The sequence below is a fragment of the Oryx dammah genome, unplaced genomic scaffold (assembly GCF_014754425.2).
Source record: "Oryx dammah isolate SB20612 unplaced genomic scaffold, SCBI_Odam_1.1 HiC_scaffold_18, whole genome shotgun sequence".
Classification (NCBI taxonomy): Eukaryota; Metazoa; Chordata; class Mammalia; order Artiodactyla; family Bovidae; genus Oryx; species Oryx dammah.
Genome location: NW_024070202.1, coordinates 62,948,895 through 63,525,610, shown reverse-complemented (window position 1 = coordinate 63,525,610; position 576,716 = coordinate 62,948,895). Strand labels below are relative to the sequence as shown.

General features: G+C 41.8%; 1 protein-coding gene across 1 annotated transcript; it reads left to right on the top strand.

Moving 5' to 3' along the window:
- Window positions 1-261,323: 261,323 nt before the first annotated feature.
- Window positions 261,324-516,927, top strand: BMPER (BMP binding endothelial regulator). Its single transcript, XM_040259659.1, has 15 exons — window positions 261,324-261,572; window positions 262,617-262,702; window positions 295,833-295,932; window positions 323,358-323,440; window positions 327,482-327,572; window positions 331,862-331,944; window positions 402,599-402,698; window positions 408,036-408,145; window positions 412,044-412,184; window positions 414,245-414,349; window positions 418,773-418,818; window positions 435,439-435,768; window positions 442,493-442,829; window positions 502,219-502,349; window positions 515,535-516,927. Exons 1-15 carry the CDS (start codon window positions 261,440-261,442, stop codon window positions 515,714-515,716), a joined length of 2,058 nt encoding a protein of 685 aa, XP_040115593.1. The 5' UTR covers window positions 261,324-261,439; the 3' UTR covers window positions 515,717-516,927.
- The last annotated feature ends 59,789 nt before the right edge of the window (window positions 516,928-576,716 follow it).

The window sequence follows — 576,716 nt, the reverse complement described above, 5'->3', positions numbered from 1 at the left end:
ATATATCTGTTACAAATAGACCATAAAATGGGGTTGGTAATTTAACTAATAGAAAAATCATTACACTTTATGTGACAGTTAACTTACTCTGGTTGTCCATTGGTAAACAGACAGGAAGAAATATAAAGGATCAGAGGTGTGAAGTTAGACCATAAAGTTCAGTGAATGCCAAAGAGTGAGATCAAATACCAAGCTTTCAGTCCTATGCATGACTGTTTACAAACAGAGGAGGATGAACATCTAAATAAAAATCTATAAAAGGCAAAAGGAAGAGAATATAACAATGTTGTATATTGATTCAGGTCTACTAAATACATAACCTGTCATTGGTGAGGAAAGAATTTTGGAATGGTTCTTAGAACTCATTTTAACATGTGTTTCTATAAAGATGATGTAGAAAACTTTTTCCTGTGGAATATGCTGTTAGATGTGTACATTTTCAAAAGAGAAAGAAGGAAGTGGTCCCAGTATGTAATAAAAATCAGTGTTGAAATTGAAGCAACTTTTATAAATCACATGTTTTAGGTGGATACATACTATACTTTTCTGGCTGATAGTCTGAACAGTCAGATATGTAGAAATGCAGGCATGGAATCCGAAAATATTTTGTAGTCAATTATATCCTCTGGAGGCTAAAGCTTTGAGTTGCCTGGTCTTTGATATGAGAGAGATTTGTGCTAAATTTAGTCTTTAAGATAAATAAATAGCCCCCTGTGGGAGATTTCTAGCTTTTATCTGCCTTTTGGTTCTGATAAGTTTCATCTTGGACACTGTTGGTGCTACTAAGGTGTGTCTGAATTAATCCCCTAGGATTCATCCCTGTTTCATTTTGAAGAATCCACTCATTTCTATAGTCTTAAGAATGAGTTTCCTCTTTTAATCAGGAGCCACTGCACAAAGAAAATGACTTTTTAGATTTATTCATATCCTTCCCTCACTCACTTCCAGGAAACGGGGACGAGTTCGTAGATTCTCGTTCATTCATCAGATATTTGTTGAGCACCCATATGCTTCAGGCACTGTGTGAAACACTGTCACACGGTCTTCATGGAACTTTCTGGGAAATGTAAAGATCTCCAAATCTCCCACATAGCCTATAAGACTAAAAATATTCCTCCTCAGAACACCAAAACATGTATTATCAGTGTAAATGACCCAATGTTACAAATAATGCCCATTGATCTTTATTCTGTGCAATTTGTGGAGAGTAAACAAAATGTATTGAATATTTATTTTTCCACTGTATAATGCACATATCTTTCACATGCGAAATACAGAAGACACTTTAATGGAGTTGATTAGTTCATAGCCATTTGGGTAGATGCTCAGTCTTGTTAGCTGCTGTCTCGGGAGTTCCTCTGTCTACTGCAGGTGGCTGCTCTCTGTCACCCTAGAAACAACATGCAGCAATTTGAATTCATGTTAACTTCAATTTAACTTCAGTCCACTTGGACTCTAGCTAGTGTAATTTGGTCCAATAATAAAGGACTACAGTAATAAAGGATGGCAGAGATTTCTTCCGTGATGTGGACTTATGAGAATTTCTAAATTAAGTCCCAAGTCTTTAATATGTTTCAGAGAAAGGTATGTGAGCCAATTGATTAGATTAATTTTAAAAAGGATAATAACAGGGTCCATTTCATCAGTGAGTATAGTATGACCTGAAAGGATGTATATCCAGGGCCTGGCTAGTATGCTGGTGGTCAGGCCTGAAGCTTGCAATTTAGGGGCCCTAGAAGAAAAAATACAGAATTATGAGTTAAAAATATAATAAAATTAGAGAACAGGGGGCTCAAACATTGATCAACTTGAAAACTAATTTATTTCACTAATTTATTTATTAAGAAAGAGAAAATGAAACAGGATGCTTTTCAAATTAATTCATCTCCTGTAAATGCAGCATGGTAATAAATATTCCCTCATGGAATATAATCTGACTGTAAGACATGCATATTTGATTAAAATATTAAAGTATATACATATATATTAGAAGGAGAAAATGTCAAATTAAAAATTAAAAAGTTGGTAATTGTCAAAAGTATTACAACATCTGGAATAATAACATAATTTTAAAAGTTAATTGACTCTGGATCTCTGACCTTGAAACACGTTTTTCTTTGTCTTTGATCTGTGTATTCTTTGGCCATCTCTTTGTATGACATATTGTGTTATTCTTTTCTACAGAGAGAACAGAAAGACAATTTTGTCTTTCCTCTGGCATGATTGATCAAACAAACTTTATTTGTTTGGCTATTAATAGTTTAAAAGTACTTTAACATCACAACTTAATATTGACACTGTGTCCTCCAAAGATAGAATGTTAGTTTTGCAGATGGGAAAAGCCCCATAAGCATGAGCTGTGAGACGTTGCCACTTTTCTACTTGAATAATGGTCAACTGGAGACGGAAGCTAACAGCAGCTTTAGTTTTCACCTGATGCCCTGACTGATGTCCCATCGATTTTCATAGAACCTACTTCTAGTGGACGATGTGGGTTTCTTGGCTGGGAGATGTCGATGCTTTTTATACGTTTCTTCACCAAATGTTTCCCCAAAGGTAATGTTTTTACTGTATCTGAACCCATGGTAGCTTGTTAAAAGAATGGTTTTCCTTTTCTGATGATAAAAGCAACCAATGTACATGAGAGAAAATTTAGAAAATACAAGAAAAATATTCTGGAAACCACCACAATTGTTATGACTGATTAATGTTTGGTGTTCTTCCTTCTAATCATCCCTGGTGTGTGTGTGTGTGTGTGTGTGTGTGTATTTAATTGGTATACTATAAAGTTTTCTATCTTTCTCTTTCTCTGGCTTCATTGGTTTATTTCTATTTATTTTACTTATCATACTTTCCCTATTGCTAATATTTTTTCAAAAATTAATGTTTTTTTCATGATTATATGATATTCTATCCTATGACTATCATGGTTTTCAGAAGCATTTTTTTCTTGTTAGATATTATATCCACACAGATACACCCCAGTGTTCCCACCTCTATAAATAATGCTGTAGCAAACATCCTTTTATATAATCTTTCTTTATTTCTATATATTTTTTTATTTCTATTCTTTCTTTAAAATGTATTCCCAGGCTTGGAATAACTGGTCTAAAAATGGATATTTAAGGTACTTGAGTCCAAATTATCGAGTTACTTTCCAGGCCACAGTGTAATTTAAATTTTATTCCTAATGCCCTCTTGATGGTTAAGAGGAAGGATCTAAGCCCTTGACATTCTAGTTTAATGAGAAAATCAGATCTCAGTTGCATTAAACTGTCCTGCTAGGAACATGGAATGTTGGGCCTGAAGTTAACAGTAGACACTGCTTCATTTCATGTGGGTCTGACTACAGACATAAAGTGACTCACCTGAGGATGCATTGGTGGGTGTGGAGAGGTGATCAGAACCAGCAGGGCTGATGTCAACACTTAAAATTTATAATACCATACTTTCCATGTGATTTTCAGTTTATCTAGTTAGATCATAGTGACCTATAAGATAGGCAAGGCGAGAGTTGTGATGTCCATTTTACAGGTGAGAAAACTAAAGCCCCAAGAAATTGAGGACTTTGTGCATAGCCCTACAGCCAGTATGATCAAGTTTGCATACTCTGTTTTATGCCGAGAGCCAGGGGCCTTAATGTTGGTGATACATTAGAGTCACAGAACAGCATCTCAGATGAATTTCTCAGAATTTGGGGTTAGAGACTGATCACATATATATTTTTAAATCTCTCCAAAAGATTCCAGTGTGTTGCCAGAGTTGATAACACTGTTCAACATCTAGGATAGCGTGAGGCTTCATCTTTCCTGCCACTTCTGATCTTTCATTTGTCTTATCTGGAGCCTAGTGTAAAGAGGGATTCTGAGGCATTCTTGTCTTAGCAAGAAACTATGCATCATTGTAATGCCTACCGTGAGCTGGGACTGGAGATTGACATCACAAGTGTCCTGGCCTTCCTGGAACTCTACCACAGTACCATTCCACTCATAGTTTCTAGAAAATGTATTCTTATTAAAGATCTATAAAGATAAGGGCACAACAAGAGTGAGTGCTAGGGTGTGAAAGGCAAGCAGTCATAAAACATCTAAAGCTAATTGCTGTGACAATTTTAAGTATTCAAAAATATTTTTCCAGCAGTGCTATCCCTATGCCTGTGAAAGAAACACATTATAAACAGTGTTGCCATGAGTTAACCTTTCTTTTGCTAAGCTTGGGATTGATTTTGAAACCTTCCAAGGTGTATTCTAAACAAAATGGGAAAGGAAAGGAAGAAAGCTCAGCGTGGTTCTTTGGTGCTTGTGTTAGTTTGCTAGGACTGCTGTACCAAAGTACCACAGCCTGGGAGGCTTACACCATAGACATTTATTGTCTCACAGTTCTGAAGCCCCAGGTCGAGGTGTTGGTAGGATTGGTGTCCCTGAGGCCTCTCTCCTTCCTTGTGGATCGCCACCATCTTTCTAGGTCCTCACGTGGCCTTTCCTCTGTGCATGGAATCTTGGCATCTCTTTGTGTGTGCAAATGTCCTCTCCTTATGGTGACATCAGTCAGATTGGATTGGGGCTTACCCTAACAGCCTTGGTATAACTTAATGACCTCTTTAAAGGCCCTATCTCCAAAGAGAGTTATATTCAGAGGTACCAAGGTCAGGATTTTAACATATACATTTTGGGGAGACACAACTCAGCCCCTAACAGGGCTGATCCTCGCAAAGTGTTGAAAATAATACCTATCTTGTTTATCAGGTGCTCAGGCTTCAACATGAAACTGTCTCAACCAGGGGCAATTTTGCCTCTCAGGGGACATATAGTAACGTCTGGAAACATTTTTGATTGTCATAACTAGAGTGAGAATGGCCTCTAATGGGCAGAGACCAGGGATGGGTAAATATCAGACAATGCATGGGATAACCCTCCAAAGCCAAAGAATTAACCTGCTCCAAAATGTCAATAGTGTGAAGGCTCAGAAATCCTGAGATACAGAGACATCAATTTGATTCCCTCTTATGTATCAAATAGATGTGTGACCTTGTAACACACTCCATCTTTAGGAATATCCTCATCTGTAAAGTCCTCATCGTGGGTTAAATAAGATAATCTATTACAGCTTTTAGCACATGGCCTGACTCCTGGGAAGCTCTCAGCAACCTTTTAGTGTTTTATAGATTTCTCACTCACAGATGCCTCACTTGAGAGCTCAAGTTGAAATTAGAATTGGGAGGTATCCAGCATGAGGAAAGAGGAAGGGGCATGCCAGGCACAGGTAGGTAATTGGGCCACAAGAAGGCAAAGGCCAGGGCTTGCAGAAATATATTGAATTCCATATTTTCTTTGGATGTCTTCCAATTTCAAATATGTCTGCTTCACTAGGCAAAATATGGCTTGAATGAGGGACAGCCCTTTCTCTGAATGTAAAAGGTTACATCATGCATTTCCAGTATCTGTGCAGCCTGCTTCTTCTTCCTTGAAATCATTTAGAAAGAGGCTCATCGGGTACATCAGATTTCCTGCTCACGGTGTCAGGTCCAGAAAGCCTTGAAGGAGGTGGGGAGGGGGAGGCAAGGGAGTAGAAACATCTTTTCAGAGGGGAAAGCTGTCTGACACACACTAATATCCTCAGAAGTTTCTGCTAATTAAAAAGTGATTAGAATGCATCTCTGTATTAGGACCTACCCTACCTTTTACAGACAGGTTTACCTGGGTGATAGTTTTTTGCTCTTTCGTTAGCTCCCTCCAACCCTGCTAAATAAACAAAATGTGGTCCATGGGCTAGCAGCATGGTTCTTGGGGGAATCTATTAAAAATGCAGTATCTTGGGCTCTACTCCTGAGGACCTAGTGAGACAGAACTTTCATTGTGAGAAAATCCCCAGGCAGGTCCCATACAGCATGAGAGGCCCTGCTCCAGTCTTTGTGTTAATGGCTCCTTTCTTTTACTAGCATCTTATTTTCACCTTCTTTAATGGCTCCTTAGATCGCTTATAATTTGGTTTTTAATTGCAAGCCACTTCAGATCCCTTTTGGCCCTCACTGGGGTATAACTATTTAGTAAATGTAAAGTGTCATCTGTCTTCCAAATTAGCATAGAACTCTTCTGTTGGAGAAGTCCAAGCACTTTCTTATGTATTAGGATATTTTTTGTAGCAGCTCTGTGAAGGAGAAAGAGATGTGGTTAATAGTTTTCACTCAATTCAATTTTAATGTGCAGCTACCATTAGTTGAATATGTATTGTATATCAGTCCTGTATATTACTGAGTTCCCAAATTCTATGTGGTGGCTGTTTTCACTTCTATTTTATAGATTTGGGAATAGACCCTCAGAAAGGTTATTTTTCTTGAATAAAGAAGGTGATGCCAAGCAGTGGCTTCAAGGGCTTCATTAACTTCTAATCACTGTCAACAAGCCACAGCTAAAAATTAACTGAATAATAACATGTTGATAATTTTGGAGAAATTGCACATAATGAATACGATTGAGTATGCTAAATAAATCCAGTTTAAGACAGCCTCCTCTCACACTGCCACCCCTTCCAGCTAGCTCATTGTCCCTACTGCCCTTCCAAGTGGAACTTTGAAAGTGACACTGAGCCCAAGATCACTTAACTCCACCACATTGTCCCAGAGTGTCTCCTGGAAACTAAGGAAGAAAAAGCTTTAAGTAGCCTTTCAAACACATTAAATCAGGAAGGGTTTGGGAAACTTCCTATAGCATTATGAAAGACTGGCTGTTCTATCGTCACTTCCTGTCCAGTTCCTTTCTTTTTAAAATTTTATTTATTTAATCAAACTTTTTAATGTATGATGGTATAAACCTTTACTATGACATAAATGTTTATAATATTGGAGATATTTTAAAATTGAAAATGAAAATTTTCTTTCTTTCTTGGTTTACCTTGAATTTGGAAAAAGAATCTTGGTACCATTTTTTACTAAGGTGTAAAATGCCGGATTTCTCCATTATGATACTCAGCAAAATTTTATATTTGAATCCTTTAAAGATCAAGTACTTCATTTTATCTTGTTTCATAGTCCCCAAAATTCTTCATAATGGAAAAAATGCCTACATAACAACTTTTATATTTTAAAGCCACTATTCCTAGCATTATGTAGAATTCACATATTCTAATTTTGTCATATTTAGGTTCTGGTACCATACTGAACGGCAGCCATATAACTTCCATTTTTTTCTCACTTTTACTATCAAACAGAAAGACTTTGACCAGCTGTGTTAGGTCAAGTAATCCCCCTTCCACACTATCCCCCAGGGTTTCGGATGTAGAAAGGAGAGAAAAGGTACAGTGGACAAAGAAGACTCAGCGTTGCGTCGGCAATGAGGGCTAGTATTTGAGGCCTGATGATGGAAGCTCCCTTTCCATCATGCTCTGAGGGTCCAGTGCTAGTTACTGTGACTAGAGAAGGGCTGGGAAGAGCTTGGAGAAGTGAAAAACCTCAGCAGTGGGGCTAGAGCAAGGGCCTGCAGGGAGAGCAGGTCTATTGGGTTGCACAATCATGTTAGAATCCTGGCCTCGCAGCTTATTGGAAACACGTTTTGGGTAAGTGAGTTCACTGAGCATCTCTTTTGTGCGTTCATAGAGTGTGGATAATCGTGCAGCTCAGGCTTTTTGTAATAAAAAAATATATATATGACATGGCACATAGTATAGGTTTAGTAAATGGTAGTTCTGATGACACCGGTGATGATGATGAGACCTTGAAAATCAACTGAATTAAGAAACATTAAAGGACTATGATTATTCGGCCTTGAAAGAAGTGCCAAAGAAACCGTCTTCAAACAGTTTTCATGCAGGGATGGAACTGGCTTTTTCTGCGTTCTGATAGATTGAGTGTGGAGACCGTGGAGACCAACCATCTGATTGTGTGAATAAGAAAATGTGCCTGGAAGTTAGACAGCCTGGGTGCAATATGGGTCAACTACATCCTAACTTCACAAATAATCAAATTAACTAATCTCTCTGAGGCTCAGTTTCCCCATCTGTAAAGTGGAAATAACAGCACTTAGGATACTTGAAGGGTTTTGTGAAACAGGTACTTAGTGCAGTGCTGAGCACACAGTTTGCTAACTATATGCTTTTATGTTTAAATACAAGGCTGGCTCTTTCAGATGTGATTAGAATGTTAAGGAATGGCCTATAGAAAGACTCTGAAATATCTGCCTTTGAGAAAGCATTTGGTCAGCTCAGGAGGTTGCATTAGTGAGGAACGGTTCAGAGGGGTTCCTTCCTACTGTGGAGGCTCAGACACCTACCTGGATGGCCTCCTGCATTGTGGAGAGAGGATGCCTTTCTCAGGAGCCTGAACTGCAAGATTCATCAGTAAGACTGTTGCTAAAAAGAACCAGTAGTTTAATTGCTAAAATTCCTTCCTGCCATATTGCCAAAGGACTATAGAATTGCCACTTTGGGCTAGTCTGGGTAATTTTCACAAACAATGTTTAAATACTTTCAAGTCTATCTCTATTTTGATATCATGCCATCTCTCTGTGTTTTATCAGTCTGTGATCAGAGCTTCTTAGGCAAGTAGCTTTAGGGTGGGTTCTTGCAAAATAAGCCAGTGATCACATATGTATCCTATGAATAGTGGGATTCTTTTCCCTTTCCCCATCATGTCTGACACAAGATAGAAATAAAACCTGCATGATGATGGTTTACTATTTTTCCTCTTTGTTCTTATGGCTTAGTATCCATCTGACATCATGTTTCTATGAGAGCCAAGGGATATTGTAATTGTCTTTAGTACCTAGCAATTAAGGACTAGGCATTCTGATGGGGTGGGGACTCATGATCAGAAATAAGTGATCTGAAACAAGTAACATCCTATTTTTCTGAAAGTGGTTTGGGAATTAAACAATAGGAGAAGGCACAAAATATAATCTGTTATCTCAGATTGTTTCTAAAACAAACTGCTTTCCAAAAGTAAAACTGAAATTTTACTGTAATTGCTCTGGCCTGCATAAATCCACTGGGTATTTTTCAACTGGGCTGGAGTGGCAGAAATTTCGCAGTTTGTGTAAGTTACAAGAAATACTATCTTAATTTCTTTGGGGCATAAAGGCCATCCACTGATTTGTGAACGGATTCAGTCATTCATTCAATAATACCTACTTGAGCACCTATTGTGCTCAAGGTGAATGTGTCATGGACCCTGCACTAAGGAGTTCATGCTTCTAGGACAGTGTTTACAGGCATCCACTCTGACCAACATGGGAATTGTGAAGTGCAGGTTTGCCAACACTGAGCACGGATCTCCATTCCGTTTAGAACTCTGGGGTAGACTTTCTAAGAAGTGAGAACTGAGCTGACTCTTAAGGAATGAAGAATAATTAGTTAAGTTTTGGTAAAGTGAAACTGGAAGTCACTCAGTCATGTCTGACTCTTTTCAACCCCATGGACTATACAATCTGTAGAATTCTCCAGGCTAGAGTACTGGAGTGGGTAGCCATTCCTTTCTCCAGGGACTCTCTCCCAGCCAGGGATCAAACCCAAGTCTCCCTCATTGCAGGTTTGGTAAAGTAAATGAAAAAAGATTTCAGAGAGGGGAAAAAGCATGTGCAAAAACACAGAGGGAGGAAAGTGTTGTAGGGTTATGGATCAAACAGAAAAGCAGAGCTACATCAGGCAGCTGTGAGGTGACATTGATTGTTAATTAGTAACTGAATGCTGTTTTCTGCTATGAAAGAAAGAAAGCGAGAGAGAGAGAGAGAGAGAGAGAGAGAGTAAGGAAGGAGGAAAAGAAGGAAGGAAGGAAGAAAATGTCCTGTGATTCCTTACTAGTTCCATGCTTCCACCAAATTTCAAGACATGTTTTCATATGTATTTAATCCCGTATTGAGAAGGGTCTATTGTTCTCTGTTCTCCCGGAAATGCTCCCTAGTCAAAACATCACTTGACATTCCATCCTCTTGCAACAAGCAGGATGACTGAAGCTGTCCTTTGTCTTGTAGTTATGATCCATGACAATTACATTACCAAGAATAACAGTCTTTAGAGCAAGATCCACAAATTTATCACTAGCGTTTAAATCAACGCCGTCACTTAAATAAATATTCACTTTGCTAAATGACTTTCTCTGTCAGTGTCAGTGAGAAAAGGAGTGCCTGGGAGCTTTTGTTTGGTGCTAGAAGTGAAGGCGTGAGGAGTAGGGATGGGCAAATCGAAAAATACATTTTTCAAATAGTTAAAATTTCAGCACTGTGAAGTAAGTGGAGTATTTCTGAACATTTACATGAAAGTATTTAGCTTCAGGGTATGAATGAGCTTCCTAGTTACCTGGAGGTAGAAATCAGGAAAGAGAACTGTGAAAGAGTACAAAACCTATTTTAACACCTGTCTGTCTGGAGTAGTTGGGAGGGCTGTGAATGCCCTGCCAGGTGGCTTTTTAAGCTCTCCCTAATCTCTGCTGAGTCTGCTTTCTTCTCTCACAACCAGAGCAGCTTGTTGCTCTTCTCAGACTCAGCAGAGGCTATTGTTGATAAGGTAAAACCAGTGAGCCTGAAAGGTCTATGAGTGGCCTGTATTTCTCTGTCTGCTTGGATGAACTGCTCTTTAATAGAACTAATAACAGCAGTATGTGGTGGTGAACCAGGCATTTTACAAATATGATGGGGGTCCATCATGAACCTCCCAAACTGGGAAGCAGCTGGGCTTCAGGAAGGGGTTCTGCAAGGGGAACCCTGAGAACCCGAATACCTGCATTCTTGGCTTCTCCTGGGTTCTCATCTCTTTCTTACAGAGTAGTCTTTGCTGTTCAAGTGTGTAGGTGGCAGAAAATGACTATCTCCTAGATCTGATCCAGATTTTACAGGGATTGACTTTCCCTTGCTTGGGTCCCTCTGGGTCAATCGACTGCAGCCAGATGGTGGGTCGAGGAGTTCCCACTCACCTTTGAGGGTAGAGAAGAGCCATAAGTTAATATGAAGCCAGTTGAGTCATTCTAGAAGAGGAAAGCATGGTTCCCATTTATCTGAAGCAGTGGCTCAGATGAAGAGATATAGAGGGACTCAGATGGCAGATGACTGAGTGGATTAAAGTGGAACCCAGATCTCAGGTTTTTGTTCTTTCCTTATTTGAATATATTTCATTCAATCTGACTAATAGCTTATTTGAGTAGACTCTAACTGTTTTGAGAGGTAATTCTAAGTACTAGAAGATAGAATCTAAAAGAATTATATCCCTGCCTCTCCCCCAGAGATTATCTTTTTCTCTTTTCCTTTACACATTTAATTGGCCCAGGGTAAAATTAAATTGAAATTATTCCCTTCCCCAGTAAGCTTTCTTTAAAACTCTAATTTTATAAGATTGTTAGAAAAGATTTTATCAAATGATTTTAGAGGTGAGCAATAAATACATCTCACATTTATTACAGATCCTAAAGCTCACATCTCTCAGTCCTGAGACTAGGCCTGTGAGGTGTCACTGAGGCTTTCTTGAAGGGCCTTATGTCTCTTGCATCAGCGTGTGATCTTGTTTGAGGGACCCGGGCACTTGAAACTATGGAGGAATTTTCTTTGTGTGAAACTTAGCTCAAACATGCTCTGACATGCTTGGTGGAGTTGTTTATGGGCTACTTCCTTTCAACCCAAACCAGCAGGCTCATGGCTGCATTTCACAAGCTATTAAAAACATGAGCACTCTCCTTTTCTTGTGTGTGTGGCATCTAACCATTTATTTTGAATATTACATATTTGGAAAAGCATTCAAAATAGAAAATGATGGCTTTGGGGGATTCTGACTATGCCCTGAGTAAACTAGATCTATAATCTGAAACATATTCACATTATGCAGGAATGATGACTGTGGTCTGTTGCCATGAGTTTTTTTCAATACTTGAAAGCTTCATTTTTCTGTTTTCAGGGAATTATGTTTTGATTTCTGTTTTCCATAGACAGTAGCAGACACTCACCTCCCTTAATCATTCATGACCTTCCCTCACTGTTTTTATTTTGGCTCCAAAGAGTTTCTCCTTCTCCAAAAATACCCTCCAGAACATTCAACATTTTTCTCAGTATCACTTAAACCAATACAATCTTTTGTTAAATTACATTCTTAGAGTTTATGAAACACTTTTAGGAACATTTTATCATTTGATCCTCCCTTAAACCCTGTGAAATATCGTGCTCACCTCCATTTTACAGATGAGGAAACTGAACTTTAGAAAATTCTCGAAGGTCATACATGGTGGGATTTGTGCCCAGTGTCTCTTTCTACAGAGTGTGTGCTATTTAATCTTTTATTCATTCACCCATTCACTCAATTGGTTCATTCATTCACAATGATTTATTGCCAGTAATGGGACTTCCCAAGTTGTTCAGCAGTAAAAGAATCCACCTGCCAAGCAGGAGATGTGGGTTTGATACCTGGGCCGGGAAGGTCCCCTAGAAAAGGAAATGGCAACCCACTCCAGTATTCTTGCCTGGAGAATCCCATGGGTAGAGGAGCCTGGCAGGCCACAGACCATGGGGTTGGAAAAGAGTCATACACAACTTAACTACTAAACAACAAAAATGTGGCAAGCAGAGAGAAGAGGCAGGTCCCTGCATCTAGTGTTGCCGAGGCTCACGGAGCCCAACGGAATGGGACAGGCCTTGGGTGTTCTCGGACGGTCAGCGCGCTGGGCTCGCTTGAGAATGCGCTAACTGTGGTTGTATCCGATAGCGCCACACCTGGCTTCACTGCGGGCTCTTCACGCTCCGAGTGCCTGCTCGTGTGCAGCGCTTCACCTGCTGCTTTTCACAGGGAAGGCTGATGAGAAGCGAGCTATGGCAGCAGAACAGAGCGGGAGGGGACGGGTGAGCTGCACCTTCCATTTGGCTCAGCTGACAGTATTAATCATGATATTGTGCTGATGACAAGCACCCCCTCAGACACACACACACACACACACACACACACACACACACACACACTATGCTTTCATTTTTCTTTGCCTTTCATTCAAGTTGTTCTTAATGGCTGCTGATTGTATTTCTTAATAGAAAGAATCCAGTTTGTCTCCTCTATGTTCTAGCCAGGGGTCAGCAAACTTTCTGTGATGGATTACAGGAGCAGGACCAGATGAGTGAGGCACTTGCCTTTGTACAAAATAGAAAGAGGTGTCATAAAACTCAGTCATCAAAGTAAGTGTTTCTTTGGATAAATGATATTTGGATGCAGCATTTTAAAAAAATAAAAATGACACTCTCCGACATAAATCACAGCAGGATCCTCTATGACCCACCTCCCAGAATATTGGAAATAAAAGCAAAAATAAATAAATGGGACCAGTTAAAATTAAAAGCTTCTGCACAACAAAAGAAACTATAAGCAAGGTGAAAAGACACCCTTCAGAATGGGAGAAAATAATAGCAAATAAAGCAACTGACAAACAACTAATCTCAAAAATATACAAGCAACTCCTGCAGCTCAATTCCAGAAAAATAAACGACCCAATCAAAAAATGGGCCAAAGAACTAAATAGACATTTCTCCAAAGAAGACATACAGATGGCTAACAAACACATGAAAAGATGCTCAACATCACTCATTATCAGAGAAATGCAAATCAAAGCCACAATGAGGTACCATTTCACACCAGTCAAAATGGCTGTGATCCAAAAGTCTACAAGCAATAAATGCTGGAGAGGGTGTGGAGAAAAGGGAACCCTCTTACACTGTTGGTGGGAATGCAAACTAGTACAGCCACTATGGACAACAGTGTGGAGATTCCTTAAAAAACTGGGAATAGAACTGCCTTATGACCCAGCAATCCCACTACTGGGCATACACACCGAGGAAACCAGAATTGAAAGAGACACGTGTACCCCAGTGTTCATCGCAGCACTGTTATAATAGCCAAGACATGGAAGCAACGTAGATGTCCATCAGCAGATGAATGGATAAGAAAGCTGTGGTACATATACACAATGGAGTATTACTCAGCCATGAAAAAGAATACATTTGAATCAGTTCTAATGAGGTGGATGAAACTGGAGCCTATTATACAGAGTGAAGTAAGCCAGAAAGAAAAACACCAATATAGTATACTAACGCATATATATGGAATTTAGAAAGATGGTAATGATAATCCTGTATGAGAGACAGCAAAAGAGACACAGATGTATAGAACAGTCTTTTGGATTCTGTGGGAGAGGGAGAGGGTGGGATGATTTGGGAGAATGGCATTGAAACATGTATAATATCATATAAGAAATGAATCGCCAGTCCAGGTTCAATGCAGGATGCAGGATGCTTGGGGCTGGTGCACTGGGATGACCTAGAGGGATGGTACGAGGAGGGAGGTGGGAGAGGGGGTTCCAGGGTTGGGAACACATGTACACCCGTGGCAGATTCATGTTAATGTATGGCAAAACCAATACAATATTGTAAAGTAATTAGCCTCCAATTAAAATAAATAAATTTAAAAATAAAAAATAAAAATGAATACAAAATTCCATGAGGAACAAAATATCAAACATTTAAATAACCATCAATAAGTTGGCCTGTGCCTTGCAGACCCCTGTAGGAGCCTGGGGCAAAAGGAATGTTTGATGGTGGTGATCCTGTGCTAGAGAACTCAAATCCTACTCAGGATTCCCTTCATTTGGCCTCATCATTCCCAAGATGTCAAGAAAATATCTCCCAAGCTCTTCCTCAGTGGGTCTTCCTGGAAAATCTCTTTACTGTAGGCATGCCTCACTGCTGTAACTATCCCCAACTTTTGATTTCCAAGGAAAGGTCAGAGTCTAGAAAAATGTCTCTGAGGTTTTCCAGGAGCAAGTGGTTGTTCCTGAGAGCAGGGGAGATGGGAATATCTGTGGCTTCCTGAGCCTTAGAAGCCTGAGAGATATCTCTTTACACCCCCAGATGTGGCAAAAGAAGCAAGCACTTAGAAATCTCTTCCTTTATGAATCTTTGTTTGATCCAGAGCCAAACTTCAAAAGGTGCGTTTCATTCCCCTACCTTCATTTAACCTATTTTGGATTAACTATAATTATGTTTAGTTTATTTATTTTCTTGGTATATTTTGGAATGTATACAGATATTAACTCTGACAAAAACAGTGTGTGAAGGAAAACAAGGCCAGCCTGTTGGGTATCACTTGACTGATACATTCGCTTTGGTCCTCTTTCTATTGGTTGTTAGTTAGAGAAGAGAAGAATGCTATGGTTTGGATATTTTTACTCCCCTTCCTCTCCCAATTCATTTGTTAAAATCTAACCTTCAAGGTGATGGAAGGGAAGTGATTATGTCATGAGAGTTCCAGAATTGTGTCTTATAAAAAAGAGGCCCAAGAAAGCCCCCTGGCCCCTTCCACCATGTAAGGTCAAGACTAGAGGGTGTCATCTATAAAACAGGAAGCTCTCACCAAACACCAAATCTGCCAGTGCTGTGATCTTGGACTTCCAACCTCCAGAGCTGTGAGACATAAATTTCTGTTGTTTCTAAGTCATCTAGGATGTGGTGTTTTGCTGTTTGCTTGTGTTAAGTCGCTTCGTTTGTATCCGACTCTTTGCAACTCTATGGACTATAGCCCACCAGGCTCCTCTGTCCATGAGATAGATTCTCCGGGCAGGAATTCTGCAGTGGGTTGCCAGGCCCTCCTCTAGGGGACCTCCCTGACCCAGAGATTGAACCCGCATCGCTTACCACTCCTGCTTTGGCAGGTGTGTTTTTTACCACTGAGCCATCTGAGAAGTATCTTGCTATGGCAGGCCCATAGACTAAGACAAAGAGTAAGAGGACATAGGCTCCCAGTGTCACAAAGTTTTCTTCATTACAGAAATAATGATTAATAAGTATATAAACAGGGTGTCTATTTCTTGGCTGGGAGCCCCAGGTCAGGTGAATGAAAGGCTACGTGATATACACAAGTAAGGGGCTGGCTGATTTCCTATAGATTCATGGCTTTGCAAGAATCAACATCTTTATGTGAATAGCTCTTTCCAGGTATGACCTTTTTTTGCCTGGCAATGGCTTCCTGTGAACCCCACTCTGAAGGATTGACAGAGCAAAGCGTGGTCTCTTTCACGTATCTGTTGCCTCTGAACTAAGCCTCATGCCTGACCTTCAATATGGAAATCCATGCCAGGCAAGATGGACTCTAGTCAAGGACTGCAGCCCAGTCTTCGGTCTGTGGGGTTGGCCTTCTGGAGTTCTTCTTGGTTCACACCAGGGTAATCTTAGCATTTTGCCTTTTTGGCACATGGTCCCATAGCTGCTGAGAGTGAGCTGACTGGCATTTTTATATAATTTTCTGAATCAAAAATTTGAATTATGGTTTGTGCACTATCACCTTACAATACGTAGAGTACTCTCTTAAAGTATAGCACCTTAAACTAATCTCTTGTAAGAGTACTTTACAAGACAGTACTTTAAATCAAGAGTCTCTAAGGAATTTAGTATGAATCTATTTTTGACAAATGTGTAAATTTTTAAATTATTTATGAATTTGTGTTATAATATCAGGACATATTGATTTTGTAAGTAACAGTGATATATGGTTTTCTGGAAGACAAAAATGATAAAGCAAAAAAGAGGCTGCATACAAACATTTGCATAATCATGTTAATATATAGTTCATCTGAGGAAAAAAATAAGCATTCTTCCTTGATCCTGGAATATCATATTCAGTATGTTCTTCTTGTCGAAGTTAACTGTCTTTGAGTAATGTCTCAGAACTAAATCTGATTGATTTCACAAAATGGACCAGCACATAAATGGGCACTTTTAATACACGAGACTTTTTTCTCTCTAAAATGTAACAGAACTACAGTCTAGCCAGATGACTAAGATATTCCCCAAGGTTAGGAGGGCTTGAAGGACTGACCCAGTTAATACCCTCAAGTTCTAGAGGGGGCTCTCCCAAGAGTACCAAAGGGCTTCCCTGGTGGCTCAGTGGTAAAAAGAATCCACTTGCCCAGCAGGAGATGTGGGTTTGATCCCTGGGTCAGGAAGACCCCTGGAGAAGGAAATGGCAACCCACTCCAATACTCTTGCCCGGGAAATCCCAAGGAAAGAGGGGCCAGGTGGGCCACAGTCCACGAGGCCACAAAAGAGTCGGACACAACTTAGCCACTAAACAATAAGAATATCACACCGGTGAGGATAGGAATTATCAGTGGTAGGGAACATCTTCTCCTATAGGTTCTGGCCAACTGAAAATAGAAGGACAAGAAGTACTCCCTCCATTCAAAAATAGGAGAAAAGAGATAAGCTAGCTCTCTGCTCTCAAGCTCACAATATCTCCATGACAATTTCTACCATTTTTCATTGTAGGTCTGTGACTTGACAGGTAAGACCAGTGCTGTCTCATGAGATGCCACAATCATTCCCGTCCCTTGGCCTTTCTGTCTATCCTTTACTCTTTCTGTGTTGTTAGAATGTGTCCCTTTCAGGTTGCTTTGTGCTCTTTAAGAATGGCTCCCACCAATTGCCAACAGATTAAACAAGAAACTGCTTTTTCTCCAAACTATTCTTGGACATAGTTATCTGAATCAATGTGTGCCCCAAGTCTGCCTGTTCTGAAATGCACAGCAAATGAGGAAAGGGAAACCATCAGGCAATTCCTAAACTCCAGCTATGACCCCTCCCCTCATGGCCCTCCGTTCTACTGCTGAGAATTAGGACTGGGAGAGAGAAGCTTCCAGAATCAGGAAAAGTGAAGCTACAAGAAAATCTATACTCAGAGTATTATCTTCTGTGCAGTGGACTGGAAGGCTGATTTGTGGGACATGACCATGTTTGTTTAACATTTAAGAAGCTGCCCAAAGGGTAATGCAGTTTCCAATCAATATTCTTGAGATGGATTTCCAGTTGGGGGAGGTAGGCTTGGTTCCTAGGTTTTCTCCTACTTAGTGGGGTCAGCTCAAGAGAAGACTAATGTGTTTGGTGAGATCGCGGCATTCACAGAGAGAAGTGACCGTTAGTCTTCATTCATTGCTTTCAACATGAGTTTCCCCTGGAGTTAATAATTTTTCAGAAATCTTAATAAAGTGCTTAAGAGTCTCTCCCTCCTTGAAAGTCAGCACCAGGCACACACAGGGTAGAATGGGGGCTTTGGAATAGCAGACTGGGCCTCAAACTTTGTGCAAACACTTACTATCTGTGTGAGTACAAGCAAATTACTTAATTTCTCTCAGCCTTATCTACCTCTATCTGTCAGACGGTTAGAATAATACCCTTCCTGTTCATGAGATTGTTGTGAGGATTAAAGGAGATAGTTTATGTGATGAGAGTGGCACTCATTCACTCTCTTACACCCTCTTCTACTTTTAAATGTTTCCAAATGATGATTCCAGAAAAAAAAAAAAGAAAAAAAATGTTTTGACTAACCAAATAGTAGTGAATTTCCAAGTGAGCTTTGTTTACTAACATTATAAGCAGACTTATATATTTAACATTTTAATAAAGTATTTTAAAAGATGTAAAGAAATTAAGCCATGAATCTAACTTGTTTTGTGTATAAACGTTTCAGTTTTTATTTGTCTGTTTATAGCCAGCTTAGCTATTTTAGGCAAAGGCTTCCTCTCTGGCAATATGTGTCATTAACCTCAATATGTGCTGTATTTAGTATATGCATCCTTTAGACAGCTAGAAGATTAGGGGAATGTACTGGTTCCCATTAAAATGCATTGCCTGCTTTCAAACATCTTCCTGAGTTGACAAATCAAGAAGGGGGTCTAAGAAACATGGATGCAGCCGGCGGGGTGGGGGTGGGGGGCGGATTGGCACAGAAACCCCTCTTCCCACTGGAAGCTTTGTACGAGCAAAAAAGACACTTGCCCCAGATGCCACCTCCTCTCTTTGTGCCTGGTCTTTGCTGTGGAGAAAGGCAGTGTTCAGGATCCAGTGTTTGGGGGTTGTATTTCCTAGAATAGTCCTTTCTTGATGAGTATATGAAATACATGTGAAATTCATCTTGAATCTCAGTCTCATTTTAACCACTCATTTCAATTTCCTCTCACATCAAGCTACTTTAAAAACTTTAAGTTTTTAAATGAAATACCTAGACATGAGATTTTTCCCTTTAACTTTCACTTTACAAGTGCTTTGGAATCAGATGTTAAGAGTATTAAGCAGGAAAAAACACAGGACTAGGAAAGAAAGCCCATCCAGGGAACAGCAAGAGTCAGTAGGCTTGGCTTTATATCAGTTCTGCCCTTATTAGCTGTGTCACGTTTGAGAAGTTACATAGCTTCTCCCATCCTCAGCCTCCTCATCAGTACAATAAAGGCAACAGAAACAGATTATTCCCTTGCCAATTAATATGTCAAAATAACTATCTGGTTGAATATTGATATTTTCTGCCTCTGGTTGTTCAAATATTGGTTATGTGCAATTTTTAATGCACTTTAAAGGCATTCTAAAGAGAACATTTGTTTATAAATCCTTGTCTTGTGATTTCTAGGATGATTTAGCAACTTTTAATGTATTCTAATGTTTTCTATGCTTCTGAAATTCCTTATATTTCAAATTTATTTAATCATTCATGAAAGTGCATGACCCTAGAAATAAAAGATGAAATAAAAATAAATTACTAAAAATGTGAATAAAAAAATTAACTTGGATGTCATTTCATGGCTAAAATATGGGTTATTAAAAAGCTGATTGGACGTGTCTGTGTGTGATGCTTATTTGAGTGCAGTCTAGTGGCTAGCCAGCCTCAAATTCAAATGTCAATATCTGTAGATCTTTTCAGTGGAACAGTAACTCAGAAGAATCTTTCAATTTCTTTTGTAAATGTTTTAAACTTGGCTGCTGGTGTTCAGAGGTGGATGGGAAAGGGAGCCTGGGGATATTATTATTCAGCGTTCAGACTTTCACTTAATCATTCTTTTTAGTTTGATATCCTTGTTTCAGGAGCTCCTCTAATACAATTTCTCTAGAGATCATACCATCTTATTTCTGCTTGGGAAAAGGGTTTCAGCAGATAAGGATGGAACCTGGAATTATAACTGACTCTAACATAAACTTTAAATAACCCCCTGTTTTCAGCAATCCCTCTGCTGTCTTCATGGTGTTTTGAATGTCTGAGCATTTCAAAGGTTTCAATGTGACTTGGCTTGCTTCTCATCAAGAGCACCATTCCAAGGCACGTATTCCGATCCTCTGGCACCCTACCGGTCCGTCTTCTTTCTCTGTTTATGTATTGCAGTATAAGTTGATAGATGTCTTCTAATACTACTGAAGACAGAATTTGTGTTTCTGTTTCTCATTCTGTTTACTGTTTGGGGATAATTTTGTGAAGATAAGGAGATAGGGATGTTCTTTTATTGTATCATCTTAAAATGTGATGACTCTGGTGTTAACTTTTACATCAGAATATAGTAGAAATGGAACACTGCTCTCTCTTGCTCCAGGTACAAATTAGTACATGGATGATAAAGAAGCCAAACAAATCCTCTTTCTTCCTTTTACAATAATTAAGTTTGGTTTACATGGAATTTCCAACTTTTGATTCTGGCAAACCACTTCAGTATTCTTGCCTTGAGAACCCCAGGAACAGTATGAATAGGCAAAAAGATAGGACACTGAAAGAGGAACTCCCCAGGTCAGTAGGTGCTCAATATGCTACTGGAGATCAGTGGAGAAATAACTCCAGGAAGAATGAAGGGATGGAGCCAAAGCAAAAACAACACACAGTTGTGAATGTGACTGGTGATGGAAGTCTGAGGCCGTAAAGAGCAATATTGCATAGGAACCCGGAATATTAGGTCCATGAATCAAGGCAAATTGGAAGTGGTCAAATGAGATGGCAAGAGTGAACACTGACATTCTAGGAATCAGTGAACTAAAATGGACTGGAATGGGTGAATTTAACTCAATGACCATTATATCTACTACTGTGGGCAAGAATCCCTTGGAAGAAATGGAGTATCCATCGTAGTCAACAAAAGAGTCTGAAATGCAGTACTTGGATCCAATTTCAAAAACAACAGAATGATCTCTGCTTGTTTCAGGGCAAACCATTCAATATCACAACAATCCAAGTCTATCCTCCGACCAGGAATGCTGAAGAAGCTGAAGTTGAACAGTTCTATGAGGACTTACAAGACCTTCTAGAACTGACACCCAAAAAAGACATCCTTTTCATTACAGGGGACTGGATTGTAAAAGTAGGAAGTCAAGAGATACCTGGAGTAACAGGCAAATTTGGCCTTAGAGTACAAAACGAAGCAGGTCAAAAGCTAACATAGTTTTGCCAAGAGAACACACTGGTCAGAGCAAACACCCTCTTCCGACAACACAATAGAAGACTCTACACATGGACATCACCAGATAGTCAATACCGAAATCAGATTGATTATATTCTTTGAAGCCAAAGATGGAGAAGCTCCATACAGTCAGCAAAAACAAGTCTGGGAGCTGACTGTGCTCAGGTCATGAGCTCTTTATTGCTAAATTCAGACTTAAATTGAAGAAAGTGGGGAAAACCGCTAGACCATTCAGGTATGACCTAAATCAAACCCTTACAATTATACAGTGGAAGAGACAAATAGATTCAAGGGATTAGATCTCATAGAGTGCCTGAAGAGCTATGGACGGAGGTTCATGACATTGTACAGGAGGCACTGATCAAGACCATCCCCAAGAAAAAGAAATGCAAAAAGGCAAAATGGTTGTCTGAGGAGGCCTTACAAATAGCTGAGAAAAGAAGATACAGGGAAGGCAAAAGAGAAAAAGGAAAGATATATCCAGTTGAATGCAGATTTCCAAAGAATAGCAAGGAGAGAGACGAAAGTCTTCCTGAGTGATCAATGCAAAGAAATAGAGGAAAACAATAGAATGGGAATGAGTAGAGATCTCTTTGAGAAAATTAAAGATACCAAGGGAATATTTCATGCAAAGATGGGAGCAATAAAGGACAGAAATGGTATGAACCTAGCAGAAGCAGATGATATTAAGACGAGGTGGCAAGAACACACAGAAGAACTATACGAAAAAGATCTTCATGACCCAGATAACCACGATGATGTGATCACTCACCTAGAGCCAGACATCCTGGAATGAGAAGTGAAGTGGGCCTGAGGAAGCATCACTATGAACAAAGCTAGTGGAGGTGATGGAATTTCAGCTGAGCGAAACACCAGGCTGGATGAAGCAGAAGCTGGAATCAAGACTGCCTGGAGAAATACCAATTACATCAGATATGCAGATGACACCACCCTTAGGGCAGAAAGTGAAGAAGAGCTAAAGAGTCTCTAGATGAAAGTGAAAGAGGAGAGTGAAAAAGTTGGATTAAAACTCAATATTCAGAAAACTAAGATCATGGCATCTGGTCCCATCACTTGATGGAAAATAGATGGGGAAACGATACAAATAGTTAGAGACTTTTTTGGGGGGCTCCAAAATCACTGCAGATGGTGACTACAGCCTTGGAAGAAAAGTTATGACCAACCTAGACAGCATATTAAAAAGCAGAGACATAACTTTGCCAAGAAATATCCATCTAGTCAAAGCTATAATTTTTCCAGTAGTCATATATGGATGAAAGAGTTGGACTATAAAGAAGACTGAGTGCCAAAGAATTGATGCTTTTGAACTGTGGTGTGGGAGAAGACTCTTGAGAGTCCCTTGGACTGCAAGGAGATAGAACCAGTCACTTCTAAAGGAAATCAGTCCTGAATATTCATTGGAAGGACTGATGTTGAAGCTGAAGCTCCAATACTTTGGCCACCTGATGTGAAGTGACTCATTAGAAAAGACCCTGATGTTGGGAAAGATTGAAGGTAGGAGGAGAAGGGGACGACAGAGGGTGAGATGGTTGGATGGCATCACTGACCCTATGGACATAAGTCTGGGTAAGCTCTGGGAGTTGGTGATGGACAGGGAAGCCTGGTGTGCTGCAGTCCTGAGAGTTACAAATAGTTGGACACGACTGAGCAACTGAACTGAACTGAACTGAACTTAGTTGCCTTAGATGATAAACTTCTAGTTTGCCAAAGATATCAGGTATTTCTTGAAGGAAAACTGGTGATGTGGTAAACAAGGGCCTCCTTGTCAATGGGCCCTTCCCCGTGTGGGTCTCTCTAAGAGTGGTGTCTCATGACATGTATACATGGCCATATGTAAAATGGATAACCAACAAGGACCTACTCTGTAGCACAGGGAACTCTGCTCAATGTTACATGGCAGCCTGGATGGGAGATTTTGTGGGAGAATGGATGCATGTGTATGTATGGCTGAGTCCCTTCACTGTTCACCCGAAACTGTCACAACATTGATCATTAATTGGCTATACTCCAATACAAAATAAAAAGCATGAGAAAAACAAAACAAAACCAACAAGCAAAAAGATTAGTTCCCCTTGATGCTTATGATAAATTTTTTAAAAGTTTAACACTCTATCTTTGTTTCCAATCTCTTAATCTGGTGCAAGGCAAAAATAATTGTCTTTCTCATTATTTCAAAGTGTGAATCTTGATTGTTCTTTGTGAACTATGTGAACTTGAACAAGTTAAGCAATTTTACAAATTCAGTATATTCTCCCATAAGCCTGGGAAACTAATACCAGCATTATTGCTAATATTAAATGAATTTAGAAGTTGGTTCATTTATTTTTTAACAAATATTTCTGAAATATTTGTTATATTTACATGCCAACATTATGCTTGGTGATGCAAAGACACCTAATCCAAAAATCGTTGTTAACAGTTTAGCAGGGGATGTTACACAAGAATGCTTATTAGGGTAGAGAATGGAGGTGCTGGGCTACAGGGATGCATTGTGGAAGAACAGATGGCGAGCCACTCACTCTGTCCTGGGTGTTGGGAGCATGTCAGGGGTTTGTCGTTCTTGAGAGGGTGGTATCTGAGACTTGAGAGGCAGATCTTAAGAGAAGAGTAAGAGTTAACAAGATGAAGAGGAAGTAAAGGAATATTCAGTGTTATGGAGACAGTGTAAGCAAGGATTATAGAGATGAGAATCAATATTATATTGAAAAGGGAAAATGATTCAGTGTTGAATTGCTTTACAAAGACTCTGACCCTCCAGAAATATTAGTCATCTCCCTCTCTTTAGCCCCTGAATGTGGTCTTATCAAAATTTAAGGGGTTCTCAAATCTTGGAGTCAAGATGTAGAGATATCTATCATATGTCAGGTATAATGACTATAGAATGGATGTGTGTGAGTGTGTGTGTGTGTACACACATACATCAGTGTGTGTGTGTGTTGGTGAGCTTGTACTTTGTCATCTATGGCTGATTTTATATAGACTTTGTTAGGAAGCCATTTCTCCCTTTTAGGAGTTCAGTTTGACCTTTGCCATTAGTATATTAGATTAGACTATAATCTAATATGTGTGTATATATTATGCACATAAAATATACACTAATGTGGTCTATTAGGTTACACTGTGCTGTACTTCTCTATGAACTCTCTGTATAACTCTCTAACAAAACAGCTGTCATGTTCTATGAAAATCCTTGTGGTCACAGTGGTGCCACAAAGGAGACTTTTCTCAACAGTGAGCTAGGTTTACCTGTTCCCGAATTCCCTGTAAAGCTATTTCTGCCAAGGGCTGTGATGGAATTGAGACATAACTCCCTCATCTGAGGCATATTCAGAATTCTAGCTCAATATTAAAACTCTGCTGTTGAGGTTAACATGGGTTTTTCTAATTAGATTGTTCACAAAAGGGGATGGATAGATCACCCATAAGTTCTGGATCTTCTTTCTTAGAAGCAGAGATAAGTTGACATGGACAATATATAAGGTGCTTTATTAGTGCTTCTGGATTTGCTTATATTTTCCATGGGAAGCATAGTGTGGCTTGGTCACTGCTGAGCTTAGTTTACTTCAGAATAGCAGTAAACATTTTCTCCCATGAAGTGTATCTGTTAAATAATGATAAAAATAATAGAGAAGAATGTGGCCTCCATCATGGTCAGTCTCTTGGGAAAGTGGACTCGTGCCAGTGCTGCCTTCAGACCCTGAAGACCGATCTGTTGGATATTCTCAATTAATTTTATCCTTTCAAGGATGATTTCCTCTGTGTAAACCTCACAACCATGTTGTGTGAATAAAACATGAAATGTCATTTTAATTTATACATGAGGTATGGTATCACTATAAAGTGGTAAAAATCATTTTCTTGGATGCCTTGCAAAAATGGTTCTGAAGGTAGTTTAAAAGGGTTTCAGAAAAAACTTTAGCATTAATTGAATCACTTTTTACTTTATTCATTTGCTCATTTTTCATTAGATACCTTTCAAGGGCAGGCTGCTGTCTATGGGGTCACACAGAGTTGGACACAACTGAAGTAACTTAGCAGCAGCAGCAAGGGCCTCTTATTATTGTTCTGATTGTCTATTAGATTCTGGGAATAAAAACCATGAGTGGGACTTAACCTGTTCTTTGATGAGTGCTCAATCCACTTTGGGTGTTGGGAACGGGTTAATCATGGAAGAAATACACAAAATACACTATGATATAGATGTATTCTTATTTATATTTTTTATTACTCAATAGTGACCAATTCCTAGGTTGTGATCCAGGAATAGGACCAACTCCAGGGAAGAGCTGACTTTCCTGGAAAATAGGACATTGTTTGGAAGAACTAAGTTCTGCCTTCTTTTAAAAGACAGTATCATCACAGTGTACAAGTGTAAATAGCGACAGAATTGTACCAGTTATTTGAAGCTCAAGTGGTAAGTCTATAGTGGGAAAGATTCCTGGATGAATTATAAAAGAAAGTCATATACTCTATTTCTTTGAGAAATAGTAAATTCTATGGTTCTTTTTTCTAAGACAACAATGAACATGAAAATCTTTTCAGACTGTCCAAATAAGAGTTGCAATTGTCTTCATTTCTACCTGTACCCATGAGAGTTTTAAATCAGCTCTCAAACACAAGGCTATCAAAATGAATAACAGAGGTCCTTTTTTTTCTTGTAGCAAAGAATTTACCAGTTGAGAGTAAAGGAAAGAAGCAGCAATAGAAATAGCCAAAAAGCATATTTTACTGCATGTTTTAGAGAAATGTTATTTTATTACTTGGAGTAAAACAGAGAAGCAACAACCCATTTGTGAAGTGAAAAGAGTTAAAACAATTCTAAATATTTGCACTTATTGATCTTGTTTTCAACATTTCTTTCCACCCAACTTTCTGTGCAGAGATAAATGTCTCAACCTAACATAAATGTAACAAAATTCATAATTTATTGATTGGTCATAACCTTTGGAAGTGAAATATTGCCTTCCAGCCAACACAAGAATTAGTTGCAGCTAGTACTAAGCCCTAGAGGCCTTAACAAAGACACACAAAGCCTAGGTCCTTCCTTAAGAAAAGGGAAATCAAGCTAGAGTTGCAAGAAGTGATATTGCTGCCAGATTCACATTCAAATCTTGTGGGACCTGTGACTCTCTCATGCATAAACTCTAGATATTGAAACCCCGAGAAACATTTCAAGGTTGACTTAAGTTCATAGGATGTAATCATTTATTAACTACTAGTGCAGACCTGACATTTGCCAGGCACTGAGTTTAGTGTTGAGTATGTTTCCACAAAGATATTGTTCTTGCCCTCATGGAGTGAATGTACTAGTTGATTGAAGGGATACTTATCTTAGGCATGATTTATGCTTCTTGTTGATGAGGCAATATGCAATAAAATTCAGTTTTAGAAAAGGGTGATTTCTGGGGGCAAGCAGTACAGAGGAAAGTAAGTATAATGATGCTGAACTTCTAAAGCTAGGCCCAGTTCATCATGCTGCTGTTTTGAATCTGAAAATCTCCCAGGATGGGACTGCTAAGTTTACATGTCAGGCAAGTGTGTGACCACAGCTCTGAGGTCCGAGATGCTATTGAATTTGAGGGCCTGGATTCTGGCCTAAGAAGTGAGTATTTATAATAACTACATGTTTTCACATGTGTTTTCCTGACTGCTTTATATTTTGGACATTATTTATACATATACTGTATAGAAAAAATGTATACTTGATAAGAAAACCTACTAAAAGATGTTAATGCTAAAAATGACAGAGAGACCTGGGGCCTGAAATCAGTGAGAGAGATTTTAATAGACAGTAAAGGGTTAACCAGGCTGGTCTTCAACATTAAAGAAAAAAAATCTCAGATGTGTTTCTAGTTCTATAAGCTAGTCCTTCCACAAAGCCACCACACACAAAACCTAACATTCTTTGCTCTTCTCAAACAATAGGCACTCTAAGAAGATTACATCACCGTGCATGTTTTTGGCCAGGAGAAGGCATGTTTGTGAATGTGGTGGCCTGCAGTGGTTTTCTGCCAGTGTAGTCCTGTGACTGACACATGCAAATAGCTCCTGTAGCGGCAGCCTAATTAGGTATCACAGCTGCTGTGTGGCGCACGTGGCTGCCAGCCTGCGTGAGGTGTTCTGGAGTAAGGGGATTGGTGAGGCTGATCTTCAAGGTGTTCTTTCTTTTGTTCCTATTAAATCTCTTCCTTACACATTCTGTCAGAAAGACAAGCTCTATATTGAGAAAGATTATGCTGAATCTCACTCAGTAAGCAATGAGACAGTAACGTAATACTCTTGCGACATGTTCTGGACTCAGCCTACTGATTCCTCACTGAAAGATGCTTGGTAAATCTCAAGAGGCCAAAAGACATCCAGAATACTCCCAATGTTAGCCTGCAACTGAACTCTTCTTATAGCAAATCTAGACGAAGGACCCTAAATTAAACTGCTTTTCTCTTGCTAAAGTACTCCTCCGAAGTTAAAGGTAGAAAAGTGAAAACAGAGGCATCAGCCAAATAGCCCAGGAAAACTGGAGGTTTAATAGCCAGAGCTAGTGCAATGCCAGGACAATGATTAAAAGGATTTTGTTGCAGTTCCCCACTGTTGTTTTAATTTTCTTTAAGCAGCAGATCCAAAATTTGAATCCCTTCATAGCCACCTAAGTCACCTACGTTGCTTGCTCCAGAATCTCCTCTCATGGTCAAAGATTAATCTCAAGGTGAAAGAGGGTAATCACAAGGTTACTTTACCTTAAAGTTTGTCTTTATTTTCTGCATGTTTGGCCTCTGACATAATTACCCTTTCTAATTTAATCAACATATGGAATTACTTTTTCTAAACATGACTGAGAGGTCAGCGTTTCTGTTTCCTTTAATAAGATTACAGAACTTCATAAAGTTGAGAGAGAGCTTTCCTCATGTGATAAAAAAATCCCTAAGAGGTTCTTTATTTATTACTATTTTTGAATGCAAAGACTTAAGCATAATGTTTTAATTCTCATTAAATGCCTATGTATAATTTTAACTATTCTTCATTTGATAGTTTATATCCATAAGAGACATTAAACAATGTGCTAGTGCCAGTTCCCCATTTTAAAAGAGGGGAAATTTATTTATAAATATTCTGGTAGTTGTTTTTAGATTTTATTTTACCCCAAACATCCCATCCAAATATAAATTTAAACATAGGCCATGAAAATATCTCCTCAAATTCATTTCATCAGCAATAGAAGCTGATCTGGAGGTGATTTTTTTTGTGTGTGTGTGTAGTAAAGCAGAATTCTGTGCTGTATTTAAAAAAAAAAAAAAGGAAAAAAACAGCTTTCCACAGAGTTAATTTAAGAAGCATTCCTACCCAGTGGGTTTAGTAGAGGATTATGAATATGAGAAATTCCTAAGCACTTTGGTATACATTTAATTTCTTAGGAACATTTCTACTGAGTAAAGTAAGGCATATATATATTTGTCTTTCAATCAGCAGAGCTTTCTTAGGTACTTTCTGTGTCCTGAATGGTGGACTAAATGTAGTAACAAGAATTCTTACAAGAGAAAGAAGGTGAGGAACTGAGGTTGGAATGATGTGCTTTGGAGAAGGAGGATGGGGTAATGAACTAAGGGATGTGAACAGCCTCTTACAGTTCTGGAGATCAGAAGTAAAAAATCCATTTCACTGGGCTAGAAAAGGCAAGGAAATAGATTCCCCCCTAGAACCTCCAGAAGGAATGTAGCCAGGCTGACACCTTGATTTTAGCCTAGTGAGACAGATTTTGTCCTTCTGATCTCTAGAGCTGTAAGACAGTACACTGAACTGTTTGAAGCCACTTAGTTTCTAGTAATTTGTTACAGTGGCAATAGAAAAACTTATACCTGGAGTTCTGCCCTAGTTCTTGAAATTAATAGAAAATTGATAAAAATCGAGTCTATCCAGAAACCAAGAATTAAAGGCCTGATCATTTGCAGCCACAGATGTATATCTTCATTCAGCCAGTTTCTTTTTGTGCACATCTGTCTAGTCTTTTCTAGGGATGCAAAGATGGATAAGACATGTTCCCTGTCCTCTCAAGGGCCAGGATGGCTTTGGATGGTTTTGTCTTGCATGATAGGCGAAGGCATCAGTACTTATTAATTAATTCATTATAGGAATTGGGTCATTTTTAAATCTCTGGATTTAGAAGGTTCTAAACTGACATCAACTAATTTTCTGAAGATAGCTTGTCTTTTTGCCCCATGTGATTTCCAGCCCCCTTTGGAGGCTGGCCCACACCAAGTTCAGAGCTGAGAATGTGGATGGTGGTTCCCCCAAAAACCTCTCACTTCTGGACTCTGACCAGCTCTCTGATCACTGCCCATAGTCCAGGAGGCCAAGTAGAGCTGATAATGCCACTTACTGACATTCAACACAGTTTCATTAGACCCAATACATTTTCAGCAGTTTACCTAGCTATGAAAGGTCTGGACAGATTAAAAAAAAAAAAAAGAGCCCACCAAGAAAGTACTTACTTGGGAGAAATTTAAAGCTGGGAATTGGAAGGGGAAAAAGTTAGAGGAGGAAACCTATGAGTACATTCAACACAACTGGCTTCAGATGTAATGTATCAAAGGAATTAAGAGTGATTGTGATAAGGTCTCTGGGTCCAACAAAAAGTGTTAAAAAAGGGAAAAGGAATGTAAGTCAATCTTTCCAGTACGAGAGAAGTTTGAGAGAGAGAGAGTGGGGGGTGGGAATAAAACAGAGTCTGAGATGACTCTGACAAGACTGCGACACATAATCCGCCAAATCTTCAAAGGAGAGGACGAACTGCAATGATTAACAGCAAACGAGGGGAAGCTGGAGTTGGGAACTGGAGCAGCCACGTGAGGAAGAGGAAACCCGACAGCATGACGCTTAGTGGAATGGAGCAGTAGAGGAGCAAAGGATAAGGTTGTGATGGATAGGACTGCAGAATGCTGAAAGATAGGGTGAGGTTTAAATATCCAGCAGGTAAGGAGAGTCACTGAAAGATTTTGCAGTTTCCATGCATTCTGTGGTGATGGCTTCATGCAGCCGTAACATTATCACGTGCGTGTGTGCTCAGTCGCTACAGTCGTGTCCAACTCTTTGTGACCCAGTGGACCATAGCCCTCCAGGCTCCTCTGTCCATGAGATTCTCCAGGCAAGAATAATGGAGTCAGTTGCCATGCCTTCCTCCACGGGATCTTCCCCACCCAGGAATCGAACCTGTGTCTCCCGTACTGGAGGCGGATTCTTTACCGCTGAGCCACTGGGGAAGCCCATAACTTTATTACAGGTGCTAGCTATTCAGTCATGAGAAAGTTCCTCCAACATTCATCCATCTCCAGACTTCCATGTGTAAAGAAACATGGATCATCTTCTACATGACCTATAGAGGAACCATGTGTTATGTTATGTTCTCACCACTAAATAGCTCCCTCTCAAACATAAACTATTTTCTTTAGAAAGTGGGAATAGAAGAATAGGTCATCTTCTCCATGGACAGAGCCTGGTTCAGTAAGATGGTCTGTAGAGTTCATAACAGTGTTAGTAAGACTTAGGATGTGTGATCAGGGTTCAGTGGAAGGGTAGGGAGGAGTGGGTGGTATAAAAGGGTTCAGATTCCCAGCTTCTGGTTGCACATCTCCTCTTGACACTGTTTTCCGTGGAGCAAGAAAGGAGTTTATCTATACTTCAGTGGACTAGTGTGTTATGAAATATCTTATAAATAATAAGAGCTCTCTTTTCTTCTTCATGTTGAAGACTAGATAGCGTAGCCTCAGAACAGTGCACATATAGAACCAGGAAGATGAGAGGTGAAGGGAATCCTTTTTTTCTTAAGGGCTTGGAGTTCTTTTTTTGAACCAACTACTTATAAGTATATATTCCTGCAGTTGACAGCAAAGGACATGGCTTGTTTTAGATGGAGGCTGGAAAATTGGTGACATGCATATTTATCAAATGAATTCCATTACTGTAGATAAGTTTTATCTCTGGACCAGCAAACACAGGTAATTAAGATCTTAAGCCAGACAGTCACACTACTCTTTAAAAAAAAATGTTTTATGTTATATTGGAGTATAACTGATTAACAGTGTTGTGATAGTTTCAGGTACACAGCAGAGGGATTCAGCCATACATATATACATGTATATAAGTTCCTGGAGTTCTAATGAAAATGCCACTGAACAAAAAAGTAAATTTGTTTTCTTTCTCATACTAAAGAATGTTGTCAAACTAATACTAATATGGACTCAAGCAGAGCACATCATCCTGGGGTCCAGGAACCCCTCTCTGGACTTCTGTCCATCGAGTGCTTGGATTTGAATGCAAAGGTAGCTTGAGAAGACATTTGAAGATAGCATTTTGGAATACAGTTAACTTGGGGCTGCCAAAAGTTTGATCACATGCTGAGCCAGTTCGGAGATAGTAACCCAAATAAAGTTAACTTTTCTCCTTTTGGCACTGTTAATTGTTGATAAGGAGTTAACTGAAGTTTGCTCGTTGCCTCCAGCTTGTGAGAGAATTTAGTTTCACAAAAGCAAATTTAGAGAAATAGAGTTACATTAAAAAAATAACAGTCCCTTTAGACTTGGGTCATCTTGAAGATTCAATTTCAAGAGTGTTTCAGTGTAAACATATTTCTAAGGTTTTCAGATGCCAGCAGATACAGTCCTTTGGGGAGAGACCAAATGTGTCCAAATGAAATAGGGGTCAGTGCCACAGAGAAATTCTCATAAAAGTAAACTATTGCAAAAAGATATATATATATATTATTTAATACACATTAAATTATTATTTATATTTAATACATATTAAATATGTAAATAATATGTAAATAAAATAATATGTAATGATACATATTAAATACATATACATAAATTACATTGGAGAAGGCAATGGCAACCCACTCCAGTACTCTTGCCTGGCAAATCCCATGGACGGAGGAGCCTGGTAGGCTGCAGTCCATGGGGTCGCTAGGAGTCGGACATGACTAAGAAACTTCACTTTCACTTTTCACTTTCATGCACTGGAGAAGGAAATGGCAACCCACTCCAGTGTTCTCGCCTGGAGAATCCCAGGGACGGGGGAGCCTGGTGGGCTGCCGTCTCTGGGGTCACACAGAGTCGGGCACGACTGAAGCGACTTACCAGCAGCAGCAGCAGTAGCACATAAATTACATATCAGCTTTGGCCAGAGATTCAGCAAAGATAGCTCAAGATAAAGGAAGACAAAAATTAAATCTTAATACATTTGGTTAAAATAGATTCAAAATTATTTAAACTAATCTTTCCATCTTCACAAGAGAGTCAGCTGTGGTTTATGGACTCTGATGTCACGTATGCATGTCCCAGCAAGAGGCTGGTGTAAACAACCAGCACCAATCCCAGGGTGAGCAGCATTCTCAGGGCAGCTCCAGATCCTTTTTCTGTTTGTTCCCTCTGTGCTGTCTTCAGAAAAAGTGATGAAAGGCCATCCTTCTCTAGTCAGTATGGACAGTCAAGTGTTCAGAGATCCTTGATGGTCCATGTTTATCCAATCGTAATGCAGCAAACACTTACTGAACTCCTTTCATTTAGCAGATGTTTACCATACTCTGTGTTGTGACCATAGGGATTAATCATGGTCTCTTTCCTCAAGGATTTCACAGTCTCTTGAAGGAGACACATCAGTAATCCAGCAGTAACCATGCTGAAGTAACACAGGGTGCTGGGGAGACCAGGGGAAAGAAGATAATTCATGTTGATAGTGAAGCACAGAGGGAGGTTTCCAAGAAAAGTATCCAGAGAAGACCACACTGGAACTGACTCTGATACTCTGAAATGTGAAGGGATTACATAGAATAAGCCCCAGAACTTACTTCCCAGTGAGAAACATTTGTCTGTCTTTCTAAGTGATGGATTGTGACTGAGACTTAGTAATGGGTCTGAATATTAATTTACTGGTTTCCCATTCCCAATCCTAGTTCAATGTGTTAGATACAAACTAAATCAAGTTAGTTGCCTCCTGAGAAATCTATATGCAGATCAAGAGGCAACAATTAGAACTGGACGTGGAACAACAGATTGGTTCCAAATTGGGAAAGGAGTACATCAAGGCTGTATATTGTCACCCTGCTTATTTAACTTATATGCTGAGTACATCATGCCAAACGCCAAGCTGGATGAAGCACAAGCTGGAATCAAGATTGCCAGGAGAAATACCAGTAACCTCAGATATTCAGATGACACCACCCTCATGACAGAAAACAAAGAATTAAAGAGCCTCTTGGTGAGAGTGAAAGAGGAGAGTGAAAATTTTGGCTTAAAACTCAATATTCAGAAAACTAAGATTATGGCATCTGGTCCCATCACTTTATGGCAAATAGATGAGGAAATAATGGAAACAGAGACTTTATTTTGGGGGGTTCCAAAATCATTGGAGATGGTGACTACAGCCATGAAACTAAAAGACACTTGCTCCTTGGAAGAAAAGCTATGACCAACCTAGACAGCATATTAAAAAGCAGAGACATTACTTTACCAACAAAAGATCTGTCTGTTTTTCCAGTAGTCATGTATGGATGTGAGAGTTGGACTATAAAGAAAGCTGAGTGTGAAGAACTGATGCTTTTGAACTGTGGTGTTGGAGAAGACTCTTGAGAGTCCCTTGGACTGCAAGGAGATCAAACCAGTCAATTCTAAAGGGAATCAGTCCTGAATATTCATTGGAAGGACTGATGCTGAAGCTGAAGCTCCAATGCTTTGGCCACCTGATGTGAAGTACTGACTCATTGGTAAAAACCTTGATATCGGGAAAGATTGAAGGCAGGAGGAGAAGGGGCCAACAGAGGATGAGATGGTTGGATGGCATCATCAACTCAATGGACATGAGTTTGAGTAGGCTCTGGGAGTTGGTGACGGACAGGGAAGCCTGGCGTGCTGCAATCCACAGGGTTGCAAAGAGTCAGACACATCTGAGCAACTGAACTGAACTGAAATAAAGTTAAGTATTTCAAGTGTCAGGTGTCATTTTAGAGCTCATGGCTACACTGAGAGTCTATTTGCCCAGGAGGAATAATTTGTAACGAGATTATGGAGACAATACCACCTGCATTTGTAGAATGACTCTTTCCCCCCCCACCCCAGGAAATAGGTGTAATTTATTTTTTTTAATTGCATTTTGACATTCTCACATTTTATTTTATTTGGGCATGATGTTACTTGGCTAATACTCAACTCATCCTTTCAGTGACTAGAGTCAGTTGTTGCCATGCAAAATTTCAGAGCAGATATAATTAAGATGAGGTTGTCCTGGAGTAGGGTGGGTTCCTGATCCAATATGACTGCTAGCCTAAAAAAAGGGGGAACTTGGACATAAACACTCATAGGGGAAAGGTGATGTGAAGAGATACAGAGAGGAGATACCCATCAACAAGCCAAGGAGAGAGGTCTGGAATACACTCTCCCCTCCAGCCATCAGAATAAATCAACCTTGTCACAATCCTGGTTTGGGACTTTAGACTTCCGAACTGTAAGAAAATACACTTCTGTTGGTTAAGCCACCCAGTCTGTGGTACTGTTATGGCAGCCCTAGTCAACCAAGACACCCACCAAACTCCGGCACCACGGCTTCAAGTAGAGGGAATATGGTCCATTGACCCAATATGGGTCATATTGCCTTTGCCTGTCAGCACACTCACCCATATGCTGCGAGAAGGCTACTTAAGCCTTTTTCTCAGAGATGCCAAGCATGGGTTGTGAATTAAATATGGCCCAGCAAGAGGACCTTTCGTCTTTTAAAAATGGTATTGGAGGAGGGTAAGAACTCACAGATTATCTTTCTTTTATTTTGTGGAATGTTGGACAGGGAAGAAAAAGAGAAAGAAACAGCCCTCAGGGCACTTTAATAATATTTACTTTTAACCAGCAGTGAAAGAATTCACAAGTTATTGATGGAATATTTTTAAAGAGAGAAGGTATTTTTGTGGATTTTCTTCCTTGTCAAATGACCAAAAAAAAAAAAAAAACCCAAACCCCAAATCCAAACTCTTTACTTTATTTTCTTAAAGATTTGTAGTATTCTATACTCTTCGTTTCAAATTTCTAACTTATTTTTTAGTTTTCCCATTTCAACACTCAATGATCAGTATTCTTTAACTCCATGCCTAGTTATTACTAGTTGCCCAAGAGGTACATAATTTACTTTCCCTGATTTGCATAAGGCATGTGTGTTTGTCTAAGTGACAGATTATAATATGATCACACTTTTAATTTTACAATGTGGCAAGCCATTAGCATTAATAAAGTCTATGCATGAAATAATAATTTGAATTTTGAAAATGTCCTAGTAGGAAGGAAGTAGGGAAGAAATATGCTGTCTAAAAAGAGTACTGGACTTGGAATAAGAAAATCTGAGTTTAAATTCAAGCTCTCACTTCCTACCTCTGAAATTGTGAACTGATTATATAACCTCACTGCACAACGTTCAAGATTATAAGATAGTGATTTCCCCCATATGTTTATTCTGATAATTAAAATTAGATAATATACATCACTGGAGGAGGCAATGATAACCCACTCCAGTATTCTTGCCTGGAAAAACCCATGAACAGAGGAGCCTAGCAGGCTACAGTCCATAGGGTCTCAAAAGAGTCAGACATGACTTAGCGACAGATTTTCACTTTTTTTCACTCAATATACCTCAAATCATCTGGCAGGATGCCCGTGCCCTAAAAAATAGTTATTGGGAATTTGTTAAATTGAATGCTGAACTAGAATAATAAATGGATGTTATTTACATTCCAGGTCTGTTTCTTAAATAGATATTTCTTCTCAAATTTGAAAGTTTCTTAAAATTAAGCACAAAAGACTTAACCTATAACCTCTTTTTCAAGGCACCTAGTTTTAGGATGTCATTTAATATTTACTGAGGTTTTGCTGTGTACCAGAAAGTGTTTATTATGATTATTTCATCTGGTCTTTATAAAACCCCAAGGAGACAGACAACATCATTACTCCCACGAGGAAACTGAGGCTTACAGAGTAAGTGCAAAGTCTCAGCTAAGAAGGGAGCAGGCTTGGCTAGGAAGAAACATAAGGCTGGGACCAAGCTTTTAACCTCTGCACTAGGCTGCCTCCCTGTAGTAGAGAAATTATCCCAAGCACTACCCTCTCGCCATCCAGATGATGGCTTACAGAGAAAACTTTTTTTATTGGGAGAGATAACTAGCAAAAGGGATTAGATTTATTATTACCGCACCATAAAGAATGAAGACCTCTCAGAGATCATGGCTGTCTTTAATCTCTTCTTGAAAGAAAAATCTTGGGAGAAGGATAAACGAAAGTGAACGATGCCCAGCCTTGGGAGAGAAATGGTTTCCCACATCTGAGATGACTCACATCTTACCCTTTTTGCTCTAATTTCTCTCTTTGTACGTATCCTGTGATTTACTCTCTGGACGATGGCTCTGCCGCCAGTTCCCAGCCAATGCTCACAGACGCTATCCATTTCAGAAGAGACATGCTCTCTGCTTGTAAGTGGTCACTTCCCCCTCGCCCGCACCACCCCTAGCTTCCCATATTTCTCTTCCCCTGAGAGTACATTGTTGACCATGAAGTAGGTTAGGAAGCAGAACCATTTCACACAGTATAAGAGGCAGGTTGATTTTGTGGCGTTTTGCTACTTGGGTTACAATCGATCCTGGGTAGCGGAGACTCCTGTAAATTCCTCCTGGGACCACGGTGGTGTATATGCGATGCTGGTTTTGCAATGTGGCCTACATAGAGTTGATCTTGCCCAGTAATTAGGGGTTTACTCCCTTGATTTTGTCTCATCAATCTGGTTCATTTTGCCTCAGACACATTTTTCTCCTGAAGATTACCTCCACAAACCCCAGGACTGAGAAGAATGAATTCCAATAAAACCCAATAAATCTGACAGAAAAACGTGGAGTTAGAGATCCACAGACCATGAGGACTGTCCCATTAAAGGCGCCTGGGGATTTTTTTTATGACTTTTTTTTTCTTCCTCTGATGCTTGGTCTCTTGCTTCCATAAATTGTACCGGCTGGCTTTTCATTAACTCGGAAAGCTGAAATAATTCTTTGTAAAGAATTCTTTAGTCACACATGATTCAAAAGTTCACCAAGATCAAAGCCAGTCAGCTCTGTGGCGGGCCCAACACCGTATATTTCATGTAAATGGTGTGGCTTGCTGCCTTCTCGGCTGGAGTTGTTCCAATTTCACATCCCTCCAGCAGATAATGGGACCCTCTGATGCTGTCCCCAGCACACGGAGCTGCTCTGTGTCCCATTCCATTCTCCTCAGAAGCCCATGTAGATGCTGTCTGTACGGGCCAGTGAAGTCATTCTGACAGCCCCCTCAATATTACCTGAAATTTCATGAGGTGTGGGAGTCCTTCTTGACTCTAGGGGGTCTGGAGGAGTGGGGTGGGGGAGGTGGGGAACAGAACAGAGAAACACTTCATTGTTCAAGCCTCATCTGCTCTTATTCTCCCTGTAGGGGTGTGGGATGTGTTAAAGGGGCCCAAAGGTGAGGTTAAAGTAAACCAAGAGCAGCATGAGCAGGCAGTCTTCCTTCCTGGGGATACTGCTCTCTTGTTCTTAGCCTGTCTTATTGTTCTTAACATTTTCCATTTAAAATGTATGGGCACAGGAGGAAATGATGTGTGAGAGATGTGAGAGAAAAAGCTTGACAGTTGAGCTGTTACAATAACAGCGCTGGAATAACAGTGGGCTTTTCCTGGGGCTGCCCACTTCCATGCATTCCCCCAGCATGGACAGAAGCTCAGAGCAATTCAGAGACTCACCAGGCGCTTGGTCAGAAGCAGGGAAAGAGTAAATTCTTCATGAGGCTGAAGAGCAGGAAGGGTGTGTCCACAGGTGAACTCCAGAGGCTCCGGGTGCCTATAGAGTATATACCAATTGGCTGTTTGATGAAATGATAGCTATCTGAGTCCATTTCTGGATGAGTCCATGAGATACTCAAGCATTCAGTCCCTTGCATGGGTAGTAGTGGCTCTGATATCTGAGAGACATTCCAGGGATTCAGGGGAGGCCCAGAGATGAAGGACAAAGATAGGAGATGATGTAGATAGGCAAGAGATGTACCTGAGAAGGATATCCTTAAGGGATGTTCCCCCAAAGAGAGGGAGACTCAAAGAAGAAAGGTGGAAAGTCTGCTGGTAGTTGCAGGAAGTAAACTGACACCCTCACCTGGCACATTGCTGTGTGCTGAGTGGAACAGGCCATCCTGCATCCATTTGGTAGTCTGGGTAATTTCTCAGGAACTTCAGCAGTCTAGGTAACATGGCCCTTCCATTAGACCACAGAATTCAAACCCTAAACAAAGTCAGGCTCAGGTTCATCCCTTCCCTTGGCTGGCACAACTTGGGGCCAACTGCATCACTCCCTTCTGCCTTGGTTTCTCACATCTTCATTATAGGATCAGAGTAACTAAGCCTTGGCTTATTTTGCCAAGATGTTAATGAATATAATAATACAGGTAGTCATTCAAACTGGTAGAAAATGCTCTTTTTGCCAACACCATGGAAATATGGACAGTGAAGTTAGAAAAGGAAAAAACTGGCTTTCTATTACTACCAACAATAGCTCATACATCACAGAAGCTGCAAGTCAGCTCCCCTCCTTCCCCCACAAGGAGCAAACTATATTTTCAAAAATGGAAGCATCTGGTTAAATATTAAATAGGAGAGTCATTCTTCTGAGGTCTCGCACCGCCAGCACTTAGGTAGCAGTTAAGTGAGATGGCTTGTTGGCTTTGACGGCTGTACATTTATGATGCTATATAAATAATAACTGACAGCAGTTCCACGACGATCTTTCCAACAGTCTCGCCTCTCTGCACTTTCTTTAGTGGCTCATGCACTTGTGCATACACACGTCCACACACACACATACACATGCACACACACACACTTTGCCTATCATAATAGCTATTGTCTTCTCCGCACCACCCCCCTTTCTTTCAACAGATGTGTCCATTTTTAGTTAATGCAAAGGAAATAGCAGCTTTTAAAGGTAACCTTTTGCAGTGGGAAAGAGCTGCATTAACTATAAAAAACTTTTAGTTGCACAATTTTTTATTCAGAATCCCCTCCCCAGACATTGGTCCCCCAGCTCAGTATTTCCCTTCAAGCTTACTGGTGATTAGAAGTGATTGCTTGAGGGGCTGTGAAGGAGGAGCTCACAGCAGCAGCAGTAGCAACAGCTGAGAAACTTTAGCTCTCAGTCCCCAGGCCAGAGAGCAGTGGCATTTATAGCCTCTGACAAAGTAATATTTGTGTGTTCAAAAAACATCTTACGGAAAAGTTTGTTGTGCCAACCCATGCTCAAGATGCTAATGGTATTTGTCTAGGCCATTGGCCAAATGAAAACAAATTCACACATACGAAGTAGAAGGACACTTGAAATAATAACTTTCGTTTCCAGATTGTCTCAAAATGTGATTAGCACACGAGCTCAGGAGACTGGGAGATCCTCAGGGCCACTGGAGGGCAAGGCTTCAGCCATAAACTGACCTCAGGTGAATCCATACATGAGAGAACACTTGCATGTTTGTGGTGTGGGAAAATCTCAGGCAGGAGATGCCGAATGCCAGCTCTTTGTATCAACTCAGGTGTAGGAGAGATGGCCAAAGGATGTAACTCTTGTGGGAAACATTCTGTAAGGTGATCATGCTGATCCTATTTAGTGTCTCAGCAAATCACACTTTAGGCAGCAAATTCATCCTACAGGCCTTATTCAACAGAGTGTGTTAACAAAAAGATCAGCCTCCCTCCCTTCCACCTTGTCATGATGACCAAGTACTGAGAATGCACAAAATAATTGGAAAAATCTAAAGCCCTCTCTGGAAATTTACAAACTCAGGAAAATCAACCATCGACCTGAGTTGTAGATGTCAGTTCCATCATGGCTCCAGACTTGTTACTCACGGGAAAGAAACTCTCTACAAGGATCACACCCACATCGGTATCTATTCCTTGGACTTAAAGAAAAGCCTTGTGACAGGCAGTTTTTCCACTCTACCTTCCTCTCTCTTCTGAGAATAACCATGTAACCTTCTATATCCTTCTAAAGACTGCTCCTGGCAAAAATGAGCAGAAGGCCTGGTTCCTTAATGAATGCACTTAACAATTACACTAGGAAGCTTTGCAATGTGTCCATTCTCCTCTAGGTGGAACTGAGAAGCACAGAAAAGATAGGATCATGGATAAACAATTTGAGCACCAACTATGTATATTGTTAAATTCGGGGGGATATGAAAATTTTCCAGACACCTTCCTCTGCACCTTCCTCTCTTGAGCAGCCCATGCTGACAATGAAGATAAACTCCATCAGGACAGCCTATCAACAACTGAATATGAGTGTCTGTTCTTGAGTATTTCCTATGAATTCTACCAGCAGGAGAAATCTTCCCCCAGCTGGTTAGAGTTTCTTCTGCCCTCGCATCTAGCCAGTCTACGCATCACAGTGGTTCCTAAACTTGGCTTTCAGTGGAATCATCCGGGGGTGGCCGGGGGGTGGGGGCGGGTATATACACTGACCTTCCCTTTCCTGAGGCTTTGATGTAATTGGTCTGAGGTGCACCCGAAGCAGTTCTGCTGAGCAGCCAAACTGAGCACCACTGCTAGAGTCACATTATTTTCCCATTGTTGTTGCTGTTCAGTCCCTAAGCCTTGTCCTGCCTTTAGCAACCCCAGGGACTATAGCTCACCAAGCTCCTCTGTCCATGGGATTTCCCAGGCAAGACTACTGGAGTGGGTTGCCATTTCCTTCCCCCATTTCCCCATGGCTGTTTCCAAATAACAGACCATAACTGGTCCAGCTGCTGGGGATGTCTTCTCCATCCTGGTTGGCCCCATGCCCTCTCTTCTGCCCAGCACATGGGTCTTCGTATATTTCCCAAATGAACTTGACTGAAACAAGGTCTTCAGATACCAAGAATAATTCTGTTTCTCTAGAAGGCTGCAGTTTTCAGAAAAACAAAAACAAAAAACCAACAAAAAACAGTGTGGGTAGTTGTATTAGGTTTCTATTTCTGCCAGAATGAATTACCACCAATTTAACCAGCTTAAAATTTATTTACTTTCAATCCAAGGGTATTTCCAGCAACTCTTTTATTATCTTGCATTTCTGCAGGTAGTAGTTCTGTGGAAGTCTGACAAGGGTCTCATCAAGTTAGAATCAAGGAGTGACAGGGCAGCGCTCCTTACCTGAGGCTCTGGGGAAGAATCTGCTTCCAGGTTCATTATGATTGCTGGAAGATATCACTTCCGTTGGTTTGTAGGACTGAGGTCCTGGTTTCCTTTCTGGCTATTGGCCATGGTTATTCTCAGCTTCTAGAGGCCACCTGCATTCCTTGGCTCATGGCTCCCTTCCTCTGTCTTCAAAGCCAGCAGTGGTAGTTGGAGTCCTTCTCAAGTGTCAAAGCTCTCTGATCTCTCCTTCCATTTCCTCTATATCCCTCTTCCTCTGCATCTCTCTGACTCACTTCCACCTTTATCTTCTGCTCTTTGGGGCCCCTGTGTTTACATCTGTTTCACCTGGAGAATCCAGGACACTGTCCCTAATTTAAAGTTGGCAGATTAGTAAACTAATTTCTTCTGCAAAATCCTTTCTAAGCTAGGTTAGAGTTGGATTAAATGCCCATGGGTGAGAATCTTGGAGGATGTCTTAGAATTCTGCCGACCACAGTAGCGATTATTAAGCAAGAACAGAAAACCTCTTCGTGGACAGGAAGTTACTAGGGTCAGGGCCAGGATCATGAACCTACAGATGAACGTTTTGAAATGATTATTATTTTAGCCATGACCATAAATATCTGCAGATGACAGACAGTCCTTGAAGCTGTTAGAGCAAACTGGGGAGAAGAGACTCATGTTTATCCTGGGCTTTATAGCTTACAAAGACTCTTCTAGAATTGGATTGCTGAAGGGTGAGGAGGATTTGAGTACTAGAGGTTCAACAGGCAGGGCTGTGCTCCCCTCCTCAGCCTTCAAACTGGAACAGCTTTGCTTTGATGTGTTTAGGATATTGGACTAGAATACAGATGATTTCTGAAGAAATATTTCTTCATCAAATGGTCTTCGGGATGCCTTGTGAGGCAGATGGGACAGCTTTTAATTTCCCTGTCTTGCTGGCGAGGAAACAGGTTGCCTGAGGTTCCATGACATTCCCAGAGTCCATTTAGCCAGTGATGCTTCACCCAGTGCAGAACAGGTTGGCTGTGGCTGCCCTGAAGTGGCCTACAGAGCCCACTTATAAGCTATTTGATGAAAATCAATGTTTTTTTGTTCTGGTGCAATCTCATTTTAATCCTGAAACACTATGGTCCAGCTTGATTCATTTTTTTAACATCTTTTTAAAATTTTTTAATGAGAGGATAATTGCTTACAATATTATGCTGGTTTCTGCCATACATCAACATGAATCAGCCATAGGCGTACAGACAACTCCTCCCTCTTGAACCTCCCTCCCACCTCCCACCCCATCTTACCCCTCTAGGTCATCATAGAGCGCCTGATTTGCAGCTTGATTATTTTTTTAAAGACCTCAGACATGACACTCAGCATCTTGGACTTTTCCCACAAATCATGCTATGCATACTATAAAGGATATTCAAAATGATGTGCTAAGCTCTAAACTCAACTGTGAAAGAGTTTCTCATCCAGATAGATAACTGATTGTGTGCGTGTGTGTGTATGCTGGGGAAGAAGGAGATCACTGAAACAAGTCCAAGTTTCATATAGGAATCTGCTTTGAAGACAGTGAGACTTATTTGGATACATATACTTTTCTTACGTATTTTTTAGAAAAAGTCACCTAATTTTACCATATTTAGGTTTTGATAGATTTAATAAAGGCTTTTGAAATCACTGGAGAAAGGGCAAAGAGGAAATGGAAAATACTCTGATTCCATGGCATGTTATCAACCAAAATATGAAAGTTGTATGTTACTAAGCATTCAAGCTTTTCTCTTGCTTTTGGAAAGGGCTGGGTTTTCCTCCTAGCTGCAGTCCTTTTACAGTATTATTGAGGCTGTCAGAATGCCTCTGTCTATACGAAAAGCATTAGAAAAGCAGTGGATGTGCGGGGTATTTCCTAGAGAGAAAACCATGCTTATCTGTCTTTTCTTCCTTTGAAGTGGGCCTTGCGTGGTCTCGAAGTGGGGGTGGGGGCGCTTTGGAAAGGAGGGGTCCTGGGGGAGGGTGGGAAATCAGGCCAGGGGAGTGTGTGTGGGAAGAGCAGCCTCAGACACAGGGTCATTAGTGGTCGGCTGAGCTGCAATATTCACAGCACATTTGCGGGGTTCAATTGATCGCTCCAGGCCAGAGATAGAGTCAGCGAGGATGTGGTGAGCAGTGGCCCGGTGCTCCGGGGCTTCCGCTCTCACACATCATCAAGCCTCATTTTTAAATGGTTTGAATTAATGACACTTATTCAGACAGACAAAGGAGGTAAATGGAAATGTTAGACCAGGCTTTTCACCTACTTTGCTTAACATTTCCCGTTACCTTGAATGCTGGAAACTCTCCATGGTCTCGCTCAGTGTGAACAGGAGCTGCCTGAGTGCCCCGCCTGCTCGACCTTGAAGGAGGACGTGCCCGTGCCCGTGCCCATGTAGGGAGGTGACAGCTTACGGGGAGCGTGAAGGAGGATGCTGTCAGCCCATCAGAGAGCATGCTGGGGAGCAGGGGTTCCTGTCCTCCAGGGTCAGGACTACCCCCAACAACGATGCCTTTCATCACGTAGATTTTTATAATGATTAAGACAATTTTCTGGCAGTGGGCTGCAACCTGTCTTGAGCAAGGGCACCTTTGACCAATTCACACAAAGTGGGCTTTGAGGCTGGTGGCAGGGCTGCCAAGTGACACGGAGGGACAAAACAAAGTACTCGGGAATTAGGGTCCAGCTCAAATCCTCGCTTTGCCATTTCCTGCCTGTGCAAAGTTGAGTGAAGCCACTTACACAGTCTGAGGTTTAGTTGCATCATCCATAATCATGGGTGTTCTGCTAGGTTAAAATGAGGTGAGCTGGGAAAATGGTGATCGTGGTCAGAACTTCATGAGCTCACAAGTCACTAGGACTTTGCCCTGCTGGTCCACTTTCTGCCCCTACCAGATTGCCTGGAAACCATGGGTCGTGAGACCCTCCAGGGACACCAAAGCACTAAAGCCGATTGACCCAGGAGGACACACACATTTGCAGGACTTGAGTTTGACAGTCTGTAAAGCCATCTGTTAGCAGGGCCCAGGAATTTGTTCCCAAGGAGGAGCCAGCTTCCTTCTCTTGATGGAATGTCCAGGTTATCCCATCATACCCACCTTAGCACAGGTGAAGGACAGGGGATCCCAGTCTAGGCAGGTCAGGCAGTGAAAAACAAGGGACAAGGGCGACAGCCCTGTGATGGGTGGGATGTGGAGTGTCAGGGGGAGGTGAAGGCCTGCAGGGGAGCAGGTGAATCCAGTCTTTGTTCCTAGCATCTTGCTCTGGGGACCTGCTCCAGGTTTCTGTCTGGCCCCTCTCCTGACTTTTTTATGTACACGGGAGAGTAGAGGATGATCCAGAGTCAGACTGTCTGGATCCCAGTGCAGGCTTCCTGTGCCTACTGGCTTTGTGACCTTGAGCAAGTTTCTTAACCACTCCATGCTTCAGTTTCTACATCTGTTAAATAGGGGTAGTCATAAAATACCTACCTGACAAGGTGGTTGTAGCAATTACATGAAAATGATTTAGTAAGTATTCACTACATGTTGATATCTTTGCTATTTAACTATGATTTGTCACCTTCTTAGATTTCTAACTGATATAATTTTAATATACAGTCAATGGATTTTATATGCAAATTAATGCAAATCAATATCAAGAAAGTATTGATTTCATTCTAGCACCGATTGTTGGGACAGTGAATAAACCAATCCACTCGGCCTCGGTTCCCCAAAACCCGCTCTGTTTCCCTGTCAATTGAACCTTTGGCTGACTCTCCTGAGGCTGAGCTGTAAAACTCTTTTTACAGATTGAAAGGTTTTTATTCTGAAAATAATATTTTCACTTTCCTTTCCAAAGAGAGTTTGCTCTTCTCTGTGGGGACAATCTGAGTTTTCCTTCAGATTAAATATTTTTAATGTAAATGTTCTAAGGGGAAAAGTGTAGGGTTAGATGAACCCTCAATCTGGGTTCTGTGTGCATTAGTGAAGGTTTTCAAATGCAAATATTTGATAAAAATATGTGGTTTTGTTTATTTATATGTATCTATATGTTAGCAACGTTAACTTGAACTGAACCGTTTAACGTGCTTAATCCGAGGCAGATGGAACGGTCAGTGAATTATTTTTGTAAACCACTTCTGTTGGCATTTAGAGCTTCCTTTCGTATTGATTCCATTCTGGCCAACCACTCGAGGCTTCACCAGCATAAGCCGGTGCCAGACTCCACTTCAATGACATATGTGTTCATTCCCCTGAAACACAACACAATTGCAAATTTCTTCAGCCCATAGAACCCCTTTTGTAACTAATTAGACCAGACAGGGTGCTGCTGAGAAACCCCCAGACACAGCGCTGCATCCTGATGGATATTCATACAGGCCAGCCTCTTCACAAAGTGAACAATTGCCCAAATAATTATTTCCTGCTGTGGGCTCTTTTTTTTTTTTTTTTTAAATGCTTTGTTTGTTAAATCCTATTTTCCTTCCTACTTTCCTGTTGACTGCAGCTAAATTGAATTTGGTCCAACCCATCTCACACTGGATCAGCAAAAAATGCTCCACTCTGTGGGAGAAAGGAGTTAACCCTTTGAGTGCTGCCTTTCCTGTCCGCTCAGGACCCAACATCTGGTTCTGTCTTATTCCAACAGCAGAGCAAGAGGAGAGGAAGGGCAGCACTGATGCAGGGGCAAATGAAGAATGAGATAGAAATGGAATATGTTGTATTAGGATCATGACCATTTGGGATGAAGAAAGTTTGTGTCACTTTTCACGTTGTCCCTCAGAACACAGAGCTATGAAAAGGCAGGGAAGAGGGTATACACAGCTTAGTAAATATAAGGAAGAAGGACACTTTTGAACCAAGGCCTTCTCTAGAAATGTGACAGACATTTGCAGTGAAGGGCAGGTTGTTAAATGAAATATTGAATAATTTGGATAATCATTTCTGCATAATAAGATTAATTCATTGCTGTTGTTTAGTTGCTAAATTGTGTCTGTCTGACTCTTTTGTGACCCCATGAAATGTAGCCAGCCAAATCTCCTCTGTCCATGAGATTTCTCAAACAAGAATACTGGAGTGGGTTGCTATTCCCTCCTCCAGGATATCTTCCTGACCCAGGGATCGAACCCAAGTTTCCTGCATTTGCAGACGAGTTCTTGGCCACTGAGCCACCAGGGAAGCCAAGTAAGATTAATAGAAGGGTCTGAATTAGATAAAGGGAAGAGTGACTTTAATTCATATCTCATCTTAGGGCCGTCTGTGATGGGAGTACCCATCTCATTAATGGTTTCTCACTGTTGGGAGACTTGGGGCTGTATTGTGAAATCAGATAGCTGAGTGTGTCGAGAGGTGTGAGATCCCAAGGAAAGAGAAGCTGCTGTGAGGAATATTCTGGCCAATATCAGCAAGTGTGATTTTGTGGGCGTGTTGTAGCTTCTGTCCTTCGTTGTGTGAAAACTGCCCATCTGGTGAGACTCTGTGGAACTTGCTGTAAGCAGAGATGGTGTCAGAGGCTGCATTTGGCTGTCAGTCCCGGAAATGTAGCTTATGTTTCTGCAGGTGGAGTGTCAGAGCATTTTCCTGTTTGATGCAAGAGTCTCAGATTTCTCTTAGATATTGTATAAACTTTTACTTCCACCAGCAATATATGAGACAACTGCTCCCCCCAGCCCACCCTACAAAGAGCATGTAATCAAACTTTTACTTTGCACCAATATATGTTTAAGCAATGATATTTTGGCTTTAAAATTTTTTTATTGAAATATCATTGATTTATAGTGTGGTGTTAGTTTCAGGTGTATAGCAAAGTGAATTGATTATACATATACATATAGTTGCTCAGTCATGTCTGACTCTTTGTGATCCCATGGATTGTAGCCTGCCAGGCTCCTCTGCCCATGGAATTCTCCAGGCAAGAATGCTGGAGTGTGTTGCCATGCCCTTCTCCAGGGGATCTTCCCACCCAGGAATAGAACCCGGGTCTCCTGCATTGCAGGCAGATTCTTTGCTGTCTGAGCCACCAGGAAAGCAAAAGTGTTCCAGCATTCCTTTTTTTAGCCACACAGCTTGTGGAATCTTAGTTCCCCTGACCCGGGATTGAGCCAGGGCCTATGGCAGAGAAAGAGCTAAGTCTTAACCACTTGACCTCCAGGGAATTCCCCATCCACTTTTTTTTTAGGGTCTTTTCCCATATAGGCCATTACAGAGTACTGAGTAGAGTTCCTTGTGCTATATAGTAGGTTCTTATTAGTTGTCTATTTTATATATAACAATGTGTATGTCAATCTCAATATCCTAATTTATCCCTCCCCCCAGTCCCCTGATAACCACTTGTTTGCTTTTTACATCTGTTTTGTAAGTAAGTTCATTTGTACCCATTTTTAGATTCCACATATAAGTTGGTTGTCTTTTAAGATGAATGAGAGTGTCTGGTCATATGTTCAAGAGCCATACCTAATGTTTTTCCTGAAGTGTAAGATCGAATCATTTGGTAACTTCATTGGCATGTTGATCTTTTTCCTATGTATTTACAAAAGCTCTTTTCAAATGTCTCATACTTTTATGAGGATATTAATCCTTGCTTTATTATGTAAGGTGCAATATTTTCCCAGTTTGTTACTTTTGACTTTTCTATCAGTACTTTTTGCTATGTAGAGGTTTCCAATTTTGTTACCATTAAACATGGAATATTTTCCCATTATGCTTTCTAACTAATTATTGTTTTATATGAAAACTATTTTATTTCCCTTTATTAACTTTGTGCCCTGATATTTTACTGAATTTTCTCATTTTCAGCAGTCTTTCAAGTGCTGCTCTTGACTACAGATTTACAATGTCTTCTGCAAATAAATACAGTTACATATCCTCATTTTTAATTTTTAGGAATAAATGAAAACTCTATGAAGAAAACTTTAAAATTATTTCTAAGAAGCATTTACCATACATGTGTGCACATGGACACACACACACACATAAACATGCTTGAACAAATCGGAGGCATCAATTCTTGGATAGGAAGACAATATTATAAAGATGTCACTTTTCACTAATTATAAATTTAACGTGGTCACAACAAAAAGTAACCCATGGGACTTTTAAAAAGTTGAAGTAATTCTAAAATAAAAGCAGAAAAATTCTGGAAAAACTAGAGCAACAGAGAAGATTGTCATATTAGATATTAAATGGTATTATAACTGCTCAGTAATAGCAACAATGTGGTATTGTTCATGAGTAAGCAGACAGATCAGTGGAACAGATTAAGAAATCCAAACATAAACCTTAGTATATGGAAGTTTAATATGTGGGAAATCAGTGAAGGAAGCCTGTACTATAATAAGTGGTACTAGAACAAATCATAAAATCATAGCCAAGTGAAAAGAGATAAATTTATATCTGAACTTCATGCCCAATATCAGGATAAATTCCCAATGTATCAAAATTTAAATCTAAAAAAGATTAGTATATAACTTAAAAAAAATCCTCATGGTAAAGGTATTATAAACATGAAGCTGTAGCAGTTAATATACTTCTGCTTCATCATTTTTAATAGTTTCATAGTACTCCACTCAACAAACTATCAAACTTTGTTTATGGACATTCTAGGCTCTTTCCAGCTTTTTACTGTTATAAGCAAAGCTGAAATAGCCATTTAACAATGTAGGGGGATTATTTACCAAAACAGCAAAACAAATTTCTCAAAATTGAACGTCAGTTATTGTGTTCATTTCCTATGGCTACTGTAACAAATTACCACAAATTCATAGACTCAAAACAACAGAAACGTATTCTTTCACTGTTCTGGAGCCCAGAGTTCCAAAATCAGTATCACTGGCCTGATATCAAGGTATCATAGGGAAGCCCTAGCTTTTTCCTTTCCTCTTCTAGTGTCTTCTGGCATTCCTTGGATTGTGGCCACACACCATTCCAGTCTCTTCTTCCGTAGTTATGTGGCCTTCTCTTCTACTGTCAGATCTTTCTCTGCTCCCTTCTTATAAAAGTGCATGCAATGATATTTAGGAACCATCTGGATAATCCAGGATTGTCTCCCAGTCTGAAGATCCTTCATCACAACTGCAAAGTCCTTCCCTCACTCCCCCCACCCCCTGTTTGAGGTAACATTCACTGGTTCCAAGGATTAGAACTTGCAGTTATGGCAGGACGGGGTTGAGGGACTGGGTCGAGGGAGTAGGCATGCGCAGCTATCCATGTTCTTGGAAATGTGTAGATTATTCTAGCTCTGGAGAAATTCTTAGCAGCATTAATTTCTAGGCAGATTCCAGCTTTTGCCAAATTACCAGGCTCTTTCTTACTTCTTCATTCCTCCTCTGCCTCTCTCCAGCATCATTGTCCCAAGCTTCCCTGAGGCCTGCTTATCTGGGATGCTGGTCAGCCAAAGGCCTCCTCAGTCCTATTCCTAGATCATCTGTTCTTGTCCTGAGGTCAGTGTTTCCAAGGGCTCATCCTAAAGTCTGGTTATCTCTTCCTAAGGGGATTTCTTTTTGGTGTTAACCAACTTTTCCTCTCAGGTTTTTTAATTCATAACTCAGGTATGCAGCTATTCCTGTTATAATCACCACCTTGCTCCATTCCAATGGTCCTTCACATGTTTCTCTGGCAGTTTCTGGCTAAGAAACTCTATTATTTGCAATAACAACACCACCATCTCCCCCTTTCCCAAACACTCATATTTCAAGTCTTGGCAGTTTTAACAGAAAGGAAAAATAAAAACTTTTTGCAAATCATGTGTCCCTGAAAAAGTCCCAAGTCCATGACTTTGTTTCTTTCTGCCAGGTGATTCTTATCTCCATATTATTTGTGCCCTTCTATGGACTCAGCAAAGGGCCAAAACCTAGGGAACCCCCTATCCTCTAGGCCTGAGCACTTTGCTGGAAATCCTGCTGATCATGTTGTGGGTGCTGGAATCTGCTAGTCAGCATCTTACCCACTTCGTGTCCCATCTTGGCAGCCTTCAGATTTGTCAGCAAAGAACTCTTTTTGAGTTCTTTTTATGTCGGTTTATGACCCAGTGCCCAGCCCTGGGACAGCTTCTGAGAATAAGCAAGCAGGAAATTTGATGGCAAACCCATCGCCAGATGTGGTAAGGCCCATGACGACGCCCTGCATTTCTTTACAAACACTTCCAGCATCTCTGTAAAAACTTTATTTATTCATTTCTGGATTCCATGTACTCCAAAGTACAGAAGAAGAGATTTGCATCAAACCAGCAGGGATTCACAGCCTGAGTCTTCCACTGGCAGAAATATGACCTGTCCTAATTGTGTAATCTGGTTCAGCTTCAGTTTCCCAGTCAGTGAACTGGGCCCTGATGCTGGGAAAGATTGAGGGCAGGAGGAGAAGGGGATGACAGAGGATGAGATGGTTGGATGGCATCACCAACTCAATGGACATGAGTTTGGGTGAACTCCGGGTGTTGGTGATGGACAGGGAGGCCTGGCGTGCTGCAGTCCACAGGGTCACAAAGATTCGGACATGACTGAGTGACTGAACTGAACTGGGCCCAGTGAAATCATGTCAAAGGTTGCTGTGAAGACCAGGTGAGACAATGGATGTTGTACATCCAGCACCACTCCTGACCAGCAGCATCTCAACATCTGCTCCCCTTTATCTGCTACTGCTGAGTCACTTCAGTCGTGTCCAACTCTGTGCGACCCCATAGATGGCAGCCCACCAGGCTCCCCCATCCCTGGGATTTTCCAGGCAAGAGTACTGGAGTGGGGTGCCATTGCTCATGCTCAAACTTGAGCCTTGTTTTTCACTTTGTGTTTTCTTCCATTAAATCAAGTTCTTCTAAGTCCTGCTTATACTTAGCCACAGTCCAGGCAAGAACACTGGAGTGGGTTGCCATTTCCTTCTCCAAAGCATGAAAATGAAAAGTGAAAGTGAAGTCGCTCAGTTGTGCCTGACTCTTAGCGACCCCATGGACTGCAGCCTACCAGGCTCCTCCATCCATGGGATTTTCCAGGCAAGAGTACTGGAGTGGGGTGCCATTGCTCATGCTCAAACTTGAGCCTTGTTTTTCACTCTGTGTTTTCTTCCATTAAATCAAGTTCTTCTAAGTCCTGCTTATACTTAGCCACAGTAGGTTTAGTAATTAAGGTAATTGATATTTCTACTTATTAAGCCAGATACAGCAATACTTGCCTTTAGGTGCATTTTGGCATTTAATCTATCTTTTTCTTTTAAAAAAATTATAGAAACAATTGAAGCCTCATTTGTACTTCTTTCCAGTCTCACCTCTGTCTCTCAAATACAAGTTTGAAGTTGATGAGGATCTTTTCTGGGTTTTTAAAATACCTTTGCTATATTTCAATGGCTAATGTGTAATAGAAAAAAATAGTGCTGCTTTCTGTTTTAAAAATTTACCCAAATGGTATTATAATGTACATTTCCTTCCCAATCTGATCTTTGGAATCAACAGTGTATTTTAGAAATAGATCCATGTAGCTCTAGTCCATTAATTTTAACTAGTATAATAGTATATAGAATAAAAACACTACTATTTATCTATACATTCTTCAATGGACAATTAGTTTGTTTTCAAATTTACAAGAAGTTCTGCAATGACTATTCTTGTGTATGTCTCCTTGTTCCCAAATTATTATTTTTAAGACAAATTCCTAATGGACAAACTATTTGGCACATTTTTAGGACCTTCATTATCTCCTAACAAATTTTGCTCCGTCTCCACCAGCATCATTTTTAGTTCCACCAGCATCATTTATAGTTTCACCAGCAGGTTATGAGAATGTCTGTCTCCCCAGATCATCACTAACATTTTATGTTCTGATGCATTTAAATTTTTGCTAATCATAACAAAAAATCATCATCTCATACTTTTAATTTTCCTTTCTTTGATGAGTAGTGAGACAGCATCTTTCCTTATACTTATTAGCCATTTATGGTTTTTGTCCTATGAGTTGCCTGATTTTAACTTCTGTATATTTTACAAATATGTTGCCCAATTTGCCAATAATCTTTTGATTTGTAGTAATTTTTATTCCATAAACTTTAAACTTTTTATATAGTCAAGTGGTCAAATCTATCAACATTTTCAACTGAAGTTGTTTTTAGTTATTGAATTATGTTTAATTCAATACCACAATTCTATCTGCTGTGTGAAAGACACCAAAGGTTACAAATAATAGTCAGTTATCATTTCAGGGAGAACTTCTAATTTAGTTGAGGCAAGATACTTAAAACTATTGGCAATAATACAAGCTGTCCATGATGAGTGTTAAGTACTTGGCACAAAAATTAGGTGATTTCACTTTGGCTGCCAGGAAGCTGAGAGCAAAGAGCTCAAGTAAATGCTGAATCACAGTGACTGGATTAGCCTTGGTGACTCATGGAAATGCAGAATATTAGGGCTGGAATGGTCCTAAAAGCCATCTAACCCAACCCTTCCATTTAAAATAAAAATATATATCTTTCATCATTGAGTGAATTCCCACCAAAATGTCCTGCCAGCAGACCAGGCAGCCATGCCAGCCCCCACCAAGTGTTCTCCTAAGTGACTGCAAAGTGCCCAAGACCATGCCCTCTCCAGGCTCTTTGTGCTGTGGGGCCAGTCCTGAGAACAGATGCCACATGAGCCCCCACAGCCCCTTACATGGCACCAGCACCAGAGTCCTGACTAGTGTGAGTGGGGGCTCTGGGGCTCTGGCTGCCACCTCAGCTCTGGGCTCAGGCACCACAGAGGATCAGTATTGAGGCAATAGACCAAGGGTGGAGGATATAACCCAGCCCAGTGCTTCCCCTGCCCTCACTCTCTTTTCTCTACTGCACGGGGCTGACTAGTCTTGTGTTAATGGAGTCTTCCTTGCAGAATGTTCTCTTTGATCTGAAAACTCAGTATTCATTGTGGGTCCTGATTTCTTTCTTCTCATATGATACTTGCCATTGCCAGATTATTTGTACCTCATACAATTGTTTACCCACCCTCCAAAGCTCAGAGACCCCAGGATACCTCTCTTTAAGGTTAGTAGCAGAGCCTCTTTAAATGGTGAGCCATCTTAGCAGTTCCAAGGATGCCTTCTTCATCTTTTTTTTTTTTAAAACTTTTTATTTTGAATTAATTATAGACTCAATAAATTGTAATAAAAGAGAGTAGCCCCATGTCCCATCACTCAGGTTTCCCCCCAGATGCCTTCTTATATAACAATACATTATGAAGCAAGGAGATTTTTTTTTTTTCTTTTTTGGCCACACTATGCAGCTTGTGGATCTTAGTTCCCCAACCAGGGATTGAAACCATGTTCCCTGCAATGGAAGTGTGGAGTCCTAACCGCTAGACCACTAGGGCATTCCCTGAAGCAAGGAAACTGATTGACTCAAAACCATCAACTAAATTACAGATCTTATCATATTTCACCAGTTTTTACACGCACTCATTCTTGGTATGTCTCTGTACAACCTATGACATCTTATCACACGTATAGATTTGTATAGCCATCACCACATCGAGTTCCAGAACTGTTCTGTCCCATAAAGTATCCTCTTTGTAGTCACCCTCTCCTCTTTTCTATCCACAGGAACCCACTGATGCAATGATTCAAAAATTGCATCAATGGAATCACACAATCAATATAACCTCTAAAGACTGGATTTTTTTCCACTTCACATAGTGCTCTTGAGATCTATTCAAGTTGTTGCATGGATCACTAGCCAGTTCCTCTTTATTGCTGAATAGTACTCCATGGTATGGATGCACCACAGTTTGTATTATTATTTATCTGTTGTGGGACATTAGATTGGTTCTGGGTAGTGTAAATCAAAGTGTTTAAGTGATGTAACTGTGGAATAAACTAAATATGTAACAGTCATATGGATATTTTACAAATGAGCTCTCTTCATCTTTTTTAATTAAAAAACACACATATTTCTAGGGGAGTTCTTTCCTATCTGCATTCTTGATGAGTTTCTTAAAGGGGTTGTCTAGGCAAATGACCATTCCCAGGCCATCCTTCTGATACCTACCAATGATTTTCAGACTTTTTTTTGGGGAAACCAAGTTGGTCCTCTGCCATTAGAGCTTTCCTTTCCAAAAATTCTAGCTATCAAAAACTGCCATCTGCTATGTGGATTCCCATCATGGGGACTTTGTACATTTTCCCCTTGTTTCACAGCCTTCTAACCATTTAACTCTCTGACATTATGATCTTTATTGATTTGTTCCCTTGTCTGCTGACTACCCCTTCTGTGAGAGCTGCTGCTGCTGCTGCTGCTGCTAAGTCGCCTCAGTCGTGTCCGACTCCATAGACAGCAGCCCACCAGGCTCCCCCGTCCCTGGGATTCTCCAGGCAAGAACACTGGAGTGGGTTGCCATTTCCTTCTCCAACGCATGAAAGTGAAAAGTGAAGTCATTCAGTCGCTCAGTTGTGTCCAACTCATAGTGACCCCATGGACTTCAACCTACCAGGCTCCTCCGTCCATGGGATTTTCCAGGCAAGAGTAGTGGAATGGGGTGCCATTGCCTTCTCCGTCTGTGAGAACTAGACCTTGCTTTGTTCTCTGCTATTCCCCAGTTTATAGATTGGGGGCCAGGTATAGAGCAGGTGTACAATAAATGGTTTTGATTGAATGTGTGAATGAATTGTGTCTTTAATACAGAAAAGAAACTTTTGAAAAAAATCTGTAAGACTGGACCTAAGCAAATTTAAGTAAAGTCCACCAAATACAGAGAATAAAGAAAAACCATTCCAGAGCTTGAATTTAGAAAGCCTGGGTCCGAATTTCATTTCTGCCCCTTTTCTGGCTCTAAATCCGTAGATAAATGATGTAACTTCTCTGCCAAAGTCTTGTCATTTGCAACATTATACATCGTCTTCACAGGATAATTGTGAAGTTCAAGTAAGACAATTTTGTGCATGTTGAAAGACACTAAAGTGCTATGTAAATCTAAGGGGTTCTTCCTCTTCTCATAGTTATTATGACATAGTCCACCTTCTCTCTCCTTTTCTCCTTCCCCTCCCCCTCCTCCATCTTCGTTTCACCATCACCACCATCAGGACCTTCTACATGCTTGAGGGGATGAAAATATCCAGGCAACTGCAAATATGAAATCATGGGTTCCTTGTGACATTCCATCCAGTAGAGGGCAACAGTTCCTACCAGCTAAGTCCAATGTCTTTAAACATCAAGTTGAAGTACAATCATGGCAATTTATGATCATTAATACTTATTTAAAAGAAACACACATGTCTCACCCAGTAATCTTTCCATTCAAAAATTTTCAGATATTCTTGTTTGGTATATTGCCTTCTAACCTAAACTTCTAAAAATGTCTGACGGCCTTGAAACATTTTTTAAAAAAATAGGATTTGCATTCTCTCCCTTCTTTCCTGATTGGCTGACTAAAATGCAAAACAAATAGTGGTTTAGGACTGATGACATAGCCATGCTTCTCTTTTGAATATTTATATCCTTGGCATTCCTCTTATATGATAGGATAATTGCTGCAGGTTATCTGAGAATTCTCCCACTCTTCAGGTGGGAATTCTCCCACCTACACTTTCTGTGTGCTGGGCTGTCACTATATGTATTTCATTCTAAGATTGGTAGAGAGGGTTCTCTACCAAGAAACTGATCTCCTGAGTCTACCTGGTAAGGTCTAGGAACTCCTTCCTATAATGTTGATTAGCTATCACGTCAGTGGGTCAGGGACAGAGAGGCTGGGAAGTTGCTGGGGGCTTCACTGCAGATAATGAGCACAGTGGGGCCTTTGATATTCTGTTTTAACCTGTAGCTGGGGGAACCACACTAGAAAAAGCCACTGCAATCAGCTCCAGAGAGGGAGAGAGAGAAGGATACACAAGGGAGCCCAGTTGCTTCCAGTTAACGAGAGCAAAGAGGATAATCAAACATTAGCAGATGCTTGCTTGTTCACTCTGGGGAGGAACATGCTTTCCCCATCATTGTGTGGAATTACAGGCAATCCTGGGATGCCTCTTCTTTTTATTGGACATCTATTAACTTTCATATCATACCAGCCCCTTTTATTGAGGAAGGCACCAAGATATTTAAACAAGATGGTTTATAAATTTGAGTATCATTCAACCATTCGTTCATCAAATACCAGTGGAAGGCCTACTATTTGCCAGGAACTAGAGATTCAAAGGGCTTCCTTAGTAGCTCAGTTGGTAAAGAATCCGCTTGCAATGCAGGAGACCCCAGTTTGATTCCATGGTTGGGAAGAGCCTCTGGAGAAGGGAAAGGCTACTCACTCTATTATTCTGGCCTGGAGAATAGTCCATGGGGTCGAAAGAGTGGACACGAGTGAGCGACTTTCACTTGCAGAGATTCAAAATGAAGTAGGATCAAGACACTTCCCAGTCTCTGGGGGAATCGGATGCAAACCATTAAAGACCCACAGAGGAGCAAGTGGTATAACTGAGCTAAGAATGTATGGTCATGAGCCCACCATAGGAAATGGTGATTTGCTCTGTCTGTGGGAGTCCTCTAGGGAGGTGGTGTTGAAGCTGTGTCTCTATGCTATGGGATACATTTCAGAATTTTTCATCTTGTTTCACTTCTTAAGCAAAGCTTGGTTTGTGTCTACAAGAATGCTGGATGAGAAAGACGCAGTCAATTTTAATTGTTGTCACTCTCCCTCCCAGTGTTCCAGCCCTGCCTGGTATAAGTTATGATTGGATTTGACAGTTGTGAATTGGTGAGCACAGTAGGATGAGTTGGCATACATGTATGTCCCAAGAGTTCAGGATGGGAAGCCAGATCTTGGGTCTTCTTCCCTCTTCCCTGTTATTGGCTAAGGAGAGAAGTGAATGGAGCTTGTTTGATTTCCTTTGGTTGGGGCCACACTAACTTTTCCCTAAGATAAGGTATGCCTCTCAGTATTCTGCTACAACTTTCTAAAGGGTCACTGAGGAAACGTACCGAGTCAGGGAGAGGACACTGCGGGTTTAAGATGCAGGGAAGAGGTCCTGTTGTAGGAGAAAAGTCCCATCCACTTCCCCATGAAGCCTTATGCGACATGCGTAATTCATTCTCTCTTCTTGGGAACCATACCACTCTGTATACTAATTTGGTCATTTTGCTAAACCTTTCCCTCTCAAAGCTGGATCTCCAAGACACCTTTAAGATAAGTCTGAGGGCATAAGCCCGGCCCTGCAGCACTTCTGGAGCTCTGAGCCCCAGTCTTTGGAGTAGTGAGCATTGAGCAGCTGTCCCTGGCAGAGCAAATGAGGAGACCTGACACCCCCACCCCCAGCCCCTCAGCTCAGAGCGCCCAGAGCACACATCCTCCAAGCTGTGATTGAGCCTGGGGCAGAGCCCAGCCCTGGGGACAGCACAGCCCACACTTCAAGCCCAGGAACACTTTAGACCCATGTTGGCTTGGCTCTGGAGCTGGCTGTGGCCAGCTGGGACACTGAACCATTGGCCTGTTCTGTCGGCAGCCCTGAAGAACTGGAGCTCTTCCCCTGTGGGTGAAGTCTAAATTTAGCCCCAAAGAAACTGCCTTCCCATTTTGCTGGAGAAAAGCTCTTTTCACTGGAATGGGCCGCTGCTTTGATTAAGTGGGAGGACCCACATCTGGGAATACATAAACTTTATTGTCCTTGGATGACAAAACTCTTTCCTTGCCTACTGGTTTTCCGCCTTTTTAGCCTGGACTGTGATCGTCTCTGCTTATGACTGTGTTGGCCAGGGCAAGCCATTTCACTGTGGACTGGGCTCCCCGGGTGTGCGCCTAGGCTGGAGTTGATACCTGGGGACATTGTCTTGTCCCTACTTCACCTCCTGAGGCCCAGCTCTGTGCACACAGGACAGAACAGAGAGTAGGAGGCTGGGTCTCTCACACGGTCCTAGGGGAACACAAGGCCCAGATCTGACACTCTCCAATCCTTGGATCAGATCCCAGGATTTTAGGAGGCCTGGGACATTCCGGGGCTTCCACACAAGGCTCCATGGTCCAAGGTCTTAGTTGCCACCCTGGCCTACACGAGTGAACATGAGAGCCTACTATTGAAAGACACCTAGCCTAAGAGCTTCTCTGGGCAAAGAAAGGCTTTGGGGACTTCTGATGCCTGCCCTAAAACCCCTCTGCCATTTGAGTCTTGTGTCAGTAGCTCCAGTCATAACATCTTTTCTGATAAGTGTTTTCTTTGGTGTCCAGTGATATGAACTCTGGTTAACTCTTCTATGTAAGAGCTTTGGAAATATAGGGTACAGACTTGGCTTGTACAGCAATCACGGACAAGTCCAAGTACAGCATTTGGACTTGGCTTCAGAAAAGTTGGGTTGCTGGGTGGTCTGATTTTACTCCTCATTAGCTGTATGACATTGGGCAAGGTAGACTTCTCCAGACTTCTGTTTCCTTGACTGGAAAATGGCAAGAAAAAGACTGTACTCATAGTTTTGTTGTCAGTGACAAATGGGAAGATGTTTTATGTAGCTTTAGAGTGCTCTTTGTAAGAGTAGATTGCCTTCTTCATTCAGTGATGTGGGCTGGTGGCAAATGTTTGCTTGGACCTCATTGGCTCCCATATGACCCTCTTTCTCTACCCCATGGAAATCTCCTTGCTCTCATAGAGCCTCTGAAAGGACACAGGGAGCTTATTATATCAAGGGAACTCCTACTCTATTTAGGCCCTTCTGTGCCCACAGAATCTCTTGTTTGATCTCCTGAATCTCACTTTGTTTTCCAGAAGAATGAAAGTGAAGAGGTCTGGGAGCAAGGCATCACACTTTTGATTGATCTGACAGGTTTTTGCTGAATGTCCTTCAGCAGATTATATCTAGTCTGTCTTTACCTCAATTTCTAGATCTGTAGAATGGACACACAAGTACCCATAAGCAGGTCCTGAGAAATGACTTAGTGAGAGATCAGAGAGGAAAACTGTAATGATTTCAATGCTGTGGTCGTCATCCAACTCTGGCATATTTTCTGATCAGAACCTAAAGTATGGTGATTTTTCCAATCTATTCTGCACAGTCTTCAACATTTAGTACTGAAACAAGCTTTCCCATTTAACAATAATTGATAGAACAGAAATAAATTAGACTAAATCTAAAAAAAAAAAAACACCACCAGGATCTGGGTAAAGAACTGGAAAGATACCCTCTCACTGTAATTTTCCAGGATGCCCTGGATAGCCCCCAGAAGTTGTCAGTATGGAAAGAGCTTGGGAACGTTTTACAAGCTGGTGAAACATTGTTGAGGGGGCTGGTGGTGGTGATAGAGTCTTTGGAATTTATCTGCGTGGCTGACGTCACCTTCTCAGCACAAGGAGCCAAACTGTCTCAATGTCTGTGGCTCCTTTCTGGAACTGCTTCCCAGTTGTTAATCCCAAGTGACACTTAAGGCCACTCACCTGTCAGAAATTGTTGGTCTGCAGTGAGAAGTGGCTCTCTCAGGGTCCCTGAGGTTGGCAAGGACGCTTTCCCTTCCATCTGAAATGGAAGGGAAATTAACGGCTTCTCTGGGCTGGAGGCCCTCTCCCCCGCAGACCCATGTCTGGGCGGTCCATGCCTCATATTTTAAATCTTTGCCTCCACAAGTAACGGCTGTCACCCTTGCCAGCTAGATGCCATCCACAGGCACTCAGCACTATTTTCGACCCCAGCTTGGAGGATTGGAATGTGGCTTCCAACATCAGACTGAGTGGAATCCTGCTCTCAGGCTGAGTCTCTGACTTTGTTACGGTTGACAGTGTCACTTCATCTTTCCTAAGCTTTAGTGATTACAAAATGGTCTTTTCATCTGGCCGTTGGGGAGCATGTGACAATGGGCCCAGGAAACCAAGGGGGCAAGGAAGAAGGAAACAAACGAACATTTACTGAACCCCCTACTCTGCGCCAGGCACTCTGCTTAAATATTCTAATGTGCATAATCACGTTTAGCTCTCAAAGAACCCCCCAAGCTAGCACGTTATTATAAACCTCATGTTACAGATCTGGAAACTAAGGTTTGGAGAGCTAAAATAAAATGAAGGACTCTATGGCCTTTTCTTGATTCTCTCAGAGGCTGGCTTCTCAATAGAGGTGATGTCATCTTGTACAGGAATACGAAAACAATGACCCCAGTGTCACAGAACCAGGACTCCTTAGTACTCCGTTTGATAGATCCCATCCCTTCAGGGGAGAAGGCAATGGCACCCCACTCCAGTACTCTTGCCTGGAAAATCCCATGGGCGGAGGAGCCTGCAGTCTATGGGGTCTCAAAGAGTTGGACACGACTGAGCGAGTTCACTTTCACTTTTCCCTTTCATGCATTGGAAAAGTAAATGGCAACCCACTCCAGTGTTCTTGCCTGGAGAATCCCAGGGACGGGGGAGCCCGGTGGGCTGCCGTCTATGGGGTCACACAGAGTCGGCCATGACTAAAGTGACTTAGCAGCAGTAGCAGCAGCAGCATCCCTTCAGGTTGATGAAGCACCCCAACAGAAAAACCCAACAGGGATTTTTCTAGGCAAACCAATCTCTCCTTTTCCAACAGGAGAGCTGGTACAACCAAACCTGGCCATTCCTTCCCTCTAGGACAGGGTGACACTTCAGATCAGCTGCTCTCAAGATGGCTCTGCAGAGCCCCAGTGCTGGCTGCCAGCGGTGTTCCAAAATCTCTCTGCTGCCCAGACCAGCCTTGGGAAAGAGACAGCACTGTCCAGCTGGCGAGCCGAGGGGGTGACTCATCTGGCCACGGGGGCCTGAGCATCAGCACGCCCTGCTGCTGGCTGCTGTCTTTGCCATGACCACAGCAGCCTGCAGGCACGGCGGAGGCTGTGACCCCAGGCACTGCCAGCCACCCAGCCCTGAGACGGAGCCACCTGGAGGCAGAGAGCTCAGCTGCCATGCCTCCTGCATTCCCTGCCCTCCTTGCTTGCTTGCAGCTTGATCCCCCAGGACTTAGGGTGTGGAAAGCAATTCCTGTCTCCAGATGCCCCGTGACTGAGCTGAGATGGGAAGGATCTGTGGGACCCCTTCAGTCAGAGACAGCAAAGACGTTTATCCCCCAGAGTTAGGAGTCCTCTGGGTGTGAAGAGGGGGAGCAACAGGAGAGGACTTCTGTCACTTTCTGACCTGGTGCTGACCGTCACTCCAGTGGCCGCCACTCCCCTGCCATTCGCTTCTGCACTCAGACAGCAGGACAGATGACGCCACGGCACTTTTTAAAGTGCTGAAGTGAAGTTTTGACAAATTCCAAAGAACATCAAAGTGCAGAACAACAGCCAATACATCATAGTCTGTCAGCAGGGCCCCCACCCCTGATTATCACATTAAATCAGCAATGGGCACATTTCAACCCAAGCTCAACAGACGCCTACTGGAACTGAGTTTCTCCTTCCAGACTTAAACAAATATGGCAATGGTTCTATTTAAAAATCTGTGCTCTCTATTCTACATTCAGCAGCTGAGCCCTTCATCACACACACACACACACACACACACACACACACTTACTGAGAAAAAGAAGCATGTTGCTAAAGAACCCACAGATAATTAGGATAAGTAGTCCAGAAGAATAGTGGAATACAGAGCTGGGTTCTAACCCTAGCTCTGACACTTAATAGCTTGAAACTTTTAGCCGCTTAGTTAACATCTCTCGGCCTCAGTTTCCTCGGGGTGAAATAAGTCAATGACACCTCTATTTTCCAAGGTTGTGAGCACAGTTGGTACTGCAGTTCAACAATCATTCTCACCTGGGAATCTTGGACACTGCTTGCTGGTCATGATGTTTTGAATTCATTTTTTGACGTGTTTATTATGTGTAACTTTGGGATGTAAGAAAGAGAAGACGTTCTTTTCCACTAAAGATTGGCTTAGAAGCATTCGTGAGTGAAGGGAGCGTAGGCCACTCAGGGTTGGAGTTGCCGGTTGTGAAGGAAATACTTGCTGGGTTGGTATTTCCCTGGGTAAATTCTCACCAGGGGTGGGAGCGGAAGGTAACTTCAGAAAGAGCTTATGTTGATCTTTAGAACCATTTCCCCGAAACTCTGGAGCATCCAAAGAAAGCAGAGTTACCTGCCAGAATGTCCCAGAAAGAACAACAGGCATGTGAATTCTATGCCACATGAGCAGGCACAAGAAATGTCACATTTCTTTTATTACTTTAAATTAAATTTGATATGCTATTGTAGCCATCCTGCCAGGATGGGGGAAAGTCAGGCTCAGGCCTTCCTGGAACACCCTCTTCCTCCCAGATTCTGTGAACATCCGCCCAAAGCATTCAGGTGGAGCCCCCTGATCTCCTGTCCACATGGGTGACCCTCATGTTCATTTGTCAGGCCCCTATCAACCTTGGAGGCTGGAGGCTTTACCATCTCTTGGGAGAACTTTGCCAAGGCTCTGTTTTCTCCCTGAGGCCCTACTGCCTCCCCAGAGGGCTTTCAGGGAGGTAGAACCTCCGTACCTGGGAACACAGCTCTGCATCCCACTCCAGTCCCTGGAGGAGGCATCAGGATTCTTTTCAGATTTCCTTCACTAATAGCACTGCCTTCTTCTCCATCTTCTAAAGAAGACAACCAGTAAGCTCCCTGCAGAGAGCCTTTAGGAACACAATGATGGCCTCTGGTTTTGGGGGCTAAGGGGAAGGTAGCTTATTAGGTTAACTAGAATTAACCAACTGTGTTACTGAGTTGGGGAAGGAGATAGGATTGGAGAATTGGGGGACTTAATGAGGAAAATGCAGGAGAGAGATTTGGAGAATCACATGTGAAACTGGATAAGATTCTGGTTCTTCTGAAATACCTGTTGCTTCCTTTCCTTCCACTTCTACCTGTGCAGAGTAACCAGTGTAGGGAGGAGACCTAGAAGGGCAGCAGCAGAAGAGAGCTGCTTTGTGAAGCTCCAGAAGCAACAGGAGGTACTGTCTGCTGATGTCTGATCGATGAGGGCATCGATCTCTTTGTACACTGAGAAGGTGCTTGCTGGGGGATGATCTGGTTTGGCTGTTACAACCACTTTGCAAGATACACAGGGTAGTCATTAGTCCCACTTTCCAGATAAGAATACTGAGGTTTAGATGGTTTAAAAGACTTGTCTGAGTTTACAGAGCTGAGTGGCTCAACAGGACAACTTATCTTGGCAATTTCAAGAGCCCCGAGGTTCTTTAGCTCATGATGTTTGTTAGACTTCAGCTGCACCATCCATCCATGACTGGGGATGTTTGCCTTTTGCCAGTGGTCTGGCATTCTGGAAATCTGCCAACAGATTTTTGTCTAACTCTTGCTCTTACGCTATTCTTTGCTACTTTCAGGAAGTCAGGCTAGGAGTAGAATACATTTCTTATGAGAGAATACACTTTGGACTTTGATTCATATCTGGTGGTTCCCAAAGCCTTAGGTTGTGGCAAGTTTAAGAGCATGGTGCTAATTCTATGAGCATTCAATAGGACTCCCTTCGTGAGGGGAGTAATTTTATAAAACTATTAATTCAAATTTCAAAGAAGAATTGCAGGAAATGTATTTCTGACTATTTAGAAGTGACTCACTATGGGACTATTTGAAAACTATATATTATTTTTATCAGTACATAGAATTGCCTATAGTCAATGTTATCTCGTCACATCCAGGGATTCTAAGATCCGCTTACCCACTTCCCTCAAAACAACTGACAGCAAATCTGGGGAAGAGAGGGCCCACCAGTCTCAAGGCTAAACCTCCCCAACACCCACTACAAACTGATAACGCCACACCCTCCTGCAAAACAACAGAGGGCAGATAAGATGGAAAATTTCATTCCAGTTCCCAATTATTTCTGCAGCCAGTGAGATATCAGGATCGGAAGAGGTTCCATAACCAGAAAATCTTGGCTGGAGTTTCACTGTTTGGAAGCAAAAAAGGAAAATTAAGGAGAGCCTGAGATAGCTTTTCTTGGGGGACTTTGTTAGGATAGGGGTTTTTGAATATTTAAATTGAAACAAAGGATGGACAAGAGTTTGTACTCTTTAGTCCTTTCCCAAGTTAACATCAGACTGTACAAAGTATTTTTTATAGAAAGTATCTAACCCACTTTCATTTGTTTCTTGGAGTATTTGGCCTCACCTATGTGAAGCAGAAAATTTCGATGCTAGTTGTGTCAGCCAGGCTCTTTGAAACACAGGTATTCAGTGTTCAAGGCACTCTGGTCCCTAAATAGTCAAGAATAGATATTGACCACCTTGGAGCAGGCTTTCAGTTGGAGAGTGATGGGCCAGCCCACGCAGCTTTCTGGGTGTGCTCCATCTGGGGGGAGGTGATCCAGATCCTTCTCTCTCCAACAGTCCCTGGGTTTGACACTTCCCAAGAGTGCCAAACTGGCTCCCTTGTGTGCCACAACTCTGGAATGCAGCTCTTCCTGTTAGGAAGACAATGGTCCTTATGGGAAGGCTAGGACTTGCAAGGAAGAAAGATTAGAGCAGCAAAGAGGAGGCAGGCACTGCTGGTAAGGGAAAGACAGGCAGATAATCCTGGTAGAGGATGGGGGTGGGGGTGGGTGTCCTTGAGGGCTGAATAATGTCTGCCTGAAGCAGAATAGGGAGGGGAGGAGGTAGATTGAGGTTAGAAAGGTAGTCTGGGAGTGAGGGGCATCTCAGCATTTTACCCCAGCTTTAGAATCTGGGACATAGCCTACTGATCTTTGCCACTCAGAGTGTGGTCCTAGGATCAGCAACACCCTTGCCATTTGAGACTTGTTAGAAATGCAGAATCCCAGGGCCCACCTCAAACCTAGGCATCATAATCTACATTTGAACATGAACCCCAAAAGATTTGTATCTTTTTTAAAAATTTATCTATTTTTGGTTGCCCTTGGTCTTCATTGCTACGTGCAGGCTTTCTCTAAATGCAGCGAGCGGAGGCTGCTCTTCCTTGCAGTGCACGGGGTTCCCACTGTGGTGGCTTCTTTTATTATGAAGCACAGGCTCTAGGCACACAGGCTCAGCAGGTGCAGCACGTGGGCTCAGTAGTTGTGGCTTGTGGGCTTAGCTGCTCCGTGGCATGTGGAATCCTCCCAGACCAGGGATCGAATCCCTGCCCTGGCAGGTGGATTCCTACCCACTGCACCACCAGGGAAGGCCAGATTTGTATCTTTATTTAAGGCTAGAAAATACTGTTGTAGCCACATGTTCTGGGAAACAAACTCACTCAGAAGGACAATGCAGATAGTGGAGTACAGTTTATTACCCCGGCGGGCCCAAGGCAGAGTCTCTTCTTAGCCAAGGACCCCGACCAGTTTTTCTGAAAACCTTATATATCTTAAGTGTACATGCCCAAACCCACCTCCCCAAATTCCCTGAGACTAGTCTGAACAAAGGAAAAGAAAGATACAAAGTTAACCCGTGATTCATATGCCTTAAGCCTAGGTAGTTAACAGTGGACAATTATCAATAGGCCTGTGGTCATACCCCAATAAGCATAATAGAATTTATGACTCTATTCAGTTACACAGATAATTAGGGTATTCTTTTAGGCAACAGAGAGTCTAGGTACAAGCCCTGGGGCTCTTCCATCAAGGGGGCCTGGTTTTCCAGTTGGTATGTCATTTCCATAGATACTGGGCATATAGCTCAAAGTCCACAGTCAGGCCCAAGATGGAGTCCTGCTTTCAAGATGGAGCCTGTTCTGTCTGTTTCTTCCTTCAATACAAATTTATATCTTTGTTTTAGGCTAAGAAGAAGCAAGGAAGATTTTGCAGCTTAGGACGGAAAATGTGTTTTGAAATAAGCCTGTCAATCACATATTGACACTTTCCATGAGCACTTGCCGTCTACAACCACATATTGACACTTTCCATGAGCACTTGCCGTCTACCTCTACACAGATTAGATCATGTGCTGCTGCAGCTGCTGACCTTCAGCACTCCCTGAAGGAGTTCAGGGTGGAGAGCAGAAACGAGGCACCCTGTGCTCAGGGAAAAACTGGCAGGACAGGTCTTCAAACAGTTAGATATTCTCAGGGCTGAGTTTATATGAGCCCAGTTCTTGTATCTCCTCATATCTGGAAAAACACTAAAATCCCTCACAGTGACTAGCAGAAGTCACAGACCAGTAGAAAACTTTTGGAAAAATATGTGCTTGATTGCGTGTATTCCCCGATTTACCAAAATCCCATATACCCAAACCTCCCCCCGCCTCTTTGCAGCAGTTTCTGAGAGTTACCTGAGATGCTGTCTCCCAGGTTGCTGCCGTCCTCATTTTCCCCCAAATAAAGCTTAATTCACAACCCTCACGCTGTGCATCTTTTTTAGTTGTCAGCCTGAGGAAATGGTTAGAGAACACCCACCAAGGAGCCCATGGCCATATTTCAGTTGTGGCAGAGAGGAGAGAGACGAGGAGGAGAGTCCGAGATGGGTGTTTTGACCAGAACAACTCCCCGGAGACAGACCTCCATCGCCTGATCTATCCCTCACCTGGTGGGCAGCCCAGACATTGTACAACGTTAGGTAGGAGGTGTGTGCTCCAGAAGTGGCCATCTCCAGGATCTGTGCTTTTGAAGTCAGATTTCATCGCCGTGGCTGATCATATGCCCAACCCCAGGGAGCTGGCTGATGCCCTGCAGCCACACAAACACGAAGCTGGTGGAGCCAGAGCTGCTGTGAAAGACATTTCGGAAGTTTCCTGTGGCTGCCACAAATTGCTGGGGTCTGCCCCACAACACCGCTGTGACCTGCTTACCTCAATTTCAGGGCAGCCAGCTCCTGAAACTGGAGATTCCCAGAGCCCCTTGGTTTCTGCTTTCCCGGGGGGTGAGGAAGACTGCCTGTAACACCTCCCCTCTCTGTCCAAGCATGCCAGCCCTGCCCAACGGGCTGGACAGACTGGGTTTCCTGTGCCTGCGACCCCAGAGAGGAGGTGATTATTGCTTCCATAGAGATGGCTGAGAATAAGGGAGGCAGTGATGTAGGTTTGGGACCCAGTGAGGCCTGCATCTGCAGGCAGAGAGAGAGGCTGGGTGACATGGAGAGAGCGCAACTGGAAGACTCCAAGCCTCTCCGTTTTGAAAGGAAAGCGCATGGACTTAGCTGTCAGTTTGTTCCTGCCTTTTAAAACTGTTGCTTTGTGACTTTGGCCAGTTAACATGTTGTAGCCATGCATTCTGGGAAACAAACTCACTCAGAAGGACAACGCAGATAGTGGAGTGCAGTTTATTACCCCGGCGGGCCCAAGGCAGAGTCTCTTCTTAGCCAAAGACCCTGACCAGTTTTTCTGAAAACCTTATATATCTTAAGTGTACATGTCCAAACCCACCTTCCCAGATTCCCTGAAACTAGTCTGAAAAAGGAAAAGAAAGATACAATCAAAGTTAACCCATGATTCACATACCTTAAGCCTAGGTAGTTAACAGTGAACAATTATCAATAGGCCTGTGGTCATACCCCAATAAGCATAATAGAATTTATGATTCTATTCGGTTACACAGATAATTAGGGTATTCTTTTAGGCAACAGAGAGTCTAGGTACAAGCCCTGGGGCTCGTCCATCCAGGGGGCCTGGTTTTCCAGTTGGTATGTCATTTCCATAGATACTGGGCATATAGCTCAAAGTCCACAGTCAGGCCCAAGATGGAGTCCTGCTTTCAAGATGGAGCCTGTTCTGTCTGTTTCCTCCTTCAAATAGACCTCTCTGAGTCTCAGCCTTCTCTCTTTCTCTCTCTCTCTTTTTTTTCTTCAGCCTGCAGGATCTTAGTTCCCCAACGTGGGATTGAACCTGAGCCCTCGGCAGTGGAAGGGCAGGGTCCCAACCACTGGACCACCAGGGAATCCCTCAGCCTTCTCTCTAGAAGGAGACAATATCAGTTTTCAAAGGTGGTGAGGCTCTGAGAGTACCACCTGGCATGTGGACGGCCAACCAATGTTAGTTTTCCTTCTTTCCCCTTCTCCAGAGTTGCTACCTCCTTCTTGCTGTTTCTTGCAAATAAACTTTTGAATTAAAATAATTCCCATCTGGCAATTCAGATCAACTAAAGAGAAGACAAGTCTTGAATACATGACATTTTGAACCTGGAGCCTACCGTGTAGAATAAATGTGCTCATTTACTGAAACTAAACCATCTTCTAGAATGAAATCCGTAGGGTCCTGCTTCATGAACAGACCAGAGGGTCATTAGCGTGTTAGTTATTTGAGAGCAATTCGGTTCTCTTAGGACACAAATATAATTAAAAGCAGTTTGCTCTAGTGTCTGCGGTTTAAACATTGCTCACAGTGTTCTTTTTTTCTACTCTTGCCGAGTAAACCCATACTTTATGAATTCAAAAGCTAATCTGATGAATCCTACTTATTCTAAATATATTCTCAAATCATGAGTTCCTGAAGGTATTTTCAGTCCTCTGCTCTCTGGAGACTGTGAGGTTATCAATGTTGTGGAAAACCTCTCATAAGGTTTTTCTCTAATATAGACCTTGGGAACACAGAAGCCTCCTTGAATGGTCAGGCTTACCTTTTTCCCAGGACCGTAAAGGTATATATTTTTGTTTCCACCCCAAACACGGCATAACTCACTTCCCATTTTTCCTGGGAGATTGTGGTAATATGGGGAGGCCTGGGGGGTCTCCAGGATAAAGCAGCTTGTAAAACAACCGTGGGGGCTTCCAGATCTGACTTAATCAACATTTCTCAAGATCTGTAGACCAATAAAACTGTTTGCTTTCTTACCACAGTTCAGCTGATTTATTTCTCTCACCCTGCAGAAGCTGTCGCTGCCCAAAGCAGTTCATTTGTCAGGTGGGGAGAATTACAATTCACAGGACCCTCACTACTGCTATCTCAGTTTATAAATTTCACGAATTACAATTTATTGCCCTGCACCCCGCAGAGTCTCATATTAATAAATTGCATCTCATCTGCAAAAGCACGTGTATACGGCTCCCTTGGACATAGGCTTACGGTCCTAGAGCCGCAGCACGTCTGCATGTGGCCAGCACACGGCCTGAGCTGTGCCCTTGGAACCGAGCTGCAGTCAAGTTCCCGCGGCCTCTGTCTGCTCTTTGCTTTTCCTTGCAAACCCCGTTTGCAGGCCTTGGTCTCTTGTTTTTCATCTATACAAGGACACTGCAGAAAGGAGATCAGACACCGTCTGTGGGTATTTGTGTTGTGGTGGTACAGTGGGGCTGAAGGGAGAATTTAATGCTTTCTAAAATGTAAACTTCTACAGTATAACTTTTATCAACCGGTGGCTACAAGCAGAGTCACATTAATAATGTAAACTCTTTGGGACTTCCCTGGTGGTGCAGTGGTTAAGAACCCGCCTTGCAATGCAGGGGACATGGACTCGATCCCTGGTCAGGGAACTAAGAGCCCACATGTTGAGGAGCAACTTAGCCCATGTTCCAAAACTATTGAGCCTGTGCACTCCAGATGTAGCAAACCACAACTAGAGAGCCTGCCTGCTGCCACTAAGACTCAACACAACCAAATAAATAACAAATAAATAAATTTAAAAAAAAGATCAACATCATAGAAAAAAAAATGGTAGAACAAAAAATAGGGTAAACTTTTCCTTTGCCAGCTTTTGTCCTTATCAGCCACAAGATCCTCCACTTAAGCCTTTTGCAAATCTTTGGTGAATTTCTCACATACTCTCAGAAGCTAGTCTAGTTGTCCATCTGGTCAACTCCCACACAGTGTTTTCTGTTTTCTTCCTTTTTCCCTTGTTTTGGCCTCTTCTGCTGAACAGGTCTCCCACAGGTCATCACTGTATGATTTCTACCACTTTACCCCTGAGTCCACCTGCAACTTTGTTTCTGCTGTTTACATCAGATTCCGTTTGGGCATGCCCTAATTCTCACTGCCTTTCAGACTGCCCTGCATTCTTCAGTCCCTTCATGGGTTGACTTGTGTTCCCCACAAATTCATATATTGAACTCTGAATCCTCAGTACCTCAGAATTTAAAGATAAAGTTTTAAAGAAGTAATTAAATTAAAATGAGATCATCAGGGTGGTCTCTAATTCAATATAACTAGTATCCTTATGGTAAGAGATAATTTGGACATAGAAAAGTGCAGAAGGAAGACCACATGAAGATTCAGGGAGTTGACAGCCATCCGCAAGCTAAGGACAGAGGCCTTAGAAGAAACAACCCTGCCAATACTTTGATCTTGAATATCCAGCCTCCAGAACTGTGAGAAGATAAATATCTATTGTTTAAGCCACCCAGTCTGTGGTGCTTTGTTATGGCAACCCTAGCTAACTAATACAGTCCCCTGACAAGAAATGTCTGGAGCTTTCTTGGTGACCGAGACGGGTACCAGTGGGTGTCAGATGAGAGATGAGAGTTTCTGACTTCTGTTGAGGTTTTGGTTTTTGAGGGGAGACCCAAAGCCTTCTCAGATGGCTCAGCTGATAAAGAATCCGCCCGCAATGAGGGAGACCTGGGTTTGATCCCTGGGCTGGGAAGATGCCCTGGAGAAGGGAACAGCTACGCACTGCGGTGTTCTGGCCTGGAGAATTCCATGGACTGTATAGTCCTTGGGGCCGCAAAGAGTCGGACAGGACTGAGCGACTTTCACTTTTTAAAGCCTCCCAACCTGGCATCAGCCAACTGCTCCAGGTTCTTATCCCCCTCCCCCCAAAAATGGTCTGTGCTCTCGTTGTACCAGAGTTATTTTTTCTAGAAATTATTGTGACTTTTGGTTAAAATAGGGGCCGGGATCACTCAGAGGAACCTGGAATCACAGTGACTCTATTTGGAGGCGTGAGAGCCATGGAGGAGACTGGGGTTGCTGCTGAGGACGCCTCTCAAGGCTGAGACAGGAGGGAAGAAAGGTCCAGGCTGCACCCACCTTTCCTCCCGCACTTGGTCTCTGCCATGTTCATCCCGTGGGCTGAGCCCCGCAGGAAACGACAAGGGTCTGGGAAATAGCCTGCGGTAGAGAGCAGGTAAAGGGAGGAGAATGGGCCTTGGGGCAAGCAGGACTAGGATTGGCCTTCCTCTCGCCCCCCGTATTTGTGTCCTGGGGCCGCTGCTATGAATTACAGTCCTCCCACTCTATCTGCTATCCAAGGGGTTCCACAGCCATGGATTCAACCAACCCTGGATCGAACATATTCAGGAAAAAAAAAAAAAATCCCAGAAAGTACCAAAAAGTAAAAGTTGTATTTGCTGGTCATGGGCAACTATTCACATAGTGTTTACTTTGTATTTATAACCATTTACATAGCATTTACAATGTATTCGGTATTACAAGTAATCTAAGGATGATTTAAAATCAGTGAGAGGATATGAATGGGTTATATGCAAATACTACACCAGTTTATATAAGGAACTTGAGCATTCATAGATTTTGGAAAGGGGTCCAAGAACCAGTGCTCCATGGATACTGAGGAACTATACCCCAACTTGTTACAACTTTAGGTGCCCTAAAAATAGCAGAAATTTATTCTCTGACAGTTCTAGAAGCCAGAAGTTCAAAATCCAAGCATCAGCAAGCCTCCACTGCCTAGAGGCTGTCAGGGCGAGTCCTCCCTTGCCTCTTCCAGGTTCTGGGGGTCCTAGGTGTTTCTTGGCTGTGGCTACACGACTCCAGTCTCTCTGTCTTCAAACAGTCCTCTCCTCTTTCCTCTGTGAATCTCTCCTCTGTGTGGCACTGGTCATGGGATTGAGGACCGATCCAGATTACCACTATCTTTCACAGCTCAACCGGAAGAATCTGCCTTCAATGCAGGAGACTCGGGTTTGATTCCTGGGTGGAAAAGATCTCCTGGAGAAAGAAATGACAACCCATTCCAGTATTCTTTCCTGGAGAATCCTATGGACAGAGAAGCCTAGTGGGCTAGAGTCTGTGGGTCACAAGAGTTGGACACAACTTAGTGACTAAATCACTACCAGATTACCCAGGATGATCTCACCTGGAGATCCTTAACTCACTTACATCTTTTCCAAATCAGGCCACATTCACAGGTAGTAGGTGCAAGGCTGTGGGAGTACTTTGGGGAAGGCACTGTTCAACCCGCTATAATCTCTTTTTACTGAAGCTGTATTTCCCCAACCCTTCTCTATCTAGAAAAATCCTTCAAGTCCCCACTCTGGTATCACCTTCAGTATGAAACCTTGCCTGAACTGCATTATCAGATAGACTCACTCACAACCCTCTGGGGCCTGTATACAGTTCTTTGTTCCTGTGTGCAGCTTTTGCTGCCTCAATAGTCTGGTCCATTAGACCATGAACTCCTCAAGGACAGAGCAGGGCCTGTGTCCTCTGCTTCAAGGGCCAGATTCACCTCTCAGCTTCTCTTTTCCATGAAGACCTTCTGTCTGGTCTTTTTCAGTTCTCTTTTCCTGTTTTTGGATACAAATAGCTTTCTTTACCGGAGAAGGCAATGGCACCCCACTCCAGCACTCTTGCCTGGAAAATCCCATGGACGGAGGAGCGGTAGGCTGAAGTCCATGGGGTCGCTAAGAGTCGGACACGACTAAGCAACTTCACTTTCACTTTTCACTTTCATGCATTGGAGAAGGAAATGGCAACCCACTCCAGTGTTCTTGCCTGGAGAATCCCAGGGATGGGGGAGCCTGGTGGGCTGCCGTCTATGGGGTCGCACAGAGTCGGACACGACTGAAGCGACTTAGCAGCAGCAGCAGCTTTCTTTACTCCTGTGTGGCTCTGCCCACCATCTGACCACCTCGCATGTCTGGAACCTAACCCCAGGGGGTTTGCCTGAACCCCCTCACCCTGGACCTAATCACACAGGCTTCCCAGCACAATCCGTGCTCAAGATGTGCTGCTATTGAAAAAGTCACATTAGAACCATGTAGAGCTGGGACTAGAGGAGGGGAAGAAACTTTGTGGTATCATAGAGTTTCTGGTAGAAGAATTTGATCTGGAATTTGGGATAAAGACTGAGTCTAGTCTCTAAAAACTCATTTAAAACTAATAGGTAGGTGCATGATGCTGAGAAAGATTGAGGACAGGAGGAGAAGGGGCAACAGAGGATGAGATGGTTAGATGGCATCACCAACTCAATGGACATGAGTCTGAGCAAGCTCTGGGAGATGGTGAAGTACAGGAAAGCCTGGTTTGCTGCAGTCCATGGGGTTGTAGAGAGTTGGACACGATTTAGCAACTGAACAACAAAGTGCAGGTGATTTTTTTTTTTTTTTTGTAGTGAATGAGTTTGCATTTTTGACTGAGAAGTGTTTTAAAAGTCTCTTAAAGTTCTGTAGGAAAAAAAAAAAAAACAACTTTGATTACCAGGAACATTTGGGAAATTGGACACTTGGTTCTTATTTGTTATAAGCCAAACCCTTCAGTTATAATTCTTGGTGCTATTTTGCCTGAAACACATCTCTCTTTTGCGTCAGTAGGTGAAAGGTGGCAAATGGGATATTCATTTTGTACTCCTGGGATTGAGGACTAGAGATGCCGGTTTGGGAATCAAGCGAGGGATCTGAAGCAGAGCCTTCATAAATCCCCATTTATCTGCTTGCTTTCAGAGAATTTTGTTTTTTTTTCCAAAAGCAGAGGGCAAAAATAGTCAATTAAATGAAAGTTTCTTTTTGCTGTATTCTGATTAGTTTTCTCTTTCCTTCTGAAGTGCTAAGAATATTTTCTTAGCAGTAACCGAGAATGTTATAAACGTTGCCATAGAGAGAGGTTTTGACCGCATTTGCAGGTTTCCTCTTGCTTGAGTAGGGGTGTGTATGTGTGTGTGTGACTGAGTGTGTTTGTAACTGAGTTAGCCTGAGGGGGTTAAATCTCCAGTGGGATGAACGAGAAGAGCAGAGGGTTAGACATCAGAAACCTCTGCATTTTACCCCTCTCTTTACTGCTTACCGTGCTAGGACTTTTAGCAAGTAAATTTACTATATCTTTTCTCATCTAAAAATAAGACTAAGTCTCATTTCTACCAGCCTTATAGAGTTGTTATGGGGATAGAGTCAGATGTTTATAAAGTGACTGATAAATAAAATACTGCCTAGAGTTTCCATGGCATTTGCATGACACCACACTCTGTGTAGAGGTGAGTGTTTTTGTAAAAGACTTGTCTTGTTAACTGGCATCATTGCTATTATATTTTCTAACACTGATTCTGCTTTTACCACATCTGAGTCTGTGCGTGGAGGCTCGTCACTGACAGGCCACACCAGGGCCATGTTTCCAGGCTTGATCATCTTCTCTCGCCTTTCCTTTCCACACCCAGTCGTGCCTCACCAGCCCGCCTGGCCCTGCTACACAGCCATTTGTTGTGTTCCAGGGAGAAGCTAGACTCTGCTCTTTTACCCAACATAAAACCTTGATGTCTCCCTCGTGTCAAAAAAAAAAAAAAAAAGAAGAAGATTAGACGCCAGAGAGACACTATATATAGTTTTTCTTTGACTGCTGGAAAAGATAAGTGGCTGAAAAGAGACGGGAATTGTTTGCCTATAAATTGAGCGCCAGCAGGTTTATCGCTGAATGCAGTAGATTATGCTGAGTGGAGCAATCAGGAGGAAGAATGGGAGGCTACAATAACACTGCGATAGGCACTATTTGGAGTCCACAGTCAGATCCTCCTTGACTTATGTATCCTGGGTGGAAAGCGCTTATGTTACAAAACAGCCTGAGGTCCTGGCCCCGAGATCCTTATGTGTCTGCGAGGTAGCGAGGTGACTGTTGCCAGTTGGATTGGTGCTCTCTACGGCTGGGTCCAATGTCACTTGAGAGAACTAGATAGGGTAACAGGGGTGGCAAAGGCTTCTTCCCACAGAGCGTGTCAATGCCCCAAAGCTGGAATCCAGGGGGCCGCTGAGAAGGGCAGTAAATGCCTGGTGCAGAATAATATTTGGGCACAGTGTTCTGTGAACCATGGGAAGCGTGGAGTTGTCTGAGTCTCCCTCTGGCCCCTGCTACCCTGTAAGCTGCAGGTGATAAATAATGTCTCAGTCCCAGTGGCGCCCAGTGTCTATGGAGTGTCCGGGTTGGCCCCTCGATGAGGCCACTAAGAGAGCTGGAAATCACATTATTGGAGCTGGGGTGGGGATTGGGGGACTGAATAGGGTGGGAACTCGGGACAACTTCCATGAACCCCAAAGCCTTTCTGGCACTTGGAGCTGTGTTTCTGGTACTATGGTATGAAGGGTGAAGTTCCACTTCCAAGTAGTCCTGTGTGATGGTGGGGAGGCAATAAAGTGGTCAGGGAGCAGGGACGGCTGGGGTGTAAGTTGCAGTGACGTTCCTGTTCTGCTGGTGAGTGTAAATCAGGAGACTTCTCCCTTATCTTGGCAGTGGGTTTACTATCCTGATAAATCACCCTTGTGACCAATTGCATTTGGCTCAGATGAAGTGTCTCTCGAGCCTGTAATTACTCATAGTAATTCTCATTTGTGACTCCAGTGGGCTCACAGAAGGGACAGATTCAGTCCCCAATAAAACGGATACCTTATACTCCCCACACGAGCCAGCCGTGGTACTGTAAGACAAGCCAAGGGGCCAAAAGAGGAGCCCATGGTAGCCGCCTCTTCCAAAAGTTTATAGCTAAAGGGGAAAAAAAGTCTATAGCTGAACGTAATGTTTATAGACACCCCAGGTTCTCCCTATTGCCTTCAAAATCAAGCCTAAACTTCCCAGTGAGGTATCAAGCTCTCTCTCTTTTATTTTTTTCCCCCGGCCTCATCTCTTGCCACTCCCTGCCTCATCTCTTGCCACTCCCTGCCTCTGTGCCCTCCCCTCTTGCAGCACCAAGATATTTTAAATTTCCCAAGCAATTTATACATCTATGCCTCTTGGCATTACTCACGCTAGCTCTTGGCTCAAATCCCATGTTTCTGGTGAGCTTCTACTCATCCTTCAAAACCTGAGTGCCCTCATAAATCTGCAATCCATTCACCCTCCTTACTTTAACTCTGAAATAGACTGAAAGTTTCCTTGTTGTGCTCAGGGCAAGTTGTTTATTCCTCTAGTGCAGGGCTTACCCTCTGGACTTGATATTATTTGTTCAAAGTTTGATTTCCCCAGTAAGTACTAGGCTTTTATTAAGGCTTACTCATCTTTAGATACCCCCAAACCAGCACAAATTGGTATATCCTCAATTTCTTCTGAATTAAAATACTGTATCTGTAACACATGTGACAAAACCAAGCCCTATTTTCTTCTTACTCACTGAACAGTTATGAGGGGAAGTGAAATCATTCATAGAAACGTATCTTCTATCAGCTCCCTTATGGCACATGATGAATATGAGCAAGGAATAAAAACAAGATGGAATGGAGATTAGTAAATTGGAAGCGGAGGAGAGAAGACTGAAGGTCATTTTTGTGGGAATAATCCTTTGCTTTTATTCTGATTATTCATTTGGTCTTTCACTGATATTTCCCCACCAAAAAGAAGCGGCAGTGTAATTGCTCAGCTGTGTGTTATTGCAGAGTGGGATAGCATTGGACTGACAATCCAGATGCCCAGATCCAAACCCTAACTCTACCATAAATCATAAATCATCTTTGTTTCAGTTTTCCCACCTGTGAGGAGAATGACTCAGACCAATGTGTCTCGGTAAAATGGGATTATCAACAAAAGAGTATTAAGTACATCCCATTAAGTAGCAGAATATAATTCAGGCCCAGGCCTAAACTCAAGAGTCCATGCATTGTCTACCACTTGTATTTTGGATGTAAGAAATTTTCTGTTGTTTATAAACCTCATGGAAATAGTCAACAATCTGCAAAATTTGAAGTACCAAAAGCCATATGGTTGCCAAATATTGTGCATCTAACTGTCAACCTTAATCTTCTTTAGATGTTCTAGGAAGGCCATGTCTAGTTTGTGTTCCCCATCATTGCCAGGGCTATCTTTTTCAGATATGATCTAATCATGAGTATTTCCCTTCCTAAAAACCTTCAATGGCTCCCCATTGCCAATGAGAAAAAAAATCCAAGATTTCCAAGAGGAATTTCAAGACTACTTATGATCCAGCTCTTGCGTGTACCTCCTACATTTTTCTTGGTCATCGCCCCTGACCCCCTCCTCTACCTCCATTGCAGCAATTGATGGAAGTAAGGTGGAAGTGGTTGTATCCCCTCCAGCTCCCATTTCCACACTTAAACAGGAGGGAGTTGGATCAGGGAGCAGTACATGTATCCTCTCTACCTGAAAGGGGTTCTCCTCTGCCTTCCTTCTCTGCCCGGTAAACTATTTATTTCTATACAATTTACAAAGTATTACTTCCTCTGTAAAGATTTATCTGCCCTCCAAATTTGAAACAACGTTAATTATTTCCTCTTTGTGAGAGGCATAGCTAGTTGCCTAATCCATACTCCCTCCAACTCTTCTTACTTATTTTCCATATCAGTTATTTTCCATATCAGTTACACATTTGGGGGCATAACAAATTGCCCCAAAACTCATGTAAAGCAATAATGATCATCTATGATTTCATGCCATTTATGAGGGTTAGGGATTAGGAATGGCTGATCTGGGTGATTCTGGCTTCAGGTCTCTTGTGAGGAGGCAGTCAGTTTACAGCTGGGCTGTAGTTATCTGAAGGTTGGACTGGGGCTGGAGGATCTGCCTCTAAAATGGCTCACTGACATGGCAGACACATTAGCTCTGCTTGTCAGCAGGATGCCTCAGTTCCTCAACACCTGGACCTCCTCATTGAGCTGATGTCCCCCAACAGACATGGTGACTGGCTTTTCCCAAATCTTCTTTGCTTGTTGATGTCAAATTTTGTTCAGTGCAGCAATGTGCCCACCTTATAAACTTGAATCCCCAAGCTCAGGGGGCCTATGGTGGCCCTGTGATACCATTCTAGCCAATGAGATGAAAGCTCTTGTTTTCCTGGTTAAGGGAGAGTCTCACTTGGCACATGCTTTTACCTTTACCTGTTTTTCCCTACCTGAAACTCACATCTGATGTCTGGATGTACAAGTGTCATGATGAACATCACATGTGAGGAATGGCAGAGGGGAATGATGAAAGGAGCTTAGACCCTGACAGCTTCATGGAGCTCCTAGTCCTGACTAGACTGCTTAACTCTTCACTTCTTACTCCTTAAGAAAAATGACCCAATTTGGTTACATCCCTGTTGTCAGTTTCTTGTTTCATGCACCTGAACACAATCCTAACACATTCCTTTGTCTTCTTCTAAACTTCTACGACTTCTATTACTATAAACATCACACTGAATTTTCATTACGTACTGACATGGGCTTCTCCTCAACTTTTCACTGAACTTAATGAGGGAAAACATCAGATTATGCCTAACTTTGTGTGGTACATTTTTATTAAACCACTGGGCTTATATTTAAAAGAAACCTTTAATGAATTCTTTGAGCTTTTGACCTCAGAGAATAAGTTCACTCATTCTGTTGGTGATCAGTAAGTCTGGTCTCATCCTGACTTTCTTTCTCACCAGAGCCAAGATCTGGGTCAGAGAAGAGAGACATCAAAGGCAGCTGGGGTGGAGAGGGGAAGACCTGTTTGATGTGAAAAAAGAGGGAGAGGTCTTTGCTAAGTTGACTACAAAGAAGCACTTCTGTGGAAATGGCTGCTGGCTCACCAGGTCGTTATTTTTGCCATTCACCTTGCATGGGTCAGAGGACTCGAAGACAGATTCCTGCAGCCAGAGAGTCTAAGCTCATCGTGAACATGACTCCAACCTGTCACTGGGTGCCCTCCCCTCTCCTTTAAGTGCCTCTTCCTCAAAGGATAATGAGGGAAGAGTCAAAGTTGATTCCAGGGTGATGAGGTGACTAGGGGGATGGTGTGTCATTAAGAGAAATGGGTGGTCAGGGGCTGGCATGCAGAGCACACAGCAGACTGGCTTTCAACATCCAAGTAGAGGTGTGCAACGGGCCAGCAGGAATTTAACTTGGAGAGTTGTCAGAATGCTTGAAGTGGTCCCTGAAAATGTGAGGATGGGAATTACTCCCTAAAGGGGAGAATAGAGCAAGAAGAGAAACAGATCAGGATTGGAACTGCAGGGAATCTCCCAACCTGGGTTAAGAAAAGAGAAAAAACAGGGGTATTTAGGACAGTAAAATTATTCTGTTTGATTCCGTAATAGTAGATGCAGTTTTCAAAGTTTGGGAACGCATGTACACCCATGGTGGATTCATGTCAATGTATGGCAAAACCAATACAGAATTGTAAAGTAAAATAAAAAATAAATTAAAAAAAAAAAAAACCAACAGAATGTAGGAGACAAAGAGTGAACCCAATGCAAACTATGGACTTTAGTTAATAATATTATATCAAAATTAGCTCACAGATGATATCAAATATACCACACTAATTCAAAATCTTAATCTTAGGGGAAACTGAGGAGGAAGGGAGGTATAAGGGAATTTTCTGTACTTCCTGCTTAATTTTTCTATAAACCCAGAACTGCTCTGAAAAATAAAGTCTCTGTATTTTTTAATCACAAAAAATATAAAAGAAAAATGGGTAGGAGGAGAACAAAAAGAGTTAGTGTCTTGGATACCAAAGAAGAGGAAAAGGGAGTGGGATGCAAAGAAGTTTGTGTCAATGAGATTGACACTAAATCAGAATCAGAATAGCTCATATGAAGCCATTTACTGTGTGATTTCACTGACTCAGTGGCATGAGTGGCATCACCAACTCCATGGACATGAGTTGAGCAAACTCCAGGAGACAGTGAAGGACAGGGAAGACTGGTGCTACAGTCCATGGGGTCACCAAGAGTCAGACATGACTTAGCGACTAAACAATACCAACAGCTGCGACTTTGGAAGATTCACTAGTTATCTCCATCGAGTCTGAGACTCAGTGTCCTCATCCGTGTAATGGGTATGTAAGATGTTAGAGTGTTTTCTCAATTCTTGGTAAACATATTACTGGTGGATTTGGAGATGTTAAAATGTCATCTTTGATGATATTGAATCACATGGTGAGAAAGTTATCTGTGTGAAATCACACAGTAAATGGCTTCATATGAGCTATTCTGATTCTGATTTAGTGTCAATCTCATTAATCCAAACTTCTTTGCAGCCCACTCCTTTTTCCTCTTCTTTGGTATCCAAGACACTAACTCTTTTTGTTTTCCTCCTTTCCATTTTTCTTTTCCAGTTCAATTTCAGTCCTAACCTGGTCAAGTGAAAGTCTCAGTTTGGTGCTTGAAAGACTCTGTGTGTGTGTGTAATTGTGTGTGTGTGTGTGTATTTGTGTGTGTGTGTGTGTGTTTGCTCAGTCATGTCCAACTCTTTGTGGCCCCATGGATTGACTGTAGCCCACCAGGCTCCTCTGTCCATGGGGTTTCCCAGGCAAGAATGGTGGAAGAAAGAGCGTGAAAATGGCTCAGTTGTGTCTGACTCTTTGCGACCTCATGGACTATACAGTCCATGGCATTCTCCAGGCCAGAAAACTGGAGTTGGTAGCTGTTCCCTTCTCCAGGGGATCTTCCCAACCCAGGGATCAAACCCAGGTCTCTCACATTGCAGGAGGATTCTTTACCAGCTGGACCACAGGATAGCCCAAGAATACTGGTGTGGGTAGCCTATCCCTTCTCCAGGGGATCTTCCTGACCCAGGAATTGAACCAGGGTCTCCTGCATTGCAGCCATATTCTTTGTTAGCTGAGCTACCAGGGAAACCGATGGTAGAGCAGCAATCTATGGTGGAGTGGGTTGCTATTTCCTACTCTAGAGAATCTTTCTGACCCAGGGATTGAGCCCTTATCTCTTGCATCTCCTGCACTGACAGGAGGATTTTTTTTTTTTTTTTACCACTGTGCTACCTGGGAAACTCTTTAACACATTTCAAATAAGTAATTGCTGGTTTCATTTTTAGAAATTGTGGTTAAAATATATATAACATAAAATTCACATTTTAACCATTTTTTAGTTTAAAGTGCAAGTGACATTAAATATATTCACATTTTTATGCAACCAAGGCCATTACCCATCTCCAGAACTTTTCCATCATCTTTGCTGAAACTATATTCATTAAATAGTGACTCCCTGCTTATCCCTCCCCCTTGGCCCTGGTAACCACCCTGTACATTCTGTCTTTATGAATCTGTCTACTCTAGGTATCTGAAACAAGTGGAATCACACAATATTTTTCTTTTTGTGACTAGCTTATTTTACTATTCATAACTTTGCAGCCTGTGTCTGACTTGCATTCCTTACTAAAGCTAAATAATGCTCCAATCATCTATTGATGGACTTTTGGTTTGTTGTAAGTAATGTTGCTATGAACATGGCCTACAAATATCTCTTCAAGACCCTACTTTCAATTATTTTGTATGTATACCCAGTAATGACATTCCTGGATCAAATGGTAATTCTGTATTTAATTTTCTGTGGAACCAACATACTACTTTCCACAGTGGGTATCCCAGTTCTCAGCAGCAGTGCATAAGAGTTTCAGTATCTCCACCTCCACCCCAACACTTGCTCTTTTCTTTTTTCTTCTTCTTTTTTGATAAATAACCATCCTAACGGACGTGATGGTTCCATTTTTAAACGAAGTGTGAATGGACTTTGGCCTCTAACTAAGCCTTAGCAGGCAATAGATTCTAGCTAGAATAACAGAGGGAATGCTGGAAACCTGGCCACCTGAGGGAGGGCCCCACACCAGTTCTTTGCCTCTTCTATGTCCTGTGGCAGAAATATGTGGGCAATTGGCTGCATGAGACTCTGGGCTCTGCTGAGATCCTTATGAGCGAACAGCTGTGGCACCTCTGCCCCATGGGCTGGACGCTGGTTAGGGACCACTGTCTGGGCTTAGGTCTTGGGAAAGGTCTGGCACGTGGGGAGTGGAAGAGGTTGATATTGACTGCTTGTGAATAAGCCAGGCCTCTGTGAACCCAGAAAGGTGGAGAAGGAAGCTCAGTAGGGCTGAGCCTTCACACTCTCTGAGAAGAACAGTGGAAAAACCAGAGAACTGATTTTCTCCACGGGCTCAGAGTCTCCCCTCAACTATAAGGCCCACAGGCCAAGCATCTGTCTCACTTTAGTTATTTTAACTAAAAAATTCTTTTTATTGGAGTGTAGTTGATTTACAATGTTGTGTTAGTTTCAGCCATATAGGAAAATGAATCAATTATACACATATCCACTCTTATTTTAAAGAGTCTTCTCCCGTCTAGGCCGTTACAGAGTACTGAGTAGGGTTTCTTGTGCTATAGAGTAAGCTCTTATCAGTTATCTATTTATATATAGTAGTGCATATATGTCGATCCCAGCCTCCCAATTCACCCTTCCCCGCTCCTCATCCCCTGGTAACCATAAGTCTGTTTTCTACATTTGTGACTCTACTTCCGTTTTGTAAATAAGTTCATTTGTACCTGTTTTTTAGATTCTACGTATCAGTGGAATCATCCTTTCACTTTAAATGTAATACCATTATTTTTTCTTCACTAGATTTCTTTACACCAGTTTCTCTTATGTAAGACAAAGGATATAGATTCTCCACTTATGAAAAGCATACATTTTTCTTTCAAATGAATGTAAGTTAAACTATGTGAGTTATTTTCAGAAAAAGAGTAAGCACATAAAAACACAGGGAAAAATAGATATGGCAAAAGTTGGGAAGGTGATATGTTAATCTAGACTGCGGTTTGGGAATCTCTGAGATATTACATGCTTTTCTCACAGGGTCATGAAATCCAAATGACAAAGTATGTGTGAAAGTATTTTATTAGCTGCAAAGTACCCTTTGGGTGTAATATATCATCATTTTCATGACAAATGCTGCAGAGTTGATTCAGTTGAGTGGCGTAGGCAGAAGTCTGATGGTGGGGGGTTAAAGAGTAAGTGGGATGTGGAGAAGGAGGACGTGTGCCGGTAGTGGGTTTAACAGAGCTGGTGGTGAAGCACAGACAGAGGAACAGTACGTGTGCTTAGAGTCTGTGTGGTGGAGGCCTGTCCTGGATTAGGCAGCGGAGGGAAGATTATGGGGAAGCATGGGCAAGGAGCCCCGATGGCCTGGTAGAAGTGGGGAGGAGAGGGCTGATGGGGAATAACATGTGAGTCTGTGGAGACGGGTCTTCTTGATGGGAGGGGAGACTGTTGGAAATAGACCCCCCCCAACACACACACCCTGGAGCAACATTCTTCAGACTATATGCAGAAGTGTTTCTCAGGCAAAGTTTTCAGAATGCAGATTCATGGGCTCTTCCGTCTGACTCTAATGAGGGACCTGGCAATTACTCTTTTAAAAACACCCTGAGATCAGGATGCTGGCAAACAATGATCTCATCTAAGAGATACCATGGGGAAACAAAAGTCTAACAGGAGAAACTGTCAGCAACTTGGGTAGATAAGTGCATTATTGTGTGTATTTCTTCCATTTGACAGTATTTATCGAGCTCCGGTATGTCTGGTGCTGTGGGAAACTCAAGTAAAGAAGGCATGGCTCCCACATCTGTATGGAGAACCCCGGGAACAGCTCCAGCTCAGTTTGCTGGGCTTATGCCTCGGTGCTGATACCAAGAGCTGGTCTGACTCTAATGAGAGTAACCCCAGGGCTTTGGCCTCCAGGAGAGGCAAGAGGTAGTTTCAGCCTGGACATTTAACTCTGATGTTGTGTCTGGGCTCTGGGTATGTAGAAAGTCTGTTTGACAGAGCCAAGAGATCTGAGCTAGGAAGAGAGACAAGGGCTTGAGTACTTGGAAAGGAGCAGCCCAGGGTCCTGGGTGCTGGATGACTTCTACCCTGTCAGCTGGTGTTTGTCACTCCATCAGCGTGCCACAGATGTGAGGGTCATTGCAGGCTTGTGGCCAGGCCTTATTTTTCTTCCTTTCTGAGGTTGACATTGGATCCTTCTGGTCTGGAGCTCTCCTGGTGTTGGTGTTAGTGGTCTCCCAAATAAGACTAAAACCTAGAATGCATATTTAATGGGGTCCTGAAAGTGTCCCACAAGCAGTCCTGTTTGCTGAAATCTGTGCTCTGTGATTAGAATCTAAGGACTCTAGGCAGAGGCAGATGATACAGTTTGGAGTTGGTGCTGAGGCTTGAAGACTATAGCATTACAGCATTCAGCTGGATGGGATTCAAAGCAAGTGCAGACAGTCTCTCCTTGAGAAATCTAGGCAAATCTGAGCTCCATTTGCCAAGAGGCTTGTAGGCAATTGGCTGTCAATGTGCTCACATGGAATCTGGGCAACAATCTATCTTGCCTTCTCTGGGCTATCATTAAACACACACTCCAAACGTTTTCCTTGCTGGTTCAGTTTTCTCCATCCCATTGTCCTTTCTCACTCTCTCTCCTCATGGCACACACGGTATGTCCCTCAGCACCCTTCTTTGTAGTTGTACTGGAACAACTATCCAACTGCAGTAGCTGTTGAACAATCGCAGACTGTCTTTTCTCTCATCTTCAAGGAAAGAGGCCATCATTGTTTCAAGTAGCAGGAACTCAGAAGCAGGAAGCTCCTGTTACTTTGGGAAGGGGCTGGGCCAGGGGAGGTGGCACTGCCGAAAACTCTGGTGGGATTGATGGATCGTAATGAGGTAAACTGAGGAAATCATTCCTCAATATTCATTGGAAGGACTGATGCTGAAGCTGAAACTCCAATACTTTGACCACCTGATGCGAAGAACTGACTCATTTGAAAAGACCTTGATGCTGGGAAAGATTGGGGGCAGAAGGAGAAGGGGATGGCAGAGGATGAGATGGTTGGATGGCATCACCAACTCAATGGACATGAGTTTGAGTGAACTCTGGGAGTTGGTGATGGACAGGGAGGCCTGGCGTGCTGCGGTCCATGAGGTCGCAAAGAGTCGGACACGACTGAGTGACTGAACTGAACTGAATGAGGTAGATGATGGAATGGTTAACCCTGGATTGGCTCCTCTTCCTGAGGAAAAGATCATTAGAATGTCTGTCTGGAAAGGAACGCTAGACTACAGCAGAGTTCCAGTGGAACAGAATTTCTGCATCAAAATGAACTCAGAAGTACAAATCTCACATTGAAGGAAGCAAGCTCTTGTTTTGTTCTGATTTGATCTTCAATCTCTGAGGATGAGACAAATCTGTTCAACAGAGCCCCCTTGTGGAGAATCATATATACAGCTTTGTATTAAAGGCTCTGAGAAGTTCTGCAACAAGGAGGCCAGCTTTTCATAATGCACTTCCTAATTTTATTAAGTCATAGGACTCTCTTTTTCACATACTTTACTTTTCAGGTACATGACTATATGCTTCCTGTAAAACTATTGTTCTACAAAATACTTTTTGGGAAGCATTGTTCTACGAATTTTTTAATTCCAAAACCTTTCCTTCCCTAAAAAATATATGTAATCCCCCAGTGATTAATAATGTTTTGACAAACTTAGGAAAGGTTATTTTTTTCTTTATAAATAGCAAGAAAAATGGATGCATTAATTAACATATGCTAACTGCTAAAAACAAAACAAAGCAACTCCCTAAATCTCAGTGATCTTAAATTATACAGACTATCCCCCAGTCTAAAGCAGTTAATGGGGGCTGTGCTCCATGCAGTCATTCGGGGATCTGTACTCCTCTCGCTCTGTGGCTTTGCCATCTTCAGAATGGAAATTTGAGGTCCTCTGATGTGATCCAGCTGTAAGTGAGAGAAGAGAGAAAGAAAAGAAGACACACTCCTGACTTGCTGGGTCAATTCTGCTCATGTTCAATGGCTAGGGTCAGTCCTGTGCCCCACCTAGATACACACGTGCTATGAAAGGCAGCTTAGATGTGGGCCTAGAAAAACGACACACACCTAGTGAACATCTAATTCATCTCCGTCTCTGTGAGAGAAGGAAAAAAAAATCTTCAGTTTGGGTGAAAGTGAAAGTGTTAGCTGCCCAGTCATGTCTGATTCTTTGCAACCCCATGAACTGTAGCCCTCCAGCTTTTCCATCCATGGGATTTTCAGCTTGCCTATCTGAATCCTATTCTGATGCTAATCTTGGTGGGAGAGCAGAAGGAAGAGACCCAAGAGATGGAGAAGGTAGTGGATGCTATTGAGCATAAATCAAGGGAGGCAAGAGTTTGTGAGGCCTGCCACAAAGAGAAAGAAATATTCAAGAGCTACCTATGGGATGAAGAACCAAAGAATCCATGATCTCCATGAATAAAGAACACCACCTTGGGGCTCTGAGAAAGGGACTGAATGCTGTTAAAGAAGCATGGGGGGGGGGGGCGGAAAAGAAGGAAGAAGGGCACAGACAAGCACAAATTCCAGGAAGGATGTCAGAGAGTAGTAGTTAAGCATGCTGCTTCTGTACCGGGAAATTGCTTATTTTATTTGTAGAATATCTTTAAAAAAGACATTTCTTGGAAGGGAAATGAAAGCATTGTTTTGAAGTAGTTAACAGCCTGAGAAGACTTTTATCTTACTTTTCTTAGCTTTACTTTTGTAAGGTATTTTCCCCTCTAGCCCAGTGACTCAACCTGTGTGCCAATGGATTGCAAGTATCCTGAGACAATGATCTTCTCACACCCTGAGGAATGGGACAGAGGGGGATAGAATCCTCAAGACATCCTTGGCCTCTGAGCATCTCCTCCATTCGCTGCAGTGAATCATGCCAAGAGTGTTATTTTCACTGTCCACCTTGATGTGAAAAATCCTGGGAAGTAGCCCACTAGCTTAGTATCAGTGACTGCTAAGGCACTGGTTGGCACCAACTGGGGTGAGCCACAATCAACCCATAGGTTGCAATATTTTTTATTTATCTATACCTTGCATGGCATAAATACCTGCTAAGCAAGATGCAGTCCGTTGTGAAATAGTTGAAGAAAATATGACAAAGGGAAAAGGAAAGTTGGAAAGATAAGATGGAACCAAGAGTGAAATTGGTAGACAAATAGGCATTGCATGGAAGGAAATATCTCGGAAAAAAACAAAACAAAACAAAACAAATCGATTGCACATTCTCCAATATCAATAAGATAAAAATAAATTGTATGTTCAAGAGGAAGCATAGCTATTCCTGGTACTAAAATGGGTCCTAAAAAAGACATTATTTTATAATGACCTAAACCCTTCACAACATTCTTAGCGTGAGTACAAACACATGTGTTATGGGACTTTTTTTATGGTGTACTTCCATGTATGTTCAGAGCAATACTCCAAGTTTCAGGCTGGGAAAAGCAGTTTGGAAAGGAAAGGATGAAGGGGGGCCAGAAATGCATAGTCTGAGAAGATGTTCAACATCACTGGGAAACCAGAAAATGCACAATGCAAAGCCACTTTCCAGCTAACATATTGGCAAAGGTCATAAAGAACTCAAAAGAACAATAATGCCTTATGCCTGTGAGAATATGTAGAAACTGGTACTTTTTATATTACTAGTAGCCTCGAGGAAGGCTCTTTCTAAGAAATTCACTGAAGGAAATAATCATGGGTGTGCCCAAAGATGTCACTACAAAGATGTTTGTCGCTGTATTGTTTCTAATTTCTAAAAATGATGGACTAGAAGATTAAATAAATTGGAGCTTACTCATAAGATGAAGTGAAAGAAAGGGAAGCTGCTCAGTCATGTCTGACCCTTTGCGACCCCATGGACTGTATAGCCTAGCAGGTTCCATGGGATAGTCCAGGCAAGAATACTGGAGTGGATTGCCATTTCCTTCTCCAGGAGATCTTCCTGACCCAGGGGGTGAGCCCGGGTCTTCCGCATTGTAGGCAGACGCTTTACCGTCTGAGTCACCAAGATGGGCATTAAAAATCATACTGAAGGACATCCCTGGTAGCCTAGTGGTTAAGAATTCACTTCCCAATGCAGAGGACACGGGTTCAATTCCTGCTCCTTGGGGCAACTAAGCCCTCGAGCCACAACTATTGAGCCCACTCACTGCAACTACTAGAGCCTGTGTGCCTCAAGCATGTGCTCTGCAACAAGAGAAGCCGCAGCAATAAGTCTGAGCATTGTAACTAGAGAGTAGTTCACGGCAACTAGAGAAAACCCATGAAGACCTAACACAGCCAAAAAGAAAAAAAAATCATATTGAAGAAAAATATTTTAAAAATAAATCTTGTCAGATGATTTTTCTTGACATGGAAACATATTTGTAATTAAGTAAATGAGATAAGTATATTACCTTACAGTATGTGCAGTATAATTTCATTTTCTTAAAAAAAAAAGAAAACAACAACAACAATAACTACTCACACATGTACTCACACACACCCCAAAGTATAAATAGTGGTTTTCTTCTTAGGGTGATATTTGGAGTGATACTCCTTTTGAATATACATATTTTTTCCCATTTTCTCTGTTTCTTTTTTGTTGTCTTTATCTTCTAAATTTCCTACACCAGGAAATGAAACTCCCTTTTTAAAATGGAGGTGGGAGACGATGTGTTTTACTCATTCAGATCCTTCTTTTGAATGATGGTAGAGAGCAGAAGGGCAAATTATATATATCACACTATGCCTTTTGGGTAAGAGATATGAACATTCTCCCCCAAAGTGCCTCTCCCAGTGCTATTCAATGCCACATCCGCTGCAGTAAATTGCGGTAGAATGTTCTACCGAGGTTAATATATATGGTCACCTAACAGATGGCTGACAAGGCAGTAGCCCATCCAACGTCCTTCAGGGCCTGTGACAATAGCATCTTTTTCTCTTTAATCCAACTGCAGCTGCTTCCCCCCATGGTCACACCTGGGTTGTGGCCATCTCCAGGAACTTCTCCACAGAAATCAACCATCTCACTCTCTCGTTTATCCTCTGTTCTTTCCAGTTCTTCATTCAACATTCCCTTCTTATCATTTGCTCTTAGAATTGAGACCTCCAGTCTTTTGACCCATACACATAATTTGTCATCATCCATTATCTGCCTCTTACTTTTATGCTCTTGTTGTTCAGTCCAGATTTCATAAAACAACTCTCTTGCACATGCAGTGAGTTCTTATGCATATGTCTTTTTCCAGAATTGAATCCATGCAATTCCAACCCTGGATCATCATAACATCCACCTTCTCCCAGCATCTGAAAAATCACCAGAGGAAATTTGCACAACTGGGTAACTTTATAACATCATATATTTTGGAAGAACGATGCTTATTGGGATCTGAATGAAGTGCAGCAAATCTCCTTCATTTCCCTGGAGAGCACGTACTCCCTTCCCTCATCATGGTGACTCCATTCTTTCTAAATTCTCTTTAAGCTTTGGTTCCGTTGTAACCCTTCCTCAACTTCAGCCTCATAGTGGAGAGTCTGGGGCAGCCTCTCACCACGTTTCCTTTTCTATCAGCATTTGTCTTCCTGGACATTAAAAACACAAACCCAAAATAAAGTCAAAAAGAAAAAGAGAAAGGTAAAAAAGAGGATGAGGAAGAGGAAAATAAGAAAGAAAGGGATGAACTATTTTAAAATAAAAGGAAACTAAAAAGTTACAAGGAGAATAAAACTAAGACATTTCCAGCAAGATGAGAAGGAAAAAAGTAAAGGAAAAGAAATAGAGTATTAGTTAAAATCAATTTAAATCTTTGTAAGATAAGGTACATGAGATAAAATGGGTAATATTTAAGGTTAAAAGGCTTGAATGAGATAAAAGGTTAAAAACAGAAGAGAAGAAGATGCTGAGATAAAAGGCTCATGAGATGAAAACTTGAAGTATTAAAAAGTAGATGGGATTAGGAATTAAGTTCAAGAATTCAGGACTGAAAAGACTAGGTTGGAACTTCCCTGGTGGTCCAGTGGTTAAGACTCTACACTTCCATCCTAAGGAGCTTGGGTTCAGTTCCTGGTTGGGGAACTAAGATACCATTTGCTCTATGGCATGGCCAAAAATAAGTAAATAAATAAAAAGACTAGGCTAAAAATATGAAAACTCTTAAGACTTTAGCAATTTTTCAGAGTTGAGGGCTTAGGGGTAACAGGTTTCCTGGTGGCTCCCCCAGGTTTTCTGGTGGCTTCTGTGAGAGCCACTAGAACCTCTCACTGCCCAGCAGAATGACATAGGTGGTTTCTCTGCTTCTGAAGATTCTGTACTCAGTTCTAACATGGTGGGGGCAGGGTTCCCAGACATCCAAGCAAACAAATCTTCAACAACAGCTGGGTGTCCTACAATTCACCTTGATTCTGATAGTATCTATACCTAGAGATAGTATCAGATTCCAGAGACTGGAATTCAATCCACAAAGACTGCCCCCACCGTCCTTACCTTCCCATTCAGATGACAATAGCAAGCCCAGGTTGTCATCTGTACTTCTGACCAACAGGCTATAGATAAAGCTTCCAACAATCAGCTACCTTCGGTTTAATCAGTTTGCTACAGTGGCTCACAGAACTCAGAGTAACATTTTAGTCACTAGATTACTAGCTTATTATAAAAGGATATGATTTAGGAACAGCCAAACGGAAGAGATGCACAAGGCAAGGCATATGGGAAAGGGTATGGAGCTTGAAGTCAGGTGGGCCTTTTTTTTTTTTTTTGTATATGAGTAATTTTATTGAGCCATGGATCTGAATACCATCTGAATCAGGTTGTTCCCAGATTCACTCAGCATTTTATGAAACCTATTAAGAAGCATCACTATGAACAAAGCTAGTGGAGGTGATCGAATTCCAGTTGAGCTGTTTCAAATCCTGAAAGATGATACTGTGAAGTGCTGCACTCAATATGCCAGCACATTTGGAAAACTCAGCAGTGGCCACAGGACTGGAAAAGGTCAGTGTTCATTTCAATCCCAAAGAAAGATAATGCCAAAGAATGCTCAAACTACCGCACAGTTGTACTCATCTCACATGCTAGTAAAGTAATGCTCAAAATTCTCCAAGCCAGGCTTCAGCAATATGTGAACCGTGAACTCCCTGATGTTCAAGCTGGTTTTAGAAAAAGCAGAGGAACCAGAGATCAAATTCCCAACATCCGCTGGATCATGGAAAAAGCAAGAGAGTTCCAGAAAAACATCTAGTTCTGCTTTATTGACTATGCCAAAGCCTTTGACTGTGTGGATCACAGTAAACTGTGGAAAATTCTGAAAGAGATGGGAATACCAGACCGCCTGACCTGCCTCTTGAGAAATCTGTATGCAGGTCAGGAAGCAACAGTTAGAACTGGACATGGAAGAACAGACTGGTTCCAAATAGGAAAAGGAGTACATCAAGGCTGTATATTGTCACCCTGCTTATTTAACTTATATGCAGAGTAGTACATCATGAGAAACACTGGGCTGGAGGAAGCACAAGCTGGAATCAAGATTTGTGGGAGAAATATCAATAACCTCAGATATGCAGATGACACCACCCTTATCACAGAAAGTGAAGAGGAACTAAAGAGCCTCTTGATGAAAGTAAAAGAGGAGAGTGAAAAAGTTGGCTTAAAGCTCATCATTCAGAAAACTAAAATCATGGCATCTGGTCTCATCACTTCATGGCAAGTAGATGGGAAAACATTGGAAACAGTGTCAGACTTTATTTTTCTGGGCTCCAAAATCACTGCAGATGTTGATTGCAGCCATGAAATGAAAAGACGCTTACTCCTTGGAAGGAAAGTTATGACCAACCTAGACAGCATATTCAAAAGCAGAGACATTACTTTGCCCAGAAAGGTCCATCTAGTCAAGGCTATGGTTTTTCCAGTGGTCAGGTATGGATGTGAGAGTTGGACTAGAAAGAAAGCTGAGGGCTGAAGAATTGATGCTTTTGAACTGTGGTGTTGGAGAAGACTCTTGAGAGTCCCTTGGACTGCAAGGAGATCCAACCAGTCCATCCTAAAGGAGATCAGTCCTGGGTGTTAATTGGAGGGACTGATGTTAAAGCTGAAATTCCAATACTTTGGCCACTTGATGCAGAGAGCTGACTCATTTGAAAAGACCCTGATGCTGGGAAGGATTGAGGGCCAGAGGAGAAGGGGACAACAGAGGATGAGATGGTTGGATGACATCACCGACACAATGGACATGGGTTTGGGTGGACTCCAGGAGTTGGTGATGGACAGGGAGGCCTGGCGAGCTGCGATTCACGGGATCACAAAGAGTCGGACACGACTGAGCGGCTGAACTGAACTGAACTGATGGAGCTTCCACTTCCTCTCTGAGAGCACCACTATCCTTACATTTCCACGTTGCACTGACACTGAACCCTCTCCTCTAGGTCATTTTTTTTTTTCCCTTGGAGGCTCCATTACATTAGCTGCTGCTGCTGCTGCTAAGTCACTTCAGTCGTGTCCGACTCTGTGCGACCCCATAGACGGCAGCCCACCAGGCTCCTCCGTCCCTGGGATTCTCCAGGCAAGAACACTGGAGTGGGTTTCCATGACCTTCTCCAATGCATGAAAGTGAAAAGTGAAAGTGAAGTCGTTCAGCCGTGCCTGATTCTTAGCGACCCCATGGACTGCAGCCCACCAGGCTCCTCTGTCCACGGAATTTTCCAGGCAAGAGAACTGGAGTGGGTTGCCATTGCCTTGAGCATGATTGATTAAATCAGTGACCATTGGTGATTGTCCATTCAACTTCCAGTTCCCTCTTCCCTCTCTGAAGGTAAGTGGGGGTGGGACTGAAAGTTCCAACCCTCTAATCACCTGATTCGGAGAAGGCACTGGCACCCCACTCCAGTACTCTCGCCTGGAAAATCCCATGGATAGAGGAGTCTGGTGGGCTGCCGTCTATGGGGTCGCACAGAGTCGGACAAGACTGAAGCGACTTAGCAGCAGCAGCAGCAATCACCTGACTGGGATTTTCAGGTGGTACAGTGGTGAAGAATCCACCTGCCATTGCAGGAGATGCAAGAGATGCAGGTTTGATCCCTGGGTCAGGAAGATTCCCTGGAGTAGGAAATGGCAGCCTGCTCCTTATTCTTGCCTGGGAAATCTCTCTCAGGGACGGAGGAGCTTGTTGGGCCACAGTTCATGGGGTTGTAAAGAGTCGGACATGACTGAACGTGCAATCACTCAGTTGGTTCTCCTGGCAACCCCAGCTCTCATCCTTTGTGTGGTCTAAAAGTCACCTAATTAACATAACAAAAGCCACCTTTAATGCTCTCATCACTTAGGAAATTTCAAAAGTTTTAGGAATTCTGTACCAGAATTGAGGAGGAAGCCACATATATATATTCCTTGTTATAAATCACAACATCACAGCCTCCATTGTTGACATTCGGTTTGAATTTAAGACCCTAGGGTGCCCTTGCATTTTCCTCATAGCTCCTAGCCCTCAGGGCACACTTCAGGCTCCTCAGTTTAGCCTTTGAGACCCAGCAGGAGTCCTCACAGTCCAGGTCTTCAGGCCTGGAAGTTGAACCACCCAATCACGGTGTGTGATGTCCTCACGCCTCTTTGCCTCCATGCTTTCCAATCCCTTTGCTTGGAATGCCATTCTTCCCTTCTGTTGCCTGGGTAGGTTTTTCCTGTTTTATGAAATAGCTCAACAGTTATTTCCCCTGAGAAGCCTTTTCTGAATCTCACCATTATGCAGCCTCCCATCTCCAGTTTGGTTTGGTCTTCAACACCACTGTGGAAAAATTGTAGATTTGCTTGTCTGCCCTCCCGATGGAACCAATGGTGGGGACCACAGACTATTATGAAATAAATACTCTAATAAAGCAATATCCAACTGTTTTCTCATCAGATCCTCCACAACCTTGCCAGGTAAGTGACTGATAGCCACATTTTACAGACTAAGAGGCAAAATTTAGTTGTTTACTTTTTTTGACAAACCTTTATTGACTTCCTGCTATGTGCCAGGCTTACAGGGGTTAAATGATTTGCCCAAGGTCACCCATTTAAAAAGCTGCAGGAGCCATTTATTGAACTCAGGCCCCTCATATTCCAAGTCTATGCTTTCACTGCTTTGTTTTTTTCTTCTCAGCACATAGTAGGTGCTCACTAAATGCTTGCTAATAAACAAAAAAAAAAATGAATGGATGCAAACTCCTCATGTAGTATGCAAATGAGAGTAAAGCCCTTGTGAATCCATTTCTACTTTTTAAAAATATAATCTTTACTTCATAAGTTATCCATGTTTTTTTAAAAATATTTATTTATTTGGCTGTGCTTCATCTTAGTGCCTGTAGGATCCTTTGACCAGGGATTGGACCCTGGGCCCTCTGCCTGGGAGCATAGTCTTAACCACTGGACCACCAGGGTAGTCCCCATTTCTGCTTTCTTGATTCACCTCCTCTTACACTTGGCTGTGATAACACTTCTTGGTGGTGCTTGTGCTTGCATCTTCAAAATAAGGTGCTGCTGAATATGTGGAGCATGTTAGAAAGATGCCAAAGGTAAACACGCAAGTTGCAATAAATTCCTGAGAACTTTCCTTTGAGAAGGCAAACAGGACGTGGACGCTTGAGTTTTTGAGTCTGAGATTTCTAGGATTCATTTTTATGGTTTGGGGGTGAAATGCATGGTTTAAGCAAACACAATTAAATCCAAATTACCCATGGCTGGGCAGCTACTTGCTGTCTTTTGGTGTCAGAAAAAGTCAGGCTTTAGAGCTAGAATGTATCTAAAGAAAAGGTATGAAATGGCTTTCTCCTTTTCCTTTCTGTAAAGATTCATTTAAAACATGCCAAATTCCTGAGGAGGTTGCCATTTTATTTGTTTGCTTTTCTGATTTGTTAGTATTACACAGCATGAAATCTTGTTTACAAGGCACTGTTCTTTTCTTGAGAAAGATACCCAGGGTTTGCATTCTCAGACTCTAAGTCCAAAAACTAAATACAGCTTTTGGCTCTTTGGGGCACCTCTGTGTGTTCCTTAAAATATGCTCATGTTTTTCCTGCTGAATATTCTTCAGAGACAAAGTGCAGGCCACTTACTGTGACTCATAGTGAGTTGATTTACATGGAGACTGTTTTAAATGCAGTGTATCTCTTGTTACGTAGTATACATGCTAATGTGTCATCTCCATATGGTTGGTACAGGCCATTTGAATAAAGTACCAGATGGAAATCATCGTTCAAACAATTCTTTTCCCATCACCTAAATGCAAACAGCAAAATGGAAAGCCATTTTCCATAGCTTCCAAAATAATAATAATAATAATAATGATAATAATCATGATGATGATAATAATAATAGTAGTGTTAAAAATCCTGACAGATGCCTTCAGAGGGTATGGTATTATAATGACCGTAACTGCTATAATGGGACTCACAGATGGCAGCCGAGGCAGATCAAACCCTTCATTAGTCCTTCTAAAAACTGTCATATACTTTCTCTTCTTTATGGTTCAAAACACAAAAGGCCCTTTGTGCCTTTAGAAACTTAGCTGCAATTTCAACGAAAAAGAGAAGCACATTAGCTGCTTTTATGCATGAGCCATATCATCAGCATAAAAATGAATTTGTAATATTTTGCCACATGTGATGTATTATTGCTGGGCTATGTAAACAATACCGGGCCTGAAATTGAGCCTTGGGGACTCCCTTTACAACTGACAAATTGAGAAACAAGGCCATCAACTCTCACACATTGCATCCGGTGAGTAAATAACTCAGCCAAGATCCATTTCCAGCCCAGTCTGAGATAATCTCTGTCCTGTAATAATAAATCATGGTCAAGGGCGTCAGATGGCCTAGGCAGATCTATAAACCTGTAAACACTGCTATGCTACAAAATTTTGTTCTCTTTCAAGAGTTCAAGCCAAATCATTCATGAGTTTAATCTCAGCATTGGTTGTAATTACATTCACAGCTCCTGTCTGCCTGTCAAAAACAGCAGGGTTGCTCTTTGGAAATAGTTCAAGGTAGTAGCTGTCTCTCTTTGTTGATTCTTTGGTTTTCCCTTCTACACTCACAGATTCAGCAAAAGTTAGTATTTACCCTGAGAAGCAGGTCACGGAGACCTGGGGACAAGCTCTGTTGCAGAGGAAGGAAACAGAAAAAGATTACACAGTAAAATGAAATTGCTGAGGCAAAGAATTCTCTGTCACAGAACCTGGAACAAACGTTGGGGCCAGAAATGGCCTGGAGGATGACAAATCTGCTCAGTTCTGCCTCCTGATGGCCTTTCTTCTCTTTGCTTTAGCAGCATATGTCCCTGGGTTCATAGGTTTAACTGTCTATTTCATGCCTGTGTTGGGTACAGTAGGACAGTTAACACTTGTTGATTGTATAAGGTTAAAGCTGATCCATGAAGCTTAATGTTCAGGCTTTCTGTCTGTATTTAGTTCTTTGTGCATGCATGCATGCTAAACCGCTTCAGTCACGTCTGACTTTTTGTGACTGTGGCCTGCCAGGCTCCTCTGTCCATGGGATTCTCCAGGCTAGAATACTAGAGTGGATTGCAGGGCCCTCCTCCAGGGATCTTCTCAACCCAGGGTTTGAACCCACGTCTCTTACATCTCTTGCATTGGCAGGCAGGTTTGTTACCACTAGCACAACCTGGGAAGTGTTTAACCTACCCCCAAATTCACAATGTATGCCTCTTCTCATGAGCTTCACACTCAAGAACTCAAGGACCAAAGCTGTAGAGACCAACAGGGGCTACTAAGGGAGGATTTGGAGTTCTAGGGAATTCTCTGATTATACTCACAGGAAAAGGAATTTGCATTTGTTAAACAAACATAAAATTCCAAGTGCTGTGCTGCCAGGCTTGGGAATGTTCTCTCATTTAATCCTTATGGTAATCCCGTTAGTGGATGATATAACCCTTGTTTAAGAAAGAACGAAACCAAGACCCAGAGGGGCAAAGTAACTTGCCCAAACACACAGAGCCCATTGAGGGACAGAGCTGGGATTTGAAATGCTCTTCTTCCTATGCCTTACCTTGGGAGATAAATTTAAGTTATCTCCCAAGAGTGATAGTTTAAATTCATGTGTCCTCTTTGTTCTAAGGATGGATAGGCCAATAGATATGCCAAATTTGGTCAATTAGTAGTAGTGCCTGGAATGCGGAGTTGAGAAAGATGCTTACTGAGAAAGTATCTGTGATTGATTACCACTGTCTGGCATGTATGCTGCAGGGAGAACAGTCATCCACAGACTGAGCTGAGCATATGCTGGCCTCCTCCTTGGGCTTCAAGAGATGGGAATAACAGACCTCCTTACCTGCCTCCTGAGAAATCTGTATGAGAAATCAGGTCAAGAAGCAACAGTTAGAACTGGACATGGAACAATGGACCTGTTCCAAATCAGGAAAGGAGTACGTCAAGGCTGTGTATTGTCACCCTGCTTAGTTTTAACTTATATGCAGAGTGCATCATGTGAAATGCCGCGCTGGATGAAGCACAACCTGGAATCAAGATTGCTTGGAGAAATACCAATAACCTCAGATATTCAGATGATACCACCCTAATGGCAGAAAGTGAAGAAGAACTAAAGAGCCTCTTGATGAAAGTGAAAGAGGAGAGCGAAAAAGTTGGATTAAAACTCAACATTCAGAAAACTATAATCATGGCATCTGGTTCCATCAATTCATGGCAAATAGATGGGGAAACAATGGAAATAGTGAGAGACTATTTTTGGGGGGGCTCCAAAATCACTGCAGATGGTGACTGCAGCCATGAAATTAAAAGACGCTTGCTCCTTGGAAGAAAAGCTATGACCAACCTAGACAGCATATTAAAAAGCAGACATTACTTTGCCAACAAAGATTCATCTAGTCAAAGCTATGGTTTTTCCAGTAGTCATTATAGATGTAAGAGTTGGACTATAAAGAAGGCTGAGTGCCAAAGAATTGATGCTTTTGAACTTGGTGTTGGAGAAGACTCTTGAGAGTCCGTGGGACTGCAAGGAGATCCAAGAAGTCAATCCTAAAGGAAATCAGTTCTGAATATTCATTGGAAGGACTGATGCTAAAGCTGAAGCTCCAATACCTTGACTACCTGATGTGAAGAACTGACTCCTTGGAAAAGACCCTGATGCTGGGAGAGATTGAAGGCAGGAGAAGGGGATGACAGAGGATGAGATGGTTGGATGGCATCAGTGTCTCAATGGACTTGAGTCTGAGCAAGCTCCGGGAGTTGGTGAAAGACAGGGAAGCCTAGCATGCTGCAGTCCATGGGGTCGCAAAGAGTTGGATACAACTGAGGGACTGAATTGAACTGAACTCCCTGGGCTATTAGGGGACGTAGTCTATCTTTTGGTAAAATTGTGCCTGTATGAAATTTGTGTTGATTAGTAATGTATGTCCTGTATATACATCCTGCATCAAGTAGCCTGATGCTCATAACTTGATAGCAAGGTATTGTTCATGTCTTATTGGGAAGAAATTTACGTAAAAAGAATGCCTTCCAAATGCTACTATGGAAACTATGAAGTTGTAGTCAATCAGCGTTTCAGAGGCTTATATTCTTGGAAGTAGAACACACCTAAAGATGCCCAGGAAATACCTAGTGTAGCATGCTCTGAAATACTATTTAGAGAAAAATTATTTCCCACCCTCTAGTTGAGTTGCAGAAGAAGTGGTAAGTGAAGGAAGCCTTTGTTGTTGTTCAGTCATCAAGTCATGTCTGACCCTTTGCAACCCCATAGACTGCAACACACCAGGCCTCCTTGTCCCTTACCATCTCCCCGAGTTTGCCCAAATAATTAATATTACAACAAAAACTCCTCCAAACATTAGCTGGTGCTATAATCTATTGCCCTTAATTTATAAAGACTTTGTGGATTGCTTGCTGGCTGCTCTGTTTCCTTTATACACTGACTTAGTTCTTTGCCTACTTGGCAATCCTTCTCAAGACAAACCAGCCACTCAGTGGTCCAGTGAACAAGCATCTCCACCAAGTACCCTTTTTTTAATCTTTTTTTTTTTTTTAATTCATAGACCTCATATTTTAAACACTTTGGTCTAGCAAACAAACTTCAATTAATAATAGAAATTCATTTTTGGATTTTTATTCATTAAAGACTGCCTATGAGAGCTTCTGCTCAGAATCTGGCAAGTGTTACCAGATGTGTTATGTTTCTCTAGCTAAATTCAAAGAAATTTAGTGTTTTAGATAATGTGCTTCCTGTGTGCATGCTCAGTTGTGTCTGACTCTGCAGACCTATGGACTGTAACCCGCTAGGCTCTTCTGTCCATGGGATTTCCCAGGCAAGAATACTGGAGTGGGCTGTCATTTCCTCCTCCAGGAGATCTTCCCAACCCAGGGATTGAACCCGTGTCTCCTGTGCCTTCTGCATTGCAGGAGGATTCTTTCCTGCTGAGCCATTGGAGAAGCCCCTGTGTGGTCTTATCCAGCACGGACATACAAATTCTCATGGGCTTTTCGAAGTGATGGACATTGTACACTAATTCTCATTACTGCCTTTGAAGACTTTTATCATTAATTCCTGGGTGCCAGGTAGAAATTTTGTAAATACACAATGGTCGTGCTGGCTCCCTAAAAGTAATACCTGTTGATTCTCTTTGTTGGCCAAATTTGATCATAAATTCTAGCTCTTGCTCAGGGTAAAATTCTCTATTTCATATGCTTAAGTGTAGTCGCTCAGTCGTGTCTGACTCTTTGTGACCCCGTGGACTGTAGCCCACCAGGCTCCTCTGTCCATGGGATTCTCCAGGCAAGAAAACTGGAGTGGGCTGTCATTTCCTTCTCCAAGGGATCTTGTACACAATTAACATCTTTAATTCTAGGGTCCAGGTAAACAAGGATACCTTTAGTTTAAATTAAATCACCAAAGTTCTTATAGGATTAGTTGCTAGTAGTCAAAGAGACTAGAACTCAGGACAATAGGGATCACCTACAATTTTAACAATTAGACCACACTTCCTCTCAGATATGATTTTTAAGTCCTTCAAATAAAAATAAACAGATTTTCTGGCTGGAAGATTTCAGCTTTTGTTTCATTCTCAGCCTGGAATCCAGCCGTCCAGATGCTTCAGAAAGAGGGGGAAGATGGTAAGACCAAATGTTGCTCAAAACCTTGGAGACAAGTTTGTTCCAGCATGAAATGGAGTTTCACTGGATTAAGGATTAATATAAGCCACTTCCCTCAATCTCTCTGCATTATTTCTCACTGCCTAGTGAGCACTGGGCCTCAAGAGCCAACGTCACACATGCCTTAGGAATCAAACTTCACGAATTTAGTTACAAACCATGCTTATTATTTGGATTCTTCCGCTGACAGAAGGAAGGCTCTTCCTTTTGGACTAAACCTAAAAGAAGTGAAAGTTCTATGGTAAAAGAGATTCCCAGACTGTTTTTGCTTTATAAGCTGATCAAGCTGATCCTAACAGTCACCTAATCACATTACCCTCCTCCCCCAATGGTGTTCTCAACTAAGCATCTTCCTAACAACATGCTCCAAGTGGTTTCAGATGGACTGACACCAGAGCAGATTGGAGAGGAGATTAAAATGGAAAAAAAAAAAAAGGAACTAGAAGGGATTGAAGTGTAAATATCATCAAAATAAATTAGAAGAGACCTTTGAAAATTATCACTTGCCATTATTTAATCAGGACAATGAGATTACCAACCTAGTAAGAGTTGTTCAACAAGACTTTACTGAGAGGGTTGCAAGAAGCCACTGAGGAAGGAGGCCACAGCAGGATTTTTTTCAGAACCTGGTTTACTGTATCCTCAGTGTCTAAACTTAAAGAATTTAGGAGGAGAGCGAAGTACAACTGTCTGAAAAACCTAGTCCAGAGGCTGTTGATGGCTCAGTCATTGCAGACCCAAAATAAATGGACAGATTTCAGAGGCATCAAATTGTTGATCAACTGGGATTTAGAAAACAAAGAGTGTGTGAACCAGTGAAATTTGGTAACCTCATAAAGAAAAGGAGGACATCAACTCCTCAGAATGGTACCAGATATGACTGAGATGCAGACAGGTGCCTACCAGCTGTCGTTCAGGCATAATCTAGCTTGGAAGCCCCATTCTGCTGCAGAAATTAAGAACACTGCATTGTACCTCTCTGACTTTCTTTCCCTGGGGCTGTATCTGGCCTGGATGTAAAGATGTTTGGAGGAGACCATAAATCCAGCCCATGACCCTGGCTTCAGTCCAGTTTCACTCACCTCCCTAAATTAGGTCTCAGAGCAACTTGAGCTTAATGCAGGGGAAGATAATTCTTCTGCCTGTGGAAAGTGTTAGATGATGACAAAGATTAGACGACAAAGCCTGGTTGTAAAATCTCTCTAAGGATTAGGAAGAAAGTTATTTAGACCAGTTGTGTGTCTGCTGATTATAATATAGATATGATCAGTCCCATAAGCCTCAATTTTATCTTTTTTTGGTTATATTACTTGGTTTGCAGGATCTTGGTTCCCCAACCAGGGATTGAAACTCAGTCCCTGGCAATGAAAGCGCCAAGTTCTAACCACTGAACCACCAGTGAATTCCCTCTGCATCTTAAAAATGAGGATATAGTAATAGTTACCTCGATAGGTGGTTGTGAGGATAAAATGAGTAATGTAGGTAATGCACCTAGCTACACTGTTGTCAGTGGTCCCCAAATGATGAATTATGGAGAGAGGTTCCCTATCCTAGAAGTGAGAGATTCCAACTGATTGTTATCGAGTTTGAGAAGACTGTCTTTCTCATGTTCTCTCTCACTCTGTACACACACATACACACGCATGCGCACACACACATATTAAAGTCTACAGGTATTAAGGAAAGTGTTCCTTTAAAGCTGTGGTACTTATACTTTCAGAGCTTGGTGAAAGCTACAACCCTTCTGTATGGACAGCTACTAGATTCAGAATTATTTTTAAAGGACAGAATGATGGAAATTGAAATGCAGAACCAGTTTTTCAAGGTTCTAAAATGTGTCATTGTTGTGATCATTGTTTTCAGCTTTATCATGCACGCTTGTCCTGAACCTAGCCAGTGAAATGACATTGCAAAATTCATGGTTCCTGTGCTTCTGATACAATAATGTTATGATAATTTTCAAGCACTGTACTAAATGTTACACACACAACAACTCATAGACCTTTTGGCTAAGCCCCCAGCTGGTGGTTACCTTTGATCTCCTCACTTTAATGATAACGAAATTGAGGTTCAGTTCAGTTCAGTCGCTCATTTGTGGCCAACTCTTTGCGATCCCATAGACTGCAGCACGTCAGGCTTTCCTGTCCATCACCAACTCCTGGAGCTTGCTGACTCGTGTCCACAGAGTTGGTGATGCCATCCAACCATCTCATCCTCTGTCATCCCCTTCTCCTCCTGCCTTCAAACTCTCCCAGTATCAGGGTCTTTTCCAAGGAGTCAGTTCTTCGCATCAGGTGGTCAAAGTATTGGAGCTTCAGCTTTAGCATCAGTCCTTCCAATGAATATTCAGGACTGATTTCCTTTAGGATTGACTAGTTGGATCTCCTTGCAGTCCCACGGACTCTCAAGAGTCTTCTCCAACACCACAGTTCAAAAGCATCAATTCTTTGGCACTCAGCCTTCTTTGTAGTCCAACTTTCACATCCATACATGAGTACTGAAAAAATCATAGCTTTGACTAGACGAACTTTGGTGGCAAAGTAATGTCTGCTTTTTAATATGCTGTCTAGGTTGGTCATAGCTTTTCTTCCAAGGAGCAAGCGTCTTTTAATTTCATGGCTGCAGTCACCATCTGCAGTGATTTTGGAGCCCCCCCAAAATAAAAGTCTCTCACTATTTCCATTGTTTCCCCATCTATTTGCCATGAAGAGATGAGACCGGATGCTATGATCTTCGTTTTCTGAATGTTGAGTTTTAATCCAACTTTTTCACTCTCCTCTTTCACTTTCATCAAGAGGTTCTTTAGTTCTTCTTCACTTTCTGCCATAAGGGTGGTGTCACATGCGTATCTGAGGTTATTGATATTTCTCCCGGCAATCTTGATTCCAGCTTGTGCTTCATCCAGCCCCGCATTTTGTGTAATGCACTTTGCATATAAGTTAAATAATCAGGGTAACAATGTAAAACCTTGATGTCCTCCTTTCCTGATTTGGAACCAGGCTGTTCTTCCATGTCCAGTTCTAACTATTGCTTCCTGACCTGCATACAGAGTTCTCAGGAGGCAGGTCAGGTGGTCTGGTATTCCCATCTCTTTCAGAATTTTCCACAGTTTATTGTGATCCACACAGTGAAAGGCTTTGGCATAGTCAATAAAGCAGAAGTGGATGTTTTTCTGGAACTCTCTTGCTTTTTTGATGATCCAGCAGATGTTGGCAATTTGATCTCTGGTGCCTCTGCCTTTTCTAAATCCAGCTTAAACATCTGGAAGTTCATGGTTCACATAATGTTGAAGCCTGGCTTGGAGAATTTTGAGGATTACTTTGCTGGTGTGTGAGATGAGTGCAATTGTGCAGTAGTTTGCGCATTCTTTGGCATTGCCTTTCTTTTGGATTGGGATGAAAATTGACCTTTTCCTGTCCTGTGGCTACTGCTGAGTTTTCCAAACTTGCTGGCGTATTGACTGCAGCACTTTCACAGCCTCATCTTTTAGGATTTGAAATAGCTCAACTGGAATTCCATCACCTCCACTAGCTTTGTTCATAGTGATGCTTCCTAAGGCCCACTTGACTTCACATTCCAGGATGTCTGGCTCTAGGTGAGTGATCACACCATCATGATTATCTTGGTCGTGAAGATCTTCTTTTGTACAGTTCTTCTGTGTATTCTTGCCACCTCTTCTTAATATTTTCTGCTTCTGTTAGGTCCATACCATTTCTGTCCTTTATTGTGCCCATTTTTGCATGAAAACTTCCCTTGGTATCTAATTTTTTTGACAAGTTCTCTAGCCTTTCCCATTCTATTGTTTTCCTCTATTTCTTTGCATAGATCACCGAGGAAGGCTTTTTTATCTCTCCTTGCTATTCACTGGAACTCTGCATTCAAATAATGTATCTTTCCTGTACTCCTTTGCCTTTCACCTCTCTTCTTTTCTCAGCTATTTGTAAGGCCTGCTCAGACAACCATTTGGCCTTTTTGCATTTCTTTTTCTTAGGGGCAGTCTTGTTCACTGCCTCCTGTACAATGTCACAAACTTCCGTTCATAGTTCTTCAAGTACTCTGTCTATCAGATCTAATCCCTTGAATCTATTTGTCACTTCCACTGTATAATCATAAGGGATTTGATTTAGGTCATACCTGAATGGTCTGATGGTTTTCCTTACTTTCTTCAATTTAAGTCTGAAGTTTGCAAGAAGGAGTTCATGATCTGAGCCACAGTCAGCTCCCGTTCTTGTTTTTGCTGCCTGTATAGAGCTTGGCCAAGCTTATAGAACCAGTATGTGCAGACATAGGATTTGAACTCAGGTCTGTGTGAATCATACCCCAAGTTCTTATCACTCATTTTCTTCACTGCCTCTCATTGTGCCATGCTGATGGGAATGGCAAGTATATGATGCTCCAGTACTGACTTGGGGCTGAACATCAGAATGAGAACTTGGGGAAATGGGCCAACATGTGACCTGTCAAAGACTTGCCTGTGTTTTCTTTTCTGGAAGAGAGGTATCTTGTCATACCAAGCTCAACAGGGTGAAGACCTGGCCCTTCTTTTTGAGCTTATCTTGCCTTCTCTTTATTTCATGACCCTGGCTGCTCTTCCTTTGTAATTTAAGAAGAGTCATTAAAAGTTCATCTCTGCCCTATAATAGTCAAAAGCACAGAAAGATTCTCACTGTGAGTTGCAAATTTGTTGAGAATCTTGTATTTGATAACTCTTCAATCTTGTCCCCCTCCCCAACCCCGTATGAAATGGATGTTCTAATTGCCATTCTGCAAGTGAGGAAACCAAAGCTCAGACAGATTACTAAACTTACCTGAGGTCAGATAGCTAGTTGGTGGGCAAACTGGCATATAGGTCTTAGGTCTAACTGAACACGATACTCTTGCTTTTTACTTATGCTGTATCCCAACACTCTAATGCAATGGTCCTCAACCAGTGGCAATTTGGCCCTGCAGGCAATACTTGGCAGTGCCTGGAGACATTTTTTTTTTTGGTCAAAATTGGGGGCAGCTACCAGCAACTAGTAGCTGGAGACCAGGGATGCTACTGAAGATTCTACAATGCATAGTTCAGTCCTCCATAACAAAGAACAATCAGACTCAAATATTAATGGTACCAAGGTTGAGAAATCCTGTTCTGAAGGCAATGGGGGAAGTTGTGTGGTGTAGCAGAGAAAAGAACAAGCTTACAGCTCCTAGGCCATCCACAGGGAGTATCTTGTCCCTCAGCTCTGCAGGTGAGAACTAATTACCTTCATTTCGCACACAGGGAAACTGAAGTTCAGAAAAGTTAAGCAACTTGCTCAAGATCACACAATGAGCAATCGTGGGAAGTGAAATTCAAATGAAGCCTCCTGATCAAACCCAGAGGTTTTCTCCTTTATTATAATTGCACCCTCCTGGTTTCTTGCTTTTCTCTGTGAATTTAGACTTTTAGTCTACCTATACATTGTTTAGCTGGGTCAGTGGTTATCAAACTATAACTTGCTCAGGTTTACAGGAGGTTTGGTGAAAACATGAATTGCTGGACCCTACCCCCAGAGGTTCTGATTCAGCAGGACCGGGGCAGGACTTGAGGATTTGCCTTTTTTACAGGCTCTCTGTGCTGCTGCTGCTGCTGCTGCTGCTGCTGGCCTGAGGGCCACACTCTGAGAACTGCTGTGTTAGGTCCTAAGTGTGTTTTCTTTTCTTCTTGTTTGGGGGGAGGTGGAGGGTCATGTCCTATCCCCCTCTTGCCTCTCTCTCACACAACTGTCCAGGGACACAGAGTGCTGAATGCATAGCCTGGCTCCCGTGGACAAGCTGAGGCTGACAGGCCTGTGAAATATTAGTGGAACATGTGAAACCCACAGCCTTACGAGTGCTCACTGCAGAGCTCAGCCAGATTACATGCACTATTGGTCCAAGCAGTCCCTGCAGTCTCCCGGGAGTGAATTAAAATCATTTGCTGGTGACATAGGCGGATGGGCTGGTTCTGAGTCGGGTCTAATCTGGGTCAGAGAGCACAGGCTGATCTGTCATCTGAAACACTGAAATCTCCTCCTGGCGTCTCCTGCGGGACTGCGGCTGCCCTCTGTGCACAGAGGCGAGAGGGTGGAGGTGCAGATGGAGGCCTCTGCCTCTGTCCCTGTGTCTGGCAGCTGTTCCCCTCACGGGGTGGCTGCTTCAGGCAGCAGTAGGTGGTCTGCTTCAGGAGTTGGGAAGTCAGGCTTCTCACAGCCCTGGGGGTTTCCTCCAGTTTATTACCTCTGAATGCTTGGAACATCTGATGTGCTTGAGGTCCAGGAATTTGTGATGAATGTACAATCAAGACATATGCTGCTCTCAAACCAGCACTAAGTAGGCAAAAGAGGGAGAGATAGAAATTGATGTTTGTTGTTGTTGTTATTGTTCAGTTGCTAGGTTGTAGCCAACTCTTTGCGACCCCATGGACTGCAGCACTCCAGGCTTCCCAGAAATTAGTATTTATTGAGCTTGATTGTGTGCAAGGCATTGTGTTATTGATGCTTTACAATCATCTCATTTTATTAATCCTTATAATAGTTTTGCAAGTTAGGTATTCTTACTAGCATGAAGAGATCTACTGACTTACTGAAGCCCATGAACCTTGTAAGTGGGGTCACCAGGACTTGAACCCAAGGTAAATTTGACTCCAACAGCTGTAATCTTTCCAGTTAATGACAGAGAGAGAGACAGAGAGAACGCTTGAAAACTTGAGGTTCAAAGGAGATGGGAGTGCCTTATGTCTAGTGATTTACTTTGTAGTTCTTAAGCCAGTCATGACTTTATCAAGCCTTTGTCACATTACTTCAGAAAATCACTTTTTCTATTGTGTGGTGCTGAGAAATTAGAATGAGGGGAAATGCATTAGTGATGCTGTGAGGGATTTGATTTGCATCCTTAGGTAAGTGACTTGTGAAGTGAATATTCCCCTCAGAGCTTTGTAGAAGACACAGTAAATTCCAGAACTATTAATAGAGTTTTGGAAGAGGGAGAATACAAGATATTAAGGAGCTGAGACTTGTTTAGGGTAGAAACACAGTTTGTTCTCCTTTCAACCAAAGTTTGCCATCTTAGATCTAGACAGAACTCCACTGCTCCTTTTCTTTCTTGAATAGGAAAAAGAAATCAACCTGTTTCCTATAGTTTCCCTGACTTGTGAAAATAAAGTCAGAATAGGTCTTTGTAACATTATCCCATCCAAGAAGACGATGAAAGAAGCATGAACCCAAGTAATCTGTTATCCCACTCTTTCTGTGGTCCCCAATGCATGGGTCTTCATTGCAAGTAGGAAGGGCACTTGGATTGGTAAGACTTTGTCTACATTCACTCATCTGGAGCAAATTGTGAGAGGCATAGGACAGGCAGAACCAAACATTTAAACCACTGTTGTGGATAATTGGCCTTGAGCCTCCTAATCCCATACTATGCTTAGTGGTGTCTGCAACAGGCCTGACTTCCAGCACTGGCCAATTGAAATTAGACCCAATTCACAACATAATTAATAATACCTTTCATTACTTAATGCCTTTTACAGCCCTGTAAAGCATTTTCAGTCACATTATCTCATATAATCCTCAGAACCACTCACTGAAGAAGATATTTTCATTTTCAGTTTATAGACAAAGACACCAAGCTTTGAAAAGTTCACAGGGTTAGTAAGGGGCAAAGTCCCAACTCAAATTCAAACCTGAGTCCTATCTGACCTAGGCTTGTTCACTACATTTCTATCTGCCTCTTTGTTTTGTAAGGCTGACTGCTGATTAGATTTGTTTAAAATAGCTTTTCCAAAAATGACACAAAATAAACATATATTTTTATTGAAAATATAGAAAAATCAGTGAAGGAACTCTTCACCTTAATTATACAACCGCTGTCAACATTTTGCTACATTTTTTTCTGTACATATTGACTCAGCACCTCTTCATTTTGACTGAGGTCAGATTGCATGTACATGCTTCCATTTTCTCTCCCCAGGTGGCCCTAGCACTATTTATTTTTCTTTTTTAAAAAATTATTTTTAATTGAAGGATTATTGTTTTACAATATTGCACTGGTTTCTGACATATATCAGTATGAACCAGTTGTAGGTACACATATGTCCTCTCCCTCTTGAACCTCCCTCCCACCTCGCACCCCTTCCCATCTCCCTAGGTTGTTACAGAGCCCTGGTTTGATTTCCCTGAGTCATACAGCAAATTCCCATTGGCTCTCTACTGCATATGGTAGTGTAAATGTTACCATGCAACTCTCTCCATTTGTCCCATCCTCTCCTTCCTGCCCACTCCCCCTCCCATGTCCATAAGTCTGTCCATATGTCTGTCTCTCCATTGCTGCCCTGTAAATAGGTTCACTGGTACCATCTTTCTAGATTCCGTATATATATACATTAGTATACAATATTTGTTTTTCTCTTTCTGACTCATTTCAGTCTGTATAATAGGCTCTAGGTTCATCCGCCTCATTAGAAATGACTCAGATGCATTCCTTTTTATGGCCTAGCACTATTTCTAAAGCCTAAAAATTGCTCTGAGGGATCTACTGTGTGGTTGGAGGGACAGAATTATGAATGCATGCATACACAGGTGTATGTGTCTTTGAAATGGCTGCCATCTAAATATTACAAGACTAACTTTTATTTATGCAGCAAATTTTTGGAACAAAAACACAAGGAAGCAACTAAATCAGGAATTACTAATATGATACGTCTGTCATGTGTTAAGTGTTGAGAATGGGATTGAGCAGCACAAATTGGGACTTGAGAAACTCTTAAAGACAAGAGTTTCTGGGCAACACAATCTTTAATTAAATTTTAAGAGAAATGATGCCTGTGGTTGGCAGAGAATTGTATGGTTCTTTAGTTTTTTCCAACTGTGTCACTATTACCTGAAAATTTGGAAGTCACTTATATTCTAACAATTTTCCTTTGGCACTTGTGTCCCTTGAATGGGAGCACAGTGCATCTAGTGGTCCTAGGAAATCTACTCTTTTAATCCATTTATTGAAAATATAAATGTGACCTATGTTTCTGAAGAGTGCTATTTTCTAAGCATTTATGGAAATATACAAAGAAACAAAAATAGTTTTTTTATTATTATTTAAGCTTTGGTAAAAAGAAATCATGCAACCTAAATAATTTACAGATTAAAAAACTGAGTGTTAAGGAAGAGGTCAGCTTTGTTGATTTTAGAAGAATGATTTATGGGTCTACTTAGCTTTTAAAGTCCTGCTGTGACATTTCGGGAACATGCTTTTCCATTGATAAGTAATGCTGTAGTGTGATAGATGAGGAACAATAGCATAAGTTTGGCCTAATAGCTATTCTTATATTTGGTTAACAGATAAAGAAGTCAGGTGATATTTTCCACCAGTGTGTTGTGCAATACTGTAAAACTAACAGCTCTGAGATTTAGCATAGAAAATGAGAAGTTCCCAGGGAAACTCTAGACTGGTAATTAGAAGAGGACATCCAACATCAGTTGGATTCCTTAAATACCTTTGCCTATGGTTTTCATGATTTAGTTGAATGTTCACAGACTTTGAAGTCAGATCTGTGTTCAAATCCCAGCTCTGTTACTCTGTAGATGTGAGCCTTTGGAGATGTTACTTGACCTTTACAAGCCTGTGCCTTTACTCTCTAGAAAGGGTTAGCAATAGCTGTGTCACTGGGTTGTTGAGAGGATGAACATAATTGCTTGTGTAGAGAGGCTTACACAAAACTTGATGCCTCGTGGACTCTCAATATATCCATTCATTCAACAAACATTTTGCACACTGTTAGAGGCTGCACAACACAAGAATGACAGTCGGTCTCTGCCCTGACAGAGCTAACATTTTAGTGGGAAAGACAGACTCAAAATAAAAGTAGACAGATAAGTGTATATAATCACTATAAATTTAGTCAAATGTTAAAAAGATTCCAAATGCAAAGACTAATGATATTTGGAGTCAGAGTGAAACTGTGTCCCAGGTAGGAGAGAGAACGCTTTTTGAACAGGCGACTTGAACAGAGAGCTAAAGCATGTGAAAGAGCCAGCCATGAAAGGGTAAGGGGTCAGCATTTTAAGCAGAAAGAGTGGCCTGTGCGGTAACATTGCCTGAGGCAGGCATTACTGTTCCAGGAACTGAACAAGACCAATAGGATATGGCCTGGAGAACAAAGAGGTGAACTGCTATGGAGGAACAAGGTAGGAGTCAGCAAGGATGGGCCACGCATGACCTTGGTAAAGAGTCTGGGTTTCATTCTAAGTATGATTTGGGCTTCCCTGGTGGCTCAGACAGCAAAGAATCCATCCTCAGTGCAGGAGACCCAGTCTGGCTTGGAGAATTTTGAGCATTACTTTACTAGCATGTGAGATGAGTGCAATTGTGTGGTAGTTTGAGCATTCTTTGGCACTGCCTTTCTTTGGAATTGGAATGAAAACTGACCTTTTCCAGTCCTGTGGCCACTGCTGAGTTTTCCAAATGTGCTGGCATATTGAGTGCAGCACTTTGACAGCATCATCTTTCAGGATTTGAAACAGCTCAACTGGAATTCCATCACCTCCACTAGCTTTGTTCATAGTGATGCTTTCTAAGGCCCACTTGACTTCACATTCCAAGATGTTTGGCTCTAGATTAGTGATCACATCACCATGATTATCTGGGTCGTGAAGATCTTTTTTGTACAGTTCTTCCATGGATTCTTGCCACCTCTTCTTAATACTTTCTGCTTCTGTTAGGTCCATACCATTTCTGTCCTTTATCGAGCCCATCTTTTGCATGAACTGTTCCCTTGGAATCTCTAATCTTCTTGAAGAGATCTCTAGTCTTTCCCATTCTGTTGTTTTCCTCTATTTCTTTGCATTGATTGCTGAAGGCTTTCTTATCTCTTCTTGCTATTCTTTGGAACTCTGCATTCAGATGCTTATATCTTTTCTTTTCTCCTTTGCTTTTTGCCTCTCTTCTTTTCACAGCTATTTGTAAGGCCTCCCCAGACAGCCATTTTGCTTTTTTGCATTTCTTTTCCACGGGGATGGTCTTGATCCCTGTCTCCTGTGCAATGTCACGAACCTCATTCCATAGTTCATCAGGCACTCTATCTATCAGATCTAGACCCTTAAATCTATTTCTCACTTCCACTGTATAATCATAAGGGATTTGATTTAGGTCACTCCTGAATGGTCTAGTGGTTTTCCCTACTTTCTTCAATTTCAGTCTGAATTTGGTAATAAGGAGTTCATGATCTGAGCCACAGTCAGCTCCTGGTCTTGTTTTTGTTAACTGTATAGAGCTTCTCCATCTTTGGCTGCAAAGAATATAATCAATCTGATTTTGGTGTTGACCATCTGGTGATGTCCATGTGTAGAGTCTTCTCTTGTGTTGTTGGAAGAGGGTGTTTGCTATGACCAGTGCATTTTCTTGGCAAAACTCTATTAGTCTTTGCCCTGCTTCATTAGCATTCCAAGACCAAATTTGCCTGTTATATGTATATGTGATCAAATGAAATTATCTTGTTGTAAAGATTTGTGGTCTTCAAATGTTTTTGATCATGAACCTAATCAGTATACATCTTTTGAACATTCATTCCTAATATCTGAGAATTTATTGATAAACTGTCTACAGCTAGTATTATTAATATGTCTATTTTTTCTTTTTTTAAAGTAAAATGAAATATAAATGAAAGTTTGAATGATTGATTTCTCCTCACATTCCAAGGGATTGTCCTGTGTATCCCTCTTTGGGGAGATATATAGATCACTAAATCATAATAGAAAACACTTATATTTCAAAGTCTCACCATAAATGTCCTTATTTGATGTTCATGATGTCCCTAAGTGGCAGGATGGGGAGGCAGTGCTTTTCCAGATCACCAGTGGGGAAAGTGAAGTCCAGAGAATTCTTGGTTCTCTCATAACATTACCAAGAATGTGGCAGAGTTTGGAGTAGAAGCAAGAGGGTCCAACCTTTCCACTGGGTTTCTCACTCTGTATTTGGGAACTTTTAGGCTAATACCAGGGCTTCCCAGGTATTCTTGCCTATATTTTTGCCTGGAGAATCCCCATGGACAAAGGAGCCTGGCAGGTTACAGACCAGGGTGCTGAGAAGAGTCAGACACGACTGAGGAACTAAGCACAGCACAGCCTAACACCAACAGCCTTACGTAACTCTTAAATTCAGGTCAGCCTGACTTCAAATTCTAGCTCCAGTGCTTAGTTGCTCTGTGTGCTGAAATGGGTCACCCAATCTCTCCAAATCTCAGTTTTCTCATCTGTAAAATGGAGATAATTTTGTCTGCTCCACATGGTAGTTGTAAGGAAAAAAACAAGACCAAATAGTTTAAAACTTATAGGGAGGACAAGATAGTCAATACAGGTTAGTTTTCTTTTCCTTCTTATTCCCGCTTCTTTCTCCCATTATATTGACATAGGTGATTTAGCAATTTTTGGAAACAGACGAGGAAGCAGTAATTGTAAACAGCATATAAAATACAGTTTTCTAAAATATAAATAAAATAAGTTTATTTAATATAAATATATTAGATAATATATTTAAATATAAATGATTTATTTAAATATAAATACATTAATTTATTTAAATATAAATAAAATTTATTTAATAATAAAATAGAGTTGATTTTTAATATTTTTTATTTACTTATTTTTGGATCTTCTTTGCTGTGCTCGGGTTTTCTCTAGCTGTGGCGAGTGGGGTCTCTTCTTTGCAGTGCAAGGGGTTCTCATTGCAGTGGTTTCTCTTGTTGCAGACATGGGCTCTTGGGCATGTAGGCTTGAGTACATGTGGGCTTAGTTGCTCAGTGGCCTGTGAGATCTTCCTGGACCAGGGATTGAACCCATGTCTCCTGAATTGGCAGGAGGATTCTTAACCACTGGACCATCAGGGAAAACTCTAAAATACAGTTCATATATTTAACTTTAAATGCAGAAAGTCATATTAGCTGTGTGATCCTTGTCTCTAAATCTCTCATTCTTAGATAAAGCAAAACCGGTCAAGGTACTGAAAAACAGTGCGGTCCACACAGACTTTGTATCTCTTCCACTTTTTTGATATCAAATATGTTGCCACATTGAGATATTTCATAAGTGTACCCACTTAAAGATCTCTAGCTCTTTGAGTTGTAATATAATTTTCATCCTTATCCCTCTCTGAAGGAGCACCAAAATGTTTTGCTTTGTTTTGTTTTTTGAATCTAAACAACATCAGCAAGGGAAGTGAAGTGTTAGTCACTCAGTCATGTCCGATTCTCTATCATCCCACTCTAGAGAGCCTGCTATGCTCTTCTGTCTGTGGGATTCTCCAGGCAAGAATACTGGAGTGGGTAGCCATTCCCATCTCCAGAGGATCTTCCCAAACCAGGGATTGAACCTGGGTCTCCTGCATGGCAGGCAGATTCTTGAACCTGTTAACCTAGGTACCAGAGAATCATATAATGCATATGTGGCCTTATCTGTGAATAAAATTCCTATAAACATGAGATATAATAACACATCTTTACAGAGCTGACCTACTGAATGCCTGCACATGTTTCAAATTTACATGGAATTATTCTCTCAGGAGATTCCATTCTCCCTTAAAAAACACACATGTACAAAAACAAAACTTGATTTAAATGAAACAGACACCTTAAGAATCTTAACAAGTAGAGCTGACCTTTGAAAGTAATTCGACAAGACTTATTGGGCTCCCCAAGTGTTGCCAGGAGATATTGAACAGATCAATGCATGACAACTCCCCTCCTGAACTTCCATAACATCCAGAGGAGGACAGATTCCATGAGACTCATGGGCAAGGGTGACTTGGCCAAAATCAGGTGGTGCTATTTTTCCTATCAATCCGGGCTATACTCAAGAGCCCTTCTTTCTCCCTGGAAGCTATCATCATGTGTTTCCCTTCATTTGATAGTAGCAAAGCCTTTTAGTACAGAGACCATGGGAGGTTGCCTTTCTGTGTAAACAGAATATACATGTGCAGTAACATACATTTTCATACACAGGGACATTCTTAGAAAACACAAGTAGTTGTCCACGCATACATCTGATCTATTCATCAAGAGCCCAGGTTCACTATAGTGTCTCAGAGTTTAGGTAATCAAATATTAATAATAGAACAACATATATTAAGTCTATTCTGAGAGCACTTTACCATTTTACTGAAGACACTCAGATATCTTAAAAAGGCTTGGGTCATATTTTAATCTTCATTTCTCATGGTTTTGGCCAATGGCAGAGTGCTACTTATAGGGGGAACTGTGGTGTTGGAGAAGACTCTTGAGAGTCCCTTGGACTACAAGGAGATCCAACCAGTCTATTCTAAAGGAAATCAATCCTGAATACTCATTAGAAGGGCTGATGCTGAAGCTGAAGCTCCAATACTTTGGCCACCTGATGCAAAGAACTGACTTATTGGAAAAGACCCTGATGCTGGGAAAGACTGAAGGCAGGAGGAGAAGGGGATGACAGAGGATGAGATGGTTGATGGCATTACCAACTCGATGGACATGAGTTTGAGCAAGCCCTGGGAGTTGGTGATGAACAGGGAAGCCTGGCGTGTTGCAGTCCATGGGATTGCAAAGAGTTGGACATAACTGAGTGATTGAACTGAACTGAACTTATCTGGATCCACAGGGACAGAACAGGTTGGTGGTTGCCAGAGGCTGGGGCAGGAGGGAATGTGGAATGACTGCTTCATGGGTTCAGGATTTCTTTGGGGGTTAATAAACATGTTCTGGAATTAGTCAGTAGTAATGATTGTACAACTCTGCAAATTTACTAAAAGCTTCTGGATTGTACACCTAAAAATGGTAGATTTTATGTTAAGTGAATTTCACCTCAATTGAAAAAAATTAGGGACCAGGAACTAAGAGTGTTAAGCTGTGGAACAAAAAGTTAGATCTCCCCGGTGCTGGGGAACAGAGGGCTGATTGCATCCTGGAGAGTGCCAAGACGTGCTCCAGGATCAGGGCCTGGGAAGAAGACAGGTGGATTCCAGCACTGGCAGGTGAAGGATCTTGGGGTCAGGACTGGTGAGTCCAGGAAGCATCCAGAAAGTACCAACTCACCTTTCCCTGGCCACTGCCCCTATTTGGCTGCTTTTCTGACCCTGGATTATGTTCTGGTGACTAAAAGCAGGACGCGTGTGAGTGCTTAGTCTCTCTTCTGCGACTCTGTGAACTGTAGCCCTCCAGGCTCCTCTGTCCACAGGATTTCCCAGGCAAGAACACTGGAGCAGTTTTCAATTTTCTCCTCGAGGGGATCTTTCCAACCCAGGGATCCAACTCGGGTCTCTTGTGTCTCCTGCATTGGCAGGTGGAGTCTTGACCACTGCGCCACCTGGGAAGCCCTAAAAGCAGGAAATTCTTCCTAAAACGCATAGGTCTGGTGTCCCAAAGCCCAGCCTCCACTCTGCTTTGCCTAGGACAGAATCCAACCTAGAGGGGTCCTAGAGCTGATGCCATGTGTATCACAAGGACCTCTGGACAACATCCCTGGGATTGCCCAGGGAGCCTGCGACAACAGGAGGGTGCAGGAGGCCAGCTTGCCTGGATTCCTGTGGCCAGAGTTTTACCCACACATGTTGACACAACGTACATTTTCCCCCTAACAAGTGAGCCTAGTGTCATTAGGAGTTCAGTTCAAGAGGGAACCAGTTTATTTCTAAAGTAAATCAAGTTGTATTTTTTATTTGGGAAATGAGAAAGTTGGGCCTTAGTAACTCACGTAGACTTTTTAAAAAAAATAGCCTTCTTACAAAACATTAATATTAGGCTTGAATTTGGATGTAACATGTTAAAGGTTTTTTTATTTCACTCATACAGCAGGACTGAAATGGTTTCGTCTGGCATATACTCTTTTGTCTTGAAAAATACCAGTAATGAATGCTATGAATTTCTGTATCGGAAAATCTGAATCATCCTGGGATCCACATGAGTTCCTTGATGAAATGTGAAATTAATTTTATACTAAATAAAACTTGAAAATGGTTTCAATTATGGGGGGTGGGGAAAACATGAAATGAAGACAGTAATTCTACTGTATCATATTCTTATTTCATTATTTTGAATTTTTAAAATATCATCATTTTTAGACACTGTTCTAATTCATAAAGTCGTGGAGATTGTGAACGTTGGAAATTATGGTGATACCTAATACAATCTGTCACCTTCTAAAAAGAGTCTAGGATTGCTTTGGAGTAGGAGGACATGGAGGGAAGAAACAAATATTTATGAAGCATTCACTGTATGCCAAGATCTGGGCATACAGGAAGAACCACACTTGTCTCATGTAATACTATCATCCAGTACTCATGACTGTCTGAGATAAATACTGACACCTCTGTTTCAGATGGAAAATGAAAGCTCAAAGAGATTATTCAAGAAATGACAAAATGATATAGCTTGCAACTGGCAGAATGTGTGTTTCTCTCCTACTCTGAAACTGACTTTTCATTGCAACCCTGTAATCTATTATTGAGGAAATCCAGACTATGCCCATAACAAAGACTTCTCCCCATCTTTAGCCTGGGTTCTTTCACCAACATCTTACACTTGGCCTGAATTTCTCTCCTTAGTCATCATCCTCGTCTCCATAGTGAGTTCAACCTTTTTAAGAGAGTCCCCATGACATGTCAGAAACTGAGGTCTGAATAGAAAAATAAGCAAAACACAGTTGTAATCTTTGGGAGCTTAATCCAAATGCTGAATTTTGCAGTATTTGACCTCAGTGTCTTCACCTTAAAATGGAGATAATGGTACTTGACCCGAAGGGCTATGGCATGAATTAAAGTAGTGTCAAGTGTCTAGAATCAAAATACATGAATTCTATTGCCACTGCTACCTCTAGTTTTGGGCAACAGGCACGTGAGAAACTTTGTCAGGAACATTGAAAGATAAGATAAGAGTTGGAAGGCAGACAGCAGTTGGAGCTTTCTTCCACCAAATGCCATCAAAATCTTGGTGAATTTGCATAAATATATACACACATGTGTATGCTTTCATGGGCTTCCCAGGTGGTGCTAGTGGTAAAGAACCCACCTGCTAATGCAGGAGTTGTAAGAGATGCGGGTTCCATCCTGGGACGGGAAGATCCTGTCAAGGAAGGCATGGCAACTTGCTCCAGTATTCTTGCCTGGAGAATCCCTTGAACAGGCTATAGTCAATGGGGTCTCAGAGAGTTGGGCATAACTGAGTGACATAGAATGCACGCATACACTCATACCCACACCCACATGTCTTTTAAAACTGAAATCTGAATGCAATATAGTTTCTAGCCATCAGAGTAATTTAAAAACAGCTGTGTGGTGAAATTTCATGATGGCAGGATGAGGCCCCGAGTAGAAATGACTTCTTTGCCACACTCTGAATGTGATGTCACTTGGAGGCATGGTCTCCACCGCTCTGTCAAAAATGGGTCCAAATCAGAGCAGGAAATGGGAGACATTTTCCCCATTCTAACATTTAACTCTGTTGTTGGTCAAAGGACACCCTTATAAAGAAGCCATATTTTCCAGAATGAAATGGAAGACTTTATTGTTAGAGCAGAACCCAGATTTGTCACTGCAGGTGTTAAAGTTCCCCTCTCACAGGCCCAAGGGGTGAGTCAAAGACCCACAAACCAAAGAAAAAGCAAGCAAGTGCTAGTGAGGGTGAAGATGGAAGGAGCTTCAGCTTTCTGGGCTCAGAGGCTCCACAGTGATTCAACACAGAGCTTTAGCAGCAGTTTTGAGCCTGTGAGTGCTAATCACTCACTGACTCTGAGTTTTCTAAAATATTCAGAACATTTTCACCCATATCCTCTCATGTTGCCATGGAAGGCAAGTAGAAGGAAGGATAAAAGAAAAATGACATCTTAAATTGAATTTCTAGGATGTGTTGGGCACTGTGATAAATGCTTGCCTGTGGCCTTATTTCACCTGGTAGGTAATAGGGAGATTTAATCTTCGCATTTTGCTGGTAAGGAAACTGAGTTCCTACTGGAAATGGGCTTTTGCCCTTTTTAAGTGTGTCTGCTTGTGTATGTTTGTAGTATATTGAGGAAAGTTAAATACACAAGATGGGCTTCCCTGGAGGCTTAGTAGTAAAGAAACTGCAATGGAGGAGATTCGAGTTCAAGTCCTGGGTTGAGAAGATCCCCTGAAGAAGCAACCCACTCCAGTATTTTTACCTGGAAAATCCCATGGACAGAGGAGTCTGGTGGTCTATTGACCATGGAGTCCCAAGAGTCAGACATGACTTAGTGACTAAACAACAACACAACATTCAAGAGATGGGAGGAAAGTTTCCATTTTGAGATTGAAGGCAGATACTGGAGAAAAGCAAAGCAAAACCCTAGAACAATAAAAGAAATATAATCTGGCACTGCAGAAGAGGGAATACCTACTGTTTATGCCTAAGCACCACACCCCGAAGAATGTGTGCCTTAATTCAGCCCCTAATTCTGAATCATTCCTTGTTGGTCATGTAATATGGTCATTTTCCTACCTAGCAGGCTTATTACTTTACTACTTGGAAAATGCTGGGGAGTTGTAGTAATGATCCAAGCCTGTTCAGATTTGGCACATCAACAACCTTTCCAAGCCTGTTTAAAACAAACCCAAACAAAACCCAAGGGCCTTGAAAATGATCAATAGGATTTGAAGATTGAGGATAGGTTTTAAATACTCTTTTCGTCACAGATGCCCAATATCCTGGATTCCAGTTGTCTTTAGCTTAAAGACAATGATGGAACATCTTCCTGACACTTTAGATTCATTTGCAAAATGGTTTTCAAACTGTGTTCTTTGTGATTCTAGGGTTCTTTGGAGGATCCCTCATGGGATTCCCGTAGGGGAAAGGTTCTGGTTAATCTGGAGGGGCTCTCAGCTGCCTCCCCCTCATATGCCTCTTCCTTCCCCTCACCCCACCTTCCCTTCCATCAGAACAACTTTGCTTTTATCAGTTTTATGTACTGGTCTTCCCCATTTGGTTTAATTTAGAAAAGTTACATCGCAACCAACAATTTGAAAATCAAGGCTTTAGGAATGGTAGCTCTTGGAATTGAATACAAAAAGCCTTCCTCTGAGATTTACCTTAAGGTTAATGACTTGGAGTGATTCACCTGAGGGAGCATGGGCCAGAATTCAGGGAAGCACGTTTCACTTTCCAAACTCATGTCAGCTTTCAGGACTAAAAAAGAACAAAACCATTGTGAATACAAAACATATCATAAAAAGAACAAAGTGTGGCAACACCACCAGTGAGATCAGACTCCTTTTAGCCCACAGACTTACTGATTGGAGTTTTCTGATGAGGCAGACAGACTCGTGGAAGGCTGCCAGGAAATTCTGGACATCAAATTGCTTTTGCTAAGCCAGCCCAGCGGTGCAGTAAAGAGCTAAGGAGTCCCAGGAGAGGGGTGGGAAAGGATCGGTCTCTGTTTCTCTACCCCTGATGTGGGCCTTTTTCGATTAGGAAGTGGAGTGTGAAGGAAGTTATCGGGGATGAAATCAACTCAGCAAGAAACCTTTTTAGACCAAAGACCAAGGAAAACTAATAAAACCAGTGGGGCTGCTTCATGCTTACTGTATGTTGTGCATGTAGGTCAGCTCGTTTTACAGCCAAGACAGAAACCCCCAAAACAAAATGCTCAGTTCTGTGAAAGGATTTCCCAGCCCTGAAGGCTGGCCTGGTTCTTTTAAAGGACATTTGTTACATGAAACTCTAGTACCAGCAAGTTTCCAACACACTTTCTCAATTATTGATTGAAATGAAATGTTGCCTATTGTACGGATTAGGGATTGTATTTGACTGAGAGGAACAAAGGCCCCCATGTTTCTTAGATAGCAGCAAGTTTGCAGGCAGCTCAGGGATGCCAGGATCCAGGTCTTCAGTGACCTCTTGGCTCTCTGCCTTACAGACCCATAGTGGCTCCCATCTTCCCTGGCACCTTTTCCAAGTTCCAGGCAGAATGAAGAGGGCAGACAAACAGTGAGTGGGCAGGAGGCTGCTGAGTCTGAGCTCTTCCTTCTTCTATTCCCATGCCCACATTTTAAGGAGATTTTCTGGAAACTCTATTCAACAACTTTAGCTTATATAATTTAACTGGAAACTATGTCACATGCCATTTCATCTGCAAAGAAGTCTTGCAAATACAATTCTTTTAGCTAGGAGTGTTGTGGTCCCCAAGAAAACTGAAGCTCATTTCCAAAGAAGGGGAGAAGGTATACCATTCTGACAATTAGCAGAAGATTCCTTCCTCCTAACTCCTCAGGATACATCCACAGCACCCCAGGGTCTGCTCTGTCTGGATATTCACATGGGGTTGATTCTAGGATTCCAATGGGTACCAGAATCTGCAATTGCTCAAGTTCCCTGTATGAAATGGCAGAGTATTTGCATATAACACACAGACCTCTCTATACTTTAAATCATCCCTGGATTACTTATAATATCATACAATGTAAATGCTATGTACATAGCTGCAGGCATGCAGAAAATTCAAGCTTTGCTTTTAGGGACTTTCTGGAATTTCTTTCACCCCAAATTTTTGATCTATGATTGGTTGAAATAGCGGATGTGGAACCTGTGGATTCGACTCTACTTCATTCTCACAATAGCTTTTCTTTGTGTTTGGGGTTCTGTTTTTCTTCATGACCTCAGATTGCTTATTGGAATATCACAGCATGCTTAGGTGGCAGGCACGTCATATCCCTGGCTCACGATGGTTGCTAGTGCGGCTTGAGCTGAGTCACAGCGCTGTGTGTGGGGAATGTCGAGGCCAGTCCTTTGCAGATGAAGCAGCTGGTGGCAGGCTTGTGGGGCTTCCTTTCAGGTTTGCTGTCATGAGGTCGAAGGTTCACCAATGGCAAGTTTACACAATTTGCTCGTGTACGGCCATTGTTCCACAGACGCAGCTGAGAAATGACACATCCCTGGCCTAAATTGTGCTAGAAGCTGCTCTTATTTAATGTCTTATGAATTCTCTGGCTTAATCCCGACAGCAGATGTTTCAAGCTTAGTGTATCTAACCCCAAATTCTAACTACATTTCTGTTCCCTCCTCCATAGAAGGAGACCTCAAATCCTAGTTTGCTAAAAACAAGAAACAAAAACCTGAGGTCATTTGATACAAGCTGTGTCCTTCATGCCTCCAAGAGCACCGCATTTTTCCTTCTCCCTCTTTGTTTCATTTTGATTGTGAGGAATCTAGTCCTTTCTTGGTTCCAGCACTGGAATCGTCCTATGGCCCTTGGCCCATCTCTCACACCCCTCCAGAGCTTGCGTGTCTGTCAAGCCTCCTGTATGGTTTCAGTTCCTTCATCTCACTCAGCAAGCGCCTTCTTACTTGCGCAGTAACGGTCATGGCTACTCTGGTCTACGTCAAGCTTACTCTGTTCTGCTGCTCGTGTGAGCGTCTCCTTGTCTCCTCCGCCCTTTTCCAGCAGGTCGGCTGCATCTTCTGCTGGAGGGCCCACCTCCTGGTCTCTCGGTGGGGCTCTTCACGTGCACTCTCTCTCCCTCTCTGGATTCAGTGCTCACTCTCCTCCCTTAGAAGGAGTAAGTGCTCAGGGGAAAAACGGAAATCTGAAGATTAACAAATATTTGCTCTGATTAGGAAATTAATGGTGCTCTTAAAAAATGAATCTGTTTATTCTTCTATGTACTTTACAATTTTTTTTTTTACATTAAGCATAGTTTTAATCAGGAAAGCAGTTTAAGTTTGGATGAACGTCTGTCTACTTAGGAAAAGTTCTACTTATCTACCTAGTGGCTTAGTTGGTAAAGAATCTGCCTGTAATGCGAGAAAACTGGATTGGATTGCTTGGGTTGGAAAGATCCCCTGAAGATGGAAATGGCTACCCACTCCACTGTTCTACAGGCAGAGAAGCCTGGCAGGCTACAGTTCATGGGGTCGCAAAGAGTCAGACATGACTGAGCGACTAACACTTTCACTTAGAAAAGCAAGTAAGCTCTTCTTTTAAGAAGAGAAGTCAAAAGAAGTGGACTCAAACGTTACTCTTTCATAATTTACTACGTGTCACTAAGTGGCTTTTCTCATCCTCAAAAGTCCATAAAGTGGCAACCATACTTTCTACTCTCTGACATTTCCACAGCTTTTGTGAGGATTAAACAGACTGTATATGCTAAAAACAATTCTTCTAAGTGATCAGCTGTAAGGACCAATTTGTTCTTTTTTTCTTTAAAAAAAAAAAAAAGGCAAACTAAAGTCCATAGTTATTTAGGTTTTCTTATTTTTTACTGAATCTCCTTTATCTGTTCCCGCCTACCCTTCAGGACACCATATAGTGTCTCCTTAGCTCTACTTGGTTATGGCAGTTTTTCAGACTTGCCTTGCTTTTGATTACCTTGACAGTTTTGAGAACTACTGGTCAAATACTTCATAAAATGTCCCAATATTGGAATTTATCTGATATTTCCCTCATGATAAGACTGGGGTTGTGGGCTACTGAGAGGAAGGCCACAGAGGTAAAGTACCACTCTCATCACATCACTTCCGGGATGCAAACCATCACTACAAGTGATGATGGTTGATGCTAATCTTGATCACCATTGGAGCACCCATTTCTTTCCTCTTTCCATTCCATTTTACACCTGGTTCTATTGCACACAGCTGAGGACACAGTTCAGGACTCATCCAGCTCATAGGCAAACACAACCGAATGAGGCCACTGGTCACGTGTTTGGATGGTGTGGCCATATCAAGTGCCAGGAAGTTTCTAATACCTTATCTCATCCCAGATCAGTAGATGTCTTCAGACTGGCCTGGGTCCACAACCACACTTTGAGTAGCATCATGCTAGCACATACAACACAGGAGCCTGCAGTAAGTGATTTGAAATCAAACTGAGTATGATTGAGAAATAAAAGGTGAATTTGAGTTGGAACCATGAAACCACTGCAGTGAAAATGGGAAGGGATCTTGGTGAGATCCTTTCAATTTCCTTACCCTACAGATTTAGAATGTGAGTTTCAGGTGTTCAGCTCCACAAGGGAATGTGGTGGTGAACCGATGGGGAGCCTGGGTTCCTCCATAAGGAAGACCAGGGAAGAAAACAGAGGAAGAGGTCAGAAGGAATTTAGATCAACAGCAAAGTTAAATTTCTCCCTGACTTTCTGACCTCCTGTTATCCCATTAAAACTTAAATGAGTACCCAAGAAAACCAAAATGTTTAAGGAGAAGCAGAGGTGCTTGCTCGGGTGTAAGTGACATTCAGATGATTGGAGTCAATTTGTGCTTTCAAGATAAGTAAGTTAGTCTCCCTTTGGCACCATCCCACCTGTCCTGTCTCAGTGCAAGTCAGAGAAAAAGAAATTTAGGGCTGAGGATGGAAAATAAATTAGCAAGTGGCAGAGTCCCCCCTCCTCAAATGGCCTGTTCACTTCTACTTCCCTTGCAAAAAAAAAAAATGGAACGGAGATGTGGGTGAAGGGCTAGAGAAACAAGAAATCAGGAATGTTAGGAGAGGTTTCCTCATTTGACTCCTTTTTCTGTGGAAATGTATTTAAGATTAAATTAGACATGACATTTAGTAGACTCCCAGTGGAAAAATATTTTCTTATACCTGAAGGGGCTTTGGGAAAATGGAAGAGCCTGGCAACCAGGCTTGCCTGGCAACCAGGCTTGCCTGGACAGGGTATGGTGGGAAGATTAAGTTCCATGGGGTACATTGTAATACACTGCACAGGATCTTCAGGGTAACGGGTGATGGGATTCTGGGGCCATCTGCTTCTCAGCCGTTCCTCAATTGTTTTTGTTTCATTTTAGAAGGTTTTAAGTTTAGAAGGGAAAAGTGGCATAAGAAATGGATTGTTATCTGACAAGGCATTGCCCCTAGTTCCCAACTTTCCATCACTGTCTACATGATGAAGCCCCCCAGCTTCAACAAGGCACTTAGGGCACCCCCAAATCTGTGCTCACCTGACCCTGTGGCCTCACCTGCCTCTTCCACATCCATAGTTTCCCCCATCCCCTGTTTGTATCTCCACCCTTTTGCAAGAGCTCTTTCTTCATCCTGGAAAACACCCCTTCCTCCTTAGCTGTTGAAATCATTCATTCTTGAAACTCCAGCCCAAACATTACTTCCTATGTGAAGCTTAACCCAATGCCCCAGCCTCAGTAAATTCCCCTGCCCTCACCCTCTGCTGCCTACTGACTGTGTCCACAGTCCAAACTGGTAACACTGCTTTCATCATTTGTTTATACACAAATCATGTATGAAGTTCTACAAGGCTCACTGTTAAGGGCTTTGTATAATTGTCTTATTTCATCCCACCAGGATCTATCAAGTAGGAACCATGATTACCCTCCTTCTATAGATGAGTAGAGCTTCTGAGTCACCTCGTGACTTTCTCAGAGTGATACGGTCTGTAGAAGAGGGATTTAAACCCAAGACTTTCTATTCTTGAGCTCACTGTGTTTCTTGGTTAAACCACTTGATTCACCACATTCAACTCTGTGCTGGTTATCCCCAGACCTAACTCCATCCCCAGCCCACATCTTCAGTGGTAACCCTCTTGGGAGCAGAATTCTCATTAGATGGCTCTCTGGCATCCCTGGTGCCCTGGCTCACTGAAGCGGCCAGGACTGTTTGTTGGCTAAAAGTTACCTCTTGCTTGAGCTCTCTCCCCAAGTCTTGGTAAAGCATCTGACTCAAAAGGCTGTAGCTGATGTTTCTTGTGTAAGAAATAGCCCAGCAGTCAGGAAAACCCACAGTTGAGTCTTTGTGGCTGGCAAGTGATTTCCTTGATACTCAGGGCTTTTGTGGTTAAAATCAGAAGGCCTCGGGTTCCAGTGAAGCCTGTTTCTTCAAGACCAAAGTAACCAACCTTTGTGCTGTCCTTCTCAGATCCTCTACAAGACTGGAGACTTTTCATATCACTCTCACAGCCTTGTCCTGGGCAGCAATGTGTTTCGAGTCTAAATCATGATCAAACAGCTCACAGCTTCTGTGCTGCCAGGGGCTGGGGGTGTCTTTGAAAGCCTCAGGTTGCCTCCTTTTTTTTCTCTCTTGCCCAGAGACAACTCCCAACTTCCAGACATATGAAGTAGCTCAAAGAATGGAAAGATACCGTTAAAAAAATAAAACAAATTCACTCACACACAAACACACAAAGACATTTATGTGTATGTGGGCAGGTACATGTTTGTCTCATCAGCTTCTATTGATTCTCTATATTGAGTTCCTCGGCCTGTTCTTGCAGCAGAAGTGCAGATCTTCCAGGTAAAGATTCGTGGCATCAGTGCCTGAAGAACTACAGACAGAGGTCTGTGACATTGTACAGGAGACAGTGATCAACACCATCCCCCAGAAAAAGAAATGCAAGAAGACAAAATGGTTGTCTGAGGAGGCCTTACAAATAGCTGAGAAAAGGAGACAAGCTAAAGGCAAAGGAGAAAAGGAAAGACATACCCATCTGAATGCAGAGTTCCAAACAATAGCAAGGAGAGATAAGAAAGCCTTCCTCAGTGATCAATACAAACAAATAAGAGGAAAACAATAGAATGGGAAAAATTAGAAAATTAGAGCTACCAAGGGAACATTTCATGCAAAGATGGGCACAATAAAGGACAGAAATGGTATGGACCTAACAGAAGCAGAAGATATTAAGAAGAGGTAGCAAGAATACACAGAAGAACTGTACAAAAAAAGGTCTCATGACCCAGATAATCAGTATGCTATGACCACTCACCTACAGCCAGACATCCTGGAATGTGAAGTCATGTGGGCTTTAGGAAACATCACTACAATTAAAACTAATGAAGGTGATGGAATTCCAGTTGAGCTATTTCAAATCCTAAAAGATAATGTTGTGAAAGTGCTGCACTCAATATGTCAGCAAATTTGGAAAACTCAGCAGTGAATAGAGGACTGGAAAATGTCAGTTTTCATTCCAATCCCAAAGAAAGACAATGCCAAAGAATGCTCAAACTATCTCACAATTGTACTCATCTCACACGCTAGCAAAGTAGTGCTCAAAATTCTCCAAGCCAGGCTTCAACAGTATGTGAAGCATGAACTTCCAGATGTTCAAGCTGGATTTAGAAAAGGCAGAGGATCCAAAGATCAGATTGCCAAAACCCATTGGATCATCAAAAAACAAGAGAGTTCCAGAAAAACATCTACTTCTGCTTTATTGACTATGCCAAGGCCTTTGACTGTGTGATCACAACAAACTGTGAAAAATTCTTCAAGAGATGGAAATACCAAACCACCTGACCTGCCTCCTGATAAATCTGTATGCAGGTCAAGAAGCAACAGTTAGAACTGGACATGGCACAACAGACTGGTTCCAAACTGGGAAAGGAGTACATCAAGGCTATATATTGTCACCCTGTTTATTTAACTTATATGCAGAGCACATCATGCAAAATGCTGGGCTGGAGGAAGCACAAGCTGGAATCAAGATTGCTGGGAGAACTATCAATAACCTCAGATGTGCAGATGACACCACCCTTATGGCAGAAAGCGAAGAAGAACCAAAAAGCCTCCTGATGAAAGTGAAAGAGGAGAGTGAAAAAATTGGCTTAAAACTCAACATTCAGAAAACGAAGATCATGGCATCTGGTCCCATCACTTCATGGCAAATAGATTGTGAAACAGTGGAAACAGTGACAGACTTTACTTTGGGGGGGCTCCAAAATCACTGCAGATTATCACTTCAGCCATGAAAATTAAGACACTTGCTCCTTGGAGGAAAAGCCATGACCAGCCTAGACAGCATATTAAAAAGCAGAGATATTACTTTGCTTACAAAAGTCTGTCTAGTCAAAGCTATCGTTTTTCCAGTGGTCATGTATGGATGTGAGAGTTGGACTAAAGAAAGCTGAGCACCAGAGAATTGATTCTTTTAACTGTGGTGTTGGAGAAGACTCTTGAGAATCCCTTGAACTGCAAGGAGATCCAACCAGTCCATCCGAAAGGAAATCAGTCCTGAATATTCATTGGAAGGACTGATGCTGAAGCTGAAACTCCAGCACTTTGGCCACCTGATGTGAAGAAGTGACTCATTGGAAAAGATCCTAATGCTGGGAAAGATTTGAAGGCAGGAGAAGAAGGGGACGACAGAGGATGAGAAGGTTGGAGGGCATCACCAGTTCGATGAACCTGAGTTTGAGCAAGCTGCTGGAGTTGGTTGATGTGCTGTAGTCCATGGGGTCACAGAGTCAGACACGACTGAGCAACTGAACTGAACTGCAACCAGGAGCGCCTTCACCTCCAGGTTCTAAGTGTGCTTCAGTTACCTCAGAAAACTATTTCTCATCTATTCCCATGCATCTCTTTCCCCTCATGATCTTACCAAGCTTCCCTCATCCAAAAACCCCAATGGGATTTTAAATGCAATTGCGTGACATTCATAGTTAAATTTGGTGCACTGACCTCTTGACAATACTTATTCTTCCCATGTAGGAACATCATGTCTGTCTATGTTTTTTCACGTCCCTTGATCTGACTTTAGGTTTATCTCCATGCAGGATGTGTGCATTTCTTTAACTGTATTGCTCAAAAGTTTTATACTGTTGTGGCCATTGTTGGGACTTAATGTTGAATTTATGCACACACACTCCAGCTGTTCTGAAAAGGGAAGTGTCTTGAAATTAAGTGAGTGGATTAGATACCTATTAGAGTGGTTCAGACTCTATCACCTCATGGGTGATACACCTCATGCTTGTGGGCTGCAGGGGACTGGTACATTGCAGGAGTTCAGGATTATGAGAGTGATGGGTAGGAGAAGAGGTCCTTAATCATTCAAGTGAAGGTAGGTCTGTATCAATTACTTCCCCAAATGCAGGGGCCTCAACAGTCATTTGCTGTTGCTCACACATCTGCAGTTGGCTTTGGTTCAGCTCATCTCAATGGGTCTTGGCTGGGTGGGGCCTTTGCTTTGGGCTGTGACTACTGGGGAAGCACTGAGCTCAGTCTGCTGTCTCTTCAGTTCTGCCTAAGATGGTACAAGCAGTCAGATTCAACTTAAGATCTCTTAAATTCTGGACATTAAACCGGTTTGCTGTCCCTTTGAGGCATGTGCACTGGCCAAGACAAGTTATATAGCTGAAGTCAGAGACAGTGGGTGTGTGGTGGCTTCGTTAAATTGGGGTTGTGCTTCTGAGAACGCCCTCCCCTGTCAGTTCCCAGAGGAGGCTTGGCCGCAAGAAAAATTTTCAGAAGATTTAGAAGGTGGAATCGAAGCCATGGTGGTGTCTATGACAGTGGCAGGTCACTGCTGCGGACCTGCTGGCTCACCTTGTAAAGAAGTATGCCAGCCCACGCTCCTTTAACTCCCTCCAGATCACCTTCCACCTCTCTGACTCATGGGTTGGGTTTGTAGGCAGCTCCATGGAGGGAGAAATGTTCCAGCCTTCTGCAGGTCTGCATGAACACTGGCGTCTTGGAGGCAGTGAGACACCCATGTGAACAGTAGCTCATCCTTGTAGGCTCCAACTGGCCACTGGTTTTTCCCACTTTGCACACAGCTCAAGAACTGGGCCTGCTGACCTCAGGCCTAGCACCTGATGCAAGCATATCATCCTTCCATGGACTGCTTCACCCACGCCCAAGATCCCCTAGGGTCTAATTCTAAAATAAGTCCAGTATTTGCCTCATGATTCTGCTTTTCTGATTAAACCTTTCCTGATGCAGGTGAGGAACTGCACTTTGTCCAGGACATGGCCAGGCAAGAGATGGCGAAGAATCGAGGCCTTTCATTCTATGTTGGTCATGATATAGTACTTGCAAAGACGAATGTGCCTGCAAACTTCTCTGAATATTTTTTTTGCAAGGTTTAACGCAAACGGGGCTCCAGTTAACTTCCACATCATGGCAACTTTAATAATGAGTATCTCCCAGATGGCTTAACTACAGATTTAACTCTACTTCATATTCATTTTAAATGATATAGAGACATCCCAACAATGACCCATCAAGAGCAGTTACCAATACTTCATTATAAGGGGATGTTTTAAAAGGAGTCTCTCTTCAATTAAAGAAAGCTGAAGGTCAAATCGCATTGTTACAAATGCTCCTCCAATAAAATTATAGATTATAATTAAATTTCTAAGGTCTAAATCCTCATCCACTTACTTGGATGAATATTTGATTGGGTAATATAGTAGAATAATTAAACAATCTTTGTCTCTTTAGAGTTTAAAAAGGATTTGATCTTTAGTATAAATAATTTCTTCTTTAATTTGTCTACTACCATCCTGGATTCCTTGTTTCTTACTGGTCCAAACCGTGGGTTTAAGTAACATTTTAAATGTGAATTTCTTAAGAAGTCTTTTGTGCCTTTATTTTTTCTTAAAACAATTTTTGCTTGCCTGGCCTGGGACACTGGCTTTGGGGCTTTGGGGGAGATAAGACACTTCAGTGTTTTCTTGACAGCTGAACTAAAGAAAACCTCTTACATACATGTCATCTGATTTACTTCATGCCATTTTGATCACTCCTTCTGACAGTTCCGATTTAATTTTTCTTTCAAAAAAGAGTATCAATTTCAAGGTTTAGAGTTCTTGGGATTTAGAATCTTTGATTAAAAAAAGTGAAATTTAATCTTGAATCAAGGGGAGGGAAATGTGAGCAAGATTAGCAGGCTTCTTTTCGATAGAAGACTCTTGTAGCCAGTATTTATTATGGTAATGCTTTGTTATTATAAACCTCCTACGAATAATATTTTGGGGAGCTGCCACACAACAAGGCGTACATTATAACACCCGGGTTAGGAGGGGGCTGACAGCAAGGACCTGAGAAGCGCAATTATCTCACGGTTATGCATGCCTATGAAGTGTGTTATTACTTTTGTTTTTTACAACTTGGAGAATATTTTCATTGTAGGTGAAGCATCAGACACATTTTTATTCAAAGGAAGAGAAACAAAAAGAAGGTTGTGTCTGCTGTGTGCTCTGAATGGTACCCTGGTGGCCCTGGTCCTCTAGCTGGGGGGCTAATTTATAACGGAGTGTCTCCCAGGCGCCAGAACATTCAGCTTTATTGTCTGTGTCATGGTCTTCTGATATCCACGGCACAAAAGGAGTCATTCTTTGGAAATGGTGATTAGTCAGTTCGAACAGGAGGGTCTGCTGGTGTGCCTACAGGAGGTGTTGTTTTAGGCTGACTTAGTGAAAAAAAATCAGTAAAGCTTGGTGTGTGTCAGTTTGATGTTTTTTGAAATCAAGTAACCATGCAACTGGCATTTTATTTGTTGCTAAAGATTTTAAGACCATATTGACAGAGTTCTAGGATAAAAATTAGTCAGTTCTGGGGAAGAAAGTGAGTTAGTGACTGTTAAGTACTTTGCCAGGCGGTTTACTTCAGGTAGCTTTTTAATTCTCACAACAACCTACAAGGTTGATATTATGTTCATCTTTGCAGAGGTGAGGAAACTCAGGTTCTGAGAATTCAAATGAGTTGCCCACATTGCTAGGAGATAGTTGTTGTTCAGTCACTCAGTCATGTCTGACTCTGTGTGACCCCATGGACTGCAGCATGCCAGGCTTCCCTGTCCTTCATATCGCCCGAAGATTGCTCAAACATATGTCCATTGAGTTGGTGATGCCATTCAACAATCTCATCCTCTGTTGCCCCCTTCTCCTCTTGCTCTCAGTCTTTTCCAGCATCAAGGTCTCTTCCAATTGGAACATGATAGAGCACAAATTCAACCTGGATTTGCTTGATTCTGTAGCTTTTACACATTTCCATTAAACTAACATTTCCTAAAGGTATATTTCTGTGTACAAGAATACACAGAAGAATTGTACAAAAAAGATCTTCATGACCCAGATAATCATGATGGTGTGATCACTCACCTACAGCCAGACATCTTGGAGTGAGAAATCAAGTAGGCCTTAGGAAGCATCACTACAAAAAAAATTAGGGGAGGTGATGGAATTCCAGTTGAGCTATTTCAAATCCTAAAAGATGATGCTGTCAAATGCTGCACTCAATATAGCAGCAAATTTGGAAAACTCAGCAGTGGCCACAGGACTGGAAAAGGTCAGTTTTCATTCTAATCCCAAAGAAAGACAATGCCAAAGAATGCTCAAACTATCTCACAATTGTACTTATCTCACACGCTAGCAAAGTAGTGCTCAAAATTCTCCAAGCCAGGCTTCAACAGTATGTGAAGCGTGAACTTCCAGATGTTCAAGCTGGATTTAGAAAAGGCAGAGGAACCGAGATCAGATTGCCAAAACCCAATGGATCATCAAAAAAGCAAGAGAGTTCCAGAAAAACATCTACTTCTGCTTTATTGATTACGCCAAAGCCTTTGACTGTGTGGATCACAACAAACTGTGAAAAATTCTTCAATAGATGGAAATACCAGACCACATGACCTGCCTCCTAAGAAATCTGTATGCAGGTTAGAACTGGACATGGATCAACAGACTGGTTCCAAATTGGGAAAGAAGTACGTCAAGGCTGTATATTGTTACCCTATTTATTTAACTTTTATGCAGAGTATATAATGAGACATGCTGGACTGGATGAAGCACAAGCTGAATCAAGATTGCTGGGAGAAATATCAATAATCTCAGGTGTGCAGATGACACCACCCTTATGGCAGAAAGTGAAGAGGAACTAAAGAGTCTCTTGATGAGAGTGAAAGAGGAATGAAAAAGTTGGCTTAAAACTAAACATTCAGAAAACTAAGATCATGGCATCCGGTCCCATCATTTCATAGCAAATCAATTTGGAAACAGTGGAAACAGTGGCAGACTTTATTTCAAGGGACTCCAAAATCATGGCAGATAGTGACTGTAGCCATGGAATTAAAAGATGCTTGCTCCTTGAAAGAAAAGTTATGACCAACCTAGACAGCATATTAAAAAACAGAGACATTACTTTGCCAAAAAATGTCCATTTAGTCAAAGCTATGGTTTTTCCAGCAGTCATGTATGAATGTGAGAGTTGGACTATAAAGAAAGCTGAGCACTGAAGAACTGATGCTTTTGAACAGTGGTGCTGGAGAAGACTCTTCAGAGTCCCTTGGACTGAAAGGAGATCCACTAGTCCATCCTAAAGGAAATCAGTCCTGAAAATTCATTGGAAGGACTGATGCTGAAGCTGAAACTCCAATACTTTGGCCACCTTATATGAAGAACCGACTCATTTGAAAAGACCCTAATTCTGGGAAAGATTGAAGACAGGAGGAGAAGGGGATGACAGTGGATGAGATGGTTGGATGGCATCACCAACTCAATGGACATTAGTTTGAGTAGGCTCTGGGAGTTTGTGATGGACGGGGAAGCCTGGCATGCTGCAGTCCATGGGGTTGCAATGAGTCAGAGATGACTGAGTGACTGAACTGAACTGAAAGTGTACTTCGAATGGGAATACAGTAGGTAATGTGTTGAAACAGATATGGGCAGGGGTAAGCCATGGCCAAATGCGTTTGGAGAGTGTTAGATGAAAGACATTTATGTTTTTAAAACTGCAGGACTTTTCAGAGCTTTATAATATACCACTATGCAGGATTTGTGACCTGCCTTTTTTTCCCAGAAAGGGATCATAATATTAAGAACCACATGACATCATTCAAAAGCAGAGACATTACTTTGCTGACTAAGATCCGTCTAGTCAAGGCTATGGTTTTTCCAGGGGTCATGTATGGATGTGAGAGTTGGACTGTGAAGAAGGCTGAGTGCTGAAGAATTGATGCTTTTGAACTGTGGTGTTGGAGAAGACTCTTGAGAGTCCCTTGGACTGCAAGGAGATCCAACCAGTCCATTCTGAAGGAGATCAACCCTGGGATTTCTTTGGAAGGAATGATGCTAAAGCTGAAACTCCAGTACTTTGGCCACCTCATGAGAAGAGTTGACTCATTGGAAAAGACCCTGATGCTGGGAGGGATTGGGGGCAGGAGGAGAAGGGGATGACAGAGGATGAGATGGCTGGATAGCATCACGGACTCAATGGATGTGAGTCTGATTGAACTCCGGGAGTTGGTGATGGACAGGGAGGCCTGGCATGCTGCGATTCATGGGGTCGCAAAGAGTCAGACACGACTGAGCGACTGAACTGAACTGAACTGAACTGACATCATTTGCCCTCAAATGCTTTTTGAGGGAGCACTTGGTGGCATTAATGTTCTGGGGAACACCCATATCCCTGCCTCTGCTGGCCTGATATTCTCCCATATCTGCCTGAAACTCCCTCAGCACATGTACTTGATTTGAATCCAGAAAGAGGATTTCTTTTATTTGGCCACCAAGGTATGGTTGTAAGACTTTTGCTCTGAAAAGAGAGTTAACAAGCAAGCCTGAATCTGTATCTTTGTGACTATGTGAATCTGCTCTTTGCTTGTCGTTTTTCCTCAGGAATCCCTCAGAAGAAATGAAGTAGCCATCATGGTCAACAAAAGAGTCCGAAATGCAGTACTTGGATGCAATCTCAAAAATGACAGAATGATCTCTGTTCATCTCCAAGGCAAACCATTCAATATCACAGTTATCCAAGTCTATGCCCCAACCAGTAACGCTGAAGAAACTGAAGTTGAACGGTTTTATGAAGACCTACAAGATCTTTTAGAACTAACACCCAAAAAAGATGTCCTTTTCATTATAGGGGACTGGAATGCAAAAGAAGGAAGTCAAGAAACACCTGGAGTAACAGGCAAATTTGGCCTTGGAATGCGGAATGAAGCAGGGCAAAGACTAATAGAGTTTTGCCAAGAAGACGCACTGGTCATAGCAAACACCCTCTTCCAACAACACAAGAGAAGACTCTACACATGGACATCACCAGATGGTCAACACCAAAATCAGATTGGTTATATTCTTTGCAGCCAAAGATGGAGAAGCTCTATACAGTCAACAAAAACAAGACTGGGAGCTGACTGTGGCTCAGATCATGAACCCCTTATTGCCAAGTTCAGACTTAAATTGAAGAAAGTAGGGAAAACCGCTAGACCATTCAGGTATGACCTCAATAAAATTCCTTATGATTATACAGTGGAAGTGAGAAAAAGATTTAAGGGACTAGATCAGATAGATAGAATGCCTGATGAACTATAGATGGAGATTCATGACATTGTACAGGAGACAGGGATCAAGACCATCCCCATGGAAAAGAAATGCACAAAAGCAAAATGGCTGTCTGGGGAGGCCTTACAAATAGCTGAGAAAAGAAGAGAGGCAAAAAGCAAAGGAGAAAAGGAAAGATATAAGCATCTGAATGCAGAGTTCCAAAGAATAGCAAGAAGAGATAAGAAAGCCTTCTTCAGGGATCAATGCAAAGAAATAGAGGAAAACAACAGAATGGGAAAGACTAGAGATCTCTTCAAGAAAATTAGAGACACCAAGGGAACATTTCATGCAAAGATGGGCTCGATAAAGGACAGAAATGGTATGGACCTAACTGAAGCAGAAGATATTAAGAAGAGGTGGCAAGAATCCATGGAAGAACTGTACAAAAAAGATCTTCACGACCCAGATAATCATGGTGATGTGATCACTAATCTAGAGCCAGACATCCTGGAATGTGAAGTCAAGTGGGCCTTAGAAAGCATCACTACAAACAAAGCTAGTGGAGGTGATGGAATTTCAGTTGAGCTATTTCAAATCCTGGAAGATGATGCTGTCAAAGTGCTGCACTCAATATGCCAGCACATTTGGAAAACTCAGCAGTGGCCACAGGACTGGAAAAGGTCAGTTTTCATTCCAATTTCAAAGAAAGGTAACGCCAAAGAATGCTCAAACTACCACACAATTGCACTCATCTCACATGCTAGTAAAGTATTGCTCAAAATTCTCCAAGCCAGACTTCAGCAATACATGAACCGTGAACTCCCTGATGTTCAAGCTGGTTTTAGAAAAGGCAGAGGAACCAGAGATCAAATTGCCAACATCTGCTGGATCATGGAGAAAGCAAGAGAGTTCCAGAAAAACATCTATTTCTGCTTTATTGACTATGCCAAAGCCTTTGACTGTGTGGATCACAACAAACTGTGGAAAATTCTGAAAGAGATGGGAATACCAGACCACCTAACCTGCCTGTTGAGAAATCTGTATGCAGGTCAGGAAGCAACAGTTAGAACTGGACATGGAACAACAGACTGGTTCCAAAGAGGAAAAGGAGTACGTCAAGGCTGTATATTGTCACCCTGCTTATCTAACTTATATGCAGAGCACATCATGAGAAATGCTGGAGTGAAAGAAACACAAGCTGGAATCAAGATTGCCGGGAGAAATATCAATAACCTCAGATATGCAGATGACACCACCCTTATGGCAGAAAGTGAAGAGGAACTAAAAAGCCTCTTGATGAAAGTGAAAGAGGAGAGTGAAAAAGTTGGCTTAAAGCTCAACATTCAGAAAACGAAGATCATGGCATCTGGTCCCATCACTTCATGGGAAATAGATGGGGAAACAGTGGAAACCGTGTCAGACCTTATTTTTCTGGGCTCCAAAATCACTGCAGGTGGTGACTGCAGCCATGAAATTAAAAGACGCTTACTCCTTGGAAGAAAAGTTATGACCAACCTAGATAGCATATTCAAAAGCAGAGACATTACTTTGCCGACTAAGGTCCGTCTAGTCAAGGCTATGGTTTTTCCTGTGGTCATGTATGGATGTGAGAGTTGGACTGTGAAGGAGGCTGAGTGCCGAAGAATTGATGCTTTTGAACTTGGTGTTGGAGAAGACTCTTGAGAGTCCCTTGGACTGCAAGGAGATCCCACCAGTCCATTCTGAGGGAGATCAACTCTGGTATTTCTTTGGAAGGAATGATGCTAAGGCTGAAACTCTAGTACTTTGGCCACCTGATGCGAAGAATTGACTCATTGGAAAAGACTCTAATGCTCGGAGGGGTTGGGGGCAGGAGGAGAAGGGGACGACCGAGGAGGATGAAATGGCTGGATGGCATCACGGACTCGATGGATGTGAGTCTGATTGAACTCCGGGAGATGGTGATGGACAGGGAGGCCTGGCATGCTGCAATTCATGGGGTCGCAAAGAGTTGGACACGACTGAGCGACTGAAATGAATGAAATGCTTTTCACCTTCGGTGTGAGTGGTCTCTCTGGCCCTCAGGCATAGATAAGAGGCTCGCTCTCAGGCTTCTGTACTCCGTGTACTTCACTCTCATCTACTATGCCAAGTTGGCATAGGCGGAAGGCACACACATACATAATGATGCTATAATATGGCATCAAGTGATGGCAGGGAGATGCCAAATATATGGGAATACAGAGGAATGAGGGACTGTATTGGAGAAGGGAAGGAGGGGCAAGGACGGGGAGCCTGGGTCTTAAAGATGGAGTATGATTTAGTCCAGTGTCTACAAGGTAAAGGACAATTCATGTGGAGGGAACGGCACCAGCAGTCTAGAGCATGAGGACCATGATCTGTGTAAGGACCAGTTGCTACTTCCAGCAGTGGCTGGAACATAAACTGGGAGACAGATAATGAATGGGTAAGAGCTGGAGCTGCTGAGATGGGCGGTGGTCAGGCCATCTGCAGAAGATCTCATCTGCTATTTAAGAAATGAGAGCCACTCTGGAATCTATGGAAAGATATTGTGAGGTTAGAAGGGAGCAAGTGATGGGATCAGATTTGGATTTCCACAACATGTAAGCAATCCTCTCTAATGATGTTGGACGTTTCCCTTTCGGGCTTGCTAAACTGGAAAAGGAATATGAAAGAGCCTTTAAGATGGCTCCTGATCTTGGGGTGAGCACAATTGCACTCTTGTTTACCTTAATGTAATAGGATCATTATCTGGGTGCCCCATTTGGATGAAGCCTTGAAAGCATATTAACCTGTCAACTTTGTTCACAATAATTAGGGAAAATCTCTCAGGCTCCAAGCCCAGGTTTTTAAAGCCAACAGTGAAGTGGTCTTTCCTTGTTTTCTGTGTTGACTTTCATTAAAGATTTGCATAAACATAACTGAATGGTGACTCTTGCTTTTTGGTGCCAGCCAGTTACGTGAATTGATTTTTGCAGGCCGAAGGTGTTTTTGATCTGCAGTCTTAAAAGGTGAAGGCAGGGGTGTTGACTGACCTTGACCTGAACAAGGAGAGGACTTACCTTTATATCTCAGGGTCTAATAACAGAGACCTCAGTGGTAAATGCATGGGAGCCAGTGGCTTTCTAACCCCACTGTGACAGAGGGTCTCCTGGGGAGTAGGAACCACAACTGCTCAAAGGAGGTTTGTGCTTCTCTTCTCCCTGACCCACTGCCTGCCTCCATTTACCCAATTAAAGTAGTGGAGGGCATGACCTCCCTGCTGCTTTCCTGGTTTCACTCAGCCAACCCACCTTCTGCCTTTAGAGTGCATGATGGATTGGTTGGAAACAAAACCATCTCATTCCCAAACTGAAAGGTTCCTTTTTACAACTGGGAACAACTTGAAACCACTGGAGAAAATCATGTGCCAATTATGTATAAACTCCTTTACCACAAGGTATAAAGGAAGCCATAATTCGGGGGGCTTACATTTGATTGAATTCATCTGTTTTCATTTTGTAAATAGAGAGGAGGGAGAATCCATAGCGGGGGACAGTTGACATAGTGCAGCTTCTATTCCCAGGCAAAAGAAAGGGTGGCCCTGTCGCCTCACTTGCTCAGAGCCACGATTCCTAGGTGTAAAGAATCACAAGAAACCGTTACTCTGGGAGGTCAGCCTTGCTCCAGGCAGCGCCAGACTTCCCCCAGAACCAGAGGCACCGAAGAGAAGGGACCGTGTTTTATCAATCACCCAGCCAAGAACAACAACCTTCAACTGGGGAAATACCCAGGCCCCCATCTGGGATGAGATTTACACTGATGGGTCTATGTTTGCCAGCAGCTGACAAGTCAGACTTTACCCTTAACATCCCTAAGTATGTTGGTACTAATTAGGTGAAAAATGAGATGCATTGTTAAAACTGGCTTTCCTTTCCTGCTTGGCAGCCTGACATTATGGGACACTGAAACCTTAAATTGCCTTGCAGAAACATGCCCAAGGATAACTGCCTTGTGGGGGTAGAGGGAGGACCTGGTGACGGAATAAAGATCGCTTCACCATCGCTGCCATCTGTCACTGATGAAAGACTGGCTTGTTAATAGGCCTAGAGGATTAATTGATATCGTTCTCCAAATGTGTGTAGCTAGTGACCCCTGATCTTTGGATGCACTCAACAAACTTGGGTGTAATTCCAGATTTTCCACTTGGCTGGTGGCATGACTTTGGGCACCTCTCTCTGCTTCAATCTCCTTAACTGTAAAATGGGATATTTCTTTGTGCTGTGATGATCAAACAATATTTGAGTGTCATGTAACATGGAAAAGTGAGTCACTGGCTTTTTCCTTTCCATTCTGAGCCTCTCATTTCCTGAGAAGGTGGGCTCCTGTGTTCTCTATTTTAAAGCCCTCATGATGGACCATGAGGGCTCCTTGCTGTATAGCAGAGAATGACCACGTTCCGTGGCTGTGCATGCACCTTTCCTAGACTTTTCTGTATTCTCACCGGGCCATTTTGGATCGTCTGCCTCCGTCTTGGCGGCTGTGATAACTGGCCCTCTGGATCACTGGTGCTGTGAGTTGTGCTGTGCTAAGGCACTCAGTCATGTCTGACTCTTTGCGACCCCCTGAACTGTGGCCCTCCAGGCTCCTCTGTTCATGGGATTCTCCAGGAAAGAATACTGGAGTGTGTTGCCAGGCCCTCTTCCAGGGCCTCTTTCTGACCCAGGGATCGAACCCAAGTCTCTGAAGCCTCCTGCCTTGGCAGCCAGGTTCTTCGGAAGCCCCCTGGATCACTGGGTATAACCTTAAATTGTTTTCTCTTGTTAATTTTTAAAATATTAAAATATTCTTCCCCCAATGAAAATGGATTACTATAGAACTGTTGCTGTTGTTTTTATTCGGTCAACTCTTGATTGTGCATAGACTAGGGGTTTAAAGCTTACTCTCCATGCATGATACAGACCCTGCTCTTCCCTTGCTGTCTCATCTCTAGTCCATTCTTGATTCAATTCTGCAAATATTTCATGATAGCTAAGTGACTTACTTGGAAGATCTAGTTTAATCTTCACCTTGTCTGAGATTATCCAACAAATAAGTGATGGGGGTGGGATTTGAACCCAGGCAGTCTGACCTTAGAACGTGAGCTTTAGCGATTATGCCTTTATCCACCAGGTGTTCCTTCAGTGCATTAGAAGAGATTGCACAAATGAGGGCCCAAATCATGAAACATGGATCAGATAAATCCAAAGGCTCCTGTGTGAATGGTGAACGTGGAACAGGAAATGCGATGTGAGGTTCACACCCACCTGGGGACTCGCACTAACGTTTAGTCCTCGAAGCCAGTCTTCTTACTCTCATAGTCAGCTGAGGTCTGGAGTGAGTTCTACTCCCAGAAAAAAATCAACTTCCAATTACTTTAAGAGAAATTTTACTTGATAGTTTTATGTGGGGAGTTGGAGGGCGGGGCAAGGAACACATCATAGCTTCCCAGGGCAACTCACTCTTGACTTCCTAAAATAAACTTGGTTACACTGACTGCCTCTGGGCAGCAAAAATTGTATTCATAGTTATCAAAGTTTGTACTCAAGCGATTGCTCCTCCTGCCCCTCTGGAGCCTTTAGATTATGTTTTTGTTCATGATTTATGCTGCGACCACACATCTGACATATTTTTCCTGTTATTTGTTTCAGGCATCAGAATATCTCAGGCTGCCCCTAGGCTTGAGACATAAAGACTCTATTTTGCTTTTCATATCCCTCTTTCACCCCCTTGGACATTCAGACCTTCCTGGGTTTGCTTGGTGATTTGACTGCGACTTTTCTCAGCTTGGACTTTGGGGGCATCCCTTTTGCCTCCACCTATTTTATAAGCAGAGGTAGCCCCTGCTTGTGTGACAAACCTAGACTTTTTGGAGGATCAATCCTATCAACGTGTCCAGATTTATTTGTCTTTGTGGGATGCATAATGAAGGGGTTTCAGAGACTGCCAGAGTAATTTCTTCCATCCCAGACAAGGATCGTCTTATTAGGGGGTGACTATCGGTGCTGCTGAGGCATCCGTGGAGCTCTAACAATATTTGCTTTTGAAAGGCTCGAAGTCCGAACCCCAGCAGCACTCAGGCTCCTGTCAAGACAACTGACCTAATCTTACCCTGGTGTAAGCAATTTTAATTCATTGAGATTCTGCCTAATGATGCTGGCGATTTACATTGTTGTCATTCTTGAGTGTGATTATGTTTTCAAAGAAAGGGATCATTCCTGCGGAGACATTTTTCTCTAAATGCTTCCTTTGAAGGACTCTGCTCACTATGGAAGGGAAAGAAACGAAACAAAAGAGAGTCTTCTGTAAGACAGCCAGGGTCTCGCCTAAGAAATCTGGGAAGAATAGCATCTATTGTACTCACGTGGCGTTTAGATATCTGTCATCCCAGATCACTTGGAACGAATCCTCCAAGCAACGTTTGGGCCTATAGGAACTTTTAGGGTTCCCTGTGCTCAAGTTTTGCTCTGTTGTTTTGTCACTAAGTTGCGTCAGACTCTTTTGCGACCCTGTGGACTGTAGCTCTCCAGGCTCCTCTGTGTATGGGATTCTCTAGGCAAGAATACAGGAGTGGGTTGCCATTTCTTTCTCCAGGATTTTCCTGACCCAGGGACCAAACCCGCACCTCCTACACTGAAGGCAGATTCTTTATTGCTGAGCCATAGGAGCAGGTTTGGCTTGATCCAGTATTATTGTCAAAAGCAGGATCCCCTTGATTCCGTGAGAAGGGGATTTCTACTACCCCAGAGATAGAGCAGGCACTCTGCAAAGCACTTAGATCCAGAGAAGATACTATGAAGGGAAACCTGATGAGCTTAGTGGTTAAAGAGTCGGACACGACTGAACAACTAAACAAAGACAACAGGAGGAAAATTAGAGGAAGGAATAAGAGGTAGAGATGGTAACTATCATTGGAAAGCAGTCTTCAGAACCCTGGCTGCTGCTGAAGAAGAGGGAAGGTTTGGTTTGGCCAGGTGGCTAAAAAATATCACGAGTGGATGTTATAATGACTGCATCCTTCCTTCATACATAAGACATGTATCACATACATCAGGCACTGCTAGGATCTTGGGTTAGCAGTCATCTTTCATTTGAATGTTGTAAGAGCCCCCAACTGGTCTCTTTGCTTTCATCCATTCTTCACTCTTAACAATCTTATCAACAGAACAGCCAGAGTGATCCCAGGAAAATGCATGTTCAGGTCCTGTCACCCTCCAGAGGCTTTCAGCATCTCTTAGAGTAAGTCTGTACAATAGTCACATGTGAAGGGCCAAGATCTCCGCCCAGCACCCTATTTCCCACTCCAGCACCTCTAAATTCTCACTGAGCCGCTGAGACCCAGCTTACATGCCACCACCTCCTGAAGAACCCTGGGGCCCCTGTGCAACCGTTTGCTTGTGTCTCAGTTGTTATACTGACACCCAAATTCTCTCATATTCTCCATGCCCGCTTTGATCTCTGAGGTTCTGCAAGAGGAACTGGCTTTCACTTACCCCAGAATCATCCCAAGACTAAGTTCTCAGGAGTATTGTTGAATGAATGAACAAATGAATGTGTGCGTGACTGATGCCCCTTCTCCGTGGGGTGCCTATGGCTCTGGTACTCCAGGGAGCCAGCAGACCGGTTCTACCACTGGACCCTGTTAATGTTCACACCACGCCTGTGTGCCATGATGCCCCATAGCCAAAGCCAGGAGCCAAAGCACTTCATTTTTCTGCCCCAAGAGACATCTAGAGACTCCCCACAACTCCATTCCTGGCTCCCGGAGAAATGAAGCATGACTATTAGATCCTTCCTCGCTTCCTCAGTCCTGGGGTGGCCCCAGGAGAGGGTGGGCAGGATGGGGAAACACCCTTGCAGCCGGGCCTGTGCCTTGTTCACCCCCACCCCCTGTCTGGTGGAGCTGGGCTCTGTAGACTGGCCCCCCATGCTCTGCGGCTCCGACGATGTAAATATTGTTGAGACGTTCCACTGTTGGGGGATGGGGAAGGAAAAGCCATCACGAAGGACACATATGTCTGCAGTGCCTCTTCCAGGGGATAACAGTCTGGGCAGAGCCAGCTGTGGGGTAAGACTTCTGGACCCTGAGGCAGGGAAGAAAACCCTGCACAGATCTGAAGGGCCCCCCTCTCCCCCCCCCCACCCCGCCGTGAACTAGTGGCACCTACTGTGGCCAGGCCTTTCTCCAGGGCAGGCGCACAGTAGGCTCCTGGCACTGAAAAGGCTTGGAAAAATTATAGGGGGGAAAGCTATTTGCTTGTGGCACACTGCCCAGGCGGGTTAATCCAATGCCTCCGAGGAGAGAGTTCTTCCTGAACATTTGTAATTAATCTGGAGAGCTCATGGCCTCAGGAGGTTATGAGGCCAAATTACTCAGTATGTCTCCAAAAAGGAGTTGTTGTCCAGGTGGAAAGAGTAGCATCTTCCTTAGACAAGGGCAGTAAATCTGCAAGGATTGTCAGTGGGACTGCTGGGACGGAGGAAATGCAAAGGTCTGGAGGAAGGATAAAGTTAACAGTAGTTAACTTCTAGAGAGCAATTGCCTGACTCTGTGAACTCAGCACTTTATTTGCATCTGCTGGTGTGATTCTTATAAGCAGTGACTTGTCATTCCCATTTGACAGATGAGGGGAAAGGAGCCCAGAGACATTAAGTAACTTGTCTACAGTCACACAGCGAACACATGCTGAGTTAAAATCTAAACTCAGGCACAGGGTTTCTAGATCGGCTCTTAATAAGTGAGCCTTAGTTCTTTGCTGCCATGGGTTGGAATGGGCTTGGTAAGGCCATGCATGTCTTTTCCTCGTGACTTTAGTGCCGTGTGTAGAAAGAGTTTCAAATTTGGAAAATACATTTGGTCATTAGCAGCATGACCCTAGAGCGAGGCATTTCTTTGAGTAGTGCCCTTGTCTGATAGAGTAGACATAATAACACCTTTCTTACCCATTTTGTGTGGTTCAATGTAATGGTGCATTGAAATACACAATATACACACAAAAGTGCTATTGAACTGTCAGACTGTGTTGTGAAATTATCTACAGTTTGGCAAAATGAAAGCATTAAAGCCAGGCTGTCCAGTGGTCTTTCTGAATAATGGAAATACTTTTTATGGATGCTGTTCAATATGATAGCCACTGGCCCCATATGGCTATAAAAACCCTTGAAATGTGACTAGTGAGATTGAGGAACTACGTTTTAAATTTCGTTTCATTAATTTGAACAGCCCGCGTGTGGCTGGTTGCTACCATGGTGAAAGCACAGGAGGTGGTTTCATTTGGGAAAGACTTTGGAGATCCTTGCGTCCAACCTCTGTTTCACTGATGACAAGACTGAGGTTCTTAGTGGGGCAGAAGCTTGCCTGAGGTCATTTGGTAAGTTAGTAGAGAGCAGGTTAGAATCAGGTCTTCAAGCACCCTGATATTCTCTACTTTAAGCATTCTGAATATCCCTATAAGTAGATTAGAAAAAAAGATTGATCATTATCAACCTAAAATCCATATGAAATACCAGGAAGGCTCTGGTTTTGAAGAGGGGCTGAGGCTAGAGGGGGCAATAAGGAATGCCCACACCCATTTGTGTGACGCATTGTGTGACTCCCTCCACTAGGAGCCTAACTGGGTGTTTCCCTGACCAAGCAGGCATCTTCTTGCTTAGAGTCAACAGTCAGGAAACCCTTTTTCATTGAACCCCATCACAGCAATGATGGAGACACCTCTGGCGAGGTCCATTTCTCCGAGGAATAGCCCTGCCAGTGATGGAGGGCTTGGGGCTCAGTGGACTGTGATGGTATATCTGTGGAAAGAAAGAAAAGGCCTGTGGTGAGGCTGCAACCTTGGTGCCAAATCACAATCTATAATTGGGCCTGATTTTTTCCATATGTATCAACAAAAACAGCTTTGCTTTCATGGAGATGAAAGCAACCCCTTTCTTTAGTCCCATTTCCCTTTTGTATGTATTTCCCAGGTCTCCACTGGGTTTATCATTCTCCAATCAAAACAAACCTACAAGAGAACAAATCAGAAATTAGGGATATGGAAGGACTTAATGGAGAAAATATCTTTCTTTATAATTTCCAAGGCAGAGAGACATGCTCTATTTCTCTCTCTTTTCTTAACCAAAACAAAATTAACTTGCTCTGCCATAGTTTTGATGAAATCATATTCTCAGGGTGCCTGAGTGCTCTTTATGGCCCCATGGACTACAGCCTGCCAATCTCCTCTGTCCATGGGATTTTCCAGGCAAGAATACTAGATTAGGTTGCCATTTCCTCCTCCAGGAGATCTTCCTGGCCCAGGGATTGCACTCCCGCACCTCCTTCTGCTGGTAGGCAGATTGTTTACTACTGAGCTACTGGAAAGTCCATATTCTTGGGGTAGTGAAAGCAGATAAGTGCTTAACAGCAGTAGATTCATGGATCTTGTGAACCATCTTTATTAAAGGACACATACGTTGTCAACCCACATTTTGTATTGCTGCCATAACAAAAAATTGCAGACTGGAAGCTCTGAGCAAGAAAAATGTATTTACTTACAGTTCTGGAGGCTGGAAGTTCAAGACCAAGGTACCAGCTATGATTTCTCCTGAAGTCTCTCCCTTTGGCTTGCAGATGGCCACCTTCTCTCTGGGTCCTTGGGCTTTTTCTCTGTGCATATATCCCTGGTGTCTCTTCCTCTTCCTGTAAGAACATCAGTCCAATTCGATTATGACCCCACCCTTACCACCTCATTTAACCTTAATTAACTCTGCAAAGACTTTATCTCCAAATATAGTCACATGGGAACCTAAGGCTTCAGCATATGAACTTTGGTGGTTTAGTCACTAAGTCGTGTCCGACTCTTGAGACCCCATGGCCTATAGCCTGCCAGGCTCCTCTGTTCATGGGATTTTCCAGGTAAGAATACTGGAGTGGGTTGCCATTTCCCTCTCCAGGGGATCTTCCCGACCAAAGAATTGAACCTGGGTCTCCTGCATTGCAGGCAGATTCTTTACCGACTGAGGGAAGATCCATATGAACTTTGAGGGAACACGATTCAGTCCTTGTTGAGGATTTGCTATGTTTTGGGACTGGAAATACAGGGAAACAAAAACAAAACAAAACAATATAATAACCTGACCTCTGAGAAGTTGGGAATCTGACAAACGTTAAAAAAATGCAGTATGATATGCAATTTATCTACACCAAAGGCATTGAGGGAGAGAATCCACTTTATTTTGGGAAATGAAAGGGAAAAGATTTAGAGAAGTCTTCAAAGACACAGAGCTGAGTGAATTGAGATTTGAAGGAAGTCTGGCATAGGCAGGATGGCAGGAGAAGAAATAAAGAATACAGACGAAATAAGCCAAGTCTCCTTCTCGACTTCTGAAAGGTTCTAAAATACTCTCCCCAATTTCAAAGGCCAAGCTTCTATGATCAGAGATGGCTTCTTTCATTAAGCCATTGTTTCCTAAGAAAAAACAAAAAACAATATTGGCTTGGAATGCTTTTGGCTACACACATCATAAAACTATTATACAAGCTGGCCTGCACAATAGGGGCAAGAGTATTTTCCATGAGCAGATCAGTGGTAGAGTGGGTTCCGGGCAAGGTTTGATCACTGAGTGATTGCATTGATGACTCAGGTTTTTTTTTGTTTCTCCATTTTGCCTTTTTTACAGGGGCCTCAGACAAAGGCTAGATCTTCTTCTCCTGGCTACAATAGCCATCAGTGGAAACTCTACCGACATACCTACTTACACACTTCAGGAGAGAAAGTGAAAACCTCTTCTCCAATCTTTGGTGTGCTAGAATTGGCTTCTCCTGGCCCCTGAGATCTGATTGTCAAATTTTCAGAAATTTTGCAACTGGTTGTTAAACATAGCTGTTATTGAAAATTAAATTATATAAACCTAAAACAAAATAAACTTGATTAAAAACAAAGATAATAAATATTCAAAATTCGTCACTCCCTCTTATTTTACTAATTTTACTCTCATCCGTACCCCTGGCATGATTTACATCCATTGCATGTGGATGATGGTAATACTCCACAATGGGAGCTACTCCACAATGGGAGCTACTCCACTGCCCTCCCCAGCTCCATGTTGCTGCTGCTGCTGCTAAGTCGCTTCAGTCGTGTCCGACTCTGTGTGATCCCATAGACGGCAGCCCACCAGGCTCCCCCGTCCCTGGGATTCTCCAGGCAAGAACACTGGAGTGGGGTGCCATCGCCTTCTCCGCAGCTCCATGTTGGTGACCTGAAATCGGCCATGATGACAGTATTCACAGCCTAGAAATGGGCAAGTGCAATAAACAAGTTATGAGATACTGTTTTTTGTTTGTCTAGGGCTTCCCCGGTGGCTCAGTGGTAAAGAGTCCGCCTGCCAATGCAGGAGACACAGGTGTGATCCATGGCGCGAGAAGAGCCCCTGGAGGAGAAAATGGTAACCCCTCGCCAGTATTCCTGCCTGGAGAATTCCATGGACAGAGGAGCCTGGCAAGCTACATGACGAGGTGACTAAGCACACACACACACACACACACACACACAGACTACAGAAAGTGATGGAGAAATGCAAATAATGCAGATTAAATTTTTAAAAGTGTTATTCTAAACCACTTGGGTTGTGGATAGTGCAGAAATTTGAGGAGATATTTTTCCAGTTTTACCTGATTCAGCAAAGAAGTCACATCATTGAAAGATGAGTGAAATTCTGATCATGTGCTTTCATTGTTTTACTTGTAACAGAAGCAAAAGCAGCCAGCATTCATGCCAGCATTAAAACTTATCTGTCAATTACAACCATCGATTGGTTAGAGATGTAAGAATGGCAAAAGCGAGTAAGAATATTCTGTGAAAATCAATTTATAGTGTGGAATTTACAATGAAGAACATTTTTTGTGTTATTGTATTTGTATTTTGGGTTCTAAACATCCATTAGATTAGTAAAGATTTATAATAAATGTATACCTATGTAGGCATCAGAGGGCAGACACACAAACCATAATCACAGAAAACTAGTCAGTCTAATCACACTAGGACCACAGCCTTGTCTAACTCAATGAAACTAAGCCATGCCCTGTGGGCCACCCAAGACGGGCGGGTCATGGTGGAGAGGTCTGACAGAATGTGGTCCACTGGAGAAGGGAATGGCAAACCACTTCAGTATTCTTGCCTTGAGAATCCCATGAACATTATGCAAAGGCAAAATGATAGGATATTGAAAGAGAAACTCCCCAGGTCGGTAGGTGCCCAATATGCTACTGTAGATCAGTGGAGAAATAACTCCAGAAAGAATGAAGGGATGGAGCCAAAGCAAAAACAATACCCAGCTGTGGATGTGACTGGTGATAGAAGCAAGGTCCAATGCTGTAAACATTCATAGGAACCTGGAATGTTAGGTCCATGAATCAAGGCAAATTGGAAGCAGTCAAACAGGAGACGGCAAGAGTGAATGTCGACATTCTAGGAATCAGCGAACTAAAATGGACTGGAATGGGTGAATTTAACTCAGATGACCATTACATCTACGACTGCGGGCAGGAATCCCTCAGAAGAAATGGAGTAGCCATCATGGTCAACAAAAGAGTCCAAAATGCAGTACTTGGATGCAATCTCAAAAACGACAGAATGATCTCTGTTCATCTCCAAGGCAAACCATTCAATATCACAGTTATCCAAGTCTATGCCCCAACCAGTAACGCTGAAGAAACTGAAGTTGAACGGTTTTATGAAGACCTACAAGATCTTTTAGAACTAACACCCAAAAAAGATGTCCTTTTCATTATAGGGGACTGGAATGCAAAAGAAGGAAGTCAAGAAACACCTGGAGTAACAGGCAAATTTGGCCTTGGAATGCGGAATGAAGCAGGGCAAAGACTAATAGAGTTTTGCCAAGAAAATGCACTGGTCATAGCAAACACCCTCTTCCAACAACACAAGAGAAGACTCTACACATGGACATCACCAGATGGTCAACACCGAAATCAGATTGATTATATTCTTTGCAGCCAAAGATGGAGAAGCTCTACACAGTCAGCAAAAATAAGACCAGGAGCTGACTATGGCTCAGATCATGAACTCCTTATTGCCAAATTCAGACTTAAATTGAAGAAAGTAGGGAAAACCACTAGACCATTCAGGTATGACCTCAATAAAATTCCTTATGATTATACAGTGGAAGTGAGAAAAAGATTTAAGGGACTAGATCAGATAGATAGAATGCCTGATGAACTATAGATGGAGATTTGTGACATTGTACAGGAGACAGGGATCAAGACCATCCCCATGGAAAAGAAATGCACAAAAGCAAAATAGCTGTCTGGGGAGGCCTTACAAATAGCTGTGAAAAGAAGAGAGGCAAAAAGCAAAGGAGAAAAGGAAAGATATAAGCATCTGAATGCAGAGTTCCAAAGAATAGCAAGAAGAGATAAGAAAGCCTTCTTCAGGCATCAATGCAAAGAAATAGAGGAAAACAACAGAATGGGAAAGACTAGAGATCTCTTCAAGAAAATTAGAGACACCAAGGGAACATTTCATGCAAAGATGGGCTCGATAAAGGACAGAAATGGTATGGACCTAACTGAAGCAGAAGATATTAAGAAGAGGTGGCAAGAATACACAGAAGAACTGTACAAAAGAAATCTTCATGACCCAGATAATCACGATGGTGTGATCACTCACCTAGAGCCAGACATCCTGGAATGTGAAGTCAAGTGGGCCTTAGAAAACATCACTATGAACAAAGCTAGTGGAGGTGATGGAATTTCAGTTGAGCTACTTCAGATCCTGAAAGATGATGCTGTGAAAGTGCTACACTCAATATGCCAGCAAATTTGGAAAAGTCAGCAGTGGCCACAGGACTGGAAAAGGTCAGTTTTCATTCCAGTCCCAAAGAAGTTCAGTTCAGTCGTTCAGTCATGACCGACTCTTTGCGACCCCATGAATCGCAGCACGCCAGGCCTCCCTGTCCATCACCAACTCCCAGAGATCACTCAGACTCACGTCCATCGAGTCCGTGATGCCATCCAGCCATCTCATCCTCAGTCGTCCCCTTCTCCTCCTGCCCCCAATCCCTCCCAGCATCAGGGTCTTTTCCAATGAGTCAACTCTTCTCATGAGGTGGCCAAAGTACTGGAGTTTCAGCTTTAGCATCATTTCTTCCAAAGAAATCCCAGGGCTGATCTCCTTCAGAATGGACTGGTTGGATCTTCTTGCATTCCAAGGGACTCTCAAGAGTCTTCTCCAACACCAAGTTCAAAAGCATCAATTCTTCGGCACTCAGCCTTCTTCACAGTCCAACTCTCACATCCATACGTGACCACAGGAAAAACCATAGCCTTGACTAGACGGACCTTAGTCGGCAAAGTAATGTCTCTGCTTTTGAATATGCTATCTAGGTTGGTCATAACTTTTCTTCCAAGGAGTAGGCGTCTTTTATTTTATGGCTGCAGTCACCACCTGCAGTGATTTTGGAGCCCCCCAAAATAAAGTCTGACACTGTTTCCACTGTTTCCCCATCTATTTCCCATGAAGTGACAGGACCAGATGCCATGATCTTCGTTTTCTGAATGTTGAGCTTTAAGCCAACTTTTTCACTCTCCTCTTTCACTTTCATCAAGAGGCTTTTTAGTTCCTCTTCACTTTCTGCCATATGGGTGGTGTCATCTGCATAGCTGAGGTTATTGATATTTCTCCCAGCAATCCTGATTCCAGCCTGTGCTTCTTCCAGCCCAGCATTTCTCATGATGTACTCTGCATATAAGTTAAATAAGCAGGGTGACAAAATACAGCCTTGACGTACTCCTTTTCCTCTTTGGAACCAGTCTGTTGTTCCATGTCCAGTTCTAACTGTTGCTTCCTGACCTGCATACAGATTTCACAACAGGCAGGTCAGGTGGTCTGGTATTCCCATCTCTTTCAGAATTTTCCACAGTTTAATGTGCTCCTCACAGTCAAAGGCTTTGGCATAGTCAATAAAGCAGAAATAGATGTTTTTCTGGAACTCCTGCTTTTTCCATGATCCAGCGGATATTGGCAATTTGATCTCTGGTTCTTCTGCCTTTTCTAAAACCAGCTTGAACATCAGGGAGTTCACGGTTCACGTATTGCTGAAGCCTGGCTTGGAGAATTTTGAGCATTACTTTACTAGCATGTGAGATGAGTGCAATTGTGCAGTAGTTTGAGCATTCTTTGGCATTGCCTTTCTTTGGGATTGGAATGAAAACTGACCTTTTCCAGTTCTGTGGCCACTGCTGAGTTTTCCAAACTTGCTGGCATATTGAGTGCAGCACTTTGACAGCATCATCTTCCAGGATTTGAAATAGGTCAACTAGAATTCCATCACCTCCACTAGCTTTGTTCATAGTGATGCTTCCTAAGGCCCACTTGACTTCACATTCCAGGATGTCTGGCTCTAGATGAGTGATCACACCATCGTGATTATCTGGGTCATGAAGATCTTTTTTGTACAGTTCTTCTGTGTATTCTTGCCACCTCTTCTTAATATCTTCTGCTTCTGTTAGGTCCATACCATTTCTGTTCTTTATCGAGCCCATCTTTGCATGAAATGTTCCCTTGGTATCTCTAATTTTTTGAAGAGATCACTAGTCTTTCCCATTCTATTGTTTTCCTCTATTTCTCTGCATTGATCACTGAAGAAGTCTTTCTTATCTCTCCTTGCTATTGTTTGGAACTCTGCATTCAAATGGGTGTACCTTTCCTTTTCTCCTTTGCTTTTTGCTCCCCTTCTTTTCACAGCTATTCGTAAGGCCTCCTCAGACAGCTGTGTGTAGACTGTACTTTTTCCTAGACAGTCATTGTTATGCATTTATTAGCACCAGTCCCTCATTCCTTTAGTTTGATTGAGCCAATCTAGCTTACATGCCCACTCTTAAAACCTGGAATGCCTTATATTGATTACTGTTTGTGGCTGAGAATGGGTAGTTTGTTGGGAAAAAGGAGACAGGGGATGAATTTTGGCTAGACAGACAGAACGACCTGCACCTGTAAAGGGCCCCGGCCCCGCCAGCATAAAGGACACGTTAATACATCAGCCTTTCTATTCTGTGCATGCGCGTGTGCCATCGCTTCAGTCACGTCTGACTCTCTGTGACCTTATGGGCTGCGGCCCGCCAGACTCCTCTGTCTATGGAGTTCTCCAGGCAAGAATACTGGAGTGGGTTGCTGTGCCCTCTTCCACGGGATCTTCCCGACCCAGGGATCGAACACAAGTCTCTTCTGTTTCCTCTATTGGCAACCATTTCTTTACCATTACTGCCCTGGGAAGTTGCCTTTTTATTTTAGTATGAATTCATATATGACACTTTTTAAAATAGAACAGCTGACTCAGGGCACACTGGATAGAACTTTTAACAGTTTGGGCAGGATAATTCCTTGTTGCGGGAGGAGTGCCCTGTACATCATAGGAAGTCTAGCAGCATCCCTGACCTCTACCCACTGGATGCCAGAAGCACCCCACTTCCAATTAAAAACTTCAAAACTACAAAACTTCAAAACTACAAAATCTTCTCCAGACATTGCCAGAAGCACCCCACTTCCAATTAAAAACTTCAAAACTACAAAAAACTTCTCCAGACATTGCCAAATGTCTTCTGGGGTCTGTTTTGCTCATCAACTACTGGTTTCAACCCAGGACTTAGGGTTCCAAAGCTGGAAGATTTTAGCTTCTTTTCTCCTCCCTCTAAGTTACTGCTTATCTGTAATCAAATGTCAAAATGATGGCTCAAAGCAATGCCAGAGAAGAGGTACATTCCTGAGGGCTGGAACCCTGGGCCCCAGAAAAATGAGTCCGGAGGCAAATCTTCTGGGCTCAGGAGAAAGGAATGTTCCAATTGGGGAGGCCAAAGTTTCTAGATACCATCTCTCAACTTAGCAGATTCTACTGTGGCTTTTTTCATCTTTGAAATTCAAACGATATGAAACTCTTCACCTGAAGATCTATATATGAAGATCTTAAAAACATTTTGGTTCATTTTAGAAAATTTAAGTAGATTTTAGCCTGAGTTAGAAGGAAGATTTCATTTAGCTCATGCTTGGGTTCCAGAAGCATCAACTCTTCAGACCATAGCAATGAAGTAAGTTCCAAAGGAAGCAAACAAATGCATCTCAGCAAGATGTAAACTGTCCAAAGTCTGGGAAATGTCCTCATGCCAGAATCTATTGACATTTGTGTAAAATAAGCTTACCCAAAACTCTCCTCTTCTCGAGAAAACCCTCCTTAGACCTGTTTCTCCTTCCAGCATCCAGCCGGGCTTCATCTTTCCTCAATAGCTAAGGCTCTCAAAGGATTAGTCTTCATTTGCTGTCACAATTTGTTCTTCTGTTCATTCCTTGGATTCTGTCCCTAAATACCAACAATACTGTTCTGATGTGTTCAGTCACCTCCTCTAAAACATTCTTGTTCTGTCTTATCCTTAGTACAACTTTGGACTTTGCTGACCAGCCTCTCTCCTTTATGGTTTTGCCTCTTGTTAGTTCTGTAATGCTGGGGTATTTTTCCTACCCTTCTGTTGAATTCTTTACTGGTTCTTTTTTCTCTGTCTGCTGTGTAAATAGGAGTATTTCCCCAGAGATTTCGTCTTGTTCCTGTTTCTTTCCTTTCCTTTCCGTCTGGGCTGTCTTCTTATCACCTCTTGACTTTAGGTGTGTAGCTTCCAGCTCTGCATCTTCAGCCACGCACAGCCTCTTTCTTTGGCTCCAAAGATAGGTACATTCACCTTCGCAGGGGTGGAGGCAGCCACAGGGGCTTCAAATACAACACGCCAACATCCGCTGGATCATGGAAAAAAGCAAGAGAGTTCCAGAAAAACATCTATTTCTGCTTTATTGACTATGCCAAAGCCTTTGATTGTGTGGATCACAACAAACTGTGGAAAATTCTGAAAGAGATGGGAATACCAGAGCACCTGACCTGCCTCTTGAGAAATCTGTATGCAGGTCAGGAAGCAACAGTTAGAACTGGACATGGAACAACAGACTGGTTCCAAAGAGGAAAAGGAGTACGTCAAGGCTGTGTACTGTCACCCTGCTTATTTAACTTATATGCAGAGTACATCATGAGAAATGCTGGGCTGGAAGAAGCACAAGCTGGAATCAAGACTGCTGGGAGAAATATCAATAACCTCAGATATGCAGATGACACCACCCATATGGCAGAAAGTGAAGAGGAGTTAAAAAGCCTCTTGACGAAAGTGAAAGTAGAGAGTGAAAAAGTTGGCTTAAAGCTCAACATTCAGAAAACGAAGATCATGGCATCTGGTCCCATCACTTCATGGGAAATAGATGTGGATACAGTGAAACAGTGTCAGACCTTATTTTTTTGGGCTCCAAAATCACTGCAGGTGGTGACTGCAGCCATAAAATAAAAGACGCTTACTCCTTGGAAGAAAAGTTATGCCCAACATAGATAGCATATTCAAAAGCAGAGACATTACTTTGCCGACTAAGGTCTGTCTAGTCAAGGCTATGGTTTTTCCTGTGGTCATGTATGGATGTGAGAGTTGGACTGTGAAGGAGGCTGAGTGCCGAAGAATTGATGCTTTTGAACTGTGGTGTTGGAGAAGACTCTTGAGAGTCCCTTGGACTGCAAGGAGATCCAACCAGTCCATTCTGAAGGAGATCAGCCCTGGGATTTCTTTGGAAGGAATGATGCTAAAGCTAAAACTCCAGTACTTTGGCCACCTCATGTGAAGAGTTGACTCATTGGAAAAGACCCTGATGCTGGGAGGGATTGGGGGCAGGAGGAGAAGGGGACGACCGAGGATGAGATGGCTGGATGGCATCATGGACTCGATGGACGTGAGTCTGAGTGAACTCCAGGAGATGGTGATGAACAGAGAGGCCTGGCGTGCTGCGATTCATGGGGTCACAAAGAGTCGGACACGACTGAGCGAATGAACTGAACTGACCTGAACTTGAAACTCCTTTTTTCTTTTCCTAACCCAACTTTTTCTCATCTCTGTCTCAGTTAATGAAATTGCTTTCTTTCATGTCTCCCAGGGTAGAGACCCTAAAGACATCTTGAGTCAAGGTTTCCTTGTAAATCAATCCCAATATGTCATGTGTCTCTGCATCCTGTGAATTTCACTGCCATCATTTCCTTGATGAGAATGCCACCCTCTCCACCCTCACCACCCACATTTAGGTCACAGACTGGCAAGCTTTGTCTTGAAAGGACCAGATAGTAAATATTTTAGGCTTTCTGAGTCACTCTGTCTTTGTGGCAACTACTCAACTCTGCTGTTGTAGCATGAACACAGCCATGGATAATAGGTGAATGAGAAGGTAGGCATGACTGTGTTTCAGTAAAACTTTATTTACAAAAACAGATTTCTGATCTGATTTAGCCCAAGGGACATAGCTTGCCACCTCCTTGTTTAGAGAGTTGTTGTCTTTCACCTGGATTATCTCATCTTCCCAGGTGGCGCTAGTGGTAAATAACATGCCTGCCAATGCAGGAGACATAAGAGATGTGGGTTCAGTCCCTGGGTCTGGAAGATCCTCTGGAAGAGAGCATGGCAACCCACTCCAGTATTCTTGCCTGGAAAATCCCATGAACAGAGGAATCTGGCAGGCTACAGTCCATGGGGTCATGAAGAGTCGGACATGACTGAAGCAACTTAACACACACACACAGAAGCTTATCTCCCTGCTCCAGTATTATTTTCCTCTAACCATTTTTATCTTGCTGTCCAAAGTAAATATTTATTGATGAATGCATCTTCTTAAAATATAAACTGATTAGATACATCAGACTTTGACACTCTATGTAAGTTAGCTTTCTTCAAACAGGCCATACCCTCAAGCTCTATAATTCTCCCTTAACTCTGTTTTCCAGCCTGGAATGTTCTTCCCTGTCCCCAGATCTTTTTAAGTGTCAATTTATAAGACATAGCCTACAAGGTATCTTTGCTATGAAGCCTTCCATACCTCCCTTCCCAACTCTGAGCTCTTTCTTCTCTAATACTCTCTTAAATAATATTACTCCTCCCTCATAGTGTCATCCCATTATGAGTCTGCCTCATGGTGAAGTGATGTCTACCTATGTTCGTCTACCCCAGTCCAAAGCTCCCTGGGAAGCAAAAAGTGTCTTTTGAAAAAAATATTTTTTTATTCCCCAACATACTACTCCATTTAAATAGTAATCTCTACTAATGTACTCTGCAATTTCAGATACAAAATACACACATTTCTCAAGAATAGATGCCAAAAAAAAAAAGGTACAGTCCAGAGCTAAGCAAGTTCACTCCACCCACCACCACCAAATGACATTTGGGATTGCTTATTCAGCCTCAATCACATCTTGTTCACCAGTTCATAGCATGCCTACTGAGTCTGTGATTAGTTTTTAGGTTTGTCTTTTCTCTTTTATGCTTTCGAAAATGGATAGGATCTTGAAGGTTGTGGGGAAATGAAGCTGTGACAAAATAAAAGAGAAATTCATTTTTAAATGGAAATTGGCAGGAAAATGTTGTGTGTGGATCGAATCTTTTGTCTACAAATATGACTTTAAAGGACCAAGAATGAGCCAGACAATGTGTAAAGAGTGCATTATTAATGTGACGCAAGGCAATTAACCATAAGCAATAAGGTGCAGTGTGTGCACGTGCACTCGGTCATGTCAGACTCTTCGTGACCCCACGGACGTAGCCCACCAGGCTCCTCTGTCTATGGAATTTTTCAGGCAAAAATACTGGAGTGAGTTTCCATTTCCTACTCCAGGGAATCTTTCTGACCCAGGACAGTAGCCCGCCAGGCTTCTCTGTCTGTAGGATTTTCCAGGCTAGAATTCTGCAGTGGGCTGCCATTTCCCACTCCAGGGGAACTTTCCAACCCAGGGATCAAAACTGTGACACCTGTGTCTCCTGTACCAGCAGATTCCTTACCACTAGCCCCCGTGGGAAGCATTCGGTAAGAGGGGAAACTGTATAATGAAGACATGGAAACATATTTTGAGAGTTTAGCTAGAGTGAGCACTATTTAATATGGTTGTTACTATCAATATATGTGGTTATTTACATTTAAATAATTGAAATTAAAATTTAAAATTCAGTTCCTCAGTTGTATTAGTCACATCTTGACTGCTCTCTAGCCATCTGTTGCAAGTAGCCACCAATTTGGACAGGACAGGTATAAAACTTTTCCATAGACATAAAAAGTTCAAGTGAGTAGTGTTGGTCTAGAATCAGTGAAGTCAAATATCCGTTAGCTGAAAGTTAAGTCAGAAAAGGATGGAACTTTGTTTGAGAATGTGCTGTGTGTTAAGTTGCTTCAGTTGTGTCCAACTCTTTGAAACCCCATAGACTCTATCCTGCCAGGCTCCTGTGTCCATAGGATTCTCCAGGCAAGAATACTGCAGTGAGTTGCCATTTCCTCCTCCAGGGGATCTTCCTGATCCAAGTATCAAATCCAGGTCTCTTATGTCTCCTGCATTGGCAGGCAGATACTTTACCGCTAGCACCACCTGGTAAAGACCAAAGCTGGTTAACACGCTGGTGATGAAAGTTGAGTCAAACTCTGCGGGCAGTTCCACAGAGCTGAGGCCCAATAGAATCTGATCAACTTCCATGTGAGACTGGAGACAGTCAGCTCTGAACAGATTCCTCACAAACTCAGTACTTCTGTGTGCCTGCTGAGAGCATCATTCATCACCGAAGCTTTTTTTCAATGTACATTTAAATGTATCTTTGGGGGAGGGATGTTCCACAACAGTATTTCCCAAAATGAGGGTCAAATTCACTTAGTGGGTCATGAATGATTTAGGATAGAAACAGACAGACTTGGAAAAAATCAGACTGGGTCATGCATTTAAGGACAAATGTTGTTTTGTGAATCTTTGCTTTCAGTGATATTTGCCCATATTTCTTAATGTGAAGTGAAAGTGAAAGTTGTGTTGACTCTTTGTGACTCTGTGGACTATACGGTCCATGGAATTCTCCAGGCCAGAATACTGGAGTGGGTAGCCTTTCTCTTCTTCAGGGGATCTTTCCAGCCCAGGGATCGAACCCAGGTCTCCGGTATTGCAGGCTGATTCTTTACCAGCTGAGCCACAAGAGAAGCCCTTCTTAATGTGAGTCAGGCACAAACATTTAAAATCCAGTGTTTCAGAACACAGATTAGCACAGAAGGAGAAAAATATGTTTAGTTTTTGAAATGCAAAAAGACAGACTCGACTGTGTAGGGCTGTCTGTGAAAAAGACAAGCACAAGTGTCACCAGGCCTTAGAAAAAAATCAAAGCTAAAACAAGCCTCGAGAATCTAACCTGTTTGTTCTTTAAAAAAAAAAAATTTTTTTTTTTAAATTTATGACTGTGCTGGGTTTTTGTTGCTGCATGGGGTTTTCTCTAGTTGTGGTGAGTGGAGCCAACTCTCTCATTGCAGAGCACTGGCCCTAGGGCCAATGGGCTTCAGATATTGCAGCTGCCTGGCTCTAGAGCCCAGAGACCATACAGAGACTGAGCCAGAACTGTGTTTGTGTCTCTCCTGTGGAGGTATGGGTCAGCACCCGACAGCTGACAAGTGACAGGGAAGCCTGGCGTGCTGCAGTCCATGGGGTCACAAAGTGTCGGACACGACTGACTGATCGAACTGAACTGGTTCTAGAGCACAGACTCAACAGCTGGGACACGGAAGCCTAGTTGCTCTGTGGCTTGTGGGATCTTCCAGGACCAGGCATTGAACCTGTGTCTCCTGCATTGGCAGGCAGATTCTTTACCACTGAGCCACCAGGGAAGCCCTAAGCTGTATGTTCTTCACTTTCACTTCCTAGAAATGTGTGGATTTTTACCAATTCTTGAGTGGTCTTCACCCCAGAAGAAATGTTCTTTTCCTTGTTATAGCTTGTTACCAGAAACCCCCCGAGCTTGCCTGTCAAAAGTGGATTGATCCCAGGAGCCAAAATTAGCTACTTAGAAAATGGTGTGACCCCTGAGTGCGTGTGACAGGCAAGACCAGAAAGCCTTCCATGTGTCCCCAGGCACACAGCCCAACAGTCACCTTCCTACTTGGCAAAAACAAATGCTCTAGTAAATTCTGAGGGAAGAGAATAATGCTTGTCTTATCCACATATTAATATGATTTATTTAAAAACCCTGATCCTGTTGCCTCAAAACGACTTATAATGCTCTGTTTATCTCTTGGAACGTTGACAGTGAGAGTTCAGATTTCTCCCTCCAGTCTTCTCGGTGATCTTTTTTTGGAGCTGGTGGGAGCCCAGTGTACTCTGCTACCCTATACATTACATAGTAATATGGAAACCTTGATTGCTGATTTTGGCCAATTTAATTAAAAATTAGAGGAAAAAACCCAGCATAATAGAAAGTTCTATGGATGGCCACGCAAATTTGCAGAAATCCTGAAAACTTGATTAGTCACTTTGAAAAACAGCATTGATTACTTATAATTGTCATTAATAGTTCAGTTTCAAAATTCTTTCCTCAGGTTAAACATCCAATCAGTTCTGACTGAAATATATACATGTTTGTTCTAAATTATCAACATTTCCATAGGCAACAACTTTATGCTTCAATGAGGGCAGATATTAACTGAAATTTTGGAAGTAGTTTTCTTTGAGTATTTGGGTGGATGAGATATTTCCAAATTCTTTTCCCTTGAGTTTTCATTATACAGATATATAAATATGTATATATATATATATTATGTGTCTGCATATCTGTATTATATATATATGTGAAAGTGAAAGTGTTAGGCTCTCAGGCATGCCCAGCTCTTTTGTGACCCCATGAACTATATAGCTCACCAGGCTTCTCTGTCCATGGGATTCCCCAGCAAGAATACTAGAGTGGGTTGCCATTCCCTTCTCCAAGGGTGACCCAGGGATTGAACCCCAGTTTTAACGTGGTGGCTAACAAAGTTTACTTCAGAATGTTTCTGTATATTTGCATTTATTCCTTCAGTTTTCTCTGTGACGCACTGCAAGTATTAACATGGCTCAGCTGCCAGCTCCATGCACTAATCATAAATTACATTTATCCCAAGTTCTAAAAACATTCAGACTCCTGGGCCCTGTATTCCCAGGGACATCTCCACCTGAATCTCCACGGGCATCTCAAACCCAACATGTTCAAATCTTCCTGCCTTGACTCGCTTTGTCCTCCAGCTGCAATGCTGTCTTGGTGAATGGTGTAATGTTTGCCCCATATCTTAAACTGACAGCCCTGAATTGTCTTGAAGGTTTCCCTTGTCATCAGCCCCCTGTTAACTAAGACCATTAGTGTTTATTAATGATAACAACAATAGGATTTATCAGCTCTTCCTCAGAAATGCCTCAAACTTCAGACTCCACTGGCGGTGCCTGCGGCTTGGCTCACCTCACCTGGAGGACAGTGCCAACTCCCTAATCAGCTTTCCTTTGCATTTCAGGTCCCCATCCATGCTTCCTCTGTTATCTTCCTTAAAACAAGCAAACATACTTCGGACAATCCACTGTCGAACTCTCCTCTGTAGGATGTGTGCTAAGTCACTTCAGTTTTGTCTGACTCTTTGTGACCCCATGGCCTATAACCCGCCAGGCTCCTCTGTCCATGGCGATTCCCCAGGCAAGAACACTGGAGTGGGTTGCCATGCCTCCTCCAGGGGATCTTCCTGACCTGGGGCTCGAACCCATGTCTCTTATGTCTACTGCATTGGGAGGAGGGTTCTTTACCACTAGCACCATCTAGGAAGCCCAACAATCCCTGTTATCTCCTATTGTTGGCAGGATGAAGCCAAACACTCAAGAAAGGCAAATGTTCCCACATTTGGCACCTCTTCTTTCTACCCCTCCTGAATTTGGTGCTTCGCACACACTGAATTTCCTTCCACTTCCTTCAGATGGAAGGTATTTTCTCATCCCTGCCTTTGCAGTGCTCTTTCTCCTAGAATGGTCATACCTTTGCCCCCACAACAAAATCTTTTTATCCTCTAAGACTAAACTCAAATGCCCCCTCCTATGGGTATCTTTTGTAATTACATGAAGTATGCTAGCAATTAATCCCTTTTTTTTTTTGTTCCATTTCTCTATTATAGCACTTTTCACATTGTATCACAATTACTTACCAAAATGTGTGTGGGATTTCTTAGGGCTATCTGTCACGTGTTGCTGGATCTTTCCCAATCTAGTTGTAAGAGGGAATGGTCCTTTCTGATTTTTTTTTGATTGGGTAAGATAAACGACTAGTTCTGGATAATGAATTGAGAGTGGAAGGGATGAGTGTTATTTCTAGACTGAAACATTTAATTACTGGTGCAAGAATTTTCAGACATCTCTTTTCTTCTAGTGTGGTGACTGGCAGTGTTAGAGATGGTAACTACTCCATCAACCCAGACTCCTGACCCACAATACACATATAACACGAGGAAGAACCTTTGCTAATGTGGGGCAACAAGATGTTGGGGATGTATGTTCCTGCAGCATCACCTAGCTAATTCTTCATGATACAATATGTGTCATCCCCATGGGGCAGTGAACTCCTCAACAGTCTTCAGCCAGTTCAGTCTGGCATCCCTATTATCTTGCAAAAGCATGGTAGCTGGGTGTTCAGTGTAACATTTGTTGAATGAATGCGAACAGAAGTAAAGCATTTAAATCCCAGGGATATCAATAGAAAACCATTAGTGAAAATACAGTGTTTCTATGCCCCTTGGGGGGGAAAAAAAATGGCCACTTGAGAAATGTACTTAAAACCAATTCACAGCTGTTTTCGTTAAGTTTTCAGTGTAGTTTTGTATTCTGGCTCTGGACCTTGCATTGCAATGAGGGGAATGTTTGTTAAAGAAATGGTGCAGGCAGACGTGTTTAATTTGTACATCTCTGTGTAGTTGGGTGATTGGTCCTAATGGACCGTCAGAGCTTTTTAGAAAAAAGCGCTCAGCAATGTGCACATTGCCTTGATTAGGTGAGCTCCTGTTGTTCAGTAGGCAAGTCATGCCTGACTCTCCTTGACCCCATGGACTGCAGAATTCCAGGCTTCCTGGTCCCTCACCATCTCCCAGAGTTTGCCCAAGTTCATGTGCATTGAATGTAGAGGACTGCATAACTCAATGAAGCTCTGAGTCATGCCATGCAAGGCCACCCAAGACTGACAGGTCATAGTGGAGAGTTTGACAAAATGTGATCCACTCGAGGAGGGAATGGCAAATCACTCCAGTATACTTGCTGTGAGAACCCCATGAACTGCATTAAAAAAAGGCAAAAAAGTTGAGCTCCTAGGTGCAGAGACCTAGTAAGGGTCTGCCTAGTTATCCCCACAGATGTTAAAGGACTAGCTGTTTGAAAGCAATTAGTTACTGAGACTTAACTTTTTTCAGTGATGGAAAATGACGAGCAGCTGCCCTTGAACCAGCTGTGTGTTTGCCTTTATAAGTGACCAGAACACTGTGTCAGAGCCCTACACATGAGCTAATAACTTGCATTTGGAACTGCTTCCCCTGTCTTCCTGGAAGAGGCTCAACATTAGGAAATATTGACTAATGGTGAAGAGAAAGAACCCTGGGAGGCCTGTCTGGTCAGGGAGGGCTTCAGGGAATCTTTACAGGAGCTAGAGATAAGTAAGATATGGCTTGATTAACCACAAAAAGATAGCAATGAGCAAAGTGGACAGTGTTTGGAGGGGTTCAAGCTCAGACACCAGGGACTCTGAGAAGGAATCGTTCTTATTGTTTTATCGCACTTGGAGCATGATCAACTTGTGCTTCTCTGAACCTGTAATCTGGGTGAGGGATTCTCAAGCCTTTGCAAGACCTGAAACTTCTCTCAATGTGACCTCTTTCCATAAACTAAGAAGGGATGAGAGAAAGATAGTGCACTTATTAAAAGAGGGCTCTGCCTGAGAACCAGACCTGTCTGACTGGAGGTCAGATCCCAAAGCTGCCACCTACTAACTGTATGCTTTTCACCTCATTGAACCTCAATTTTGTCATCTATAAAATGGTGTGCTTATTACACTGGAGGGTTCTGAAGATTCAACAGATCATGCATGTAAAACTCTCACTATTCTCATGAAGCACATATTAAGCCCTCCAATAAGTTTAGTGGTTATCCAGCTTGGAAATACTCACTGGGAAGCCCATCACTTACAAACGATGTTCTGTTCCTGAAAATGAATCAGAATGGAGAGGTTTAGGTGGTAGGGACGAGGGGCAGAGAGTTGGGGTGTTGGAGGTGAAAGAACATTTTAGCATTTAGATTTTCTACAGGAAACTGTTTTATAAGATATACTTTTGGGTTCCGTTGTCTCTGCAGCAGGCGGCAACCGTTCAGAACTGTAAGCCTCCTGGTGATGCTAATAGCCCGAGAATCGAACAAAGCCCACAGTCTTTGCTTCCCGAAGCAGAGGCCCAGTAGTTACTGTTTTTCCAAAGGCTGCATTTGAGCTTTGTCAGCTGTCTGGGCTGAAGTTTATCCTGTGTCCACTTCCCTTATCAGCCGCCCATGGCAGGCACACGTTTCTCTGCTCAGTGAATGGCAGGACTTTAGGACTCCCTGTTGACAGAGCCAATCCATCTTTCTGCTGTTGCCATCTTGAAATAACTTCGGAGCAGCTTGTCAGAGGATATGGAAGCTGCCATGACGACCGGGAAGTTTTCTTGGGGTATGAAAAGCACTTATTTCTAACGGCCTACCTAATGGAAACTTTGATGAGGATATATTAGGGAGGAGGCCCAGAACATCTGCTCATTTACTGGGGGAAGAGGGAGGCCCAATCATCAGATAGTCCAATGTACCCCATTCATAAACTCTTTTAACACAATGTCTTTAAAGGAGGTTTAACGAACAGGAGAGCCCCTGACAAAGTCAGGACATCCCATACCCCTCTCTACCTATCAGAGCTACTATTGCCCACATCAACCACTGTCACCGGAGCAGACATGGTGCTGTTTCCTGTCCCTAACATGGGCCTCTGGCACTGACCCACATTAGAGTAGCTCCCATGTTTCCACACCTGCCTGGCGTTCTGCAAGCATGCTGCTACTGGGTCATTCACGTGATTGGTCTTAGGTTTTGAGAACTGTTTTCCTTTGGCAACAGAAAGCACGAGGGTAGAGGCATGCCTTCTTACGTCTAGTGCTCCTTTTCTTAGGGATGGATTATCCTCTATATGAAAGTGCCCAGGTGCAACAGAAACCAAGTCTTCCTAAAGCCTGATCAGAGTGCGAACCAGGATCCCTGCTTTTCTCTCCTTCGCCACAAAGTCAGAAGTCAGGCTAAGGGACTTCCTTGTAGAAAACAATCCACCTAGTTTGGCTAGAAGGAAGGTCATGGGGTGGAAGTTTAACCTGGTCAAAGTGGGTTTCTAGGAACTTCCACCCTGGTTCCAAAGTCCAATCTGAGCAGTCTCATCTCATTACACGACTCTGGGGTGGGGCTGTGGGGAGGAGGTGGGCATCTTTCATATCACCTGCTATGTGACTGGTGCCCGCTGGAGTCATATGGTGTAGAACCTGTGCACGGCAGGAGGCAGAAACTTGAACTTGAGCTTCAGTTCCCACATGACATGGGCTCTCAGCCTTATGTTGTATTCAAGGTACTGCTGAGTCAATACCTTAGCAGGTGGTTGCAAATCACTTGTATCGCATAGTAAAGTATGAACATTTGCAAACTTGTTCATTCTTTATTGTGAGTTAAAGAAAGCCAAGATTATTATTGCTTGATCACTTAACTGTGAGTTAGATATGCTGGCTTTTTTTTCCTTATAATATTTCAGTGTTAGATATGAGAAGGAGAGACTCATGAAGATCCATCTCCAGAATTTGAGTAGGTTATAACTGAGCGTTATGATCCTTTATCTTCATGTGCCAGTGATAGGAGTGTCATCAGTCATGTGTGTTTTGGTGGAAACAGAGGCAAAGATTTTCAGGCAAGAAGAGAAAAGAATGGGAACTCTTTGGGCGAGGACTATATGTTAGCCATCATTCTTCTACAAATTGAGTGTGATGCCTGGTGCCTCAACACTGAATTTAGATTTTTACCATGAATACTCCTGGCACCACCCTGCCTGGGGGGGTGCAGGGCAGTGGGGAGCTGGTGAGACTTTAGCTCTCACACTTCAAAGGAGGGAAGAAGACAGATTGTGAGTTACCCAACCCATTCCTTATCCTCACAGTGGATTGCATTTCTCTGAGTACATGGTGATCAGCATTTTTAAAAGAATATTTTCAAAGAAGAGTGATAACCTTGTTAAATTTGGCAAAGGAGTTTTATTCCCTGCTTTTTCTCACAGCACTGTCATCAACCTTCATTTTTTGCTTAGCTATAAATGTGTCTCTCAGGAACGTGCAGTGTGTTTGGAGAGCAAGTGGTGAGCTTGGTACAGATCCATTTTTCAAAATGGGAAAGTCAAGGCAGTTAAATTAGAGTTATATCCGAGGTGGCGCTTATAAAGGCAGTTTTCTCCTCTAAGCTGTTTTGCGAAACCAGCCTCATCTTGGCTTAAAAATATCACATGAAAGCCTCTGGCAGTGGTAGAGCTCACAGGGTCCTTGGAGATCACCTAAGACAGCTTCCCCTTTACGGCAAAGGTCCTCTGAGGGCAAGTGAATTTGATCCTTGAGGAAAAGTCATTTTGGCAAACATTACTTGCCTTGGGCAATGTGGGGCAGGAAGAAGGTGCCGGGACCCGGGGGTTGGACAGCTTGGCCTTCATCTTGGCTCTTCTGCTCTTCATCAGAGGCTCTTTGACCTCTGGCAAGTTTCTGAACTCCATTCTCCTTGTGTGCTAAGTAGGGGTCCAGCCTCTCTCTGCCTGGTGGTTGGAAAGAGAATTAGAGGAGAGTATGTCTTTCCCTGCTGACAGCCATCCAGGAGAGTTCTGTTACCATTAAAATTCACTCTCTCCTCAGCACCTCCATGGCTATTCTTTGCCCCTGTGTAAGTCACTAACTCTAAATTCTCTGCAAAACCCATGTTTCCTACACAGTCAATAGTTGGCCGAGCTTTTTGCCAATAGCTATTTGCCAATCCATGAATGCATATGGATTTGCAGAAAAACTTTCTGGGCTTATTTAGGGACTGAGTGCATAGCCTTCTATAGGATGCCTCAGTGATTCTTTAGAACATGCCTTAGGGAATTTTTAGGCTATTCCTAAATGGGGGGATGACCCCTTTCTGTGTGACATCCAGGTTCAGTATGACCCCCTATACTGCTGTTTGGGGATGTTGTAATCTTGTAGCATGGTGTGGTATGTTCTTATTCTTTGTGCTTAGTCGCTCACTCAGTCATGTCCGACTCTGCAATCCGATGGGCTGTAACCTGCCAGACTCCTCTGTCCATGGGGATTCTCCAGGCAAGAATACTGGAGTGGGTTGCCATGCCCTCCTCCAGGGGATCTTCCCAACCCAGGGATCAAACCAAGGTCTCCCGCATTGCAGGCAAATTGTTTACCATCTGAGCAACCAGGAAAGTCCTTTTTCTTTATATTCCTTTAAAACTGCAGATATTCGTAGATTCACATTTTCGTGACATTCCATATCTTAGTGACATTCCGCAGCCACTCATCAAGTTTGCAGAAGAGCCAGAAACCTAGGACACAAAACACTACACTATGTTCCCTCCCTTCCTACCGCAAAAGCTAAGAACAGCTCCTGGAGGAGATGGCTAATGACGAATGACTCTCATGCAATTTGAGGCCATACCAAGCAAACAAGATGCTCATGTGTGGAAGGCTATCTTTCACTGGCCTCTCTGGGACTTTCTCTGTATTCTCTCTCCTTCTGTAACTAGAGACTAGACTTGAGGTTGGATTTCAGTTTTAAGGTTTATGATACAGCATTGGTTTGATCAATAATATAGAAAACTAAGATTTAGAACCCAGCTTTCAAATTCTACCTCCTAGCCACTGCTCATGTTCTGTCTTGTACTATAGCTCCTAGGGAGGTATGAGTGACTGCAGTGTTGGAGCTATGAGACCAAGAACGATGTTTCATTCTTCTTGCCATCGTTGCATCCTTGACTTAGTTCTGAGGATAACTGGTACCTTCCTCTTAACTGACTCCATCCTCCCGGAACTCTCATTTCCTCCCTCAAATTGCTTCTTCTGCCGTCTTTCCTGTCTCAAGAAATGGCATCACTACCCAAGTGCTGAAGCAAGCACCTATGATCCCCCGTCCCTCTCTTTTCTTTCCACCACCCCTTCCATGTCCAGTCCATCAACAAGCCCTCCTAGGCCCTTTCAGCGTTGGCATTGACTGTTGTGGTTATACAGATTGATATATTGAAATCCTTTCAGACTAATTCATAAATTATCTCTTTTAAGAGTCCCCCACTGAGGGTCCCCATCCCACAATCTCAGCACCCCAGCCCCTTCCATGGAACCTCACCTTTTATCCTCTCGTGGAATCTAACAGTCAAATGATTAATGCCTAGCACAGGGAGAATCTTCTGAGTCTCACCTTCTTTCTCCACCGTAGAGGACAGGAATGCCATTTTTAGTTTTGTGAGGATTAAATTAAAGAATGTATTTAAAGTTGTGAATGCATAAGGCTTGGCATTCCCCATGTGGGCACTCCGTAAATGAGTTCACTTTCCCTTCTGCTTTGGTGGGTATGGGTACACAGTAAGAAAGACTTTAGAGAAAGCTAGATGTAGATACAAATTCTGGCCTCACCTCTTTTCCTGTGACCTGGGAAATTAACCAACATCTCTGAACTTGTTTTGTTGTCTGTGAAACGGGAATAAGGAATGTCTAGTGCTGTTCCTCGGCATAGAGGGTATCCACTTTCACTAAATATCAGTTTTCCTTGGCTAATTGAGATCGCATCAGTGGATGCCTTTGAAGTGAAAAAATGTATACTGAAAAACAGTCTGAAAGAGTGAGATACCACCATACACCTATCAGAATGGACAAAATCCAAAACACTAACAACACCAAATGCTGGTGAGAATGTGGAGCAACAGGTACTCTTATTCACTGCTAACGGGAATACAAACGGTACAGGCACTTTGGAAGACAGTTTGACATTTTTTACAAAACAAAACACAATCTTAACCATACAATCTAGCAATTGCCTGCCTTGGAATTTACCCAAATGAACTGAAAATTTATGCCCACACAAAAACTTGCATATGGATGTTTATAACAGGTTTATTCATAATCACCCAAACTTGAAAACAACCAAGATGTCTTTTAGTAGGTGAATTTATAAATAAAAAGAGGTACATCCATATAATAGAATATTATTCATTGCTAAAAAGAAATGAGCTAGCAAGCCATGAAAACACATGGAAGAATCTTAAATACATATTATTAAGTGAAAAAGGCAGTTAGAAAAAGGCTATATACATACTGTATTGTCCCAAATATATGACATTCTAGAAAAGGCAAAACTGTGAAGACAATGAAAAGATCAGTGCTTGCCAGGGGTCAGTAGGGAGGGAGGAATGAATAGTCGGAACACAGAGAATTCTACGGGCAGTGAAATTATTCTGCCTAATACTGTAATGGTGGATATGAGTCATTATACATTTGTCAAAACCCATACAATGTATACCAAGAGTGAACCCCAGGGTAAGCTATGGACTTTGGGTGATTATAGTGTGTCAATGGGTGTTCATCAACTGAACAAATGTACCACTCTGGTGGCGACACTGGTAATAGAATAGGTTGGTTTGTGTGGAGGCAGGGACTACATGGGAAATGTCTGTATTTCTGCTCAGTTTTGCTGTGAACCTGAAACTGCTCTAAATAATAAAGTCTATTTTTTAAAAAAGTCTAAAATTTAGATTTCTAATCTAAATTGACCTCTCTCTTAAGAATTGCCTTAGAAATTAGATTTTTTTTTTGTTTCAGAAGGAAATAGGTGGATGCCCTTTGTCCCTTGATAATAATTCCATTCTCTTATGCTTTTAGTACAATAGCTCGGGTAAACTTTGAATGAATTTACCTTGTGGGTAGTTTGCTATCAGGGGTTAAAGAAGACATTAGAGTGAATGAAAAGGAGTATCAGTCTGATACAGTTTGCACCAGGCCCAAAATCCCAAAATAGAATACTCTTAACCATCCGAGTGTTTTCTACCCAGAGAGTGGCAGCTAGGTGGGGCCTGCTGACATATTGGTGGTGATTGCTTTCTCAATTTTGTCCCATGTTTTTTGAATCCTCTTTTTGAGTCATGATAATAGCCACTGTAAAGAGTTTTATCTGGGCCTTTGAGAATGAAGTCATTCTACCTCAAATTCTTTGTGGAGCAAGGCAGGCTATAAATAGATCCCTGTGTGAACAAGTAAGTAAGCAGCACACATTTCTGTTGATAGCTCTTCTTGCTTATTTTATGAGGTTAATCTCATTGCTGGATAGAAACCTTGATTTACCACAAGTTCACTCATGCCTGGGAGAGCTGTAGGGGTGGAGTACCAGGAATTTTCATGTGAACCTATAAGACTTGCTTATCTCTTCCTTACATCTGCCTCTTTCCACACTCAAGAGCTTTCCCTGATCACCAGGATGGCTGGGAAAGGGCAGAATTAGGTAGGAGAGGAAAGCCTCTGTCCCCTGTCATCTTTTATAAGCAAGCCACTCAGTTCCTGGAACATTCTTTACCAAGTGATCAGGAAGGAAGAATGGTATCAAACCACCATAGTTCTCCTGAGTACACCAAGTGTTCTAGTGGGAGGATGTTCCATAGGTTTGTCGAGTAAGTCCAGGAAAACCATTCTTATACCAGTGTCATTCATCAGTGGGCATCCTTATGTTCTCAGGACCTCCCTCCTAAGATCTGGGTTCCCAGTTGGAGAAGTATCAGCAAGTCAGGTGTGAGATCCATTTTTCTATCTTCTTCACATTTACTGAGTACTCTAATAATTATGGGAACTTTGAATCCAAATACCTCCCTAACACTTGGAGCTTTGGAAAGATTACAAATACTCTCTCCGCCCAAATGCCTGATGCTGATTGGCTTGGTATCTCTGGGTTGTCAGGGGACTAGGTTTTTCAGAGGGATGTATCCAGGCTTCATTTTGAATGCACTAAGAAAATGAGACCTATATGAAAATGAGAGAAACCCTTTTATTCCCACAGGAAATTGGGTCTTCTGAAATCTGAATGTCTTCATTTGTGTTGGTGTTGAGTTTTGAATGAAGGTTCAGCCAGATTCTTATTTTCTGTAAAACACTCCTATCCATAGATATACTGGCTAATGAAGCCAAGCCACGTGATCCAACTTGGTAAATGTTTTGCTTAAGTCACTAAAAGTTTGGCATGAATAAAGATCAAACAAGGATTTAGGATTAATTTTCTTGGTCCCAAAAGTGAACTAAGTTTTTGAGACCCTTCTTTAAGGGATTTGGATCCAAATTGTCATCTATCATCTGGGTATTTGACAAAGAAAAGTTTGGATTTTTTTAAAAGGTCTCCCTTTAGTCCACTTCTAAACCCACATAAGAGCAGTTTGGGACTGTTCAGAGCCCTACAGAAAGAAATCGAAGACTGAGATTTTTGGATAAAGGTGTTTCCTTTTTATGGAGATAATTTTCAATAATACTGACTTTCAGTATAGAGTCTATAGCCTTTATTGAGATCAGAAAACATTTTGGATGGGGTGATGGAGTGGAGGTGAGCTCATTGCCTGCAGTGACCCCCGCACAGGGACCCTGAATAGACGTTCAATGGCAGAAAGGCAGTGGTTACTGAAAATGGCCAGGGAAAGAGTAGAGGGGAGGGGCAATTGAATGGGGCTTGGGTTCCTTCTTCCTCAAGGGAGCTATTTTTTGCTTTACATGCAAAGAATTGCTTTGGACAGCCAAGTTGGTTTCGATCTTGTTTACATAAGAGAAATCGAACATTTATTTTGTGCTGGGTTATTTTTTCTCTTCCTTTGCCAGTCAGAGGGTCCTAGGCAGATCAATAAACAAAGACCCTGCTCTGTTTTCATTTTGTGGCTGGGGATTTGGACTGGGTAACCCTTCAATGACTGGAATAGCTACCTCTGTGGGGACTGAGACTTTTTGCCTCAGTTAGATGGGGTTTCAGACACATTCTGATCAGGCTGGAACCCTGCAGCTCCTGAAGGCAGTGGGAGGGCCCCTGGATCCTTAGGTCTGCAGCAGATGGCAAAGAGGAGAAAAAAAAACTACCTTTTGGCCTCTGTAATAATCAGTCGAAGTCCTGAGGTATGTGATTTGGTTACTCTCATCTTTGCCTAGTCAACAGCCTGTATTGTTTTGGAGCTCTAAATCAACACAAACATTTTTAAACACCACAACTCTGAAATCTGACTCAGCAGATATGGAATTCCATAGAGAAGCTCCATGCTGGCAGGGCAAAACATATTTTTCCTTTCTTTTTTTCTCTAACTCTACCTGCCATGAACTTGGACTGACTCTTTGTTCTTTGGTTGTGGGACAACATGAAAAATAAGGGGGGAAGAAGTCTTCATTGTAAAAGCATTTCCTTAACCAGTGTTCAACTGGCTGATTTCCCTCTTTAAAAGTTCACAACAGCGGCTTTCATAGTGGTTCATCATCTATAAATCTCAGCCACTTAATTTCTCCTTTAATTCCTATTATCATCAGCTGGAGCAGCGTGATTGAGGTAGGGGAGAGTAAGAGCTTTAGCGTTAGACCAAGACTTGAAATCTTATTTTATCCCATACTAGTAAGTTGGTCTTCGCTAAGTTATGCAGACTCCCTAAGCCCCAGTTTTCTGCTCTGGAAAACAGGAATGAGAAGATTTATTCTAGACATGATATATATAAGGAGGTTGACATGGTACAACACACCATAGGTTCCCAGTGAATGGTTCTCGTTAGGGGTTTCATTCTTCAGACTTCGAAGTTGTGGTGACAGGATTCCTTAGAGTAAGAAGACCTGTGTCACTGACTGGTTGCAGAGGCTCTTCACTCTTCTGAGAGACTCTAGAACAATCTTTAATGGTATGATCATAACATGTCAACATATCAGTCATATGCAAGATAAGTTGCGTACAAATATAACTAACAAGCCCCACAGAATAAAAGTAAAATAAATTTGAATTAGGCAGTCCTTGTTCTTTGCCAAATAATATTATTATCCAAACTGGACACAGCTTGTTCCTTTGAGTATACCTGTTTGAGCAAGTGTAAAATAGTAGAAGAAAAATATTGAATTAATCAAAAGAACTCTGAGTCTTACTAACAGCATATGTTTGTTAATTATCTAACCATTTAACAAGCTGGAAAAGTCTGTGGGTTACTAATTAAAATTCACAGCTAGTATTTATTTAATAAGGACCTATAAGAGAGCAGGCAGTGTTCTCAACTTTTCACATACATCAAACTCAATGACAATTACCTAAATATAGTCTCATGGGATAGGTTTTTCTTCACCTCTTTTTACTGATGGGACCACTGAAGCTCACAGAGATCAAGTATTTTGCCCAAGGTCACCCAGATGGAAAGTGATGTAGCTAAAATGTGAACACGGAGAGTTTGACTTCAGAATTTATTATTTTAGCCACTATTTTATTCTCCCTCTAGTAGTGATGAAAAAGGTCTGTAAGCAACAGACCTGAGTGTGAGTCTCAGCAGCACTGAACACTGTTTCTATCAAAGTGATCTGTGTGAGATTTCCACCTGATATCTCACAGGGTTTAGCTCAGATAATAGGCTCATGGCAATTTGAGTATAATAATATAACATGATAAAAATATGTGAAAGGACCAAGTTAAAGTTGCATGTCATGAAAAGATTAGAATCTGAAAGTGAAAGTGAAGTCACTCAGTCGAATCCGACTCTTTGCGACCCCATGGACTGTAGCCTACCAGGCTCCTCCGTCCATGGGATTTTCCACGCAATAGTCCTGGAGTGGGGTGCCATTTCCTTCTCCAGGGGATCTTCCCAACCTAGGGATCGAACCTGGGTCTCCCGCATTGTAGACAGACGCTTTACTGTCTGAGCCACCAGGGAAGCTAGAATCTGAAAGTCGTTGCCAACCATGAAAATCACATGAAGTCAAAACTATCCTTGAAAATCTCTTAAATTGCTCACTATGTTCTGTGTATATAACTGTATGCATACAACCTGCTACAATGATGTTAAACCATGAGGCAATGGATTCTTTACAAACTCCAATAAGCTCTTCACATATCCAATGACTAGCCTTTTCCTCCATGTGACAACACTACTTAAATTAATTTTTTTTTTTCTTGCTGACTGTATAGGATTGAATCTGTAAATACAAGTGATATGTCCTAGTTGGACTAGGCAAATTTTAGATGAATTAGAATCACTCCTTGCTGGTGGGAGCATTCTGACATTTCCTAACATCAGGATCGTTGTAACGATCAAATAAGAAGGTGATTTTAAAATGTTTTAAGGGTCTCTATTTGGAAGGAATGATGCTAAAGCTGAAACTCCAGAACTTTGGCCACCTCCTGCGAAGAGTTGACTCATTGGAAAAGACTCTGATGCTGGGAGGGATTGGGGGCAGGAGGAGAAGGGGACGACAGAGGATGAGATCGCTGGATGGCATCACTGATTCGATGGACGTGAGTCTGAGTGAACTCCGGGAGTTGGTGATGAACATGGAGGCCTGGCGTGCTGCGATTCTCGGGGTCGAAAAGAGTCGGACACGACTGAGCTACTGAACTAAACTGAACTGAAAGATTCCAGTGCATTATCTTGGGGGTGTGCCTTTGTGTTCACTTTGAATCGTCATTTAGATCTGTGATACTCAGCAATGTTTACTCAAAATCACAGCCATTCTGCCCACTGATTGGTTGATAGGTTGGTTGTTTTTAACTGCTAACTTTCCTGACTCTAGTTTTCTCTCTGTCCTGTATGTGTAGTATTCAACAAAGTTTAGCGACACTTCTTGAATCTTTGCTCTTTCACAACTTGATTTTCAGTTCTCAGTCCTATTGCACCTATCACTTAGTGCGAGTCACACGTCTACAAGGGTCCACTGTGCACCACGCTGGGTGTTTTCTGCAATCCTCACTTTCAGGAAGCTCCAGATCTACAACCTCCTTCAGAACATTTCCACCTAGAAGTCAAGCCACCTCTTCATCTCAGCCTGTTTAAATTGGAACTGAGCATCTCCTTCACCTTTTGGGAGCTACTCCTGACTTCTTGGTTTCTGTTGCTGGCAGCAGCTTCTTCCTGTCGGATGAGGCTGATACCTCAGCAGCATCATAAGAGGCTCTTCTCTTGTTCACTTTGGAAGCAGTATCAGGTTCTGATTCTGTAATCTTTCTATTCCTTTCACCTTCAAACCATTGCAGGAGCCCCCAGTCAGCCTCTGGCATTCCATGTCTGTCCAGTTTCTTTAAGGGATACCTGTTCGTGAGATTTAATTTTCCTTAAAAGTGCTTTGTGCTGCTTCTAAAAAAAAATCTAAATACAGTCTGACCACAACCAGTGATTCAAAGTGAACACAAAGGCACACTCCCAAGATAATGCACTGGAATCTTTAGAGACCCTTAAAACATTTTAAAATCAGCTTCTTATTTAGGTTTCTGTCTTTCTGCTTCTACAGAAAGATTCTACATGAATACTTTTCTTCAAGGACACAGTTGTGTTTCTCACTATTTCCCCATATGTCCTGCCTTTCTTTCCTGAATATTGTCTGTTAAGGAAAAGATGGCAGTTCTTACCCAAATTAGTCTACACATTTAATAGAGTTGTAGTTGAAATGCAAATACATTTATTTGTGTTAAGTTTATCTGAAGGAAGAGAGACACATAAATAGCAAAAATAAATTTAAAAGAATAAATTGGAGGGAAACCTTACACTGATAATAAATTGTAACATAAAATTACATTTAAATAAACATGCAGAGCCTGTAACAAATAGAGAAAGCAATGGACTAGAATAGACAGCCCCAAGTGCAAGGATACATCTATTTTTAGTACATGAAAAAAAATCTCCAGCACTTGAAAATAATGTGAAGTGATGGATTATCCAATGAGTGATGTGAGAATAATTTTTATTTAAAAAATTAAGTTAATCCTTTCCTTCTCACCATAGGCTAAAATAAATTTTGAGAAGATAAAAAAGTCAAAAAGTAAAACATACCATAAAATCACCAGAAGAAATCTTAGTTAACTAGTTGTATAATCTGAGTATGTGGGAGGTCTTTTCAGGCATAACCCTAGGCCAGAAGCCATAAAAAATTTAGATATGTAACTATATAAATGTGAAATTATGCATAAAAGTTATAAACAAAATGAAAAGCAAATGGTAAGACTGAGAAAAATATTTGTAACGTATAAGACAAACAGGAGATTAATATCTTCAATATGTAAGGCATCATTACAAGTCTCTCAGAAAAAAATAAACATGAATAGAAGCAAAGGGGCAAAGGCTATACAGAGGCAATTCACAGTGAAGAAACAAAAATGCTCAGTACGTGTGAAAACATCTTTAATCTTGCTTGTAATCAAAGAAATGAATATTTAAATGTTACCTCTGAAGACTAGGACATTTCCTGTTTTACTTTATAAACTTTTGTATTCCTAAGCAATTTTCTAAAAAAAATTCAAATAAAATTAAATGATAAAATATACTGCTGTGGAATTCTTGTAAACCTGTAAAGCCCTTACCAAATTCTTAATCTTTGAGAATGATCTTCTAGGGGTATATTTAGTGGAAAGTTAGCCATCAATAAATACCTAAGAGATAAAAATAACCAAAGGATTAGAATATGTGATAAGGTCCTGTTTCGGTGAAAATATATGTAGAAACATAAAAATATATAGAAGAAAATTTAGATGCCTATAAAAGAGAATGTTGATAGGTTGTTTTTAGGTATTGAAAATATGGATAGTATTTTTATTTCCTTATTTTTGCCTATTTATTTTCTAATTTTTCAGCTGTAAGCTTACATTGCTATAAACAAACTTTTAAGTACAACAGACATACATAAAAACATATAATTTGTAAGTATCAGTTTGATATATTGTCAGTAAGTGAGCACACTTGTATTAGTTTTCTAATTTTAGCCTCCTTTGCAATCTGGGTGGGCCAAGAACCTCTCAAATTACCAAGCACTGGCTTCTTTTTTCTTAGCAGTTCCTTCAGCAGTTTATCTTTCTTCTCACATTTTATAAGAGCATCAAGAAGAGACCAGGCTGCATCTTCCACATTTTCCTTGAAAAGTCCCTCAGCTAAATATCCAACCTCATGGCTTACAAGTTCTGCCTTCTACCCAATGATAGAGCTCAGTTCAGCCAAGTTTTTTCCACATTTTACAACATGGTTGCTTTTTCTCCAGTTTTTAAAAGCATGTTCCTCACCAGAAGTACCTTGAACGTTCACATTTCTTAAAAGATTCTATTTAAGATGATAAATATTTTCTCTAAGATGATAGAAGCTTTCTCTTCCATGCCCTTCACCTTTTTTTTGAGCTCTCACCAGAGTCACCTTTAAAGTCCCTGGTTCTACCATCTCTTCAAGGCAACTTAGTCATTTTTTCTATCATGTGCCTCAAAATTCTTCCAGCTTCTACCCATTACCCAGTTCCAAAGCCACGTCCACACTTTTAGGTACTTGTTACAGCCACCATCTCCATTCCCAGCAGCAAAATCTGTATTACTTTCCTAGAGCTGCCGAAACACATTATTCCAAATGTGGCAGCCTGAAACAGCAGGGATTTATTCTCTCACAGATCTGGAAGCCGGAAGTCCAAGCTCTAGGTTTCAGCACACTGTCCTCCCTCTATAGGCTCCCAGAGAGGAGCCCTCCCTGTCTCCTCCAGCTGCCGGTGGGCCCAGGTAATCCTTGGCTTGCAGATGCATCATTTCAACCCCTGCCATCTTCACAGGAGTCTTCACTCAGCCTTCTCTACTCGACTCTTCTGTGTCTCTCTGTGTCTTTTCCTTTTCTCTCTCTAGCTTTTATGGGAGCAGTTTGTTGGAGTTTGGGGCAATGGGCGTGGCTTCTTTCACTACTCTGGTCTGCACATGAAGAACACACTCCAGGCAGCCTATCATCCTTTAGTCTGAATAGCATCTGAGTGGTGATGGGGGCTCCCATGGTTGTCATCCAAGGGTCTTCATGAGTAAGCGGTCCGAGGTCTGGGAGGGGGTTGAGGCAGGAATCTGAGGAGAATGTGTATGTATTGGGTCTAACATACACACACACTCCTTCAGCTGCTCCCGCTGCTTTGAGAATAAAGACAAAATCCTTTGCATGGCCTACTGGCTCCTGCCCACTTGCCTCGTGTTGGAGTCATGTTGGCTTTCTTTTGGTTTCTTGAGTATACCATGATCCTTCCTGCCACAAAGGATCTTTGTGGAATGTCCCTACTGCCATTCAAGAGTTAACTGCTATTCATCCATGGAGTCTCAGCTTTTCATGATTTCTGAGGAGGATTTCCAGCCACCCTCTCCCTGCCCTCTTCTCTGTACTCCTTCTCCTCGTACCATGTCATAGAACTATCCTTTCTCTTTCTTCTGAGTGCTTTGACCACACTCATCAGTTATGTGTGATTCATGCATGTCTCCACAACTAGACTATAAGCTCCTCGATGACAAGGATGCATCTCTAGCTACTCAGCGCTCCACTGCACCCCCTTTGCCCAATGCCTGACACCGCAGCTGGTGCTCATTAATACATAAAAAGTTTCAAGATGAAAGAGAAATTGGGTAACAATGAAGACCAGCTTATATACTACAGTTGTTCCTGGGGTCGGGGAGTGGGGTGTGGGCTGCCTCGGGTGGGTTCATGTTTGTTAATGAATGGAGATTCATACATCTACAGGGGATTCCTCCGTCAGACAGAGGTTGACCCAGATGACCTCTAAGAGTCAGCTCTGAGAATTTGTGCTTTGAATACTCCACATATTCAAGTCGCACCTGGAATAGACTTATCAGGAGGTGCTCTGTGATTCTGTTCACTGTCACTGTGCCTGCCCTCTTGGAACCTTCAGTCCATGGAGCGTTTCAAAAGCATCTCCGGTGGAGATATGGGAGTCTTGACCCCGTTGGTCTCTCTGTTTCTCGTGGTTGAACGTTGTGACCCAGAGACTGGGGTCAAATTTGTAATCAGTTATGTTTATTTGGGCCATTGTAGCTCTTGAATTTGGAGACAGTGAGGAGGGGGAAGCTCACAGAATATCTAATTTAGTCAGGCTGAGATACTGTGTGGAGACAAGGAGGAATCGAGCGGAGGTGAGACGGACAGGATGAGGCAATGTGTCCTTGGCTAACAAAAACTGGAGAGGGATCTGCGACTTCTCAAAGGTTAGCCTTCAGGGATCCCAGGGGTGGGCACTCCAGGGTTTCTTGGCACACTTTTGCTTTCCAGTGTTGGCTCCAGCCAGCTCAGTATGTGCAAGAAGCAAGCAAGACGCCCCAAATTTTGGCCTGTGTAGCAGTGCATCTCTTTAAAAATTTACTATTTTTGCAGAGTTCTAATGTTCCTTGCCTATAGTTTGCCGTGGTGAATGCTTGTTAATTCAGTTTCATTGTTGCCTGGGGAGAAAGAACCCCAGTGACCTACTATAACCACTGCTTTAATGTGGGGCCTCTGCTTTGGGCCCTGTGGAGTATCCTTTAACAAATGAGCAGAAGTGGCCAAATTTATATTAGGCAACGCTGCCAGAGGTTTATGATAAAATCTCCAGTCACTGCCAGGGACAGTGTGATCCCTGTCAGTCTGAGGATTAACTTCCCTGTAGTAACAGCTCAGACCTTTATTGGGAGGTTGTGGGGGAGGCTCTCACTACATACCAGTCGCTGTGCTGGTGGTGGGAGTGGGGATGGGGGGTGATCCTTTTATCTGCATGATTTCTGTTAGTCTTATGTTGTTGTTGTTCAGTTGCTAAGTTGCGTCCAACTCTCTGCGACAACATGGACTGGAGCACTCCAGGCTTCTCTGTTCTCCACTAACTCCTAGAGCTTGCTGAAATTTATGTCCATCTAGTCGGTGATGCTATCTAACCATCTCATCCTCTGCCACCCCTTTCTCCTTTTGCCTTCCATCTTTCCCAGCATTAGGGTCTTTTCCAATGAGTCAGCTGTTTGCATCAAATAGCCCAAGTATTGGAGTCTTCATAATATTTTTCTAATGTGGATATTAATATTAGTCTTCATAATATCTTTCTTATGTGGGTATTATTATTCCTGTTTATCATGGTAAAATGGAGATGCAAATCGTTTAGATGACAAACTCGAGATCACATTGGGGCTGAGATTCCACTCCAAACCCATTAGCTGCTATGCACCAGGCTGCCCCTGAGATGACTTAAGAACATAGAGCCAGATGGCCTAGTGCTTTCCTGGTGGCTCAGAGGTTAAAGTATTTGCCTGCAATGTGGGAGACCTGGGTTTGATCCCTGGGTTGGGAAGATCCCCTGGTGAAGGAAATGGCAATCCACTCCAGTATTCTTGCCTGGAAAATCTCATGGACAGAGGAGCCTGGTGGGCTACAGTCCACAGGGTAACAAAGAGTTGGACACGCCTGAGTAACTTCACTTTCTTTGTTTCAGATGGCCTAAGGCTGGTTATTTGTCACCCATGGGTCAGTAGGAACCAAGCTCTTTCCCTCTCCACCTGAGATCATGCAAAGAAAGTGAATTAGGGACAAGAACAATGAAATTTTCAGCTAGGCATTCTCTGTCTTCCTAGGTAGCATTTAGAAGGTGTTGACAAATGTTGGAATAAATTAGAAAAATTCATCCAATCCTTGCTATGTTTGTTCAGCTGTCTCTTGTCTTAAATTCTCATTCCAATGCTGAACCAAAGTTTTCCTTTGTCTGAAAGATTCCAACATGAACTTTAAATCCCCCCAATAATATCCACTTTGCTGGGTTATTGTAAAAAGAAACTGCAAATGATCACATTCTCATTTATCACTTCATTGCATTATATAAAAAATTAAGTGCTGGAAAATATAGGAAGTTAAAATATGAATATACAGATAAGAGTCCTACACAATTTTTAATACTGAGCAGAAAATTTTGGCTCTGAATTTCCTGCTGGTCAAAGGAAAAAGAGAAATAAGATCAAATGTTTAATATTAATTCTCAAAAAAGAAAAACTATGGAAAATATAGTTTCTCAGGGGCAGAGAGATTTCCCTGGCACTTAGAGAGGTGATAAGTTTTTCTAGAAGATTGAGGATGACACTGGATGATAGTGACTATAGTCCTCATCACTCTCCTCCCCTCCATTTCATTCAATTGCTGTTGTTGTTGAGTTGCTCAGTTATATCTGACTCTTTGTGACCCCATGGACTGCAGCACGCCAGGCTTCCCTATCCATCACTATCTCCCAGAGTTTGCTCAACTCATGCCCATTGGGTTAATGATGCCATTCAACCATCTTATCCTCTGTTGCCCCCTTCTCCTCCTGCCTTCAATCTTTCCCAGCATCAGGGTCTTTTCAAATGAGTTGGCTCTTCCTATCAGGTGGCCAAAGTATTGGAGCTTCAGCTTCAGCATCAGTCCTTTCAATTAATATTCAGGACTGATTTCCTTTAGGACTCACTGGTTTGATCTCCTTGCTGTCCAAGGGGTTCTCAAGAGTCTTCTCCAGCACCACAGTTCAAAAGCATCAATTCTTCAGCTCTCAGCCTTCTTTAGGGTCTAACTCTCATATCTGTGCATGACTACTGGAAAAATAGCTTGGACTAGATGGACCTTTGTTGGCAAAGTAATGTCTGCTTTTTAATATGCTGTCTAGGTTTGTCACAGCTTTTCTTCCAAGGAACAAGCATCTTTTAATTTCATGGCTGTACTCATCGTCCACAGTGATTTGGGACCCAAGAAAAGAATTCTTAAATTCAATATTACAATAGAGGCAAAATGCCAAAGCACAGTCCTCTGAAAGGAATTTTGCAAAGGGGTTAAAAGGATGTGGTTCATGAGACTTCTCTGTCAGTCCAGTGGTTAAGACTCTATGCTTCCAGTGCAGGGGGCATGGATTTGATCCCTGGTCAGGGACCTAAAATCCCACTTGCCACGTGGCATGGCCAAGGGAAAAAAAAGAAAAAGAATGAATGTGATTCATTGGTATGTATTTCTGGAGTGCCAACAAATCCAGGACTTTAAAATCTAAAATAAAAATGGAAAAGATGCATATATTTTAATGTATCTTCTATAAGGCACATTTTTCTCAGGGGAGTTTTGATCAAAAATTGGGCAATGGGCAGAAGACAGTTTGAGGTTATATAAAGACAACAGTGGCCTCAGAATTTCTTCATGGGGTGAAGGGTTAAGGGAGACAGACTGGTTGGAACTGGGGATGCTGGGTAAAGTGACCAACTTGTCCAGCTTGCCAAGAATGTTCTCAGTTTGGGGATTAAAAATCCCACACCCCTAGATGCTCCTCAGGCCTCAGCAACCGGAGCAGAGGATCACCCTAGTGCCAGGCTGGGAGTTCCAAAGCCACACTGACAGAACAAGCACACTGTTTTTACTTAGATTGCATGTTTATTTAGGGGTGGCTCTGGGGGATACTGATGGATTTCTCCCCAAAGCCAACACACATGTTCTGCATTGCCAAATCGGAATGATTTAGCAGTCCAGTGCTTGGGTGGTGGAATCAGATCCGTCTGTGAAAACTGATGAGCCCAGAAATACTCTGGGGACTAAACATCCATCGTGCCTTGCCTTAGGGTGACTATAAAAATGCTAGGTGAAAACGCACATAGGGAGGTTTTCTTTCCTGAAATTCTTTAGAAACTAGAGAAAAGAGCCAAATGGAGTGACCTTAGTTAGTGTCCTGCTTTGCCACTGATCAGTTGTGAGGTTTTGAGCTGTTCACGCAACCCTTGGAAAAGTAGTTTTCTCATTTGTAAAGTGGCCATAGGGATGCTATGAAAATTGACTGAGATACTTGAAAGCCCCCGGCAGAGTGCCTAGTTCAATGCGCATCTCTTTCTTCCTCCTTTCCTCTTCTCAGTCTAAGATAAGTGGAGTTCAGTTTGCAGGTGGGAGATTTGAACCTAAACAATAATTGTTCTTCAGATAAACCTCAGCAGTTAGAATATCCCCACCACAGCAATGAATGGAGAGCTGAATATCTCAGGGGTCATTCCTAAACGTTGTCTGTCTGATTGCAAAAGATGTGATTTGCAAAGTGCTTTAAGGATATTCAGTATTAATTCAGTGCCATCTAAAAATCCTTGGATTCTAGACTCACTTTTTCAGCCAGTAAAACATGTGATTTCCCTCCTTCCTTCCTCTCTCCCTCCCCGCTGCCTTCTCCCCCCTCCCCTTGCTCTTTCAAGCTTTCTATTTTTCACTTTTGCTTTTTGGCCCGATCCACTTTTTCTCTACACTAGATTAATTCACTTTGTCATGCTGATCACTGTTCCAGCCTCCTATGTTGTTCAGTTTACTAGCTATGAGCTCCCAGGTTAGTTATTTGTAGACTCAATCTCCTTATCTATAAAAGAAAAGAAGGAAACCAGATAATTTATGAGATCCCCTACAGCTCTGTATCCTGTAGTATGAGGAATACTGTTCTTTTATTTATCCAGCAGATATTTATTGAGCACTTACTAAGTACCAAGTGCAATGTAGTAATTAGGGCTACAGCGATAAAAAAACAGCAAAGCATCTGTTCTCATAGAACTTATATATCAGAGAGAGAGACAGACAATAAATGAAACACAAATGAATGTGTAGCGTATCAGGGGTAGTAAGTGCTGGGAAGGGAAATTAGTGGGATGGAATGTAAGGAATGATGGTGATGGTGGGATGTGGGAGTGCCTCGTGGTGCTACTTGAGAGGCAGTGGTCAGGAAAGCCTCTCTCCAGTAAGCTGATATGTGAGCAGAAACCTGAATGAGTGAGGAACAAGCCAGGTGGTTATCTGCGGAAGAGTGTTCTGAACAGAGAAAACAGTACAAACGTCCTGAGGTTGGACCATGTGCTCAAGGAGACCAGTGTGGCTCTGGACTGTGCGGAGCCAGAAAAGAGCGCTAAGAGATGAAGCAGAGAATTATGAAAGGCAAAAAGGATCATGCACCACTGGTTCAGCATCTGTGTCCAGCACAGGTTTTCACGGGAACCTTAGAGAGGAGCGTAGACCATCTGAGACTTATCTAATTTCTGGGTGCTGGCCTCTCACAGTCTCTCTTTACATGATGCTGTGTCTTTAACCTCATCCAGGGCTAAGGCAGACAGTCTTCAGAGACCATCAGGCAGGGACACAGAGGCACTGAAGTCTGAACGTCTGGCTTGTTATTCCTGGTACTCTCAGGGATGAGGGCTTGCCCCAGGCTCTACCTTTTACCAAACCCCTGCCTGGAATGGTCCTCGGAGCTGTGGAACACAGGCACTGCATTTAGTAAGAAGCTGGTGTTTTCCATCCCATTGAAAATGGGGCAGAGTGATAGAAAGCAAATCTTGAAGAAATGGAAGCCTCAATCTTGTTCATATGTTCATGAAACCTCCCCAGTCTATCTGTCCCTTTCCAAAGCTGAATTTGCCCTCAGCCTATTCCTCCCAGCACCCGTTTTTCCATTATGTAAGGGAAAAATAAAGGGCCTGGAAAATCTGACTGGGCACTTGCTGTGATAGGCTGAGAACCCCCAAAGTTCAACCTCTGTGTTTTCAATTATCTATCAAGGCACAAAGAACTGTGGTTATGGCTTCCTGTGTCCTTGCAAACTCAAGCCACTATTGGTCAGAGCCATCTGTGAAGATATTGATAGAATATTTCTTCCCGTGTTATTGATTGCCTCCTTCTTATATTCCAAGGTCTAGTAGAGTCTGAGACTAGCCACTCTGGCCTCATTGAATCAGAAACTGTCCCTAACCTTTCCATGTTTCGGAACTTTTTGTGCTTAGGAAGAAGATACTAATGACACATTTTTTTGAGTGGCTGTAAAGTTCTAGAAACAGCACCAGGTACATTTTACATAAATCGTATCCTTCAGCCTCAGCGCTAGACTGTGGTGGTGGATGTGATGAGCCCACTTTCCAGGTGAGGCCAGGGAGGTGCAGGTGATGCCGCTACAGTCATAGAGCTGGTAAGTGAGAGGAATTTTCCCTTTTGTTGCCTCCCTGTTATTCTTCTAAACATGATCAACCTCTGCTCTAATGAAGGGTGGCTCCTTGACCTAATCCACTTTCTCTTCAAGTGCCAGCTGGATTGGAATTGAGGTTTGGGGCAAGGTGTAGAACTTTGTTTTAGACGACGGTCCTTAAATAAGATGAACTAAGCTTGGCCACTGGAGCAAGAAATGGCAACCCACTCCAGTGTTCTTGCCTGGAGAATCCCATGGACAGAGGAGCCTGGCAGGCTACAGTCCATAGGGTCTCAAAGAGTTGGACATGACTGAAGTGACTTAACACTGCAGCACGAGCTTGGCCACACGCCTAAGCTGAGCATCCCCCAGCCAACGCAGAAAAAGAGTTGGGCAATTCTTCAAACGGTTCAGGGCCACCCTATGTGCTTCTGCTTCTGTCCTTGCAAGACATCTCTGGAAGCCGCAGGACTCATACAGGGCACTCAATTATTTTTCTTCTTAGTTTCACTGTATCCCTGAGCAGTTGATCTTCCTGCTGCTTTTCTTGCAGAGCCGAAGGAGTCTACTCAAGGGATGTGATTGCTCTGTTCACATAGCCATGGAGGTGGGCTTTGATTTTTGGTTCCCAAGCACCCAGGTAATTTAAAAGCCAACACTTTCTCCTACGGAATTTCAGCTGAACTGGCACTTTTCTGGTGAAGTGTGAGTTAAGTGAGCCCTGCTGTTTCAGAGATCGGCTCACTGAATTGCTCTCCCTGGCCTCTTCTGCCTGTTACTTTGTGTTGGAACAGAAATTCCATGGCATCTGCTTGCTGAGAGCTCAGCTGGTGTCATCACCGTCCTCCTGGATCCATCAGCACTCACTGACAAACAAGGAAACTGGATCCATGTTGGACATGAGCTTTGCTCAGTTATGTAGTTTGTCTCTCTGTAATCCCTCTGGTATTGACAAATAGAACGCAGGGACGCAGGCGGCAGTGACAGCTCCTGCAGACAGCATGTATTAGCGTCAGCATTATCGTCCTTGGCCCTGACAGCCTGGGCACTAGAGAGAGGATTAAGCGATTAGTACTGTGTATGTTACAACCATCTTTTTATTCCTTGTGACTTTTCGGTTTTGCTCACTTCATAAAGATGTAAAAGCGGGCTCTGAGTAAAAACAGATGCATTTATACATTTTTCAGGTCTGATGGGTAGCATATGTCTTGGATATTTGGGCAATGTTGAGACATTATCAAGTTTCTCTGTGTCCTGAGCAAATTCTCTGCCTTTGTGGCAAATATAGGCTTAAAGGGAACTGTGAGGTACATTACATATATTTAGAAAATAAAGATCTGTTTGAATCTCTGACATTGCATTTGATGGGTTGGTGTATATAGATAATCATTTAAAGGAATTTGTTCCCTGAAACTTTAGTAAAAGTTAGGTTGATCTCATGGGATTTTGCCCCTGAGATGGAATTAATACAACAGTTATATATATTTGCATTTATTTTTGATTTGGCCAAATTCTCTGGGATAGTCATGCACAAGAAGTGGCCCAAAGGAATGTCCACCATATCTCTCAACATCAATTTTACTAGTGATAGCATGTTATACATTTCTAGGGTAGAAAAGTCTATTAAAGTCATTATAAACTAGGGCCTTTGGTCTTTATCATAGTGTGTGATTTTTAGATTGTAAATTGCTGACCAGTTATATTCTATATTTTCTTTTCTTTTAATTTATTTATTCATTCATTCAGGAAGTTTTTTGTTTGTTTGTTTTTTTTACTGAGCATCTCCTATGTGGAAGTGGCAGAAATCTATAACAATCTAAAATATGTATTCCTTGCTCCCTGAAAGTCTGCAGAGCTGTCAAAGACAGCTTATGACTATGTGCCAGTGAGCTCTGGCAACAGAGAGTGGAGTGGACTTATCACCGGGGTGAGTCAGTGAGGATGCAGGAGGCAGACAAGACTTTACAGAGGAGGGGCTAAGATGGCCCTCAGAAAAGGAAAGGCACACAGGAGAGAAGGGTGTGGTCCCTGTGGGGGTAGGAAAGTAATTAGTGGTTTATATTTGGAGTTCCGGTAAGACTGGAAAAGGAGATTGGAGCAGACTGTGTTGGACCCAAATTGTCACAGTTTGGGAGTTTGGATCTTATCCCCCTAGAAACAGGGAGCTTCTGATGTGAATAAGGATGACATTTGATAGGTGTTCTTAGGACAGATTGTTGGCAGGTAGGATGAGAGAAGTGCTAAGGAAACCAGACAGGAGACCAGAATGCAGGAATCAAGGGGTGCAGCCAGGAGGCCCGGATCCCCACTTACCTCAGAAGTGACAGGGAGGGGATTCTCAGAGGAGGAAGTACCTATGCTGAATTATTGGAAGTTGGAGTAAGAGCCAACCTTTTTTTTTTTTTCCCCAATGTGGAATCTTAGTTCCCTGACCAGGGATTGAACCTGTGTCCTCCGCTTCCTGGACTGCCAGGAAATTACCTGAGCCAATGCCCATGTGCTGGCCAAACTGCTAAGTAATTTGCATGCATTTAATCTTTACAGAAATTTTGTTATGTAGGAATTCTCATTAGTCCCATTTTTGGATGAGGAAATCGAGGCTTAGAGGGGTCTAGTAACTTGATTAATGTCATATTGTAGGAAGTGGAGAGCCAAAATTTGAACCTGCCCTCCAAACTCCTAATCATTATGAGTGCCTTACTGCCTGACTGTGGAGGGGATGGAGAATAGAGGGAGAAGGGGAAAAAACTTTTAAAAATATTGGAAATGTAATATTTCAAAAGAATTTTATTAGTGTAATCATATTATTATTAGCCTGGAAAAATAGATAGCTTGAAATAGAAATGAATAAATCAAATTTTCATATTAAAAAAAAGATACTCTATAAAGTGAAAGAGAAGTTCATCCAAAATATCCTGTCTTAAAATAGATGCAAAATTCAGAAATGCAATGCATGCTGTTTATCTTAATCCTCTTTATTTACATGTTCTCATACACAGAGCACTGTATACTATGAGGCTGCCCATGAGTACACGTGTGTAAATGTCACCCGGGGACCCAAACGAATTTAACCTTGGTTCAAGCTTGAAGGAGAAAATGGCTGTAGTTTCGACTTTTAAAAAATTATCTGTTTATTTCCCTTTCTCTGTCGATAACTCCTGGTTGTAATGCTGAAGTCTTATAAATACAGCACAGTTAACTCACAAAATGAGCTTAGTGTTCTCCGGGCAGCGCAAGTTGAACAACACATAATTTGGCACAATTTGGTGGGCCTGAGTTTAAGACAAATACGAGACTGAGAGAGCACAGAGGCTTTATTATTTCTAAGTGAGTTCATGTAGTGTACATGGGTGGAACCGATCAGAAACCCCCACACGGCCCTCTGCCACATCCAAGCATTCAGTTCTTGCGCTTTCATAAGTGTCGTATTCATGGCACAGGGTTCCTTCTTCCCAAATAGGAATGCTGTTGTTTTAAATGACCATCTGTGCTTTTGGCAGAATAGTGAATGCCATCTCCTTTTGCCCCCTTCGGGCCCTGTTGGTGTCACAGCGAGGTTGGAAGGGCAGTGGAACACACAAGGCAGAGTGTTTTTTCTACACTCAGAGAGGTTTTCTACAGTCTTATGAAAGGGATGGCAGAGGGGAAGTGCTCTATAGAGCTGCTAAATGGGGGCTTCCCTACCAAGTCAGAGTGCTTTACATTACATTTACAAATGGAAGTTCAGTTCAGTCGCTCAGTCGTGTCTGACTCTTTACGACCCCATGAACCGCAGCACACCAGACCTCCCTGTCCATCACCAACTCCCGGAGTCCATCCGAACCCATGTCCACTGAGTCAGTGATGCCATCCAACCATCTCATCCTCTGTCGTCCCCTTCTCCTCCTGCCCTTAATCTTTCCCAGCATCAGGGTCTTTTCCAATGAGTCAGCTCTTCGCGTGAGGTGGCCAAAGTATTGGAGTTTCAGCTTCAGCATCAGTCCTTCCAATGAACACCCAGAACTGATCTCCTTTAGGATGGACTGGTTGGATTTCCTTGCAGTCCAAGGGTCTCTCAAGAATCTTCTCCAACACCACAGTTCAAAAGGATCAATTCTTCTGTGCTCAGCTTTCTTTAAGGTCCAACAGGATCAATTCTTCTGTGCTCAGCTTTCTCTATGGTCCAGCTCTAACATCCATACATGACCACTGGAAGAGAAGGATATTAATGTAGATTTGCTTGAATCCTTGAGAAAAAGGAAGAGAAAGAAAACGAAGGTTTGTCAGGCACCTATGGAGGAGACCTGGGTTTGATTCCTGGGTTGGGAAGATCCCCTGGAGGAGGGCATGGCTACCCACTCCAGTATTCTTGGCCGGAGAATCCCATGGACAGAGGAGCCTGGTGGGTTATAGTCCTTGGGGTCGCAAAGAGTGGGACTTGACTGAGGGACTAACACTTTTACTTTTCACCATATTGTATAGCTCAGGTGGCCATATACCAAATCTGAGATTTTACCTATGGGTTTAGGGTGAAAGTAAAAAGTGAAAGTGAAGTTGCTCAGTCATGCCCGACTCTTTGCGACCCCATGGACAGTAGCCTGCACCAAGCTCTTCAGTCCATGGGATTTTCTAGGCAAGAGTACTGGAGTGGGCTGTCTTTTTGAACTGGAAAACATCTCACTTTCAGAGGTGTCCTGGTTCAGACAATAAATCACATCATTGCCCTATGCATAATCTGAACAAGAACCCTTTTTAGGGAAAAATCTCATTCTTCCTGCTGTCCATCTCTGAAAACTGAGTCACTGAGAGGTTAAGTAGTTCAACACATGCAACTTAACATGGGAATTTGATAAGAAATTCTGCTTCATCATGGTACCTCCCAAAGAGCATTTTATCAATGCCAAAACAATGGTACTCATCCACCAATGGGACAAATTAATTTATTTTCAAAGCAATTTGAAAGGGCAGCATATTCTTTCCATTGTTTTCCAGTGATGGGGAGTTGGATTTATCCCATCCTCTCTCACTTTGTCATCTTGTGACCAGGCATAAAATTTGAAGGAATAAATGATGAACTGACGATCACAGTTAAATGGACTGTGGGTTCATGGACTACAAGAAAGGTAACAGATCTGTACAGGAATTAGACCCAGAAGAACTTTTTCCAACTGTGAAGTCAGTTCAGTTCAGTTCAGTTGCTCAGTCGTGTCTGACTCTTTGCGACCCCATGGACTGCAGCACGCCAGGCCTCCCTGTCCATCACCAACACCCTGAGTTTACTCAAACTCATGTCCATTGAGTCAGTGATACCATCCAACCATCTCATCTTCTGTCGTCCCCTTCTCCTCCTGCCTTCAATCTTTCCCAGCATCAGGATCTTTTCCAATGAATCAGTTCTTTGCATCAGGTGGCCAAATTGTTGGAGTTTCAGCTTCAACATCAGTCCTTTGAATGAATACTCAGCACTGATCTCCTTTAGGATGGACTGGTTGGATCTTCTTGCAGTCCAAGGGACTCTCAAGAGTCTTCTCCAATACCACAGTTCAAAGGCATCAATTCTTTGGCGCTCAGCTTTCTTTATAGTTCAACTCTCACATCCATACATGACTACTGGAAAAACCATAGCTTAGACTAGATAGACCTTTGTTGGCAGAGTAATCTCTCTGCTTTTAAATATGTTGTCTATGTTGGTCATAGCTTTTCTTCCAAGGAATAAGCATCTTTTAATTTCATGGCTGCAGTCACCATCTGCAGTGATTTTGAAGCCTAAAAAAATAAAGTCTGTCACTGTTTCCATTGTTTCCCCATCTATTTGCCATGAAATGATGGGACTGGATGCCACAATCTTAGTTTTTTGAATGTGAAGTCAGAGGCTGAACAAACCCAAATTCCAGAGGCCCGAATCAAGGAAATGAGTATTTATAGCATCATATTTTCACACTTTTATGTTGATAAGTAATAAAGGGCCTTTTAGCCACTGCATGTTTGATTGATCTTAGCCAGTCACAGCTAAGAGATAGTTTTGGACCTTTTGAGTAAGCTCTCAGTACAGGAAGTAGTGCAGAGAACAAAGAGTTCTGAAAAGGGGATCCAGAAACCTTGAGTCCTCCTCCGTCTTGTAGTTAACTATCCATATGAGCTTGTGCCAGCTTTCCTGGTGGCTCAGTTCGCAAAGAATCCACCTGCAATGTGGGAGACCTGGGTTCGATCACTGAGTTGGGAAGATCCCCTGGACAAAGGCCTGGCAACCCACTCCAGTATTCTTGCCTGGAGAATCCCCATGGACAGAGGAGCCTGGAGGGCTCAAGTCCATGGGATCGCAGAGAGCTGGACATGACTGAGTGACTAAGCACATGTGAGCTTTTGCAAATCAGTAGACCTTGCTGGGATTCTGTTTTTTAGGAGTAAGAAAAAAAAAAAAAGAAGACATTAATTGATAAGGAGTCCATGTCTCCAGGGGGTCCTGATTACTGCTAGTTTTTATAAATACAGCTTTCTTAGAACACAGCCACACCCATTGTTTACACGTTCTGGTTTTTCAGCTACAATAGCAGAACTGAATAGTTACAAAAAAGACTGTAAGACCTGCAAAGCATAAAATACTTACTGTCTGACCCTTTACAGAAAAATCTTGTCTAATCTTGGATCAAATGATTTCGAAGACACTTTCACTTTTTGTCTCTAACCACAAGAAAAAAGAAAAGGAGAGTCAGGGACGATGAAGTCAGAGTTATACATCTGAATCCAAAAACCAGAAAGCAACTTACCAACAATCCACAAGGCAGTTGTCCTAACAGGGACAAATTGCATCACCCCCTGCTGGCCAGGAGGTCCTTTTGCTGTAACGGTAGGCTCAAGAACTATAAGAAAGTAACAAATCTGTGCTGGAATCAGACCCTCAGACCCATTTTCATCACGGAAATCTCTGCCAGTCAGTAAGGAAGTTTCCGCTTGCTCTTGATGCCTTTGAATTCATAAAGCACGTGCTTTATGTAGGAAAACTAGGGGAATTTGGATCCTCAAGCTAGAGTGTAAAGGTCCTTTGGAGAGACGTAAAACCAAGAGAGGACAGGAGAAGCTTGCTTGAAAAGAACTTAATCATGGTGAATGAAGCCAAAGCTAATAAACAGTGCTGGATGGGCTCTCATGGCCTCAGACAGTAGGTGAGGATGGTTATTGTTGTGATTGCATTAAATCATACTAATCCCAATGCCAAAAGCCACTTTGAATGATGAAGTGAAGTGGCCTGCAATGGCGACCAGAAGGCTCTCTGTTCTATTCCGGTTGGGCAGGGCTGCTGTCAGCCCTCTCAGGCAAGCTCTGCATCCTGTCTTAGGGGCCCAACTCTGCCTTCAGAGGAGACTTGCAGACTGGCAGATTTCAGTTTGGTTTGGAGTTTTGTTGTGTGTTTCTTGGCAGGAGGGGACCATCCTCCATCCATGGAGAGCCCCGGATTAATGGCTAAAGTAACACCTACTGGCAGCACCAGCCTCTCTGCTATTGACTCAGGACTCCTCTTGACTCACAGCCTCACTTAGTTTTGTTGGCTGTTTGAGGTTCCTGCTCTAAAGTCTGCCTGTTTCATGATGTGAAAAACATGCTGAAGAGTACATGTTTCTTTTTTCCCAGAGTGAAACATGGGCTTCTTCATGGGCAAAACTTGGGAGACTCAAGAGGAAGTTGTTTTGTGCTATAGTGAATCCCAAGCCAAAAATAAATTAGCTTTAGCATACATAGTTTTAACTTGGTTGCTTTCTTTCTTAAATTTCCTTGAACTTCTACTCATAATCTTGGGGAATGGTTGAGATAAAGTCCTAATAACCTAAACCCATATGGAGGCTTAGGTTTTTCCTTTTGCCTCCAGTGAATTGAGGTGAAAATTGCCACAGTTTTGGTGTGTTTTCTTCTCCTCAGTGATAAATCCTTCTAGCAACAAGGTGGGATATGAAAATATATGGCGACATGTTTGTTTACTTACATTTTTTCACCCTTTCTCTGAACCCAAATTGTGCCCCAAAGTGCTATTTTTTCTACTTGGTCGAAGAGTGGAGATTTTTATTTCCTTAATCTCTCTCTCAGGAATATAAGAAAATCAAAATATCTTCTGTAAGGTTTTAAAATGGGTTAATTTAACTTGGAGCTTGCATTTGCTACATATAAAACATTTATTTATACCATGGGTGGACATTGAGTAATGTGAATTTTCTTCATTTTTGAAGGGTACAATACACAAACCAAAGGGATGGTGAAGCATCTGTTGAATTGCCTTAGTTGCCCCATTAAAATGATGCTAAACAAATTAGAAGAAATAACAATGAAAAATGAACGGAATTTCAGGAAAACTAAACAAGAAGTTCCTACGCAAAAAGGCATGGAAAAAGGAACTGCTGAGCAGTTCTGCATGTCTGTATATATGCACATGTCTTTATGTGTCTGTGTGCACGCTCTCTCTCTCACACATACACACATGAACTCTCATGCAGTGGGGTGAGATGTGCGGGAAATCTGACTGTTCCTGGAGTACAAATGTAAGGCGAGAGGATTCTGGAATTTAGGATATTGGAGCAGGAATGGATTCCATATCTGCCAGAGTATCAGGTAGCCTGTGTAAGAGGAAAAACCCTTGCTTCTGAGCTTCTAGGCAGGAAATCTGACCTGATCTCCATCTTTTCTTCTTAAGGGAGAATCCAAAGTTTGGAGCATATAAGAAAAATAAAATGATGGGTCTCTGAGAAGAAGGCAATGAGATTCAGCCTAAAGGCCAACCCCTCCCAATCTTCTCTTACCTCTTGGCCAGGAACAATTAGCACAAAATGTGCTCTGGGTTTCTAAAGGAAACCTTGCCAGAAAGTCACTTAACTGCCCCAGATGGGGGTGGGAGTAAGGGGATTTCTTATTTCTGCAACAATTTAATTCAAGTGAATTTTTCCTTTTGTGGATCACCTTAAAGCCAGGATCTTGAAGATGTCAAAACCACCTGCTAAAGTTAATTTTTTTCCAAGTGACTAGACCTCAAAGAAGGAGATTTATTTTCATCTCAATTTCTCACACTCCATGAGGGGCAGTTGTATACAGACTATGGGAATTTCTGTGGAATTACCATCGTGGGAGAAGAATCTAGCTGGAGTGGTGACCTTGGAATTGGAATTCATTTCAAAATTGACACTCCAGAGGAACTTTCCATATGTCCTACCTCCTAGGGACAGTGCACACTTCTTGAACTCTCAGAAACACTAATTGATAGTAGTGTCTGATAAATGGTAGCTTTGCACCAAAACATGTAGCTGTGACTTTTCTTTTTGCTGGTTGTGGTTGTAATGTTGAACCTCCCCAGGCACATGGCAAAGTCTTACTTCTTATGTATGTGAGTCAAGAAACTTCATTAAGTTGATATTGACTGAAAGAACTGAAAATTAAAGACTTTGTTTATACAAGGAGATGGTTAATACATATTTATTCGATAGAATATTTTTGCTTTTGAATAGAAGTTGAAGATTTTATGGGGAGGTATTGCTTTAAGAGAAACAAAGTGACTTGCAGCTGTGTCCACTCTCTTTAGTTGGCTGTTTAACCTTGAGCAGTATATTATCAAGTGGACATTTTTTAAAAAGATAGAACCCAGTGTTGGTGAGAGGTTGAGAAATGGACATACTCCTACATTGCCAGCAAGAATATAAATGGTAATGGATTTTTAAATAAAATTATTTGTATATTGTGGTTCAGTAATGCATCTTTTAATAATTTATCCTAGGGACATAAACAGTAACATACATAAAGGTATATATACAAGGATTTTCATCACATCATTCTAAGAACGAATGCTTTGAAGATAACAAAATTTCCAAAAGAAGAAATGGTTAAATAAATTATGACATATATGGTCTGTAGACATAAAAATCATTTTTGAAAACTTTTTACAGACATAGAGAAGAATATTTTTGAAATATAATGATGATATGGGGTGGGAGGTGGGAGGGGGATTCAGGATTGGGAGTTTGTATACACCCGTGGTGGATTCATGTCAATGTATGGCAAAACCAATACACTATTATAAAGTAAAATAAAGTAAAAATAAAATTAAAAAAATAACTAAAATAAAAATAATTTGTATTTAAAAATATTAAGTTTAAAAGGCAGGAAATGAAGTGAATTAATGAAATAATTTTGGTAAATAATATATGTATAGGAAAAATATTAGATGTACATAATCACTGATACATTTTGGTTTATATCTGGCTGGTGAGATTTTGGAAAATCTTTGTTCTCTAATTTTATATATTCATCATCTTTTTAACAACTAATATGCAGTACTCTTGTAATTTACTATTTATAGTTGTGATATTCTTTGAGGAACTGAACAGTTCCTTAAAGGGTATATGACAAAAGTAGCATTATTTAACTTAACCATGCTCCATGTAAGATTTGAGGCTAGTTATGAGAATACATAGGATACAATTATTAAACACAAATAAAAAATCAGGACTGAATAAAAAGTAAAATTGCTACATGCCATAAAATCCTACTGAATCGTATTAGTCAAGCCATAGATTGAATGATGTTTCCTAGTGGCTGGAACAAAGAGGGAAAATCTTTAGGTGATGCAGAGGCAAAGTTTTGGAGCCCCTAAATTGAGAAACATTAGTGTTGGACTTTATCCGGTAGACATCAAAGGGTGAGATGAACATATTTCTTGGCGATATTTCTACTGTAGAAGTTGCCATCACTCAACGGATGTCAGTGGAGGAAATAAAAAATGTGATTCAGTGAGCAATTACCTGGGGCCTGTTGTAGTTTAGGTTTTTCCTAAAACAGAGCCCAAATGGGACTCGGGTGCAGGTAGTTTATTTGGGAAGCTATCCCAGGAAGTAGGGGTCTGAGGCAGGGAAAGCCCATAAAGGGGTTTTGTTTGTTTGTTTGTTTTGTGATATAACTGAAACGTATAAAGAGAAGCTTGTTTTCCTTATATTCTTAAGTGAATACCATACAATTCATCCAGGTTTTCCAGATAGTGCTACTGGTTAAAAAAAAAAAAAAAAAAAAATCCACTTCCCAATGCAGGAAATGCAGAAGTGAGTTGGATCCCTAAGTCAGGAAGATCCCCTGGAGGAGGGAATGACAACCCACTCCAGTATTCTGGCCTAGAGAATTCCATGGACAGAGGAGCCTGGCGGCTACAGTCCACGGGGTCACAAAGGGTTGGCCACAACTGAAGCAACTGAACACACACACACACACACATACAATTCACCCCTCAAAGCAGACAATGCACTGGTTTTTTAATACATTAAAGAGCCTCTTATAGAGCTGGTCACTGAGGATCACAGAGGTTCCCTCATGCTAGAGACCATATGAGGATCTAGGTAGAAGGCTCCCCTACCTAATTGTTCCTCAAAGGAGAGGCAGCTGGGACATTGCCCTTCCCTGGCTGAGCGGCAGTGCCTGTGGTGTGAACATTCCCTGCACCCTGGATGTGCCTGCCCTCCAGAGCCTGAGATGAAGGTCAAGAGGTGTGACCGTGCTGCAGAAGGGAGCCCTGGGTTTGCTGGGAACTGACCCCACAGCCACAGCTCTGGTCCACAAGGCAGAGGTGGGCCAGGGGAGTGGCATGGCACCAATGCCTGTGCTACAGAGCCAGCGGGCATGCCACTCCAGGCTTCAGTCTGACCCAGGGCTAAAACCATGACTGGCTGCCACCATTTCTGAGATGTCTTCCTCAGAGACAATGTGTGTTTTCTTTTTAATGACTCCTGTTTCTGCTTCAGGCTGCCTTATTCATCTTCAGTGTGCTCCCAAGCACCCCCTTAGCCGCTCTTTCAGAAATGTCTCTTCCTTTTAGAAGCTACCTGAAATCTTGTGTCCCTTACCAATCCTGTCCCAAATGGGAGAAGGGCACTGTCATGCCTCGCTTCCTCCTCCTCCTCTCACCTCTCATGGCATTTGCATTTATAGAAACAGTTGCTTCTGCCCATAACTTAAGGAAAATATTGTTTTCGTCTAGTTGGGTCTTATTACGGCATATAGGGCTTCCCTCGTGGCTCAGCTGGTAAAGAATCCACCTGCAATGCAGGAGACCTGGCTTCGATCTCTGAGTTGGGAAGATCCCTTGGAGAAGGGAAAGGCTGCCCACTCCAGTATTCTGGCCTAGAGAATTCCATGAACTGTATAGTCCTTGAGGTCGCAAAGAGTCAGATACGACAGAGTGACTTTCACTTTCACTTTCATATGTATCTATACATATACCCGCCCTAGTGGCACTAGTGGTAAAAAAAAAAAAACAAAAAACCTGCCCGCCAATGCAGGAGACACAAGAGATGCAGATTTGACCCCTGGGTCAGGAAGATTCCCCTGGAGGAAGTCATGGCAACCCACTCCAGTATACTTGCCTGGAAAAATCCCATGGACAGAGGAGCCTGGCAGGCTACAGTCCATAAGTTCACACAGAGTCAGACTTAGTATGCATGCCATAAAAAAAAAAAAAATATATATATATATATATATATATATATATATATATATATATGTAGTTTATTAAAGGGCCAGAGCAAAAGCTAGTGTGCATAGGGATATTTTTTAAATGATACTTTTCATTTTCATTTTTTGTTAGTTTTTAAAAAACTTTTTATCTTGTATTGGGCTATAGCCAATGAACAATGTTGTAATAGTTTCAGGTAAACAGTGAAGGGACTCAGCCATACATATACATGCATCCATTCTCCCCCAGAATCTCCTATCCAGGCTGCCAAGTAACACTGAGCAGAGTTCACTGTGCTATCTAGTAGGTCCTTGTTGGTTATCCATTTTAAATAAAGCAGTGTGTACAAGTCAACCCCAAACTCCTTAACTATACCTTCCCACTATCCTTGACACTCTGCCTGTCTGTGTCCTGTGCAACCATAAGTTCATTCTCTTAGTATGTGAGTATGTTTCTGTTTTGTAAGTAAGCTCTAAGTGATATTTTTTAAATGATGCAAGTTTCAGCCTCCTGATATCTCCAATGACCAAGCAATATCTCCAGTATACTCCAGGGCACCCTGCCTCCTCTCCTGCTCTCCTCAGCCCCTATACAGCCTACCCTCCAACATATGAACTTCTCTTTTTTCTTTGAATACACTAAGTCCCAATCCCCTCCTATTCCTTTATCCGTGTTCTTCCCTCTGCCAGGAATATCCTTGTCCCCTTTTCTGGATGGAAGACTGTTAAACCTTCAGAATAAAACTGATCATAATAAAGGTCACATTTGTTACTTACCTAGCCCAAGCACTTTATATACATTATCTTGCATAATTCCCAGAACAACTGTATGAAGTTAGTGTATATATGTGTGTTAGTTGCTCAGTTGTGTCCAACTCTGTGATCCCATGGACTTTAGTCTACCAGGCTCCTCTGTCCTTGAAATTCTCTAGGCAAGAATACTGCAGTAGGTAGCCATTCCCTTCTCCAGGGAACCTCCCTAACCCAGGGATCAAACCTGGATCTCCTGCATTGTAGGCAGATTCTTTACCATCTGAGCCACCAGGCAAGCTCCTGATGAAATTAGAACTACTCTTAATTCTCACATTATAGACTGAGGCTTAGAGAGGTTAAGTCACTATAGTGGGTTGATTCCCAAATGGCCCACAATGGTCTCCACTTCCTGATATTCATACCACGTGAATGCGGGCTGGTCTAATGACTTACTTCTAACCAATAGAATATGGTACAGATAATGAGATATCAACTCTGCCATTATATTATAGAGATGTTTAACTTCTGTCTTGTTAGCAGATTCTCTTCCTCACGGGTTTTGATAAATTAAGTTGCCATATTGGGAACGTTCACTTGGCCAGGGACTGGCAGAACCTCCAACCAAAAATTCCAACTAGAAATTGAGACACTCAGTCCAATAATTCAAAAGGAACTGAATCCTCAGCAACTATGTAAGTGAGCTGGGAAGCAAATTCTTTCCCAGATGATCTTTCAGATGAGACCACTGCCCTGCCTAATAACTGAGCTGCAACTTTGTGAGAGACCCTGAGACAAAAGACCCTTCTAAGTTATGTTCAGATTCTTGATCCACAGAAACAGTGAGGTAATAAATATTTGTTGTTTTAGGGCACTAAGTTTGTGATAATTTGTTATGCAACAAAGGTAACTAAATACAGTAATATTCTTAAGATCCTGGGACTTAGAAATCCATGCCTGGCTGAGTCCAGAACATACACTATTGTTCACTTCTCTGCTAGCTCTGAATATACCTCCATTAGGAAATTTTTCTACTATAAGTATAATTAGCTCTGTTTGTGAATTTTATTATTATTAATACTTATATTTAAACTCTTTCCATATTGAATTGTAATTTTCTGTTTATTTATCTGTTAGACAGTAGACAGTTCAGGGTCATGAATACAGATTTATCTCTATAACTCTGGTGCCTCACCCAGCCCTGATACATAAATTCTTTGAAAATGTATATATTGAACTGATAAATTATTACTTTGTAAGACAATGTAAATCAACCAACAATTCACTTCTGATGGTATTTATTGATGTCTGTCATGTCAGCCACCGGACAACATGTCAGGGCGCAAGCATGAACAAATCACTGTTACCTATATATAGCTGCTAGCATCTAAAGGTAACTGGCATATGAAAAAGAAAGACAACGCAGAGCAGTAAGCAGTATCAGAGAGGTGTTAAGTTGAACCACATAAAATGACCATCTTTGTATGTCAGAAAAAACTGAATATGGACAATGTCATATGATTCAATCTGTCAGAGATTATGCTATCAGAACATAAGATGGAATAATTAGTGGATCTGACATTATCTTGACCTTTAATTCTAAGGCTTGGAAAAATGACAAAGATAACTGAATTCTAAGCAAACAGTAGGGTATCCTTTGAGCAGATAAACCCAAGAAGAGATTACATCGTAAGCAAATAGAATGATTACTAACAGAGGTGGGAGTAAATAAGGATAAGGTTTTAGACCGCTAAATTCAGAGGAACAGATCTTCTTTTTCAACATCATACTTCTGTAAGTTAGTTGCCATCAAAATAAATTGTGAAAGAAATTATCCTGTGAAATTCCAAGTCAAGTAATTAGTTCAGTTCAGTTCAGTTCAGTTGCTCAGTCGTGTCCGACTCTTTGCGACCTTATGAATTGCAGCATGCTAGGTCTCCCTGTCCATCGCCAACTCCCGGAGTTCACTCAAACTCACATCCATTGAGTCAGTGATGCCATCCAGCCATCTCATCCTCTGTTGTCCCCTTTTCCTCCTGCCCCCAATCCCTCCCAGCATCAGGGTCTTTTCCAATGAGTCAACTCTTCACATGAGGTGGCCAAAGTACTGGAGTTTCAGCTTTAGCATCAGTCCTTCCAAAGAACACCCAGGACTGATCTCCTTTAGGATGGACTGGTTGGACCTTCTTGCAGTCCAAGAGACCCTCAAGAGTCTTTTCCAACACCACAGTTCAAAAGTATCAATTCTTCAGTGCTCAGCTTTCTTTACAGTCCAACTCTTAAATCCATACATGACCACAGGAAAAACCACAGCCTAGACTAGATGGACCTTTGTCGGCAAAGTAATGTCTCTGCTTTTGAATATACTATCTAGGTTGCTCATAACTTTCTTTCCAAGGAGTAAGCGTCTTTTAATTTCATGGCTACAGTCATGATCTGCAGTGATTTTGGAGCCCCCCAAAAAATAAAGTCTTCCAGTTTCCACCGTTTCCCCATCTATTTCCCATGAAGTGATGGGACCAGTAGCCATGATCTTCGTTTTCTGAATGTTGAGCTTTAAGCCAACTTTTTCACTCTCCTCTTTTACTTTCATCAAGAGACTTTTTAGTTCCTCTTCACTTTCTGCCATTCTACCTAATGAGCAATATACATGTACCAGGTATATTAATTATCTCTTGTTATATTTACCGATAATTACATTATTATCTTATAATTTCTGTAAGTCAGGAATCCAGGCACCTCTTAGCTGGATCCTCCAGCTCAGGATCTCTCACAAAGTTACAATCAAGGTGGCAGCCATGGCTGCCCTGCTTGTAAGGTTTGACTGGAGCATGACCCACTTCCAGGCTCACTCGTGTGGCTGATGAACTGAGGGCCTCAGCTCCTCAATGGCTTTTGAACAAGGGCCACTCCTAATCCTGGCCAGGCGAATATCTCCAAAGGGCCATGCACGTCATGGCCCCTGAATTTTATCAGAAGAAGTGAGAAAGCAAAAGAGGGCACACAAGATTTAAGTCACTGCCTTTCATGACCCAACATTGGAAATAACCTCCAGTACCTTAGAATGTAGCCATCCTTCTAGAGGTAATGAACTGAAGGCGAGGTTATTAGAATGGATTCTAACCCACCGTAACTGGTCTTTATAAAAAAGGGAAAATTTGGACACAGGGAGACACACAGAGGGAAGATGACATAAAGAGGCAGGGAGAACCTCATGTGAGTGTAAAAATGGTCACTGATCAGCCCAGGAAAGAGGCCTAGGACAGATGTTCCCCTCTCAGCCCTCTGAAGGAACCAAACTTGCCAACACCTTGATTTGGGATTTCTAGCCTCAGAACTCTGAGACAATAAATTCCTGTTGCTTAAGCCACCGAACTTGTGGCACTTTGTTACAGGAGTGCTAGTGAACTTATGTAAGTGGTGAACAAAATGGATAGGTTTCCTGCAGTCAGAGAGCTTTCAGTCCAGGGGCAGAGATATCTGTTAAACAAATGACCAAATATGTAATTGAAAACTGAAAGACATGTTCTTAAAAAAAGAAAAAAGACCCTATGAACACATAAGAACCCAACTTAGCCCTGCACCCTCAGATATCAAAAGCAAGCAGATAATAAGGAGGTAAAAATTTGTATTAATCTAGCATAGATTCCTAGATGAATTTGGATAAAACTTGCTCAGGAAAATTCCAGCAGGGAAGAATTTAAACACTGGATCCATTGGGCGGCTAAGCATTTCAAAGGAAGGATGGAAATCCCATTTTTTGAGCAATTTCAGATGGCACAGCAGAAAACACTCCAAAATCAATTCTAGGGAGTCTTGGGACTTCCCTGGTGGTCCAGTGGTTAAGACTCCATGCTTCCACTGCAGAGGGCACAGGTTCTATCCCTGGTCAAGGAAATAAGATTCTACAGCCAAGTGGCGTGGCCAAAAAAAAGAAGAAACAAACAAACAAAACAAAAATAGGGAGCCTTTCTCTGGCCAGTACTTTTCATCTGTGTCTCTTTCATTTCCTTTGCTTGCAATTTTCTAACTGCATCTCAAGTTATGGCCTGATAGTCAAAGGGGCTCTAATGCCTCCTTTGTGTAGTCACAGCACTTTGCCCTTTATAAAAGGAATTATGCAAGGCTAATAAATTAAGATAACCCTCAAATAAAATAAAGTGACATTTAAAACAAAATCATTTAGGAATGTTCACCTTCTGAAGGAGGAAAAACTGTTAAGAAATTGAGTCTTGAGATGAACTTGGTGTTTGGCAACCTAAGAGGCTCTTTTCCAATGTAACATTACTCGGCAGCCCAAAGGTTTTAAAACAGAAGCCATTCCTTTACAAGTTTTCAGAAACCATTTAGATTATCTAGTCGAAAAATCACAGGGTTGATAGTTGATTCGGCTGGCATATGAGTCATCTTGTATATATCCAGGCTGTTTTAACTCAACACCTCAAATCTTAGATGCTCAGATTTCAGCTGAATTGACCTTCAAAATCTGGGAAATGTGTCAGATGGTTTTAGCAAGCCAAAAGACTCGCTTTTGTTTTCCTACACAGCCTCCCAATGGATAAAGTTTAGAGGCGCTGATGGTCTCTTTGCCAAGCAGGTCTGTGTCACTGAGATCCTATTTGTCAGTGACATTAGGCTGTCCAGACATAAGTGTCAGTCGAGACTGCTGCCAAGGTCATGCTAGACAAGGGCAGCCAAGTAGGAACAAGCATCACCCTCCCTCATTTTGAAACACAGAGATCTCAGCCTGAGCCACAAGGCAGGGAGAAAAGTTCTGATTCCAAATCTTCTACTTGTCTGCAGCCAGTGCTTCTCTGCTACGCTTTATTCACCCTTTTCTCTGTCCACTGTCCCTGGTCTTCCAGGTGACTCAGTGGTAAAGAGTCTGCTTACCAGTGCAAGAGATGTAGAAGGTGCTGGTTCTATTCCCTGGGTCCGGAAGATGCCTTGGGGGAGGGAATGACAACCCAGTCCAGTATTCCTGCCTGGGAGATCCCATAGACAGGGGAGCCTCGCAGCTATGATCCATGGGGTCGCAAAGAGTAGGACCTAAGTTAGCAATTGTTCACTGTCATAGCAGCCATTCTTTCCCCTCTATAACTCTCCATTTGGGGTCCATCATTGACCTTGAAGGCCTGGAACCTTGTTCATGTTTGAACTTGTTTCTACACATTCTCATTCAGATTTTACATATTCTCAATCATGGGTGATTCTCTCATGCCTGCTGCTGCAAGGATGCCATCTATGCCCAGGAAAAGGCATATCAACACTGGGAAACACTGCTGCTGTAATGGGCCCAGTGAGGTGCCCAGTCACTGATTCCAGCCAGCCTTGTCCTGTATCCCCAATATCTGATGATTAAGGATCATAACAGAGGGGCCCATCTGGGAAGAGGGCTCAGGTTCTCTCTTGGATCTCGTTAGTGCAGGTTTGAGAAGAGCTCAGTGGTGGCCAAGAGGGCCATGGTCTCCTTACCCTATTGGTGTGCTTAGAGATGATGTCCCACTGCTGGTGTTTAAATGAAGTCTGAGCCCTATCTCTCTGTCTTGAACAATGACAAAGAACAGTGTGAAATCTGAGATGCAAAGCTTGCTTGGGGCAGAATGACAGCACATGGTAATGGTCTGTTTATATATTTGCTGTAAAATTCCACTTGAATGGATGTGTTTGTTCTTCTTCTTTCTCCTTTACACTCACACACACAAGGCACTTTACACATTGTCAGTGTTAAGGCTAGATGAGGGAGACACTGGGGTAATTGCTCTGGTTGGGGAGGCTACAGGCTTTTACCTAGCGTCAGAGGCAGGTGCAGCCCCACTGTGTTCAAAGTCTGGAAGTTGCATGTCTCAGCTATGTTCCCTTGGGTCCTGCCATTGCCCAAATCTTGTCCTTCAGCACCCCTCTGGCCTTAAGAATTCTCCTTATTTCCTTCCAAAAATCTCTAATTTTTGCTTTAGTTTAGTGAGAGTTGGACTTCTGGCATTACTATTTAGGTATTACATTGTTGATAGTGGAGTTAGATGAAGTGGTTAATCTTTTTTTCTTTCAGCTCTCTCTTAAAACAACAGTTCATAAACCCTCCTGGATTGTATCAACTCAGTGATTTGGTTGAAGGAGGTGAAGAGGTTGATCTAGTTTCAGGATGTGAGTCAGTGGGAATGTTAGTTAGAAAGACCCCTGGAATCCAGAGGCTCCTATATTTTCTCTCTTTTCTGAAATTCTCCACCTTGAAAGAGACAAAAGTTTTCGGTAATTAGTGTGAAACTGCACTGACCCTATTGATCTTTTAATTATTTCATTTTCATTTTACTGATTAAGCTCTAAATAAAGCCTAGTTAAGACTTAAAAATTAGTATAAAGTGCCAAGATATTGAAGTTTACAAAATGACCACTACTTGTATGGAACCAGTCCATCCACAGATGGAGGTTACTATGAGGATGTATTTGTGTCACGTGATTCGGTCCATTGCAGAAGAGAATAGGCGGGAAAGGTCTCAGCAAAGGGGGAAACACTGGACATAGCATTTGGGCTTTTAGCTGTGCTTGACTGCCTCTTATTCCATCTGTCACCCTTGGATTATATTGTTTCTGAGAATAAAATATGGCAATGTATAATGGTGATGAGACGGGTCTCAATCACAATTCATTTCAAGTCTCCTTGGCTGAATTCATTTCAGGTCCAGGAATTCAGCAAGAAAAGATAGTAATAATCAAGGAGAAGAATGAATAATCATGCAATATACAGAAATTCAACAGGAAAGTATTGAGGTCCTACACTGGGCCAGACACTGCTAAGCCAGAGGATATAAAGATAAAAGATGACTGACTAGTTCTTGTCCTCAAAGAGCTTAGACTCTCTGGTCACTTGGAAATGTAGGTGAATAAATGTATTCTATGTATGTCATTTCAGACCAGAAGCTTGCAGGGCTGGAGGTTGGATTACAAAGAAGCAGGAATAGCTGTCCGACACCAGACCTGACACCCTTTCAACTCCAGTCTGTCTGGAGTTGACCACCCATTGATTCCATGGGGTTAGCCAACAAAATTTTGGAGCAAAAGAGACAAAAATGCAAAATGAGAAGATAACTGCAGAGCAGAATAGAACCAGCTTGTGTGGCTAGAATTCATTCATTCCAGTGGTTAAGACTCCATGCTTCCAATACAGGTTCAATCCATGATCAGGGAACTAAGATCCCACAGCCATGGGGCCAAAATAAATAAAAAAGAATACAACCAGCTCTGCAATGTGAAAATAGGAAGAGCAGAGTAAAAGGCCAAAGATTTCAAGAAGCCTAATCTATGGACTGGAGCCATCTTGGTAATATTTTATAACCTATAGCAAAATGATAGAGAAAGCAGTGTAGTACTTCACTGTATGCCAATTTAAGGTTGCCAAAGGTTTTTCGTGAGAAAGAATCTCATTTATTTTAGTACTATCTTCTCCATAATTTAAAATGCCCTCTCTTTTTATGACAGTCTATACTCAGTTGACAGTTCTCTGAGAATTCCCCAGAACACATTAAACTGGTGTGCAAAAACCGGAAGTAGGGAACCACTGAGAAATTATGGCAGAGTTCCCACCACTGGAGGCACTTCTGCACTTCAAAAGACAGGCATTTCTCAGGAATTAAACAAACCTGGGTTCTTTGTGCAGAAAATGAAGAGGAAATGGTGATGGGATTCTGGAAGCAAAGCTTCCCTCACAGTCTGTAGGTACATTTGGTCAATCATCGGTTTGAATTTCTGGAGACTGAGGGCAGAAATAGATGCTTTTCTGGAACTCTCTTGCTTTTTCCATGATCCAGCGGATGTTGGCAATTTGATCTCTGGTTCCTCTCCTTTTCTAAAACCAGCTTGAACAACAGGGAGTTCATGGTTCACATATTGCTGAAGCCTGGCTTGGAGAATTTTGAGCATTACTTTACTAGAATGTGAGATGAGTGCAATTGTGCAGTAGTTTGAGCATTTTTTTGCATTGCTCTTCTTTGGGACTGGAATGAAAACTGACCTTTTCCAGTCCTGTGGCCACTGCTGAGTTTTCCAAATGTGCTGGCATATTGAGTGCAGCACTTTGACAGCATCATCTTTCAGGACTTGAAACAGCTCAACTGGAATTCCATCACCTCCATTAGCTTTGTTCGTAGTGATGATTTCTAAGGCCCACTTGACTTCACATTCCAAGATGTTTGGCTCTAGATTAGTGATCACATCATCATGATTATCTGGGTCATGAAGATCTTTTTTGTACAGTTCTTCTGTGTATTCTTGCCACCTCTTCTTAATATCTTCTGCTTCTGTTAGGTCCATGCCATTTCTGTCCTTTATCGAGCCCATCTTTGCATGAAATGTTCCCTTGGTATCTCTAATTTTCTTGACGAGATCTCTAGTCTTTCCCATTCTGTTGTTTTCCTCAATTTCTTTGCTTTGATCGCTGAAGAAGGCTTTCTTATCTCTTCTTGCTATTCTTTGGAACTCTGCATTCAGATGCTTATATCTTTTCTTTTCTCCTTTGCTTTTTGCCTCTCTTCTTTTCACAGCTATTTGTAAGGCCTCCCCAGACAGACATTTTGCTTTTGTGCATTTCTTTTCCATGGGGATGGTCTTGATCCCTGCCTCCTGTACAATGACACGAACCTCATTCCATAGTTCATCAGGCACTCTATCTATCAGATCTAGACCCTTAAATCTATTTCTCACTTCCACTGTATAATCATAAGGGATTTGATTTAGGTCACACCTGAATGGTCTAGCGGTTTTCCCTACTTTCTTCAATTTCAGTCTGAATTTGGTAATAAGGATTTCATGATCTGAGCCACAGTCATCTCCTGGTCTTGTTTTTGTTGACTGTATAGAGCTTCTCCATCTTTGGCTGCAAAGAATATAATCAATCTGATTTACGTGTTGACCATCTGGTGATGTCCATGTGTAGAGTCTTCTCTTGTGTTGTTGGAAGAGGGTGTTTGCTATGACCAGTGCGTCTTCTTGGCAAAACTTTATTAGACTTTGCCCTGCTTCATTCCGCATTCCAAGGCCAAATTTGCCTGTTACTCCAGGTGTTTCTTGACTTTCTACTTTTGCATTCCAGTCCCCTATAATGAAAAGGACATCTTTTTTGGGTGTTAGTTCTAAAAGGTCTTGTAGGTCTTCATAAAACCATTCAACTTCAGCTTCTTCAGCATTACTAGTTGGGACATAGACTTGGATTACTGTGATATTGAATGGTTTGCCTTGGAGACGAACAGAGGTCATTCTGTCGTTTTTTAGATTGCATCCAAGTACTGCATTTTGGACTCTTTTGTTGACCATGATGGCTACCCATTTCTTCTGAGGGATTCCTGCTCGCAGTAGTAGATATAATGGTCATCTGAGTTAAATTCACCCATTCCAGTCCATTTTAGTTCGCTGATTCCTAGGATGTCAACGTTCACCCTTGCCATCTCTTGTTTGACCACTTCCAATTTGCCTTGATTCATGGACCTGACATTCCAGGTTCCTATGCAATATTGCTCTTTACAGCATCGGATCTTGCTTCTATCACCAGTCACATGCACAACTGGTATATTTCTGCTTTATTGACTATGCCAAAGCTTTTGACTGTGTGGATCACAATAAACTGTGGAAAATTCTGAAAGAGATGGGAATACCAGACCACCTAACCTGCCTCTTGAGAAATCTGTATGCAGGTCAGGAAGCAACAGTTTGAACTGGACATGGAACAACAGACTGGTTCCAAATAGGAAAAGGAGTATGTCAAGGCTGTATATTGTCACCCTGCTTATTTAACTTCTATGCAGAGTACATCATGAGAAACGCTGGAGTGAAAGAAACACAAGCTGGAATCAAGATTGCTGGGAGAAATATCAATAACCTCAGATATGCAGATGACACCACCCTTATGGCAGAAAGTGAAGAGGAGCTAAAAAGTCTCTTGATGAAAGTGAAAGAGGAGAGTGAAAAAGTTGGCTTAAAGCTCAACATTCAGAAAACGAAGATCATGGCATCTGGTCCCATCACTTCATGGGAAATAGACGAGGAAACAGTGGAAACAGTGTCAGACTTTATTTTTTTGGGGCTCCAAAATCACTGCAGGTGGTGACTGCAACCATGAAATTAAAAGACGCTTACTCCTTTGAAGAAAAGTTATGACCAACCTAGATAGCATATTCAAAAGCAGAGACATTACTTTGCCAACAAAGGTCCGTCTAGTCAAGGCTATGGTTTTTCCAGTGGTCATGTATGGATGTGAGAGTTGGACTGTGAAGAAGGCTGAGCGCTGAAGAATTGATGCTTTTGAAGTGTGGTGTTGGAGAAGACTCTTGAGAGTCCCTTGGACTGCAAGGAGATCCAACCAGTCCATTCTGAATGATAGGAATGATGCTAAAGCTGAAACTCCAGTACTTTGGCCACTTCATGTGAAGAGTTGACTCATTGGAAAAGACTCTGATGCTGGGAGGGATTGGGGGCAGGAGGATAAAGGGACGACCGAAGATGAGATGGCTGGATGGCATCTCAGACTCGATGGACATGAGTCTGAGTGAACTCCGGGAGATGGTGATGAACAGGGAGGCCTGGCGTGCTGTGATTCATGGGGTTGCAAAGAGTCGGACACGACTGAGCAACTGAACTGAACCGAACTGACTGAGGGCAAGGGGTCAAACCAGTGTTTACATGGCTGTAGGGAAGAGTGGGAGGAAGGAATGGATGAGTCAAGATGTATCATTCTGGAGTTTGAATGAATTCCTGTCCTCTTCAGCAGCATCGCTGATCAGCCAGCTACAGAAAAAATGAGGAAATTACTTCAAAACAGGGAGTGGAGGTGGAGAGAAAAGTTTCCTTAACTTTCTGAAAAGAAGTCAATAAACTTTTTATCTCTTCTTCATCTAAAGTAAGGAAGAATCCTGAAACTAGGAGCCTCTCCTTATAATGTTATTGTTATTTAGTCACTAAGTCATATCTGAATTTTTTTGTACAATCCCATGGACTGTAACCCTCCAGGCTCCTCTGTCCATGGGGTTTCCAGGAAAAAATACTGCAGTGAGTTGCCATTTCCTTCTCCAGAGGATATTCCCAATCTAGAGATTAAACCTGAGTCTCCCGCCTTGGCAGGTGGATTCACCACCACTGAGTCACCAGGAAAGCCCCCTCTCCTTATACTGCTGCTGCTAAGTCACTCAGTCATGTCCGACTCTTCGCGACCCCGTGGACTAGAGCCTACCAGGCTCCTCTGTCCATGGGATTGTCCAGGCATGAGTACTGGAGTGGGGTGTCATCGCCTTCTCCGTCTCCTTATACTACAAGGCTCCAAAAACAATGATCTTATACCGAAAACTTCCTCTTGGAGCCTACAGAAAGCAACTATGCTTTTCCTTAGGTTGACAAAGGCCCTGAAGAAAATGCTGGTCTTCCCGAGGGACTAGATTCACTGAGCTTCTCTCATCGCAGTGAAAAGGGCTCATCTTGGTCTCTTTTCTTTTTTCTTATTTGGTCAACTTAACTGCAGGCTAAAAGCATCTTATTGCTTTTCTCAACAGAAGTGAACTATCAAACTATCATTTTGTTAATCAGTGTTATGAACTGCACTGTACCACCCTACCCACTAAATTCAAATGTTGAAGTTCTAACTCCCAAAATAAATGTATTTGGAAATAGTTCAGTTCAGTTCAGTCGCTCAGTCATGTCCGACTCTTTGTGACCCCATGAATTGCAGCACGCCAGGCCTCCCTGTCCATCACCAACTCCTGGAGTTCACTGAAACCCACGTCCATTGAGTCGACGATGCCATCCAGCCATCTCATTCTCTGTCGTCCCCTTTTGCTCCTGCCCCCAATCCCTCCCAGTATCAGAGTCTTTTCCAATGAGTCAACTCTTAGCATGAGGTGGCCAGAGTACTGGAGCTTCAGCTTTAGCATCATTCCTTCCAAAGAAATCCCAGGGCTGATCTCCTTCAGAATGGACTGGTTGGATCTCCTTGCAGTCCAAGGGACTCTCAGGAGTCTTCTCCAACACCACAGTTCAAAAGCATCAATTCTTTGGCACTCAGTCTTCTTCACAGTCCAACTCTCACATCCATACATGACCACAGGAAAAACCATAGCCTTGACTAGATGGACCTTTGTTGGCAAAGTAATGTTTCTGCTTTTGAATATGCTATCTAGGTTGGTCATAACTTTCCTTCAAAGGAGTAAGCATCTTTTAATTTCATGGTTGCAGTCACCATCTGCAGTGATTTTGGAGCCCCCCAAAATAAAGTCTGACATTGTTTCCACTGTTTCCCCATCTATTTCCCATGAAGTGACAGGACCAGATGCCATGATCTTCGTTTTCTGAATGTTGAGCTTTAAGCCAACTTTTTCACTCTCCTCTTTCACTTTCATCAAGAGGCTTTTTAGTTCCTCTTCACTTTCTGCCATAAGGGTGGTGTCATCTGCATATCTGAGGTTATTGATATTTCTCTTGGCAATCTTGACTTCCAATCTTATATTTGGAAATAAGCCTTATAAATAAGTGTGTGTTTTAGTCGCTCAGTCCCATCAGACTCTTTATAACCCCATAGACTGTAGTCCACCAGACTCCTCTGTCCGTGGAATTCTCCAGGCAAGAATACCGGGTAGCTATTCCTTTCTCCAGGGGATCTTCCCAACTTAGGGATCGAACCCAGGTCTCCTGCATTGCAGGAAGATTATCTATCATCTGAGCCACCAGTGGAAGTGGAAGTGAAAGTTGCTCAGTTCAGTTCAGTTATGTTCAGTGGCTCAGTTGTGTCCAACATTTTGCGACCCCATGATCTAAAGCACTCACTCCAGGCCTCCCTGTCCTTCACCAACTCCCTGAGTTTACTCAGTCTCGTGTCCATTGAGTTGGTGATGCCATCTAACCATCTCATCCTCTGTTGGCCCCTTCTCCTCCCACCTTCAATCTTTCCCAGTATCAGGGTCTTTTCCAATGAGTTAGTTCTTCGCATCAGGGAGCCAAAGTATTGAAGTTTCAGCTTCAGTATCAGACCTTCCAATGAATATTCAGGACTGATTTCCTTAACGATGGACTGGTTGGTTCTCCTTGCAGTCCAAGGGACTCTCAAGAGTCTTCTCCAGCACTACAGTTCGAAAGCATCAGTTCTTCAGTGCTCAGCTTTCTTTACAGTCCAACTCTCACTTCTGTACATGACTACTGAAAAAACAATAGCTTTCCCTAGATGGACCTTTGTCAGCAAAGTAATGTCTCTGCTTTTTAATATGCTGTCTAGGTGGTCATAACTTGTCTTCCAAGGAGCAAGCATCTTTTAATTTCATGGCTTCAGTCACAATCTGTGGTGATTTTAGAGCCCCCTAAAATAAAGTCTCTCACTGTTTCCACTGTTTCCCCATCTGTTTGACATGAATGATGGAACCAGATGCCATGATCTTAGTTTTCTGAATGGTGAATTTTAAGCCAGCTTTTTCACTCTCCTCTTTCACTCTCATCAAGAGGCTCTTTAGTTCTTCCTCACTTTCTGCCATAAGTGTGGTGCCATCTGCATATCTGAGGCTATTGATATTTCTCCCACAAATCTTGATTCCAGCTCGTGCTTCATCTAGTCCAGCATTTCTCATGATGTACTCTGCATATGAGTTAAATAAGCAGGGTGACAATATACAGCCTTGAAATACTCCTTTCCCTATTTGGAACCAGTCTGTTGTTCCATGTCCAGTTCTAACTGTTGCTTCCCTGACCTGCATACAGATTTCTCAGGAGGCAGATCAGGTGGTCTGGTATTCCCATCTCTTGAAGAATTTTCCAGTTTGTTGTGATCCACACAGTCAAAGGCTTTGGCATAGTCAATAAAGCAGAAATAGATGTTTTTCTGGAACTCTCTTGCTTTTTCCATGATCCAGCGGATGTTGGCAATTTGATCTCTGGTTCCTCTGCCTTTTCTAAATCCAGCTTGAACATCTGGAAGTTCATGGTTCACACACTGTTGAAGCTTGGCTTGGAGAATTTTGAGCATTACTTTACTAGTGTGTGAGATGAATGCAATTGTGTGGTAGTTTAAGCATTCTTTGGTATTGTCTTTTTTTCGGATTGGGATGAAAAGTGACCTTTTCCTATCCTGTAGCGGCTGCTGAGTTTTCCAGATTTGCTGGCATTTTGAGTGCAGCACTTTCACAGCATCATCTTTTAGGATCTGAAAAAACTCAACTGGAATTCCATCATCTCCACTAGCTTTGTTCATAGTGATGCTTCCTAAGGCCCACCTGACTTCACATTCCAGGATGTCTGGCTCTAGTGATCACATCATAGTGATTATCTGGGTCATGAAGATCTTTTTTGTACAGTTTTTCTGTGTATTCTTGCCACCTCTTCTTAATATCTTCTGCTTCTGTTAGGTCCACACCATTTTTGTCCTTTATCGTGCCCATCTTTGCATGAAATGTTCCCTTGGTATCTCTAATTTTCTTAAAGATATCTCTAGTCTTTCCCATTCTATTGTTTTCCTCTATTTCTTTGCATTGATCACTGAGGAAGGCTTCCTTATCTCTCCTTGCTATTGTTTGGAACTCTGCATTCAAATGGGTATATCTTTCCTTTTCTCCTTTGCCTTTAGCTTGTCTTCTTTTCTCAGCTATTTGTAAGGCCTCCTCAGACGACCATTTTGCCTTTTTGCATTTCTTATTTTGGGGATGGTCTTGATCAGTGCCTCCTGTACAATGTCAAGAACCTCTATCCATAGTTCTTCAGACACTTTGTCTATCAGATCTATTTGTCACTTCCACTGTACAATCATAAGGGATTTGATTTAGGTCATACCTGAATGGTCTAGTGGTTTTCCCTACTTTCTTCAGTATAAGTCTGAATTTGGCAATAAGGAGTTCATGATCTGTGCCACAATCAGCTCAGTTGTGTCCAACTCTTTGTGACCCCCTGGACTATACAGTCCATGGAATTCTCCAGGCCAGAACACTGGAGTGGGTAGCCTTTCTCTTCTCCAGGGGCTCTTCCCAACCCAGGGATTGAACCCAGGTCTCCCACATTGCAAGCAGATTCTTTACCAGCTGAGCCACAAGGGAAGCCCAAGGATACTGGAGTGGGTAGCCTTTCTCTTCTCCAGTGGGTCTTCCTGATCCAGAAATCAAACCAGGGTCTCCTGCATTGTAGGGAAAGCCCAACAAGTAAGTAACTTTGGTTAAATGAGGCCATAAAGGTGGGGCCCAGATGTGATAGGATCAGTGTCATTACAAGAAGAGACATCAGAGAGTTCACTCTTTCTCTCTCTCCCTGTCATGTGAAGACACAGAGAGAATGTGGCATCTAGAAGCCAGGATGAGAGCCTTCACCAAAAACCAACTGTGTCCAGAAGTTGGTCACAGAAGTTGTCCAGAAGTGAAAGAAATTAATTTCTGTTGTTTAAGCCACCGGTATGTGGTATTTTGTGATGACAACCTGAGTAGACTAATATCATTAGTTATTATCCTATGAACTGACCTTAATTTCTTAAGAATAAAGTGTTTACCCAGAGGAAGGGATAGAAGTCTCTATGGGAACCACATTGTCACTTAGAAAGAGGAGGGTACTAACATTATTTGTGCTTTTACATACTTGTTAGACAGGAACTAATCATTGCAAATACACTAGGTAGGAAGCTGTGGGTCAGAGGGCTTGTGCACCTTGGTAGGTCACAGGGCTAGTAAGCTGAGGGCCCCTGTGAATACGCCAGGTTTGCTGGGCTCAAAAGGCAAGCTGTACCTGTTTTCTCTCCCATCTTCACTGTCCTAGCCCACATTAGACTGAGTTCTCACCTTCCTTGTCTAAATATCACTTTTGCTGCAGCAATTAAAACCACTTCATAAACTGGGGAAGGTTTTTTAGAGCATTTACTAAGATCTAGAAGAAACACAAGCTGGAATCAAGATTGCCGGGAGAAATATCAATAACCTCAGATATGCAGATGACACCACCCTTATGGCAGAAAGTGAAGAGGAACTAAAAAGCCTCTTGATGAAAGTGAAAGTGGAGAGTGAAAAAGTTAGCCTAAAGCTCAACATTCAGAAAACGAAGATCATGGCATCTGGTCCCATCACTTCATGGGAAATAGATGGGGAAACAGTGGAAACAATGTCAGACTTTATTTTGGGGGGCTCCAAAATCACTGCAGATGGTGATTGCAGCCATGCAATTAAAAGACGCTTACTCCTTGGAAGAAAAGTTATGACCAACCTAGATAGCATATTCAAAAGCAGAAACATTACTTTGCCAACTAAGCTTCAACTAGTCAAGGCTATGGTTTTTCCTGTGGTCATATATGGATGTGAGAGTTGTACTGTGAAGAAGGCTGAGCGCTGAAGAATTGATGCTTTTGAACTGTGGTGTTGGAGGACTCTTGAGAGGCCCTTGGACTGCAAGGAGATCCTACCAGTCCATTCTGAAGGAGATCAGCCCTGGGATTTCTTTGGAAGGAATGATGCTAAAGCTGAAGCTCCAGTACCTTGGCCACCTCATGTGAAGAGTTGACTCATTGGAAAAGACTCTGATGCTGAGAGGGATTGGGGGCAGGAGGAGAAGGGGACGACCGAGGATGAGATGGCTGGATGGCATCACTGATTCGATGGACGTGAGTCTGAGTGAACTCCAGGAATTGGTGATGGACAGAGAGGCCTGGTGTGCTGCGATTCATGGGGTCGCAAAGAGTTGGACATGACTGAGCGACTGAACTGAACTGAACTGAGTGGTTATATGATCCCAATTTTGCAGGAGTTAAAAAAGAACAAAAGAAAACACATACTGTATATCTTGCACTTTTTAAAAGCCTGGGGAAAAAAAGACTGGAAAAGAGACATCAGATAGTAAGAGTATCTTTGTTGCTGTTGTTGTTTTTCTGAACAGTAGGATAATGAGTGACTTTATTTTGCTTTTATATTTTTTTGGACCCTTTTATTTTACATTCTCAATTCTTGTAGTCAGAAAAACAATTTTTAATGACAAAAAGCAGGCTACACCGTCTTCTTCCTGTGGCATCCGTTTGCTCTGTGCCAGCACAGGGTGTCCACGGCTCCTTGACTAAAAGCTTGGGCATCACGGTCAGGGCTTGGGAGGACCACAGAGGAAAGTCAGTGGCAGGAGCTGACCCTGAGCAATTCCATTACAGAGCAGTGGGGGTAGGGAAGAGATGCTGACACGGGTTCAGTTCCAAACCTAACTGGGAAAAGGTGAAATGGTTACCATCTGGAGTTGCCCGTGACGGGAGGTGAGGGGGGAGGTGGCCTGCTGCAGGGCTCCAGCACAGGGGTCCCCTCTCTGTGCCCCTGCCCTTCCTCCGAACTGTGACGCAGGAGAAAGAGCTACACCTCTCTGTGACCTTCAGATGACCCAGCCACTCTGACAGGGTGGCCACCATCCTAGTGACATTTCCAGATAATGAACTGATCCACAGATACTGGATCATATCTTTGTAGATCTATCTTTATCAAATAGAAAGAAATGAAAAGCAAATTTTCTGCCTGTGTTCTAGAGAGTGTGTGGCCTAGATGGGTGGTATTCTCTGTGGTTATCTTGGCAATAATCAGCTCTTGTTCCCTCTTACATCTTCTGAAGTGCCATTTTTGGCAAAAAAGCCTGGGAGAAATAGTAGATATTGAGGAAAAGGAAACAGTAGGGTTCCCACCCCCCCACCCAACTCTTTCTTTCTCTGTTTCATAATGAAAAGTTGTGAACAGTAGAGAGCTAGGATTTCTTGAGAGAAAATGATGGTGAATGAAAGATTCTTATAAATGTTAGAATATTCTGGAGGTGATCCGACTGATTAGAAAGTGAAAAGGCTATTGTATTTTTCTCAGGGGGCAGTGACCTGAACAGGGCAGAACTTCTAGAAGGATTTACATCTGTCCTAAAAGCCTTCATGCAACTCTTTGCCTTTTTATAACTCTATCTTTGCCTCTAGTTTCAGTAACTCTTAGAAAGCAGAGATCCTATTCTGTTTATCTCTTTGCTTCTTCAGCAACTATTATTGAGCATCTGTTACGTGAACAGCTCTGTGCTACTCATGGAGGGGATATACCTGTGTATATGTGTGTGTGTGTGTGTGTGTGTGTGTGTGTGTGTGTACAATGAATACATTATACATGCATTCATTATATATTTTACGTCTGTATATGGTAGTAGACTTGAGTGGTGCTCACCAAAAAGATAGGCCCACGTCTTAACACTTGTTGTGTGTGTGTGTGAGCCACTCAGTCATGTCTGACTCTTTGCGACCCCATGGGTACAGACCCCTGGCTGTAGCCTGCCAGGCTCCTCATCCATGGACTTCTCCAGGCAAGAATACTGGAGTGGGTTGCCATTTCCTTCTCCAGGGGATCTTCCCAACCTAGGGATCGAACCAAGGTCTCCCACATTGCAGGCAGATTCTTTACCAGCTGAGCCACAAGGGAAGCCCTAACACTTGTTAGGTATGCAATTTTGAGTAATTTATATCTCCAGTGGAGGTAATAGTTTATGTATTCTTACATATTCTCTGTTCTTCACCGATTGTAATCCTCACTACTCCGTATTTCAAATATGTGTTTAATGCCTATCTTCTTTGATGAACAATTATGTTCTATTGTTCCGTGAGATCAGGCATTGTTTTGTCTGCCTGTGCACTGATGCACACTTATACATATAATATATACATATGTGCATATATTATAAGTGTGTGTTAGTTTCCCAGGCACTCTGACTCAGGAGCCTTGACTTTTCACCATTATACCTCATTGCTCTTTAGTATATGGAAAGACTAGCAGTATGACTGAGCCTGGCTTTGTAGGCAGAGGCAGCAGGGAAGGGCTTAGTACACTGTGATATGTACAGTTACTACACCTTACATGAATGATTCTGTGCAAGTTCACAGCTTAGTCTGAAAAAGGAGAACTAGAGCAAAGGGGTTGCTGTCTTTAACAAATGATCTTAGCCTGGGATTCTGCAGAAGCAGATGCTAAGACCAAGACTCTAACAGAGATGATCCCAGAAAAAACACAAGTAAGAGAGTTGGGGAAGTGAGACAGGGAAAAGAAGGCAGCCCAGGGAAGAGTTCATTATCAAACAAGCTCACACTGTGGGTAGTTGAAGATTAGTCCTGTTGTGGGTCCCTGGGAGCCAGCACGGAGCACATCCTGGGGTGGAAATTATCTCCACTGAGAGATAAGAGAGCTGGGCTATTTACACACCAACAGCCATTAGTGTTTTGTTTAGGTCTCTTCACAGGGCACAGAATTTCCTTGCACTTTTGGCCAACCAAGCAGCAGCATAGGCCTTTCAACAGAGAAACACAGGTGCGTTTCCCTGGGAGGCAGTTATTTGGGCCATGCGGAGAACACCGAGAACATCTGCCGCAAGGGATTGAAAGGATCCATTTTCTAATGTTACTGGTCCTGAGGGTGCATGGGGAGAAAGAGGTGGGGCATTATTTCCCAGAAATGCCAAATCCCCAAACTAGATACATTATTCTCCCAACTTAAACCCAAATTCAGTCCAAAACCCCACAGCAATGAGTGAAACAATGAGTGAAACTATTCCTCTCTTTTAGTTCTCCTTTCCACATGATCAAACATGATTGTTTATTATGATTTGAACAGTGTTTCTATTTCAGGTAGAATATTCTAGAGAAACAGGAAACCATATTGGGAGTATTGGAAAAGGAAATGGCAACCCACTCTAGTATTCTTGCCTGGAGAATTCCATGGACAAAGGAGCCTGGCAGGGTACAGTCTATGGGGTCACAAAGAGTTGGACATGACTGAGTGACTATCACTCACTCATTGTGAGTATGGTTGGGAAAATAGAAAAAGGAAAAGAATCTAAATGTGGAAGTCATCTCAGACACAACTGGCACTGGAAAGTTAGAAAACAATTTTTTCTTCTTTTTTGTGAGGGGCAGGTACAGGCAGCTGGGGGAGGGTGTGGTTTTAAGCCCAGCATCTCTCTGAATATCTCAAGTCCAGTGGGAGAAGAACTTTGGGCCCTGTGGATCTTTTGAAAACATTTACCTTGGCCTTCCCTGGTGGCTCAGATGGTAATGAATCCACATGTAATGCAGGAGACCTGGGTTTGATCCCTGGGTTGGGAAGATCCCCTGAAGGAGGAAATGGCAACCCACTCCAGTATTCTTGCCTGGAGAATTCCATGGACAGGGGAGCCTGGCAGGCTACAGTTCATAGGATTACAAAGAGTTTGACATAACTGAGCAACTAACACTGTCACTTCACAACTGAGCATGAAAAACCGTGTGGAAAATCATTAGCAAATCCTCCTGAGGGAGGACATGCTCGTGGCAGGTCCAGGAAGGAAAGAGATCTCTCTGTTCTCCCACTGGGCAGGTGGCGGGTGGGGGGCAGTGGGGGCAGAGGTCTCTTGCTCCAGGAAACAAAGCCCCACTGAAATGAGTTGTTTGGGGCAGCAGGGAGGGAAATCTTTTCTTTACCAAGCCAAGAACCCTCAATATCTATAGAAAGGATATCATTTCAGAGGCCACAGAGGAATGTCTGGAAGAAGAGGCATAAAAACATCTCTGAGATAACCTCTACGGATAAAATGAAAGAACTCCACATTTTTGGAAGTAGTAACAGAAGTGAGTAGTCTCAGATGTTGGTCCTCAAATCAGGGAAGGGAAGTCATGGGAAGAGTTGAAGGTGAAATTGTTGGAACTTCCAAGTGCTGCCTAGTGATGGCAGGAGCTCTGAGACCATCTGTCATTGCAGGGGAGTGAGAGTGGCAGAGGGGGCATCGGTGAAGTTGTGCGGGAGCCTGGAAGATTAGAGGAATCTTCTGGAAGAATCAGGGAGCAAAGAAACTGGAGCTATGCAGTCCTCACCTGGTGGCAGAGATGGTGCCCAAGACTGTCAAGGCAGTGTAAATGAGTGTTTCAAAGTTGGTATAAAGTATATTCATAGGAAATCTGAAGTATAGCAAGGTCAACAGAGGTGGCAAGAATACACAAAAGAACTACATACAAAAAAGATCTTCATGACCCAGACAACCACAATGGTGTGATCACTCACCTAGAGCCAGACATCCTGGAATGAAAAGTCAAGTGGGCCCCTGGAAGCATCACTATGAATAAAGCTAGTGGAGGTGATGAAATTTCAGTTGAGCTATTTCAAATCCTGAAAGATGATGCTGTGAAAGTGCTGCTTTCAATATGCCAGCAAATCTGGAAAACTCAGCAGTGGCCACAGACTGGAAAAGGTCAGTTTTCATCCCAATCCCAAAGAAAGGCAACGCCAAAGAATGCTCAAACTACCGCACAATTGCACTCATCCCACATGCTAGTAAAGTGATACTTGAAACTCTCCAAGCCAGGCTTCAGCAAAACATGAACCGTGAACTTCCAGATGTTCAAGCTGGTTTTAGAAAAGGCAGAGGAATGCGAGATCAGATTGTCAACATCCATTCGATCATCGAAAAAGCAAGAGTTCCAGAAAAACATCTATTTCTGCTTTATTGACTATGCCAAAGCCTTTGACTGTGTGGATCACAACAAACTGGAAAATTCTTCAAGAGATGGGAATACCAGACCACCTGATCTGCCTCCTGAGAAATCTGTATGCAGGCCAGGGAAGCAACAGTTAGAACTGGACATGGAACAACAGACTGGTTTCAAATAGGGAAAGGAGTATTTCAAGGCTGTATATTGTCACCCTGCTTATTTAACTCATATGCAGAGTACATCATGAGAAATGCTGGACTAGATGAAACACAAGCTGGAATCAAGATTGCCGGGAGAAATATCAATAATAACCTCAGATATGCAGATGACACCACCCTTATGGCAGAAAGTGAAGAAGAACTAAAGAGCCTCTTGATGAGAGTGAAAGAGGAGAGTGAAAACGTTGGCTTAAAGCTCAACATTCAGAAAACAAAGATCATGGCATCTGGTCCTGTCACTTCATGGGAAATAGATGGGGAAACAGTGGAAACAGTGACAGACTTTATTTTGGGGGAGCTCCAAAATCACGGCAGATGGTGATTGCAGCCATGAAATTAAAAGACGCTTGCTCTTTGGAAGAAAAGTTATGACCACCTAGACAGCATATTAAAAAGCAGAGACATTACCTTACTGACAAAGGTCAGTCTAGCGAAAGCTATTGTTTTTTCAGTAATCATGTACAGAAGTGAGAGTTGGACTATAAAGAAAGCTGAGCACCGAAGAACTGATGCTTTTGAACTCTTGAGAGTCCCTTGGACTGCAAGGAGATTCAAGCATCCCATCCTAAAGGAAATCAGTCCTGAATATTCATTGGAAGAACTGATGCTGAAGCTGAAACTCCAGTACTTTTGGCCACCTGAGGCAAAGAATTGACTCACTAGAAAAGACTGATGCTGGGAAAGATTGAAGGTGGGAGGAGAAGGGGATGACAGAAGATGAGATGATTGGATGGCATCACCTACTCAACGTACATGAGTTTGAGTAAGCTCTGGTAGTTAGTGATGGACAGGGAAGCCTGGCATGCTGCAGTCCATGGGGTTGCAAAGAGTTGGATATGACTTAGCAACTGAACTGAACTAAGGTCAACAGGTCCAGAGATGATTGTCATTAAAAGATGGTTTATGATCTTCCCTGGCAGTCTAGTGGTTGAGACTTTGTGCTTGCAATGCAGGGGCCTTGGGTTCAATTCCTGGTTGGGGAAGTAAGATCCCATATGCTGGGTGGTGCTGAAAAAGAAAACATGGCTTGTTACTTACAGTTCCCAAGAGGAGGGGATGTGCACATCAAGGGCAGGCATGTGGGGGTAGCATGTGAAAAGGCACCAGGTTTGGTTAGAAGACAGGAGAGAGAGAAAACTGGTTTCCGCAGGGAGGTATAAGCAAGGCAGAGTAAGCAGGCCTGAGATTGGCCAGTTTGAATGGTTTCAGTGGACTCAGGGGCACAGGACTGTCCCTTACTGTCTGGACCCTGTCCTGTGGTGATTAGTACAGGTGGTCAGTGGCCTGGAGTGTGAGAGTCTGATAAAGGAGGTGGCTGGGATATGGGCTCTAGAGTTCTTGGTGTGTATCTTGAGAAGTGTGTTCCCGAGTGAGTCGTTCATCTTTAGGAATTAGCTAACTCTGGGAAGGACAGTCTTTCCACAGTCAGCAAGGCCCCAGAGCTCAGAGCATCCAAATAGAGAAAATAAAAGACATGGTTAACACCACAAGCCAGCTGGAAGGTGGTGAGCACCATTTTTTCTTTTTCTTTTAAAACCTTTCATAAAAGGTTAAAACACTTTACATTTTAAGTCATGGCCCCTATTTCACCACATAGACCAGCCCTCGTGTATCTACTCCTAAAGGGAAGTGGTTATATTTGTCCCAGGCCTCACTTGGAAAGGATTTTGAAATCTTTCTCTGCAGAAGGCCTCATATTCATAAGTACAAAACCTTATTCATTGATAATAAACTTCAATGGAAACTTTTAATCATGTTTTTAAAAGCTGCTGTTTCAAAGCAATCTAGTAGAACCAAAGCCTTCATTATTTGAGAGATGTTTTTGTGCAGAGTCTGTTGATACCACACTTTGACAGTGAATTAATGGTGAGCCTGGGTAAGCTGGGTATTCAAAAAGATGTCAGGAGAGTTCCCCACTGGAACCAGCTTACACTGTGGTATAAAGGGTGTTCCTGTCGCAACCCCACATGAACTCTGATTCCCCTTCTTTCTCTCTTTTTTGGGCTGCCCTGCCAAGAAGAAGCCAGTCAAAAGCTTACACATCCACTGTATCTCACTATATAGCACTATTGTTACTGCCATTTGAATATTAATTTTCTAGAATCAGACGTCAGTTCAACTGCATACATGACACCAGGGAGGGTATGAAGGCGTGAGTGGTTTTCTACCACACATGGATTCCTGGGTTTGTCCAAAAATAAAGAGCAATAAATACAACATATTTTAAAAAAGAGAGAGCTTGAAATCTCAACAGACTTCGGTTCTTGGGCTTGTGAGAACAGCTTGGTCTCTGAATCACTGAGTGAGCTCTCAGGGAGAGCTGAGCTCTTGGAAGAACCAGCACATGAGTTTCAAAGCCAGGGCTGGCTCCAGGAGCTCAGGGTATCCTGGTGCAGCGCAGGGTCCAGAAAAGGTAGCCAAGAGTTCAGTTGTGTCCAAAGGGTTGATTCTAGCGCTGGAAAAGTTCTCTCAGGTCATCTAGTGCAAAGCAACCCTCTTCAAATCTGGGCTTTGGATTCTGTGCTAATCCTACCCAATTTTAGCCTGTCTGAGGATTGCTGATATGTAGAGTGAACTGTGCTTCATGGGGACAGTTGGCGTTTACTGTTCCATGATGGCTTCCTGCCACCACCCCTGGACTTGCCACGGGCTCCTACTCCTGTCGACAGTATTTCTATAAATTCAGTTAACTCTAGTGTGATGTGGTAAGAGGTGCAACTCGTGCCGTTCACAGAAGAGAACGTTCTCATCCTCACTTGTTCAAAGGCAGACCTTGAAAGGCGATTCTACTCTGCTTGGGCCTTTTCAGCCAGCTGGAGTGGCCTGAGTGCCCACAGGCCCGGAAATACAGGCCACAATCCCCTCCAGGTGTTTATGATATCATTCTTTATGGAAATAAAACAAACAAAAAATAGACAGAAAACAGGGGTTGCTTTCATTTTAATTTTGTCATATGAAAAAAAAAAATCTATCTAATTCTATCTACTTTCCCTATCATGTTACAATAAAAGTAACACCTAAAATGTGAATACTCTCCGAAGTTTTCTAATTTACTCACTGTCTGGAGAAAATGTTGGCAGATTGCTCGGCTAGGTAGAAAATATTGACCTGTTTTTCTTGAGTGTTTTCCAGGTATCCTAGGCATTCTTTTAAGCCCTGACGGGTGCTATCTCATTTCTCCCCCTCCCTTTTAAAATTCTTTGATGGCTTCAAACGGTCTTTTGTAGTGGTGGCAATTTCTCATTTCTGTCACATCAGATCCATCGACAGGGTCTTGCCCAGGGCATTGTGTAGATAGGGATCCTGACATGAACCAGGGCTCAGCTGGAAGGGTGCCTGATTGATTAATAATGCCTGTCCCCAGAGCGGCTTTGTGGCAAGGAAGTGGGATGTGATGGGCGGATATTTGCCACCCCACAGTTCTCCAAAAAAGTTTCAGAGTCCTCAGTGGGAACTTAAGGCACTTGACAGTTCTTAGGATGCCTTCCTAGACTCACCTCTTTTCTTTCGATTCAGTGCCCGTGCTTCTCCAACTATAAAAGATACACGAATCTCCAGGGTTCTTATTAAAATGCAGATTCTTAGTCAGCAGGTTTGAGATTCCCCATTTCTACCAAGCTCCCAGATGTTGCCAGTCCATGGACCATATTTTGATCAGCCAGGCCACTTACCTTTAAGTTCTCAGAAACTTCAGTGTGCTTTTACTTGTCAGTTAATGATTGCCATTTATTATTTACTGTGTGTGAACCCCTCTGCTAAGCATTTTACATAAATCATCTTATTTAATTCTAACCAAAAACCTCTTAGATAGATAGCTGTGTTGTCATTCCATTTTACAAATGAATAAAACCAGACTCAAAGGTTAAGTAACTTGCTCATGTTTAGAGGACAGCAAGGGGCTTGAACTCAGTTCCCTGCCACAAACCGCTTCTTGGTGGCTCAGTGGTAAAAAATCGACCTGCAATGCAGGAGACCTGGGTTGGATTTTCCTGGGTCAGGAAGATCCCCTGAAGAAGGAAATGGCAACCCACTCCAGTATTCCTGCCTGGAAAATTCCAATCCATGGAGTCACAAAAGAGTCGGACACAACTGAGCGACTAAACAACAGCAACAAACTCAGCCCACAGTTAGTAGTATCAGGATCACTCTGGAAGCTTGTTAGACAAGTCAAGCCTCAGGTTGTGCCCTAAACTCTATTGAATCAGAATCTTCATTTTCTCAAGGTCCCAGGTAATTTAAATACACATGAAAGAAGTAAGTAATGCTGTTCCAAACAACCAGGACTTCTCAGATTTTTCTCATGCTGTTTCTTTCAAAATAGAAAGTCTTGAATCACAATTTTTATGATACCATTTCAATCAAGGATTATTTTTTAATATTCTGCAGTTTTGATCACACAAATTTGACCCAAAGGGCATTTTTTACTAGGTTGTTGAGCAAATTTTTGGCTTGGCTGAAATAATCTACACAAAATAAAACAGACAAGGGCTAAAGATGCAAGTGGTAAAACTTCTTATAAATGAAAACCTGCCTAATGGGTCATCCCATGTCAGTCACGTTGGATACTGCAAGAATTGGCTCAGGACAAAAACTAGACTTGGTTGAAATAATCAACATGAAATAAAACTGTCAACAGCTAAAATTACACATGGCAAGATACAGATTAAAAAAAAAAAAACTCAAAGAAGAATCAAGTCTTCTTAAAAATGAAACCTGCAAAGTTGGTCCCAGAAAGTTGAACTTTGTAGAAAGAGTGGCCTCAAAAAGAAAGCTCACAAATGCAGAGGTTACTCCTCCAAACTTCCCCTTCTTGTTGTCTATTTCTAGACAACAAGAAATCCTGATTAATGATTCAATATTAAGTTCCCTGTGCAGGAATTAGTATCTATCTTATTCACTATATATTCCAGCATATGCAGCAGAGCCCAGGATATAATAGTATCTCAGTTAAAAATGTGTTGCACAAAATCTTAAAATGTACAGGAATACAATCTGTATCAAAAAAATTCAGTAGAACAAAAATGAAAATGGAAAAAATATTTTTAAAAGTCTGAATGTGTGGTATAGAATTTCACCAAAGAAGTAAAGTGCTTTAATGACATTTGATCCAAAGATTGATTTTCAACTGAGAAGGATTTCATGAGAAGATGATTCATCAGTGTTGGCAAAATTTGGATAAGAAATTCATAAACATGAGCTAAAATAAGCTGGAAGGATGAGCTCATACTGTCCACCTGGTTAAACGGTGGAATAAAAAATACAAAGCAAAGCAGCTGCGTGAGAAAAATCTGTATTCTTTCCTTCTGGCAGTAAATCTTAATTATCCTTCAATGCCTAACTGAAATTTAACATCTTTCATTAGGATTTTTTTTTGATCCAAAGAAGGACATGTTGTCCTCACTGCTTTCACCCCTACCATTTTGACCCAAGGACATGTTGACACCACAGAGCCTCCTGAAATTCATCAAAGTTGAAAAGAAGATTTTGAGCACAATAATAGTATTTTCATAATAAAGCAAGCTTCCAATACCTGAGAATTGCTTACAATTTTATTATAAGTTAGCTAAGAAATAAATTCAAACTGTTAAACTGTTACTCAGTTCATTATATATGTTACTAAAGATAATATGTAAAATATAAAGTGTTAAATAATTAACTGCCTAAAAAGTTACCCTTGTTCATAACATTGAAAGCTACAAAAATTCACCAAAATAAATAATACAGTATAAATATTCAATTAAAATAGTCTGAAGTTGAACTATTGATGGAAGAATGAAAATGTCTTTCGAAATTTAAATCTGAATAATTGAGCTCAGGAAATGGAACTAGATGAAAATGATCAAGAATAAAATTTACAGAGTGATTCAGTACTTACACTTTTAAGTATGTTCCATAAAGACATAAACAAAATATAAAAGAGTTATATCCTAAAATGTTCATTCAGAAGTTATTTATAAGAAAAAATTAGCAAATCCTGCTAAAGATGGAGTATATTAAGTAAACAATGTCACTTTCTCTTGATGGTTGACGGCTATTTCCCAGAGCAGCAGCTCTCTGTTTATGTCTGATCATTTTTATTTGTATAGTGATGAAAATAATATTTTCCCCATTCTCCTTAACAGTTTCGCAAGATGGCATTTTTGTGGGCAGTTGTATGATGTCTCTGAGTGACAGAGCCCTGGAAACACAAAGGCTACTGCTACTGCTATTTCATCTCAGGATACCAAGCACCAAAGCTGTGTCGAGGGCTTGAGTCAGGGCAGTACTGAAGGATCAAAATATACTTTTGGAGCCTGCCTAGCATGCTGGGACCTAAAGGTTGGAGGTTGGAGGAGTGAGAAATATGAAACACTCCACAATGTTTGAGTAAAAACTGAACATCTTGTCTTTCTCCATTCATTCATTCATTCAGGAAACATTTCTTGAGTGTCTACTGTGCAACAGGCATTGTTCTAGACAATGTTCTAGCTTTAGAACATCAAATTCAGAGACTGAACAGTGAAGAAAAGAGACAAAAATTCCTGCCTTTGTGGGGCTTACATTCTGGTAGAGAGAGAAAGTCAAAAAATACAGAAGAACATTTGGGGACGGTAAGAACTTCTCTCCAGTGTAGACCAACCCAGAGACATAATTTTATTACACACTAAAGCTCTTGGTGTTCTCAATAATTTTTAAGAATGTAGAGAGGTCCTGCAACCAAATAATTTGAGAATTGCTGGCCTAGACAATCCTTTTTTAAGCTCCCAAGTGCCATGGGCGGAGTTCGAACTCTGCCCATGGCACCCAAGAAGTCAAATTACTGGTTTGAGACCTGCAGGTTACTGAAGGCAACTCCCCTCTCCACTCTGAATCTATCTCTAAACTTGGAGAACAGTGATTCTGATTTTTGCCAGTAAAAGTGTTTTTAGTAAGTCTCATTTATCACTTTCATGGACTTATCCCTCTTCCCATGGGGACTCTGCTTCTATTGTCAGATATGGAATTTTGAATTCTCATGTCATTGTCCAATCCCAATTGAACATTGTTTTCTCTCTTTTCAAAGTCTCATGCATCCCTGTGATGCTGTTCTTACCGTGAAGCTGTACAAATATTTATTGAGTGTCTCCTATATGCAAAGGTTTCCCTGATAGCTCAGTTGGTAAAGAATCTGCCCGCAATGTTGGAGACCTGGGTTCGATCCCTGGGTTGGGAAGATCTCCTGGAGAAGGGGAAAGGCTAACCACTCCAGTATTTTGGCCTGGAGAATTCCATGGACTCTACAGTCCATGGGGTTGAAAAGGGTCGGACATGACTGAATGACTTTCACTTTCATTATGTGCAAAGTGCTTGTCTAGGGAGATAGGGAGACAGCATAATGAAGGAGATGCTATCCTGTTCTTGGAGTTGGTAGTTCAGTCAGAAAATATAACGCATAGTATAGTCATCCTTTGGTATCCAGAGAATCAGTTCCAGGAAACTCCATGGATACCAAAATCTGTGAATGCTCAAATCCTTTATATAAAAGGTTTAATATTTCCTTATAGTTCATGCACATCCTCCCATAGACTTTTACTCACTAGATTATGTATAATACCTAATACAAGGCAAATGCTATGTAAATAGTTATCAGCATGGGGCAAATTCAAGTTTTGCTTTTGGGGACTTTCTGGAGTTCTTTTTTTCTGGATATTTTCCATGTGTGATTGGTTGAATCCATGGATATAGAACCTGCAGATATGGAAGACTGACTGTATTTAATTGAACACTTACTCTGTATCAGGTTCTGTGCATTTTACATGTGATATTTCCATTGTATTATCACAATTCTCTGAGGTTAGTACTAGTCTCTCCACTTTACATAGAAGGAACCAGGTTAAGAAGTTAAGAAATGTGCTCACAATTACCATACCCCTTCTTGATCTTGGCACCCTCACTAAGATCCTTTCTGGTCTTCACCAATGCTATGCGTCCATCCCTAAGTTTGGTGTGTTGGAGTGTTAATAACTTGTAGCTACAAAATTCTTCAGAGGATCATCTATGGGCCACCATAGCTGCAAGGCCTCCCCAAGTGCTCAGGAATTTACTCCTGAACCTCCACCCATGAGCTAATGACTAACTGAGGTTCAGGTACAAAAGCCCAGCTTCTTTTAACTCTGGATAAACTCTGGGGTGCAATTAATACTTCAGAGATTTCCAGGGATCAGGCTGAGGCTGGTCTTTCAACTGAAATTAGACCCTTGCTTAGCTTCTTCTTTCCTAGTCTGATTCTCAAAATTTACCATTTTTTGGAGACGTCCCTGGTAGTCCAGTGGTTAAGACTCTGAGCTCCCAATGCCGGGGCCATGGTTCTGATTCCTAGTTGGGGAACTAAGATTCCACATACAGAGTGATCTTGAAAAAAAGAACTTGAGAGTTCTTTGTTGATAAATCACTTGAACTTGAATCTTTGGCTCACTGTCTGCTTCTGGGAGATGCTGACTAAAGCCAGTTATCTGCCTAAGTGACAGAAGTCAGGATCTGAACCCAAGGCCAACTGACTCCAGCACATGTAATTTTAACCAGCACGTGTTCCCAGTTTATTGGTGTGGGCTTGTTGGCAAGTTAGCCTACCCAGATGTTAAGGCTATATAATCTCATTTCTTATTCTACCACACACAAGGCTGTTTCTTTTCATCCTGAGGATATGTGTTCTTGACTCCCTTGATAGAAATTCTGCACAGAGAAGAAAGTCACAGTAAGACAGGGTGTCAAGTTTATTTAAAAACCAGACAACTGAAAACAAGAATATATAGACATTTCTTTGCTTCCTCTCCTCCCCAACCTAAATAAAAATAAAGGAAATAGTGACAAACTCTCCTTTCCTACTACCATGATGGAAACAGGTAAGTAAATGGAGAAATAATGTTCCATGGGCTCCATCCAGAGGATCAGCAACAGTTAAGAGTGTCATAAGCTGTCATGACCTCTCTTGAGAAGCAGCAGCAGCCTGGTGTGTGTGAGTGTGTGTGTGTGTGTGTGAGAGAGAGAGAGAGAGAGAGAGAGTCACATTATCGTCATTGTGTTGTTCTGCCTTCTGGTGTTGAATGCACGAGTTGTTACTCCCCAAGGCCCTTGCCATCCCTTAGTCCAGTCCCTGAAACTCGAGTCAGGGTGACTACCACTACCCATGCATTGCTTTTACAGAAAATCCTCTGGGCTTGACTATTGGTTGCCCTTCCCTATTGTGGGGTCCTTGAGTTTGTCTCGTGTAAAAATTCACAGAAGGCATAGGGACATGTACCCTCAAAGCAGCCTTAATATCAAAGACATTTCTGTGAAAGGGGCCCTTCTCCATTACTACAAAACTGCTTACTTTTCTATTTAATGAGGGATAAGGTGGTCCACTAGGGAATTTTGGCTTGGAGTTCCAGCATTTAAATACATATGCTAAGTGAGAGGCTGGAAAGACCTTAGATTAATCCAGTTCTTGTGACATCTGGGGCTGGCATGGGGGTGGGAACAGCTAGTTTAAGTGCTGACTTTGGAAAGAGCCGTTCTGTTGAAGTTTGGAGCCTGGAGCTCAGGTCACAGCAGCAGGCTTGAAGTATTTTACCAAGCTACACTCAATTGAAAAGTTGACAGTCCATCCATTGATGTTACTTGATACATACTCTCATCCCTCTATTATACCTTTCCTTCTCTCCTCCTCAACAAACAGTATCTTGTATTTTACTTGAAACTTTGCATACAGATATATAAGCCCTAATGAGGTCTTCCTCAGTGACTCAGGGGTAGTGAACTCACCTGCAATGCCCGAGATGTGAACTCAGTCCCTGGGTTGGGAAGATCCCCTGGAGAAGGAAATGGCAACCCACCTGTACTCTTACCTGGGAAATTCCATGGACAGAGGAGCCTGGTGGGCTACAGTGCATGGGACCACAAAGAGTAAGATATGACTTAGCAACTAAAATAGCAACAACAAACAACAGAGCCCCAGTGAGAACCTCATTGGGGGTTGGGCGAGGTACAGAAAACACCTCACTGATCCATGCTCCTTTTAGGTTAGACTGAATGTAGTTCTTTTCCTCCTCATGGATAGCAGAGCGGTCTATTGCATTTCAAAGCAAGCATATTTGTAGAAATGCTACAAATTTGGTACCTCTGCTCTGCAAAGTTTTCTATAGCAGATATTGGCACAAAAGTGGGGAGGAACTCACCAGGAACTAAGAGCACTAATGACTCTAGAGTTAGAAGCCACACTCTGACAACTTCCCTTTTTGTTTCCTTCTTCACTCCATGTCCTCCCTTCTTCACTCCATGTCCTCCCTTCTCCAGTCTGAAGATACAGATTCATCAAACTCCCCTGAGGTGGGGATGATTAATGACCAGTCTGATCTTGGGAGAAACTAGATTTGCTATATATTTCAGCAGAGAACCCCAGTAAGACTTCTAAAATTTACCCTCCAATTTATGGAACTGAGAAATATTTACACCATCTCTTGATTGATTGGAGTAGTGAAGTCTTTCAGAAGAGAAGCTTCCTTTCATGGTGGCATCACTGTGCTCTGTAATAGATGGTTTTCAGGTCTGATTTTGTCTCCTCTTCCCCCTTGCATTTTATTTCCATTTACTGGAGAGAAGAATCTCTTGAACAAAATGTGTGTTATGATCTTATTGCCTCTGAACACACTGTAGTCTTTTTAGGGCCCAGGACTGGGCATGGTAGATGCAAAAAAATAGAGACTGGGAAAGTCTTCTGGCTTAAAATTCACTTGGGGGTTTGCATTACCCATATAATACCAACTGCCTCCAGAAGGTGGATTTCCACCTCAGCTCAGAGACTATACACACATATAGAGACTGAGCAAAATCCAGAAGTGGGAAAACTTGGTTTGCCTCCCACAGCCCCTCCACTTCCCAACAAGTGTCCTGCTGTTCATTTCCCTTCATTTCTTCCTGCTGCCTGCAAAACCTTTGATTCTGGTATTAGGTATGGTTGGATTTGCAGCTCAGTGTCAATGGATTTAGTGCAACATGTTAATTTTTCCTGTTTTTGTCTTATTTGTAATTAGGGAAGGAAAGGTTCTGCCCTCTTAAAGACATTGTGGGGAACTGAGGTACTGAGGACTCAGAAAGGAAACTTCTTCAAGAACCAAGAGAAACACCATCCGAAAATGCCTCAGTTAACAAAACTGAGTTCAGGACGTCTGCTTTTGGCCCATTCTCATTAACCACCATGTCCCTAGAGACTGGTTTTCCTCCTAATATGGTGAAATATGCCAAAAGCAAGTAAATTCTCCTGTGGGATTTAAAGGATTTAACTGAATCACGTGGAAAGTTACCAGATCTTCTCAATGATTTATGTGATAGAGGCATGGTTCTATTTGGATGAACTTCTTGCTGTATCAGAGGAAAAAGAAAGTATTCAATATATATTCACCAAAGGGTTCCAAGGGCCTTGCCTTGAAAAAAGACACATTTTGTTCTAAAAGTTAGCTTAGAAATGTATAAAAAGAAGTCACATTTTTATATTGAATTATCACATTGACTTTTTTTCCCCATCGTACTATAAAGTCACTTTTCTTGTTAGTGCATCATTTAATTGCTCATGAATTTTAAAAAGGTGTATAAGTGTGATCTTAATCTAAGTGTTAACACCTTGGTTGGAAATGTGGAGTCCCTCAAATTTATCCTAAACACTTAAAACACATGAGAAAAATTTTAGAAGCGGAAAACCACATGAGGATGCTGGGTCCCAGACACATGCCCTTGTGCCCTCAAAAATCTACAGCATCTCTTAAAAGGGATTATTTCTATTCCCTGCCTTGCTTTAAAATGGAACAGCAGTAATGAATTCTGTTGGGTTCTGCTCACATCTCAGTGACCCTAGAAAAGTCTGCAGGAAGTATACTCCTCAATCATACATTTAGTTGCCTTGTACCTCAAAGACTCCAGATAGTGTGTGGTATTTTTCAACAACTACAGCAAAATTGCTAGAGAATCAAGAAAAATATATACCACTTTTTTTTTTCAAAGGTGTCTTCAACTGGAGAGGCAAGAATTATTAAATAATTTTATATAATAATAATAATAAGAAGAAGAATGACCTGTTTTTGCAAAGAATAGATTTGGCAGAGGAGGGATCCAGATGGAATTCAAGTAATCATGGTGTGCTCTGCAGTCAGCACGTGCCTCATGTTTCATAAGTGTTGGGGAAAGTTACAGGGTCACCCGGATGTGTCCAGCTTACAAGTTCCTGTTCAGCAGTATCTTTCACACCATCTGAAAACCAGCTATGGTCTTGGGAGGAAATTTGGGTGCTTATTTGACAAACCTTCTCGTTTTAGAAATGAAGCTTGTAAAATATATTTGACCTTTGGAACAAGGTAGGGGCTAAGGGAACTGACACTATACCCAATCGAAAATGTTAGTATAATTTATAGCCAGCAGTCAACATATACATGATTCCTCTATCCATATATGTGGTTCCACATCCATGTTTTCAACCAACTGCAGATTGTGTAGTGCTGAAGAAATTACTCATGGAAAAAAATCCTTCTATAAGTGGACCCATGTAGGTCCACTATGATTTTCAAAGGTCATCTGTATTAGGTTTAGAGATCATTTTGTTTCAAGACAAGTAAAAAGGTACATACCTATCATATACACATCACTTTCCATTCCAGGGTTCTCAAAACTCCAGATCTAGAACATCATTATGGGAGAGTTTTTATTTTAAAAATATCTATGATAGACAGGAGGAAAGAAATAGGATTCTAACCTTGGGCAGAGATATAATTCCTTTAACTAGTGACCAGTTAATCCAACTCATCAGAATAACATTTGTCCTCACTTTTAAGTGGTTTATAACCAAGAACCACGGGAAATGGCATTGCTAGGAACTTATCAGAACTGGAAACAGAATAAAATTGGCTCCAGAAACAAACAAATATAACATACACCAAATTCAAGTTTTAAATGCTATTCAAGCCAGAGAGACAAAGAAGGAAATGCTGATTACTTGGGAGAGAAATGGTGGGAGGGGGGTTGGGGAGGCAATGGAAAGGGAAGACCAGATGTTCAATTTTCAACATCAATGTTCCCGAAGCCAAGAATATATTGCTGACCCAGGCGTGATAAAATGTGCAGGGATTTCCAGCAATCCACAGTCAGCTGACCTGTTTAAGGAGAAAAACAACAATTGAAAAATAATAAAGTTAGGCTGTAAATATAAATTTCTTATCTAGGATTCTGGTTATTTATACCTCAGAATGAATAGCTGCATAAGGATCTTATTGTTTCTCACTGGAACAAGCTTCATGGCCAGGGAATGCCTCGACTTCATAAGGTTATCAGAAGAAAATGTTGTCTTTTGTGAGATAGACTGACATGGATTTTATTCAATAGCCAATCTGACATTGATCAAGATGCTATCAATTATATCAAAAACATAGAAATCTTCATCTTATGGCTGGATATGTGGCAGTAATGTTCTTCTTCCAAAAACTGATGAAATTGAATGTTGTTTGTTCCTTTTCATTGGAACCATTTTACAAGTTTGTTGTTGCTGTTGAAATAAAATGATTTTACCAATAACACTGAGTGAGCTGTACATTGCCTTCATCAGCTGACATTTTGTACGTTTGGTTGCCTATAGATACTGTTTAAAACTTTATAATCTGTCCACTTTCCTTTTGACCTTGCAATTACCAAACAGAAGAAAAATGGCTTTTATAGGGACATGAATCCAGTTGAAACTCTACAAGATTGGAATCATTTAATTTTTGGAGGTTGTGTTCTATCCAAAAGCCTTCTGTGGTTTGTGTACCCCAAGAATGATTTTCTATCCAAAGCATATTTGAATAGAGCAATGGATAAAAGCATATCCTGTGTTTCCAAGAAACCTAATCTGGTCCAGCAGTGGAGAGTCTATAATCTTTTCTTCCACCATTCTTTACAAAACAGGCTGGTAGAAAGTTTGTTTGAAAGCTTGTCTACATGAAAAAAATGTCATTGCATTAACTAAGTCTCACAGCACAAGTTGTCTATTTCATGTCAGGCTTAAAAAATTACATCACAAATACGTATATTTTCTTTTTTATAGAAATATACAGTTTATGTGTTTCAATACCAAAGAGAGGGAGAAAGTAGATTATTTTCATCAGAAGTAATTCTGCAGTTTTTCCTTTTCCCTCAACTCAAGATAGACAAAAATATTTTTGCTATTTTCTTAGAAAGAATGACCTCAATATCAACTGACTTGTTCCAGATACAACTTTAGCAACCTCAATAAATACATGGTATCTTTGTGTTGAATCTAGTTGTTGGTTTAAACATTTTATAATCCAAAAACATCCCAACTTTCTAAAGCTTGAAAGTGAAAGTGTTAGTCGCTTAGTCGCTCTTTGCAACCCCACGGACTGTAGCCCACCAGGCTTCTCTGTCTGTGGGATTCTCCAGGCAAGAATACTGGAGTGAGTAGCCATTGCCTTCTCCAGGGGATCTTCCCAACCCAGGAACTGAACCTGGGTCTCCTGAATTGCAGGCAGATTCTTTATCTCTGAGCCACCAGGGAAACCTTCTAAAGCTTAGATCTATTTATTTCTACCTTAACCTGCTCTGCCTTCCCTCCAAACCAATTTAAGTCCTATCTGATAAGTTAAACAAAAATGTTAGTGATCATATGGGACTTAAAGTTTTCAACATGGACCTCAAGGTGATAAATACTTGTGTTAATTTTGTTCTGTACCCGAAATTGGGCTAGTTCCTGATTGAAGAGAGTGTTCGATAACCATTTGAAAGACTCTAGGGAATTCCCTGGTGGTCGAGTGATTAGGACTCTGAGCTTCCACTGCAGAAGGTGTGCCCCCTTCTCTTGGGAAACATTAAGTAACGAACATCTTCTTTCAATGGTGTTATCCTCTTTGTGTCATCACTCAGCCACCACCCTAAATTAAAAGCCCGTGGGTACACTTTTGACACCCACATTGTCTCCAGTTCAAGAGAAGTGTTCTGAGAAGTGTAAACCAATGAGACCATGGCTCCTCCTTGGCATCTATAATTGTTTAAGAAAGGGCACAAGAATGAGTTGACCTAGTCATACAAGCAGGAATGATTTGCATCCCATGTTGGGGGAAAAAATGGCATTTTTTCTTTCTCCAGCTGATTGTGAATTAGGAGTTGTATGAACACTCACTGCTATAGGCAGCCATCTTGTAAGTAAGTGTTAGTCACTGAGTCGTGTCCAAGACTCTTTACAACTCCATGGGTTATAACTCTCCAGGCTGCTGTGTCCATGAAATTCTCCAGGCAAGAATATTGGAAGTGGGTTGCCACTTCCTTGTTGCCATCTTGTAACCAAACGGCAAAACAGCTGTGGGACAGAACCTCTGCTGAAAGTCAGAAGAGCTGAGGGCCAGAGCTTAGAGCCTGACTGATCATCAGTGCTTAGTGTGTGTTAACTGAGCAACGGCCTGGGTTTTGTTGAGCTGGAGACGAACCCTCATTTGAATCCGCACCAAAACGACTCTGGGGCATTGGCCAGTGAGGATTGGAAGGGCTACTCTATTTCCCGTATATTGTGTAAGGAAAGGGCAGTTTTATCATGTGATCAGCCTTAAGTGATTGTTCTCCTTAAAACCAAAACTCAAGTACAACTGGGACATTGGCCTCCGTAATCACCGCCTGTAGTCATAATTCATTTCTATCAAAAATACTGCCTTTTCTGCCAAATTGTGGAAATTACAATCTTGAAGAGTCTGGCCTAAAGAAGTATTTTCTCAAACAGAGATAGTATTTTTACTGTGAATTTTGTCCATGATATTGTACAATAACAACAGTCAAAATCGTGCTTCTGGTCATAGAGTATCATTTAAGCATCTGCTAGCACCACTGCAAGGTGACTCTTCCAATTCAAGCCCTCGTTGGGGGCTGTGATAACAGAGATGGAAATTTTTGCTGCTGGCCAATGCTTTGCATATTAGATTTAAGCTTCCAAGCATTCCTGTGAATACAGTTTTGCCAAAATGCAGGCATGCACCCATGAATACACATACACAGACACTTTTTTTTTTTTTTTTTGAGAAAACAAGCCTCAAAAAACCACATAAAGGAGGAAGAAGCACACTCTGACAAAGCATGAAGTCTTGCTTTCTTCTTGCCTCTTAAAAGCAACAATCTTGTTTGAAGATGTGGGATGAGAACAGGGAGTCCATCCAAAGTGATGCCCCCCTCCCTTTTTTTGCTGGAGTTTTGAAATTCAGAGACTAATATTTAAAGTTTGGATAAACGGCTAAAATTGCATGCTTTTGAGTCACAGGACTGATTCTTGCGTGATTGTGCTGATGATCTGGTTCATCTCTTAACAAGACTTTTTTCAGCCCTTCCCTCTGGGCAGGTTTTGGTACTCCTCAGCAGGATCCAGGAAAGTCTCCATAGCCAAATGCCAGCCTGGGTTCCCTCTGTCATCATTCAGGGCCTAAGAAGAAGTCCAAGTCCCAGTTAGGGTTAAATGTAAAATCCTCTCTGTTGGTACAATTCATTAAAAGACAATTCACCTATAATAGCTACTTAATGTGTCTGCAGTATATTTTCACCATAGACAAAATCAATAGAGGCAGTCAATAAAAAGAATTATCACAATTTCCTGACAACTCCATGGTGGCAGCAGCTGGGAAGCCACAGGGAAGGGGAGGGTGACTTTGCAGGGCTGCCCTTGGGGAGTGTCTGTCTCCCAGGCACTGGCAGGCAGTTTAGACTGGTTATCTCCGAGTGCCAGCCTCAGGGCTCCCAAGAGAGCTGCCCACGGTCCCCTCCCTACTTATCCAGTAGACCATTACCTTGATCTCCTACTGAACACCCTGGCTCCCAGCCCTTCCCTGGGTGGAGACGGGATGGGGTGAGGCCCCGAATCTGGACTGTTTTGATTTTCATTCTTGTTAACTGCAACCAGGAAACTCTTTAGAATGAGGTTAGCCAATCGCTGACTCAGGTTGAGGGAGGTTGCAGAACAGACATATTCTTTCACTCCTGAGTTCTCCTGATTGTGTGTTTGTCTTCACCTATTTTATCCAAGCACAAAAGTGTTAAGCAGTCTTACAATCTAATATAAACGGAAGAGGAAGTCAAGGTCCTGGGCCAGGACATGTAGGACCATTTAGTGGCTATAACTGAGTGACACAAAAGGACACGAAGGGGAAAAAAACCCCACCAAAACTCTAAAAGGATTCCCTACAGGTTCTTGGTGAGGAGGGAAAACACACCTGTTCTCAGCTATGTACGCCTTTTTTGTTCCTGCTCCCAGAGCCAAGTTTATTCAGGCAGTAAAGGTATCCAGGTGTCAGGGAAAGTCACCCTTTTCCAGGTAACCCTGCAAAAAGCCTGTCATGGATTTCAGTTTCCATTTGCTTTGGGATGCTAACCTCAGCCCCCTTTGCAGAGGAGGTGGTGTGTTCAGACCAGTGACTTGTAAGGGGAAGTCTCCCAAGATAACTGGACAGAATCTCCTCTGGTGAGAGCCATTAAAGTTGTTCTTTCCTTCTTCTTGTGACCTTAGTGTGGAAGCTCCGTTGGTGGTGTTTTTGCCACCATCTTGCCATATTGGGGCTTGGAGGCAAGGTCAGAAGAAGTGCAAAGGTACAGAGCCAGACCCTCTGGGACTCCTCTCCAGATTTCTGGTTATGTGAGAGAATCAAATACTTTCATTATTCAAGACACTACTGGGAATTCTGTTCATTGCAGCTGACCATACCCTACTGATACGGATAGGTCCTGTTATTGTCTCTATCGTGTAGGTGGGGACAGCCAAGGTTTCCCACACATTAGTGAGCAGCACTGCTTGGACTGGAATCATCCTCTTTTTGACTCCAGACTCAGAACACTTACTCCCCCTCATAGTAATTCTCTAATTTCAGCTGAGATCCTTGTCAAAAATGCAGATTGCTCTGCTTCAAACCAAAAGATTCCTTTCAGTAACTCTGAGGTCAGGTAGTAGGAAACTCCATAAAGCCAGCAGTACAGGTGGTTCTGTTAGGGGAAGCGCACTGATTGAGACCACCCACCCTGGCCAGGCACCATAGTAACCATTTACATGAGTTGTTTTATGACAGGAGATCCTGATAAGGAATACGGAACCAATAAGCCACCACCAACTGGAAGAGTTCCGGAAAGGTCGAAAGGAGACACCGCGTGTCCGTCCACTTCCCAGAATCCCTCTCGCTAGCATCCATCTTGGCCGAGTGATGCGTGCACCACCAGGAAAGACTGAATTAGAATGATTGGCCAAAGGCCACCCAGAAACTAATCCCATCACCATAAAACCCGAGACTGCAAGCCACGCGGCAGAGCAGTTCTCCTGGGTTCCCTCACCCTGCAGCTCTCCAGCCGGGTGCCCTTTCCCAGTAAAATCTCTTGCTTTGTCAGCAGGTGTGTCTCCTCAGACAATTCATTTCCGAGTGTTAGACAAGAGCCCAGTTTCAGGCCCTGGAAGGGGTCCACCTTCCTGCAACAGTTCTGGGGCAAGGGCTCCCCGGATCCCCTTTTAAGACTCATTGCCTATGTTATCCAACTCTTCAACCAAGTTCATTTCTTTCCAAAGCCCTCTCTTCGTCCCATCACTTTGGGCTGACCTCACTATAGCATCCACACCTCCCTTCCTATCCATCACCCTCAACATGAGAATAATTTCAGCCACAGGTCTAGCTTCACAAAAAACATCAGGTCCCAATTCTTTGGGATTGGAGGCTGAGAAGTGAGAACAATTCGGAAGGAAGAGTGAGACAATCTCCTCTCTTCTTAAGCAGTATTTTTTTCACTTGTCAACTGGACATCCTGGTGGTCACAGATTGAAACAACCAGCTCTAAGCCTTAGTCAGCCAGCTAGCCAGCTTATTACTTGGATGTCAACTCCTTTAACCATAGAGAAACAAAATGATCACAAGTCTTTGGGGGGAACATGTAGAGAAGGAGTGGGGAGAACAATGCACACATTCATTTTTGTCTCCAAAGAAACCCATGTGGTGCACTGTTATTCAGCATAGACCAGTCTCTGGCTTTGCCTGAGAAACACAGTCCAAACTCAATATTGTAGGAAGCTGTGAAACCAAACTTTTGAATTTTGCTCAAGAATTTCTTTTTTAATAATAAAAAAAAAAATCACCAAGCCCATGTGTCCCATAAAAATAAATGAGTGTTTTCACTCTTGAACCAATAAAGCAAATGAAAGTTGGAAGCCACATGACGCTCATTGTGTAGCTCATCCAGGCTACTCAAGGGCTTGGAGACTCAGTCATTTTGTGTTTTGCAAATGGGGGAAACTGAGACAGTAACAGGTCTGAATCCCAGAGCGTGACCTTCAGAAAGTTGCCTGCCAGCTGTTCTATTCTGGAAGAGCAGCTCTCCAGAGAGTTGGAGAAAAGCCCGGATTCTGTAGCATGGCAAGTCCCAGCCTAGCCAGCAAGCTCGCTGCATTTCCGGCTGAGTCCTTCTTGCACCCAGTGACCTGTTGCAGGGAGTCCTGTTGCATCATGCCTTTATGCATGCTGCCCCTTCTCGCTGGAATCCTCTTCTGCTTCTTCCCACACAGCCAGCGCCCACTCACCCATCACTCACTCATCACCAGAAGCTGCTAGTCCACCTGTGTGGCAGCACTGTTGGGCCCTACTGCAACACCCGGCTACTCAATGACATTTACGTGCTCTCATGTGTCTGGCCATCCCACCACCTCCCACCATAACATATATGAAGCATCTCAAAGACTTGATCCTGTCTAATTTATCTTTATGTTTCCAGGACAGGCCACATAGAACAGACCCCCATTAAATGCTAGTTGAAGGCATAAGTCAATGAAACAATGTAGACACAGGGTAATGTGAGCAAAAAGATGACACTCAACCCTCAAAGAAGTCAGAGGATGAAACAGGAAGGATGCAGCTCATTCAGCTTTCTGGCTAGCCTTTTCCCAGGGGCTGCGTCTCCTCTCTTGATCTATGGAATGTAAACACTCAGATTCCTTTCACTGATAAATAACTTCTTCCATTTAAAAAAAAAAAAAGGAAGGAAAACTGACAGTTACTTGGGGGAATGGTTTCTGCTAGGTTGCCAGGAAACATGCTTGTGGCTGTGATGGGTATTTGGGCAATAATACTACAGGCAAGGCTGGGATCACTTAAGGCCTGCCCCATTTGTGCGGAGACATTTTTTTTAAAGCTTTTTCTTCTCTTGGGAGGAAGTCATACCCAGCAGCCACTGTCACGCTACGCTCAGTTTAGTCCTGAATGAGAAAACCCAGGGTTTTAGCAAATCACCCCTCTAGCTCCTTCAGTACAAAGGCTGGGAGCTGAGTAACAGACCTACTACAGTGAGAGGGGTTTTCCCTCCAGCCGGCAGGTGTCAGCCTCCCCACCAGGGGGCTGGAGTCAGGTCTGGCTCAAGTATTTACCCAGGCCCCCAGGCAAGGCGGCCCACTGTGATCCAGGGCTGCCCTCAGCCTAACCTGGGCTGTCCCACAGCCTTTCCTGTCAAGGCTCCATAGATTGTGCTATATCTAAGCCACATCTTCTCACAACAGGTTCAGGTATTTGAATTTTCAGGGTGGGAGACTGGGAAATTGGCAGTGGGTATGATGGGAAAAGCCCAGAGATGGAGTTGGAGAGAAGTTCTGCAGAGTGAACTCTGTCCCCTTAATTGAGGCACCCTGGTACCAAAGAAGAAAAGAGGGGGCTAAGGGAGGGAATTAGCCTTCATTAAGGGCCTGGTCTGGTGTTGCTGTTTAATGTTATTTGATTTAAAATGCCCAAGTACCCTTGAGAACCATATTATCTAACTATCCATCTATCTATTATCTACTGTACACATATGGCAAAACTGAGGGTAATAGATCTATGGTTAGGATGGGACTATGGTTCATCTGGGGCCCAGCCATGAACCAAGCATAAGCAGTAGGAAATTTATTTTTAAAAAATAAAAAAGAGTTACCCCTGAACAGTTTAAAATCAGGACCTGATTTTTGCATTTCTTGAATGGCTTTTCTCTAACAGGTGTCAATATTTTTAATCCTTATAAAGATTCCATTTTGTAGATGAGGAAACAGAGTGGTCACACCACTTGTCCAAAGTCAGATGACAAAGGACTTGTGGAGTCAGAACTCGGGCCATCTGGAATCCTACATATTGAATTATTATTTCACTAGATTAATTTAATTTAATAAATAAGGCAGGGAGGAACACATATCTGCATAAAGGAGCAAGAGACAATGAGAATGAACTTCTAGACTCTGATGAACCATTAGGAAAATAATGTCCTCCCCAAGATGCTGAGTGAGATAGGGTAGAATCCACTTGATTCAGAGGATGAGTAGAAAAAGGAGAAGACTCTTGAGAGTCTCTTGGACAGCAAGGATATCAAACCAGTCTAACCCTAAAGGAAATCAATCCTGAATATTCATTGGAAAGACTGATGTTGAAGCTGAAGCTCCAGTACTTTGACCACCTGAAGCAAACAGCTGACTCATTGGAAAAGACCCGGATGCTGGGAAAGACTGAGGGAAAGAGGAGAATGGGGCGACAGAGGATAAGATGGTTGGATAGTATCACCAAAACAATGGACATGAGTTTGAGCAAACTCCGGGAGATAGTAAAGGGCAGAGCAGGCTGGTGTGCTGCAGTCCATGAGGTTGCAAAGAGGGACATAACTTAGAGGCTGAACAACAGCAACAAGAGGAAAAGGAGCAGAGAACAGATGAAAGCACTTCCTGTTGGAGGTTGGCGCCGCCTAGAGGTCATAGTGACCTCCCATTTTTTTCCCCCCTAGATCTTGAGATAAGTGCAGGCTCCCCCCTAACTGGGATATTTTAAGCTCCTTTGAGGTGGTTTTAAATAAGCACACAAATTCTTTGATACTCATCCCATCAGGAGGGGAATGCCTACGTACCCATCCTTTGAGCCTACATGGGTTTCTGATTTGCTAATAACTAATAAAATGCAGGAAAAGTGACTGCAAGAGTTTTGAGGCCAGCTCAGAAAGGCAACACAGCTGCCACTTTTTTGTTGTTGTTGTTGGGACGCTCATCTTTGGAACCCCAAGAAATGTGAGAAATTTGGTTCCCACAGGCTGAGAGATCCTAGATCATATGTTCTGGCCAAAAGCCCCAAGTGAGGTCCCAACAACAGCCATAAAGTCACCTCCAGCCCCCATGCCCACCCCATCTTTTTATCTTCCCAGTCCAGGCCCCAGTTATCATGGGGCAAAGATAAACTAGGTGGACTCCAAGAGCACAATCAAGTCATTTATGACACAAAGTCATGGAGTGAATTGTTGCCCAGCAATAGTAACCAGAACATCAAGTCACTTCATTTATTTTTAGGGGAAGCCCATGTTCCTTTTCTTGCCTCCCATGCCAACCTCTTACTTTTCAGTGAATTCTGTGGATACTTCAGTCCTCTGAAGACTGCACAGCCTGAGCTCATCCTTTGATGAGGGTGATTAGAAGGGCGAAGATGAGCCAGCTGCTTTGCAACAGCCTCTCCTAGCCAGGCTCTCAGGCCCTGCTCTCAGCCCCTCTCCATCCTTCACTTCTAGCTGACAGCTCCTTACTCCCTCCTCTGTGCATCTCCATTTGGATGGCAGATACTTTTCAGACCACTGAGCCCCCAGGGCAAAAGCTTCCCATCAACTCTGAGACATTTCTGCCATTACTGCATTCACCACACCCTGGGAGCAGCTATGGACTTTTTGTGAAAGTGGTTGGTATGGAGCTGCCTTAGTGGGTATCTATGTAGCTCAGGTTCTACCCCACTGGCATAATTCCGTGGTTGTTAAAATTCTTCAAAGAACAAGATGAGCTCATTTCTCTTAAATTAGTGCCTGGTGGAGAGCTCTCATTTTCCCAGAATAAAGTTCATTATGGTACCCCCACTGCAACTCACAATTAGCTACCCTTTTAACCAGGAAACAGAGAATAAAGTTCAGAGTCCAAATAAGATTTTTCATGCTCTCTTTTATTTATTTTCTTAGTTGACTCTGAAATCTAGCATACATCCAGCATGGCATAAGGGGAAAATTTTAGAGCTAAATAAATCAATGTCTTCTTTACTTACTGGCTAGTGACTTTATCAAGTTGTCTAAATCCTCTGAGTCCCAGTTTCCTTATCTGCAGGACAGAGATACTAATTCTCACTCAAGGTTGCTGTGAAGCTGGATTGAGATAATATTGATAGTCAAGTTGGCTAGTTAGGCTAGTTGAAAAATTCTAAGGTCTAAGATACTGTTATTTTTCTTGTAGTTATTGTTTGTGGTTCCTCTTCAGCAAATCCTACCAACTCTGTTTTCCTACTAAAGCCAACATCTGGCCACTTCTCATCACCTCCACTGCTTATCACTTGGTCCAAGCTATGATCGCCTCCATTTGCATGATTGCAACACACTCCTATCTGGTCTCCTGGTTTCATCCCAAATTGATGCCTTTTCCCCCTCCACACAGCAGCCAGAACAATCCTGTTCAATCTTGTTATGTTACTCCCAGGCTCCAGAAGTTTCAATAGCTTCCTTTCTTACTCAGAGTAATGTCTTTTACAGTGACCTGCGAGTCTATGCAAGACTGGACTCCTATTACCTCTTTGCCTTCATCTTTTTCTCTTCTTTCTCCCCTTCTCTCCTTTTTTTTTTTTTTTTGCTATTCCTCAAACAGCACACATCTGCCCTAGAACCTCTGCATTTTGTTTCTTGGCCAGAGAATGCGTGACTTGTGCCTTTATCTCCTTCAAACCTCAATTCAAATGTCCCCTTCTCATTGAGATCTTCCCTAACCATCCTATTTAAAACATCCCCAGTGCCTCCTTTCTGACTTTTTATTACAGTTGATTACCTTCTAACATACAATTGATTTTTTTTTTTTTTTTTAATTTGGCTGCACTAGGTCTTAGTTGCGATGTGCAGGATCTAGTTAGTTCCCTGAGCAGGGATGGAACCTGGGCCCCCTGCACTGGGAGCAGAGTCTTAATCATTGAACCACCAGGGGAGTTCCAACAATTGGCTTATTTATTTACACTTATGGTCTATTTCTCCTAACTAGGATCTCCGCCAGCTGAAAGGAGAGATTGCTCTTTGGTTGATTGCTATCTCCAGTGCCCCAAACAGCAGCTGTTGTATAGTAGACCCTCAAGTGTGAGGCTGAATTGACCATGGACCACAGAAACAACTTACTTGGCTGCTGGTTAATATTTTATTTTAATGAGGATGACTATGTGCATCTACTACAGCATTAATAATTCTGTTTGAAAACATTGTCACTGTGCACTGTGTTTGGGTGTGATGAAAGACTGAAGTAAGAATCCAGCTGAAGTTAGAGAATGCCAGAATAATAGGACCTAGATATTCTTCTGATTGTTGATTCAGAAGGCCCCTAAGAATCAAGTGTGGATTCTCATTTTTAGCAACAGATATATAATTTTCAGAACCTGGTGCAAAATGAACATGCAGAGTGGCCCCTTATTCAAAATGATTAAGAATTTCAAGACTGAGAAAGCAGAGCACTGAACTGAGAACGGGCCCTTCTGAGCTCAGTGATCTGTGTCACTGCAGGGATTGCACCCATGTGATGCTGGACCTACTCATTTTTTCTCATCTGTATATGTTTTTTGCATCCAATGAAAACAGATCCTTAGAAGGTTTGTTTACTTAGTGAACTTCACCACCTAATATCTCTTTAAATAGCCATGAAGCTGGAATAGTTAAGAGTATCCATTCTGCCTGAGGTCTACTGATATTTAGGCTTCAGAATAATCCACTTTTGTTTTGTATTGGATTATGTGACAGCCTTCATGACCCAGATAACCACGATGGTGTGATCATTCACCTAAAGCCAGACATCCTGGCATGTGAAGTCAAGTGGCCTTAGGAAGCATCACTACAAACAAAGCTAGTGGAGGTGATGGAATTCCAGTTGAGCTCTTTCAAATCCTAGAAGAAGATGCTGTGAAAGTGCTGCACTCAATATGCCAGCAAATTTGGAAAACTCAGCAGTGGCCACAGGACTGGAAATGGTGTTTTCATCCCAATCTCAAAGAAAGGCAATTGCAAAGAATGCTCAAACTACCGCACAATTGCACTCATCTCACACACTAGCAAAGTAATGCTCAAAATTCTCCAAGCCAGGCTTCAACAGTATATGAACTGAACTTCCAGATGTTCAAGTTGGATTTAGAAAAGACAGAGGAACCAGAGATCAAATTGCCAACATCCGCTGGATCATCAAAAAAGCAAAAGAGTTCCAGAAAAACATCTATTTCTGCTTTATTGACTACGCCAAAGCCTTTGACTGTGTGGATCACAACAAACTGTGGAAAATTCTGAAAGAGATGGGAATACCAGACTACCTGACCTGCCTCCTGAGAAATCTCTACGTAGGTCAAGAAGCAACAGTTAGAACTGGACATGGAACAACAGACTGGTTCCAAATCAGGAAAAGAGTACCTAGAGGTTATATATTGTCACCCTGCTTATAAAACTTATATGCAAAGTATATCATGCAAAATGCCAGGCTGGATGAAGCACAAGCTGGCATCAAGATTTCTGGAAGAAATAGCAATAACTTCAGATATGATGGCAGAAAGTGAAGAACTAAAGAGCCTCTTGATGAAAATGAAAGAGGAGGGTGACAAAGTTGGCTTAAAACTCAACATTCAGAAAACTAAGATCATGGCATGTGGTCCCACCACTTCATGGCAAATAGGTGGGGAAACAATGGAAACAGTGACAGACTCATATTTTCTTGGGCTCCAAAATCACTTCAGATGGTGACTGCAGCCATGAAATTAAAAGACGCTTGCTCCTTGCAAGAAAAGCTATGACCAACCCAGACAGTGTATTGAAAAGTAGAGACATTACTTTGCCCACAAAGGTCCGTCTAGTCAAAGCTATGGTTTTTCCAGTAGTCATGTCTGGATGTGAGAGTTGGACTATAAAGAAAGCTGAGCACCGAAGAACTTACGCTTTTGAACTGTGGTGTTGGAGAAGGCTCTTGAGAGTCCCTTGGACCGCAAGGAGATCCATCCAGTCAATCCTAAAGGAAATCAGTCCTGAATATTCATTGGAAGGACTGATGCTGAAACTCAAATACTTTGGCCACATGTTGTGAAGAACTGACTCATTGGAAGAGATCTTGATGCTGGGAAAGGTTGAAGGCAGGAGGAGAAGGGGACAACAGAGGATGAGATGGTAGGATGGCATCACTGACTCGATGGACATGAGTTTGAGCAAGCTTGAGGAAGCCTGGCATGCAGCAGTCCATGGGTTTGTGAAGAGTCAGTCACCACTGAGCGACTAAACTAACTATATGACAGCCTCAGTTTTAGAGCAGTAAGATTAAAAGATACCTAAAATACTCTCCCTATCCTTTGAACAGGTTATAATAGATTATAAACTCTGAAGACAGTGCTGGATGGTGAGACTGGGAACATCCTGGAGCCAGGTAAAGAGGGATTTCTGCTTCTGAAAGAGATAAGGTCATTTCTGGTCCATCATCACTGTTATCCACTACTTGACCAGCAGCACCAATCTCTGGTTTAATGGTTTGCAGATGTGGTCCAGCCTGAGAGGCACCTGAGAGAAAGTGAGAATGGAAATAAGACACAGGCGGGGGTGGAGGCCAGGCCCCAGGACTCCAGATGCCATCAGGTAATTTTAGCTAATGACAGTGATCCCTGCTAGAATCCACCGAGGCATTGCTGGCCGGTCAGCTCCTGTCCTTGGTTTTATTTTCTCCATCTTTCAAAGTAGGACTATGTTATTCAAATGAGGATTGTGTTATTCAAAGGATATTTTTGAATATTAAAATATTTAAATATTGCATTTTCAGAGTTTTTTTGTTTGTTCGTTCGTTTTGTTTTTCGGAATCAGGAATTGTAAGAAATGCAAGCCACTCAACTGTGTTATTTAAACATTTTCTGGGGGGGAAAAATGAAATCTTTTGCATATTTTCATTACAGGTCCATCTTGACATCTTAAATTTTAAAATGGACCTAAGGCTATCTCTAGATTTTTAGGTAGTTCTAAAGATGAGATGATTTGGCCACAAAGGATTACAAAATATTAAATGAAATGAGCAGAAACATTAGTTCAGCATTTCAAGGACAATTTATCACTAAACAAATGCATTTGAATTTATGGAGATCTTTCTTACAAGACTTCAAAGTCTTTTCTTAAAGATAACTAAAATAAATATCATACACTATTTAAAAATTTCTGTGTACATTTAAATCTTAAAGTGAACTGTTTCTTGTGGGTCAGAAGTAAACCATTTGTATACGAGGACACGTGGCCACTCAAATTTACAAGGGTAAATTTTCTTCACTTCCGTTTTTGTGTTTGATAGGGCTGCTAACATTTCAAAGCAGTTTGGCTTGTGGTGTGATTGTTTGTTTCCATTCAACTGTGGACATCAGTTTCACAGAAAGTGAAATGTCCTGAGGTACTTGACTCTGGAACAGACTAAAGAATTCAGCCAAACACATTTGGAATTATAGGTTTCTCCCCCTTTAAGTAAATATTCTCATAATCTAACTTTCTGGTTCTACACCAGGTTCTTGCACAAGTAGAACTGACTTTCACTTTGACCATTCTGATTCAGAAATTGTCTAGAGAAGGATGCAGCCTGCTCCAGAAATGGGAGCCTGGAGCATGGATCACCTTATTTCTGTGCAAACCTAATGGAACTCTTGCATTTCCAGGGATGGCTAGCAGAGTGCAAGGTATTCCTTCTGCAGAAAAATCAACAAGGGAAGTTGCAAGGAAGCTGAGTTGTGTTATCTTCATGGCAGTTAGCCTGGTTTCTTTATCTCAACCAGGGGAGATATCTCTGCAAGGCAGTCAGCCCGACAAAGCTGTGTCCCCACATTTCTGGCTGTGGTGAGATTCTCCTTTTCTAAGCCCCACTCCTTCTCTTTAGGTCTTCACATTCTTACCTTAGATATGTTAATGTCCTCTCCAGGGAGCTACCTGGGGGCAGCCTCTTAGGAGGGGATTTTATATCTCTACTTGGATCATTTACAGAGTCCGTGGATTTGGCTTGGGTGTGTGGCCTGGCTTCCCTGTTTACAAGTTCGACAGGGTTTCAGGCAGAGAGTATCATTTCTGGGTCCCAGGTGTCTGACAGGCATGTGAAAGCATTCATCCTTGGATTGTGCTAAATTCAAGGCTGGGCCCCTAAAATAGCCATTGTTTCTAATTGATGAAAATTGATAGAATAATTGATAGCAAGATTGATAAAATAATCAATAATTATAAAATTTATTCAGCTGAATATAAGAAATTGCCACTGTTCAACCATTTTTTGCTTATCAATGTAGCAATTTCTTATGGTTTGATCTAACACTGCAAAACGGTTTCAGACATCAATGAAGAGATATTGAAAGGTTTTCATTTTGTCTTTTCACTATGTTCCACACCTCCTAACTTCTTTTCCTGTACCCTGTTTTCTGCTAAGACTACACAAACACACACACACACGCACACACGCTCGCACTCACAATATGACTTATTCTTTCTTTTCTGGGACCTTAGAGAGGTAAGAAAACCAGAAGACAATGAGATAACAGGTTTATAGGAATGAAAGGCAGGTCTACTCACAATACTTTTGTCCTTTGTTCAGGGACATTCATCCCTCTCATCTCCCTTCCCCAAATCTGCCTGAAATCATTCAATTCAGCTTGAAAGCAATGAAGGCTTGAGGGCAGGCAGCTTGTATATGGAACAAGCTCCAACACTGAGTCACAAGCTCTGGATTCTGCATGTGGTTTGATTAATTCCTGATATGTGATCTTGGATGAGTTACCTAAGCAGAGTGTATTTCAGTTTTCTCATCTGTAACATAGGGACAATCATATCTACTCATTAAAGTTGAAAGGTGTCAAGTAAGATAATGTTTGTAATGTACTCTCAAACTGGGAGCCAAACTCATGTAAGACCAATAAGATTATATTTCAGTCCCCTGGAGCTTCCAGCCTCTGTGCCTCGCTGTCTACCACACGTGGCTCAGAAACCAAAGAGCCGCTTGAAGTGACATGTGGCCAGGGACACTGGATGTCTCAGTGGGAACCAGGCGGCCGGGTGAGTCATGGCTAGCAGGGTCTCTGCTGCTTTGGGAGAGATAACTTGCAGCTGGGGAGGCTCAGAAGTGGCTTTGTGGCGTCAGTGACATTTGGGCTAGTCCCCAAGGATGGTTAGGATTTAGACACGCCCTCTAGGCTGGCAGGGTCTCATTAAACCTTCTGCAATGATGGAAATATACTCTAATCTGTGCTGTCTGAGATGGTAGCTCCTGAGCACTTGGAGTGTGACTGGTGAGATTGAGGAGAGAATTTTAAATTTAACTTTAATGAATGTTAAGTAGGCACATATGGCCAGTGGCTACAGTTCTGGACAGCTCAAGACTAGCCAGAGGAAACAGCAAAAGTGCGAGAAGCAGAAAATGATGGGAGTGGGCATGGGGTGCAGCCCGTATTTGAGCACAGCTGAAGCCCTGGGTGTGAGAAGGACACTAGCAGTACTAGCCAGAGAGGGATGCACAGCAAACCAGTGGTCAGGGGAAAGTTCCAACGCTCTTTGCTGAGCCGTGGAAGCTGGTGAGGGTTGGTGAGAAGAGGAATGACATCCTGTTGCTCAGTTCAGGGCAATGAATCTAGCAGGAGTTGAGGGAGTGTATCTCTCTGACTAGACCAGATAGAAGATGGAAATGGAAGCAATTTGGGAGTGTTACTGCAAAAACTCAGGTGAAGCCCTTACTGAGTGCCAGGTACTTAATAAGTGCAAACAGCTCTGCCTGGAATATTTTGTGTCACTCTGAGGCAGGTGCTATCAAGAGATCCATCTTAGAGACAAGGAAGTGAGGTTTATCATTGGCTAAGTTAAAGTCCTAAAGTAAGTACAGAAAGAAAAATTTTAACTCAGGTCTGTTGGATTCCAAAGACCACAAAAGAAAGTATTTACCTCCACTACCTCTGGGGCTTCCCTGGTGGCGTAGTGGTAAAGACTACGCCTGCCAATAGAGGAGACACAGGAGATGCTGGTGCAATCCCTGGGTCAGGAAGATCCCCTGGAAGAGGAAATGGCAACCCACTCTAGTATTCTTCCCTGGAGAATCCTCCTGTTAGGTAGTTAGAATAGGAAAAGGATCCAGAATGGCGGTGGCTAAAAGATAAGGAAGAGGAAAGCCCGCGAAAATAGAACAAAGGAAGGTCCGAGGACCGGCGGGAGGACCTCAGGTAGAAAAAACAACACTCCTGGCTGGCCCAATTTACATAGGGCAGGCACGGGGGGTGGGGGTGGGGGGGTGGGGTGGTGGTGGGAACATATAAAAAGAGGAGCCAAAAGGCTGGGGGTCTCTCGCTCCCCCCCCCCACCCCCACACGCTGGGGTGCTCTTCTCTTTGCGTCTTTCGATGGCCATGCCCTCATGCCTCGAGGATGGATTTTCCTGTTGTTATCTAAATAAAATAGAGCTGTAACACGGAGCAGTAACACTGATTTGTCTAAGAGCTATAACATGGTCCGTTTGAGACCTGAGCGCTATAACATGTCTGTCCAAGACCCGAGAGCTGTGACACGCCAAGGGCTTTAATGTCCGTCACTCCAGATCTTTGTTGTGAAGAGACAGAACCAAGGAGTATGCACTCGCCTGACACTCCCATGGACAGAGTGGAACCTCGTGGGTTACGATCCATGGGGTCACAAAGATGCAGACAGGGCTGAGCACATACCACCTCTGCTTTAGCTCTCCCTTGGGAAAACAGAATAATGAGAGGTGACATAAAGCCAACCCTAAAGGTGAGGACCTGACATTAAATGAACTGGGTGTGGCTTTTCTCAAGACCGAAGAGAGGAAACTCTTCTTTGCACATGCATTTCTAAATGGGACTCCCTGTTTTGCTGCCAGGTCTGACCCCTCTCATCTTCCTACTGCCTTGGTGAAAGTCTAAATTAGGCCATTACTGAGCCCATTAGCTTGCCTATTTGTGGGCCAGAAGAGTTATTATCTGTATTTGGGGAGCTCTCCAAGAGTACAGACATTTCTTTCCTGAGATCTCTTCAATTTGCAGGCAATTATCTCTTTCCTGAGATCTCTTCAATTTGCAGGCAATTATCTGATGGCTTTGAAAATTTCTTTTACCGCCTTCTCTTAAGAGGCAGCTCAGTGTGGTGTTACAAGCACCCATTTGAGAACCAGGCTGCCTGGGTCTGAAAGCTGGTTTACAGCCTGACTTGGAGTGTATTTCAGACACCGACTAGTTTTAAGGACTCAGCGAGGAAAGGTACTTAACAGGCTGTGCAAAGCATTTCCTGTATGTGTTTTACAAGCATTATTATTTGCAAAACCTGGGCGGAGATGGGACAGGAGTGGCCAGGAAGAGGAAGAAGCAAGTCTCAAAAGACCATTGGAAAACATTTAGGTGTGAATCAAAAGGAATTGGTCAGAGAGCTAGGTCCTGAAAGGCCAGTTTTCTGAGTTTAAGTTCAGACTCCCCCGTAAAAGAGAAACCTTACAAATGTAAACGCATGCAGAGAAGTTAGGCTGGAAGGGAAAAGGAAACTCTGACAGGTACTGGGAAGAACAGTTTATACATGCGTGGGAGCAAACTCCTTGTCCTTTCGAACAGATGACGGGGGCTTAACCTCAGTCAGGGTCGCGGCGGCCACCTTAAATGCAGCATCCAGGGTTGCGCTCGCCGGTAGCCTCAGTGCTGCCACCTACAGGGCCTGCGAGGCAGGGCGCGCAGCCCTGAAGGCTCCTGGGCGGCAGGGAGCTGGTTGTAGGCTGGAAGGGTAACCTCCTCTTAAGCCTTTATTAGCTCCTCTCTTCCACAGGTTTTAAGTGATTTTATCCCTAGACATAAAAATTCTAGGAGATATTTCTAAACATTATTTCCCCAAGGGGGCAATATAAAAGATAAGATCAGAGAGAGCTTCCCACATGGAAATGTAGAAATGTCAATTTGATGTAGCACCACCTGCCAGGCACTGGTTAGTGGCTTGGCTCGTGAAATTGCACTTGATCCAAACAAAAGGTGGCATCACTAGTATTATGCCACTTTCAAGGCAAGTTAAGGGATCCCATACAAAATTGATTATGACCCCTGCCACTCCCATTCCAAAGTCCATATGTGTTATAACATGCTAGCTGACAAATTATTTTTGCATCTTTCCCAAGTATAAAAGCACACACAACTCAGTTGAACAAACAGGATCAACAGTCACAAAAGTTTCTGTTTGCACATGGCAAATGGTCCTTACCTTGAGATTTGAAAACCAGAACTCTTCAAATGAAGATGCTAGAGCAGAAATTCTCACACAAGTGAGTAAGGACTTTATCAACACAACCTAAATCTTTGTTCATTTGTAAATTATGTCTATTTATCCAAGCCAACCTGAATGAATTTATAATGTGGACTAAACTACAAAACAAAGTGTCCTGCCTTGTTTTACCAACTCAAATTTTTTATTAATGAACCGACATTTGAGCACATTTAGGCTCTATGTACACTACCAAAGTGATGTTTAAACTGACCATCCAGTGGTACTACAGCGCTTCTCAAACTTTATTGTACATGTCAGTCCCTTGGGGACCTTGTTGAAATGCAGATTTTGACTCAGTGAACCTGGAATGGGGGTCTCAGGTTGTGCATCTCTAACAAGCTCTTAGGTGATGTGGAGGCTGCTGGTCCAGCAAGCACACTTTGAGTTTCAAAAGAATTTGAAGATCTTAAAGTTCTTTTGAATCATCAGAATGTTAGGTTGGCCAACGAGCTTTTTGACTAACCAAATGAAATTTTACTTATTTGCACATTGCTTATATTTTATTGTTTCCTAGTGCTTTGAGAATCAGTAAACTATGTTTCATCTAAAATGCTTTATCAAAAATGAGATACTTTCTCAACTAGAACAATGAACTTACCAGAATGTTCTATTCCTTTACCCAGGCTGGATTATAAGGTATTTATCTTTAGAAACTCTGTGACTTTAAGAGATTTCATCTTCAACCAAAGAGAAATTTAAGCACCACAGGAATTATTTTCTAAACTCTAAGGGAGAGTAATGATGATACTAACATAGGAAAAAAACTTGTTAAACTTATTAAAATTAAGCTTTCCACTTACTTAGGTTTTTCATTCTGACTCTTTTACCATCTAGGAAATTGACTGTATGGATGTATAGAGCAGTGAGTGGGCCCAGAGACCCACTGAAAAATCAAGGAGCACCTCCTCCTGTCTCTCAAGTCTGGAGGTCCATTTATGCTTATGCTTATCAGAGTTTCCAGATGTTGAAGGGCAAAAAGTAACACACTCACATGTGATACAGAGTAAACACCTATGATAATGCTCAAAGGACAAGCTATTTATAGCAGTAAAGAATAAACTGACCCATAAATAGAGTGTCATTTACTTCTTTGTTTTGTCTAGGGTACATTGAACGGCATCTGTTAGTATTGCAATAGCTAATGTCCAGCAATCATTTCCATCATACACCTCATTGGGGATGAGAAGTGCAATGAAATGAGGTCTTCTGTTTGAAATTGATTTTTTCCCCCCAACATCAATTAAAATATGCAAGAAAGGCATTGAGTTCTCCCCCTATGCCTTCTTATTTACACAAATAAAATATATATACTTAGATAGTTAAATGTAAATGATTGCCTTATATGCCTGAGAGAAAAGAATGTCTCATATTAGAATAGTAGAAATTATGGCAACTTTAATAAGAAGAAAATGAAAGAGTGTGGAAACTTTGATGGGAACAAAGTATACACTTTGGAATTTGTCCAAAATGTGCGTTTACTGACTTGTAGGCCTTAAGATTGATTGCTGGGTTAACATAGCAAAGACTGACATGGGATTGTGAAGATAAGGGTGGGCTCTAGGGTAGGGAAACAGGCTGCTGCTATCTACTTCCCGTGAACTCAGGGCTTCAGCAAAGCTAGTATTTCTTTCCTCCTTTGCAGTTTCTCCTCTAATGCCCCAAATCTTTAGGTTGAGACTGCTTATAGAAGATGCTGTATTACCTAGGTATTAGTGTATTAACTATGTACTCTAATTATTGCCAATAATATCTACGGTGGCCAGCTTCTGCTCAGGGCAACTGTGTTGCAGGCTTCGGGCACAGAGAAAAAGGTACTGTTCCTGCAATTTAAGTTTGAAAAATGCAGAAGAGCTGGGATCATTTTTTTCAACCCTGGACCAAAAAAATGTGGTCAGAGAGATAGAGATTACAATTGGCCCAGTCTTGACCACATGATTTTCCTGTTTGCTGGAAGTATGTGTGTTTGTGGGTGGGTGGGATTTGAGGGGGTGGTTATCATTATTTTAAAGTTTAGTTAAACCATATATTTTGAGGAATATTTCCCAAAGAAGGTACTTGCTTTTCTGGAAAAAAATTCACATCCATCACAACTTTGGATAAGTTACTTTATTTGAACTCCAGATGAAGAATTCATAGGTATGTTTGAGAGAGTAGAATTAGATGTTTTCTGACAGCTTTTCCATATCTAAAATCTCTAGTTTTCAGTTACCTTTCTATGTAGCACTTTATTAAATGATCTCATATCCAACCCTGATAAGCAGGCAGAGGTGATACTATTTCACCCTCTTATTAGATGGGGGAAACCAAGCCTCACAAACTTAATTAATTGGCCTCAATGATTAGAATGTCAAGTGGCAGAACTAGGACTACATATTAAGTGATTGGATTAGTTTCAAAGAATTCCCTTTGAATGCTACCCACATTAGTGAAATTAGCTTTGTTCATTTTGCAATGACCAGTAACTGATCTCATTGGTAGCAAACTACTATAAATTAAGCTAGAGTTGATGGGAAAGTTTTGATGAGTTAAATCTTGGGCACTTGAATTTTTAATTTTGCTGCCTTCTGGGACACACTGAGGTTGTTCATTAATATGATTACTATCTTCTGATGGGAGGTACTTAAAACTATGGCTTAGGGAAAGAAAAGCCACTGAGAATTCAAGTTGAAAGAAACTGCATATAGGAAGAGATCCAGGGAAAGCCTGGAGGGAACTGATTATTATCTTCCAGCTCACAGACAGTTGATATTATGCGTGAAGCTCGGAGCAGTCAAATAAGTCACTATTGTTTAAGATTTCCCTAAATAAATATTTACACCACATAATCAATGAAGTCTGGAAAGTCAATGGAATGTGCTTCATTTCTAACAAGACTTAAATTAATTGTATATCTCCTGCATCTACAAAACTTTATTAAGATCATTCTCAGAACTAGCTTAGAGCTCCTAACAGCTGGCTTTCTTTTTGAGCAAGTATTTCAGACTGGTGTATAAAAATTTTAAGGCTAAAATGGAGAATAATCTTTGATTAAAAATATATAAAATTATGATTCACAAGCTTTAATGCATATACCTTTGGTCTGCCAATTAATAAATTTATCCTCCAGGAAATGAAAATGAATAGTAAAAGTATGTTCACTGAAGCATCTCTTAGAGTAGTAAAATCAGGGAACAATTTAGATGAGAGACTGTTGAAGAAAATTGTGACACTTTCATAAAATAGAATATTACAAAATCATTTAAAATGATGCTGCCAAAGAATAATTAGAGACAAAAATATTCACAACAGCAAAACCCACAGAAGCATAATTTCCAGAGTCAGACAACCTGGATCTTGATTCTAGCTCAACCAACCCCCTGTTGTGTGACCTTGAACAATTTACTTAATTTTTGTACTTAATTTTACTCAGATATGAAATGAGGCTAATAAAGACAGCACTGGGCTCAGAAATGTTGGGTGAAATGAATGAGGTAATTTATGTAAACTGCTTAGTGCAGAGCCAGGCACTATAATAAGGTTATCAAACAGCATAACTTTTCCTTTCTTTGCTAATCTGTATTTCCTACTTTGGGGGCCAAAGTTATGTTAATTTGGTAATGATGAAGAAAATGTAAAAGTTTTTTTTTAATCATTAAAAATTGTCATAATATACATATAACATTTATCATCTTGATCATCTTTAAGGATACAGTTCATTAGTGTTAAGTACATTCACATTGTTGTGCAACTTATCTCCAAAATTCTCTTCATCTTGCAAAACTAAAACTCTACACCATTAAACAATAACTCTCCATTCCCCTCATCCCCCGGCCCCCTGACAACTGCCACTCTTTCTGTCTTGATAAATTTTACTACTCTAGGTACCTCGTATAAATTAGAACTGTACAGTATCTGTCTTTTCGCAACTGACTTATTTCACTTAGCATAATGTCCTCAAGATTTATCTATGTTGTAGCCTGTGTCAGCATTTCCTTCCTTTCTAAGTGTAAGTAATATTCCATTGTATGTAACACCACATTTTGCTTATCCATATATCTATTAATGAACAATCGAGATGCTTCTGCCTTTTGGCTATTGTGACTAATACAGCTATGAACATGAGTGTACAAATATTTAAAGATTGCTTTTTCAAAGAAAAAATAGTATAAGTGAAAGTGAAAAGTGAAATCGCTCAGTTGTGTCCGACTCTTTGCGACCCCATGGACTGTAGCCCGCTAGGCTCCTCTGTCCATGGGATTCTCCAGGAAAGAATACTGGAGTGGGTTGCCATTTCCTTCTCCAGGGGATCTTCCCAACCCAGGGATTGAACCCGGGTATCCTGCATTGCAGGCAGACGCTTTATTCTCTGAGCCCTGAATTTCCCCAAATTACCTAAAACTGATAAGGCAGCTGATAAGGCAAGTGTAAACAGGGACTACACAGGTGATTGAAATCCTAAATCTACCCATTTTTCTGAAAGTGATTCAACACAAATATTAGCTAATTAATTAACATATTTAGTTTTTTGTTGGACATTTTGTCTTTGAGTCTAATTATTTCAGAAGATTTTATATTTAGTTGAAAATAACAAGGGGAAAAAAAACACCAACAAGGGCTGAAACAAGACAGGCACTGAAAGTCAGAGGTAATCAGCTCAGGTTCATACTGCATTTCACGGTATCAGAGTCTAACCTTCTCTCTTCTAGCTCCACCATGTCCCTAAAGGTTTCCTCCTAAAGGTCTTTTCCTGGAACAATGTGGTTGCTGGCACTCCAGCAGCATTCTTTCTGTTTCTATTACAGCTATCAGAAGGAGAAAGGGAAGAAAGAGGTATACATCCCAAGTAAAGATACTTTCCATTTCCATTTCTTTGCCTGCAAGTTAGTCATGGGATCACTCCTATCTCAGAGAGGCTGGGAAAAATGGTATTTATTGCTGATAAGCCATACACACTACACAAATTAGGGGCTCAGTACTGAGAAAGAATGGAGACATTGGGGGACAGCCAGGATTCTCTGCCTGGAGTCTCCACACATGTTAACTAGCATCTTGGGATATATGTCCTTAGGTGGGCAATGTTGAACAGTTTCTCTCTGAGTCTGTAAATAATCTTGAATAATAATTCAGAGATAGTGGTGAGTTTCATGGCTTTATTGATACCTACTTCAAACAAGATCCATTTAAAGTCTTATAGTAGACCTGGTAAAACCTAGAGCAATAGGCTTAAGGCATTATTAGCTTAATATTCTGGTGCCTTGGGCTTATGTGAAATTCCTTCAACAATCTCCTACTTCAGATAGACCTATAAGGCTACAACTTTAGTGCCAATGAAGATGGTGATGAGGTTAATTAGGTATGGGGAGTTACTTCCCCGATGAAATGTAGAGATGAGAATCCGTTCTCAAGGATCATACTCTATTAATGAGCAAACATTTGTTGGTATACCAAACATAATTGGTATCTGATTTTTATAGATACCAATATAAAAATAACTTCTTTATTAAGTAATTTAGATGTTGATGAAAATTAAAAAGCATCTTTGAAAAATCATTGCTTTTGTTTTAATTGTAGAACTGGAGAATTTATGACACTCCAGTGTGGCTGTTTTGGCTCATGGGTATTTAAATGAACAAGCACTATGTGAAACAGGCAAAACTCACCCCATCACTCATGATGTACCATCATCCCTGAGGCAGGAATTGGAGTGAGATCAAAGGTGGGTGAGGGTCAGGGAAGTGAAGGGGATTTATTACAATATTAAATCAAAATGAAAAAAAAAAAAACTGCACCAGATTTTATTATTCCAGTGCAACAGTGTCTAAAAATGTCGGGTCCCACCATCTTTATTAAAATGCCCTGCTTTAAAAATGAATAAACTCTTCAGTGAGTACAGTTTTATGAAAAGAGCCTTGAGGTTACAAACAAAAGAGAAAATGATTGCATGTGTGTGTGTGTATTTGTTGATCAGTTGTGTCCAGCTCTTTACAACCTCATGAACTATACTTCCTGCTAGGCTCCCATCCATGGAATTCTCCAGCTAAGAATACTGGAGTGGATAGCCATTCCCTTCTTCCTGACCTAGGGATAGAACCCAGGTCTCCTGCATTGCAGGCTAATTCTTTACTGTCTGAGCCACCAAGGAGAACAGTATAGAAAATGATTAGTAAGGAAACGATCAGGTTAGTGACTTAATCCAATTTAAATAAAAATCATTTAAATAAAATAGGCCGATATCACTAGAATGGTGCTTTCGTCATTGTCCCCACTTCCCTCACCTCCACAAAAAAGTAACTTCAGAGCCTCCTACTTTGGAATAACATTATTTAGACCTATCTGGCAGAATCTAGAGGCTTTCTCATCAGGGTCAATGGTACCCTCTCCTGTCTGAAGGACCAGAAACTGAGCAAACCAGCAGCAAAGCCCAGGAGACAGCACAGTTTAACATTTTAGCCTGGTGACCCAAGAATAAAAGCATCTTTCAACCAGTGAGTGAAGCTGTGGTCTGTTTTACTTGGTCTTCCAACTTGTATCAGTGGTAGCAGTTCAGTTCAATCGACATATGAGTACCAACAGTGCCAACTCTATAACTTAATTTGTATCGCATTTAATCCAGTGGTCCTTTCCTATATTCTTATGACTCAAGAAGATAGAACACTTGTAATGGGAAGCCAGAGGAACTCTGTTTAAATGGGCTATGCCATTAACTAGCTGTGTGACCTAGGGCAAGCCCTTTTCCTCTTAGTCTTCAGAATTCTCATTCTCAAAGGGAAAGGGCAGGAAGTTGGTTAATATGATCTCTAAGATATCTAGTGCTTAAAAAAAAAATGTCAAAAGCATCATTTCTACTTTCCTCCCAAGAAGAATCATACAGACATTGATATTAAGAAACTGATTCATGATGTATTACTTATTCCATCACCCAAACCCTTTCGAACAGATGGAGGTGGAAATGGTGCTCTCCAGTTTGAGATTAATAATGAATACATGTGCAGATTGATGAATACATCTGCAGAAATACTTTGCATTCTAAAGAAATGTAGTCTGATTGTTTCTGAGAGGTAGGCACTTACTCCACGGTAAACATCCTGTTGCTCATCTCAGATGGATCCAAGCGCTGCTCATACATCTCTCATGATCAAGCCTTCCCAGAGCTCTGCTCAGCTGTTATTCTGCAGCTCCTGGATGGTCTTTCCATCTACTGAAGCTGCTGCTTTTCAAATCTCAGCTCCTGTGCCACCTCCTCCATGAAGCTAAGTCTCTTCTTTCTTTAAACTTTCATGCCCTGGTAATTATAAATAGGGCTGCAATGAATATTGGGGTACATGTGTCTTTTTGAATTATGGTTTTCTTAGGGTATTTGCCCAGTAGTAGGATTGCCAGGTCATATGGTAGTATTATTCCTAGGCTTTTAATCTCTGTACTGTTCTTTAGTGGCTGTATCAATTTACATTCCCACAACAGTGCAAGAGGGTTCGCTTTTCTCCACATCCTCTCCAGCATTTATTGTTGGTAGATTTTTTTGATGATGGCCATTCTGACCAGTGTGTGGTGATACCTCATTGCAGTTTTGATTTACGTTTTTCTAATAATGAGGGACACTGAGCATCTTTTCATGCGTTTATTGGTCGTCTGTATATCTTCTTTGGAGAAATGTCTGTTTACGTCTTCTACCTTCTTTCTGATAGGGTTGTTTGTTTTCCTAATATTCAGCTGCAGGAGCTCTTTGTATATTTTGGAGATTAATCCTTTGTCAGTTGCTTCCTTTGCAATAATTTTCTCCCATTACTGCATTCATTTATAAACATGCTTTATCTCACCTCCTAGACTGTAAGCTCCAAGGCAACATCACTCCTTATCCTCAAGTCTGAAATGCCATGCCTGGTGCCTATCACAGAACAAAACCCACACCGTTATGGAATACTTTCGGCCCTCCCTAGTGGTTAATATCACAGTTCCTTTACACTGCTGCTTTTGAAAGGTCTATTTATTTTTAGGAAACTGGATTGCTGTAATTTCTCTTGAAGTAACTTTGAATATACTGTTATTAACTGGTATATTTAGTTGGGTTTTTCAGTGCAGATTCAGGATCACAGTTTTACCGGAAGGTGAAGAGAATTTCTCCTACCACAGGCCTGGTTCCCTTTTGATCTAATTGGGTTATATCTTTTATTTTAAAGAAGATGAGATAGAGCTTTTTCTGGCTGATGGTGGAACAGGTCCTCATTATCCATAGGTAATGAATGATCTTTGGGATCCATTACCTCTCTTACACTGAAAAATGTCACAGACAGAGCCAAAGACAGATTTACTCTCCTTTTGATCTCAGTCAAGAGCTTTTGGGGGTTTGGATGGGATCACCCTTAACATTATTGGCTTCCCAGGTGACCCAACAGTATGGCATCTGCCTGCTAAGGAGAAGATGCAAGAGATGCCGATTTAATCCCTAGATCAGGAAGATCCCCTAGAAATGGAAATGGCAACCTGCTCCTGTGTTCTTGCCTGGAAAACCCCAGGGACAGAGGAGCCTGGTGGGTTATAGTCCACGGGGTCAAAAAGAGTCAGACCCGACTGAACACAAGGTGGGGGGACCTTACCTTTAAACGTAAAGGCAGATCCATACGTTTTTTCTTGCATACTTGCTTCTTTTTTTATTTTTTTTGACCCCAGAATATCTCATGTTTGTGTAGACAGAGGCCAACTGGCAGCTGACAGACTGTCAGTTGAAGGGATGGTGGCAGCAGCAGTGGAGGACTGATAAGCCCTTTGGGGAGAAGGATGCTCTTCTAGAAGTAGGGCCCACTTATCCAGAAGGCAGCAGGGGAAATCACTGGTGGCAGCTGATAAACAAACAGGAAGAAGGGACAGGCTTCTGTACATCTTTCCAACTGGTAAACTTACAGACAGATGAAAATGCTTTCCAGGTGGTTTTTGCATTTGAACCTACAGGGGAAGTTCCAGTATACCCCAAAGCACCCAGTTAGAAATGCCGCAGATTCCATCATAAAGACTTTTGTTCTGCAAACCCTTGAGGATGTCAGGGAAGGCACTCTTCAAAAGTTCTGCAATCCTCTAAGGTAAATTTATCCAGGTCTACTGCTGAAATCTAGGGCAATGAAAGTTCTCCCAGCCTACCCATTATTGCGTTTTCCTTCATTAAGTTATGCTTAACAAGTTTATATAAAAGCCCCGTGCAAAGAGAATCTTTGTAGGGTAGAGTTTCAACTGACTGTACTTATCTGTAGTCATAAAGGTTTTTATTTTTTGATTGGTCACTATAGATCAGAAAGTATATAGGAGATCAGACTAGGTTTAGAGATTTATTTTTTCTTTTCTTTCTTTTTTTTTTTTTGCATGTTCTCTTTATCGTTAGTAAATACACTAAACGCTGATTTTCAAGGAGCTGCCTGGCCATGGTGGTTATTTTTTGGGAAAAAGCAACCACACGTCATCTTTCTTCTCTTTTAATTTAAGTTTTACACTAAAAATCTGTTTTGAGAAGGAAATGGAGCGTGTTAGGCTAATGACAGCTTTACCCTCTCTTATTTTTTCCGTTTAAGGGCAACGCTCCTATAGGCTCCCCGGCGTGCCTGGATGTGGGCACTGCAGCCTTAAGTGAAGGCTCCAACGACTCGAGAAAATAAAAACAAATAAACAGCCCCATTCCCCCCACTCCAAAGTGGGGGGAGGGCTTAAGAGGAAACTGTACAAAATGTGTCGGCAAACAGATGAATATATTTGCAAAGGTGTAGTTTCTGTGACTACAGACAATCCCCACGTTGCCCAGAAACTGTTAGATGCGTCCTGCTGAGAAACGTGCTCGGCTAGTCCGTAATTGCCTTTCGGATCCGCCCAGGCCGACCCCCCAGGAGGACCCGCGTGAGGGGCCCCCATTTCCATTCTTAGGGAGAGGAAGCCGGGGACCCACGTGAGCTCGGAAGACAGCTGATCATCAGGTCCCAATACTTGCCAAGCGTCCCCTAATTCCCATTTGGTTACAAAAATTCTCTCCTCCATTGCATATCCTCCTTTGGGCAGAGTGGGCCACGGCTCGAGAGAGAGGCCGCGATCTGGCGGGGATCGTTCCTGGGCGGTAGGTAGGGTCGGACTCTTTGACACCCAGGGCTGCAGAAGCGACAACTCCAAGCTCCCGAGAACGCCGCAGCGGTCCCTGCCAGAGATTAGCCGCCGCGCGGGTCCCTCCCTCTTTTTCGGGTGAATGAATGATTAGTCAAACAGCACCTCCCTGCCCCGGTTCGCCCGAGGTTGGATGGGAGGAGTCATGGAACCACTGTTCCTTTTTTAAGGGCGAAAAGAGTTCGCCTCTGTGCGTGTATTAATCGACCTTGCATGTCGTTTCAAATTGTCTTCCCCAGTGTCGCGACGCACAGACACAGCAGCACTGAGCAGTGATCTCGAAGGCCCCTCGCCCCTCTGTCCGCTCAAGGACTGTCGGCCGTCGTGCCCCAGCCAAAGGAAGGCAAAGCCGAGTGAAAAGTTGCCCGCACCCCCACCCTGCCACAGGCGCTGGGTTTATCACTCCTTCCCAAAGCTGGGGCATCAGGGAACGAGCCGCGGTGGTGGGGCGCCCTGCGTCCCATCTTCTCCTTCCTCCCGTAAGGGGAGGAATCCCTCCCCACCCGCCCCCGGGGAAAGGGAGGAGGCGCTGCGCGCTCCGGGTGGTGGAGACACGCCTGCCCGGCTCCGATCCGTGCCCCGGGGCAAGCGGCCTCCCTCGAGGGTCTGGGGGAGCTGGCTGGACCCCCGGCGGAGACAAGCGCCCAGCGCGAGGCTTCTACTATCCCTCTTGCGTCCGGGCGCCCCCAGCGGGTTCCCCGAGGCGCTCGGTGCGCCCGGGTCTCCGGCGCCGGAGCTAGCGTGCGAGCGGACTGAGTGGAGAGCCGGCGGGGCGGGTAGGAGGTGGGAGCGCAGAAGTGGAGGACGCGGTAGCTGCAGCAGCGGCGCGCCCCGGGGCAGTCTCTGCGGTCCCGGCGGCGGCGGCGGCGGCGGCGGAGCAGCGGTGCGCAGCAGGCAGCGCAGCCACTCCTTTCTGCCTATCTCCCGCAGTTCCGATACCCCCTCCTCCTGGCCCCCTCTCTGGCGTGGAGGAGCCGACGACTAAACCGCTGCGAGCAACTCCTTTAAAAAAAAAAAAAAGCCGCATTGGAGGAGCCTGGCCGCAGGACCCCTCCTCCCTGGGCGCCCCCCACCCCTCGCCTCGCTCTCCCGCCTCCCCCCCCGCCCCCCCCCCCCCAACCTTTCCCCCGCCCCAGGCTCCCGGGCGCCCGCCTCCCTCCTTCGCGGACTGTCTCCCGACTCGCCGGCTGAGAGCCCTTTTGGACTGCGAGCGGCGGTAGCGGAGCACAGGCGGCGGCGCGGGACCTGCAGTCGCCCGGGATTCCCTCCAGGTGACGATGCTCTGGTTCTCCGGCGTCAGGGCTCTGGCTGAGCGTCCCTGCCGGCGCTCGCCCGGGATTACCTGCTGCGTCTTGCTGCTGCTCAATTGCTCGGGGGTCCCCATGTCTCTGGCTTCCTCCTTCTTGACAGGTAGGGGAGGGGTCGGGAGGGACCGACCCTCCCAGACGCTGGCTTGGTACCTGGGAGAGAAGGCGCTGACTAGCCCCGGGGACGGGAGGGTGGGGAACGAGCACCTTCCTGCTCCTCGCTGGCGCGTGGGGATGAAGGAAGCCCTTCGGGGTGAAGGGTGGGAAAGCAATGAGCAGGCTAAGGAGTGGAGAGCGGGCAGGCTGTTGACATTAATACTGTAGTGATAACGGAAATTCTATTTGAATTTGAAAAGTTCCTTTATTATCTTTAGTTTTCTTCAACCTTTAGTTTGATCTCTTCTCCCGTATGCAATTAAAGGAAAAAAAAAAACACTGCATCGTTTTCCACCCATAGGCCTGTCTCACTCTGTAAGGTTTACTGGTAGTGATCTTTAAAGCACCCACCCTCCAGACCTGGATTTAAAGAAACTATCATATTTTAAAAGGGTAATAATAGCAGGATATAATAATTATATGCTTTCAGGCAGGTGAAGACCTCAACTGCTATTCTGAAGGACATACTTTACTGACACCTGGTGCAGAAAAGAAAATATTGAGTCTATTTCTAAGAAAAGAGGAAAGAAGATTGTATTTCAAAAAGTAATTTCAATTCAACACAATATGAGGCAGATTCATATAAAGGCCTGTTTATTGACACAGTCCTGAATTCTGTTCAAATTTAAAATCTGCCTTAATGGCCAATTTGAATTTTTTGCTTATGGGAGTATTTGTTTAGTTGAAATGGTTTTATAAAGGAGGGGTATTATTAAAGATCCAATGAAATACTTGGAATTGTGCTTAAACCAACCATCTGAGAGCAGAAAATATATCTATATAGCACAGGCTTTAAAAAAAACTTGTTCTAATAAACTTATTTAAAGTAGGTTTTTTTCAGGGGGACCTTTTTGGGTGAATTTGATTATTTAAAACTCATTAGGGATTTTTGAAATTTGGATATAGTTTTCTCAAAAAGTATTATTATAAAAATTCTATTTTTTGTAACAAGGCCATGCAGCTAAATTTAAATAACTTTTTTTCCCTTTAGGTTCTGTTGCAAAATGTGAAAATGAAGGTGAAGTCCTCCAGATTCCATTTATCACGGACAACCCTTGTATAATGTGTGTCTGCATGGTGAGTATGGAGATCAGGTAATGGGAAATCAATTGCTCCCTCTGACAAGGTGAATCCTTATAGCTGTAATTTTATGACCAGATCTTAAAAATTGCTTTTGGTCATTACAAAACCATAGATGGCTGGTGAATTGAATTCCGTTGAATTTCCAAGTTTTGTGGACTTTGGCAATTTCTATTTCATCAGGCTGGAGATGTTTATCTTTGACATCAGGTTGCAGAAGTAAACTTCAGATGGACTTGGTATAGCATCACCTCAGTGGTAATTACCACTTGCACTTCTGCTGCTGGGAATGGCTATTGCCACCAAATCATAGGTGCCACCAAACTTTCTGCTCTGATTCCATTGTCTGACCTCAGTGTGAAAATGATAACATTTAGGTATAAAGGTCTGGGATAAGGTATGTGACAAGGGGAAAGAGAGGTTAGAGTCACAAAGCACAAACATGGGGACAAGATCTTGAGTTTTTTTGCCTCTTATATCCTAAGCTCTCAAAAACAATCTTTATATATCTGATTTGGAAGCCATGAGCCAGAAAGGATATTCTGTCCTTAGTAGAGGATGACACTTGGCTGTCAGCTGCTTAGTTAACACTAGCAGTGGCTGGTAGATTAAAAAAATGATTTGTTTCAGTTTATTTTAGCTTTATAGTAAATGATAAGATCTAATAAGTAACCACATGGGGGAGATTAAATTATATGAATAAGAATTTCTGAGCTGAAATAGCGACTCACAGAGAACATTTTTGTTTAAAAGTGTTTTACATGCCAATCACTTTTGGCAAACCTTGATTAAAAACTACACATCACAAAACCCTGTTGGAAATACATTAAGGCAGTCAAAGTCAAATGCAAAGCCCCCAAATGATAGATGACTGCTTGTTATCAGATCAACATGCTGTATGCAACCAGAGAAGGGAATTTTCTCTGTTTAGGGGAAAGCCAAGCCATCTGGGTTTAAACTACCCGAAGTTTTTCGTGACAAGAGATGAGGTCAATGTTGTGAAATGATAAATGGGTGAAGGTGAATGTCTGTATCAAATGATTATCAGGTTCTGAAGACTAAGGAAATCAGCAGGAATAGAGGTAAAAATGCATTCCATTTCCAGAGATGATAAGTGTTGCTGCTTTAACAAAAGAGAGCTGAGAGAGGGACAATTAGGTTTGTGTTTATGAGCTGCCTTGTTAATGAATGATCTTTCACCAATGGACCTGTTGAAAAGGAGCTTTGCATTAAATTTTGGCTCAATTGTGTATTTACAAATGTAGTGTGTCTGCCTCTGTGTGTGTGTGTGTGGTGGGGGCAGAAGGGAGATGATTTCTTTATTTCTCCTATCTGCATAGTGTTAGTGAATTATTTTATCTTAATCTCGTAAGATCTCAGAAAATGGGGTAATATTTAAATAAATTTGGAACTCCACATGTGAAAATATTGTTTTTCTCCTCAGCAATATTGTTACATTTATAATGCTTAAACACAGAGTTTGGGTTTTGCAAACTTTTTCCAAATAGTATGAAAATTCTCCATACAGCATTTCCCTTTTTTGGTACTCTTGCCCTGGTGGAAATAGTGCCTTTCCCCGAAAGTAAAGCTTACTGCTAATAAGACCTTGCTGTTTTGACGGTAAAGAGTGAATCTGAAGAAAAAAGATGCATCGGTTGGAATTCTGGAGTGATGCTTATATTGATTATGTTCAGAAAGGTGGTAGGTTCATTTATATCTTTGAGTAACATTTGGAAGTATCTGCCTTCATGAGAGCTATCAGAAATCCTTTCCAAACACATAAAGTCGAGACTCGCATTCTGACTCACTAGCTTTTCAGAGGATGCCTCAAAGTTCCCCTAGCTGAAAGGTTCAGTGATACGTTGCCATGACTTTTGCAGGGGTTTAGGATTATGGGGCCCAAGTTGTCATAGTTATTATTGTTTCCCAAACATTTGTAGTACTTGATAAAGTTGAGTAAGGCTAGATGGACAACTGTTTCTTTATTTGTAAGTTTCCAAGGGACCCACTGCAGTATATGAATTTCGAAGCACCTAGCTTACCATGAGGCTAGTTGACAATTTTATATTTAGACTGGATATTTAGCAAACAGATAATGTCAGAAATAACAACTAACACTTATGAAATACTTTATTTGCTGGCACTTATTGAAGACTGCATCGTTTCATTTAATCTTCACAAAAATCTTTTGAAGATTTGTACCCCCCCCCCCCATTTTACAGATGAGGAAACTGAGGCTAGAGGATCTAGTAGCTTGTAAAGGTCATATTTTAGTAAATAGTGGAGCTGGAACTCACTCTCACCTGCCTCTAGAACACATTCCTATAGTCAAGTGAAACAGGCTATTTTCTAAGTTAAAGATGTGAAAAAGCAAAGAAAAAAATAGATTATTGAGTTATTTGACTTTTTGGCATTGCTTGAGTTATTTTGCTTTTTTCTTTTGAGTCTTTTAGGAGTTCGGTTAGCTAACATTTGTTAATCACATTATATGAAAGGAAAATCTCGGGATGATTTCAGTAGACCTGCAGAGAGCTTTCACTGTGAGCTAGTTTTATGCATGTATGTTAAGAGGGTATGTAATAGTCAGAACTGTACTTTGGATAAAGAAAATAGTCATATTTAGTTTGTGTTGGTCCAGCCTTTTGGCAGAAAGCTACCTAAAGCTGAGTATAAGCTCATATCTTATTTCATAACACGTACTAAAAAAAAAGCTAACCTCAACGTATGCTTAAAAAAGACGTAAAATGTTACAGTTGAGAGGAAATAGGTGGCACAAAGTCCTGCATATAATTACAGTGTAAAAGCTAGAAAAATCCCACAGAATCAACTTGGCCTGATTTAGACTTTTAAGCTCCGAAATGTTTCAAAGGTGGAATGAACTCATTTCTGTGGGAATTTTGAGGATGACAGCTGATGCAGTGGCCACGGCGAGCAGAACTGAATAATTTTATTCTCATTTATCCTTGTCTGCCTGGACCTCCTCTTGCCAGCATCAGTTGTGGTCCAAGAATAACCAGTTTGTCAGCTGTTGATGGATATTATTTTAAAGTGTGTGGGTTCAACTGTTCAAGGGGGAAGGTGAGAAGTTGGACTATTGTCCCGAAATCTAGGGAAGCGGGTAGACAGTTTGGATTAAAGATGCAAGCGCTTCATTGTTCAGTTAGAAAGCAAAGCACAGCTTTTCCTCGTCTTACAAAATGGTCTTTTGTGGGGCTGGGGAAGGAAGGCCAGACTTATTGCTGTTTTGTGTGGTGTTTTTCCCTTTCTTGCTAGAATTATTTTTCCCGTAATGCCTAGAAAAACATATTGGTGCCTTACGTGAAGTACAGCTGATAGGAGCCAGCCCGTCTCAACTAATGAATCGAAAGTGGTCCTCTGGATCTTTGGGGCACCCCCAAATCCATCCAGGGAACCTGAGGTTGTGGTACCCCTGCTTCTCACCCCTTTTCCACCTAACCATAACATAGAAGGAAATGGCAAAAGCCAGTGAGTTCGGCCCAGTACTGGAAACCCGAGAAAACTTGGGAGGCTGGGACTCAGAAAACAGAAGTCAGTCCGAGCTTAGTTTGGCATACGTTTTGTTCAGCAAAAAACATTATTCTGAGGTTTAAATTTCCTCTTTTAAATCCAGAGGTGCAATTTAGAAATGGACCCTCTGCTCATAAAAAACAACGTGAAATTTGGTGTTACAAGAAGTGGGGCTCCATCTCGCTTGGAGCCAACCAAGGGGTGCAGACAGAGGGGGCTTTGTCTGCTGTCTTCTTCTTTTAATCACAGAATCCCCTGTCACTAAACAAGCAGCTACCAGCATTTTTGATTCTCTAGGGTACTTTATCTCTATAAAAGCTTCATGTTTTTTATTGTTCAAATTAAGTGGCTGGAGAATATTCATCTATTAACTGAACAAGTGTAAGGCACGTGTTTGAGGATGAGGGAGACAGCAGTGCATCAGGATTCAATTCATGTGTGTCTGCGTGTGTGTGTGTGTGTGAGAGAGAGAGAGAGAAAGAAGGAGAGAGAGGTGGAGAGAGGGAGAATGGGGATGGTGAAGGAAGGAGGGAGGCAGGGGAAATATAAAGTAGTCTTGATGTGTTCAGAGAGTATGCTTCATACATGCACATATGAATAGGTTGCTACAATTTTTTGAAAATTGTTTTGTATCATTTTTAGACTGAATATTGGATGCTCACTAAGACAATGATCAGGGGTTATTTATTTATTTATGTGTTTATGTATTTATTTATTTTTATTTATACTCTGTTTAGAAGATGGTATGACCAGTTGCCTTCAGAGTTTTAGGAAAGGGTAACTAATTTAGTTAGAGAAGACTCTTGAGAGTCCCTTGGACTGCAAGGAGATCCAACCAGTCCATCCTCAAGGAAATCAATCCTGAATATTCATTGGAAGGACTGATGCTGAAGCTGAAACTGCAATACTTTGGCTACCTGATGCGAAGAACTGACTCCTTGGAAAAGACCCTGATATTGGGAGAGATTGAAGGCGGGAAGAGAAGGGGATGACAGAGGATGAGATGATTGGATGGCATCACTGACTCAATGGACATGAGTTTGAGTGAACTCTGGGAGTTGGTGATGGACAGGGAAGCCTGGTGTGCTGCAGTCCAGGGGTTCACAAAGAGTCTGACACGACTGAGCGACTGAACTGAACTGAACTAATTTACAGCATCTTACTGACAAATTCACCAATACCAGCTCATAGACGGTTATTGTCATTAGTGCTTTCTTGAGGCTCATGAAAGTGGAGCAAATGCCCTGAAGTTATATAGTTACTAAGAAACAGACCTGTGATGTGAAAACAGTGTTTTCTCTGCTAAACCAACTTGCTTTTGCAGGTTGTTTACTATTTCCAAATGTCTACAGATCCCACCAAGGGCTTCAGAGAGTTACCTCAACCTCTGCAAAGCTGACATAGGCTCACTCTAGGGAGTAGTTAGAGTGATTTTGTCTTATAACACAAACCAAGTCTGGCCTTGGAGGGCCCTTCAGAGGAAGATGCAGTGCAGGCAGCTGTTGGCTTGTTTCATATCATTTTGGCAAAGTGCTTTAGCCCTGGCATCAGACAGGCCTGGGTTCCAATACTGGCTCTGTTGTTAATTGCTAAGTGATGTCCAACTGTTTTGCGACCCCATGGGCTGTAGCCCACCAGGCTTTTCTGTCCATGGGATTTCCCAGACAAGAATACAGGAGAGGGTTGCCATTTCCTTCTCCTGGAGATCTTCCCGACCCGGGGACTGAACCCTTGTCTCCTGCATTGGCAGGTGGATTCCTTACCATTGAGCCACCTGGGGAGTCTGGCTCAGTCACTTACTGCTGGTGAACTCAGGAAAGTTTTTTCACCTTTCTAAGCCTCCATTTCCTTATCTGTAGAGTGCGATGGCTGTCATTAACAAACTCATAGACTTGCTGTGCGAACTAAATGAGATAGAACATTTAAGACTTGGTCCAAAGCTTGGCATTAAGTCAGAACGATTCATTATTGTTATTGTTGATGATGATGTTAATGTTTAAATTCTTATTTCCTCACATGGAATTAGAGGCAAATGTTCATCAGAAAAGAGAGAAAAGGGGGAACTTCACTGGTGGTCCAATGACTAGACTCTGGGCTCCCAATGTAGGGAGCCCAGGTTCTATCCCTGGTTAGGGAACTAGATCCCACATGCTGCAACTAAGAGTTGGCATGCTGCAAGGAAGATCGAAGATCTCGCTTGCTGCAACTAAGACCCAGTGCAGCCAAATAAATAAACAAATATTCTTAAAAAAAAAAAAGAAACCCTATGGGCTCATTAAAAAAGAAAGAAAGGAAAGAGAGGGAAGGGAAGCTGATGGAGAAGAGACCTAGGGATAATGATGCCAAGCCCACCCATCGTTATGAATGGAGAGGGCTAGGTGAGTAACGTTTTGTGGGGTTTCCTGTCCCTCCAGACTTGGACTAGGTTGTCTGAGCTGCTTTCTTATTGGTCCAGTGGTCTGTGAGCCCTGCCGTAAGTTTTCCCCTTGCTCTCCATTAAATACTAAAAAAACTTTCCATGGAAGAGGGGCCTCGTTTTTTCTGCAGAGTATTTACATCTCCATGCCTGTGGGGTCACCTTCACTTGTACTTTTATTGGCAGAGGGATAGGGTAGGGACTCAGGAGCGTTGTAATTCTGGAAAAACTGCCTAGTGGTCTGGCATCACAGTGATTTTCCTGGACCGCCTTGTGCAAGTCTCTCAACCCTATTCCAGACCTGAGTAGGTTTTTGCTGCCTACTTACTTGTGTGCTCCCCTGCCCCATTCCCATCCCGTTTTAAACATGCTTTCTTTTCATTTCAAGGTACCAGTCTTCATAGTGTGCACCACCAGTAAACTGCGTTTTAAGTGTGGGAAACCAGGCTGGGGAAAGAGAGCCCTTCCCCAGATGAGGATTCAGATATAGTGAGGGCAGGAGAATAGGACATCATAGGAAAAGTCAGGCAACACAAAGCGATGGAAAATAAACCAATTAATACAAATTCATTGAATAAACAAAAGATATCAGTTTCTTGCACCCTCTTCTATGGCACTTGGGTCCAACTGATAGTCTGTTGAATCCTTTATGCTATAAAAGAATACTAGTAACATCACCTTTTATGGCACCAGGAGGTCAAGTGTGCTTGTTGAACTTAGTTAAGATCAGCAAAATGAGCTGGGTATATATTTTAAGACCTCCTGATTCCCAGTTCTGGTTCTATAAAACATCACTCAAAGCACTAGGGATAACAGGTTATAAATTCAATAATATTATTCTTTCTTCCTTCTCTTCACACTTCATTCTCCCCTTCCTTTCTTGCCTTTTCTGTGTTTGAAGCATTGTGCTGGTTGGGCACCTTGTGGGGGCAGACCAATAGTACAGGTTCTTGCCCACAGTGGAATGGAAGAAGAGAACGCAGGCATGGATGAGTTTTACAGGAGTGCCAGAAAAGCACTCTGCTAGGCTCAAACCCAAGTACTAAGGGAACTGTAGACGAATTCTGATTGGATTATCTGGGACCTTGATGGGCAGAGAGAGGAGAGTCTGGGCAAAGCATGATTGGAGCAAAGGCACAGAAGAGTGTGTGCTTGGGAATTGTGAAGATTGAGGAGTTCAGTGTGCCCTGTGTACCCAAAGCTCTGATGGAAGCTACGGTTGGAAGGCTTGGTGAGAAGCATCAAGGGGAGGACACTGAGTGCAATAAGAAGGGGCTCAGTTCCACTTGTGAAGGTGTGGGAGCCATTTAGTATTTTGGCTCTCCCACATGACGCAGTACGATGTGCTTTGTATGAATTCCTCTAGAAGCTTTTGTGAGAGCTGTTTAGAGTGGAGAGGCCAGAGTTTGGACAACAGGCACCAGAAAAAACACAGTAGTTAAAATGAGGTAGTCAATACAGTGAGATGCTGTGCTAGTGTGTCTCTGTGGCAGTCACTTTGCTCATCACTTGGTGTGTCTGGAGCAGCTCTCGGTGCTGCTCTTTGAATAGAATGGTTTACTTCCAGATCTCACTCTCAAAATTCCACTTTGGGGCCGTCTCTCTCCTCTTGCCCACAGTGATACCTTGCTCTGCACTGTTGCTTGACACGTTTGGCAAATTATTCAGTTTGACAGATACTATTATGGTGGTATGTATTCTCAGTGGTAGCACACATTTTTTACAACAATCAAAATTGTATGACCCACCTTAAAGCAAGTATACCCCTTGTGCCGGAACCCCCAGACTTGCAGAGGAGTTTCAGAGCCCAAGTTAATGTGCTAAGTCACTTCAGTCATGTCTGACTTTGTGACTCCGTGGACCGTAGCCCACAAGGCTCCTCTGTCTATGGGATTCTCCAGGCAAGAATACTGGAGTGGATTGCCATTCCCTTCTCCAGGGGGATCTTCCTGACCCAGGGATTGAACCTGCATTCTCTTGGCAGGTGGGTTCTTTACTACTAGTGACACCTGGGAAGCTATTGATAGAACTTGGCAATAAAATAAATGGCAAAGGTAAGAAATGGGGTGGATTGAAGGGAATTTTGAGAATTCCAGCCGATGTTACGCACAGTGTAGGAAGAGAAGAGGTCATGGATGTGGGTGGGGGATAATAACTTTAGAACTGAAGTGGGCTTGAAGACCTTCCAATTAGGAAAACCTAGTAGGCTCTTCAAAATGTGGATCTTGATAGTAATAGAGACATCAAGACTAGAAACCAATGTGTTAACTGTTTGCACTGAAATAAATTTCAGAACTTTGGGGATAAATTATTTGTCTTTGGAAGGGGTCTAAATTGAGATTTCAAGAAATTAACCTATAATAGTAAATAGAAGAAGGGCTATATTTAATAGAAGTTTAGGAAGGGAGAAGCCAACGACAGAGACTGAGGTATAGTTACAGAAGGAGAACCAGCAAAGTGCTGGCCAAGGCAGAAGGTGTTCGAAGAAGAGGAAGGTCAGTGGTATTAGATCTTCCAGGGTTAGACTGGACCTTCTGGGAGAACATTAAGGATGGAACTTTCTCATCATCATCTTGAACTATTTGAAACAAACACAATGGTGTCCAGGTCCCTAGGATCTGTCGCTCATTTTCCCATGGAATAGAATTGATCATAGATGGAATTTGGTGGAACCCAGTTTGAGAGCAATACTAAGATTGCTCTAGGGATTTTGAAAATTTAGTGCAAAAATCACACATTTTCTGAATGTAAAGTTCTCAGCAAAAGTGAATAAATACCACATGACATTTTCAAAGGTCCCCAAACAAAACTAATTTCATGAATAAAAATAATAGACTTTGGAAGTGTCTTTGGAATGTTTCTATAGTTACGTGCAAAATGGACAAAGCTACATGGAGGCAGTTCTTATTATGAATCAGAGCAACAATATCAAAGAACTTGGCTAACATAAAATCTTACAATTATAAACTTTCAAGTTTGCTCTATGAAACTGTTAATGGTGCTTTAAAAATATTATGATATAATTTAATCCTTTAGTTAGATCTTCAGGAAAAATATTTTCTTTTTTCACTAAATTTTTGATGTCTGTTTCATCACTGAAGAAGACCTGTGGAATGGCAGCCTTGGTGTCTTAAATTATGGGTTCAAGTCTCCCCAGGGCCACCTTGTAGCTGTGCATAACTGGGCAGCCACCTTGGTCTCCCTGAGCCTTAGTTGTGGGTATCGAGCAAGTCACAATGGTATGTCTGCCCTTTGGCTTCATTTCTAAAGAGGAATCGTAGTGGAGACCCCATCTGTGGGCTGTAGCCACTGACTGAGATGATGTGTATGGGTTGAATATACTAGTGTTTGTGAAAGACCTCTGTAAACAGTGTAAGTGGAACTATTATTAAGGGCCAGAACTTGAACAAAAGACAGTGAAGTGTATGCTATAAACTAGTTTTTAGCACATCCTTTAGTGAGTATATTTTTTAGCAATGATAGAGCAGTGACTCCTATATCCCCTTTAATAGTTGTACAGCTTTGCGTGAGTTGCCTGATATTTCTGTATCTTGACATCTTTATTTTCATCTTAGGGCTTTTGTCAGAATTGTGAGCCTAAACATTTCTTAAGTCAAGATTCTTAAAACAGAGTCTGGAAAAGTGGTAAGCACTTCAGAAATGATAGTCCTAGCCTGCCAGTGCAGGAGATGTGAGAGGCATGAAGGGGTTCAATCCCTAGGTGGGAAAGATCCTCTGGAGGAGGGCACAGCAACCCACTCCAGTATTCTTGCCTGGAGAATTCCCGTGGACAGAGGAGCTTGGCTTACTGCTGTAAGAGTTTTGCAAAGAGTCAGACATGACTGAAGTGACTTAGTACACACGGACACACGCCACCATCCAAATGCTATGCAATTACTGCCTATCCCAGACTTCTAAGAAGTGCTTAAGTAGATGACTACAAGGCTTCTAAATCTTCTAAGAAATGACTAACTGGACTACTGATTTATTTCAGTGTATGGCCAGTTCCTATGACCTGTTTACTCTGAACTTCTACCAGGGCAGATGATGGAACTTTAGTAGAGGTCACTGCTATCTTTTCCGTAAAAGATAGAAAACCTGGGAAGTATTTGGGGCTTAGCAAGATGGCTGCGTCTCTGTTCCTCATTTTCAGAAGTCTACCTGTTTCGTGTTCGTCTCCTGACGGCTAATCGAAACATTGCTTTCACAGTGAGGCCGACCTGTCCTTTGCTGTACTGCTATTGAATGAGGAAGTGGAAGGTGGGAGGCAGAAATGTAAAACTAATCACTGAGTGGAGCCACTGAGACTGATGCTTCAGAATCCTCTCCCTTTTATTACATTAATTTATTTATGTTTTTAAAAAATGTAATAATTTTGTATGCTTAAATTTTTATTTTTGGCTGAGAGGCATGGCTTGTGGGATTTTAGTTCCCCAGCCAGGGTTTGAACCCATGCCTTCGGTAGTGAAAGTACAGATTCCTAACCACTGCACCACCAGGCAGTTCTCCCGCTTTTAAAACGTGCAGAGCCCTGCTGTGTCTGCCCAGCCCCAGTCACTCTGTGGCTGCTCGGGGTGTAGCAGGTGATCCCACATTAACTGATGTGACTGGATTTGGACTTGTAGACCCTCCACATTCACAGAGCGTTATGTGCTTTTGACCCGCTGTCTCGTCAACTCTTCTAAGAAATCTGCCTCTTCTCTTTGAGAGCGTGTTGTGTAGTAATGTATGTGGTTAACTTGGGCAGATTTATCTTAGGAGATGAGGTCTTCAAGTGTAAGAACCTTGTCCCCTCATCTCTGGAAGCCCCATAGCTTCAACGAGAGGTCTGTAACCTTGGGACTTGAGTGGGAGTCAGGCTGGAGTTTCCTGTTTATAATTTGGGTTGTTAACACTTGGGATCGCTACCCCCCAGAATGGAACTCCAAGTTCCAAAACAGGATTCTCCCAGTGAGTTTGTCACAGAAGGTCAACCCCATCTATAAAAGACATCCTAAATAATCATTGCAAAAACACTTTTTTTCTTCCTTTGAAAGGAATGTACTCCCATTTGAGACCTAAAGTCATATAGACATTAAGTCCTGCTTTTATTTGTGACAAAAGGAACATTCTCTCTTACAGAAAGACCCTGCTGCCTTGTAGGCGACAATGCAGGAGGTGCCTGAGAGGGGAGGATCCAGGATTATCTCAGTTCTGTTTTCAAAAATCACAATCAAAAATGCCTCGGACCCCCTTGGCTGCCATTCCCATCATTCCCTCCCCCTTCACTGAGCCTAACTCTGAAACCGGGACACAAGCCTCAGTGTTTATATTAGGTTTTGGATGTTAGCTCCCTTGGCTTCTGGGAGCCGACTCTGTTGAAAATTATGTTTTTCTTTTAAGGACAAAGGCCTTATTGTATGTACACGTCGTGCAATGTAATGAGTTTTCTGTTTTGTTTTTTTTTTTAATGTTAGGTAACGGGCGGGACTAACCCAGATCTGGCAAATGAGAAGTTCAAAGGTCTATGCCCTGAGTGGCAGTTTGAAGGTTTCATGCAGGTAACTCAACCAGAGAAAGTGAGAGGGAGGGACAAGTGGCATCTTCCCTGACCAGAGCATGTCCTCTGAATGCCCTGCTTTGATGGAATAACCATAAAACGGCTGTGGGAGAGGACCAGCAACATAAGTGATGATACCCCAGGGACACTTCAAAGAGAATGACAGTGACAGTAAAAATCACGGAGACAACTATCCTCACATTTTCACTTATAAAAGCCCGTGTTTCCACAATAACTCTTGTACTCTTGGTCAAGTAAATAGGTTTTGGCCAGATGGTTTTTTAATGGCCGCAAAGCCTGCAGGCGTAGGCTGAGCATCTTATTTTGAGATGCCGTGCAGTGGGCTCTCTGGTTGTGCTGCTGGCCTCTGCAGCTGTGGGTGACCTCAGAAGACTATTTCCAGGAGAGGTGGAGCTGGTTCTCTGAAAGGAGGCAGGAAAATTAGGAGGCCCAAAACTGTTTTTACATTTATTTGGGTCTCACTGAGAGGCATTTTTAGCATCTATGTCTTAATTTTTTTTCCTTCTCTCTATGTAAAAAAAAAATATTTTGGAACCTGTCCTCTCAGGTTCCTCTTGGAGGCAGATCTGCAGACTATAGCATTAGCAATAAGGTTCCTTTCCCTCCTCACTGCTTTCTTTTTAGTGAGCAAAGCAATGACATTTGCATTCTTTTCTGTATTTATTCCTAGAACTTCTTACTAAAAAATATTGGGGGATTCCTTTTCCATTTTATTTTCTAATTGAACAGACCTGTTTGAGGCAAGTTATGACAACTGCTTCCTCTGGGTTCAGAGGGCAGGGCTGCCTCTGGTCAGTGTCTTGTGGGACTTGCCACTTCTGCCTCCACGAGGGCCTTGCTGTGCTTTTTGACTGCCTGTGGGCTTCCCAGGTGGCATAAGTAGTGGAAAAACCTGCCAGCCGATGCAGGAGACGTAAGAGACGTGGGTTCGATCCCTGGTTGGGGAAGATCCCCTGGAGGAGGGCATGGCAACCCACTCGAGTATGCTTGCCTGGAGAATCCCATGGACAGAGGAGCCTGGCGGGCTGCCGCCCATAGGGCTGCAAGGAGTCGGGCAGGACTGGAGTGACTTAGCACACGCACCGCCCCTGTGCCTCTCAGAAACTCATGAACTCTGGAGAGCTGCTGTGCCATGCTCCTGGCTTTATGCTCCTTGAGGGAAACAGGCCTATTAGAGTTGAGATGAGGCGATTTCCTGTTGTCAAGCACAGGTGAATCAGGGGTTCCAGCACCCAGTGGTGCCCACCAGAGCTCAACTTGCAGTCTCATTTGCATAATAGGTGAGCACCCAGACAGAAATTCCTTCCCCTTAAGAGGTGACTCAGTCAGACTCTGGGGAGTAGTTGGATGGCAGGGAAGGGGGCAGGAGCCTGCTTTTTGGGTAAGTGTCTCTAATTAGTTCCGAAGTGATATCTGCTTGAGGAACTGGTGCTTCTTCCTTCCCCCTAGGATGAGCATGTACCAGAGAGCAGTGACCTCCTTTCTCTTGTGGCTGCCTGTGTGCGTGTAGGGAACTAGTTGGGATTTATTAAAATATGTGATTTTTTTTTTTTCCTGTTTCGTAAAAGCTGTACACTGGGCAAAGGCAAAGAGACATTTGATTAAAGTACTTTACATACCACTTGGCCAAGTTATAGAAACAGCTTCCAGATTTTGGATATTTGGTGTTGACCTATCAAAACAACAATTTCTTACAGTTCGACCTAATATGTACTTTAAGCACCTCGAGAATTTTTCCCTGGAGATACTTATCCTGGCAGGTTATTTCAGTGTATCTTAATGAGGGGACCTTTAAATTCAGGGTGAACTGACGCTGGTTTCACAAACTAAAAATAAAATGTGTTGATATGGTAAAACAACACCTCTCGACATCTCTGAGCCCCCAGCTCTGAATTAATGGGTTCTCGTGCACATCCTCAGGATGCCTCTGATGGTGGGGTGGGGGAGGGCAAGGGAGGAAACGACATTCACCTTGGTACCAATGAGAGGGCCACATGGTGACCTGCGGGAGACGTGGGAACCGAATTGCAGGACTGAACTAGGAAAATGATTGATGGTTATTAAACGCAGCACATGTGTACTGAGCATTTATGGTAATAATGGCCTGAGGCGCTGTGAGATGGAAAAAAAAAAAAAACTTTTTTCCTGCATGAACGAAAGAGATTAAATTATGTTCCAGATAGTTTTGAAGTTAGATCTCTTTTATTGCTTTCAAGTTCTTTGAAAATTGAAGAACTCATGCAGGCCATAGATATTAACTCTTGGTTGGAGTATCTGATTAATCAGAACAAATTATTCTTTGACTGTGCTGGATGACATATGTGTATGCTGCTACTGCTGCTGCTAAGTCGCTTCAGTCGCGTCCGACTCTGTGCGACCTCATAGACGGCAGCCCACCAGGCTCCCCTGTCCCTGGGATTCTCCAGGCAAGAACACTGGAGTGGGTTGCCATTTCTCCTCCAATGAATGAAAGTGAAAAGTGAAAAGTGAAGTCGCTCAGTCGTGTCTGACTCTTAGCGACTCCATGCACTGCAGCCTACCAGGCTCCTCTGTCCATGGGATTTTCCAGGCAAGAGTATTGGAGTGGGGTGCCATTGCCTTTTCTGGACATACGTGTATATGCACATGTAAATATGTATTGTATATGTAGGCATTTGATGTAAAGTTTGGGTCATGTATTTAGTTTGCAAATGACTTTTTCTCATGAGAGAGTCTCAAATAAAAGTGTGAAAGTGTGATTGAACCAGAGGTTGTATATGTGTTGGGAGAGACCCTTAGAGCATAGCTTTGAGCGCTCATGACTAAGGACTCACAGTTGCATTCTCATCACTGGCAGCCTCTCCTCCCTCCTTGCCCACCCACTTCAGTTTGATGACTTGTCTTCTCACACAGTTGTAGGCCATTAACAGGTCAATGGTAACAATTCTCCCACATGGGCCCCAGCAGAGGTGACTCTCAGTTTTAATGGACATGAGAACCCCCCAGGGAGCTTGTTAAAAATGCAGATTCTAAGGTTCTATTCCAGAGATTCTGACTCAATAGATCTGACAGAGATCAAAGAATCTCCATTTTTTAAATTGCTGTTACTATCAGCATCACCATCTTTTTTGCTTTTTTTTTAAGAGTCTCCATTTTTAATAACCTCATCCAGCGACTCCATGCAGGAGCCAGTATTTGAAAAACTTCCCATCTGAGGTTAGGGGAAAGAGAAGGAAATATGAATATAACCATGAATATAGGTCAATTCCCCAATGAAGCAACATGTCCTCTAGTGGTCAGGTACATTTGAGATTCTGTTATTGGTACCAAACTTACCTATAGGTCAACTCATTTACAGAACTTTATTTTTGTGGACCTTTGCAGTTATCTTGTACATCGGCCATCTTTACTGAAGTGCTACTTTTTTCTCTTTGTATCATCTCCTCTTCAAGCCTCCTCTAGTCACTTGATCAGAACTAGTCATCTGTTCTTTGAAGTCTCATGTTGATTTCTCATATTATAATCCTTATTCCTGCCTACCCTGAAGTTTCATTAATTATTTACATGGCTGTCTCCCTACTGGACTTTTTTTCTCACCATCACTGAAAACATCTTGCATGGCACCTTGCTTTCTGTAAGTCTCAATAACTATTTTACAAATCAATACCATGTTCTTAAATTGGGGATAGCCTGAACTTCATCTTCTTCAAAGCCACCCTGTGAAGGAGAGAAGGCTTTCTCAAGAAACCTATTTCACAGTTGAGACAATGAAGGCTCAGAAAAGTGAAACAAGACGAAGCTCACACCGCTAATCAGTGAGAGTCAGGGCTACAATTCAAGTATGGGAATCGAGACCCATCCTAAGTGGATTCCACTGAGATGTCTCTCAGAATGCTTCCTGACCACAGGGGTTGAGAAAGCACCCCAAGGGGGCTAGTGAGAGAGACCCAGGAAATAACTTCCCTGGGGATTCTGTTTTTAACAGTCCTTGTAGTCCAGTGAGATAGACACTGGCGCCTTTGGGTGGGACAGGCTGACCCTCTGGGTTGCTGCCAGCCTTCTCATGAGACGGATTCCCACAGGAATACACTTTGTTTCCTGTGGTCTTTCTGTGATGGGCAGCAGCTGCAGGGTGAAGCTGATATGACGTTTGTTTGTTGCTTCTCCAGCCTGAGTCAACTACATGTAGCAATTTGACAAAACAGCCAGGGTTTTATGACAGACTTGCTGGGATCCAGCAGCATCTGGAGGAGCCAGAGGCAAGCTGTAAGAGCTGAGGGCCAGGTGAAGCAGGATTTAGAGGTGCTTCCCACCCCCACTCCTTCCATTACCAACCCTCTATAACGGGAGCTATTTCCTTCTGATGGTAGCTTCCGCCCAGCAGGTCCCTTCCTCATCCGGAACAGACCCATTCTGGGAAATGTTTGTTCTTCTGCTCTGTTCATGGCACCCAATTTCTGCCCACACTTTCCTCTCCCTGGTCTGCTGCTGCTGGCAAGTCACTTCAGTCGTGTCTGACTCTGTGCAACCCCATAGACAGCAGCCCACCAGGCTCCCCTGTCCCTGGGATTCTCCAGGCAAGAACCCTGGAGTGGGTTGCCATTTCCTTTTTCAATGCATGAAAGTGAAAAGTGAAAGGGAAGTCACTCAGTCATGTCCGACTCTTTGCGACCCCATGGACTGCAGCCTCCCAGGCTCCTCCATCCATGGGATTTTCCAGGCAAGAGTACTGGTGTGGGGTGCCATTGCCTTCTCCGTTTTCCTGATCAGGGAGAGTAAAAAGTCAAGCTGACAGGGTTCTGATTTGTGTTACCTTCACATAATTCTGGTCATGTTGCTATTTTCCATACTTTTAATGAGAATCCCTTTTTAAAAAAATTTTTTAAATTAGTCCGGCCTTCCATTGTCCCAGGGTTCCACCCTTATCATTTCCATCTTTATTATTTTTTTTACCGTGTTATTTTCTTTCTCTGTTATTAGCTCAGCATTTCCATGATGTCACCACTCTCCAAGTTTTGTGTCTTGTTTTTCTCAGTTTCAGTTTTTAATTCTTGGTTCCAGCCCGATAATGAAATACATAAACAATTACAGTGGGGTGGTAGTGCTTCCTACACACCCCACGTGGACCAGACAGTTGAGGGATGGACTGTCCAATGGGGAGCTCTCTGACATCAGCTGAGTTGGAAGAGTCAGTGGAGGCCAGAGGAGGGCCATTTGTGATAATGACGAGGTGGTCGAGCAAAAGATGGCTGGGAATAACTGAAGCACTAGCTAGAGCAGTGTCAAACACCCAGGTGGGGGTTTAGTAAATATTATTCACTAATGATGGTGTGCTGATATCATTTAGCCTGGTGGACAGAATGCCCAGGGGAACTTTAACGGCCTTCAAGTATGTGGGAAGAAATATGATGTTGAAAGGACAGAGAGGAGTACAAATTTCAAAGTTGCAACATATCCTCAGCTCTAGCTTCTCCGCCGGCTGCTCTCTGCTTCTTGTTCACTTTCAGAATGCTCTCCAAGGTGGTTGTGGGGTCTTGGCTTCCCTGCTTCTTGGCCAGTGCCTGCCTGTGAGCGCAAGCCACTTCCCTAGATCCCTGAGTCCTAGTTATCCTGCCGTAGATGAGATCACTTACGCTCCCAGCTTTAAGCCATGTTTGTTAGGATCAGAAATTGAAAGCAGGGTCTGACTATGGGCTCTGTTCTTTCCAGGGGTTTGACTTTAGGTCTTAGTTCAACTGAGAAGCAAAACCTAAAATGGGGGTTTTCCTTTTCCTTTTCAAGTCCTAGGGGTTTAATGTTCTCTTACTCCCAAACTCATCTCTAACACTTGCCTAGCGTTTGGCTACTGTTCTCTGTTGTGTCCGAGCTCCCTTAGGACACAGGTTCTAGACCTTTCCCTTGGCATTCTTAGATCTTCTAGGCAATCAGCATTTTCCTGAGCTAGAGTCTGTTCCCTCAGAGAGGTAGCTTGGCAGGCATGGTACTTATTAGCACTAGGGTAAGGAGTGGCCAGCAGTAGCCAAGCAGTAGCTCTCTCATGAGCCTTAAATAGCTGCACTGACAGCTGTGCTGAGGCATCTTGGTTGGTAGGTATCTGACATAGTGGCAGGTGCTGAGAGAAAGTGACCTCTGGTGGTCACTGGGTTAATATAATAGTCTGAACCAGTGATCTTATACAGTTGTGTGTGTTAGTGCCTGAGGGGTGTGTGTGTGTGCACATGCATGTGTGTGTAAAGACTCACACATATAGAATTCTCTACGGGTTTATAAGAATTATGTTTATTTGGCTATTCTTTCTCAGATCTTTTTATCCTGGGTCTTCCTTATCTTTTTGAACTTTATGTATTGGAGGGCCCCAGGATTTGATCAAAACATTCTCTCTGTTTATACTCCTTCCCTAAGTGATTTTTATATAAATTCATGGCTTAAAAACATCTATATGCTGAAAGTTCCCACATTTGTGTTCCCAGCTCCCTTACCCCTCAAGGCATGCATGCATGCTAAGTTACTGCAATCGTGTCTAACACTTTGCCACCCTGTGGACTGTAGCCTGCCAGGCTCCTCTGTCCATGGGATTCTCCAGGCAAGAATACTGGAGTGGGTTGCCATGCCCTCCTCCAGGGGATCTTCCTGACCTGGGGATTGAACCTGCATCTCCTGCGACTCGTGCATTGCAGGTGGATTCTTTTACCACTGAGCCACCGGGAAAGCCTTGACCCCTCAAGAGTAGGCTTATAAATTCAAATGCCTACTTGGCCTCTCCAAGTAGATGCTAGGAAGCATCTCAGACTTAAAATGGCCCAAGCAGAGATTTCATTTTCCCCCTCTTCTCCAAATCCCATTTCTTCCAGCCAGCAGTATCAGTTGCACTGCTCCATCTTTTCAGGGATCAATCATGATGTCCTGAGTTCCTCTTTCTCTTATATCATATGTTCGATATAGTAGCATATCTTGATGGCAAAACATTGACAATGTATCTGATAATTCCTATCTTCATGATCACTTTTGTCTCTGGACAATATATTATCAGGCAGTGGCCATTGAAACGTATACATCCAATTATTTCACTTATTTACAAAAATTCCCCCAGTGGTTTCTCATCCGACTTGGACTGCAGTCTGAAGTCTAACTGCAGGGCCTGCAGGATCTGGCTTCTGATGCTGTCTCTGACTCTGCCTCCCAGAGCATCCTCTTCTTTCGGTTCGCTACTCTTGCATGATCTCAGCTCCTGCTTAACAAGGGTGTCTGCTCTTTCCTGTCCCTGGAGCACACGTATCCAATATATTTGTTGTTGTTGTTTAGTCACTAAGTTGTGTCTGACTCTTTTGCAACCCCATGGACTGTAGCCCTCCAGGCTCCCCTATCCATGAGATTTTCCAGCCAGAATACTGGAGCAGGTTGCCATTTCCTTTTCGAGGGGATCTTCCTGACCCAGAGATCCAACCCCATCTCCTGCATTGGCGGGTGATTCTTTAGCACTGAGCCACCAGGAAGTCCCATCCAATATAGTTACACATTCTCATTTCTTCATTCTCGCCTCTGGGGAAATGCTTTCTTATTTGAGGGCCTTTTTTCTGACCCCTCACCCCTGAAGTACACAGCCTGTCATTCTGTTCCCTTGTCCTGCTTCGTTTTCTCCATAGCCCTCATCAGTGTCCCTTGTATCTCGCACATCTTTGTTTCCTGAAGGTCTCCCTACTGGAATATCAGCTCTGGAGGCTGTGGACTCTCCTAGTCACGCTGTACCCCAGGGCCTGGACCACTGCTGGTCCCCTCCAGCACTGGTCCCCTCCACAGCATACCTTTTGGATGACTAAGTATATGCCATGTTTAATTTATTTAAATTTAATTTTTTGGTTCAATTAAATTGAATTAATTAGTCTTTAATTCAATTAGTTGTCTTTAATATTTTGATTTAGTAATTTGAAGATAAAACTCGTTATTTCTCTTCCTTAGGGTAAGTTATGTATTTTCCTTTCCACTCTAAACTCTGCTTTTTCTATATTGAGAGCTTGCCATATTCATGGCTCACGTTACTCCACATATCAAGTCAGATGGTGGGGAAATTGTACCAATACACAGACAAAGCTGAAAAGCTATCTCCAATGAACCAACTAAAATTATAGTAAAATATATAATACGCAATAATAACTGGAAAATAAAATGTGTGCTTTAGAAAAGTGGTTTTAAAAATAAGTATTACTGCTCATGGGCTTCCCCTGTGGCTCAGTGGTAAAGAATCTACCTGCAGTGTAGGAGATGCAGGGGATGCAAGTTCAATCCCACCCTGGAGCAAGAAAAGATCTCCTGCTAGAGGGCATGGCAGCTCATGCCAGTATTCTAGCCTGGAGAGTCCCATGGACAGGAGCCTGGCAGGCTACAGGGTTGCAGAGAGTCAGACACGACTGAAGCCACTGAGCACAGCACACAGGGCGTTACTGCTTATACTTGGTGACATAATAATGATTGGTTTGGGAATGTAAATTAAAATTCAGTATGTTGGTATTTAACAATTTACTTAAAACACATGATGGAAGAAAGACTAGCAAAGGGTGTTAAACTTTACAGTTTCATAGAGCAAGAGAAAAGTGGCAAAGCATTTCCCATAATATGCATAAGATGGGCTGCTTTTCTGTTGGTGGGGCCCAGCCATGTTGCTGCACCTACTTTGGAGGGCACTGGAATGGCATCACTGAAGGAGATCCCTTTTGTGGGTTGTCAGATTTCAAGGGTCTAACATAGGTAGACTGAATTGTCTCAGTGAGAGAATTTTATAACAAAGCTTTTTGGAGGCTCATTCAGGGGCCCACATATGGTCTGAAGAACCAGGAGGGTCAGGATGATCTCTGGGGGTTTATGGCAGTGGAGTCTGGTTGAAACAGACCTTCACCTCTTCTGAACTAACTCATGACTGCCCTGTGTCCACTCATGTTGCAACACGTGAGGTGCTTCTGCCGTGTTTGTGTTCTGGCCCCTCTCCCTCTTGGACTGGAATCTCTTCCAGGGCAGAGGATGGATCTGATTCATATATTCTATTCTCAGCAAAAACCTGGCACAGTGCCTGGCCCACCACAGGGGCTCAACAATATCTGTTAAACAAACTCATGCATTTTTAGTCAGATAGGTTTGAATTTGTGGAGCCAACATTTAACCTGCAGAAAAATCCAAGTTTGTAGCCACGATGTCACGTTTTCTAAAGGCCATTTGTCTTCTGTTGACATTTTTGTCTTATTTTAGATGTTAAAGCTTCAGAGAAACTGTCTTAAGATGAAATCCTTAAGAGAAACCAGTGACGAAGGGTAATAATCATGGCCAATCATTTCTTTTTTAAAATGAAGCATGCGTTGTGAGACCTTTTAGCAACAAGTTTATGTTAATGGTGACCAGCTTATGTTATGGGTGACCAGTCACTTTTATTTTTTCATAACACCTTCATCAGAAATGGATTATATGCAAAACTGGCACTCATTGATTGTTTCATGAGTTTGAAAGTGGAAGCCAGTGAATTAAAATTGCATTCTAAACCTATGAAATAAATCTGTGGCTTCTCCAGTTCTTTCTGACATCTGCATGTGGCCCTTGGGGAAGACTTGGTGACGAGAACAGGCTGTTAATGGCCCTGGTGAATGAGTCAGACCATCCCCAGCTCACACGCTTGCTTGCAGATGAGGGATGCTGTCTGAGACTCACTTTCTCAGTTTTGTGAATTTCCATCCCGCCAGAGGGCTCCTGTCCCCTTGTTGCTCTGCCTGACATTCCTCGGGCTAACTGGACACCCTCTGCCCTCAGCACCAGAGTGAATATAGTCCATGAGCAAGGATGTATCCAGCACCTGATGTATCAGACAGCCTTCACCGTTATCTGCAGGCAGGACGGCAGGAACCAGCTCTAACGCCTGCATCCCAGGGGTCCCTTTGAAAGCCTCTGTGATTGCTGGTGGTCAAGGTCAATTGTACAGATGTCTTTAAAAGTGTCTCACTAGTGACCAGAAAGTTACTTTGTCAAGATGACAGATGGGCTGTGAGCAGTGCCTCTGCCCTGCCTGCTCCCTGTGATGTCAGCTCCATTTACTTGTCAAGGTTAGGTATTTTTGTAGCTCCCTACAGCACGTGGACTTTCATGGGCAACCTGTGGAAAATCTTCTGTTCTCTTCTGTGAAAAATCAGCTCAGTGGCTTGCTGTTGACCCACAGGAATCAGGGGCGAATGCGGACCTGGTGAGTCCCACTCACTGTGGGTAGAAGATGCAGGCAGAGATGCCTGCTGACAAGAGGGTGACAGCCCTCCAAAGCTGGTCCTGAGAAGAAGTGGTTTGTCACCACCAAACCCGCTGACAGGACACAGCCGGGGCCTGAGACATTCACTCAGTTCCATGTTTTGGATGCGTTCACTCTCCATTGCCCAGACGATCATCTATGTGTACAATTAAAAGGGTCCCTTGAGTTCGCAGTTTCTTTAGGTAGCCATTGAGCCCGGCTTGTTATATTGTGGCGAGTCAGAAAAGGGGCTGCTGAAATAATATCTCCGGGTAGCCTTCCTTAACTCCATATCGTGAGCTTTCCCATGGAAGTGACTCCGATTTTCTTGTTGTTTTTAACTCCTGAACCCTCACACCTTGCTTCCTCCAGTGCCCCTGCTGGCCTAGGCAGCACCTGGTCCCAAGACTGAGAAGCCTGGCTAATGCCTCTGATGATGCCCTCTGATGAAGATCCCGCTGGTCGTTGGGGTTGGATGCCCCATCTTCTTGCTAGTTCAAAAGAACTCACCAGAAAGGCATAAAAATATTCTTAGAATCTCACACCCTTCCCTTTTTTGTGTTTTAGGGGAGGGGGGTCGGAGAAAAAGCTCATTTATTACTTATCATGTGCTGAAGGGCACCCATCGTGCAATATAGTCAGAGATGCTGGGAAAGGCGACTGGGCCACTTATGCACGAGACTGTGTTCCTCTGCAGCCTCTGTTCCCCTTCACCCTGGGAAGCGCTGGCTTCTTCCCATAGTGGCCGTCTGTGGATGCTTTCTCTGCAGCCCCAACTTCATCCTGCATCCCAGCTGTTTGAATCCCTTTTGATTTTGAGGAGAAAAAGGTAGACTCAGGAATTGTTGTCGTTCAGTCTCCAAGTCATGTCTGACTCTTTGCAACCCCATGGACTGCAGCATGCCAGGCATCCTTGTCCCTCACCATCTCCCAGAGTTTGCCCAAGTTCACATCCATTAAATGGGTGATGCCATCCAGCCATCTCATCCTCTAACGCCTCCCTCTGCTTCTGCCTTCAATCTTTCCCAGCATCAGGATCTTTTCCAGTGAGTCAGCTCTTGACATCAGGTGGCCAAAATATTGGAACTTCAGCTTCAGCATCAGTCTTTCCAATGAGTATTCAGGGTTTATTTCCTTTAAGATTGACTGGTTTGATCTCCTTGCTGCCCAAGGAACTTTCAGGAGTCTTCTCCAGCACCATATTTCGAAAGCATCAATTCTTTGGCGCTCTGCCTTCTTTTTGGTCCAACTCTCACATCTGTATGTGACTACCGGAAAGACCATAGCTTTGACTAGACAGACCTTTGTCAGCAAAGTGATGTCTTTCCTTTTTAATACACTATCTAAAATCCGTCATAGATTCATCATTTGAATTGGGAATGTGGACCACATAAAGGATGCTGACAATCACTCCGTTAAGGTCTCATGCCTGGCTCCTGTTCTCTGGTAGAAGAGGATGCAGTCAGCCCACCCTCTGATTTTCCGGTCTGCTTCTGGGAGCCTGAGTGGTGTCCCAGAGCTGCATCTGTGACGGGGTGCCCTGCACTCAGTCACTGGCTGCTCTGTGCTCAATGCATTCCAGTTACATTAATGTGGTGCTGCCAGCAGATCGCTTGCTTATACGATGTATAGTCTAATAAAAACCAGGCAGTGCTACTTTCTTTGGGCTACTATTTTTATTTGGTGGTTATTTCTTTTGTCTTCTGCCTTCTCTAATGCTTTGGTTCTATTTCAAAATATGATTAAACAGAATGAGGAGCTGTTTGACACTGCCCTGTTTTAAATCAGAGCTGTTCTTGAGTGGCTGGGACAGTCTAATGGCCTGTTTCTCTTTGTTCTGAGAGGTCCTTGAAAAGGTGCCCCTCCCCCCCGAAAAATGCCAGACCTAGATCTTTAAACAGCTTAGGACCCCCAAACAATCCCCCCAACAAACTAAAGCCCATTAAAATAGAATTGAAATGTTAGGTAAGTTAAATATAAAAAGGGCCTCCTTATTAATCCCCCGCTGCTTCTGCTGGCACGTGTCATATTTTCAAGGTACAGTATCAGGAGAATACTGTCATTTAGTGATGTATTAGGGCCATATATCATCAGAACATCGTCCTGGTAGAGGATATGGGCACTAAAAGACACGATTCTGGCCAGACAGAGCAACAGGGGGTCTTACTTCTTTTCTCCAGCCCCTTGCACCCCCTCTGCCTTTTTCTTTAATCTCCCTCTGTTTTGTGTTGCAGAGAAGTGAATTTCTTCATGGGATATGACTTGTTGCAAAATAATCGGGGGGCCCCAGTGGACTTCATAAAGTCTTTTAAATGGCTGGGCTTCAAGGGCAGCTTTGTTCAGAGTTTGAGCCGTTAGCTGGGCTGGGGAAGGCCGCCTTTGCCAGGGTCCAGGTCTCTGGGGTAAAGGCTTGCCGAGCCTAGACTAGAGGCAGAAAGAATAACACTCCCAGATGGAGTGCAATGAATTGTGAGATGTTTTGCAAGATGCTTTCACATTAAGTCTCCAAAACTATATTCTTGCAAGATGCTTTCATGTAAAGACTCCAAAAGTATGGCTATGGGATGCTGCCAGCCTCCTGGGAGAGGAACACTCTGTCCCTGCGCCCCCAAATCACGAAAGAAACCAGAGGACTTGGAGGATTTTGGTCCGGGCTCTGGTCTGACTTGCAAATGACAGGGCACTCAGAGGCTGACACTTGTTTTGAGTTTTTAAGTCAGAGACTTAATCTATTTTTTCTACAAGGCACTATTTTTACTCTTGTGTTCAAAACAGAATCATAAACTAAGGTTTGTAATGGTCTTAAAATGGGGAAGTGCTTAACAAAGGCACACATTTAAATGTGTTGGCTGCAAGGAAGAGATGGGTCATCTTAACCTCTAAACCAGGCAAGCTGGTATAGCGATGAAATCACCGATTCTGATATCAGCAAGACCTGGGTTTGAATCCCTGCTGCAGCTGTGTGAAGCTGGGTGAGCCTTTTAACCTCTCTGAATATACACAATTACATATAAAATGGATAACTAAGGAGAACCTATTGTATAGCAGAGGGAACTCTACTCAATTCTCTGTGGTGAACTAATTGGGAAGGAAATTGAAAATAGTAGATATATGTATATGGATGACTGACTCACTTTACTGTACAGCCAGAAACTAACACAACATTGTAAAGTAACTATATTCCAATAAAAACTAATAAAAAATAACCTCTCTGAGCCCCAGCTTTACCCATAAAATATGGGTAAATCAGTGCATTCTTTAGGTTTGTTGTGAGGGTTAAAAAGGACATAATACACAAAGCATGTTCAGCACAATCTAGCAAATAATAGGTTTTCTATAAATGTCAGGAGCTATTATTCTTAATAGTTCAGCAACCTGCCTGGAAAACTATTACTGCCACTTCATAGAATTTCGTTAGAGATGGGTCAGCTCTGGCTTTTGATAGTGAAGGGATTTGCAAAAGTGGTGGGGGTTGGGGCATTCAGAAAAATCTGGAAATGTTACTTTACATTAACAGCGAGGGCCATTGACACCCCTCACCTCTACTGACCTTGGATGTGTCTAGCCTCTTCTTAGCTGGGAAGTTTGGTTCATTTTCCCTATTGAACACACTTTCTTCACCTTAAAAATGGTTGTGTCGGTGTTGTTTCAACGTTCATTGAGCTGAGAAACATGGTCTGGAGCCCTGGAGCCTCGTACTTGTACACTAAGACTTTGGAGTGGACCAAGTTGCCTCCCCCCCACCCCCGCCCTTAGCTCTTTTGGTGCAAGAGTTATGAAGTCAATTGTACTGTCAGTAACAAAGAATGAGCCAGTCCAAGCTTAATTAAAATAATAAATCATCGATCAAGTTTACTATTGCCATTGGCAACCACTGAGCTATCTCAGTCTCCCTCACCTTCCAATGATTCTTTTCTCAGAGATTAAGAACAGATTTCATCCAGAGGAGCCCGGCTGGAGCAGGTACAAACTTGTGTTGTCTCCTCTCGGAGGCTCATGCTAGCTTGCACGATTTCCCCAGATTGTATGCTCTGGAGAGGGAATCACTTCACTTTTTCAATGATCAAAACCAGGTATCAGTGATACCTACCCCCCCTGCCCCACCCCGGGTCTTTTCTTTCAGCTTCTGTCTGTGTCTCTGCATTCTAGAACTGTAATTTTTCAGCTAGGTCTGTTTATTTGAGTTTTGACCCATCTCTTCTGTGACATCTTTCACAGGTTACCTTCTAACAGGGCAGGGAACACGACAGGAGCCCTCACATATCTGACCCAGGTGGTCTGTCTTTCCAGAAAATCTCCAGACTCGCTCAACTACATACTAGTCTAGTCCTAAACTCTCAACAGTCATGTAGGAGCTAACCTAATTTTAATATGATACACTCATAAAGTTTAATGCTGTGCCTTAGCAACTAACCTCCCTGGCTGGCCCCTTAATCCCAGTCTGGGAACCAGGTTTGCTTCCCAAGTTCACTGCTAGCTAGCTCTTTGAGGGACCTGAGACACTTAACTTCATTGTGTGCCATTCCTCCGTCTGCAAATCTTAGGAAACCTGTGAGGATTAATGAAATAATGTCTGCAGAGCTCTTTAGAAGAAAAGTGCTATGTAAACATAAAGTATTATTCTTCTGTTTATGAGACGTTTTATAATATTGCCTAGGAGAAATTGTGACTGGTGTACAAAAGTACCATAAAATTCCTTTTTGGTTCTTTTGGAGCTGGAATTGAGTTACAATGGAGGCACTTCAAGGAAAAGTTGACCTCTTTGACTACGTGTGTGAAGACTTGGAATTCCAAGGAGAATACATGCGCTCATGTTGGATCACCTTCTTCCTTGGGAAACTTGACAGAAGACATCTGTATCTCTCAAAAAAATTTCCTCTGCGAGCAATTTTAAGACTCTCAAATAGCGCAACAATACTGTGTGTGCACTTCAAGTTCTCTAATAAAGAGAATTTGATTAAGGGTCAAAGTGTCTTGTTTGTGCTCACCATCTGTGATAGCTTTTGAGTCAAGGTGGAATTCTCTTCTGTAATTCTCACTGGGGGCCAGAAGTTACACTGCAGTGTTTTGTGATCCTGCTCGTGTCTGGTGTCTTGTTTCCTCCAGGAGATTTCTGGAGCAGAGATGGGAAGCTTGCCACGTGGTTTCTTTCTCCCTGCCATAGCACTGGGTCCGGTGGCACATGGACCATAGCTTTGGTTTGGCTGCTTTAGAACTGCCCCTCCTCTCCTTCTCCAAGTCACTGTCCTGGACATATGTCCCCTGACTGGAGCTGATGACAGAGGGAACGCCTTAGTCAGAATCCATATGAGTCTAGCCCCGTAGATATTTGTATTTTAATAGGGGCTCCATCCCCTCCCTAAATAAGGCTACAGTGATAATGACAGAGAGTGTGTGCACACATGCAGGGTAGGGTAGTGTAGTCTGGCGGGAACAGACTCCAGACTCTACCAAGAGCAGAGGACACTTAGTACCTGTGGGATAAGGCAGCCAGTGGAAAGGGAGTCCTGAAGGCATGGCTTTGTATGTTCCCCTTCTCACCAGAGAGGCTGGCTTGGAAACCAGTGTTTTTGTCTTTTGGTAGTCTGGAGAGTTTCTAATTTAGGAAAGAGAATTCTACCTATTTATCCCCTCTAATGATACTACCTGGCCCATGTACCTTATTGACATATTTTGTTGTTCACTTGGGGCAGAAAAAAATATTACAACTTCACAGCCTTCCTGATTTTCTGAAAGAGGATCTGGCACTTAGAATTTGTGAGTTCGCCAAATGACAGCTGTTTGCCTCCAAGGCAGGCTTTGCTTTCATAAAAGACAAGAAAGGAGGGAAAAATCACACCATCTTCTAGGTGGCCTGCCACCTTCCTAATATAGCTAATCACAGGAGGATCAGCAGGCAAGGCACCCAGTACTTTCATTTTCCTTCTTATTTCAAGAAATGTGTGTTGCCATTTCATAGTCTAGAAATACGGCATCTGCCAGCTGACATTTCTCCCTGATCACTCTATCATATCAGCTGCTGTGCTTTCTTCTCCAGATTTGTATTTCATTATTATTTTTAAATATAAATGAAAGGTCAGGTATGGACTTCCCATAGTCCATAATAGGATTGGGACTGGAAGAATCTTAGGAAAAAAAAAAAATCTTCAAGACGTTGGCTTGAAATAAAAAAAAAAGCATCTCAAAAACTTTTTTTTTCTCGTTGAGAAAAGCAAACAGGAAATCCTCACAATGGCGATTTGCTGTCTTCTCTAACCTCCTCTCCCCACCCAGCCCAAATCAGTGAGAGATGATTTACCTCCACACCAGACACTGAAAAATGCTCAGGAGACACTGGCCGGTCTCCTGGCCACATTTCTAAGCCCGGGGTACTCTGTGCTGCCATCTAGTGGCAGATCTTAGACACAGCAAGCTGGCTGCTGAAGTCCTGTTTGAACTTGGCTGTGGCCAGAGCTGTGTGGTTTGGCTTGCATCCTTATAGAGCTTTGTTGCCAGCCATGTAATTTTTTTTTCCTTTTTACTCCTTATGCCCCTCTTTAATGTTTGTTTGTTGGCACTTCATTTCATGTGCCTCCAGAGGCTGTGTTTTGAGTTTTGATATATTTGGTCTTTCCAAAAGAAGGCATTAATGCAAACAGATGCCTTTGACAACAGGTAAATGACAGGCTTGCTGACCCTAGAAAGTGGAAAACATGGGGAGACAGAGACTGAGAATGAAAAATGTGATGAGGTTTATTATCCTTAGGCATGGGCTAGGTTGGGTTTTTAAAAATCTTCTGACATTTTCCTCCAGTGCATGTTTACCACCATTTCTGTGGCGTAGATTTGGGAAGAGTCAAATTCAAGATGAAATCTTGGGGAAGATTTACTTGGAGATATGAGCCTAGCCATCAGCGATGTGATAGGCACAGATAACGATCCATGTCCAAAATAGTGCATCTTTCTTTGTTATCAGAAACAAGCTGGTGTTTGTGGACCTTGTCATGGTTGATGATGACACAGCACCTCGGAGTTATTCAGCTCTGGTCAGTGCGCTCACTTCATGTTTGTGGAACCACCTGCAAGGCACCAGTCTCCCCTGGGGCCTTGGAACTGTGATGTTCTTTAGTTCTTGTTAGTATCCCGAATGCCTGGGAAATAGCTGGTGGAGCATTTAAGTGCATGCCTTCAAACAGGTAATGAGTCATATCTGGATCTTCTCAAAGTCATTTTAACGGCTAACCTTTCCAGATAAAACCAAAGATACAAATGCTCACCACACTTTCATTAGCATAAGTGCTGATATAGTGCTTCTCTCCAATCCCCTGGGAGTCGCAGAGCCTCTCAGGGCGCTCCCAGGGTCTAATTCTAAAATGAATCCAGACTGTCATCTCCTCCCTTTCTGAATGAGCAGAAGCCCTGAGAGTCTGAGAACTCCACACTCTCCAGCTCACCCATCACTCTCCCCTAGAGTGAGTTACATGGAGCCTGGGGTTGGGTGGGCCCCGCCATCCCAACAGCTCTATTTCTACACGGTCTTGTTGTCTCAGTACCCTGATGGCTTTGCAAGGCCCCTGAAGCATGGGAATAACGAGCCCACCCCAACCAATGTTGCATACCATGTTGCAGAAAAACCTGAACGAACTTTTGGACCAAACCAATACTCCAAATCTGCCTCTTGTGGGGCCTGGGCAAGTTGACTAACTCTGGTTCCTTAGCTGTAAAATGGGGATGATGTGGATTTTTTTTGTGAAATAATGCATATGCAGCTCTTAGCACAGAGCCTGATACATAGAAAGTGTTTGGTAAGCATGAATCTGTAACAGAAAACATTTCTTGAATGAGAAAAGGAACTGAATGAGCCATGATCTTGAGTAAGAACAGAGGACATTTGGTGCACGTGCAATGGGGTGGCCAATGGAGAGGGAGTCTGGAAGGTACGGCTTTGTGTGTGTACCCTTTCCTACCAGAGCAGCTGGCTTGAAGACCAGTGTTTTTGTCCCTTGGCAAAATCAGGGAAAGCAAAGTGAGTGGTCTTAATTAACCTGTGCTTGAATTTACTCTGTAGCTGCTGGACTCAATTAAGGGGATGGAGGAATCAGCCTTTCACCAGTGATTCTCTGAAGTTTTTCTTTGTTTCTTGGAGGGCCTGGGAATCTGGGCTTGTGCTCTGCATCCACGCAACCAGACAACAGGGAAATGATCAGATCTGGCAGCTCTGTACCAACATGACCCTTGGTAGAAAATAAAAAAAACCTCCCAAGTGTTATCAGAAGTGGGGGAAAACTCCCTAAACCTACAGCTAAGGTTTAGGTTTGTTCTGTGTGTGTGTGTGTGTATACACAAAAAAATTCCAGATGTGAATCTACAAACCATCTGGTTGAAATAACTTTTGTGCTGAACTGTAATTACAAGCTATTTATTGTGGATCTTGGATCTATGGTTTTTGACTGCCTGCTGGGTTTCTAATTTAGCAGAGTTCTGATATGTAAGAGTATGTGTCTTCCTGTTCATTAGATCCCAAATTTTGCCTTCACATCCACCCTGACTACCCTTAGAATTTTTAATTCCTTGTGTCTAAGGAGTTTTCCTTTCAGAGAGGAGATGCACTTGGAGTGACTTTTCCTTAAGGCTGTAGCCAGGTTTGCTGAATGCATAAAGCAGATTTAACAGATGCTCTGAGGTAATGCCCTGGGTGGGGACATCTGGTATCAAAACTATGGTTTTGTGTAACTGCTGTTTGCGAAACTAAGTCAGTGTTCATCATGCCGAGCAGCGTATATACCTGATCGATGTTCTCGATTACTTTGGTGGTGGTTAAAGAGCACTATAATTTTTTTAAAAAATACTCCTTTAATTTGAAAGGTGACCATAACTATGTATTACATTTGTAATTTAAGAAGAAAGTGTGAACATAAATTGCAGGGCTGAGACTGACAGTGAGTCATGATGCCACCTTTATTATGAAACAGAGAGGGTGAGGGAAGGAACTTTGCCCAGCTTGGAGCCAGGATATCTGGGTTCAGGTTGGAGTCAGCTGCTCACTCTGGGACTGTGGACAGCTCCTGAGCCCACCCGGTTCTTGCAGCAGGAAGAGCACTCTTCTCGTGGCAGTGGTTCTCAGCCTGGGCTGCACACTGGAATTATCTGGGGAGCCTGGTCCTGAGAGAAATCAGATCTGAGCTTCAGGGGCTGGGAGACAGTGCCAGGCTTCCTGAAGAACTGCGCACGGATTCTGATTAGCAGCCCAGGCTGAGAATCACTGCCTCATAGTGTTTTAAGGAGTTGGTGAGATTCTCTATGAGAATTCTTATCACATAACAGATGCCAAAAATGGGGAAAGAAAAGGAGACTGGATTACTTGGCTCAACCACACCTTCTGATCAGACACCAATAACCAATAAACGAGAAAACTAGAAGTCTGCCTACCAGCCTTGCAGGAAGGGGTACAATGCCTGAAGACTGATGCTCACTCTTTCAGTGGCCAGGCAGATCCTGGGATGACCCCATCAGAGTGTTTACAATTGGCCTTGGAAATTATGGTCATTTTCTGTGTGTGGCATCCAGTGGGAATGTTTGAGCAACATTGGTTGGGGTGGGCTTATTATTGCCACGCTTCAGTGGCCTTGCAAAGCCATCAGGGTACTGAGACAACAAGACTGTGTAGAAATAGAGCTGTTGGGATGGCAGGGGCTCACCCATCCCCAGGCTCCATGTAACTCACTCTAGGGGAGAGGTGATGGGTGAGCTAGAGAGTGTGGAGTTCTCAGACTCTCAGGGCTTCTGCTCATTCAGAAAGGGAGGAGATGACAGTCTGGATTCATTTTAGAATTAGACCCTGGGAGCGCCTTGAGAGGCTCTGCGACTCCCAGGGGATTGGAGAGAAGCACTATATTAGCACTTATGCTAATGAAAGTGTGGTGAGCATTTGTATCTTTGGTTTTATCTGGAAAGGTTAGCCATTAAAATGACTTTGAGAAGATCCAAATATGATGCATTACCTGTTTGTAGAACAAGGACCAAAAATAGTATGTTACACTTCAGCAAGACTGAGACTGTAGCAACAGCAATTGAGACTGTTTTATCTTAGCACTGATTTAGAGCTGGAATTTCATGTATAGGCTGAACTTGGATTCCCAGCCCCCAACATACCATCCCCTCCCACCCCCTCTCTCTCTCACGCACACATACACTCAGACAGTTACAGACACTCCGTACATCTCTCCTTGGTGCTAGAATAGAACCGGAGAGATCTTCTTTAGTCTCTTGACTTTGAAGACTACTGGTTACACTTGTAAATCTTCCCAAGGTCTTTGTCAGGGCTGAGTCTCCTGCACATGTTCCAGAAGTGTTCACCTCAAGGTAAGAGAGCTGGTCAGTTGCTCCTCTCTAGTCTGTCCCCAAATCAGGCGATGAATGTGGTCATTCCAGCCTTAACTCAGGGTAGGAGGTGGGCCTTGTGTACGTTTGTGAGCTCAATTTTGAAACCCACCTCTATGATTGCAAAATTATATGATCTTCAAAAAGTCAGAGCTACTCAGAACAGCAATTTTCCTGTGCATAAATGAGAGAGTGATAATATTTATCTCCCAGGAATTTAATAAGAATGATTACTCACCTAGCGTTTAGTAGGCGCTTTTCCAGTCCAGTCTTGTTGAAGTGTTGTGACATAGCATTTTTGGTTCATGTGCATCTTGTTCTGCAAACAGGTAATGCATCATATTTGGATCTTCTCAAAGTCATTTTAACAGCTAACCTTTCTGGATAAAACCAAAGATGCAAATACTCACCACACTTTCATTAGCATAAGTGCTAATATAGTACAGCTGTCCCACAGCTATAAAACACTGACGCCTGTGTCTCTGCTTGGCATGGGGAATATTATTTTTTCTCTTACTGAGCCGATTCAATACTCAACTTTGTCATTATTTGAGTTGGAACTTTAGATTGCTGCATGTTAATGCACTCTACTATTAAGGATAGTTGGACAGCCGTGTGCAAATATTTTTGTTCTCACAATGCAGTCCTGGCCCAGGTAGCCCAATGGGCAAAATATGATTTACACAAATATTATCATTTCTATAGTGTGTACCAGAAAGAAATGGTAGAGCAAAAGAAAGCTTCTCTCTCTTGGAGTTTGGTTATCTATGTTAAACTGGCTGGTCAAGAAGGGACTTTCCATCCTGTTCATTTGCCTCTAATCTCAGTCTGTTCCTGGATGGATATACCTGCTCCCCAAGGAGCAAAATCTCGTTAGCTATCCCAGAGTTGTCTCGTGAAGATGAAGGCAAGATAGGAAGACGGAAGCTGGGAAAGGCTCAACTGTGTGCTAGGATTCTGGGGATTCTGTTTGAAGCTGATTTCAAATGTGTCTTGTCTTCTTCTTCTTTTTTTTTTTTTTTTTGCCTAGAACAAGGAAGTGACCTGTAAGAGAGAGAAGTGCCCAGTGTTGTCCAGAGACTGTGCCTTGGCCATCAAGCAGAGGGGAGCCTGTTGCGAGCGGTGCAAAGGTGATTTATGTCTTGGCTGCCTTTCTTTGGCTGTTCCTGCAGGCGTTTTTATTTCTCTTCCTCTCACCTTTCTCTTCATTCAGCTTTTGGCTGGGATGCCAGGGGCTGTCAGGAGGGACGCGAGTGAGTGTTGAGGGGCTGGTGGTAAGGAGGAGTCTCCTAGTGGGGGATGAAAGCATAGAGAGCATCTGTGTCGTTGGCCTGTTTTCTGAGGCAAGTTGTTAAAATGTCCTTGAAGAGATGTGAACATGATGCCCCTGCATGTTGGTACACACACAAGCCTGTTTTGTCAAGAAGTTTCAGCGCTCAGTTTTTCCACGCTCTAGCTTGCCCTGCCCACCTCTGCCAGAGGAGTCTTTAAGACCAGTTTATATCATTTTGGTCCCTATTAAAGTTTTTTCTTCTGAATTAAACTGAAGTTCTTCCCTTTGTCTTTGAAACATCCTTAAAATATTCTTATTCCACCACCCCCCACCCTCCGCCCCATCTCCTGTGACTCTCCAGCATGCCCATCTCTCTAGAACCTGTTCTTCTAGCCTTGCTTCTGCCTTCACTCAGGTCTTTCCTCCCAACCTGCCCAGATGCTGCCTGTGCTCAGGGTCCCCCAGCCCTCATCCTTCACATCATAGCCAAGTTTCCATGGCATCAGAAGGCCACACAGACATTTCAGCGATGTGATTTTTCTCCTTCATTGTCTCGTTTGTGTTCAGGAGATTGTCAGCTCCTCAGGACAGGAGCCAGGTCCTGCTCTGATGATGCCTAATGTATGTAGTATGGTCCTGCAGATGTCAAAATCAGCACAGTGCTTCAGGATGTGGTTCTGGAGTCACACTGCCAAGTCCAGATCCAACAGTCCTGGGCTGCAAAGAGATTTCTCACCCCAAAGATGCATCCTGGGTGGCAGAGTGTTCCCCAAAAGTTCACATCCACTAGGAACCCCAGAATGTGACCTTAATTGGAAATAGGATCTTTGGAGATATAATTAGTTAAGATCATGCCAGATTAGGGCTGGCTCCAAATATATTATGCCTGGTGTCTTTATATGAAGAGAAGACAGAGACACACAGAGGAGGTGGCCGTGTAATGAGAGAAGCAGGTATGAATGCCTGGGCTGTGTTGCTGAGATTCACATTATTCACTTGCTCTGGGAAGAGAAGCTTAGCATCTGTCTTTTTGAAAAGCTCCTGGGGGATTTAATATGCAGCCTGGGTGGGGTACCTCTGAAAGAGATCTTGATCTGGTGATTTCTACCCTCACAGAAGAGAATGCAATTTTGGAGCAGCAAGAGAGGGGCCCCTTCTGTAGAGCTCTCAAAAGCAGTTCTTTAGAAACCAGGTAAACTAAAGCGCCATTTCTAGTGACAACCCCCAAGTCTCTATACTCAATTAAGAGTTTGAACTTTTCAACACACACTATTATATGAAGTCCACATGTCAAGAATTAATGCCCAGTTGTTTGTGAGTGACTATAATTATAAGAGTAAACTATAATGTTTAAGGCTATAAATAAATACTTGAGGCAGAGGTTGGAGTTGTGTTGCCACAAGTCAAGGAATGTCTCTGGCTACCAAGAGTTGGGAAAAGCCCAGGGGGGTTCTTCCCCAGAATCTTCAGATGGAGCATGGTCCTGCCAACACCTTCATTTGGAACTTCTAGTCTCTGAAACTGTGAGAGAATACATTTCTGTTGTCTTAAGCTCCTAAGCTTGTGATAATTTGTCACAGCAGCCTGAGAAACTAATACCTCAAGGTTTCCACTTGAGCAAGTGGAGACACGGAGCCTCTCTCTACTGCATTCCCTCACCTGTTAAACGAAGATAGCAATTGTGTTGGAGAGGTAGCTAATGGTAAGAAGCAAAGTGTTTAGCACAGTGTCTGGTGTGTAAGCATTTCTCAGTATAAATATAGTGGGTACTCTATAAATACCTGATGGCCTTGACTATAACAGTGTGTTTTCTGAAGCCTTTTGGAGTAGGAGTAATCAGTCATTTACTTCTCACCTCTTTCCTACGGAGTTGGGAGTCAGATGTTTTACTCACATGACATCGGAGAGCTATGGATGCAAGACTTGAAATAGTAATTTCTTAGGAATCTCCCAAGCTGATGGTCAGATAAAGTAGTTACAATGAAGAATACGTTGCTGAATTAATGTGTGTCTGATTTACTGTTGATTCACCTTAAAGAACCTCTTCCATTTCATTCTCCATCTTTTAACTGGTGATTTGCCAGCTTCATCTTGCAAGGCAGCCTCAGCAGTGAGAGATGAGTCGGATGCTACAGGGTGGAAGCAGAATGTGTGAAGGGACCATGCCCAAGGCTTTCAGTTTGTCTCTTGTTATCATGGGACAGGGGGCACCTTGGGTTGCTCTAGTGTGTAATCTTTCTTTCTTGTCCTGCTGTTTCCTTTATCATCATTCTTCCTTCCCATCATCCTGATCTTCCAAGGGATAGGGATACTTTTCCTGAGTATTCATTTTTCTCTTAAGATAAGGCTCTTCAAATGGAACTGGACCCAAGAATAGACCATTGAATTCAGTGTCCTGAGTTCTCCATTTTTTAAAATTAATTAATTTATTTGGTTGTGCCGGGTCTTAGTTGTGGCATGAAGAATCTTTTTTCAGTTGCAGCATGTGGGGTCTAGGTCTCTGACCAGGGATTAAACCCAGGGCACAGAGTCTTAGCCACAGGGAAGTCCCGAGTTCTCATTCTGACGGTAAAGTCAAGGCTTTCTGGAGAGGTCAAAATCCTCAGCCTGCCTCAAGATGGAACTTCCTGATAGAAGCTCCTGAGTAAATCTGACCGGTCAGGCTCTAGAGGGGGATCTTAAAGATGCCTCCTTTATTTTCTCAATTTCTATTCCATAATACAATGTTTGTCTCCTGGGTTTTAAGAAACACAGTTGTATTTGCTCTTAGCTACTGGTTTATTTATATTTTTTGGATTAGAATAGTTACATATGCTCACAGAAGAAGCTTTTAAAAATAGGCTAAACTGTGGGAAAACAGAAAATAAATTACTCATAATCTTACCACCCAGAAGTGATAAATAATTGTTGATATTTGATATATTTTTCCTGTATTGTTCCCCATGTAAAGGTGTTTACCTAGTTGATATCTTGGGCATCCCTGGTGGCTCAGTGGGTAAAGAATCCACCTCCAGTGGATTCTTCAATTAGACATAGGAAATGCAGGCTCGATCCTTAGGTCAGGGAAGATCCCTTGGAGGAGGGCATGGCAACTCACTCCAGTATTCTTGTCTGGAGAATCCCACAGACAGAGGAGCCTGATGGGCTATATAGTCCATGGGGTGACAGAGAGTTGGAAACAACGGAAGAGACTAAGCACACACACAGTAGGCATCTCACCATCGAATTGTATTATTTCTGTTTTATTTTCTTCTCCCACTTAACATCAGGGGAGGAGGGAATAAAGTATTTTCTATAAAACTGAATCTTCTAAGAAATAACAATTGTTATCAATTTATTGCCTTTCCCAGACCTTTTCCAGTTTATTACATGTACAAACATTTATATATATATGTAATTTTGTATGTGTGGTTTTATTTTATATGTCGTTGTTCCATCACTCAGTTGTGTCCGACCCTTTGTGACCCCCATGGACTGCAGTACGCCAGGCTTCCCTGTCCTTCATCATCTCCTGGAATCTGCTCAAACTCATGTCCATTGAGTCAGTGATGCCATCCAATCATCCCACCTTCTGTTGTCCCCTTCTGCCTTTAGTCTTTCCCAGCATCAAAGCTTTTCCAGTGAGTCAGTTCTTTCAGATCAGATGGCCAAGGTATTGGAGATTCAGATTGAGCATCAGTCCTTCCAATGAATATTCAGGATTGTTTTCCTTTAGGATTGACTAGTTTGATTTCTTTGCTGTCCAAGGGACTCCCAAGAGTCTTCTCCAATACCACAGTTTAAAAGCATCAATTCTTCGGTGTTCAGCTTTCTTTGTGGTCTGACTCTCACATCCATACATGACTACTGGAAAAACCATAGCTTTGACTATACAGACCTTTGATGGCAAAGTAGTACCTCTGCTTTTTAATATGCTGTCTAGGTTTGTCATAGCTTTTCTTCTAAGGAACAAGAGTCTTTTAATTTCATGGTTGCAGTCAACATCCACAGTGATTTTGGAGCCACAGTGATTTTGAAGAAAATAAACTGCTTCTATTGCTTCCCCACCTATTTGCCATGAAGTGATGGGACCGGATGCCATGATCTTCATTTTTTGAATGTTGAGTTTTAAGCCAGATTTTTACTCTCCTCTTTCACCTTCATCAAGAGGCTTTTTAGTTCCTCTTTGCTTTCTGCCATAAGGATGGTGTCATCTGCATACCTGAGGTTATTGATATTTCTCCCGGCAATCTTGATTCCAGTTTGTGCTTCATCCAGCCCTGGATTTCACATTATGCACTTTGCATATAAGTTAAATACGCAGGGTGATGATATACAGCCTTGATGTACTCCTTTCCCAACCAGTCCATTGTTTATATACAATTTTAACTGCTGCTTGACCTGCATACAGATTTCTCAGGAGGCAGGTAAGGTGGGGCTTGTATTCTCATCTCTTGAAGAATTTGCTACAGTTTGTTGCAATCCACACAAAGGCTTTAGCATAGTCAATGAAGCAGAGGTAAATGTTTTTCTGGAATTCTCTTGCCTTTTCTATGATCCAGCAGATGTTGGCAATTTCATCTCTGGTTCTTCTTCTGCCTTTTCTAAATCCAGCTTGTACATCTGGAAGTTCTTGGTTCACATACTGTTGGAGCCTAGCTTGGAAGATTTTGAGCATAAATGAAATTAAATAGTACTTATTCTTTTGCTATTTGCTTTGTAAAAATATCTCTATAGCTTTTTTTGCTTTAAAATCTTGCTTATATAGCCACATTGCCCCATACTGCCCATGTAACCAGTTATTTACTTGAGACTGCTACATGCACACTCCTGTCCCAAGTTTTTCCTGTTCTGGATTTCTCCCATAGTATAATGGGAATTTTTCTCTCCCTTTCTGTGGTTTTGTAAGAAATGGTATCAAGCTCCTTTTAAATAACCTAGCTGAGGGCCAGACATTACTTTTATGTTTTTTCAACAATATGTAGAAAGCACTGACAGTTGTTAATAAATCAAGACTTGAATGATGCTATTTTTGCAAAATCTTAACCCAGGCTGATGAACTGCAATTAGAGGATCAACTGAATTTAGAATATAGGCTAGATGAAGAAAGGGGGGCTATTTTACATGCCTCTTATTTCTTTTTTTTTTTTTTAGTTAAAAATTATTTATTTTAATTGGAGGCTAATTACTTTACAATATTGTAGTGGTTTTTGCCATACATTGACATGAATCAGCCATGGGTGTACATGTGTTCCCCATTCTGAACCTCCGTCCCACCTCCCTCCCCATCCCATCCCTCAGGGTCATCCCAGTGCACTGCCCTGAGCACCCTGTCTTATGCATCAAACCTGGACTGGTGATCTGTTTTACATATGATAATATACATGATTCAATGCTATTCTCTCAAATCATCCCACCGTTGCCTTCTCCCACAGAGTCTAAAAGTCTGTTCTTTACATCTGTGTCTCTTTTGCTGTCTCACATATAGGGTCATCATTACCATCTTTCTAAATTCCATATATATGCATCAATATACTATTCTGGTGTTTTTCTTTCTAAGTTACTTCACTCTGTATAATAGGCTCCAGTTTCATCCACCTCATTAGAACTGATTCAAATGCATTCTTTTTAATAGCTGAGTAATATTCCATTGTGTATGTGTACCATAGGTTTCTTATCCATTTGTCTGCCGATGGCCATCTAGGTTGCCTCCATGTCCTGGCTATTGTAAACAGTGTTGTGATGAACATTGGGGTATATGTGTCTCTTTCAATTCTGGTTTCCTCGGTGTGTATGCCCAGCAGTGGGATTGCTGGGTCATATGGGAGTTCTATTTCCAGTTTTTTAAGGAATCTCCATACTGTTCTCCATAGTGGCTGAACTAGTTTGCATTCCCACCAATAGTGTAAGAGGGTTCCTTTTTCTCCACACTCTCTCCAGCATTTATTGTTTGTAGACTTTTTGATGGCAGCCATTCTGACCGGTGTGAGATGGTACCTCATTGTGGTTTTGATTTGCATTTCTCTGATAATGAATGATGATGAGCACCTTTTCATGTGTTTGTTAGCCATCTGGATGTTTTCTTTGGAGAAATGTCTGTTTAGTTCTTTGGCCAGTTTTTTGATTGGGTCGTTTATTTTTCTGGAATTGAGCTTCAGCAGTTGCTTGTATATTTTTGAGATTAGTTGTTTGTCAGTTGCTTCATTTGCTATTGTTTTCTCCCATTCTTAAAGCTGTCTTTTCACCTTGCTTATAGTTTCCTTCATTGTGCAAAAGCTTTTAATTTTAATTAGATCCCATTTGTTTTTTTGTTTTTCTTTTTTTCCATTACTCTGGGAGGTGGGTCATAGAGGATCCTGCTGTGATTTATGGCAGAGAGTGTTTTGCCTACGTTCTCCTCTAGGAATTTTATAGCTTCTGGTCTTAAATTTAGATCTTTAATCCATTTTGAGTTTATTTTTGTGTATGGTGTTAGAAAGTGTTCTAGTTTCATTCTTTTACAAGTGGCTGACCGGTTTTCCCAGCACCACTTGTTAAAGAGATTGTCTTTTCTCCATTATATATTCTTTCCTCCTTTGTCAAAGCTAAGTTGTCCATAGGTGCATGGATTTATCTCTGGGTTTTCTATTTTGTTCTGTGGGTCCATTTTTCTGTCTTTGTGCCAGTACCATACTGTCTTGATGACTATAGCTTTGTAGTATAGTCTGAAGTAAGGCAGGTTGATTCCTCCAGTTCCATTCTTCTTTCTCAAGATTGTTTGGCTATTTGAGGTTTTTTGTATTTCCATACAAACTGTGAAATTATTTGTTCTAGTTCTTTGAAAAATACCATTGGTAGCTTGATAGGGATTGCATTGAATTTATAGATTGCTTTGGGTAGTATACTCATTTTCACTATACTGATTCTTTGATGGTATAGTTCTCCATCTATTTGTGTCATCTTTGATTTCTTTCATCAGTGTTTTATAGTTTTCTATATATAGATCTTTTGTTTCTTTAGGTATATTTATTCCTAAGTATTTTATTCTTTTCATCACAATGGTGAATGGAATTGTTTCCTTAATTTCTCTTTCTGTTTTCTCATCGTTAGTGATGCAAGGGATTTCTGTGTGATAATTTTATGTCCTGCAACTTTACTATATTAATTGATTAGCTCTAGTAATTTTCTGGTGAAGTCTTTAGCATTTTCTATGTGGAGGATCATGTCATCTGCAGACAGTGAGAGTTTTACTTCTTCTTTTCCAAACTGGATTCCTTTTATGTCTTTTTCTTCTCTGATTGCTGTGGCTAAAACTTCCAAAACTGTGTTGAATAGTAGTGGTGAGAGTGGGCACCCTTGTCTTGTTCCTGACTTTAGGGGAAATGCTTTCAATTTTTCACCATTGAGGATAAAGTTTGCTGTGGATTTATCATATATGACATGCCTCTTCTTTCTAAGAATGATTTTTCATTGAGAAATATTATTTTTGTCATTCGAGTTGTCAAACATACTTCACATTTGAGGCCTTTGAAGAATCTTTGGGGTTACTACTTTTTGTTGTTTTTTTTTAAATATACTTCTAATAGGGGAAAGCGTGGAGAGAAGGCATATTATCAGCACATTTTTTCTTGAACAGTCTGTTAAGAAATTTGGGTAAAAATTAATTGGGGAAATTTTAAATTCCCACATTAAATTATGCTTATGTTTATGTCTACCTGTGTACTGATGTATATTTGGGAACATTTTTAATTAGTGTTCATAGTTTATCTATCATTATGTGGAGCCACATTTCATTCTTTTAAATAATTACAGAATAAACAAATAAAATAAAACTCAACATTCAAAAACCTAAGATCATGGCATCCAGTCTCACTTCATGGCAAATAGATAGGGAACTAATGAAAGCAGTGACAGACTTTATTTTCTTGGGCTCCAGAATTGTTGCAGATGGTCACTCCAACCATGAAATTAAAAGACACTCGCTTCTTGGAAGAAAAGCTATGACTAACCTAGACAACATATTAAAAAGCAGAGGCATTACTTTGCTAACAAAGGTCCATCTAGTCAAAGCTATGGTTTTTCCAGTAGTCATGTATGGATGTGAGAGTTGGACCATAAAGAGGGCTGAGTGCTGAAGAATTGAAGCCTTTGAACTGTGAGAGTCCCTTGGGCTGCAAGGAGATCAAGCCAGTCAATCTTAAAGGAAATCAATCCTGGGTGTTCATTGGAAGGACTGATGGTGAAGCTCCAATACTTTGGCCACCTGATGCCAAGAGTTGACTTATTAGAAAAGACCCTGATACTTGGAAAGATTGAAGGCAGGAGGAGAAGGGGCTACAGAGGACAAGATGGTTGGTTGTATGACATCATTGTCTCAATGGACATGAGTTTGAGCAAGCTTTGGGAGTTGGTGAAGGACAGGGAAGCCTGGTGTGCTGTAGTCCATGGGGTCACAAAGAGTCAGCCATGACTAAGGAACTGAAAAACAACAACAACAATATTTATTATGGGCTTCCCTGGTGGCTTGGTAAAGAATCTGCCTGCAACGCAGGAGACCTGGGTTCAGTCCCTGGGTCAGGAAGATCCCCTGAAGAAGCAAATGGCAGCCCATTCCATATTCTTGTCTGGAAAATCCCATGGACAGAGGAGCCTGGCGGTTATAGTCCATGGGGTTGCAAAGAGTTGGACATGACTTAGCATCTAAACCACCACCACCACAATTTATTATATTCATAAAGACCATACTCATTCCCTATAGGTTTTTAAGGGTCATTGCTATTCTTTGAGGCTAGGCTCAGTTATGACCTTGTTCCTACAGGAAAACAAAATCTTCTGTATGTCGTTCACCTTTTGGTGTGATAAAAAGTGGAATCTCTTTGTATTTACCAAGAACTCTGAGAAAGTTGTGGCATTTGCCTTTCCACATAGTGTTGTTGAAGCCCTGTAGCTGGTGAGATGTTGATTGATTTTGAAAACTTTATCCTACCTGTTACCTTCATAGTAGTGGTCCCAAAGGCACCCACACTGCTGGAGACTGGGTTACTTGGTTTATGCTCATCACTTAGTCCTCACAACAGCAAGGCCATTTCTATCTTTCTCATTTTATATATGAGGAAACTGAAGGCTCAGAAAACTGAATTCATTTACCAAGGTGTTAGTGACCCAGAGGTCAACCAGAGGGTGTCCATGCCCTCAAGGAGCTTGCTGTACCAGAGGGACAAAGAATTACCATCTGGTGGGTGAAGTTCTCTAGGGAGGGTATGCCAGAGAGTAGAGGACAAGTGGAGTGCACTGGGGAAGGCTTTCCAGAAGGGGTGACTCATTTTTGTGATCAAGGGGTTCATCACATCCAAAGAGGGCTGTTGTGGGGAAGCTCTCAGGTGAAGGTCATAATCCACACAGAGTCATGGAATATTTCTTCGGCATTGCCCTCCACTCATATCACCTAGGGAACTTGTTAAAATACCATTTTCTGGGCTTTTAAGTTTTTGTTTGTTAATTGTTTGGAGGAAAGTAGAGGAGTCAGACCAGCACATGAAGAATCTTATGACTTCTGCTTATTTTCCTCAGAAAATAAGTTGATACTGAAAAGGAAGCAGTAGAGTAAGTCTGCTGAAGCTAGAAATATGAAAACTCATTACTTCCAAAAGGTTTTTAGGAAGGTTTTTTTTTTTTTGTGTGTGTGTGTGTATAGGGATTTGTGTTCTTGTTTGCTTCAGTCGCATTGCTCATATGTTCCATTCATTCATTCATTCATTCAGTCAAGTATTTACTGATTCCGTGCCAGGTATTTATAGGATGACACTGCTTACCAAATTAGTCTTATACCTTTTATGAAGCCAGATTATTCTTTAAAACAGAAAAAGCAAGTAAATTATAATGAATTCTTCTTAAGCAAATGTTTCAGTGTACTTTTCAGATTATTTTATGCTAATAATTGTTATACATTTTTATCCAAATAGCTTAAAAACTGGGCAAAAGATTAATCTAATTTGAAAAAACTCAATATTGTTTGATTAAAAACAAATGAGATCATTGAGAGTCAAACAGACAGTTTTGGCAGCTTTTCTGTATTTACTTGGACTGCAAACCACTCTTTAATCTGGGGTTCTTTCATGAACAATAATGTATTTGTTATTTGAATATGTTTGTTATTAGTGTATCATAAGTGAATAAGGTGTGTTTCAAACCTTTATAGGTTCAATTCCATTCTTTTTCTTCATATACAGCATAAAATATTCATGGTCCAGAATACTTTGATGAAAGATAGAAGAACATATTTTTTCATTTGTTAAGTGGGATTTATTTTCCACAGTCTTCTTTTGCCTTTGATTTCTCTGATTTCTTTGTGCTTCATCTTGTTTTTCTATGATTATGATCCCATGGGTTGTATTTTTTAATAGTTTAATTTTTATATTTGATTTTAAAAGATCTTATGGTGTCTCAGAAAATGAAAGAGACACGATATAAATATTTGCACACTGATTTCCAAAAGTGGACACCCATCCTATAGGCTTATTTACAGAGACCAAGTGCTGACCAAAGTAACAAAGAGTATGAATAATGGTAAAAGATTAAGTATTATTAATTACAGACTGCCTTTCACATAGTGCAGGTTCACAAAGAAGGAGTTACTTTGCCTGTTGCTTTGAGAATGACCTGGAAGATGACTATGCCTTTCAGAATATTGCTACGTGGCTGTTTTGGAGGGAGCCAGCTGATTACCATATAACAGGAATGAACTTAAAAAAAAAAAACTTAAAAAATAATTAATCCCTGTGTTGACAGAGTAAATTGTCCTCTTGTTTACATGTTTTAAGATGGAAAGGCTGAGTTAACCATGCTCATGTCCATCTGGTTGTTTGCTTTTAACCAGATTGCTTTGGCAGTCCTAACTGTGTATTGCCTGCTGCCCAAACAAAAGAGCAGCTCTTTCCCCAGCCTCTGTTTTCCTTTCTTTTAGACATGACCAGATTCTCTGGTGGTTGTTATATATGATTGACCTGGATGCCGTTTGCCCCAGGTTTCATATCCCAAATAAGGTATACCCTGCCTTAAGGTTAATACTCCATCAGTCATATAAACTGTATGGTGATTCAGACAATATTTTGAAATAGACAAACTCCAATCTTTAGGTTTTCATAGATAATGTTATAGTTACATCTGAGGTGGGGGTTATTATTATTCTGAGTTAACGGATGGGGAAACAGAGATACTTAAAGAGGTGAAGAGATAAAATGCACAGTTGCTCAGAAGTAGCAGGATTCAGATTCCAAACACTCCATTCTTCTTCCTGGTAACACATATGTGCCTATTAGATGGGAAGGAAGGAAGAGTGACTGGAGAATTAGGAGCGCTCCAGAGATGAAGGAACCAGAGAGACGCTGGCATCAACTTTGCAGCAGTGTTGCCTCTGTCACACCCTTTCTGCCTCCCTGGACTTTTACACTCTGGGTGGACCAGCAATTTCAAAGGAATTACGTGGGCAGTGAAACTTTGTGGAGGTATTGGAAACAACATGTGGCTTAGGAGGTGGTGGCTTTTCTTATGAACTGTTTTGGGGACCCCCTAACTTACTTTCTTTTCCTCTTCAGTATCCATGACTGTATTGCAGTGTACTGAGACAATTTAGTTGATCTTTACTCTTTTGTGCGTATGCCTGGTTTCATAAAATATTTTTAATAGATAATCCATTCATAAAATTCAAAATACACAAAAGCATCCTACGGTAAAAGTAAGGCTTTGTCCTAGTCTCCACCCTAGCCACCTTGTACCCTTTCCTGGAGATAACCATTTCCTGGATTTGTGGGAATCCTTCCAGGGTCAGTCTCTGCATACAGAAAGCAGTCTCTGCTAGCTTAACTCTTAGCTTCTTTAATGCTGAGCCTCTGACATATAACTTTAAACATTTTAAGAAATTACATTGCTCTGAAAAACATTCCCATCACTGAGCTACTCGATTCCAGTACTGCTGTCATTTTTACCGTGATTTTTTTTTGAGCTTAGGAGAATTCTTAATGTGTTTCTTGAAATTGTTGGGTTATGAGATGCTTGCGTGTGTGTTATAACCTATAACTATTTTAACTTTTAACAGTATAACTTATTTCACCTACTTAGCCCCCAAAATTTGAGTGGAGGTTGTTAATGTGTTTTTAAGGACAAGAAAAAAAAAAAAGAAAACTTGAGGGGTTTGTTTTCCTCCCTCCTTTTCTCTAACTGAAAAAATATGTATAAATTGTTATATTTCATAGATTGGTTTCCCATAATATAAACTGGGCTATTTTTGCATTTAAATAAAAAACCCCCCTATTTGTATGAAAGGATCTTGTTAACATTAAAATCATACTTTACAAAAACCTGTTCTTGTTAAAACTAGTAAGAAGACTTAAAACAGAGCTCTGCTTTCTCTGTCACATTTGTTTCTGTCCTTTCATTTACAGCCTCTGTGTTTTAGACTCCATGGGCTTTGGAAGGCAGTTTAAGTGAAAAGCTTGTGATTGCCTTTCAGTTAGAAAACTGCATTTCCAAGTCTTGCTGCTGACTTGGGGTGCATCAGTATTTACTTTTCTGAAGTGGGCAAATTGAAAATGTTTCTCATTGTTACGAAGTGTGGTCCTGGTTTCCTGTCATACGAAAAGCGTTGCAATCAAATGTGGACCTGGCACCCGTATAAAAAAACATGGGAATCCTCTTCAATGGTTACCAGCCTAACAGATCTTCCTTCAGCTACCAATGTCCAGTTGATATATTTTCTACTGATGCATAGTAAGTTATGACAAACTTAGTGGCCCAAAATAGCAGTCCTTTATTATCTCATCATTTCCATGTGTTAGGATTCTGGACATAGCTTAGGTGGGTCTCATAGAGCTGCAGTCAAGATCAGCTAGGGCCGCAGTTTTATCTGAAGCTCAAGGTCATCTTCTAAGCTCATGTTATTAGAGTTCAATTCCATGTGGTTGTAGAATGGTTACTTCTTCAAGGTTAACAGAAAGTGTCTCTCTGACCTATAGACTCTTTAAGGGCTCACTTATTAGGTCAGGCGCACTCAGGAAAAATTCCCTCTTTAAATGGCACCCCACTCCAGTATTCTTGCCTGGCAAATCCCATGGACAGAGGAGCCTGGTGGGCTGCAGTCCATGGGGTCACGAAGAGTCGGACTTGACTGAGCGACTTCACTTTCACTTTTCACTTTCATGCATTGGAGAAGGAAATGGCAACCCACTCCAGTGTTCTTGCCTGGAGAATCCCAGGGACAGGGTAGCCTGGTGGGCTGCCGTCTATGGGGTCACACAGAGTCGGACACGACTGAAGCGACTTAGCAGCAGCAGCAGCAACGACTCAAAGTGAAATTGATGAGGGATCTTAATTACATCTATAAAATTGCTTCGTCTTTGCATAACCTAATTATGGGAATGATATCCATCACATCCACAGGTCTTGTCCACTCTTGGGATTATAAAAGGTAGGTGTATAAGGGAGTGGAAGTCTTGAGAGTCACTTTGGACTCTACCGACCATACTCAGAGCAGCTCTGGTATGCATGGCAGATAGAAACATCTGTCATAAATGGTGCTTAGAGCTAGAATAAACCTTATGGGTCCTGCAAACAGCAAATGTTGGAAAGTGCTCACCCTTGGCTATTCCCTTTCATCCCTGTAAGGTCTGGCTGCTGCTTGTCTCTCGAGCCTCCTCTTGTTCTGGACTCCTGTGGTTGGACATTGTTTCTCTCACTGTTCTGTGCATGCTTCTTGTCATGGGGCTTTGTACACACTGCTCACTCTGTACGCCTGCTTTTCCACCCAACGTCATCTAGTTGACTTTTATCCTTTCTTCAGCTCTCACTTTAGACATCACTTCCTGGCCTCAGTGGCTACTTGCTGTGGAATTAACACTAGGCACAACTGTGAGTTAGTGTTTTGCTTTCTGTAACTCCCACTAATGTAGAGGTTCTGTGAGGGGCCATGGTATTCTCAGTTGTGATCGCTGTGCGGGGCGCATGGTAGTTGAATGTATGTTGGAAAAAGGCAAGGAGGAGAAAGGAAAATTGGAACCAAATTCCAGTCTTCCTTGTTTAGTGCGTGACTCATGAAATCAACTGTGTATTTGGTATACTACTGTTGAGCCATATACATCTTAAATTCATTTTGGAAGCCAGCAGGACTTTAAAAGAGTTGAGTGAGAATTTTAGGGAGAGAGTAAAAATGGATAATAGAAATGAAAAAATGGCAGCATGTCTCTAAACCATTCCCAAACTCCTGATGCCTTACTGTTTCTTTGCTGAATTCCATAGAGATTTTTAAAAGTCCTTAAAATCACCATAAGCTAAGTGTATTTTCATGTGGTGGTAGCTGTAGTATATTTCATACTTACAGACTTAGTGATAACCTTAATATAATTTTTAGTAGATTTTTCACCAATTATGACTTCAGATTTCCTAGTTGCTGTCATTTTGATAGGATTACGTACTTCCTTTTGTGACATCACATAAAACACAGTTTAAAATTGGCTTTGAGTTTTCTACAGTGGCTCTGAAAACTATTCTGTGACTGTGTCTAACTTGCTCATGGAGAGTAAGGTGCTCTGCCCTTTAAATTTTTTCCCTCCTCTGGTCTGATATTTCACTTACAAGAATGAATTCACAATGACGCCTATCATCTTGAAATGTCTTAGAATCAAAACATTCTTGTCTCCTCTGAGGCTTCTAATAGAATTGTTTCATGGAGATAAAAATAAAGGTAGGTATTCCAAGTGGAAAGTTGGAATGCATCTTTAAAAACTGCAGGGAAGCAGTGATTTGAAATAGAAGCTACCAACATCTGTTTAGGGTCTCTTTTATTTGCCGCCTGAGTTTGGCAGCTGCAAAATTGAAAGTATGTCTGTATGTGTGATACATCACTCTATGAAGATACATAAATATATGCATCTATTTATTATTTTTAAATGACCATCATGCAACAATTAGAAGTAGTCTTATTGGGCTTTGATCAGAGAATAGTCTCTTTCAGTCTCTTTAGAAGTTGGCACAACTGGTTTTTAGGATCAAATGTTTTAGGTTCTCTTTCTGACAGGTATCTCACCTTGAGAACTAATGTTTGTTTGCCTTAGAAATCTATCTGCCAGAGAGGCTCACATTTTACTAGGGCTGATGTGATAATAAAGGTGAACAAAGTACCTTGGTATGTTCGTGAACTTGAGTGTCTCCTTTACTGAGATGAGCTTATTTACACCAGAGTCATCTAATTATGCTTCCAGTAGCTTGGTGGTTACAGGGCTGTGTATCTGTTTATCTGCAAACATGCTTGGGCATGAAGTAGCTGATGTTTAGCACATGAGGCAGCCCCCTGATTCCCTGAGAATGTCTGGGCATTCTCTATGCCATATGTGGAGCCAGCAGAGGGATCAGATTTAAAAATACAGTTGGAATTTTTGATATTTGGGGTTTGAGTGACTGCAGTGTGGCTACCTTGATGAGGCTGTGAATGCAAGGTAACAACTTCAAACCTCTAGAGGCAAGAGCACATTGACGTGCTAAATGCAGAAGCCAGGGTCATATTTTCAGGCATCTAGACGGAGCTTGTGTGCCTGGGGACCTGTGGATTGGATAGTTGTAAAGATTCTCAGTCATTTGAAGAATGAAGTGAAAGGGGACTAGACTTGGAATTAGATCTGGAATCGATTCCCTCCTCTGCCACTTCTAGTTACTCGAGTTTCACTCAGTGATTTCTTTCCAAAGCCTTGGTTTCGTCTTCTGTAAAATGCAGGGGTGCTGAACCTGAATGTGCCTTAGAATTGCCAGGGCTGTTTGTGAAATACTCAGATGCTCCAGTCCCACTGCAGACCAAGGGAAACAATTTTCAGTGGGCAAGGCCCACGCATCTGTGTTTTTTTTTTTTTATTAATTTTTATTGTGGTAAAATACACAAAGCATAACATTTACCATTTTAAAGTGTGTAGTTCAGTAACATTAAATGCATTGTTATGCAATCTTCACTGCAATATTTTTCTAGAACTTTTCCCATCATCCCAAACTGAAGCTGTATACTTATTAAGCAGTAACTCCTCATTCTCCTTTTCCTGCAGCCCCTGGTAACCTCTATTCTAGTTTTTGTCTTAGTGAATTTGCCTATTCTAGGTACCTCTGTATAAGTGGAATCATATAATATTTGTCCTTTTGTGTCTGGTTTATCTCACTTAGCACAATGTCTTCAAGGTTCATTTATGTTGTAACATGTATCATAATTTCATTCTTTTAAAGGTTGAATTATATTCCATTGTATATATACACCATATTTTTTTTATCCATTCATCCATCAGTGGACATTTGGGTTGTTTCCACTGGGTATCTATATTCTGAATCAGCCTTCACATGATGGTCAACAACTTTGAAAGTCACTGGAATGATTGTTCCCCTGGTTAAATTATGAGTTTGTGTATGCCAGGTTTAGGTGGAGGAGGGTAAGATATAATGTCGTTACTGTGAGATATCATTTCTCACTTAGCAAAATGGCAAATATATATTCATATAATGTATAGCATGGGCTTCCCTGGTGGCTCAGTGGTAAACAATCTGCCTGCAATTCTGGAGACCTAGCTTCAATCCCTGGGCTGGGAAGATCCTCAGGAGTAGGGCATGGCAACCCATTCCAGTACTCTTGCCTGGAGAATTCCATGGACAGAGAAGCCTGGCAGGCTACAGTCCCTAGGGTCACACAGAATCGGACATGACTGAAGCGACTAAGCAGCAGAAACAATGTATAGCATGATAACCCCAAATGTTGGAAAAGATATGGAAAATCTCTTATATATTGTTGGTGAATATGCTAAATGTTTCAGCCACTCTGGAAATCAGTATGGCAGTTTCTTATAGAACTAAATATACACTTACTCTTCCCTGGTGGCTCAGAGGTTAAAGCGTCTGCCTCCAATGCTGGAGACCCGGGTTCGATCCCTGGATTGGGAAGATTCCCTGGAGAAGGAAATGGCAATCCACTCCAGTATTCTTGCCTGGAGAATCCCATGGACGGAGAAGCCTAGTAGGTTACAGTCCACGGGGTCACAAAGAGTCAGACATGACTTAGCGACTTCACCTCAAATATACGCTTACCATATAACCCAGCAATTGCACTCTGAGCTATGTATACCTTAAAGTGAAAACCTGCTTTCATCCAAAATCCTGTACTCAAATGTTCACAGCAGCTTTAATTGTAATAGGCAAAAAAACTGGAAGCTACCATCAATGGGGGAGTGGTTAAACAAACTGGTACATCCATACCATGGAAAACTACTCAGCAATAAAAAGGAACAAAACATTGATCCATGAAGCTACATGGATTGATCTCAAAGGAATTATTCTCAGAGGAAAAAAAAAAACCCATATAAAAAGGCTACAGAGTAATTTATGCAACATTCTTTTTTAAAATATAACATTCTTGAATAACAAAATTACAGAGATGGAGAGCTGATTCATGGTTGTCAGGGCTTAGGGATGGAGGCTGTAAGTGGAGTGAGTGTAGTTATAAACGAATAGCTTGAGAAGGCCTTGTAGTGATAGTGCAGTTCTGTATGTTGATTGGTTACACAAATGTACATGTGTGATTCAACTGAATAGAACTACACACACACACACACAAATGAGTGCATGTAAAATCGCTAAAATCTGAAAAAGCTCGGTGGACGACATCAAGGTCAACCAATGTGTTTCTTGATCCTGATGCTGTACTATTGTGACCCAAGATGTTAACTAGGAGAGACTGGGTGAAGGGTGGGTGTAACCTTCCTGTAGATTTTTTTGTACCTTCTTGTGTATCTATAATTATTTCAAAATATACATGAGAAAAAGGGAGGTGGTAGGATATTCCTAACAGTATTTTTGCAGTGAGCCCTAAACATCCTATCTAATCAACCATGAAGGTTGCATCTGTGCAATATGTAACTCAAAGTATAAAACTGATGCAGGGTAATACATTGGTCCCACAAATGGCATTTCAAATGTGTGTCGAATGTAACTCACTCTTTAGCTCATCAAAGAGATTTTTACCCATGTCTTTGAAATTATGTTCAGGAAACCTAGGATTCCATTCATGACTTCTCCCTGTGGCTGCCATAACTTTTGTTATGAGACTGTTGGTTATTTTGTTGTATTCAAATAAATTTTATTTTCTTACAGTGCTCCTGTGTACTCCAAATCATGAACTTTGTTCCTGTTTTGGGAAATGCATGACTTGGACCTGAGATGTTTGATTTTTGTTGTTGTTGTTGTTGTTCAGTCGCTAAGTTATGTCTGATTCTTTGCACCCCCGTGTACTTCAGCATGCCAGGCTTTCCTGTCCTTCACCATCTCCTGGGGTTTACACAAATTCATATCTATTGAGTTGGTGATGCTATCTAACCATGTCATCATTTGACTTTACTTTCACCACCAGACATAACCACAACTGAGCGTCATTTCCACTTTGGCCCAGCCACTTTTCTTTCTGGAGCTATTAGTAATTGCCCTCTGCTCTTTCCCAGTAGAATAGCAGACACCTTCTGACCTGGGGACTTATCTTCTGGTGCCATAGCTTTTTGTCTTTTCATACTGTTCATGAGGTTCTCGTGGCAAGAAAACCGGAGTGTTTTGCCATTTCCTCCTTCAGGGGACCTTGTTTTGTCAGAACTCTTTGCTATGACCCGTCTGTCCTGGGTGTCTCTGCACAGCATGGCTCATAGCTTCATTGAGTTACACAGCCCCTTTGCCACAACAAGACTGTGATCCATGAAGGGGGTTTGATCTTTTGATCCCTTGTTGTTTGTGGCTTCATCATGTCAAAAGGCCTGAGACACAGCATGGTTCATAGCCAGAGGTAAAGGCATTTAGAACAGAGTAAACATAAATCCACAGAATAGGGTCTTGCTTCTTCCAGTTTTACTCTATAATACTGGTTTTCAGACAGCACTGGAACATGATGTTAAAGGATCATGTACATGAGCAAGTGAAAGGCAGCATGTCATCCTCTCCAGGGATGTTATTTCTACTCTGGGAGCTACTACTTTCTGAGTTTCTTCCATGCATCTGGCAGGACCCAGTGAACGAATGGAACGTGGACTTTGGACTAAAATAAAGAGTGGCTGTGTGACCTGGACAGAGTAATTTAGCTCTTCTGAATATTGGATCTTCATTTTAAAAACTAGGGGTAAAATATTGTCTGCCTTAGAGTGATTTTAATAAGAATAAAATTAAGTTGTATATGAAAATTCCAAGTACGGTGCCTCACCTATAATAATTATGCAATAACTTAATTTTTCTCTTTCCTTCTCTCTTGTTGGAGGGTTGTTTATGTAATATTTCTGAAAATATTTTTGGAATTCATCTTTGGAAATGGCTTCTAGTGACATTTTCCTGCATTAGAAAACCACACTTATGACTTCACAGGACAATCTCTGCAGGTTTTTCTTCTTTTTTCATTTTTGCTCAGTATGAACTCAAAATAGTTATTTGTCTTTTGCCTTGTGAGAAACAGTGGATATTGGCTATTTGACAGTGGGATATGGTGGGTAGCATGGCTGCTGCAATACTGATTCAGCCTAGAGGTAGAAGCACTCCCATATTTAGAAGTGTCTGTTCCCTGGAAGGAAAGCTATAATAGATAGTATATTAAAAAGTAGAGGCATCTCTTTGCCAACAAAAGTCTGTCTAGTCAAAACTATGGTTTTTCTAGTAGTTATGTATGGATGTGAGAGTTGGACCATAAAGAAAGCTGAGTGCCGAAGAATTGTTGCTTTCGAACTATGGTGCTGGAGAAGACTCTTGAGAGTCCCTTTGACTGCAAGGAGATCCAACCAGTCAATTCTCACAATAACAACAATGATAAGACCAGGTCAGATGCAGGAATGATGGGTGATGTGGCTCGTATTAAATAGTTGTTGCAGGCATTTCTGTCCTTAATGCATTGCATATTTCTTTTATTGTATCAGTTATATTAAAGTTTGAAATTGTGTTTTATCAAATAGAAGCCTAATTTGTTTGTGACTCATAGACTCTGTTCTGTTACCTTAGCGTCAATGCCAGATACTGTATGTATTACAATGTTATAAAGTCATGAGACAGGTTCTGTAAACCACAGTGTCATCACTTCAGTCTTCAGTAAGCACATAGATTAGAAATCCAAGCAGATCACATGGAGATTTTGCTTTCCTTTATACTGGTGAAGTGCGTTGAGTTTACAAGTCATCTGTATGCACCTGATATTTCTGTGTATTTAGGTTTTTATTCAGAAATCATCAAAAATTAAGTTACATAGCCTTCCACCATTTCTTTCTCTATTGTTAATTATTTTATTTCAATCATGTTTTTAACTCATAATTGGAAAACAAAACAAAAAAGCTATGGAAAATACTATTCTGACAGGGGGCACGCACCACTCTTCAAGAACTCAGTTCATGGGTCTGAGTCTTTCTCTTGGGATTGAGGAAATGGTTTGACTATAAAATTCCCATTAGCTAAAAATAAGCAAAATTGCCTGCAGGATTCATTGTAGGTACAGCCTTGAAGAGTAATAAAAGCCTGTTTTAAATGAACTCCTAAGGACAAGATTTAAGCCCTAGAATGGCTAGTCAGGTTTTATGTTTATCCCTTTTGATTATACTTCCATATGTTCCTGGAGAGCAGTGTCCGAAAAATGGTTCGTTAAATAAATTGTATTGGGCTGAAGTAATTTGGGGATTATTGACCAAGACCAGGGAGCGGGGGCTACCAGATCAGGTGACCTGGAAACAGCAAAGAATGGCAGACCGACCTGCTCTGCTTCCCTGTACCAGGTGGGCATGAACTGATTTCAGAGACCCCATGGTTGGTTTCTTTTAAATAAATATGGCAGTTTGCATGCTACTCCCTACCTCCAAAAAAAAAAAAAAAGAAAAAAGAAAAAAGAAAAAAATAAACCAGTAACTTGGAGGACCAAAGTGGGTTTTGGAAAGAAAAGGGATCCTGAAAGTGAGGGGTGCCAGTATGGGAGAAGGGGGCTGAGGATGTGTTGATATGCTTCTCATTTCTAAGGGTGTGTAAGTGCTGGGCTGCTCAAGGACTTTTCTCCACTGCGTTCAGCTCTAGCTGACCTGAGCCATGGGAGAATGGGGATGGAGGTTGGTATTAGAGGAGACAGACTTTGGCATCTGAGTTGCTCCAGGAAAACTTTGTTGTTTCTGGAGGTGGAATAGTGACTTGAAGTAGACTACCTGCCAAAGGAGAAAACAGGACATCCAAGGAATGTCATCCTTTTTCCATTTCTTTTTCCTTGTGGTTTGCAGGAATAGTTTGCATATTGATGTTTACTATATATTATTGGTGAAATGAGACATGATTAAGTACCTGCTAAATGCAGTACTGTACCTTGAAATAGAAGGAGCACTGGAACTTACGCTGAGCAGGGAAGTTTCTAGGAAGGCCTCTCAGAGGCTGTGACCTTGAGTTAAGTCTGGAAAGAGAAGTTAGCTACACAAGGAAGGAGAGCCCGGGTGACTTTTGTGTCCTTGTGAGGATAATGGAAATGGAGGGAAATGGAAGAGGTCTGGGTTTTTTAAGAAGGGGCCAGCATTTGCAAAATCATAGGGTAACATTATTTGGTGAATTTTGGGAGAAGTGTGGGGAGTTTAGGAGCAGCAGATAAGAGAACAAAGAAGTGAGTCAAGGCCAGATATGAGAGTTGCATATGCTAAGTTTGAATTTTATAGTAAAAGTCAGTGATTTTCAATCCTGGCCACACATTAGATTCCTCTTCTGCTTCCTACTTCCAGAGACTCTGATCCAGTTGGTCTAGAGAAGAGAGATTGGAGATAAGTACCAGTGTGTACTTAAGCTAGGCTAAACCATCAGTCACTGATAAAGAGTTCAAGTGTGTGATTGAGATAATAAGACCTGGATTTGAAAGAGCACACACTGGTAGTTGTGTAGGAGGGTGCCTGGAAAAGGATCCCATCCCAGCCATAAGCAGTCAGTGAGCCTGTTGTAATAGTCCAGATGAGGAACACCCAGCAGCTTAAGTTGAGACAAGAGTAGAGGGAATGGAAAGGCAATTGTATGAGAACATCTGGAAAAGTGGGGTGATTGGGGAGTGATGGAGGGATTGGGGGCAGGAGGAGAAGGGGACAACAGAGGATGAGATGGCTGGATGGCATCACTGACTCGATGGACGTGAGTCTGAATGAACTCCGGGAGTTAGTGATGGGCAGGGAGGCCTGACGTGCTGCGATTCCTGGGGTTGCAAAGAGTTGGACACGACTGAGCGACTGAACTGAATTGAACTGAACTGGGGAGTGATGGACGAAGGAAAATGTGGTCGACTTGCTACGGAGAAGTCTTCTAAGATAAGGGCTGAGTGTCCCCTTGGATTGGGCACATGTAGGCAGTTGCAGCTGAAGAGAGTGACGTTTCAGTGGGATGATGAAGGCAGGAGCCAGATAGCCTTGGTTGAAGAACTTGAACCTATTTAAAGAAGCATTCAAGTTCATTATGATCAGGTAACCCCAGAGACTTAGTTCCAGGAATGAGGGCAGAAGACTGGAAAGGTAGGTTGGGGTCATGTAGTGAGGCCCTTGGGTGCTGGGGTTAAGTTATTGGTAATGATAAGATCCGTAGGCTAATGTTAATGTGAAAAAAGAGAGGATTAAAATTAGAAGGATGAGACTGGGTGGAGCTAAGATTCATTAGGTGGCCAGTGCTTTATTTGTTTATGGTCTTGATGATTTTTAACAGCTATTTTAATAACAGAATGATCAAAATGTATGGCATTCTCTCTCCCTTGGGATAATGTGGCTTCCAAAAAAGGTCACAACTAATAAGAAAAATGAGTTTTATTACTTAACTGTGGATTCAATTTATTTGTGTCCTTCAACCTAGACAGCGTATTAAAAAGCAGAGACATTGCTTTGCCAACAAAGGTCCATCTAGTCAAAGCTATGGTTTTTCCCGTAGTCATGTATGGATGTGTGTTGGACTATAAAGAAAGCTGAGCGCTGAAGAATTGATGCTTTTGAAGTGTGGTGTTGGAGAAGACTCTTGAGAGTCCCTTGGATAGCAAGGAGATCCAGCCAGTTCATCGTAAAGGAAATCAGTCCTGAATATTCATTGGAAGGACTGATGCTGAAGCTGAAACTCCAATACTTTGGCCACCTGATACGAAGAACTGACACATTTGAAAAGACCCTGATGCTGGGAAAGTTTGAAGGCAGGAGGAGAAGGGGATGACAGAGGATGAGATGGCTGGATGGAATCACTGACTCAATAGACATGAGTTTGAGTAGGCTCTGGGAGTTGGTGATGGACAGGGAGGCCTGGTGTGCTGCAGTCCATGGGGTCGCAAAGAGTCGGACACAACTGAGTGACTGAACTGAAACTGAAACTGAACTGTTTCCGTTGCCATGTTGTTTTCCTAGTTGACTGGGCCAAGCTTCTCTACAATAGTGTGTATGTGTTTAAAAAAATGCTCTGAAATTCTTCCTTACCCTGAAAATATTTAATATAAAAAAAGGTGAAATAAATGCACAAGTAGCATATAGCTTTTTTGCACTATTTTAGTTTTGGGAAGAAGAACCATTTTGGGCTTCGTGTGATGGTTTAGATCGGGGTCTCTGAGCGTTGGCGCAGTTAACGTTGTGCGCTGGTTGGTTCTTTGTTGTGCACTGTGGAGTGTTTGCGGCATCTCTGACTCCTGTGTGGTAGAACCATTTAAGCACCTTTATCCCCAGCCTGTGACATCTAAAAATATCTCCTAACATTATGAAAGTCCTCTGGTTGGATATTGAAAGGGGAAGGCAAAATCATGCAAGATTGAGAGCTGCAGGTTTAAAAATAGTACAGTGACTTTATCAGAAAATAACCATTCTTCCTGCTACTGTATAGGTGGTTTTCATGATGCTCTTGGAATCTGAAAGGCTTTTTATCTCCAGAAGAAAACTAATGAATGTTTATAAATCCCCTTCTCGAACATTTATTTTAAAATATTTGAAGAGGAAAAGTGACTTTACTGGTTGCCTGACCATTTGTCTGTTGCCCAGCTTGTCCACTCTTTTGTTAAGTTCCTGGATATTCTATCATTGAATTTAAAATTACAGAGTTGATTTTTTTCCTGGGCCATTAAGTCCTCAATACAAAAGAGCTTATGAATTAGAAAGTGCCCAAATAATATTGTGAGTTTAGACCTGGATATGAAAAGGTGGATTTCACACAGGACCAGGTTTTAGTGTTAGTTTCACACCTAATGCCTTCTAATTTTGAGTAAACCACTTTAATCTTGTTTGTGCAAATTTTCTTATATGTAAATGAAAGAGAGAGAGTTTATTATCTGCTATTTGACTTCTAGTTCTAAATGTCTAAGATTGAAATCTTTTGATTGTTTCTTTGGGCTGTTCCCCCATCCCATGACACATCCCTCAATGCAGAGCAACTCAAAATGTGCTCTGTAAGTCTCTATTGGTCCAGAGAAGACAATGCTGATCTACAATGAGAAAAGTACAGATTTAGAGAGTAAGCCACTAGAAATGTTTCTCATGATTCTACTAAGTAATTCTATATCCATTACATATAATAATAATTATATTTTGCCATAGTCTTTTAAATTTAATTTTTATAGTAATCTATTTTTATTATATTTTATGAGTGTATCGGCCCACATTGAATTAGAAAAACAAAAACAAAACAAACCTTTCCCTAGAAGTAGTTTGAGAAACACTGCCTTAATGTATGATGGACATTTTTTTTTTGTCTTTCTTTCTACTCTGGCCAATAATAGATATTTAATATATTCCTCCTCTGGGATTTCAAGGGGCAAGATGTTGCCAGTCTGCCCTGCTAGCAGTATAAAGTTGGTGGCAAAAGAGATTTTATTATAAAGAAGTTTGCCTTACAGAGAATAGGAAGTAATTCTGGAGTAAGTCTGAGGATCTTTTTGATTGTATGTATATGAGTCTTCACATAGCTCATGTTAGTGTCTTGCATTAAGATGGCATGTTTATCTTAGAACATGAACCCAAAGAACAATGAAAATAGCCTTTTTAAAAATTATCTGATTCCCAAGAATCCCTTACATCTGAAATCGACCTAGGATGCTTGGTCTACTGGAGTTGCCAAAACCAGCCAATGCTGTTGAGGGTAGGTGAAGAATGAAAAGATACAGCTTTTACTTTTGAAAGAGATTAATACTGATAGTTTTGAGTCTATTCAATCGTTCTGACTCATCCAACATTTGGGAACATCTATTATATGGACTCAGGTATGGTAGACTCACATGTTAACAAGGGCAGTTAAGCTGGTCATAATTTGATCTTGGTCTTTATGTGTTAAACTGGTGTAGGAACCAGACTTCATTTTGAGTTATTTGAGGCAGAAAACATGGCTGGGTTCCCTGCACTGTGGACCACTCTGCCAATACGTTTTATCCCATACTGGGTGGAATAATCTAGAGACTTCTGCCCTACTCCTGGAAGTCATTTGCATATGGCCTGGCATTGTTCGGGAACAGTCTCTTGGCCTGCAGTTCCTGCCTGGTGTATATGGGCTTACAGTGTACTTCCTCTTGTGAAGTAAAAAAGGCAATCTCTTTGCCTGCCCTATTAGGATCATAAAATCACTCTTTCTTTTAGTTTTTTTTTTTTTTAATCCAGAGAATGAAAATGTATAACATATTTGGAAACTCTACTGGCAGACTTGGCAGGCGTTTCATATTTACTTGGACTTAACTTGAATTGGATTTGGTCCTCTGATTTCCCCACCTCCACCTCTCGGAACAAGTTATTTATTACCCGAGTGAGTCTGTGGTAGTGAATCAGACATGCACATGGCAGGTCTATTGTTAAGTGTGTTTGTTCTGTAAGATTTATGCTAACCCAAATGGTTTTATATTGGTTTTCATTGTTGAAAATTTACTGTATTCATTCTGGGTTTGGTGTTAAGTATTTGCAGTGTGCTAGGCATCCCTGTGGTTGAACATTTTATCGCTGTAACACTTCATGCAAAGGAAATTAAAAAATATATAGTGAAAGCATTTCCCTAATATGTTTCCAATCAGCTGTGTACTTTGGTAATTTGATTTGTAGGAACTAGAGAAAAGAGTGTTACTGAGCCCTTTTCAATCATTCATAATTCTCTGGGAATTTGAATCATGGTTCTGAGTTTATGAAAATGTCTATTGAAGTTTTCTTAAGTCTTTATTATTCTGTTTGTATTGAAGGTTTCTTTTTTCTTTTGTAATTACCACTGCAGTATCCAAAATAATTCAGGGAAGGAGGTGAGTCTTCTCTTTGTATCTTGGATAAGAAAAATTGTGAATTGAGGTGGAATGGGTTGACGGAAGCCTCTGTCACTGGAACAGAGGCAGACCCTTTTATATCTGCATTATCCCATCTGTGTGTTCCTACTGCTGTACTCTTTGGGCTAAGCAGTAGGGCTGTACTTGGTGAATCCCATTTGCCTGGTGTACTCCTGATAATCCAATGGGCATTTACTAGAGACATAGCTGGGTTCATCTTCCCTTGAAACGTAACTCACAAGGTAGAAGGCGTTATTTGGACAAACTAAATTAAGATCTAGGTTGTGATCCTTGCATGATTATTTATTTGGCTCTTTCTACAGAGGCTTAAACTTGTTTCCTTTTTTGAGACTCTCCGGCCTTTGACTTCTGTTTTTGCCAGTGAATGAGCATGACTTCCGTTTTGGCTAGTGAATTGACGTGGGATAATCTATACATCGTCTAGTTTCAGATTTCCTTAATCTAGTTCACCACTTAAAAGTAAAATCAAAGTGAAAAATGAAATCATAGCTCTTAAAACTGGAGGCAAGGCTTGGAAAGTTTCATCTGTTGAAGACAGTAGCTTGTCAGGAGTCAGATGGGTATAGAATTTTGCGATCATTTTTTATATTTTAATTTTCTTGCTTTTTGCTTCTTGCCATGTTTTACATTTCCCTCTTGACCTTCAGCAATCTTAAGTTCATTTAGTCTTGTGTAAAATCCCCTTTTCACGGTGATGTTTTGAGTCCTGGTCCTCTTCATACTTACTAGGTATAAATAAAGTCACGAGGTTATGTATTTTGGCTTAAAGAGTTCATCAATCCATGGTTTTCCATTTGAAAATATAATCTGTGAGGTTAATCTTTTTGGTAGTCAAAGAATTAATGTAAGTAAAAGCCAAGTGGATACTTAGAAGGCTTAGTGGTGTTTAGAGGAAAATCGCCAAGGAGCATGGTGTTTCCTACCATCACTAGTTCTGGCTTAGAAGACAAAACTTCTTTTGCTTCAAAGATAAATGAAACTCACATTCATTCTTGGCCTTTCTTCTGCCTCTGTGTTTCTTCTAGGTTGTACCTATGATGGAAGTACCTATAACAGCTCCTTCAAATGGCAGAATCCTGCTGAACCCTGTGTCCTGCACCAGTGCCAGGTAAAGTCCATTTATTTTACTTTCCAGTGACAAGAAATCCATAAAGTCCTTTTCAGAAACCCTTTCCAGAACACAGAACAAACACAGCATAAAACTCCAAAGAAACAAGCAAAAAATGAGAAACGAATGAAAAACCAACTCTATCCTTGTCTATATTTATTGTGACATTCACCATAACAAGACAGGTACAGGATAGTTATTGCATGGGTCTTAGTTCCAGAAGCACACGGCAGAATTGTTCACCATTGTTAAACTGTGCCTGGAAAAGCTCCGAGAAGATGCATATGTCCTTGGGGAAAATTCATGTCTTCCTGTTGAGTCAGCTTTGCAAAACACAAATTCTTGTTAGCAGAAGGAGGTATTGTTAGAGGATATATGTTTTCCTTTTTCTTTTTCTTTTTTTTATTTAGAAACGTTTTGAACTGAAGCCAGTCTGTAAACTGTATTAACCAAAGCAATTAGGACATTGTGATCTCCATGATTTCGACCCAACCGATTTAAGAACTGCCAGTTCAGCTCCCAAGGAGCCCACTGTGCCTGGTGCTCGCTGAACTCTGAAAAGTGCACTGTTTCCATGTGACTCTAATCATTACACGTCTTAAACACAGGCAAGATAAACTAAAGGGGAAATGAAGAATCAAAATTTTCTAACTTATTTTCTTTAAAAGAAATACTCTGTTAAAAAAAAGCTCATCTAATTTTGACATAATTTAAATTTTTTTCTCTGTAGAGAAGATGCTATTTAATCATTTTATCCCAGGTTCATTTCACCGTCCAAGGATATGCTGTTGAATTTAAAGGAGAAAGCAGTTAGTATAATAATGCATATTTCTCTCTGATCTTATCTCAAATATATTGACATTTAGCGTATTGAAATCTGAATCTTATGGAATCATGTTCTTATTATAAGCCCACAGTGGGCATGTTCACTGATAAGATCTTCAGTTACTTATTCAGTTAAATATTCAATTTATTTATGTAGTAATCTAAATTATTTATGAAAATGAGCAGTAGGTAGAACAGATATGAACAATAATTGATTCAGTGAATATTTGTTGAGTTTTTTCTCTGGGTTATACATTCAGTCAGCTTCACGGAACCAAATGATGATGACAATGACTTTTAACAACATCAAAGCCCACACTCATTCTAAAATTTGCCCCACCCCATCACCCCCCTGCTTCTTGACTGATGCGATTTCCAATTTTTGACAGGGATACTCTGAAAGCAGCCGCCGCCTGCCTTTTGGAGTGGACTATAACATTTGTATACAATAGTCAGAGGTCTTGAAGATCCTCAAGTTGCATGAACCAGTGGTGAATTTTGCTGCCTTTGTTTGAATTAGATGAAAACCAGTATTATCTGGGAGGGAATATTCTGTTGAATGAATAACATATCAAGCCATCATCATTTGTGAACACTGAAAATCCTATTGCTTATCAGCTTTGGTCACTAGTCACTCACCAGGGCCCAGAGATAATATATAGGAATATCAAATTATTATTGAAAGAAATCTTAAAGACAAGAAGACCCAGGAGTCAGGAAGTGTTGAACTTTAGGATGAAGCACAGAGAGGAGATGTTCACTACCAAGGATGAACTTTGCCTTTTAATTTTTCTCCTTTTGTAACACTTTGCCTAAGCCCTGTTGCTGCTGCTTAGTCACTTCAGTCGTGTCTGACTCTGAGACCCTAAGGACTGCAGTCTGCCAGGCTTCTCTGTCCATGAGATTCTCCGGCAAGAGTACCAGAGTGCGTTGCCATGCCCTCCTCCAGGGGATCTTCCCGACCCAGGGATTGAACCCTGTTCTTCTACATTGTAGGCAGATTCTTTACTGCTGAGCCACCAGGGAAAATATGATTTTACTCAATCACCATAAAGGCAAACCTCTGTTAAATTAGTTACGAAAAGCTTCTCCTTCTCTTAGTTAGTACCTTCCCACTCCTGCTTACTTTCTTCCTTCTTTAGGGAAGGAGACCTCATCTATGAATGCAGGAAATGACTGTTTACTGGGACCATCAGGGAAGTCTTCATGTTTAAGACGCTCCTCTGCTGAAGGACACAATTGCAACCTCTCTCTCCAAGATCTTTCTTCTCAGGACACAGAATCCGTAACAGAAGAGAGAATGTAGGGTAGTGAGTAAAATATGGCTGTTGCTATTCACATAACTTGTTACTTAACCTCTCCAGACTTCATGTTCATGCCCATAAAATGAGGATAGTACTACCTCATAGAGTGGTTGTGAGAATGAGCAACACTGTCATTTAAAACACTTCTGGTAGAGCCTGCGTATACTGAGTACAACTTGGTACCAGACCAGTAACAGCTAGTCTAATGATCCGGTTTGTTTCCACTTGAGTTGAATTCTAGCTTATTTCTTATGCCTTCTTACTGAAGGAGTTTGATGGTGGAAAATTTACCTTTATTTTCCACTTTTAGTGTCTAACTGGAAGAGGAAAATCTGAAGATCAGAGGCAGGAAATTCATGCTGGGGAGTAACCTGAATCCTGCATCTGCATTGCAGATACTAAAGGGAATTTGATCCTGGACTTTTTGCATTGCTTCAGTTATATAACTAAAGGCCAGTTCCTTTTTTGATGTTGTATATTGCTGGAATTTTGACATTTTTTCCTTCCCAGATGTGATATAGACCACAATAAATTTCTTGGTAGTGGAACCCTCAGGTCTGACAGATGTGAAGACATTTAGGATGTAACTTTCCTTGTTGGATTGAGATGATACAGTGTCAGGCTTGATGAAGAAAACTGTCTAGTTGTCAGATTGTTACATAGTGTTTTACCTTTTATTACCACTCCCCTTGAAAGAAAATTAATAAACACACAAAACCATTTTATAAAGGGGGGAGAGAATAGAGAGAAAAATCTTCAAAGACCAACTCTGAAAATTGAATTAAAAAAAATGTTTCAATCAACATTAAAGTACTAGAGTCAAAAGATCAGTTGCAAATGAGTCCCTTGATTTTGTTATTAAGACCAAAAGCCTCTATTTTAACGTAATATAGTTTCCATTGGCCATGTATGGATGTGAGAGTTGGACTGTGAAGAAAGCTGAACACCGAAGAATTGATGTTTTTGAACTGTGGTGTTGGAGAAGACTCTTGAGAGTCCCTTGGATTGCAAGGAGATCCAACCAGTCCATTCTGAAGGAGATCAGCCCTGGGATTTCTTTGGAGGGAATGATGCTGAAGCTGAAACTCCAGTACTTTGGCCACCTCATGAGAAGAGTTGACTCATTGGAAAAGACCCTGATGCTGGGAGGGATTGGGGGCAGGACGAGAAGGGGACGACAGAGGATGAGATGGCTGGATGGCATCACTGACTCAATGAACGTGAGTCTGAGTGAACTCCAGGAGTTGGTGATGGACAGGGAGGCCTGGCATGCTGCAATTCATGGGGTCGCAAAGAGTCGGATACGACTGAGCGACTGAACTGAACTGAACTGAGTATGATCTTTAAAATAGTTTTATCTGATCTCTTCATTTGCTGAGTGATAGCCAGGCTCTCTGGGAAGCCCAGAGAAATGTCTACGATTGCAGAGCTGGTGTCTAGTTATTCCTGGAAGGGTGGTGAGGATTTGGGTCTCCAGATGCCAGTCTGGGATATTATGTTTGCCCTCTGTGGCTTATAATTAATGGCTTAAAGTGTAACAACAATTATAGATCATATAGTACATGTTGAAAACCTACAACAGTTGTGAATGAACAGCTAGACTCCGTCAGCTACTGACAGACAGCAAGGAAATCTTAAATACTAGATTTAAAGGAAAGAAAGGAAGAAATCAGAGTCAAAGAGAAAGAGCCAGAACTGGGAAGAGAACAGGTGACAAGATTTGTGCTTTGCAATGGACAAACTGGAGCCATCAGACCTCGTTTTTGCCACGGACCTATGGACCTGACGCCTATTCCCCTTTGCACTTTTCATGTTTTAATTCTTCTCCTACTACTTTGGCTACTTTCCAGAAGTGAGTAAATCTCCATGGGAATACTGGGGCTGACGTCGCTTGTGGCATTCTGTTTTTCAGGAAGGCGTTGTCACAGAGTCTGAGGTGCGATGTGTCGTTCATTGTAAAAACCCCTCCAAGCATCTGGGAACATGCTGCCCCACGTGTCCAGGTAACCTCTCAGGAAGGGGAAGGCAGTGTGGCTTTCTGGTACATTACAGCACTGTTGAAATCCTTCAGGGTTCTCTCAAGCATGCATGATTTTCCCACTCCTGACTGGAAGTTTTCTCCCTTTATGTCTGTGTACCTAATGGGTGAGGAGAGCAAACTTCTTTGCATAGAAATGTCCGGTTGGACTCTGGCGGGCCCGGGATGACTGCAATGTGCTGTAGGTCTTGGCAAGGATGCTCCAGGCTCCGGAGGCCTGCTTTCCACTCCACAGGGCCACAGGTAATGCTTATTTTGGAAGGAAAGGTTGTGGCTTTCCCTTGCTTCCAGAAATGTCTTTTTACTGCTTCATATTGCAATACCTTGGCCGGGGCTCACCGGCTCGCCTTGGTGATGAGGCCACCAGATGTTTTCTGAACACCGAGAGCTGGATCCCTAAGTGGATTTAGCTTAAGGCTTTGCTGGTCTCAGTTTTCTGTGTGGTGCAGCGACTGGGAACCACTGTCTTTTTAGAGGGCCCCAGGGCCTAGCTGACAGCAAAGCGATCTTTCCTTTTCAGTGGCTGGAGTGTTTCCTCTTACTTCTCTGAACAGGATTACAAAGGCCTCCTGCCTCTTTTCTTGCCCTTAGGTACGAGCCCGGGGATTTTGAGGTGAGAGATTTTTTTCTGATCCCTTAAGCCCCTGGCCCATACTCTTCAACAGATGTTCTACATTTTGGGTTTTACTCTGAGTGCTTTTCCTCACTGGAGGCGATACTCACAACTACTTCTCTTTGCTTTTGAAGTTAATCTCCAAAGGGCCTTCTGTTCTGTGAGCCTTCCCGGGAAATGGCAAAGGCACCGTTGTCAGATGCTCTGTGAAGATGAGCCCCTGGTCCCTTCCCCTCCTGCTGTTTCCCTCCACACAGCCTGCCATGCTCCCAGACCTGAGTCCCTTCCAGGGTCCAGCCTTCCGTCATCTTTGAATGACAGTGAGGACAGTCTCTCTCCACTGCTCCTAACCTTCCTGGGTTCCCTGGACAGTCTTTATTGAGCCAAGCTTCCTTTTCACACTGCAATTTCTGTTAAACTTGTATTATTGGATAAACTTAAGTGAAGGCCAGAAACCAGTTGAAAGTAAAATAATTCTTTCCATAACTCAGTTATTTTGTATCTATCAAACAGGTTGCTTGAGTACCCTTCCCCTCTGAGTGCACTGAATGCTTTGCATCATGTAACCATATTCTAAAATGCCTAAAGGATCTTTATTAAGTTAGCTCAGTCATTCTTTAGGCTGCACATGAAAATCACCTGGGAAGTTTTAAAAAATAAATCTTGATGCCCAGGCTGCGTCCCAGACCAATTCCATCAGAATCTTGGAGGGTGAAACTCAGGCCTCCTGGATAATTTCTGTGCACAGCCAAGCTTGAGATTGAGAACAGAGCAAATTTTATATGCCATAGAGATTTAAAAGATATCAAAGCTGTTAAATATGAATTCAGTTGGGTTGAGTAGACTGTCGCTTTATTGGTGCAGAATCAACTCGGCATATATAACATTCCTTTTCACTTAGGAGATAGTCATATTTTTAGACTGCCTTTGAAGGTATGTGTATAAAAACAACAGAGTGAATTTATTTCAGCAGCTGAAGTTATCATATTTGAGCAATTGCTTCTCTCATTTTGTTTTTTAGTTGAGTTCCCAGGAAGGAAAGGCTGAGCTCTGTAATTGCACATATTGTAATGTTAAGCCTTCACCACCATTTCAGTAAGGGATGAAGTAGTGTTTTTAGTTCACACAGGCAGAAGTTTGACTCAATGAGGATAAGTCCAAAGGTGGGGGTGGGGTCCCCGGCCTCTTTTCTTCTCTGGCCTCTATACTGTACTACCTGCCCCTACCCCACACCGGGATCATTGTTCAACTTGGGTCTAGATGCCCTGGGAAGCCATCTTTAAAAGTTAGCTTGCCAGTCAGCCCTGATGGGAGGGAGTTTAGAGGGGAATGGATTTGTGTATATATATGGCTGAGTTGCTTCTCTAGGCACCTGAAAATATTACAACATTATTAATCGGCTATACCCCAATATAAATTAAAAAGGTAAAACATTAGGTTGCCAGTGCTGCACACTAGCCCCCTGACATCCGGGTAGGCACTCTGCCCTTGGTTATGGGGTCAAGAATCAACTTTATTCTTTCTCCTTAATTTCAAAGACCAACCTTTGGCATGAAAATCAGAAGACTCAGATCTGGCCGCATCCAGATTGCATTATCCTGTGTCTTGGGAAGGAGGCCTCAGCCAGGTCTAGAGAGGGACAGTCCACTGAGGCCTTGGGGTATTCTCCTTGTAATTCAGAAGGACTGGCATCTGTCATTGATCATGGAATGGTATTCCACATAATGACAAACACATACAGCTTGTGGTCAGTTTCTTCCTGAAACAGATTGCAGGACATTCTTAGTTATCTGCTCCTTCTTTTCTCGTCTGACTCTTTGCTCAAGGAAGATGGGCTGTAAAGGGAACAGTTTGCAAGAGTTTTCATTTAAAGATTTGTTATTTAAGTTATTATGTGGGTTGTGCAGTTAACCTGTCTGGCAATCTGTATGACAGAACCAGTGGTGTAACCATATATGAAAGCATTGAAGACCCTTTGTTGGAAATGTCTTTTGAAAAGAGATGAATGGGCACCTGCTGTTATTAACAGTGCTGAGATATGGCCACGAGGAGGGCACCAAGCTTATCAGGTCTCTTGGATCAAAGGGAACAGCAGGAGGGTGGCTCTGGCTCCTCCCCTGGCTCTGGTTATGGGCATCAGAAAGATCTTAAAGCCACAATTCACCCAGCTATTCAGCTTCAGTAACATTTGTCTCCATGTGTTTCAGTTGAACAAAAGGCTTCATATCTAGCTTTAAAATGAACAGGTCCGGTGGCTTGATCGGGTGGTAATGGGCAATGCTCATATGTTCAGAGGTTCCTTTTGTCAGGAACCAGCTGCTTTGAGAGTTTGGTGGGTTCTGTTGACAACTTTGGGTTTCCCAGGGTGCACGGTGGTAAAGAATGCACCTGTCAATGCAGGAGATAAGGGTTCAATCCCTGGCTCAAGAAGATCCCCTTGAGGAGGAAATAGCAACCTACCCCAGTATTCTTGCCTGAAAAATTCGATGGACAGAGAAGCCTAGTGGGCTACATACAGTCCATGGGGCCACAAAAAGTCATACATGACTGAGCATGCGTGTTGATGGCTTTAGTGGACAGGCGTTGAACACCTGTTCTCAGGGGCATGAGTTGGTTTATCACAAGAGCCCTCTTTGCTGAGTTTCCCCATTGGAAGTGCTGCTTTCCGCACTGTCTGTCTGTGGAAAGTGACCTCAGCTATCCTGGCAAGGCAGCTGGGGAGGGCAGTCCTGAGGAAGGAGGCTTGGCCGTAGCTGACGGCCCTCCTGTGCATGGCCCATGTGGCGCAGGGTCATTGGCCAGCCTGTTCTTCTGGCCATCTGTGACATCGCTTAAGAAAAGAGCAGTGACCTTGGCATCTTTCTGATAGGCACCTCCTGGCTCTCGGGCCTATTTTTAGCCAAACTTGTTGGGGACATCCTAGCCCCTTCAACAACACACAGGGTGGGACTGAAAACCTATGTGGTGCCTCCTGCCTTGCCTTTGTCCTTTCTCGTCTTGGTGTCTGGCCCTTTGTGTGGTATGGCCAGTGGGTTGGAGCTGAGTTAGCACCCAGTGCTGCCAGCTGGATGAGTTCCTTCCTTTCTCTGGGCCGCGTGTTCCTCACCTGCAGGGGCAGTGATCAGAGTCCATGCTCTATGGGCTCGCTGAAGATAGAGTAAGGTCAGGAGTGCAAAGGGTCTGGCAGGAGCTGGCCACTTCTAGCTACTCTCCAGGTGGCAGCTCTCCATGTCATTTGCTCCTAAGCTCATCCTTGACCTCTCTGGCTTGACCTTCTCTTTGCCTCTTCTAGCTCCTCTGGAATTTGGTTCCCTGGCTGTTATTGGGGTGGTGCTGGTGAGCTCCTCAGACTCTTCATGGCTCAGAACCCTGTAGTGCTGCTGCTCAGGCCAACCTGACTTCCAACATTTTGTTTGCTTTCTAGCATCTTCGGGTTTCTGGGTCCATGTCGATCTTTTGTACTCTACAGTTTTTTTTTTTGTTTTTTTTTTTTACTTTGAAGCACTCTTGTCCTCTGATTGAAGACTATGCTGTACAAGTTGGGGGTGGAGGTGGGGATGGTTGCTCAGTGGCTAGAAGGATATAATGTCAAACTGAGTCAAGACTGTGGCCCTGATTCGAAACTCTGCATTGCTTTCCAGGCTGTGTGTTTGAGGGGGTGCAGTACCGAGAAGGGGAGGAATTTCAGCCAGAAGGAGACAAGTGTACCAAGTGTTCCTGTGTTGTAAGTACTGGCTTGGATGTTCCCAGGGTATTCCTTTTGGTTAATTGTGCCTTTAGCTCACCAACTCCAGCCCAAGTCTCTTTATAGTCTCTCTTCTCCCTCCTGATGTGGTACCAAGGAAAAAGCTCAGCACTCTAAGGTGGGTATCTCAGCCTTGGCAGTGTTAATATTCTGGGCTGGGTAGTTCACAGGTAGCAGCTGTCTTGTGCCTTGTAGGATGTTTAGCAGGATCCTTGGTCTCTACGCATTGGATTTTAGGAGCACTCACCCTCTCAGTTGTGACCAGCAACACTGCCACATGTGTCCTGGAGAACATGACCACTCCTGATTGAGAACCACTGGTCTAAAGAGTGAGGGAGAGGGGTTGATTCCCCTTCACCTGCCTTCTTTGGGCAGGCATGGATTCTCCAATCTTTGGGCCAGAGAAACTTCTTGTTTAGGCAGCTGTTGAGTTCTTTAGTGCGGTCAAATGGGAAGCAGATGGAGATAAATGTAGCTTGCTTTGGAGAGAAGCTGATTTGAGGATTGATCAATTATACTGAGGAGAATGGACAGGAGGAAATGACCCTTAAACTGTGGATTCAGGGCAGAGAAGGGATTAGTGAGACAAAGCCGTAGACTTGCCTTTCTAAGCACTGTTGATTTGTAATTCACAGACTAAGGATATCTTCATAGTGCTTAGGAATTAAAAAGGAACTTGGCATATGTTATAGTTTTAAAGGGATATTCTTTATTAATGTATTTTAAATTTGGAGGAAAATCATTGGTGATGGTGGTGGTATTGATGATGATGGGGACTCTAGTCTTAACCAGCCGCTCCAAGTTATTTACAGTAGGGAGTTAGTACAACCATATATATTTTTAAGCTTCTAATCTTTTGCAGTAAAGAACACACAGTTGTCATCTCAAAATATTAAAAAAAAACAATACATGGGGAACTTCGGCATCCTAACTTCACCAAAGCAGAGTCATATGTGGGTCATCATAAATCATAGTATTTGTCATTTCTCCATGTCTTTTCCAAAATATTTCCTCCTTCCTAGAGCACACATACACATACAACTTAGAGAGTCCAGATTAAAGTAAGCATGACCAAGGGTTATAGTTTTTGCAAGGGGAAGAAGGACAGGAAGGAGAGAGAAGGAAGGAGACACAGGATATTTATATCTATACCTATAGATAGATAGTATTTATATCTATAGATAGATAGATATTTATATCTATACCTATAGATAGATACAGATGTAGATATAGATGTAAAATAAATATGTAATATAAAGTATATGTACATTATATACCATGTATGTGTAAATATAAATATGTAATATAAGGTATAGGAAATACCTGATAAGAACATATAAAAATACAAAAGTAGCTAATTAATGAAGATGAACATGATTTTGCATATTCAGACTCAACTTCCATGTTTTTCCTTTCTTGCTAATTATGACTAAATAGCTCTTTGTTTTTGTAATAACTTCTATTTGCCACTAAATACTGCCCATTTCACAATTTTGTTTCTTCCACACTGGTAGCTGTAAAGTTTTCTGATAATTAAAAGAATCATTTTCATCTCATTCTTTTGGGTAGATTGAGGAAAAACAAGGCAAACTTCAGTAGAAAACTTTAAATCTGCACCTGAATGAATTATTGTTTCCATAAAGGTGGGCCAAGTTTAGGCAACTGAGCCTCCTTAGGGAAAAAATTTAGAAGGTGGCAGGGAGGATGGGAGGCTCCCGCAGTTTTGCCAGTGACAGTCACTAGCAAAGAAAGTTATCCGATGTTGGGAATGGAAATGAGTTTAGAGATTATATGTAAAGGGTCATATACTCATGCACTCAAGGTCTTCAGACTTTGTTTATAAAGACACTGCATGATCAATGAAATATACCAGAGGGCCAAATTCAGGCCCCTGCAAGTACTGCTTTTATTTTCAGTTGAAGAAAGAAAAATCCAAAGAAGTAATTGCTTGCCCAGGCTTTCCTTCTCATGAGTTCCTCCAGATCTATATTCTATATCATTTTCTGTATCCCTATATATTCTAATCTCCTATGTTTCTGTATTCCTAATCCTATATTTTTTCTAGTTCTCCGTGTTACCACCCTTGGCACATAAGGGGCAGCTAATGGCGTTGGCTGTCCCTGGTGTCAGCTTGTCAGTTAATAAGGGAAGGAGAAGAAGAGATGGAGCTCTTGCTTGGGGACAGGACATTTATGAGTTTGCTTGGGTATAGGTAGAGTCAAAAGAGCAGTTTTTCTTTTTGTGAATACAAAAGTTTGAGTCATAAGCTTTCTTTTTTGCAGCTTGTTATGAAAGTAATTTGGTTTTTAATATGCTTTTATTTTGCTATCTTTCAATGTAGTATGCTAAAAAAAAAGAGAGAGAGAGAGAGAGAGAGAGAGGCAATGTCTTGGCAGCAGATGGCCCTGTCCTGAGACTGGCAACTGGACAGATGTTTGCTTTAGAAGGCAGTATTGCAAATGTGCAGCCTGGCCCTCACCCCATGAGACTCCCCAGAGTGTGAAGGTTCTGCCTGGCCATGGGCTCGGACACCTTGCTGTGGACAGTGCGGGGAGTGAGGGGGTGAAATTGGACAAGGGCTTTGGACAGGACCTGTGCGAGGCTGGGTGGTCCACTGAGGCGGTTACAGGAAGGGTATGCCCCTGGAAGCTGCAGATCCTCCAGTTTAAAAAGAAGACTGTGTATAATTACCCACTATGCTTTGGTAAAAAGGAAAACAAAACGGTACTATAAATAGAGAGATGGAAACACGTCGATGCATTTGGGTGTATATGTGGTGTTTGTGTGCATATATATTTTCATGCATAAATGTCTGTATCTATGGGTGTATCTCTCCACACGCACATATCCACATCTATAGAAGCATGCCTATAAATACAAATACAGACCCACAGTTACATGTCTAACTTTGGATTCCCCCAGAAACAGACCTTGCAGCAAAGGTTGGGGTGTAGGAGTCTCATGGGAGATGGAGGATACTGGCCGAGGAGAGCAGAGATGAGATCAGAAAGGGGAGGCAACTAGCTGAGGGTATGTGACCAAGCGTGGATCACCGTGCCTGACCAGAGTTCACCCCTGCCGGCAGACTTGGGAAGCCAAGGGAAGTCATACCTCAGAATTTCCTGCCCGACAGTGAGAGAGATGAGTTATGGTTGCACCACCTCCCATCTGCTCCAGTGGGGGAGTTGATTGGGTACCCTTTTGGGCTGCTTCTCAGGTGGCAAAGTGGCCTCTAAGAGAAAGAATACAGGTGCAGGCAGCTGACGTCTGGCGTGTTCAGTCAGGTGTGCGGGCGCAAAAAGGTGGGTGGGGCCGCAGCAGTTGGCTACAACATATATGTGTATGTACACAGGTACATGTATGTATGCACACAAGCACAGACATTACTATTTTTGTATCTCTGAATATGATGCCGTGAAAGTGCTGCACTCAATATGCCAGCAAATTTGGAAAACTCGGCAGAGGCCAAGGACTGGAAAAGGTCAATTTTCATTCCAATCGCAAAGAAAGACAATGCCAAAGAATGCTCAAACTACCGCACAATTGCACTCATCTCACATGCTAGTAAAGTAATGCTCAAAATTCTCCAAGCCAGGCTTCAGCAATACGTGAACCGTGAACTCCCTGATGTTCAAGCTGGTTTTAGAAAAGGCAGAGGAACCACTGATCAAATTGCCAACATCCGCTGGATCATGGAAAAAGCAAGAGAGTTCCAGAAAAACATCTATTTCTGCTTTATTGACTATGCCAAAGCCTTTGACTGTGTGGATCACAAGAAACTGTGGAAAATTCTGAAAGAGATGGGAATACCAGACCACCTAACCTGCCTCTTGAGAAATCTGTATGCAGGTCAGGAAGCAACAGTTAGAACTGGACATGGAACAACAGACTGGTTCCAAAGAGGAAAAGGAGTACGTCAAGGCTGTATATTGTCACCCTGCTTATTTAACTTCTATGCAGAGTACATCATGAGAAACGCTGGGATGGAAGAAGCACAGGCTGGAAACAAGATTGCCAGGAGAAATATCAATAACCTCAGATATGCAGATGACACCACCCGAATGGCAGAAAGTGAAGAGGAACTAAAAACCCTCTTGATGAAAGTGAAAGAGGAGAGTGAAAAAGTTGGCTTAAAGCTCAACATTCAGAAAACGAAGATTATGGCATCTGGTCCCATCACTTCATGGGAAATAGATGGGGAAACAGTGGAAACAGTGTTAGACTTTATTTTTTTGGGCTCCAAAATCACTGCAGATGGTGACTGCAGCCATGAAATTAAAAGACGCTTACTCCTTTGAAGAAAAGTTATGACCAACCTAGATAGTATATTCAAAAGCAGAGACATTACTTTGCCGACTAAGGTCCGTCTAGTCAACGCTATGGTTTTTCCAGTAGTCATGTATAGATGTGAGAGTTGGACTGTGAAGAAGGCTGAGCGCCGAAGAATTGATGCTTTTGAAGTGTGGTGTTGGAGGAGACTCTTGAGAGTCCCTTGGACTGCAAGGAGATCCAACCAGTCCATTCTGAAGGAGATCAACCCTGGGATTTCTTTGGAAGGAATGATGCTGAAGCTGAAACTCCAGTACTTTGGCCACCTCATGTGAAGAGTTGACTCATTGGAAAAGACTTTGATGCTGGGAGGGATTGGGGGCAGGAGGAGAAGGGGACGACCGAGGATGAGATGGCTGGATGGCATCACGGACTCGATGGACGTGAGTCTGAGTGAACTCCGGGAGATGGTGATGGACAGGGAGGCCTGGCATGCTGCGATTCATGGGGTCGCAAAGAGTCGGACATGACTGAGCGACTGAACTGAACTGAACTGAACTGAACTGATAGGTACATATGCATGCCATCTGTCCCTGGATTACGAGTTTTTTCCCTAAACCCATTACTTCCTTATGCCTCCCATTCTTTGCTCATGCCTCCACCCTTGTTTGGAATCCCTTTCTTATCGTTATTCACCTGGTCAGTGCTTGGCCTTTCAAAGTTGGTTATCATCACCCACGGCAACTCCCTGACCACTCCATGCCTCTAGGCAGAAGCAGAAAAAACTGTTTTCTTACTTGTGTTCCTGAGGCTCAGGGCTCTCCCTGGCCAGCTTACTTGCGGTATGGTGTTCCTCCCCCCTTCCCACATGTGCAGACAGATGCACACACGACACACACGTGCACACACTTCCAGGTGAGCCCTTGCTCCACTGTAGCATGATTACCAGAGCCTTTTCCTGTTCTGTGTTAGGCCATGACCTCCATAAGGGAGGGAGGTGTGTTTTCTGATGCCCATCTTGCTAACCTCTGAGCTTAGCCATGTGGGTGCTCTGATGCTGGCTAGCAATCTTCACCTGCTTTCCTGTTGCTACCTTGTAATGGTGTACACTGAACCAGCAATCTCTTTCCTTCCAAACTGCAGCAGTTCTGCCCTTTAAAGCTGGCCAGCTCCTTCTTGCCTGACAGAACGTGTGTGTGTGTGTGTGTGTGTGTGTAGAGTCACTCAGTCGTGTCTGACTCTTTGTGACCCCATCGACTGTAGCCCACCAGGCTGCTCCTCTGTCCATGGGATTCTCCAGGCAAGAATATTGGGGTAGGTTGCCATTGCCTTCTCCAGAGGATCTTCCCAGTCCAGGGATTAAACCTGAGTCTCCTGCATTGCTGGCAGATTCTTTACTGTCTGAACCTCCTGAGAGAATAGCTATTGTTAGATACATATCCTACTCTCATTAGGTTACTGTTTGCCTTGGAGCACACCCCATAATGTGTAAAACATCTCTAGAGTATATTACCCATCTCTGATGGATGAATTGCCAGCTCTTCAAGTAAATATTATATACACCATGAAAATTGTATTTTACCTCCAGCCCCCTTTGTTACATTCTCCAAATTTGTGAAAATCTCTCTACCCATGTTTTTCGGATGTGGTGACAGAAGCAGACCACCAGAAAGACACTCCATCTGACTGAGATGGATTCCTTGGGTAATGGAACAAATGCCTTACACATGGTTTCTCATCCTTGCTTCAGGTCAGGACAGTATATACAGCATTCCAGACAGCTGAGAACATGCTAATGTTTGACGATATCTGGAGAGATTTCACAACCTCTCACTCTTACCGATTTTAGAAGCAGTGTCTCACATTTTTCAGTGTGAATAGCATTATGATTCATGTAGAAAATGCAGTGCTTCACTATTACTTGTGAAACTGTGTCATCCCCATGTTCCCACTATACATAAATGACAGAGCCAAGAGTTACTTCTCTAGAGAGCTGGTACTTATCAGGGCAGTGGACATTTGAGTTCCTTGAGCTGTTCCTTAGTGTTGTCTGAGTCATAGCAGAGTGCATTCCTCATGGCGTGTGTTCAGTGAGAATGAGTCCTGTGTTCATTTTAAAAATGAAAGAAGATTCTTTCCTAAGACAGAAGCAAAGAGTAGTTTATAAAGTATATTGAACATTCATCTGAGCTTGAGTTTTTATGACCTGCCTAACTGAACAAGAGCTTCCATCCTGGCTCACCAGTAAAGAATCCTCCTGCAATGCAGAAGATGTGGGTTCGATACCTGGGATGGGAAGAACCCCTGGAGGAGGAAATGGCAACCCACTCCAATATTCTTGCCTAGGAAATCCCATGGACAGAGGAGCCTGGTGGGCTACAGTCCATGGGGTCGCAAAGAGTTGGACACAATTTAACGACTAAGCAACAGCAACAGACTGAACAGCAAACAGTTCACTGCACCTTTGTTCAGTCAAATGCTCAGGCTGGTGGCAGTTGGTACAGGTATTTCTGGAAAACCTGATGTCTTCAGGCGTGTAAGGCTAAAGGCCAGGGTGCCAACGAGAGGTGTTTGTATTCTGTTTTACCAAACTATTTTAAGGACCCTATGGGCTCTGTGTTCTTGGAAATCACTTACTGAAGTAGGGAAGCCCGCAGGGCTGTAGGACGCTCTAAAAAAAGTGGCAAGTCCTCAGTCTGCAAAACCAGCCAGATTAACAGGCCAAGATCAATTACTTTTGCTGACAAAGGTGTATTAAGTTCTGAGGATTTTTACTAATAAACATGGCTTGTTAATGGTCTGTCTGTGATGAAGGAGCTGAACTTTATTGGCTCTTAGAAGTCCCGGAGTCCATAAACACCTTTGCTCTCACTTGTACTTTAGATACTACAAAGTGCTGTCTCCCAGGGAAAATGAAACTCCCAGCAAGGTTATTTGGAGAGAACAAAGGAAATGGAGATCTTCGTGGTTCCCATTCCTCTGAGACCAGATTCCTTAAGATGCTCTGCACAGCCTGGCATGGCCCAACCTCTGCCAGGCTCTCTGGCCTCATCATTGACCCTTCCTCGTTCTCTCTGCTCTGACATCTGGGCAGTTCCTCCGGATCCTCGCTACACAAAGTGTGCACCCAACCAGCCGTATTGACCTCACCTGAGAGCTTGCTGGAAACGCAGAAGTTTGGGCCCTACCCCAGGTCCAGAATTGAAATCTACAATTTGGCAAGATTTTCAGAAAATTCATTTTCCAAATAAAGTTTGAGGAGCTCTGGTCTAACAGCTCTTGGCCTTTCCCTGGGCTGCTTTTTCTTTCTTCTCTCCACTTTGCTCCATGTTTTGATACCCCATGCCTAGTTAACACCACTTATTCTGCGCTTGGAAGCTCAAACATTTCTTCTTTCCAGAAGCTTGTGTGACTCCCAAGACTAGATCCGGTACTATTGCTAAACCCTATAGAGCAGCCCATACTTTACTTCCTAAACATTTAAAAGAATTCCTAATTCGATATTTTTGTGTGTAATGATTTTACTTAACTCTTTGAGGGTAAATTGTTCAGTCATGTCCAACTCTTTGCAACCCCATGGACTGTAGCCCATCAGGTTCCTTCATCCATGGAATTCTCCAGGCAAGAATACTGGAATGGGTAGCCATTCCCTTCTCCAGTGGATCTTCCTGACCCCAATGGTAACTCTTGTATCTTCCGTGCTTGGTGCATAATGGATATTCGTACTAATTGTTGAATTCAGGAATGAATGAATGTTGACTTTGATTTCGATTTCTTTCCCTACTGCCTCTTTCCCCTCTCTGCTATTTCATATTCTGCTGCATGTTTTGTCTTTTCCATTTCTGGAAGGAAGATGGATATATTTGCAGCCACTGTAGTACTTATTATAAATTGCTTTGTATGGAATGTAGATGACTTCCCTAAGGATGTCTTGCTTGAAAAGTGTTGCCTGAGCCTCAAAGATTTCCACCACTCATGGCAACGGAAAGATGCAGTGGCAGGAAGCATTGGCCAATGACTGGGGCCACTCACTGTGGCAGACCTTGGAAAGGAAAGCATAATTCTCCACCCTCAGAGCTGACTTTGCCCTGAAATATGGAGAGATGTGTCTGACCTCTCCCCTCTCCAGTCTGTCCAGGTTCAGATTGTACTTCCCTGTAATTGGATGCAGTGGGGTAGCGGGTCACTTTCCTGGTCACGTGATGCCATGGCAATCCAAGTTACTTATTCCCAGCCATGGCACTGCTCCTCTGCCATGGGAACTTGGGACCCTCGATGCCTGAGTCCTCTCACATGGACTCTGCTTTACTCTTGATAATATGTGCAATTTGGCACATTTTAGTGATAGGCTGTCGTTATGTCTTCCCTGTCCATGGGGAGAAATTTGGCTACATTTGGGCAATAAATTGGAGACTTGAGCAATTATTGAGTGAATTAGATCAATGTGGGCAGTTTCTCTAAGCAGTGTGGGCCGAAAACCCTCAGAGGAGTTTTCAAGCCTAGTTTGAAATGTTGATGTAATTGCTGCAGTGTTGCATATTGCATTGTGGTTGTACCATCACTCTGAGGATAACAAGATCCTGGCTTTGAACAGTCAATTTAAAAAAGAAAAGGCTTTTCTTTAAGGGCTGGATAGCACTTGCCACTAAAAGGGGCCTCAATTTGCTTAGTAAAGTGGCTGGTACTCTGCCTGCTTTTGGCTACACCATGAAGTCCTGAATCTTGGGGTTTTATGTTAGGATGAATCTGAGCAATTGTGGTTTCTCTGTCAACCTTCTATTAGAGGGTCTATTTAATGCCATTCTCTTCAGGGTGACTACATAAATGTACAGCTATTGTTATAAGGGTGTCAAATTCTTGCTTATCGAAAATAATACCAAAGCAAGGCAGAGCTAAGGATATTGCTTACTGTGGTCATCAATGATTACCTTGACGGAGCCTTAAAATATTATTTTAGAAGGAAGAGGACAAAGATAGGATATTTGTGAGGTTCTTTGTTGGGGGGGAGGCTGGATTAAGGTGAGTTTTTTAACATAAGGACTTGACTTGGATTGGGCAATTTTCATGATATACTATATCATGATATACATATTGGTGGAAACTATGAGATGAGCTTCATGGCTTGTCCTAAAGAGTTCATGTGCTTGGTTGAGTTATCTGCGTTACTAATACTTTCAGTAAGTTCCTGAAAGCAACAAGAGGCTCAATTTTTTTGATGTTAGAAAGATTGAAATAACTGTTGTATATTTTAAATCCTATTTCAGCCCTGTCTCATGTATTTTCAGGCCAACACTTGAATATTAATCCCCACACATGTCTTATTTTTTTGTGGTTTCTAAGGTTCCTTATGTTTATTTCTTTATATACTTTATAGTTGAAGCTTGTAAAATTATTTTTCTACATTGGGAGCCACCATCTGAAAAATGAGCCTAATGGGGTAAAGAGTTAGAAAGGAAATTTCTTGTGTGACATTTGAGCATTTATAGGAAAACACAGAGTTTGAAAGAGATGAGCAAATGATTTATTTATAGAGGAATTACTGATACTAATAGCTACTTTTGCTGAGTGTATACTCTGTGCCAGATATATATAGTGCTATAATGTTCATTTTCAAGATAGTCCTATATGGGGCATTAGCCCCATTTTTTTGGTGAAGAAGTTGAGATTTGAGAAGTTTAATTGCTTGCCTAAGGTCAAAAAGTTAATAAGAATTGAAATCGTGAACTATGTGATTATAGTCACGTTATTTCTATCCCATCTACCAACCCCCACCCCCCACCCCCCACCAAACCTGTGTCATTTTGAGATACCCAATGTATGGTTTTTTTGTAGACATTTGAAAGTGGGACATGCCATCTGAATCTATGGAATGAAGAGCAACCAGATATTTTGAGGGAGAAATAATTCAGCCTTGGGCGTTCAGCCTAAGTATGTCACAGTGATGGCAGAGTGAATGACGAACATGTATCTGCTACCCTCACATCAGTTGGAGAATGGAGACAATGTGATCTATAGTGTATCTGTTTGCCAAGAAATCATGAATATACAAAGAGAATGTGATTGTTGCTGGGATAGAGCCATGCACAGTGCCTCTGCTTCCAAAGATGATAGAAATAAATGTTTATCTGGTGGGTCCTATCTGTTCCTTGTAATAGTCACTGATGGAGTTTAATCATCAGTTTTGGATAGCCTTCTTATCCATGTAAGAAGCAGATGCATTTGGAAATTTAAGTGACTTTCAGAATGGGTATTGATAGTTGGGAGAAAAACATGTAGCTCAGATGGCAAAGAATCTGCCTGCAATCCAGGAGACCCAGGTTCTATCCCTGAGTTGGGAAAATCCTCTAGAGAAGGGAATGGCAACCCCCTCCAGTATTCTTGCCTGGAGAATTCCATGGAGAGAGGCGCCTGGAGGTTATAGTCCACAGGGTCGCAAAGAGTTGGACATAACAGCAATTAATACTTTCACTTTTTCTCTTTCCTTGGTGGCTCAGATGGCCAGGTGGCACAAGTGGTAAAGAACCCGCCTGCCAGTGCAAGAGATGCAAGAGATGCAGATTCAATCCCTGGGTCAGAAAGATCCCCTGGAGGAGAGCTTGACAACTCCCTCCAGTCTTCTTGCCTGGAGAATCTCATGGACAGAAAAGCCTGGAGGGCTACAGTCCATAGGGTCGTAAAGAGCAGACAGGACTGAAGCGACTTAGCAGCAGCAGCAGCAGCAGCAGCAGCATGCATGCAGAAAAACAAGCTCCGCTGATTAAATCTCATCCCATTATATCTTTGTAAAGATCATTCCTTGTAATTTTTTCCTCTTTCTTTTATTCTTTCAAGATGTGTCACATAATGAACGCCTTTCATGTCTGAAAAGTCCCAGGAAAAATACTGATTTTACTAAAGAGTGAAGAACTTTCCAACTATTCCTTCATTTTTTTTCTTGTATCTTTTCATCCATCTCTTGTCTCTATAACCAGCCAGTCATTTAATAATTTAACAAAGATTGAGTGCCTGCTTTGTGTTAGATCCTGTATTAGGTATTGAGTGTTCAGAGATGAAGAGGATTTCACTTTTTCTTTTCAGGTAACTCAATCTATTGACTTGGGCATACTTACTAAACTCAGATCAAGCCATACTGTAACATTTTTTGTGTGTACCACGTAAAAGATAAAAATATTATGTATGATAATATATGCCAAGTATAAAATATTTTTAAAAGTCCAGATATATTGAAGAGTAGAAGTAAGTGTACAACTCAACAAAACCAGTTAACATGATTTGACATATTTCCTTCCAATTTTTTTTCTCTATATTTTCATATAGTTATATAACTAGATCACATTCTATATTTTGCATCCTGGTTATTTTCACTTAACTTTATATTATGAACATATCTTTATTTAATTAAAAAGTCATTTAAAATAATTTTCATAGCTGCATAATTTTTCATCAGTATGTGCTCAGTCGCTCAATCATGTCTGACTCTGTGTGACCCCATGGAGTGTAGACTGCCAGGCTCCTCTGTCCATGGGATTTTCCAGGCAAGAGTACTGGAGTAAGTCGCCATTTTCTTCTCCACTGGATCTTCCTGACCCATGGACTAAACTCGAATCTCCTACATTAGTGGCAGATTCTTTACCACTGAGCCATCTGGGAGCCCTCCTTTAGGTTACTCACATTCAATGCTGGTACCAGAGCAGCTCTATTCTCTTTTGCATCTCCTTGCTTCTGCCATTGTTCCCTGCTGTTGAACTTTAAAAACAACATCTACTAATTGAGGATTCATTTCAAACTCACCATCTAATTTTTGTAAGTTTTTCCTCTCTAGAGTGCTTTGCCTGATGAAGTTCATATTTATCATCCTTACATTCTCAGGGGCCTCAGGGTCTATATTTGTGTAGCTCCTATACACTTGATAAATCCTTTCTAGAAACTCTGATGGCTCCTCAGTTGGTTTTTCTTTTATCTCCCAAATTTTGTTTAAGCTCTTTTGTCTAGGTACCCCCTTGGGTTTTCCCTCAGACCTCCACACCATAAGGTGGTAGTCCTCTGACTCCTTTTCCTTCTGATGCAATAGCATAAGTGTTTCTACATATGGTATCACATCTCTTTTCCCTGCTCTTTTGCAAAACACTTCTAATTGTGAGATGGCATAATAGTTGAGTGAGCCATTTAAGGGCCATTGCTCTTCTGATCCTAACATGTGTTGGGTCCACACACTATTACAATAGCATAGTCATAGGCTCACGATTATATTTTTCCCACTTATCCAATATATGCCCAAAAGGGCTCTCATTTGAGACAGATGGAGTAGTTCCCATTTATAGATGGAATACTTCCCATTTTTAAAAGTATGACCCATACCACAACATAAAAGATGTATACAAATTCCAATATAAAAAATTCCACACAAAAAATTGCAACATTGATACACCAACAGATTGGTTCCCAACTCCCAAACTTACACTACAAACCAAAGAACTAATTCCAACTAGGATAAGCTTATCCCCACATGAACTAGCTCCCCAGTGAACCAGTTCCAGCTCAAGTACAGTCCAACAATTCCCTTCCCTAACAGGGTCCCCCAACAGAACTAGCTTATCCCCTAAAGGAAAAAGCACAGATTGAGGGGGAAATGTGTTCCCAGTGTGCACACTGGAGTGACTTGCCCTACAAAATTGAATCCACTGACGGGTAGTTTGTCAGTATACTATGGTTTATTTAATCATTTTTTTCTGGAATTAAAAATTAACATTGTTTTCAGTTTTCACTATTATGAATAATGTAACAGACATCTTTGAAAACTAATCTTTCCTTAAGCTAACCTCATAGAAGTTTAATTAGTGGATCAAGAATACATTTTAAGATGTGTATGTGAGCGTTGTTAAAATACCTCGTATAAATGATGTCCTAATTTCCACTGCAGTCAACAGTACCTAGGTGTATATTTTCCTTACCAAAGCTATTTTTCCATCTGAGCATCTTGATTTCATTAACATTTGACTTCTGGAACTGAGCGTCTTTCATATGTTTATTGGACGATTGCATTTTTTTCTGTAAATTGTGTGTTTTTCTCATTTTTCTGTTGAGTGGTTAAAGTTCTACCGAAGTTTATGTGTGTATGAAGGATGGTAATCTTCTGCTGTTTATATTAAGATGTGTTTTTAAAAACACTGAAAAAATGCTGGATGTGTAGTTTGATCTCAGTGTGTATATTGCATGTTGGATAATGTTAGATTTTGCTGAAATCCCGTGTCTTCTTCCAGTCTTTTCCCCTCAAATCTTGATCCAAATATATTAACCAAAAAAAAAGTAAGTCAGTGTTGTCAGGTCCCCTATTTAATTTTCCAAGACTTTTCTTTGCTTAAGCTTCTCTTTTCCCATCTCTGACTTCATTGTGAGAGTGACTTGGACCTGCTCCCACCCTCAAGGGAAGTTATTCTTTGAGTTTCTACAGTGTCTCTTCCCCTGCCTGTGGCTCTAGGCCTCCCATCTCTCTGTCTCCTCAAGCTTCTCTTTCTTGGCTCAGTGAGAAGGGTCCCTCCTGCTTTCCAGACCTGATCTTCCACTGTGGCTCCGGCTCCCGTCTTATCTGGCTCCATCCCATCTTTCCTGCTTCTCCTCCTCTGTGTTCAGCTTCTTGTGGCCAGGCACTATGTACCTCCCGTGGTAGAGTACAATGTCTCGCACATAGGAAACAGTAAATACTTGACTACATGACTAGTCTTTCACTCTCTGATTTGAATATCCATGTTCTTAAAAATGAGTTATATGATCAAGAACTTTCTACCTTCTTACCTGGGTCTTCATTTCTATTTTGAAGGCAATACATTCAATATTCACATTTTTAATTGGTTTGCAGTGCTTTTCAGGTCTACTATATCCTTCTATATCACTGTATATTCATTCTATTAATTTTTGAGAGTTTGGTATTGAAACTCCAACTAAAAATTTTAATTTATCTACTTAAAAATAATTGTAATATATAGTAGAACTATATGTAGCTTTGTTCTATATTTTCCAAGTCTCCTGCAAGTGTTATCATACGTAACATATACATAACATGTATGAACATACATACATTCATAATTTTAAAAATAAAAAAGAAAGAGGAAAAAAACGTTACATGTATTCCTGGACCCGTTATAATATATTTACATTTTTTTCTTTCAATGATCATGGTAACCTGAAGGATATATAATAAATCTGGAGAGGAAGGGACTCCACCCTAGAGCATTTAAAGAAACTGGTGAGGAGACTTCAGAGTACTGTGTGAAGTGGCTGGGGTTGGGGGCTGGGTGAGCTCTGACTGCTCAGGGCCTCATGGAATGATGCCAAGTTTGAGCATGCATCTTCCCATGGGGTGGGAGGAAGAGAAAGGAGACATTCATTAATGAAACTAAAAGAAATATTCTATTTTGCCAGTAGAATAGAATAAAATGTTAGTGTCATAGTACCTTAGAATATTTCCAGAACTTTTTGGGGTCATTTTCTTCATTATTTCTTCTTGATCTTTAAAACAATTGATATTTGTGGGTCTCCGACTCTCTTTGTCCCTTTCCTTGTTTCTGCTTCAGAGCTCTCCCCTCATCCTCATCTCCCTTCTTTCTTCCATCCCTCCTCCCATCCCTCATGCTGCTGTTTTTCCTGTCGTTTCCTGGTCCTCCTTAAGCTGACCCTTTTCCATTCTCATCAGTATCTCAGCATGGCAGCCTGTTTTCTTTAGTAAAGTAGCAAAATTCATTTTCATTGCTAGCCTGGCCTCTCCTCAAATAATCATCACAGAGTTCTGTACTGCTAGATATTCACAAATATCTTTTGAATGAATTGGTTACACATTTTGGCACCTTTTAAATGTCGTTCAAATGTTCGGTTTGGAGGGTGGCAGTGCTTTTGTGGTCCTGTGAATGGCTTCAATTACCACCATTCCCTTAAAGTGGAATTTTAAATGGTACCACTTGTTCAGTGTAAGCAGCGCTGTATTTATATTCCAGGCCGCACGATTCTCCTGAAAATGGGAGAATACTGGACCACAAATACAAAGGGGAGGATGGGGGTGCACACATCAGACATTGTCTTCTAAAGCCCACCTCTGAGCCTACACTGAGTTACAGCTGTGAATCATCCCTTCAAAGCCCACCTAAGTTCTCTAGCTGTGGTTTAGAAGAGCCAGCTGGAAATGTCTATTGAGTGGACTTCACTCTTTGGAAAGGGGATAGGCTTCCAGGAGTAGAGTAAACCTTTACCATGAAATGTACAAAACAACCTGACCTTATATCCAGCGTCAGACACGTCTGTTACATAATTCTTTGTACTTATTTTTTGCTCTAGTGCCTTTCTTCTGTTCTCCATGATACACATAGCAGAATGAGATAATATGATTGTGGTTAACAATATGATGTTCCACATGTTCTGTGTGAGGACTTTGGAAAGCTTCTGAATATTGCTAGAGTTAAACAAAAGAAAAAAACTCCTATATTCACAGTGAATAAAAAGAAAAGCCCGTAGTTTGTCAGTGGCATTCTCTTTAGTGGGGAGAGAAAGTACCAGTTTAATTTTTGGTCATCTTAATTTTATAATATAGTCAAACATCAATAAAAGCCATTACTTATTATGAAGGACAAGTCAGCAGGGCTTCCTTCATAGCTCATTTGGTAAAGAATCTGCCTGTGGTGCAGGAAACCAGAGTTTGATCCCTGGGTCGGGAAGATCCCCTGGTGAAGGAAATGGCAACCCACTCCAGTATCCTTGCCTGGAGAATCCCATGGACAGAGGATCCTGGCAGGCTACAGTCCTTAAGATCGCAAGAGTCAACACAACTTCATGACTAAAACACCACCATTATAAAGGAGTATCCTGGGCTCATAGTTTAAGCATTGAAATTCAATAATAGAAGTAACATTTTAATTCAAAATGAGTATGAAAAATTACCCTCAGCACGTCATTAGTACTGATCCATATCTTAATTTTTTTATGCCTTGATTCGACAAAATAAATTTTTCACATACTTTCAGATTTTTGTTGTGGAGCTGTTTGATGCTACAGCACTTTTTTCTCACTGATCTGACTTGAGGAATGTGATTGGTAGATGACAGGAGTGACTGGTCTTGACATTGGTGGGAAATATGTTTCTTTTCAGTTTCAAGTTCAGGAAAAGGAGAGAGAGGGGACTCTTGAGAATTTTTGGTTTTGTTATTAGGTTTTCAGCATCCATAATATTCATAAACAATGGACACAGCTGTCTTTAATAATCCAGCCTGCTAAGTGAAAGAACAGAACACACGCCAAAAAAACATCAGGCTGGAAGAGGGTTTTTTCCAACACAAAAATGTTCATATATTGAAGCAAGGTTTCCTGTATAATCACACTGGATGCTGACCCTAAACTTCTATCATTAAGTAAAATCATTTGACCAACCACTAGGAAAAGTGTAATGAAGTTTTTGGTATTTTTAGAAGTTTTGCTTTTGCTACTATATCATTTTGAGTAGTCTTAAACATGCAGATGTGTGTCCCTTAGAGGAAATTTTTGTGGGCAGAAGGCGTCTGGTCTGAGTGTGAAGAGACATGGGGTCCTGCTCTGCTTCTGTCACCAGCCTGTTGTGTGGCCTGGAACTTTCCCATTAACCTCTTTGAGACTCAGTTTCCCCTTAAGTAAAAGGAAGAAGCCTTCCCAGGTCTGTAATTCCCTGATTACCCAACTCACCAGGCAGAAAATTATTGGACAGACTCAAAATACCAGTTAATAAAAATTATTTTTTTCTAATATAGTAACAGGTCATCATCACATTTTAAAATTTACGTTTTAAAAAATTAAATTTGAGTGAATACACAGTGGAATTTGCTCTTTGGCATACATATGTATGACTTTTGACAAAATGCACACTCATGCACATTTGCGAATCATTCATATTATAAATTATGTTAAAAATGCAAAAAAGTCTTTACCTGTTATTCTAGCTATGCCACCACATGTATGCTCAGTCATGTCCGACTCTGTGACCCCCATGGACTGTAGCCCAGCAGGCATCTCTGTCCATGGGCTATCCCAGGCAAGAATACTGGAGTGGGTTGCCATTTCCTACTCCAGGGGATCTTCTGGCCCAGGGACGAACTCTCGTCTCGTATATCCTGCTTTGGCAGGTGTATTCTTTACCACTGCACCATCTGGGAAGCCCCAAAAAGGAAAAAGAAAAAAACGAAAAAAGACAAGCTATTTTTGACTCTTTGATCATAATGATTCTCTGAAATATTAAGACATTTCTGATGCTTCCAAAATGTCTAGAATGAGGAGCAAGAAACTCATCCATTTTGGATCACATGAAGTTCTTCACTCCTAGAATGGACTTGCAGGTTTTGTTTGGAGAGCAGTAATTAGAGACAGAGGAAGCTCTTCTTCTTTATCCCAAGGCAAGGGTATCACAGTAAGATTGGCTGGCAGTGAGAGCCAGGAGAATCCGGCTATAGGGTTCCTCACTTATATTGCTTGTTGGGTCGGGCTTAGTGTGTCTGCAATTGCTATACAATCTTAGATTCAAAGCTCAAAGATGGAAAGGCATTCCAGTAGGTTGACGTGCCTCCACAGTAGTGGAAAACTAGGCAGTAGGAGATTGATGGTTTTCTGGAAGAATTTTGAGGTTCTCTAGGGAAAGCATGTCCCTTGGCCTTCTCAGCAGCGTTTGTTCCCCGAGGCCTGTGCAGATGTGAGGGTTTGCTTCTTCCTCCGTGTTAACCCTGCTGCTTCCCCATTCCAGGTGTCGTCCAAATGTTGGTACAGAAGAGGCCTGAGTTTGCCGTGGGGTGGGGTGGCCATGATGAGAGTGTTCACAGAGTTAGGGGCTGACCTGTGGATTCTGTGTATTGCACCTGGGCCCTGGCCAGTGGGCCCTGCTGGAAGGACATGGTTTTTGGAATCCGTGGGGAAAGGATTTAATTTAGTTCTGCTCCTCCCACAGTGAATACATTAGAACTCACTTTCTTCATTCATAAAATGAGGACCTACTTCTTGGCAAAAAATGCTCAGGAACCTTATGTTTTCTTCCTCCATCTCTAATATGGTTGCTGTAGAAAACAAGACCTACAAAGCTGTTCCATGCGTGAAGAGTTTAATGCAAAACAAAAAGGATACAGCTTCCTATAGAAATGAAATAGAAGATTTCAGAGAAACTTTCAAACTTTGCAATCAAAACTCCTCAGCCCCCATTTTTTTTTTTTTTAAGTTAAAGAAGTTCCAGGTTTTGAGAATTTCTTTGGCTGATATGTACAGAGTGCCTACTCTAGTAACTAGCACTTAGTAGATGCCTCTCTTTCCTGCAGGGCTGAATGATTTTCAGTAATAGTCCTTTCAATGGTAACCTGTTTTCATTTAGGATATACATTTACATATCGAAAGTAAACAATTTAAACTGGAGTTTCTTGGATTGTTTTTCTGAGGAGAATCTAACAGGTAGCTCCCTGGTGTCTGATTACTGCCATTCACACACTAGTGATTCATCCACTTCAAATCCCAGAGCCTTTCTTTTTGTCCATTGGGAGACAGTATTTTGCAGTCATTCTTTTTTATCACTTAAGGAGCTGCTAGCCTTTATCTGTTGCTTCTTTGTAAGGGAAAGTCTAAGCACTGTTCTAATAACACTAACTCTGCTCTGTCCAAGGGAAATGTAATTGGAGTCACATATGCAATATAATAAAAAATCAAAAATGCAAAGATTTTCATCTTCTACTAGTCACATTAAAAGAAGTAAAAGCAGGTAAAGTGAATTCTAATACTATATTTTGTTGTTCAGTCTCTCGGCTGTGTCCAACTCTTTGTGACCCCATGGAGTGCAGCACGCCTTGCTTCCCTGTCCACTATCTCTCAGAGTTTGCTCAGGCTCATGTCCATTGAGTCGATGATGCCACCCAACCATTTAATGCTCTGTTGCCTGCTTCTCCTCCTGCCTGCAATCTTTCCCAGCATCAGAATCTTTTCCAATGGGTCGGCTCTTTGCAACAGATAGCCAGTGTATTGGAGCTTCAGCTTTAGCATCAGTCCTTCCAATGAATATTCAGGATTGATTTCCTTTAGGATTTACTGGTTTGATCTCCTTGCTGTCCAAGGGACTCTCAAGAGTCTATATTTAACCCATTGTATAAAAAATATTAACATTTCAACATATAAGCATTATAAAAATATTAATGGGACGTGTTACATCCTTTTTTCTTTTCTCATACTAAGCCTTCAACTTCTGATGTGTATTTCATACTTATAGCACCCTTGTTTCTGATTAACCACATTTCAGTTACTCAATACCCCATGTGTCCCATATCCCATTTTGGACATCGTAGGTCTAGTAAATGCTGCATGGTCTGGAGGGAGCAGGTCCCATATTCATACTCACAAGACCTTCCCTCCTGTTGACATTCTATGTGTGGCCTGCCTGGTTGATATTGTGCCAAGAAAGAAGGATGAAAGTGAAGACATTAATTACCAGTCAGAGGAATCTTTCTAAGAGCTTGCCTCTGTGTGCTCTGAATCCTCCAATGGCATCTCTTCTTTTTGAAGTGAAAATGACAGCTCTCTCCCAACCTTGTCTTCCAAGACTTTCCCTCACACCAATCTTTCCAGACACATTGGACTCCTTGCATTTCCTTGAATGTGCCAGGCACATGTTCACTTCAGGACTTTTGTATTTATACAATGCTTTGCCCGAAATAGTCTTCCCCAGGTGCCTACATTTGGCTCTTTCGGCTCTTTCAAGGTTTTACCCAAATGTCACCTATTAGTGAGATCTTTCATAACCAGTCAATGTTATCTAAAATAGGGACACTCTTTTGTTACCAGCTTCCTTTTCCACCTGACACTCCTTCTCAAACCAACCCCCTTTAAAATTTTTTTCTTTTGTGTTACCATCTGATATACTTGTTTTTGTTTTTTTTCCCCCTCTTTCTCTTTTCTACCTTCCCTCTACCCTCATAAAATATAAGCTTCATGGGGCAGGAATTGTATTTTGTTCACTGGTATATCTCCACCACCTAAAATGGAGCTTAGTACATTGTAGGCTTTATTTTCTTGGGCTCCAAAATCACTGCAGATGGTGACTGCAGCCATGAAATTAAAAGACACTTACTCCTTGGAAGAAAAGCTATGACCAACCTAGACAGCATATTAAAAAAGAGACATTATTTTGCCAACAAAAGTCCGTCTAGACAAAGCTATGGTTTTTCCAGTAGTCATGTGTGGATGTGAGAGCTGGACCATAAAGAAAGCTGAACACTGAAGAACTGATACTTTTGAACTGTGGTGTTGGAGGAGACTCTTGAGAGTTCTTTGGACTGCAAGAGGTCAAACCAATCAATCCTAAAGGAAATCAGTCCTGAATATTCATTGGAAGGACTGATGCTGAAGCTGAAACTCCAATACTTTGGCCACCTGATGCAAAGAACTGACTCCTTGGAAAAGACCCTGATCGTGGGAAAGATTGAAGGCTGGAGGAGAAGGGGACGACAGAGGATGAGATGGTTGGATGGCATCACCGACTCAATGGACATGAGTTTGAGTAAGCTCCAGAAGTTGGTGATGGACAGGGAAGCCTGGTGTGCTTCAGTCCATGGAGTCGCAAAGAGTTGGACATGACTAAGCAACTGAACTGAACTGAACTAAACATAGTAGACACTCAACAAATGTTTGCTGAATGGATGAATGAGTGAATAATATGAAGTATCTGGTATTTCTAAGAAGTCAGAATTCTAACTGTTGATTAACATTTGTGAAAGTGCTGACTACTACCCTGCCCAAGATTAATGGAATATTCTTGCTTATTTGGGAAACATGATCAAATCATTTATGTATTAGCTTTCTTCTGGTTTAGGAGACCCAGTAATGAGCCCCTGTGCTATTGTCTAGGTCAGCTAAACCCCGGTGGGAGTCTGGCCAGTGCTCTCAAGCACAAGCACTGATCACTTTTCAGTGGTGACTTGTGGGAAGGTCAGAATAGATTCAGATCCACTAGTTCTTGAATGCTTTTCCTTCTTTGGAAGTAGATATTTAGGAATTCTCAAAATTTGGGAACTCTCAACTTGAATATTTAATGGGGGCAGGTTGGATTACCTCGTCTGTCTTTACAAACCCACAAAGCCTTCCAGCAGACCTCTCCCACTCAGTTTTAGCAGAGTCCTTGTGAACATTATGAACATGTGCACAGGGTCAAAGTGGAATGGTAAGAGAAATTGTTGTTCTTGGCTGAGTCCACGTGGGGAGCAGCGCTAACCATGGGCTTGTGCAGCCAAACGGTGTGATGTGATCCTCTGGCTGCTGAGGGCCTGGCAGACACTGGAGTCTGGTGCAGCGGCTGCCCAGCTCTTCAGAGGAAAGGCCAGTCTAATTTAGAAGCCAAACAACTCTCTTTTGTCTTACTTGTTTTCTCTCCAAGAAGGCAAAATTTTGAAGGCCTCAGCAGGAGGGAAGTCTCTGGTGTCAGGAGGGCTCTCTCAGCATTTTGAGACTTTAATGTGGAGGTTAGCAAGGAGCTCTCAACATCTCTTTCCCCTCTGTCCGCCTGCTCGCAGGCCCTGAACATAACATTGGCAATGATTGTAAATATATTTCACACTAAGTCATTCTTTCTAGCAAGAGAGCGACCTCTCACCATTCTCTTACATGTTCCCAGAGAGAAAATAAAATCTTTATCAGCAGCTTAAGAGTCAAACACCTTCCCTGATGGCTCAGACAGTAAAGAATCTTCCTGCAATGCAGGAGACCAGGGTTCGATCCCTGAGTGGGAAAGATCCTCTGGAGAAGGGAATGGCTAATCACTAACTTTCTAGTTTCTCTTTTTGACCTCGAGTTACCTGCCTGGGTTAACAGTGGGTTTCATGTACTCTCATTTTCTGGTGAATGAGAACTTAGAATTCTAAGTCAGGAAGGTCTTGTGGTTAAAGTTTGATAAGATTAGTTTTGGATTAAAACCAACACCTAAAACTTTAACAAGGTATGTCTTCTCCCCATAAAAGAGAATCAAATATAGGAAGATTTGTTCTTGAGCCTCATTTTTTTTATGTAATAATTTTTGCACTTCTAAATTTTCATTAATGTGAAAAAGATTTTACTGTGCTTACTGGGTTTATACCATTCCAGCATTTGGAAAAGGTGTAGTTTGACAAGAACTTCTGAGAACCTTCAGAGAGAGGATTTTGTTTGCCTGAAATCAGTTTCCCCTTTCTTTCAAAGAGCCTTTCCTTCTGGGACCTTCATTCCAGACTTTGTAATCAAGATGAGAAGATGATATTCAGTCTGTGGACTGCTTAGTTCCTGACCTGTCCACAATCCTCATTGAACAAAGCCAAATGTGTTTTAAAGGCTGGTGTTGAACTACACATAAACCTGGGACTCCGGGGTGATGAAAAAATATGATTGATACAGGGGATAGAGGCCACAGAGAACCCATTTTATCCTCCAGTCTTTTTTTTTTTTTTCAGTTTTCCTCTATTTCCTTCTTCCAAATATCATTTTGGTTTTTCCCACTTCCTCAGAACTTCAAAGGTAACCATTGTTAGGAATGAGGTGGTATATGTGTGCTCAGTTGCTCAGCTGTGTGCGAGTCTTTGTGATCCCATGGACTGTAGTCCACCAGGCTCCTCTGTCCATGGGATTTTTCAGGCAAGAATACTGGAGTGGGTTGACATTTCTTTCTCCAGGGGATCTTCTTGACCCAGGGATCGAACCCATGTCTCCTGTGTCTGCTGCATTGCAGGCGGATTCTTAACCCACTGAGCCATCAAATTCTCTAGTGGAGGGTTTCCTATCCAGAGCTTTACAGTCAGGATCTGTAGGAGTTTTGTATATGTCTGTCACTAATTGGTTAATCACTGTGTTCATTTTTCTGATCTACTAAACGACCTATTTGTAATCCTTTTCTGTAACAAAACTGCACGCGTCTTATAACACTCACATGTTGAGCACCCAGGTGGGAGAAATGAAGGTATAAAGGAAATTTGGGGACAGTTTGATCAAACTGTATTTGAAAGGAAACTCTGTGACTCAAATATCCCCAGTCCCTAGGGCCCTTGTGACTCTGGTACATTTCATTGCAAGTGCAGGACGTGAAACCATGCATTCATTCATGTGTTAACAATTTTTACTGCATAGCCATTAGAACTCTGATCCTGGTTGGGCGTACAACAATGAACTAGAAAGATAAAATTCCCACCCTCATGAGGCTTGCATTCCAGTGGGGGAGGTAGGTGACAACCAGGAGAAATCAGTGAAAGATGTATGATAGCAGGTGACAAGTGCTAAGGATGAAAAACCAAATCAGAGAAGGGAAAAAAGTGTTGGGGATGGTGTGGACAATGATTTTAAATAATGGGATAAGGAGAGGACTCACCACTGTCTCACTGCTAGTGGTGCTAGTGGCTTAGAAGAAAAGAATCTGCCTGCCAATGCAGGAGACACAAGAGATGCAGGTTTGATCCTGGGTTGGGAAGATTCCCTAGAGAAGGAAATGGCAATTCACTCCAGTATTCTTGCCCAGAAAATGCCATAGACAGAGGAGCCTGGCAGGCTACAGTCATGGGGCTGCGAAGAGCTGGACATGACTGAACGGCTGAGGACTCACACATTGCCTCACTAAAGCACTGGACCACAGACTACTATGCTTGAAATTAATGGATACTCATATCTACTAAATGAAAAGAACTGACAGTTAAGAAATCCCCAGAGATTTGTATAGACCAAATAATGAATTTTGGTGCATGTAAATATATGACTTTCACATTGCTTATCTGTTTTTGAACCGAGAGCTGACCCTTTGTTCAGTTCAATCGCTCAGTCGTGTCCAACTCTTGGCAACCCCATGGACTGCAGCACGCCAGGCCTCCTGTCCATCACCAACTCCTGGAGTTTACTCAAACTCATGTCCATTGAGTCGGTGATGCCGTCCAACCATTTCATCCTCTGTCGTCCCTTTCTCCTGCCTTCAGTCTGTCTCAGCATCAGGGTCTTTTGAGTGATGGTCGTTTTAGGGACTGCTGTTCTGTGATCTTTTTGAGAAATTATGGATGCAAATGAATTTTTGATTAACAGAATTTTGGTATTCCCTCTTTCCACGTTTGCACAAAAAATAGAGGAATAGCACTACCATTCTAAAGAAACAAACCTGCCATATTAAGTAACAGTTGAAACATCACCTGTGTAGTACTCTACACCAAATGTTTAACCTGAGTCTTACCATGATAAAGTATTGGGGAAATTCATATTTAGTTTTGGCCTAGATTATTAAAAATGTCAGTGTTGCAAAGGAAAAAGGAAGTTTGGACAACTGCTTTAGATTAAAGTAGATGAGAGAGACACGACAACTAAATGTAATACATGATCATGGACTGGATTCTGGATTAAAAAATACTATCAAAGACTTTATTAGAGAAACTGGGGAGATTTGAAGATAGACTGTATATTAGATATGCATGTTTGTGTGTTAGTTGCTCAGTTGTGTCTGACTCTGCAACCCCATGGTCTGTAGCCTGGCAGGCTCCTCTGTGCATGGAATTCTCCAGGCAAGAATATTGGAGTGGTAGCCATCCCCTTCTCCAGGGGATCTTCCTGACCCTGGGATTGAACCTGGGTCTCTGCATTGCAGGCAAATTCTTCACCCTCTGAGTCACCAAGGAAGTCCATATTAGATAGTTGCTGGTACTATTGCAAAAATATTAAATTCCCTGAGTGTGACAGTTAACTTATGATTGTAGTATATTTTTCTCATTGTTTCTTCTTTGACTTACTGGTTTTTAGAAGTGTGTTGTTTAATTTCCATGAATCCTTGAATTTTCAAGGTTTTCTTCTGTATTGTTTCTAGTTTTATTCTACTGTGATTAGAGATCGTATTTTTATGATTTCAATCTTTTTAAATCTGTTGAGACTTGATGTGTGAGAAAACATGCTCTATTCTGAAAAATGTTCCATGTGCTTTTGAGAAATGTATGTATCTTGCTCTTTTGGAGTGGATGGATATTCTGTCTATGTCTGTTGGGTACAGCTGACTTAGAGTGTCAAGTTCTTATTGATATTCTGCTTAGCTGTTCTAGCTGTTATTGAAAGTGGAGTAATGATGTCTCCAACTATTGTTGTTGAATTATCTGTTTCTTTCTCCAGTTCTTTTAGTTTTTGCTTCATGTATTTTGGGCTTCTTGTTAAGTACATATATTTATAATCAAAACTCAGAGATTTGTGTAATGAATTAGAAAGAAAAGCATCATGTAACTATGTACTGTCTACAAGAGACAAATTTTAGATTCAAAGACACAAGTGAAAAGGATAGAAAAAGTTGTACCATGCAAATATTAATAGAAAGTAAAAGAGAGCTGCAGGGACTATGCTAATATCAGACAAAAATGACTTTAAGATGAAAATTGTCACTAGAGATAAAGAAGGACATTTTATAATAAGAGGGTCAATCCATCAGGAAACCATGTTGTCTTTTGAAGGAACATATTTGTAATAGCTGAGTTAAAGTCTGTCTAGTAAGTGCAACCTCCGGACTTTAGCAAGGACAGTTTCTATTACTTGCTTTATGTGTGCATGTGTGTACAGGCAAGGCTTTCTTTGAATATCTTACTTATTGCTATTGTTGACAACTGGCCATTTAAAATCATGTAGTTTAACAACTCTGGAAATCAGATTCCCTTTTTCCCCAGTGTTTGTTGTTGCTGTTTGTTTTTGTGGTTATTGTTGCTTTTTGTCTGTTTGGCACTATTGTACTAATTCTGTGAAGTCTGTATTCTTCATCATGTGTGGCCCCTGAATCTCTAGTAATCAGCGAATGATTGGGTAGAGCTTTGCCTATAAGTTTTGTACCAATATGTCTTCCAGCCTCTGCCAAGGGACTCTGTGTGGGTGCTGGGGAATACTTTCAACACTCTAGCAGGAAGTTTACATCCCTGCCCTGTACTCCACTTCCTGATGGAGCAAAGCCTCCTGAAAGATGGGGACTTTCTCAGGTGTTTCCTGGGGAGGTGTAAACAGTTCAGTTCAGTTCAGTCCTCAGTCATGTCTGACTCTTTGGGACCCAGGCTTCTCTGCTCATCGCCAACTCCCTGCTCAAATTCACATCCATCAAGCCAGTGATGCCATCCAACCGTCTCATCCTCTGTCATCCCTTTCTTCTGCTGACTGCAATCTTTCCCAGCATCAAGGTCTTTAAAAAATTTTAATAAAGTCCAATTTATCAATTTTTTTCTGAAAAGTTTTGCTTTTGATATTAAAAAATACTTATTTGTTTAATTGGAGGATAATTGCTTTACAATGTTTTGTTGGTTTCTGCCCTACAACAATTCAAATAAATCATAGCCATAGGTATGTCCCCTCCCTCCTGAACTTCCCTCCCATCCATCTCACCCCTCTCCCCTAGGTCATCACAGAATGCCAGGCTGGGTTTCCTTCAGCTTTTCCTTTTAATATTTTTTGTCAGTATCTTGTCAACCCCAATTAGTAATGCTGCTTTGGGCAGTTACTATTGATATATTAAACAATTACTACTGATCACTAAACAAATGCCTTGGGGGTAGAATAGAATGAGCTCTGAGCTGAAGACAAACTCTGAGAGTGGAAAGCTTTTTAATTTTTCGTAAGTTGCCAGCAGATGAAATAGTGACAGCACTCTGGGATGAAATGTTTGGGGAATGCTGAACCCATTCTTCTTGTTGTAGTGGCTGCTAGGCAACCACTGTTGTGAAGCTATTGATTTTCAAGGCTACTGTAGAGCTAGTTAGAGAGGGACAAGATAAGTTAAGTTAAAATGCCATAAAGTTTGCTGTTCTTATTGTGATTCAGTTATCGTTCACTAACAGATACTCCTTAGATTGTTATAAACCTTTAATCTGCAGAGCTCTGAAAATGTTGATTTTTATTATTTTTGTTGTTGCTTTTATTACTTTGTGGAAGAACAGACTTTCTTAAGTCCTCACTGCCATTCTGGAATTTGTAAGCTTTGCAGAATCATTCTATGTTACTTTACATTTTATTTTATCAACTTATTTTATTTAAGTACTAGGAAAGACCTTGAGGTTAAATCTTTCATTGATCTTCAAGTTTTTACATAAGATAATATGTTTTTAGAAATATGGTTGCTAGATCAAGATATATTAATATTCTTCTATTTTCATTATGCTTTACCAGCTGGTGTTTCACAAAAATTCTCTCAGTGCACACTTTGGCCATTAGTATATATAAAGGTATATTTTCCTGCATGTTTAGTGACTCAGGATATTAATATGTTATTTTTCTATTATGAAGTTAGAAAATACAAATTTCTAATTCTCCTTTTTTTAAAGAAATTACACTAACAACTAGGTTAGTGCCAAAAATAATCTAAGTAAATATTTTTTTTCCTGAAATAATTATTGTATCCTTTTCTATTTAAAAATACATATACAATTTGAATTTCACTTTTAAAATCTTAGAAAAATATAGATAAAATATGACAAATTCTTTTATACTGAGAAAAATTTTGGTTTATGTCTTCTTAATTAAGGATTAAGTTTTACAGTGTGTGAGTGAATCCCTAAGATCATCATGTATTTTTGGCTCAGTTCTCTGGAAATGAGATACCTTACTAAACTCTATCATTGGCCAAGAAAAGAGGAGGAATAATGATAAAACCATAAAGCCAAGCATATGCAAACAGCCTGCACTAAATCTGATGAGTACTCCAGAAACTGAAATTGCAAATCTGTGATCCTGTCTTTGGGGGAATCTTCTGCTGCTGGGAGTAGGAGGTGCTTTTTAGGAAGGGTCACTGAGATATTATGCTTAACTGGCAATAGGGTAGATTTGATAGATAAACATCACTTAGTCACCAGGAGTTCCCAGGAAATGTGCTGACAATGCTGGTGTGTTATTTGGACAGTGGTGTTTTTTGGATGCCTGTGCTTTGTAATTTATTTCTTCTTCTTTGAGTTATAATTGGAGAGAAGTTCATGAATTTGGTGGTCATAGTTTGACCTTTAGTGCAAATTGGCACATTAACAAAGAAAGCAATCTTTATGTTTGTGATTGTTCCTTTGTACTAGAAATGGAGAGATTTTCCAGTGGCTCATTGGTCAGGAATCTACCTCTCAATGCATAAGACACAGGTTTGATCCTTGGGTTGGGAAGATTCCTTGGAGAAGGGAATAGCTACACACTCCAGTATTTTTTCCTGGAGAATTCCATGGACAGAGGAGCCTGGTGGGCTACGGTTCACAGCGTTGCAAAGAGTCAGACATGACTGAGCTCACACGCTCTAGAAATGGAGAACAGGCTGGAATGAGGGAGGCTAGAAGTATTTCAGGTTCATCCACCTGCTTCAGAATGGGCCAGCCCTTCTCTGCCAAGGTACCTTCTTTATACAATTTTCTGAGAATGTTTTTTTTGGTGAGGTCAGAATTCAATGAATGGAAATCAAATCTTGCCCTCCCATATTTACTCACTATATTCCTTAATGCAAATAAAAGAAGATGAAATCATAGAACCTTAGAGTTAGAAAGGACATGGAGATAATCTGGTGATCCTGGGTCTCTTAATCATAGATGAATTTTCTTAATCATGAAAGGAGAGGATTATAGTAGTCAGTGATACTTAATTCTTTCTATGCCCTGCTCTTAAGAAGGTTAGAAATTTTATGCACATTACAATTAAATTTTTGATTTTACTTCTTTTGAATAGGTTTTATGTGTACATGTACCGTCCTACATACAAGGTGGTAAATGATGAAAAGGAAATCTTCCACCCACCTCTGTCACTCAGTCTCTTAGTTTTCTCGGGAGGTAGCTACCGTTTCCAGGGTTTTGTGTGTTCCTCACAAACAAGCTATGCATTTACAGCCCTAAACATGTTTGTATCCATTTACCTACACATATTAGCCTAACAAGTGGTAGTATTTGATATATACTATTCTATGTTAGTGTTTTCACTTAATTATATACCTATTCTATGTTAGTGTTTTCACTTAATTACATACCTTGTGAGGAGGAGGAGGTGTGTGCTCAGTTGTGTCTGACTCTGCAGTCACATGAGCTGTAGCCTGCCAGGCTCCTCTGTCCAGGCAAGAACACTGGAGTGAGTTCCATTTCGCTTTCCAGGGGGTCTTTCCCACCCAGGGATCGAACCCGAGTCTCAGGTCTCCTGCATTGGGAGGCGGATTCTTTACCACTGCACCGCCTATGTATTGTTCCAGATTGGTGTATTTAAATGAGTTGCCTCATTATTTTAAATGGCTGCATGTTACGTGTTTATAGATATAGGATAATTTAACTCATGGGTATGGGGTAGTTGATTTAAGTATGTAAGTATATATCCAATATTTTGCTTTTAAAAACAATGATATATAATGATATAAGTAATATATATTTGTACCTATTTCAACATGGGAAAATATTTCTTTACCATAAATTCCTAGAACCAAAGTTGTTGGAGCATACGTATTTTATTTGTTTTGGGTTATTGCCAAACTGCTCTCCTTGAAAGTTGCAGTGATTTTCACTTCCACTAACAGTGTGTGGGTATGCCTGTTGGTCCATAACTTTCCAAGAGAGTATTTTTATTGCTTTATTCTGTTAATATGATTGGTGAAAAATATTATTTCATTGTAATTTTAATCAGATTTTCTCTTACTATGAGTGTAGTTTGATATCTTTTTATGTACTGAAATTCATCACACTTAAGATATCATTGATTATAGGAAATCCAGATTTCAGAAAAGCAACAAGCTTAGAATCAATCAAATCAATACTTGACCCATATGCATTTCCATTTTTGTGAGATGTCTTTTGTTTATTTCTCTACTGGTTATTGGTCTTCTGTATTGATTTCAAAGGGCTTTTATAAGTTAAGGAAACTGACCATATATCTGTGATGTTTAGTGCATTCCCCAGTTTTTCACTGTGAAATTCTGTTGTTTTTCATGCAGAAAAAATTTTTATGTAGTTAAATTTATCTAGTTTTACTTTATCAGCTTCTGGATTTTGTGTCACTATAAGAAGGCCTTTTCCTCACTAAAATTTAAAAAATACATTTTCCCAGGTTTTTAAACTTATTCTGGTCACTTTATTTTAATATTATATCATTTATCTTTTCATAATTTTCCAGAATTTTCTTATTATTGTATCAGATTTATAAAGTCTGTTTAGTTCTAAATGTTGATATATTTATTGGAGTTATGCTTGGACTTTTGGGGTTCGATCCCTGGGTCAGGAAGATCCCTTGGAGAAGGAAATGGCAGCCTGCTCTGATATTCTTGCCTGGAAAATTTGATCAACAGAGGAGCATGATGGGCTACAGTCCATGAGGTCTCAAAGATTCAAATAGGACTGCTCACACATGCAAATCTAGCTTGAATTCATGCACATTATTGATTTCCTGTGTGATTTTTAGGTAACCTGCTAATCTTAATAACCTCAGTTTTCTCTTCTGTAAAAAAGCTGAGAATATATACCTTACAAGAGTATTATGAAATTTAGAAATTACAGTATACATACACACATGCATACATCCATACATGCATGTGGGCCTGGGTGTGTCTAAAAGGCCCTCTTTATTATTCTCTTCCTTCAGAACTTCTTTTTCTTCTGCTCACATCCAAAGCACCTTTCCCTAGATTCTCTACACTGTCCAGTGTTCTTCTCTGCCTTTGGAGATGCACTGTGGCCATCTATCATCTGAAGGGTCACTGTACTTTTTCTTCTTCCATCCTCCAGATTCTGGCATCTCAAGTGTGTAGTCTGTGGACTACAGCAGCAGCAGCACCACCACCATCTGGAATCTCTGGCCTGGCTTCTTAGACTTTAGTCTGCATTTGAATTATCTGAGGAGCTTGTTAAAATGCAGATTCTGATTCAGTGGGTCTGAGGTGAAGCCCAAGATTCTGCATTTCTAACCAGCTCCCAGGTGTAGTCATGCTCTTGGTTCCTGGACTACAGTTCAAGTAGCAAGGACCAGGAATGAGGTTGTGCCTTTAAGAATTTATTAGAAACTTGTTTGGCTGCCTCTGAAGGTATCATTGGAAGGAAATAAAAAGCATACTGTGCATATGCTGTTTCACAATATGACTGAGCTCACTCATCCTCATACCACTCTCTATGGAAGATGAGTAAAAGTTTCCATTAAAGGAAAAATTTTAAACCAGAATATAAATAAGGGCTTTGCTGCTTTCAGTTGGTCAGGGCAAGAAAAGCCAGTTTATACTGTACCTTGGAGTTCCTTTGGATAAGGAGAGCAATAGCATTCCTAAGAGCTGGGCCCTTCTTAGAAAAGACTGTTGATTTGCTGGGATTTTTACACTGCTGGAGATATGAAAAATGAAAGCCAAATTCATACTGCAGCCCAGAACTCAGTGCTTGAGGTTTAAAGCCAGTAATATTTTCCCTGTAAAATCTCTTTGGAAAGACTTTCAGAACTGAGTCAGCTAGGGTGAACCCATTTTCCAAAATTCTGTTTCTGGAAGCATTTAATTGAAAGGAAAAACCCCAAGAATGCATCCAGAGTTGAATGTTATGCAGCAATTGGAAGGGCTTTGAAATAGTAACAATGGGATTAAATGAAGCCAAATGAAGTCTGCAAATTATTAGGGTGAAATCAGTAAGGGGCATAGAAATTTAATACAGGGGAAGTAAGAGAAATCAGTTTTCCAATACAAACTCTGTTCTGAGATGTTGTACAAAGGAGGACATGGAAGAAGAAATGCTAAAGAAATGGCAAAGGCCAAAAGTTTGGAGGAGACAATCTCTCTGATTTTAGTTTGATTTCCTATGAGGGATTTTAGCTTCAAAATCTCATCAAATGGTAGTCCTCAAGACAGCCTCTTACAATTTCTCGCAAAAAGAACATCCTGCTGAAACCTCACAGAACATATTCTTAAGTACTCTGAAAATTGAGATAGGCAGAAACCTAGTGCTGGTATCCAGAAGGAATTGACATTAGTCATAAAGCAAATAGGTCCTAATTAAGGATATCGACAACTTTCAGTATAATGCATATTTAATTTTAAAAAATCTGCCAGAAAAAGAGCAGAAGATGTTCTGTTACTCCAGAACATGTTGTATCAAGAAAACCAGGTATCAATTCTTTCTACTTTCTGCAAGGTATACCCATGTGAGATGCAAAGGTACACACCATCTCAAACTCTGGAGAAAAATAAAATCAAAGAAAGCTTAGAATACTTAGAAACAAAATATGCTGCTGCTGCTGTTGTTTAGTTGCAAAATTCTGTCCAGTTCTTTGCTACCCCATGGACAGTAGGCCTCCAGGCTACTCTGTCCATGGGATTTCCCAGGCAAGAATATTAGAGTGGGTTGCCATTTCCTTCTCCAGGAGATCTTCCTGACTCAGAGATCGAACCCACATTCCCTGTGTGGCAAGGCAGATTCTTTACCCCTGAGCCACCTGGGAAGCCCTAGAAACAAAACATACCAGCAGCAAATTATAGCAATGAATTATTCACATAACAACGGTCACAACCAAGTAAACTGATCAAAGAAGTATGAACAAGAAGCCTAGAAAAGACGTATAGATAGAACATGAACGTTAGCAACTGTGCAGTAATTCTAACTGGGTTAAACTCTCCTTTAAAGATGTCAAATGGAACCAGTATTACAAATTTGGGAACCTATTATTTTTAAACTTTATTTAAAAAAAATTGGACTTCCCCTGTGGCTCAGCTGGTAAAGAATCTGCCTACAATGCGGGAGACCTGGGTTTGATCCCTGGGTTGGGATGATCCCCTGGAGAAGGGAAAGGCTACCCACTCTAGTATTCTGGCCTGGAAAATCCCATGGACTGTATATTATATGGGGTCACAAAGAGTTGGACACGACTGAGCGATTTTCACTTTCACTAAAAAAAAAAAAATACTAGCTGAAGATTTTTGAAAGGACAGCATATTCTGTTCCCATGATTTGGTTGTCAGACTTCTGGACTCCCCAGCTGTTTCAGTCTGGAAGCTCTGGCTCAACAATAGGCAGGCAGAGCTGAAAAGGATACTGCACTTGGAACACTGCATTGAGTCCTCTTCTCTAAGCTCCAGCTGCCCCGGTTCGTCTCTGCTTGTTGTTCCTCTGATACCAGAACAGAACTCATGATCATCCTCCACCAGCCCTGCTTCTTTACCGTTCCCTGTCTCAGCAAGTAGCTAGATACCCAGGAATTCTACCCTATACCTTTTTCTTCTTGCCTACCTCCTCCCCTAGATTTATTGAGAAATAATTATCATATATAACTGTATACATTAAAGGCATACACCATTATTGAATATATATTATAAAATGATTACCACAATAGGTTCAGCTAGCTTTCATCATATCATATAGATACAATAAAAAGAAAAGAAAGAAGGAAAAGCACGGAAGAAAATTTACTCCTTGTGATGAGAACTCTTAAGATTTACTCTCTTAACAACTTTCCTGTGTATCCTACAGCAGTGTTAGCTATAGTCAGCCTATTATATATACATCCCTAGTACTTATTTACCTTATAACTAGAATTCAGTTCAGTTGCTTAGTCATGTCCGACTCTTTGCGACTCCATGGACTGCAGCACACCAGGCTTCCCTGTCCATCACCAACTCCCAGAGCCTGCTCAAATTTATGTCCATGGAGTTGGTGATGCCATCCAACCATCTTATCTTCTGTCATCCCATTCTCCTCCCGCCTTCAATCTTTCCCAGCATCAGGGTCTTTTCAAATGAGTTAGTTCTTCACATCAGGTAGCCAAAGGATTGGAGCTTCAGCTTCAGCATCAGTCCTTCCAATGAATGTGTGTGAAGTCACTCAGTCGTGTCTGACTCTTTGCGACCCCATGGACTGTAGCCTACCAGGCTTCTCCGTCCATGGGATTCTCCAGGCAAGAATGCTGGAGTGGGTTACCATTTCCTTCTCCAGGGGATCTTCCCAACCCAGGGATCGAACCTGGGTCTCCCGCATTGGATGCAGATGTTTAACCTCTGAGCCACCAGGGAAGCCCCATATTCCAATGAATATTCAGGACTGATTTTCTTTAGGATTGACTGGCTTGATCTCCTTGTAGTCCAAGAGACTCTCAAGAGTCTTCTCCAACACCACAGTTCAAAAGCATCAATTCTTTGGCACTCAGCCTTCTTTATAGTTCAACTCTCATATCCATACATGACTACTGGAAGAACAATAGCCTTGGCTAGATGGATCTTTGAGGGTAAAGTAATGTCTCTGCTTTTTAATATGCTGTCTAGGTTGGTCATAGCTTTTCTTCCAAGGAGCAAGTGTCTTTTAATTTCATGACTGCAGTCACCATCTGCAGTGATTTTGGAGCCCAAGAAAATAAAGTCTGTCACTGTTTCCATTGTTTCCCCATCTATTTGCCATGAAGTGATGGGACCAAATGCCATGATCATTTTTTGAATGTTGAGTTTTAAGCCAGCTTTTTCACTCTCCTCTTTCACTTTCATCAAGAGGCTCTTTAGTTCCTCTTCACTTTCTTCCATAAGGGTGATGTCATCTGCATATCTGAGGTTATGAATATTTCTCCCAGCAGTTTTTATTCCAGCTTGTGCTTCATCCCACCTGGCATCTTGCATGATGTACTCTGCATATAACTTAAGTAAGCAAGGTGACATCATACAACCTTGATGTGCTCCTTTCCCAATTTGTAACTGACAGTTTATATCTTTTGCCCACTTTTCCCCAGTGTTATTGTTGTTAAGTTGCTTGGTTGTGTCTACCTCTGTGACCACATGAGCTGTAGCCCACCAGGTCCCTCTGTCTATGGGATTTTCCCAGCAATAATACTGGAGTGGGTTACTGTTTCCTACTCCAGGGGATCTTCCCAACACAGGGATTGAACCCACATCTCCTGCATTGCAAGTAGATTCTTTACCGCTGAGCCACCGGGGAAGCCCTTCTCCAGTATGCCATCCCTATACCTCCTTCTTTTTCCTACCTCCCAGCATCCACCAAACCATGCAGAATTTGCATCTTCAGTATTTCTTGAATCTCTTTCTCTCCACCTTTAAAGTTCCCATTGCAGCTTTAGCATTTATCATCCTCCAGCTGATCGCCAGTGGAGGCTTCCTAACTAGTCTCCTTGTTGTTACCATTTTCATTTTTTTTTTTCCAGTTTTAGTAGGCAGTTCTCTTATTTTATATTATTTTTCAGGAACAACTCTTGAAATTTTACATGCCATAAAATTTACTTGTTTCAGTGATTATTTTTAGTGAATTTAGAGTTGTGCAATTAACACCAAAATCCTAAATTCTTTCTACAAAATTTTTATATGCAAAATTAACATATACACAAGTAGAGAAAGTAGTATAAGGAGCCCTTATATATAATCATGTTTAGCCATCAACACAGAGCGCATCTTGTTTCATCCATAACTCCATCTACTTTCTTCACATGTATGGAATATTTCAAAGCGTATCCAGAATTAAGATAATTTCTTCTGCAAATACTTCAGTGTGTATTTAAAAAAAATAAGGACACTTAAAAAGCATAACTACATTATCACATTTTTAAAAAGCTACCAATAATTCCTTAACACTATTAAATGTTCAATCAACATTTCAATTTCTCACTGTCTTTTTTGTATGATTGATTTGTTTGGATTCAGACAAGGTTGATTCATTACAGTTGGTTTATATGTCTTCTAAACTTCAGTTCAGAGCTTCATTATCCCTCTTTTTTGTTGTTGTTGTAACTTATTTGTTGCAGAAATCACATTGTTTGCATAGAATTTCTCCAGCTTTAGGTTTTCTGATGATGTCTCTACAGTGTCATTTAATGTGTTCTTTTGTTGTTTGGATACCAGTTGTTATTAATATATCTACAGGATTGACTAGCCATAGGTTTGACTCCCTAGAAAGAATACGTTATATTAATATTTGGTATCATGAACATATTAGGAGGCACCTAACGTCGGGTTGTACTTATTTTGGTGAGGTTAAGCTTGATCTGTAGATTCAGGTGTTGTCAGCCTGATCTGTCCATTTTAAAGTTGCTCTTCAACCTTCCACCTAAGAATTACAGCAATGCTGCTGCTGCTGCTAAGTCGCTTCAGTCGTGTCCGACTCTGTGCGACCCCATAGACAGCATCCCACCAGGCTCCCCCATCCCTGGGATTCTCTAGGCAAGAATACTGGAGTGGGTTGCCATTTCCTTATAGCAATGGTTGATAATAATTACCTACAGCCAAAATGCAGCCGTGAATTTTTTTTAACACAATTAACTTTTTGAAATGAAAGTCTGATCCTTTCTTCTGCCTAAATATCCTAGAGGTTTCCCATAGCTCTCTCTCTGTTTCCTTGCTGCATAGAATCTCTGTGTAGTATGGTGGGATTACTTCGCTGCCCTCTGATTGCTTTGCAAACCCCTTGAAGGTCCTGACTGTGTCTGTTGCCCCTCATCCTTGAAGGCCTAGGACAGCGTCTGACAAATGTTAGTGCTCATTTAATGCTTATTGATGAAATGAATGAATAAGCTCATGAATTAAGCCAACAGAGGATTACAGCATCTACAAAAAAAGGCATATTGTGTGGTTTTCTTTTTCCCTGAATGTGGGAAAATATGAGAAAGGCAAATAGAGATTGAAGAAACCAGAGAGAGTGAAGCCAAGAGGAGAGGGCTTTGGAAGAGTCTCAGAGTTTTTCGCAGTGGTGACAGTTTGTTCAGAGATGTGGAGCAGTGCTCGCTGTTTACAGAGAAGAACAGGCAGATGGGAGGCTCCCTGGGATGCACAGGAGGGCCTGAATATTGGGGGAGGAGGCTGAGCAAGGAGGGAGATTCTTGAAACAAGACACACTGTGTTCTATGAATGTGTGAATCAGCCTCGTGTCCCATTTCAATGGCCGTGGTAGGCATCATTGTAATGCAATGAATTCAGGTCCCTCACTGCAGCCCATTCATTTGCTATTGGTCTCTAGTGTCTCCTCCCCTAACTGTGCAGGCTGTGCCAGGCCAGTAGCATGGAGCATAGGGTTTCCTCATGACTGAGGGAGACTCAGGCCCTGCCAACATCTACTAGAAGAATTCTTGTTTGGGCAACCTAAGATCTTACAGGGAAATGATATGGGGAATGAAGGTTGTGAATAAACCTTGAAAGCCTTTATAAATGATTTATATGTTCACTACATAAGACATCAGCACAATAGAAAGAATATATGCACATTTCACATGTTATAGGTTAGTTTTCATTTATCACTAACTTTTGCTTACTGGCATGTTTTCAGTATTTCCCTGTGCGTTAAAAGGTGCTTGCAAATTTGTCCTGCTTTCTAACTAGCAATATGGACACTAAGAAGGAGTATTTCTGTCCCTTGTGATGTCTCCTATGGGGGAAACTGAATAGTGAATGGTCTCGTGATTTCACAGTAGAGCCTCGCATTTCATCCTCTACATGGCATGACTGGGTGTACTCTGAAGATTCATCTAAATGTTCACTGAGATTCTTTAGATCATGGGACAGATACACTGAAAGAAAGCAAGTTAGTATACAGGCTGAAAAAAAAAACTGGACTCTGGAGTCAGAATACCTAGGTTTGAATTCAGATTGCACCACTAATTAGCTGTATAACCTTGGATAAGTTACATAAGTGCTCTGTGTCTTCATTTCCTTATCTGTAAAATAGGAAATAATAACACATCACAGTGCTAGACAAAAATGACTTGTTAGAAGTGCTTAGAAGGACTTCCCTGGTGGTCCAGTGTTAGAATCCACCTACCAACGCAGAGTTTCTTTGGTTTCCACTAACATACTGTTGCGTGTGTATGCACAAAATCACCTCAGTCATGTCTGATTCTTTGTGACCCTATGGACTATAGCCCACCAGGCTCTTCTGTCCATGGGATTCTCTAGGCAAGAATACTGGAGTGGGTTGCCATGCTCTTCTCCAAGGGATCTTCCCAACCCAGGGATCGAACCCAAGTCTCTCATGTCTCCTGCATTGGCAGGCAGGTTCTTTTACCACTGGTGCCACCTGGGAGGACGCAGATTCCTTCTGTGGTCCTGGAAGGTTCCACATGCTGAGAAGCAACTCCGCCTGAGTGCTGCAATTACCGAGCTTGTGCACCACAACTGCTGAAACCCGTACGCCTTAGAGTCCACGCACTACAATGAGCAGCTTAAGAACCACAAGTGGAGGAAGCTCGCGTGCAGCATTGAAGACCCATCGCAGCCAAAAATAAATTAATTTTTTTTCTTTAAAGTGCTTAGAAGAGTGACTGGCATGTAGTGAGAGGTATGGGAGTGATGCCCATGAAGACTGATGTTGTTATCAATGAAGTAAATCTGTGCCTGTGAGACTTTTACTTACGAGGACTCTGAGATGAGTGAGGGCTGCTCACAGTACTACATAGCCTGTCCATGTTTGCTGTGACAGTGCTGCCCACTTTCCTTCAGTGAGAGGCAAAGAGCAGAAACACAAAAAGTTGAGCTAATCATAAAAGGGGTAATGCACATTTCTTTTACATTTGAGCACATGAAAACTTTGATCGATTTGAGTGGTATCAGTTTCCCTCTACTGTCTGCTAATTCTGACCAGGAAGGGCTTCTGTGAAAGATGGAGCTCTTTAAACCTATGGGGCTGAACAATGAGGGCATTTTTTTCTGGATCTGGAGCTCCTAGACTTTGCCCCAAAGAATGCAGCTCAACCAGAGGCATCTGAGGGTGTGCCCCACCTTAGGCACAGTGCTTCTGGAAAATAGTGCATGTTTTTATGAGAAGTTACAGTAGCATTTTGGGAATAATGGTTTTGGTGTTTCATTCAGATATGACATGAAAAAGCTACCCCTCCCCCTCAAAAGAAAATGCTGTAAAGTTTTAAGACTTAAAGAAAATTCCATCAGGACTGTTATCCCTTGATCATATTTATTGCACTGATGAAAACTTTTGTTTTGGGTGACGTTTAGCATTCATCTCAATTTTCTTCATCCTCTTCCCAGGAATATAATGGGATGTTTGCCAATTACCTTACTAAAATAAAGAAAAAAGCACAGCTCAAATATCCTTTGATCCCCAGTGACTACATAAAACAGACCTGGAGGGTTTTTTTCTACTGTGATTGGTTCTTTAATAATCTTTGCGTGTGCCCATGATCTCTTTACTTTCTTGAATGTTCAAAACTACCTGTTTAATACAATGCCTGGAAAAATTTAAAAGCAAATTGTTAAACTCATTGGTATGAAATTTCCAATTTTCTACTTTCCATTCTCTTTCAAAATTAGGAAAGTGTTTGGCCTTGTCTCATCTCTGGCACTTTTTAAGCTCTCTGTGATTTCACAGATTACAGACTGCATATTAAGATTGTATCTACATATTAAGATCATTAAGTTTCTTTTAGTTCTTGGGATGGGATTAATCTTTATTATTTCTAAAGTCTTAACCTGATTCCCACCTGTGTGACTGTTCTGGGACATCCAGGCTCCTCTGATGTCCATCCTCCATCCAAAGATACTGAAACATGTCAATGAAAACCGGTAGTTGAGTTTTATGACTGCATATTGGGCAGGGGTGGGGCCTCCCAGGTAGCTTAGTGGTAAAGAACCCACCTGCCAATGCAGGAGGCATGGTTCCCTCCCTCCGTTGACAAGACACACTGAACAAGGAAATGGCAACCCACTCCAGTATTCTTGCCTGGGGAATCTCATGAACAGAAGGAACCTGGTGGGCTGCAGTCCATGGGGTCACAAAGAGTCGGATGGACACAACTTAGTGCCTAAACGACGACAACAAATCGGGCAGGGGTGCATTTACTTCATTTTGACCTAAAATCCACAGCTTATCTTATCAGCGCTGGTGTTCAAAACCAGTCTGTGGCCTGAGCGGCATTTACCAAGTTTCACGTCACTGATGACCACTTCCAATTTGCCATTCAACCTCTTCTGCTAGTAGAAAAAAGAAAATATCTTGGTTTAAAATCTTTAATTATGGGCTGTAGAAAAATACGTGGACTTCAGAGAAGAAGAGTACTGGGAATTTGAGGGAAAATTTCCTGTCTTTGCAACCAGATGGAAATCTGCTCCTTCTGCCACTCCCCACCCCCAACTGCCTGAAAAACCATAAAGGGAAATCCCAGCTTTCATCCACATTGAGAAATTTCCGATGGTTCTAGCCTTTTAAAGTCAGCATGAGCAAGTGGAGATCTAGTGTTGAAGGTGGGCTCAGTTTTATAACCTTCAGATTCTCTTTTAGAAAATCTGAGTATGAATCTTACCATCACTTTGGAAAGGCTCTGGAAAAATTCTGACACCTCGCAAAAGTTTCAGGATGAAACTTGACACTGAGACAAGTTCCATGTTTCATTTCCAGTCCTAAATGTGGCTTGCACTTGTTTAATGCTTCGAGTTTCTGATCTTTTTGATGCAGGTCTGCCTTGACTTTATCGAAAATGCTTCTTGATATGTTTCAGGCTGGAGAGAAACCATGTTGCAGTGGAATTTTTCCTTGGAATTTGTCTCACTTTCCCCCCTGTAAATTTGGAAGATGAAAGACAAATTCCCAGGAGGTAAAATCGCAAAACAAAACTGAAAATTTAAAAAAAAGAAAGAAAGAAAGAAAAGAAAACCAAACCTCTCTGCTTTTATGCCTCATGTTCCTTGCCTGACCTTGGAATTGAAACATGCTGCTTGCCTTGACTCAGAAAGGGGTCTGGCGGGTGAAAATAGGAGTTGGCGATAGGAAAGAGCCCATTTGCCTAATCTACTTGTAAAATCCTACTCAGTGCCCAGGATGGGAAAAGAAAACTGCAGGTTTCCAGAAGACTGAAGAGCAGTAGCCCCGCAGATGGATGATCTGCCCAACCACTGATTTCATTTCAACAACTTCTCTGGAAGTTGCCAATCTTCAGGGAATGGGTGTCTTGTTTTGGAGATGTGTTACCCACAAGATTGCTTCACTGTATAGAAATATAGCTTTGGAGAAACTGAAAAAGAACATCCCTCCCCTCTTTTAACCTCCAAACAGCTTGTAGACAGTGGAGACTTGGGTTTTGACTCCTTCATAAATCACGTTGTATGGACAGCTGGAATTAGGAGGAAAGTGTACGTTAGCAGACCAGGAGCCATTCTTTGGTCAGGGGACTAAGATCAAGGGCTCTACTATCCAAGGTTGACTCTTGTCTCAGCATCCCCCACTCACAGTGTACTTCTGGGAGCCAAGACACATTAAAAATTTATCCCCCTGCCCCAATCTGCGTCATTTGTACTCACAGTCTCAATAAAGTCCTTGGAGAATGAGCTCACGCAGCCTTCATGGAAAACTGCCTGATGTTGCTGAGTTTAGTCTCCTCCTTAGAGTGAAAAGCAACTCTCCCATGTTAAAGGGGTTGCAGGCAGCAAGCACCAATCATCTGTTCACTGATTCATTTCACAAATACTAACGGAGCTTCACTGGGTGTTGTTTCACATTGGGGGTACCAGTGCCATTGATAGGACAGACATGGCTCCTGCTTCACAGAGCTGTGGTGAGGGATAAAATGAAATAAACTAGCAATTACAGAACAGTCTAATAAGGACCATAAAATTGTATGAAGTACTTAGAAGCTCTGCACATGAGTAATTGGTGCTCAGAAACTAGTAGCAGGTGCCAGTGAGACTACACAGGAGGGGAACTGACTATAGTTGGGGGAAAGGAGGAGAAACTGTCCTTTAAAGTTTTCCAGAAGAGGTCATGGCCAGGCTGAAGTCTGGAAAATGAATGTGGAGGTGCCAGAGGATAGAATTTGGAAGGGATGCCGATAGAACTGCATATGCAAAAGTGCAGGGACCAGAGAAAATATGAAACATTCTAGAAATAGTTTAGGATGAGTGGAGAGAGCAATAGAAGCAAGAGGGGGAGAGAAGTAGATGAAGATTTCTTTACCGACTTTTATCCTGAGAACAGAGGAGCAGGCACTGAAAAATTTAAACAGTTAAAAAAAGCTGATCAGATTTTCCTCCGGAGTATAGACCGTGGATTTGGGTGTGGGATGATGGCTGTGTTCAGTTTCTTCTCTGTGCTGGACATCTAGATTAGAAATCAGTTGGCAGTCAGTTAGCTTTAGGGGATGGGAACAGGGAGTCGCCTGGAGTTACAGATTTTCGGGAGGTTCAGTTTTATCTCATGGCCATGGGAACAGATGACAGTCACCTTTGGAAGTGTGTGCAGGTCAACAGTGCTGTGAAAAGAAGGGAAGCAAAAAAGCAAAGGAGAAAAGGAAAGATATATCCATCTGAATGCAGAGTTCCAAAGAACAGCAAGGAGAGATAAGAAAGCCTTCCTCAGCAATCAATGCAAAGAAATAGAGGAAAACAACAGAATGGGAAAGACTAGAGACCTCTTCAAGAAAATTAGAGATACCAAGGGAACATTTCATGCAAAGATGGGCTCAATAAAGGACAGAAATGGTGAGGACTGAACAGAAGCAGAAGATATCAAGAAGAGGTGGCAAGAATTCGCAGAAGAACTATACAAAAAAGATCTTCATGACCCAGATAATCACGATGGTGTGATAACTCACCTAGAGCCACATATCCTGGAATGTGAAGTCAAGTGGGCCTTAGGAAGCATCACTATGAACAAAGCTAGTGGAGGTGATGGAATTCCAGTTGAGCTGTTTCAAATCCTGAAAGACAATGCTGTGAAAGTGCTGCACTCAGTATGCCAGCAAATTTGGAAAACTCAGCAGTGGCCACAGGACTGGAAAAGGTCAGTTTTCATTCCAATCCCAAAGAAAGGCAATGCCAAAGAATGTTCAAACTACCGCACAATTGCACTCATCTCACACGCTAGTAAAGTAAGGCTTAAAATTCTCCAAGCCAGGCTTCAGCAATACATGAACCGTGAACTTCCAGATTTTCAAGCTGGTTTTAGAAAAGGCAGAGGAACCAGAGATCAAATTGCCAATATCTGCTGGATCATGGAAAAAGCAAGAGAGTTCCAGAAAAACATCTATTTCTGCTTTATTGACTGCCAAAGCCTTTGACTGTGTGGATCACAATAAACTGGAAAATTCTGAAAGAGATGGAAATACCAAACCACTTGACCTGCCTCTTGAGAAACCTGTATGTAGGTCAGGAAGCAACAGTTGGAACTGGACATGGAACAACAGACTGGTTCCAACTAGGAAAAGGAGTACGTCAAGGCTGTATATTGTTACCCTGCTAATTTAACTTATATGCAGAGTACATCATGAGAAACGCTGGGCTGGAGGAAGCACAAGTTGGAATCAAGATTTGCGGGAGAAATATCAATAACCTCAGATACGCAGATGACACCACCCTTATGGCAGAAAGTGAAGAAAACTAAAGAGCCTCTTGATGAATGTTAAAGAGGAGAGTGAAAAAGTTGGCTTAAAGCTCAACATTCAGAAAACTAAGATCATGACATCCAGTCTCATCACTTCATGGCAAATAGATGGGGAAACAGTGGAAACAGTGGCTGACTATTTTTCTGGGTTCCAAAATCACTGCAGATGGTGACTGCAGTCATGAAATTAAAAGACGCTTACTCCTTGGAAGAGAAGTTATGAGCAACCTAGATAGCATATTAAAAAGCAGATACATTACTTTGCCAACAAAGGTCCATCTAGTCAAGGCTATGGTTTTTCCAGTGGTCATGTATGGATGTGAGAGTTGGACTAGAAAGAAAGCTGAGCGCCGAAGAATTGATGCTTTTGAAGTGTGGTGTTGGAGAAGACTCTTGAGAGTCCCTTGGACTGCAAGGAGATCCATCAGTCCATCCTAAAGGAGATAAGTCCTGGGTGTTCATTGGAAGGACTGATGTTGAAGCTGAAACTCCAATACTTTGGCCACCTCATGCAAAGAGCTGACTCATTTGAAAAGACCCTGATGCTGGGAAAGATTGAGAGCAGGAGGAGAAGGGAATGCCAGAGGATGAAATGGTTAGATGGCATCATTGACTTGATGGACACGGGTTTGGGTAGACTCCAGGAGTTGGTGATGGACAGGGAAGACTGGCGTGCTGTGGTTCATGGGGTTGCAAAGAGTTGGACACGACTGAGCAACTGAACTGAAGTGAACTGAAAAATCACACGGGTGCTTGTTAAAATGAAGATTCCTGAGCCCCGTCTGTGAGATTTTGATTCTGAAGATCTGGGTACTCCATAGGAATCTGCACTTCACCCAAACTCCCTGATGTGTGTAGTCTGTGGGTCGCACTTGACGAAAATAAGCCATGGGGGTAAATGAGAAGCTTTCATCAGAGAAAACTTGAGGGGCAGAAAGACCAGACTGAATTACCCAGAATTATTCCCTTAGGGATGTGTCTGCTGACTTCCAGCAGACCAGAGTATCAGTCAGTAATGGCAAAATGAGGGTAGAGAGAGCAATTGTCTCTCTATAAATGCATTTTCCCAAATAGGAAAATCAAACCATCCTTCCTTTCTGAAGATCATGTTTCTTTAAAAAAAGTGTATATAGATATAACCATGCACATATATATATGCATGCGAATATTATAAATACTGGGCTTCCCTGATAGCACAGTTGGTAAAGGATCTGCTTGCAATGCGGGAGACCCCTGTTTGATTCCTGGATTGGGAAGATCCCCTGGAGAAGGGATAGGCTACCCACTCCAGTATTCTGGCCTGGAGAATTCCATGGATTCTTTAGTCCATGGGGTAGCAAAGAGTCGGACATGACTGAGCAGCTTTTCTTTCTTTCTATTGTAAATACCCATGCTTGATCCAGAGGGAGATGGCTTCATAAACACTTTCAGTTCAGTTCAGTTCAGTCGCTCAGTTGTGTCCAACTCTTTGTGACCTTATGAATCGCAGCACACCAGGCCTCCCTGTCCATCACCAACTCCCAGAGTTTACCAAACTCATGTCCATCGAGTCGGTGATGCCATCCAGCCATAAACACTTTAGATAGTAGAATAAAAGCTTGTAGAAGTGCTCTTTATTTGGACAGAGCTAAAGGAAATATGGGATTGAAAATTTTGAAAGTTTTGGAAAAATATTTAAAATAATTAGCTCTTTAACATGAGATCCAACCACTGATGTTTATCATCTCTGAATTCTTTGACAAAACTGAATGATCAATTGTAATGAACGTTTCTTTTATCTGATTATCTTGTGTGACTTTTTAATAGTGTTTTTTTTCTCTCAGTTCTTGACATTTCCTCAGTCAAAAGATTTCAGTCTGACTTGATGAACTCAAATCTAAGCAAAATGAATAATTTTTATAGTCACGATCCTAAGGAGAAATATTATTTATTGGTCCTTACATAACTAGAGACTTCAAATGAGGGTTTAGGTGAGATGTTTTGCTTAGTTTTCACAACAATCAGTTTACAACACTACAATAACGGCAATGGTAGTTTTGCCATTTTCAGATGACTCATTTATACCCACGCTCACATAGCCATATACCTATGCTCACCAGATATTGAATTTGCACCCCCTAAATGGGAAGGTGATGCAGGACCAGACCACTGGACTGCCAAGGAAGTCGCTGCTGCTGCTGCTGCTAAGTCGCTTCAGTCGTATCCGACTCTGTGTGACCCCATAGACAACAGCCCACCAGGCTCCCCCGTCCCTGGGATTCTCCAGGCAAGAACACTGGAGTGGGGTGCCATTTCCTTCTCCAATGCATGAAAGTGAAAAGTGAAAGTGAAGTTGCTCAGTCATGTCTGACTCTTAGTGACCCCATGGACTGCAGCCCACCAGGCTCCTCCGTCCATGGGATTTTCCAGGCAAGAGTACTGGAGTGGGGTGCCATTGCCCCTTCAGAGAAGGCTGCCATTGCCTTCTCTGAAGGCAAGTCGCAGTAGCAATTAAATGACTGAGCTGGAACTGGAAGCAAAGTCTGGCTCCAAAGAGCAAATCTTCAAAGAGTTTGTTGGAGAACTTTGACTCTTGCATTCATTTTCTGATGCTTTACTGAAGAAAACAGATTAGCATTCTTTCCCTAGTGGCTTGCATTGAGGCTGTAGAAACATAAAAGTTGTATTGTCAGATTTCCTTGTTAATACTTTCTCCTTCTAGACGTGCTTTTTCTAAGAAAATGCCAAGTTGTCTAAGCTCTGCTCATCCTTTGTGTTTGAAGCATTCATTCAATTGTTCGTTCATCCACTGAATATTTATTCAGTGCTGGACACTATGCACGTGTTTAAGCATAGCAGTAAACACAGTGATGAGCCCCTGCTACTAGGGAACTTACTTTCTTGTAAAACATGGCTGCTGTTGAAATGTTATGGCAATGATGGGATGCTAGTGAGCAAGAGGGAGTACAGTGAGTTAAAAAAATTTAATGATTGTTCTGCTCCGTGATGCTTATCAATCATGGCTTCTAGAGTATCTTGATGTTAATGAAAGTTGTCCAACTTTCAGAAGATGATGTCCTGTCATCAAGTGATGGACCTTTTTAGGGATGCTTTCCAGATTACAGGACTCAGGAAGCTGCTTTAATTTTGAAAATTTAAGAAGCTTGCAACTGGAAATTTTCTTAGGACTCATTGTCCCTGCCTTGCTTTGAGCGTGCTCTGTGGGGGATTACATCTAGGGATCACTGCCCACATTTTGCCTTTCCTTGTCCTGGGCTAGGTTTGGTGGATTCACAATGAAGGGAGGTACTCAGGCAACATCCTTCTCCATTTTCACAGCCTCTTAGGGGAGACGAACTCTTGAATTCCATGAGGCAATGGAGACTTCAAACACTGGAGTTTTCAAAACATTTGAGGAAGAAACTGAACTCCTTCATGACAGTTTTCTCAATCAGGAAACTCCAACTCAGTATTAAAATCAAATCTTTTTAAAAGCTTTACAAGATATTATAATGGACCCTCTTTATAGCCAGATTTCTGAGTTCCTCTGCTCAGCCTGAAAGATAAGAAATAGCATGTAAGGGTAATTTAGATTTGGCTTGACTTAACCATATTATGATTGGGTAGACCAGTTCCTTTAACATTTTGGGGAAACAAAGCCAAGAGAAGAGATGAGAAAGGATCTGTCACATTGGCAAAATGCTCAAACATCCTTTGCCTTTTTCCTGCAGTGGTCCTGAGTTTGTTTCAGATGCAGTAGTTGTCTCAGGCTGTCTGTGGTGATAATCTGACTAATAATCACCCGTCTGGGCTTCTTCTTGGAAGTCAGAAGTGAAAGGTAATATATCTCTTGTCACAGAGGTTGATATGTGATCTGAAGGGCTTTGAGCCAACTTGGAACGCTCTCTGAAACCACTAGTAAAATGAATTAAGACTGAGAGGGCCACAGGGGAAGGTATAACCTGATTAGACTTGGGCTGCTCTTTATCCAGGAAAGGTCTTCTCAAGAAACTGGCTTCACTTTGGAAGTATCCATTTAATCCCCTTAATGTATGGATTTCCCCAGGTGACACAGAAGAAATAGTGGCTTAATGATACATCAGTGGTTTATCCTGTTTGTACCAGTACCCACAGCTGTCACAGTTTTTCACCCATGGCTAGTCACCATACATCTTTGGAATCCAAGACTCTTTTTAGTGAAAACATTTATTTTCTCATTGTAATCCTTGATTGGCATTGATGGAGTATGGTAGATCTAAGGTGAAAGAAAATTAACTTACTCAGTGTAGGAAACAAATCTGATGTCCTTTGATCGTGTACTTTTCTGGGTGTGTTTCATTTCTGCTAATAGAGGCACTGCTGCTACAGTGCCTGGGGATGGAGGAAATGTTAGTCTTGGTCTTGAGTCTGCCCCTTCCTTAGCTGACTGTTTTTCCCCGTGTTTCTCCTATTCTCTGGCTCTTTCCATATTTCTTTGTCCAGAGCACATTCCTCCCAACTTCCAGCCTCCCTGGCCAAACTTCTAAATAATCTCAAGTTTCCTGAGTCCCTAAACATATGAACTCCAACCCCTATTATACAAATTCGACATAAAAATTGGGTAAAGAAAAATGATAGGACTCTCCAGAGAATCTTGAATTATGTCAGATGCAATGCCATTTTAGTAGTAATTATGTGACCATTAAACTGAAAATTTGAAGTGGTCCAAGTTATAACATATAGAATCCATTTTTAATTGCTTGCAGGAATTCAGTGGTATTTTTGCCCATTTTTGGGAAGGTCTGATGGAGAAGGGAAAGTCTACCCAGTCCAGCATTCTGGCCTGGAGAATTCCATGGACAGTCTGTGGGGTCGCAAGGAGTCGGACATGGCTGAGTGACTTTCACTTTCACTTTAGCCCATTTTATTTAAAGAGAAGGTTCTGTGAAATTTCTTGACTCATTTAATGAAGTAAACATCCAAGCTAAGCTCTTAAATAGTATGGGTATATTTTGTCTTCTGTCAAAGTATACCCAAAGACAAAATTGAAAAAGTCATCCTTGATAACTATTTTTTTTCAAGAAGTGCCATTGATCACCACAGATTAACAGAAATAGGATGGAAATGCTACTTTAATAAAGACTGAATAATAGAGTAAATTATATTCTTTATTTTTAATATGTTTTCATTTTTAATTAATATGTGGGTATTGAAAAAAATCAAATAGTGCTAAAAGGTTAATAACAAGTCAATACTACCCCCCACTCCCACTGTGTATCTTTTCCCTGTTAAATGTCTAATTCCATTGATTTTAGATGTTTATTCTGATGTCTTTCTCTCTACTACCCAACAATATGCCTTTAGTGCTCATTCTTTTTATTTTAATCTGCGAAAGTATCTCACAGGTACTTTGAAAGAATAAGTTCATTTATTTATTCATTTTTGCCTGTACTGGGTCCTTGTTGCTGCTCAGGCTAAGCTCTAGTTGCTGCAAGTGGGGCTGCTCTCTAGTTGCAGTGCTCAGGCTTCTCATTGTGCTGGCTTCTCTTATCGTGGAGGACAGGCTCAAGGGGCTTGTGGGTTTCAGTAGTTGCAGCTCCTGGGCTCTAAAGCCCAGGCTCAGTAGTGCGGGATGTGGGACCTTCCCAGATCAGGGATGGAACCCATGTCGCCTGTATCAGCAGGTGGATTCTTTACTGCTAAGCTGCCAAGGAAGCGCTGCTGCTCATTCTTCATTCATCAGCTTTAAATGTTGCCTATAGACTTCTTATAGAGATTGATTAGGATGATTTGAGCTCTTTTGTGTATTCCTCTCTTTACTGACCTATTATCCCATGGTGTGACATACTCATTCTATTAATAATTCAAATCCTGAATATGAAGTATTCATTAAAATCCCAGGCTCAGCACTCAGGTGCAAGGTGGTCTCATTTTTATGCAATATGCATTTTTAGCAAAGGGCTGGGTAATTCTGATGCAGATGCCCAAAGAAATTAGGGTCTAGGGTTTGACTCTTGATTTTTCTCTAGGTGTCAGGTAATGCAGGATTTCCAGAATTGTGGAGGATTCAAGGGTATAGTAAATTTATAAGCAATGACTCAGGGCTTCTGCTTTAATGAATAGATGAATCTGTAGACTCCATGCAAATTGTTTGTATGGGGTTGGCCAAAGAATTTGTTTGGTTTTTTCCTAAAGATGTTATGAAAGACCTGAATGCACTTTTTGGCCAACCCTATACATAATTTTGTTGTTTTTGTTTAGTCGCTAAGTTGTGTTTGACTCTTTTGTGACCCCATGGTCTGTAGCCTTCAGGTTCCTCTTTCCAAGGGATTTTCCAGGCAAGAAAGAATACTGGAGTGAGTTGTTATTCCTTTCTCCAGGGGATCTTCCCCACCCAGAGATCAAACCCAAGTCTCCTGCATTGGCAGGCGGATTCTTTACCACTGAGCCATCTGGGAAGCCCGAGTTTAATTTTGTAGTCATTGCTTATAAATAAAGTAGAAAACGGCTTACTTCCTCTAAACATAATAAACATGTACCCTTCAAAACCGTTTGCCAAGGAAAGCATAAACTTTAACTTGGCCTGTTAGTCAAGTGATTTATAATGTTTAAAAAGATGCTCTGAATTGCTTTTTCTGCTTTCTTAATGTGTTTGCATTTGTTTTGGAGGTGCAGAAGCTCCCAGAAGTGACAGCAGGCAGAGGAGGCAGAGCACAGGCTCAAAAATTCAAAGTGCACCTAGGAAGAGGGGCAGGAGGTACAAGGAAGTGAGACCTCCACAGCCCAGCTTCAGCCAAATGATTAATGCCTGACACGAGTCAGGAGTACACTATGCCCACAAGTCCAGGGAGACAACTGTCAGAACCTCTTTAGGAGGTTCTATTCACAAGGAGGCTTTTACCCCTTAGCTTGGAGTTCAGGGGCAGAGAGAGAAGTGGTTCTAGGTCCTAGATGCTAGGAGGCATAAATGTTCAGTGATTTAAAAAGGGACCAAGGCAAAAGCCTAGCCTGAAAGCATCAGTCACTTTGGGTGAGAGCAGATGACAGGGACTAGTACCTGTTTCAGGTCCCAGGCATGCTTTTCCATGAACCAGATTTGGAGTGTAACAGCGGGACCTAGAATATGTTCATGTACTCCTAGTACCTAAAAGGAAATGTTTGGAGATAGAGCTGCCAGGATATTTCTCACTATTTAGTAGGTTTCTATGTTTGTTTGGAAGCTGGAGTACAGTTTATTAGTTAGCGTGTCTAGCTCCAGCGAGTTTGAGAGAGCAGGGAATGCCCATTACCTGGAGGTTTCAGGAGAAATGCTGGAGAATGCTTGGAATGTCAGGAATAATTCCAGAATCCCTCCTTTGGGTTTAGCCTTAAAACATGACCTCCTTCCTGGTCTAGACTAGTAAGAAAGGTGGTCGTGTACCAGCACCTCCAAGGAGTTGGGAAGGTAGAGGGCTTAAGGCTGCTTGACATCCTACTTTCTTTGGCCCTGATTGGTGTGACAAGTGCAATGGGCTGTGGCTTTGGGCTGGTAGCTAGATGTGGAGCGGTGGTGGGAAAACAGGACCAGGGAGAGTCAAAGGTTGACTTTATTAGATAATCAAACATTTCAGCTTCTCTCATTATTATGAACCACAGGTTCTCCATTGGTTTATTTCTAATTTGTGTGTCAACTTAATGCAAGGGTTTCTTTGATATTGAAATTAGGGGTATATGGAAACTTCTCATTCAGTTTTCCTTAGATAAAAACTCCAAGCTAAAAGTGCCTTGTTGTTAAAAGTGCCAAGCTAAAAGTGCCATGTTGTTAAAAATTCAGCTGTAGGTTCTGGTTTTCCAAGACAGTGACCATTGTGTGGACCCCTGCCTGAAACTTATCGGAGAAAAGTTAGCTGGAGTTTCTCGGCCATCCGACTGATTACCAAGAATTCAGAGTCACTTAAATGAAAATGGCCACTGTGTTTATTTATAAAAGTACTTTGTTGGTCTTCTAAGTTGAAGTTGATGACAGATGTGTTTTTAGAGAAAAAGTACAAACTCTAGAAACATAAGCATCTGCTCTTTCTCAGGCTTGCCTCCTAGGTTGATACTTCATTTTTTTACCCACACAAAGGGCTTTCTTTTTTCTACTGAATACCTGAAAAATATGGGTGTAAATGACTAATATGGATTCTTGACAGTTTTACTGGAACAAAACTGGTGTTTTCAAGCTTTGATTGCTCAAATCTGGCTGCCTCTGTGGGTGGTGTTGATTATCCCTTTTTTTTTTTTTTGCTCTACAGTCCATATGGCATCACAGTCCACTAAGTGAACTTACCGATTTAAGTGATGATGTACAATGTTTCCCTGGGACCGTAGAGTTCAGTTTTGTGACCCAAATATGCTGCTGTACTTTGGTTTGTTTATCATGGTTATGAGAATTACTTCATGGAGGTAGACCCCAAGAATGTAAAAGTCACAGCATTTGAGTCAGCGGTTCTCAAAGTGTAGTCCATGGATCCCCAGGAGTTCCAAAGACTGTTTCAGAGGGTGTATGAGTTTAAAACTGATTTTATCATAATACTAAGACATAATTTGCCTTTTAGGAGGGCTGTATCAGTGATGGAGAGTAGAAGTGCTAGAGCCTTAGTTAGCACTAATCAAGGCTGCTGCTGCTGCTGCTGCTAAGTCGCTTCAGGCATGTCTGACTCTGTGTGACCCCATAGATGGCAGCCCACCAGGCTCCCCCGTCCCTGGGATTCTCCAGGCAGGAACACTGGAGTGGGTTGCCATTTCCTTCTCCAGTGCATGAGAGTGAAAAGTGAAAGTGAAGTTGCTCAGTCGTGCAGTGGCCCCAAAATGGTCATTGTATTGGTCACCACTGTGTACTCAATTATTTTTAAAATTTCAGTTTTATTTAAAAATGTTTGCCATGAAACTAAATTTTTTAAAAAAAATTAAATCTGACCTTTGAAGACACATCATTTTAACATGCTGCTACTGCTGCCAAGTCGCTTCAGTCGTCCGTCTGTGTGACCCCAGAGGCGGCAGCCCACGAGGCTCTCCCGTCCTTGGGATTCTCCAGGCAAGAACACTGGAGTGGGTTGCCATTTCCTTCTCCAATGCATGAAAGTGAAAAGTGAAAGTGAAGTCACTCAGTCGTGTCTGACTCTTAGTGACCCCATGGACTGCAGCCCACCAGGCTTCTCTGTCCATGGGATTTTCCAGATTAAAAAAAGTCTGCTGAATTTGAATTACAGTGGATATCTAAATTAAAAAAAAAAAAACTTAAATGTTAATTTGAATTTTGAGCCGAATGAATCACTTTTTTTTTTTTTTAATGGAACTCCATTTTTATTTGGGCATTTGGCAGACATCTCAAAAAAAAAAAATTATAAGCATGTCACTCTAAAGACAATAAATGGTAAAGTCACCAGTGATCAAAACTTTAGCTTTCATGTGAAAATATGACTTTTAGAAAACTTTCATTTGCCCTTGTGAGACTGACAGATTTTTTTATACTTAAAGACTTTTTATGAGTAAGTAAGAGATGATGATAAGTGTAATTTTTTGATATTTGATAATGAAATATGCTAACAGTTTGAAGATCTGGTTAAATAAAGGACAAGATATGGTTTTTAATTCCATATCACAGCAAACCTTTAAGATTATTGAATTTTGATATAGTATCAAAGAAGAGTATCCACCATTATATGAAATAGCTCTCAAAATCTACCTCTGTCTTCTCAATGTGTGTCTGTGTAAAACTGTATTTTCCTTATAAACTTCAACCAAAACAGCATATTGGAATAAATTGAAAGAAGCAAATAAGAAAACTCAATAACCTCTATTAAGCCAAACATTAAAGAGCTTTGCAAAAAGGTAGAACAGTGTCAGTTTTCTCACTATTTTTTGTTGTTGTTGTTTTGGAATGTGTATTTTTCATTAACGTGTGTTATTTCTGTTAGTGTAATGAATTTTTGTTATTTTAAAGTCAACAAGTTTTAAAATTTCTGTTTCAACTTCTAAAACAGCAAATAGTCATAGATGTATCTCATATAAACAAAAAGTTTTGGTAGGTTTAATAATCTTTCAGAGCGTAAAAGGATCCTAGGTTAAAAAGATCTGAAAACCATTGGTTTTAGTTATGTTTTGAACATATGGTCTAGATTAGAAATCCATATATAGTTTAAATATAAAGCAAATCATTTTTAACCACCCCCACCCCGCCCCCACCACCGAGTTTTCTTAGCATTGCCTTTGTTCTTAGGTTTCTGTGTGTCTGTCCAGAAATGCCCATAAGGAATCTTTGCCCCTAGATCTGCGCACTACCCTTCTGGGAGTAGGTACCAGCCACAATTTCCTCCTACCTGAAAGGAAAGCGAGTCACTTGTGTGCAGTTATGGACAGATTGTCATTGTCTCTCACATCTGGCTAACTCCTTTATAAGGAAAGAGGGACAGCTAGCTGGGGATATGATTGCTGGGAGAATGATTCTGTGTGTAAAACCTTTCTTATCTAGAGACAGAATTGGAATTTGGAGGGAGTGTTTATGAGTTCATCATAAAGTGGTTTACCTAATGGTACTGCAGTCTATCAACAAAAGCTGTAATTATTTATTTAAAAAGATATTGTGGTAGTCTCTGGGAATACAGTGAACAAAAGAGACAGCCCTTGACTGTAAACGTAAAATTATGTGTGCACCTTGAGATGAAGTTGAAGGTCATGGGTAACAATGAAAACAGTTCGATGAGGAAGCCACTTCTTTTTTAGAACACTTTAAAAAAAATAACATCTTGTTGATGTTATTATTTTAAGTTCAATGTCTGGGCAATGAGAGATTAGAGATGGGTGTGAAATTCATGCTATTTTGACCCCTGCCTCTTTAGAACAGTGGAGGAGAGGCCCTGCTCCCAACCTGGTGTTCTCGCCCGATCCCCCCAAAGCTCTTGTCTCCTCTGCAGCTCTTAACCTAATCCAGTCCAGGACGGTCACAGCCTCCCTTGTTGTCCCATGAGGTCCCACCCAAAGTGAGAGAGAGGAAGCAAACACACCTTTTCCTTGTATCCTTGTTTCTGCCACTACCGCCTACTGAGGAATCTGTAAGGGTTCTATTTGTTTACAATGTGTCTCTTTTTTAAGGCCACCCAGAGGCAAATTTGGAGCAACTTTGCTAGGCAAAAAAATAAAAAAAGATAAGAGAAAGACATGGCTGAAATATCCCTCAGTGTATCCTACAAACGCCCTTTTTGAAGGCATGGAAACCACATGCCCACAGAGCCTGCCTTGGGAATCTATAGCCAGCTATGTTTTCAGAGGATGTGGGAGGTAGAGGTTTCCTACTATAGTGTTTATAAATATTCCAGAAATGCCAGGCATTGGTAGGGTGACCTGGTTTATGGAATTGGCAAAGAGCCACGTGGAAACCTAAAATTATTTTTCTATTTTTTTACCCCTATGGTAAAATGTATGAAAATTCTGGAAAAAAAAAAAAAAGATGAAGATAATCCTGAAGAAAACAATAAACCCAACCAACCAACAAACACTGTCAGAGTGGTTTTTGGAATCTGTAAAAATAAAATATTAAATTGAATTTGAAGAGCATATTTTTTAATATAGTATTTATGGAGGGGAAGGCTTTGGGGAGTAGAACTGTTTGCTCAATTAAGGAATATTGATTGCTCAATATAAGGACTTGTTTACTCTAAAATTGTCACCAAGAAATTTGTGTCAAGGAGGAAGCCTTCTATAGCTATCAATACTTAGGGTAGACACAAAGTAGTAAATTGAAGTTGACTAGTATTTTATGAATTGTGTTCCTCTTTATATTGTACCAGGATATGTCCATGTGCTATGACAAAAGGGTTCTATGGTCATATGAGAAATCGTCTTATATATTCTCCCAATTGGATATTTATATGCATTAAAGGATAAGAAAAGACCTACAATAAAGAAAACTCATTTAACTTTGTTCAACACAACCTTATTCATTTCTTGGCAGGAGTCTTATGTCGTGGAACCCCTAGCTAATCTCCTATGGAAAAAGATTCCACAGAATACTAGTTTAGGAAATGGCATAGGAGATAATTGAATATATTACCTCAATACTTTTGATGGAAAGATTTAGCCAATCTAGAAAATTCTTCTAGTGGCTCTGAAAGAAGACTGAGGTAAATGCTGGCCTGTGTTGGTAAGGAATTGCCATTGTCTTTCACATCTGGCTACCTCCTTCATTGCAAAGATGAAGAGCCAGCTGAGGTTATGACAATTTGCCTGCAGGATTCAGTGTGCTAGAAGTCACAGCCAACTATTTTATCCTTCCCTCTAGACTTCAGATGGATTGTGGTTACGGCACCCTTCAATGTTTTTTTACAAAAAAAAAAAAAAACACATTTTTAAAAATGCTTATTGACTTTAAAAATGACCTACTATATCTATGGGGTTGCCTCACGTATTCATAGGGAACACCAGCTATTTGCGGTCATGGAGCGAGGGAGCATGCCAGCATGTGTTACTTTCTAGAGGGAGATGAAATGATTATTCCCACCAACCCTCAAACACACCCCTCCTTAGGAAAACAAACATTTGCAAGTTTATTTTATAAAATCCACATAGAACTTATATAAATACATTGTGACAGCGGCTGTCATACTGCATATATCAAGAAAGTGCTTTGAAATTTTATGCAAATACATGGGTGATGTATACACTACTGTGCACCCCAAAAGACTACTCCATGTGTTTCTGGTGCCAAGGAAAACAGGAATGTTCTCCAAGTAATTCAGAGGAAAAGTCACCACAGCCCTGTACCTTTCACAGCCCTGTTCTTGGGGCCTGTGAAACCGTCTTTGAATGGCTAATCCTAAAGCGCGCAGGGTGGGAGTGAGAGTGCTGAAGGTTCATTTTTATCAGGAACTTTTATAGACTAAGTTCTGTGCTGGGTGCTTTAAGTACATTCACTCATAACGTTTTCACAACAGCTTTGTAAGGAAAGTGGCATTGTTTAGTAATAAAATAACCAAGATCCAGATTACATAAATTGCCAAGGTAATTTATGGAGCTGACTGGGATTTACAGTTAATTTGACCCTACAGTATTTGTAAGAACTAAACATTTAATGAGCACTTATTTGTGCACCAGACACTGAGCTAAAACCTTTACCCCCATCATCTGATTTTTTATATGAACTTGTGAGAATGGGTACAGGTTTTTTTGTTTTTTGTTTTTTTTCTAATTTACAGATGAAGAAATTGAAACATAGAGAAGTAAACTAAATTTAGTGCAAAGTAGCAAAGGATGGAACTGGGGTAGGAGAGGGCTCTTAACCCCAGGGTTTGTTCCTTTGAACCATGTGGATTTCCAGTTTTCCTTCTCGATTTAGACTCTGGAAACTACCTGCTCGTACTGAGTTCAAGGAGTGGGCTTCCCCAGTGGCTCAGTGGTAAAGAATCTGCCTACCATGCAGGAGTCACAGGAGATGTGGGTTCGATTCCTGGGTAGGAAAGATGCCCTGGAGGAGAGCATGGCAACCCACTCCAGTATTCTGGCCTGGAGAATCCCTTGGAGAGGAACCTGGCTGGCTACAGTCTATAGGGGCGCAGAGTCAGACATGACTGAAGTGACAGCACACACCCACTAAGCTTAACGCACGGGGAGATAGTGAAGGCTCATGCCTTCATAAACTAGGATTTCATAATTTTAAAAAGTCATTATTTTCCTGCAGATTTTTGATTCATCACCCATTATCAGGAATTTGGTATCCATGTACATGGAAACGGTTATTTCTACAACTCTAATAAAAGACCACATTGGGGTTTTGAGAGACTGTTTGTGTAAAGACCTCACATCTAAGTATTAGGTGAAAGGAATGGCCCCCTTATTAGGGTTTGCAGCTTTTTGTCCCAAACATTGGGATACATGTACATCTGAGGCTCTCCTCCTTCATTCCTGTCACCCTTTGGAGTTAGGAATACTTGTGAGGCAAATCATTTAAAATATTTGCTAGGAACAATTTCAGTGCAATACTGCTCCTTTCATTTGCAAGCATTAGGAATTCTTCTGTTTTTCAAAGTAAAACTTATTAGACCCTTTGAGAACTATGGATTTTTGAATCCATATGAATTTTGTGGTTGCCCAAATTTCCCTACGGTGGCATTTTTATTAAATGAGAGCAACCATTTTTAAAATGTTTATTTATTCGGCTACACTGGGTCATCGATGCGGCACATGGGCTTTCTCTAGTTGCGGCTCTCAGGGGCTACTCTCTAGTTGCAGAGTGCGGGCTTCTCATTGTGGTGGCTTCTATTGTTGTTGGGAAGCCCTTGCTCTAGGTGAGTGGGCTTCACTATTTCCAGCACTCAGGCTCAATAGTTGCAGCTTGCAGGCTCTGGAGTTTGGGCTCAGTAGTAATGTGCATGGGCTTAGTTACTCCGTGGCATGTGGGATCTTCTCGACACTGACTTGGAAGTTGGGTTCTTAATTGAACGCCCGAGAGCAACCACCAGGGACGACCACCAGGGACACCCGAGAGCAACCATTTTCACGCAGATTTGATGCCAGAGAATGGAGCACTTGTGATTTCAGTTGGCCACTTAGGAGGATTTACAAAAAAAGAAGGGAGACTTGAGCCTAAAGGCTATCCCAGGCTAAACTAGTTAAAAGGTCAGTGGATCATAGTCTTTGTCCTACACTACTGGAAACATCTTCCTAAAACAAAAGCATGAAATAGTCACTGCACATGAGAATCTCTAGGATGCATTTTAAGTAAAATATAGGACATAAATGTAAGTGTATTTTCCACTTTAGCAATTTTTCTTGGGCGGGGGAATGGAACCGTTTTGGTGTCTCACCCACAGACTCCCTAAAACGTAAGATGTTATGTCCTATCTAAAAAATTAAGAGAAATCCTTCACTTCAAGGGCAATATCTATAATTTACACACTTGAGCATATGCCACACTCTCTTCAGATTACAAATATTTTCAACCAATCTGAATTAGCAATGTTCTGATCATGAGTTGGTCGTATACTTTGACCTACTTGTTTATAACAGTTTTCTGAATTAGGCAACCAAACTTGAGTACTGGTTGATGAAGATCTTTATAAATAGCATAGGTCAATTTAAAACGTGACTTTCTGGATTTCTTGGTCAAGAAAAGAGCTAGATGTCCACCTTCAGTGTGTAAACTTTCACTCAATCTGCTTGTTTTTGAGACATTGCCATCATCCTCCCAGTGGTTTGGAAAAATAAAATGGTTGATATTTCTGAGTCACTGCCTCCCTGAGTCTTCGATGTCTGCCTTCCAAATACTCCACTTCAGCACTGTATGGGTCTTCAGCACTGGTCTTTAAAGAGAGATGCTGTATGTGTTCTGAGTTGCTTGTCTCTATTTCAAATGGATCAGCCTTCCCCTGGTTTCCAATCAAAGGTGACCTTCCACTCTTTTTCCATTAGTATCATAGGAACCATGGAAACTGTCCTTGGCTTTCATTGAAACGTTTATAGTAATTCCGACAAGCGGCTGGCCTTCTGTTTGAGCTATGGCCTAAAATAACTTGTCCTGAACTGTTTTCTGTATCTTTCTCTGAAATAAGATACAATTGTTGCTCAGGTAGAACTTTTTTTTTTTTTTCATTCCTTTTAATAGGATTAGGGATTTAACCTTAACCTCTGTGTTGCTAGGCGTATTGTCATAGTTACAGAGCTGTTGTCTACTCAGACCTCACCCATGACCTGGCAAACTTTCCAGCCAACTGCCCCCTCACTGAGGTACCTACTCTCTTCCGGCTTCTCTGGAGCACTTCTGGCCAAGACTATGAGACAATGCTTCTGAACCTCGTCTGATATTATTCCAGGAGAAGCTCAATTTAACATAACTCATTGTTTCTGCAAGAAGCCAAGCACTTTCTCCTTCTGCTTATGAGTCCATTTGCCTGAGAATATATGTATGCTTCGTCCCCAGGTACTATTTTATAATAGGTATTGCTAATGGTGATCATCTTCTTAGGCGGATGCCTAGTCTTCCTAAAAAGAGTTTATGATAGAGGAAATATCTCTTTTCTGCACTGGACAAGAGTCCATCGTCTCTCCATGTCTGTCTGCCATTGTCCCCTCTGTTCCCCCCATTTTCCCAGTCACTCTGGTTCTCAGCCTGGCATGCCTACTGCATCCATCCTCTTTGATTGCACATTGCCACTAATATCATGGAGACCTCTGATCACCAGCAGTGTCATCTGAATTTTCCTTTCCATGTGTTTTACTCAATTATAGAAATCCCAAATCAGTGGGCCTGTATTTGAATATTTCAAGTTCTTTTCAGCTTTACTTTCAGCGTCTTTCTTCCTCAGGACCAACATGGGCATCTGTGGCAGGCACGAGACTTGGGATAGCTTGAGTGACAGATGCAAGTTATAGTCACAATAGTTCCTTCCTTCTGTAACTAGACTCAGTAACTAGGGGATTCTGCTGTGCTGCACCTCTTCTTCCATTAGGATGGAGTTTGCATTCACAAGAAGACAAATGGGTGAACTTCTCTTTTTCACTGGAGTTGCCCAGACTTGTCAGAATGCAAGCTTTGGCTCAAGCTATGAGCCCCTCATCACAACTATTTCCAACAGCCTGTACACATCTTTTCCTTTGATCATATTGGGCCTAGATTATGATCATCCCAAGAGCTAGCCAAGATTGGGTTACAGCCTGATTGTCTTAAAACACAAACTTAGAATTGGTTGACAAGACCAATACCCACAGGCATCACTAGTTTGAATGAATAGTGCTAGAAGCCTCTAGTTTCTCTGGACAGTGTACCTCAAGAGAGGCTAGAGTGTTTATAGGACTCTGTGGGTATTATATTTACAGTATTTTATATTTTATTAGAATTTTAGGGAATTGTCACTTGATACAAAGTAGAGAACTGTACATAGTCATGTATACTGAATGGAAGTTTAGAAATTTTTCATTTAAAGATCACAGTGTCTAACATATAGAAACTCAAATGTTTGTTGCCGAGATGAACAAAAGCCAAAATGCTGTGACTCATCAATTCAGAAATTTAAGTTTAAATATAATCTTTTTTCTGTAGTGTTTTCAGGTATACTATATTTATGAAAAATCTCGAAGACTTCTAAGTGCAATTTTGTCAATACAGTAAGGGGATCCAGATATATCTTCATTAAGACTAATTTATTTTAAGGCAACAGATATTTTTAGACCTTAGGAAACATTGCTGGAGCACAAACATTTTTGAATTATTCCAGTTTTAACTGACAACTGTACAAGTAGGTGTTTAACTAAAAACCAAGCACTTCCGATGTTACTGTGGTCTAGCTGTGGAGCTGGGAGGAGAGAAGCACTTGAGGAAGACAAAAGGAAGATTAACCTAGCTTCTATCCTTAGTGAACTCTCAGCCCAGTTTGGGTAAATAATAAATCCAAATGAAAGACTGTGGAAGCAAAATAAAACAATATGAAGCATGTGGTATATTACATAAACTACTTCTGGTGTCAAAACTTAAAGGTCAACAGAAAGGTTTTAGATGAGCAGTCCATGAGCATACTGTGGGACAGTATTTCTAGAGACACTTGCCTCCAGTCAAAGGCTTTCGTGTGGCTTCCTCCTTAGTGCATAACCAGCTTTGCTGCAGTGCAGACGGCCTGGGGAACATGAAAAATGCCCTTCCTCCTGCACAATAGTGTTATTTCCTTCCTTTCAGGAATGGCTCATAACTCACAGGAGGTGTGAGTTCTGAATGATCGGTCTTTTCATCTCCCTGGAAGTGGGCCAGACTGTAGATAAAGCGTTTGATGTGTCAGCGGTAGGCTTGTAACAGCTTTGACTACTTACATGATGATGAAAGGTTGAACTTTGATAAAAATGGCAAGAAAAGGAAAAAGGCTCGTTTTCTTTCTTTTGCCTTTTTTTTTTTTTTTTTTCAGAACAGCAGTTGAAAAACGTCCTCCCGGGGTGGTCTGGAAGGTGTCTGGGAATCTGAAAGATCAGGAGGGTGTTCTCCTGAGGATTTGTTTGTTTATTTGTTGATTGTTTCAGAGAGGGAACCCCCCATGCTTGCCAGCAAGGCCAGATTCTCAGGGCCCTTAGCGGCAAGTCCTACCTCTCTGTTCAGTGAGCCTTGAAAAGAGGTCGCATCCTTCAGGGCAGGTTACTGCTTCTGCTCCAGGCATCCCTCAGCCCTCAGCTCCCATATGCAGACACCAGATGAACCAGGGCTGGCAGATCTGTTGATTCCCAGAGCTTTTTTATCCCTCAGGTTGCAGGGCATTTGCTCAAAGATCGCATTGGAGGTTGGTCCTCAAGGGTGGTCTTACCTTCCTGTTTCTAAAATGGACAAAGACAGGGAATAAAATATTCGTGGAAACTTCCAACCAGTTGGAATTTGCCTCAAACAGTATCCCAGTTGTTATCAGTGATTTGCGTGTCTGCCTGTGGGGAAAGCTGGGTTTGGGGAAGAGGAAGAAATTTGAAATTTTCTTTTTCAAAGCAGAAACATTAAGGAAAAAAAAAATCCTGCCATTCAGCTAAGTGACAAGAAAGAGCAAAGAACCAGGACTCAGCGGAAGACAGATGAATTTTTACTTTTAGATATGAGGCTTAAGCAACACATAATGGAAACCCTATTTTAAAATGATGTTAGTAAAAAGAATCAACACATTTACATCACCTATTTATTTATGACTCTAATATTTGTTTCACAAAATTATGACCTTTGGCCCTGCCTCCACGTGCACTTGAAGTCCACTGTTGTCTCCATAGCTAGGCTGAACCTGCTCACCCAGGCAGCTGTTGATAATAAGCCTAGAGCTGGCAACAGGGGAGGCCTGGCTGTGGTACCATACAACCCCAACCCCGCCGCCCACCCCGGCCTTCAGTTTCTCTGCGATCTCCTGCAGGTATCTCTGAACATGATGAATACAATCAGGCTCTCTGGGGATCATCTGTCTGGCCATCAGAGGACAGTGAAGTCCCTGCAGGGCTTATTGTTAAGGGCCAGAGAGTGACAAATCATACAACTTGGTGGGAACTTAAATATAGGGGCCCCGAAGAGACCTGTTGGCAAACAGGATGGTTTCCTCCTTCCTTAACATCCAAAATGTTCCTGAAGATGTCCATCAGCACCGATGATCGGCGTGAGACAATAAGAAGAGAGTGAGCAAGATGAGGAACTCAGATTATCTGAATGGAGTGTTCACCTTCTAAAAGGCAGAATGAAATAACTAGAGATGCGCAGAGGGAGAGGAACAAATGGGAAGTGAGGAACTTGTTCAGTTCAGTACCATATAACCAGGATTCAAACAGAAGTTCCTGGCTGTCTTTTCCTTTTTGGTAAAACATGGGGAAAACCAGCTTGTTCAGGGAGGGAGAAGCTGATAGGAAGGTTATTATAGTGCGTTGTAGTGATATTAGAGCTGAAACATTACATCTGGTGCTACACAGTGAAATGAAATGTCGTTTCCTTAACAATAATAACTTTGGAAGGTATAATAATGTGCTCTCTGACCATCTAGATGTTCACATCTTAATCCCCCAAACCTGTGACTGTCACCTTATATGGCAAAAATGACTTTGCAGATATAATTTTAGTTAAGAATGTTTCCAGTAGTCATGTACGGATGTGAGAGCTGGACCATAAAGAAGGCTGAGTGCCAAGAATTGATGCTTTTGAATTGTGGGGTTGGAGAAGACTCTTGAAAGTTCCTTGGACAGCAAGGAGATCAAACCAGTCAATCCTAAAGGAAATCAACCCTGAATATTCATTGAGAGGACTGATGCTGAAACTGAAGCTCCAATACTTTGGCCATCTGTTGCGAAGAGCTGACTTATTGGAAAAGACCCTGATGCTGGGAAAGATTGATGGCAGAAGGAGAAGGGGGTGACAGAGGATGAGATGGTTGGACGGCATCATCGACTCAATGGACATGAGTTTGAGAAAACTGAGGGAGATAGTAAAGGACCAGGAAGCCTGGTATGCTGTAGTCCATGGGGTCACAAAGAGTCAGACACGAGAGATTATCCTGGATTATCTGGATGGGCCCTTTTTTCAAGAGTCCTTAAAAAGGGAAAGTGGAAGGGTCAAAGTTAGAGGAGGCATGATAATGGAAGCAAGGGCCAGATTCAGAGAGAGATTTGAAGATGCTACTGATGGTTTTGATGATGGAGAAAGAAGACCAGGAACCTAGAAGTTGGAAGAGACAAGGAAACAGATTCCTCCTAGGAGTCTTTAGAAGGAACACAGCCCTGCCAACACTTTGATTTTAGCCCAGTGAAATTGATTTCAGACTTCTAATCTCCAGAACTGTAAGATAATAAATGTGTGTTATTTTAAGTCACCAAGGTTGTGTGGTAATTCGTTAGATCAGCAATAGGAAACCAAAACAATAATATGAGCAACAGTACGATTGGACTTGGAAACATTAATTGATGGGAAAAAATGAAAGGAATTTGGTTCAGGCTTGATTCTTAAGGCAGGCCTTGATTTTCTGAATAGGCAGTGAAGAAAGAAAAAGGTTTTGTTTTTATCAGCCCAGTGGGTACTTCTCAGACAGAGGTCATTGTTTGCTCAAGATTTTCATGGGACAAAATAAGTACCGTGGCGAAACTTTGCTGACATACCTTTGATTCTCTGTGTGTAGTATTGAAGTTGAGTTTTATTTTATGACTTGAAAACAAAAACCCATGCATAGCATGATGTTCAGATTCTTGGGAAAGAAAGTCTCCAGGATCCATACAGATGGTGATGATAAAGCCCGAGTTGGACTCAGCACAGATGCCTCAGAGAAGCGTAATTCAACTCCATCAACCTCAATCACCCATTCCTGCCCTCCTTTCCATGAGCATGAGTAAGAGTAACCTCTAGCCACTGAGGTGAAATGGGGCCCGATTCTTCTCTCAGAGAACTCTTCAACCTAAAAAATATTCTCCATCATTCAGAACACACGTCTTAATCATGTGTTGTAAGCTATGATGTGTGTTAGCTGTGAGGAACTCACAAGATAATTATGACTTAATCCCCAATTGATGGAAGCTCCTGTTAGTGAGGCATTTGCAAAATGTGGTGCCTTGGACAGCAGCATTCAAACCGGCTGGGAAAGTTATCAAAAATGCAGGTTCCTGGATCATGGCTTGAGAAATGTTGGTCTAGTGTAGTAGTTCTCAACTTGAATTGATTTTGTACCCCACCGTCATTTGGCGGTGTTTATTGCAACCAGGGGATGAAGGGGGATACTGGCATCTAGTGGATAGAGACCAGGGATGCTGCTAAACATTCTACAATGCATATGATGGCTCCCTGAAGCAAAGACTTAAAACATCAGTAATGTCAAAGTTGAAAAGCCCTAGGCTAGTGTTGAGTCTCACAAACACACACACACACACACACAAATTATTTTAGCATGTGGTGGTAGTGGTTTAGTCACTCAATCAACTCCAACTCTTTGCAACCCTATGGGATATATATACATACACACACACATATATATATATATATATATATATATATATATAGCCTGTCAGGCTCCTCTGTCCATGGGATTTTATAGCATGTAATATAAACATATATGCCAGTGTATTGTGTGTGTATATGTGTATGTTGTGTGTGCGTTCATGTATACCTTTCTCTTGCCCATTGTAGTGGGCTTGTGAAAGTAAAAGTTGCTCAGTTGTGTCCACCTCTTTGCAACCCCATGGACTGTAGCCTGCCAGGCTCCTAAGTCCATGGAATTCTCCAGGCAAGAATACTGGAGTGGGTTGCTGGTTCCTTCTTCAGGGGATCTTCCTAACCCGGGGATCAAACCCAAGTCTCCTGCACTGCAGGCAGATTCTTTACTGTCTGAGCTACCAGGGAAGCAGCTGATATCTCTGCCTTTGTCCACTCTTTTTCCACGCACTCAGCCTCAGAACTCACCTGCAGCCTCTCTTCTGTTTTGATTTCTGATTCCACACTGGCCAAGAACAGGGGAAGCCAAGTACTAAGTCCTTCACCCTCGAAGTAGCTGTCATGATCCAGAACTTTATCAAAATAAATTTCCAGGTTGAAGAAGGGCGTGGATAAAGATATCCATTTCTTTGGGGGAAGTTTTTTTAACCCAATTTGTAATTCAGATTTGGTGCTCTGCTCCCAAATTTGCTTTATACCGCTGGTTGTTGTGATGTAAAAATTGTGAGTCACACATGAGCTCTCTGTACCCACGATTTATTCCTTCCTTACGCTAGTTCCTCTAGTTTTTCCTTTTCTTTCATTCTCACCTCCATCTAGAATCAATGGAGAAGTCTGTTTTCTTCAGAGTTGAATATTGTTTTTAAAAAATTACTCTCCAGCAAACAAAAATCACTCTCGAATGTGGTTGCGTGTAGCTGACTGGTCTTAATTGGTTAGACATGCACTGCTGTGCTTCCCACCTCCTGTTAGGCGGCCACGATCTGTTTCCTGGTCAAGGAATGAGTGCCATGTCACGTGCTGCAGAACAGTTTCCAGCCCCCAGTTCCCGGCAGACCTCAGGGATGGGAGAAGCATCCTGCATGCAGATGGCTGTGGTTTTATCATCTTGCACTCATCACTACATTCAGGAAGATACTTTCTTTTTCTGTTTTAATTATGCAACAGAACTGCTGCTTTAGGGTGAACTTTGACACAAAGTAATTGTGTTCTTGACTAAATCAACTAAAAGAAAATTAGGAAAATAGACCTGGCATAAGTTCCATGTCTTTCTTTTTAAAACAACTACTTTTGGAGAAGCACTTGCATAGGCAATAGGAACAAAGGATCACCTCTAGAGGACAAGTTTGCCTTTTCAAGGAATGGGCAAATGGTAGAAATTGTAACTCTCCAGTATCATGGATGTTAGCTTTTCTTGTTGATCAAATGGGAATACAGTCATTAGTCCCTATGCATTTTGACCATTTAGACATTTTCAAACATTAGACAAAATACATGGATATTAGGACTTTAAAAATTGAAGTTGAGGGATGCTTTTTGAAATATTGGCACTAACAAACACTTATCTGGTACCCAAATTACGCAAAACCCACGGAGGTAAAGGGATGTAGACAGCCCTGAACTCTGCTGTCTCATCAGCATCTTGTAGTTGAAGTGCTCTGAAAAATTTACCTGGGTTCTGGAGCTCATTATATGTGGTGGCTCTTCCTTTCATTCAGTGGATTTTTATTGAGATGTTTCCTTGAGTCCTTTGAAGGATATTAGGCTCAAAGGACCGGTTCCTGCCCATACCATAGTCTAGCTTAGAGACAAATCCAGTGTTGTCTGTCAGGGTTAAATATTCATGTGTGTGTCAAAATACCACAGGAGTAAAGATGAGAAAAGAAAAGATACAGGATTATAGAGGAGGCTGTTGGGAATTGAAAGGGTCTAGAAGACTTTACAAAAGAGAAAAGGCATGAAATAGACCTTGAGTGAAGCAGGATTTCCAAAGGGGTCAATGATGGGGGCAGAAAGGGAAAGTTGCATGTATAAAGAAGAGAGAAGGCATGAGATATGCTTGGGGACAGGAAAGAAATAAAATATATTGGAATCCCCTCTCTGTGTTAGTAGGAAAGGAGATTGGAGAAAAGATTATGGAGTATCTTGACAAAGTTGCCTCACTGGGGTAATAAAGAACTGATGCATCCAAGTGTTAACATGATAAAATTTATTTCTTGCTCATTTAACAGTTCCTTGCAGGTGTTTAGTAGGTAGACTTCCATATGGCAACTCAGGGAAGCAGGCTCTTCCACGTTATTACAAAATTCTTGAGAGCATGGCACCTTGTTGTTCAGTCACTCAGCTGTGTCCGACTCTGTGACCCCATGAACTGCAGCACACCAGGCCTTGCTTTCCTTCAGTCTCCTGGAGCTTGCTCAAACTCATGTTGGTTGAGTCAGTGATGCCATCCAAAAGTCTCATCCTCTCTCATCCCCTTCTCCTGCTTTCAGTCTTTCCCAGCATCGGGGTCTTTTCCAATGAGTTGGCTCTTTCCATCAGGTGGCCAAAGTATTGGATCTTCAGTTTCAGCATCAGTCTTTCTAATGACTATTCAGGATTGATTTCTTTTAGGATTGACTGGTTTGATCTCCTTGCAATCCAAGGGACTCTCAAGAGTCTTCTCCAACACCTCAGTTTAAAAGCATCAGTTCTTCGGTGTTCAGCCTTCTTTAGTGTGAGAGATTTCCGTCTACCTCCCACTGGGCACCCCTAACAGTAAGGGAGACTGGCTCTGTGTCAGGAGAAAAAAAAAAGATTCTAGTGGGCATCCAGTTGTTTCTACATGGACTTTTAGCTTGAGTGGGTTGAACTTTCTCCTGAATGTTATGGTTAAGTCATCCTCCACCTTAACATATGGACATGCTCTATAATGATTTTTTGGTGTATTATATTCACTGCTGGTAATCCCAACATATGGTAAACCTTGAATAAATCTTAGCTCAAATAATGAAACAGTTATGGATGTTAAATAAGAGTCTTAGAGATATTGAACCTTGTAGTATCGACTCGTGGAAAGAAAGCTGAGGCAGGTGAGTTAATCAGAAAGCGATGGTGACAATCTGATAGAGTCGATTTAGTGCAATTACAGTAGGAATTAGTGCAGTTTTAGAACCAGAAATGTTTGCTTCTGCTTTTTTAACTTTCTTAGTTTACAGCAAAGCCCTGGCTTATAGTTTAGCCAGAGTCCCTGCTGAGTTGAAATCATAGAAGCAGGTTGTGAGCTGAAAGGGCCTGGGACTTTCTTTGGAGGTATTAATTGGAATGCAGCCTCGGGACTTGGGCTATGCCACAATTCTGCAACCCAAACAAAATAAAACCTGACCAAAGCAGCAAACTTAAATTGGAGTTCAAGTTACTTTAACGGACTCTTGGGAGACACAAACTGCAGTTGTATTATGTATGCAAAATTCACTCTTTGACCTTATTGTAAGGAAAATTACTGGAGTGCACACAGTCTTTGGCCAGCTTTCCAGTGTGTTGGACAAGTTAGCGGCCATGCAACTATGCAATATTTTTCTTAAATTTTAATTTTAAAATATGCTTGAAAAATAGATGCTGATCCAACAAGAACAGAGAAAATTGATGAAAAGAATACATTCTCTGTGCACCTAAGAGAAGCCGACATCCAGGCAACCTTGTGTAGCCCAAGGCTTCGCGATTTGAGGAAGTTGAAAGCTAAGGAGAGCCTTCTGCCTCCCTCTAGATTTGACTTTTGTGGTTTATGTATAAGCTGGGGCAGACCTCAGAGTGTGACCAAGACTCAGGTTATGCGCCTCTGAAGTCTGGTGAAGGGCCAGAGTCCAGGATTATACAGTCCAGAGAGGAAACTCACTGAGAGCAGCTAGGGATTCCTGGGAGATTTTTAGTGATTCGTGCTGATCTGGAAATAATGTAAAAACAACAGAAGGACTTTTTGTGGTATTTTTGTGTGTTTTCTATTGGTTTGGGGAAGAAGCCAACCTTAAAGTGGCTTAAAAATAATAAATATTTTAAAAGACATAACATGCTCTACCCTTTTCATCTGTCCCTACCAAAAAATAAAGCCTGCACAATGAAAATGGCAGGAATAGGAAGGGAAAGCAGAAACAACAGGCGACAGTACTGTGCTCGGCTGGAAATGAATGGGATCCAGACGGCTAATGTCTGGTGTTAATACAGAAAGTGCTGGAGAAGGTGTGAGGAAACGCTATGAGGGAATCTTTCCCGTGCGAGGCCCAGGACTCTTTGAGGCGTGAGTTGCTTATTTCCTGAGGCCTCTCAAGATAAAAATTCCAGGCTTGAGGCAACGGGTACTTTTGAGGGTCTACTAGTTTGGTTTCCAGCTCAAATCCTAGAGAAGCCAATTCATTGAAATGTCATTTGCCTAGTGATTGATCTACCAAATTTACTGATTTTTTTTTGGTAAAGAAAAAAAAAAACTGAATTATTCACAAGTTTGATAGTAATTCATATTGCACCGGATAGCTTTCTCTTGAGCCTTGCAAAGCTGTTGAGTGTAAATTGACTGGAAAGCCTCAGTTTTTTTTTTTTTTTTTTTTTTTTTTGTCGGCTTTATGGGGATTCAGTTACAAGTTGTTGAGGCTGGAAAAACAGGCATCCCTGCTAAGGAATGGAGAAAGGAAGTTGGTATGCTGATCTTCACATCTTGGAGGGGTGACAGATACTAAAGGGCAGAGAAGCAGGGGATACTGAGGAAGAGAAGGAATGGATGTCAGAAGTGATGGATGCTAGAGGACAGAAAGGGTCAAGAATGAGAGACAATGAAAGATCTGAAGACTCTAGAACATTTTCTGAGGCTGCTGAAGTCTTTTTAATATCAGTCATCATAAACCTTCTACTTGATTCATATTAGTTTGGCTGAGTGACTTCAGTGAAATGATTCTTCTGAATGTTGGCTTCCAGTGTATCCATTTTCAGCAGATTGACTTACTTCCCCAAATCTGAACCTTGCTGAGTCGTTCTAGCAACATCTTTAAGGAGTGACCAAAAGGGAGGTCTTCCTGGAGGAAGCTTTACTGCAGGACTAGAAAGATGGGGGCCTGAAAGAGGAAGACACATCTCAGTAAAACCCCCAAAGTTGCTTTCTTGCCTTGGGCTTGGAAATAGAGGTCAACTTGTCTGGGTTTGCCAGAGACGTTTCCTGGTTATAGTACTGAAAGCCTCAAATCTCAGCCAAACTGAGAGTGTTGGTTGGTCTTAAAAGCCAAAATGCTCAGATGGCTCAGACAGTAAAGAATCTGCTTGTAATGCAGGAGACCAGGATTCAGTCTCTAGGTTGGGAAGATCCCCCTGGAGGAGGGCATGGCAACTCACTCCAATATTCTTGCCTGGAGAATGTCATAGACAGAGGAGCCTGGCGGGCTACAGTCCATGGGGTTGCAAGGAGTCTGACATGACTGAGTGACTTTCACTTTCACTTCAAGAAGGAAAAAAACATAAAGAAAGGTGGTGGCGGTGGTGGTGAGTGGGGAGAGGTGATGCTGTACCCATCACTTTAGAGGCAGTCTTCTCGTGGGTACAATTCACGGCATCTAAGGGGAAGAGCATGGGATGCCTAGGGGTAGTTGCCCAGGTCTGAGCAATCACCCTGGGGCCAACCCCAGGAAAGGTCTAGGTTTGTTCTAAATAGTTTGGTTAGACACTATATATATGCACGTACTTTTCTAAATGTGCTTTTTTCTCCTCTTTTCTTTAGGGAGGCAGGACACAGTGCGTGAGAGAAGTCTGTCCCATTCTCTCCTGTCCTCAGCACCTTAGCCACATTCCCCCAGGACAGTGCTGCCCCAAATGTTTGGGTGAGTGATTGTTTTCAGGTCAAAGAACAATGTAATTTATTCTGGGAGTTTCTGTTGAGTGTTGTCCACTTTGTTATCTTGAGGTTTTCAAGTTGTGCTGTTTCATGGCTTCTTAGAGACAGATTACTCAAGTGTAAGATGTGGTGGCTCAGTAGGTAAAGAATCCACCTGCAATGCAGGAGACCCGGGTTTGATATTTGGGTCAGGAAGCTCCCCTGGAGGAGGAAATGGCAACCCACTCCAGTATTCTTGCCTCGGAAATCCCATGGACAGAGGAGCCTGGTGGGCTACAAGACCATGGGGTTGCAAGAGTTGGGCACAGCTGAGAGACTAAACCACCACCAAGGTGTGTACAAGGGTTTATTTCACTTCTGAGCCTCCCCAGAACTTTCTTTTCTTTTATCTTCCCCTGTAGTTGTAAACCTGGTATACCAGACACCCTGGAATAATAGCCTGGTGTGGGGAGAATGGTCCTGAGGAAACCGTCTTTAATTGGACATTTGATGATTAGTAGGAATGTATTTTTGTGGGGAGAACAACACTGAGAAACTGTCTTTAACTGGGCATCTGACATTTAGTAGGAATGTATTTTAAAGGCATGTGAGGACTTCCCTGGCAGTCCAGTGGTTAAGACTCTGTGCTACCAATGTGGGGGGTTGGGTGGGGGATGGGGGCAGAGGCGTGAAGGTTCAATCCCTGGTCAGGGAACTAAGATCGCACATGATTCAAAGCATGCCCCCCAAAGAAGTGTTATTTTAGAGGCAAAAACATGCAGGAGGAGAAGGTGCCTCAAACAAGAGGTTTGGAAGGGAATAATGAATAAGTCAATAAAGAAGAGGGTTAGCTATTCCTTTTGGAGCAATTATTATGTACTAGGCACCATGTGAAAACTTCAGGAACTTTTTTTCTCGTTTAATTTTCTCAAGAGTCTGTGACGTACAGGTGCTAAGTATAGAATTCTGATGTGTATTAATAATATAGGGACCATGATTAGTTTTGTGCTGAGAAAGAAGTAGAATTCCTAGAAGGTAGCACAGCTGGTGAGCTATGGAGTTGACTCCTGAACGTGAGTCTCTGTGATTCCCAAGCCCACGGTTTAATCTGCTGCTTCTCAGCTTTCCAGGTCACATGGGGAGCAGCATGCATGAAGAGAAACACCCTGGATGGAGGGTCTCCAGAGCACAGAATCCTTTGGGTTTTGTTCATAATCTGTATATCAGCTTCTTCCATGTGGCCTTTAGGTCATTGAGGTGACTGAGTTTGACTGTTTAAGATTCAGATAAAAGTAGCTTGATCCATCAAATGAATGCAGTAGAATATGCAGCGTCCCCACCAGTGTCTCCAGGGACCCTTGGCAGGGGGCTTGTATTTTCTCTAGTCACCACTGGCTTTGTGTTTCTGCTCCTGCAGCTTTTTTCTATTTGTTCCCTACCTCTTCCTCTTCTACCTCCTCCTCCTTCTCTTCCCTTTTGTTGCTCCTCTTCCTTTCCCTCCTCCATCTGCTTCTTCAACATCATTTTGTTCTTTCAGGAAAACCTCCCGAGCCTGTCTTTTCACATTCTGTGGTGCTATTGAATCGAGGCTTGTGCAGGGGATTTCCCTGAAGGTTTACAGTAAGAGGCTGATTACTTTTCAGGGAAGCACAGTGAATAACAGAAACTGAAATATTAAGCTCGCTTTGTTCTTAAAATGTCTCAGCTACTTTGCCTTTTGGAAAATATCACTGTTTGTCTCTTTTCTGTGGATTCCAGCCTCCAATCCTTATTGTCCACATTCTTTCCTGGAATCTTTTGTCTTTTCTGTCATACTTTGCTTCCTCCATCCAAAACACCTGCTAATTTATTTTTATCATCCCCAGCTTATCATAGCCATACCCTGAAGTCTATCTTTCTACAGGTGAATTGGCCAATAAAGGTATCTTGTTAAATGACGGCAGCCTTCTCTTCTTTGAAGGATTCTGCTGCTAACTCTTCATCTAATAATGTTTGCCTTCCTTCTGTGTACTCACACGCAAACACACACACAAACAAGCACCTGCTTTTAAAGTAATTTCATAGATACTCTCAGAACAAAGGAGAATTGCTTAGACGCGACTGACTGAAGGCATTTCCACTGATGTGTGTGCTTCTTGGGTTGCCCACGTGGGCTTGTGCCCCCGGAAGAGACGTAGCCAGTTCACTGTTGTTGAAATCATCATGCTGTGGGTCATGGTGGAAACAGGGCCCCATCTAAGTGAGAAAGTCGTGCCAGAGGAGGCGTGGCTTGGGTCCTCGACTTGAAGATCAGTAGGCTTGCCTAGAGAATCCTGTGGACAGAGGAGCCTGGTGGGCTGCTGTCCATAGGCTCGCACAGAGCCAGACATGACTGAAGTGACTTAGCATGCATGCATGCATTGGAGAAGGAAATGGCAACCCACTCCAGTATTCTTGCCTGGAGAATCCCAGGCATGGAGGAGCCTGGTGGGCTGCCATCTATGGGGTCACATAGATGGACACAACTGAAGCGACTTAGCAGCAGCAGCAAGCTTGATGAAAGCTCTGAAGCTGGTATCATGGATATGCTGAGTCAGATCAGATTCTCATATGAACAATGACTGTTGTACTAAATGCAGATTTTTCTGTCTATTTGTGGTCCTAAGTCAGACTACAAAAGGAACAGCAAGTCTTAGGACACTCAAAAATCCTAATTCTCCCAAATGAGACCTTTACTGCTGGGCTAAGCCCCAGCGGAATAAAGTGGAAATGGCTTAGATTAGGCTATACACAGAGTCTCTGAACTGTTCTTTTGAATGTTTTATCTTATTTTGAGCCATGATGACTTTGGGATTTAGGTAAGATTGTATGTTCTTTGACAGTAGAAAGAAACATACCCACACAACAGAAGACAGGAAAAAAAAGGTTGGGGTGGGGTGGGGTGGGGAAACACAGCAATGCTTAGTAGATGCTGAAATTTAAGACTAATTAGACTTTTGGATTTTTGGACACTGATTTGCTGTTCAGTTTTCCCTTGAGCAGGATTCATTCACATGACATACCCCTGCCTTTTGCACTATTTTCCTCTCTTTTCTCATTTTCAATGACAGCCTCATCAGAAGTTTCTATATAGAGAGCACCCAATGCACCTCTTAGAGTCACACAGCCCAAGATCATATGTGAATTATATGTGCTGTGTGCTCACTTGCTCAGTTGTGTATGCTTCTTTGTGACCCCCATGGACTGCAGCCCATCAAGCTCCTCTGTTCATGTGGATTCTCCAAGCAACAATACTGAAGTGGATTGCCATTTCCTTCTCCAGGGGATCCTCCTGACCCAGGAATTGGGCCCACATCTCCTGAATTGGCAGGTGGATTCTTTACCACTGTGCCACCTGGGAAGCCTATTTGAATTATACCACCTCTAATAATGATAATACTTATCTGCCATTCATCATATTTGTGCAGGGAGATTAAACTCAAGCCTTTTTTCTTCAGTAGTCTACTGATGTATCAATCCACCAGTCTAATTATAATAATATAATATAATATATATAATAAAAGGAAGGACAAGGCAAACGGTGTTATCACAATTTGAAACAAATACTCAGTTGAAGCAGAGGTATTTTTAATTCTTAAAGGACAGAAATATATCTTTGATGGAATAATATAGAGGACAGTATTTCAAGCAGTGAAAAATAATGTCACCATCATTTTTGTAGTAAAGTAAAAAATATATCTGCTTAGGGGTGTTTCTTATACTTTTATAGAGTGTCCTAAATCAAGGTGTGATATGATAGGTGTGATTCTGATGGGGTGGGTGGCCTGTTCACAGATTTTTGATGCTTCAGACAACCCTTGGGAGTTACCTAGAGGAAGACCTAGAGAAAGGATGAATTCTGTTTTTCAGGTAATCCTCTGATTTAATCTGTAAATTTTTACAAACTTCAAAAGACTTAGAACCTGAGTATACACAGAAAAATGCCTGTTTCAGTTGGGATATTGCTAATTGTTAGGTGCACATCCAGTCATTATGCTAAATTTTATCTAACCATAAGAAGTTTTTGATGGTATACTTTAGCACTGACATTGTAGTTAGAGATGGTAATGTGTTATTGGGAGGAGGCATTTTGATATCATTTCATGACAAGTGAACTAAGTCAGGCCTGGAGAAATCAAGCTCAAGGTCACCTGGGAGTCTGTATGTGGGACCCAAGTTAAAATTATCATAATCATCTTTTGAAGCAAGTTTGCTTCTTGTAGGGAGAACTAAACTAATGTTTTAATTCTACATCTATACTGTATCCCAGCTTTGAGGCTGACTTTTAACGGGAAGATGGCGTTTTTGTTGACAGCTACTAACAGTAATTCCAACAATTCTAATTCCGAGAATAGCATTTCATATGTGTTTATAGATACTTAAGCATTTCATTTGGTCTCCAATGAAATAGAGATTGCTTTTAATCTTTTTACAGGAAGAGTGTGGATATAAATCTTATGAGTGATGATTAATCTTTGACTTCTCAACTTAGTCTTTAATTGAAGTAACATTTCAGAGATATTTTTATGTACTCCAGAGAGTAGAAACTCAAATACTGAAAGAAAGGAGGAAATTGAATTACACTCTTTATTTGGGGTTGATTTTTTTCGCCTTTTGGGTCACCAATCATATCCTTACATCAGGGAAAACCAAGAGGTGTGATGCCTGTGGGAGGTTGAACACTGGGTATATGGAGTTGGATTCTTCCTCTATGTGATCTTTGAGTTAGCATCACCCTTGATGCCAATGGACTTGTCATTTCTTCAACTGAGATACTATCTCATTAGTTTTTCTTTTTGCTCATCCTAGTCTTCTTTGGATATCTTGACTTCTCCTGCCTCTTCCCTGCCAACACCCACTTTCTGGATAATTTTACTCATTCTTTAAGATACAGCTCAGGCAGCACATCCTCCAAAAAGTCTTCTCTGTCCTCCCATTCTCACAGTTCCTAGAGTGGCTTCTTTCCAGAACTGACTGTCTTATTGTATTGAAATCATCTTTTGTGGGTTTGTTTCCCCAGTAAACTAAGCTCCATTGGGACAGGATGGATGCCTTAGTCATCCTGGCTCACTAAGATGAACTCATAATAAAGATTTGTTGAACATACAAGATTCAGTATGGAATCAAACTCTCTTTAGCAAAAACTCTTTGAAGTCATGATTCCTGGGAATCCTCTGGAAACATGTGACCCATGGCTCTGTATTTGTGCACTGGATTTACCTGGTCTTGTGGCAATGCTTAACAGTCCTGTGCTATAATTGCTGATGATGAAGTGGGACAATCCTGACCTCTGTCTTGCTAACACTATGCCGTTGCTTCTTTCTAGGTCAAAGGAAAGTGTTTGACCTCCCATTTGGAAGCTGCCTCTTTCGCAGTGATGTTTATGACAATGGATCCTCTTTTCTCTATGATAACTGCACTGCATGTACCTGCAAGGTAAGATGGTTCTGAGGGGCTGTGGTCCAAAATGGATAGCATTTTGGTTTTAATGTTAACACTATAGCCAAACATAATAATGTGTTATTTATGGTAACAAAGCATTACTGATGCCACTTTATCTGTAAAATTATATTGCATGTTCACAAGGAAGTTTAGACATAGGATCCAAATTACAAATCACTGTTATCTTCCCAGGACCAATAAGTGAGCTCTGGGGGTGAGAATTAAACTCTGAGGGGCTGAAGCACTTATAAAAATCAGATAAATGCACATGGTAGTGTTCTCTGGCTCTAATTATTCAGGATGAATTCTCTGACACACCTTGGCAATAAAAATGGCTTTAACCACATGCAAGAGAAAAGAAGCCAACTCATCAGAAAAAGCTGTTGCTGCGAAAGATCGAGAACAGAAAAAGAAGGGGGCAACAGAGGATGAGATTGTTGGATAGCATCACTGACTCAATGGACATGAGTTTAAGCAAACACTAGGAGATAGTAAAGGACAGGAACAGCTGATGTGCTGCAGTCCATGAGGGAGTCAGACATGACTTGGCGACTGAACAACTACAGTAAAGAGAAAAGAAAGGCATGGGTTCACAGCTTATCGCAAAAATAAACCTGGTAGTTTGGGAAGAGAGTATTTATGTGTTGTTCATCGTACCATTTCTTACTTGAGTCGTTACACACTTTTCTCAAAAGGCAACCACACATCTAGTGACTGGTAAAGAAAGAATTCCTCAGCTCCAGAAATTTAAAGGGATTATGCACATCACACATTCCTGGACTGTGTTTATATGGTGATTCAGTTCTGAAACCAAGAAGAGAATCATTTACACGGAGGACTTTAGGACCATTCATTAGCAAGTTAACCGAAACATCTGTGTGACATGAGTTTAGAATAATACATTTTGGGGGTGATATTTGTTGTTTGTTTTTAATAACCAGAGGTCTGGAGAGGGAAAGAGGAACTTTTTCACTGTCAATCAGTAGCTTGAATTAGAGTTCAGAAGTTCCTGATTACTCAAGGCATGCTTTGTTAATGAGCATGCACTGCATTTTCAAGGAAGTAGCCGAGTAAGGGCTGAACTGAAGGGCTGAACTGTCTGTTCCCTAGCATTGAACAGCAAGTAATTCCAAAGACTGGAAGTACTTTCCTGAGGCCCTCTCTCTTGCATGGTTCATAGAATCCTGTGCTAAACATATAGCCACTCCTTCTGTTGTCTTGACCTCCATCCTCTGGACTTCTCTTTCTCTCCTGGAATTTCACAGGTTATAGCTTCCTCTTGGGGATACTGAGCCTTTGATGAAACATCACATTCCCGATTTTCTTGATTGCAGAAAAGCCAGGCATCCCAGGGATGGAAATTAGTTATGCTTGCAGCGTTTTGGGTCTCATTCTTTGAGAGATTCTTTGAGTGGTGATTAGCCAATATATCCCAATACTCAAAAGAAGCGTAACTGAAACTGTTCCTTCAAGATGTTTTTTATCAGAGTACAAGTTCACGGTCATTTTTGGGAAATGGAATACTTGAAGAATCAGGCTGCATTCATTTGGGGTGATCAGGATTGTTTTGTACCTGTTAGAGTTTCCCTCTCCACTGTCCCCATCCAGTGAGTGCCTTGGCAGGTACAGGAAACAGTTCTCTGAACACAATTCAGTTTTAGGCTTCAGTCTGCCTGCAGTGTCCTCATCTTCCTTGAGTTTGATTAGCAAACTCCTCTTCATTTACAGCAGCCTTTCTCAGATATCACCCCTTCTAGTGAGGTTTTCCCAACCCACCTACAGAGGTAATTGTTGCATCTTCTCTGCTAGCCCTATACCTTTACCAGTTCTTTTTTACCACATTATTATATAGTCTTTGTTCAGATGGTTATCTCCTTTTTGTGAGTTCCTTGAGGACAGGCACACATCCATCCATCTGTGTATTCTAATTGCTTAATCCAGTTCCAGGCAATGATCTAATGGTACTCTGTGTGTGTGTGTGTTTGTGTGTGGTGGGGGATGGTTGGTTGTGGGTGTATATTTAATGAAAGTTGGGAAATCTATCATGAAGTATGCATTATTCTAGAGCTGGTGAGTGCCCTTGTTTTTCAAACTTGAAATCAAAACATGCAATTTGACAAAGAATTTTTTCCAATTTATGAGTTGACTTATTTCTATGTGCCAGGCACTGTGCCAAGTACTTTGCATATTCCATTAAACTACACAATAAACTTGAGAGGTGTTATCATCTCCATTTTGAAGATGAGGAATCCAGGGCATAGGGGGATGGATTTGTACAAGACAATACACTTAATGAATGAACTGGCATTCTACCCTGGTCTTATTCAATTCTATATCTTATCCACTGTGTGATGTGATGTGAATAACAAATGCATTTTTTTGAAGGATCATCTCATTGTCGTATTAACCTTAAGAGGATAAGTTAGTGAGAGTATAGTACATGGTACCAGAAGTGCCTCTTGTAGTCATAGAATTGATGTAGTAGTTACAGAAGTTACATCCGTCGATTTACACAACCTATTTGTATGCAAGGCTCCAAAGTGAGTCCTCTCTCCAAGCTTACTGACTGGGTCTACGTCTTGGAGAGGGGTTTGGTCTCTTATTTCCCTGCTCTTTGTTCACACTAACTCAGCACTTTGAGGTCATTGCCAGTCTACCCTGGGACACTTCTTTCCTCCATCCTGTCTTCCGCTAAGTTTCATAAATATTTTGCTTTTATAGTCATTCCACCTGACAGTCTTCTCCAGGTGAAATTTCAGCTTTTGGCTGGGGAACTGGAAAAATTTACTCTTCTTAGGCTCCTCTGAACTTTTTCTTATGCATTGTTGAATGAGTCAGTAAGTACAACTCACTTGGCTATTTCGTCCATGGAATGCCACTTCTTTTGAAGTCAAGCCACACTCCTTAATGTTACAGATATAGACTTGTCACCCTCAGAGTTTAAGTGTCCTTGATTAAGGTCACACAGCTGATGGAAGACCCCTAGAACCCAGGCCTAGCTTTAGAATTGCTCGTTTGGTTCCTTTGTGAACACAGAACACACTAAGGAATTTCATCTTCACATGGAGCATGAGCTCTAAATTGTTACTCTTTGATCAAAGATATCCTGAGTTTACTGTCAGCTCTTAGAAGGTGTCATAAAGCCATGGGGGAGCCCTGAGGGAACAGTGTTAAGGAGGGTTGCAAAAGACGAGAAGGGCAGGAAAAAGGAAGGAAACTGGTTGGTCCATAGTGCACTGGGCCTTCTTACCCAGTGGCTGGAGCAGGCTATCCTATCAGTCTTTTGAGTATTAACTGATAAGCCCTTGGAAAGTGGGGGGCATATGTCGTGCTGTTCATAGCTTCCTCTTCTAGTCTAGATACTTAGTTAGCAAATAAAATTTTGAGGTGAATGAAAGATTTATTGCAGTGAATTAGAATATGGTATCTTTGATCCCTGGGAAGATTCCCTATGGAAGGAAAAGGCCACCCACTCCAGTATTCTGGCCTGGAGAATTCCATGGACTGTATAGTCCATGGGGTCGCAAAGAGCTGGACATGACTGAATGACTTTTACACACATCCTCAGCATATGTTTTAAAGAAGTTAATTGTGCGTTGTTAAAGGAAGACCAGGAGTTCCTTGTAGCTCAAACAGTAAAGAAACTGCCTGCAATGCAGGAGACCAGGGTTCGATCCCTGAGTTGGGAAGTTCCTCCGGAGAAGGGAATGGCAGTCCACTCCAATATTCTTGCCTGGAGAATTCCATGGACATAGAAGCCTGGTCTACAGTCCATGGGGTCGCAAAGAGTCAGAAACGACTGAGTGACTAACAGACACAAAGGAAGACCAGGTAGGATGCCTGGTGGAGGTGGAAATTGTTTTTAACTTCCAGTTTGCTTTTGGGCCCCCAGGACTCCACTGTTGTGTGTAAGAAGAAGTGCTCCCACCCTGGTGGCTGTGACAGAGGCGAGGAGGCCTGTTGTGATGACTGCCTCCTACGAGTTCCCCAGGAAGACACCAAAGTGTGCAAGTTTGGCAACAAGATTTTCCGGGTATGTCATGAACAAAGCTCGTGGGAACTACTGTAGGATACTGAGTTGTAGAAAGCTCCTAGCAAAGTGCAGATTGCAAAATTTCATATTTTGTGTATACATGTATGTATGTGTATAAAAGTACTTATTTATATTATATGTACATATATGTTTAGAGTCAAGGACACTTAGGGGTAGAGAAGCAACTGTCTGTGTTTTTCTTGGCTTTACTTTTGGTTTATAACATATGTTACACCTGTAAAACATTGCCTTTTCTAAATGTGGTGGCCAGTGGTTGGGGCTGAGCTGAGGAGTCCCCTGGATGGTGCAGCTATGGGGACAGCAGTCAGAGATGCGCGGTGCCCCTTGGCAAGATCCTGATTCTCTTAGAACCTTTCCACTAAGCTCCTTTTTCAGAGAGAGATTTTCCCATTTGGAAGATGTTTGGGTGAGGTTGTGGCCAGCAGAGCAGTTGAACAAAGATGAGAGAGTCCTGCCCCAGCCGAGTTAGTAGGGTCGGCTGCTGCCCATCTCAGGTGTGTTTTACACTGTCTCCTAGTGGCATGGGTGGGAGACTGGCCAGTGACCATTTAAATGTTAGGATTAAGATCACTGACTTTGTCCAAAGTGCTACCGATCTAGTCTGTTTTCCCCATGGGTGGAGGGAATTTCTCTGCACCTGAAGGTGTCATCTCAGAGTACCCTTGAGAACTGAGACCCTCAGAATCAAGTCAGAGATGGAGGCACCTCAGGCCCTGTGCACTTGGCTAGATTTCCTATTATGGAGCTGGAGGGAGCGTCTCGATTCTTACGACATCTGTAAAAAGGCTTGATGTGTCATGCCTAAGGGAAGGGCATCACGTGTGTATATGTGTGTATGTATCTGTGTGTTGTGGTTCCACCAGGCTTCCAGAGCTACTCATGTGTCCTCTTGACACGTCATCCTCTGTCTCTGGAGCATCCAGATGCGGTAGGCTCACCCTGATGACTCTTTTGTGTGAAGTGCTTTCCAGGCTCCTTGCAAAAAGTTCCTTTGTATACATGGATGGGGCCTGAAGTAATTTATGGAGTCCTAGAAATGTGCACTCAGAGAATTTTCAATAGTCAGATGCCCTTTAAAACAGATTCAGTCAGAGAAACAAAAGGCACTAGAGACATAGGTAGTCCTTAAAATACCTTCCAAAAATGAGAAGGAAGAGTAAGAGGCATAGGTAACATCAAAGATCTGGGCTGGTTTTTCTGTTTTTAATAAAATTTGCTGCTCAGATCCAGAAGCGCAGAAAGGAATCCTTGCTCTGTTTTCAGGCCTAAATCTATTGTCCGTAATCTTTTTTTCTCACAAGCAAGAATACACGTTCCTGCATGTTCCCAGAAGTACAGGATTTTTGTGGCTGAGCACTTGGCAATTGCAGATTATAAATCCAATAAGCCAAAGAGATGCCTCAAACAGCCTTTTCTGAGCTAGAAAATGTGTCCCAAGTGCTACCCAGCCCTTTAGGAGGAGAGTATCAGACAGGCAGGGACATGGGATGAACGGCTCTTGGAGTTTTCTGTGCTCCACATTTTCAGATGGTTTGCTGGTCAGGTGTCTGCCTGGCAATGGGAGTCATATGGATTAGTCTCTGTTCTCTGCATGTTCGTGCCCCATGTGGGCCAGAACCATGTCACATCTGGGAATGAACTAACTACCTCCGGACATCTCAATTAACTACTGGCATCTGGGAGAACTCAAACTTTTCAGTCCTATCAAATGGAAAAATTAGACCCTTGTTGCATCATGTAGGAAAAGTCTTGTTTGTCTTCCAGGGTGAAACTAAGTAAACAATGCAAAAGGAGCAAGATGCAAATATGACTTGGTTTGATGTACAAACATTTTTTTTTTTTAATACCCTGGAGGGGAAATGCATGCACACACACACACACTAAGATCTAGCATTTCTATCAGATCAGTTAGATGTAGATAAACACCTCATAGTAATTCAATCTACTGATGGAAACCATCACTCAGGGAAGAAATGCTTTCCTTGACAGACAAATCCCAGCCTCCAGCTTATGGAAGAATTCTGTGGTCTATCTTGCAGGATGGAGAGATGTGGTCGTCTGTCAACTGCACCATCTGTGCTTGTGTGAAAGGCAAGACAGAGTGTCGCAAGAAGCAGTGTGTTCCCATCAGCAGCTGCCCCCAGGTTCGTTTGCAGGTTGACTTTCTCTTTAAGCATCTTGAGAACCATCCTGTGTGTGGCATGGTCACCTCCCATCTTCTGAACACAGAATTCAGATCCTCCAAAACTTCCAAGTTCCCAAATAGACACATGTCCTTTGCAAAGCTTGCTCTTTGTTCTTTATGGTTCTTATCCAGATTCTAGCCTAACAGGGTAATATCTCTTACCTCGCTCTGTTTTTTACTGATCTCTCCCAGTTTTTTGTTTTAATGTCTCCAACTTCTGTTTGATCAGCTCCCTCGTGTCTTTTGCTGGGTTTTCTTTTGAATATCATAAAAGATCCTTTTGTTTTACCTCTCTCTTTCTTTCTTTTCAAATCAGTTTTCTTCCTGTAGCCATTCAAAGGAATATGTGGTTGTTTATTAATAAATTCCCCAAGGAGTTTCACCTGCCCAGTGGCACCCTCCAATCCCTTTTCTGAAGTTTTCTCTCTCCAGCCCAGGTTCTGTTGTAGTCCTGAATGGAAATGGCATCTTTATGGAAATCTCTCTTTTTAGAAACCCATAGTTCCAGTGCCCTGAATAAAGCATCCATTATCTTCCAAAACATGAGCTTCATTGAATTCACCTCAGCAACTTGAAACCTTTCAAGGTTTTATGCATTTTGGGAAAATGTCAAGCCTATTCAATACCTTCCAGTGAATGAAAAAATACATCCATATATTCAGACCATGTCTTCCCTTCTCTGTCAGAGACAGCTTTTAATTTTATTCACATCTGTTATTATTATAAACAAAAAGTTGCTGTTTTTACGTGAGTGCCAAATGAGGCACAAAAAAACAACAGCTGTTGCTATTGCACAACTGAATAAAGGGGGGAGAAAAAAAGAAAGAAAAAAAGAAACCCTAATTAGTCTTGCTTTAAAAAGCCTCAGACATAAAACTGAAAACCTCCCATAAAAGAAAAAAAAAAAAAAAAAAAACCAACCAGGAGATACAATAAGGAGAGTTGAGCATGGTCTGCTTATAAATATTCATTGGGAAAAATGGTATCACATTATTTTTGCCCGTCCTCGGGGAACCCTCACTGGTAATGAACTCCTGTGGCACATGTTAGTAATAATGGGCTTCCTTATTCTACAAGACAAAAACAAAAGGCTGAGCCAGCCTGGTGGCTCGACTAACCAGCCTCTGCAGGCCCTGGTGGAGTTCCCGGCTTCACTTGAGTCCTGCCACTTGTGGCAGGTGTGGTGGTCTGCATAGACCTCTTGCTGGGGGGAAGTCAGCGCTCTTTCTGTTACCAGCATCTTGGTTCCTGTGTCTTCTTTGTGGACCATATTTGGGCCAGGAGCATCCGTCCCTCCAGGCGCAGGCCTGGCGTTTCCCCCACCCCCACCCCCACCCCACCCCTGCCTTCTTGTCAGAGCCCGTCAGGCAGTGCCTGGCTCCTGCCTCAGGGCCCACCTTTTTGTTTCTAGGCAGTTTTCCAATCATTCCTTTGGTTCACACTTTGCCTTCTCAGGGGCCAGCACAAGCACCTTGGAAGATAATTTAGTTTTACCATAAAAATCCTGTTAAACACTTACTTCCCCTCCCCTGCATTGCTTTGGGAAATTAAAAAAAAAAAAAAAAGATTTTTTTAAAAAAATTCCTGCTCAATCCTTCCTGGCTACTATACATCTTTTTCTAGAAGTTTGCATGCCTTGTTGAAGAAGGATTGTGTGATTGCATTCCCTTCTTGACAGTCCCCCAGGGGCAAAGGAGTGCGTTTGCTGAGAAGGACTGAGGGTTCCACTGGGGACAAGTTCACTATGACAGTCATTCCATCACTGTTAATATGTCCTGAGACTTCCTCTGTCGTCACAGGACCAACCTCGTCTGATGCTGAGACCCTACCCCACCGCCCCTGCCCCCCTGAGGTGGGTGCTGTTACTAGGCCCTTCTTACTGATGCTTTCATGGGGCGTCCAGAATTCCTCAGCGTGTTCCACGTAACTCAGGAGCCAGACATCATAGCTTTCTCTTGATTTATTCCCTGCCTAATTTAGTGATGTTTCCAGCCCCTCTCTCATTTTCTGAAGAAAGGAACTGGCTGTTTCTGTCGAGGTACAGATGCAGGGAATCACAGAGTCACCCTTTGCTGGGGCCCTGGTTTAAACAGCTCTGTTTGGCTCAGACAGAGCACTGTATGCCATCATTCCATCAGCCGGAGCCAGTCTCCTTTGGATTTGTCCTCAACTGCTTTCAGGCAGGAGAAACCAAAGGAGTCCTCTGTGCCAAATAGAAACAGACAACAGAGCTCTTGGCCATGAAATTGTCATGTTGCCCCAAACCATGGAAGGTGGCATGGCATGGAGTTTTGAGTCTCATTCAAACCTGTCATAGCCTTTAGTGTACCTTTTTAAAGCATCAGACATGGTTCTAATTCTTTAATTATCAACTGCAATCTTTGTTGTTGCTGTTGTTAGTGTGATTTGTTTTTTAAGTACCTAAATCTACTCTTGATGCAATCGACAGGTAGTGAAACAGGGCTTGACACAAATCTTGGGCCACCACTCTGTGGTCTGTTTCCTTAGTTTCCTGTAAAGAGGGGAAAGAGGCATTTGTATATAGAGAGTTGTTGTGAAGCATAAATGAGATAAAGAAAGAAGAAAGTACAGCATTTTTTTCCTACTATATAGATACCCAATAAATGTTAACTTCTCTTAAAGATTAAGATGAGACCTCTCTCATTTTAAAAATCTGGAGTGAAAAGTTGGCCTATAAGGTCACACAAAATTAGGTTTGATTTTGGGTTATAAGGTCAACATTCAGAAAACGAAGAACATGGCATCTGGTCCCATCACTTCATTGGAAATGGATGGGGAAACAGTGGAAACAGTGTCAGACTTTATTTTTTTGGGTCCAAAATCACTGCAGATGGTGATTGCAGCCATGAAATTAAAAGACTCTTACTCCTTGGAAGAAAAGTTATGACCAACCTGGATAGCATATTCAAAAGCAGAGACATTACTTTGCTGACTAAGGTCCATCTAGTCAAGGCTATGGTTTTTCCAGTAGTCATGTATGGATGTGAGAGTTGGACTGTGAAGAAGGCTGAGTGCCGAAGAATTGATGCATTTGGACTGTGGTGTTGCAGAAGACTCTTGAGAGTTCCTTGGACTGCAAGGAGATCCAACTAGTCCATTCTGAAGGAGATCAACCCTGGGATTTCTTTGGAAGGAATGATGCTAAAGCTGAAACTCCAGTACTTTGGCCCCCTCATGCGAAGAGTTGACTCATTGGAAAAGACTCTGATGCTGGGAGGGATTGTGGGCAGGAGGAGAAGGGGAAGACAGAGGATGAGATGGCTGGATGGCATCACCGACTCGATGGACGTAAGTCTGAGTGAACTCCGGGAGTTGGTGATGGACAGGGAGGCCTGGCGTGCTGCGATTCATGGGGTCGCAAAGAGTTGGACACGACTGAGCGACTGAACTGAACTGACCCTTGTGTTACATGACATCAATGTCTTCATCTATATGAAGGAAAATGCTCAGCTCACTAAGTTTTTGGGCATCTTAATAACGAAAATTATAATATGTTCTAAATACTAACTTATTTTAAATCCTTACAGTTAGCTTGATGTTAGGTAACCTAAGGAATTTATCTAGTAGGATGTCTGTTTCATAGCATGTGCTTCCTGAATGTCCATTTTCTTCCACATTTCTTTTCCCCTGCGATTCCACTGAGTCAGAGATAAAGCAATGCCATTCTCTGACAAGAGCCCTGAGATTATGCATCTTCCTTTAAATGTCAATCATTAGAAGAAATGCAGTAGAGGAGATTACACAGTTTTTCCAGAAAGGTAATGGAAAATTACTCAGCATTTCAAAACCCTTAGCCCCATTTGGCTTTGACTACATAATAGTCAGGGATAGCATACCACTCTCTGAAAGAAGGAATCAGGTTGAATTTCATTTGTGGCACAGATATTGTTCATATACATAGGCCCAAGCTTGGGTTACTGTTTATTTTTGGCTCTCTCCAATAAGCAGAGACAGAATGAAAGCTTTGCATAGATTGATAGATTGACAGCTAATTCCCATTTCTACATGTGTGCATTTGGTCTCTAGAGGGCTACATTTGAGTATCAGTGAAAAGGTGGAATACAGACTGTCTCCATCTTCCCTCCATGTGAGAAAAATCACACCAATGAAACCTTTAGGGATTATGTTTCTCTGAGGATAAAAACAGGAAAGCTTTTTGAATGACTTTGCCTGGCTGTAGAACCTAATACTTAAAACTTCATTTTCACTACCATCATCACCATCTGGGCATCGAGTTCAAATACAGCTTGGATGAATTTCATTGATTTATCTGGTATGAAATTTAAAAAAGAGTTTTGTCCTCAGCAGACCCTGATTTTTAACACTGAACTCTTGTTTTTTTTTTTCCTTTTCTTGATTAGGGTAAAATTCTCAACAGGAAGGGATGCTGTCCTATTTGCACTGAAAGTAAGTTGATTGAAAATATGTTATTAATATTTATTTTGCAGTTTATAGTACAAAAAGAAAAATGGTGGTGTAAGTCTTCAGCCTCTTTTATTTCTGTAGGAATAGGATGGGATCATCTTACCTTGCTACAGACAATTAAAGTCAATGGTAATCCTTGCACAGAAGCACAACTAAGACAAATGTGAATGTTTCTGCTGGGATTTGTTGCTATGAGAAATTTAGAAGACAAATGGTCTGATGAGGTTTTAGGAAGGGCCAGGTGGCTCAGATGGTAAAGTGTCTGTCTACAGTGCAGGAGACCCGGGTTCGAGCCCTGGGTTGGGAAGATCCTCTGGAGAAGGAAATGGCAATCCACTCCAGTACTATTGCCTGGAAAATCCCATGGGCAGAGGAGCCTGGCAGGCTACACTCTATGGGGTTGCAAAGAGTCGGACACGACTGAGCAACTTCACTATATTATCACTATAGATAGCTTGATATGCCTTTTAACTGCTAATAGCATTTGCGACTAAAAGATAATGATATCCTGTAAAACCAAACATTATATATAACCTAGGAGAGATTCTTCTTCCTTCCTTATGAAGCCAAACAGTTGCCCGTCTTCCTCCCTCACCCTCACCACGGCTTCATCGCGGTTTCACTTGGGCACATCCTGTGATGCTCTTGGTAAAGAGAAAACAAGAAGTCATTTGGTTGGCAATGGTGTAGCCATCCTGTTATTTTTAACTGAGTTCTTGAAGGTTCTCTCTAACATGGCCGTTTTGAAAGCCATCTGGGACTGTACTATCCACCACTTAGACAGCATAGCAACAGATTTCGTGTTATCCCCACATGTAAGTGTGCCCAGATCTGTTAGCAAACCACTGTTTCAGTCCCCTCACATTTGTATGGTTTCTAGATAGCTTTCTGAAATGTTTCACTGAAGGAGGAGTATTCATAATGTCACTGTCAAATTAGTATGATAAGCAGGATTAACCCAGCCATAGAATCTATTGGAGTGTATTTTATGAGCCATTCAGGCTTAAGTGGGCTTTGATGATAGTTGAAAGCAGCTTTCACATGGAAACAGGTTTGTTTATTTCACTTGTCTGAAGTCAGAGTTTATATTACTAAGAGTTATCCTGGCTCTTCTTTTTAGACAAGAGGTACATAGGTTCATTATATATATTACCACATATACATATATTGCTATTCACACATACATATGTATATCTATCTCACTATTTTTTGAGACTGAGAAATATTAAACAATTATGCACTGTACACTGGATAAAAGTGCTGGCTGAATTAAGGAAAATTAAGTTATAAACTTAATAAAATAATTTTTCTTTAAAGACAAGGAAGTACATAAATTAAGTCAAAGGAGGCCAACGAAGTATATTAGTAGAGCCTGGGAATTATGCAGGAAGAAGAATTAGCTATGATTAACACACCAGTTGATTTTAAAACATATGTATAAACTATTACATTTAATCATCTTCCCAGAGACTCTCTGAGGAAATTTTGTTTATGGATGGTTTGGAGGCCACTTCCAGCTTAATTCTTTTTTGGATGTGCAGAGTCAAGCCTAAATTGATGAAGTTTTCCTCTGTATCCATGTCAATGAAGATGTTTACATTTCCCTAGAAAGTATCTCCTAGTTTAAGTAGAGCCCAACCGCCAATGAACAGACAGGTTACTTCTTCAGCTTAATAAGAAAATGTATGGCCAGGCTTGTACAGAAATAGCCTAAATCTTGAATTACCAGACTTTATGTTACAAGGATAATTGTTGAGATCATTGAGAGGAAAGTTACATTTCATTATTAGTTTATCCACATGGGCTAATCTTTGCAAATATATTGGGTTCACCAAAAAGTTCCTCCGAATTTTCCCATAACATCTTACAGAAAAAATAGAAAGGAATTTTTTGGCCCACCTAATAGCCTACTGGTGACTTATTAGAAAACAAAAAGGAAAGAAAAGAAGAATAGGGGATGAGTATGACAAAAACCAAACCAGATTTTTAACTGGTCATATTAAATATTAATTGGACATGTGTTGTACATTGTATTATAAGTATAAATGTTGTACATGTAAATAAGCCTGTGACTTCTGTCACTGAGAGAGGCAAGTTGGCAAGGGAGAAGTCACCCAGCTGGAGGGATGCCAAGGAGATGACTGACTCTGTGCACCTGCGTCCAGCAGGTCAATATGGGACGAGTCCAGGCATGTGGTTCTTGGTCCAAATCGAGGTGATATCATCAGATGGCAATGTCTCAATTTCCTTTGGTGTTCTTTCCGTCTGTTTACTCTTTCTTGCTCTCCAGCAGTTCTTCCATCAATGCTGTAAAACACATTCTACTTGGAGAGGTTTATTTGTTCAGATTGAGTTGAGATGGGATGACTTCCAATTTTTTTTAAGCAGTGCTTAGATTTTCATAGCACATTCAGGTAGACTTATTCCGATGTCCTTTAGTTGCAGTCTAAAGACCTCCTATTTTGAGATTCCTTTGTCATTATATCCAAGATCCAGAATAAACCTTAGAGCTCGTTTTTTTCCTCCTATGTCAATTATGAAAACTCTTCTGGTATATGAGTTTCTAAAAGAGGCAAATGAAGTTTGAAGTACAAACTAAGGCTAGTATTTTCTAGAACCAAAAAAATGACTGATTTCTGTCTCATTCAAATAAAATCACACATGCACATATATATACCCTGTTAGTTACTGCAGAGTTTCCAACCTCAGTGTTACTGATTTTTTGACCAGATAATTCTTTGTGGTAGGGGCTGTCCAGTGCATTCTGTGATGTTTAGCAGTGTCTCTGGCCTCTACCAACTAAATGTCAGTAGCGACCCAACAGTATCTTCAGAAATTTCCAAATGTCCCCTGGGGGGCAACATCACTCCTGGTTGAGAACCACTGGTACTCTAAACAGAAGTAACAGCATAGGTGAATCCAGAAACAAACACCTATGGTACTAACAATAAATTGACTCTTTTAATTAATTAATTTTAATTAGAGGATAATTGCAATATGATGTTTCTTGTAATCCATCAACATGAATCAGCCACAGGTATACATGTGTCCCTTAACACAGTGATGAGATGGAGTAGGGGCATAAAGTGAGGCTGACCTTTGCTGGTGTGAAAAATGACATTGCAGAAGCCTTTGGATTTAATTGAATGTGTTTCAGTATTTTCATTGCCTAGCTCTAGAAAAAAATTATAAAGGTATCATTATGTCTCAATTGATTCAAGTCACCATCTTTGTTTTATTTGCTAGGAAGCTAGAAATAAATTTGTATCTCATCTCCAATAGCATGTGGCTTTTGAGTAATACACTTTCTCCTGACTTCATCTTATATGTCTTTTACCTTTGGGTGTTTTGGATTATTTAGTACGGATGCATGTAAGCTATTTCCAATCCTCTTTTGGAAGAAGGCAAGATAAAAATAAGTGTTAGTCGCTTGAGTCGTGTCCGACTCTGTGACCCCATGGACTGTAGCCCACCAGTCTCCTCTGTCCATGGAATTCTCCGGGCAAGAATATTGGAGTTAACCATTCCCTTCTCCAGAGGCTCTTCCGACTCAAGGATTGAACCTGGGTCTCCTTCATTGCAGGCAGATTCTTTCCCACGTGAGTCACTGGGGAAGCCCATATTATGTATGTAGAATGGCAATCCACTCCAGTATTCTTGCCTGGAGAATCCCATGGGCGGAGGAGCCTGGCGGGCTGCAGTCCATGGGGTCGCAAGGAGTCGGACATGACTGAGTGACTCACACACACACACACACACACACACACACAGACATGCACACATGCATAAATAAAATGGACTGATTACATAGCATCCAATCTAAAACTTACTTTGGTTATCTGCAGTAGTTAAATGAGTATTGCATTATTTCCAATAGTGACATTACATCATCTGTTTCTAAAATCCTATAGAATTCCTGCCTTATTGCCTGGCTTAATCTGCCTTGGTAGTGTTTGAGGCTCCCTCAGACCTCTGAAAGGAACAGTGAAGAGAAAACTCAAACATGTAAAACAGTTTTATAAGCTTCTCCTTCAAGTCAGTGCTAACAGTAATTTATAGTTACCCAGGTACAATGATTGAGGTACAAAATTGTTATACTCCTCATAGGACAGTAGTCTTCAAAGTCTGAAAGACCAATGATGATTCCATAAAAAGACAGTCCTCTTAAAATCAGACCTGAAGAAAGTGTGTAAAGGATTACTATCATTTACTAACATGGGACATTCTCTTTTTCCAACTGGAAAGAATTAAACTTGATTTGGAGGATTTATTTAAAATAAGATATTTGAAGTGAGCTAAACAAACTTTATGAAGTTTTGGTGCAAATGCTGTTTGTTGCCAAAGTATGAGCTATAGCTTAAAGCAAGTCCTGCTTTCCCTGAGCTGAGTGTCACAGGACTGTGAATTGGGTGCCAAGAAGGCCACTGTGTGTCTGTAGCGCTTGGGTTTGTATAAAATGTTATCTTACTGTGTGTTGTCAAACCATAGGCAGAATCTTGACCTAGCCACCCAACAGAGACCTAAATCAGATAAATTCTTTGCTGGCAGAATGTTTGTTTCCATACATGGAAATAGTACTCAGTGGCAAAATTTTCACTGATAAGAGATGGAGTGGTGTGTGTGTGTGTGTGTGTGTGTGTGTGTGTGTGTGTGTGTAGAGAGGGGGGTGAGGAGAAAGATTGACTTTGAGAAAAAATTTAATCTCCTAACCATCTGTTAGATCAGAGGCAACCAAAGGTAATCCAGACATAGATGCCCAGTCTCTGACTATCTCAGATCTGTTAAGCTGTGCCTGTAGCTACATCAGTCTTAACCATCAGAATCCCAACCCCAAAGGAAAGTTCATGATTACATAACACAGAGGAGGGTAGGGTATACCGAGCACAGATGTGCATTTAATTGAAATAACCTCAACGACATGTCCCACAAGTAATAGGAAATATTAGGTTTCAGCAACTTAGGGTGCGAGGAGGCTCACAGTTGCCAGGTGACTTTTTAAAACCCCCAAGAGTTAGGTTTCCAGCTGTGTGCAGCACTGGGGTATCTGCTGTCCAAGAGGGCCCCTGTATGCTGCTTGCATCCACCATGGACATGGTGGAATTGCCCTAGCTGGTCTTGGCACATCTTTCTTAAGTTCTCGAGCATGGCTACAGCGATCTCCAATTAAAGAGTAGTTGTAGAAGGGGGGACTGCAACAACTTAATGAAATAGTGACCTTGAGGTCCATTTTATGAGAAGTCTCCACTGACAGAGGTTCTGCAAATTAGTAATGCTGAGTTTGAGCAAGGTTTCTGGCCTCCAAGACTGTAAGCAACTCCAGGTCCCTGGACGCCAGGAATCTGTCCTTAACTCAGGAAAGCGAGGAAATTTGAAACCGGAGCCCAAGATACTTGTAGAATAAGAATTTGTAGTGTTGACTTTAGCCCTGCCAAGGAGGTGTTAAGCTAAGTAGCCACTGAAGTTTCTGCTCCAGCATCTGGAGGTGGGTTTGTCACTGCTCCCGAGGCTCAACCAGCAGACGGGGTGGCAAATAAAACCCAACTGTACCACAAGTGGTAGCTGGGAAACCCCACACAGGCAGGAACGGCATTAGAAGGGAGTGAGGGAATGAGTTTATGTTCTGTTTTATATACTGCTCTAAGGAATATTGTTTCTTTAAATGTTCTGGCTCTAGACTGATGTAAAGTTGGAGGGCCCTGAGGTTATTAGGGGTCCTCTTTTATCCATGACCTATTGTCAATTACAACAGGGTGTTAGTACTTCTTAAGTTGTGACTATTAACAGTCATCACCACCACCATCATCATTGTCTAACAATAATGGCAGTAACTGTAATAGCAACAGCAGCCAATGTTTATTTAGCATCTGCTATGTATTGAAACAGGTCCTAGGCTGTCTTTTTTTTTAATCTTATTTGATCCTCACAGTCATTTTGGCCATTTTATGGCCAAGTAAATGTCATTAGCTCCATTTAACAGCCGATGAAACAGACTTTGAGGTTAAGAATGATGCCCAACGTAGGTCGTGGAGCCCAAATCAAGGAAGTCTGGCCTCAGGGCTTGGACTGGAAATTCTATCTTTGACTTCTCAGTCATTTTGTTTGATTTGATAACGAATTGCAGTTAGGAAGGGAAAAGGAGGTCTGGAGGGCTTTTTGACTGGTGGGGATCAGAGATTGGAGAAGGGTTTTAGGAAGAGTTTCTAATTAGACGGCGTTCCCCACTACACCACCCAGGAGGAAATGTGGATCCAGATGCCATGCTTTCCTCTACCTAGCAGTACCTTCACTTTTCTGCTCAGGTGCAGAGAAGTTGGTGTGCTCTGTGCTCAATGAAAAATCAGACTGGCATGGTTTTCCACGTTATTCATTTTTCCTCCTGGAAACTCAAGGTTGAGATGCTTCCAGCAGTAAGTGAAGATCTCCCAAATCTTCTTACTTACAATAATAAAAGACATGTAATTTGAAATTTGGAATAACTGTGTATAAATTCCATCAGGAATAAGAAAGAACAAAATCTCTCTGCCAGTCAAGCTCATCACCATTTTAGCATCATGGGATTGTATAAATGAATGGACCTTAATGTAAGGTCAACCTTCCCACTTCTTAGGTAAGGAAGTTGGGGCTAATGGTAGTATCAACTGGAAGAACGAGGATGAAAACCTGAACATTTTTTATTCCCTACTCCAATATTCATTCTATAATATTGAATGTTCTCCCTGGAATTTTTCTTGGGAAAATATTTTTAACATTATTATTAAATATTATTATTATTAATAATACCATTATTAAATCATTCATTAAAAGTGACTTTCTTGCCTAATTTTGGAAGAGTATATTTTATACATAAAGATATGTATAATTCATTACTAGATATATGGTACATTTCACCAAGGCTGCCATCTTGAATCTCAAGAAAGACGCAAATACCAATTTCTAAAGAAACTTATGAACAAAATCTCTTAGCAGTAGTGAACGTAAAACACAGCTAAGTGACAAACCAATACAAATCCCAAACTATGAAAAATATACTTTGTGGAAAAAACTGTATGGTAAATTACACATTACTGTATGCAAACCTGAGGCAGACTTATACCTCTCTGGAGGTCACATTTCCTCTGAGTAAAATAAGAACAACACAAAACCGATACTCTGCTTCCACTACAATTGCTCCTATTACCAGCAGCAATTTATTGAATGTAAATCTGTGTCAAGTATTGTGATAAATGCTCTCCATGCATTCTGTTACTTAATCTTCACAATGATCCATGCAATGGAAGCTACTGTTATTCTCATTTTACAAATGAGATCTGAGGGTCTGAGAAATTACTAATAAATAAGGTGTATTTATTAATAAAAATAAGTCATGTCTGACTCTTTGCAACCATGTGGACTTTAGCCTGCCAGGCTCCCCTGTCCATGGGATTCTCCAGGCAAGAATACTGGAGTGGGTTGCCATGCTCTCCTCCAAGGTGTGTTAGCCAATAGCCTGATCCGTGAGATGCCAATAGCCTGGTCCATGAGACTCCAGAGCCCAAACTTTTAAGCACTACTGTATATTCTTTGTTGACTACATGTTGGAGATTTACTGCCAAATATATATGAAGTTTGCCAATTTCTTTCTTCTGTACATGATTAGGGGCTTCTATTTTTAATATAAATTTATTTATTTTAATTGGAGATTAATTACTTTACAATATTGTATTGGTTTTGCCATAAATCAACATGAATCCGCCACAGTTATTTGAAAACATTTGTATCTATTCACCTTTTAAAACCTTATCTGTGTCTTTGTGATCACTGAATCTTCAGTTTCTTGGATTACAATACTTGAATTCTAACCTTCCCTGGCAGTTGGGAGATATGATTTATTAACTACACTCTGTGGTTCCCCTTGATGGGAAGTTTATATTTATGAATAGTATCATCTTTTCCCTTATATAGGTCCCCTTCTTGGTTAATGCGCTCCTCCCCCAACCACTGCTCCCCTCCTCTGCTCTGCCCTTTCGTATTTCTTGTTAATGCACATGTCTGCTCTCCTTTTACTTTGTACCTTCTCATCTTGTGAGCTCACGGCCCTGCCTCCACGGTACCCCTTCTGCAGTTACTCTCTCAGTCTGGTTTCACATTTGTCTAGATTTCCAGGTCCTTAACACAGGACTTCTTGGCAAGATACGACTATGGCAGATCTCAGTTTCTCACTTTTTTGGAGGCTACATTCTTCTTTCATAAAGGACTTGTTTGAATTTGATTAACATTTGCTACCTTTGATTCTCTAAATTATCCGGGTTGGGAGTTGGATGGAGAGATGGATGGCTGTTTCCAACCCCTATCTGTTGACTGAATTCTGGCACCCCTTTATTCCAGCTGCACAGGTTTTGAGTCTTAGTGTTATTTCTCATACTTTTGGCATTTTTCTCCCATGTTGATCATCAGTCATCGGGTCTGGTTGATTGTCTCTTTGCATTGCTTTTCTAATAAATAATTTCCTTCCCATTCCCACGGCAGCCAGCCCCTCATCCTATTCCCCGTGGTTAACCTCTGCCTTTTCTTCTTCAGCCCTTTCTGCAAGCCACTGTCAGAACCCACACTTGGCTTTTATGAAAACTACACCAGCTTTCTTGACTGGTCTCTTGCAGAATTTCTGAAAGTTTGTTTTATAAAATGCTAGTGCTGAGGGATCCTCATGAGTAATATTTTCAAAACAAGTTTCTATGATTAAATACATTAGGGAAATGCTGGGTCAAGTAAACTTAAATGTGTTTCCTCACTGCAGAATTCTCAGAGCCCTTTACATGCCAGTGTGCAGGGTAAACTTTCAGGAGGATGATGGAATATAGAGTCCCTCCCGAACTAATTTGGGCTGCAGAGGTTTTTTTTTTTTTTCTTTTTTAATTTCTACTTATTTTGGCAGAGTAACAGGCAGGATTGATGTTTCATAGGAAACATGTTAAGAAATGCTGGTTCTTTGGAATAAATTTAAACTTCTCAGGCTGACAATAAATCTCAGGCCAGTTTATTTAGACGGCTGGGGTGTTTTACATCTCCTGAAGCAACTACCCATTCTGGGCAGATTGGTCTCCTGTTCTTGTGCAAGCTGCCTTCTTTCCCGTGTCTAAGACTATCACGGTAACAATCTTCTTTTGGTCTAGAGACTTACTCCATTCAAGCTCCAAATCTACATTTTGTCTTTTATAGATGAACTCGACATTGTCTTTTCAACATGTTTACCTTTTATGTTACAATCTTTTCCAGTTCTATTTCTGCCAGTAGCAGATTTGCAAGATTTACATAGCATTTATAATGATACAACCAGTAATGACTACTCTGTAAGCATCTATTATATTCTCAGCATTTTGACAATGCTGTCTTTATAACCACCATGCAAAGTAGTTGTTCTTTGACCCATGTTACAGATGAATAGACTGAGGTTATGTAGGTAGTGTGCACATAATTTTGTAGTCAGTGGGTGGCAAGACTGGGATTCAAATCCAGGACTCTATTCTAAGCAACTTAATGTTCACAAAGCTCTAAAGTGGTTTCAAAGCTGGGAGACAGGTTAATTTACAGATGAGAAATCCATCTCTCAGGTAAAAAGTTCTCTTTTCTGATAAACAGTAATTTCTAGCTTTAAGACAGCAGACATTTTAAGGTCAGGGCTTGGATTAGAGAGTGCAAAAAATACATCTTCTATAACAAGTTTGTGTTAACACCCGGTGAATTTCCAGCACTCTAGAACGTGTCATGGAGGACATGGATAAAAGGTTGATACAGACCCTGATTTGAGGAACTTGCAATGTGGTTGGAGAGACGAAGTGTAAACACGTTAAATGACAGAACCATATAACATAGTTTATAATTAGCTTCTAGATAGGCATTGTAAAACTGGGGTTCATGAACTCCTAGGAGGTCATTGGTTAGTCTTGGAACAGGGTGTCTATGAATCTCTACATTTGAATGGATACACTCATTTTCACTTGGAAGGAAGAGTGTCTATACTCATCTTCATATTTCCTAAAAGCTCTGTAATCCCAATTTGTTAACAACAATGACTGCATGGGATGGTGTGGTATAGGGTATAGGTGGAAATATAGAGTCATGGTCAGGGAGGCACTGGCTTCAAAGCTACAGAGATTGGCTTGGAGTCTTTCTTTACTACCAACTTGCTTAGAGACCATGGGCAACATGTCAGTTTCTTCAGATTCACTGCAGAAATTAGGGTAATAATATACCATGTGTAGACAAGTAGTTAGGATTAAAGGAGATAGTGCAACTATGGAAAGCATCTGGCGTGTTGCCTGGTATAAGCTAGTCTCTCCAGACTAGTTGCCTTGATTTTTGCTAAATTCATTTTTTTTTGCTCTTGCCTCTGTAAACAAACTGAGTGTTTTAAAAACAGTACACATTTATTATCTTAGCAAGTCCTGGAGTCAGAAGTCTGAAATGGATCTGAGTGGGTCCAAATCAAGGTGTTGGCAGAACTGCATTCCTTCTCAAGGCTCGAGAGGATCTGTTTTCATGCTAGTCTAGATTCTAGAGGTTGCCCATTTTCCTTGATTTGAAACCTCCTTTCATCTTCAAAGCCAGCAGTGGTGAGTTGAGTTGTTCTCATACCATATCATCGTGTGACTCTTCTCCGCCTTTTTCCTTCACTTACAAGGACACTTGTGATAGCATCTGTCCTTCCTGGATTACCCAGGATAATTTGTTCATAATTCAACTAATTGATTAAGCAAAATTCTATTAAATTATTTGCTGTACACCATTTATCAGACTTAAAACTATTTTTGTGAGTTCAGTGGGGGCAGTATATTTTTCCTACTGAAATTTAATCTTTAATTAATTGACCTTTCATTTAGAAAATATTTGATATCTAATATAGATTATAGCAGTCATTGCTGTTGGTAACGCATAGATAAATCCGTTTATCCAATATTAAGGTAGACCCTCCAGTGTACAAGGCAGTGTGTCAGACACTGAGAAGTATACACAGAATTTATGTGTAAGGAGTTTATGGCCTGGTTTAGGCATTAAAAGTACATTATAACTAAAAGCTAGGGTGAAAAGGAACTATAGTTAACAATAGGGTCATCACAAGAAAAAAACACGACTGAACTGACTGACTGAACTGAAGGTGAGTGATGTTAACTAGACTTGTTGTTATAATTTCAAAATGTATACAAACAGAGAATTATTATATTGTACACACAAAACTAATATGAAATTATAGGTCAATTTTACCTACATTTTAAAAATTAAAAAAATTGAAGTACAAAAGCTAGGGTAGAAAGTGCCTCTTCATAAGCATACTGTGGGTTTGGTGACCATATTTTTAACCCTCAAACTGAAAAACATAATGTGACTATAGGATAGAGTATTTGAAGTTGACCAACTCAGAAAATCTGAGCCATGTGGTCAGTTTTGCTTTGGGGACTTAGAAGAAAGAATTGACTTTGGCTGAGGCATGGGGAGTTGGTACATGAGCTAGAAGCTGAAGAATTCCAGTGCTGTGAACTGTGAGGTGTGGGCAAGCATGGCCACTGCACAGCCAAGGTGAGAGGTGGGGTAGCCCTGGGCCCAGGTGGGAAGGCTGCACATAAGATGTTAACCAGGGCTTTAGGGGTAAATTTAGTTTTTATTAGATCTCAAAGGTGGGGAGGATGTGTCCTTTGCTCTTCTGCTTGAGGTTGGTAAGGATTTGAGGTTATGGAAGTTATGTGAAAAGAAATTTACATTCTTAGCACTCTCTCTAGCAAATCTTTTTTCTTTTTTTTACATTAGTTTCAGGTGCCTCTTCAACTTAAAAAGAAAAAGTCAGCTTTTTATTTGTAGATTTGTAGGTCTGTCTGGTGGATTAGAGATGAGTGGAAAGAGACTCCCTATGCCCTTCCCCCACATTCACACAGTAAAGTCAGATTAAGTTTTGATTTAAAAAGCCAAGGGTGTAAAATCTGAAAGGAATCCAGGTGCCCCTCGGTGGCGCTTCTGTTGGCTTTGCAGGCCCCCTCAGGGAAGCAGCTGTCAGGGACACCTCTGAGCAAGGCCAGAGCCTCCTGCATGGGGAAGTTCAGTTCCTGCTGGGTCTGTTTATATTGGAGGCTTACATCATGTCAAGAGGAGCCTAGACAAACAGTATAAGGGCTTGTGTTCAGGGCAGTGTTTCTAATCCCAGCCTTTCCTGGTTCTTGACCCAAACTTGGCATCATCACAGCTCTTACCCACCTGGGGTTCCCAGGGGGCCCTGCATGACCCAGTGGCCCTGCAGTTCTACAGGGCCCATTTTGCAGCAGTTGATGTGGAGGAAAGTTGAAAGCCGTGTTTATATTTGATAGATTTCCTCGTGGTTAGAACACTACTCTGGAAATGTACTGATGTGCGTGGTGTTGTGGTGCAAGGAGTTGGAGAGATGATTCTGTTCACAGAGATACTAATGGACTGAGAATGAAAGTCACCTTCTGTGTTTTCAAAGTGACTTTAGTGACTGGGGAAATCTTATGTGAAGTGAAGAGGAAATAAAATTTCATGTACAGGATAATCTTAACTTCATTAAAAATATACACAAACATACACACACACCCCCACACTCCAAAATGGTAAACAGGAATTATTTCTTGGTGGTGGAACCGTGAATGATACTTTTTTTATTCTTATGCTTTTCTGTGTTTGTTGTATTGTATTCTGGGGGAAGCGGGTTAGAATCCCTCACTTTCTCTTACTTTTTTGTGACATGCAGTTGTATGCATACATGTGTGCTAAGTCACTTCAGTCATGTCCAACTCTTTGCCACGCCATGGACTATGGCCCATCAGGCTCCTCTGTCCATGGGATTCTCTAGGCACAAATACTGGAGTGGGTTGCCATGCCCATCTCCAATGAAGCTGTACACTTTCCCCTTAGTTTTCACTGATGGATGTTTTAAGAGTAATCACTGCTCTCAGAACAAAGGCATCTTATTAGAATAAATATACTCATGGCAGAAATAAATGTATCTGATGAGGATAAAAGCAAAACATTGGAATTTTTTTCTAGAAGCAGCTTGACTCTCTTAATTTTCCTAGCTTTCTTATTAAAGTATGCAACATCAAAGAGATACTTTTTAATTCAGTACTTTTAATTTTTAAAAACAAATGTCCTTATTCCAGGAGTATACATAGTGATTGTAAATAATAAAATGTAAATAATAATGTAGGTACACATAAACAAGAAAGAGGAAAATAAATGTCACACATAATTTCATTACTTAAGAGAAAAAAACATTCTTAGTATTTGGGTTTATGCACTTGTAATCTTTTTTTCAGTGCCTAGACATTGTATACATATTTCTGAAAACAAACCAAAACAAAAATGACATCTGATGATTTGACTTAAAGGACTGTGAAAAGTCCTTACATACTGCTGCTTGTAAACTGACATTTTCCCATCCTCTGACTTAAATATATTCAAGCAAGGATAGCGATGGAAGGGTCTGTTTGTTGAGCTCTATCACTCCAGGCTTCCCAGAAGAATGTGACTGGGCATCAGGATGTCTTGGACTGTGGCTCCTTTTACTGGGTCTGCTGAACAAAAATTATATGCAGATACAGTGTTCATTTTTGTCCCCTAAGTATTTCTCTAGTTTTCTTTTTTCCTTTTCAGAGAGGCAGATTTGGTAACCCTGAGATTCTCATTTTCAGTTATTCTTCAGTGCACGTGTTCACTGCTTTTGCGGGATCTGGCATAGGGACCTTGAGCAGACAGAAAAAAGGGCCAAGGTTTCAAAATTATTTTAGTTCAGGATACAAAGCCCCAAAATGCAGCATGTACTTCTCAGGCATCTTCTTCCTCATGATTTTTTGTTGGCTTCTGTTTTGCTGTTACAAAGAAAATCATCTTGTTCTCTGAACCCTTCTCTTCCACAAGTTAGGGCCTCTTGAAAAATATCTTTCCTGATAGCCCTGCTCAGATACAATTTCCCTTGCCTGGTATCCCTGGATGTCCCTCACTGCTTCCTGCCCAGCTACAACTCAGCTCAGCTTTTCCCAGGACTCCTGGGCCATGCTGCAGGCAATATATTTTCTGTTGCTTCTTTGAGGATTTAGTTTGTCATGTAATTGACCTTACTGACATATACCCACACTTGGACTCTTAAAAACAAAAGGACAACAAAAATGAAAACAGAAAAACGTAAGGCAGAAAAAAAAAATATCACTCATAGTCCTACCACTAAGAAACAACCTCTGTTTATAATTTTAGGGTTTGTAGGTGTTTGGATATTTATTTTAACACGGTCAAGATTTGTTATATAGATAGAATTTGGTTTCCTATTTTTCATTTAACATGGCATAAATATTTCTTCAAGCACGAACATTAATTACAAACTTTTTCAATGACTAGATAATAGTTCATTTTCTGGATTTCCTGCCAAAGGCTTAGCTCTTTGTTTAATGTTAGGAGAAAATCTAAATATCCATTTTCTTACAATGTGTCCATGATCAGTAGGCACGGAGAACAGTGCTAAGGTGTGTAGTGAATTCTTGGTAAATGTTAGCTATTACTGTGTTTGTTAGTGATAATTTTGATGCAGCTGGAGTCAGAACACCTGGAGAAGCCATACGATGTCCCCTGCAGACTCCAGGCAGAAATATAGGGATTCCCTGTGCTTGCTCAACAGCAGAGAGAGGATTTCTCAGGAGTATAATTTCAGCTCCTTCATTTATGTCTTGGCCGTCGCAAGCTGAAATCCATCTGTTGTGAGCTCAAGAGCTCAAAAGCCTTGATTGGTTCTGGGTTTTCTTGTTGAATATGTGGCATTAAAAACTCTGAGAAAGCCCTTTGCTTGAATTTGGTGCATCTGGTGGTCAGATTAACATTTAGTTCTTTTGTGGCATGTGGTAGTATTAACTTTGAACTAAAGTTCTCCTGATGCCACTTGGGGCGTCCCAAAGAACTTCCTTGCTTCCTATCAACCAGAAAGCACCATTCTCATACCAGGGAGGGATTCCATTCATCAGAATGTGAGAGAAATGTGTAATAGGACAATTTTGAAAGTAATAACATGAGGAAGGGACTGGAAAATGCAGTATGGAGTGGTTAGATAGGTGGGAAAACTAGCTGGAGTTGAGTATGGGATTTGGAAAGTGGGGACTGGGTGCCATGTGATACAAGAAACTGAGTAAAATTGGAGTCATACTGAAAGAGCAACCATAAAAAAGGATAAGAAAGAAATTGAAATGGAGGGTGAATTAAAATGTTGCTGCTGAGCTTTCAAGCTTTCTCTCCCACCTTCTTCCCCTAAGTAATCCTTTTCTATAATCCTTAAAGTATTTGAACCCTACATATCAGAAATGATCAGTTCTGTGAGTATTAAATGTTGACAAGAAAGGCTAACTTAGACAAGTAATTAATTTATAAAATTCCCAATACATCTGATATATGTGGAGTCCCATGAAACTGACATATGAAATGACATAATGTATCATAAAACAACATTAATTTCCAAACACTTTAGAAATTAAAAGCAAATGTTTGCTTTGGATCCAGTTGGTCCTACCAGATCTGTTGGCACATCCTTCCTCCCGATGGATGCTTCATTTTTCCCTTACATCTTCAGAATTATTATTTATATCGGATAGTGTCATGTTCTTGACCTGTTCTAGAAACTGATCTTTTTATTTTAGTTCGGACTAATTTCTCTGAATTTCTCATTTCCTGGTTGTGTATGCCTTCTTTAAAACAGATAAAATATCTTTATATGGGAAACAAATCAATGTCAAATTTTGTTTAAAAAAAAGAAATGATATTTAATTTTCTATATAAACCTTTGGAATGCCCTAAAGCATAAAACTTTACTTGGGTCTCATAAGTATTTGTATTACTGTTATTTTGAAGTGATGAATTCATTGAAATTTCTTAAACTTAATAAATGATGGGTTTTACAATTTATTTTTTATCCAACTTTTGATTTTGAATACAAAGATCAAAATATAGGAGGCTTGTATTTTTAGAAAATACACAGAGACAGTTTCATCAGTGTTTTGTTTCTTAACAACATTAAACATGTGTCTGTTTGGCAAGTCTGTTTATCTGTCCTTAGAAATATATGAGTGTTGAATATAATACTTTTATAAGACCATGAATAACATTTAGAATACCATGTTCCCTGATTTTTTGAATCAGTTAAAAGGAAACAATATTGTTGCTTTGATGAATTTTCATATATGCTGCTGCCTTTTATTTATATTTTTGTTCTCATTTATATGGATTATGAAATTTGGTCAGTTCTGTTTACAAAGTCATCCCAGTTTCATTTCTCTAACCTTGACATTAAGACCATAGAAGCATATCAAGGCTCTAAAATAGAGATGCTTTAAAAACTCAGAAGTGTTATAAGTAACTTTTAAGTATAAAAGCACCAGAAGTACTTCATAGCCTATGAGATTTGGTACAAACTTTTGGAACAACCAAACTTTTTCTTTTTTAAAGTTGATTTTCCTTAGTGCATCTCTGCTCAGGCCCTCCCTTTACCTGGCAGGTGCCCCTATCAGGTTTATTGCAGAGACCCCTGTTTTTTCTCTTTGAATCCTGTGCTCGGCTTATGACCTGCTTTTGTCTCTCACTCATCCGCAGAGCCCGGCGTCTGCACGGTGTTCGGAGACCCCCACTACAACACTTTTGACGGACGGACATTTAACTTTCAGGGGACGTGTCAGTACGTGTTGACGAAAGACTGCTCCTCCCCTGCCTCGCCCTTTCAGGTGCTGGTGAAGAACGACGCGCGCAGGACCCGCTCCTTCTCCTGGACCAAGTCGGTGGACCTGGTGCTGGGCGCCGGCACCGTCAGCCTCCAGCAGCACCTGACGGTGCGCTGGAACGGCTCGCGCATCGCGCTGCCCTGCCACGCGCCGCAGTTCCACATCGACCTGGACGGCTACCTCTTGAAAGTGACGACCAAAGCAGGTGGGCTTCCGGGAGCAAGGGCCTTCTGTGTACCTCTGGTGCTTCCCTCTGTCTCACCAACTGGTGCCCAGGAGCTGCAGCTGCTCCCCCTCCTCCTCTGTGGAGGAAAACCAGAGGCAGAGAAGTCCACCAACTGCAGGGGCTGCCTCATTCTCCAGATGCCACAAAATAGCTGGAGAAAATCGGCATACCGAGGAGCCTTGCAATCTGATGCCAGTCACCCGCAACTTGCGATCTGTCCACATCCAGTGTCTTTTCATCCTCATTCCGAAAATAGCAGTTGTTCTCTCCAGATAACCACTGTCTCATGTTGTGTTGCTATTTTAGGTCATTGATGTCCAGCTTGGAATCGTCAGTGTCTTTCCCAGTTCAGCTAGTCATATGCAGTTTCCCATCTGTGAGAAAGAGTGTTTCCTTGTTAACATCTGTCCATGAAGGAGGGAATCCTCAAAAGCAAAATGCAAACGTGTGGGTGTGCGAATGGGAGTGGGGATGGTGGGCTGCGCGACCAGCAGTCCTGTCCATTCTGGACCTGGGGAAGGCTGCTTATTGAGTTGATGGGCACAACTGTCAGCTCCTGCTGGAAGACACTTAGGGTGCTTGCTCTGAAAGCACTCTCTCCAGCCATGGGCTTATGGAGCTGGCTACTGATGCGGAGACCTTTTCTCAGCATCACATACTGCCTGAGACTTGATGGACTCTGTTGCCACTCCACTGGCAGATACATTCCCCCTACGCCAAATCATAGATGCTAGTAAGTGACTCATAGGGGTTCACAGAGGCCCACATTCTTGTCTGTGAGATGTTGCCTAAGAGAGACATCTTAGAAGCAGAATTCAACCCTTTGTTATCAGCCCCAAAGAATGAATGCAGTTTGTTCACATTTTATATGATATGAATGGTTCCTTCCATGGTGCCTTTGGTTAGTGCATATTTTGGTCAGTTGGATATTGAACTGCTTGTCCTCTTAGCATGCTATTTCTTTAAGCATGATATTTGAGGAAGTCAGTATATATATATATATATATATATTTTTTTTTTTTTTTTTTTTTTTTACTTTTTGCATTGATGAGAATTTAACAATGTAAAAGCATCACTTGGGTTCCAGTTTCTTTATCTAATATGGATCAGAAAGGGAAACATTTGATAGAGCAGCCACTTTTGAGGGACTGCAGAGACTGTTCTCCTGGTACTTTCAGAACCCTGTTGTTTTCTGTTCAAGTCAAAATATATTTGGTAAATTGATTTGAGCTGATGAAATGCCAGCTTAGCTAAACAAAGGCAGGAAACCAAAGAGAAACCCATGGAGATTTTTATTCAGAGAATATGACATGGTTTCAGTGAGAAATGTTAAATATTAATGTATTCGAGCGTTTTATAGAGAAGAATGTTCACTTTGAAAGTGGTAGACGTGAAGAGTTCTGTACTTTCAACTTCAGAGGGATTAATCCACCCCAGAAAATTCAGACAACGGTTGTTAACATTCAAATGACATTTCACTCTGCACATGTAGGCCTCAGCTCATCTCTTTGAAGGAGGCAACAATTTGTGGCTTCATGTAAAATGGATACAAAACAACCTATCATTACACAGTACTAATTAGAAGTACCTTGTTTATCTTTTTGCATGCTGGCTGAACATAATGGATACTACTGATATGGAAATTATTCGTCAGCCACAACCCAATTCTCAAAGGAATTCTGCATATTCAAAATTACTAACAGTCGAGGAGGTTCAGTACTGCTCCTCTCACAGCTGGCAATACCTTACGGAATAAGTGTACTCTTTGTAAGGACCTCATATGGTAAAAATGAGCAAAAAGATGAGGCTGCTAAGGAAATAATAATAGATCATAAATGCCATAATTGGATTAGTGAATTCAACTCTTCTAGGCCTTGAATTCAGCTTTGCAGTTTGTCTTTTTTCCATCTCTCTTGCTATGATGCAGCTAATTTATGTGGTACCTTTAATACCCAGGTGACCAACTTCCTGTAGCACACGGAGGGCACAAACTTTCTGCTTCCTAGGGAAGACTTTATATCTCTGGGTGCTAAAATTGCTTTGAAATTATCTTTTGAATGGAACAATTCCATTTCCAGACAATAGTCCTTCCTACTCTGGTCCCCAAATCTCAGTTTGTACTACCCCTTAGGGATGTTTTCATTTTTATTACCTGTTGATTGTCTATCTAAAATATCACAGTATATCCTTTGAATGTTTGTTCTTCCTCCATAATTTTTTTTTCATAAGCTCAAGTGATCAAAGGATATTTCTTTGAAATAGCCGTTTAAATCAAGACTGCAGATGTAAGTTGGGAGATGGAGAGAAATGACTCTTCGCCCCTGTGGTTTATAGACTCAGCACTTCATGATAGAATCTTTTGGCAGAAGAGCACAGGTGGCTGTGTAGCTTGGGTGGAATTAAGCAGTAGTTACATATCTAATAACAACTGGGGTAGTACAGAAAGCAAAGCAAGGTTTGGTAGCTTGAGAAAGCTCTGCTCCTTCCTGTCACAACTCCTCTCTCTCCGCCGCCCAACTCTCGGCACTTAGCGAATCATTTAAAATATTTCCTTTCTGCCATCTGTTCACTTCATCAACTCCACCTGAAACAGTTATGTCAGATCCACCTGAAAGTATTAACATGTGGGAGTGTGGCTTTGTATTTTACTTTTGGTAAAACTCTACATCTGAGGAACCTGGAGTATATATATGTTGTTGTTCAGTCGCTAAGTTGTGTCCAACTCATTGCAACCCTGTGAACAGCAGCATGTGAGGCTTCCCTACACACACACACACACACACACATATTCCTTTGGTATAAACTCTAAGCAGAAACAATTCTCCATTTTTAAGCATCACTATGGTATGTCTACAGATTTTGCACCTCCTCTCTCTTAAAAGTGGACTGCAGCAAAAGCAACAATAACAACCAAAAACAAATAAACAAAAGCAACCACAAAATAAAAGACCAACAACTTTCCCACCAAGAAAAAAAAAAAAATTAGTAATCTGGAGCCAGGTCACACACTTGAAGGGTGAAAAACAGGTTGGTAAAACATTCACTGGTGAAAAGGAAAATTGGAAGACTCGGCATCCAGTGGAAGGAATGCAGCTGCTGCTCACATCCCGGATGAGACATGTGCTTCAGCTTTGGCCTTCTGACTGCCAGTTGTTTCTACCAATTTCCCATGCAGAGAATTGGGAAACTCATCCCAGCTGCAGAAAAGACTAACCCCAAACCCTCAAACACTTCCATGGCATTTTTATTTCATAAGATGCCTATTTAAAAGATCTTTTGGAAAAGCAATGTGTTTTTCAATTACAACTTATTCATGTTTTTTTGCCTGTCACTACTGTAATTTACTTTGCATGGATTTTACTCGTGTAGAGAGTAAAAATAACCATGCAAATACATGTGTATATGATACAAGAATAGACAAAGTCATCTGTAGTCAAGTAAGTCATCCAAACACAATAGGAAGCCTAACATTGTTCTGTGAATATCTTCTTAACATAATGATAAAAAGAGGAAAAGGGAGTGAATTACAAATTATTCTCTTACTTTGAGGATTGTGTTTCATGAAAGAGACGTCAAGAGTCTTGAGAGAAAAAGCAAAAGTGTTAGTCATTCGTCGTGTCTGACTCTTTATGACCCCATGGACCGTATGTAGCTTGCCAGGCTCTTCTATCCATAGAATTCACCAGGCAAAAATACTGGAGTGGATAGGGAGTATTACTGATGCAGGGATCGAACCCAAGCCTCCTGCCTTGTAGGCAGAATCTTTACCATCTGAGCCACCAGGGAAACCCCAAGAATACTGGAGTGGGTATCCATTCCCTTTTCCTGGGAATCTTTCTGACCCAGAGATCGAACCTGAGCCTCCTACATTGCAGAATCTTTATCATCTGAGCAACCAGAGAAGCCCAGAGTCTTGAGAAGAGTATATTTAAAACACAGTGGGCCTGCATCTTCTTAAGCATGCAGGAACCACCAGTCCATTGCAAAGAAAGAATGACTGACTTGTTCCCTGTGAGTTGAATTCCCATGAACTCAGTTGCCCAAAATCTCAAATTTATTGTATCACTGCCAGTAATTTTGCTGGAGCTCTTTTGGATGTAAATTCTCGACAAATGTGGCACTTGGAAAAGCAGTGTTTGCCTGCTGTCTAGGAAAGAGATTTATAGTTTGGAAAATTTTGCAAGGTGGAAAATCTTTGGAATTATGCTCTAAAAGTTAGAGCGTTGTATGGAATTGATTTTCTCCCTTCATTTCTCTGGCTGGGCAGCTGCCTAGTTACAGGAGTATGAGGTCAAGTTTCTTCTATACCTTAGAGAGTATATTACAAATCAAATTATAGTTTGCTTGTCTTTTTTCAAAATGTTATTTCAGTGTCTTAACTGGCATGAAATTCACAAATTTCTTTGGCTTTGCCGACTCATTGTGTCAATTTACAGGGCAATTCATTCATTTAGTGAGAATATACTATGTGCCAGATAATGTGTTCGATGATGGGGCATGAAGAAATAGAAATTGTTTTATACAATAGTTGTGATTGTCAGAATTGACCCAATGTTTGAGATCCTCACAGGAGATCAGTCCAGTGTGTGGACAGACTAGCAGCATGTCCTTGCTCTGATCACCTTGTCCCATCATTGTCTTCTCTTCACTCAGTTACTCCCAAAGCCCAAAAGAGACTTTCTTATGACCTTCTTTCCTTCTTTTTACCTAATTCTATTCAGTTGCTTTCGGGAACTGAGTTGCTTCTCCTGACCAAGAAACCTTCTCTACCTTTGCCTTGGGCTGAGAATACTTCCATTCTTTTCAGGTACCATTCGTGATTTCCATGTGAGTCTTTCGGTTTATTTCTTGAGAAATCCAGTTTTGGACTACTGGTTTATTCTACCAATAATTTTCCCTAAAGCAGATCTGTAACTCCTTATGTCAGTTATGTGGCCTGCTCGCAGAATGCTATTTGGCCAGGTTTCTCTCCTCTAGGACCATGACCAAAGGAATATTGGCTTTAGAATATTGGCTTAGGGAATATTATCTGTAGCATCTTACTTCTGGGTGTCTCCTACTGCTCTTACATCACTAATGTTGCCTTATGCCAATTTTATATTCAAACAAGATCCATTCCATCCCTCCCCACCCCTTTCTTCTTTCTCATCACCACCTTATCTCCCAACTTCTGAGCATCTTCTGAGCGTTTACTCATCAGGCTAATATTGATCCTTCAGGAACAAAGATAAAATCTTCTTAAAAAAAAAAAAAAAGAAGAAGAAGCTCTCTCTGGATACTCAGAAAGGACTAAATCAAAGACTAGGTTTTGTCAGAAATCCAAGAGGGTAAGATTGAAAACATACAGCTGGGGATATTTTCTATTTTTTCTGTTAAAACAGAGCTTTTTTTGTGGACTGTCACTCTTAGGAGACAGTGACAGTGAGTAAGGAGGAGTCCCAGGGCAGAAATGCACTGTTGTAAGTGTCCCCTCGGTGCTCATCTACAGCACTGGTACCTAGTTCATCCATTCACTGGGTGGCTCAGGCACTGCCAAGATACTACCAAGAGAACAGTAAAAAGAGCTTCCACCACACACTTGAGACATACAGAAAATGTTAATACCAGAATCATCATTTGCTCGGGATTGATTCTCAAAAGACTCTTCATGAAACCCTCTCCTTTGTCTTATGGGTAGTGTGATCACATACTGCATCATTTCTTCCTGACATCTGATCAAACTGATCTGTGCTGTGTGACAGCAGAGCCTGGCTGTCCGACCCATGACAGAAATTCCACTTTTCAGTGGGGTCACTTGTTACAGTAAATCCTAGATACTCAGGGCTAGTAGGTCGGGAGAAAATGAATGTTCTCAGACAAATTCTCCAACTGTTTAGATGATCAGTTCAGCAAACCAAGAGGGGATTATGTTCTCAACCTTGTGGAGTGAAGATCATTTCCTCAGTGAACAGTGCTGTCCAGGTGATTCTGTCCAGCACATGAGGAATTTTGACCTGTGGCCTGGTAGCCACCATGCTTACTCAAATGTTGAAGCTCATGATCAGCCCAGATATGCATGGAGACCCCAACCTAAGTCTCATAACATCTCAACCATGGAACCATGGATTAAACAGCTGTGTGTATCTCATGGATGACTGTAAAATAATGAGGAGGCAAATGTTTTCATTTGTATGAGTGTTGTCCTTTGAAGAGGATGTGTTCAGAAGCTTTATATTTATTACTTTAATACTTCCACTGTGGCAAATAATTTGGAAATTTTCACTCGGCTCTAAATATCATCATATGGGGAGAATATAGATAAAGAGAAAATTACATTGCAAATTATCATCTTTGTTATCTTTCCATTTCCACATTATAGTAGTTGTTGGATAAATGAAAACATGATGTGAACCAAGACAATTACTCTGAAAAAGGGCAAAAATATAAACCCTAGAGTAACATGATCAATGAAGAATCATCTGTAAGTCACACTATGTAAGATAACATTGTAAGGGCAAAACTCATACATTTAAAAAGTTCTAAGCCCCAGTAACTGATCTGTGTTATATCACACAATGTTTGATGTGGAGAGATTGAAAGGTAATCATGATTTCAGTGAGGTCCTTAGTGTTCTTTGTTAGAGGACAGTCATATGTACTGTATAAGAATCTGCACTTGAAAAGTATTGGTGGATTCAAGAGTGATTGCTCCTTGTTTCCTCTAGGTTTGGAAATATCCTGGGATGGAGACAGTTTTGTAGAAGTCATGGCTGCCCCCCATCTCAAGGGCAAACTCTGTGGTCTTTGTGGCAACTACAATGGACATAAGCGTGATGACTTAATTGGTGGAGATGGAAGCTTCAAGTTTGATGTGGATGACTTTGCCGAGTCCTGGAGAGTGGAGTCCAATGAGTTCTGTAACAGACCCCAGAGAAAACCAGTACCTGAACTGTGTCAAGGGACAGTGAAGGTAAAGCTTAGAGCCCATCGAGAATGCCAGAAACTCAAATCCTGGGAATTTCAGACCTGCCACTCAGCTGTGGACTACACTACTTTCTACCGGTAAGCACAGTGCTTTCAGGAATGGGCTTGGGTTACACACCAGAGATAGACTTGACCTTGGAACAGAAACTGTCAAAACCCTTGGTGTACCAGGGCCCCCAAAGCATAGTCTAGATACCCCTACTTCTTTCTTGTCTTGAGACTGATCTCCTCTTGAATCAGTCCCACATTATGTCTCAAAGTAAGAAATTGTAGGGAGTACTTCAGAGTTATCTTCTATAAGTGATTGTTTTTGTGTCTGCAGGTTCACTGGAAAGCTAGGGACACCCTAGGGTTTTTCCAGGTGTTAGCTTGACTCTAAGATTGAGGAGTGCTTCCCAAATTCTGGCTTGAAATACAATGGTATAGGGCAGAAGTGGGAATCTCAAATTGCTCTGGCTGCCTTTGGGTATTTCAGTGAGCTCAGTTATTCCAGGTTTGATGAAGGGTTCATCAGGTCTTTCCCATGGTCTGGCCCCAAACAGATCTGCACATAGAAAACGAGGTGGCCAGATGAGAGTTCCTTGGATTTTAGCCAACTATGAGACTTTGTGTCCAGAGTTAGAGGAGTATAGAAACAGGGCTTAAGAGATGGAGGAAGGAAGTCGCTCAATAAGACTGTGGATTCCATAACCTTTTCTAATTCTGATTAACCCCCTTCCATACAAAGCAACTGGTTACAGAGGAGACGTGGCTTTGGCATCCGTGCTACAAGGTTGCATTTGTGAATGGATGAATTTGGCCTGGTTGTACTTCCATTTACTACACGATTCCATGGGTTCAAGAGCTGTTGACTATCTATAACTTTAACCACCACTGGGTGTGGGAGGAAACATGAGATGAACACAGCCCCAAAAGGCCTTGTTTAAGTGATTTGCCCATGCCTCTTAAAATGAGAAAACTCCTGGGGTCTGAAGCCACAGAGAAGTTTTTACTCTTTAATTGCCACCAGTTTATTTCCCCTAGTTCTCACTAAATTTGATTTTTAAAATTTTATTTAATCTTTGGATGTAAAAGATAAAGTTCTATAAAGTCAGCTCAAAGTGTGGTGAAAAAGGATGATCCCTGTCATCACAAATTCCTGAACATGACTGCATCTGTCAAACCGTTTGGCTCCAACTCATATATTTAGTTTCTTCAAGCCATCTTCTGGTTGTAATTTGAATTCTTTGGGTTCCCTTCTTTCTCTTCCCTAAACCACCCAATAGATTGACCTCACCCTTGTCTACTGAAATTGAAAGATCTTTAATACATTCTAGAGTGAGTTAAGCACCTGGATAGACAAACCAGGCTTCACTTTGAAACTAAATGCCCATCACTTAAAAGTCTGATGGGAAGCAGTTGTTGTTTAGTCCCTAAGTCATGTCTGACTCTTTTGTGACTCCATGGACTGTAGCCTGTCAGGCTCCTCTCTCCATTTAATTCTCCAGGCAAAGATACCAGAGTGGGTTGCCATTTCCTTCTTCAGGGGATCTTCTGGACCCAGGGATTGAATCCATGTCTCCTGAATTGGCAGGTGGATTCTTTACTGCTGAGCCACCAGGGCATCTTGAATAGGAAGCAATAGAGCACAGTAATTAAGAACTTTGTGGTCTCTCTGAGCTAAAAATCCAGCCCAGCTTTACAAACTTAAACAGTTATTTAAGCTCTCCAAACCTTGGTTTGCTTATCTGGGAAATGCAGATGGTAAAAGACCCTACCTTGAAGAACCATCATTCGGATTCTGTGAGATGATGAACGTAAATACATCTGCTTAACCCAGTGCCCCAGAGTAATAAGTACTCTGTAATTGTTGGCTACTATCGTATCTTCTATCATTAATTAAACGATTAGTCAGCGTTAAGGCCTCTTTTGGATGCTCTCCTAGCCCAGTCATGGATTTGGATTGGACCCTTCTCTGTCTGAATTAGAATGAAAAGGCTATACTTCTCCCAGGACCCTAGCAGTCCACACCTTTGGTCTTCATCCCATTTCAAAGGAATGTGTTGAAAGCAAAAATTGGAGAGCAGGCCTGTAGAGATTCATCCCTTTTTGCAAATTTCTATTTCTTTGCTCTTTGGTGATTTATTTTGTATTATGATCCCTGGACTGTGAGCAGGAATATGATGAGCACCTTGGCAGCAGTCGTGAGAAATGACGTTGACATGAACAGAGAGAATGGAAACTGTTGGGGGGCCAGACAGATGCTTGCCTTCTGCTCTTGAAAGTTGCTGCAGTGGCACTGTAAGGGACGGGGGAGTCACTGTGTAAGGGGCTGGGTGCCTGAGTTTGGAGAGCTTTTGAGAATGCTCTCAGGATCTTTGTGTACTGAAGTTTGGAGGATAGAGTATGGTGGGAAGTGAGCTTATGTTCTGCTGGGTGTGGTGTAGGGGCAGAGCCCCCTTCCAGGCCAGCCACTCCCTGGAAGAGGCAAGGGGAGCTCAGGAAGGCAGAGCTGGGCGATCCTGACTGTCACTCACTTTGTTGATGACCTCACTCTCCAACTGAGAGGCTCACCTTCATGAATTTTCAAGTGAGGGTCGCCAGTATTGGGTAGATCTTGGATTTCTTTCTTTCTTCCAAGCACAGATGTAGTAGGAGAAAGGAAAGAAACAGGATCCACATGGAAAGGGAATTCTGTTCTCAAGTGATCTCCAGCAAGGACCAAACCTTAGGGAGCCTTTGAGAAGCAATGGACTAAGAAGGTATTGGGTGGTTCCAGGCTGGGTGTAACCTCAACTCTGCCAGTTGCTAGCTGTGTGGTCCTGGTAGCTTGCTGAGCTTCAGATTCTTTGTCTGTAGACTAGACATGGCAGCAGGTACCTGGTGGTGCTCCTCCAAGGCCTGAGGTCAATGGGCAGTGCCATGTTGGCATGTGATAGACAGGCAGTCTGCTTCATCCTATGTACCTTCCTTTTTTTGGAGAAACTTGCCCCTGCTCAGCCACTTACTTTTCTGATACTTGGTATCTTTTCCTGTTCTCATTGTGAAGAACAGATTAGATAAAGTCTCACTGATGTATCTGCAGAGCAATTAAAAAATGAAAAAAAAATTCTCTTTTGTGACATTGAATGAAATATGTAAGTTAAGATTGCATTGTAAATGTTTAAAAAATTGTTTTTTGCCTTATCTAGAAAAACGGTACAGATGAACCTATTTCCAGGACAGAAATAGATGCAGATATAGAGAATGGATGTGGGTGGGAGAAGGGGAGTGTGGGACAAATTGGGAGATTAAGATTGACATATATGCAAATGTTGTTCCGTTGCTAAGTCGTGTCTGACTTTTTGTGACCCCATGGACTGCAGCATGCCCATGCGTGAAATAGATAGCTAGTAGGAATCTGCTGTAAAGCACAGGAAGCTCAGCTCAGTGCCCTCTGATGACTTGGGTGGGTGGGTTGGAGGTGGGGGAGGGAGGAAGGCTCACGAGGGAGGGAATATATGTATACATACAGCTGATTCACTTCATTGTACAGAAGAAACTAGTGCAACATTGTAAAGCAATTATACTCCAGAAAAAGAGCACAATAGGTGTTCATTGTATAATATTTAAGTAACATGGAAAAGAATAAAGAAGGAAATAGCTATCACATGACATTCCACACATGTAAATTTTTTCCTGCCTATTTTATGTCATTGGTGGAATTTCTAAAACGAAGCTTAAAACACCGTCAATGTTCTGCGTGTTACGTGCTGTGATCTTTTTTATGAGTAATATAGGACTAGAGAGATATGTCTTGATATCATGAAAAGTCCTATATGTAAATTGTATATAAATTCAATTCCTTTTATTTTCTCCTTATCCTTCAAAGAAATATCTGTATTTTCCTCTAAGACAAAGAATAAAGTTGCATAATATACGAATGCAACCTTCCAAGTACCATTGCATTTGTTACGTAGAGAGGGAGAGGATACAGGGGGTATTTCTCTGAGGAAATGTTACCGCTTTTGGGTTTCCTTAATTATGTGGCAATTCCCACAGGGAGAATTCTATTATAAATATGAGATAGTTCTTCCCATAAGATCAAAATAACAATTCTGATTTTTCTGACTTAGAGTTTACTTTTGAGATGTCTAGGACTTAGAACTCATTTTATTTTAGTCTTACCTCCCACTTCAAACATTTTAATAGTAAACTGTCTATTGTCTAAAAACTCAAAAACTTTTGCAAATAAATAAGAGATGCCTACATAGTAGCCAAGACTTTTTTTTTCTCTCTTTTGGGAAACTTTTATGGTTTTCCTTATTTTTTCTTCACAAATTAGTTCCACCGATCATGGCCTCATTTGGTATAAAAATGTAATATTCAAAGTCTTTGTGATCAGCATGATTTGGTTTCATTAACCCATTGAATATGTTGGGATGCAAAATAACTTGATCATGAAACACCTAAAAATTGAGTTGTCCTCCAGTTAGTTAATCTCCCTTACAAGTGTTTTGCATTAGCCTTCGATGGTGTGTTACTGAGACATTTCCGGTAGCAAGGGAGGTAGGTAGTATCCTGTGGAAGCATGAATGTGAAATCATTTCAATTTTATCTGGATTCCAACATAGGCTCCCCTGAGGAGAAGATGCTGTCTTTGTGTTTCTTCCCTCATCCTTTATTTTCACTTCCCTCCCCCAGCCTCGTGTTGCCTTCTCCATCTGTGTCTTGACTGCCAGCTGAGAAATCCAGGAGAAGTAGGCCGCCCCCAACCCCAGAGCCTCCCTGGAGGTCCTCAGCAGCCAGTACGGAGTCCACTGACCACCCTGACATAGACCATGCTGACGAGCCCAGCCCTGGCAGCCCCAGGAGAGAAGGAAGCCAGGAGATGGGCTGGGCTGGGCTGTGTGGGCCACTCTGGGGAGAGACCACCTCTACCTTGGGCTGGTGAAACACTAGCAGTGGGCTTCTTCCCACACTCAGGTCTGAATCTTGGATGAAGTAGTTGCAAGTGAGTGTACAACCTGTCAGCAAAGCGGGCCTCTCTGGTTAGGGCGGGCCCACATCTCAGAGGAGCCAGGAAAGAAACGTGCACTGTCGCGAAGCCCAGGCATTTACAGACCACAGTTATCTCAGGACTGTTTTCCTCTCCTCACTCCCCCTTTGTGGGGTATAATTCACTGGAGTGAAAGCTCCGCTCACTTGTTCGGTTTGGGAAAACGTCTGGGGATCCCCAGTCTAGGAAATGTTCTTTTCTTTTCATGCAGTGGTTTTTACATCTGTAAGGAGTTGAAGGAAGGCCAGAGGATTCACAGACATGTCCTTCCTGCTGAGGTCCTGGGAGGTAGGTGGTGGGAGTTTGTGCAGGAGAACGCTGGAACCCCGACAGCACCGCAGTGTTGGAGATAATGGTGTCCGGGGACTGCCGGTGGCTTCCTTCCAGGGGAAGATCACAGCCTTTGTGGATGACCCACTTTGTGTTTTCCTATAAAGGAAACTCATCATTTATTAAAAACCAGGCAAGGAATACAGACTTTATGTGTGTATGTCTGTTTGTATGAGAAAATCGTATAAGGCTAACTGCTATTCTATAATTCAAATCAAGCCAATCTTGCCTTGCTTCAAAGAAGAACGTTCTTGGAACATTTCTGTTTACAACTTTTAATGAGTTGTCTCAAATTGCCATTAGAACTAGGGTCCTAAATCAAATGAGATGTTCATTTTATAGTGTGATGTTCTAAACGTGCTTTTTCATTATTCCTTTGGCAAACTCAACTTTCAGCATGAGCAGCCACTCTGTATCTGTAATAAAGGTGACACCAGGTGGCAGTAGACTTCAGCCCTTAAAGTTCAACATGTTTTTCTTCCTTAGTAGCTCACTCCTTTTCGTTGTTTTTTTTTTTTTTTTTCCAGAGTCAGTCCTAGGCTGCTCCTTCACTGTATCTAAACATATAATGCCAGTTCCTTCCTCTGTGTCCATGTCTCTCCCCTGCCTGAGATGCCTTCATTCTCTACATTGATTTAAGCTGAAGGCACAGCTCAAGTTTCATCCTGGGCCTCTGTCAATGTTCTTATTTGCTTTCTTAGAGATGCTGATTGTGTTTACCCTTATTTAGCACATATATGTGTTGTATTGTGGCCGTTGTCTCACGCCAGCACTGGATTTTAGGTTCACTTGGTATTGGGAAATGTCTTTTCTATTGTATTTCATCCAGCATCACTCCTGGAAGTTCTGCTTCGGGGAAAGTTTTCTTAGCTCCCTTCGTAGCCTCTCTGTCATCTTTATTCTCTCTGATCTCCTTGCGACTTGTACCCCCAGTGTCAACTTCACCTTAGGTCTTTATCCCTATGCTTGTTACACACTTTTAGTCAAAATGTGCACACCGTTCTGTCGTTTCAGAGAATAGACTAGTCAGAGCCTCTGGTCCATCTTTGATGCTGGAGAAACTATCTGCTCTTCTTACTGCATGAGTCTTACTGTGACTGCCAGGAGCATGCCTTTGAGTCACAGAATCTACTTCTGCCTACTCAAAATTCACTTGTAAGCCACTTGGACCTACTGGATTCAGTCTGTCCTTTCTATCTATAGATGGGTGGCGTTTGTCCTTGCCATCTTCCTGTGTGGTATTTTGACCTATAGATGTTTCTGCATTGACCTCTGCCACCATCTCATTCCGTGGAGTCATGAACTGGCACTGACTCTTCTTGTCACCGTATGTGATGCTATTTATAGAAGCATTACAAGGAAGTTTTCCTGAGCCTCTTAGAATCCCAGGTTTTTATTGGAACTCGATCACCTACTGCCTGTGTGGCTGACCTTCTGTAGCCCCTCCCAGAGGTCATACTAAAGCCTTAAGTCTCCAGCTCTGCTGGAGGTTGGAACTGTTATCAGGTGGCCCAAAGCCCCCAGCATAAAGCACATTATTAGAGTCTCATAGCCAAAAGTGTTAGTCCCTGAGTTGTGTTCAGTTCTGCAACCCCTTGGTCTGTAGGCCGCCGGGCTCCTCTCTCCATGGAATTCTCCAGATAAGAATGCTGGAGTGGATAACCACTCCCTTCTCCGGGGATCTTCCCGACTCAGAGATCCAACCTGGATCTTCTCCATTGCAAGGCCGATTCTTTTTACCATCTGAGCCAGCAAGGAAGTCCCAAAGGGCCCAGGAAAAAAAAAAAAGACTCTCTTGTCTGGCAGGGCATTCCAGGGGCCTAGAGATTACTCTCCAGGAGCTAAAGGTCAAAGCCAGACCCTCTTTGGGCCAAGTTAATTCTTTACTATACAACCTGCCTGGCTCAAGGTTAAATGTAATTTCAATTTGATTTTAATGTTAGCTTGAAGTTTATTTTCAGCATAAACTTCCTGGAATCCTGCAGTGTTTCTCCTCAGAAAATTGTATTCTGGATTGTAATTAGATGGGGCTTTTGAACACAGACTTGAATGAGTGTCATTGTAGCAGGTAAAACACTAATTATTTTGTAGCAACTCTGTTGGTTGCTTAGGGTACTTTGATGACTCTTCAATGAGCAAGAAGCCGCGTGGTTTAGCTTTATTATATTTTCATTATCAACAGGTAAAAAGCTCTTTCCAGCCACAAGAGTGGTGGCTGACATGAGGAATGTTTTCTTTATGTTACTGTTGAGCTAAGTGAGACCCTGAGAGGTGAGGGGATTCACTTCAGGGCCACCCATGAAACCTGAGCGGCCAGCCTGATGGGACCCCTGGTCTTGGGTTTCTTTCTCAGAACTTGGCTGGAGCCAGTATGGCTGCCCTCAGAGTCTATCATTGTCCTCTCAAGTTTTGAATATCCTGCTTCTGCCATGAGCTTATAAAGGAGGATTTCATTAATCATTTCATTCATTTTGCAGCTTTTGAGTGTGTATGTGCTGCATGCCAGGGACTGCTCTAGGGACTGAACAAGAGATCCAAAGGCTGTTCCTTCAGACAACTCATAATCTAGTGTGGACAGACAGTGATCAATAAGAAACAAGGCCACTGTCGACTGTGAGAAGAGGAATGGGGGAATTAGTTGTGATGTGATAAGGTGGGCTGAGGGCACCGACTTGGAATAAGGTAGACGGGAAAGTCTTCATGAGGAGTGCTCCTTTGAGTGGAACCCACAGAGCATGGGAAGGACTGGGAGAGGGCCTGTAATGGGCGGGGGAAGGGCAGGCCCCAGTGTGGGAAGAGTGTGGCCTGTGGAAGACTAGAAAGGAGGCTGTCAGTACTGGTGCCTTTAGAAAGTGATGGGTGTGCTGCCAATAACTGCATGAGCTTGGAAGTAAATCCTCCCCTGGTCAAGGTTCAGATGAGATGTGTTTGTTGAACTTTACTGTTGAGCCTTTCCTGTTTTCCTCATTCAGTAAGTTTTCATTTTATTGCATTCTGCATGTCGTTTTGTAAGCTGATATAAATCCCTTTTGGAACGAGTTGAGGAATAAGTGACAGTGGCCAGGGGTAAGAGATCTAACAGCTCTGAATATCTATGTTTTGTGTGAAATAGAGATAATATCACCAACAGATTGCTCATGAGGCTGGATAAGGTTTCCCTTGAAATGCCCAGGTGGAAGCACAAAGGAATCCATTTCCCTTGACCGTGTCACTGTATCATAGCACAGTCTAGTGGCATTCTGCCCTGATCTCTGAGGTTGCAGGTTGTTCCATGGAAAGTTAAGGTATGCGCTTGGATGCCAGAATGCCTCAGAACCAAGAAAACCTGGGGACGGGTGTCCTCAGAGATGGCCCTGTGTGGGCTGGCTTCCATCAGACCCCAGACAGATGGGTTGGATCTTAGATATTTTGTGAGTCCCGCACTGTGGGTCAGTGAAGCCACAGGGACAGGATCAGATCTTATGAAATCAGCCAGCATCCTGGCAGGGTTCTGGGCTTTGCAGAGGTAGCTCACTGGCTCCTGCGCTCTGGGAGCTCAGAGCTGTCCTGGGTTTGATGGTCATCCAGGATTCTTTGACTATTTCTCAATCAAGCTGGCAGAAATTACAGTCGATGGACAGTGTGCACATATGAAATAGGAGGGAGGCTCTTGCGATCCTGGGTCCTCCTACACATTGTCCTGTGTGGAAATATTATAGTCAATCTCAATTTTCTTCTGACCTGGCAAACAAAAGGAGCAGTTAGCTTTCATATACAGGCTTTCACAGGGGCTGGTGTTTCAATCAGGGACCAAATATTCAGGAGTGTGTATGTGTTCAAAAAAAAAAAATAAGACTGGATGTAGGGGCAGTTTTGTTAAGGAAGAAAATGCTGAATTATTATTCTTTTGTTAAGGAAGAAATGCTGAATTATAATTTTTTTTATATCTACAGGTCTCTTTTCTAGACTAAAAGTCAATGATTCATGTCTAGGAATCAATGAGATCAATAATAAATTAAAACAGGTATATATTATCTATTGTGAATACACACACATATAGGTTATTTTATTATTAGGATTCATTGATTAAATAATTCAACAGGCGCTGTTCAAGGTGCTGGAGGTATGGCAGTGATTGAGATAAATGAGTCCTCTGGCTCGCAGAGTTTGCAGTGCAGGCAAGAGTTTTGCAGTGGGTGAGAAAGATGAGTAAACAGGAGTGTAGGTAGGAAAGGATACATCTTTAATAGAGGATGCATAGGATGCTATGGATATCTTCCAGGGGCATGGCTTCCTGGAGGAGGTGACTTTCTAAGCTGAAACCAAAAGCATATGTGGGGATTAGCTGCACAAAAAGAATAGGGGTTTGGGGAAGAGCACAAAGGAAAAGATTCCAGCCATGGAAGACCATGTGTTCAAAGACATGAAAGCCAGTGAGAGCCTGGCATAGGCAGCAAACAGGTGTTCAGTGGGGCAGTGTCATAAACTGAGAGGGGTTTGGACTGTGGGTCAGGAGGCAAGGCCACGACCAGATCGTTACAGTTTATGCCCCAGCATTCATAAGACATGAAGGGGGCACACTGTACTGTCTTTCAGCCATTACTTGGGAGCAGCTTATACTGGGCATTGGTTCAGTAAAGTTGAAGATTTATCATTTATTCATCATTCATTTACTTCTCACTTTGTGTTCACTGACTGTGTAGTCGCCAACTTTGTAGACTGTGTATGCCTTAGGTCACAGTTCTCAAACTTTCGCAGGCATCAGAATCATTTAGACAGCTAGATTAGACATTTAGATGTTTAGATTGGGTGGATCTAGGCCAAGGGCTGAGAATGTACATTTGTAACAAGTTCCCAAGTGATGCGGGATTCTGGGATCACACCTGGAGAACCTTAGCTTGAGGTGGAGAAATTAGAACTGCTTCCGGGTGTTTGTGCATTCTCAAGGGACTCAGTTCTTTGAGCCTTGGTCTACGCTATGGCTGATGGGGCTGATCTTTCCTTGTCTTATATAGTTAGGCTTCACACATGAGAGATGAGAACACAGAGTGTGTTCATTGGAAGGGATTAGGAGCTAAGCACATGCCCACCTAGGCTAAAGTGCTGGAGCTCAGTGGCTTTTTTTTTTTTTTTGGTGTGTTTAAAGTCTAGGCACCAAATGGAATACTGCTCAGCCATAAAAAAGAATGAAATTTTGCCATTTTCAGCAACATGGATAGATTTGCAAGATATTATCCTGAATGAAATAAACCAGCAAAGAGAAACACTGCATGGTAACACTTAAATATGAAATCTAAAAAATGCAGCAAACTAGTGAGCGTAACAAAAAAGCAAACTCATAGATATAGAGAACAAACTAGTAGTTACCCATGGGGAAAGGGAAGGTGGAGGGGGCAATATAGATGCTTAAGAGATACAAGGTATTAGAAATACAATGAACTACAAGAATATAGTATACAACACAGGGAATATAGCCAATATTTTACAATCACTATAAACGGAGTATAACCTTTAAAAATTGTGAATTACTCTGCTGCATACCTATAACTTAGATAACATTGTACATCAACTGTACTTTAATTTTTAAAAATGGAAAAAAATACAGGCACCAAACTAAACCTTTTACGATCTTGTTTTATAAATAAAAAGGCCCTGGTATTACTGCTTCCTTATTTGAAAGGCCAAACCCAGCAGAAGTGCTGAACTTGTTTGGCTGGGCCATTTGTGAATTAAAATCCAGAATTCTCCTGGCCACTGAAATAACTTTTCACAGAGCACCCAGTCCTGGGACCCACCTTGGTCACTTTGGGATGAATGACCCAGTGCCCAGCAAGTGCCCTCCCTGGAGAGAAAGATGGACACAGTGCAGCTCTGTTGCTGAACCAGGTTGGAGCCAGTGTTCCCTGGCAGAGACAGAGCTGTCCAAATCCTCCCTTCCCCTGCACAAAGCACAGACAGGCCTGGAAGTGGGAGCCAGGCTGGTGAGCCCAGGGATGGCCGACAGGATGTATCTGTAAAAATCTGCTTCCTTTCTGCTGGCTTCAGGCTTGAAAAGAACCTGGTCAGTGGGCACAGAGAGTAGAGAAATAAATACTTTACAAGGAAAGGGGGAAATGTGACGATACTGGAATTAATAATTCTTTTAACATGAAAGAGCTTTTCTCTGTGATCTTTACTGTCTTACCTAGGGTTTGGAGTTTAAACAGAGCAAGAGGGTGAGCTGGTTTCTTCATTGTATCCCAAGCAACTGGCCCATGTGTGAGCACAAAGGTAGGATGCATCTGAGTTGCTCAAAGAATATGGGCCAGAAGACCTTTCAAAACCCCTGAAAGCTTTTCCATACGAATAAGCAATCAGGAAATTGCAGTCTTCATTTTGTCTTTGTGATCAAAGCCAGAGAGGAAAGATATTAAGCAGATACTGACCCGAAGTTTTGTGGCCACTGTTAGGATTTATTGACTGAATGGCAAATAAGGACTGTGGGAAAGCCGAGGTTGGTGTTTACTTGAGGAGAAGAAAAGATTTGGATTAAGAGGTTGACTGGAAACAGAAGCCTGCCCTACTATGAAAATGAGTCCATGGGCTTTGGTAATAGGAGGTAACAACACATTTACAGCATTGATTGACATGCATTACGTGCCTGGAACTCCGGGACACCTAATAATATGACAGTGTTAATAATAGTGGGCAATGCCACGAGAAGAGGGGTAGTAACAGCTTACATTTGCATGCTGTGTGCCAGGTGGCAGCTGAGGGCTTTCCCTGCGTTTAGTGTTCCATTTGTGTGCACGAGCAACACGAGCTTCAAGGAGGTAAGAATATCACCCAAGGTCACCAGGCAAGAAGGAGGCAGAGCCAGAATTTGAGAACAAATGTGTTTGACCCAGAGATTGTGTTTTTGATCATTGCCACCATAATCTGGTAATAGCTCCTCCTCCTAGCCCATCCCTGACCTGATTGTCTCCATTTTCTAATACTCAGTTTTTGCAAAAGCTTCATATACTGCTATTTTTTTCTTTTTGAAGTATTTTTTTTCTTTTTAAAAATTTTCCTTTCTTTTGAGCAAAATTGTCTGCTCAGGTTTTGTAAGTATTGTGCTGGCTGATTTTAAATAGAACAATTTCATCCTCGTGGTCTTTTAAAAAGAAATGTTTGAATTTCAAAATAGTGGCCATTTTCTACTCAAATTTTGTTTTTTGTTTTTTGCTTTTACTGATCCAGAGTATTAATTCTAGAGATAAGAATGCGTGATTCTTCTTGAAAGGCTGAGTTCATTATGGAACTGGGATCCTTGATTCTAATGCTGTGTGCCTAAAAAGTATTTCCTTCTTTTTCATTTCTTTTCCATTCTCTTTGGTTATAAAGACAGTTTAGAAACAGTTTCTAAAGAAAGAAACTGATTTTTATTTCACATATTGCTTGAGATGTTTTGATTGATGTGATACTAGTAACTCAGTGCTTCTTGACTTTTGGGAGATTACCATCCTTTTTGAGGTTCTGATGAAAGTTAAGGGTCTCTTGTGTGAAAAATGCACTCATACTTGTGCACACAACAGGGAATTCTCTGCCTAGGTATCAGTGGACCCTCACTTCAGAAATCCTGCCTCCTTCCTCCCTTCCTCTCCCTTCAAGTCTTAAATAAATATTTTTTGAACCTTGTTAAATGTTAAGAACTCTGCTGTGTTAGGATTACAGTGGTGAATGAAACAGACATGGTTTCTATCTTCAGGAAGACAGTAATCTAGCATCCCTACAAATAAACATGCTATGATGTGTGTGTACTTGAAGGACAACTTTGGTGTATCAGATCATTTAATGGGTGGGTCAGATCCTGTAGGTTTGCATATAGGGGAAGGGGGAGGCAGATGGATTGGAGAAGAAACTGCTGCTGCTGCTGCTAAATTGCTTCAGTCATGTCTGACCCTGTACGACCCCATAGATGGCAGCCCACCAGGCTCCCCCGTCCCTGGGAGTCTCCAGGCAAGAACACTGAAGTGGGTTGCCATTTCCTTTTCCAATGCATGAAAGTGAAAAGTGAAAGTGAAGTCGCTTCAGTCATGTCCAACTCTTAGCAACCCCATGGACTGCAGCCTACCAGACTCCTCCATCCATGGGATTTTCCAGGAAAGAGTACTGGAGTGGGGTGCCATTGCCTTCTCCGAGAGAAGAAACTACACTTATGCAAATATATATATATATTCAGTTCAGTTCAGTCGCTCAGTCGTGTCCGACTCTTTGCGACCCCATGAATCGCAGCACGCCAGGCCTCTCTGTCCATCACCATCTCCCAGAGTTCACTCAGACTCATGTCCATCGAGTCCGTGATGCCATCCAGCCATCTCATCCTCTGTCGTCCTTCTCCTCCTGCCCACAATCTCTCCCAGCATCAGAGTCTTTTGCAATGAGTCAACTCTTCGCATGAGGTGTCCAAAGTACTGGAGCTTCAGCTTTAGCATCATTCCTTCCAAAGAAATCCCAGGGCTGATCTCCTTCAGAATGGACTGGTTGGATCTCCTTGCAGTCCAAGGGACCCTCAAGAGTCTTCTCCAACACCACAGTTCAAATGCATCAATTCTTCGGCGCTCAGCCTTCTTCACAGTCCAACTCTCCCATACATGACCACAGGAAAAACCATAGCCTTGACTAGACGGACCTTAGTCAGCAAAGTAATGTTTCTGCTGTTGAATATGCTATCTAGGTTGGTCATAACTTTTCTTCCAAGGAATAAGCGTCTTTTAATTTCATGGCTGCAGTCACCATCTACAGTGATTTTGGAGCCCAAAAAAATAAAGTCTGACACTCTCTCTACTGTTTCCCCATCTATTTCTCATGAAGTGATGGGACCAGATGCCATGATCTTCGTTTTCTGAAAGTTGAGCTTTAAGCCAACTTTTTCACTCTCCTCATTCACTTTCATCAAGAGGCTTTTTAGCTCCTCTTCACTTTCTGCCATAAGGGTGGTGTCATCTGCATATCTGAGGTTATTGATATTTCTCCAGGCAATCTTGATTCCAGCTTGTGTTTCTTCCAGTCCAGCCTTTCTCATGATGTACTCTGCATAGAAGTTAAATAAGCAGCGTGACAATATACAGCCATGACATACTCCTTTTCCTATTTGTAACCAGTCTGTTGTTCTATGTCCATTTCTAACTGTTGCTTCCTGACCTGCATACAGATTTCTCAAGAGGCAGGTTAGGTGGTCTGGTATTCCCATCTCTTTAAGAATTTTCCACAGTTTCTTGTGATCCACACAGTCAAAGGCTTTGGCATAGTCAATAAAGCAGAAATAGATGTTTTTCTGGAACTCTCTTGCTTTTTCCATGATCCAGCGGATGTTGGCAATTTGATCTCTGGTTCCTCTGCCTTTTCGAAAACCAGCTTGAACATCAGGGAGTTCATGGTTCACGTATTGCTGAAGTCTGGCTTGGAGAATTTTGAGCATTACTTTACTGGCATGTGAGATGAGTGCAATTGTGCTGTAATTTGAGCATTCTTTGGCATTGCCTTTCTTTGGGATTGGAATGAAAACTGACCTTTTCCAGTCTTGTGGCCACTGCTGAGTTTTCCAAACTTGCTGGCCTATTGAGTGCAGCACTTTCACAGCATTGTCTTCCAGGATTTGAAACAGCTCAACTGGAGTTCCATCACCTCCACTAGGTTTGTTCGTAGTGATGCGTTCTAAGGCCCACTTGACTTCACATTCCAAGATGTCTGGCTCTAGATTAGTGATCACATCATCATGATTATCTGGGTCGTGAAGATCTTTTTTGTACAGTTCTTCCGTGTATTCTTGCCACCTCTTCTTAACATCTTCTGCTTCTGTTAGGTCCAGACCATTTCTGTCCTTTATCAAGCCCATCTTTGCATGAAATGTTCCCTTGGTATCTCTAATTTTCTTGAAGAGATCTCTAGTCTTTCCCATTCTGTTGTTTTCCTCTATTTCTTTGCATTGATCACTGAAGAAGGCTTTCTTATCTCTTCTTGCTATTCTTTGGAACTCTGCATTCAGATGCTTATATCTTTCCTTTTCTCCTTTACTTTTCGCCTCTCTTCTTTTCACAGCTAATTGTAAGGCCTCCCCAGACAGCCATTTTGCTTTTTTGCATTTCTTTTCCATGGGGATGGTCTTGATCCCTGTCTCCTGTACAATGTCACGAACCTCATTCCATAGTTCATCAGGCACTCTATCTATCAGATCTAGACCCTTAAATCTACTTCTAACTTCCACTGTATAATCATAAGGGATTTGATTTAGATCATACCTGAATGATCTAGAGGTTTTCCCCACTTTCTTCAATTTAAGTCTGAATTTGGCAATAAGGAGTTCATGATCTGAGCCACAGTCAGCTCCCGGTCTTGTTTTTGTTGACTGTATAGAACTTCTCCACCTTTTGCTGCAAAGAATATAATCAATCTGATTTTGGCATTGACCATCTGGTGATGTCCATGTGTAGAGTCTTCTCTTGTGTTGTTGGAAGAGGGTGTTTGCTATGACCAGTGCATTTTCTTGGCAAAACTCTATTAGCCTTTGCCCTGCTTCATTCTGCCTTGCAAGGCCAAATGTGCCTGTTGCTCCAGGTGTTTCTTGACTTCCTACTTTTGCATTCCAGTCCCCTATAATGAAAAGGACATCTTTTGGGGGTGTTAGTTCTAAAAGGTCTTGTAGGTCTTCATAAAATCGTTCAACTTCAGTTTCTTCAGTGTTACTGGTTGGGACATAGACTTGGATAACTGTGATATTGAATGGTTTGCCTTGGAGACGAACAGAGATCATTCTGTCGTTTTTGAGATTGCATCCAAGTACTGCATTTTGGACTCTTTTGTTGACCAAGATGGCTACTCCATTTCTTCTGAGGGATTCCTGCCCGCAGTAGTAGATGTAATGGTCATCTGAGTTAAATTCACCCATTCCAGTCCATTTTAGTTTGCTGATTCCTAGAATGTCGATGTTCACCCTTGCCATCTCTTGTTTGACCACTTCCAATTTGCCTTGATTCATAGACCTGACATTCCAGGTTCCTATGCAATATTGCTCTTTACAGCATTGGATCTTGCTTCTATCACCAGTCACGTCCACAACTGGGTATTGTTTTTGCTTTGGCTCCATCCCTTCATTCTTTCTGGAGTTATTTCTCCACTGATCTCCAGCAGCATATTGGGCACCTAATGCCTGGGGAGTTCCTCTTTTGGTATCCTATCATTTTGCCTTTTCCTACTGTTCATGGGGTTCTCAAGGCAAGAATACTGAAGTGGCTTGCTATTCCCTTCTCCAGTGGACCACATTCTGTCATATATATATATATATTCAAACAAAGGAGTTCAGGTAGCTGTGCTGTGGGACATCTGTAATGTAATTTGACTCCAGTATGTAATAAATGTGTGTACTCACAGAGGGCTGAAGGGCACACCATCGCACTTCTGCAAAATACATTTTCACCTATTCATGGGCTGGTCCCCTGTTAGTCACTGGCATTGTTCTTTATTATCTATATCAGATGAAAAGTCTCCCAGCAGAATTTTTGAAGTGGCTGATGATGCAGAGATAGAGCAAGGTAGTTGTCCAGCTAATCAGTGAAATAGTTCATGTTTATGAATTGTAAGGTTGTTTATGCTGGCTTCCCTTCTTGGTCTTTAAGTGATCTTAACGGATGTTGGGCCACAAGATACCAGTGAAGGGCAAGCCCTTGGCACCAGCCCTGCTTAGACTTTTGACCTGTCTAGAGACATATTTCACTCCCCCCACAGTCATTCCTTTCTATCTCTGATTCCCACACTCTGTCTATGGTTACTGTTAATAGTGACTGATGCCCTGCTTTCCTGGACCATCTAATCACCCACTTTGTTCTGCCTTCTGTCCTTTCTTGATCTGAGCATCACCCATAGCATTAGGTAAGAGGCCCTCCCCACATGAGTCTCAGGCCCAGAGCACCCCTCAGGATGTAGACAGTCCCAACTCTGGGAGCTCCATGTACTAATGTGGTGATATAATTTCTCTCTGCATTTGAATGGATCCTCTATTTTCTAAAAGTTTAGCTGTAGCATGTACTTTTACTCACCTTGCATTAACTAGATTTTTTTTCCGTTGTGTAACAATAAAGAATACCCTAAGTAAGCTATTAAATAGCAGCATGTTTAATTTGTAAAAATGAGTATTAATCAACTCATGTAACTAAGAAACTGGGAGAAAGTTTTCCTTCACTAGTGGCTCTATCCCAGACTTAAATGAGGCCCCCAGGATTTGTGCTCTCTCCAACTCTTAACACAGATCTTCTATGTTGAAACACAGACTCCTCCTCTCCAAATTCTTCTTGGTCATGGCTTCAGACAAATTATGCAGGCAGAGGAGAGTATTTTGTTTCCAAAACCCAAGCAAGTCCTACGCACTTCCTCCATTCAGACTGGGTCTTATGTGCTCATCTTGTGTCTAAGTCAATCACCACAGTTTGGGAAACAGAATGAGTTGATTCCTTTCCATGAGTGGTTCTCAAGCTTCTGCAGGCATGGCTCACGTGGAGAACCTGTCAAAACACAGATCACTGACCCCACACCCAGGGTTTCTGATTCAGCAGGTCTGAGGTGGGATATGAGAATTTCTAATGAGTTCACAGGTGGTGGCTGATGCTGCTGGTCTAAGGACTAGCTTTCAGAATCACTGGCTTAGACCAGTCAAGCCCACATCACAGAGACAGAGTGGAAGAGAAATGATCTCCCAACATAATTCCAGCTGCTCTTTTACCTGAAGAGGGGAGCATGGATGTTTTCATTTCTTCCCTCTCTAGAGTACTTGCACCCAGGTGGCGCTAATGGTAAAGAATCCACCTGCCAATGCAGGAAACTCAAGAGATATGGGAGATGTGGGTTCCATCCCTGGGTTGGGAAGATCCCCTGGAGGAGGAAATGGCAACCCTCTCCAGTATTCTTACCTGGAGAATCCCATGGACAGAGGAGCCTGGTGGGCCACAGTCCGTGGGGTCGCAAAGAGTCAGACACAACTGAACGATGGAGCACTAGAGTGACGATGGAGCACTAGAGTGCTTGCTGTGATTGTATCTAATGGCAGCTCCCACCAGTATGTGGGAGGAGCTTCTCTATCAGGTTCTTTGTTATCCGGCTCAGGGAATGCAGCTGGGATCAAGACAAAGTCGTTACTCTCATAACTCCTGGAGATGTGGTGAGGACCATAACCATAAGTAAATACACATATTATGTAAGATGCGATTTCATATACTAAGAGAAAGACAGCAGGGAAGGAGACAGAGGACGATGCTGGGGTCTGAGGTCTGTTCACATAGCACAGTCAGGGAAGAAGACCCTTTGGATAGGATATGATTTGAGCTAAAACCTGAAGGAAGAGAGAGCATGAGGTCTGTTCAAGTTAGGAAAAAAATATGCTTTACAGGCAGAGTACAAAGAACACGGACAGCTTGGGAAATATCAAAAGGTCACCGTATCTGGGGCAGAAGATGGCAAGGAGAAGAGGGAGGGAGAGGAGGTGGAGAAACACAGGGCTTTTCAGGATGAAGGAAGGGCCTTGGGTTTTGCTGGGAGGAAGAAGAGAAACCTCTCAGTAGCACATCTGGGACTAGGGCTTTGAAATGTGGTGGAACCAGTGTGGATGTAAGAGGATGAACTGTGCCCCCAAATTCGGTTAGTGTCCAGCTATTGAAAAGCCAGCATGGGGCTCTAAATGGACCTGGCGTTTTTGCTCCCTACCTTAAGTATTTCCCGTAACCATATGTTTTGAAATTTTGTCTTCTACAGAGGAGAGGCCACATCACCCCTCTGTCTTCTGATCACTGCCTCTTGATCCTCAGTCTGAGTTTTTTTTTTTCTAGTTCAGTCTAATGTAAGATTGTTTTCTTCCAAATCTGAACTCTGAGCGATTCCCCTGGCATCATATAAACTTGAAACTCAGGTATTTCTCTCATTCCTCCTTGAGGCAAAGGGGAAAAGGGATTGCTATTGAATTTTGCTTGGGAAAGCATTTTGGAAGCACACTGATTTTTAAAATAACTTCCCCTCTAAGAAAAGGAGGAAAATGAAAAAGGAGGCGTGATTAAAATACAGGTGTAGCTGCAGGCTGACATGTTCACAGGTCTACAGGGCTGCTGGGGAGGGATGCCTCTTGGGACCTTCAAGAGAGTGAGTCATGTGGTAACTCAAGCAGTACATATATGCAGAGTGCCAGAGAGTCTCGAGGGCAAGCCGGTTCAGAAGCTCTCACCTCAGCCTGACGCTGCAGTGCTGGGGCCAACAGTGACACCTGGCATATCCGTCTGGTGCCCAGAAACACTTAGTGTCTCTGTCGTTTATACAGTCGAGCTCATAGTCCTGACTGTGGCCGTCAAAATGGGCGTATTATGTTTTTGTGAGATTTGCTCATTTTTACCTACATTTTACTCCAGCCAGTTCAGCAGCCCCTGAGTGCAGGTGATACTTTCCTGTGAACGTGCCTTGTTTATGTGTGATGTTTGCTGGGACTGTCCCTTCCTGTTTCTCCTTGTTCCAGCCCAGTTTAAGGACCATTTCTTTTTAAAAGCCTTTCTCCAGTGAAAAAGATCCACTTCCCCCTTCACCCATCCACCCGTCTCTCTCTCTGTCTCTCTTGCTTCGGCTGTTCCATTTCATGCACTAATTCCATTTGGCCCTGGATATATTACTATCGCTCCTCTCCTTGATAGCTCCCCTCAAGAGACAGACACTCTTGAGGGAAGAGGCCATTTGTCATTCACGTGTACGTCCCTCCCCCACACCCACCACATCCCCGCAGATGCCGGAGGGAAATGCTCAAGAAATGTGCGGTGAGTTGCACTTAACCGGATCCTGGCTGTGGCTGAGGGATGGTGACTGTGGGACATTTCAATCCTGGGACTTGTCAAGGAGATTCCTTTGGTTTTTTGTTGTTATTGTTGCTGTTTTGTTTTGTTTGTTTGTCTTTGCTATATTTGTGTAATCTCTCTTTCTCTCTCTCTCTCTCTTTTTTTTTTTTTTTTCTGAGAACACCTGGATCACAGTTTTCTGAGCTCAGGGTCACTTTCTCTTTTTTTCTAGAAATTTGTAGAGCCACCTGTGAGAAAGAGAAATGTGATTCATTCCAACCAACGGTCTACCTCTGGAGTTGAAATATGGGCGTGTAGTCGTGGTTGGGGCGGCCAGCATGAGCTCAGATGCTCTGCTCATGGATGAGGTCGCCCTGCCTCCCATGGCAAACTCATCTTCCCTCTGTTGGTCTGCTGCCTGGGTGGGAGAAAGGACGTCACCGTCATGGATCTCCCACCTGGCAAATCCGCGTAAGGCGTGTACAGAAACACATCTCGGCTTAGAAGTGGGGCGTGGAGAGGGCTGACTTATATTGAATACATGTTTTCAGGGCTGTGGCATTCCCAGAGATGTCCCTGGCGGGAATCATGGAGCTTTATTTACTTACTTTTGTTTAACAACCTTCTGATTGATTTGAATTAGGAGTTGCCTCCTACCTAGAAGTGATTGGCTAGGAATGCGTACCTGGTGTGAGGGTGGGAGGTCCAGGGTCTTCTCGGGGAGGAGGGAGGAGAGTGATGCAGCATGCCTCCTTGTCCTGCGCTCTTGGCTCTTTATGAGGGCCTTAGGTAGCGCCACGTGGCTCCTGCCTGCTTGTCCTCTGTGACTGTCATCCCAGAGATGAATTACAGTTTGAGGCACGTTGTGCACAATTGTGCTGTCAGGACCATCGTGTTGTGTGAATTCTGAACACACCCCCATCCATCTGTGGAGAATGGCAACAGATGGTGAGCGTGCCGCTGGAATAATGCATGCCTTCTTGTCCTGATCTGGACTTTCTTAAGAGAGGGCTAAGAAGACAGGTTCAATTTGGGTGTTGCTCTTCTTCCCTGTAGATGGCATTGGAAGAAAACTAAAAGCACCTGAGGAAATGTCAGAGTGGATCTTATTTATGCTTATAAACCAAGCTCACCATAGAGGACCAATCAGCAATGTCTGCATTCAGCAGTGATGAGAACAGTTTGATCTTTAACTTATGAGTCAAGTTATTTTTCCAGTGGAAGATAAAATCGTTTTTGTTATGTGAATTCCTCAGTGAGGATGAAGCTAGTCCTTTTCGACTTACAGCCTATGAGGCAATTTAATGTACAAAGGGAATATTTGCTTCACAATTATATATAAGAAAGGTGGTTGTGTCCTTTCTAAAGGGTCCATTTGCTCTGAAAGGAGTGGATAAACTGGTTTCCACGTGAGCTGACGATACTATTCCATTCACACTGACATTGCCCTTAAGCCGAAGGAGTCTTGAGAGGGTTCTTATTGCTGCAGTTGGACGGATTAGGAGAGCAGAGGGATCAGATTGCAGACTTGCTTTTCCAAGGCGGCCAGTCTGTGAGAGTTAAGTAAGCATTGGGTTGCTATTCAGGCCTTCAGTGTCTCAGCTTCCATGTCTGTCTTCCAGATAGTATTGTTGGTTCTTATCAGTATAATACCCATCAATATAATACCTGACCACAGGTGCTGTAACACTACATATGCAAAGCTTATGCCAAGCAGGGGCTCATTTCAAGCCCCTTGAAGGGGAGCCTGCATTTCCTGTGTGCTTTTGTTGGTTCATATTTTTATTCGGAAAGGCCTTAAGCATTTTCTGCCTGAATCCTGTAGGCATGCGTACTTATGTGGTACTAAGTTGCTTCAGTTGTGTTCAGCTCTTTGCGATCTTATGGACTGTAGCCTACCAGGCCCTTCTGTCCATGGCTTCTCCAGGCAATAATACTAGAGTGGGTTGCCATGCCCTCCTCCAGGGAATCTTCCCAACCCAGAGATCAAACCCATGTCTCTTATGTCTCCTACACTGGCAGGTGGGTTCTTTACCGCTAGCACCATTTACACATAATTGACACTATCCTACCTTTCACACCCAGGTACCAACTCTACTGACTTATTCTAAGAACTTATGTACATTTCACTTCTGTGCATTTGCTGGTACTATGAATGGATAAACGCCCCGAGCATTCCTAGTCTGTGAAATGGGATGAATAAGAGCTGCAACAGGTGGCTGTTAGATCTCAGGGAGTCATGAATGTCCAACATCTAGGCACAGTGCCCACATGGGGACAGGGCTTGGCCAGCACTGCTTTTCTCCTCTCTCTGCCTTTCTCACTCACAGATATAGTCTGAGGCTCTCATCCTCATGAGCTTTCGCTACAGTCATGGACCCCTTAACTTGTCCCCTTTGCTAGAGTACCTTACTTGGAGGACCACATCCCAACTCTTTAGCTTGGCATCCAAAATTTGCCCCAACCTCTGCCTTATCAAATAAACACTTCATTTTCTAAACCATCTGGTCCAGCCAGATGGACAGACTCTGAGTGGGTCATGCTATGTTGTGCCTCTGGCCCTTTGCCTGGAATTTTCTTCCCCATCCCTCCATATCCTACCCATCTTTCTATATTTGGCTAAAGTATCATGACTTTTGTACATATTTTCTCCCTACCAAAGAGGCATGAATTTTTCTTTCTTTCTGAACTCCTACGTGAATTGACCACTCCATTGCTTTGCCTGTTAAGCAGCCTCCCTAGCTTCTTGTTGTGGTCATTAATCAGCATTTAGATCCTCTGTTGCTGTGTGTCCTTTCTTCAGCTTCTTTCCCATCACCTCAACTAGAGGGTGTAAGTGTCACAAAACGGAAGACTATATCACGTTTAAATTTCACGTGTCCTGGAGTGATGTTCCTTGTATTAGAGGCTCCCAGTAGTTGATTTGATGATTCGTCATGATTAGAACAAATGTCTTCTTCATAGTACTCTTTGTTTTCAGCATATGCAAGCTGTCCATGTGGCAACTCAATGTGCAGCATCTTAATCTCGATTGGGACGTGCCAATTTGAATCCCCTTATTAACTGTGCAGCATTCTCAAATTAATTTGTCACTGTATCCTCTGGACATTAGAATGCTGATTCTCTCAGACTGTATAATTTCTACCAAACCTCTGAGCATGGCTCTGTCTGACATCCTCCAGAGACTAAACTGGAACAGAGGCAACTGAACTAAGTAAGCCATTTGGAGTGTTATGTAATTTGGACTTAGATTTAGGTTTTTTCGGAAGTAGAATAGATATATGACACCAAGTCAGGCCCAGGTGTTTTTTGCCTCTCTTCTGTATTCTGGTCTTTCAAAAATAAATCTAGGGCAGCTGTCTATGTTTTAGGATTGTTTTTCCAATGGGGCTTCTTTTCATTTTATGTCATATCAAGCTCCTTTTCTGGTGGAAGCTCTGTGACTTACAAGGTTCAATGATCTAATATGAGGCTGCATACTTTGGGTTCCTTGGTGTGTTGAGTTTTGGTGTGAGGGCTAAAAGTGAGGGTTTATTTTCTAACCTCTTGGTTTCTGAAACTCATCTATTAAGTACATATACTATTCATATCTACCTCATAAGATTTTTGTAACTGTTACATGAGATAATATATTTAAAGTTCTTAGTACCAAGTCTGTGATATTGTAAATGCTCAACAAATGTTTGTAATTTAAGAAAATGCTATATATTCATCTACCAATGTAGTGATAGGGAATATCAGAACAAAACAAACAGAAATCCTTTTCAGATCTTGAGCCTGGCTCTGCAAGATTGCATAGAGATGTAAAAATCACAATGAAAGGCTTATGCTCATTCCATAAATCTGTTTATTAACAGTGATTTTGACAGGTAAGTGAAGAATATACTTCTTCCCATACACTCATCCCTGGCATATTGGACCTAGAGGAAGGTTACACATTTTTGGCTTTTCCAGTGTTATGACATGAGCTGGCTTATTAGAAGTGTTTTGCATCATAATCTTGGAATAACCAAGGAGGTGTTTGGGACCAGTGGAGAGCACTGTCCTGAACTGTTCCCTGAATGTGAAGCCAATGTATTCCTGCAGTCACCAGCTGCCAGCTGAGATCACACCAGAGGTCTCAGTTTCCACACGGATTGTCTTTTACTATCTTCTTTAGGTCACCAATCCTCAGAATGCTAAAGAGTATCATTTATGTCAAGTGATGTATGGAAACATGGGGAGTGTATGTTGGCTACTCACTCCCCCACTTGAGAACAGGTACTCCATGTCCTCCAGTTTCCCTCTAGGGCTTCTCTGTAACCTTGAGCAGGGATCTTGAGTAAGAGAGTAAAGGAGAGGGCTTTTCTGATGACATTGTTTCTATCTGTAATTTTTTAAAGTATCTACACAGGACACGTGACGTTTAGAGCTGTCTCCACCTGATGCCCCCTTCCTGGGCTGGAACAAGAAAAAGACCCTGACAGTCCCTTTGTATTTTCAAATGTTCCTAAATGTTAGACTATCCCTTGAGTATTAAACAGTTCTAATTCTCATCCCAGTGAGGGTTACCTGGTGGCCTTAGTCTTAGATTAAGCCTAAAGTATGTCTTGCAAGACAGTGGGTAGTCTTGGGAGAGGTTGGTGTGTGATTTTCAAATGGATGGATTTGTCAGTCATGGTTCTCCCAAGAAACAGAACCAATAGGATGAAATCCTGTGGACGGAGGAGCCTGGTGGGCTGCAGTCCACAGGGTCTCGAAGAGTCGGACTCGACTGAGCGACTTCACTTTCACTTTTCACTTCCATGCATTGGAGAAGGAAATGGCAGCCCACTCCAGTACTCTTGCCTGGAAAATCCCACGGACGGAGGAGCCTGGTGGGCTGCAGTCCGTGGGGTCGAGAAGAGTCGGACACGACTGAGCGACTTCACTTTGACTTTTCCCTTTCATGCATTGGAGAAGGAAATGGCAACCCACTCCAGTGTTCTTGCCTGGAGAATCCCAGGGATGGCGGAGCCTGGTGGGCTGCCGTCTATGGGGTCGCACAGAGTCGGACACAACTAAAGCAACTTGGCAGCAGCAGCAGCAGTAACTCTCTATATAAGCAGTTGGCTCATGATCCATATATAGGCTTTCCAAGTGGGACAATGGTAAAGAATCTGCCTGCCAATGCAGGAGACATAAGAGGCGTGGGTTCGATCCCTGTGTTGGGACGATCCCCTGGAGAAAGAAATAACAACCCACTCCAGTATTCTTGCCTGGGAAATCCCATGGACAGAAGAGCTGTCAGGCTATAGTCTACGGGGCTGTGAAGAGTGGGACATGACTGAGCACGCATGCATACACTTGATTATGAAAGCTGAGAAGTCCCAAATTCTGCCAGGTGAGTTAGCAAGTTGGAGACTCAGGAGAGCTAATAATGTAGTTTCAGTCTGAAGGCCAGCAGGCTCAGAAGACCCAGGAAGGGCTGATGTTTCAGTTCAAGTCCAAAGGCAGGACAAAACAGTGTCCCAGTTTGAAGGCAGTGAGGAAGAATTCTTCCTTTCTCAAGGGAGGGTCAGCCTTTTTGTTCTATTCAGCTCTTCAGCTGATTGGATGGGCCCACCTACATCAGGGAAGGCAACTTGCTTTACTTAGCCTATCAGTTTATTATATCATTTATTTATTTATTTAATATAAATATTTAAAATAAATATAATAAATATTTATATATTATATCAATTATTAATATCATCCAAAAATACCCTCACAGAGACACCCAACATAATGTCTGACCAAATATCTGGGTATCCCATGACCCAGTTGAGTTGACATGTAAAATTAACCATCATAATTGAAGTGTGGACTTCTTTGATTCAGTTCTCCAGGTCCTCCAACAGGTGTCCTATTAATTTGTCTTTCCTTCGTAGGTTTCCTGGCTAATATAATATGTAAATAGTAAAGAGACTTCAGCTTGGAAAGTTGTTACTGAGTTTCCACTATATGTGGGTGCTAGTTAGACTTTGGTGGGAGACAGAGATGGGCTAGTTATGATTTCTGTCTCAAGATTAAAACTCCCTCCATGCCAAGATGCCTGCTGCCAACCTAGTTTTAGAAATTCATTTTCCTTAATCTACTTAAGCCTGGAGTGTGTCAGCACTCAGAAGATTTCTTTGAAAACTTGACTTTCTCAAGTGAATTTCACCAGTTCCATTGCGTTGTTTCCTTTCCACTTGCTCTAAGCTTCTTTTTCATCTTTGCAAAATGAAGAAACTGCTTTTTATCCTTCTGGGTTTTTAGGGTTATGATGACAGTTGCTTTACAGGGAGAGGGAAAATGCCATGCAAGGAAAACTCTCACTGCCCCAGAAGCCTTTCATATGAAATCATTCTTCTGATGAGATTTTTAAAGCAGCAACCTGAGTTTGAACCATGTATCAAGCTTTCCACTGGCTCTCATGTGCAGTGGCCTTTGCTGGCTGTGTATCCATTGGCTCCGCTTTGTAGTTTGCATTTTTATCATCTTTGGTCTTCTCATGGGCAGAGGACACCTGGCTTTGTGAGTACCAAGGTCTTATTACTTCAAATTGTGAATCCCAGGCCAGTTTGTTCCAACAATTTCCCTGCAGTCCACTCCTTCCTCACCTTCCTTCCCTACTCTCTCAATGTCTGTATTTACTGGGGGTGAGGGTGTGGAGCTGCAGAGAGAGAAGGAAAGTGGTTGCACAGGTTAGCGTTTGCTTCCTGCTCCTTGTGATTAGTGTAGCACTGGGGGTTAGTACCAGATTGCAAAGCCTCTGGAGGGTTCAGAAAAGGATGTAGTGATGAGAACAACAGCTGGCCTGCTGGTCTGGAAATCACAGAAGTAGTATGTTTGTCACTTTCCTCATCCCTGTTGTAAGTGCTTTCAGACTTTATATACTGTGTGTTCCTGTGATATTTGGAAGAATGTGTTCCAGTGGATCTAGGGGGAAAGGTTTAGTTGTGTCCTATGGAGACCCTGGACGGAGCTGCATCTGGGAAGGGAGTTTCTTATGGGAGCCAAAAGTGCTGACCTCAAACTCTAAAGCTGTTCTTCCTAATCTAGATCAGATTGCTTTTTAATTAATGCATTTATAAGTTGAAGTGAGAAATGAATCCAGACTGAATAATCAGATAGGAGTGTGAAGATACAGGAGTAGAATGACTAACATCAATCTTAGGGTTAGTGAGATGATAATAAAACTCCAGGTGAAGATATAGGAGAGACTTACAAGGACTCAGGGTGAAAGATAAAGATTGCTTTTACTCTTAAAATGTTTCCAAGGGAAAAAATCTTTCTGGTTCACTGGTTTTCTTATGAGGGTAATGGCTGAACCTGCTTTGCGAGCACAGCAGAGAGAGTAAAGGCTGGGATCACCATAAGAAAAATTGATGCTTAAATCAGTTTTCAGTGACATGGTCCTGTTAGCAACTCCTTGGAAAAATTATTGAAGAGAGACAGCTTTTTATTATTTTTTGCTTAAGCTTTTATGGGATCTCCTGCTGTTTCATAGAATTTCAAAAGGGAAATCAGAGACTCAATGGCACAATCTTTCGATTCTAGATTATTAGCAGAAGTTTTGTATGAGCTGCACTAAGGTTTTACTTACCCATGGCCCCATATCAACCCTTTTTGTTCTGATTGTCCCCCAGTTACCTTATCATGAATATGGATTGTCTGCACAATCAATCAGATGGAATTTGCTGTTGATCCAGTTGGGTTGTACAGACTTTGTTGACTGGCTGAAGTCTGAATGTTTCAGTCATTTGGAGGTAGTTGGGTGGTCTGCTGAAAATAAACCTCATTTGGGAATAATAAGGTGGAGTAAATCTGGATCCAAGACTGTGGTTTGGATCTCAGCTGGCATTGGACTATGATAAATAATTCCGTGGTAATCCGTGTGAATCTCACAGGCTAAGACCCCTTTCAACTCTCTGAATAAAAAACAATTTAAGGCAAAATTATGGTCTGTGAGACTTGCTGTCAATTTTGAAATGAACCTAAAAGAAGCAATCTTGTATTATCTAAATGGTTGCTGAAAATGGATATGCCTGTTTTTTAATAGAATTTATAGAAGCTTTTGTATATATTTTACCTTTAACTCTTATGGAAGTTTTAAAGATTTATAAAATTCTTTTTATTAAGCTAAAATTCAAACAAAGTATGCTTTGTTTATGCTTCAAGAATGTATTACATGTATACCATGAATGCTGCAGGAGAACTAGGAAAGATAGACAGTGAAGAAAGCAAAAATAACTCCACCAAGAGAACTTGTTTTTTATTATTTTGAGGTATGCATGTATATGTATAAACATTTATACTTATTTTATAACAGCCATATCATATTTATATACCATTATGACCTGTTTTTTTTCCACCAAACAATATAGTATTCACATTCTTATATACCAGTAATTTTTTTCACCATTACTCTAAATGCCTATTTTTATTTTTCTTTTCATCTATTAAATACCTATACAGAGTTTATTATGTTTCAGGCAAAGTTCAAGTTGCTTTACAAATATTAATTCATTTCATATAAAATAGATGTAATAAAGTTTATTTTGCCATTATACCAGTGGATCACTTAAGATGTTTTTAATAACAATTTTAAGTCTCATTGCAATGAATATACCTTGCAGCTAAAATAAATAGCTATGCTTATCATCATTTCCTCAGGATATATTTTCAGAAGTGGAATTTCTAGGTCAAATGGCACACAAATTTTAAGGCTTTTGCTATATAGTATATATTTATTTTTAAACTGCCAGTTTTATGTTTAGAAAAACCAGTTTTATGTTTTAACTAGTAATGTATGAGCAAGCGCGTTTGCTAACACAGGGTATTTTCATTAAAACCAAACAATAAAAATCTAGAAAACTCAAAAGCAAAGAAAAAAAACTTTCCAAAATGTTAGGTAAAAATTATTTCTCATTTTTAATGGCATTTATCTTTTCTTATTGATTTTTAGGAGTTCTTTTTGTATTGAAGATGTTAACCTACTGTTTTCCCCTTAGTCATTTGTTTTGTTATTCTGATTATAGTCGTTTGGATCGTGGGCAAGTGTTACTTTTTTGGTAGTCAAATATATTTTTTCTTTGTGGTTTGTGGGTTTTCCTTTTGCATTTATGCTTATATGGGGTTTTACTTGCCCCAAGATTGAATAAAAATATACGTAAATTTTATTCGAATATTCTTATGGTTTCATTTATTTTACTTTAAATCTTTAATCCATCTGGAATTTATTTTGGTCAGCATAGTTTTTGAAACCATCTAGAATGTTTTCAGAACACAGGGACAAACGTTATCCATGCGGTTTTGGAGTAAGTTGTATAATGAAATATCAAGCCATGGGCTTAATTATAATTTTTAAAAATTTCACATTTATTAACTTCATATCATTTGCCAGGTAGTATGCTAAGGGCTTTGCATGTATTATTTCAGGGGCTTCCAAGCAACAGGAATTTCAGTTTTAAGTGTCCTATGATTACCATGGTAACCAGTCATCTTTCCATAATGGCCCAGGACCCTGCTTGGTAAGAGGCATAATGACTCAACCACAACCACATTCCAGGTTTGTCTGTAGGTTTCCCCTTCTCCAGGTCTCCCCTGCTGCTGACATATAGTCTGGGCAGTATCACTGTCTTTCCTTTTTCTGTTAGAATTCTTCAAATGGTTTCTAAGTGCAGCTGTTCCTGTGAATGAGTGTCACTGCGTCTGCTTTCTTACTGACATTTATTGACACAATTGGCATTTCTATTGCCTTTCTGTTTTTAATCTAGGGCAGAAGATTCCTGCATAATAGGCGTGGATTTCCATTTTTAGACAGCTGTCTTCATGTGGCCCTTATTTCATCCCTTTCTTCCTATAAACACCACAAGCACCAACATCTGCACATGTTTTTCCAGGATCTCTGGGAGTTCACTTCCATCCCCCTGGACCCAAAGCCCCAGGGATTTACCTCTCAGACTGTGATGCTGCACATTCAGCCAGCCAAGGGCTACAGTCCTTGACTTTTTAATCCTGACTGTGTCCAATCATTGCTATTTATGGATTCTCCTCATTCCTTTGTACTTTTGCTTTTTAAACCAGATTTGACATGTGAATCACTCATTTATAAAGTCTTGTTCATATTAGCACTGAGGTTCTTTTGCGCTTTCTTTTTCTTTATTGACCATTAAAAACCCAGTTCATGAATTCATTCAAAAGCATTTCCCTAGTTGCCTAGTTGTTCCCAAAGCTGTGCTAGGCATGGGAGATACATATGCAGATTAAAGAGTCAAGATCCCTGTCCTCACTGAGCTTACAATCTAGCAAAGAGAAAAACATTAAGTAATCGCACAAGCAAATGTTATTGCAAATTGTGATAAGTACAAAGTGTGATCAAAAAAGTGAGAGAAGTTGTGAGATGCTTTAATGTAAACCTGATGTGATCTTGGGCTGTAGGGAAGATGCCCTGAAAAGGGGAGCCTTAAGCTGCCATCTGATAAGGAGTTGGCATCAATCAGACAATAACCATTCTGCTGCTGCTGAATCGCTTCAATCGTGTCTGACTCTGTGCGACCCCATTGATGGCAGCCCACCAGGCTCCTCCGTCCCTGGGATTCTCCAGGCAAGAATACTGGAGTGGGTTGCCATTTCCTTCTCCAGATAGCCATCTTAGTGAGGGTAAAGTAGTATCTCTCATTGTGGTTTTATTTTGCATTTTCTTGATGACTGTTAATGTCCAGCATTTTTTAATGTGATGGCATTAATTCTTATGTTAAAAACAATAATGAAAAACATGTATCCTTTTGCATTGATGGGAACACGAGATAAAAATGAGGTAGAATATAAGCTCCATGAGAATAGGGACCTTCTTGTGTTACTCATGTCTGTTGCCCCATTTCCTAGTAGGCAGTAGTGGTATACAGAAAAATATTGGATAGATGGATGGATAGACAAATGGCAAAAATGAATGGAGAGATGAATGACTAGATGGATGATTGAATGCTTTCTTCTAAACTAACAATTTCTAAGATGGAATTTAACTTTTCCATCAGCCTTTTCCCTTGCCTTATTCAAGTGATTGATTCATTCCTATATTTACAAAGAAAAAAAATTGTCAGATATAAGATCTCATTAGCTCATTAGATCTCTATAGTGAAAGTGAAGTTGCACAGTCATGTCCAACTCTTTGCGACTCTGTGGACTGTAGCCCACCAAGCTCCTCCATCCATGGGATTCTCCAGGTAAGAATACTGGAGTGGGTTGCCATTTCCTTCTCCAAGGGATCTTCCTGACCCCAGGGATTGAACCCAGGTCTCCCGAATTGCAGGCAGACGCTTTAACCTCTGAGCCACCAGAGATCTCTATAGCTCTCTGAATTACTTACTTCTTGGAATTACAGAATTATGGAAGTTAGAAGAGATTTTGAAAGTTTAAAGATCAAGTTTTTTAATTGATTTTTCTTTTTACCTTTCCAAACAACTGTTGTCATCTTTGAACTATTCATCTGTGTTCATGATTTTTAACAAAATCGAGCAGCAGTAAACAACAATGACAAGAAAAGGATTATTCCAGCCCAGCAATCATGTATTAATAAATGTCCTAAAGCAAATTGAGATTTGCAAGTCATTGTTTTTCCTATTAATGGGTATTACTATTGGTACATAGACAATTACTCTTATTAAACGCTATAGGGTCAGACTCTTAAAAAATGTAAATTCATACCATGCCAAGCAAAATTTCATCTGCCCTTAAGTTTTTAGAAATTATTATTTATGATAAAGTAAATTGTTAGAACTTAAGGTCAAATTGCCTCATTCATCTTTGGGAGGCCACACCAGAAATTTAGGTATTTCTTAGTTTAAAACTCTACTCTTTCCACTTGTGACAGCCATTTTTATAAGACCCCCAGGGTCAAAAGTCCTAAACTCTTCAGAGTTTCTTTAAGGTCTCTTGAGTCAGAAGCACTGAACTCAGCTCCTCAGGAGGATATATCAAGAGGCTATGTCTTATCTGATGCCCCTCAGAGTCAAAAAGTCAAAAGTAATAAATAGGAAACAGACAAGTAAGCTGTTTATTGACAGTCAACCCTTGATATTTAGTTTCTAGAGAAAGATACAATAATTATCCCGTTAACACCAGGATCTTTATGATAAACTGAAGAAAGATATTCTAAACTGCTGTTATTATTGCCCTGTTTACTATTATCTTTTAATATTCATTTTTGTCAGGTGTTATTTAATATCTTGGAAGCTGTGGGTCTCTGAAAAGTCTTTGCATAGTGCAAGCCAAACTTGCTTCAGAAATCATTTTTCACCACCAAACAGAAGGTTGAGATAGGAGACTTTCTGCCAATTTGGCATCAGAAAGGTTGCTGTAAGGCCAGTTAAAAGGACACTCTGCTAATGTAATAAATGCAGGCCATCCTAAGGGGATGAAAATGCATTTTTCCAGAACTTTTATTCCTTGTGTTAAAGATTTAAGCATAAACCTTTGAAAATCCCTGAGAACTGAATTTCTAACTTTAATGCATTTTTTTGTTATGGTTTTCCACTTTCTCTTTTCTTAAGAAAGGCTTGAATTCATTTACCCCATTTTATTAAAACAAAACAAAATAAAACTTAGTATCACAAAAGGTAATTTAAAAGAAATTGTGTCACTGTCTATGCACAATACTATTTATATTTCCATCTTCTCTTTCTTTATTATAGGACCTTCCCTGTTTGAAGGGAAGGAACATTTCCAGAGCAGATTCCTCATGGGTGGGGAGGGTGGCCAGTTGATCTGGGATTTATTGCTATGAAAGGAGAGCATTGCCTTGAGTAAGTGGAAGACAGCAATACATGGCCCATATTTGGTATTCAGTAAGAATTTGCTGGCTGGATGGATGGATAGAAAGATGAATGCATAACATGAACAAGGTGAGTGTAATGGTTCATTTTTTGTCAGTTTGGCTAAAAACTGACAAAACCAGGTAACGTTATCCAGATATTTGGATAAACATTCTAGATGTGTCTATGAAGGTATATCTTAGGTGAGATTAAGGTTTTACTCAAAGTAAACTTTGAGTAAAGCCTATTACTCTTTGTAATGTAAGTGGGGTCTCATCTAATCAATTGCAGACCTTATTGGGAAAGGTTGACCTCCCTCAAAAAAGAGGAAATTCTACCAGAAGACTGCCCTCATGAACTACAGTATCATTTCTTCCCTGTGTTTCCAACCTGCTGGCCTACCCTGAAGAGTTTGAACTAGCTAGCCTTGCAATTTGTGAGCTAGTTCTTTAAAATAAATACCATAGATCTCTCAATCCTCCTTTTCTTTGTATATATGTGCGGGTGTGTGTGTATATATATATAAATACATATATGTATACTCCGATTAGTTCTGTTTCTCTGGAGAACCCTGACTGATACAGTGAATTCTGGAGAGCTTTCTGGATGAGGACATTTATCACTGGCTAGGGACTCCTACGGAGAAGGCGATGGCAGCCCACTCCAGTACTCTTGCCTGGAAAATCCCATGGACGGAGGAGCCTGGTAGGCTGCAGTCCATGGGGTCGCTAAGAGTCAGGCACGACTGAGCGACTTCACTTTCACTTTTCACTTTCATGCATTGGAGAAGGAAATGGCAACCCACTCCAGTGTTCTTGCCTGGAGAATCCCAGGGACAGAGGAGTCTAGTGGGCTGCCGTCTATGGGGTCGCACAGAGTCGGACACGACTGAAGCAACTTAGCAGCAGCAGCAGCTGAGACTTAAAAACTAAGGGTATGTGACAAATGTTCAAAATGCACATGCCAGAGTACACGCAGCACCCACAGCAGAGAAGGGCAGTGCTGTTCCAAGTTGAGAACCAGATGGGCTCAACATCTTTCAACCAAACACCAACCATCTCTACTAGAAATAGAAGTACACATGGAGTACCTGAAAAGTTGTGTTATGCTCTTCCTCCTGATACAACTTCACTCAGCATTTTCTCATGCTACATAGGCTTTAGAAACATTTTTAGTGTTTGTAAACTATTTCATCATGTTTTCCATTGTGGGATATGTGCTTCTAGCATTATTATAGATAATGCTTCATGGAACATCTTCATGTACATATGCTTTCTGATCTCTCAATCGTTTCTATAAGGTAAACAACCAGTAACAGGATTGCTGGATAGGACAAGAATAAGATGTTATTGTCCTAAAGGTAACAGAAGGTAGGAAATAGGGATATAAGGAAGAAAAACTATTATAAATAAAAATTAGAAAAAAGAAGAAAAAATTCAAATAGATCTATAACTGGGAAATTAAATGTGGATTAAAGTTGCCTATTAAAAGTTGGGCTCTCAAAATAGATTTCTAAAAAAGTAGTTGTGTGTGGTTATATGTGGTGTGGAAAACAAATGCCTAATAGGATGGCATGGAAAACTGAAAGTAAAGGGATGGAACAAATATATCCTAACACTAACACATGAAAGCTGTTATAGCAATCATATCAGATGGAATAAAGTTAAAGATGAAAACAGTAAATATGAGATATTAGAAACAATATGCTAAGGAGACATTACAGTCATGCATATGTCCGTTCTTAATCATATCACCTTCGCATACATGTCAAAAACTTTCCAACTTACAGGCAGGATTTGACAACTTCTTAATCATAAGGAAAGATTTTAACACATTGTCAGAAATGGATATGTCAAGCTGAAAAATTGGTTTAAGAATAGCGAAAATTTAAACAATTAAGTGTGATTTAACAGACATATATAGAACTCTACATTCAAGGAATAGAGTATACATTTATTAAGAAATTCATGGAATGTTGTCAAAACTCGATCATTTATTAGACTCCAGGAAGTCTAACATGTGCCAAAGATTAATATAACTTACAATACAATTAAATTATTTAAATTCTCAGAAAGATAGCAAAAATACATATACATGGACATGAAAAATCAGGACATGCACCATGTGATCCATTATTGTGAAATTTAAAAATATAAAAGAATACCACATATTATTCATAGATATAATTCTATGTAGTAAAAATTTGAAATTATAAAGAATAGTCATTTGCCTTTGGGGCATGGAATTAGGGCTGGAGGGGATTAAGAGGAACTTCTACTGTACCTCTAACGCTTTCTTTCTTTTAAAAGCCTAAGATAAATATAGCAAAATGTGAACATTTTGTGCTGGTTACATAGCTACTTGCTATATTACTCTCTTTTTTTTTCTGTTTGAAATATTTCATTATGAACAAAAGTTTGAGATACTTGCCCAGGGATACAGCTAGTACTTGGTATTTTAGATTCAATATTTTGGTTTCTTTATTTTTTATCGTACAAAAGTTCTTCATGTTTATAATTTCAAACTGAATTCCTTCCATTTTCCCTAAGTTTGCTTATATTTAAAGAGTGCCTTGGTTTCTAGTCTTCCACTCTTGAAGTTTATTCTTTGTTTGCATTCTTACATACCTTTTTCCTTGACCCCTGAGAATTTTGGTCATGAATATTGAACAAGAAAGAATTATAGAGTCCGTTTTTATTAGGAGAAACTTTAGTGTAAGAATGAAATACAAATCTCCCCTCATCACTGACTGAACTCTGAGTTGAGCTTGCCTGCTTTTCAATGAGCATCACCCAGGACTTCAGAAGAAATGTTTTCTTTTCCTTTTACTTGTCAATCAAGTAACAGTGACATGTATTGAGCATCTATGATATATGCAGTGCAGGGTGTCGGTTCTAGGGTATTGCGGAGGACCAGAGAAATACAGGGTGAGGACTCTTCCTGCACTTGAGAAAGATGAACTTTTGTTTGTCTATAAGCCTTCTCATTACTAGGAACTAGCAGAAATAGGAGGAGCTAAAGAAGCCCCGATTATTAGCATTTTGAAAGAAAAGAAAAACCTTTCTCTACTAAGGGCCAGCCGCAGAAACTCCATCTCTGACTTCTCAGACTAAGTTTAGTCCTCCTCAGTGCTCCCTCTGTCAGGACTGGGACTCAGAGAAGGGTCATCCTACCACATTCCTTGTAACAATTTCCATTGCTTTTAATGCGCTAGTGAAAGTGTTAGTTGCTCAGTCATCTCGGACTCTTCGTGACCCCGTGGACTGTAGCCTGCCAGGATTCTCTGTGCATGGAATTCTCCACGCAAGAATACTGGTAGTCATTCCCTTTTCCAGGGGTTATCATCCCAACCCAGGGATCGAACCCACCTCTCCCGTGTTGCAGGCAGATTCTTGACTGCCTGAGCCATCGGGAAACCCTTAACGTGGTGAGTGCCTGATTACTCGCTGTTCCCCGCCCAACACTTAGCTCTTTGAATGCTGCGGCTCCACCTGCCTTGCTGATTGTCCTGGCTGCACATATAGTAGGTGTTCAATGCATGTTTGTTGAGAGAGGGAGGGAATAAATGAAGCACTCTCTAATGCACACGCAAAGTCTTTGAGGAATGCAACTGTATTTTCCATACAACTAAATCACCATGAAAATAGGAACAAAATAAAATTGACCAACAGCCTTGATAGTAGGAGTACTTTAGAGATACACACATTTGATTTCTATCATTGTGAAGCATTTGTTTTTAATACACTCAAGTATCTATAGTGGGGATGGAAAAGTGGATCAAGACCCAATCTTTTCTTTTTTTTAAATTTATCTGTTTATTTGGCTGTGTCAAATCTCAGTTGCCCTGTGGCATGTGGGATCTTAATTTCCTGACTAGGGATCGAACCCAGTGAGAACTCAGGGTTCATCCTCAGGTGATAAAGATAACCTCTGACTGTAGCATAGAGGATGGGTGATACACCATCCCATTCTTAAGCTACAACCTCTCCTCCTTCTCTTCCATTTAGCTCCTGCTTATCTTTGGTATTAGCCCAAGTTATCAGTTTTTCGGAGAATCCCATTTTAATTTCCAGACCAAATTTACTCCTCCTGCTCACTTCTCCTAGCCCTATGTCTGTAATCACTGCCTTAGTCCCAACTGTGATGATGAGTTTGCTTGATTGTTGACCCAGTTCGAGTGTCATTATGGCTAAAAGGTGGGGTCGTATTTGTCTGGGTCTTTGTTTTATTCCTAGCTCTAGGAATATAGTAGTTAATAGATACCGTATGAGTGTTTGGAGAATGATGGATAGATGCATAAACGGTCAGTAGATGGACATGGCAGAATGGAAGTGACAGAGTCATGTTATTATGGTGACGACTTTGGATTGAATTCTGATTTATCAATAAGCAAATTGCAAATTTGTATAGTTAAACTATTATTAGAAACTGATAAACTTGTGACATCTCTCAAAGCTAATTTCACTACACCAGCGAGTGGGTCAGTAGGACCAATAACCAGTCTCTGAATGTCTTTAAACACTCACTCCTCTATTTGTATTTCACACGTATATTTATATATTAGACAGATATTACATACATGTGTAGTATATGTACTTATATATTATAGCATACACATGCATATGTATTATATATAATTACTATGTGTTTCAATATTAGCACAGCATGTACATTGTAAATTATAAAAATATAAATTAAAACAAAGTAGGATAATAAATATAAACAGAAGTTCTGTTTTCTCCCCCTTGTACTCTGGAGGATTTCCTTCAGGCTCAGCCTTATGGTGTCCTGCTCTTTGAATGCACTGCTCTGGAGGTAGGAGTGTGATAGGGCTCAAGACTACAGTTCAATGAGTGGGAGTAGGACTGAGATGCTCTCTGTGTGTGTTCAGATTCAGATTCTGTCTGTGTGCTCAGTCGCGTCGAACTCTTTTGCAAGCCCATGGACTGTAGCCTGCCAGGCTTTTCTCTTCATGGGATTTTCCAGGCAGGTGTACTGGAATGTGTTGCCGTTTTCTCCTGCAGGGGATCTTCCTGACTCAGGGATCAAAACTGCATCTCCTGTGTCTCCTGCGTTGGCAGGTGGATTCTTCACCACTGAGCCACCTGGGAATCTCAGGACTGAGATTCTACATTTCTTAAGAAAAAAAAAAAAACAACTCAGATATCAGATGAAGCCTCAAGTGAGGTCAAGGCTGCTAGTCCAAGTGGAAAGAACGTGAAACGGAGCTCAGCTGATCCTTCAGCCCCTTAGTGAATCTACCTGCATAGAATGCCAGGCTGCAGGGCAAAGCCAGGAGAAACAGAGGTCACTTTTGTTCGAAATAAAGCCTTGTTAACAAGAAACCTCTTGCAGCTTTGTCATTTGCCCTTAACTCCTTGATTCCTTCCTTCAAGAATTCTGGTTTTGCAGTGACCTTTAGTTGAAGGACAGTTGTAAGTAAAGGACTTTGAGGGAGAAGATTATAGTACCTTCTTTGAAATGTTTCTAATAATAACCAATATTGTTCATTTTTCCAAGTTATGATATGTATATAGGGATGATTCTCATCCGAGATCTTAAATAACATTTGCCTTAGCAATTAACTGATTCATGTGCAAAGATTAGTGAGCAAATAGAACATCTATCTTAGAGTTTATAGAAACTCTTTACAGTCTGTTTTTGTCCTTATATTGCATTCTTTGGCATCTGAATTCTTTCTTTATAGAATATTGCATGGACCGATACAATTGTAAGAGCTCAGTGCAGACCAGCATTTCTAAAATTAAGTAAAATTATTTCAATGCAAGTTTAGGAGGAGCAGGCTTATATTTTGACCCCATAATTTTATTTATACAACAGAGGTAGAAGAAAATGATCAGACTATAGTGTGCTTTCAGCGCTTTTAAGGTTGGAAAAGCTTTTAGGCTTGGAGAAGTTTCTAAAAACCTTTCCTTAGTTTCTCTATTATAAAAAAAGTGAGTTTATTGATTATGATGATTCCTATGGAGAATTAGGGGCTAGTATGATCTATGAATGCTAAGTATAGGGCCTCTTTAGCTGTGTTTCATTGAAATCAGAATCTAGAACATGAATCAAGATACACTAGTGATGAGAATCAGCATCTGGGGTTCCCCATCAGAGTTGTACCTGAGTCACCTGGGCGTTTGCTGACACTCTGGTCACGTCTGGACCAATTAAGTCAGAATCTCCGCCAGTTGTGGCCCCAGCATTGGGGTTGTTTAAAGCTCCATGGTGATTCTAAGGTGTAATCAGGGTTGAGGTCCTGTGGTCAAGAGGCTTATATTCTGTTTCACTTTGATATTTCACTTTGTAGTCTCCTGAATTATGGTTCCGGTTTCTGCATTTGAGCCAAATTCACAGGTTAGTTTTAAGTCTACCTTTTCCTGCAGTTTCTACATTCTTCTCCATTAATTAAACACTTGGCAGATTTCCTCTGGCTGTTCTTTAATTTGAAAGCATAATTTCTTCATACTTTCCAGTTAATTAAGGTCTACATTCGATTTTTTTTTTGTTTGTATTTAAAGAAATACCTATAGGTTACCTGTGGGTTGAAACTTTATTTTTTAAAAATCTGTTCTCTTTTCTAGCAGGTTGCAGAACTAATGTGTCTTCTCACTTAATTATGCATGGTTCCCAGGGACTAATTTAGTGCCTAGCACATAGAAGGTACTCAGCAAGTATTTGTGGAATGTATAAGCTGTCAATTTTTCTCTCTCCCTTAATTCTCATGCTCAAATAGTCAATTATTTTCTTTATCATGTTGATGTGTGCTCTTAAATATATCTAAAGTCCACTTGGTTGCAAATAAACCATCATTGCTTTGGTGCAGACTGTCAACATCTTTGTGCTTCCACTTTCTTGCCCTCTTCCTTTAAGTGCATTTGTCACCCACTGTTGACACAAATTCTGCTTCTTCACTCCAGTTTCCACTGTGCAGTCAAAGAGATTTAAAAAATTATTTTCTTTAAATTTATTATTTTGATTGTTACCACATTATAAGTACTTACAGAATGCACAATTTTTAAGTATAAAAATAAAGTCAACTGTATTATCTAAGGAAATCACTCTTCACTTACCCAAGTATGCATATTTTGTTGTTTGCTTCATATAGATTCTGCTTTTTAAAAATCTTCTGTGACCTTGAGTTGTTGTTGTTGTGAATTGAATTTTTATGTACAGCATATTTCCTAAGAATTACTGGCATTTAGTAAAACTGTTTTTACAACTTATTATTTTGAAGCTTCCTAGTTATAGACAATCATATCATTTGCAAGTAAGTATAATTTTGCTCTTTCCTTTCTAAAATCTATATCTAGTATTTGACAGCTTGTGTAATTTTAGATGATATAACTTTAAGAATACTGTTAATGGTAGTAGTGGAAGGCATCCTTTTTTTTTAAATTTATTGACGTACTTATATTTTATTACTGAGAATAATTCTGGCTCCTTAAGTTGAAATAGATGCTATTGACTGTATCAAATAAACATTATTTTATTCAATTTTACCATGTTTAAAATCAGGCTTAGATATCACAGGCATGTGATGGGTAGATTATATTTTTAATGTAATGAGACATCTTTGGAAACTTTTGGTTAGAGGAGTGCTATGATTCGTTTTATACTTTTAAAAGAACACTTGGCTGCTATGTGGGGAATGAAGAGTTTATGTCCCTGTATTATTATAAGAAGTGGTTGTACAAAAATAGTTAACTGGCTGCTGTATCCAGAAGAAGGCATATGATAATATCTGTGCTGTCACTGTAAAGTTATAGGTGAGAAATTATAACTTTTCACTGCTGAGTCACAGTAAAATCCTTTCTGACGATGCATTTTTGTCCTCTTTCCTCCTATATTCTTCCCCAGAGTGTGACTTTCAACCATTACCTTCATGTGGGCTATTCACTTTTTTTTTTTTTTTACCTTTTATATTTCTTCTTCCATACAATAACCTCATAGGATCATTGACTGCCCCAATAGTAAGGTCATATTGCTAGATTTTTATATACCTGGAAAGAGAAAAAGAGGAGCTTCTAGTTTTTTTTCTTTTTTTTTTTTTTTTAGCCAAGTTGCACTCTATGATTGACTGAGCAGCATTATTACGAGTCATTGTAAAACATGAGTCAGACTAGCCCAGAGGTACTTGCGAAGGTGGCAGGGAAACAAAGCAACCTTTAAATTGATTTAGCAAAACACTTAGTTACCATTTCATGGTAGGCAAAACAATAGTAAATCTTAAAGGAGGAATCTTCCTAGGACATTATGAAGAATAAAACTAGCATAAACTCATTGGTTGCTGTCAGCACTCATTTTTATGGTGTTTACATGAATGCTGGTAACAGAGAATGAGAGAAGTTATTTGTGGCTTTTGGCTGACATTAGAACACATCAGTAGGGATGCTCAATCCTGTCTGTAGCCATGGTGTTAACTTTGTCTTGTTAAGAATCACATTTTGTTTACTGGGCAATAAGGAACACTCTTGGCTCAACTCCTGACTTTCCTCTCAAACATCTGTTAAACATTTTTACCGGGTGCAGTGGTGTGCTGGAGCTGGCTTGTAGTGGCTCTCTAGAGCCAAATGTTAGAATCTTTTCCCAGCTTCATGTTTAGTCATCAGTGATGTCACGTTGGTAGCCTGAAAGCAGCTGCAGGGGGAGAATTTACACCAGAGAAATTGGCATAGGCTACAAATCAGGGGTGCCCTTGTCTCCTCTGCACCCCTCCCCCCAGGAGCCAATTGCTAAACATTTACCACCACATCACTGCCTGAATGTTCCTCCAGAAACTCAGATTGTGTAAATATAAACCTGGTGTCTCTCCTTCTTTCTACCGTCACCTCCTCTTCCTGCATTCCTTGTATTTGTTGATAGACTTTAAACCCAGGTTCAAATCTCGAGGCATTTTTTGATCCTTTCTTTTCTCTTTTTTCCCCAACAGGAGATCCTTTTACAGACTCTGCAGATTACACTCCTCTTATCTCATATGCTTGACATCATCCCTCAATTTCTTCTGGTGCTCCCCCAGATTGGTCCCTGTTTGTGTCTGTTTTTCTCTAGCGATCCCTGGCTGAGACATCTTCTATAGCTACTTAACTCCCCATTTAATCCCCCATCTCCACCTCCTTAGCCCATCTAACACACTGCTATCAGCTCACTTTTTGGAGGTGTGCTTTGTATTCTATCATTTTTCTGCTCAAATTAATCAATGAGTCCTCTGATTTTCAAATTAGGCTCATACTTCATAGCTTGGCACACAAGGCACAGCCTACCTTTCCAGCTGATGTCCTACAATATCTGTTCCTCTTCTCAGTGCTCAGGGATCCCCACATGGCATATGGAGTATTTCAAACAAAGTATCGATGCTATTTCTAAAATATGACCTTTCTGGAAAGCTCTTTCTTCTGCTTTGCCTGGGTCAAGCTTATGCTTTTTTTTTTTTAATTATTTATTTATTTTTGGCTGTGCTAGGTCTTCATTGCTGCACACAGGCTTTCTCTAGTTGTGATGAGCCAAGGCTACTCTAGGTACAGTGTGAAGGTTTCTCATTGCGGTGGCTTCTCTTATTGGGGAGCATGGGCTCTAGGGCATATGGGCTTCAGTAGTTGCGGTTCCTGGCCTCCAGAGCACAGGCATAGTAGTTGTGGCACCTCGGCTTAGTTGCTCTGAGGCATGCGGGATCCTCCTGACCCAGATATTGAACCCATGGTTCCTGCATTGGCATGCAGATTCGTTATCACTGAGCCACCAGGGAAGCCCAAACTTATTCTTTATTTTAAGATATAACTCAAGGGATGACTCTTCCTTGAACTCTTTTATAATTCCTTCTCACTCCTTGTCTTCCATACCAAAATAACCTCTCTTGCACAGCTGAACTCACTTCCTAATACTAAACAGCTTTTTATCACACTCATCATTTTCCTCCATTCATTACAATTTATTTGAGCACATTGTGTCGTTTGGAGTAGCAAACCCCATCTTTTTCATCTTTGCCCCTAACTTGAGGTTGAGTACAATGCCCTGTTCAGTAGAGATTTGTTGGAAGAATAAACAAAAGGGAAAGAAGGTTTATACTCAGGCTGGACATTCTTGAATTGGTAGATATAAAAGGAAATGAAAGCGTAGGAAGTGAAAAATGGTACAATAGGAATATTTCTGGAAGTCCCCCCAGGGTTTGTTTTTAAGTGGAACATTTTTATTTTTCATCATGTATTTGAAGAAGATATATGAGTGCTGGGATAGAATAAAATAATACCATAGTTCGACAGAAGCTAGACTCTGAACAAGTGGGTAGAAGTTATGGAACACATTTTCACTTAATGTATAAGAAAACTTCCTGAAAAAGAAGCTATAATTGTTTATTCCAGGAATGAGATTCCTAAAAAGCTACTGAGCTCTTATCACAGACAGGATGCAGATGTATGACCATCTGTCAGGGATGTTATAAAAGGAATTTCTTCAGGGGGTAGATGTTCACTACGTCTTTTAAAACTCTTGATTCTTTGATTCTGTGACTGTTAATGAGTCATCTAGCTTATTGGTAGAGTTTTTGAGCTCTCAGTGTCTTAACCAAGATGGGTTCCCACAATGACTGCTGTGAAGATTTTTACTGTATAGTTGGGAGCATTAAAATATTTAGGGAGGCAGCATCTAGAAAAGTCCCTTCTCACCACCCCCTGCCATACAAAGAAACAATTCTAAATTTTAGGCCCTCCAATTTGGGGGAAGAGGTTTTATCACTAATTTTAGATTGTAAAATGTAAAATTAAAGCCTAGAAACCCTGCCATATTGCCTCTTTCTCCATAGGAGCTGAAAGGCAATTTTACCAGCTCTAAATTTCTGCCTGATTAAAAATTTGGCTTAGTTTTATTTCCATTCATTTGCTGTGGGTCCCCAAGGGCTTGGCTTGAAAGACAGCAGAATTGTCCAGAAGGCAGTCTTCCTGCCCCTTGTCTGGATTCCTTCTTCACCTGGAAACACCATTTGCAAATGTCATAAAATCCTACTCACTCTCTTTGCTAGATATTTGCACTGCATCACTGGTCTTCATCCACCTGCTGACCTATAGGGTAACCTTGGTTTTTACTCCCTCCCCCACTGTGCCTTGTATAAGCATAGGAACTTTTATGGGTTTTTCCCAGGTTTTTTTTTTTTTTTCCCAGAAATTTACTTGCAACTATAAGTGAAGAAAAGGACAGTCTTTCTCCTGCATTCTTGACCCCATTCTCACCTATTTCCTTCATGACATTACTCTCCCAGTTCACGTCAACATCTCTTGGACATATTTTTCCCTGGTGTAAAGCAATTTCAGATCTCCCTGATCCTAACACACACACACACACACACACACACGCACATGCTACACTTCACTTCCCTTCAAACTATTGCCCCATTTCTCTTCTTCCCTTCCCTGCCAACTGCCGAAAGAACAGTCTTCACTCAATGCCTCACGTATTTTCTACCTTCAATACATGCCAGGATGATTTCTGTCCTCATCACCCCCATGAAACTATTTCTCCTAAGGCCATCACTCATCTCCTAGTTGCCTAATCCAGTGGCCAGTTTCAGATCCTCTTCCCCCTGGACGTGGGTAATACTGAAATCCACAAGATGCTCATTCCTCCTAGAAACTTTCTCAGGCTGTTTAACCATCTGCTTCTCATTGTCATCTTAGCAATCACTTTGTCCGGACTTGGACTATAGAACATCTATAAACGATTCATTCAGAAAAATAGATTTTGAACATCTACTCACAACCAGGCCCTGCACCAAAGCTAGCAAAAGATGATGAGCAAAACCTGCCCACCCGGAAATGTAGCGAGGTGGATGGAGTGAAGCATCAGTCCCACAAAGGCATGGTTGCGGGCTGTGACAAGGGCCATCTTAGAACACCATGGGAAAGTTTAATAGCAGCCTCATCCAGCTTGGGGAGGGCTTCCCAGGTGGTGCAGTAGTAAAGAATCTGCTCGCCATTGCAGGAGATGCAAGAGACACGGGTTCGATCCCTAGGTCGAAGATCCCCTGGAGAAGGAAATGGCAACCCGCTCCAGTGTTCTTACCTGGAGAATCCCATGGATGGAGGAGCCTGGCGGGCTATAATCTGCGAGGTCGCAAACCATCAGACACGACTGAGCAAAGCACAATAACTAGCTTGGGGATCTCAGAAGGCTGCCCTGAGAAAGCTTTTGGCTTGCATACTGAAGGAGGAATACGTTTTAACCAAGAGAAGGGTAGGAAAAAGAATATTTCATGGAAGGAGCAGCATGCCCTATATTAGGCAGTGTGATATAAGGCAGAGAGCATGGGCCCAGCATTGCCACTTACCAAACAGTCTGATGTTAACAAGCAAACAAAAGCCTACTTGACCTTTTTGGGTCTTAGTTCTCTCTTCTGTTAAAAATTTTGCAGTCAGAATTATATGTGCTCATATTTGCGATGTACCTGGTATATAGCTTTGGCATGGTCAATAACGCAGAAATAGATGTTTTTCTGGAACTGTCTTGCTTTTTCGATGATCCAGAGGATGTTCCTCTGCCTTTTCTAAAACCAGCTTGAACATCTGGAAGTTCACGGTTCATGTATTGCTGAAGCCTGGCTTGGGGAATTTTTAGCTTTACTAGCATGTGAGATGAGTGCAATTGTGCAGTAGTTTTAGCATTCTTTGGCATTGCCTTTCTTTGTGATTGGAATGAAAACTGATCTTTTCCAGTTCTGTGGCCACTGCTGAGTTTTCTAAATTTGCTGGCATATAGAGTGCAGCACTCTCACAGCATCATCTTTCAGGATTTGAAATAGGTCAACTGGAATTCCATCACCTCCACTAGCTTTGTTCATAGTGATGCGTCCTAAGGCCCACTTGACTTTTCATTCCAGGATGTCTGGCTCTAGGTGAGTGATCACACCATCGTGATTATCTGGGTCATGAAGATCTTTTTGGTATAGTTCTTCTGTGTATTCTTGCCACCTCTTCTTAATATCTTCTGCTTCTGTTAGGTCCCTACCATTTCTGTCCTTTATCGAGCCCATCTTTGCATGAAATGTTCCCTTGGTGTCTCTAATTTTCTTGAAGAGATCTCTAGTCTTTCCCATTCTGTTGTTTTCCTCTATTTCTTTGCATTGATCTCTGAAGAAGGCTTTCTTATCTCTGCTTGCTATTCTTTGGAACTCTGCATTCAGAAGCTTATATCTTTCTTTTTCTCCTTTGCTTTTCACTTGTCTTCTTTTCATAACTATTTGTAAGGCCTCCCCACACAGCCATTTTACTTTTTTGCATTTCTTTTCCATGGGGATGGTCTTGATCCCTGTCTCCTGTACAATGTCATGAACCTCCGTCCATAGTTCATCAGGCACTCTGTCTATCAGATCAAGTTCTGGGATTTGATTTAGGTCATACCTGAATGGCCTGGTGGTTTTCCCTACGTTCTTCAATTTAAGTCTGAATTTGGCAATAAGGAGTTCATGATCTGAACCACAGTCAGCTCCCAGTCTTGTTTTTGCTGACTGTATCAAGCTTCTCCATCTTTGGCTGCAAAGAATATAATCAATCTGATTTCGGTATTGACCATCTGGTGATGTCCATGTGTAGAGTCTTCTCTTGTGTTGTTGGAAGAGGGTGTTTGCTATGACCAGTCCATTCTCTTGGCAAAACTCTATTAGCCTTTGCCCTGCTTCATTCCTTTTATTGACTATGCCAAAGCCTTTGACTGTGTGGATCACAATAAACTGTGGAAAATTCTTCAAGAGATGGGAATACAGACCACTTGACCTGCCTCTTGAGAAACCTATATGCAGGTCAGGAAGCAACAGTGAGAATTGGACATGGAACAAAAGACTGGCTCCAAATAGGAAAAGGAGTACGTCAAGGCTGTGTACTGTCACCCTGCTTATTTAACTTATATGCAGAGTACATCATGAGAAACGCTGGGCTGGAAGAAGCACAAGCTGGAATTAAGATTTGCGGGAGAAATACCAATAACCTCAGATATGCAGATGACGCCACCCTTATGGCAGAAAGTGAAGAAGAACTAAAAAGCCTCTTGATGAAAGTGAAAGAGGAGAGTGAAAAAGTTGGCTTAAAGTCAACATTCAGAAAATGAAGATCATGGCATCTGGTCGCATCACTTCATGGCAAATAGATGGAGAAACAGTGGAAACAGTGTCAAGAATTTATTTTGGGGGGCTCCAAAACCACTGCAGATGGTGATTGCAGCCATGAAATTAAGACACTTACTCCTTGGAAGGAAAGTTATGACCAGCCTAGATAGCATATTCAAAAGCAGAGACATTACTTTGCCAACAAAGGTCCGTCTGGTCAAGGCTATGGTTCTTCCAGTGGTCATGTATGGATATGAGAGTTGGACTGTGAAGAAGGCTGAGCACCGAAGAATTGATGCTTCTGAATTGTGGTGTTAGAGAAGACTCTTGAGAGTCCCTTGGACTGCAAGGAGATCCAACCAGTTCATCCTGAAGGAAATCAGTCCTGGGTGTTCTTTGAAAGGAATGATGCTGAAGCTGAAACTCCAATACTTTGGCCACCTCATGCAAAGAGTTGACTCACTGGAAAAGACCCTGATGCTGGGAGGGATTGGGGACAGGAGGAGATGGCTGGATGGCATCACCGACTTGATGGACATGAGTTTGGGTAAACTCTGGGAGTTGGTGATAGACAGGGAGGCCTGGTGTGCTGTGATTCGTGGGGTCGCAAAGAGTCGGACACAACTGAGCGACTGAACTGAACTGGCATATAGCAGATACTGGTGAAATATTGACTCAGCCCAGCGTCTTTCACTCTTGGGGCTGAGAACATTGTGGGGCCTTTCAGGTAATAGTCTCCTTAATTGCTTCTAGGAAATATGCCTCACATTCCAACTCTCTGGGGCTTATACAATGGTGTTGTCATTCTGACAGAGGGAGGGGGAAGCAGGTGAGGAAGCAGTGGGCCTAGGGTGTTTATGATTTGCCTTTGGGGAATATCTGATCCCAGAACCTCTTTTCTGTGATTTGAGAGTGGCTACGTGCCATCTCATGGGGCCTGGTTCTGATGGGGGTGTCCCTCAGAAGGACACTTTTCCTTTTAGGTCCAGTGGACTGTGTTTTCCTTGGGCAGCCAAGCTGCACAGAGGATGGAGTGCAAAAAGTGCTTCTTTGAGCAGTGATTGGATGTGAATTCTGGTTGATGGTGGGGGCGAGGCGGCGGACACTTGATGAAAGGCACCCACCATCTGAAAAAGTTCAGCACCAGGTAGCCTGCTTTGGGGGCAGCCACCACTGTGCCCTTTTATTAGCACACGTAGTGGAGGGTTTGTGGGGCTTGGCAGCCGTCCACGGCCTAATGTGAAAAAGGCTCTGGATGGATCAGCCCCTTTGAAGCAGCTGGGCTGGTTGTGGCTGCTGCGTGTGGCTGGGATGTGGCCTCCAGATGCCAGATGCCTCCTTTGCTTTCATGGATTTTTCTCACCACTCTTGCGAGAAGCTCACTGGATAGCTGCCCTCTTGGGCAGGCAGACCCATCCTGGAGCTGCAGGGGCTAGAAGACCCCAAGCGCAGAGAAGAGGGGAGGCCACCCTAGAATGAGAGAGAACGACACACTGTTTCCCACACCCTCCTCACTCTGAGAATCAGAATCCTTACAATGGGCTAGGAAGGTGACCATGGGGGATTCTGCCCTGGCTGCCTCTTACACTCATTTCCAAATGTGTTTGAACTTCCCTGTCCTCTTTAGGGATGGCAGTTGTGGCAGTGGGAGTCTGTTTTCTCCATTATTTTTCATGAGAATCCTTTGAGAGATTATACAAGGAAACCTGGCATAGAAAGGGGAAGCACCTCAAATGATAAAATTGGGGTTTTCACCAGGGTGGTGACTCCACAGTGCTCTTTACCTGGTCTTGCTTCCTCCCCGATTCCCGAATAACTGCTTTATGTGAGCACCCTCAGTCACTTGTGGGAGCACTCCACCCCCAGTCCCCACCCCATAAATACCATTTAAGGAGGCTTTCTCTCCAGAGCCGTCCTGCACTTACAGGACTCCCAGACTCAGCCTCCTTCACTGTGTTGACTTGCCTGTCTTCCCCTGCCCTCCCCAACACACTGTGAATGTCCCAAGTTTAAAGCAGTGTTACCTTATACACAGACACTCAATGAGTGTTGAATGGAACAGTTTCAAACATGGTGTGTATCGTCAGTATTGGGTGAAAAGTATGATGAGACTAGTAACCCCAAAGAAGAGATACTGGGATTTTCTGAGTAAAGAACCTTCACTCTCTTATTTCCTGGAGGATCTTTTCCAAGTAGGAATATTACCTAGCTTTAGTCCATATTTAGATATAGTCATGGAATACTGGTACTGTAGGGACACTGCTTTTTTACCAATGAAGAGGTAAAGACATGGATAAATATTGACATCACCTTGGTATCTTCAGCCTCTGATTGTGTTACTGTCTCAGACGTGGTAGAGAAGATTTCTCCCCTGCTTACCAAGTATTCTTTTGTACTTGATATGTTAATTGGATATACCCCAATACAAAATTTAAAAAAAAAAAACCGTAAAAAACAAAAAAGAATCCTATTAAATTGTACATACAATTTTAAAAAGTGTATGAAGCTGGATGCAGTACATAGGGAAAATGAGATGTTACGAAAAATGGAAAAGGTTTTAGACCATTATCACTGATGCTCCACCCTACCCCCCTCCAACAGAGTGTTCCAGTCTATATCCTCTCCCTCCTAGGGGGACACCCCATGCAGCCATTCATGATTATTCAGGGATTTTAGTCCACCAAGCAGCCTGCTTTCCAGGTGGCTCAACCGTAAAGCATTCTCTTGCAATGCAGGAAATGCTGGAGACCTGGGTTCGGTCCCTGGGTTGGGAAGATCCCCTGTAGGAGGAAATGGCAACCTACTCCAGTATTCTTCCAGGAGAATCCCATGGACAGAGGAGTCTGGCAGGCTACAGTCCATGGGGTCTCAAATAGTAGGACACAGCTGAGCAGCATGCAACCAGTCTTCTTGTTTCACAGTGAGCATGGCAGTGATGGGTTGAACGTGTTGAAGAGAAAAGTGATTGATTTTCTGACAAGAAGCCATTCTTATGTCCTCTTATCAGCCAGCCCCGCCCCCTAAACTGAAAGGGTAAGAAGCTAAATGCTAAAACTAAGGTTACTTGACATTCTAACTCCTGGCCACTAGAGGGGGGTAGCGACCAGGCTTCTCTCTCCAGCTGGATGTGAGGCATCTTTGCCCAAACTGAAATGTTATCCCTTGAAGAGTGACAATTCAGCATACCTTCTGTTCATTAGCTTTTCCCTCTGTGGAGTCAGTGTTTCGTACTCAAGTAAAAGTAGCTCGTCTTTCCTAAGAGGAGTATTTCCAACCTTGTTAGTGGGTATAGAGATTTTGGCCCCTTTAAAGTCATAGCGCCTGGATGTGGGACAAATAGAATGGTGCACACGCTTTCCCCACCCCTAAGACACAAGCTAACTTAACTATGAGCATAAGAACCATAGTTTCCACATATGATCTGATATACGGCCTTATCAAGAGAGAAAGTATTTTAGGTTCCAGAACATGCATGATTATTGTTTGGTCTCTGTTCAAAGCAAGAGTGAGGGAAATTAGCATCTAAGGAAAATCATAAGCATTGCTACTCTTTCAAGGAGATCTCTGTGTCCACAGATGCCTCTTATTCCACTAAAACCATCTCTGGCTTTTGAAGGGTGCCCAAGGCTGATGCTTATTTCTGGGATGCCTGTGTAAGGCTGGCTTCTGCTATGTAGGTCCTGGCATTCGCTTCCTGGAAAGTGTTACGAGGATTAAAGCAATCAATATTGTTCACTATCTGGAGAATCTAGATAGCTGCAAATGTAGCATCCCTAGGTTTTAAATCGGGGATATACCTAAGTAGGCAGAGTATGCACGGCAGGAACAGAATCCAGGCAATCAAAGGGGTTCCTTGTGAGTAATTATCAAATTGGCTTGGTAGGTTATTTCCGTGTTATTTTAGTATTTTGATTTTTATTCTTGCAAAGCAGAAAGAGAGCAGTTACAGAGAGAAGGACACTGAAGGCAGGAAGAGGAAAACACGCAGGACTGGGAGGGCGGAGCTTGGGAAGATCGCAGAAGAGTCATTGATCTCTGCGAGTCTGAGAGACTGAGTGGGTTCCAGCACATTCACAGAGTCCGTGTGGCTCCAAGCTTCACACCGAAGAGTTAAGGCTGCAGATTATGAGGCTCTGAACCCTTCAAAGAAAGAAATGCCTTGAGGGTAGACCTGCCAGGCTGTTCTGTGAGGAAGTGAGGTCTTGAGGTGCAGGCTCCATGACTGCACATCAGGGATCATTTTTGGTTTTGTTTTTAATATTGGAGTTTGGATCACATGATTATCAAATCTCAAATCTGGTCGTTTTCACTCTTGGCTTGTACTGGGGTCCCTGCCTGTGCCTGAAACTTCCTTTTCCTCATTCTCAAAACAAACACAATTACACAGATCCTTTAAGACCCAGTTCCTGTGTCTCTCCTACTCTGTGAAGCCTCTGGACACCCTTGCCTGCCCTGTGGATCCCATTGCTCTGGCGCTTCCCAGGTGGCACTAGTGGTAAAGAACCTGTCCAGCAATGCAGGAGACATAAGAGACACAGGTTCGATCCCTGGATAGGGAAGATTCTCTGGAGAAGGGAATGGCAACCTGCTCCAGTACTTTTGCCTGGACAGAGGAACCTGGGGGCCTATAGTCCATGGCTTCACGAAGAGTCGGACACAACTGAAGCAACTTAGCACATTGTTCAGTCTCCAAGGGCTTCCCTGGGGGCTCATACGGTAAAGAATCTCTCTGCAATGCAGGAGACCTGGGTTGGATCCCTAGGTTGGGAAGATCCCCTGGAGGAGGGTATGGCAACCCACTCCAGTATTCTTGCTGGAGAATCCATGTGGATAGAGGATAGAGGAGCTTGGTGGGCTACAGTCCATGGGATTGCAAAGAGTCGGACATGATTGAGCAACTAACACTCATTTTTCTTTCATCCCATTGCTCCAGCTGTCTGCCATTAAAGCCCTCACATCATTTCGAGTTTGGTTTTCAGTATCTGTGCAATTTTCTCTTCTGGCTGGGATCCATATCTGTTCATCTCTGTGCCTCCCTTAGTGCCTGGAATAAGCAAAGCTCAATGAGTTCATTCTTCATACTAAGGAGTGAGCTCAAGGTCTAATGTGTGTGTGTGTTTGTGTGTGTGTGTGGGGGGGGGTAGGTGGGTGGTGGAGCTGGACTGCAGATAAATTCAAGATCCACAACCAGAGACACAGCTGGCCTCCCAGATTCTCCTGTTCCATCTCCTCAGATAGATTTCATGAAATGCACAAGATCATCCAGAAATGCCTGACCTTGCTATTCTAGCCTGGCAACCCTAGGCCACCTGGAACCAATTTAAACTTTCAGATATTCTCACTCATAGTTAAGCCATGGTGGTGCCAACTGTGGCTGGCCCAGGAAGAGTCTGGAAGGAGCAATAGGCTGGCTTTGCAGACTTGCCCCACACACTTATTAACAACTCAATAAAGCTACATTACATTTCACATTATTAAATCTTTGAACCCCGACTTCTAGGTTAGAGTACTGTTTTGTGTGTGTGTGTGTGTGAAAGCATAAGAGTCCCTGTGTAGTATTGAGGAGAACTGAGGTAGCCACTTCTGAGTTAGGTTTGGAATTGTTTTCTTAGGTATAATGTAACGTGGATATGCCTTCAGGTTGTGGCTGCTACCTCTATTTACTTCCATGTAACTCAGGTTAGGAAAGTCAGCACAGCATTTCAAGAGTTAAAGGACTTGTGAAATTTTAAGTTGTCCCTTGGTGTTAAATACACTCCATCCAGTCAGGACTCTGTCTCTAGTAGCCTTTCCCATCTCTCTTTTTCATTGATTCCCAGGCCCTAATAAGCCTGAGATGCATTCACTTGCTTCTGTGAACTCTCCAAACACATGCAGTAAAGAAAGCCATAGGACCTCAGTGTGGTTTCTAGTCATCTTCCAGGCCTGTTCTATTGTTGCTCCCAGGACAGCTGACCTCCAGATTGAACAAATAGCCCAGCCAGAGACCCTTCATGGTGGCGGAGGGGAAAGCCGGAGCTCTGACTCTGGCTCCTAGATGGGGCTGGCTCTTGCTTTGCCTATCTGTTCTCCGAGAAACCGGGTGGAGAGTTCCCAGTGGTTCATCTATCTGTCTTTCAGAACTGTGTTTGGGTAGCAAAGTCATGAGCACTTGCTTCTCTCTGGCAGGCGTGGCCCTCCTGCCAGAAAAAGCAGAGGGAAAATCACTTGGTGTGCTGTTGCTAGGAAGCAGAGAGGTGTTTGATGTTTTGATTTTAGCAGTGTTGGAGGCTTGCCTTTTTAATAACACGAAGAACTATAGGTTGTTCGTACAAGACTGAATATGTGCTTTCCTGAAAATGTGTCATGAATGCAGAATTCTCTCATCAAAATCTTTTTTCCCACCATTCACTAAATGAAAAAAAAATCCTCTGGGATACAGGAGAGGGGTACCAGAAGTTCAAAATGAAAATGACACTGGAAAGGTTCTTGTAGAAGCAGCTTTGTTCCAAGGTAGTTCCATGCAGCTCCTACACCACAGCCAGCAAGTTAGGGGCAAGAATGGAATTCATGCCCCTCAGATATCAGTGTCCAACTGCCCAACCCCATGGAAGCCGTGTGAAGGTTATCAGGCCATTCTCATCTACTCTTGGGATGATTCACTGAATGTTTAATGAGCTGTGTGTCCAAGGCACAGTGCTTGGCTGGATGAGCGAGATACAGTTCTGCTGCTGAAACAGAGAAAGAGACCATAAGGATTCAGAGGGTCTGCACAAGAATAAAGATGTGGAAGGCACAGGACCTGATAGACAGGGGATAACTTTTCCTGAGCCAGTCAGGGAGCACCACAGAGGAATTTGAACTGTCTTAAAGGACAGGCATCTGATTTTTCCAGTGGAGAAGACAAAAAAGCACATTCGAGGCAAACACAAGGCAGAAGGAAGCCTGATGGTTAATGAGACAGCCCCATATGAGTGGATGAAAGAATGAATGGGAAAGAAAGAGGGATGTTTAGATGGCTAGGGACCTTGACATTGAGGCCAAGACATTTGAACTTCCTCTGTAGATGAGGCCTTAATCTCACTCCACCAATAAATCCCTCTGGAGAGGACAGGAGTGATTTTCAAATACAGACAGAGCTGCATTCTTGGTACCACAGTCCAGTACCAGTACAATTTTCTGCAGTGATGGAGCTGGTGGAAATGTCCAATATGGTGGTCACGAATTACAGATGGCCACTGAACACTTGAGGTATGGCTAGTGTATGAATTTTAGATTTATGTAATCATAGTTAACTAAAATTTCCATGTAAATGGCTCCATGTGGATAGTAGCTACCATCTTAGAGCTTTTCAGGAGGCAGTGGTTGTAAGTTGACAGGGGAAAAAAGATGAGGAGGCTCCCTTGTAGGTAAATTGTGATAAGTCCTATTTCAGCGGGGGAAGGGACCACAGGTAGGTGCTGACACGTGTACTCTGCTGGGTGCTATGAGGAAAGGTGTACAAAGGGCCTTATTGACACGTGGCACACGGCACATGCACGTAAAATGGATAGACAAGGGAGGCTGTTGGTATGTGCCGTGACAGTACAGCACGGCACCAGTTGCTTGGGGCCCTGTGATAGCCCTTGGCATCCTTTTCCTTATCTCTGCACCGCACAGCTGTGCAAACCCCATGGAACGAGAGTCCTGCCTGCACCTCTCTGCTGTCAGGAAAGATGCCAAGGGCAGGGAGGATAAATTAGAAAAGCATTTCTAGGTACATTAATTAAAAGCTCCCATGGCAGAAAGTATGCTTTACAGGGATTGCTCGGGCCGAGCCGGTGCTCTTTACCTGCAGGGCTTTCCTGGAAAAGCTCATTTGAAGTGGATCCTGTGGTTTCCCGTTGGAGCAATGGGGGACGGTGTTTCCTGACCAAGAACTCAGCATCAGACAGAACATTACTGACAGAATAATGCCATGAAAGCAGAAAAACCAAAGCCATAAATCTCAGTAACTATTGAAAGTAATAACATTCTGCTACTGATTCCGTAAAATGAATATAAATGTAGAGTATTGGTGAATACTGACTAAGGCAAGGTCCATGATCTTCTATTAACATATAAAAATTCAGCTCCACTGGGTCATAAATTAGATTTCACCCATGCTGAAGTATTAAGTGTGATAACATGAATTGAATACTTGAATAACAATAGTTTTGCCTCTCCCTGAAATTTGATGGGTCTATGAACATGCTTGTATTTTCCTCTTAATAAATTCCTTTGTTATCAGCAGAAGCATGCATAATTATTCTGTTATCCATTCCATTCACCCGGATGTCAAGCTCACAGCATCATTAGATCAACGAGGTGGAAATCTGAGGACAACACAAAGTGGATCAAATCACAGCCTATGTCAGGAGGCCCCTGATGTACAGATTAGAAAGATCTTAGCTGGAGAAATATTTAATAGCTAAAATCTACAAATGGAAGCTTTATTTTTCTCCCGTTCTTTATTTTTCACTCACTCTAGTTCCTAAATTTGGATTTAAATATTAATATGTCTTATGACATTCCTTTTGTTGTTTAAAAAATACACTGTGATTTTATCTTTTTAGAAAAGTGGTACATGTTCATTGTAGAATATATGCAGGAAAATAAGAGAAAGAGCCAGCACTCAGGGTTGACTGCGGTGAATATTTGGGTATATCGTTTTCTGCGTGTGATCACTCCAGTATTCTTGCCTGGAGAATCCCGAGGACAGAGGAGCCTGGTGGGATATAGTCCATAGAATCGCAAAGAGTCAGACATGACCAAGTGACTTAGCACATAAGCACGCGTGTGACTACACAAGACTGGAACAGTTTTGCTCTTTTTCCATTAATCCTTCCTGAATGTTTCCTTGAGTTTAAAAATCAACATCATAAACACCATCGTAATGTCTGTAGAATATTTCATTGTAGAAGTCTCCTAAAATGTATGTAACTAATGTAGGCAATTTAGGTTATTTCTTTTTTTTCCATTTTAATAGTATTGTGATGACACCCCTATATATAAACCACATAAGTTACTATTTCCTTGGGTGTGAAATTTCCCTATCAGGATAAAAATGTTTCTTAGGGCTATTTGTAAGTATTGCTAAGTTGCTCTCTAGAAAGATCTTTTAATCTTATTAAGAACATGAGAGTTGAGATTAGAAAGGCCTGAGTTACATTCTTGGTTCTGAAGTTCTGAATCTGTCATCAGCCATGAGACCTTGGGGAAATTGTTAACATCTCCAGGCTTCAGTTTCCCTATCTGTTAAGTGGGCTGGTAATACCACCTGCCTCCTATCTGGTTCTGTGTGGAGTAAATGTGATAAGTCATGTAAAGGCTGAGTAGAGCAAAGTGCTCAACATAAGCGCTACACTTTTACACTTTTGCCAGCAGAGTATGGACTGTCTATTTCTTCATTCTCTTACAAACTCTGGGTACAATTTTGTGTAACAGTCAACTTGACAAGTGAAAAAAGACATCTTATAGTTTTAACTTCTGTGACTAGACACATCTTTCAAGCCTTTAAAAATACGTGACATATTTCAAGTCAAGGACTGACTCTGACAAACGTTTTTCCCTCAAATGTTGTTTCTCATGAGTGCCAAGTAATAGAAGAAGCTCAAATCTTCCTTAGTGTTAAAGGGTAGATGTATTATTGATTGTGTCTAAGAGTCCAGAGTAGTCTGTGGGTAGGGTAGATTATGTGTACATAGCAATTATTAAATATGTGCTTTGAACATTTCTCTCAGCAGTCTCAGTGAATTGGATTGAGCTGTTCATAATTTATTTTAAATTGTATAAATACCTTCATACAGCAACTGGCAGAAATATAGAGAAGAGAAGGAAAACACTAGCCAGCAGTCCTTTCACACAAACAAATTAAATTTTGTTTGCTGACTGTCCAAACAGTTTTATAGAATTACATTAGACATTCTTTCAAATCAGAGGGAGCATTTCCTCTGGTTGAGATTTTTCCCATATAAGTACCACCATTTTACCAGGTTCATGAGGTTCCATCCCCTTCTTGTCATGTCAGTGGGAGTTGAGTACAACAGCAAGGGTACCCATACCCCTGGGCCAGGAAAGAGGGTGAGAAATACATGAAGCAGAAGTGGACTTGGAGGGTAGGACCAGAGCAGCCAAAAATGGTGCTGTGAAGTCTGAGCGCAGATGTGGTGGGCGTGGGTGAGTCTGAAATGAAAATTGAAACAACAAAGGAAATAATGTTGAGGAGGGAGGGTTCCTTCTCAGACATTTAGTGGCTGTTGTAAGGACAGGCTTTGTCTTTTCTTGGAAACCCGGAGGCTCCACGTTACTTTAAAGACACAACATGTGTGTCTAATATCAGAAAGGGTTGAACATGATTTCACAGGTTTTCTGTAACACAAGTGGAGAAGGTATTAAGAATTACAGCTTTGATTATTGCAGAGAGCAGAGAGAGCAGTTTTCCTGTCCTGATTATTGTGTCTTAAGTATCAGGCATCAAACAGTCTCTCTTTGGATGAAATGAAAGCACTCTTGAGGTTTCAGACTTGTTTCTCTTTTGTTCCAGCATAGTTCCCATTTCCCAAGGCCGTGGCCTTGAGTGTTGAAATGTAATAACTCTGAAGGTACACGGTGAGTCTATTGATCTTTTAATATGGTTTCTGCCATTTAACTCTTGTTCAGAGCAGGCAGTTCTACCCAGAGCAAGCTGGTCACTCTCTATAATCAGGTGTGTACACATCTCACACCAAGAGGGAATGCTTGTGTAAGAACACTGGATGATCATGTCCTGATCACTTTTCAAGATCATCAGTGCTATTTATAATCTTGAATATTATTTTTTCTGCTTCCAGCCTGAATTAGATTCTGTAAAGAAGTGGTTTCGCTGAACAGAGTATGAAAAAAAAAAAAAAATAAGGGTAGTCTAATCTTGGGTATCTTATGTAAAATGTTAAGTCAAAATTGTTAGGCAGTAAACTTGCTGCAGGGCTTCCGCGTGACTCAATGATAAAGACTCTCTCTGCCAGTACAGTACACCCCTTGGGTTCATTGTCCTGGGTTGGGAAGATCCCCTGGAGAAAGAAATGGCAACCCACTCCAGTATTCTTGCCTGGGAAATCCTATGGACAGAGGAGACAGTCCATGGGGTTGCAAAGGAGTCAGAAACAACTTAGCAACTAAAACAACAACAACAAAACTTGCTGGGAAGAGAGCACTAGTCTCAGGAGATGTAATTTAGTTCACTTTTTTGTTACTTACTAGTGTGACTTTGGGCCTATTTGTAGAATGACTATTTTTTAATTAATAAAACAGGGCCTGTGCTATGTCCTATTTAACACTCGTAACAGACAGAATGAGACAGGCCTTTGTAAACTGTAATATCATAGTCCAATGTGAGGTTATTATGTCTCCAAGGTCATTGTGTTTGAAAATATATTAGTCCATATTTGAAACACACTTCAGTTCTCTTTACATCCTGGCCAATCATTTCCATATTTAAATTTAAGCCCCTTAGGCACTTCCCAGGTGGCACTAGTGGTAAAGAATCGACCTACTTAGATACAAGAGATGTAGGTTTGATCCCTGGGTCGGGAAGATTGCCCAGAATAGGAAATGGCAACCCACTCCAGTATTCTTGCTTGTAAAATTCCATGGACAGAAGAACCTGGCGAGCTGCAATCCATGGGGTTGCAAAGAGACACAACTGAGTGACTGAGTAAAAAGCAAAACAAGGACCTTGGCTCAATCTCCTATACTTTTCGGTCTAATTAGTGGCCTGAAAATTTTGCTTTATTTGGAATTTGTCACCCCACGTTCTAAAGAACAAGGTTCAGTGTTCCTGAAAAGACTAAGATTCTAAGATACTGGAAAAGTGAATCCTAACTGAATGTCTTCAGAAAGCCAAGGGATTTGATTCTCTCATCAAATTGGTCTCTACTTCAGTTATATCGTAATAGAGCTTATTATTCATATATCAGAGCTACTCACAAAATAGCAGCACCTTGAATAGGGGTGTATTCTAAGAGCTGTGTTCCCAACATGGTAACAAATAGACATTTGTAACTGTTTACATCTAAATTAATTAAAATTCAATCAAATAAAAAATTTGGTTTTTCATTCTCACTGGATACATTTCAAGTGCTGATCGACCAGATATGATGAGTGGCTATAACTTTGGACAGTGGAGACTATAGAGTATTTCCATCATTAAGAAAGTTCTATTGACCAGTGCTGCTCTAGAAGAAAAGGAAACTGATGTCACATTATTCAGAGGTATCTAGTAAGGTTTCATGAAGTATTTTTTAATATCATTTTTAGGTTTCCAATTTAAAATAGCAGCCTTTAATGTCCAGACAAGGTTTGACATTCACTCACCCACTACTTTTCTTCAAGTTGTATTTAGGATACTTGGTATTTGATACTTTTGAATGTTCACTTCATTCTGTTGGTCCTTTAGGTCCTGCGTGACAGACATGTGTGAATGTCCAGTCCATAAAAACTGTTACTGCGAATCATTCCTGGCATATACCCGGGCCTGCCAGAGAGAGGGCATCCGTGTCCACTGGGAGCCACAGCAAAACTGTGCAGGTGAGAAATTTCTGGCAGATCCAACCATCAGAAACTCAACTCCAGTGCCCAAGCTAGTAATGTGCTCAGTCACTAAGTCATGTCTGAGTCTGCAACCCCATGGACTATCGTCCACAAGGCCCTGTGTCCATGGAACTCTCCAGGCAAGAATACTGGAGTGGGTAGTCATTTCCAAGATAGCACTAAAAGAGAATTTGATGATAGGTAAATGGTCACATTCCCCCTTGGCATTATCAGTGACCCAGCTGGATTTCACCTTGATAAAACACAGGAACTTCTCACTGGGCAGGATAGAAAATGTTTAAGAGAAATGCATTGTGATGAGCACATTTGTACAATTTAAGGATTTCCACTGATGCAGAATCCTCTTAACCTCAAGCTACCAGCTTGATGTGCTTAGCACAGGGATAGTCATTGCTGTGCTTTAGGTTATGTGTGGAACAAAGAAGATCCAGGACAGTTACAGTCATTTAAGTTCTTCAGTATAGGTCAGTTCAGTTCAGTCACTCAGTCGTGTCTGACTCTTTGAGACCCCATGAACTGCAGCATGCCAACCTCCCTGTCCACCACCAACTCCCAGAGTCCACCCAAACTCATGTTCATTGAGTCAGTGATGCCTTCCAACCATCTCATCCTCTGTCGTCCCCTTCTCCTCCTGCCCTCCATCTTTCCCAAAATCAGCCTTTTCAAATGAGTCAGCTCTTCTCATCAGGTGGTCAAAGTATTGGATTTTCAGCTTCAGCATCAGTCCTTCCAAAGAACACCCAGGACTGATCTCCTTTAAGATGGACTGGTTGGATCTCCTTGCAGTCCAAGGGACTGTCAAGAGTCTTCTCCAACACCACAGTTCAAAAGCATCAATTCTTTGGCACTCAGGTTTCTTTATAGTCCAGCTCTCACATCCCTACATGACTACTGGAAAAACCATAGCTTTGACTAGACGGACCTTTGTTGGCAAAGTAATATCTCTGCTTTTCAATATGCTGTGTAGGTTGATCTTAACTTTCCTTCCAAGGAGTAAGCATCTTTTAATTTCATGGCTGCAATCACCATCTACAGTGATTTTGGAGACAAAAAACATAAAGTCTGACACTGTTTCCACTGTTTCCCCATCTATTTGCCATGAAGTGATGGGACCAGATGCCATGATCATAGTTTTCTGAATGTTGAACTTTAAGCCAACTTTTTCACTCTCCTCTTTCACTTTCATCAAGAGGCTCTTTAGTTTTTCTCACTTTCTGCCATAAGAGAGGTGTCATCTGCATATCTGAGGTTATTGGTATTTCTCCCAGAAATCTTGATTCCAGCTTGTGCTTCTTCCAGCCCAGCGTTTCTCATGATGTACTCTGCATATAAGTTAAATAAGCAGGGTGACAATATACAGCCTTGACATACTCCTCTTCCTATTTGGACCCCGTCTGTTGTTCCATGTCCAGTTCTAACTGTTGCTTCCTGTGTGATTTTTTTTTTTTGAGAGAGAGAGAAACTGCTATATAAACACCAGTAAAATGTTCTTTTCCTTCTGAGAGACAGATTGCTGTAATAGTCATTATAGCGCTTTGATCTCAGGCAAGTTACTTAGCTTATTTGATATCTGTAAAATGGGCTTCTTTGTTCATCCAAAAAATATTTTTTACAAAATGCCTAAGTACCAGGCATTGAACAAAGCAGTGTGGGTACTTTGGTGACTATGAGAGATGGGGTGAGATCCCTGCCGTTGAAATGCCGCCAGCCCAGTGGGAGAACCAGACAAAAGTAGTAACTCAACAATAAATACTTGCTAAGTGTGGTGAGTTTGGTGAAGGAAACAAATAGAGCAGAGCAAAAGAAAATAAATGGAGCCAGAGTGGGTGGCTACTTAAATGGTGAGGAGAGAAAACTTCTCTTTGGAGGTGATAGTCCAGCTGCACATTCTAGAACTGAAGGGAATCAGGGCAAGAGTTCTATTGGAAGAATCATATTTGTTTAAGATAGCAGCTCTCAAACTGGAAGTGAGTCAGTGTGAGCACAGTAGGCAAGGGAAAGAAAGGCTCAAGATGAGAGTGGAGTTGAAGCTGGAGCTGAAGTCCTGCATGCAGAACTTCACAGGTCTTGAGAAGGAGTCTAGCTTTTATTCCAAGAAGGATGGAAGCCACTGATGAAATTTAAGCAACCTTCCTTCTGCTTTTCGAAGACACTCTGTTTAGAGAATACATTGAATAGGGCAAGATTGAAAGCAAGAGGCTGTTGCAGTAGTTGGAATGACAAAAGGATGGTGGCTTGGATTAAGATGGAGGCAGTGTGTGGAGGAAGAAGAGAGAATCTAGATGTATTTTGGAAATTTATAGTAGTATCTACTCTGCAGAGTTATAAGCATTAGTAATATGCATGTGAAACATCTAGAAGAGTGCTCAACTCTTCCAAGATAGTCAGTAGTAATGCTACTCTTAGACGCAAGATAAGATGACTGTCTTTTGCTACAAGGGTTGGCAAATGGTTTTCTTTAAAGGACCAGTTTTGCCTAGAATGGAGAGACTGGGGTTTGCAACATTCTACATGAATCCGAGAAAACTTAACTCCAAAATTGGAAAAGAAGGCAGTTCATGGCACTGCTAACTTTAATATATACATTGGTGGAGCGCAAGAGTGGTCAGCTGGTTGGAAGAATTGCCTTGAGTCTTATTTTCAGGGCATGGACATCATGTTCACTTAGATAGTGGATCTCAATCTGCTCGACATTGGAGTCATTCTGGGAGCTTAAAAAATAAACCAGGAAACTATGCCTGGGCCCCAAGCCCAGATATCCTGCTTTAGCTCGTCTTGTGTATCACTTGAAACCTCTCTGGTGATTCTGACCTGCAGTCAGAGTTGAAACCACGAAGTTAATTTGTGTGCTTAATGTGTGGCTTTGGGGGAGTAGAATGATGAGGGTTTAGGGATCACTAAAGCTTCCTCAAGCCACCCCTTGACACAGTCACTAATCTATGTCCTTAGAGAGCACTCAAACCCTTTTATCTCCTTGTGACTTCCCTTTTGGATTTGCTCTCTCCTCTGAAAGCCCAAGTCCAATCTATGTCTGAGTTCCTTTTCCATGGCAAGAGTACCTCTCTGTCAATGCTGCCCTTCCACAGGAGGGCTGAGGTGATACAAACTCATATTAAGGTGTGGTTGAGGCTCCTGAAATGTGGGACTGAATGACTTACCTCCCTCTTCAGTGCAGGGTAGTATAGGAAGGGCAGGGTTTTGAGAGACTTGGTCCTTCCGGCACACCTTGAATATGCCTGTCTCCTTTTCTCTACTTTGAGTCCTCTTTCCCTTGAATTTTCCCTGGTGACTCAGTATCTGACTGCAATGTAGGAGATCTAGGTTCGATCCCTAGGTGGGGAAGGTACCCTGGAGAAGGGAGTGCTACCCACTCCAGTAGTTTTGCCTGGAGAATCCCATGAACAGAGGAGCCTGGTGGGCTACAGTCCTTGGGGTTGCAAAGAGTCAGACACAACTAACACTTTCCCTTGAATCTACCAGGAAATGAATAAAATATGTGGACTCAAGGCTCAGCTATTCATCCTGGTGTAACGTTGAGCTCAGCAGAACTTTGTTAATTTTATTAGCTATGATGCTGTGACAAGGATCATATCAGATACAGAATACGTGAACCCTCTCTTACTGGCGCTGAGCTATATTTAACACCAGTTCAGTGCACCCAGTGCATCTGAGGACTATGCTTTCCTCCTGTCCCAGGATCCTGATTTCAGGGACTGAATCTCAGTAGCTAAAATTACTTTTCTAATGGAAAGGGAATATGACTTCTGAAAGGTTCCATTTACCACTTAAAATTAGTGGAACCATCTGAGTGAAGTATAACTGTCAATGTTTGGTTGCAGGGGACCATTTTACACACACACACACACACACACACACACACACTGAACTTCCACAGATAGCTGGTATTTATGGAGATGTGCAGCATCTCTCAGTAGATGCATTTCTGTTTCATCTGGAATATTGAAGACTCTAAGAATACTCTTTACTTGTTTTTAGCTCTCAGATCTTTTGGCTTATGACAGCACTTAAGACCACTTAATATAGAGAAGAGAAATTTTCCAGAGTAAAAAGCTTGTAAGTTGAATAGATAAGCCAGCCAAGCAAGAAACTCTGAATGAACAAGTGGCATCTCTCAGAAGGCTGGATTTCAGTATTTCCACGATACCACCACACAGTATATGCCCATCAGTGGTGCTGAGAAGGACTAATGAAACTCTATTTAGTACAGGAATTGCTAAACACAGTGTGATATGCAGAGGGCTACTGGGAAGGTCTATAAAAGTTTAATAATGAACATGTATATTAATATGTACTATTTTCTAAGCACCTCCTTTGCCCCAAGGACTAGTCTGGCACTTTATATTACATTTTATCTTATTTAATCCCCACTCTAATCTGTATTACCCACATTCTACAGTAAAGGACATTAAGGCTTAGAATATTTAAGTAATTTGCTAAAAATCACAGAGCTAGAAAGTAAGAAAGCTAGGACTCAAACCCAGGTCAGTTTGCATTATAGCCCCTGTTCTTAATTATTAGGAGAGCACAAATAAGCAAGTACACTGTAAAAAAAAAAGTCTACCTATTGTAAGAATAAACATTGCTTATAAAATAGAAACAAAAATATGAGTTAAAAATTTATATATATCCTTACATATGAGTGTATATTTGTGTATTTATATAAGCATCAACTAATTTATTAAAATCTCAATAACCTCAGATATGCAGATGACACCACTCTTATGGCAGAAAGTGAAAAGGAACTAAAAAGCCTCTTGATGAAAGTGAAAGAGGAAAGTGAAAAAGTTGGCTTAAAGCTCAACATTCAGAAAACGAAGATCATGGCATCTGGTCCCATCACTTCATGGGAAATAGATGGGGAAACAGTGGAAACAGTGTCAGAGTTTATTTTGGGGGGCTCCAAAATCACTGCAGATGGTGATTGCAGCCATGGAATTAAAAGACACTTACTCCTTGGAAGGAAAGTTATGACCAACCTAGATAGTATATTGAAAAGCAGAGACATTACTTTGCCAACAAAGGTCCCTCTAGTCAAGGCTATGGTTTTTCCAGTAGTCATGTATGGATGTGAGAGTTGGACTGTGAGGAAAGCTGAGCACCAAAGAATTGATGCTTTTGAAGTGTGGTGTTGGAGAAGACTCTTGAGAGTCCCTTGGACTGCAAGGAGGTCCAACCAGTCCATCCTAAAGGAGATCAGTCCTGGGTGTTCTTTGGAAGGAATGATGCTGAAGCTGAAACTCCAATACTTTGGCCACCTCATGCGAAGAGTTGACTCATTGGAAAAGACTCTGATGCTGGGAGGGATTGAGGGCAGGAGGAGAAAGGGATGCCAGAGGATGAGATGGCTGGATGGCATCACTGACTTGATGGACGTGAGTCTGAGTGAACTCCAGGAGCTGGTGATGGACAGGGAGGCCTGGCGTGCTGCGATTCATGGGGTCGCAAAGAGACAGACATAACATGGGGTCACAAAGAGTCAGACACGACTGAGCGACTGAACTGAACTGAATTGAATTTATTGAAATATTCGTTGTGTTTGTTGTTGTCATTCAGTCACATTTTGTCCGACTCTTTGCGACCCTGTGAACTATAGCACACGAGGCTCCTCTGTTTTCCACTCTCTCTGGTAGTTTGCTCAGATTCATGTTCATTGTGTCAGTGATGCTATCTAACTATCTTATCTTCTGCTATTATGTTATGTTGTATGGACCATTCCAGTTTCTGTTCACCTGTTCCTAATCATTGTTACTTGGTACCTTTTGACTTGATAACTTTCCTATGGTCTTGCTCCTGCATCTTACTTTGCCATCCTTAGCAGATTTTCTGCTACTTGTCACTGAACTTTCAGGAATACATTTTATAAGCGGGAAAGATTCTGGGGTATTCAAAGTGGTATGTGTATTTCTGCAGCAAATGAGATAATCTGCTGGCTTCTGTGGAGAGTTTCCTCCTTGCTTTATTCTGCAGACTCCAGGTGATTCTAGCCCCTTTCCTGCAGCACCTCTGCTCTACTTATACACACTGATATCCTCCTTGATGACTAGACATCTCCTATAAAGGATTAGGAGATACAGTCAGCACGGTAACCTTCAGCACAGAAGAGGGGTGTGTGGGAACAGCTGAGTCCCAAAGGGCACAAATCTATGCTTACTAACTGCATTGATAATGCCAACACGTAATGCCTTCATGGGGCACCACATAAAGTAACATGTAATGCTCCTTGCATACTTTATAAAATAGCTGTTTATGTGCCCCCTTAAGAATATAAACCTGCTAACCCTAGCCACGGACTTCCCCGGTGGCTCAGCTGTATAGAATCCGCCTGTAATGCAGGAGACCTGTGTTCAGTCCCTGGGTCAGGAAGATCCCCTGGAGGAGGGCATGGCAACCCACTCCAGTATTCTTGCCTGGAGAATCCCATGGACTAAGGAGTCTGGTAGGCTACAGCCCATAGGGTTGCAAAGAGTTGAACACAACTGAAATGACTGAGCAGAAACACAACCCTAACCACTCTGGTAATTTTCTAGTTTTTAAAACATGGTTTTTGTTTTTTTTTAATTAATTAATTAATTGATTAATTTTTTATTTTACTTTACAATTCTGTATTGGTTTTGCCATACATTGACATGAATCCACCACGGGTGTACATGCATTCCCAAACATGAACCCTCCTCCCACCCCCCTCCCCACAACATCTCTCTGGGTCATCCCCGAAATGAAACCTTTTCAAATGCACGTGTATGAATTAGATCACATTTATGTTGTCAGTAAGTATTTTTTGCCTTTTACAAGTTTGAAAAAATATTGGATACATGGAGGATAAAACAAGATCCAAGTCAGGATTAACTTTCTAGGATTGTATAAAAGTTGTGCCAAATTGAAGGCAAATTTGATCATATTATCTCCCTAAAACCCTTCTAAGACTCCCTCAAGGATTACAGCCCCTGCCCACCTCTCTGCCTTTGCCTCCTCCCACTCTCATTCTCAAATTCCTTGCTTCTCCTTCAACAAACCAAGGATCCTCCAGTTTCTGATTGAGTCATGGCTGCTTGTTGTTGTTGATTGTACCCTCTTTGCCCCCCTACCCCCTCCCCTAGCACCATACTGTCTCTGGAAAACTTCTGCCATTGTCTGGCAGTGCCTTGTCATTTTTTGATATCTAAGTGGGATCTATTTTCTGAAGTTTTCCTAAATCCCTAGTTAAGTTCAGTTCAGTCTCTCAGTCGTGTCCGACTCTTTGCAACCCCATGAATTGTAGCACGCCAGGCCTCCCTGTCCATCACCAACTCCTGGAGTTCACTCAGACTCATGTCCATTGAGTCAGTGATGCCATCCAGCCATCTCGTCCTCTGTCGTCCCCTTCTCCTCCTGCCCCCAATCCCTCCCAGCATCAGAGCCTTTTCCAATGAGTCAACTCTTCGCATGAGGTGGCCAAAGTATTGGAGTTTCAGCTTTAGCATCAGTCCTTCCAAAGAACACCCAGGACTGATCTCATTTGAATGGATAGTTGGATCTCCTTGCAGTCCAAGGGACTCCCAAGAGTCTTCTCCAACACCACACTTCAAAAGCATCAATTCTTTGGCGCTCAGCTTTCTTCACAGTCCAACTCTCACATCCATACATGACCACCGGAAAAACCATAGCCTTGACTAGAGGGATCTTTGTTGGCAAAGTAACGTTTCTGCTTTTTAATATACTATCTAGGTTGGTCATAACTTTCCTTCCAAGGAGTAAGCATCTTTTAATTTCTGGCTGCAACCACCATCTGCATCTGATTTTGGAGCACAAAAAAATAGTCTGACACTGTTTCCACTGTTTCCCCATCTATTTGCCATGAAATGATGGGACCGGATGCCATGATCTTATTTTTCTGAATGCGGAGCTTTAGGCCAACTTTTTGACTCTCCTCTTTCACTCTCATCAAGAAGGTCTTTAGTTCCTTTTCACTTTCTGCCATTAGAGTGGTGTCATCTGCATATCTGAGGTTATTGATATTCCTCCCAGAAATCTTGATTCCAGATTGTGCTTCACCCAGTGTTTCTCATGATGTACTCTGCATAGAAGTTAAATAAACAGGGTGACAATATACAGCCTTGACATACTCCTTTCCATGTCCAGTTCTAACTGTTGCTTCCTGACCTGCATATAGGTGTCTGAAGAGCCAGGTCAAGTGGTCTGGTATTCCCATCTCTTTCAGAATTTTCCACAGTTTCTTGTGATCCACACAGTCAAAGGCTTTGGCATAGTCAATAAAGCAGAAATAGATGTTTTTTCTGGAACTCTCTTGCCTTTTCCATGATCCAGCGGATGTTGGCAATTTGATCTCTGGTTCCTCTGCCTTTTCTAAAACCAATGTGAACATCTGGAAGTTCACGGTTCACGTATTGCTGAAGCCTGGCTTGGAGAATTTTGAGCATTACTTTACTATCATGTGAGATGAGTGTAATTGTGCAGTAGTTTGAGCATTCTTTTGCATTGCCTTTCTTTGGGATTGGAGTGAAAACCGACCTTTTCCAGTCCTGTGGCCACTGCTGAGTTTTCCAAATTTGCTGGCATATTGAGTGCAGCACTTTTACAGCATCATCTTTCAGGAGCCCTCAATGTTGAGTTGATAATGTGTTCATCTTGCATTTAATTAAGAATCCATTTCTGTGTCTCCTTCACCCATTTTTTTTAAATTTCTTTTTTTTTTTTTGAAGGATAATTGCTTTACAGAATTCTGTTGTTTTCTGTCAAACCTCAACATGAATCAGCCATAGGTATACCTATATCCCCTCCCTTTTAAACATCCCTCCCATCTCCCTACCCATCCCACCCTTCTAGGTTGGTACAGAACTCCTGTTTGAGTTTCCTGAGCCATAGAGCAAATTCCCGTTGCTTATTTATTTTACATATGGCAATATAAGTTTCCATGTTACTCTTTCCATGCATCTCACCCTCTCCTCCCCTCTCCCCATGTCCAAAGTCTATTCTCTATGTCTGTTTCTCCATTGCTGCCCTGTAAATAAATTCTTCAGTACCATTTTTCTAGATTCTGTATATATGTGTTAGAATATGATATTTATCTTTCTCTTTCTGACTTACTTCACTCTGTATAATAGGTTATAGGTTCATCCACCTCATTAGAACTGGCTTAAATCACCCATTTGGTTCTAAGTCCTGGCTCCTGAGACTAAAGCTCAGAGATGATATCTGATTCACATCAGATTCCCTGGCCTTAGAGGATGCCTGCCCCATAGTAGATACTCAGTAAAAGTTTATTGATTTAATTTGAATTGAATAGCAATGGTGAAAATAATCCACTTTTCCCCTAAGTAGTTCTGTATTTTCTACCTACAAATGATGAGGAAAATATCTGTTCAGTAGTCAAAGGTAAGATGTCACAGAGAAGCAGTAGGAAAGTACGTGGTGCAATTAGAAGAAAGACTTGAGAGGTCAGAGAGAGGAAAAGACGTGGGGGAATGCATGTCTATAGGAGAAGGAGGGAAAAGGAAAGAGCGTGGGTGAGAGAGACAGGAAATTCTGCCGAGTTTTCATAGTAGGAGGGATCTTTGCGAGATCTGAGGGGAATAAAGTATCTGGAGTGAAAAGTGAGTTGAAAGAGGCATTCTGGAAGCAGCAGAGTAGAAAATGAACTCAAGGCCAGCCAAATGTAATCCAAATTGGGAATCAAGATGATGGATGGAACTTCATTAAGATTAAATCATCATCCAACAGGCACAGGCATTTATTAAGCTGCTCCTCTGTGCTTGGCCTTGTGCCAGAACTTTACCTCATGGAAGACAAGGACTCTGCCCTCAGGAGCCCCAGCTTTGGTGGTTCATTCTGTTCAAGCAAGGGTGCTTGTTATAGTGACCTCTGGAACCTTTAAAATTTACAGCTGCCCAAGGTTCCACTGTAGACACAGAGCAAAATCTTTAGGGAAGGGACTGAGGAATATATGTCTTTTAAAAGACCCTTAGGAGACCCTTGTGAGCGTCTCCAAATAGGAACTACAGATGCACAATGAGATGAAATCGCTCAGTGGTGTCCGACTCTTTGCGACCCCATGGAGTATAGAGTCCATGAAATTCTCCAGGCCAGAATACTAGAGTGGGTCGCCTTTCCCTTCTGCAGGGGATTTTCCCAACCCAGGGATCGAACCCAGGTCTTCCACATTGCAGGTGGATTCTTTTCCAGCTGAGCCACAATGGAAGCCCACAGATGCACAGTAACTGGGGGGTTAGAACAAGTGAACAGGTAACTATAATGTGAGAAGTGCTGCTGGGTGCAGAGCAGGGAAGGGTATCTGGAGAGATCCAGGAAGCTACTTGAAGGAGATGACGTTTGAATTAGGACTTGGAAAATGATTGGTTTGGGGAGAGAATCCAAGCTAATGATAATCAATTTCAGAGTGTTTTGACTGGAAATTAGAGCTAATATTGTAACAACTGATAGAGAAAGAGAGGGAAGGGAAGAAAGTAGAAGGGAAGGTAGGAGAAGAGAATTAATGAGAAGAGAAAAGAATGTCAGGGAAAGGGTCTTGGAGGCAATTTGAACCTTTAGTGTTAAAGAGGTGGTAAAGAAGCCCAAGAGAGAGCAGGTGTCTGCAAGAAGTTAGTTGCTTTTCAACGTTGTGTTAGTTTCTACTGCATAGCAAAGTGAATCAGCTGTGTGCTATGCTGTGCTCAGTTGTTCAGTTGTGTCTGACTCTTTGCAACCCCATGGACTGAAGCCCACCAGGCTCCTCTGTCTATGGGGATTCTTCAGGCAAGAATACTGGAGTGGGTATCCTATCCCTTCTCCAGGGGATCTTCCTGACCCAGGAATCAAACCAGGGTCTCCTGCATTGCAATCAGATTCTTTACCAGTTGAGCTACCAGGGAAGCCTGAATCAGCTATATGTATACTTATATCCACTCTTTCTTGGATTTTCTTCCCATTTAGGTCACCATAGGACATTGAGTAGAGTTTTGAGATTAACTGCCCAGAGTTAGCATCACCCTCCAGAGGTTTAAGGCCTCAGTCCCATAAGAAACCTCATTTTAGATGCTGGTTGCCAAGTACTGAGTCCCTAGGTTACCCTTTCTCTGCTCCACTTGGCTACAGAGTAGGGGCAGAGAGCTGTTCTCACAGCCTCCTTCCCTTTGGGGCTTAATCATTTTCTAGAAGGGCTCACAAAACTCTGAAAAACACTTATTTACTCTTGAAAGTAAAGAGAAAGTGTTAGTTGCTCAGTTGTGTCCTATTCTTTGCTACTCCATGGATTATAGCTTGCCAGACTCTTCTGTCCTTAGGATTATCCAGGCAAGAATACTGGAATGAGTTTCTATTCCAGGGCATTTTCCCAATCCAGAGGTTGAACCTGGCTCTCCTGCATTGCAGCTGGGATTCTCTAATAAACTGTCTGAGCCGTTTATTATAAGGGATACAAATGAACAACCAGATAAAGAGGCACAGAGAGTAAGTTCCAGAAGGGTCCCCCAGACACAGGAGCTTCTGTCCCAGTAGAGCGGGGACACCATAATCCCAGCACCTCAATGTGTCCTCCTGTTCCAAAGTTTTCTGAACCCTGTTGTTAGTCATTTAGGGATTTGTATGGAGATGTCCTTATATAGGCACAGTTGATTAAATCATTGACGGAAAGTGATAAGCTCAATATCCAGTCCCTGTCTGCATCCCTGGCAAAAAAGTGCTGAAAGTTCCAAGCCTTTAATCATGCTTTGGTCTTTCTGGTGAGCAGTCCCCATTCTGAGGCTGTCTGGGTACCCCAACCACCAGCCCTATTGGCATACAAACACTCTGGAGATTTCCAGGTGTTCTAAGAGCTGTGTGCCATGAACTGAAGACAAAAACAGCTACAGATGGAGTTTGGATGGTTATTACTGTTCTTCAAGAGGATTCTTCTAAATTCTTACATGTGTCAACATCCCTCCTCCTGAGAATGAGGGGTGCCACCTTTGATTGTCATTGGAAGTAATTCAGATGGAAAAGTCTGCGTGTCATAAAACTTCCAGAATGTTGGCAGTATTTTTTTTCTGACAAATCTATTCATGAATTTTCAGTAAGTTTCAGAATACTGTCAAAATCATTTTAGCTCCAACTGAACAAAGATAGAAAATTGCTATGATTTGGCTACATCATCATTTTCATATTCTCTGACCAGCCAGCCAGCTACTTCCCTCTCCCCTGTCACACATCTAAATTTTCTCTGTTGGGCTCTACCAACCTCTCACTCTAACTAGTTTCAAATTGATTAATTCAACACATGATAACTAGATTAAAGTATGTCACACATTTCTAATATCCTTGGCAGATTTTTTTCCTGTATGAGTTGTTGTTGGTGGTGTTTAGTCGCTTCGTGTCCGACTCTTTGCGACCTCATGGACTGTGGCCCACCAGGCTCCTCTGTCCATGGGATTTCCCAGGCAAGAATACTGGAGTGAGTTGCCATTTCCTACTCTAGGGAATCTTCCCAACCCAGGGATCGAAACCGCATCTCCTGTATGTGTGATTCTGTATATCTGAATATCAAGGTAGTTGCAACAATGATTCCTATTCATTGCAGCTCAACAACTGGAAGTTAACTGGAGTTAACTTTTCATGCCATTCTCAATACCTAGGTAACCTGGAGATTTACATGTAGCTTTACTCATGTATTAGTAAAGCTTCCCTGGTGGCTCAGACGGTAAAGCATCTGTCTACAATGTGGGAGACCTGGCTTCGAGTCCTGGGTTGGGAAGACCCTCTGGAGAAGGAAACAGCACCCCACTCCAGTACTCTTGCCTGGAAAATCCCATGGACGGAGGAGCCTGCTAGGCTCTAGTCTATCGGGTCGCAAAGAGTCAGACACGACTGAGCGACTTCACTTCTTCCTAACGTACAGTCTTCCCTACCTGGGAATAAAGCGGCTCGTTTTCTCTCATTTTGAAGCTCACTGGCTCAGCAGGTGGGTGTTTCCGGTCTCCCAGGTGCAGGTGATTCCGAGTGTCTGGGAAGTGCCGGGTTCTTGTTCCTCTTCTGTTAGGAGGCGACGTGCACCTGTGCTGCGGGGAGACCTGTGCCACGAGTGACATGAGCCTGCGGGAATGGCATGGGGCTGAGGGTGAATGAACCTGGCTGTTTCCTCACATCTCACCCTTCATCTCCTCTCTCTTCCAGCCACCCAGTGCAAGCATGGGGCCGTGTATGACACCTGTGGCCCAGGATGTGCCAAGACCTGTGACAGCTGGAATGAGATCGGCCCCTGCAATAAGCCGTGTGTTGCTGGCTGTCACTGCCCAGCAAATCTGGTCCTTCACAAAGGAAGGTGCATCAAGCCAGTCCTCTGTCCTCAGCGGTGACCTTTGTTCCGCTCCTTCTGACTCTGAACCTAGTGACACTGAAGTGGAAGAGCCAATGAAAGACTGCAGTATTTGTGCGCTGATTCTGCAGACACACACACAGAGTACATATGTGTACATATATAGATATATTCAGAAGCATTCCATCATTTATATAAACTATAGGTGGAGTATTATATGTATATTTTTTGCTATAAGACATGTATTGTTTCTAGGATCCTAATCTGTAAGCCATTGAAGACATTGTATAAATAAATCAAGTGTTTTTAATTTAATAAGGCAGCATGCAGACATGCTGGATGGCTTTACCATCACACACATTTGTCATTTTTAAGGAGAGTTTTCTAAGAGATCAAAATTGCCCGCCTGAATTAATTTTTTCTTTGGATCAGGATTTGCTGTTGAATGGGGAGTGTGTTTTTTCTGGAGAAGGGCAAATTTATTTGGGGGTATTTCTGCTTCCAGAGAAAGGAAAGTATGCCTGAGAGAGATGGCTAGTGATTGGCGACAGGCTCTAATGGTGCATGTAAGCAAGGGATAGGCTGTTAGACTTTACTGGGTCATGGTCTGACATTATTTCCAAAACTGATTGGCTGGTTACCAAGAAATGTATATTCGTCACTAAAGCATAACCGAAGAAGCAAATGATTTCTTGCCCTCTTAGCATGTTCCCCAAGTCTCCTAATTATATATGTGTGTATGATGGATGTGGCCACCTCTGTGTCCCACACTGAGATAATGGAGTGTCTGGATGTCTTGTTAGTTTAACTGGGCGTGAGCAGATATTTGGAGAAACTGTTGCCCAACATATGAGAAAATATCCATTTCTCTGAATCTCATGGCAGTTTAGGAGGAACAAATCCAGTTGAGTCAAAGTAAGCTATCTATATTTTGTGACTGTTCCATGTATAAAGTGAAAGCCTTTATTTCCAGAAGACTCCTAGCCCAACACTATTTGCAACAGGGAATCTGTCCTAATTATTAGACAGAAAGAAAGGCTTTACTGATCAGTTGCTTTAACATCAATCCAAACAAAGAAGGGTCTACATGCTTGCTCTCATTTCCTGATAGGTTACTACTAGTCACTATGTGATTTTCCTGACTTTTGTTTTCCGCTGAATAAGTGAGAATGTAACAAAATAAAACCCACTGATGTCCAAAAATAAAATGTTCTGTGTTGTAGTAAATAAAGAAGTTAAGTTTTACAACAATGCATTTTCTATTTCAAAATGTGTATGTTATACTTTATAAATGGCAACATCAGGTCATCCATTTTAGCAACTTTATTTAGCAATATTTTATATACCATGCAATAACATTTTTATAAAGAGTATTATTAGTAATTAACAACAAACTTCCAAAGTTTTGATAGCCAGCATATTGCCGTTGCTTGTTAAGACATTTGTGTTCCTGTTTCATATATTCATGACAGCTAAAGGATTAGTTTGGATTTTTTACTGGGGCATATCCAGCTGCTTGAGTAAATTGAATAAGTTACACAGTTTAATAGTGACTGGCTGGGACATTAGGGAACGTGGTTGTCATTGTTGTGCTTGGGTCATGACCATCCTCAGTATCCGGGGCGCAAAGAACCGGTGCTTCAGGGCTGCACTTGGAAAAGGGACTTTGATGTAAGAGCATTGGGCTCGAGGTATGGTTTGTAATCTTGTCCACATTGTTTAAGATCTTGGGCCATACTTTTGCTTCTTCGAAACATAAAGAGGCTTGATAGTATATGGGCAGATTTGAGGATTAGGAGGCCTAGACACTCACTCCACCACTAGTGAGATAACATGAGTAGAAATCTGAGACATGTTTTCCGAACCGTTTTACACTCATAATCTCATTTACTTCTCCCACTGTTCTCAAAGGAGGGGCAGGGCAAATCAGTTGCTCTCTTCTGGTTGGCTACTTTTTTATTCATTTATTCATTCATTTATAGTACCTTTAAATTCATTTCCAGTTCACACTGTGTTTTTCTCCATGAAAGAGGGATGCAGAAGGGAAAATTGTAGGTTATTTATTCACTGCTCATGATTGATCCAAGAACTGAGTACTTCTACCCAGTAAGACGAAATAGCCTCTTTCCCAACACTTTTAATCATGGCTGCCCATGATTAAAATGATGAAGGCTCTTCTTCATGGACCGCTTCCATCCATTTGGGGGGCTCAATTATAAGGTTGTGTCACATACCTTATCAAAGGTATGTGACACAAAGGTTTAGTTTAATCTTTATCAAAGGTTTAGTTTAATCTTTATACATTTTTTTATTCCTGAAGAAGAGGGTTATTACTGATGCCAACTAATCCAAACACATTGAGAATTACCAATTTTTCAGGTGAAAATTGAAAGTCCCTCAGTTGTGTCTGACTCTTTGCAATCCCATGGACTATACTATAGCCTGCCATGCTTCTCTCTCCATGGAATTCTCTAGGCAATAATACTGGAGTGGGTAGCCGTTCCCTTCTTGGAATCTTCCCAACCCAGGGATTGAACCTCCCACATTGCAGGTGGATTCTTTACTGTCTAAGCCACCAGGGGAAACCACCCCTTTAAACTCACTGTTTCCTGGATATCTGAGTGCAATAAGAAGAACAAATCTGACTACATATTGGATCCATTTCATATTTTATTGCTTTTGCATTGTTAAGAATGTTGCCTGTAGACTGAAATATATGGATACCCCATTCTCAAGGCTCTGACTTTTACATGTATAACTCGTCTCCATTCATAGAGAAAGTTGAAGAACAGAGAATAACATTTGTCTTGGTGGTGGTTTATAGGGACATTGTGGCCTGGCCTATTTGACAATGGCAAAAAAATAATAATAATAATTCTGACATCAAGAAGTTTGCAACAACTAGTCATAACCTCTTCCCCTTTGGTTTATATAAAAGAAGTCTGATTCCTTGTTCGACAACAGCAAAAAAAAAAAAAAGGATTCTGACATCAAGAAGTTTGCAACAACTAGTCACACCCCCTCCCCTTTGGTATATATAAAAGAAATCTGATTCCTAACTCAGGTTAGATGGTTCCTTGGGACATTAGTCCACTATCTTCTCGGTCTGCAGGATTTCTGAATAAAGTTGCTGTTTCTTGCCCCAACAATTCATCTCTAGATTTATTGCCTGTCATGCAGTGAGTGGTATAAGCTAGGACTCAGTAACATACCACTAGCCTTTGAAAGGGCACCAAATGAGAAGGACCAGTGACTGACTCTTCCCCACCTTTTGTCGAACATGAAGAAACCATATTTACTGGAAAGCTCTTTCGTACTATGAAGTATTTCAGACACACAAGAAGGAATAGAGAGTAATGTTGTAAATGTCCAAGAATACATTATCCTAATTAAGAAAAGTGACCTAGTAGCTTACCTATACATCTTTCTTGCATAGATAAAAACAAATGGTCTCATGGTTGCAATAGCTATGTGTGGAGTTTTTCCTTGCTGAGTTTCTGTTCACTTTGCTGTTCTTCGTTGCTCAAATTCATCTGGATCTGACAAGTTTTAAGAGAGTGAGTCTGAACATTCCTGGTGTGGGAGAAAGAGATGCCTTAGGGGACAGGCACCAAGATATTTTAATTAGCTACCTCCTGCAAACATAACCCTCAAGAGCAAGCAAAAACTGTCTCCTATTCTAAATCCTGAAGTACAAATGGTTTAAGAACTCATTTTACTTTTGAAAAATGACAAAGTTCAAGTGGCCAAGAAAGAATTATCAGGGGAAAGAAACAAATGTTGGTGATTATGTTGACCTTGAATTAAGAACCCAGACACTTAGTCCTTTGAGGGGAGATTTGGGGCTTTAGAACTATATTGTTACATGGGTTTAATTAAACCAATCAAATGGTGAACACTTGCATGAGATCTGTCTTTATCGTGTTTCCTTTCAGATGAATTTTGAGCAAACCAGCTTTGAAAACATGAGAAATTTGCATGTAGAGATGCACCTGAATTAAAGGATAATTCAGCATGACTGGCTAAGGAAAGGGGGAAGGGTGTTCCAGGTAGAGAGAAAGCAAACCGAGGCAGCCAGCGACTCTGTACCTGTGGCTGTACCACAAGCAGTATGGCCTGAGACGAAGGGTAACACACATGCGTGCAGGGCCCTACGGTCATGCCAAGAAGCTGAGTTTTATCTTTATGGCAGAGCCTCTGAAAGTGTATCATGTCGTAGTGTATTCAGAAAATAATGTTTAGGTACTAAAGTAAATGGGTTTCCCTGGTGACTCAGGGGGTAAAGAATCTACTTTCAATGCATTAGAAGTAGGAAATTCAGGTTTGTAGACCCCTAGGTCAGGAGGATCCCCTGAAGGAGGGCATAGCAACCCACTCTAGTACTCTTGCCTGGAGCATCCCACGGACAGAGGAGCCTCCAAGTGAGAGATGATGAGCTCCCAAACTATGAGGCGGGAGGAAACAAGGGGAGAATTTTGTGAAGGTTGGTGGCCGACAGGCAAGTGATGGGTGGTGGCAGGGCTAGTTCGCCAAATAAAGAACATGGGCCGGAGAGCAGATTTACAGATATTTCTATTTTAAATCAAAATCTAGGCTGTGTTCTGTTCAGTTCAACAAACATCCTGAGCACTGCCACTAAGAAAGAGTCCATGGTGAATGACGGGTAGTAAACCAGAGGGGCACAAGCTGGTCATGGGAGCCTCAGGAAGCCCAATTTGGGGTTTTCTGTTTGGGGGAAGTGTCTGAGAAACTTGCCAGAGAAAGTCAGTTCTGTGATGAGCCTTACTAGGCTGAATACCCTCTATGTATGCAAAGAAATGTGTGTGTGTGTGTGTCTGTGTCTGTGTCTGTGTCTGTGCTAGTGTGTGTCTCTGTGTGTCTATATCTGTGTCTGTGTGTGTGTATATCAGCAGGTGCAATCTGGGAGCTTAAGGCACGAGTGACTTGTGGATGAGGAGAATGACAAGCAGGCAGTCTGGGGTGCAAAGAACAACAGGGCTTGAGTCCCAATGGAATGTGTCAGATTTACAGAACTTTTTTGAGTCATAGCAATACAATTCACACACCCTGAGAGGTCTTATCAAACTTCCCTTGATGTCTAGTGGAGGGAGCACAAGTAGGGTTTGAGGATACTTTTTCATCTTGTTATAAGCTCCTTCTGTTCCTATGCCTGGTGTGCTCAGGTTTCCTTGATGTGTCTTCTGAAAACCTAGAGAGGGAAGAGTGAAGAGGCTTCTAATGAGACTGTCCAATCTGTACAGTGAGTAAGCATCTTTCAGACCTCTAAGCTCTGGGTTCTTTAACAGAACTGGTCCAAGTTCTGCTTATTCATTTAACTACCGCTTTTGTTGACGTGTCTGTGGCCTGATGGCAGGGGTAGGGGCTGCTCAGGGTCCAAACAGTTGGACCACACCTACAGGTAAAATGCCTGGAAACACAGCTCACCTGGAGTCCCGGTTGGAACAATTCTGTCACGTTTCAGCCACTCTATGTCATAACTAAGTCTATGCCTTGAAAACTGACATAAAATTCTTTTCTGCTTCCTCCAAACTGGAACTTGGCTTATTGAGCAATTCCTCTGAGGGTTCTTTCAGCAGTGAAATTTGGGGCTTTAGGAAATGTTTGTGGTGATGAAAAAAATTTTTTCACTTTGGCTCTGAAAGTATAAATAATGTTTGTTATCTTGTCATTGTCACCATGCTCCTACATGTAATTTAAAGAATCAGATCCTGAACAGCTCCGTCTGGTTTGGGTGCTTAAACAAGACTAGAGGGGCATAGGAGGTAGCAGGAAGGCTGGCCATAGCGTTTCTCACACTCTGCAGGCTTCCCTGGCAGCCTGTGGTGTGATGTGTCCCTGCTGGATGCCTTGCACATGTCTGTGATTCAAAGGAAATTCGCCACTCTGTATGAATTCCCATTGCCCTCATGAAGACAGTCAGACTGGGAGGATTGTTTTAGAAAACCGGCTTCATTATTTCACTTCTTCTCAGAGATAACTAGACGTGATAGGAAACTGAAGTGCGAAGAAAGAGAATTAAAAGACAGCTTTCTCCACAACATCTACCACTCATATCCATCCCAAAAAACTCCAGGAGGACAAGGGACAGACTATTTGGTCCCACTGGAGAGCATTTTCCACTCTGTTTTATGGGATGACATTTGGAACATATCTGTTTTCATGGTAAGGGCAGCTCAGCTTGAGCAATCTCATTTCTATCATGGATCCACACAGCTACCTAGATCTATGATTTTCCAGGAGGCACTGGGGAAGAATCCTTCTAATGGTTGGTTGATATGCTAGGCTGTTCCACGCTGGCAGGTGAATTGAGACCCTAAACCAGTCTGGGTTTGCCTCTTGAGATCTCCTGTTGATTCATGGCAGGATTGTCTTGCCATGAATTTCTTTGCTTTGCTATTGCCTTGGGCCACAGACGTTGATTTGCTTTGGTTAAAGGCGATAAAGAAGATGGCTAGAGGGACATCCCAGAGGAGCTGGAGTATCCGTTTGAGCTGGGAGATGTTTGCTATGTCTGAACTGTTCCTAAGGGTCAGAGTGGATCCATTAGCTTCACCCTTTTGTTGTGGGAAAGGAGAGGGTGCAGCAAGGGAGGAAGGCTTTCTCTGTATTAATTCTCTCTGAATTTGCCATTTATTTCCTTCAGTTTTACTTTAAGGAAAAAATGCCACTGAACAACATGGTGTATATATAGTATTTTATCTTAACAATGAGTAATTGTTTTTTTTTTCAAATTTGGGGACTTTTATATCTTGTTGAATTCAAGATCTATCTATTCTAATTTATTGAATGTTAGAATGTTCATGTTTAGCTGATATCAAGTGCATATATTTTGAATGCAATTTTCCAAAGCAAAACTTGTTTTCCTTGAAACTGATTCCATGATTTATTGTTCATATGGCTCTTTTATTTGGGCTATCCGTTTCGTGACAGCAAGTGTATGGAAATGTTTGCCTAAATAACATATATATATATTACTTTTCTCACATAGTAATATTTATTATCTTTGTATCAGTAATGCGTGCAATTTTGTTTCTGCTCCTCCAAGCATAAGTACATAACCATTTTTACTTCTTTCTGCTCAAGTTCCTTTTCTTGTAGAAAGAAGAAAGATTTCCCTCATAGGCCACAGAGTCTCAGCATCTAAAGCCAAAGACCCCAGCAGTTGGGTTACAGAATGCATGGCCAATTCCTATTCTTCTGTTAGAGAAACAGATCATAATGACTCTTCCTGAGGTTTTTTCACCAGGAATTAAAACAGTTATGTCAGCTATTAATTCGTGCCACCCCTTCTACATGTGCTTCATTCCTTCACTTTTCCGTTTTTTCCCTTTTCCTCACTTCTCTCTTCCTCTCTCTAAATGGAATCATCACCATGCTTCTCTCTACCATCTCCCCAACCCCCTACCAAACTGGCCTTCCTAATGACAGCATTTATGTTCCAGTCACTTCCTGGCACTTTAAAAAATGTAGCTGTCCTGGTTCCTAGTCCTTCAAGAATTACTTTGTCAAAAATATAGTTGAGCCACTCTGAGGTCTATGCATTATCAGTTTTAGGAACAATATTTTCATTTTCTTACCTTGAGTTTTCTGGCATTTAATATCTTTAACCAGTAGTATAGTTCTAATGTGAGCCCTTAAGACACTGTATCATATGAGAAGGGAAAATATTTTGAAATTAGATGGACATTCTGTTGCCCCAGCGACGCCCATGTTATATAAATGGTACCTAGTGGATCGGCAGAGAGGACTGGCTCTGTTTGTCACATGCCCTTTGAAACATTTTTGTATATTCCTTACAACCTAAGCCACCAGGGAACCCCTTCCATTTTTGGACCACATGTCTAGAATTTCTAATGTCAAAAATTCATTGAAAAAAGAAAGTATGATTCCATTTTCTCTCTTGTGTCCTGACCCACATCCCCCTTCTCAAGAAGAGTGACTTCAGCTATTTTCCCATAGAAATATGAAAGAATTTTGTAACACTTTTTCTTCTAAAGGTCCTGGGTGAAATTCTAGAGATATGGCATCAAAGTGAAACTCAGTAAAATAGACTTTGTTGAATATCGTAAAGACAATATGGTTCAATCAGTTTTCTGATCCAAGGATAAAATATAAATTTTATTTACCATCTCTTGGCAAGGTGGTTTATCTCTCCATCCAATGTCAAGCAAATTTTAGTTAGTGTTTGTATTCTATGTTGGTATTTGACATCCTTCCCCAACACTGTAGGAAAGAGCACCTGAGTTACTATCAAAGTCTTCACAAGAGGAGACCAGTTTTATCTGCCTTCCTGGATCTCCCTGATGGATGGACTACTCAGCTACTGAAGATCACATTTCTGTCATCAATAAGGACCTCCTAAAAAATATAGCAAAACAACACATGCAGACACACACACACACACACACACACACACACACTACAACAGAAATTCATTATGCCTTTAGGAGTCTTTCAGATAGAATTTTATGTTCTATTTGACCTATTGTTTGAGATATAAAAATTCCTGAGCATAAAAATGTAGTGAACCAACTCAAGCTGCTTGTCAAATTGCAGAGTGGAAACCTCAGCTTACTACAAATTGGTCTAATTAAGCCTTATTAAAATTGATACCCCCAGGGTGAATTTTTATCCCTTGCACAAAGGATGGAATTGCAGATTTCCACATACAATGCAGGGAAATCTGGTGCTTTTATGGGTGAATTTTCCAAATGGGGATAGCGAATGTGCCAGGGATAGCATCCCTGAAGCATATGGGGATGTGTAATTGCTCAGTAATTGCAGTTTTCATTTGGGCCAATTAAATGCAAATGGAAACAAAAGCCATGTCCTGTCTCTGCAGTTTGTTGGTAGTAGTCCAGACTCAGGCTGGGGAGTGGGAGGGGGAGGGCAGGATGGGGGAGGGGGAACCGGGAGATGTCAGAGGTTCTCTTGGGGACATATCTGCTCATCTTTCATCTTCTCCACCTCCCCCAACTGTCTCATCTCACTTCTTTTTTCCTTCTCTGAAACCTCAGTGGGGATCCTCATAGAGGGAAAGGGTCCCATCCGACAACGTCTCTCTGCAGAATGGGGCCAAGCTGACATTCTCTAGCAAGCTTTCACTCTCATGTGACCGCTCGTCTGCTGTGAGGATACAGGGTCTGCTGGAGCTAGAATCAAATGGGTGGAGCATGAAGTGCTCTTATCACCATACAGGGCACGCTGCTGTTCTGCTCCTTGCACCAGTCATTGCATCCTCTTCAGCAGCTCCTGGGGCCAGGAAGAGTCACTTACCCAGGGAACAGTGGGAAATAGAGACTCTTGTTGATGGAGTCTGTGAATGTGGGGGCACCCGGCACACTTCAGCAAGGGACTATTGAAAACAAGTAGCCTAGTCTTTTCTTCAGGGTGTGTTCTGAATTTCAGACTCAGGTCATCCAATTTCCTCCTCACCATCTCCACCTGGCAGTGCAATGGGCAACTCATTATATGTCCTGTCAAAGCTAAACACTTCGCATCCATCCTCCCCTCTCGATTCTCCCCTCCTTCAGTCCCTTACATTTCAGTCAATGAAGTCAGTTTCTGGAGGTAGAGCTTTGGGCAAGAGCTTGCCTAGAGAAAGTTTATTTTGGGAAGGGGACCCAAAGACATTTTACTGGAACAGTAAAATGGAAAGAGGGAAATCTGATCCAAGGGAGTATGGTTGAGATGGTCACTGCTGTGGGCTTCTGGCACCTCTCTACCGTTCCAGTAGGTACTCTCTGAAGAGGTGTGCATGTCACCCACCTTCCAAACCACCATGGGTCAGATGTTGCCCCTGAGGTGTGAATTTTCTGGGTTTCCAGGTTCCCGCAGATACTCGAATGCCCTAGGGCAGAAGGCTGGAGGCAAAGTTGCAAAGAGATGCAAAGGACAGCAAGGCCAAGGTACTGCCGGGCGCCCCGCTGTGGCTGCTTGTTGTCACAGCAACTGCTGGAATGAAAAGTTGCAGAAGAGCTTATGAAAGGGCACGATGCCTGGGAATCATCCTCGATTCCATACTTTCTCTTCACCTCACATTCCACTCATCAGTTATTTCTGTAGATCCTACTTCTAAAATATATTCCAAATCCGCCTGTCTCTCACCATCCCTGCAATGACTACCCTGGTCCAAATTATCAACATTTCTATCTAGACTGCAATAAAAGTTTGCTGATGGAGCTCCCATTCTCACCCTTTCTTTCATTTCCTTACCCCACCCCCAGCACACAACACACTCAGCAGGCAGCAGCCAGGGCAAACCGTTATGAACTCTTATCATAGGGACCTCCCTGGCGGTCCAGTGGCTGGGACTTCACCTTCTAATGCAGGGGGTGTAGGTTCGATCCCTGGTTGGGGAGCTAGAATCCTACATGCCTCACAACCAAAATGTAAAACAGAAACACTATTGTAACAAATTCAAAAAAGACTTAAAAATGGTCCCACAGTAAAAAAAACAACAATAAAAAAACTTAAAAACTCTTATCATAGCCATGTCCTGTTTCCTTTTAAAATCCGATGATAACTCATCTCAGCCAGAATAAAATCCTAAATCCTTTCTAACACCTGCAAAGTCTGTATGTTTGGCCCTTTTCTCCTTTTCTGAACTCATAAAGTTCTTCCCTTCCCCTCCCGACTTCTTTGGACACTCTGGTCTCCATTGGCCTCTTTTGCTGTTTCCAAATTGCCAGAAACATTCCCACTTCAAGGCTTTTGTATTTGCTGTTCACTCTTTCCAGAATGCTATTCCTACATGAATGTGCTTGTTTCACTCCCTCACCTCATTCAAGTCTCTGCGTAAATAGCATCTTGTCAAAAAAAGTATTTTTTGATCATCTTATCTAAAATAATACCTTTCCCTCCAACAATCCATTTTTGGTTCCTCATTTTTCTCTCTGTCTAAAATCTTACAGATTTATTCTTTTATGTTTATTTTCCTCTTTTTCAATTTAGTGTTAGTTCATCAAAGTAGGGACTTTGTTTCGTTTATTGACATAACTCTCATACCTAAAACAGCCTCCGGTACAGAGTAGACAAACTTGCTCTCAAAAATGATCCTCCAGGGGGATGGGTGGCAGAAGAATCTAATCATGTGCTTCCTTTTACGTGTACAGGGAAGGTGACTATGCAGAGATAGTAGGTTCCAGAGCCTGGCACATATCCTGAAGGATGCTGTGCTCTTGGTCTGTTGTGTTTTCATTTTTCATTTTGTGTCATGTCAGGGCCAGGATGCCATCACAGCCAAGAAGAAGCTAGTCATGGCCATCTCAAATCTGAGTATCCTTATCAAGATCTCCAGAATCACTGAGGGAAGTCTTAGCACAAGTGCCTCTTCCTCCTGTCCTCCAAGAATCTGATGAATGGAGACATGATGTCAATGAGAGCCTTTTGGAGAGCTCAACCACAAGACTTCTCTTAACACAAATAAGCAATTTTTTCCTCGAGACCTGCTTCTCCATGTCTGTAATGAATTTTAACCTAAGAGAGGACAGAGGTAAAATTTTCATCAGAGTACTGATTTTAGATTTCAGATTCTTGAAGGAAGCCATGCTGTTAGGAAAGAAAGGAGGAAAAGCAAGTAGGTGCCTTAGTATTGAGTTGCGGAAGTAACTGGTGAAGTTACTGGGAAGTATAGGGACCTGGCTAAGTATGCAGATGATATAGAAACCAAGGTATGGTCTCTTATGACTTTTTTGTCGTCATTTTTGTTGTCCATCCTTTATCTAAACTTGGAAGGATCTTTGTTTTTTATGTTCTGTTTTGTATCTCCTTCACAAAGCACCTATTCCTGGTGGTATCAGTGGGGTGCCTGTATCCAGTGCCAAGAGCATGGGATTTGCAGTTAGAGAAAGCTAGCTTTATATTCCCGGTTCCTTATTAACATATAGTGTGACCTTGAAAAGGTTGCTTAATCTTTCCAAACCCCTGTTTCATCGACTGTAAAATGAAGACAATCTATCCTCATTAAATAGTTGTGAGAATTTTAATGAGATTGTATACCTTCCCCTACTATTCCCTCCCCGCCCTTTATAAAAATAGATCAGTTACAAATTAGATATTTTAAAGCCTGAGACAGCCTATTGTCATTTCTAAGAGATAAATCCTGACAGGCTGGGTGTCTGACTTTTTTTAAACTTTGCTAATATATATATATATAGAAGATATGGGGGAGTTTATCACTCACTTCTTTTAGAACAAACTCCCACAGGTCTGAGGATGTTTAAAACAAAAGCATATTTAAATGCAGACAACCCTCAGATGAGGACAGATGAAAGACTATTCAATTAGGGAGCAGATAGCCAGGAATCCTTAGATACCAGGGGCTATCTCTCCATTACAGTTTCTCTGAAAGGCCTGTGCGAGGAGAATTGCAGAGAGGCCAAAAGTCTCCGTCAGTATAAACTGAAAATTTTAGATACAGGAATGCATCACTTTTTGTTTGGCAGAGAACATTTTTACTTCAATAACTATGTACCTAGGATTGTAATCTGGAAAACTCTGCTAGGATATTAGCAAGCTATGTGCATCACCCATTTGATGGAGGTCTCACTCCTTACAGATGAGCCAACAAAGAGTTAGATAAATGCAGTGATCTGCCCAAACACATGCATCCAGTAAACAGCAGGGGCGGGGATTGAAAAGTCCGTCTGATACTCATGATTTTCCCAGTGACCCTGAAGCCACAGCAATATGGGAAGGAAGAACGCTCTATTGAGTTCAAGCATCCTGCTTATTACCTGAGGGAGGAGATAGGTGAAGAGGAGTAAGCCACCACCAGTCATTGTTATGGAACATGAAGACACCGAGGACACCATCCCCTTAAAAAGAGTCTGAAAAACAAGTAGGAAGTCCTGGACCAATGGGAGTGTCAAACAGCAGACCCTTAGATTGGTTTAGATGGGAGAGGAATGAGAAAAAAAAGATACAATTTATCCTACCTAGAAAACCATACAGAAATTTATGAGTTTTGCCTGGAAGATTAGGTGGTCAAATGAGTCCTAAAAAGAGGGACTATAAAAATACGGTGAGAGGCCAGTGTCCTAAATGGGATGTGAACACGGAGAAATATTCTGTGGCAGAGTTTGTGTTTTCTTCAAGCCTTCATCAAACTGTGGAAAGCGCAAGTGTAGGTGAAGCAAAGAGGAAAGACTGTACTAGCCACTTGGGATTCATCTAGCAGAGTAAGAATAGCAGCAGCAGGAGCTGAGACAGTGACGAGATGCTGAGAGTTTAGCCAGAGCTCAAAATCACAGCGAGAAGGCCCTGAGTGAACAATAACCTTCTGGGAAATTCTCTGAAATCCTTATGATATGATTGTGTATATGTTGTGAGATGAAGAGGTCACTGAACTTCCCTTGGTGCTGGGAGCTTAAGGCTTTTTATTTGGAAATTAAAGTCCCCCAGAGAATAGCAGAATTTGGAGGCAGCTGGCTCTGCAGAGACTGTGTTTCTGCCTGTTGTAGCCCTCAGTAATTCCCACTATTATCATTACAGCCTCCGCAGGAAATAAAGTGCTTTTGATTGAAGTCTTCTTCCATCTCCTCTCCGCTCTTCTCCAATCTCCACTGAACTGAATGGATGATGTCAATTAGGGACATTTATCTGGAATCGATTGTGGAGGCTTAATTATCACAGACAAAAACCACTAATGAGGAAACAACATTATCCTTCACACACGAAGCTGTTTTGATGGAAACTAATTTATGGCAAGTGTTCTATCCTGCAGGCTTCATTATAAGGGGCCTCTGTCCTCACGGCTTTCTCCCTCCCTTTCCCCCATCCTTTCTCTACTGTCATTAGCTCAATCTCACAGGAAATCAGAGAGCAGACAGTGCTCTCCACACCTTTTATAGGAAAGGAAGCAATGAGGCAGCCAGATTGGCTCCAGGCAAAATCGCTACATTACAATGCTTCGTTGGGCATGTCTCACTTTTCGTTTTGGCTGCCTTCCCCTCATATTTTTCTCTTTCTGTCTTACTCGCATCTTCTCCTTGCCATCTATCACCCAGCGGGTTGAAGTCTCTTTTTCCCTCACCTAATCAATCCTTTCCCAGCTTTTTATTTACTTATCAATAAGAACCCATTCGTAGGGCAGGAATAGAGCCACAGACATAGAGACTAGATATGTGGACACAGTGGGGGTAAAGGAGGGTGGCAAGAATTGGGAGATTAGGATTGACATGTATGCACTACCATGTGTAAAACAGCTAGTGGGAAGCTTCTATATAGCACAGGGAGCCCAGCCCAATGCTGTGTGATAACCTAGACAGGTGGGATATGGGGAGGAAGGTTCAAAAGGGAGGCAATATATGTGTATATATATATATATGTATATAGTTGTACAAAAAAGGTCATAATGACCTGGATAACCATGATGGTGTGGTCACTCACCTGGAGTCAGACATTCTGGAGTGTGAAGTCAAATAGGCCTTAGGAATCATTACTATGCACAAAGTTAGTGGAGGTGATAGAATTCCAGCTGAGCTATTTCAAATCCTAAAAGATGATGCTGTTAAAGTATTGTACTCAATATACCAGCAAATTTGGAAAACTCAGCAGTGGCCACAGGACTGGAAAAGGTCAGTTTTCATTCCAATACCAAAGAAAGGCAATGCCAAAGAATGTTCAAAATGAAAGTGAAGTGAAAGTCACTCAGTCATGTCTGACTGTGACCCCATGGACTATACATTCCATGGAATTCTCCAGGCCAGAATAATGGAGTGGATAGCCTTTGCCTTCTACAGGGGATCTTCCCAACCCAGGAATCCAACCCAGGTCTCCCACATTGCAGGTGGATTCTTTACCAGTTGAGCCACAAGGGAAGCCCAAGAATACTGGAGTGGGTAGTCTTCCGTTCTCCAGTGGATCTTCCCAACCCAGGAATTGAATTGGAGTCTCCTTCATTGCAAGCGGATTCTTTACCAACTGAGCCATGAGGGAAGCTATGAGGAACATTTATGAATGTTCAAACTACCATACAATTGCACTCATTTCACATGCTAGCAGGGTAATGCTCAAAATCCTTCAAGCTAGGCTTGAACAGTGTGTGAACTGAGAATTTCCAGATGTACAAACTGGACTTAGAAAAGGCAGAGGAACTAGAGATCAAATGGCCAACATCCATTGGATCATAGAGAAAGCAAGAGAATTCCAGGAAAAAAAAATCTACTTCTGCTCCGTTGACTACGCTAAAGCCTTTGATTGTATGGATCACAACAAGCTGTGGAAAAATTTTTAAAGAGATGGGAACACTAGACCATTTTACCTGTCCTGAGAAACCTGTATGCAGGATAAGAAGCAACAGTTGGAACCAGATATAGAAAAAAGAATGGTTCAGAATTGGGAAAGGAATATGTCAAGGTTGTATATTGTCACCTTGCTTATTTAACTTCTATGCGGAGTACATCACATGAAATGCTGAGCTGGATGAAGCACAAGCTGGAATCAAGATTGCTGGGGGAAATATCAATGACCTCAGATATGCAGATGACACCACCCTTATGGCAGAAAATGAAGAGGAACTAAAAAGCCTCTTGTTGAAAATGAAAGAGGAGAGTGAAAAAGTTGGCTTAAAACTCAACATTCAAAAAACAAAGATCATGGCATCTGGTCCCATCACTTCATGGCAAATAGACGGGGAAACAATGGAAACAGTGTCAGACTTTGTTTTCTTGGGCTCCAAGATCACTGCAGATGGTGACTGCAGCCATGAAATTAAAGGACACTTGCTCCTTGGAAGAAAAGCTATGACCAACCTAAACAGCATATTAAAAAGCAGAGACATTATGTTACTGACAAAGTTCCATATAGTCAAAGCGTGGTTTTTCTAGTAGTCATGTATGGATGTAAGAGTTGGACCATGAAGAAGGCTGAGTGCCCAAGAATTGATGCTTTTGAACTGTGGTGTTGGAGAAGACACTTTAGAGTCCCTTGGAGTGCAGGGAGATCAAACCAGTCAGTCCTAAAGGCAATCAGTCCTGAATATTCATTGGAAAGACTGATGTGAAGCTGAAGCTCCAATACTTTGGCCACCTGATGAGAAGAACTGACTCATTGGAAAAGACCCTGATGCTTTTGAAGTGTGGTGTTGGAGAAGACTCTTGAGAGTCTCTTGGACTGCAAGGAGATCCAACCAGTCCATTCTGAAGGAGATCAGTCCTGGGTGTTCTTTGGATGGAATGATGCTAAAGCTGAAACTCCAGTACTTTAGCCGCCTCATGCGAAGAGTTGACCCATTGGAAAAGACCCTGATGCTGGGAGGGATTGGTGGCAGGAGAAGGGGATGACAGAGGATGAGATGGCTGGATGGCATCACCGACTCGATGGAGTGAGTTTGAGTGAACTCCGGGAGTTGGTGATGGATAGGGAGGCCTGGCATGCTGCAATTCATGGGATCGCAAAGAGTTGGACGCAACTGAGTGACTGAACTGAACTGAATGACTGAAAGGGAAGAGGAACTAAAGAACCTCTTGATGAACGTGAAATAGGATTGTAAAAAAGCTGGCTTAAAACTCAACATTCAAAAAACTGGTCCCATCACTTCATGGCAAATAGATGGGGGAAAGAAATGGAAACAGTGGCAGATTTTATTTTCTTGGGCTCCAAAAATCACTGTGGACAGTGACTAAAGCCATGAAATTAAAGATGCTTGCTCCCTGGGAGAAAAGCTATGATAAAACTAGACAGCATATTAAAAAGCAGAGATATCACTTTGCCAACAAAGGTCCACATAGTCAAAGCTATGGGTTTTCTAGTAGTCATATATAGATGTGATATTTGGACAATAAAGAAAGCTGTGCTGTGTTGTGCTTAATCGCTCAGTCATGTCTGATTGTTTGAGACCTCATGGACTGTAGCTCGCCAGGTTCCTCTGTCCATGGGGATTCTCCAGACAAGTGTACTGGAGTGGGTTGTTATGCCATCCTCTAGGGTATCTTCCCAACCCAGGTTTCCCTCATGGCAGGCAGATTCTTTACCATCTGAGAGACAAAGAATTGATGCTTTCAAACTGTGGTGCTAGAGAAGACTCTTGAGAGTCCCTTGGACAGCAAGGAGATCAAATTAGCCAATCTTAAAGGATATAAACTGAAAATTCACTGTAAGGACTGAGGCTGAAGTTGAAGCTTCAATACTTTGGCCACTTGATGCCTAGAGCTGACTTACTGGAAAAGATCCCAATGCTGAAATGATTGACAGTAAGAGGAGAAGGGGGTGACAGAAGGTGGTTGCCTGGCATTGTCAATGGATGCCATGATGTATGTTTGCACACATCATCATGCATCCAACTCAATGGACATGAGTTTGAGCAAACTCCAGAGGACAGTGAAGCCTGGCATGCTGCAGTTCATGGCCTCTGAAAGAGTTGGAACATAACCTAGCAACTGAACAAAAACATAGTTGATTCACTTCGTTGTACAGCAGAAACTAACACAACCTTGTAAAGCAAAAATACTCCACTTTAAATAAAGAGAGAATTTGAGCTGGACTGAGGTGCTGGCCGTCTGGATTAAGCACGGGGTTTCCCTACCTACAACTGAGGAAATGATTAGTAGCCTTCATGGGGGTCAGGGAGGTAATAAGTTTCAGAAATCAAAGCTGCTTGTCAGAAAGACATCCAGTAGGACTTCTAGGTGCTATCACAGGAGAAAATGGAAAACAGCAATCAGTGATCAAGGCAGAGAAAACTTTAGTTATATAGCCCTCCCCATCCCTGTTTTCCTATAGAATCAGCAATAAAACCCATGCATTGGCCTTTGTAGCCCTCGGTGGGCTTGGCTAAGGCCACTCTGCTCTGTGCCAATGCCCGGCTCCAGAGAGGCCTTCCAAGAATAAGCTAGGAGCTCCAGAGTGAGGAGGAGGTGGAGGTGGGGGATTCCTGGTCTCTGGGGACTGTGACATGGAGGAGAGGAGAGAACCTAGTCCAGCGCCAGGCACTGTATCTCTCCTAGAATGAATCCTCCAGGAAAGCACCAGGTCTTCTCATTTTTGTAGTCTCATTTCTTTCACAGATCTTGACATATACCATATGAGCTCAGACCATGAGTGCAGTTAAAGAATAAAGGGATAAGTAAATGAAGGAGACAGTTTTCCCCTGAAGTGATGATGTCAGTATTGTACCTTGTATGTGTTGATTCCCAATAGTTCGGCCAGAGGGGTTTGCCAGTGTTCATGCTTCCTAACCCTGTTCATGCTCACTGCTGTGCTGGCAACAGTTAGAACCAGAGCACTCACTGCATCCTGTGTGTCAGTTCCCAGAAGGAAGGGGACAGGCTGAGGGCAGGTGTCTAGGAGGACCAGTTGCAGAAGCCAATAGTCTTTGTAATCTGAAGGCCAGGTGATGGAGAGCAAGTTGGAGAGGGGTGGTGGTCCCATTCAAGGTTGGTTGAACATAGCCAGTGTCTGGAACCATTCTGCAGATTCTGTCACTCTCAGACTGCCTAACCTTGGGCCAGTCCCTCATTCCTTGTTAGATGAAACCATCTAGCCACAGCAGCAATGGCAATGCAAAGTTCACATGCAGGACGAGACGGGAAGGTCGTATGTGTTTCTAGTCACATGCCAACTCCCTTTCGTTAGGAGTGGTCAGCTGGAGCACTGGCTGTGGGAAGGGAGGATACGGGAGGGTCAGGCTGTGAATCTGCTGATTCTGTTAAGGCATCTGAATGTCCCTGACCAGATTCAGACTGCCAGGTCCACAGTGGATTCGCAAATATCTCAAACACCAGATGATTCGTTTCTGAGTGAAATGACACACTGCATTGTGAATAAATCAGTTCCACTTCCCTTAGTGGTGAGTGCAAATGCAAGGAGATCTAACAATGATCAGTGTCCCATTTAGAGCTAAGATCATTTTCATGTTTGGGGAGAGAGAGCCCCAGAGGTGGATCTAAAAGGAGTGGTGCTCAGAGATCCCCCAGGCCAGGCTGGTGCCATCAAGGCCCCCGGGCTTCAGGCAGGGTGCAGTCTGCTTGGCCAGAGTCAGAATGCTTAGCCAGACCAGCAGTCTTGAACCAGATCTCTGCCTGCTGTACCAGTCTTGCTAACAATAGTTACTCACAAGCTTTGTTGTCATCATTACTTCCAGACTGCTGAAGAGAATGTCAGCTCTACCTTTCTTTAGTTTTTTTTTTTTCCTTTTGTTTTTCCATGGCCCAATGAACAGGCTTCCAGAGGAGACTAGCAAAGCATGGCTCTTGTTGCTGGCTGACCACACAGCGGCTCTGTTTTTCCAAACCGATGGCACGGCTTGCCAAGACTGAATTAAATGTTTCCACAGAATCATTTGCTCGCTCCTAATCAGCTCTGTAAATTATTTTCCTTCCACTAGTTTAAGAGGGGCACACTGGCTCCCTTGGTCAGGCACCTCAGGCTAGGGTTTTTGGGAAAGGAAGAAATGGAAAGTCATGAGAGGCCCTTCTAGAAATCTAAGAGGGAGAATGGAAAAGTCTGGGCTGAGTGCAGGCGTGGCCTTGGAGCGGTAGGTAGGAGAGAAAACACATGGATGCTTGTCCAGAGCTCAGGGTGATGGAGAGGCTGGGAAGCAAGGATTTCTGGGTCATTGACCTCCGGGACACAAACAAAATGATTAACGAGAGTCACGGAAGCTAATGCCGTGACTTGCTCCTGCGGGAAGATTCTGTCAGACTAGCCCCACTTCCCTGGCTCAGATGGGAGACTTCCTAGGGTGATCTTCCTCCAGGTGGTCCTCCAGCCTTGCCACAGTGACCATCTGCAAATACCTTGTAACAGAACGCCCACCTTGCCTCTCTGCCCATTGCCCCAGCTGTCCTAGGGTTAGCGGTTGGGGCTCTGTGCTAAATTTCTCCAGTTCAGCTTAGGGCTCCTTCTCAGGGCCAATTCAGTCTCCCACTTTCCCCAGGCTTCAGCATGACTCCCTCTTTCCAGTATCAGTTGCTCCCCTCTGCCTGCAGTTGGAATACGATGAAAATGTTGCTTCTCCAGTTTTTTCTTTACTTTATTGTCCCTGAAAACAAATTCATTTACTATATTCATCTCAACAGGTTGTTGCTATTTACTCCAGGGGTTGAGAATAGCAGTCTTGGGCAAGTGATGAAGCTTTAAAATAACCAGGGCCCTTGGCCTGTAGTTTCTAATGTTTTCGTTCTGGAATGGTAGCTGTGCTCTCCCTTAGATCTTTACTCTTGAGAGATGGACTCAATTATATAACCTGGTAAAACCTTATAATTTATCATTTAATGGGGATAATTTGGGGAATGAAAGGGATGTTATTAGTAACATGCCAGAATAATAGGAATAAAAAAAGGAATATTATGGGCAACAGTTATATTCTTACCCTGACTTTGCCTTTAGCAGCCCACATGGAGCAAAAGTCCCTTGGTCAAGAGTTATATCTGGGGTCATTTCTCTTGGAAGTGGTACATGGATGTGACAGCCACTATATGGCTTGAAATTCAGGAAGATCCTGGTGCAACTCTTGGACTCTTACTAAATGCATAGACTAGACAAGTAGTTTCTTTGGTGACTCTCAATTACCCTGTCTATACAATGGTTATAATGGTAACTGTCTCAAAGATGACTTCAAAGAATAAATAACAGATAAAGCATTTGATTTGGAATGCCTCAATGAGTTCTAGTTTCTATTCCTTCATCTTTTCCCTAATGAAACCCACAAAGCATGCCAACTCTCTTTCCACTTTTTCTCCTTTCGAGGGAAGATGGTCTGTGATCTGCTACTCAGTATTCTATCTTAAAATGGATTTTCAACTTTGCATTCCTAACATCTTTTAATGTACCAAATAAAAGGGCTGAAATTCAATATATCAAGTGGAATGATTTTAATGTATGAGACAGAAAGAGAGATTTAGTTTATGTTCCAAATATGCATGAACATGAGATGCATTCAGAACAAGATATTGCCAGATGATAAAAATGAAAAAAGATGAATCTTGTGCTGGGCGTAATTAAATGACTGAGAAGACAGCTAATGGTTTTAGGATGAAAACTTTAGCTCCAGACCACTGATTTTAGTTCAGCACTGAAAGCTATTATGCCCATTGCCAGCTGCTAGGAAGAGAGACTGACTAGAACCAAATGTAATTGCTATGGAGAGTATGGTCTTGGACAGGAGTCCTATGCCCTTGAAGTTCCTCACACTCTCTTGGCTTCAGTTTCTTGACCTGTAAAATGGGCACAAAATTATGAACCGAATAGGATTGTGATGAGAATGAAACGTGAGGCCTCAGTGTTCAACTGTCAAACACAAACTGAAATAACTTAATAAACTAAGTTATTATTAGTTTATTTTTATTTCTTTAGGAATTTTAATGGAATCTGGAGAATCATATATTCTTGCATCTCTTCTTTTAACTTCAGCTAGATTTTTCCACAGGATTTAATGGAAATTTCTTGTTTTTAGAGCAGCTGGACCTAGATCTGTAAACTAACTGATTTCAAGTGAGAAGTTAAGAGGCACCCGATTAGAAATCCCCAAGACCCTCACTATCAAAATACTAACTTTGTGGGACTTTAATAGTTGTTCCTCCAAAAAGGTATGCATGCACAAATATCTTTGGGAAATGCTGGGTAAATAAAATGAAACAGATTGCTACACAGCTTTTTAAATATTTAAATGAACCAATATGCATCTCCAAGATGGGGCCACCTACCATCCATCCATTGTCTCCCAAGAGTGCCTGACCATGGCCCCCATATTTTTTGTGGGATATTTTTAGAGAACCGTGGTCCTTGGCATGCTTTGGCAAGCACTCATTTAATACTTTTTATGGATTTGGGAAAACGTTTGCATTATAATATTAATTGAGAAAGCAAGCTACTAAATTTCATGTACTGTAAAAATCACAATTATGTTAAATTGTATATAAGAGCCTGGCAAGAAACATCAAAATATTAACATATTATCTAAAAGCAGTAATCTCAGGGGCAATAATTTAGGGATTTTTTAAAATATCTATTTCACTTAATCCATATTTTTTAATTTTTCTACGATGACCATGTATTATCTTTATAATCCAAAGATTTTACTCTTCTTTTCTTTTGGTTAAACAATATTAGGAGGGATTGTTTCTTTTCCAACTACAGTGTTTGATCCACCAGTGTGAAATATGCCTTTCATTGTGTCCTTCAAAGACAGAAGAACTGTAAAAAGCTTTTAGAAGCCCTTGAGGAATTTTGTGGACAGTAAATGTAAAGATTATAAGCCAAAGAAAAATACACAAAGTTGTAAGAGCAGTAAAGAGAAAAGTGGAGACAAGGGATAGCGAGCATCTAAAGAGGAAAAATAGGAAGCCTAGCCTTTCCAGGGAAAGAAAAAGGTCAAAAACAATGGTGAATTTTTGCGAGAACCCCCATGGTAAGGAAGAAACTCATCAATAGTCCCTAACCAGATTGCTGACAGGAGCATCCTAGATCACAACCCACCTTCCTGCCTCAAGCCAGATCACCTCTGAGCCATCATGAGACTATTTACATAAGGACAATACTTGGGATCCATTCGCAACAGAGCTCCTCAAACCTGTGTCAGAATCTCGAATTAATGGGGCCTGATGAGGAACAGGAGGCCTGATGAAAGTGAAAGAGGAGAGTGAAAAAGTTGGCTTAAAACTCAACATTCAGAAAACTAAGATCATGGCGTCTGGTCCCATCACTTCATGGCAAATAGATGGGGAAACAGTGACAGACTTTATTTTGGGGGGCTCCAAAATCACTGCAGATGATGACTACAGCCATGAAATTAAAAGACACTTGCTTCCTGGAAGAAAAGTTACGACCAACCCAGACAGCTTATTAAAAAGCAGAGACGTTACTGTGCCAACAAAGGTCTGTCTAGTCAAAGCTATGGTTTTTCCAGTAGTCACATATAGATGTGAGAGTTGGACTATTAAGAAAGCTGAGTGCTGAAGAATTGATGCTTTTGAAGTGTAGTGTTGGAGAAGACCCTTGAGAGCCCCTTGGACTGCAAGGAGATCCAACCAGTCCATCCTAAAGGAAATCAGTCCTGAATATTCATTGGAAGGACTGATGCTGAAGCTGAAACTCCAATGCTTTGGCCACCTGATGGGAAGGGCTGACTCATTTGAAAAGACCCTGATGCTGGGAAAGACTGAGGTCAGGAGGAGAAGGAGATGACAGAGGATGAGATGGTTGGATGGCATCACGAACTCAATTGACATGAATTTGAGTAAATTCTGGGGGTTGGTGATGGACAGGGAGGCCTGGCATGCTATAGTCCATGGGGTTGCAAAGAGTCAAACACAACTGAGCAAATGAACTGAACTGAACTGAACTGAACTTACGAGGGACAAAGGATGGGAGGAAGAACTGTCTGTGGATGGGGATTGGGTGAATAGCAGGACATATAAATAGTTTTTTGAGCCCCGTGGATTCTAAACAATAGCTTTTTAGTATACTTTGAGGATCTGGCTTTAAATCTTGGCTCCATGCTTATATTTGTCTGACTTTGGAAACTTAACCTTTTTGTGCTTTAGTTTCTACAAAATGGAGATAATAATAATAACTATCTCATTTAGTTGTTTTGAGGACTTAATGAGTGTTAGTTGCTTAGTCATGTCCAACTCTGCAACCCCAAGGATGGTAGCCTGCCAGGCTCCTCTGTCCATGGGATTTCCCAGGCAAGAATACTAGAGTGGGTAGTCACTCCTTTCTCCAGGGGATCTTCCCAACTAAGAGAGGGCTTCCCTAGTGGCTCAGATGGTAAAGAATCTGGCTGCAATGCAGGAGACCCAGTTTCAATCCCTGGATCTGGAAGATTCTCTGAAGAAGGGAATGGCTACCCACTGTATTGCAGGAAGGGGGACCCCCTTCCAGGGCCTGAGATGGGCTCTAGTGTAGCACTCGGAAATGAATTATCTGAGAAGATATACATGCTGACAGAACAAGAGATTTTATTGGGAAGGGGTGCCAGGGCAGAGAACAGTAGAGTAAGGGAACCCAGGAGAACTGCTCTGCCATGTGGCTGGCAGTCTTGGGTTCTATGGTGATGAGATTAATTTCCAGGTTGTCTTTGGCCAATCATTCTGACTCAGGGTCCTTCCTGGTGGCACATGCATTGCTCAGCCAAGAAGGATGCCCGCTAGAAGGATTCTGGGAGGTGGTCAGACAGGTGCTGTTTCCCTTTGACCTTTTCTAATCTCTTCCAGTTAGTGGTGGCTTATTAGTTTTGTATTCTTTTCTAGGACTTCCTGTCATAAAATAAATCACACAAATGGTTACGATGGTGCCTGACCAGGATGGGTGGTTTCAATCAGTGTGCTTTCCCTAACAGCTCCAGTATTCTTACTAGAGAATCCCATGGACAGAGGAGCCTGGCAGGCTACAGTCCATAGGTCACAGAATCGGACATGACTGAGTGACTAAAACACTCAATGAGATTACAGATATGGATATAGATATATTACTTAGCAGTGAGTCCTTTATAAATGATAGCACTAGTACTAAAAAAAGGAGTGAGTAACACCTGTAAATGGTTATACAGGGCATGGCACCCAGGGGTGTATTATCCTGGTTTCTGGACTTCAGGTTACTTATATAATGAGTGGCACTGTCTGCCAAATATAGGCCATATTCATACAATATTGAATAAGGGAAGTAGTTTCTTAACTGGTACACTATCCTCTGGGTACTAACAATGGAAGTGCAATTATCAACTGAGTTGAACTTCTAGGTCTTACGTGAAGTATCTGTAATTGGAGACTTGAGTTAGACGGATTTTGCTGCAATGCTACTATGTAGAAAACAACCTGTTGCAGTGAAAAGGAAACAAAGAGGAATGAGTGTGTCTCTCTTTTCTTTCCTGAGAACAAAGACGATAAAGAGAACAGAGAGCAGGCCTGATGGCTCATAATTTTTTTTACTTTAACTGTTCCTAATCTGTAGTCTGAGAAAACTCAACAGTGGCCACAGGACTGGAAAAAGTCAGTTTTCATTCCAATCCCAAAGAAAGGCAATGCCAAAGAATGCTCAAACTACCACATGATCGCACTCATCTTACACGCTAGCAAAGTAATGCACAATATTCTCCAAGCCACACTTCAATAGTATGTGAACCGTAAACTTCCAGATGCTCAAGCTGTATTTAGAAAGGGCAGAGGAAACAGAGATCAAATTGCCAACATCATCGAAAAAGCAAGAGATTCCAGAAAAACATCTGTTTTATTGACTATGCCAAAGCCTTTGACTATGTGGATCACAACAAACTGTGGAAAATTCTGAAAGAGATGGGAATACCAGACCACCTGACCTGCCTCCTGAAAAATCTGTATGCAGGTCAAGAAGCAACAGTTAGAACTGGACATGGAACAACAGACTGGTTCCAAATAGGAAAAGGAGTACGTCAAGGCTGTATATTGTCACCCTACTTATTTAACTTACATGCAGAGTACATCATGAGAAACACTGGGCTGGAGGAAGCACCAGCTGGAATCAAGATTGTTGGGAGAAATATCAACCACCTCAGATATGCAGATGATACCACCCTTATAGCAGAAAGTGAAGAACTAAAGAGCCTCTTAATGAAAGCAAAAGAGGAGAGTCAAAAAGCTGGCTTAAAATTCAACATTCAGAAAATGAAGATCATGGCATCTGGCCCCATCACTTCATGGCAAATAGATGAGGAAACAGTGTCAGACTTTATTTTGGGGGGCTCCAAAATCACTGCAGATGGTGACTGCACCCATGAAATTAAAAGATGTTTGTTCCTTGGAAGAAAAGTTATGACCAACCTAGACAGCTTATTAAAAAGCAGAGACATTAATTTGCCAACAAAAGTCCATCCAGTCAAAGCTATAGTTCTTCCAGTAGTCATGTATGGATGTGAATGTTGGACAATAAAAAAAAGCTGAGCACCAAAGAATTGATGCTTTTGAACTGTGATATTGGAGAAGACTCCTGAGAGTCCCTTGGACTGCAAGGAGATCCAACCAGTCCATTCTGAAGGAGATCAGTCCTGAATATTCATTGGAAGGACTGATGTTGAAGCTGAAACTCCAGTATTTTGGCCACCTGATGGGAAGAGCTGACTCATTTGAAAAGACCCTGATGCTGGGAAAGATTGAAGATGGGAGGAGAAGGGGACAGCAGAGAATGAGATGGTTGCATGGCATCACCAACTGGATGGACATGAGTCTGAGTAAGCTCCGGGAGTTGGTGATGGACAGGGAGGCCTGGCGTGCTGCCGTCCATGAGGGTGCAGACAGTCAGACACGACTGAGCAATTGAACTAAACTGAATAGTGGCTAAACAACAGACTGCTGCTTACCTTTATCGCAGACCACCCCTTGTAGTTTTCTTTCTTTTCAAAGTTCTGAAAGAAGGCCATAGTACAATAAACCAGAGACAAACATACGCAATTACCAGGCTACGTGAAGCCACCTATGAATTTTGAAACAAAGCAAGAAGAATGCAAGACCTTCATTACTTTGAGACTTATCATTTACCCTAAGACCATGAGACCCAGGCTATATGAAGTCTTTCTGTTCCCCCGAGGGAGGGGAGCAGTTCTTGAGGCAGTAGCCTGCTCTGTTCTTCCCCCTCAGCCAGGTGAGAATGAAAGTAATGTTTCTATTTCTTCCAAACTCTGTCTCTATAATTTTTTATTCCGCTTCGATGGGCAGAGAAAGCCAGGATAGGATTTTGACAGCAACGAACTCCCTATAGATAGCAATACTTATTTTTTACTCACAGGTTGATGAATCAGCTATGAACCTGTGATGCTTTGTTGGTCTTGGCTGGGCTTGGTTTCAGGCTGTTGCTTGGGTTCTGGTCTGCTCTTTGGAGTGTCTTATTCTGAGACTCAGCCTGCAGGCTACTTAGGTAGTGCTCAGGTCATGGTGAAAGAGAAATAAATACATGAGAGTGCACGACAACTGTAGGGAATGTACCTTGTCTTGGAACACAGTGCACTTCTGCAACTGCTTTTTTTTTTTTTTTAAGATCTTTCATCAGTTGAAAACCTATTACTTTGGTAATTTTGTTCTTTTGGTCTAGCGTACAAGTATATCTATAAAGGAATGTCAGATGGAGAATTTCTCTTTAAAATATTCAACAAGTAAATGATAGACAAATGAATGAATGAATAACCCTCTGTAAAAGTGCCCATTGTAGAAGCCCATAGATTCTGGGCTTCCTGATGGCTAAGAGTGAAGAATCTGCCTGCAATGTGCGAGACCCAGGTTTGATCCCTGGGTTGGGAAAATCCCCTGGAGAAGGGAATGGCAACCCACTTCAGTATTCTTGCTTGGAGAATCCCATGGACAGAGGAGCCTGGTGGGCTATAGTCCATAGGATCACAGTCAGATGGGACTTACTTTACTTCTACTTTTTTATAGAGACTGACTGAAGTGGGAGGCAAAGGAATTCTGGCCAGTGCTTTTTAGACTCTTCTCTCATACATATAAGTCATTTTATCTGTGATTACTTTCTGTTTCTTGCTACCAGCTTTCAACTCTCTTCACTTACCATTCTATCTGTCCCAGAGCTAGGGTTTAAAGCTGATCTCACTTGACACATTGTCATCCTACTTTAGTTTTCTTTGGGACAGTTCTTTTTCTGGGCAGTGTCATTTGCTAAATTTTACCCTTTTTACACTGAAAACACATGTCCTGCCCTGGGGAGGGAAGTTCATTCCTTGCTCCTAAAATCTGCCCCTCCTGGGTGTTCACTGTGGACTTATTTTTCTGAAGCATGGATGGAGGAGCCTGGTAGGCTGCAGTCCACGGGATCGATAGGAGTCGGAAACGATTTCACTTTCACTTTTCACTTTCATGCATGGGAGAAGGAAATGGCAACCCACTCCAGTGTTCTTGCCTGGAGAATCCCAGGGATGGGAGAGCCGGGTGGGCTGCCGTCTATGGGGTCGCACAGAGCTGGACATGACTGAAGTGACTTAGCAGTAGCAGCAGCATATGGATGGGGGATCTCCTCACCCACACTTCTCAGTTCAGGGATATGCTCAGGTTACTTATTTTGGGACTATCCGATATGCATAAAATACTGCACCTCAAAATGAATGGATTCTCAAACCAGCTTATGAGAGGCATGTCTATTTTATGCAAGCACAAAAGGTGAATTGTTGAACTCACAGCTTTCTCAGGTACGGGCTCTGCAGTGTGATCAGTCATATATAATGTTCACTCGGGCAAAAAGAAAACATGAGGTGGCTACAAGCTGGCGAGCCTCAGGGCTTCTGGAGCTATTCCATGTTCAAATGTGTGCGAGTGAGCTGGCAACTTCTGTAGTCTGTTACACTCTCTCACAATATCTGAATTGATAAGCGCCATATCAGACTCAGATCCCCTGTGCTCCCCCCTCCTCCGTATTGATGTGGGTGTGGTGTTTGTCCCCTCAAACGCCTTTGTAAGTTTTGTCTGATTTTGTGCTTGGCCCTTAAGAGTAACAGTAATGATAACAACTACCATTTCATTGAGTGTGTTAGGCGCTTTGTATGATGTTGGTATTCAACTCTCCTAACAAGTCTTTGAGGGAGGTCCTGTTGTAAACCCCACTCTCCAATGGAGGAATTGGTGTCTTGGAGAGTTTGCACTGCCAGTAAGAAGTCTAGTCAGCCTGGCCCTGGAGCTTACAATATTATACACTATATTATACTGCTCTTTGGCACTTAATATATTTTAATTAAGGTTGGTTGAGTGGATAAATGGGTATATGAATATATGTCAGAGTAAATGACTTCATAAGAGAAGTATGAAGGCAAAATGCTCAGTCTGAACCTGATATGAGGGGTTTATATCTTGTTTGATTCCTAAAGGAAGAGAACAGCAGCTGTCCCTTGGCCCCTCACCATGTATTCTTGAAAGTGAAGACAGTAAATGGAAGAGACCTTTGTTCAAGCCCAAGCTCTACTATAAGACCATCTGGTTCATCACAATACCCCCAGTTCATAGGATAGTGGCCTGCACAAATCATGAGTTCAAAACATTTGATGAATAGAGGAATGAAAAAATATGATGAGGTATATGTAAGCATCTATTGGCTTCCATCACAAAGAGTTCAATAAATGACTATATTTGAGCTAGCATTGAAAAGGGGGAAAAAGACAGGAAAGGAGAGAAGGTGGGAACAACCGGAGTGCTCTGGAGAGATGGCAATTCCCTGGAGCCAAAGGGAACAGAATTAGTCAGACAAAATGTTCTTGCTTTGCCAAGTTCTCTATCTTTGTCCAAGCTCTGACTCAGGGAAGAACAAATGTCCATCTGTTCCTTAGAGATTCAGAAAGGTCCATAGGGAGAATAAGTGCTATTTGGCCCATTTATTTCTTTCCTTCTTCCCTCTTTTCCTTTCCTTCCATTTTCTTTCCAGTTTAGGAAGTGACCTGTTTCATAGCCTCATTCAAAAACTATGTACAATTTGCAAGCACTGAGTCATATTTGGACCTCTGGGTCATGGCATTTGATGAAATTAACTTTAGAAAGATTTCTTTCCTTTTTTATAATGGGGGTGAGGATCTTTGGAGAGCCCTAAAAAGACTTCTTGCATAACCACTGGCTCTTAAGAAGATTAAAAAAATTTAATGCTAACAAGGAGGACATATTTGGAGCCTATTTTACATGGTTCTATTGGACTCGGGTTTATAAGCTTGACAGAGCATCTTGAGAGTTTGGTTGAGCCCCGAATATTTGAAATATGATTTGAATTGATTGCCCATACCATCTTGTCCTAGTTCTGAGTCAATGACTGATAATGACCTTTCTCCTTCTCTCCTTTCCTCCCTCCTACCCTCCATTCCTCCCCTCCCTCTTCCTTTCTTCCTTACTTCTCTCTTTCTTTTTTATGGGAGTGGGATGGGAGGGCAAGTATAGATATCTTTGAAGGTGAAATGCCTAGAGCTCTTTAGGTTGGGTCTGATTTTTTTTTGCAGTTATTAATTTTCTACTTGGTAGGCAATTTGAACTATCATGTGTATCATTTTACTAAGATTTGATGCTGTATATCTCTGTCAGCTTAACTATCTGAGGCTCAGTCTCCATTTTAATAAAATGAATATCAAGTGTGTATGGCCTGGGATTACTGTATTAGGTGAACAGCTCGTGCCAAGCTCACAGAGTAATGAGCCAGATTAATGCAAAGACAATGCTGTTCACACATCAAAACATAATTGTGTCCTCCAGTTCTCCATCACAGAGATAGGAGACCTCTAATCACAAAGATCTCTTGAAGTAGGAGCAGAATGTGCTAGAAAGACCTAGATTTGAATCCTGCTTCCACCACACATAACTGACAGGTTACTTACCTCTCTGATTCAGTTTACTCACATGTAAAATGAAGATAGCAGTGCCCCCTTGGCATTTTGGGAGGATTCAGTAAGTAACTCAGAGCGTATAAAATGCTTTTCTTCACAAAGAACTCATGAAGTGAAGTGAAAGTCACTCAGTCATGTCCTACTCTTTGCAACCCCCTGGACTATACAGTCCATGGAATTCTCCAGGCCAGAATACTGGAGAGGGTAGCCTTTCCCTTCTCCAGGGGATCTTCCCAACCCAGGGATCAAACCCAGGTCTCCCACATTGTAGGTGGATTCTTTACCAGCTGAGCCACAAGGGAAGCCCAAGAATACTGGAGTGGGTAGAATATCCCTTCTCCAGCAGATCTTCCCCACCCAGAAATCGAACTGGGATCTCCTGCATTGCAGGCGGATTATTTACCAACTGAGCTATCAGGGAAAGATGAAGAGTTCATAGTAGGTGCTTAATAAATGCCTTCCCCCTCTTTTTCCCTCTTCTCATTTCTTTTCTCACAAATGGAAATAACTGTAGGAACTCTTTCTTGTAGAGTTGTCATAGGAGTAAAAGTAAAACGTTTAGATTAGTGCTTCACACGTAATAAATGCTGCCTTGGTTAATCTTACTTTATATTCATATGGCATTTCTAGGATGGAGACAAGGCAGGGTGAGTTCCATACAAAAATCTTTTCTTATTTGGATACTGATCAGAAATCCAAATAAAGTGAAATAAAGAGCTCATGTGTCTTAGCTGCTTTTTTCTTTCAGGCCATTTGGTTTTTTGGTTGTCTTTCCGAGACATTTCAAGGTTGGTCAACTTAACTTGGAAATATTTAAATAAACTATGATGGAAAACATTTTCCATTCAGCCCTGGCCTAATGCCCCACTGTAGGACTGATCCCAGATGCTACTGATATCCTTGGTCTATTTATTGAAATGCTCTGCCCAAAACTCAAATATGAGGGGACACAAATGAGGAAAAGATGCCTGGTGTCTACAAGGCATGACCTAAATGACTTCCATGCTCCATGAGGAAGACTAAGCCTTGGTATACGTATGCCTCCTCTGTGTGTTTCACAGCTGGGTGATACCACTGACCCCTCAGTATGGTCCTGTGGACTCCTTCCTACTTTGGCACAGGTATAATGGGAATAAGGCATTGATCTGGAGCCCTTGGTTTTATGTCTTGCAGGCTATGTGAGTTCAGTTCAAATGAGTCAGGCTCAGTTTCCTTTCCAGAAAGTGTTCTAAAAATGCCTACCTAAAGAGTCTTCCTGAAGATTAAATGGAGCAAGTATAGAAAAGCTCATAGCAAATTGTAAAGAGTTTTATAAATGAGGGGCCCTTTGCTCTGTGGGCTATTCAGGTCTGTTCCTTGTTTCTGCTTTGCCACCTTTTTTGGCTTCCTCCCCACTTGTATGCTTCCACAACTGTCCAGAAGTTTTTCTGAGCAGCCACCTTCTTTCTCCCTGTTTGGCCCTGTCTCTCTTTGAGATTCATTAGCTGAGAGACCGGGACAACGCAGCAGCTGAGGTGGGAGATAAGTGTAGGACTGGGATACCTGCTTCCTGTTGCCTCTTTTGGAAGCAGATAAATAGTGGGTGGGAAATGTTTGCAGTGACTTGGGTAGCTGAAGTGGGACAGGGTAAGGTAGCTGGGATGGGATCCTAAGAAATGTAGGCATGCCCAGTAGTCAGGCAGTTAGGAGGAAAATGTCTAGAATAGGGCTACTAAAGTCTGATTTCCTCTTATATATAATATATAAACTCTGTCATCTTGTGCTTTTATTTTTTCTCTGCATAAATCATTCTTGTTCAACCTGATACTAGGGACCTTGCAGCAAAGACTAAGAGTCCGTGTGACATTATCAATATAGTGGGCCAGGAGGTCATTTTGAAGATCTGTGTAATTTATGTGAGTGCAGCAGAGTCTGTTATATATATAGGTGTCAACTCCAACATCGTAATCCATAGATCTTTACCCTGCATATCAGGACAATCTGGAATCCGTTTACTCAATGTGTCCTCTCCATCTCTTGAACCACTTCCACTCTAATCCAAGCCACCACTATCCCTTATCTGCACCAATAACTTCCCAGCTGCTCCTTATTTTTATTTCCTCTTCCTGTTATCTCCCTAGAATCCATTCTCTGCAAAGCAGTCCCCAAGGGATGATCTTTTTAAAGTGCAAAACAGACCATATAAATCTCCTGCTCATACCCTCTAATGGCCTGGAGTAAAAATTTACACTCTTTGTCCTGCCTCACTAACTTCTAAATCTGTGTGATCATTTGGAAGCCATAGTCACATGTGGCTATTGAGCATCCAAAATGTGGCTGATCCACAATGAGATGTGCTGTAAGTATAAAATAGAGACCAGATTTTGAAGACTGGAAAAAAAAAAGACTCAGTAGGAATGGAAACTATATGAATAATCTTTATGTTGATTACATATAGAAATGATAACATTTAGATATGTTAAAGTCTATTGTGAAAATGATTTTCCCTATATATGTGGCTATCAGAGAATTCTTCTTTATGCACAGTGACTTGCATTATATTTCAGTTGGACAGTGCTGATCTGAATGCTGTTGCTGCTGCCTGACTCTGCCCTGCCCTCACTCATCCTTCTGCTGGTCCCTGAGCTCAGCAACACTGCTCTTTTTTTCTGTGATCAGGCAGTGATCAATCCTGCGCTGGGACATCCATTCTGTTTACTCTGTGTGGAATGCTTTTCCCAGTCTTGACAAGGATGGTTCTTTCTCTTCATTCAGATTTGAGCTAAATATCAGCTGCTCTGAGATGTCTCCTCTAAATAGCCCATCAAAATGATTATCCTATCACTTTTTATTCCCATAGCATTCTAGTTATTCTCTGCATCACATTTGTCACGAGCTGATAACTTCTTTCCTTCTTTTCCTTTATTTTACCCATTCTTCCTCGCTTATTCCTCAATAACACCTACAGAAGCAGGTATTGTGTCTTGTTCATAGCTGTATGCTAGTGACAAAAATAGATCCTGATACACAGAAAGCACTAACACAAAACTTCTTAAATTAACACTTTTTGAGACATAAGAGACATGAAGACAAAAAGGCCAGAGAAACATTTCTGGAATATGTCTTACATGTCAGAAATTGATAAAATAATTATATTTCCAATTTAACAAAATGGCTCTATGCTATCTCATTTGGTTGGCAAACTATGGCTCGTTGACCAAATCAGGTCTGTTTGTGTTGTTCTAAATAAATATTGATTGGAACATGGCCACATTTATTTGTTTACATACTATCTCTTGTTGTTTTTGTACTATGTGACTGAGTTGAGTAGCTGCTAGAGAGATTGTGTGGCTCATACAGCCTAAAATATTTACTATCTGGTTTTTTACATAAGAAGTTTGCTAAGGTAGTCAAAGGATGACTTGGAAGGGCTATCATCTTTTCAATAAGTCCATAATTGCAAAATCAGAGTGAAAGGAGTGTGGTGCATCAACACAAAGTCCTCCATCTCCCCCTGTGACTATATTAGAGACCCTGAGTATCCTTATAAAGACAAGAAAGAGTTACTTGGTGAAACCACCTCAACACTGTGGGGGAGATATTATCACGCATATTTGACAGATGAGTTAACAGAGATCCCAAATAGGTAAGACACAGAGCCTGTATTGAAATCCAGAACTGTCTCATCACTTATCTACAGTAGTTTCAGAATTCTAGACAGGATGCCTTCCACTCCTGCTGCAGACAACACTTTTAAAAAAAGTCTCTCCAACTGCTCTTTTTCAGTGCCTTAGTTTTTGCCTCAGCCTTGGTAATTAATGTCAAGTCCTGGAAGGTTTACTATTGAATGCATCTGGCTCCCCTCCAAGCTATTAAAAAGTCTGAAGAGCCTGCATCCAATCAAGAAATAATAATGATCTTTGGCTTAGCTATAATGTGAAGCAAATGAAGGCGATGCTTTAAAATTGGTTCTGAACTTCCTTGGCACATGCTTTGCTCTTTGCATATTGTTAATTTCTTTATATATACATACAAAAGTTCTCCATGGTAATCAAGGTTTCCTTTACCACACCCCATAGCATTAATGCCTGTTTTTCATCTTTCTAGCTTTCTCTTCCTCTTATTACCAAAACTAAATTAAAATACTTTGAGTTGACAGATAGCCACCAAGATAAGCATAATGTGGCTCAAAGGAATCATTCATAATAGCAGAGAGACAAATTTCCCTAATTCATTTTTGTTTTCTCCTTAGACTCTGCCTCCTCTCCATGGTGTGGAGATGGTTTTGGACCATCGCTACCTGTTGCTTCATCCTGATCCAAATCCAGCTTCTAATGTTGTTGATCTGGTGATTTGAGTGCTGTATACAACCATCATCTAGCTCTACTTCTTCGTAGTTAGGCATCTCAGCAAATGACCCAGCCCAGCTTTCTGCGTCTGGCAACTGTCCTCCGAATGGTTCAGAGAAGCTAACCTTGGTTACCCAGATGGGGTTATCCAGGTGGAGCCCATCTGCTTGGCAGTCTTCAGTCACAAATTAAAGCCTAGGCCCTGATGATGACCAAAACAAGTCAGATGAGAAAGGAGGGGTCTTTCTACAGAGAAAAATTCCTGCTGATGTGACTCAGCACATTCGTTTCTGATACAAGAAGTACCCACAGATATTTGCTGGTTAGACGGATGGTTTGGGGAGTGACTGGGTGGATAAGTGTGAAGATGAATTCAACAAAGTGAAGAATAAATTTGGTTCACCTAGACTTTTTTAAACTCTAGGTAGAATGAGCAAGTGGATATTTTAATGGTTGTTCTAGTATGCTAGAATAATAATCATCTTCAGTCAATTCAAAAAAGTATGAATATCATCTGCTTGGTCTACCACGACAGACCTTATTAACCAATGTTGTTCATTTCGTGACACTACGAGCTGTCAAAACCAATCTGCCTATTTAATCAATTTTGGCTTGTTTCTGAAAACTGAAATTTAGCCTGTTAGCTGTTATCCCTCTTCCAGTTAATCTGAATTTTCACAGGTCATGGTAGATCACAAATCGTGTAATTCCATTACACTGCCATTCACAGATTCTGAGCAACTGAGAGTTGCTTATATGGAGGTACTTGGTTTGGGACACAATCTGACTTGTGGGTGCTGATGTAAGACAAAATCAAGTTATGCTCACGGGTGAGAGCAAGCTGGGTAGGAACATGCCAGAAATAGCCTTCCCTTGCTTAAGGTTTCCTTACTTGATAAATGTAAATATAATATTATATATATATATATATATGCGCCTGCATTTGCTTGTTTTAATCAGCACATCCATTTTATTTAGGTCGCTGTTATCTCTACTAGCTATGCCTCATTTTGCAGCAGGGCAGCCCAGCCCACATGATAGGAGAAAGAAAGTCTACTAAAGGCTGCCATTGCAATGTGGAAGTGTCGTGTGTGTGTGTGTGTGTGTGTGTGTGTGTGTGTGTGTGTGTAAGTGGTGCCTGGAAGCACTGACACTCCGACTACATTGCAGCCATAAATGGTGTCATGCTTTTCTGCTAAGTTCTCCCTACTACAAAATTGGCTTCTGGTCCCTGCATTACATCAGCAGATGCATCAGGAAACCCTGGGGTAAAGATACCAAGAAAGCCCTTTCCAGTCCCAGTACAGCTTATAGGAGGGAGGGACGTTTCATTCCTCCTTAATTGAGAGTTGGAGAGGACCGTGGGTAGAGAGGAAGAGCTAGGAGAAAGGAAGCAACTTCTTTCTCTGAACACATAACCCAAAAGGTTCCCTTTCAATAACTTGAGGGGATGCCCCAACATGACTGTGGTTAGGACTGCAGTGAAGGGAACCTATAGAAGGCAGTGTGGAAACCAGGCTGTGAGGTCTCTAAAGAAAGCAATCAAAAGATGTCACCATTCTCTCTGCTTATTCTGAGGGCACAGGCCCTGCTGCAGGCTGGATTCCCTGCACCATTAGAGCCTGATTATGCCCCCACATCAACCCTGACCTTCTAGATGGCAGGCAAAATTCAGTCTGTGCAAGGCACAGCTGGTTTCTGACTTAGGGCTGTGAATTGACTGCAGCGGTGTTGGCCCCAGAAGTGTCACACTGAAGTTCATCACCATTATTTCTTATGGGAAAATTGCTTTTGATCTGGTCTTGTTTAGGGGGATCAGTCATTTTCAAGGACAGACTGTGCCTAGCATTACTGGAGGTGGTAACCATAAGCTTGCCGTGTGCTGCTGAGTCATGCTGCACATAAAGAGCTTTGCTCAACCTTGGGTGCCAGCCTAAGGAAGGACTGCAGTGATCTGGGGAGGCAAACAGGTGAGAGAAGGCTCTAGCCTGGGTGTGTAGCCTGAAAAGCAAGCCCAGAGGTAGTATGTGTTCTGTGCCACACCAGGGAGCAGGAATGTGAGTGACCCATGAGCAGATGTTTGGGACGCAGCATCTTCGTCAGTGTATTTGGGCTGAACTCTCATCTGTGTTGAGAACTGTGGGTATGATCAGATGCAAGGTGGACCAGACCATTTTATAGGACGTGGAATGGGCAAGTTGCAGATGGTATAGGAGTCTGAAAAGAGAGAGCTCCCTTCAGCTGAGTCCTGGCACCATGCTTGTCATGCTCTATCTGTTTATTTCCCTTTCCTCATTTAATGCCACTTGATTGTGGAAGAAAATAAATCTCAGAGATGTGAAGAGTTAAAGCTGCTTATGTCTAGTTCTGTGTTCTTTTTCTCACTTGCTGCTGTTGGAGCCTTCCTACTGGGGAAGTTTTCATCCCAGAAGAAAGAAAATGATATCTTTTTGAGGACTGACTGGGCTCAGTATCCCCCATGTGGGAGTGTAACCAAGTACATACCCCAGTGCCAAGGCCATCCATGTGCATCTGTGTTCCTGGCTCAAGGAAGATCTTTTAAAACCAGAGGAAAAAATTCTTTTATTGTGTGGTCAAAGGCACATGGTGTTCAGTCTTCACTGATGAGAAAATTACCACTGACATCCAAGGGGAAATCAACTCTTATTCAAAACAACAGTCTGGAGTCTTGCATTTTTTTTTCTCAGTGCTGCGTCTAATTCTTCCTTAAACTCAAGGGAAAATTTCACTGATTGTCTGGGCCTCATTTTCTCCACTTATAATGGTCCTCAATCCTCCTTCAGGTTCATTATAAAAATGAATACAAAAGCAGTTTTGCCTTTAATAGACCCATTTGGATACAGATCACAGACAACTATAAAAAGGCATTAATAATAGTTTTGTTGTCATTAAGAAAAACAACCGCAAATAATCATAACACTAATTCAGTTACAAAAGAATCCAACCTGCCTTTGATGGAAGGGAAAGAATGTGCTATTTTTCTTTTTATTATGGGTATTACATACTTAATTTATGTTTATAGAAAACTCAGGACAGATAAAGCATAAGGAGTACCAGCACTCGTGATCTCACTTCCCAGATGTAAGAAACTATTGCCTACATTTTGGTACAAATTCTTCCTTCATTTCCTTCCCCCACATGTATGTGTGTGTGTGTGTGTATAAAATATTCCAGATTTTACCATTTTTTGAAATGGTATCATACTATATTCTTTTGTAACTTGACTGTTGACATAGTACTATACTGTGACCATCTTATCCTGTCAATAAAATCTATTTAATCAAACCTCTAAGTGATTGAACTATCCATTGTTTCGGTGTCCCATAATATGTAGAAATAGTTTTACTGTTGAAAATGAACAAACACCAATCATCCTACCCAATGATGCAGTGAACATCTTTTACTCGCTGATCTGATTGTTTTTTTGGGAAGCCTTCCTAGAAGTAGAACCATGGGGCCAAAGAGTATGTGCATTTTGTGGTTGGTGATACACAGTCCAACACTCTCTCCAGAAGGCTGTCCATGTGCTCCTCCCACCTCTGCGCCAGAAGAAGCCAGTTTCCCCAGGCTCTTGCCAACAACAGGCATTTTCCTTCTCTTTAAATTTGCCAACTTGAGGGATGCAAAAATGGTATTCTATACTCATTTGCATTTCTTATTTAGTGGTGAGTGGAAGCATTTTTTACCCCATGTGTTTCTTAGCCATTTGAATTTTGTCTGCTACAAATTGCCTATTTATTTCCTTTGCTTATTATTTTTCCAGAATATTTTTCTCTTATCTAATCTTTCCTAAGCAAGTATACTTAGCAACATTTTCTATACCTTATTTTAGGATGTAGAGATTCATATCCTCTTAAAATGTGATTTCCCCAGTGCAGTCTCTTTTCATAGAACAAAGGCAGACAATAATTGTAAGAAGCAAAATGTACTGACACTAAAATTTCCAAAGAGCATATTTGATTTTTTAAACTAGTATTTTATCCCTCAATTTTTAATGTGTAATCACTCTCTCTCCTTCTCTCTATCTTTCTCTGTGTTGATGATCTTGTACGTATGGTTTGGGTTCAAAAATAAATAGGCTATCTCACTTCCCTGCTCAGTCTGAGCTTCAGAAACTTCTATAATAATGTGTTTGTGTATGTGTGTGGGTAGGGAATTGGGTACAAGCTGTAGTCTCCACAAGTTGTCTTTATACCATTACCTGAATGGCTTCTGCAACCCAACCACTTATGAAGACAGCACAAGCAACTAGTTGAAAATGACAGAACCTATATTTTGGTCCTAGGATAAGAACTATATATATATAATTCAGTATATAGACAATTTAAGCAAAATTTCATGGAACAAATCATGAACGATATATCATAGCTTCTGATATTAATTTCTAAGCCTCCACCAAGAATTACAAAGACCTCCACCAAGAATTACAACTCTTCTGTTGTTTCAGATCTCTGATTTCAGCCTCTCCTCTTGCCCCAAGTTGCTATCAGGGTCCTGTTTCCTAGTCACTACAAACTCCCATCTTCACAATTGCCTATGTTACTCCCCATTCAATCTTGAATTGGAGCAGTGAAGCATACTAGCTTCCTCTGATGCTTTCTGCAGAACAATTGCTCTGGTTGTTGGTGGCCATCACTTCCTAGTGCTGAAGCTTCTCTCTCCGAGAACACTGTCTGCCATCCTGCGCTGCAGTAGCCCTGGCTCACTTCCTACCCCTGCCCTGGCAGTGGGAAGGGTTTTATAAGGTTGAGCAGAGAGTATCCTCCAGACTGGGACCTGGGTGAAAATTATTTCCTGTTCTCATTCTTTAAAGATGAGAACACTATGTCACTTCAGTGGGATACCCGTAAACAATCCATCTAGCTGCTTGACCATGTAAATCTCAAATTATAAGGGCTGTTTACACCTTCAGGGGTCCTGCAAATCTCGTTTACGTAAAAAAGTATTTTAAGTCTCGAATGAGCTATATATAGCCCATAATTTGGAGATATTTGGGACTTCCCTGGTGGTATAGTAGATAAGAATCCGCCTGTCAATACAGGGGAAAGTGAAAGTGTTACTCAGTTGTGTCGGACTCTTTGCGGCCCCATAGACTGCAGCTCCCCCAGGCTCCTCTGTCCACGGAATTCTCCAGGCAAGAATACTGCAGTGCACTGCCATTCCCTTCTCCAGGGGATCTTCCTGACCCAGGGATTGAACCGGGGTCTCCTGTGTTGCAGACAGATTCTTTACGGTCTGAGCCACCAGGAAAGTCCCTATGCAGGGGATGCGGATTCGATCTCTGGTCGGGGAAGATTTCACATGCCAAGGAGCAACTAAGCCCATGCACTACATCTAGTGAGCCCATGTGCTCTCGGGCCCATGCGCTGCAGCAAGAGAAGCCACCGCAATGAGAAACTTGCACACTGCAAAGAAGAGTCGCCCCTAGTCACCGCAACTAGAGAAAGCCCGCACAGAGCAACGAAGACCCAGGAAGCCAGAAACAAATGAATGAAAAGAATCTGGAGATGTTTACCGATTGTCCACCTCCATTTGAGATTTCCTGCTCCATTTGGTAATCTAGGGGTACATAAGATAAGAGATACACTGACTTTGCCTAAACATGGACATGGCGCATTTTTCGTTATTCTGCAATGCCATGTTTAAGACAAAGCAGGTTGTGTCTAATTGATTTCTACTGAAAATATTTAGAGATATCAGAGAAATAGCACTGAACAGGAAGAAACTTTAAGTTGTGTTGTCAGGGATGACCATCCCTAATATTTTATCTGCTGTTCTCTAACCCAGAGAAAACTTCCCCTGTGTGCCTCTGCCCACCATATTGCTGACTCCCCAGTACCCCCTTGTGAGAGCTTTCTCCTATCTCATCTCTCAATTGCCAGGCCTTCATCTCCTGTTAAACACCAAGATTCTTATTTCACAATTAAGCAGAGCCTTTTATCTTTTTTTTTTAGAGGTTTTACTTTTTAAAAATTAATTAATTTTTTAAATTGAAGTATAATTGCTTTTCAGAATTTTGTTGTTTTCTGTCAACCTCAACATGAATGAACCATAGGTATACATATGTCCCCTCCATCCTGAACCTCCCTCCCATCTCCCTCCCCACCCCACCCCTCCAGGTTGGTACAGAACCTCTGAGTTCCCTGAGACATACAGCAAATTCCCATTGGCTATCTATTTTACATATGGAGATCCAACCAGTCCATTCTGAAGGAGATCAACCCTGGGATTTCTTTGGAAGGAATGATGCTAAAGCTGAAGCTCCAGTACTTTGGACACCTCATGCGAAGAGTTGACTCATTGGAAAAGACTGATGCTGGGAGGGATTGGGGGGAGGAGGAGAAGGGGATGACAGAGGATGAGATGGCTGGATGGCATCACCGACTCGATGGGCATGAGTCTGAGTGAGCTCCAGGAGATGGTGATGGACAGGGAGGCCTGGCGTGCTGCGATTCATGGGGTCACAAAGAGTCGGACACGACTGAGCGACTGCACTGAACTGAACTGAACTGAATGTCAGTTTCCATGTTACTCTCTCCATACATCTCACCCTTTCCTCCCCTCTCCCCACAATTAAGCAGAGCCCTTTATCTTTGTTTTATCTTAACCTTCTTCTCTCAGATTATGCTAAAACTTTGTCTTATTCAATAGAGCCACTCATGTGTGTGTTATTCATTCAGTCATGTTCAACTCTCTGCAACCCTATGGACTGTAGCCTGCCAGGCTCCTCTGTCCATGTAATCCTCCAGGCAAGAATACTGGAGTGTGTAACCATTCCCTTCTCTAGGGGATCTTCCTGACCCAGGCATCAAACCCAGGTCTCCCACATTGTAGGTGGATTCTCTGCCAACTGAGCCATTAAGAAAGCCCCTGAACCACTTATCAGAGAGCTATTTCCTTCGAGCTTAAGCTCTCTGAACACAGAACTGATGACAGTCGGTCAGTAAATATATAAAACACACCGTTTCCTGCACTGACCATCAAGCAGCACAGCCTTTAGAGACTGGTCTACCAAGGCGTCCTTCTTGGCTATCTGGGTTCACACATATTCCTCTCACCTTCTTTTCCTTTGCTTTCTCTCTCCTTCTGTTGTATGTAGACAGGCAACTTTGTAGCCCTTCCTACCTTGCTGTGGTTTAATAAAAAGATCCAGACACCAGATCTCTCTGCTCACTCTTGAATAGCAGGTCCTGGGCCAGGATGTTTAATGCCATTCTCCTCAACACGTGCTATCAGCCAACATCCACTTCCTGTATTTCCATTTCCTCTTGCTCATGGGTTTTTCAAACTGCTGGAGGCAGTCCAAAGGGTACAGTAACCAGGTCTTCTCCAAGTTTATTTTTCTCTTTCTTTGACCTGCACCATTTAGTAAATGATTGTTTTAGCATGCCACATGGTTGAAGTAGCCTCACAGAAGTACTTCACCCCGTTCTTGAGAAAATCCAATGCGATGTTTGCTGATCAGAAGGGAGCCTTAGCCACTGCTGCCAAGTGCTCTTACTCTGTTCTCCTTCAGAAAAGCCATACATCACTGGGCCTGGCCCAGTGCTGTGCAGCCTGATGCTGTAACTGCACTGTGATTACCTGCACTGGCCTCTTGCCTGCCTTCGATGTGATCATTTCTCGTGGGTATAATTCATTGCCGTCATTGAGGGCTTGGAGGTGATTCATTTCCACTGTCTCCTGTGGCTTCTAAATAAAACATTTTAAGCAAAGAATGGACAAAAGGGAAGGCTGAGAACAATGATGAATCTCCCCGTCACTCCCAGCTGACATGTTCCCCTCCCAGACCAGGATCAGTGCATTAGGAGTAAAGAGATCACTCATTTCGTGGTATTTTTGTAATAAATTGCAATGTTCACTATTGTGTGATTGAAGTCTTTTTTTTCTAAAGGAAGATGCTATTAAAAGAAAAAAATTCTCCCTCTATTCACTGAAGATTATACTGACTTTCTGAAGAAAGTCTTGCTGGTGAATCTGATGCCAAGCATTTAGCTGGGAGGATGCTGCCTCAGTCTGAGATGCCTGGGCCCTAGTAATATTAATGCATTTTAGCTCCTCTACATCTGAAACCAGAGCTTACCCCAGATGATGATAGATCTATCAAAGTGGGTCTCCATCTAATGTAAGTTTTCCTTTGTTGGTTATGCCCAGGTATGCTGAAAAGAGCTGCTTTCTGTTCTCTGGGAGGAGGAAATACTCACTCAACAAAAAGATTCTGTGCATAGGGTTGGAAGTGGGGAGAGTGTGATAGCCTCAAGGGGAGCTGGCATATAGATAAGGACACAGAGGAAGGGATAATAGGCAAATGATGTGGGAGCCCGCCTTCCTCCAGATAACAAGTATGTAAACCATTCCATTTCCTCATTCCAGCCTGCTCAGCTGTCATTAGCAGCTTAAAGCATCTCACAGACACAGCTTTGATGCAGCAAATAAACTGCACTGGCCTAGTTTTGCTGATGGCCTCAACCCTCTCCAAACACAGGCATGATATTCAAACTATTCCAAGGCTGGTACAGTCCAGGCACTGACCAGTTGGAGGTGATAAATAACACTTTTGCTGTTAGATTACTAGAGTCCACACAGATTAACCTTCTTTCTGATTGCTCCTGTAGCAGTGATGGCACCCTTCTACAATATGCCATCGGTAACGTCTAATTTCTTCTTTCTTCAGTAAGTCGTTTTTGCTTCTCTAAAATCCTATGGACTGGTTGACAGCACACTTCCTACTGAGAATTTCCTTGCATTTTAATATCAGTACTTTTTTTGCTTCCAATTCTTCTATACATGAAGAAGTAGCTAGTATTCATATCTTAATTAGCCATAAAATGCTTCCTTCAATTCTCTTCCTCCCTTTCCTTCTTAAATATTCAAATGTAACAAAATATTGATGAAGAATAAAATTAATAAAACAAGCTATTTTAAAAGACTCATTAAAATTAAATCAGTGTTTTAGAAAAATTTGTATCAGAGCAATGCATGTAAATCTAAGGTATTAACTATTTTCAGATTATTTTAGTGTTGAGTTGATTTTGCTCTAATTCTTTGCAAATTGTTAATGGCTAGGTAATATGTTTATATGGTGATTGTTATCTATTAATTAGAGTATTTGATTCACCAGAAAATAATTGCATATATCTCAAATCATGTAGTATGGGATCTTAACCTAGTCTTTAAAGAGATGTAGAATGGTTAAATTAATTTATTAAAGTCAGAATTCAGAGCATTTAACATAATGATCATGGGTACTATGGTGTGTGAGAGAGACATACACATTTTAATATAATTTTTGCATGTATAGCTATTGATAACAGCTAGAGCATGATAGCCTGAAATTGCAGTCTTTTTGCTGACTCCTGTTTCCCCTGTCCATCAAAGGCAGCCTGTTTCACTTGAGTGTAAGAGATGAGCAATGAAGACTGTGATGATTAACAACTTCATCTCTCTCTTCTGGAAGAAAATGATACTATGCCATATCTTACAGTTTTCAAAAGGAAAAATACCATAGTGGGATTCTACTTTAACTCAGATCTGGATGTAATCCTGATGACACCAATAGATATGGAGACATGTCACTGGGCAGAGCTGAGTGAATCATGGTGATGATATTTTCATCACCAAGCACTTTGCTTATTTCTAAGCAATCTGTCAAATATTCTAGAATCATTTGCAAATTCTTATGAGAGCAGTAGCTAGGAAGATATTTTTTTAGTTTTGATATAAAGTTTATAAAATCAATAATAAATTTGTTTTTTTAAGAGGATATGTATAAAATCACAGCCTCCAACTTTCCAGACTGATCCAGATTAACAGTCCCTCTTATCAAGATCACGTGTTTCCTTGTGGTTGGGCAGTCTATATCTGATGATCACACTATGCCACATAATAGATAACTTCAGAGACAGGCTTCCTAGTGACGTTAAAGCTGGTATCCAGCCCCTTGGAACAATTAATCAGAAACTATAACATAATCCAGAATTTCAAGTCTTATTCTTCGCTCCTAAGCTTACAAAGAACATGACTGGCAGAGACCAGAGTTCATGGTGGGGTCTTCTAGGACCACTTCTTTCTAAACTCCTCAGGCAATTGAGGACAGAGCTTTTAACTCCTGTTTTTTCTTATGCTGCTTGAATTCTAGAATCTGAAGCCAAGAAGCTGACATCTTTAATGTGAGGGAGTCAGAGAAAATGTCTTTTTATTTCTTTAACCATTAATTCTGTTTTTTACCCTTTTGATCTTCTTCCAGTTTTCTTACAGTGCACACACTGGCTCTCTTGAATCTGTTCTTTGTATATTTTCAATCTATCAACGTTCAATTACTAAGTCATGTCTGATTCTTTGTGACTCCATGGATGGTAGCCCGCCAGGCTCCTCTGTCTATGGGATTTTCCCCTCAAGAAAACTGAAGTGGGTTTGCCATTTCCTCCTCCACAGGACGTTCCCAACCCAGGAGCTGAACCCACATCTCCTGGGTCTCCTGCATTGGCAGGTGTATTCTTTACCACTGAGCTACCTAGGAAGCCCGTTTTTCAATCTGTCATTTTGCCCCAAATTCTGCAAGAGCAAGCCACCTTTAAATAAACTGCATTGATAGATTCTACTAGTCAGCATAGTTTTCTTGTCTTCATTACAAATATTTTAAGCAACTGTGTGTATTACTTGATTGTAATCTTGCCTGATCTTAGATCAGCTCTTTACTCTTGCCTGGCAAATCCCATGGATGGAGGAGCATGGTAGGCTACAGTCCAAGGGGTTGCAAAGAGTTGGACACAATTGAGTGACTTCACTTTCTTTTACATTGATGCAGATTCCATCAAAAGTTAGTGCTTTTCTGATGCTTTTTTTGTGTGTTTCATATGTAGGCTGAGAGCAGCAGGGGCAGGTATAGTGAGCCAGTGTTACTAAATCTGTCCCTGCTGAGTAACTTTGGTAGGATGCAACCCGGGAGATAAAAGGACCATGAATGAGTTAGAAGATGTCACTCAGTAAACTTCACAACACATTATGGTGGGAACCAAACAATTTCAGCATAACAAAGAAAAAATTTGCATTCTCCCTCTCAGATTTCAAGAGATTGATGATCTTCCACTATCTCATAAGGACTGAGGTGACCAAGGAAAATCTACAAGCACTGTTAATAGAGACAGAAGCCCAGACAGGACATAGAGGAAGCCACTGGCCTTGTAAACAGTAAAGGTGAGTGTCAATATACTTTTGGATACACATAAGACACCCCTTAGGGAGTCCCAGAAATTCACTGGAGGTGGGAATGACTTTTTAAGAGACTAAATTAATGCAAGTGTTGAGCAGGGGCTTTGAGCTGTTTGGATTCAGCTGTAAGTATTAATGTGCCATCATTCAATTTTTTAAAAAAATTATTTGTGATATTAATGAGTTCTAAGTTATGATTAAGTTTGGGTGAACTCATTATCTATATAAAAAAACTAGCATGGGCTTTCCTGGTGGCTCGGTTGTAAAGAATCTGCCTGCCAGTGCAGGAGACACAGGTTGGATCTCTGGTCTGAGAAGATCCCGTGCCATGGAGCAGCTAAGCTTGTGTACCACAGCTATCGGGCTCGTGCTGGAGCTCAGGAAACACAACTACTGAAGCTCATGTGTCCTCGTGCTCGTGCTCCACAACAAGAGAAGCCACTGCAATGAGAAGCCCACGCACTGCCATGAAGAGCAGCTCCCGCTTGCCACAAGTAGAGAAAGTCCACATACCACAAAGACCCAGCATAGCCAGTAAATAAATAAAATTATTTTTAAAAAACACTAGCACAAATAACACCATGGAATATATTTGTGGGCACCCCTGACCCTATTCCTCTCTGTTCTTTAGGTAACAACTATCGTGCATTTTGTATTTATCACCCATATTGTTATATATATAGTTTGTTCATTTCCCCTGTTATTTAATATTCCATGGTGTGAATATGCCACAGTTTACCTATGTATTCTTTTATCCAGGAAAGTTAGATTGCTATGGTTTTTGTTTTTAAAAACAATTCTGCTGTGATCATTTTTTGCATATGTCTTGGTATAAATATGCCAGCACTTCTCTAGAGTGGAAATGCTGGAACATAGGGCATATATGTGCACAGCTTTGTAAGATAATGCCAAACTAAACAATTGGTGAAAGTGAAAGTGAAGTCGCTCAGTCGTGTCTGACTCTTTGCGACCCCATGGACTGTAACCTACCAGGCTCTTCTGTCCATGGGATTTTCCAGGCAAGAGCACTGGAGTGGGTTGCCATTTCCTCCTCCAGGGGATCTTCCTGACCCAGGGATCAAACCCAGGTCTCCCACATTGTAGGCAGACACTTTACCGTCTGAGCCACTGGGGAGATCATACAATTGGTAGTACCAATTTATTCTCCACTGTGAATGATTAAGAGTTTCTTCTGCTCCAAATCCTACCAAGTTTGGTATTGTCAGAATTTATTTTTTTCTAATATTGTAGGTATAAAATGGTTTCCTATTGTGACTTAGTGTGAAATTCCAGTGTTACGAACAAAGTTGAGTGTATTTTCATATTTGTGTTGTGTTTTCTGTGAAATGCATGCTAACGGTAGTGAGACTCAAAATACCTACAACTGTTGCCATCATATCGAATGCCTGAGAGTACATCAAATCAATGAAAATTGGCTGCAAATTAGCTCTATTTATATCTTTGGCTGAGTCTTCTATTGGGTCTTTTGACTGCTTCTTACTGATTTCTAGAATTTTTTTTTACATATTCAGTATGTGTGTGTGCTTAGTCACTCAGTCGTGTCCAACTCTTTGCAACCCCATGGACTGTAGCCTGCCAGGCCCCCCTGTCCATGGGGATTCTCCAGGCAAGAATACTGGAGTGTGCCATCATGACCACCTCCAGGGGGTCTAACCAAATCAGGTATAGAACCCAGGTCTCCTGCACTGCAGGCAGATTTTTTACTGTCTGAGCCACCAGGAAAGTATACTAATCCTACTACTTAACACAAGTTGAAAATATTCTCTCTTAGTCTGTGGTTTATTTTTCACTTACTGTCTGGTGGTATTTGATGAACAGGAATTATCCATTTTAATACAGTCAGATGTATAAATCTTTTCTTTTGTGTTTTGTGATACTTTAAAAAAAATCATTTCTTGCAGCTCATGCAGCTCAATACCAGAAAAATAAATGACCCAATCAAAAAGTGGGCCAAAGAACTAAACAGATATTTCTCCAAAGAAGACATACAGATAGCTAACAATCACGTGAAAAGGTGATCAACATCACTCATTATCAGAGAAATGCAAATCAAAACCACAATGAGGTATCATCTCATGCCAGTCAGAATGGCTGCCATCAAAAAGTCTATAAACAATAAATGCTGGAGAGGGTGTGGAGAAAACGGAACCCTCTTACACTGTTTGTGGGAATGCAAACTAATACAGCTACTATGGAGAACAATGTTGAGATTCCTTAAAAAATTGGAAATAGAATTACCATATGACTCAGCAATCTCACTGCTGGGCATACACACTGAGGAAACCAGAATTGAAAGAGACACATGTACTCCAATCCTCATTGCAGCACATTTTACAATAGCTAGGACATGGTAGCAACCAAATGTCCATTGGCAGAGGAACGCATAAGGAAGTTGTGGCACATACATACAATGAAATATTACTCAGCTACCAAAAAAAAACCAAAAAACACATTTGAGTCAGTTCTAATGACGTGGATGTTCAGTTCAGTTCAGTTCAGTCGCTCAGTCGTGTCTGACTCTGCAACCCCATGAATTGCAGCACGCCAGGCCTCCCTGTCCATCACCAACTCCCAGAGTTCACTCAGACTCATGTCCATCGAGTGAGTGATGCCATCCAGCCATCTCATCCTCTGTCATCCCCCTTCTCCTGCCCCCAATCCCTCCCAGCATCAGAGTCTTTTCCCATGAGTCAACTCTTCGCATGAGGTGGCCAAAGTACTGGAGTTTCAGCTTTAGCATCATTCCTTCCAAAGAAATCCCAGGGTTGATCTCCTTCAGAATGGACTGGTTGGATCTCCTTGCAGTCCAAGGGACTCCCAAGAGTCTTCTCCAACACCACAGTTCAAAAGCATCAGTTCTTCAGTGCTCAGCTTTCTTCACAGTCCAACTCTCACATCCATACATGACCACTGTAAAAGAGGTGGATGTAACTGGAGCCTATTATACAGAGTGAAGAAAGTCAGAAAGAAAAACACCAATACAGTATATTAATGCATATATATGGAATTTAGAAAGATGGTAAAGATAGCCCTATATGTGAGACAGAAAAAGAGACACAGATGTATAGAACAGTCTTTTGGACTCTGTGGGAGAAGGCGAGGGTGGGATGATCTGAGAGAATAGCATTGAAACATGTATATTATCATATGTGAAACAGATCGCCAGTCCAGGTTTGATGCATGAGACAGGGTGCTCAGGGCTGGTGCACTGGGATGACCCTGAGGGATGGGATGGGGAGGGAGGTGGGAGGGGGGCTCAGGATGGGGGACACATGTACACCCATGGCTGATTCACATCAATGTATGGCAAAAACCACCACAATATTGTAAAGTAATTAGCCTACAATTAAAATAAATAAATTAAAAAAAGAAAGATGGTAATAATGACAACCTTATATGCAAGACAGCAAAAGAGACACAGATGTAAAGAACAGACTTTCAGACTATGTGGAAGAAGGCAAGGGTGGGATGATTTGGAGAGAACAGCATTGAAACATGTATATTACCATATGTAAAACAGATGACCAGTGCAAATTCGATACATGAAGCAGGGCACTCAAAACCTGTGCTCTGGGACAACCCAGAGGGATGGGGTGGGTAGGGAGGTGGGAGAGGGGTTCAGGATGGGGTGAGACACATGTACAACCGTGGCTGAATCATGTCAATGTATGGCAAAAACCACCACAATATTGTAAAGTAATTAGCCTACAATTAAAATAAATAAATTAATTAAAAAGTAAAAAATAAAATCATGAAACAGTAAAAGAAAATCATTTCTTATCCTGTGGTTAAAGATATTAATCTGTATATATTATTTCAATGTTTAACTCTAACTGCTCGTATACTTGTCTTTAATTAATTAGAAATTGATTTTTATGTATAGAATATAAAGAGATTCAATAGAAGAGATGTGAGAAAGAGTCTGAAGGTAAGTCCAACAGGATTTGCTGGTGAGTTGGATGTCAAGAGTGAGAGAAAGAGAAGAGTCAAGTACAGCTCCAAAGTCTATGAACACGGTGCACTGTGAATGCAATATTAATAACTAAATGGGAAGAGTAGGATTTTTTTTTTTTTTTTAGGCAGAAACCAGGAGCTTTGTTTTGATCATGCTAATTTGACATGACTGGTATGTATCCAAATGAAATTATTGAGGAGATGGTTGGGTCTCTGAGTCTAAAGTTCAGAAGAGAGGTGGAGCTGGAGAAGTTATGAACATAAGCCCTGAAACTCTTCAACCTTCCTGTCACTTTCTGCTCGCTCTCAGGTGTCTTCTCATCCTGCACGTGAGTAGTTCAAGTGTCAGCCAAGGAGTGCAGGGTAATTAACATGCAGAATGGGGGCTCCCTCCTTTGGGGAATTTCCGCCTTAGAGTTTCAGCTTTCTAGCTACCCTAAGCTTTGATTTCTGACTTGCAGGGTCTGCAAACTATTGCTCTCTCTTGAGTGGTTCTCTAGGCCAATTGCAGACAAACTGGGGTGTAACTTAGAGAAAGAGTTGTTCACATGTAGATCTCACCCAGCAGGGTCTTTTCTTTCAAGGGTCACAACCTCTCCATGTCTAGCAGCATTTTGTCAATCTCCAGAGCCTTCATATAGCTCTGGTTTTTAAAACATTTCCCCACAGTTAGTAATTGTTATGAGGAGGAGGGTTGCTCTGATACAAACAAGTCCCCTGTTACTGAAATCTAAGTTTCTGCCTATCTTCTGTTGAAAAGCAGTCCACATTTTCCCCTATGCTGTATCCTTAACTTTCTTCTAAGTGGTCCATCCTTTCTAGGAAATGTGACTGATGAGGAAAAGCTTTCTGGGGTCTTACACTCAACTTGGGGAAGAGAGAAGAGAGACCACTGACGACCGGGCAGCTAATCTCTCAAAAAGAAAAAGCCTAAGTACAACTTGGGTACAGGAGAACACTTTTCCCCACACCCCCACCTCCACGAATTTTCCTCCCATGGTGGAGGTTTCCCACTAGGCAGGGTGGAGTCAGGAAAATCAGCAAGAGCCACGTTGGATTTCCTGGTGAGTCATCTGTAAGCAAACCCACTCTACAGTGGGGTTTGTTTTCTTTAAAGGAAAACACAGATTGCTCTCTCATGAATAGTGCGTTTGCCTCCTAATAAAGGGATTTACCTCTCCTCTGAGAAGGAGCATTTGCCTCCTTCCTAATGATGCTCTATTTTTAATTAATTAATTTTCATTGCAGTATAAATGCTTTCCAATGTTGTGTCAGCTTCTACTGCATAGCAAAATGAATCAGCCATACATACACATATATCCACTCCCTTTTGGATTTTCCTTCCATTTAGGACACCATAAAACACTGAGTAGAATTCCCTGTGCTGTACAGTAGGTTCCTATCAGTTGTCTATTTTATACATGGCTTCAATAGTGTATATGTGTCTTCTTACACAGCTTCCCCTTTTAACTGAGGTGGGCTGCCTGCTCCATCTGAGGAGAATGATGCCAGGTTCAGACAGACTTCTTCTGGCAGCAAACCTCTCACCTTATTGGGCAGCTGAAGTTCATCTCACCACATGGTGTTGCTATGTCTACAGCGAGGGAACATGGCCTCAGCCCCTTTCACCCCATTCCCAATGCCCCTTTCCATATCCCTTTTTCAGTGTACCTGCCTCATTCACCTTCCCCCCATGCTTGTTCTTGTGCTTCTTCTGGTCAGAAGACAGACAATAAAAATTCAGAATAAAGTTGGCTCACTAGGGCTTTCTCATGTTCCAAATCACAAGAAGAGAAGTTCTGAGGAGCTGCCTCTACATGATACAATGATAAAAATTTCAGATGCCGCAACCTTGAGGAACTTTCTGGAGATTCCCAATCCCCCTGCTCAGTGTGCTGCCCCATCTGTCAATTTGGAAAGTCAGACCCACTAACAGAAGGGCTTTCCTAGAATGTGAGCTACCCTGGATCTTGCCAGAAGCCACAGGAATCTCCTACTTCTTGTCTCCTATCTCCAACATACCGATCTGGAACCTCACGTTCAATAAAAACTGATATGCAAAGAATGCAGATAACGTGTAACATGTTTCCACTAATCTTTTCTCCTTTTTTTTTGTTTTTTACATTCTAGAGAGAAGGTGGCTGAAGATCCTGGAGATTAGTTGATTTAAGCAAAACCATGCAGCTAGTAAGGATTTAAACTGAGAGTTGATCCTAAATCCAGCAGCACTGCAAATTTCTCCATATCGTGTAGTTATAGAAATTTAAATTTCTCCCTTAACCTTGAAGGACTTGCTAATAAAACCATCTAAGTTCTGAGCTATGTTTTCTTTTGGCCAATTTTTCAAAGGAAAATCTCTCAAAGATTCCCATCTCCAGGAATTGAAAGCTGTACTTGAAAGCAATAAAGATTCTTAAATTTTCCTGTTAATGCCTATCTTCAGAAGGAACCTCAGAGTCCTAATGCTTGTATTTCTTTTCTTTCCATGTGGCTCTTTGAGTCATAGGCAGCTCTTTCCATGCCACATAATTTTGGTTGAGCCCCCAAACATGGTTCCATAGACTGAATGCATAAGAATCCCCTGTTCAGTTCAGTTCAGTCGCTCAGTCATGTCCAACTCTTTGCGACCCCATGGACTGCAGCGCGCCAGGCCTCCCTGTCCATCATCAACTCCCAGAGTTCACTCAAACTCACATCCGTCGAGTCGGTGATGCCATCCAACCATCTCATCCTCTCTCAACCGCTTCTCCTCCTGCCCTCAATCTTTCCCAGAATCACGGTCTTTTCAAATGAGTCAGCTCTTTGCACCAGGTGGCCAAAGTATTGGAGTTTCAGCTTCAACATCAGTCCTTGCAATGAACACCCAGGACTGATCTCCTTTAGGATGGACTGGTTGGATCTCCTTGCAGTCCAAGGGACTCTCAAGAGTCTTCTCCAACACCACAGTTCAAAAGCATCATTTCTGGGGAGGGAGGTGGGAGGGAGGTTCAGGATGGGGAACAAGTGTACACCCGTGGTGGATTCATGTTGATGTATGGCAAAACCAATACAATATTGTAAAGTAATTAGCCTTCAATTAAAATAAATAAATTTATATGAAAAAAACCCAAAAGCATCAATTCTTTGGTTCTCAGCTTTCTTTATAGTCCAACTCTCACATCCATACATGACCACTAGAAAAACCATAGCCTTGACTAGATGGACCTTTGTTGGCAAAGTAATGTCTCTGCTTTTTAAATACAGGTGACTAGGCCCCCATCAAAGGTCTGGACCGGCAGGCCCCAGGTAGGGTCTCTCAGTGGTTTTGATGCACCCCCATGTCTGGGAGATCTTGCACTGGCTGAAGAGTCAAGTCACAACATTGGAGACTGGAGGTTTGGTCCCAGCATTACCACCACTGCCTGAGAATCAATATGTTCACTTGTGATCTGGGGATAAGTAATTTTTGCCTTTATGTACCCTCTGAGGCCAATGTATGAGAGCAGAGTATATCATGGGTGTTAATACACATGGTGAAAATGCTTTACAAATTAGTTTATTTCTATTCTTCTCCACAGGTATGGCCAAGAGAGTATCTAAAGTGTGTTATCGACTCGATATTTAATATCCATCAAGTTTCTATTCAGGCTTCCCAGGTGGCTCAGTGGTAAAGAATCCACCCACCACTGCGGGAGCCACAGGAGACGTGGGTTTGATCCCTGGGTCAGGAAGATCCCCTGAACGAAGAGATGACAACCCAGTCCAGTATTCTTGCCAGGAATACTGGACAGAGGAGCCCAGGGGGCTACAGTTCACGGGGTTGCAAAAGTTGGACATGACTGAGAGATTAAGGGTGAAAATGCTGTGACTTCCCCAACAGGGGCAGAGAATAATCTTGAGACCTGCTATATCACCAATCCCCAACCTTTTTGGCACCAGGGACTGGTTTCATGGAAGACAATTTTTTCAGGGATGGAGGATGGGAGGCACACATTTCAGGTGGTAATTTGAGCAATGGGGAGCAGAAAATGAAGTTTGTTTGCTCACCTGCTGCTCACCTCTTGCTGTGGGGACCAGTTCCTAACAGGCTGTGGACCAGTACTGGTTTGCAACCCAGATGTTGGGGACCCCTGTCCTACATGATCTGTTGTCGATATCTAGTCTATTGACCTTCTTCCAAATCTAGAACTTTACAACTGGTCTTTTCAGCTTCAATCCCACTTACACACTCACTTGAACAAAAGCTTTTTTTTTACCTTCAGGTAAGGCAATGGCACCCACTCCAGTACTCTTGCCTGGAAAATCCCATGGATGGAGGAGCCTGGTAGGCTGCAGTCCCTGGGGTCGCTGCAAGTCGGACATGACTGAGCGGCTTTGCTTTCACTTTTCACTTTCATGCGTTGGAGAAGGAAATGGCAACCCACTCCAGTATTCTTGCCTGGAGAATCCCAGGGACGGGGGAACCTGGTGGGCTGCCGTCTATGGGGTCGCACAGAGTCGGACACGACTGAAGGGACTTCGCAGCAGCAGCAGCGTCACTCAGGCTCCTTTGTCTGTAGGACTTTCTCAATAAGCCTCTATGACCATCATTCTCCTTTCCACCATTTGGTGTTTAGGGCTACTCCAGTTCTCCTCAAACTTGAATGTAAATTAGAAGGGCCTGGGAGTTTGTCACAAGTGCAGCTTCCCAGGTCCAGAGGGGCTGAAGTGATGTCAGAAAGTTGCATTTTACTAGCATTCCAGGAAATTCGTGAAGATGATCCAAAGGGCATACTCTAGGAAATACTATGCTATACCTTCTGTGTAGCATCAAGTCAGAATGTGCTTATTTTGATGCAAAACATGGGATTTGTGGCTTTTAGAAGGGATGGGTCAGAGGATGGCCTTTTTTCACTATGAAGCAAAGTTACCTGAGCACTGTAGAGCTTCAGTACTCAACTCGTGGTCTGCAGCCCAACAGTCTCGACTTACCTGGAAGTTTAGCACAAATGCCGAATCTCAGGCCCTTCTCCATACCGTATAATTCAGGTTCTGCATTTTAACAAGATCCCCAAGCGATGCACATGTTCATTGAGGTGTCAGGAGCACAGGGTTAATGACTAGAACATGGTTTTGGATGGAAGCCAACTTGAGTTTAATTTTTGGTACCCTAATCTATCAGTTGTGTAAACAGGATTAGGAGCTTCACCTCATTGAGTGCCTTTTTCCTAGAGAGTAAATGGAAATGATAGATACTGCAAATATCATTTGAGTTAATGTTCTCTGAAGAAAAGTTATGACCCACCTAGACAGCATATTAAAAAGCAGAGACATTACTTTGCCAACAAAGGTCCATCTAGTCAAGGCTATGGTTTTCCCAGTAGTCATGTGTGGATGTGAGAGTTGGACTATAAAGAAAGCGGAGCACAGAAGAATTGATGCTTTTGAAGTGTGGTGTTGGAGAAGACTCTTGAGAGTCCCTTGAACTGCAAGGAGATCCAACCAGTCCATCCTAAAGGAGATCAGTCCTGGGTGTTCATGGGAAGGACTGATGTTGAAGCTGAAACTTCAATACTTTGGCCACCTGGTGTGAAGAACTGACTCATTTGAAAAGACTCTGATTCTGGGAAAGATTGAGGGCAGGAGGAGAAGGGGACGACAGATGATGAGATGGTTGGATGGGATCACTGACTCAAAGGACATGAGTTTTGGTAAACTCCGGGAGTTGATGATGGACAAGGAAGCCTGGCATGCTGCAGTCCATGGGGTCGTAAAGAATCGGACACGACTGAGCGACTGAACTGAACTGACTCTTGGAGAATTCCTGACAGAAAATTGTACTTCATAAACATCAGTTTCTCAGCACTCATTCTACCTTAATAGTGCCCCAAATTTATATGGGAAATGAGAAAATTGCTTAAGAAACCAAATTGTTGTTTAAACACTACAGGTGGAAAATTTAGATTTCTAGAGGTATACAGAGATGTCCTTGAGAGACCTTAAGCACTATCTGAGAGGAGCAGACCAGGGACACTTTCTATGTGACTGAAAGAAAAGAAAAATGAGGATATGTAAGAAAAGACATGAGGGGTTATAACTGAGCTGGGCCTTATGGGGTCTTCCTGGGACAGACACGTCCCCTATGTCCTCTGCTGTAGCTTCTCTCTGAAGTACCCAGATAATAGTATACGATGTACATTTCCTGAGTTGGTCTGTAGATGCTAAAACTACCACCAAATGGAAGAAATTAACTACTTGATGAGCATGAGCACATAATTTGCAGACCTACTGAGACCTGAGGAATTTGATAATCTTAACCCTTGTGACACCACTCTGTTACCTCCCCATTATTCAAAGACCTATGCAGGACCTGATGACATACCCTGCAACTGCACCCCGACTTAGCCTTTAAAAATGCTTCTGATGAAATCCTTCGGTGAGCATGAGCTACCTGTTCTCCTTATCTTGGCACTTTACAGTAAACGCCACATTTCCCTTCACTGCAAGCCAGTATCAGTAGACTGGCTGTACTGAATGCAGGAAAGTAGACCCATATTTAGTTCAGGAGCAGAATGAGTAACAAAAATGACTGAGTTCTCTCCAGTGATTCTACAGGGTTTAGGCGGTGTGGAATTGGAGGCTGAGAGAAAAGGCCAGGCACCCAACAATGACAGCCTGCCCATGACTTTCCTGAAGGTGGCTGAGAGACAGCTATGCTGAGGGTAAATCAGAGGGTTTCCATCTGATGCCCAGTCTCAGTGTGGGAAGTCAGGATGACATCTGTGGATGTGGTGAGCTTTGGAGAGGCTCTGGCCAAGGCATTCAGGGACTTTCCATGAGAGCCAGGAAACAGGAAGGTTGCCATCATGGCCAGCACACCCTCCTTGTATTACTTTTTTGCCTGGAATGGGAGTTACTCTATAATTCATGGCTCGGCCTCTAGCCTACCACCTACCTGCACACTCTGAGCTGGTGACTTAACTTCTTTGTGCCTCTTTTTATTTTCAATACACAGATAGAACCTATGTAATAGAATAGTAGTAATTTAAACATTTCCAGGAGCTCTCAGAAAGGGGAATTTATATCCAATGATAGTCAGTGAAGCTAATTACCCAATTTGTGGAAAACTGCACTGACTTATCAGTTATACATCTGTTATCTCTGCGACTTGTTCACAGAGCTTAGCAAACAGAGAGCTTCCATCACTCTTCCCATGTTTTTCATTGTTTCGCTCCACTGCTCAGAAGAGAGCAGCCCTCAGTGAGGTACTCCAGGCTCAGCTCCCCATCAGCAGGCTCATCTGCCTGCAGTCTCTCACGGCTCCTACTGTTCAGATCGAAGCCAGGCATTCTGTGTTCTCAACTGAACAAGATACCTTATTTTTTTTTTTTAATTAGATCCCCCTAGAAAACATCTAAGGAGCCAAAGTTTCAGCCGCTGTCAAACACTGAAACTCTGTCTGATACGATTGTGGAGAATGACTTTATAGGCCATTCAAAAATGAATTCAACTAAACAGTGGCCATTTCTGTTAGATGCTTTCGAATTTGTGTTAGTCTGTGTGATCTAAAAGATGCTTGTTTAACTTTTGGGTGGAGGGTTAATTTTGACACTTCGTATTGTACCTTTAGGGTTTCCCAGGTGGCTCAGCAGTAAAGAATCCATCTGCCAAGAAATAGAAGCAGGTTCTATCCCTGGGTTGGGAAAATACCCTGGAGAAGGAAATAGCAACCTATTCCAGTATTCTTGCCTGGGAAATCTCATGGACAAAGGAAGCTGGTGGGCTACAGTCCATGGTGTTGCAAAGAGTTAAATACAACTTAGCGACTAATCAATAAACCAACCAATTTTACCTTTTATAGGATGGATCTTTTACTCTATGGATGGAGGCCAGTTTGAGAAATATCCAAATGACATTGATATCTCTGTGGCTGCCATCATTGTCATCATCATCATCATCCCAGCAGTTACTATGTATTGAGCATCAGGAATTTCTGCCAGGAATTTTTGCATACAAAATAGAAAGTTTAATGTTAAGCATAGCACTTTCTGGTAAACCCTTTAGGGTAAATATTTCCAAAAATGTACTATGGGTAAAACTAAATAACTTAACCTTCCATTAGAAAAATGAATATACATCTTTTGAATATTGGAGGATGTCTGCCAAACCTAATGATTTTGGTTTAAGGTTGTCATCTTAAGCCATTCTTTTTGACAATAATCAGATTACAATGCAAATTATGAATGGGAGTCACTTGCATTACATCATGATATATAAGAGAACAGAAAAGAATGTGCACATTGTTGAGAGCAAAAAGGAATACTTACCTATTCTGTCACAACTTAAGGTCCAATCACTGAGACATAAATTAAAAAGAACCAGGGCCAGAAGACAGTTGTTTCTTACTTCCCCAAATTGCTATTAATCTGTAATATAACTGTTTCCACCAGTTGTAACCATCACCTTGTTAAAGAACAAATTCAATAAAGCCACCCATGATCTGGTCAGTAAGGCTTCACCCATGACATATGAGTCAGAGCCTGGAGAAAGGTCATTCAGATGGATAGATTACTACATTGTTTTTCAGGCATATACCTTCTCAAGGTGATAAGGAAGTGTAACAGACCACTAGTCAAGCATATTGGAATCAAATTTAAAGATTTATTGTTCCTTAAACTAAGTATTAGTGTAAGACTCACCAGTCTCCCCTTTGTTCATGAATCAATTGGCATAAGGGGCTGGAGAGAGAAGGGGGTTTCCATTAAACTGCTCAGCTTATGGTTGTGAGAGCATCAAGGAAATTTCTTTAAAGGGTGAAAATTATGCAAGGCCTACACAGTTAGATCTGATCTGACAAGTTAGTGAAGAGAAGGGCTCAACAGAACGTCAACATTCTGGTGACTGAAAATCTTACTATGTGTGTGTTAAAATGAGAACTTATAAATCACTAGCATCATCTAGAAACAAAACAAGGTAAGGTAAGTTCCTAAACTTTTGTCGGATTATGAAGTTGAGAAGAATGGGTGTCCTGGATATCAAATGAGATCTGGGCTTTCAAGATTTTGTTCACTAGTTCCTCTAGTTCCCCTCTCTTCTCAGTTTTCATTGAGCCCAAGTCCTCCCATAAGTACTTATTACTTGTGAGTGTTTTGCAGGAGATGATAGTTTTACAGTAAAATTTAAATTTAATATTATTCTGAGTAGACTTCATTGAATTCTTTCCTAAATTCTGTTTCATTCATCACATCACCAAACTGGCTCTGTTTTATCTGGCTTACCGACAATGCTTTATAAACCATTGACTGGAGGAATGATAATAAAACATCACCAATGGAATTTAAATGTTCCTTGTTCTCTTTCAATATTTAATCCTCAGTACGAACCTTGGTCCAACTATAAGTAGACATAAACGTTAGGACTATTATAACAAGATCACACCAGGGGGAAGATTATCACCTTTGGCCAATTCAATATACCAGTCCTTAGAAGAATTAGCACTAGTTTAAAGCAAGTTTCCCCAATCTACCAGAATAGTTACCATTCAGCAAAATCAAATTATAGACGACTGTCATTTCATCCTCAGGGACCCTTCCACAGAGGCCCTTGGATTTGCTCCCAATGACATCTTCAGCACAGTGAGACACATGGACTATTGATCTGATATCAAAGGCAATTTTACCGATGAAAAAGATACATCATAATATCAAAACAAAGCATGCTTAGCTTCTTAGAGAACTGAGTCAGCACCAGAAGGAAAAAACACTCCTGTGATTTGAATTAAGGGGTTTAAGTTACATTTCCTTTATGTTCACATTCCTTTAAACTTACATTTTATTTAATCTTTAATATGAAGATTGGCCAGTCTACCCTAACTCCAAAAATGTTTCCCTTTTGTTGCTATTGTTCAGCCCATAAGTCCTATCTGACTCTTTGCCACCCCATGGACAACAGGCTCCTCTGTCCGTCACTATCTCCTGGAGTTTGCTCAAATTCATGTCCATTAAGTTGGTGATGCTATCTAATCATCTCATCCTCTGCTGTCCTCTTCTCCTTTTGCCTTCAATTTTTCTTAGCATCAGGGACTTTTCCAATGAGTCAGAAAAGGTGGCCAAAGTTTTGGAGCTTCAGCTTAGCATCAGTCCTTCCAATGAATATTCAAGACTGATTTCCTTTAGGATTGACTGGTTTGATCTCCCTGCTGTACAAGAGACTCTCAAGAGTCTGCTCCAGCACCACAGTCCAGAAACATCAATTCTTTGGCTCTCAGACTTCTTTATGGTTCAACTCTCACATCCATACATGATTACTGGAAAAAACCATAGCTTTGCCTATATGGATCATTGTTAGCAAAGTGATGTTTCTGCTTTTTAATATGCTGTCTAGGTTTGTCATGGCTTTCCTTCCAAGGAGCAAGCGTCTTACAATTTCATGGCTGCAGTCACTTCCACAGAGATTCTGGAGGCAAAAAATAAATAAATAAATAAATGAATGAATAAATAAGTCTGTCACTGTTTCCATTGTTTCCGCATCTATTTGAAATGAAGTGATGGGACCAGATGCCATGATCTTAGTTTTTCTGAATGTTGAATTTTAAGTCAGCTGTTTCATTCTCCTCTTTCACCTTCATTAAGAGTGGTATCATCTGCATATTTGAGGTTGTTGATATTTCTCCTGGCAATCTTGACTCTAGCTCATGCTTTACCCAGTCCAGCACTTCACATGATGTACTCTGCATAGAAGTTAAATAAGCAAGAAGACAATATACAGTTTTGTCATACTCCTTTCCTGATTCTGAGCCAGTTCCATGTTTGGTTCTAATTGTTGCTTCTTGACCTGTATACAGTTTTCTCAGGAAACAAGGAGGATGGTCTGATATTCCCATCTCTTTAAGAATTTGCCACAGTTTGTTGTGATCCACATAATTAAAGCCTTCAGTGTAGTCAATGAAGCAGTAGTGGATGTTTTTTTCTGAAATTACTTTGCTTTCTCTATGATCCAACAAATGTTGGCAATTTGATCTCTGGTTCCTCTGCCATTTCTAAACCCAGATTGCACATCTGGAAGTTCTTGGTTCACATACTGCCTAGCTTGAAGGACTTTGAGCATAACCTTACTAGCATGTGAAATGGTGTTGCCCTTCTTTGAGATTGGAGTGAAAACTGATCTTTTCCAGTCCTTTTAGTACAGAATAATTTAAAAAGGTGCCTCTATCATTTAAGGAAACATTTTTGGAATTTTACAGTAAAATGTGATGT

Excerpts from the sequence above, each read along its gene's own strand:
- BMPER (XM_040259659.1), top strand. The coding sequence starts at position 261,440 with ATGCTCTGGTTCTCCGGCGTCAGGGCTCTGGCTGAGCGTCCCTGCCGG. Across the intron at positions 402,699-408,035 it reads GTGCTGCCCCAAATGTTTGG|GTCAAAGGAAAGTGTTTGAC; the intron begins GTGAGTGATTGT and ends GCTTCTTTCTAG. Across the intron at positions 408,146-412,043 it reads GCACTGCATGTACCTGCAAG|GACTCCACTGTTGTGTGTAA; the intron begins GTAAGATGGTTC and ends TTGGGCCCCCAG.